Raw genomic sequence first — 501,155 nt, 5'->3', positions numbered from 1 at the left:
CATAGTAAAAATGGCCATCTTACCAAATTTACAGATTCAACGCAATCCCTATCAAAATACCTACAAAATATTTTAAAGATATTGAAAGATCAATTCTCAAATTCATATGGAGAAATAAAAAACCCAGAATATCAAAAAACAATCGTATACAATAAAAGATCCTCTGGAAGAATCTCCATACCTGATCTCAAGCTGTACTATAGAGCAACAGTAATTAAAACAGCATGGTACTGGCACAGCAATAGGCTGGTGGATCAATGGAATCGAATTGAAGACCCAGAGATGAATCCACACACATTTGCTCACTTGATTTTACAAAGAAGCTAAATCTATTCAATGGAAAAAATGATAGCATCTTCAACAAATGGTGCTGGTCTAACTGAATGTCTACATGTAGAAAAATGCAATTAGACCCTTATTTGTCACCATGCACAAAACTCAAGTCCAAGTGGATTAAAGACCTCAACTTAAAACCAGAGACATTAATTCAGTTAGAGGAAAAAGTGGGGAAGAGCCTGGGACACATAGGCACAGGAAACAACTTCCTGAACAGTACACCAACAGCCCAGGCCTTAATGTCAACAATTAATAAATGGGACCTCAAGAGGCTGAGAAGCTTCTGTATGGCAAGAGACACTGTCAGTAGAACAAAGCGACAGACTACAGACTGGGAAAAGATCTTCACCAAATCTTCATCTGACAAAGGTTAAATATCCAAAATATATAAAGAACACAAGAAATTAAACACCACAAAACCAAACAACCCAATTGCAAAATGGGGCTTGGAACTTAAAAGAGAATTCTCAACAGAGGAATATCAAATGGCCGAGAAACACTTAAAGAAATGCTCGTCCTTGTTAGTCATCAGAGAAATGCAAATCAAAACAACACTGAGATTCCATCTTATACCCATCAGAATGGCTAAGATCAAAACCTCAAATGACACCACATGTTGGCGAGGATGTGGAGAGAGAGGAACACTCCTTCATTGCTGGTGGGAATGCAAACTAGTACAACCACTTTGGAAAGCTATCTGGCACTTTCTCAGAAAACTGGCAATAGAGCTTCCTCAAGACCCAGCTATCCCACTCCATGGAATATACCCAGAAAATGCCCTACTACACAACAGGGACATATACTCAACCATGTTCATAGCTGCTTTATACATAATAGCCAGAACATGGAAACAGCCTAAGTGTCCCTCAGTAGAAGAATGGACTAAGAAACTGTGGTACACTTACACTATGGAATATGACTCAGCTATTAAAAACAAGGAATTCCCGAAATTTGTGGACAAATGGATTGATCTAGAAATTATCATAATGAGTGAGTTCACCCAGAAGCAAAGAGAGACAAATGGTATATACTCACTTATATCAAAACACTAGTCCAAGGGATACGTCCCATGAAAAACTTTACTTACCAAGAAAGTGGGTCAGAGGAGAGGACATCTTATTGAGACTTTAGGCGAGAGTAGCATGGAAGAATGGGGAAGTAGCAGGATCCTCAGGGTTCTGGAAACCTACAAGAAGAACTTTATGACAGGCAGATCTGGGTCCTGGGGTCCTCCTCAAACTAAGGCACCAGCCAAGGAGAATATAGGCAGTAAACTTCGAACCCCTACCAAGACCTAACCTACAAACAGGATATTTTCCACCAGTGAGTGGAGAGTGAGATCTGACTCTCACACGAACTCTGGTGCCCCTTTTCTGACCACGTCCCCTGATTGAATACTTCATACTGAAATAGCATCTTGAAAGATTTTCAGAGTAGATAGATATTTTAAATTTATAATCTTCAATGTCAAGAGTGCTGCTTTGCAGAGACCCATAGTAAAAAAGAGAAGCATGTTTAAGACCATTTAAGGAATTATTAAAATTCCTGTTTTATTCTCAAATAAAAATAATTTAGTCACTTTTCAATGAAACTGAGAACAGTAACTCAAACAGAATTTAAAGATCAATTCTCAACTTTATATGAAAAAATAAAAAAACCAGAATAGCTAAAACAATCCTATACAATAAAAGATCCTTGGGAGAAATGTCCATACCCGATCTTAAGCTGTACTATAGAGCAACAGTAATTAAAACAACGTGATACTGGCACAGCAATCAGCTGGTTGATCAATGGAATTGAATCGAAGACCCAGAAATGAATCCACACACATATGGTCCCTTGATTTTTGACAAAGAAGCCAAATCTATTCAGTGGAAAAACAATAGCATATTCAACAAATGGTGCTGGTCTAACTGAATGTCTACATGTAGAAAAATGTAATTGGACCCGTATTTGTCACCATGCACAAAACTCAAGTCCAAGTGGATTAAGGACCTCAATATAAAACCAGAGACACTAAATCGCTTAGAAGAAAAAGCGAGGAAGAGCTTGGAACACATTGGCACAGGAGACAACTTCCTGAACAGAACACCAACAGTCCAGGCCCTAATGTCAACAATTAATAAATGGGACCTCATGAGGCTGAGAAGCTTCTGTAAGGCAGGAGACACTGTCAACAGAACAAAGCGACAGCCTACAGACTGGGAAAAGATCTTCACCAACCCTACATCTGACAATGGTCTAATATCCAAAATATATAAAGAACTCAAGAAATTAAACACCACAAAACCAAATAACCCAATTGAGAAATGGGGCTCAGAACTAAACAGAGAATTCTCAACAGAGGAATATCCAATGGCTGAGAAACACTTAAAGAAATGCTCAAGGTCTTTAGTCATCAGAGAAATGCAAATCCAAACAACTTTGAGTTTCCATCTTACACCCATTAGAATGGCTAAGATCAAAAATTCAAGTGATACCACATGTTGGAGAGGATGTAGAGAAAGAGGAACACTCCTTCGTTGCTGGTGGGAATGTAAACTTGTACAACCACTTTGGAAATCTATCTGGCGCTTTCTCAGAAAACTGGCAATAGGGTTTCCTCAAGACCTAGCTATTCCACTCCTTGTAATATACCCAGAAAATGTTCCACCACACAACAAGGATGTATGCTCAGTCATATTCATAGTAACCTTATTCATAATAACCAGAACCTGGAAACAGCCTAAATGTCCCTCCGTTGAAGAATGGATAAAGAAACTGTGGTACATTTACACTATGGAATACTACTCAGCTATTAAAAACAAAGAAATCCCAAAATTTGTGCACAAATGGATGGGACAAGAAATGATCATAATGAGAGTTAACCAAGAAGCAGAATACTCACATGGTATATACTGACTTATAATTGGGAACTAGCCCAAAAGGCATATTCCACGAAAGTCTTCACTTACCAAAAGATTGGGATAGATGTGAGGACATCCTACTGAGACTCTAGGTAAGAGAAATATAGGAGATTGGGAAATAGAAGGACCCAGAGGGTCCTAGAAACCTATAAGAAGAACATCGGGATGGGTTGATCAGGGCCCATGGGGGTCTGCTCCAACTATTACACTAACCAAGGACAATACAAGTAGTAAACATCAAACCCCTACTCTGATCTACCCAATGGACAGGACATTCTCCACAGTTATGTGGAGAGTGGGGACTGACTCTGACATGAACTGTGGTGCTCCATATTTGACCACCTCTCCTTGGTAGGGAGGCCTGATGGCACTCAAAGAAAGAATAATCAGGCTACCAAGGTGAGACTTGATAGCCTATGACCATATGGTGGGGGAGGAAATCCCCCTCCGTCTTAGACCTAGGGGAGGGGAATAGAGTGAAAGCAGGAGGGAGGGAGGAATGGGAGGATACAAGTGATGGGATAACAATTGAGTTGTAATCTGAATAAGTTAATAAAATTAAAAATTTAAAAAGTGTATTTATAATTTCATGTGTATAGGTGTGTATGCATGTTTGCATATGTGTGGAGGACCAATATTGACACTGGGAATCTTCCTATATCATTCTCCATCTTATTCCCTGAGACAGGGTCTCACAGTTGAATGCAGAGCTCTCTAGTGGTTATCTGGCTAGCCAGCTTGCTCTGAGCACCTGTCTTCATCTTCTGAATGCTGGGAGTCAGACAGCTGCCACACCCACCCTGCACTTATGTGTATTCTGGAAATAGAAACTCTTATCCTTACACTTGCACAGTGAACACTTCAACCATTGCATCACATCTCCAGATCCTCAAACAGCAGGCTCTAAAAACCAAACATGTCTAACAAAATATGACACTTCAATGCTGAAGAATGATTATAGGAAAATAGCAAAAGTCTATGTTTTCCCAAGATTAAAACTTTATATTTCTGCAAGATCAGAAATCTTTGCATGAGCAGAATAAACATAGCAATTTATAGCATACAGTAGTTGCCAAGTCATTCATGGAGCGTTTGCTGTGTGCCATGGTGTGACAGCATGCTTGCTGTAAAAGTACATGTGTTATGTGCTCAGAACTAAGAGCTGGAATAAAATCACCTGACATAACACAGGCTGTTGCTGCAAGAAACATCTCTGGTTCATTAAGTGTTTGGTTTTGGACTAAATTTTAGTAGTTTCCTATTTGAGAACCTTGAGCTGTTGCCAAATCTTCTAGATGCCCCTTATTTTGTACATGACATTTGTATGGGGTTGTAACCCACAGCTTGAGACATTGTGTTCATCATGCAGTATGCAGACCATGCAGTTCACAGTTGGTATATAGATAAATGACTGAGTGAAAAGAATATATCTTAGGAATCGAGAAGGAAGTCCAGGAATCATATCCAATAGCTTGTCTGTTACATTCCTATTACTACAATAGGAACATTCCTAACAGGAAGAGAACATATCTGCAGATCCATGAAACCAACCAGCGGCTTGAGCTCACATCACCAATGCAACATTTTCCATACTATTATATATTCTTTACACTACTGTCACTATTTATACCATTATTATATTTTAGTAACGTTTCTCCCCAAAATATTTGCACAAGAAGCAAAAATAACAGATTCACTCAGAGTCATAGATAGTGGTGGAGGTGGAAGTCAATTTGGGTCTCCTTTGTACTGTGTTTTTACTCAAGGTAGTATGTGTGTGTGTGTGTGTGTGTGTGTGTGTGTGTGTGTGTGTGTGTGTAAAACTTCTGAATTGTATAGTTAAAGGATATGAAGTCTAGGGTATATAAACTTTCTACAATTAAAAATATATTTAAGGAGGACAAAAAGGTAACTTGCAACACATTCCCAACTAAAGCAAAATAATGTTTTAAGGAGCTTAATAGAAACTTTTGTGTTTAAAAAATGGTGAGTATCTCTGCCTATGTCCTGTTTCTAAGTATGTTTGTGTATGGAATGGTTAAACTTCATTTTCACCATGACTGGATTCAGCATCATCTTCAAGAGGAAGCCTGTCCTTAAGAGTGGGCAGCATTTCCCAGCAGTGTGCAGATATAAGGAGATCTGAAGGAAAAGGGTTTCCATTTTGCCCACTTGCTTTACCATCTTGCTGGTGAGTTGCTGCTGCTGCCATGACTGTTTTCCTCCTGCACACAGAGAAACTCAACCTCTTTAGCCTTCTAACATGGACTGAAGACCTTTGGATTGTGAAGATCTCTCCAGGCCTTCAGCACCATATTGGGACTGCTGAGGCCTCTAGCCTCATGAACTAAGCACCTATTGGGTTTTCTGTCTCTTTTATATAGGAGTTATGAGGTGTACTGTTATAAAACACTGACTAGAATTCTCTTATATAGCCATGAATGCGCCAGATGATGTGGGTTTCCCAGGAATGGAATCTGTGCAAAGCGGGCAACTGGACACCAGTATCTGGAAATTGGCTACATTCCATGCACTGAGTAAATAAATTAATATATTAAGAAAAACAGTCACATCTCTCATTATTAGAAAGACAGTTTCAGATGTTAAAAATGATAATATCAGGTGAAAGCCAGTCAGCACTGGTTTAGAATTGAAGGTACATGAGTGGATGAAGAATTTTTATCGTAGATAGAGAAAGTAATTTAAACATAGAAGTAAATGTGTGTGTTTCCTAGATCTGTGCTAGGACCAGGAGCAGTTGTACCTACAGTGCATTCAGCTCCTGATGCTGTTATCTTGGCTTCACACATTATAATAGGCCAGGGTTTCTAGAAGAAATCTTTACTCTAAGGTTGGTGTTGTGAAAGAATACAAAGAGCCAAACATCTCACTCATAACAGAAACTTAGGATATTACTAAGAAATATAGAAATTTATCTTACACAAGAACTCTACAGAAATAAGTTTAAAAGAAAGCTGTCTGAAAAAAAGAACAACTGGAGAGGTAAGATGACAATGGAATCGTTACTGATTATAACCCATTTAATAAATTCACTGATATAAATCAATGACTAAATAGATTGTGGTAGAAGAGAAAGTGCTTCTTCATGGTGGAAAGCCTTCAACTAAATGCCAAAGGAATGCTATTTCTAGAAATCACTATTTTGAAGGGGAGTGGCTCAGCCAGGAAAGTGCTTTGCTCTGAAGTGCCTGCACTTGAGTGTGATCCCATCATCCGCTCGTGAATAGCGGCATGGAAGGCAGCTATGCTCACAACACCACCAACATGTAATACTGTCAAGATTCTCTGGCAACAAGGCAGGTTAACTCCTGGCAACACCCAGCCTACCTCAAAGAAGATGATGAGCATCAAAGGACTTCCTTATGGAGATAGCTTCAATTTTGGCAAACAAGCCACTGGGCAAAATGCCCTTGTTTCTTCCACAGACAGAATTCTGCATCAAAATGGGCAAGCTTGGATGCAGGCAGAGTAGACAGCCAAACTCTGCCAAGACAGGGTAAGCAAGTCCTCAATAGCTCCCGCCTCACAAATACGTCTGTCAGATATATTGGACCAGAAGGTTGAAGATGATGCTCCAATGTATAGAGAGTTTCAGGTGACTGTTCAAGCAGCAAACTGTCTCTGTCATTTTTTTTTTTTTCGTTTTAGAAGCTGCTAACCTGCACTTCAGGTTTACCCAGGTAATTAAGTTTTATTCCTTGTCAAGTTTCTAATGAGGTTGAAAACCAGATAGCTTAGTCTTTTTAATTAAGCTTAGTTATTTAAGAGATAAGGCATCTTTAGGTCTAGATAGATGTTTTAAGTTGACAGAGATGAGATACAATAGATATTGATTTACATTCAGAATTTCATGCTCACCAAGAGAGGAAAAATGTTTTCTGCAAGGTTGCTAAGTATAACTAGCCAAAACACCATGTATGTAACATATAATTCCTTATTGTTTCATGGTTCTCCTTGCTATATGTAGTTTATTTTATTTATCTGCAGTAATATAAATGTATAATATGCCAAATAATAAATTAAATTAAAAAAGAAAACAATAGGAGTAAATCCACGGACACACACAAAGAGAATCGTGTCATGGCAGTATGCGTGTATCTCAGGGATGGCGAAGTGGAGATAGAAAGATCCATGAGACTTACTGAAAAGCCAGTCTGGTGAACTGGTCAGTCAAGAACACACTGTCTTCAAAGATGTGCATGTATTCACAGTTCATATAAAAAAGAGAAATCACTGGGTAATGACTGATTAAAAAACTAACCAAACATGAACTGCCAACATATACTAAAACTAATAGGTATAGGTAAGGTAAGCAAGAAGAAAACTACTTTTGAAGCACCAATTCACAAAGTATTTTGTTAAAAGAGAACACAAACCAGATAAACCTACTAGGATATAATCAGGTAACTAAGATTAATGTAATCATAATTAGGAAAATAGACATCATGTATAATCTGACAGAACTTACTAAGAAGAATGCAATGTATTGAGCAAAACTGTATAGCTCAGACATAATCATAAGGAAAAACCAGATGATTGCAAATTGAAGGACATGCTGAAATATTAGGTGACCTAAAGCATGCCAAAATAATGACAATTGGGGAAAAACTATGTTCAAGAGGACGCTGCCTAATTTCTGAATAAAATGTTCCAGAAAACTTAGTAGAGGAGAGGAGCATACAGTCATACAAAGAAGTAGTTGTCATAAAAACTACAGAGAATGTCAACCCCAGGGCTGAAGACAGCATCTTCAAAGGTAAAGAGTGTAAGCTACAGAGAAACTTGGGTTTGTCTGGATCCCAGAGAAATGAAAGTGCAGCAAGGGAGAAGAGCTGTAGCCACATTATGAAAGGCCATTTGCCTATTGTCTTTTTCATAGTGTTGTGACTGTAGAGTTGGTACTGGGAAAGACATTGAGTTGACATATCACCCAGAGTCTTATGAAAAGAAGATACTGAGTATCAAACACATTGAAATTTTAAGAGAAATGCTTGCATGGAAGAAAACAGGAAGGATGAAGTTGAAGCTTGGGAAAGTCATATCTTGTGTTGTAAACCTTAGTGAAACATCTGTGCAGGGAAAGGTGATTGGAAGAATCAGCAAAGCCATGTGTGCGCCCTTGACCCATATTCAACAAAGTAGTCTGGCAGCAAGAATGGGTCTGATGTAGTATTTGTACCTTCCTTGGTCATCTGGAGGGAGTAAGCTGCGGTATGCATGGTTGGTCTAAGAAGAGACATGGGCCTCCTGTGAAGCAGCATGGTTACCAACACTCCCTATGCCAGGAAAGCAGCCAAGGCAGCTCTTAAAAGCATCAAAGTGGTTTTGGATAATGAAGGTGTAGTTGGCAAAAGAGGTGAGTAAATTTCAAGGAGGAATGTGGAGAGATCTGAACTCAAGCATTTGCCACTCACCTTTAATTAGCTTTTTATTTCTAAATCAACTCTGTGAGTTACAAAGGCATTTGTCAACTGAGATGAGAAAACATTTGTCAACCTGAAGTTCATTAAAAGGTGAACATAACCCAAGAAAGCATTCAAAATTAAAGCAGATTTCTCCTGTGCTAAGTTCTTTCCTCTTGGTCTTTGGGACATAGATATTGCATTATCATCATATTTCCAAAGTTGATTGATTCATGAGGGAACATAAGTTGTTATATACTGAATAAGCAGAAGATGGTTAATAGTACAGTATACCTTTAATAAAATAGTGAAATACATTTTATTTCTACCTGGTAAGTCTATTAAGTGTCCCTCAAATGTCCCTCTGAAGAGAGAAGTTGGCAGGAAAGAACATATATATTCTCAATGTTGTAAAGTTTGGGGAAAGTCGGTATTGGCAGATCATGTTGAGTTCAGAAGACTGTAAATTCTTCATATATTTTGGATGTCTTTAGTATGTTCTTAATTATAATGATTCTACACCCTATCAGAGAAGTGAAATGGTCATGCTAGACTCATTTTTATCGGGTTTGGAGTCTTCTTCTTCTTCTTTTTTTTTTTTTTATCAAGTCTCTGTGAAGTTCTCTAAATTGCATAAGAGACAACTATAAAATTGAGTCATTGTATTTTCAATGAGTAATGCAATGAACATTGTGATATTGTAGTCACTATTAAAAATTTGATTAAAATCTAGCATTGAGGTTTTTTTTTAAATCTGTGCAGCATATTCAAGATTCCCAGTACTGCTTTTACAAAGCTTTACAATGTGCCCTTTCATCAAAGGATGATGTGCTGTTTCTAAAAGATACCACTTTAAACCACAATGGAGTAGAGCTCATTGCATAAAACAGTCAGAGATTCAAAAGATCTGGGTGCCTATCTTTTCATTCAGGACAAGAAAACTGATACAGGGGGCGGGGGATTAGGAACTGCCCCTGTAATGAACTCTGATGCCCGCGATTTGATCACTTCCCCTGGTGGAGCAGCATTGTGGGCACACAGAGGAAGGGGATGCAGGCTATCCTGATGAGACCTGAATAGGGCAGAATGGGGAGGGAGGGTGGGAATGGAAAGATAAGAGTGAGGGGATAACAATCAGGATGTCATGTGAATAAATTATAATAAATACAAAATTTAAAATAAAAACCAAAAATTGACTATAAGGGACAGCCTAGCTAAGCCATATGGTGAGGATGCACTTTAAAAATAGACATTAGATACTCCAAATGAGCTACAGTTTTGTCACTTAGTCTTTAAGATTATCTCATTAAACATAGTACAACATCTGAAGAGCATACACTTGCACAAACACACTATCAGGGGAGAGAATGCTGGGTGATTGAAATAAGTACTGGAACAAAAAGCAGGGCCAGAAACATGGCCTCCTAGGCAGTCACTCTTCTTGTATAGGCTTGAGTCTCTGATCCCCAGAACATTTGTAAAGGCCTTCTTGTAAAGCAAGTGCTGTGGGAAGCAGGGAACAGAGACAGCAGGAGTGTCAGTGCTTATGGGCCAGCCAGTGTAGGCAAAAATGGTAACTTCCAGGTTCAGTGACTGGCCCTCTCTCGAGGGAATAAAGCCTAGTGATGGAGCTGAATTGGTGCTCTTCTCTCACTTGTACATGCATGTACAGGTACACACACACTCTCGTGCACCCACGCACATACACAGAGACATACACACACACACACACACACACACACATACACACACACACACACACACACGCACTCACGCATGCACATATCACATTCACACACAGACATACTCACAACCAGGAGCATGCACACGGACACACACATATATGCATGCACACCCACATTTAAATTCCTTTCACTCTAAATACCATTCATGACTTTGCATATCCTGTGGTCATGTTCTTAGTTATGATGCTGGAATTAACCACGATGTACACCTGCCTTTTAATGTTGATCTAAAAGCCAGCTCTGGTGTGGTCATATTTAGCAATGGTCAAGGGTGTAAAATGAGCTTGTCTGATACTGAATGTGACTAAAGATGTGTTTTGTCTATCTTCTTTAAGGCATAGATATCCTTTGGCCTTTGAGAGAGTGACAGGCTGTAGTATCTTCATGGGTTGAGTTGACTGCGTTGCCCTGCAGGGCATATGGATCCCATTTTCTTCCATGTGTGTGATACATCAAAATACTATACTTCTTTTTTCTTCAAGCCAAGCTTGTATTTCTCAAATTATATATGGCATTCCTTGAGTTATTGTAGGAAAGCAGATTTTAAAATCAGTGAAAACTCGATACAGGCATATAATCACAGGTACTCAGAGGCAGAGGCAGAGGCAGAAGGATTGCTTGTTGAAGGCCTGTCTTGGCTATATAGTGAGTTTAAAGTCAGACTAATTCAGCAAGAACTCATCAGAAAAATGGAAGATAAAGTATAAAAGAGCTGGGTGTACAATTTGATGGTAGGGCTCTTGTTTAGTATATATAAGGCCCTAAGCTCAATTTCCAGTACAAAAATCAAAGCAAACATGATCATGTCTATCTAAGCTACACATACCTACAGTAATGTGTTCTTTAAGTAAAGTTAGACCAAACTGAGGTAAGACCACATAGCAGTTTTTTTTTAAGACTTGAGTGAAAAAAATGTGAAATGTCTCATTTTATATTTGTTGTATGCACTGTGTTAGCCTCTGAAACAGGGTCAGATGCCAGTTTGTGGAGAGCAGCCCTTTATCGTAGCAAAAACCTGTGTTGTTTGGGAGATTTCCATGGGACCTCCTTAGCCAACAACTCAGCTGAAGGCAACACAATCCCACCACTGGAAGCCTCTCATGGTAACAAGGGATGGCTAGTTGATACTTTACGTTCCACAGGACTAGGATATTTACCTTTGTACATTATAGGATGTTTCTACTGTACTGTTTCCATGCCATCCCCCAAGATGACACCCAGTTCCAGCCATCTTTCTCCTCACTCTCTCCCCTGACACCTGATCCCTCAACTCCCACCCCACCCACCCACAGGCCATCTGTAAAATCAATTCTATGTCAACTTCCTAGAGAGATCTATGTGTCTCCACCTAGAACCCTCCTCTTCACCTGAGCTTTCTGGGTCTATTAAATGTAGTTTGATTATCATTTACTTAAGCTAATATCCACTTATAAGTGAATATAGGCCATATTTAACTTTGTGGGTTTGGCTTACCTTATTCAGGATGATTTTTCTTCTTATTCCATCCATTTGCCTGGAGATTTCATGATTTTTGTATTAAAAGCTGTGAAATACTCCATTATGTAAATGCAATTCTTCAAGAATGAAAAACATACTCTTTTTATTCTTTTACTCTCACTACCTGGCAAACAGATACTCAAGTGTTACAGGTGAGTACAGCAATCAATTAATGTTTAGTGGTAGATTCATATACACCCCCAAATAAGAGGTAAGCTACAAACAAATACATCTTTAAAGATTAAAAGTTAAGGAAATGCTAAATATAGGGCAACACTATAAACTCTTAGATCAAGCAACCAAATTTATCATGAGAGCCTTCTGTGATGTCCACAATTGGACAGTCTGCCAAAGTAGTATTCACAAAGTTCAGCTATGATGCCCTTCCCCCAATATCTAAATGCTGTTGGACCTTCTTCAATACTGTCATTTGAGAATGAAAGAATACTCTCTAAGTTAAAGAAATACTAAGAATCAGAGATCTGGGGACCATTAGAAAATGTTAGATACTTTAAAGAAGAGAAGTCTAAACTGGCTAATATGACATGATTTCAAAGCAATTTTGAAATTTAATAGCTCTCTTCACCAGTTGATGTTCAGTCTTTGTTTCAAGGCAGATGTTGAATTTCTTCAAAGAAACAATGGTCAATTATAGAATTATATGGTTTTAATATTCACTGAAGGTTTCTTTTTTTTTAATCTTATCCCTGACACTACACTTCCTCTTCCAGTGTGTGTGTGTGTGTGTGTGTGTGTGTGTGTGTGTGTGTGTGTGTGTGTGTTAAGTAGGAAATCCATCTGGCTGGAGTTTAAACATAGTTTTGTGGTTTTGGATTTCTGTAAGCAAACATTTATTTTTACAGAGTCAGCCATAGGTTCAGTTCATTAAAAAAAAAAAAAAAAAAAAAACCAACCCCCGCCCTGAAAAATAACCCCAGGAACCACAACAAAAAAACCAAGCAGCATAAAGAATACATAAACATATAAGGAAGAGAATGTCATATTTTTTATTCTTACCAAGTAATTACTGCAGGAGTGTAGGTAGAAACATAATCATTTAAGTGCAAGTTTTGAAATACTGATAGTTTTTCTTTAAAATATATCTTATCTGCAAATAGGCATAATTTGACTTCCTCCTTACCTATTTGGATCCCCTTGATCTCCCTTTGTTGTCTTATTGCTCTGGCTAGAACTTCCAGTACTATATTGAAGAGATATGGAGAGAGTGGGCCGTCTTGCCTTGTTCCTGATTTTAGAGGAATTTCTTTGAGTATCTCACCATTTAATTTGATTTTGGCTATTGACTTGCTGTATATAGCCTTTATTATGTTGAGGTATGTGCCTTACATCCCTGATCTCTCCAAAACTTTAAACATGAATGGGTGTTGGAGTTTATCAAATGCTTTCTCTGCATCTAAGGAGATGATCATGTGCGTTTTTTTTTTTTCTTCAGTTTGTTTATATGGTAGATTACACTGATTTCCCTGTATGCCTGGAATGAAGCCTACCTGGTCATGCTGAATGATATCTTTGATGTGTTCTTGTATTCGTTTTGCAAGTATTTTATTGAGTATTTTTGCATCAATGTTCATAAGAGATATTGGTCTGAAATTCTCTTTGTTGGGTCTTCATGAGGTTTAGGTATCAATGTGACTATGGCCTCATAGAATGAATTTGGTAATGTTTCATCCATTTCTATCTTTTGGAATAGCTTGAAGACTTGAAGAGTATCGGTATTAGCTCACACTTGAAGGTCTGGTAGAATTCCACACTGAAACCATCTAGCCCTGGGCTTTTTTGGGAGGGGAGGGGGAGACTATCAATGATTGCTTCTTTTTCTATTTCTTAGCTTGTTTATCTGTTCTTCACTCAATCTTGGCAAGTAGAATTGATCAAGAAAATGATCCATTTCCCTTAGATTTTCAAATTTTGTGGCATATATGCCATTGAAGTAGGATCTTATGATTCTTTGTATTTCTTCAGTGCCTGGTGTTATGTCTTCTTTTTCATTTCTGATTTTGTTGATTTGGATACTGTCTCTCTGCCTTTTAGTTAGTTTGGCCAACGGTTTGTCTATTTTCTTGATTTTCTCAAAGGACCAGCTCTTGGTTTTGTTGATTCTTTGGACGGTTTTCTTTGTTTCTAATTTATTAATTTCAGTCCTGAGCTTGATTATTTCCAGATGTCTACTCCTCTTGGGTATTTCTGCTTCTTTTTTTCTAGGGCTTCCAGCTGTGTCATTAAGTTGCTTATGTGGGATGTTTCCAATTTATTTTTAAAGGCACTTAGTGCTATGAATTTTCCTCTTAGCACTGCTTTCAATGTATTCCATAAATTTGGGTATGTTGTTCCTTCATTTTCATTGAATTTCAGGAAGTCCTTAATTTCTTTCTTTATTTCTTCCTGGACCCAGGTGTCATTAAGCAGAGAGTTGTTTAGTTTCCATGTATATGTAGGTTTTTTGTTATTTCTGTTGTTGTTGAAGTGCAGCCTAAGGCCATGGTGATCTGATCTGATATAAGGTATTATTTCAATCCTCTGGTATCTGTTGATGCCTGCTTTGTGACCTACTATGTGATCAATTTTGGAGAAGGTTCCATGGGGTACAGAGAAGAAGGTATATTCTTTTTTGTTTGGGTGAAAGGTTCTGTAGATATCTGTTAGATCCATTTGATTCATGGCATTGGTTAAGGATGTTATTTCTTGGCAATATGGGCAGTAAACTTCAAACCCCTATCCAAATCTAGCCAATGGACAGGACATTCTTCACAGTTGAGTGGAGAGTGGGAGTTGACTTTCACACGAACTCTGGTGCCCCATATTTGACCACCTCCCCTGAATGGGGAGGCGTGGTGGCACTCAGAGGAAGGATAGAAGGCTACCAAGAAGAGACTTGATACCCTATGAAATATACAGGGGGAGGAGGTCCCCCTCATTCACAGTCATAGGGGAGGGAAGTAAGGGGAAAATGGGAGGCAGGGAGGAATGGGAGGATACAAGGGATGGGATAACAATTGAGATGTAATATAAATAAATTAATAAAATATATTTTTAAAAAAGATCATGGAAATTCTCACTTTTATGATTAGTTAGTAAAGTTAAAGAATATTTTTTACATAATTACATTCAAATGAAATAATGTTTAAAAAGCCATCCACTTATAGCTATTATTGGTCTGACTTAAAAATAATGGAAATCTAAACTGAACTAATTTTGTTTTTAAAAGAACAAGACCAACAATAAATAGGAAGTAAGAATGAATTTATTACCTCATAGAAAACAAGAATGGGCTGAAGATCAAGTTATAAGAAGAAACAGGAACAAGTGGGATCAGGTCCTCTTCTTTCTGACTTCCAACATTCTCATTGGAATTTAGTCACTCTTAACTAGTAGGGATGTTACTTGTAGACTTTTTAAGTTTTACACCTTGCAAAGATCCCATTTTCACATTAAACTCCTGTGTAAAATCAGGAAACACCTGGCTGGGCTTGTAGTTAGCAGTCAAGATTAGCCTTTGCTGCTAAACCAGGGAGGGGGTCACGCAGCAAGATGGGAGGGACAAAATGCCATGCAGAAGGATCAACTCCACGGCTGGGAAGCACGACAGCAAATTCCCTAGAAATGCTACTACTATAGAGGTAAGCAGAGAGGTGTGTTAATTTGAGTTGTGCCCAGGGTTTCAACACAGGGTGGATTCCAAAATCTGTGCTCTTTCAAGATAATAACGATGATGATTATTATAAGAATAATAAGCAGACTGTTTTTATAAGATGGATATGTTCAGCTTATAAGCATTCTTAACACATTTTTAAATAATAATAATAATAACTTCAAATCTCCACATGTAAAATTAAACACCATTAAAAACGATATCGCTCAGTATTATTAATAACAGAGGGCAAATGAAACAAGACAAAATAATTACAAAAATGAAGCATTGGGCTTTGTACTTTATAGATTGAATATAAGAATAACATTTGATCTGAGTTACATTTTATTGAAAAGAAACAGAAAACAGTTGCTGAACTTAATACTTTAAATTAAAATCTGACACTGTGTGAGTGGCCAAGAACCTGAGACCAAATAGGCGTGGGTCCTGGAGGAATACCAACCACTACTGTTCAGCTAAAGGAGCACAGCAATAAGATGACTCCTAATGACATTCTGCTGTGCTTATAGATCTCTGCCTTGCTCAGTCATCACCAGTCCTCCTATCAAACTTCTGTCAACTTCTTGTGCTGTAATATGAAGAACAGTTTATCATCATGGATTTCCTTGATGGTGTGTGAGCCAAATTCCTTGGAAGTGTCCATTGTCCTTCCACTTGTAATATCTCTCTTCTTGGATTTTAATTCTTCTAGTAGTTTCATCTGTCACTCCCTAGAACTTTGTGGTGCTTCTTGAATCTACAGATGTCCTTGCCAATTTTCAGTGATTCTATTCATGTTTGTTCCAACCATGCTTTTTTCCTATCTTTTTCTTTACTTCCTTTGAAATTTCATTCCACTTGAACTAGAATTCTGATTCTAACTCTTATGTCTCTTATACATTTCCTTTTCTTTTTGTTTTGATTACCTGGTGTTTTATTTTAGATACTGCCTTTGGAAAAGCCTCCCAGCTCACTATGTCTGATATGTTCTCAAATACACTGAGTCAACTTTGTGTACCTGAGCACAGTTCATTCCTAGTTATTTAAATTTATACTTTTTAATTTTCAGATCTCTTTATTTCCTGAAATGTATTTAGGCTATGCACTTAAACACTCCATGGGGATTTGTTATTATTCACATTCTTCTCCCTTTTATAAATTTGTATTATCCTAGAGGGGCTTACAGAGACTGAAGTACCAATCAAAGACCATACATGGACGGGACCTAGGCCCGCTACATAGGTGCAGCTGATGGGCAGCTCAGGCTTCATGTGTGTCCCCTAGAAAGGGAAACTGGTTGTGTCTCTGATGTAGACTTGGTTGCTTGGTTTTTGATCACTTTTCCCTGGCAGGACTGACTCGCCAAGCCACAATCCTGATGTGAACTGATGAGCTGGAGTATGTTGGTGAGTATATGGGGAGGCTCCCTTTCTCTGAGGAATAGGGGGAAGAAAGGGGTGTGGTGGGACTGGGAGGAGAGAAGGAAGGGGGCTACAATCTGATGTAAAGTAGATAGATGATAGATGGATGGATAGATAGATAGATAGATAGATAGATAGATAGAAACATACATAGATACATAGATACATAGATAGACAGACAGATATAAATTGTATTATCAGCCAGGCATAATGGTACATGCCTATAATCTCAGCCCTCTGGGAGACATAGGCAGTCAGATCTCTGTGAGTTTGAGGCCAGCCTGGTCTACAAAGTGAGTCCAGGATAGCCAGGGCTACACAGAGAAACCCTGTCTCAACAAAACAAAACAAAACAAAACAAAACAAAAGTATTATCTCTTCATTTGGGGAAATTTTCTAAGTAAAAACTTATACAAATTATTTTAGAAATGTGATTTTTTTTTCCCTTAAGGGGATTTAAAATACTTTTGGCAGGAACTCTTGCTAATGACTCTAGCGAACAGGTCAATTTAATTCTATTTCAAGGTCTGAAATGATATAAAATTAAGTCCAATTCCTTCAAGGTACATTTGTCCTCATGTCCATATGTGCTCCCTAAGGCTGTCCAAATTTCCCCTTAGTCTCCAAGAAGCTTTCTATAGTAATCAAAATCAGGGCTTATTGAGGCTGGCCTCTCTCTTTTTCTTGGATATTTTTCATTTAGTGTTATTTCACTCAGGTTTATAATAAGATATATTTTAAACTGAGTTTCCTGTTCTTAGTAAGCTATTTGATAGTTATTGTATTGTCATTATCAAAGATGATATCTTATTAATAAAAATTTTCTTAGGCTGGTGTAAATTTAGACTCCCATCTCTTTCATTTTTAATGAGTGCAAAACAGTGATATAATATTTGGCATATTTTATTTTATCTAGGAGATGTTTAGTTTCTCCCATTTGGTTTTGACATACGACCAGTTTAAGCTTGTTTGTATCTGAAGGGATTAGAGACTGAGGAGAGAGACAAACAAAATGGATTGAACCAAATCTTGGAAAACAGGTAAAGTGTGGAAAGAGACTCAAGGATTAGTTTTGTTCTCAAATATTGAAGTACAAAATTGGGAATGACGAGACTGATAAATGCTGAGGTGAAGGGAGCGGCAGGGTTTACAAGTATACCACTCTAATAAAACGTTGTTCTGGGTCTGTGACAGTAAAGATGGTCTGCTCACTCAAAGTCTCAATTGTCTTTCCACTATGTACCATCTGCCCCTTTGGTTTCTGACTTTCACACGATCTCTGCTGCCCCATATTTGACCATATCCCCTGGATGGGGAGACCTGGTGGCACTCAGAGGAAGAATAGCAGGCTACCAAGAAGAGACTTGATACCCTAGGAGCATATACAAGGGGAGGAAGTCCCTCTCAGTCACAGTCATAGGGGAGGGGAGTAAGGGGAAAATGGGAGGGAGGGAAGAATGGGAGGATACAAGGGATGGGATAACCATTGAGATATAATATGAATAAATCAATAAAATTAAAAAAATAAAAATATACATGTATATTATTACACATATATGCAATAAACTACCTGCAGCAAAAAGAAACATGAAGCAATCATAAATTATATAAATGTTACATTCATAATTTTTTGGCTATTTGTATTTGGAAGCCTTGAGGAAAACCTCTTTCCTATCTTGGTGCATCTAAAATTCTGAATGTAAATCTATATCTATCATATCTTGTCATTATCAACTTAGACTATCTATCTTATAATTAAGTTTAGCTGTTTATGGGGTCAGATGTTTTTACATCTGCCCCTCTGTAACACACACATTCAACTGCTCTCTTCCATCTTCTTCTGGTTATGAACTAGGTACTTCCTTGTACATGTCTTAACGTGCTCTTAGAATTGTGTCAATGCACAAAGAAACCTTGTCTCAAAACACCAATAAATAAATAATAACTCTGTATCAACATGTTTCACCATAAGACATCCATGTTTGAATATATTTTGCTTTAATCATAACCACTCCCCTAACTATCATCTCTTCTCCTAATTATTTTATTTTTACCAATTGTTTCACTGCTTTCACAGTACCTTTTTAAATTTAATTATTATAGTTTCTTAATGTGAGAAACAAGTGTCACATTGGTCTGTCGGTGACTGTGTTTTATAGCCTTGTAATAATGTTCCTTTTACTATGTCAAAATCATTTATTCTTTCTTTCTTAATAGACTACTTTGAAGCACCCTACATAGGTTTCTAACTACATATAAGGGGATAGGAGGATACTTTGTCCAACCTAAATAAATGTCAAGCAACTTCAGCAGCTGATTCTTTTCATGCCATTTTGTTTTTCATAATCAGAAATGCAGCAGCTCTTCCTTTTGAATACCTTCTCTCGGTATGACAAACACTGTAGGCTTAGGAGGAATAACATTTCCAAGTAAACTGTCTGCAACTCAGTCAATTGCTGTAAGTGACACAGGGGCTATACCTACAGCTGCCAGGATAAAACATACACATTCTCAGTCATGTTGTGCACAGACATAAGGTAGAGTTTGGTAAATCTTTGTCAGCAAAATAACAGCACCACTGAGAATTCATCGTGCATGTGGAATCATTCATTATTGTATTCTTAGTTGTGATTTCATGCATAAATATTATTCTGATTCACTCATAGTAAATTCATTCAAGGTCTAAATATCATTCTTGTTTTAAGGTAAAATAAACAAGAATTGAATAAATTAAATAGCATATCTAAATTCATATATTCAGCAATCACATGAACTTAAAATTGATGTTATGTTACCTATCATCAGTTGTCTTACGTATTTACACTGCTCCCCACATTTGTTTCAGTGACATTAGATAATACTTTTCTTTAGGAGAGTGAGGGGGCTCATGTTGATAGTTTAGTAATATAAGCCCTCATCTAGTAAAGTGGGTGAGGATTAATTGGAAATATAAGATAGGGATCAAGGAGCACAATTCCTCAAAGATCAAAAACATCTCATGGCCTTGTTTGATATCAGCTTTGTATATAATCATTTGTATAATCAGACACATAACAGGGAAACTGTTAATGTTGGGTGATCTCTTCAGAAGATAAGGCAACATACTGCATTAGAGGATACAATATTTCCAAAGGGACAATCTCCTACTTTAAACATCAAAGCATTACATTTGTGTTTTTATATTTTGCCTAATAATTCAATTCTGATTCTGAGAAGAGACCAAAATATTTGTGAAAAACTTTGTGATAGGAATTATAAACTATGTCCATGGTTATCCTGCATAAATTATTTTACTAAGTCTTTAATTTTTAAAATTTATAGTAATGAAACTTTAAAAATAAATTATATTTACATATTCTCTTAGAAATCTGTCAGATTACCTTATGTTACTAAACATTAGCTGAAATTAGCATCTATCCCCAGATAAAATTGGACAAAAATATTTTGGTTTTACAGCCTCTTGGGATATTTGTGGACTTTTGCAAACAACTCTCCGTTTGATATTAAACACATGACATTGTATATCTAAGAAAATATTCATTTTTATATGCAAAGTTAATTTTAAATTGGCATAACATATTTATGTGATAATGGAAGCAATAGAGCAAGTTTTTAATTTTCCCCCAAATGGTCAGTGAATGAGAAGTAAGTGTGTGTGTGTGTGTGTGTGTGTGTGTGTGTGTGTGTGTGTGTGTGTATTTAATCACCATGTTCTATTAAGAATCCTCTCATAATTTTCAGGAGAGAAATTTGGAAGTATTCTTGAAAATGTGTAGTATAGATTCATAACTTCTGTGTATTATTTCAAAATAGTGATAAGGTTTTCTATAAACCTTTGGAAATATGGAATATTCTGCAGAGACTAAAGTGTTTTTCAAACACATGCAGTATTTCAAGGGATTTTAACAGACACATTAATTACAAAAATTAAATAGGCATACTGTATTCTCTTATAACCTACTGGCTATATCAAATACTACAACACAAGTATAATATATAGGTATACATTAAATTAAACACAAATTATGTAAAAATGCTATATAAAACACAAAATATAAGCTTGTAAACCTTTGTAGGTTCAAAGAGAATGAAATGAATAATTTATAAAAATATGAACAAAATAGATATCCATAAAAAGTTGTGCAGTGATTAACTATCCTTATGTAAGTCATAAACTAAAAACTTTCATTTTCACTTGCCAAATTGAAGCTATGCTCAACAAATCTGAGAAAATAGTCACTAAAGAGATTCAGAAATGTTTTATTGGCAAAGCCTGCAGGTACATTGTAAAGATTAGTTTTTATTTTTGTGTAAGTACCTCCCACTGACTGTGCCACTGGGTTTCCTAGCTTCAGTTTTCTGTGTATTGTCTTAATTTCCCAAAACCACGCTCTAGATCTACAGTTTTAAAATACATTCATGTATTTTATTATGAACACCGCAACAAAGCCTAGTAATAGAATATCACACACACACACACACACACACACACACACACACACACACACACACCAATTTTAAAAGTAAATGTGTTTATTTAAGGATATTTCTCCTGCATATTACTTAATATACTTTTCTGCTTCCTCTTAGAGTGTTACTTTCCCATAGTAGTTGTATGAATGTATCAGCAACCGAGTGGGTTTGAAATGAGATGTTCTACAAATTTACCCATTGGGCCTGAGCTGCACAATTCTGCATTTTGTTGTTGTGGTGGTCTCCTTATGTTGCAAGAAGTTTCCTTGCTAAAGGGTGAAAACTACACTCATCTGTAGTCATATGGATACATGCTTAGACTGTAGCTAGGGATTTAGCTGGCTTAGTAAGGTAGTGGTTTTAAGCATTTAGGGGTAAGGTTAACTCTTGTGTCTATTTACTAGGATAGTGGCAGGTTCTTTCCTAGAGCCTATGGCCTAAGCAGCCATGGGTTGCTGGGCCAATTCACAGTAGTAGGCATGGGTTCTATCTTGTGGAGTAGGTCTTAAGTCTAATCAGAAAGTGGTTGGTTACTCCCAGAGCCTTTATACTATTATTGCACCAGAGAGCATATATTATCAGGCCAGTCGTTATCATAGCTTATACAGTTCATAGCTGCAAAATACTGTTGATCAGTTTTCTTCACCAGGAGCCCACTAGGCACTAAGGATGAAGCTTCTATGCCAATACCAACTTGATTTCTTTGTGTCCTTTGACTTAGGTATGTGGTGTCTTCAGCAATAGGATCTCAACATGAAGTTCTAGACGTTAACCAGTAGCAATAGCAATAGCCTGGATTGTTGAGGAGCAATGGGACTCCCACTGACCAGCAACTCAATGGGACACACTGAGCCTTTTATCTGATAGCCTATGGTGTCAGGGATGTATTACATCCAATACCACACAGGGCAACACTATTTAAATTCATGTATGTGCATATTTTGGGAAGATTTTACACTCATAATAGGAAGCTTCTACAGGAGTAGGTTTCCATGTCTTTTTCAAAGGCTTGTGGTATATGTTATGGTTCCCTATAGGCCCTCTTCGACTCCGCTCTCATAACTCCCGCTAAGTCCTTCCTGCTCCGTTGCTCACCTTCCTTCTTCTATACCATGGTCTAACCCTCTTCCTTGGCTAAGGTTAAGTGTAGTATCTGCTCTTACCAGGTTATCTTTAGTTTGTTCTACAAATTTCATATTGATCTCCATAGTGAGTAGACTAATTCACACTCTCATTAGGAATGTATATGGGTTTCCTTTTATTTGCATCCTTGCCAAAATTTGTTGTTTTCTTAATGACTGCTTTTCTGAATGGGTAAGAAAGACTATCCATGCAGTTTCATTTTTTATTTCCTTATTGATTAATACTCTAGCCATTTATATGTAATTGGGCATTTGTGCTTCATCTTTTAAGAACTGTCTCTTCATTAATCACATCCACAGCATTTTTTCATTGATTTTAATTTCATTGAATCTAATTGTCAGTTCTTGGCATCATTCCTTGAACTAGTGGGGTACAATGGCAGCAACTGTGACTCTAGTACCAGAAGGTGGAGATAGACAAAACCCTGCAGCTAACTGGCAATTCAATGTAACTGGCCAGTGAGCTTCATGTTAATTTAGAGACCTTATCTCAAATAAATAAGGTGAAGAATGACTGAGGAAGACACCTGCCATTGACCTCTGACCTACACATAGACACAAGTGTATGAGCACCTGCACACGTCTGTTTACATACAAACACATGAACAGATAGATAAAATATAGCACATATAAACAGCAGGATATATTCAGTCATAAATAATATTAAGATTACTTTATTCTTGATTCTTTATCTTCAATAAAATGAACCTGGCTATCATTATGTCAAGCAAAAAAAAAAAAAGATTCAGAAGGAAAAATATTGCACGTTTCTTTCTCCATTTGAGAAACTTTCATGTGTGTATATACTTATAAATATATACATGAACATTATATGTAATACACAAGTAGGAAGAGGGCTAAGAGAGGTGAGAGAGAGATCTAGAGGGTAACAGACACCTGTGACATGAAGCAGAATAAGAGGCTATTTTGGGGAGGGAGAGACAAATAAGGGGGGAAGGAATTAGGGAAGGGAGAATAAGAGCAGTAGGTTGATAAGAACTAACACAATGCTTTATCTTTATGGACGTGCCATGAAACTTACCAATTTGACTATATTTAAAATTTAAATAAACAAAACCACAAGATGCAAACAAGAAATTATATTGTTTACTAAAGGTATTGTACATTAGTGCAGTAGATACAATTGACAGAACATAGAAGTTCTGTACCTCAAATTTTCTATGAGGGCTGTTAGGACAATTCCACATGCTTACTTTGAAATACATGAAACATGGATCATACCAAAAAATTCCTTTAAAGCAATGAGCTATGATTTCCCTAGTGAAAATCATCAGTAAGGCCTATTTTAAAGAATGCTGGAAAATTACAATTTATAAAAAGCTTACATTTGAAAAGGTTATGGTAGGAAAAATTATAAATTGTTCCATGATCATCATGAATTATCTGAGCCATAGGATATCCACTGCAAATGTGAATATCTTAATTTGAAATTTAGGGAATACAAATATGGTCATCATTCTCTTGGACAGTTTGAGCTTACAATTAAGATTAACATAATGTTATAGTTTTTCCATTTCCTCATCAAAGAAGAGATTTCATTTTATAATTCAAATAAAATGCATAGATCAATGCATAATTTTCACTTTTGACACTCCTTGCTCCCTGGGTGTAAGGTTTTTTTTAATGTCATCTTAAAACTTCCTACATTTTCTTCAGAGGAAAAAAGCCAAATATCATTAATTTCCAGACTTTCCCATACTTTACATTGCATTAAACTATTCAGAAACATGGTTTTAAGTTAGAAAAAAAATTAAAATATTGAGGGAAAACGTGAGGATCAAATAATAAGATCCTCATAACTTGATAGCTGCTCTGAGCTTGGCTGAGCGCCCTCTGGGGTTATCTTGGACATCCCGATCTCCAGGAGTAAGTACCTTCCTGTGTATCAGTTCCCACATCAGAGGAGCTTTTTCAGAGCTTCTCCCCTCAACCTCATGATCTGAATCTTGCTGAGACATTTGCTTCACCTTCTGCCTAATGCTTAGGTTAAATCTTTCTGTCATGCTTATCCCAAGCAAAAATCGTTTGACAATGCGATCTTCTAAAGAATGGAAGGATAGGGCAACAAGGCGACCACCAGTTTTCAGAAATTTTTGTGCTGTCTTCAGTCCGATATAGAGTTCATTGAGTTCATCGTTCACAAATATGCGAAGGGCTTGGAAAGTCTTGGTAGCAATGTGGGTGGATCTTTGTAGCAAGTCTTTTCTTGCATAGATGGCTGAAGGAGGAAAGGCACCTAAAGATGTTTTGGAAGAATAAGGAAAGAAGACAGGTAACATTAACATTTGCTATGTAAAAATTCCTGGGTGTGCAGCATATATGCATACTTAAGGAACTAAATTTTCTGGGAAATTGTGACATTTCATTCATACGTACTTCCCTCTTATTTTAAATTTTCTTCATTGCTTAAAACCAAATGTCATAACTGTTTTATAACTTAACAACAGTAGTAATCAAAGACAGAGAGAAACAGAAGGAGTAGACAAAATTTTGAATATGTTAATATATATTTCACAACTATACAGGCGGTAAACCTTAAACCCCTACCCAGATCTAGCCAATGGACAGAACACTCTCCACAGTAGAGTGGAGAGTGGGATATTACTTTCTCTCATACTCTGGTGCCTCACCTTTGACCATGTCCCCTGGAGGGGGAGGCCTGGTGGCACTCAGAGGAAGGACAGCAGGTTACCAAGAAGAGACTTGATACCCTATGAGCATATACAGGGGGAGGTAATCCCCCTCAGGAACAGTCATAGGGGAGGGGAATAAGGGGAAAATGGGAGGGAGGGAGGGAAGAATGGGAGGATACAAGGGATAAAATAACCATTGAGATGTAACAAGAATAAATTAATAAAGGAGAAAAAAAGTAAAAAAAAACATTAATTTATAGTAATTAGATATATAAAATGGTTCAAATAAAATATAGAAAACCACATATAGGTGCATCATGTCTGGACTATTACAAGCTAAAGACAGCTAAAGAATAATAAAAGCAACAGAGAAAATAACAGATACTCAGCGCATTAGTGCAGAGAATAAGAGACTGAGGAGTGCTCAGCTCTAAATTGGACATATATATCATGCTCCTTTTCCTCAAAGCAAATATTTTCCTGGATGAGAGGACAAAAAGTTATGAAGAGCCAGTGGTGGTGGTGGATGACTTCAAAGAAACTGTTTTCCCAACACAGTAGGGCAGTTATGTCTATGAACTCACGTGACTGTGACAGCATGCTTAAGACCCGTGTAAGCTCAAGATAAGAAAAATCCCCACACAAAGGAGGTGAGCATCAAGTCCCACCCCTTGCAAAGGAGCTATTGGCATGTAATAGCTGTTGGGAGAGTGAGCTTTAGTTTTCTATAATGACATGATCCCTAGTACAGCCCAGGGCAGGACCTGCTCCCAAGACTCTTCATGCAATAGGAATTAGGTTTTTTTTGTTTTGTTTTGTTTTGTTTTTGTTTTTGTTTTTTTTTTTTTTGAGCAAAAGAGAAGAATTCTCAGTGTCTTATAGAAGAGAATGGAAAGTAACTGTCCCCTTGTCCATTACCACCTGTGGCAGTTGGGAGCTGGACCTGGGATCAAGGCAGCAGGAAAGCTGGCTCTGTACCTAACCTGTACCTAACCTAGAACCAGTGGTGGGAACTGCTAGAAGCTGGCACTGAAGAAGGCTGGGTGCAAGAGAGATAGCCTTGCTACTTGTCTGTCCTGAAGTAGCATGAATGTGGAGGTGATGCTCTCCATCCTTTACCTGTTGCCACCTGCAGTAGTCTTGAGAGCTGGCCCCTGCACCTCTTCTGTGCAGCACAGTGGAGCTAGCACTGGTAGCAGAGACACCAGTAAGACAGCCCCAGAAGAGAGAGGGAGGGAGGGAGGGAGGGAGGAAGAGAGAGAGAGAGAGAGAGAGAGAGAGAGAGAGAGAGAGAGAGAGAGAGAGACAGAGACAGAGACAGAGAGAGAGAGAGACAGAGACAAAGACAGAGACAGAGGGGGGCATGAGTGCAGGAGAGGTGGCCCTGCCCCTCACTAGCTGCAGCACTTTGGTGAGCTAGTGGTGCAGTCCTGGGGAGAACTCACCCTTGTGGTTTGGGTGCAGGAGAGCTGGCAGGCTGATCAACTCAGCTACCACACAAGCCCAGATCCAGTGCTTTGGGTAGGCTCACCCCAAAATCTGACTCATCTATGAACATCTGGAGAATGTGACCACACAGATCCTAGAGATCCAAGGCTACAGGATCTCCATGACACACAAAAACAAAAGGATAGCAAAGAGAAGTCCTGGTGAGGATTCATTATTGATGGTATAGCAGAAGCCAGAGATCTTAAACCAGACCAATGATTTATTGCAATGAATATTTACAAGTAAAGATGTGTGGAAAACAGGGTATGCTGTGGTCTACACTATAACACACTACAACTTTCACAAAGAGATATCTTGTATATGTATTTTTTTTTTTTAATTAGGGGAGGTGCATGATGTGAAACTCACAAAGAATCAATAACATGTAAAAAAAACACACAAAAAAATGGGAAGTAAGAGAATGTGGTCATGAAATTTTCAAAACATGAAAATGTTGCTTAAAATACACAAAAAATTAATGATAAATGGAAAAGAGTGATGAGTTGGGAGTCTATAAAAATTAAAAACCTTGGTCTGTAAAGATGACTCAGAAGTTCAGAGCACTGACTGCTCTTCCAGAGATTCTGAGTTCAGTTCCCAGCAGCCACATTGTGGCTCACTACTATCTATAATGTGACCTGATGCCCTCTTCTGGCCCGCAGGTATACATGCAGACGGAGCATTGTATAAACAATAATAAATAAATAATCTTAAAAAAAAAACCCAAAAACCTTTGGTACAGAAACTCCACAGAAAGGAGTCTAGTGAGACTTGAAACTACAACACACACAAGAAGCCAACTGCAGATTGACAGAGATACTATCTTCATAATAGTCTCTGTAACAGTCTACAAGCACATAAAATCAACCTTGCTCCATAAAGCTCAAAGAATAGGATGAACAAAAATGCTGAATTTTACATAGCTTACACTGTTTCAGAAATTTCAATGAACTCATACAAGAACTTTACCTTTAGGAGCAGGTTATTAGTGAATATTCCAGAGAAACTACATATCCATTCTGTTTCTTATGAATGAGTATCAAAGAGGATGACTAGAATCCTGGTATTTAATATATTTAATATGCTTCTTGCAAAAAAGTAAATCATGTAGGGATAAGAATGCTTAGCTCATATTTCATGATGTTTTACACAGTATGGGTACAGCCAGTACTGTATATTAATTTTCTCTGTGAACTGCATCATAGGAGAGAGAAACAATATACACCAGAACAAAGAACCTGAGTATCTAGATAAACAATCATTGTGATAAGCTCACTCTGTCCCCAGCTAAATATATACACTAGGAAAGGTCAGACTCTGGAAATGTATCCTCCAATTTAATATGTCTCCCAGAAACAAGATGTCACTCTCAAAACAGAAAAGCTAGGACAGCTTTGCTCAGTCTGCTAACTGATTCCTCACGTTTTTAAGAAAAATAGTTTGGATCACTAAGAGCTATGAACTGGAGAATTCTAAGGATCTAAACAAAATTCAGTGAGTCAGTATCTGAGGCTTGCATTTGGAGGAAGCTTGAATAAGACAGGATTCCTAGCTGCTTTAGACATTATATTATCTAACACTAATGTTCAAAAGAGAAATGTCATGGAAAATACATTTTAAAACACATTTTCATATATAATAACAAGCAAGCATTCAGATGATTTTTAATGATTTATATGTTTTCTTATCACTATATTTAAAAATCTGCACAGATTAAAAATATGGTTATACATGGTAATAACTCAACTTGATATTTTATAACAGAGTTATCATTTCTAAAATACTCATTTCTGGATATAGTTTTACACATAGTACTGAATGATCAACAAAAAGCTTAGTGTTAACTAATTTCACAAAAAAAGAGAAAAACCAGAGAGAAAAATCTGTTTTTAGGCTACTGTCAATAAATGTTTTTGAAAATAATAAAAGAATGATTTATAACAAAATATTAAGAATAACTAAGTGGTGTTTGGAGTAATCATAGAAAGTCTAATATAAACAACTGTATTGGTTTACAAAGTATGGAAGATATTTCTATTTCCCAAATAAATGGCACTTTCTTATGTCCTTGGAATAGACAGAGTTTATAATTCTGACAGTCAGCTTGCTATGAGGATCTTGACCAATTCTTTTAATCTGAAGAAATCTATTTTTATTTCCAAAGTAGTAACACAAGGTAAAACTATGTAAATGCATCACCATATATCTGTATTCACACTAGATATAGCTACACTGCATGGAAACCTGTAGAGGAAAGATCAACACCCTCCTAATCATATGAGCTTTTCATCAATAAGGTCCAATTTGTTCTTGACAAGGCCAGGTAGTCACAGAAAATGAACACAAAATCAATTATCTTTAGGTCTTAATAACAAGTTATTATTAATTCATTAAGTTTTCATTCTAGAGCTTTGGGACTATTTGTGGACATCTGATGTGGACTACACTCAGTGGATTTCCTAGAGAGGAATTTTAGATGTGGTCCAGTTTCTTTCCTCTCTTCTATTTAGAGAAAAAGAGGCAGTGGGCTCTGTGAAGCACTTTGGTTTTGCTCAGAGTGTCTGTCATACATTGTCCTCTATTTTTGGATAATTTCCAAAGCTTCTTTTCATTAGTGTCTGTGCTTTGATTTTGTAGCTTATAGGAGGGAAGAAAGGAAGATAATTCGGATTGTATAAACAAAATTAAAAGAGAATAAAAGGGGTGGGTGGGTAGATGGCTAAGTCAATGAATTGCCTGCTTTTCAAGCATAAGACTTGAGTTCAGATACCCAATGTCCAGTAAAAGCCTGATACAGTGATGCCTTTCTGTTGCCCCAGTAATTTGGGGCTAGAGACAGTTGGATGCCAGGGGTTCAGTGGCCAGTTGGCTTAGCCAAATTGATGTGCTTCAGGTTCACTGAGAGACACCATCTCAAAAAGCACAAAAAACAACTGAGGAAGAGACCTAACATAGATCTCTAGATTCTACATATAAGCATTTGCGCACACACACACACACACACACACACACACACACACACACACACACACACACACACACACACACACCAAAAGGAAAAGAAAAAGCCCCATCATACATGACATGAAGGATTAATCAAGGCAAAAATCAAGGCTTTTTTTTTTTAAATTATTAAGCTGAGACACAAGTAATTATGCTGTCATTGTGAAAAATTTCAAGTGGGTTTCCTGTTGCAGTCTTTGGTCAAAAGGCTAGGACAGAGTTCTCATAAGTATCAAAGATTAGGTAGAAATACCTACTTACAAGTCACTAAGCAAACGAGATTCAAAACCACACCAGATTTAGTGCCTTCTCAGAACTAGGCTCTGGATTAGGCGATAAGGAGCTCAGTTTTGCAACCCTTCACCTCTTCCTAACTTCCCAGGGGCTTTTTTTTTTTTTATTTTTTAAATCAGAAATAGAATTTGTCTGTCTACTTTTCCATTTCCTGAGTTTAATCACAGAGTCTAGTATACCTAATTCATTCAATTATGGAGTAGAGTAGCTAAGACAGAAAATATGGTCTCAATCACAGTTTGGGTGATTTGGTTTTATAAAGGGAGAAAAGTCTCTTCTTTTGGGTTTTAAGTTCCATTAACAGACTTGGATGACACAGGACAATGCATATTACTTCTATGTAGGAAAAGCGTCCTTCCTCCAGGAAGAGTTCATTACAGCAAACTCTTCACAACCATCCCCGTATTTACACAACTCATCCCTTTGTCTCTGATGATCTCGATAATAGCTGTTTGCTGTTTGTTCCTACCCTTTGAGTACCAGACCGGTACGCCCTCTGGCCCTGAGATGGAAGGGAGTAGGAAGAACCGGGTGTACAGCTTTTAGAACATTTCCGGTGAGCACAGTCCTGAGTCCTGCGAGCAGTGGCGCCCTGCCAACTACTAGGCCCCTTCTCCTAAGGAAGACCTGAGAGCACTTTGTTACAGAGTTCTGCCTTTAAGTCCACAGGCTTCTTGAGAGGTCTGTCAGGAGGTGGCAGTTTGTGGATGTCATTGGTACCTTTTGGGGCACAGCACTCCCCTCCTTTTGTGTGCCTCCGATCATACTGTCGCCAGGAGCCACGGCCAGGTCGTGGAGGATCTAGTATGGATTTCTTCTGGGTTGTACCCAGCCTCTGTTGATATGGGCCACCTCTGGAGTCTTCTCAAACACATACTGGGTAGCACTGGGCAGAGGAATTGGCAGAGTTGATGGGGCAGCTGGGGAAGCAGATTGTTCTGCAGAAAGGGCAGTAGGTGCTTGGTGTCATCACCAGAGGCTGGGTGAACCCCAGAAATCCATGCTGTAGCCTCTACGGTCTGGTCGTGGCTCCTGCAACAGTACGATGGGAGGCGCCCAAAAGGAGGGGACACATCTACAACAGACTCAGGTTCAAGAGCAGCAAAAGGCTGCTGAAGGCTAATGAAGTACCAGTTCCGTTCAGCCTCAAAGTCCAGGATGCTACCCTTCTCCTGCTGCCTCTGACACGGCAGCTTGAGCTTTTCCTGTTGACACAAGCTCACTGCACTGGGTTGGTGCAGGTCCATGGGTTGCTGGGGTTCAGGGGCTACTTTCAGTGAGGCAATATCATATACAAGGGGCTCCCTGCACACAGGACACTGCACACCGCCTGCCTTCTGTTTGGTGACACCATGCTGTCGCTCCTGTTCCTGTCCTTGTGTCTTCAGCTCTTGTTTTATGTGTTGGATGCACCCAGCCAGGCAGTGGCAGTGGAATTAGCGGTACCAGGGTGTTTTGGTGCAGGCCTCCTTTTCCTGGAAACCATGGAGGCAAACGACACACTGGCCATGGCGCACATTGTTGTCTGTGAGAATTTCCTTCTCTTTCTCAATGGCCACACGGCCCAGCACCTGTGACATCTTGTGGATTTGCTCGTCTGAAAGTCCTCGGGGGTAGTGGATGGAGATCTGTGGCATTTCGTGTGGATACTGTACTGGGACCTGAAGTACCAAAGTGAAGCAGACGAACTGCGAATCCTGGACCTCTGCGGGGGCAGGGTGCAGAGTGATAAAGATCTCCCACGGTGAACAGCTGCCATTTCCTTTCATCACCGGTAGTTTGTCCAGAGAGATAGACTCTAATACTTCAAGTTCAGAGGGAATGACCCAAGCTATGTGCTCAGGCCACTTATTTGTGGAAGCCTGAGTTTATACTGTCTACCAGCAGTCCTCTTCCACAGAAGCTGTCGACGCAGATGCAGCCATGTCTTCCAAGCCTGCAATTCTTAACTTTTGGACGAAGCCATTACCTGTAGTACTTCTGACAAATATGGAGACAGTTAGTAAGCAGGCAGTGATACAGCCACCTCAAAAGGCCCCGATGTCCATGGGAAAACAGGCAACACCAAAGCCAACGAGGAAGCATGTTATCCATCTGAAATGTGTCACCGGCAGCCAGCAGGATTCAGGTCCCCTAAGCCATGCGTACAGCCTCTGCACATGTATGAGCACTTTCTTGCGTGTGCTACGTAGACTTATAAAGGGAATTCTCCAATCCTGCCACTCCCACATGTGTGCACCTTCTGCGCGTATGCGAGGCTGACTTATAAAGGGAGTTCTTCCCATTCCCGGCCCCTTCTTCCCTCATGTGTCCCCAGGTCCCCAGAGACTGTCTCTGTATCCCTCCCCTCTAATACACCTCTCACGTGGATCTGCCACATGGCGTGATTTCTATTTCTAGCCCTGCCGCATACATTCTAATAGCGATAGCTGGCTCTAAACTAGACCTCCCAAATCAGCTTCAGGGGCTCATTATCTAGATGCCAGTACTTTAAAAGAGCTTTTTACATTTCTTTTAGGTCAAGGAAAAAAACCATTTTTTAACTTAAGTTTTTCATACAATATATTTTTATCATGCGTTTCCTCTACCCCCAACTACTCCCAGATCCTCTCCAATTCTCTACCCACCCAACTTCATGGTTTTTGTCCGCTCCCTACCCTCTCAAATCTATCTAAACAAAAATTTATTTAAAAAATGAAAATAAAAACAAACAGAACAACAATTGCTGGAGCAAAACAAAATTAAAGGTCCACAAAAGACATGGATTTCATCTTATGGTTTGTCAACTACTCATGAGCATGGGCCCTGCACTGGAGTGTGCTTGACCTGGCCATTGACACTCCATTAGAGGAAACCAGTTTTCTCTTTGCCACTGGGTAAAAATTGCAAACATCTTGTTGTGGACTCCACGTGCACTTCTCCCTCTCAGTGCTGGGCCCCACATGGCTTGAACCTGTGTCAACCCGTGTGTGCTGCCACAGAGCCTGTGAGTGCATACAAAATTTTTGGCATGCAGCCAAGTATTTACTCAATAGATGTATATTGACTAAAGAAAGTACATAATTAATATGAAAAAAGGATGAATGAATGAATGAAATTCCAGGACTATTATAGTGCAAAAATATTTTCTTTATATAATTCAGGGAATTATAAAGAGCATGGCTTTCATATGAATGAGTGACTAAATGAAAAGCAAAACATTTTTAGCTACAGAAAATATGACAAATATAAAAAAACAAAATCAGGATAGAAGTCCAGACCACTGTGTCAAATGTTATTGTGGCACTAAATTATGAGGCTAATGGGGCAACTGAGCCCTCAAATTTGCTAGCAATTTCATTGTCTCAGCACACATGATTGCATGGATTTAATTATATCGGATAATGACTGGGCTTGTCCTTAATTTCTCAAGCATTTGCACATCTAATGGAGCACCTGCAGATAATTTTCACTTCAGGAAATGCAAACTTGCATACCCATACTATAGCATACATTGTCAACATGTAAGTTGAACATAGGGTTTACCTATTCCTTTTGTAAAATAAAAATAATACACGAAAAATCATTAATATTTTAAACAACTTAAATTGCTAAACATAACCATTGTTTAAAAGAAAATTCAAAAACTAAAGGAAATGCTGTTGTACATGAAGTAAATTGATAATCTATTACTTTAAGAATTCTTCCCAAAGAGTCAAAGAAAAAACATGCTTCCTGTGTCTTGTGACATATATATTCATACCTATATGAACTTATGCAGATACACACACACACACACACACACACACACACACACACACACACAGAGAGAATTATCTGCAAAATAGACTGTCATATACTTTGCTTACTTACCATACTCTGGAAGAAAACCTGAGCTGACAGAAGCTTTATAATTAATTATGTTCTCTCACTTATCAAGTATTTATATTGATAAGCACACACTAGTTAGCTGAGAATTCAATTGTAAATAAGATGCAGATGCATTTCCACAAGTGAAGTTCATGTCGCCACCATAACAGGGTGAAATTTCCTATTTTGTTATCATAAAAGGTCTGTGACAAACATGTAAACTGCACAGTTTAGGTTTGTATACAGGCACAAAGGCTCTACAAAGAATAATGTTAGTGAGAATCTGAGCAAAGTATTTAGCGCTGTATGAGAACCTTGTAAGCCCATCGAATTGCAATTGTTTAGGTCAAAGGGTATTTATGCCCATTTAAATTTGGATCAATACGTCTAAATTTACCCTCTAAGTAGATAGCACCAATTTACTTCCATCAATAGCATATTATAGAGTCAATTTCCCCACATCCTTGCCAGTACAAGGAATGATCACTCTTCAGCACTGACTAGTCTAATAGTAGGGAAATGATAGTGTTCTGTTGTTTTAATTTGCATTCTTTGGCAATTAGTAGGTTTGGGCATCTTTTCAAATCTAATAGCCATTTGATTCCGGCTGTAAATTGCTTGAATAAATCTTATGTTCATGTTCTTAATGTGATATTGCTTTTTTCTTTATTGATTTGGAAGGCTTATTTATATTATAACAATATTAACCCTTGGTCTCGCATATATAAATTATTTTTTTCAGATTATGACCGCAAGTTTATAGATTTTTCTGCTGTACAGAAATTATGTATTTTATGGTATGAGAACTGAATCCCCAAGTCAGAAAAAAAATTCTATGTGTGGCGAATTGTGTGTATGCAGCCATGAGTGCCTGGACATGCACATGACAAGGCCAAAGGAAGACACGGATGTCTTCCTCATTTTTATGATTTGTTTTGTTTTGTTTGTTTTGTTTTGTTTGCGACAGGGTTTCTCTGTAGCCTTGGCTGTCCTAAACTGGGTTTGTAGACAAGGCTGTCCTTGAACTCACAAAGCTCTGCCTGACTCTGCCTCCCAGAGTACTGGGATTACATGCCTGCATCACCGCGCCCAGGTGGATGTCTTCCCTTTTAAACTCTGTTCCTTACGTGCTTCAAGACAATGTCTCAGAAACCGAAGCCCACTTTGGGGCCAGGCTGGCTGCCAGAGAATGTCCGTGTTCCGCCTGTCTCCACAGTACTGGAGACGTTAGGCAGGCCGGGCTTTTCAAGTGGCTGTGGGAGTTCCGCTTCAGATTCTCATGCTTTCACGGCAAGCACTCTCATCTCCTCAGGAGCCCCCCACCACTTATTTATCAATTAATTTAGGCTATGTCACAATGAGGAAAGCTTACTTCTCTCCAACATTATCGGCTTTATTTTTTGTTATATTTTTGGTTGTGTTTATATGCCTAAGTATTTGATTCACATGAATTGAAAAATAACCATTTTGAGTGGGACCCCTGGGCCCAAATCTGCCTATCATAATGTTCTACTTGTAGGTTTCTAGGACCCTCCAGATCCTTCAACTTTGCTGTTCTCTCATGCTTCTCTCATCTAGAGTCCCAATAGGATGTCCTCCCCTCTGTCCCAGTTTCCTGGAAAGTGAAAGCTTTCATGGGACATGCCCCTTGGGCTAGTATGCAGATATAAGTGAGTATATACCATTTGAGTCTTTCTGCTTCTGGGTTAACTCACTCATTATGATCATTTCTAGCTCAATCCATTTATCCACAAATTTCTGGAATGCCTTGTTTTTAATGGCTGAGTAGTATTCCATAGTGTATATGTACCACAGTTTCTTTATCCATTCTTCTACTGAGAGATACTTAGGCCATTTCCATGTTCTGGCTATTATGAATAAGGCTGCTATGAACATGGCTGAGCAAATTTTCTTGTTGTGTGCTGGAGAATCTTCTGGGTATATTCCAAGGAGTGGAATAGCTGGGTCTTGAAGAAGCCCTATTCCCATTTTTCTGAGATAGCACCAGATAGATTTCCAAAGTGGCTGTACTAGTTTGCATTCCCACCAGCAATGAAAGACCATGTCCCCTGGAGGGGGAGATCTGGTGGCACTCAGAGGAAGGATAGCAAGTTACCAAGAAGAGACTTGATACCCTATGAACATATACAGGGGGAGGAAATCCCCCTCAGGAACAGTCTTGCAGAGGGGAATATGCGGAGGGGAGGGAAGAATGGGAGGATACAAGGGATGGGATAACCACTGTAACAAGAATAAGTTAATAAAAAATTAAAAAAATAACCAATTATTATACTATGAGTATTACCACACATTTTCTGCATTGGTTTACAACACCATTCTGACAATATACCACATTTTAAGATACAAATAAAAGTGCACCAACATTCTCAATTGGATTTTGTTAGTATATTTCTCTATTTTATTCTACCAATAGAAGACCGTTTTAATTACTGATCATTGTTTCCTGATGATAGGTTTTGTCATTTGGGGTGGTCCATAATTATCCTTCGTTTTAAAGTTGTGTTGGGCATTTTTCTTGCATTTATCATTCCAAATTAAGTAAATAATTAATGAAGCATATACAAAAGTGTTAGCATAATTTGAACTGCAGTGGATGTCTAGGGAAATTTGAATCATGATTAATATTATCACAATATTAAACTATCAATCTAAAGGATAAGTATTTCTGTTAATATTTTACATGTTGTCAGTAAAATTTAATAGCTGTCATCATGTAAGTCATGGTCAAGCACATGTAAATAAATTATTTACACAAATACATATTAATCTTCTCTAAGGAAAAGCATAGGAATGGCCATACTTATTTTAAGACAGCACTGGGCAGGAGAAGCACTGCTGAACCCTAGAAAAGCCTTTTTTCTTATGACAGTGGGTGTGAGGTAGCATACTTAGCTTCTGAATTTCTCTTCCAGTTTTAAGATGCCATATTTAAAACACTGAAAGGTGGGGTTATGGTGAAGACAAAATATTAAAAGCACTCAGTGAATAAAAGTATTCAGTGTACCTTTAGCCAAAAAATCCAAACCAAGAACAACAACAACAAAAAAGACAAAATTCTCCTTGGACACCACTCCCACATTTACTTTTTTTCTGTTCTAAGTTGTAAAACAGAGTGGGCAGGGAAGAGGTACATTAAACACTAAGGATTTGCTAAGCATTTACTCTGGACTAATAGGAGAGTAGGTCAGAATCCAACAGAAAGTATAAAATGTTTCTGATGTACAAAATAATGGTACACCCCCAAATTTACCAAGTAGGGCTTACATATTAAAAGTATAAGGACTTAGAATTGTTATTTGACATTTGATGTTGACTATTTAATAACTGATGCTATGAATAAGCACCTGAGCTTCATTAACATAAACCATCTAGATCATGTTTGAACCATCTGGCCAAGAGATTATTTTCCATAATTAAACTTCTTGATTTCTCGTGCAATAGAAATTATACAACTTATCTTCTGTCATTTTAAGAGTACAATATTTTGTTTTGTTTTTTATTATAGATTTTTTTCTGTTTCCTTTTTTGTTGATATAGGTTTCATTGGATATCTTTCTACACATGTGTCTTTTTTTTCCTTAAGCATAGCTCCACAACAACATATATTGAGAGTTATTTTAATCCACTCCTTTATTTTCAGTCTTACTCTGCTGGTCCATGTCTTTAGTCTTCCGATTAGCTTAAATGAACCTAACGTTACTTCCTGGTAGGAAATCTCTAGAGTAAAACAATTATAGTTCAGAATGTCACAAGAAGTGTTCTGTAAAAACCCAACAAATGCATATGTGTAACAATAAGCCAGTCATTCATTTAGCCAATATTTAGAACCTTGATGGGCTAAACACTAAGATGAAAACACTTGAAAGTATGTCATCATTGATCTCACGAAATTCAAACCCTTTAATAAGAATGACAAACAGATGTTATGGTGACGGCTATCAAAGACACGGTACACAGAAACATAGAAGCAAAGAGAGAAAGAAGACACTTAACCGTCTACATTTTCTAACCTGATATTTCCAGGAAACTGGTCTAGTGAAACAAAAAACCCTAAAATCCTGACCAAACAACAGAACCTTTCTGTCAAGCAAGTATAGAAAACGCAGCATGCTGTGTTCCCTCCATTCAAAGCCACGTTGTCCACGGTAAAGTCTTAAATATAACTAAAGATTTTCAGTCAGTGTTTCTCAAGTTTTTGTGTGGTTATGTGTGTGGTCTACATATGTGTTTACACTTATGTGAAAGCCTCTTTGTGTGTGTGTGTGTGTGTGTGTGTGTGTGTGTGTGTGTGTGTATGTGTGTGTGCGTGCGCGCGTGCGCGCGCGCACATGTACGTGAATGTGCATGTACTATGTGGAGAAGCTGGAATTAAGTATCTTCCTCAATGGATTTCCACATTATAAATTAAGGCAGGGTCTCGTGCTGAACATGAAGCTTACCAATTTAGACTAGCCCAGTAAGCCATCTTGGCGCAGAGTATCGGTCTCTTCCTCCAGTCAGCACACACCTGGCTCTTTGTGGATGCTGGGGATCCAAACTCTAGTCCTTGCTTTGCATGGCAAGCTCTGAGCTATCTCTCGAGCTAGTTTTAATTTCAACAACCAATTACTCAATATAATTTATTTTACAGGTAACACACTTAGGGGAATGCTGAAAACAGACTTTCTCTTAATCATGTTTATGTACTTTAATTATGTCAATAAATCCTTATCCAAATTATGAGAGGTAGAAAGCAAAGATCCTTATATGCAGTTCAAGCTAAAAAACAAAACAAAACAAAAAGACCAAAGGGTCAAAGGTTGCCTCCAAAATTTTCAGGCATTGTATGTGGATGAAATGCAGAACCTTTAAACACCAGGAATCTGTCTTTTGGGTAATACATATTGTATATAATTGCTCTAGAAGAAAATTAAGACTTCTGAGCTGTTTATTGGACATTTACTAAGGGATATTTACATCAGTGCTATTTGTTGCTGTTGTTAACGTATTCCTATCTGTTTGCATATAATTCTGTGTCCTTAGGATGATCTTGGGCTTAAATGTGCTCAGGATAGGGCAGAATTTTAAGACTGTATTTCCAGCAAGCCTCTTTATCTCTTTTTTCCTGATTAGGAGGAAAGGAAGTTAAACTGATAGCAACAGGTTCAAAGTGGTCTACATGGGCTCTGATTCCATATCAGGTGTTTTATGTAACAATCTTCATTTTCTGGGAGAAAACAAGCATAGAATCTTTACTCTAACCCTGAATACCTTGTTACTGAGAGATGTCTTAATGGACTCCAAACCTCTTTGCATCAAGTTGCAAGAGTCTGGCTTTCTCTCTGCATGTCCCTGGGGTAAATGTGCATTGTGAGCCTTAAAGACTGTGCATCTGGTGAAAGCAGTAACCACCCTGGTCTCACAACCTGGGAATGGAAATGAATATCTTTGGCTTTTGTCCTCCTCATTCTATTGAAAATAACCTATTGTTCTCTCAGGTTATTAGACTGCACATTTGTCTCCCCTTGTCATCTGCTTTCTTGATACTGGGAAGTGTATAAAAGCAACAGTTGTGACTGGAGCCCTTATCTAGGCTTTTGGGTAGGTGCAGATTACATGGATTTGATTAAGAGTCAAGATGTACCAAATTTACCTGTTAGGAAGAATGAACTCTACAGTTGTATTTATACTTTTAAAAGATTTGCTAAATATGCTCCAGCTAAGCAAACGTAGGGAGAATTAAGCTGAGATACAAAGTGAATAAAGAGTTTTCTGGCAAAAATCTTGAGTAATTAAGCCCAGCTCCTTTTATTTTCTTTAAAGCTACTTTGGAAATCTTGACAGAGAAAGTAAAATATTTTTCAAACGTTTGTTGCTGCACATTTATGATAAACACATGATTGTAACAGTGAGAGCATGGCATGTCTGGCTGTCTTTTCCAGCCTCTGCACACCCTTTCCTTCGCCTACGATACCTTTTCTTTCTTCTTACTAGTTACCATCTACTTTACCTTTAACACTCACCAAGATGTTCTATTTTTTTCAACACACATTTCAACTTAGTCCTCTGCACTACATGTTGCAGCTCACACAAGGTTGTAAAACACCCAGGAACTAATTCTTATTTCCTAATCCCTAGTATAGAGAGAGATTGGAAGTGTCCGGCAACAGAGAGGAAAACCCATCTGAGTCAGAGACAGTGATGTACAGGAAGTGGTACTTTGAATGTAACTTCTGCAACTCATCTCTTTCTAAGGTTGTTCATGTGTCCAGGATTGTGTGGAAATAGTCCCTTGTCTTCATCACATTCTCAGATGGTCCCAGAACCCCAAATAAGGTGAATTTCCTGTGAAAGCAAACTCTTAGAGCAACTTTTAGTTCCTAATTTACCACTTTCAATTATGCCATCCAAAAAGGCATCAGCATTTCCTTACTACTTAATACCACCACTGCGTGGATTGCAAATTTCCTTCATACGTCCCCAAAGAAGCTGGAAACTGTTAGTGAACTGTCAATTTTCTTCTGACTCACAAAGTATTCTACATTAAAGGAAAAATTGTACTTAGTAACAATTGTCTATATTGCATATAATAATGGGACTCAATCTGTTTTATTTCAGTAGTAAAAAGTGTCATCTTCTCACTTGATAAATCATTTCAAGTCCTACAAAGAAATTAATATTTTTAGTTTTAGAACACACTAGTACTATTTACACTTTTTAAAATTTAATTCATTTACATCCTGAACCGTATTGAGAGTTTTAAGCTCGTGGATGAAATTAGCAACGTGCTAAGGCTGTCAACACGATGCATTGCAATCCTCCCGAGTCGTAGGGTTTAAAAATTAATTGAGCTCTTGCACCTGTTTGCCGGCATTCATCTGTTGAGTTTCCATCACATTTAATAAGTCTCTGTGACGCAACTCGTGTCCTTTCGCCTGGGATCCTTTAATACAGTGTTCAATTTTCACCAGTCTGAAATTCAAGTAATATTACAAATTTCAAACTGTTAATTAAAATCTGTGAAACAGAATGACTCTGGGTAAAATTGGCTTTACTCAGTAAGGTTCTTTTTAAAACTTCTTCAAAGTCTCCTCTGATCTCCAACTCCTACGGGGTTAATTCTGATGACAACATGATCTCACTATGGGCACCTGAGGTTCGCAAATGGGAACAGTACACAGGTTGTGGGCTGTTGTAAGGATCCAAGAGCTTATTTATAAAAACTATTTTAGATAGTTCTCAGTATTTGTTCAATAAGCATTAGTATGACCTATCACTATTATTACCATCATTTAATTAGTGCTTGGTCTGGGTCAGCTGGTTTTGGAGCATCCCTCCTTCCTACTTAGTCCTATTGACTAAGACTAGCTAAAGGTTAATGTATGCATGTATATGTCTGTGTCAGTGTACGCCATGTGTGCAGGTGCGTACAGAGGCCAGAAGAGTGTGTTGGATCATTAGGAGCTGCAGTTACAGGCAATCGTTAGCCACCCGACATGGGTGCTGGGAGCTGAACTAGGTCCTCAGCAAGAGCAGCAAGAATTCTTAACCACTGAGCTAAATTTTCTGTTTTCTTTTTTGTTTAAATTTTTAAAATTTGTTCATGTTACATCCTGATTGTAGTCCCCTCCCTCATCACCTCTTGATACCACCTTCCCTTCCCTCTCTAGTCCTCATACAGGAGAGGACTCCTCCCCTGACATCTTGCCTTAGCCTATCAAGTCTCATCTGTACTACCTGCATCCTCTTCCTCTGTGGGCTGGCAAGGCCACCTCAACCAGGAGGAAGTGATCAATGTGAGGAGGCCAGAGTTCATGCCAGAAGTAGTCCCTACTCCCCATATTGTGGAATCCACAACGAAACTGTGTTGCCTATCTACTGCATCTGAGCAGAGGGTCTAGGTCCACATCATACATGGTCCTTGGTTGGCACATCAGTCTCTGTATGGTAGTGTGGTTATCTTGCATTATGTGGCTAATATATATATATATATATATATATATATATATATATGTGGCTAATATATATATGTGTGTGTGTGTGTGTGTGTGTGTGTGTGTGTGTGTGTGTGTGTGTGTATGCCATGTCTTTCTGGGTCTGTGCTACTCACTCAGGATGGTCTTTTCTAGTTCCATCCATTTGTCTGCCAATTTCAAGATGTCTTTGTTTTTAAAAGTTGAGTAGTAGATCAGTATTGCATTGTGTTAATGTACACAGTTTATACACTTTCAGTTGAGGGACATCTGGGTTGTTTCCAGATTCTGGCTATTGTGAATAAAGCTGCCATGAACACAGTTGTGCAAATGCCCTTGTTGTATGGTGGAGCATCTTTTGGGTACATGCCCAGGAGTGGTATGGCTGGTTCTTGAGGTAAAATTATTCCAAATTTTCTGAGAAAGCACCAGATTGATTTCCAAAGATTTTTTAGGTTTTCTTTTTAACTATCTTGGCCCAAATTTCATTTCCTACTAAGCTGGACTTCTTGGATAAGTTTACTTATGAAATGCTATTTGGTAATTCAGTTTCAAAAACAATACAACAGTAAGAAATATGCTATGCAATAGTGTAAAGTCTACAAATTTCAAATCACAAAATAACAATGTGTAACACAGGTCTGAGCAACAGCCATTACAACAAAGTTTGTTTGTGGGTTTGCCCATACTACTTTTTAATCTACATGATAATTAAACAACCTAATACTTTATTTACATGGCCAGTGTTATTATAAAGTACACTTACTTTTGAAAAGACAGAGAAAGCACAGAATATAGTGATGAAAAACTACTTTGACTAACTGCTTTAGGACAAAAATTATGTTTGTACTAACGTTTGATGGCAACAATTATTTCTTGATTAATGTTTTATTTATTTCTGGGAAATCTCCCTTTGCCTTAAAACACTGCTAATAATGGTGGTTTAAAAATAAATAAGGGAATAATCCATTAATGTAAATCATTTTAACTTTGAAGTTCAATCTAATAAGCACTGTATTACTAGAGTAACTTTTGTTGCTAATCAAAGTATCAATTGACATTTTAGCAGGAAATTTAATTCTGTAGAAAAATATGCTGTACATGTCTGAATGCAAGAAAAGATGATTATTTTTCCTTTTCCTAAAAGTCATGCCATCCCTGTGGGAAGAAAGGTTGAAATGAAGTGATCAGCCTATCACAGATCATATTGCTTGGCAAAGCACAGGTTAGCAGAAGGCCACAGAGGAGTTCTGTGAGGTACTTTAGTTTGCTCTCTGACTTACCCTGGACTGGAGAGAAAAGGAGCACAAGTGTTTAAGTGCACTTAGACCTTAAATCTCACAGAAGATACTCTTAGACACCATCTCATTGGCTGGGTATAGAAATTGTTTTCATCTTCAAAAATAGGTAAAGTGGATCGGAGATTAATCATTCAAGTTCACAGAGCAAACACAGGCAAGCAATAGATTTAAGGGTTTGTGTGTGAGTGTGTGTCTGTGTGTGTGTATAAATGTCTGATGTGTACACATGAATACATGTCTGTATGAAATGTGTGTGTGTGTGTGTGTGTGTGTGTGTGTGTGTGTGTGTGTGTGTGTGTGCATATTTGTGTAAGTCTGTATGAATGTGTACAGAGGCTGAAGATCATCCTCCAGTGTTGTTATTCAGGTGTCATCCACCTAGCTTATTGTTTTGTTTTGTTTTTTATTTTGTCTGGTTAATTTTGTTTCATTTTCTTTTTTGATTTTGGTTTTAAAATGTTTGGAAACAAGAGCTCTCATTATCCTGCAGCTCACCAACTAGGCTAGACTGACCTATCAGAGAATCAACAAAGTGTCTGCTTCCCTCTGTAATTACAGCACAGGATTTATAATTTCATGCCACCATCTTGGCTTTTTTTTCTTTTCTTTTTCTTTTTTAAACATGGGATCCAACTCATGTCCTCCGACTTGTGTGGCACTATGTTCAGAGTGAGCTGTCTCGACAGCCTGGTCAAGGAGGGTTTTACTCATGCATTCTGTACTCCCACATTCCTTCAAGCTTTCTGGTCTCTTTGATGTTCTCCTAAAAACTAATTCCCAGCTAACACCTAGACATTTATAATTTCCCCCTGAATTTGCATTATACTTGGGCTATAAATGTACACATCATTTCATCGATTTATTTGTCCAACATGCATACATTAAACCCTGGCTTAGCATCTAGTTTATGAGTCAGAATAAGGTTACATAAAATTCTAGTCAGGAAATAAGCATATACATTTAATCAACATGAATCACAAATACAAACGAAACTTCACTTGAATTCATTTTTTTTCTATTCAAATAGCATCATGAGTCACCTACCAACTTCTGAGTATAGATGGATCAACTGTCTAACTTGTGGATGCAAAGTTTTCTAAGTATGTTTTGAATATGGCATAATCTCTAAGACTACAAATGGATATTATATTGGTTTAAACAAAATATAATTAAACTAAGTATATCTACTTAGCAAAAATAATGTCAACTACATGATAGCTGTTACTCACTTCTATTTCAAAATAAGAAAGATGAGATCCAGAATTCTTTATGTAGGAAGCAAGCTGCAGGACTAAGTCTTGAACTAAGTATTTTCTTTCACAAGATCAGTGTTTAATTTGGGATCACCTGCTGTGGCCCAAGAGGAAAAAGGGTACTAGAATCTGGACAAGCTCCAGAAGAAAATGGGAATAGCCAGCCTCTTTAAAATACTTGTACTTAAAATTTTCAAATAGATGCAGATCTAGAATTTAGGTGTTTTTTCAAGACTAAGTAAAATTACATATATTCTGAAAAATTAGATATAGCCCCTTCTTTCCAATCAAAGGTGTTTTCCCATCAAGAGTGTGCTTATATATATATATTATTTGTCATTTTAATGATTCTTTAATGAATAAAATGTTTTCTCTGAAAATTATTTTTCTTTAGTATGTAATTGAAAAATAAGATAGAAATATAAGTATTTTAATCCTAAAAATGAGATAATCAAAACATCAAGAAACAGTGCTTTTTTTTTTTTTTTTTTAAAGCTTGGCAGCATATAGTGTTTCCATGTTGTTAGAGCATTTACATTCTTAGGACCTACAAAACTAGGAAATTATTTTTATTATTTCATGTTATTTTAGGTTGAGATCTCCTGATTTAATGTTAATTTCATGCATTATCATTGTAGGCTGCTATCTCATTTGGTTCAAACACTATGATATGACAATACTGTTGTTTTATGGTACTTACAGGTTCTAGCATCATGTTCAATATGCGATATACATATTATGTAAAAGTTTTCTATATAGCCACATTTTAAGGTATTAAAAAGAAAAAAGTTAATTTTAAAACTATATGTAACACAGATGCCATTAAGTATTGCCATTTCAACATATAATTAAGATAAAACTATTTTATATTTAAACAGCATTATAATGTGGCATGTTTTATATTTATGGCACTTATTTTATACTTTTTTTCTTTTAGAAATTAAAATATAATTATATCACTGCTTCCTTACCCTTCCTTCTCAAGCCCTTCCCTTTTACCATCTCTTCTCCTCTTAAATCCATGGCCTCTTTTTCTGTAATTGTTATTACATGTGTATATGTGTGCACACGCACGCATATATGAGTACATTCATGTTTTGAAGTACACACATATCAAGAACCCTGACTTAAGTTAGTAACTATTGACAACTGTCATTGAGCAAACGTAGCAGATAATTTTTAAAAAACAACAATAAACAGATGCATAGATTCTCTGCCATGAACTTTTCTTCATGCAGTACTACAAAGGCACATGGGCAAACACCTCAGCCATTTCAAGTACATCCAGTAAGATGAACCAGACTTGGAGGAAATGGACATGAGAGAAGCAGCAGGGAGGCTACAGTTCTGGGTACAAGTATCTGACTTTTAGTAAATGATTTATAGTCATTTTTAATTCTTAAACTTTATGACTTTACTTCTTCATTTACCTTCATATTAGAATAAAAGTTGTGCTTAAAATGTGAATTGTCTTATAAGTGATTTTGGGAAAATATTGTAATACTGTATAAAATCATAAGTATGTTAAATATATTAACCAGAAGCCTTTTGATTTCTTGTAATCCGAATTATAAATTCTTGACTTTAATTCTGGTCATAGCTGAGTCTTTTTCAGGAAGATAGTTCTTATCTTTTTATCTTCAAGTGCTTTTTCTCTATTGTACTCCAAACATTTTAAAGCCTTGAGTTTTACATTATGGCCTTTGATCTTTTTGAATTCAATTTTAAGCAAGGTAAGAGGTGGGTCTGGTCTCATTCTCCTATATATCATTTTCATGGCACTATTTTTGGAAGAGGCTATCTCTTCTATAAAGAGATTTCTATATCTGGCATAAATTAGTTGGGCCATAGGTACTGTGTATATTCCTGAATATTCTATCTTATTCCATTGATTTTCATGTCCATTTTATTATTATTACCATGCTATTCATACTAGTATGGTTCTATAGTATAATTTGAAATTAGATATTATGATAACTTTAGCATTATACTTTTTGTCCAGGATTGCTTTGGTTATTTGGGATATTTTATATTCTATGTGAATGTTAAGTTTGTTCAAGTTTAGTGAAAAATGTCACTGGAAGTTTGGCTGGTATTGAATTGAATTTGTTGATCACTTTAATATGGCTGTTCCTGAGAGCACATGAAAACACATCTACTCATCTGTATTAGGATAACAATGAAAGACTAAATAAACAACTCTATCCAACTGTGGCTTGATAAAATGAGATTATTCAAGTTACAGGAATACTCAAAGGCAGCAACAGCAGCATCATAAAACATACTCTAGCACTGGTGACAATTCATGACAACTGCAAACCTGTAGCTATCTAGCTACTGGTAGGAAGCTCCATGCGGTTTGTTTTGTTCAATAGTTGGTCCCTGCTTTTATAACTTGAAAGAAGGCCCTGGGACTTTTATAACTCCTTGATTTTTCCAAGCCTCATAACTTTCCTATGTTTCCTGAATCCTGTGAGTTTTGAAGCACCCAAGTTATGACTTTCTAGCCTTCTTCTAGGAGTGAATTTTTCAACTCATAAGAAATAGCAACATAATATGATTTAAGAAAAATAGTGATTTTCAGAATATTAGTTTTGCCAGCCTATGAATGTGAGATCCCCAAGTTCCAGGTAAGGGGCCATTCTTCAGGTGTTGGCCACTTGTTGTGTTTTAAAGAATAATTTATTTATTTGTTTATCTATCTGTCTGTCTGTCTATCTATCTATCTATCCATCCATCCATCCATCCATCCATCTATCCATCCATCTATCTATCTATCTATCCATCCATCCATCTATCCATCCATCCATCCATCCATCCATCCATCCATCTATCCATCCATCCATCCATCTATCCATCTATCTATCCATCCGTCTATCTATCTATCTATCTATCTATCTATCTATCTATCTATCTATCTATCTATCTCTTTGAGACTCTATGAGTCTGTGCCTACCATGTGGAGGCTGAGAACTAAACCTGGGTCTTCTGCAAGAATAGTAAGTACCCTCAACTCATTAAGGGAGCTATCTTTGCAGCCCCTGACCTCTCATGTCAGAAAAGGTCTGAATCCTGCCTAGTGGCTAGGCTGGCTAACCAGGGCTCCACGTGACTCCAATTTCCCAGTGCTGGGATAACACACACATGCTAATATGTTCACCATTTTAGGTGAGTTCTGGGATCAAACATGTCCTAATGCTGTATAGCAAGCACTTTACCAGATAATCTATCTCTCCAAGCCTATTTTATTTCATTTTTGCAGTTATTGTCACTGTGTGGTTTTTTTTTTTCATTTCCTTCTCAGGTGATTTATTATTAGTATATAGGGAAGCTTTTGAATTATATGTTGATGTTATATAATGTTACATTGTTAATCAGTTCAAAGAGTTCTTTGGTAGAATCTTCAAGGATTTTATATATAGGTGCATGTCGTCTTTAAGAAGAACCATTTACTTCTTTCTCTATTTATACAGCTTTAATTTCTTTCTTTTGCATTATTACTCTAGTTAAGATTTCAAAGACAACATTGAATGAGTAGAAAGAGAAGACACCCTGTCTTTTTCCTCATCAGTGAAAATATGTGCAGCTTTTCTCCACTGAGTAGAATGGTGGCCATAGATCTGGCATATGCACTCTCATGTTGAGAAATATTTTATTATTATTTTCCCCAGGGCATTTATTAATAGGGGGTGCTAGTTTTCACCAAAGGCCTTTTCTGTATCTATTGATTTGTGCTTGTTGAGCAATCTTTGCATCCCTGAAATAAAGCCATTTTGTCACAGTAAGAATTGACTTTCTGAAAAAGACTCAGCTATGCTCAGAAATAATGTCAAGAATTAATAAATTAGATTACATGAAATTAAAAGGTTTCTGCACAGCCACAGAAATAATCTTGTGAAGAAGAAACAGTCTCCTCTGTATATCTTTTCTTTCATAATCAATATTTCATCATTTTATGAAATATTTCATTCAGTTATCTAATGACACTAGTAAATGCTATGAACCCAGAGCTCTTCTGATTGAAGGACGGTGGCTTGTCAAGACTGCAAAGAAGAATGTGCTGTTGAATTTGGTTTGCAAGTTCTTCATTGGAAACCTAGTCACCTACCCAGGATGGGTGAAGTCCAGGATATGAGAACCTCCGACCACCACTTTACGAAATCAGCAGAATCCCCAACCACATTGGTAACATTTGTCTTCATCCCCACAGAAAAGCGTTGTCCTCACTCTTCATCATGGAAAAATCTTTTTGCAACAGGCAAAGACCATTATAGAAAACCACAACTAATCAAAAAATAGAGTTTCGGAGCCCAGGACTAATGGATACATCTCCAGTACAACACCTACATTTAAAGCTCAGAGATCACTGTCAAAGAGGGAGCTGAGAGATTTTAAGAGCCAGAGAAAAAGTGTTTTTGCTGTGAGATTGTGTCTCCCAGTAGTAACAGAAGCTACAGCCATAGAGTATAGTCTCATCAACATGACTGTCTAAAGATATTCTGAACAAAGACAACAAAATACAAAATGTACATGTTAATGTGGAGGGAGAAAGGCCAGAAAGCTGGAACCACATACAAAATATGACAGGCAACTCAGGAATGATAGGTGTGGGAAAAATAGTCTTCCTGAGGGAAGAGCACACCAATTGTATATGCAATACTAAATCACCATCCCTGAAAACATACATGCAAATAACACTGTACATATTGAGTAAGTTTCAGTTATGTATTTGGAAATACATATATGCCTGTAACAACAAATAATTTAAAAATAGGCCATGAGTTTGAAAGAGATCAAAAGGAATATAAAAAGGAGGGATTGGAGGAAGAGAATTACATAATTATATTACAATCTCAATAAATAAAACAAATAAAAAATTAAAATGAAAAACATAGCATCCATGACCACCAGGGAGAATGTCTTATAATCATCATGATCATCTTGTCCTTCACTTCCTCCTCCTCCTCCTCCTCCTTCCTCTTGTTCTTCTTCCTCCTCCTTTTCCACCACTACTTCTTGTTGTTGTTCTCCTCCTCCTCCTCCTTTTTCCTCAACCAGCTTTGATATCTGGGTAATGTTGGTTTCATAAGATGAGCTCTGTGTCATTTCTTCACTTTCCATTTTATGGAGAGTTTGGGGGGAGAGTTGGTTAATTCTACCAATGTTTCATAGAATTCAGGAGAGAATGCACATGGGCACGAGCTGTTTTAGTTAGAACACTCAAATATTATCACTTGCTATGGATCTATTAAGCTTTCTAGTCTATCTGTTCAATTGTGGTAAATCATAGTTTTCTGAAATTTTCAGAAATATCATGTCTTTCTCTATTTCAAAATTTCATATTGTCACCAATAAAGTTATATTTATATTGAGTGATACTGAAGACATAAAGACAGACTTAGAAAATACAATGGTTTAATGCCACTTAAATTGTTTTTCTTGCCCATATGTGAACATTCTCACTTTTCCTTCATTGTTGATATAGCGCTAATGCATTTTTAACGTCATAGCACTCTGGTTCCTGTTCGCAACTTTTCTGTCTAATAGAAGGCTGGTGTTCTCAGATTAAAATGCAAAAACAAAACAGCTAAGTCAATTTCTTAAAGGTATAGCTCCAATCATGTCGAATCCATGGCCTCTCACATTTTAATTAATATTAACCCTTAATTAGGCTGAAGTCTTGAGCAAACTACTGCTCCTCTTTAGAGTTGTTTTCAAAAGTTCCTAGATAAAGATTTGTAACAGAACAACCTCCAGGGTGCTCGTTGGCTGCAAGCCCTCCTATCCGTACCAGACAAAACTGTGTTTTCTTATGAATTAATAATGTGACTTTTCACAGAAAACGGCATACCATGCTACTTAAAGACAGCAAGGACAAGTAGAGTTGCTGGTGAGTAAAGAATGAGAAGGACAAAGTGTGTAAAGAGAAGGTCAATTACTGTATGTTTATAAAATCCACATGATTTCTGCTCCAATTTCAATAAAAAGATATTAAGTTGAAAGGACCTGAAAAATGCAGCTTAAAAAATTAATGACTTAGTCAATGTATTATACTTTATTATGTGAAATAGAATGCAATATTATTTAATTATATTTAATTATGCCATAAAACAATTGTTACAAGAAAGCTTAATGATTTAAGTGAATTTATAATTAAGTTTTATTTCTTAAACTTCATGTAGTATTATGGTAACCTTAGCCAGTATGGGGTGCTTTCAAAATGCTTCACAAATATGGCTTTTATTTATTTATTGCTTCTATAATTTAATAAAAAAACAATGAAAATAATCAATATATTTTTGGTCTATAAAAATGATATAGTGTTTATGTTGGTCCAACAAGATGAATAATTTACCACTGTAATTCTGTTAAATAACTGCAGGAGTTGCATTTTTACTTTGAGAAACTTTCTTCAAAACATAGCTGTGAAACAGCTTTGGCTTCAAATGGAAAGAGTGCAATAAAGTGCCTCCTAGCTAGAATCCAGTTCAAGAGGTTTGTGGTGGTGAACAGTGGAAAAGATGAAATGTTTCAATAAGTCCCTTAGGCTGACTTGGTTAGCATCCACAAAGCAGAGCAACCTATACATCACATAGCCTTTGTTAGCTGATTGTCTAGAAGAGATGTATGACTCACTGAGCTTTAGTTTAGCAGCTGGCAATGCAATTCGCCTTTTGCCGGAAATATTAAAATGTAGAAATATGAAACTATGAGAGGTAATGTCAAATGTCACACCGGATGCTTATCAACCATTGTGATGAACTGAGGCATCTTACATCCTCCCATTCCATGTTTTACCTTGGTCAGCACACATAATAAGTTGTTATGCATAATATTTCTATTATATTAGTCAGCCACCTATGGTAAATAATTTTTAAAAATTGTGTGGTATTAGCGTTGTTGGAGCGAGAAAGCTTGAAAAACAAAGAAACAGAGAAACAAAGGAAAAAAAAACATAAGAAAGCCAACATTTGAGAAGGATATCGAAGGACTCTGTTCTGAATGATTTGACATATAAATGAATACTTCTGGGAGCCAGGCAGGGAAGAACACACATACACGTGCCTGCGTGCACGTATGCACACACACACACATGATATATATGTAACATGTACTAATTTAATATTTTACTCTTAGACATTAAAGAGGATTAATGAGGGTACCTGCAACAATGCTGGCAAGCTGCTGCGTTCTAGAGATAGGATATATGCTGCGCGCCTGAATGATTGCAGAAGCAATTTTCCTGGCATGCTTCTCCTCTCCATATGCTCTTAGGATGGAAGCAAGTGCGTGTTGATCTAAGGCATTCACAACATCAGCGGCAGTGGGCATGTCAGGGTACCTGTGCATAAGAAGAGCCAATTAATTTATGGACACTGTTCTGATTGACAGAAATCAGGCATTCATAACACATTGCCTAGATGAAACTCTAAAACAGACTGAAATATCACACACATGAAAGACAGTTTCCACTGTGTTCATTATAGCCAGAGGAACTGGAATATGTGCTGAAGTCAGGGTAATGGGAAGTTAAAGATACCTTGCTATCCTTTAACTTTCATTCATAGAAAAGTTAATATTGATCCTGTAGGTTTACCTTAAGATAAAACAATAAAAAATGTTCAACAGAGTTAACTTGCTCAAAATTTGAGTTACTCATTACATTACTATTGTTTTCTTCTGTAGAATGGGCAATATAATGCTGACAGGTGGCAGCTGACCAGGACTAACTGCAGGGGAGGAAATTAATCTATGTCTGCAAAGAACCTATGAGTGAGACCAAAACCATCTAACTTCGAAAGTCTACACAAGAATATCCTGGGCAGTTTCCCCCAACAATAACTAAAAAGACCTAGTATTAACCATTCATGTTTTGGATATTTGATATTAGCTCAGTCACCAATGGCAAAGGTCATTATGGATTAAATGATCAAAATAAAGAATATTGATTGAATAAGCCTACTTATTACTTTCAATTGGGGGACAAAAAGAAAGACCAAGTTCTGACCACATGGACTAAATTTACTAGCAGAAAATGGCATTTATTGTCAGATCGTTCTAGTTTATTTTCATTTAGAGAAGTGGGTCAAAGCATTATAATTGATGAGCTAGCCATGACTCCAGTTATTAGGAACATCTGCTAGTAGTACACCTACTACTCCCACATAAATATATTGGATTATTAGTTTCATACTGTGAGTAGTTATGAGTTCCAAAGATACGAGAGCAGTAAGACCTAAGGTTTAAGCCAGAGTGAGGTTGGAAAAACATCAAAAACTTTCTTTGAAAATTATTACCTTGTTAACATGCTTCTACATTCAGGAGAAATTTCTTTTGTCCTTAGTGTGTGTCTGTTTGTCTTTGAAAGCCCACCTCCCCATGTTTGTTTTAGGGAGTAGGAAAAAAATCCTATTCTATATATGATGATGTTCCTTTTCTTTTAGCTTGTTTTATTTATTTCTGTATATTTTAAAAGGAAGTAGAATTATACCACCCCACTTTTCCTCCCTCCACCCTCTCCCATTCTCTTTAAGTGACATCCTCTTTTTCTCTTGACATTCCGGCACCAATGACTGTCTTAATAGGTAGCCCTAACTTTCATCTCAGTGGGTTGCCTTTTTGGCTTACAAATTAAAGACCCTTTCTTTAAGGGCTCATTGATCTTTATAAGACTTGTAGCCTTGTTATATTAGAAAAGGTCGTAAATGTATTAGACTCTCAATTTTAACTTCGGAAATGAATATAACAATACTTATCTCCATTAGAATGGAGAGAAGGCCCACATAAAATAGTAAATATAGACAATATAATGACTGGGCAAGAGATGTTCTTGTCTTTTGGACCCTACTCATTCATGTATTTTCCAGTCGTCATTTTGATTAGAAAAGACAAAATCCCTGCAAGATCTTACCCACCTATGAATTCAGTTGCCCAAACCACTGACTGTTGGGATAATCCTTGTGAATCATGGCAATTTAGATTCTTAGCTCTATTAAGACAATTCTAAGGTAGTATGAAAGGATTTACTTTTTCATGATAACTTCCTACTTTTAAATAAGAAAATTAAAATAGCAATTTGATCAAGTGGCATTCAATGGACACCAGGTATAATTTTATTTTACTTTCACATTAATACAACATAGTTGTGTGTAAGTTTCCATAATGATAGAAGACAAAAAGAATAACACTCTAGCAGGCCAGAAATCTTCTTTGGACTGGTATTGATATGATGAAGAAGAAGAACTTCTCCTCTAAGAGAGCACCAAATTTCCCCGTCAGTCCAAAGATTTCACTGACTTACTGTGACTAATCTCACAAGATAAAGTCTTAACTTGGGTGCCAATTATTGTCTCCCAACAAAGACTGTATCTGTTAAAAGAATTAGCCTCTCAAATCCTTAAGGCTTGGAATTTCCCTCTGCTACATAAGAAGCTAATATAATCTATTATATTATAGAAGTGGTTATTGAAATTGGGGTCAGCATAAAATTAAGACTTCAGTGTTAAATGTCTCTTGTTTGTATCTTTATCACAGGGATATATCACTCTCTAGGGGCTGACAGACCACATGTATGATATTTGTGTGTGTGTGTGTGTGTATGTGTGTGTGTGCATATAGATATGTATTTTTTGCCATGACCTACTTTTTTATTTGTATTTGCATTATATATCTTTGTATGCCTGAGTTTCATTTTCCTACATATTCAAGTGAATCTATTTCCCGATTCTGAATACCTCATACAGGTTATAGTCCATATTCTCTCTCTCCCCCCCCTCTCTCATACATACATACACACACACACACACACACACACACACACACACACACACACACACACACTCAAACATAAGCTATTGACTTAAAGTTTTTTAAACTTTTTATCATTATTGTAATTTATTTACATTATATCCTGATTGTAATACCCTCACTCTTACCTTCCTGTTCGCACCCTCCCTCTCTCTTCTGCCCTATTCCCCTCCCCTAGACCTCTGACAGGTGGGGTCCTCCTCCCCCACCATCTGACCACAGCCTATCAGCTCTCATCTGGATAGCCTGCATCCCCTTCCTCTGTGTTCCCACAGGGCCTCTCCCATAAGGGGCAGTGATCAAATCATGGGCAACAGAGTTCTTGTCAGAGGCAGTCCCCTGCTCAGCCCCCTCCCCATGTGGAAATGAAGTGTTCATTGGCTACACCTGAACAGGGGGTCTAGGTTCTTTGCTTGCAATGTTCTTGGTTGGCGCCTCAGTTTGCGCAGCCCCCACCCCTCATGTCCAGATTCACCAGACTTTATAGTCTCTTTGTCAAGAACACATTTATTTTGAAGTTCTGGAGGAGAAATTTAAAAATGGAGATTTACAAATTAAAATTGCTGAAGAAGCTTTTAGATTAAGAGTAGGGCAATTTACTACTCTACTATTAATTTGAAGCTTTGTTCAGTGTATTACAGAAAACATCTCCCATAGCAAGACACAGGAAGTATATAAATTTATTCAACATTTTATTTCTATAAAACTACCTTAGTCTCTAAAGTTGAGAATATCTGATCTTCACAACTAGTCACTGGTTATTAAAAATTTATTATTTTATTTCATGATGATATTCTTTATTCTATAAATGCCAATAATACAAATAGAAGGAGACATGGAACTCAGAAATGATGAGATTCTAATAGATGCCACAATGCCAGTTAACCAGTCAAATCATCTAACAAGGGAGGAGGCTACATATGATAAGTGTTTACTTCAGACTATCTGTTGCATGACACATGTGTACAGTAAAAGCAAGGGTAAGCTTCTGGCTTGGTACCACTGTTAGGTCCAGAAGAAAGTACAAATTTAAGCTTTTTAAATTAATGTAGAAAAAAAGAAATTTTCCTATTTTCTCCTACTGTGTAGCACAATGCCATTAACTGGATTGTATGTCTATTGGAATTAAATAATGGCAAATAATCATTAATATTTCTATGGTGATGAAGAAAGAAGTGTCACTGGTGACATCTCTATATACAGATATATGGATATGTAATGATGTATGGTGTGGTATCATACATTAGAGATCTTTTGGAGAAGGTTCAAATAGCATGACTGTTGAAGGGACAGGATATAAATGTAATTGATGATCACTGAGATTCTACCAGACACTTTTTTGCAGCATTATAAAATAGTATCAATTAAATATAGATCCTTTTCTCACAGAGACATGGCTGGGATGCACAAAAATGAAGATGTTGTTTCAGTTTCTATTTTTTTCCACATCACTACTGAAAAGCTATGTTGTTATCAGTGGAAAAAAATGACCTAAAAGTTGATTCCCCTATTCTGACTACCTTCTCACTATTTTCTGAAGACAGTAAATATTTTCCTTTTAGAATTCCAAAGCTAAAGAAATACTGAAGTCTATAATGTGTACCAAACATAGATAATTTTCTATGTATGGACAGTGCTGAATGTGGGAGTGTGCTGGGAATTTTTCAGTCTTCAAGGAAATTAAATTCAGAATGTTTTTAAGAAATTGATTTTCTTGTGGTAAGAAGAAATGCTTTTTTCAATACTCACCTGTCTCCATCCATCCTCATGTCCAAGGGGCCATCCTTCCGAAGGGAGAAACCTCGCTCAGGGGCATCAAGTTGCATGGAGGAACACCCAAGATCCAAAAGAATTCCATCGATAGTCCCTGGCTGCACTCCAGCTTTCATTAGCAAAGCCTCTGCCTGGCTGAATGGGCCCAACATAGCCTGGATCTGTTTCCTGTGAGCAAATCAGAGAGATGGAGATATTCTGTTGTATTAGTCTTTCTTCAAGTCTCTGCCCAGTGGAAGGATGAGCACATCCTATCCCTGAATGCTTTACTCCCCCAAAAAAATATACCGTCAAGTACTTGCTCAGTGTTAAACTTCTGAGAATGTATGTATCTACCAACCAGAAGTATTCCTTTGTTAGACTAAGTTTTTCATTCTTTTTTCTAAAGATTCCTTAAATATATGAATATAAAAAGTAGAACATGATATTTTTGAAAAGAATTACTTAATGCCCAAGGCATTTCATATACAGGAGGGATAAAAACAAAAATAATATAAATAAAATATGCCTTCATATCATGAATGTTGCTTAGTTATATAAAAAGAAAAAAATCCAGTTATATGTACAACAATGAAGATAGAACTGGAGATTATTATGCTATGTGAATTAAAAATGCACAGGAAGACAAGTTCTATATAACCCACTCATATATGGAATATTAATACACTAATCTCAAAGGTATCTGGTGAGGAAAGAGTGGGGGAAAAATAAGATGAAAAGGTTGATCAATGGACAGTAAACTATGGTTAAAGATGAGGAAATCAAGTTTATTCCTTCTCAAGTCTCTGATGGAGTTGAAGACAATGAAGCTTAGTTGTTTAGGGGTTCAGATGTTTTTGGGCCTAGACATGTTTTAAGTTGATAATGACAAGATGTGATGGAGATCGATTTATTTTCAGAATTTAGACGTACCAAGATAGGAAAGATATTTTCTTCAAGCCTGTCAAATATGAATAGTCAAAACACTAAGAATGCAATATTGATATAATTCCTGATTGTGCCATAGTTCTTCTTGCTATAGGTAGTCTATTGTATATATGTGTAATAACATAAATGTATATATAAGGAATAAAATGTTTAATGAATAAATTTTTTTTTAAATGATAAGAATTTGCAATGTGCTATTGTACTCCAATTTAAACATTGCAGAGTGCATGCTTGTATTCCATACTACCACATTTACATGTGAAGTTTTTATGTATCTGTTAAAAATAAATACAATTAAATGAAAAGAACTAAGAGAAAAAGACAAGGCCAATATGTTCCTCCATTTAGTTTACCACTATACACATTTTTCCCGTAGTGAGGGTAAAAGTTGAGCACAAAAATAAAGACAAGACTAAACGACTCCTGAAGAAGTACTGTTTTAACTTGTAGCAAAAAATTCAAACTGTGCAAGAAGCTTTCAGAATCAACAGGCAGGAAGACGTCTCAATCACTATTTTGTTATTCCAAGTCTCTCTCCTAGACACAGTGAGCTGCTGCCCTTAGGTTTCTTCAGAGGCCTTAAGGAAAACTAAAATTCAGTTTGGAAGGAAAATGAGTAAAGAGAAATAGGGCAACACCCTGAAGCTTTCATTTTCCTTGCTGAATGTGAATGGAATAGGCTTGTATTTTAGCAACATTAGGCAATTCATATCTAGGACTTTACTTATGTCTTATGCCATTTAAGGAGAAACTTGCAGATATTGGTAGTTTTTCCTCAAATTCCAAATGAAAGAGTAATTTTTTAATTACATGCCAAATATTTACAGAATTTTTGTTGTTGCCAGTGATTATGCTATTTGTAGGATATAGCAAGGGGACAGTAAGTCATGTTTCTTGAGTTAACAGCCGAAAGGAAGAGATATAATTTACAGAGCAATTTGGCTGGAGCTGATGATAGATAAAAAAATGTCCTCCCCACTTTTGGAAAGTATGAATGCTAACAAAATAGCATTGGAAAACCAAAAACAATAAAATTTCAGGACTGAAAGACATTTAGCTAGTTATTTTTGTCAATAACTGATATTTGAATTTTCCCTACTCCAATATCATGAATGGAAGCTGAGAAAAGGGTGAAAGTCCTGTTTCAATCACCTCCAGATCCCACCTTAGACTACAGAAGTAGCCAAAAACCCTATACTCACCACTGAGTATGGATGAGACTGAAAAGAGTTGATAGTCACTGATATTCACAGCTTTGTTGACAAGGAAACAAAGCATCATGCTAGAGCACACAGGAGTTCACTTGGGAGCCAAGTTTGGATGGATGTGGGAAGAAGACCATAGCTTGTCAAAAGATGCCTCCTTGTTGCTACAGAAGGTTGAGATTGGCTTGTAGGAAAAACTGCACATAGTCACATGGAACTGAACCTGCTCATCACAGAGAAGCAGAAATAGAGCTTGAGAGATCCCTTTGCAAAAAAAGGATGTTCAGCCAGTGAATCTTACTTGCAAGAACACAGTAGTGAGGGAAATTTGTGGCTAGGACATTTAAGGATACAAGTGTTTTACATATACTAAAATAACCATCATGTATTTGTATATAAGAACTAATCTAGATATATCCACAAACGTAATTATTTAAAATCCTTAGTCCTTTGTTTCTCTGGAGAATCCTGATGCTATATATCTCAACTACTATTCAATGCTTAATATAACTGCAGAATAAAATTATGCCTATTATCTACTTAACACCATGTGAGCAAACTCGTTTTATAGTATTTTACACCAGATGTCAAACTCTCCATTCCAATAGGACCTCAAAAGTTCAGCTACAGACTTATAAAAACTACCATGTATTTGATGATTTATGTCATTGGCTATTAAAACAGAAAATAGTTTAGCTATTGCTATAAAACTACTTTCAACGAGTGGGTTTTAAGTAAAAAGCATTAACTTTAAGAACGGAAGTGTGCCTCATTCAATCAACTACAAGGCCTTAAAAAGCGAAAAATCCTGTTTCCCAGAGGATGTAGGAATTCTGCCTCAAGGCTCTAACATTATTTCCTACCCCAGCCTTCCTAGCCTACTGCCATAGGAATTTCTCACAAGACAGACCTCATAGTTCCTTGAGGTAAACCCCCCTCCCCATTTCTCCATCTCCTCCCCACCCCCTTTCTTTGTCCTCTCTACCCTCTTCTCTACCCCCCACAGGGAGGGGAGGAGAGGGGGAGGAAGAAAGAGAGCCAGAGAGAGAGACTGCACTATATTCTGTGTGGGACTGGAGAAATGGCTCAGAGTCCAGCAGCACTTGTTCTTGCATAGAATGCAAGTTTGGCTTCCAGTACCTACATAGCAGCTCACAATTGTGTGGATGAAGCTGCTGTCAATAAAGAGATGTTTGGCCAATCGGCTTTGCAGAAGGACAGGCAGTGGAAGGCTGGGACTTCCTGGTAGGGAGAAAGGACCTCTGGGAAAGGAAGGGAGAAATGCCTTTTAGGCCTTAAGAGGCAAGGGATGTAGACTTGTTCATGAAGACGTGTCCTGGGTACTGGGAGGGTGCCTGGCGTGGTGTAAGGCCAGGTGTATGGGTTAACTTGGGTGAGACAGTTTAGTCTGTCCAGCTAAGGCCTCGGTTTTGAAAACTTAAAAGTCTTGTTGTCTTCATTTTTATGCTTTAAAGGCCTACCTGGGGCCTAAGTTTTTTCTTGAATAGGAGATACAGATACATCTACAACCATCTGTTGTACCAAGCCTGGGTGTTCTGATACACTCTTCTGGCCTTTGTGGGTACGTACTCTCATGTACACACTCCACAATACATACTCCCACCCAGACACACAATCATAACTAAAATTTATTACTAAAAATAAAAGATCAACAATTTAGGTTTCTTACATGAATTTCTATATACTGTAAGACCTGGAGGCTAGGTCCTAATTCCCACTTAGATCCTACTTCCCAGAGCCCAACAGACACGAGAGTCCAGTCCGATACAAATAGCAGAGGATGGTTTATTGATCCATCGCCATGGGGTCTACCAAGCTCTATTGAGCTGGAGAACCCCAAATAAGCAAAGCTTGGGTCTTTTATACTCTCACAGAAGCAGAATTGGTGGTTAAGCAGAGTTTTTGGACCATGATTGGTTCTTAAGAATGCCTTTTAAAATGATTGGTTACTAGTTATTTCATCCCTGAGGGCGCAAGAGCTCAGCTCAGGACATCATGGGGTGTCAGGTGTTTGGGACAGGCATGAGGGTGTGGTTTTTCTTGGAAAGTATAGAACAACACCGAGGCCATCTTGGAAGATACCGAGTGGCCAGGGTTGAAAAACAACTTTTCTATTTTTTCATTACTAAACCAAACATACATTTTTTAACATAACTTATCATATATATATAAACATGTGTGTATGTGTGTGTGTGTGTGTGTTTGTGTGTGTGTATGAATACCTACTACTAGTTCTACTAGTTCTTTCAGAGGAAAAGGTTCTATTTTTTCATATATACATACATACAAAATAACAACAATACAAAAATTACAAGCAGATCCAATTGAGCCAAATACATATAAAACAGTGATCTCTGTAGGATGAAGGTAGAGTACGTGGCAGCAGAAAGCTTTCATAGGAATTTAGTGAAGCTCTATGAAAGGTGTATTTGTATGTATGAACAAACACATATACAAATATCATCGCAACTACTGTGTCAGTTGTACATCTCAAGTATTCATTTTTCCTGCCTCGGTGGTAGGATGACAGACACGGATCTAGCCATGGGATTTAACTGGCCCTCACTAATAAAGAGATAACTTGAAATCCCAAAAGTGTTTTCACCATTTCTTTATCCATTCTTCTACTGAGGGACACTTGGGCTGTTTCCATGTTCTGGCTATTACGAATAAGGCTGCTATGAAAATGATTGAGCAAAGGTTCTTGTTGGGTGCTGGAGCATCTTCTGGGTATATTCCAAGGAGTAGAATAGCTGGGTCTTGAGGAAGCCCTATTCCCAGTTTTCTGAGATAGCACCAGATAGATTTCCAAAGTGGCTGTACTAGTTTGCATTCCCACCAGCAATGAAGGAGTGTTCCATTTGGACTCTAGATGAGAGAAGCATGGGAGAATAGCAAAGTAGAAGGATCCAGAATGTCCTAGAAACCTACAAGAAGAACATTATGATAAGCAGATTTAGGCCTAGGGGTCCTGCTCAAACTATGACACCAGCCAAGGACAATACAGGCCATAAACTTCAAACCCCTACCCAGGTCTAGCCAATGGACAGGACATTCTCCACCGTTGAGTAGAGAGTGGGGTATGACTTTCACACAAACTCTGCTGCCTCATATTTGACCATGTCCCCTGGAGGGGGAGACCTGGTGGCACTCAGAGGAAGGATAGCAGGCTACCAAGAAGAGACTTGATACCCTATGAACATATAAAGGGGGAGGAAGTCCCCCTCAGTCACAGTCATAGGGGAGGGGAGTAAGGGGAAAATGGTAGGAAAGGAAGAATGGGAGGATACAAGGGATGGGATAACCATTGAGATGTAACAAGAATAAATTAATAAAAAAAAGTGTCATTAGAATTTAATGGAAAAAAAAGTTTTCACGCTTCCATATTTCAGAATAATCCACAAGCAAAACAAATCATGGAAGGAAACTAGAAATGACTTAAACTGAGAATGGATAATATAGACCAGTGAAAAGGTAACACATTGAGACTTAGGCTAGGTATGCTTCTAATGCTGTGCTCAGGGCAACCTCCGTACATGTGCACACATTTAAAAAAGTGTAATAATAAATTGTAGATTTAAGTGTCATAAATTAACACAACAGCATGTACAAATCCAAAAGAGTAAAATAAAAGAAGCAGAAATTAAAAATGAAAAAATATATTTTATACAATGAGTTAAAGTAAGGTTTTTGTTTGTTTGCTTTTTCTAGACAGGGTTTCTCTATGTAGCCGTGGCTGTCCTCAACTCACTTTATAGACCAGGCTGGCCCTAAACTCATAGAGATCCTCCTGCCTCTAAAATAAGTTCACTGAAAGGACTAAGAAAATTGACTAACAATCTAAAAGAATGTTTACCAATATGAGGGACAAAGAGGAAAGTAATTACTTCAGACCCTATAAGACATCACGTATATCACAAGAGGGAATATTTCACACTGTTATGCTAGAAAATTAAGAGCTTTAGATAAAATAAAATTTTCTCAAGAAACGATAACTTATTAAAACTAGCATAAAATGTACAATATAGTTATAAAAATCCCTTAAAATTTAATCTGTAATTATAGACTCCCACAGAGAAAAAGACATGCACAGGTGGCTCCACCATGTAGTCTTCCAAATATTTAAATATTTAGCTATTTAAGTAACTCCAATATTATATAAACAAAACACTGATATTATAATACAATCTTCCAGAAAAGAAAAAGAGACAGCTTTTAACTCTGATCACAAGGCAAGCATACTGGATGTGGTGGGAGAATGTGGAATAGGAGGATCAACGTATCGATTTAGGGACTCAGGGGACAAATAAATCTTGTTAGGAAAGGAAAGTAAATACATAGTTAAAATGGATGGGGTTGTGGAACAGGAGGATCAAGTGGGGATGGGGCGGAAAGGGAGGGATGAGTAAGAGAATATAGGAAAGATATATAATTAAAGGCCACTTGGAGAATACTATGGAAACCTAATATGTAGAAGATTCCTGAAATATATACATAATTGAAGGCAATCTAAATAAAATTGCCAAATATTGGGTGGGAACAGAGTCCCTACTTTCCATCTTTTGTCATAAAACCAAGCTGCCAGTAATGGGATTTGGTTACACCTAATTAAGTTGTTGGACAGAGGGGTTCCAAGGGAATCCTCCAACAACACAGGCTATTGTCAAGACTATAGGGTGCTCTCCACAAAATGATGGCAAGGACAAACTCCTGACGATACCACCTGCACAACTCTCTGAACATGAAAAGTCGAGCTGGTGCTTACATAAAGCCTTTACACCTACATGCTAGCATCTTTGCTACGGAAAGTGCTCTGTACTCTATCAAAGGAAAAACCAACTCAGCCACAAATGCTTTGGTCTACAATGGTATCTATCTGCATGATATGCTAGGTATCTATCTGCATGATATGCTAGGTCAATGGTACAAAGCAAAAACAAAGCAATATCTGATTTGATTGAAGGCCCACTCCACTAGATGAAACCCATACTCAACACTGCTTGTGTGACAAATATGCCAAGGGACATGGGATAAACGCAAATATTACCATTCTACTAGAAGAATGTAGCAATAAATGACTCCTAATGACATTGTGTTATACTCATAGATCAGTGCCTTGTTCACCAGAGAAGCCAAAGCCAGACATTATGCAGAGTGAGAGACCTTGAGACATTCTCCATCACATCTCTCACTTCAAGGATTAGATAACCCCGCAGACGAGGTAGAAAGAGTATAGGAGCCAGAGGAATGGAGGACACCAAGAAAACAAGGGCTTCTAAGTCAACATGACCAACATACATATGAACACACAGAGACTGAGGAGCATGCACAGATCCTGCACAGGTTTGCACCAGGTCCTTTGTACATAAATGACGGCTTGCAGTTTAGTGGGGGTTGTTTGGAATTTCAGATATAGGGAACCAGTGGGTCTCTGCTCTCCCCCCCCCCCCCCCGTAGGGCTCTTTTCTTTCTGTTTGTTTTGTCCAAGTCTGGTGTGTTAGTTTTTATTTTATTATCTCTTAAAAGCCAGTTCATTTTCTAGTTAGAGAAAGGGAATAGATCCAGATGAAACAGGAGATGGGACATGGAGGGTGCTTTATGCATGCATGTATTATATACACATGTGTGCCAGGTGAACATGGAGGCCACAGGAGGAAACTGTAGTGGTATATAGCTGTGAGCCTCTATGTGGGTGTTTCCTCAGGAAGAACTGTTACTTTTCTTAACTGCTAAGCCATATCTCCCACCCTAAATATCAGATTCTAAAATAAATATGAAACAAAGGCACAGCCTTCTTTAATGTGTAGCCCTTAACATGGCCTTACAAATACAAGTTCATTTACTTAAAAATATTGTTCTGTAGAGTTTCTTTTTTTTCTTTATTAATTTATTCTTGTTACATCTCAATGGTTATCCCATCCCTTGTATCCTCTCATTCTTCCCTCCTTCCTCTTTTTCCCTTATTCCCCTCACCTATGACTATTCCTGAGGGGGATTTCCTCCCCCTGTTTATGCTCATAGGGTATCAAGTCTCTTCTTGGTAACCTGCTGTCCTTCCTCTGAGTGCCACCAGGTCTCCCCCTCCAGGGGACATGGTCAAAGGTGAGGCACTAGAGTATGTGAAAAAGTAATATCCCACTCTCCACTATACTGTGGAGAATGTTCTGTCCATTGGCTAGATCTGGGTAGGGGTTTAAAGTTTACCGCCTGTATTGTCCTTGGCTGGTGCCTTAGTTTGAGTGGGACCCCTGTGCCCAAATCTGCCTATCATAATGTTCTATTTGTAGGTTTCTAGGACATTCTGGATCCTTCTACTTTGTCATTCTCCCATGCTTCTCTCATCTAGAGTCCCAATAGAATGTCCTCCCTTCTGTCTCAGTTTCCTGATAAGTAAAGGCTTTCGTGGGACATGCCCCTTGGGCTAATATGCAGATATAAGTGAGTATATACCCTTTGAGTCTTTCTGCTTCTGGGTTAACTCACTCATTATGATCATTTCTAGCTCAATCCATTTATCCACAAATTTCGGGAATTCCTCGTTTTTAATAGCTGTAGTATTCCATAGTCAACCATGTTCATAGCAGCCTTATTCATAATAGCCAGAACATAGAAACAGCCTAAGTGTCCATCAGTAGAAGAATGGATAAAGAAACTGTGGTACATATACACTCTGTAGAGTTTCTTACAATGTACTTTGATCACATTCACTTCCAACCATTTTCTAACTCACTCTTTTTTTCCTCTACCAACACAATACTGTGTCCTTTTCTTTAAAAATTTCAGTACCAATTATTAGGACCTAAATTAGAAAATCAGCAAGCAAGAAAAGACATTTTCTTTCAAATAACTATGTTCTCCCTTGGTTTCCTTGATATTTTACTATACTCTTAATAAGACCCTTAACGAACTTTTTATGATTCTGGTACTTTCTTCATCCTGATATCTCCATTACACCTTCAATAGCTTCATGCAATGGCTTCATAATGTCTTTCTCAAGAGAATCTGACTCTGTCATACATCAGCTGGGTTAAACAAATTTCTAGAACATTCCGGTCAAGCCTTTATGACTACACAATTTTTATATTTTGCACACCTAAAAACCAAACACACACCATGATGTTGACAAGTTCTGATACCCATTCAGTATGTAGTCTTTCTCCCTTCTGTCTCAGCTGTCATGATTTTTGTATACTTTGGCTGAGGAACCTGGGGGGATATGCCATAGGTGTCAGTTTTAGAGGAGAGAACATGTCAAAAAATATGTTCTCTTTTGGCTTTTTCCTTTCATATCAGTTTCCATTTATACACGTTGGAACTTTCAATAAGCCTTGCCCTTACAGTACCTTTACAATATATTATCTTACTGAACAACCTGAGGTTTCTCTTTAATGATGCTAAAATCTTTACCATTACAGGTGCTTTGTGTGTACCCATTGTATCTGCAAATTTCAATTTCCTCACAGTTCATTCCTCATCAAACTTTTCATGTTTTTTATTACTGATTTTATTGTCTATCTGACTAATTTCATCAAACAGTAACCACACCTTAGCCTGGATATCTTACCATCTTGTAATTTCCTTCAGCAAACAACTTAGTCCATTACTTTTGAAATCTGCTCCATTCAATGTTTTTGCATGAGGGGAGAAGACAACTAAGAGTGCTGTCTTCATGTGAGACAAAGCAGCCTCTAACATAATTCCTGAAACTGATCTTACTTTCTGAATTCGTAAGCACACAGCCATCCGTGTTGGCCATTCAGGCAGAATTGTGATTTTCAGTCCTCCCACCAGCGTAACTCCTTAAGACATGTTTATAGAACTTGGAGGTATATTCTAAGCCAAAGCTCTAACTTTTCCCATATTCCTCCCATAAAGCATTTCTAAAGGGCAACAGATGATTGGTCAGTTTTATCTCAGTGATGGCTTTGCCTTCTGTGTGAGTTTTTTGTTGTTGTTGTTGTTTGTTTTTTACTTTAGTCTTCTAATTACTGTAAGAAGATACCCTAACAAAAGCAACTTAAAGAATTAATCTTTGTGGACAGTTTGTGAGTGTAGTCTATAATTTTGGCATGACAGCACAAAGAATGCTAGGTGTGGGGGCCTGAGCAAAGGCAGCTGGCCACATTCTATATATAGTCAAGAAGCCGATAGACATGCATGCTGGTGTTCTTTGGTTTTCCCTGCACTCAGTCCCTATTTTGATTCAGTCTATAGGATGGTGCCCTACACACTCAGAGTGGGTCTTCCCTCCCTGGTTAATTTTCTATGGAAAATTCCTCACAGATACACCTAATGCTGTGTCTCCTCAGTGGCTCTCATTCTAGTCAGGTCACATGAAGGTGAACTATCAAAGGGCTGTTCCACTCCAATGATTGGTCATAATTTATCTTAACATATCTGTGGATTATGACATAGTAAATAGGACCTTAAGGGACACACACACACACACACACACACACACACACACACACACACACGTATATTGGGTTTTAAACAAAACATATCTTATATGTGTAGATGTGCACATTCATGTTACATGTACTGGTGCATATAGATGTACACATTTATGTGCACATGAGTTCTAGGACTGAACTCTGATCCAAACACCTTACTGACTGTTGTTGTAAGACAATACCATATGGAAGATAAATGAGAGTTGATTTTGGCTACTGTTCGGGTTATCTAGATATCCACAATTGAAGAAAGGCCAGTGCTAAATCATCAGGAAGCTGAGAGATCCCATTTCAACTGAACATGAGTATCAGATAGAGGAGCTGGAAGTGGGCAAGTCATCAACTCTCTAAGCCTGCATCCAGTAAAAAACTGCCCCCATCTAGGATCTGTGACCTAAGATTTTTATAACCTATCTAAGCCTGTCTATCAGGAGAGGACTATGTGTTCAAAAACATGACCCTATGGGGACATTCTCACTCAAACAGCTATAGATGGCCTTTAAAAATAGCAGTTAATTAAAGAAAAAACCACATATATTTAGACATTAAATGTTTAAGTAGGAAAGAAAGACTTACAATGGAAGTCTAACTTTCAAATGCAAAGATCACTGAAGAGCTCAAAACACATGGCATCTGGAATTTGGATTTTAACATCAATATGCATATCTTTATTCTATTTTGTGTCTACCTTCTTTCTTATAAAAAACATTTAACTTCTGTCCAGGCATGAGGCACATGCCTGTACCCCAGCACTAAGAGATGTGAGGTAGGAAAGAAGATTGCCATGTACTCAAGATGAGCATAAGCTATGAAGTGAGTCTCAGTGCAGGCTAGCCTACAATTTAAGACTGAAAAATTGTCTCTCCTCCCTCTCCCTAGCCCCCCTCAGGTATGCAAGTGCTCTTGCTCTAGCTCACTCTTTCTTTCTCAACAAAAATACCAAGTGATTATTTGCTAGCAAGCTAGATGTTCCAAAAAAGAGATATGATGTTTTCCCTGAAGTTCTGACTACTAGAGCAATGCTGCTCAAAACTACTGGTAGCAGCACAGCCATGCATCCAGAGAAGAAAACAAAGGCGTACAAATCATATCTTGTGTTGGTGGTTCTCATTAGCTCTGAAACTAAGTGTGGGTACTGAACAATACATAAGAAAATTATCACAGCTACTTAATGGCTTTGATCTAATAAAATGAGAATGCAGATCTTCTGACCTCATGAATAAAGTTTCTTAAAATCTAAAATAGGCAATATGAGTTCTACTAGAATTTTGCTTCTTTATTTTTAAAGTTCAGTGGGAGTAAGACGAATTCATTCCTCTGAAAATGCAAATTAAATTATCTAGATGTATTTCAGAAGAAAATTTGTTTTAGACACACTATTTTCCAGTGACATCTCTAGGAAAGAGGTTCCTGTAAATCATATTTGCTGAATTTTAGTTTCATGGCTATTGTGCATCTTTCCCTGTTTTACCAATATGTAAGCAGATGTGAAAATCAATAATCTATCAAAACAATTATAAATTTATATAAGAATTATATTATTATGCAAAGGAAGGTACCAGTTATTAGGTTGCCTGAAGTGCAATGAAAAGGTGGTCCTCAGAATGTGACATTTTGGTGGTAGTGGTTGGAGCATTCACTTCTATTGATCATTATTATACCAGCCTATAAGCCGGTTGTTATTACAAATATTGATGGTGTGTGTGTGTGTGTGTGTGTGTGTGTGTGTGTGTGTGTGTGTGTGTGTATAGGCCTCCATAGGCTCATCGGTTTGAACACTTAGTCTTTAATTGATGGAACTGTTTAGGAAGGATTAAGAAATGAGGACTTGGTTGGGAGGTGTATTGATGGGGTGGGCTTTGAGGTTTCCAATGTCTTGGATTAGTCCTATGTCTCTCTCTGCTTCAAATTTTTAGCTAAGTGTGAACTCTTGGCTATTCCTGCTGCCATAGCTATGCCTTTGCTCCATCACCATGGACTCTAACCCCCTGAAATTCTAAACCCAAATGAAACACTTTCTTCTATAAGTTGCCTTGATAATTTTATCACAGCAATAAAGAAGTGACCAAGAAAAGAAGTTAAATGGAATAATGAATTTTACTTTTTTTTTATTATAAAAAGACTACCAAGTATCAATAAAGCATATAAATTCTCTACTGCTCATGAAGTGACATGTGATATATTAAATTAATCATTCTAGATTTATACAAACAGCCCAGTGACTAGCTGTATAAATTTCTTTTAATTCAAGTTCTATATCATATTTCAAACACCTCTGCTGAGAAAACTGAAAATATAAAAAAAAAATGCATTACTGGGTTTGGCAGTGTATAACTACAACTCCTTTAGTCAAAGGAGAAGGATGACAAATTTAAGGTCAAAATGAGCTATAAGTCCACAATTCAAAAAAACAAAATTAAGCTGTGTGTAATAGCACATGCTTTTAATCACAGTTCTTGGGAGGCAGATCTCTTTGAGTTTGAGACCAGTCTCATCTACATAGCTAGTTGGAGGACAGCCAGAGCTACACAGTGAGACATTGTCTCACTGTCCCACCTCCAAAAGCAAAACTAAAAATAAAACATGACATTTGTCTTCACAGTCTGGGTTACCTCACTCAAAATGATTATTTCCAGCTCCATCCATTTACCTGAAATTTTCATAATTCCTTTTCTTAACTGCTGAATAATTTTCCATTGTGTAAATGTACCTCATTTTTGTTATTTATCAATTGCCCGACTTTATGCTTTTTCCAGCTCACCACTGTAAACAGCTCATCAATTGAATTAGATGACTGGGTCTCTCTACAGTAGGATATAGAGTCCTTTGGATATTGTTCATGAGTAGTATAGGTGGCTCATTTATGGATATTATCTATGAATCTTAAATTATATGCATTTTATTTAGTGTACATACAGGGGACAGGAAGTTACTAAAGGGTCTTTCAAGAGAGGGCATATAAAACATACTGGTGTAAAGGGTTAAAAGGGAACAATGGAACAGAAAGGGTTAAATTGGGGTATGAGTGGAAGGCAGGATAGAGGAGGAAATATGGGGAGTGAACAATACACTAAAGGCTATTTGAAAAAGTCATAAAAATCACTACTGTAAAAGCTTACACAGATACACTCCCTATACACACACACACACACACACACACACACACACACACACACACACACACATACAGAGAGTTAAAATTGAAATTGCAGGGCAATAATACCCCTACTAGAAATAAGGAACTACCTAATCAATAGCCCAACCCCTCAAATGAGTTACTTGTTTTAGATTCATTGGCTAACGAAGTCCCATAGACTCTTGATATTATAGGCTATTGCTAATGCTACCCCCGAACTTATCTCCATTAGATCACTTTCCCAGTGCTGGAAGGTGGTGTGCATAGTACCCAAGAAGAAAATTAATGATCAGTTGCATCCAACTGTGTATCCTGCACGTTACAGTCATGACTCACCTGGCAAGAGAGGTCCATTGGTACAATAGTGACAAAAATGTTATGAAAATAACCAATTACTTTCTGATTGTGTTTGTTTTTTCCATAAGATGAACAAGCCTACCTGGCACCATTACTAGGCTAATAATCTATGACCAAACAGGTCTTAGGCTATAAGTGAAAACCTATAAGTATTTTGCAAAATAAACGCAGTATTAAACGGATTCTTAATAAGTTATTGTTGTACCCACAGATGAAAGCATCTCTCCACCTTTATCAGAGAAGTTTCAACTGTTAGTAGATGGTGATTAACACAGAGTCCCTTCACACAACTAGCCAAGGGACAAACAATAAGAGACTGGAGAATACTCAAGCCTAAATGAAACATTTGCCTTGCACTCACTCCGCCCCATGCATCCAAGCTTGGGGATCCATGTAGAAGAGAAAATTGGAAAATGTATAGGATCCAGGTAGCAGATGGCTATAAGGAAACTGTAGGGCAGAGTTAAGTTGCCCACCCTTCAGTGGAAAGTCATACAGCCAAGATAATTTGGGCAGCACAAATTGGTCTTGATGGGAGGAAATAATCAAGTCTGGTAAATGGAGATGGTAGGGTGGATCTGGGAAAAGTTGAGGAGAGTGAATATGATTAAAACACATTGCATGAAATTTTTAAAGAACTAATAAAAAGTAAAAGAAAGAAAGAAAAAGGAAGACACAAGAAGCCTAATATTTTTTTTTATCAAAGATCACAGTCATTTTCAGGAAATACGATCCCAAGTATAGATGTATTACAGTTAAAAAAAAAAAGACCCAACTATCTATACCTGTAGATTTATTTTTTCATACTTTATGCTTCTGTATCTATATAAATAGTTTTCAGATACTTAGTAAAATCAGTAAATCAGCTACAGACCTTCTGAATACGTCTGTGTTATATCTCAAGTAATGCTAGATAATAAGATAACAAGGTAAGATATACTGCCCATTCTTGAAAAGTTCACAGTCTGCAACACTCACACAAGTTTACAATTCACAAATGTTTTAAATGTGCTAACCACATTTTCATTTCCATCACAACATTATATAAACATATACATTTTATAAAAATTTAGGATTATATAAACAATATATACTCATATTACAATTATAGCAACTTGAACTAAAAAAACAAAATACTTTCTTATTTATGTTTGAAGTAGATCAATAAGTGTGCAATAAAAAAATTGATAAGAAGTAAATAAGATACTGCTCAAGGCCACACAAGTAGTAGCAGTGAGACTAATACTTAAGCTCAGGTAAAATTAATTGAGTAATACACATTAACTACATACACTGTTTATGGAAGGGAGATCAGCATGAAAGGAAGAACAAGTCTATTCCATATGCTAGTACTAGCATCTCTGTGTGGAGGAGAGAGCAACAGTGCATTACAGAGCTCTAGCATCTGTGTTGTTCACTGGACGGTTAGGTCACTTGCAGGGATTATGGTACTGAAATCATCTCTTGACTATAAGCCTTATTGTGTGTTGAAGAGCAGGAGTTATTCAAGATGGCAAGATTGCTCAGTGGGCAAAGCCCTTGCCACTAAGCCTAAAACCTGAACTTGATCCTGGGTATCACATGGTAGATGGAGAGAAATGGCACTACACACACTGTGACACTTATTATCACATAAAAATAAAAATGTAATAAAGAGTAGAAATAATCCAAATATTTATCTTTAATTTAATTTACTAGCTTAGTGTCATAATGGCTTTAATAACATCTCTAAAGAGATCACATATGCAACATTTAAAGGAAATATAACAAAATCTGAAATTTGAATTGTAAACTTGAAATGAACCATTCAAAATTTCCTGTCATTTATTTCTATAAACTGGTGATTTCTGTCACACTTAAATGAATTTGACAAAAATACTTATAAAATGGAATTTCAAGGATCTAAGATCTCTAAGGTAGGTGTCACAACATCTTGAAATTCTATGGAATGTTGGGCAAATTATTTCTGTGTGTGAGACAATAATTTCTGCATGTGAGACTATAAAATAACAAGAATGGACTGGACAAATACCTAAAATCTTAATGGTTCTCTCAACAGGAGTTAAATCGTGCCTGGCACAATAAGCCTAGCCAACTCCCTAGGGAGTTAGGTCATGGGTCTCAGAAGAGAACCTACAATGGCCACTTTACTAGACCAATGTCAATACTTACCACATTCTAAAATCTATCTTTGCACCCATAGGGAAGTATAGCTCTCACCCCTCATCAAAGGAACTTCTATCAACAGCAAATGGAAACTAGCACAGAAAACCACAATTGTTCATGCAGAGATCAGTGGATCATGGGGGCTCTAACTCCCAAAGGAGGCTGAAACTGGAAGATCACAAATTGAGGCCAAGTTGGCCTAATAGTGAAGTCCAGGTCAGGCTGTACTACAAGTCAGAGCTTGTCTCACAAACAGGAAGAAAATGTAATGTTTTAAAATTCCTGATGTCCCAGTAGAAAATGAAAGAAGTAATCCGATCTCCTTACATACAATCTTTTATTTAGGTGATGCCATGAAGTTATCTTACAACTAAGATTGGCAAAGACTATCACACAGGATTTTAAGAGCAAGTTACCAATTTACTTAGGTGATGCCATGAAGTTATCTTACACTTAAGATTGGTAGACTATCACATAGGATTTTAAGAGCAAGCTACCCATTTACTTGATGAAAGGCTAAAATATTTTCTTCTACTTAAATCCAAATGGTGATCCCATCAGATCTAATTTTAAATGCTCTGGCATGGATCACTGGGTAAGCTGGCCCTGGGTCAGCTAGGCCATCAAGGGACCTAATCTCCATGCACAGACAAATTATGCTTATCTCTATACTTAAGCAGAGCCAAAGGTGTATAGACGGAGCTACAAAGGAGGCAAACCTGTCTGCAACTGGCTTTATTTTATGTGAAGTAATATTATAGACTTATAAAGAATCTATTCTTTATGGTAAAAATATTATAAGGGGCACTTTAAAATTAATAGTAGCAGCATTAACATTAACCAGCATTGCAACATTCTTCTGCTAATCAGCATCTATATTAAAAAATAATATCTAATAATATTATCACTCAAATATCTTTTATAAAATAGTAATCAGGCATGAAATAATAAAATAAAATATAATACATATCCATTAAGAAAGAAGTTTTCAATATGTATAATTTCAATATATATATACATATACTGAAGAATGTTATACATATGCATATATAAAAATATAATTGTATTTGTATATGTAAGTTCCTAGTTCTAAGAAGGAGAAAAACTGAATTGGTCAAAAATCAGTCATAAAATTTTAACCATGCTTCTGCAAAAAACAGCAGTGCCAAAGAGTAATGCATTGCTAATGGTCTCCAGTAGAATAAATAGCTCCTCTGACGTCAAAACTTTGTTACACTCCAATAACTGGCTCACTTGAAGTTCCAGTACAGCAAGTTACATGTCAGTTTTAAATAAAGTTATAAAAATAGAAAGGCTGGTGAACCATATTGTCACTATGCAACCTGATACAATAAGATTTATGTCCAATAAAACATCAACAAAGGTGATAGGATATACCAAAATAGTATCTTGTGGTTCAAGATGTCCAGATTCTCAAATTTCAAATAATAAAATGCTATATTTTATTGCATCTTTTTCTGAAGTGAAATGCAATGCTGATATTGTCTTGATAGAAATATTCACATATTCCAAAGATGGAGCAGTTTTTACCTTGCTAGATACCCCTTGATAGGTGTAAAAATATTCTAATTTTATATGAAGTAATAAACATTGAAATGTCTAAAGAATTCAAAAGATAGGTTATTATACTTGTTAGGATGGCAGTTGTTTTGCAAATCACTATTGCTTAAATACATATAGAAATTTATAATTAAAATAGCAATTGTGCTTAGAACTAGACTTGAAACCATTAGTTGAAAACCCTTTAAAGATCTGTTCCAATCACAAACTGAAACTCATATTAAAAAGATCAGGATATATAATTTGTTTTATGATAAAGGGATACTGTGAGATCTTTTAAGAATTCAGCCACCTACTAACTAAACAATAAACAATCAAGACAGTAATCTCTCCATTCTAGCTCATGATGTGAACTGGACAGAATAAATACCCATATAGGAGAGAGGAGAAAAATTTAAAAATTCCTAGCAATAATCCTTATTTGAATAATGTCAAAAGATAATGAAGTCATTGATAAAAGACTGTCTACATAAGAAAATAAATCAGTGTATTACTTAATTACGATTTCCACACACATTTCTATAGAAAATATTTTATTCCTCTGTGTGTGTGTGTGTGCGCGCGCGGGCGTGCGCATGCATGAGTGTGTTAAGCATGAGATATCACATAAATCCAAGCATACATAGGCACTACTCTATTCCTTAGTGATGTCTCACTCACATTTCAAGGAGGGTAAGGGCATGAGTTTCACTGTATAGACATTATATTGTTAACTCTCTAGAAGCAAGTTCTGCCTTGTTAGATCATTTGAATGACTCTGAGATCTTCAGTGAACTATAAGAGATTCAAGTGAAATGAAACATAACTATTAAGTCTCCAAGACAGTGCTCATTGCATACAGCCCACCACATGCCTTGCAAGACTACTAAGAGTCATCAGGAAATAAATATGATTGCCATTGTGGAGTTGGATTGCTAATAGGGATGAAGATAAGAATGTATTATAAATTAGTAAAATATATAGTTCAATGAATGAGAGAAATAACATTAGAAATGCAAAGTAATATGATAGAGTAGGCTAAGATCAAAATTATCATTTTAAATGGGTGAAGGATAGGCAGGAAGATAAATTGAGAATGTGGTGGTTAAATAGAGATTTTGAGAAGGTGCTGGATATGACGGCTCTTGCCCATAGTCTTGACTCTGAGAGAAAGCTTCCTCTAGCCAAGGAGTTTTAGCATCATAGCAAGACTCCATAAAAAGGTGAGGAAAGAATATTCCAGACAGAAAAAACATTTAATGCACAGCCTTAATTTAGAGGTATGCACAGCAATGCATGTTTTATTTTATGTAGCTGAGCTTTTGTTAACTTTTAAAATTAGCACGCATACTAGGTTTCATTTTCGCACATGCACGCACATGTGTCATTGTACTTTATCACTATTCCTTCCTGTTCACCTGTGGCCCTCCATATTCCTCCCCGTCCTTGTTGCTCCCTTTTCTTTCTCTTATCTTTCTCTTAGCTTTACTATCATATGTGTCTAATTATTCTTACTTCCCTCTTCTGCATCCCTTTAGGTCTGATCCTCTCATCTCATAGTACCCTTTGTTCTTTCATGTCAGGATAACAAGGAATCCAAAACCACAGTAAAGTGATCAAGGGGAAGAGAAGAATGAAGAAGCTGGCCATGGTAGGGCCTTGGGAGCCATGTGAAACATTTCATTTCTATAAGAGAATAACCATTACAGTTCTGGGCAAGCAAGTGGAATCATCTACCATCGCCTGTCCTGTTCAGAATGCATTAGGAGACAGGAAAACTAGGAATAGCATCCTCTAGAACAATGGCAGCTGCTCAACGAAGATGGATTAGAAGCTACTACTCTCTGACACAGTGAATAAAAAGAATCAGGACAACCAGGCATACACAATTCCAAATACACCAAGATTGGATGAGTTTCAGCTGTGATAAAGATGATGACAGGACAGCTGCAAAATGGCAGCAGAACAAAAGGCTATGCACAGTGAAAAGGACTGGATACCAAACAACCAGCTGCAGCTATCTGTATGAGGAGGAAGGACAGAAGGCTTTTCAAAATCCCAGCATCCCTGAGGAAAAAACAAGTAGCCCTGCCCCCAAGCCTAGCCCATAATTTTCTCAGGTGTTAGATGGAGTTGAAGACTCTGGTAAAAACAGCATTGGAGTCTAGGGAGCGCTGTGACCTGGTGTTGGAGAGAAGGCCTAATGTAGGCGACTAAGTCACTGTAGACACCATGTGAGGCACTTGTGTAGAGGAGGTGACCTAGAAACTGGATACTAAGTTCAGGAAGCAGCAGGAGCAAAGTCATACTCAGTAGCCTGCCCCTTGTGGCCTGAAGCAGACCTCACCACCCAAGAACACTGGCTGGTAATCATAGCCACAGACCTGCGGTCAGAGGGTGGTTGGACCTGCAGTCACTAATCTGTCATGTAGTTCATTTCTAGTGGCATTAACTCTGAAACAAGGTTACAGCAAGCTCTTCACTCTCACAGCATATGCTGCTGAGCAACACATGAAAGCATGGGGAGTGGAACTCCACCACAGACTTCAGGGCTCTGACTGCTGACAAACTTTGTCTTGAACATGAACCTCTCCAGAGGATACAGAATAGGTGATCCTAAGCATGGCAGGCTCTGTATGGCTAAAAGGCTCTACAGATAGATGTAGCCAGCAAAGGCACCTAATATGCCAAAAATGTTCCACCATTTGCTATTGTGACACTGTGTTGCCATCTGTGACATTCACACTGCCAAACAGCACAATCCAGAGACCAAACAACCAACAAAAAAGACAACTACAAAAGCAAAACCTAAACTTAGCACTTTTGGCACAACTGCCATTCCTTTGCAACCTGCAATGTGGAGGAGAGCTCTCTAAGAAGGGGAAAAAAGCTCTGTATTTCACAACCTGTGTGGTCAAGCTAGGGCTGATCAATACCTGTGATGTTCAAATTGTGTGCTTTACCTGGACAATAGTAGAGCATTTCCTCATGGCACTAAGATAGCCAAAAGGACAAGGCTATATAATCAACTGAAAGCCAAAGTTGGCAATGTGTAAGCTTCATCCATGTGGTACTGAGTTTGAAGACACAGAAGATGAAAGACTGAAAGAAGACAAATTGAAGCCTGGCACTGGGCATCTGGGATGAAATTACTGCAGAGGCCAAGAACTGCCAATGGTGAAGGTGAAGGTGAAGGTGAAGGTTCAGTTGTAATAGGGACCCTAATATATTAGAGATGCCAAGATCATAAGGCATCTGTTAAGGACTTGTAGTAAAGATATGGAGTGCAGCTGCCCTAAGTCTAAGCATAAAGCTGTATGCTCGCTGGAAGGCATAACTAGATATCATGTTTAACAAGCATAGTTTTATACAATAAAATATTATTTTAGTTTCCTTATCTTTTAGCATTACAAAATCATTATTGACTTTTTATCATAAAATGAAATCTTTCTAAATATGTCCAAGAAGTATCTTTAAAAAATGTTCAAAGCTTAGTAGTTAATGAGATGCAATAAAACCACTTTGAGATTTTACCCTACCCTAATAAAAATTATTAAGATTAACTGACAACAAATGATGGTGAAGATGTAGGTAAATGGAACGCTCATTCACTGTTGGTGGGATTGCAAACTGGTGCAGCAATTATGGAAATCAGTGTGGAGAATCCTCAAATAGCTGAAGACAAATTACTACTACCAAGAATAATACCACTCGTTGGTATACACCCCAAGGATTCAATATCCTACTCCAGAGATACTTGGTTCTCTATGTTCACTACTCTAGTCACAATAGATAGGATATGGAAGCAACCTAGATGTCCATCAGTGGTGAATGGATAATGAAAATGAGTTCTAAATACACAATGGAATTTTACTCAGATGAAATCTACATGTAAATGGATACAACTGGAAAATATTATATGGAGTAACTCAACTCAAGTTACAGAAAGTCCAACACACATTTTCTCTTATATGTAAATCCTATAGCCAAATTTTTAGGTCTGAGTGTATAATTCTGAGTAATGATAAAAGTCAAAAAGGTAGGAAGGAACTATTGAGGATGGGGTGAAAAGGCATTCTAGGAAGGAGGATACTACTACTATGAATGGAAAAGGATAGAAACTGGGGGAAGTTACCTAAGGGGAATATGGGTAATACACAAGGAAAGGAAAGTGAGTGGGACACATGATTCAAAAGATGTTTGGAAAAGCCAAAGAGACCATTATTTATAAGCTTTCTTTAAATATACATATTCCACACAAACATACACAAACACACACATTACACACTGGAGGGCGTGAGAGGGGAAGAAAGAGTTCATACTCAATTTTCCCACACTAGAGAGATAATGCACACTCAAGAGCCATGGGTTAAAAAAAAAAATCCCAGGCAAGGAGATACCTACTATTGAGTTGATAGTTGGGTAGGAGAGGGTTCCAAGATACTCACCCAACATATAACTATTGACATTGTTCTTGGTTGCCTTCCAGAATATCTAGGTAGACGCCTATTAAGAAACACAATCCAGATGTGAGGACATCATACTGAGACTCTAGCTAAGAGATATAAAGGAGACGGGGAAATAGAAGGACACAGAGGGTCCTAGAAACCTACAAGAAGAACATCATGATGGGTGAACTGGGGCCCAGAGACTTCTGCTCAAACTATTGTACTAACCAAGGATAATACAATAGTAAATATCGAACCCATACTCTGATCTACCCAATGGACAGGACATGTGGAGAGTGGGTACTGACTTTGACATGAGCTCTGGTGCTCCATATCTGATCACCTCTCCTTGGTGGGGAGGCATGGTGGCACTCAAAGAAAGCCTGCTTAGGCTACCAAGATGAGACTTGATAGCCTATGACCATATAGTGGGGGAGGAGGTCCCCCTCGGTCATAGACCTAGGGGAAGGGAATAGGGTGAAAGTGGGAGGAAGGGAGGAATGGGAGGATACAAATGATGGGATAACAATTTAGTTGTAATCTGAATAAATTAATAACATTTTAAAAATGAAAAAAGAAAAAAAGAAATAAACTTTCAGCACTTCTACCAAAAAAATAAATAAGTAAATAAACACAATCCATGCTTCAGCTAATAGACTTGAACAAATCAAAGCAGTACTGACCTGGTAACATCCTTATAAGGACAAGCTCTCAAAGCATCAGATGATGTTATACAAGAAGCTGGAAAAATTATCAATATCCCTACCCAGATATGAAGCCAGAGAGCTAGAACAATGACAAGCGACCTGTCTGTGGGACTCTGCTAGATAAGGTTGAAGTCTGACATCTCTGGAAAGCCATTTTTGTGTCCTGTCCATAATGTCGGGCTCCCTTTGCTCAGCAGAGTCCTCACTCCATCTGATCTGGTAACCTCAGATCTTGTAAGGAGTGTCAATAACCCTTAAGGATGATTACAGGCCTGACCCTTTCCTGGTAAGGAACTTGTTCAGCAAGCACAGGGAATTTCTGGAAGTACCTCCACCCTAGGCTGAGGATATCCAAGCTTCCAGAAAATGCCTTTCATAGGACCTAGACGTTATCCCCTCACCCATAGGATAATTAAGTACTGTTTTCTCTTTCTAATGATAGAACCCCATGTTACTACATGTAAATGATGCATATAAATGAAGTCCTATACCCCTGTATGTAGATTAAGTGTCCTAGAACCCTTAGCCTTAGCTAATCAGACATATTCACTCACAAAACCCTCCCCACTGCACAAGGTTAGAAATAAAGGCTGATGGAGTGCTTGCTAGCTCTACTTGAATGCCATTCCTCCACCATGACTGTCTGAGACTCCATCTATCCTGGGGGTTGGTGTCAGAATCATGGAATCCCATAGTCAGAGAGCAACTGCAGAACTGCCTTTGCAACTGCTTGAGCCTGCTCCATTGCCACCACTAGCTTGGTGCTGACCACTGAAGCACCTCCAGACTGGTTCTCACTGGACCTGCCTGCCCGAGGGTTTCAGACATCTGCCTCCTCTGCTGTGCCTAGCATATCAGCTCAAACACGGAGCTGTAACACTTTTGGTATTATCATGGGCTTATGGACATCCTGAGTCTCCAATTCTGTCTGAGACCTGCAGGCTCATTCTAAAAGAGCTAAACTCTTAACACTCTGTGGAAAACTTATTTTCCACCTCCCCTGGAGAGACCAGGAATCTGGCCTAGTGCCAAGCCTCAGGCCTCACCCTAAGCACTCTAAGCTGCCCCTGTATAAGAAACAGGACCTTGAGACCTTGGATCTCAAGGTCTGTCTGTTCTTTTAGGGAAGCAAACAGTGCTTGAACCAATGGGCTGGACATAGGACCCAGGCCATAGCCTACCAGAAGCTGACAGACACCTGTCAACGGTGGAATGATGGCACTTATATCTTAGGAGGAACCAACAGGAAAAACTGGACTCAATGCCTACTCACTTAGAGGGAACTAATGAATCCATGCCGTGGGATAGTCTAGAACCTACAAGAAGAACCCACTGATGCCTTATTACTATGTAATATAGTTTCCTACTGCCTTCTGAATATAAAATTTATACCCTTAGGTAAATGCAGTTTTCACATCTCAAAAAAGCTCTGGTCACAACAGATGGAAAAAAGTAGAAAGTCAAAATTGGTGAAAATTCAAAGAGTAAGTGACTGTGGGTTGTTTTGCCCTGAAGAGAACATGTATAATACAAGCCCTACACCTAAAAGTTGGTGAAAACCATGAAGGAGAGGGTAGAAATGTTTGAAGAGCCGGAAAACTGGAATGACAGCTGGATGGTAATTTCTTCTGGACAGGAAAGGGAGGTTGTTTCCATGAACTCGCAATAATATGGCTGTCGGCACAAGACCTGAAAAGACAGCACAAGGAAACATGCCAATATAGATGAAGGAACATTTCCCAAGGCCTCATTACTAGATGAAGAACCATAGTCAGTCAAAGACTGTTGAAGGGAGAACAGGCTTTTGCTTGGTTTCCTTTGTTCTGATTTTCAGGAATGAGACTTCATTCTGAGTGGACATCACTAAGCACATTCGAGTAAAACCAACACTTATATTTAATATAACATATATATACAATGATTAAAATAGAAGACATTATGATTTCAAAGAGGAATGGTTAAGGAGGCACAGGAGTTGGAGGGGAAGGATAGAATAGAAGTGATGTAAATTTAATGTACTCTTGTATAAAATCCTCGAATAAAATATTTTATGATTTTATATTTTATTTTTATTGTTACAAACTTTGTTACATATATTTTCTTCAATGTATTACATCTTGATTGTTTCTGTATTGTTCTTTTATTTCTTTTATACAACCACCTTTCTTCTTTGTCTCTATTCTAAAACTATTCCTTAATTTCATTTATCAGTTTTACTTCTACTTTAAGTAATGTTTAGCTTTGAAAATTACTAGACATTGTAACAAATATTTATTTAATTTTTTATGCATGTGACTATTTTTGCTTACATAAATGACTGTGCACCACCCATGTATCTTGAGCACAGAGACTCCACAAGAAGGAATTGTATCCTCTGTAACTGAATTTAGTGACTTTTGTGAGCTGCCAGAGATGTCATGTGGATGTTGGGAATTCAAGCCAGGATCCTCTAGAAAGGCATCCAGTGTTCTTAACCTCTGAGCCACTTCTCCAGACCCCTGAAGATTTTGTTTTATTTTTACATATTCTCTTTTATGGTCATTGCAAGTAGAATAATAGTCTTTGTACAATTATAAATACATATCAGTATTTAATTTCACTTTATACATGTTCACTTTATACTGCATTCTCACCCCAATTTGACATTAAGAAAACAAGGAATATTAGTGAAAGTCAGGATGTAAACAAAAAGGAAGCCTGTAAATACTGTTGATACTGTAAACTAGTTGGTAAAACAGCCAGAACAAATATATGTACGGATCAAATATCAAATAAACAAAACCAACAAAACACAAACAAACAAGAACAAAAACAAATAATAACATTCTATATGACCCAACTACACTACTCCTTAGGAATTTACCTAGAAGACTTTATGTCATGACACCACAGAGACACTTTTATTCTCTTGTGTGGCACTCCTCTTTTGGAGATTGGAACCAACCTCTAATAACCACAGACAGAAAACTGGTAACAGACCATAGCACAGATACCCACCAAAGTCTAAAATGGTGAACCAATTTGTTCTATTAGGGTTACTTATAGTAATGTAGGTGAGGGGATATTTACATGAACAGAAACTCAAAGACAGCTGCATCACCAAAGCCCAAGGCAGCATGGATGACCTCTCATCATGGCTGGAAACCTGGAGCTCACTGTACAGTCTGCAGGCAGCTCAGTGGCTTGGAGGGTATTCTTTTCTGGTCGCTCAGTTGGTCTGAACCTATTCTATGCAGCTTGGTCTCAGTCTGTTTCATCTAGGAAGTTTAGGGGGCTCTGTTCCTTTCAAGCTTTTTGGTTTGTCAGTGCTTTTCACAGGTTCTCTGTGGGCTCTGTTTCTTCCAGGCTGCTCGTTCTGAAAGCGACTCGCATCAGTCTTTATGCTCATTTACCCTTGGGAAGGAAAATCTAGTCAGTCTGGTAAGTTTGGTAAGCTCCTGGTCAATCAGAGCTATTCTGAGTTGTTTCCTTTTCGCCGTAATGATCTTTCCTGCAGAATGGAGAATTTCCACCTCAAGGAAAGTATCAAACAATGCATACCAGTGTGGACTGTAATATTCACAAAAGTAGTTATGAAACAAATTTAGGTGTATAAACATGTGGTAGAAAAAACTACAGGCAAACAATGGCTGCTGAGGGAGAGGGATTCAGTTTTCTCCAAGACTCTGATAGGTTATCTGATTTCAAGTGGTCATCTCTAAATATTTGCATATCTGAAGTCCCTTAAATGGACTCAGTGGTGCATGCATGTGTGTGCGTATGTGTGTTTGAAACAACAGCTAAAGAAGAAGTCAAGAATTTGGATGTATGGGAGGAGTTGAAAGGGTAAGAGAAGTAGTGGAAAATATGTAAATACAGTATTTATGTATGATTTTTCAAAAACATTTAAAATTTTTAAATCTTTAAAAATACATGTATGATAGCACATGCCTTTAATCCTAGCACCCAGGAAGCAGAGGCAGATGGATCTCTGTGAGTTCAAGGCTAGTCTAGTTTACATATTGAGTTCCAGGACAGCTAGGGTTATGTAGAGAAACCTTATCTCAAAAAAGAAAAGAAAAGAAAAAAATCACAAAGAAAAAAAATCATACATGTCAAAAGACATAATAATTTACAAATAATTCTGGATAGAAAAATGAAAGAGAAATTATATTATATAAAAATTGTAGAATTTTATTTATTCAGCCACAAAGAACAAAGCTATGTCATCTACAGAGAAATGGAAATAACTGGACTTAATTGTAACAAACAAATTTAGTTAGTATTAAACAAAGATAATGTTTTCTCTCATAAGTGGCTCCTAGATTTTATGTAAATATATAAAATTAAAATAATGTGTGTGCATTTGACAAGAAATTAGAAGGGAAGCTGTCAAAGCAGCAAGAGACTAACAAGTACAATATATACTAGTGTAAAAATGTTGACAGGTAAAGTGGCATCATGCACAATGATTACATACATTACTCTTTAAAAGCTCCCTTGATACTCTATGAGCATGTACAGGGGGAGGAGGTCCCCCTCAGTCACAGTCATAGGGGAGGGGAGAAAGGGGAAAATGGAAGGGAGGGAGGAATGGGAGGATAGAAGGTATGGGATAACAATTGAGATAAATTAATAAAATATATTTTTTAAAAAGCTCCTTTGTAAAAAAGTATACAGAAGAGGATAAATGGATTACAGTGTGACTAAAAAAAATAGTAAAAGTGGTTGTTTCAGCTGTAATATGCAGAAATTGCCTTTACCTAAAATAGTAAATGTTTGATCCCAAATGAAAAGAAGGAACCGTACAGGGAAGAATAGTGTAAGAAACAATAGCAAGACACAGTACTCGATATGGAACAGAAATCCAATAAGTCCTCAAAACAGACTGAATTCTACACCTGGGACATTGTAAGAAACTTCAAGAATGATGAAGTTGAGTAGATGAAACAAGCTCACAAAAGCAGACCACAATTAGGAGAGTTCTGAAGTAAAACAAAGCTGGCAATACTGGGCACCTCTCTAAGCTGCTGGCAGTGAGGAATATATGAAGCTGGATTGTGGAGTACTCAGAAAGTAAGCAGAGAAGGAGGGACTGTTTTTGACAGAACAAGGAGGTGTCTGTTAGTGAGAGAGGAAAGAAAAGGTGATTTTATTAGTGAGATAAGAAGGAAAGGATGATTTGCTGAGGAATAAGCATCTTTTTGTTTGGAACATATTAAATAGCAATTTTTAAGCAGCTAATTAAATGAAATTTGATCTGAGCTGGAGAAAAGGTTAGCGCTGAGTATATAAATTCTGGAGTGACCAATAATGCAATAGCCTCAAAAGCCAATGTATCAAAATTTTAAAAAGAAAATCCAGAAGAAAAAGGCCAAGGGCAAAGGCTAGAGACACATCACAATCAGTAGTGCATTAAAGGAAACTGGAGAGCATCCTTAATGAGGAGGCAATGACTCTGAGGTCAAAGCCTAGAGAACACATGCATGGGCAGAGGTGGTGGGGCATGGCATGAGGGACACAGACACAGACACACAGACACACACATATCCACACACAGAGACACACACACAGACACACACATCATACACACATAAATACATATACACACATACACACACACACACACACACACACACACACACACACACACATACACACACAATGTAGATGGCAGTCTTCTTTCTTTTCAGGTGCTATGGCAAGTTACCCTGACTTAAAGAAGTACAGGTTTATTTTACCTTACAATTCAAGGTACAGTCCATCATGGTGGAGATTAAAACAACTGGTCACATCATAACCACTATAAAAACCAAAACAAAACAACCAAACAACAACAACAACAACAACAACAACAAAGCAAGAACAGTGAATTCATGCTATTATTCAGTTGCCTTTCTCCACTTACACAGTCCAGGATCTTGGACAGGAATGGTGCACTCACAGTGGGCAGATCTTCCTACTTCAGTTAATGCAATCAATTCTATACATGGAAATTTCAGACACCTATAGTAAAGACTGATTTATATTAGAAAATTTATGTTTTTGCCAAAAGTATAACTGATGTGTAACTATTTTTGTATGTACACTTCTTGGTTATCTATATTTTGTCTTTTGGGAGGAGTTAAATGCATGCAATGAGCAACCTTTGGAAATCAGTGGACAATCTGCTGGTGGAGGCTCTCTCCTATCATCACAAGGGTCTGGGGGATAGAACTAAAGTCATCAGGCTTGGTGGCAACAGCCCTTACCTGTTAAGTCTTCTCACCATCCTATACATTTGTTTGTTTATTTTTTAATAAAGAAGTTTGTAATTTGAAGTTAGTTAAGATACTTCATTATATAACATATTATACATATTCCATAAATTTTATAAGTATATGTTATTACTTATAACATGTACTGATGAAAGGAATATTTATAATGAGTGAAACAAAATTTTACTCAAAACAGGGATTTTTCTCATTCAGAAATAGGAGCCTGGTCCCCAAAGGGACAACTCTTGTCAGTTTTGGGAAGAGTGTGATACAAGAGAGAAAAGCAATTGTCCCCAAGAATAACATAAATATGTAGTTCTGACAAGCAAATAGGAGGCTGAACAATAACAGACCCTCACAGAATAAGTTATATATGATGAGATGATGAAGAAAAGATGAAATAAAAATACAAGTCTGATGGTATTGATTCAAGCATCATTCATTTCCCAAAATATCAACAGAAATCCCTAAAATTCTTTCCTTTGACCTCCAACTTCAGATAATACAAGTGGGTTAGGAAGGTGAAAGCTGAAACTGACAAGGTGGCTGACCTGATGATTTTATTAGCAACACAGAGATAATGTTTAGAATGCTACTGACAAGTCAAAGGTTAATGATAACAAGTAAGAAGATGCTTTGGCAGCTGAAAAACAACTGAAGATGAATTTTGGAGATGTAAAATCACTAAGAGAAGGTTGGTTTGGTCTTTCAATCAATAATCTTGCTAATTTCATTATGAATACAATCTAGAAAGTTATGAAATTAGGTTAGTCTGCCCCAGCTTTTCAAAAAAAAAGAATTGCATAAAACAACTAACCCAAGAGATATAACAAAAACACATCACTTCCAAAATGCCTCATTAGAGCAGTAATATATTAGTAAACAGCACACAACACAATTATCTGGGAACTTATGCAAGAAACATGATGTACATAATGACAAGCACTGCTGACTTAATGGCTTAAGGATGTCACATCATCACTAGTAAAGACACCTGAAACACCTCCAGTACACAAGCAACAGGAAAATGACTGGATTGAAGGAGCATGAGCTTTTTTAAAATTATGTTTCTTTTTAACATATACATTTATATTATTACACATGAATAAAATAAAGTAGATACAACAGGAGAAAATCAGGAGTTATATAAATGTTACATTCATAGTGATTTGGCTATTTGTAATTGTCAAACTTGAAGAAAGTATCTTTCCTATCTTGTTGGGTCTAAATTTCTGAATGAAAATCAGTATCTATCATATCTCATCTCTATTAACTTAAAACATCTATTTTAATCTTAAAAACATCTTAACCCCTAAACAACTAAGCTTAATTGTAAGACAAAACTATCTGGTATTCAACACCATCATAGGCTTGAGAAGGAATAAAACTTAAATACCTGAGTAAACCGGAAGTACAGGTTAGCAGCTTCCAAAATGAAAAAGTGACTGAGACAGTTTACTGCCTGAACAGTCACCCAAAACTCTCTATAACGTTGGGGCATCATCTACAGTCTTCTAGGCCATTATCTATGACAGATATATTTGCAAGGCAGGAACTATTGAGGACTTGCTTATCCTGTCTTGGCAGAGTTAGGCCATCGACTCTGCCTGCATCTAAGTTTGCTCATTTTTCGTCAGAATTCTGTCTGTGGCAGAAAGGAAGACATTTTGCCCAATGGCTGGTTTGACATATTTGAGGCCAACTCCATAATCAGGTTCTTTGATGTTGACCATCTTCTTTGAGGAAGGCTGGGTGTTGCCAGGAGTTAACTTGTCTTGTCAAAGAATCTTCAGAATAACAAAAACATCTTTAAATGCCATATTCTGTAGAAAAACTTACCCTAAGTTTTGTTATAAAGTAAGTTATAGAGTAAGAAAAATCCCAAATAGATGAATTTTACTAATAAAGACTGAGGAGCCAGATGCTAGAAAGCACCCAGCTGACCTTCCTACTCAGCTCATGTCCCAAAGGAAAAAAGCCAAAAACTCTGAGCAATAAGTTTGCCAGCTCAGCTGCCAGCCCAAAAGGAAAAAGCCAAAAGCTCAAAGCCAATAAGCTCCTTCTTCACACTGTCTTAAATACTCTTAACTCAAAGTCCTTCCTTTCTACTTAGTCCTTGTCAACTGCTTTCTTGCTCTCTCTTCACCTAGGGTTAACTTTATTAAATCCTGTTTACAGAAAGCTCTTGGATTAAGTGTGTGTGGTACGGCTAAACTACACCATAATCACCTGTTTACAATAAACAGAAAGTTCTTGGATTAAAGGTGTGTTTTAGGACTGAACCACATCAAACAAAGATTTTTAGTTCTCAAGTTCAGTGTTCACAATAAGATAAAATACCCTACAATATCTAAGAAATTATATATTTACATGTTATTATACTGGGTATGGTAACCACCTAAGTACCTAAAGGTGTAAGGAAGAACTAGAAATAATAATCCTCATTATTTAATGTATAGTTTTTTGAATATGTAGCATGTATAAAGCTTTGGCTCAACATTTTATAAACTAAATTTCAGGAAATGCTTATGAAAATAGTTTCACCTTATTTTCAAACACCCTGCAGGGTGGTCAGTCTAATTCTATATTTTATGGTTAGTTATAGGCTATTCTATATCTTCTCATTGATCCAGTCAAATGGTAAGCAATGTAAGACTTCCATTAAAGAACAGTTCTACTGCTCCTCATAGGTGACCTCAAAAAAAATGGTATAGTCCCTAGAACACAACTGCAGAGTTTCTGCAACAAAACAGAGAGGAGTGCATGGAAAGGCCTGCATAGAAGGGATTGTCAAACCAATATGTGTTGAAGATTGCTTGACAGAGTCTGGCCTGCTTTTATTTTGTATGAAATGAAAGAGATGATTTACATGAAATTGGTACTAAATGCTTCAATAATAAACTGGGAAAAATAAAAATACCAAATATGTAAGTGTACTGTGACATTTACTGAACTAAATTACAAAATAACATTACATAGTAATTTTCATTATGTGGAGTATAAAAGCAAGACTTTTTCTTTTGCTATACATTCTCAAGAGGCCAAAATAAAAAGCAACCCCATCAAAAAAGAGAGGAAAACAAAGACCCAATGCAGTTCTGAAAAGTGGTTTAAACTGCTGGCAAATATTAAACTTCCCAAACTAAGGCTATGGGATCACTGTGGAAGAGAGGGAAAAGATTGTAAAAGCTCTAAATCAGGAATCAAAAATATCAAACTATTTTCAAGTACCTTACATACTTAGCCAGAACAAAATATATAGGATATATATGAATAGAAAAATATAGACAATATAACACAGTATAGTTTATAATAATTGACATCGAAAAGGAACTCTAGGCATAGAAATAAGCTATAAATGATGGACTTTAGATGGACATAAAAGAATGAAGAGAAACATTTAAAAAATAGCCAGGGACTCACAGAATACAAAGGCAACAGAAGTCACTGGCACAGTTACACTATAATAACATATATACCAGGAACCAGAAGAAATACTACTTTAATTAAGTTATGGAGGCTATTTAAAAGTCACACTTCTAAGGATGATAATTTAATTTTTGAGATGAATAATACATGATGAGATCCCTTAAGATTAGACAATATAGGAGAAAAAAGTAGTGAACCAGATACCAGAAAAGAAAACATCTAAAATGGACTATCAACACAGAGAGATCTTAAAGAGACACTGGTGAGTGAAAAGACAATGTGAAGGCACCAAATACATGAATCAAACATCTAACAGAAATAGGACACAGATGTGAATGATAACTGAAGCCTATGAACTTCATAGATATTAGCACAGGAGATAGAAAGAAAACCCTACCAAGGCTTATCATAATGACCTTAAATAAACAGTACCATAACAAAATCTTAAAATGCATTATATATCTTATAACAAACATAAATATAATGAAATGTTTCTTGCCAGAAGTAATATAATCTTCAAGATAGTTGGAAAAACATGTTGGAACAATGGAACAGGAAACAAAACAACAACAACAACAAACCTGTCAACCCAGGATTCTACGCTCGGTGAGAGCACCTTTCAGAACATCTCACAAATAAAGTCACTGTATAATATGCAAAGACTGAAAGATCTTTTTCACCAAATGAACCGAAAAGGAGAAAAGATGAAAGGAAGTGTGTCAGCGAAAAGAAACATAATATCAGATGCAAATCATCATGTCTACAAAGGATAAACTTTATATTGTACAGCAACTTTAGCCTATGCTAATTGTGTAGGCAAATATGGAAAACATTTATCTTATTAACAAAGCTGACTGAAGCTGGGCATAGCAATGTATACTCAAAACCTAAGCATTTAGAGGACTTTGCCCAGATTAAAAATAGAAAATTAAAAAAAAAATCAGTTTAAGAATTAGTGGAACAAAGCCAATTTCTTGACAGAACAAGAACAAAAACAAGGTCTAGTCAGACTAATCAAATAAAGACAAAAAATATACATCAGTAAAATCTAGACTGAGAGGTGGCCCCCCCACAAGTTCATAACACATGGAGAGACAGGGCGGGTAAAGTAAAGTGACTGCCACACAGGTATGGAGACTAGGTTTAGACCCCAAGCATCCTTGTAATAACTGTACATGTCATTATGTCTGACAGCCTAGCACCAGGAAGGCAGAAACAGAATGATGTCTAGAATCCCTTGGTCAGCAAGGTTAGCCAAATCCACAAGCTCCGGGTTAAATGAGAAATTCTATTTGACATCATTGAGGTAGATAGTGACAGAGGAAGACAGATAACAGCCATGCCGATCTCCAGCTTCCACACTCCACATTAACATGTACTCACACACTTAGGTTACATCAAATAGTCAGGATGAGCCTTCAAAGGTGGGTCCGTAATGTAACTCTTAATTTGAATTAAGCTTTTATACTAACTTCTTAGGCACCCGAATGCTGCTAGTACTTGCAAAATTGGGGGAAAAGAAAAAAATGGTTTCTTCTCAAATAATGTCCCAAATATAGATTAAAAATATAGATTATGTCCATGAAGGGTGTGTGCGCGCGTGTGTGAGTGTGTCATATATATGCCTGGTGCCGTCAGAGGTCAGTTAAGGACATTTGGAAGTCATTTAACTAGAGTTAGGGATAGTTGTGAACCACTTAGTGTGTGCTGAGAAGCAAATTTGGGTCATCTGCAGAGCAATTATTCTTAACTGCCAAACTTCTCTCAAGTCACCTAAATAATGTAATTTTATTAAATAGTAGCACATAATAAAGTTGGGTATAAACACAAAAAGAACTTAAGTGACAGAAATATAGGCAAACAACATATCTGATTTTTAGATACTTTTCTACTTTGATGATTTTAACTGCAGTAAATGTCTCTTTGTTTTTAAGAGAAATTTTCCAAGCAAACAAAACAAAACAAAACACCAACCCATGGAACTAATTGTCATCATCTGAAACCTCTGCAGACACCTAGGTACTCTGCATCTACGTTTAAATATAAGGAGAAAGCAGTGTAATAGTGTAATTGTGTATATTAAGGACACTATAGTGTCAATTGAGTCACAAAGTTTAACTAGTGCAATTATCTATAAAAAATGGCACATTAATCAATAATCAGAAAGATAATATGAAAATTATTAAAGTGATAAGATGTCTGAAAAAGAGTAGAAGAACTGAGGTAGTGCAGCCAAGCGAGTCTTGCAAAGGTTGGGCTAGATCTGCGGGATAACGTATGTGGCATCTTAGCACCTTCTGCCCAGGAGAGGCCTACAATCTCTTGAAGATGCAAAGCTGAATGCTTTGAGAAGAGTACAGAGAGGATCAGTTCTAAGGTCTTTCTTCCTAATTCCTCAAAATGCTAATATGTGTGCTGTCATTAAATAAACCAACTGGGCTTGGTGGTACATGCCTTTAATCCCAGCACTCAGAAGGCAGAGGCAAGAAGATCACTGTGAGTTTCAGGTCAGCCTGGTCTACAAAGAAAGTCCAGGACAGACAGTGCTGTTACACAGAGAAACCCTGTCTTGATAAGCCAAAAAAAATTTTTAAATTAAAAATGCTAATATTTCTGTTATTATTTAAAATCAAAGTAGATGCTCTAATCTATATAATGAAGAACTGGAGCTTTGTAAGTTTAAGCAAAAGGAAGTCACTGATAAATGCTAAAGCTAGTGGATAAGCTAACTTAGAATAAAAGGTTAAAGCTTAATAGACAAGCTAACTTGGAAAAAGCAAACTACCACATTGAGCAGTAGTCTGTTTTTTAAGACAGGACTTACTTCACACTATAGGCTGGCACTATCTAGATTAGAATTAAAGTGTGCTACTTGAAACCTATTTCTTTTGTTTGTTTGTTTTTGTTTTTGTTTTGTTTTGAGACAGGGTTTCTCTGTGTAACCTTGGCTGTCTTAGACTCACTTTGTAGACCAGGCTGGCCTTGAACTCACAGCGACCCACCTGGCTCTGCCTCCTGAGTGCTGGGATTAAAGGCGTGCGCCACCACACCCGGCTTGAAACTTATTTCTTGACTCATTCTTTCTATGATTTTTTTTTTTTTGCACAGAGTATTAAGGGTATTTTAGTTTAATTCAAGAAACAAAATTTGGACATAGATAACAGTGGCAAATATCAATTTTGTTTTTAAAGAGCTCATTCCCCACAGGAGAGATGGTACCAAGTATGAGAAGAAATCAATTAACTTAAAAATAGTAAGAAAAGCAGCAACAACAACAAAAACCCTGAATATTTACAACAAGTGACAAATGAGGATATGCTAAAAACATGCAGCCATACACATAGCTCTGGTATCAATTGCCAAGCCTGACTGTCTCACATGTCCAGCGGGGAGTACGGTATCGAAACACACTTCTACTGACACTATTTTCGTGTCTCCTCTATTTCTAGTTTTCCTGCTTCTGCCTTTGGCCTCATGAGACTATTCTTTACATAGAAGCCAGAGTAATACTTTAAAATAAGTCACAAGATGTCACAGATTCCTGGGCTTTGCAATAACTTCCCATTTCACTTAGAATGTAAGCCAAAAATTCAGTTTAAGTGCCATACCTTCAGCCTGTCCTGGTTTTGCCCTGCTGGGATGCCATCGTTTTCAGATTGATTGTAGCCAATCCCTTCCCTTTCCTAAATGTTTGCTAAAACATTTTGATTTTACAGACTTTAAGAAAAAAATTTTAATTTACATAATTTCTCTCTTCCCTTTATTCCCATCACAATCTGCCATATACACCTGCTTGTTCTCTTTCAAATTAATGGCATAGTTTTTCATTAATTGGGGTGTGTGTGTGTGTGTGTGTGTGTGTGTGTGTGTGTGTGTGTGTAATCTAACATGTTAAATTTATATATTGTTACTTATATGTGTTACTTGTATATATATTTTGAGGGCTGAGCATTTTCTGAGACTACTAACCTACTGAAAACTGTACCTAGCTTTGTCGCCATGTTCCCAAGACATATTACCAGTGCCTATGGGCTTTGGTTGTTTCCCACACTTTCTCAAGTTCTGTGAGTACAAATCAGTTAGAAGTCACTTTCATAGGGTAGAAACAGGGCACTTTTCCTTTTACCACTAATTATTGAAAGATTATGAATCCTGGTACATGGAAAAGACATTAAAAATTGCATGTTTATAACTGAAAATAAATCATTTCCCTAGAATAAAATAATATTTAACAAGTATTTCCTGGGTATATAATCTATGATAATATAAGTACCTGACAAGCAAATGTTTCACTGGGCAGCGGTGACACACCCATTTAATCCACGAATTTGGGAGGCAGAGGCAGGCAAATCTCTGAGTTCCAGGTCAGCCTTGGCTACAGCGTGAGTTCCAGGACAGCCAGGGCTATACTGAGAAACCTTGTCTGGAAAAAAGTAAATGTTTAATTTCCCACAACTTAAGCTTTTCTTCTTTGCTTCTTTTGACTTTGGAACACAGGCTGCTTTGAAGGGTTCTGCTTTCCCTAATATTTCACACAAGTTTGTTTATGTCTATATGTCTCTAACTTAAGGCTCCCTTGTTTTCCTTTCCTCGATCTGCCCAGTTTCTTCAGATCATTATTAGTTAAGTAACGTTTGAATAAACTTAGACATGATAGAACATACATCAATGTGTAGACTGATTTCTGTTTCAGGAAGTAGAAAAGCAGGGCCAAAGAGGAGCATGGGATAAAAATAAAGATAAACCAGGAGTTACTGACTAAGGTGGGAACAGCTGAGCTCATGAACATAAGCTTGAGATTTCATTGGGGATCAAGGGCTGGGTCTTTGGTCTGCTGGGCAAAACCACTACCATTCAGCCTCATTCTCTAGCCGACAATTTAAAGTTTTAATTCCATCACAGAAAAAAAGGCTTGATGTATAAGTATGAAATTTTGTGTTCTTACATTAAGCTGGGAAGGGAATATAAATTCTACAACCATACAGTCAGTATGATGATCCAATGAAATGGTGAAACTTTGATAAACATTTGATATATTATTTTTTTAGCCATTGCTTTACAGTCTACTTCATATAAAAGAAATCTATCCTACGATTCTTATCTATTCATATATGTACAAAGAATAAAATTAACTAAATGCAAATGTCAACTTTTTTACCCTTAAATATTTCTGGACAATATGTAGCTCAACACAGAGTCTGAGTCTTAGTCAGACTATAGCAACTAAACATAAGTAAAAAACAAAAGAATACAGAGAGAAATCCATTACTGGCAGCCTTGGGGTTGAAGACAAGAACCATCAGTGTTTAGAGAGATTTTAACACTGAGGACTGGAAAGGGTTACTGACGGAAAGAGATCTGTAGAATGAGCCCAAAATAATAAATAATATAGGAAGAGAAAAAAAAAAACAATAAGGACTCTGGGACTTCAGGAGAAAAGAAAGACAACAAATACAGATATAAAGGAACGAGGACATGGTCCACTATGTCACAAGGCACTCAAGCTTTATGTTAGGCAAAGGAAAGGAATGGTCCATAGGTCTGACATCACCACAATAATTGAGCAGATGTTAGATTTTGATATGATGTGTTGATATGGTTTATTTAGAAATAAAGATTAATTTTGGTTACATGTAGATAAACTTTTGAAATTTCAAGTCAGGATAGCACTTATTCTATTTTTCCCCAATGATGTGGATATGCTACATTAATAAGAGAAAAGAAATAGGTCAAGCCCTGTTAGGTACTCAGAGTGTGGGTGGAAATCCTTTGCCAAGCTTTCTGGGGGGTGCCTCTAACATGGGAATTGCTGTTGCATTTGCAGGAGAAAAAGAGAAAATTCTCTCAGTAGCAATCTCTCTTACAAATAAGCCCTTTCACACCCACTAAAAACAAGGCTAGAAAGCTTCCTGAACTACAGATATTAACCAATATCATTGCAAATGTTTAGTGCAGAGAATCCAATGCTGAGCTTACCCATTGGAACAATATAATCATGTGAATATAATTGTTAAAATTATAATGTTACAAGATATTAGCTGTGTTAATATGAAATGTGCTTTGAGATTTACTTTATGAATCCTGTCATATTTAATTACTAAATGATAAGGTATCATATAATATTGGTTTTCTTTCATTTCAAATAAATGATTAATTTTATCTATAGGAATCTGAAATTCTAATTTTTAATGTTTTTAATTCTGTAAAATATAATAGATTAACATAAAATGTCTTAATAATATGACCTAAATACCTTCTATAATGAACATACATACATACATACATACATACATACATACATACAGTTATAGATGAAAGTTTCCATTAAAAGAAGTCAAGTCAAAACAGCACTGATAACCAGTTTCTCTGAAGTACTCATGGTGGTAAGGATCAGAGTTCTGGACCTGTGAAAGGCAAGCTATCCACAAAAAAATGTTACTCATATTTCTAAATAAGTATTTAATGAGCAATTGTGTCTGATGTCAGCTCCTTGATCTTTATAGAATCTATACCTATTTAAAATATTAAGAAGAGTTTGAATGTTGAGGAGAGCTCCATTTCCTTTGTAAGTGAAAAATGAGGTAAACTTAGAACATATCATTCTTGTAGAAATTAGAGGCCAAAAATAGAAATTATCATTGAGTTTTTCCATCTGGCTAGACACACATTTGATAATAAGCAAGAGTCTACTATACGCCATGAACTGTACAAAGTTTTGAGGTTAGAAATCATCCAAGACATAGTCATACATTAAAGATCATATCATATGAAATTAAACAAACAGAATAATGTAAGATCTTAAATACATGTTACATATCTTGTGATACATAATAGTGGAGAGATATTTAAATCCAACAGACTTTATGAATGATTCTACAGAAGGCATGACAATTGTTTTTGAGATGGATAGAGTAAGTAGACTTCGCTGACTGGACGGAATGTAGAGTTATGATACAATGGTACCAAGCAATGTAAAAGCAGCTGACTGTAGTATAAGAGCAATGATGGGATTGCGATGCATTCAGAGAATCCCTGGAGAAAAGGCAGGCCAGATTCAGTAGCCTCTCATAATAAGTGGAACCACTCCATTTTAGCACTGATAATTTCACCATACCATGAAAAACTATTAACATTTTACAATGGATAAAATGTGTTGTATAGACTATTTCAACATTATCTTAATACATTCAGAGACAATTTTAATTGATCAATGGTATCTTGTTATTGAATATTTTACTTACTAGAACAATGAAATGTTCACAATACATTTCAATATAATGGCTCATTTTCATAAATATTTGTTCCAATGATACTGGTACTTCCTTACAGTGTTCAGCCAACTCTACAATATTATTCATCACATTTCGTTAACAACTAAGACTTCTTGGCCCTAAACCTTGTTAGCCTCTTGTAAACACTTGTTTAATATATGTGTTTCCAGATGGGATAAGGAGGGATTATGTTGATCATTTTATCTATATAAAATCCCCAAAGATGTTTAATATGTGCTCCAATATACAGTTGGTTGAACTGATTTAAATAAGTAATGGGGAAAATGAGAGTACACATTTTAAACATAATTTAAATTTGGCTTTAGAATATACTTGGGATTTCCCACCATGAAGATTTACACTCCCAGCCTCCCTTACTCATCTATTATATAATGAGCTATCCTTGTATTATGAAGATCTGATTTGGGCTTATGAATATTACCCAGGCCAAGCTGATAACCTTGTACACAGCAGACAGTAAAATGGACATTGAATCATAAGTTAAACATACATTGTGCTCTCTCAGGGGGGAGGGATAAGCTACAATACTAAACTAGATAATGTTATTCAGCAGCTGTTTCAGTTTTACTTTAAATATCAGGCAAAAATGGGAGTAGAAAGAACAGGAGGATTACACATGTAATTAGAGCACACTCATTTTAATTTAATTAGCCTATGATGTTAGAAAAATATAACTATTGTTTTCAATCTTTTAATAGCCTAGAAGTGAAAACATAACGAGTTCTACTAAAATTTTCTCATGTGTAATAAAATATGCCTCTAAATATGTACTGTTTACCCAAGATAAAATGAAGTCTTTCTAGGTATAGCTAGTGTTATAACAAGCAAGCTGCTGCTATTCTAATCTTCTACCATATGGGTATGTTCAAATGACGTAGGCAATGAAAATGGATTATCTCAATTTGGTGAGGAGGTAATTCATTTTCGCATAGTTATCATAATATAAATACAATTTGCAATTCAAATATGCATGTTAAATTCCATGAGTCAGTTTTCTAAACCTTTAAGCCAAATATTCTGTGAATAAATCTATAACACTAATTGGAAGCCAGTGTAGAAGTATTAAAATATAGGTCTGCAATGATATTTGCATATTAGAAAATAAAAACCATAATTTATTTGCAATAAGCAAAGCATGCCTGCCTGTATTAGTAATGAGATAAATAATCATCAGTATAATGTGTATATAATAAATATGAGTAAAGAATTAGCCTTCCAGAAATTTTAGGCTTCAGAACCAAAGGCTAAAAGCAAACCCAGAAGACCTTAAAGTTTCTTCAATGAGGAGAATATATATTCCAGAGAGTCAAAAGGACGTGCATAATGAATAAAAGAGTCAAAGAACAAAAGACTCATGGGAAATTAATTTTGTCTATTTTTTGCTTTGAAAAACTTTTAAAACTACTTTTAAGCTAGCATTAAAATAACAGGGTTTTTGGGGGAGTAACATTTTCTTGCATAACATGTTCTTTTGCCAATTCTCATACTAATCCATGTCCCGGATGCCGTCCTTCTGCCCCATCCACACAGTTCCCCTTCTGCATTATCCACAGGAAATAATTTCATAATATATGAGCTGTTCATGGAACAAGGTAAGAATAATGGGAAAAAACAATGATAAAAAACTGTCCAGAAATAGAGAAACATACTCCTCAATTTAAGATGGAAGCACAAAGGGCTCTGGTAACCAAGTCAACCTTACGAAGAAAGAGAATTGCAGAAGGCCTCACAAATACCTCATCTCAAATTATACTACAGAGTCAGGGTAATAAAAACAGTAAAGTATAGCCACAAACCAGGTACATACTCCAGTGGCATAAAACAAAATCCGGCATCTTATGCTCACATAAGCCCTCAGAAACATAGGCAGAGTGAGAAGGGAAGGTGAGGTGTGGTAGGAGTAAGAGCAAGGTACACTGCGCCAGGTCATGGTGCTGCCTTACTGTTCAAAGGCAGATCTAAGAAATGATCCTCTCAAGTCCTCCTGGGTGAGTTAATGAGACTTTGTCAGGGGTTCCTCACTTATCGGAATGTGAGGGATTATTTTTAGGAGAATGGGTGATTTCAAACCCCCCAAATTCTCAACCCTGAATAGATGACAACTGTTCAGAGCTTCATAAATGGAGCCCTGCTCTTGAGCTACACTTCTCCATCTCATTTCCTATAGCAGCTCCCAAGACAACATGTAGCAGGCTGAATTACTGTGTAGTTGAAGGGAAGGAGCAGAAGTAGCAAGTGGCTGTAATCTCAGGTACAGTCTTGCACAGGTCTAAGAGGGACTGACAACAGACTATCTTGTGGGGGCTCGTGTGAGTAATAACAACTGCTCTGGTTCAAGATAGTAAAAGCCACATTATATCCACAGTATACATGTAAATACTAATACTATAGTGAAACCTATTATTTGATCTGTTTATCGAAGAATTAAATTTTAGAAGTAAGTCAGAGAGGAGAAAAATAATAACACTTAGAAGAGGCATACTTGAAACTGAAAGTTTCTCTGAGGCTGTTTAGAGTGCTCTAAGAAGATGCTTCAGACTTGAACAAGCTACGACCACAAACACATGATACAGTTAGGGAGGTTAGAAAGAGCAAGCTGAAGTTATCACCAATCTAGTTACTTGTAAGGACATGTTCTCTGGCCCAAAGGGAGCTTCTTTACTGTGTCATACACAGTATTAGGAGCAAAGATGAAGGCTGTAGCCTTAAATAATATGGAGAGGTACTTTTCTTTAATTTTATAAGGCACTAATCCCATTCAAGGGTCTCTGCTTCCATGCCTTAATCACGTCAAAATGACACCCTACCCGAGGCCAGAGACATGATGTGAAGGTTAATAGCACTGTTTGCAATTCCAGAAGAGCTGAGTTTAAGTCCAACACCCAACATGGTGCCTAACAAACATTTGTAATTCCAGTTTTAGGGGATTCAACACCCTCTCTGACCTTCTAAGGTATCAGGAACACAGACACTGCACAAACATACCCACAAAACATTCACAAACTTAAAAAGATCCTCTTAAAATTAAGAGAGGGATGCCGGGCGTGGTGGCGCACGCCTTTAATCCCAGCACTTGGGAGGCAGAGGCAGGCGGATCGCTGTGAGTTCGAGGCCAGCCTGGTCTACAAAGTGAGTCCAGGACAGCAAGGCTACACAGAGAGACTCTGTCTCGAAAAACCAAAACAAACAAACAAACAAAAAAAAAATTAAGAGAGGGATAAATATTTAACAACAAAAGAAAGATGAAGAACTAAATTAAGGAGGAAAGAAGTGAAGCCATGGCAATTAAATTTGTAATCCCCCAAACTCAGAAAGACATCAGGCGGGAGCACCGTGTGAGTAGAGGTCTTCACTGAGGACCACGGCTGTAGAAAAAGCAGTCTAAATTTACTCTGTCTTCTGATTTCCTGATAATATCTTACCACAAAAGTGAAAGAAAGAAAGCTCTTCATATGAATACAAGGACTTGTTACCACTGTAAAGAAAGATAAAAAGGAAGATACAAAGACAAATAGAAACTACTTAGCACACCTTAGAGAAACTCAAGATGACAGTCAACTCAGAAAGCTGGAAATTGCACTTCATTTTATATATGTAGGTTATGGAAAATTCCTGGACACTATTAAAATTGGATATGAGGAGCAAAAATACGTATTTCCTGTGTCACATACAATAAGTATTCTCAGTATAGTGAAGCCATTAGAATCTACTTCCTCTGAAATCTCACCCCACCCCAAATCATGAGTCCTTCCCCCATAGTAGCTATCTTCACATTCTACCTTATTTCAAAATAAAGGAAACAAAACAGAACAGGTTAAGAGATGGCAGTCTACATTTTCCACAGCTGTGTGGAGAGGGAGGACTGACTCTGACATGAACTGTGGTGCCTCCCCTTGGTGGAGAGGCCTGGTGACACTCAGAAGAAGGGTAAGCAGGCTGCCAGGATAAGACCTGATAGGCTGTGATCATATGGTGGGGGAGGAGATCTCCTTCTGTCACAGACCTAGGGGATGCAAATAGGGTGAAAGGGGGGTGGGGGGAAACGGGAAGATACAAGTAAGGGGTTAACATTTGAGATCTTATCTGAATAAATTACTTAAAAAAAACAAAGAAACAACAACAAAAAAGAGAGACAGCAGTCTTCAAATTCTCTAGGCAGACTGGCCTTTTCCACAGGAAAGGATCTTAGCACATGTATTTCCATAATACCATCAGTGTCTGTTTTGTTTATACCTTAATAAGACTTGCTGTGATGAGCATGGCTTTTCTAATCCTTGAGCTAGTTTCTGAGGAGATGAACATGTGTTAGGTATAGCTTCTGCTTTTGGTTAACAGGAATACACAATGTGTCCACTTTCCTGTATTAGATTACTGCCTTTACATTCTTTCTGCGTTCATCCTCCTGAAGGAAGGGGTTTGATAGATATATCCCATTTATAACTGAGTTCTATATTTTATCACTTTGCATTGTTCAGTTCTCGGTCTTTATGTTACCTCCTGCCTAGTAAAGAAGAAGCTTCTCTAATGTAGGTTGAGTTTCACACTCATCTAGAAGTATAGACGTATGTCATTATGAGTCATTTTATTGCTATATTTTTGTTTCTTTGTTTTAGCATAATAATACTAGTAGCTTTGCCCCTGGGTCCATGACTTTCTGAGGCTCAAGTTCTTGGCCACCTTAACTCTGTCAGGCATGGGTTCTATCTCATGGAGCGGTCATTAAGTGCAATTTTTTAAAAAATGGTGAGACACTGCTACTATAGCATTTGTGCCACTATTGCACCAGTATATTTTGCAGGCAGGTTGCTGTAGTGTCCCGGATTTGTAGCTGAGGAATACTGATGATTACCTTTTTCCTCTGGTAGCTTTCACAGTAACTTCTTTATCCGTGAAGGTTATCCAGTAGGGGTAAAGCTTCTAGGTAGGCACCCGCTTACTATCGCTGTGTTTGGTGATATAAGTAGTTATTGCTAGCAACAGGGCTTTATCATCATGTTGTAGAAAGCAACCAATAGCCTTGGCAATATGCTGCCATGTTTGGGGCTCCATGGGGCCACTTTGGGCAAAATGTAATCCATTCCTGGCATTCAGTGTTTTACTTGGTGGTACAAGATGTCCAGGTGAGGAATACATGCCATTGTGGTGACTCGATTTAGATTCCTTTCTTATATGCATCGTTTTTAGGAAGCTTCTACAACACTAGGTCTCCATGCAGTTTTTCAAATGGCCCTTAGTGTTTTTCAGCTGTCCCTCCCTATAGTCCCTCGCTTACCCTTTTCTCCTATTCTTCTTCCCATTTAATCCTCCTATGCCAGTCTCCTCTATTCTAGTTTCTGATGCCACCCTATCATGACTGAAAGATGCCAAAGTCAGGAGTCAGAATGATTCTATACTCTTGTAACAAAAGAAACTAATATAATACCTGCCAGTTAAAAAAACTAAGAGAAAGTCAGACCCCACTCTCCCTCAACTGTGGAGAATGTCCTGTCCATTGGGTAGATCTGGGTAGGGGTTTGAAGTTTACTGCACATATTGTCCTTGGCTGGTGCCATAGTTTGTACAGGACCCCTGGGCCCAGATCCTCCCGTGATAATGATCTTCTTGTAGGTTTCTAGGACCCTCTGGATCCTTCTATTTTGCTAGTCTCCCATGCTTCTCTCACCTAGAGTCCCAATAGGATGTCCTCCCCTGTCCCACTTCCCTTGTAAGTGAAGACTTTCATGGGACATGCCCCTTGGGCTAGTGTCCAGATATAAGTGAGTATATACCATTTGACTCTTTCTGCTTCTGGGTTAACTCACTCATTCTTATCATTTCTAGTTCAGTCCATTTGTCCACAAATTTCACTTGTTGGATTCACTTTTTGGAAGTTTGGGTGTAGGTTTGGTGATGTAAAGGTCTAAGAGACTTTAAGGTTTACAAATCTAATAGGAGGTCCCTCAACTGCTGGGGCTCAGCTCTCATATGATACTTCTTTGTGGGACCTTGAGGGGAAAGGCTGGACCCATCTCTCTATGATTGAATAAATATGGAGGGAATAACTGGAACCAAAAAGATCTAACATTTAAGTAGAATACTGCTACGAAAAGACCCTGCACAAAGCTTAACCATCTATATCTAGAATTGATGGGGAAGTTGCCAGACAGTTGTTTGTGAATTCATACACTCTTTTGTATTAAAAAGCATGTCAGAGGGTCATGACTCTTTCATATTTTTGACCACATCCTCCAGAAGGGGAGGCCTGGTGGCACTCAGAGGAAGGACAGCAGGTTACCAAGAAGAGACTTGATACCCTATGAGCATATACAGGGGGAGGTAATCCCCCTCAGGAACAGTCATAGGGGAGGGGAATAAGGGGAAAGTGGGAGGGAAGGAAGAATGGGAGGATACAAGGGATGGGATTACCATTGAGATGTAACAAGAATAAAGTAATAAATAAAAAAATTAAATACTAGGAGAGTCATGTCTAGAAAACTACTTAGTGTATCTTTTTAATAAGTCATAAAATTATTTTCTTGGGTCTTAATTCTATTTTATAAAATCAAATAGGATAGAAATATCAAATATTGCAAGAAATTAAATCATGGTTATGTCTAATTAAACAATTTTCTTAAAACCACTGAATATTTGGCCACATTCTATGTATTTGTTCAAAATGTTTTTATATATATTTTTAACCTATTTTTTCCACACAATGCATTTTGGTCAGGCTTACTTTTCTTCATTTCCTCTCAGAACCTCTCTGCCTTCTTCCCTTCGAAAGATATGAAGTGATATCTTTGAATGACAGATGATACTTTATTACCTTTTCATGTATTTTTTATAACACAAAGGTGGCTAAAAAGGAATGTTGTAAATATTACATTTCCCTATGGGATATCATCTTGCATGACGTGTGTGTGTGTGTGTGTGTGTGTGTGTGTGTGTGTGTGTGTGTAAAACCACTGAACTCTAGTTTAAAAATCGCAAGGCTTGATGAACATGCTTATTTCATAAGCATGCACTAATTTTCTAGAAATTTCTCCAAGTTCTGAGAGCTATAAAGAAACTAACACATGTATCTTATGTATCACTGAGTTTACAGTGCAATGCTAAATAGGAATCAGATAATTTCATAAATATTTAATTATGGCTGTGATCATAATTAATCAGTCCAGGTAATATGTTATCAGTATTATTCTAGTCTAAAACATCTGTTATGATTCCCAGAGGAGATGAACTCCAGCCATGACCAGATGAGTGTTATCTTGGTAAAGGAAGTAAGAATATTAGAACAGAAGAGAATGATTCTAAGTAGTGGGAACAGAACATTCAATGATCCCTAGTAATGACGTTAAAAGGAACTATATAAAACAAGTTATAATTCAACAGTGGAATCAGCATAAGTTTTATTTCCCTCTTCATTTCTGTATTTTCTGAACTTAGTATATGGAACACATATTGTTCCTCAAGACATTACAAAAATTCTATATGTTTTAAAATTGCCTTCAACATCCATCTTCCAGTAAGCTAAGACTAAACTACATGAGTGCCCTGCTGCTCCAATTTAAATGTGTTTTCTCAGCTTAGTCTTCAGAGGCAGTGTGGAAAGGTCTAGCGTTCAAACAGCAGGTAATCTAACATGTCATCTTATCTGAAAGAGCTAAAATTGGTTAACAGACAACTCACCATTCACATGAATTGTTTAGTTTTCAGAAAAATGTTGGTTTCTAACATAGGTTTGACAGGATAAAGAATGAGAAAATTTGAGAGGTGAAAAGTGTTTTAAAATAAGAGCAACATAAATATATAAAGTGAAGTAATTATAATTATATTCTGAAAAGATGTTTGTGTTAAAATGACAACTTATTCTGTTGTATGATTTAACGCAAACTGTGATTGCTTGTTTCAAGATAATGGCATTAATTTAAAAAATGTCCAGACACCAGTAATCCCAGAAATGATTTCCATTCAAATTTGCATAGCCACTTCTTTATAGGCAGAAAAGTTTATTTTATAGAATACAATTCCTAAATTGTGACTTATTGGCTTGTTACTGAAATTAGGCAAATTTATCATAGATAAATTATCTAGGTGGTCCATTCAGTGTTCATTTAGAAATTTTATTAGCATTTTTTCATACATTTTTCTCTCTGTTAGAAATCACTTTTTAAAGTAGTATAAAAATAAAGGTCCATTTCATTCCTGTTTATTAATAATGTGCTACTTTCTCAATGAGTATAAGTATTTTTATCTTCCATTAAATTACATTATTTAGTAAAATTTGTTTCCAGATTCTCCACTACACCACTTAGACTATTCTCGTGATGTGTCAGAATGATTTCATTGCACTCATTTTACAATGCTACCTGATATCTGGCCATACAAGTTTCTTTTGTTTTTTATTTTAAAATATGTCCTCTTTATGTATTATAAGTTAAATAACACATCATTGAAATAAAAGACAAATATCAGTTAATATTAAATTAACTGATGCTTTTTGGAAGCGGATTACATTAATAAATATATTTCAGAAAATAAATTTTATTATGTATTTGTATGAGTGAATACACATGTGACTGAAGTTGTCAGCAAATACAGAAGACACTGAATCCTATGGAGCTTTTTGACCAGCCTTACATTGGTGTTCAGAACTGAAAATGGGTCCACTGCAAGAATACTACATACTTTTGCCTGCTGAGCCATCTCTCTAGCCCTTCTTTGAGGATTTTAACTATCGGTCAAATAACTATAACAAAAAATTAATGAATATTTTTTCAAGTATTGATTTTTTATTATCCTCAATTAGTCTTTCTCTATTTGAAGACAGACTTTTTAATTAAATATTTTTACATATCCATATATATTATTACACATATATACAATAAACTACCTAATGCAAGAAGAACCTTGAAACAATCAAGAATTATGTAAATGTTACTCTCATAGATAGTGTTTTGGCTATTTGTATTTGGCAGCCTTGAATGAATGAATTTTTTTAAGTTTCTTATTTACTTTTATCAGACCTTTTGGAAATTATAAATATAAAAGTTAAATCCATGTATATCATTTTAAGTAATACCTTTACAGAAAATAATGGCCAATTGTCCATAGTATAAATAAGATTTTATATATAGATTGTTGCCTTGGGCCAGCAAGAAGTATCAGTGGGTAAAAAGGCTTAGTATCAAAGCACAGAAAATGAGCTTGATCCTATATTCTCACATTGTAGAGAGAACTGACTCCCACAAGCAGTCCTCTGACCTCTACATGTGCCCTGTTGTACACACATGCATATACACACAATAAACAAATAAATAAATATAAACGATAATTATTCCCTTACATCTTTTTGTTTAACTTGAACATTTTTTCAAACCTAACTGAATAATATTTCTTTTAAATATTCAGATGTCTAACACTAATAGTTTCTACATCTAAGTATTAAGCTTGATAAAATAAAATCTACTTAAAATAGATATAACCATTGAGATGTAACAAGAATAAATTAATAATAAAAAATTTAAAAATAAAAAAACAAAGCTGCTATGAACATAAAAAAATAGATATATCTATGTTAAATTGCAGAAACATAGAATGGTTCACGTGGTTGAAACGTAATCTCATATTATTTTTAGAAGGAAAGGGAAAATGAGATCAATGTGGTGCACTTTCAGAGGAATGTACATTGCTGAGATTTTCACTGAAAGAATGAATCTCCCTCTTTAGGTCTGCAAAGCCTGTGAGCTGAAGCAATAGAAAACACTAGGCCTCTGAATAAGGCATGTCTTTAGTCTTAGACTCTGGATAAACTTTCCCAGGCCCACACTGTGCTGCTTTGCCAAAGACAGCATTTCACTGTTAGATAGCTGCAACTAATAATGAGTTCACATACTGTAAAAGTCCAGTTCATTTTCCTGGTTCTGGGGGCTGAACATGAGAGAATAAAAATCCCCATTCCTGAAAATCATCCTTAAACTTTAAAACAGTCACTTTAGCTCCATGAAACTTTCTCTTCTAAAATATTCTTATACATACCATACTATGCAGATTTTAGTTTGTGAGTCACATTTTTCTTTAAAGGATGATTGTTCATTAAGCCATGTATGTGCCATGGTATATATGGGGAAATTAAAGATCAATAGACAACTTGTAGAAATTGGTTCTGCCCTTCCATTATGTGGGGACTGAAATGGAAGGGCAGGCTTGGAGGTATGCACACTTATCTGCTGAGCCATCTCTGTGATCCTATTTATTTATCTATTTAAAGGTGGTAGAGTGAGAGCCTACTAGTGCTAGCAAAAGGATAAGTTACTATGTATGTGAATTATAGAAAAGAATCCAGGAAAAAGCAGGTGCATTACTGTGACACAGACATATAAATTCTGAAAAATCTCACATACTTTTTTCTGATAAGCTTATAGAAAGTAACTACTACATTTTGGCATTGCATTGTGCTGTGTACTATTGAGAAGACAGCTTGATATCTTGCCCAGGAGGCCTTGAGTCGTGGTCTCAAAACTGAGATCAACTTGCTGTAGCTTGGTGAACAGTACACAGTAAACATAATTAAATACAGCTAAAACAAGTGATTTCCTGACAATATGTTAATTGTCAAAATGTTTTTTATGGAAAATTTCTGTGTGTCTTTAACCTTGTATGTTGGAGTCATTTTTTTAAATTTTATTTCCACAGATTTAGAAAGGATACATACATTAATGCCATTACTTTTTGTGGCACTGAAAATATTGTTGACATTAATCCTTTCTTTGCAGAGGTGGGTGTGACAATATAGCCAGTAAGATGAAAATAGTGCAACATTCAAGATAAAGCCAATTCCAGGGAGACAAACCAAACTTGGTAAAACTCAGCACCAAAATTAAATAGAGTATTACTTACGGATACTCTTCTGAAAGCTGCTCAGCTATAGCATAGGCCGTTGGGTCTCGGTCTAAGGCATAGACAGTAATATCTGGCTCCATTTGCAGAATGGCTTTTGTGTGTCCTCCTGAACCAAATGTCATATCTAGAAAAACCTTACCAACATAGAAAAAGAAATTGCTCTTTAGCATGAAAATAACATTGTTTTCAACTACTTTAATTTGCATAAACAGACAATTTTAGAGATAGGAGCAAACATAAAAATAGTATTGCTTGCCACAAATTCATTGCACGCCATGCCCTGAATTGAGACTGGGATTTATTTTGAGTATAAGTGTTAAAAAATGCAAAACTCCAAACAAACCTGATTGGAATATCAGCAAAATAATCAATTGCACATACAGGAAAACCAAGACACATTAACATTTCACTATGAGGTAGAACTGGTCATACAGCTATGATGTGAGCTTAGGTGCCTCATAGCTAGCTGAAAGCTGGCAACGTTTCTAATAACTTCTCATCATTGGAGATGGCTTAAAATTAGTACAGCTCACTTCATACTTATTTCATGAAACACTTTCAATGAAATCTAGAGATAATCATGAAGTTGGAAATGAGAAGGGATACTCCTAAAAACAGTCACACAACAAAAATATAATATGAAAACTGAATAACTAACAAATACAAGACAAAAAACACAAAAGGATTTTTATATCTACAACATGAGACAAATTCTAAGCTTATTATTAAACTTGGTACATATGTTTGGTAAAAGCACCAAATTAACACAATTCAAGTGCCTTTAAATTTCCCCAGTGCTTAAAAGCAAGAAGGATAAAAGATATAAGAGAAGCATTATATATTGTGAGCAGGTTATATTTATGCATGTAAGTGTGTATGCAACCACTATTAATGAAAAAGGCAGCGGTGGACTTGAGAGCAAGGAGAGGTATATGGGAGGAGTTGGAGGGAGGAAAGAGAAAGAGGGAACAATTCAATTACATTATAATCTAAAAACATAAAGAAACAATTTTTAAAACGGCATTCAGTATTGTCTTCTGTAATAATATCATTTCTTGTCCAAACCATGACTCTTTAGAGACTGAAAGATTTGCCAATGATAATTTTGCCAGGATACTAAGATATATGTAGATGCAGAACTTTAAATACATAGATCATTCGAGATAGACAATGTAGGAATTAGATCTCAATCTTCTTGGTTATTTTATTTGGCCACATTAAAAACAGAATTTATACAATTACAATTGAGCAAGAAACTTGACCTGGAGCATCAGAAACATGTGCACAAATTAGATGGCTAAGGCAGATTTGGAAGTAAGGGCAGTCTCTGAGAGCTCTCATAAAGTCATGCTTTTAGTTTAATGAGATTTTTCAATAAGGTCCCTGATAGTATAAAACAAAGACAATAGTAATACTGGATACAATGAAAAATAGCCTAAGATTATCAACCAGACTTAAAACATATTTAAGTACATATGTTCAAAGTTTTATGTACCAACTTTACAAGAAAGGAAATCCATAAAATGGATTAAAGTATGTCTGTTCCTTAAACATGGTCTGGAGGAAGGACTACTTTATATGAAAGAAGTTTTCTTAATAAAGTAGAAAGAAGATGGCCATAAAACAGAAAGAGATGTAATCATGATAAAAATGTACAAACTTGTTAACATGTTTTCACTTATGCATTTTTATGTGATAAGTATATCATCTTTGTTTCTGTATGCATATCTGTGCATGTGCATGTATGTGTGTGGGTGGGTACATGTGTGTGTGTATGCGTGTGCGCGCGTGCACGTGTGTGTGTGTGTGTGTGTGTGTGTGTGTGTGTGTGTGTGTTTGTGTTTGTGTGTGTAGGTAGGTAGGTACATGTGCCTAATTTTAAGTGAGTACTGGGGCTTTAAACTTAGATTTTCATACACAGCTTTTTCCCCAGGATCAGCAGAAAAAAAATTCAGAACTTACTTAACCTTATGCTATCAGCATCAGAACATAATCATGGCTATATATTTTCTACTACTTTAAACAGTAATTTTACATTTTAAAAAATAAATGTTTAGTGGGGCTAGAGAGATGGCTCAGTGGTCAAGAGCACTAGTTGTTCTTCAATTTGAAGCAGGCTCTGTTCCCAGTACCCACATGGCAGCTCACAACCATCTGTAACTCCAGTTCTAGAGAATCCAAAAAATTTTCTTAGGCCTCTGCAGGTACCAGGCATGCACACAGTGAACAGATATATACACAAGCGAAACACAGAGATGTTAAATACAAAGAAATATTTTTAAGAAGAAACATAAACGCAAATCTAATGATCAAATGACTTCCCAGTGTATGCCTTCGTGCAAATTTGTGACTACACAAACATCTTCTGTTTTAACGCCAGAGAGTTCAGCATAATTTAAACAAAGAACTTTTACCAGGCAAAGCTCATCTGGTATAGACATCAACTAATGCCAGAACATTAGATTTAAATAAACAATTTCCATATGATTAACTTTTCCCACATCAAATAAGTTTCAATCGGTTTCTGAAAAGTCTCTGGTTTTCAAAATATTCTGGAATATGTGCAGTGATGATTATAATTTACATGATTATTTTTAACATATCATGATTATTCTCTTAAAGATGGACTATCTATCAAGAAACTTTCTGCATGAGGAGAGAAATCATTTATTACCAGGCAAATGTAATATAGCAAGCAAAAAGGGGAAATAAATGGGATTTGTGAAACCAGAAGTGAATACTACCACATGTTCTGGGTTAACAGATAACCTGATGAATCACTTTTGATTTCTAAAATTATAATATGCATTACAATTTTCCCATTCCTCTAGATAATTAATATATTAGGTCACAGTTTTCATCTTACAAGTTGATAATAAGTTAAGTAATGGATGTACTTTTTTCCCTTAGAAATTCACAAAACAGATCAACATGAGTGTTTTAAATGATCCTTTTCATAAGCCTCTTCTATAAATATGTCACAAATGTAATCTCATGATCCTAGCTCATCTTACTTGCTATAAATTACTTACTTAAAAAAATCAACCTTACTATTGACAGCGAATTTGTTCTAGGTAATTTATTTATTAACTGCATAGCAATAACAATATTGTTTTAGTTCTGTGAGCTTCGGGAATGTCTCCTAAGAATAAATGGATGTGATTTTACAGCTTACCAAATGTGTGAGAATTTTCCTACCTGCTCTAGTGAAGACTCAGGGAACAGAACAGACAAGTGGAAATACTCAGCTTTTTAAAAGGAAAAGCATGTAAGATGCAGCAGCTTAAGATGATATCAGCAACTGACAGGAGACAACTCCAGCTTACCAGCTGGAGTCTTCAGAGTATTCTTCCTTTTTCTTTTTCTTTCTTTCTTTCTTTTTTTTTTTTTTTTTTGCGTGTGTGTGTTTTGTTTTGTTTTGTTTTGAGACAGGGTCTCTCTGTGTAGCCTTGGCTGTTCTGGAGTTGCTTTGTAGACAAAGCTGGCCTTGAACTCACAATGATATGCCTGCCTCTGCCTTCCAAGTGATGGGATTAAAGGTGTGTACCACCACGCCCAGCCCTCAGTGTTCTTTCTAAAAAAAATAAAAGGAAGGGAATCATAGAGGAAGAGTGCAAATAAACACCTAAATAGTGTAATGTGTATCATGACTGACATGGAAATGCTAAACAAGAAAATTCAACCAACTGTGGATCAGCCATCCTCACAGGGATTGATTGGATTCTAGAAAAATGTCTTTAATCCATGTTTTCTCTGTCTCTTCTGTCACTTCCTGTCTCTCAGTTGTTACCTTTGCTTTCTCCTTCACTCCATTGCACTCTTTGGTCCAGAATGAGTTCTAAAATGTGCCTATGTATCTCCTGCAATCTTCCTTCTATTCTTATGGAGATACTTTTAGGATATATGTTCATTATGAGTTGTTGTTTGGGTTTTTTTTTTTTTTGGCATAGGGAATATAATTTTATATTTCCTATCTTTTGGAGACCACCAAAAACATCTTAGTGCAAAGCACAGCATCTTTTAATAAAAATAAAAAATTTTTATTTTAATACAAATAAAAGATGCTGGTTAAACAGGAGGAAATGTGTATAAGAAAAGATACTTCTCTGCAATTAGAGAAAAACGGTGGGTAGGTCATGACTTGATAAGTGTAAAATGTGAACACTTTGCTGGATGATGGAATGGAAGGATGAACCCTCAGTAATGGATTCCCAGTATTTCTTGTCCCTCATGGCACAACAGAGAATGACTTTGGTTTTTGGTGGGTATGTATAGACAGAAAAAAAATGCATAAAGTGAGAAATGGCATTCAGGCATCTGTGCACTGCAGGATGAGGGGGTTTGTAAGACACTGTTTTCTCAGAATAAAACTAAAATGGTTCAAAGAAGAAAACACTATTTTCAACTTAATGTGGTGGCATTAGTGTAGAGCAATGGGACACTAATTCATGTTTGTTGATATGATGTAAACAAAAGAGCCATGGATCCCCTGGTCACCAAACAGATGTAGGCCATACTGATCTGTAGAGAAATTTAATTCAGCAACATGACTACTCTGATCACATCCAAAGACATTCTAGGTCTACGTGATCTCCTGGATGCAAACACCCTTAGTACATACCTTAATCCCAAAAAATGAAGGTAAAGTTAGTTTGTAGAAGGAAGGACTGCTGTTTGTTTGAAAGTGGTGTCTACTTGAGAGACAGAGAAGGATTTGACAGAATAGAATATGCCCAACTCTCACAAGAGCAAATGTCTCCATCACACTCAAACACAACTACTATGCAACCATTTCATTTTGTACATATTCCATGGATAAAACAAATGTTCTTTACATGTTACCTGGAATAAATATTACTTGCTCTATGTCACAGACGCTGATGAAGACAAACTTACTGAAGCGTTATAGTTTTAAGATTGATTTTTGAAATTAGAAAATAGTAACAAAAATTAAACTGAAGCATGTAAAACCAAAACACCATGGGTGGATAAAGCTAGCAATCATACATAATTTTAACTCAATTCCATACTTATACAAACTTTTGTCTCTGACGATACTTTAGCCCTATATTTGCCTGCATGCCTCTCATGTTTGGAAGATTCTAAGACTAGGGTAATTCTCCTCACTGAAGACGAAAAGTGATAGAGATCAGTGTATCTGGAATCATCCACAGAGACTCAGAAATTGATAATTTAATTTCTTTTCAATATAGCAGCTCATATTATTAAAAAATTTCACATTAGAACACCAGTGCTAAAATTGGGTATGAAGAAATTTTTAGCCATGAACAGCATGAGGGCAGATCTCCCAGTTACATTTTCCTAATGTTGATTAGTCATTTCCAATCTGTGCAAGATTTTTAATAGTAAGTTACCATCTGAATGTGGAAACAATATGGCCTGGCTTCACTTTAAGATTTCTTTCTAAGATATTTTTTCTTCTGGCAATTTTTAATTTTGATTTTTTCATGACAAAAAAGTGCTTTAAAAATATTTACAGTTAAATTTCACCTGTCAACAATAAATTTCAAGGATCCAAGATGGCAGAGCTCACCTTGTTTGACCAGCAAGACAGCAGTGACTGACAATAACCTAAGGACTGAACTGACAACTACAAAACACCAATGCTGTTGTACCTCCGGTGAGAGAGGTTAAACTGTGCAGAGCATAAATGGGTCTGGCCTCAGGCCACCGGGATAATCTGCAGAAAGCTTCCCAGTCCCTGCAAGGACCATGCGCAGAGCAGGAGCTCCAGAGTCGGGCCTCGGCTCACCCGGCAGAGCACAGTTTCTGGCCTCGAGGGCCAGGAGAGAGCTATAGACTGATGGAACTCCAGTGTCTGCGGCTGCTGGACCACAGAAGACCCCACAGCCTAGAAAATAAGTGGCGATCTAAGGCTGCCAGGCCAAATGACAGAAAGTTCCCCTGTCCCTTCAGATGCCCCCGTGCCAGGGTTTGGCCACAGATCACATGACAGCAGCACACTCTCTGATCCCCCGGGGGACAGAGAGAACTACTGGCTCATAAAGCACTAGGGACACACATTGCCTTCTGACACCTCGAGGAAGCAGGCCCACTGGAGCAACTTTCTGCTCCTCAGCTCACCCGGTTCACAGTCAGGGAGCCAACAGAGACAGTGATATCACCAGAGGTACCTGGGCTCCCCAGGTCATAAACAGGGAGCCACCAGAGACAGGGAGCTCAGCAGAAGTGAGTAGGGTGCAGAATCTAAGCCCCAATATCTATCTACCACCAAACTCTCTGAATATCAGAGACGACCAAACCAGGTAACACCAGAGACAACACAGTGGGAAGAGGTCAGGGTAACAACAAAAGCAACAACTCCAAGGACCACTTGATAACACCAGAGATCAGCAGTTCCACCACCACAAAAAGCCCTGAAGATGCTATCACATCTGATGCACAAGAGATAGATTTCAAATCTGAGGTTTGAAAATGATAGAGCTCTTAAAGGGGAAAAATAAATCCCTCAAACTAGAACAAAAATACACAAAGAAAAATATGAAAAAATTCAACAAATAACTTAAAACATAAGTGAAAGACAGGAAACTACAATCAAACAGGAATGGGAATGAATAAAAGGATTTAAGACCTAAAACCAGAGACAGATGGAATATATAAGGCACAATCTGAGACAACCCTGGAAATGGAAAAACTAGGAAGAGGACAAGATATACAGACACAAGCATCATCAACAAAATTCAAGAGAATGAAGAGAGAATCTCAGAAGATATGACTGAAGAAACCAATACAATACTCAAAGGAAAAGTTAAATATAAAAAGGTCCTGATTCAGAACATCCAAGAAATATGGGATACTATGAAAAGGCCAAACATAAGAATAATAGGAATAAGAGAAAAAGAGGACTCACAGCTCCAAGACTCAGAAAATACTTTAAACAAAATCATAGAAGAAAACTTCCTCAACTTAAAGAAAGAAATGCCCACAAATATACAAGAAGCCTACAGAACTCCAAATAGATTGGACAAGAAAAGAAAATCCTCCTGCCATATAATAATCAAAACACTAAACATACAGAACAAAGGAAGACTGTTAAAAGCAGCAAGAGAAAAAGGCCAAGTCACATACAAAGGCAAAAGTATCAGAATCACATCAAACTTCTCAACAGAGACAAAGAAGGCAAGAAAAGCCTGGGCAGATGTTATGCAGACATTAAGAGACCACAGATGCCAACCCAGACTAGTATCTTTCAGCACTTTCAATCACCATAGAGGGAGAAAAAAAGATATTCCATGACAAAACCAACTTTAAACAATGTGCAACCACAAATCCAACTCTACAGAAGATACTAGAAGGAAAACTCCAACCCAAGGAGGCTAACTTTACCCAGGAAAACAAAGGAAATGAATAACCCCCCATCCACAAAACCAAAAGAAAGACAACATACACACACACTCTACCACCACCAACATCAAAAAGCAGGAACCAATAACCACTGGTCATTAATATCTGTGAACATCAATGGCCTCAAATCTCCAATAAAGAGACAGAGAATGGATGTGAAAGCAGGACACATCATTGTGCTAAAAACAAAAAACATACCTCAGCAATAAAGATAGATATTGCCTTGGACACAAGAAGTAAGCTGATAAAACAGACTTTCCACCAAAACCAATCAAAAGCGATGGGGAAAGACACATCATACTCATCAAAAGAAAAATATACCAAGAGGTTCTCAATTTTGAATATCTATGTCCCAAATACAGGAGCACTCAATTTGTAAAAGAAACATTACTAAAACTTAAATAACACATCCAAAACCACACAATAATAAGCGGAGACTTCAACATCACACTCTCCCCAATAGACAGATCACCAAGACAGAAACTAAATAGGGAGAAAAATGAAATTAATAGATGCCATGAATAGAATGCACCTAACTGATATCTATAGAACATTTCACCCACACACAAAAGAATACACTTTCTTCTCAACACTGCATGGAACCTTCTCAAAAATTGACCATATACTGGGTCAGAAAGAGAACCTCAAGAGACAGAAAAAGGTCAGAATAAACCCTTGCATCTTATCAGCCCACTATGGATTAAAACTGGAACTCAAAAACAACAGAAACAACAGAAAGCCTACAAATTCATGGAAACTGAACAACTCCCTACATAATGAACTTTGGGTAAGGGATGAAATAAAAAAGGAAATTAAAAACATCCTAGAAGTCAATAATAATGACGGTACAACATATTCAAACTTATGGGACACAACGAAAGCTGTGCTAAGATGAAAGTTGATAGCACTAAATGCCTTTATAAAGATATTGGAGAAATCCCATACTAGCAACTTAACAGCAAACATGCAAGCTCTAGAACAAAAAGAAACAGACACATCAAAGAGGAGTGATGGCTGGAAATCATCAAACTCAGGGCTAACCAAAGAATGCATGAAACCATGAGCTGGTTCTTTGAGAAGCCACACCCTTATCAATAGCCAAAAATACTATAATAATATAAAGCATGTTGGTGTAACTCAAACCAAGCAAGTGAAATGCTTATATGAAAAAAAACCTTCAAATCTCTAAAACAAATTGAAGATATCAGAAGATGGAAAGATCTCCCATGCCCATGGATCAGGAGGATCAACATATTAAAAATGGTCATCTTACCAAAAGCAATCTACAGATTCAATGCAATTCCCATTAAAATTCCTAAACAGTTGTTTACCAGCCTTGAAAAATCAACTCTCACTTCATATGGAAAAAGAAAAACTCCAGAATAGCTAAAACAATTCTGTACAAAAAAAGATCTTCTGGAGGAATCTCTATCCCGGATCTCAAGCTGTACTATAAAGTATGGTACTGGTATAGAAATAAGGTAGTTGATCAGTGGAACTGAATCAAAGACCCAGAAATAAATGCACACACCTATGGACACTTGATTTTTGACAAAGAAGCCAATCCATACAATGGAAAAAAGAAAGCATCCTCAACAAATGGTGGTGGTCTAACTAGATGTAAACATGTAGAAAAATGCAAGTAGATCCCTTTTTATCACCCTGCACAAAACTAAAGTTCAAGTGGATTAAAGGCCTCAAGATAAAACCAGACACACTAAATCTGTTAGAAGAAAAAATGGAGAAGAGTCTTGAACTCATTGGCACCAGAGTTGAACAGAACACCAACTTCAACAACTAATAAATGGAACCTCATGAAAATGAAAGGCTTCTGTAAGGCAAAGGTCACTGTAAACAGAACAAAATGGCAGCCTACAGACTGGGAAAAGATGTTCACCAACCCTATATCTGACAAAGGCCTAATATGAAAAATATATGAAGAACTAAAGAAGACCTTCAGGTCTGGCAGATCTGGATGCAGGGGAGTCTGCTCAAACTACTGTAACAACCAAGACAATGCATGCAGTAAACCTAGAACCCTTATTCAGGTCTTGCCAATGGACAGCACATTCTCCACAGCTGTGTGGAGAGCAGGGACTGAATCTGACATGAATTCTGGTGCCCACTATGTGACCACTTCCCCTTGGTGGAGAGGCTAGTGGCACTCAGAGGAAAGGTAAGCAGGCTACCAGGATGAGACCTGATAGACTGTGACCATCTGGCAAGTCAGGAGGTCCCCTTCTGTCACAGACCTAGGGGGAAGGGAATAAGGTGAAAGAGGGAGGAGGGATGGGACCATACAAGTGAGGGGATAACAATTGAAATGTAATATGAATAAATTATTTACATAAAAATAAAGAACACCTAGAAAAAAACAAAAAAGAAATTGAACATCACCAAACAAAATAACCAAATTAAAAAAACAGGGTACAGAGCTAAATAGAGAATTCTCAGCAGAGAAATATTGAACAGATGAGAAACACTTAAAGAAATGCTCAACATCTCTAGTCATCAGGGGAATGCATTCATTCATAATCTGTATATACATTGATTATTCCGTATTGAGAAGGCCATAGGAGACAATACAAATATTGTATATGGGCTCTCTAGTTTAACTGATGTGGGGGCTTGAGCATTGTAAGTAACTGTATGTAAGTATATAAGTAATTGTATATAAATAATTGTAACATCAATGAAAATGAAATCTACACTATAAGAAGGAAGAAAAGAGTAACAGGAGAAATGAACAATCTTCTGGTACTTTCCAGAAGTTTTTCTATTTATTGTAACTTATTCCTTTCTTTAGTCCATATGTTAGTTACTACTGTAAACCAGAGAACTTAGGGGAAAATGTTGAGATGGTATCAAGTCAATTTATGTCATTGCTGAAAGGCAGAGGCAAAGAATTTATATCATTTTAGATAAAAATGAATCTATTTGAACATTATTCTTTTCAGTGATAGTGGGAAAGGAACACATGGCCATGTGCATGTTAGACAAGTACCAAGGAATTTTAGAAGTGTAAGCCCTTCCCAAATAATTCTTAAGAGCCAATACCATTAAATGGATAGCAGGATTTAACACATAGTGGTTAAGGGGCTTCTTTAAAAAGAGTACCCAGGTAGCATGCAAGAACAGGCTGAAGTAAGGAAAGTTAGTAACAAGAATATAACAGCTACATTCACTCAATGATTATTTTGCCTAAAGAACAACCTGAAACATTTCATCTTTATTATTTATTTCTTGATAAGTAAATAAAATCTTACATGCAAACAAGACAGCTGGGATATCTTAACAATGCTTTACAGAGGATAAAAAATAAATTAAGAAAGGGTTAATTAAATCAAGCTGTCTAATCACAATGAACGTCAGGTACATACTGCAAAAACAGTTTGTTTCCAGAACCTATATCATGATTTACTTTTCTTTTATATCAATAGAATAGATTAGGAAAAGTTTGAGAAATAAAAACATGTCATAAAGTATGGCATTTAGGTACAGAAGTGTCATAGAAACCACCTATTACACAATGAGATGTTCAACACTACTGCACATTACAGAACACTGTCTCGAGTTAAAGTATGATTGTTTTCTGTTTTGAATTGACCATAGCTCTCATTACTCAAAAATGCCCCTCACAAGACTGGACGATCCAACATTTCCTCCTGGAGAGAACTCATCAGACAGAAGAGGTGCAGCAACAACAGGCTCTGTACTTTAAAAATTCATGTAATCTTTAGAACTCCTAAAAATTCTCATCTCACAAAAATATATAACAAGGACACTTCAGAAAATACAAGTTGGTGGCACAATTAGGACAGAGTCAGAAATAAGATAAACATTTCTTGTGTGTGGGAGGGGAAAGTGTGTGTGTGTGTGTGTGTGTGTGTGTGTGTGTGTGTTGTGTGTGTGTGTGTTGTGTGTGTGTGCTCAGCAGTGCATGTAGGTGTGTAGGGCACAGGTCAACTTTGGGTGTTTTCCTATACCAATCCTGCCTCTGTTCTTGAGACAAAGTCTCTAACTGGCCTGGAACTTACTGTTTTGGCTAGAATGACTAGGTGGCCATCCCCTGGAATATATCCTTCTCTAACCTAATTACTGGAGATACAGAAAGGTTGCACCATGCCAGGCTTTTACGTACTTGGTATGGAATTTGTACTGAAGCTTTTGTACTTGGGCAACAAGGACTTCACCCGTTGAGACATCTCTGCAGCTCAGAGAAGTGTTTCTCCTCTCTTCGTTCTATATAGCCCTAATACCTTGAGCTAAGCATGATGACATGAATCTGTAAACTCAGTACACAGTTCTTGGGAAGTTGATAGAGAATATCTTCAGTTCTAGACCTATCTAGGAAGTGCTATATAACAAAACCATGACTCAACTTTACAAATAAAAATGGTAGTGGAATACCATTTTTGATACCAGAAGAGAAAATGGAAAGTATGAGAAGATTGAGGTAGCTACTTTAAAAAAAAAAAAAAAAAGGTATCACAAGAATTTCACTGTGGATTATGGTCATTTGGTTCTCCATCTGGGCACCCCCACAGGCATCGTATCTGGTGTTGGCTGGGGCTCTTATTGCTGGAAGGATACTGCCAATGAAACAGCTACTCTGATGTCCTTTGTAAAACATTCAGCCAGGTAGATATGAAGGGTCTGGTGTAATAACAGCTGATTACACAGTTACACTTTGATATGGCAAACAAAACATATGTCAATCTAGATTTAAGAAGGTTTTGTTCCTCTCCAGGACTCTGATGCATGGTACAGTCAGATGTATACTTACTTTTTACCTTATCAAACAGGACTTACATTTATCATGATGTCTAGGAATTTTCCATCATTAACATTGCCTCTTAATGTCTCCCTGTTCGTTGTAATAGATGAGACCTTATGGTAAACCTCTGAACTTAAGTTTTGCAATGAAAAGCTACGCAAAAGCTGGGCGTGGTGGTGCACCCCTTTAATCCCAGCACTCGGGAGGCAGAGGCAGGCGGATTGCTGTGAGTTCGAGGCCAGCCTGGTCTACAAAGTGAGTCCAGAACAGTCAAGGCTACACAGAGAAACCCTGTCTCGAAAAGCCAAAAAAAAAAAAAAAAAAAAAAAAAAAAAAAAAAAAAAAAAAAAGAAAAGAAAAGAAAACAAAAGAAAAGAAAACAAAAGCTACGCAAACTCCCAACCCAAACCAATAGCTTTCACATGGTACATACCTTACAGTGGGATAATGGTAGCAAAGACATAATCAATCTTGCTGATGCACATGACAAAACTTGGTAAGAGTTCTTTGGATTTTTTTTTTTTTTGCCTGTTCTTTTCCTATAATAAAGATAAACCTGTCCTGGCTGTTTTCATAACTACACTCTTGGAATCATATTAATACCACCAGTCTCAGTTTTATATGTTACAGATGCTACCTCATGAGCCATGGCTGTATGCTGTCATTAAATGGCTGTCATATGTTCTTCTGAATCTTTGCCACTGGTTAAGTTTTAAGCTGGCCTCTTAATCAACCATCCTCTTAGGCAGTCTGCTGAGCCAACCTACAAGTTCCATTTGTCAATTCAAAGGAGTTTGCGCAGTCTATGCCCCAGAGCCCTAAGAGCTCTTAGCTATGCCCCCGAGAGAGGGAGAGACTTTGAGTTAAACAGATTCCTAAAAGATTCCCAGATAAGAATGCATGCAGATAGATAATAAAGAAGGAAGTTTCAGCTTCTCCCCTACCCTACAAACCCTGCAGCGAAGATCTGAAAGGCTTTTGCTCCAGCCAATAAGTCCCCCCCTTACTGGAGGATCAATCCATGTTTTCCTCAAAGTTCTGGACTGAATCAGCCTCCCTGGCTTTTGACAAACTGACCAGCCCTAAATTAGAGTTGTTCAAATACCCTTAAACTCTCCAGTCCTTGAGGAGCAACTGGATTAGGCCAACTGAGTACCCTCTCTATTTACAGAATCTCCCTCCCTGCCCCCTCCCCTTACCTTTCATGTTTATTCTTTAACTTTAGTGAAAGCCCTTTTCCACTTAGTTGACTTTGTGTGTGTGTGTGTGTGTGTGTGTAAAACATTATACAAAAGGAATTTTGCTGTGTAAGTCTGATCATTTTGTGTTATAAACTTGAAGCAGTGAAATGAAGGCACTTCTGGGGGAAGGTTTGGAAAAAATACTAAAAAAATAAAATCTACTGTTATAATTCTTCAGTCTTCAGTAATGCATATATTAGCAAAGAAGTGTGACTTCCAACAGTGCTTTTAAAAAAATCAAGTTCTAATCATATATTTAAAACTCTTCCTAATAAAAGAAGCTCAATGCATGTGAAAATGCTAAGTTAATCTGATTGCATATACACACTATGAAGCAGCCTAGGGAATACCTGGAGTCACCCTGGAGGTGACTCAGCACACACAATATAAGGGAGACTGTTAGATGGATGTGGTGACAAATGAGATTTCTGACAAGGTTATTTGAACATTCTAATAAAAATAATGTGTATGGCTAGTTCCAGGCCTACTGCCCATGATGCTCAGCCACCTTTGCTTGATGAGTTATTTTTTCTCTTCCTCCCCCTTCCCCTGGTCCTACTTACAAACCCCTTTTGTTATGGGCCCACTTGGCCAGGTAAGGTACTTCTTTCCTTTCGCATTCCCCTCTACCACTACCCACATCCCACAGAACAAAATGGTGCCATTTTGTTCTAATTAAGGAATCAATTAGTCTGAAAAAGTATCACAATACTAAACATATATGCATCAAACTGTGGTGCACCCATTATGAGATAGAGATAACATACCAAAGGAATTAAAGACAGATTAAGTAACAAAATCTCAATAATAGTAAGAGATTTCAATAGCCAAATATCTCCAGTAGATAGGTCAATTTGGTCAAAAATAAAAGAGAAACCTCAAAAATTAAGTGACACCTTCCATTAAATGGACTAGCATATATTTACAGAATATGCCACTGAAATGCCAAAATATATACAATATACTCAGTAGCACATGGGAGCATCTCCAAAATAGACAACATGCTGTACACAACTCAAATCTTAACAATACAAAAAACTAAAGTAATCCCATCTATACTATTTGACCCATCATACAATGAAACTGAAAATCAGCAACAAACAAAAGAGTTTGGGAAAAATGTAACGTCGTGGAGATTAAAGAGCTCCTCACTGAACAATGAGTGGATCAAAGACACAATTAAGAAAGAAATAAAAATTTCAAACTGTAAAAAAATGAATAAAAAAAAAAAAACCTCTGGAACATACTGAGCATAGTTCAAGAGGAAATTTATAACACTAAGTGACAATTTTAAAAGCTTAGAAATAATACATATAAATGACTTAATAATACAGCTTAAGAATTTGGATGTGTTAGAAAATGGGAAGTGGGAGGGAGGAAGTGTGCAGTGATATATTTAGTATATATTGTACATATGTATAAAAATTCCCAAGAATAAAACAATCTAAAAAGATATAAAATTTTAAAAGCATGTGTGTATATCTACATATATGTATGCACACGTATAAGCAATTACTAAAGATTATCACTGACTTCACTCAAGCTTTGACTGTGTTTTCTGACAAGGAGATAGATCTTATGCTAATAAATTTGTGGCCACCAAGTTAAATTAGAACATACCTATTTGTGAACATTACGGGTCAATCTTACAGGTAGGGTACATTTTCAACATTTTTCCTACCAAGTCCCTTGACTCATTACGGTCTTTTGATGCTCCCTGTAGTATTGTCTGCTAAGCACTTACTTTGCTTTATTTGTAAGTATTACACAGGCTTATATAAAAGAAGAAAATCCCTCAAAAGAACATAAAAGTTACATCACAAACAAAAAAAAAATCAATGCATTTTATAACTTTACCCTTTTTCCATTTTATCAGGAGAGCTGGTGTTAGAATGATGACCCACACTGCACAACTTCCCAAACACTTCATCTGGTACCTTCAACTGCATCTATTTACACATGAAACATTTCTTTCCTGTAACAAACTGTATATTCTGTCAACTTTACAAATATGTTCTTTAATTACGTTTTAATAAATGTTAAACAATTCATTCTTCATTCTGTTTCTACTCTTCTCTTTAACCTTGTATTTCAATTCCATTCCTTTAACCTTGTATGAAGAACAGGAGGGTTAACGAAAATTGCTAAAAATACTATGGTGTGGATAATCACAGTAAGCTTCCTTCATACAGGTCAGCAGCCAGAAAATGAAAATATCATCCTGTCAGGATCTTGTGTGTGTGTGTGTGTGTGTGTGTGTGAGAGAGAGAGAGAGAGAGAGAGAGAGAGAGAGAGAGAGAGAGAGAGAGAGAGAGAGAGGTGTATGTCTGTGTGCTCAGTGTGCCAGTGTGGAGGCTAGAGTACAACTTTATGTGTTATGTCTCTCATTTGCCTGGGCCCTCACCAATGAGGCTAGGATGGTTGGTTAGGGAGACAAATGTAAACCTTTTTTCTCCATGGTCCTAGTGCTAGTATTACAAGTGCACACAACCATGCCTAGGTTTACAGAGGTTATAGGGAAATCAAACCTAAGATCCCAGGATTATTAGACAAGTGTTTTACTGACTACCCACCCTGTTATTGATGTTTTTCTTTCTTTTCTTTTTTTTATTTATAAGAAAAAATAGTTTTACCTGAATCATCAAGAAATTTATATCACATAAAATTCGATAAACATATAAAAATACAAAGCAAGTTAGACAGGTATTTTGTTTAAAAATAATTAAGCATGCAAACTCATAGTAATCTAAAATTTACATAATACTGATCTCCTCACTCACTCTCTTAACCAACTATGCTTTGTAATAGATGATCTTGGAACAAGTGATTTTAGTGATGGTTTTCTAATATTAAATTCTTGGTTTATGCATTGTTTTTTTATTGTGAAACTAGGCTGGCCTCCAACTTGGGACGAGTGTCTTGGATTTCTTCATAACTATGTGCCTTTATGATGACAACACAATTCACTATGATCACCTTGGGTCTTCTAGTTTAATGAGTTTTCTGTCAAAATATTATTTTAACAAAGCATAAAATACCCTTGTAAGGTATCTAGTGATCGGTTATAAGAAGTGAAGTTTACTGCTCTGGCAAGCTAATCACCACAGGGAAGCTTGCCCTTCTAACTGTTTACCAGTTGTTGTTTTTATAATAATTTATTCAGATTACATCCTGATGTTACCCCCTCACTTTTATCTTTCTGTTCCTGCCTCCCTTCCTCTTTCATTCTATTCCCCTCCCCTAGGTCTGTGACAGAAGGGGACCTGCTCCTCCACCATATGATTGCAGCCTATCAGGTCTCATCCAGATAACCTGCTTTCCCTTCCTCTGCATGCCACCAGGCCTCCCCACCAAAGGAAAGTGGTCAAATAGAGGCACTAGAGTTCATGTCAGAGTCAGTCTCCACTCTCCACACAACTGTGGAGAACGTACTGTCCCTTGGCTAGATCTGAATAGGGGTCTAGGTTTTCTGCATGTGTTCTCCTTGATTGGTACAGCAGTGTGTGCAGGCCCTGCTGGGCCCAGAGCTGCCAGCCTTGATGGTTCTTTACATTTCAAATGGATCTCTAATATAGCTGGGTCTTAAACTCTGTCATTTACTCTCACTTGTTCCATAGCTAATTTAGGCTGATAAATTTAACCTTGGTTTGCTTGTACTTGTCACATAAGAACTCAAGGAATTAATATATGTATTTAATTCATAAAACTGTATAAAATTTCAATTAAAGTTTTTGGAAAATCCTTTAGAGGTACTTTGTAGCATCTTTCATCAAAAACAATATTTGACATTCATTTAGATATACTCCTATATATATCTATTATGCTATTCTGTAGGCTTTGTTTCTTTTGGAAATAAAAAACGATGGTGCACAGGAGAGAATACCATTAAATTAAACAGAAAAAATCATTTTCTAGTTTAAGTTATCAGTGGCTTTGCAACAATTTTATTTGTCCCAAATTTCCAAATCAGATGTTAAGAAAGAAATGAAACTTAGAATTATGAACCAACACTAAATTATTTAACACTTCCTTTAGGCTTCTGAGGAATATAAAAACAACAATGTATTATTGGTAGAGTGATTCAGTTTACAATATTATGTGTTTTCTGTTTTATTATGAGCTCTGGTAGTTTCTTTGAAATAAATCAATAATAAAATAAGCTATATACCTACATTATACATTGAACATACTGTAGTAAATTTTATATCACAAATATCACAGTAAAAATTAGCTAAGATAAATGATTTGATAAGAAAAATGTATACATTTTTATACTACCATTTCAACGAATGAGCAGTTTCTCTTATGATATAAACATTGTTCCACATAAAATATATTAATGCTGAAATTTTAAGTATTAAAAAGAGAAATAGAAGCTGTCCTGTGGCATACACCTGTAATCCCAGCACTTAGGAGATAGAGGCAGGTGGATCATTGTGAGTTCAAAGCCAGCCTGGTTTACAAAGCGAGTTTAGGACAGCCAAGGCTACACAGAGAAAACCTGTCTTGAAAAACAAAACAAAACAAAACAAAACAAAAACAAAAAAACAAAAAAGAGAAAAGAAAATTAAAGAAAACAAAAGTAAAAGAAGAGGCATCCATTACTATATTACCTACACTGAGCTTCAGGAAATTATCATTTTGACAACACTAAAATGAAAATCTACAAAGCACAGTGGTTACAGAGGTGGTAGGACTCTGGAACTAAGTGGCTGACCAGAACTTAGGACAAAAGCTCACATACTATTCAGTTCCTTCGGTGAAATTATCAAATCATTATTTTATGTTAAAAACACAACCCAGAAGGTGAACACTGGGCAGCGCAGAGATGGCTCAGTGGGTAAAGAGCTTGCTGTCCAAGCATGAGGATCTGAGTTGGGGTTCCAAGCACCCACAGCAAAGCTGAATGCAGCCCTGTACCCTAGTAACCCCGGCACTGTTGTAAGAGAGAAAGATCCTGGGGGCTCACTGGCCAGCTGGGATAGCTGAAAAGATCCAGTGAAAAGATTCAGTTAGATAATCTGCCTCAGAAAAAATCAACAAAGAAAGACACTGCCAACATCAGCTAACATATGTGTGGGCATCGGCAAATGAACCCACACTTCATACATACACCACACACAAATTATAAAGAACGTGAGTCTTTTTTATTGTGGGAACTAAATGCACAGTGCTGTACACATGAAGTACACACTTATGATGTCTGTACCCTCAGCTATAGAACAATTTCTTAAACATTTGCTAAATAGAACTACAGCATTAACTCGTAATAAGAACAGAATTCCAGTAAAGGAATTACATCTAGGATGACATAATTCCACACTAAGTAGGTCCCAATACATCAGAGTTACTCAATAACTTTCCTTAATCTGGGTGTGGTGGCCTTTAATTCTAGCACTCGAAGACAGAGGAGGGCGGATCACTGTGAGTTGAAGGCCAGCCTGGTCCCGGACAGCCAAGGCTACACAGAGAAGCCCTGTCTCAAAACAAAACAAAACAAAAACCAACCAAAACAACAAAAAAACTTTACTTGCTAAAAATGACAATGAACATGTGAATTTTTTAAAGAGTTTGTCAGAGACCACTAAATATCCTTCTAGGGGTTGAAAGTGATACCCATTTGTAGAACTTACCTGTTACAGGCAAGGTCGTGGGTTTTAATGTACAACAAAAGAAAACATACACTCAGAGACAGATGTAAAGTAGTTCACTTAGCATGTCCGGAACCAAATTCTGGTGGTAAGAACAGTCACATATGATGTATATGATCTATCTCTGCTGTCTCCACATTTAAAGAGGTAAGTGGACAACACTGTGTTAATCTCATTTTCCTTACATTTTTAAGTGTCACCAAAACTCAATTTAAGTAAAGGCCATGGCTAAAATCTTAATCTTTGCATAATAAGGCAAGGTTGGGTGAAAACTATAAGAATAAAAAGCTAGTGGTGAAAAGTAGCCAAGTGGGCCCATTTTAATGGTGCATGCCTTAACTCTAGCACTTTGGAGGCAAAGGCAGGCAAACCTCTAGAATGCAAACTCAAAAATATATATATATATATATAAAAAAGAAAGAAAGATTGAAATGAAGAAAGGAGAAAAGAAAAATAACCAAGGGAACCATGCATGTGCATTTAAGTCACATATACTCAAATAGTGTAGCATTAACATTAATATTATTTTCTAACATTAAAAAAATTATATGTCCATGTTTCCATAGTTCTCCAGAGCATCAGCTAGTTTCTGCTCCTTCCCATGCCAAAGATAGTCCATCTCATCTGTGATCACTCTGTGCCTCTGGGCAAACAGTGATCTGTCTCAAGCTGTATGATGCTAGATACTCTGGGATTTCATAGGACCACTCTAACAGCTGTCCACTCCTTCAAGATCACACATCCCTGTTCTCAAAAGTAGGTGCTTACATACACAGGCCTCCTAACTAGATGCCTAGCTTCCCAAGACCTCCCTGCTCCAAATGGCTGGCCAATCAGAGCTTACTCAAGATACAACAACAAGGTTTGAAAAGCTTCACAAGAAGGCAACAGAGGAAAGGACCAACAAAGGGTGTGCCTACTCCTAGACAGTATCTGTTCACAGGCAGTGACCAACTCTTATTGGATTAGGTAAGCTGTAGCCTGTGGGAAGGACTGTAAGCTTTGTCACAGGTGAAAGCTGTCTTGGCGGGCTTTGTCCTTGGACACACCACAGATACTCTCTGAGATTAACCTTGAGATAGACTGGGTGGAGCCATCCTGGGCCTGGAATTCAGGAAGTGGCCCTGGGGACTCCACCTGGACTATTGTTTTTCTTCTAATCAGCCCTCAATGGGAGAAGGAGACCACCCTTCTGAGACAGGCAGGCAGAGAGGACAGAGGAACAGCAGGTTCAGACCGGGATTGAGCGCAAGTGGATCAGAAAAAGGATCAGTGAACAGGCCGGACCAGCGTGCAGACCAGAGACACCTAGGGACTCGTCCCATGGAACGGATACCAGAAGGTTCACTCTTTTTTCCCTTTGACCTTTTTCCCCCCTTGTGTAAGCTAGTTGGGTTGTATAATAAAGTTTAATTGTTAAGAAACAGAGCCAACAGTAGCCCTCAATAATAGTTCCAAAAAAGAAAATAATGTTTCAACCCGCTTACAACTTAGTTGTTTCCATAACCATTACCTGTCTACACTGAAAAAAAAAGGGGGGGGGTAACAGAAAAAAGACAGACAGCTATAGCTAATGAACTACCCTACAAGCTCCAGTCCAGTCATGAAAATAAAAGTAACATTTAAAGAAATGAACACAGCATGTGATGGCACAAAAACACTAATCCTATAGAAATGAGGCCCAGTAAGAATGGCCTTGAGGATCTCTCAGACAACGAATTCAAAAGAATGATACTATGCAATTTGAGGAAATTGTCGTACTCATTCGTACTCAAGGAAGTTTCTCTTTGCAACAGAGACTATAACAGAAAACTAAACCCAATCAAAATGCAGAATTATGGGGCCCAATTCCAAGTGCTATGCCGAAAACAACTCCTGTACCTAAGGCTCAGAAAAGCAGTCAGAAAGATTGTAGAAAACAAAGGAACAAGGAGTTTGCTGTGAGGTTGTGTCTCTTAGAAGTATCAGAGAACAGCAGGCTACCAGGAAGAGACTTGATACCCTACAAGCACATACAGGGGGAGGAGGCCCCCTCAGTCCAATCATGGGGAGGGGAGTAGGGGGAAAGTGGGAGGGAGGGAGGAATGGGAGGATACTAGGGATGGGATAACAATTGAGATGTAATATGAATAAAATAATAAAATATAAAAAAAGAAGTATCAGAGAAAACACCATACATTCTCACCAACATGGACGCCTGGACATGAGCTGAACAATGACAATGCCGACAGACACGGCTCGAGGAAAGCTCATGGGCCCTCAATCCTCCATAAAGAAACACAGGCAACTAAAGAGCATTGAGAATAGGTTCTACCCAAGGACAACAAAACACAAAGCACACCAGTTGGTTAACTAAAAACAAGCAGTCAGACCTGAAAACACACATCCAAGTAACATTAAGTTGCATTAATGCATTTACGAATATAAATACACACACACACACACACACACACACACACGCACGCACACACTCACACACAGAGAGTGAGGGGTAGAGAAAGAGAGAGAGATCTTTTCTTTTTTCTCCTTATATTCCTCTCTCACTCTCTCAGTGTGCCTGTTTTTCTCTTTCCCCAAATGTGAAATATTTAAAATAAGGAAATAAAAATACCAATATAAAGATAAAATAAAGAATGTATACCTTAGTATAAAAACCAATGCAGAACTATATCTTCAAACAAATTAAAAGAAGGTTATGGTTCATGAGAGTTTGTCAAACACTAATAGAGAAAATATACAAAGGTTTATACATACTGTTTTATTTTGGGTAAATTATTTGCAATGGATATAATTTGAAAGTATTCATGTAGATAATATTAAAATTTTGCCCAAAATGATAAAAAAAATTAACTCCTGAATTTTTAGATGAGCATAAAATAATTTAGATTGATGATTAAAATGTTCACCTCACCTATAGTCAGGGAATGCAAATTAAAATGGAAATAAGGTATTCTTGAACAAAAGTATTATATTATCCTTGTAGGGAAAGGGCACATGTAATACTTCTGATGGGATGTTAAACTACAATATTTCTCCCAAAAGGTAATTCAGAATGTGGTTTTAAGTAATCAATCACAATGAATTAATTACATGATTTAATAATTTTCATAGCGACTTTGTAAACAGCCTCGTAAATTAGAAATAAAGTAAAGTTAAAATAAATTTAAATTACTTATACAATTCTTGTGTATTCGTATAGGTGATCATAGTGAGGTGAACATACTGTGTTTATACATACTTACTAATATGAAAAGTATTAACAATAAATTACCACTATGGAATTCTGGCCTAAGAAGAGTGAATGCATTTATGTTTATGGTTAGACATAATGGCCTAGTCCTAAACAATTAACCATACTACAAGTAAAGGTTAGTCTTTAATAAAATGTTTGGAGATGCAAATGGAAACAGAACCAAATTAGGGAGTCACTAGTCAAATTACTTTCTTCTGTATGGAAATGTAAGTAACTTGAATTACACTTGCCTTCCCTTCCTGAGTTTGAAAGTACTTAAGAATGTGCTGATTAATCTTGACTGTCAACTTGATGGGATTTAGAATCACTATGGAAACCTCTGGGTATACCAGTAAGGCATCATCTAGAGCAGGTGAACTGAAGTGGAAATTGTCAGGCTCAGTGAGGGTAGCACCACAAACTGAGCGGGGTCCTAAGCTGAATAAGAAGGAGAAATCAAGCCGAGCAGAGGAATTCATCATTTTCTACTTCTTCACTATGAATGCAATGCTAGCAGCTCCCTCAAGCTCTTGCTGCCATGTTTCCCCACCATGATGGACTGCACCTTCAACATGTGAGGGGAACAAACCCTGCAAACCTTAAGTTGCTTCTTGTTAGGTATTTTGTCACATAAATGAGAAATGTAACTAAAACAGAATCAAACATAATATTTTGGGCATTGCATTCTTGAACTGGACGAGATGGCATCAGTAAAGTGGATGCTGAGCAATGGCAATGGCCTCAGTTTGGATCCCAGCACTCACGTAAGTCAGTCAGGCGTGGAGGCACCTGCAAACCTCCAGCAGGTCTGGAGGGATGCAGGCCTATTGCCAGGCCACTCTGGCCATCAGTCTAGGCAGTAAGAGACCCTGTTGTAAGAGGGAGAGTGGTAAGTGAGAACGGTGATGGGCTCCAGTCTCCAAATGCACAGACATACATACATACAAGCACACCCAACAGTCAGAATCCTCACTTGTATTTATATTTCTTTTACTGTCCTCACTGTGCTTGCCGTACACTGATAAAAAGGTTATTCGCCTTCTCATGATTTGAAAAGGAAACTCACTGTCCCCCAGGCTGCCTTCCAACTCAAGACCCACCTGCCCTGCTTCCCCTGTAGCTGGAATAACAGGCATGCGGCACTGTTCTGGGCTCCATTGTTGAGAACTTATAACCTTTCTTGTTCTTTCTAAAGATTTAAAAGGAAGCTAAAAAATCCAAATTCCAAGAGCCTTCGTCACTTTTAACCACACTAGATGAAGAAATCATTGGGAAAATTAAAAAACTAAGGGAAAATTTTTGTTTTAAAAAAATCACTTTTAGCAATCACCTTTTCATACTTAATACATACAACTCAAGTGTTGGGCCCACACTGCCTTATTTCATGTTAAATATAGCTTTTTACACACATAGACATTTTGCTTGGCATCTTAACACACGCTAAAACACTTGTCTCAAATGAAACATCTGCTTCGCCAGCAAATGTTTCCAATTTGAAGACATTTGTTTCATTTGTATTTCAAGTAGACCACTCTTTTTTTCCCCTAGGCCAAGCACTTGAAAAACACACCTACTAAACCTCAATAGAGAGCTCCATTAACTGGCAGAAAGTAGAATTGGGTAATATTTTTTTCTTTAAAATAAAATAAAATTAATTATTTAAATATAAGACTTACTTAAAATATTTTAAGATTATGTAATTTCTGACATTATCAATGTGTTATCATTTCTTAGAAGACTTATCAAATATAATTCACAAATGAGTACTGAGTGTGTAGCTGATTGCACAGCATTGTATAGTATGTGCATCTAAATAAATGACCAGGTGAATAAGTAAACAGAAGTCGAAATTAAGTACAAGTGAAATTTAAATCTTACTGATACATAATATTCTTCCTAAGCCATATAGGCATTAACTATTACATTTATGAAAGAAAGGTCAGAAATTTCCCTCTCTCAGCAGTCATTTGGCTATACTTCTTTTCCTAGGGCTGAGACCCCATGATATTTCCCATAGCTTGTGAATTGGTGTAGGCATTATTCAGGTCTTGCTTAGGCACTAATTTTATTGAGGTACCATGGCTATTTCTGGAAAGCACAGTCTCATAGCACGTTTCCTGATCCTCTGGTTCTTAATTTTTTGCACCTCCTATTCCCTGATGTCCCTGAGCCATGAGTGCAGGCTGTTATACTGTAGATTATCCACCAGATGTGGTTTTCTACTCCATTTGCTGTAAAATAAAGCTTCTTTGGTTAGGGATGAGGATCACACTTATCTATGAGTATAAGGACAAATACATAGAATGCAGTTAGGAATTATGGTATTTTGATGAAGTGATGGTAATCATTTCTGCTCTAAGACCCATGGTCGCACTAGCTCCAGATAGTTGGCTAAATCTGTAGTACCAAGCAATGAGTTTCCTTGTGTTGAGTGTGCCTTAAGTCCAATTAGATAGCCACTGGCTACCACTAATAGATGAGTGCCACTATTGCACCTTTAGAGATATCTTTCTATGCAAGGCATTACTGCGGTTCAAAGCTATCATATCTACGTGGCACTTCTCTTCATGTGATTGCATCTTACACTGGACAGCTTAGACAGAACTGTCTGATACAATTAAAGCTAGACCTCAGAGCAAAGGCTTTTGGGTCAGATCCAGCTTGAATCTTTTTAGTCCTGTGTTTAGGTGTCCTATCTCTGAGAAATACTTTTAATTACTTAAATCTTTCCTTCAAAACTGATATTGTTTAATTGATCAATCAGTAATATATTTATTTATATAGTACAATGCCATGTTGGTGATGGTCAATTGAACAGCATGCAAAAGTCCATTGAGTAAATCCCAGATCCAAAAGTTAAACATACAAGCAACACTAAACAGACCCAGGAAACCCAGGAATATCAATTTGTGTGTGTGTGTATGTGTATGAGAGAGAGAGACAGAGAGACAGAGAGAAAGAGAGAGACAGAGAGAGAGAGAGAGAGAGAGAGAGAGAGAGAGAGAGAGAGAGAGAGAATAAAAACTTAAAAAGTAAAGTGTACTCATTTGAGAGGAAAGGGAAAAAGCAAGGGATTGGAAGGAGAGGAGAGAAGGGAGAAACATAAAATTATATATTTATTAAAACATGGAAATAAAAATTTAAAATAGTTTTTGAAACTTAAAAATTTTAGAAAATAAAAAGAGCACACTGAAATACTATGAAATAACATTTGAAGTGAGATTTATATTTGGCTAAATTTGAATGTCAGTTGACCCACTATACAAATGCCTCAATCAACATATTCCACGGTACCAGCCACGGACCATAGTGCACCGGTTCTGTGTAACCACTGGGAGCAACAGTTCAGTGTTTCTTCTTTATGATCTCCAGAGAAACAATCAGAACATTCTGACAACGCTTCCTCCTCATAAGGAATTATACACAGGTATGACCTTTGAAAATATATGTTTCAGTTTTAAAATAACAAAGCATAATAATGAATATGTATGATAAAACAGCAGATATTTAGTAATAAATCCATTGATATTCATGTTTCAGAATCCACATAGGTAAGATTTTGTTTTGTTTTGTTTTGTTTTGTTTTGTTTTGTTGTTCGAGACAGGGTTTCTCTGTGTAGCCTTGACTATCCTATCCTAAACTCACTTTGTAGACCAGGCTGACCTTGAACTCACAGCGATATGCCTGCCTCTGCGCTCAAGTGCTGGGATTAAAGGTATGTGCCAACACCACCTGGTTTAGGTGAGATATTTGAAGCTGACATTCTCTTATGAATTATAACCTCTAAGTTCATATTTAATTTTTCTTCAATTTAGCCCTATTGTTTTTAAAGCAAAAAATGTTGGCTTAGTTGTTTGAAAATGAACAAAAAGAATTCTCCTGAGGAAAAATTATAATTTACAAATTGTGTCAACTTTATAATTCTTCTTCTTTTTTTTTTTTTTTTTTTTTTTTAGACAAGGTTTCTCTGTGTAGCCTTGGCTGTCCTGGACTTGCTTTGTAGACCAGGTTGGCCTCGAATTCACAGCAATCTGCCTGCCTCTGCCTCCCAAGTGCTGGGATTAAAGGTGTGCACCACCACGCCCAGCTTATAATTCTTAATGAAAGAATGGATATGGCCTTAGTTGTAGTAGATTTGCAAACTGAGGTTTCTACTTGCATAAACAAAGGCAAGCCTTGCAGATAACAGGGGAAGCAGACAGCAATAAAGTAGTAACAATGATGAAAGCGGCTCACCAAGGCTGACTTAAAATAAGAATGTTGCCAAGGAAAAGCCACTTAGGACAATTGATTCTAGGGAAATTTATGGGGAAAATCATTTGACAATTTTTAAAGGCATAGAAACATATTTAATTGTGTATGTTCTTTCCACTCATTAAGTTCTATAAGAAACTGTGTCCTATATTAAAAAGGTCTGTAAAAAGTTGGTAACGCAGGGTTACAGAATGTGGAGAGCCTCGGGAAACAGAACTGTTGGAACAGATTTTCAATGACAGTGAAGCCATGCTGCTGTGCATAGACGTTCTAGAGACAGGTGCAGAAAGATGGGCACATGGGAAAGCAGCCATGAAGCCTGACAGCATTTGGGGAATAAAATAACAATATTTGGAATTTATACCATGCTTTTTTTTTTTAGTTTGAGCATTTAGCACACATCAACTATTAATCATCAAACACCCACATGAATATTTCTTTCCTCATTATCACACTCAAAAATGATGAGTCGCTGTTTCTTTGACTACATAATACAAACCATGTCTTTTTTTTTCATTTTCACACTAAACTTTTCTGCAATTTTTATCTTTTCATCTAAAACTAATTAAATCATTGCTTTGGTGTTTAGAACTCTACTGTTCTCAACAAATTCAAAGTTAGAATTCTTATTTCTGAGATTTACTTCAAGAATGACATCAAAATTCATTAAAAGAATGGGTAGTCCACATTTGCCAGGTACTCAAAATTTTACAGTAAATTATACTTTAAGATATTAATACAGAATATGGGAGATTTCTATAGCCCCAACGGCCAATAATGACTGACTGTTTCACAGTGACTCCCTTATCAGCAAACCCAGTGGCTTCCTCTATGGTAATATAAAAACCGCAATAGGAGCTACCACAGCACACTGAACCTGGGCGTTCTCAATGCTGAACTCTAACACCATCTCCTACAAACAGACCTTTTTCCCTTCCTACTGCTACCTCAAAAACACAAGAGCTTAGCAATGCTTTATGAGCTATGGAAAACTCATGTGTTAGTTATTTATAATAAGGAGATGATGGCAATACTACTACTGATTGTATAGGCATTTTAAAAAGAAATATGTACAAAAATATCCACAATTCCTTAGTTATCTGTAGTTCTTTATATAGCACTGAGGTTATATAAAAACATACATACAAAAACATTTGAGCTGAGCAGGTTGTACTTATGTATTTAGGAATATATATGTATATACATAAATACATGTAACAAGTTTAAAAGAGGCCATGAATTTGAAAGAGAGCAAAGAGGTGTGTATGATATTCTCCACTGTTATGTGGAGAGCGGGTACTGACTGACATGAACTCTAGTGTCCCATATTTGACCACCTCCCCTTGGTGGGGAGGCCTGGTGGCACTCAAAGAAAGAATAAGCAGGCTACCAAGATGAGACTTGATAGCCTATTACCATATAGTGGGGGAGGAGGTCCCCTGTGGTCATAGACCTAGGGGAGGGGAATAGAGTGAAAGTGGGAGGGAGGATACAAGTGATGGAATAACAATTGAGTTGTGATCTGAATAAATTAATAAAATTAAAATTAAAAAAAGGATCGATTTCCATCTTAAAAAAAAAAAAGAAAGAAAGATTAGAAGGAAACTGGGAAAGGGGAAATGATATAATTATGAACTAAAAAACAAAAAGGGAATAATTAGAATATACATGAGAGTTAGATGCACACACTGTCTATAAAATATAACGCACAACAATGGGGGCTAGTGCTGTTGCTGAGGCCTGCTTCTGCCTCACTGTTAGCCAAGTCATTTACAGAATTCTCTAGCTGCTTAAACAGATTCTACTTTCTCCATGTCCTCAATGTTCTATCCTATTAAGCACTGTCGCAAACCCTAATTCTCATTTAGACCACCTGCTGAATATGCCCATTCCAGGGCCTTGGCGGTGCCACGCCAAGACTCTCTCAAGCTCTCTCTTGCTCCACATTCTTCCTTTCAAAAATAGTAAATGATATTGTCTGTTCTATTAGCATACCATCCTATGTCAAACTAGTTAATTGCCATCTGTCTAAAATCAGATATTTTATATACTTTTTCATCTATCATTCGTTTGCTCATTTTTACCTTTCTGTGGCTAAAGTGATTTTTCTTTTACTTACTTGTGACTGGTTATTACTTTATTATAACAGTTTGAATTCTAGTTCTGATTCTCTATGAAATCATTTGTTATTCTCTTAATTAGTAACTTGCTAAGGTTTAAGCATAAGGAAATATACCTGTGACATGTACCTGTTCCATGGAACTTGTAGCCCAGTGATAGCCTATTGTATTAATACAATGCATCTTGTTACCTGTACCAATGTCTTTTTTTCACGTGTGTGTGTGTGTGTGTGTGTGTGTGTGTGTGTGTGTATGTATGTATGTATTTTTTTCTTGTGGTTTTAGCATTTTTGCAGAACTGATGAAAAAAACATCACAAAATCAATTTTAAATTACTTTGTCACTCCAGAAAAGAAAACCTGCAATTTATAGCTTTTGTCCTCCAGCTTTCCACTAGGCCTCATGCCTAGGTAACCAACAATCTACTTTTCATCCCTTTATAGTTTGCATGCTCTGAATACTTCATATAAAGAGAAGTATATATGGTCTTAGGTGACTGGCTTCTTCCACTTAATACATGACAGGATTCATCTGTACTAAAATATGTACCCATCCTGTGCTGCTTGTGGCCTAGTAATAGTCTACTGTTTTATTCTACTGTATCTTCTTTATCCATTTATCAGTTGATGAACACAGGATTTTATACCTTTTGATTATTAAGATTAATGTTCCTATAATCATTAATATGCTGTGCTTTGTCTGTTACTATATCTTCTTTCTTCTGGCTATTCCTGGGAGTACAATTGCTGCCTAGTGTGATAGAAGACACCATGTTAACATGGTCTTTTACAAAGTAGCCACATCATGTACATCCTCAGTAGTATGGTAAAGAGGCTGCTATTTCTCATTAAAAACAGTACAACCCTAGTAGTGTGAATAGGAACTACTATTGAGGTTTTAGCGTTTATCTGTGTAGTGGATTGCATATTTTATGTGCTACTACATGAATATAAACTCTTTAATCAAGGCAGCTTAGTTGGAATAAAGGTAGAATTTCCATAGTGGGTTTTTCTGAATTTCACAAAATGTTCGGATTAATAATAGAAACCATAATACTTGAATGTTAGAAGACACATAAATCAAGTTCTTCATTCACATTATGTTTCATTCTTCCAAAGGAGGCTGTCAGCTTTTATCAAAATAGAAAATGACTAGTGAGTAAACTAGTGAAATAAAACTGGCCATATTCTTATTGTAGAAAAAAGCATTTTCCAGAATCATAATTAATGAAAAAAAATGATATAACAAAGAGAAACACCTCAAGAAAAAAAAGGAAGGACTTTTCAAATAGCTCCAATATTCTCCACATTTGCTCCAAGCAAAAAACACTTCTACATTACTTGATGACCTGGCTGTGCTTGTTGGCTTCTTACTTAACAAGATGTAAGGCTGCTTCTATTGCAGCACCGTGTGTTGACAGCTAAGATATGCTGACAGAACAAGAGGCTGAAGACATAGAGACTAGTGGTTTATAGAACTTAAACATTTTCCTATACTTATAAACCATTATGTTAGAAATGAGATAATTAAATATAAACTCAGACACACACACACACACACACACACACATGAAAGTGGAAAGACATACCAAAATGCCCATGCAACTAATTGCATTAAGAGAAAGGAGATGTAAAGGAGATACAGAAGAGGTAAGATATTCAATAATCAAAAGATGCCAAAAGGGTTTTGACTCAAGTTCAAACGCAATGAGCAAACTACACAATATAATATTTAGAGCTATAAATTTGGATGTGATTCAGGATTAAATGCTTATTTTAAATATCAACTCTAAATAGCTGCCATAAAACAAACAATCCATTTCTATGAAAACCTTTCCTCTACAAAGAGCCTATCTTTGTAGATGAAATCTTCTCCTGTTACCTATATTTTGATCACTGTCTTCCACCTAAACAAAGGGAAATTCCTTCTTTTATTCCAACTGAAGTCAGAAACTTCAAGTGGGAAAATTTCCCTGCCAGTGGTTTACAAAGGCTGATTGTCATTGTAAGGAACATAGTGTGGGAGGAGTCCAGAACACACTAAAGCAGTGCTCTCAACTTAAGGGTACAACCCCTTCGGGGGTTAAAGGACTCTCTCCTTTATTAGATCCCCTGTATATTGGATATTTACATTATGATTCATAACACTGGCAAAGTAAAAATTATATACTAGGGATAAAATGATTGTATAGTTGGGGGTCAACGCAACATGAGGTTGCAGCATCAGGAAGGTTGAGACCTATTGCACTAAAGGGTCAGATTTATTGTCACCACCAGATAACCTTGGAAAAGTAAAGACCTATAGGAAAAGAAAACTAAAGTCCCAACTCAAACACAAATATCTGATTGTTTTCAACATTCCAGGCCTAAGGGGTAGGACTTCCAAATTATCAAGAACTAGCAGTGACAGGACTATATCTCCATTTCACAGAATTAAATGACACAATATTAGAGACATCTGACTACCTTTTACCTGCTCTGGAAAAGCATACATGAAGGAGAAAGAATTTTCATTTTTAAAAAGCTTCCCACCTTTTCCAACATAACACTCTTACCATATTCCTTTTTATTTTTTTCTGCCTCCCTCCGCTATAGTAATTAAACATAATAAATAGCCTTAGTTATGTTTACTAAGTAATTACTAAGTAATAGTGAGTTGTTAGTATGAAGATATCAAGCCAATCCCCTTTTTCTCCTGATAGCTTCAACACAAACCTGTTTCTAGAGTGTAAACAGGCAGCAAGAGGAAAGAGAAGACAGAGAAACAAGAGTACAACAGAGACCAGGCCAAAGAAAAGTCAGTACTATGACATCACAGAAAGTATCTTTAAAATAGTCTTAGCATTGTTCTGGCAATAAAGCAGGAAGATGCTGGGAAAGACTCTTAAGTGACGAGGCAGGAAGGACTGATCAAATCTTGTAAGTCCAATCTGGCCAGGACTCAATGACTGTCTGCCTGAGAAATTTAACCTGCATGAGACTGGGTTTCCACTCTGAGTATTGTATGAAAGTAAGGAGACTACATTGGCCTTGGTAAGTCCAGGGTAAAAGTTAACAAATACTACTCAATTTCTTTTTCAGAATGCCTTCTTCGTTTGCCTTGATGAAGCAACAAATGTTCTGTAATTGTAAAGGAACTAAGATGTGTCTTATCTCAGTTTTCTCCACTGACTGAATTTAAAAAATGTCAATGTATTTAAATGCTCTCTACTAAGTGTTTTGTTACACTGAATTCCCATATAGATTCTTTTATAGAAAAAAAAACAATTGCTCCATTGGAAGCAGATAAATCCAACATAGACATTAACCAATTCAGTTTAGGAAATCCATTAAAACAGAGCACAGAGCTAACACCAATGCTCCCATTTGTGTTCTCCATAAGCCAACGTGGGAATCACACTGGCAAATATTTCTTTGGCATATTTCAAGATGGTAATTCAGAGAACTGCAGTCATCTGCAAACACAGGCTTAACATTCAAAGACTACCTTTCACTAGAAGAAAAGAATGTGGATCTACTCTAGTGCACAGCTCAGGCTATTGTGCCTGACATCAGCTGTCCTGATTAAGAAAGATCCTTTCACAAAGGGAAGAGATTATGGATATGACAAGCAAAGACACTCACAAGTATCTGTTACACAGAAGAGCTCATCCTCACAAGCAGCCATCTCTCTCAGTTTGCACATTCTCCCCATAACGTTCCAGAGCCTGCTACCACCTCCTGTAGCACAGAAGCCCAGCCTCTGTCCTTCTGTTTAGTTCTAAGATTAAACTATCTTGCTTGCCTGTTTCAGTCCCGTACTGCAAGCATATAGCTTCTATACTTATAATAAGTTATAACAAAAAGCATATTAAGTTTGTTTTTCTTTACCAGTCAATTGTGAGTTTATATTATAGACTCAGTCATTAAACTTATAGAAGCATCCCTAGTCTATCCTTGATAAATTTTGTATTTTATAGTCAAAAGCAATATATAATTATCTAATATAAATATATCATTCTATTTATAAAGCAATTGTGTCTTCAAAGAGATAGTTTGTAAAATCAAAGTGTGGACCAGAGTCCTAGTTTCTTATCTTTCAGTTTAGATGCTCTAAATTACAGAATGGCCACGCTGGGGTGTATACGATAACATATCTAAGTGGTCTAGACTGCTGCATATTTGGTGTTTCAACACTCATTATTTACTACCCACACAGAAAACGACACACACACACACACACACACACACACACCAGATTCTAGTATTTCTGGCATCTTATTGTCATCTCAGTGCATGATACTATTTGTTAAATACATTACAATGTCAAATTAACTCAACTGAAAATATTTTCCCACAAAATGCTATAGCTAAAATAGTCAGAAAAGACACTGAATTCTAGTATTATTGATGCTGGTAATAAAGTACTAAGCTACTTGAAATTTTCAATTTTAGGTTTAACTTAAAGCTAATTATTCATTTTCTCAAATGCTATCTTAGTCTAATAGTGCTAGTCTAACAGTCAAAGTACTACACAATCTGGTACCAATTTCACTTCTAATCACATTTTCTATAAATTTTGATTCAGTGTAATATATTTTAAATCCCCATTATGTGACATGAATGTAAGTAATTATGAGATAACATACTTTCCTAAGATGATTGTATCCTTAAAAATCCTTAATTTCCATGAGGGCTACCTATACAGTAGGAACAAAAACAAACTCAAAAAGGCGTGGACTGGACTGACCACTATCAGCATAAACCACAGATACAAGCACCACACACACAAGAAATAAAGAAATTGGGAAAACATACAATGAAATTAGTATTTCTACAATCTTTGTGATATAATAAAGACAATTAAGTCTTATAGTAACAAAAAAATAACACAACTAAAAGAGGATACTTTAACTTAGGTATAAACAGCCAAAAACTTAAGAAGGTTTCTTTGTGTGGGAAAAAATAAAAACTAGTAAAAATAGGGCTCAAGAAGCAAGATGTTAGGGACTGGATACATGATGTATTTGTTAAGGGTATTGGCAGCTCTTGAGGATGCAGGCTTGGTTCCCAGCATCCACACATCAGCTCATAAGCATCTATAACTCTAGTTCTAGGAAATCCAATGCCCTCTACAGGTACCAAGCATCGTGCACACACATACATGCAGGCAAAACACTGAAACATACAAAAAATCATTTAAAATATTTAAAAGCAGCATTACAAAAATGAAAAAAAAAAAGCAACTGGGTAGCCATCATTGATTATTACAAGACAGAATAAACAATCCTGATAAAACATACAACTGACAATAGAGCCTAAATTTCCATGAGAGGGCAAAATAAAGATGGCAGACACAGAAAGAAAGGACAATGTTAGGCTGACATTTCTGTACACTGTGAGAAGCGTGTGATGGGTGTTAACTCTGTACCACCAAATAGCTGAGTGCTGTCTAGACTCTGGGTTTGTTATTCAAATTGCTCAACACCTACATCATATTTTGTAAACATACATTTCTCTCACCTTCTGAATGGTTTAATAGAGCTAAACAACCAGTACCAGAGGCAGAAGAAGATAAGCAGGACTTCTGGCAGAGATAAGAAATCTGATCTAGCCAATGGACAGGACACTACCCAGATCTAGCCAATGGACAGGACATTCCCCACAGTTGAGTGGAGAGTGGGATATGACTTTCTCACATACTCTGGTGCCTCACCTTTGACCATGTTCCCTGGAGGGGGAGACCTGGTGGCACTCAGAGGAAGGACAGCAGGTTACCAAGAAGAGACTTGATACCCTATGAGCATATAAAGGGGGAGGAAGTCCCCCTCAGTCACAGTCATAGGGGAGGGGAGTAAGGGGAAAATGGTAGGGAAGGAAGAATGGGAGGATACAAGGGATGGGATAACCATTGAGATGTAACAAGAATAAATTAATACAAAAAAAAAAAGAAAATCTGGGAAGGAACCTGAGGCAGAAGGAGTTGCCACCCAGACTCAAAGGAAAGAACAGGTGCAGTGACAAAGATACTCAGAGGTAACATGACAGAATATAGATTACTATAAATGGGCTGATTTAAGTTATAAGAGCTAGTTTGGAACATGCCTAAGCTAAGGCCGAGCTTTCATATTAATAAAAACTCCATGTCATTATTTGGGAGCTGGTGGTCCAAAGTAAGTTCCTTTATAATTGGTGCCCAAACCTATTGGCCAGAGTCTAAAAAAGCAGAAAATGGTAGTTCCTTCTTTCTTTCCTGATTATTCAAGATGAAAATCATACTTTTGTAAGGTGTCCGCATAAAATATAGAAATAAGATTCCCTTAGTCTACTAATTTTTAAATGTCACAATATGCCAGAAATTAATTGTTTTCCCCTTGCAATTCTGACCTTATACACAAAATTGTCAAATTGTTCAATATCATAAGACAGAAGAATACAGACAGAGAAACAGAGACTAAGATTCCAGAGACCCAGTGTATTAGATAAGTTAGGGTTCCTATTGCAGTGATAAAACACCATGACCAAAATCAACCTGGGAAAGAAATAATTCATTTCACCTATTCTTCCATATCACAGTTCATCATCAAAGGCTATTCAAAGGGTCAGGAATCTGGAGAAAGACGTTTATGCAAAGTCCATAAAAAAAGAGCTGCTTGCTGATTTGTTCTTCATGGCTACTCAGTTGACTTTCTTACAGTACCCAAGACCACCAGCTCAGAGGTGGTACCACCCACAATGAAATGGGCCCTCCTACATGAATCACTAATATTAAAATAGTATGTCCTACAAGCCTGCCTTATAGACCAGTCTTATAGAGGCGTTTTTTCAATTGAAGTTCCCTCCTTTCAGATGACTCCAGCTTGTGTCAAGGCTTCATAAAACTAGACAGCATACCTTTTTAAATAACTATATACCAAGATATAATAGAAGAAATTAAAGATAAGTAATACAGAATATAGTTAAGACTAAGCTATAACTTAAAAAATATTATGAAGACATAGTAGGGGGGAAAAAGGTTGTAAAGGAAAATGTGTTCCAGTATTAATTTTAAATGCCATGAAGAAAAGATACTGGCTACAAATTAATTTGTGATATGTCACCAATTGTGAAATATATCTCAGTTTCAATTGAATAGTTCAAAAATACTAGGGAATGAATAAAAGATAGCTGAAAGAAAGCAGGGTGGCACATTAACCCTCCCATACAGGACGTAGAGGCAGCAGTAGTAAGGGGCAAAGGTCCCCCTAGACAATCAGGAGCTACATAGAGTCCATTCTGGAGAGAGGCAGGGGAAGGGAGGGGAGAGAGAGAGACAGGGTGAGCATAAGGCTCGGTGGTAAAATACCATTTCTAAGGCCTTTGGACCTTTCATCTCCAACATAAAAGAAAGAGTTGGGGGTGGGAAATTGAGAGGGAGAAGGGAGGAGAGAGAATTGATCTTAGTATATAGTTTTGCTAGAACAAATGCTCTTCTAAAACATTTCTCAGAAAAATGCCAGATTGGCTTGAACCACATGCTAAATGCTATCGTATATCTCAACAGGTACAACTGAGGATGTTAAGTTTATCAACTTGGTAGGAGTCAAGTACTGCATTTTATATTGGCACATAATTTCCATCCCTGGAAGATAACAGGAAGAACTATAGAAACAAAGTATAAAGTACCTGAAAACTCCTGGCAACTTATTTGTGAGTTTTCTTCTCTTTGTTCACATTTTCCTCACTTTTTCACTCTAGTATTTTATCATCTTGCCAGAAGATACTTGCCCCTTCAGCCAAAATATCTTCCTGTTGTTGCTAATCAATCCCTTTGCAAAATCTTGTATGTAAATAAAATACCTTCCTTCAAACAAATACAAGCCCAATGAAGAAACACTCTTCCAAATACATGTCATTTTTAATGACTTTATTAAATCAAATTACTGCAATGTAAAGGAATCAGTAATCCATTTAATTTTCTTATTAAATAAAATCCACAGTGATAGTTGGAGAGTGGGCTCTTCTGAGACAAATCAATACACTATTATTGCAGGAACTGGTTTCTGTGGAGCATAAAAGACTTCTCTTACAGACTGATAAATTAACAAGATAAAAATAAAATGAATTGTGTTGAGTATTTTTAAGGGAAAAAAGGTACCAAAAAATTAAATGCAAACAGCACAGGTTTTATAAAGGGCACTGAAGAAAGCAACATGGTAAGTATAGGTCTATTCAACACATTTTTTAAAATTCATGAAGCAAAACAAAACACTAAATTTGAAAGAACAATTAAGCAAGTTGCCAAAAGACAAAATACTTTGGTGGGATGTCAATCAGTAGCACTGAGCTGACAACTGTGCCTTAATTAATTTTGAAAGTGTTTCCAATTAGTTAGTATAGAGCACTAGAGGCTTCATGCTGCCTATGACTCAGTGCACTGACTCATCCACCGAAACTTTTCCTACACAAGAAATATCCAAGCACCCGCCAGGACGCAAGATCAAAAGGAAAGAGGGTTCACCAGCCTTCTTAGTTAAAGCCCTGTGATAAATTTAGATGGCCAGGAGGATATGAGACAACCTTCCAGAAACTTTCATCAGTCAGAAATAGCTCGAGAACTTTGATTTGTTAACAAAACAATAAATCCATTGCTTAGAAGTAAGTTTTGCAAATATATCTATAAAACTACATTTAAAGTTACATAGAGGTAATAAATAACACAACTATTAAAGCTTACCTAGTCATCATACTAAAATAGTATAAAATACATAGCTCCCTAAAATAGCAGTGGAAACAAAATTTAAACATGAGCAAAATCCTAAAACTATCAACTAATAATTTTCATGTATTGATTTCATATTTAGTTTGTTCTTAGTACAATTCAAGATAACTATGCTAGAATTAGCCCACATCTTTTAAATTGTTCTTTAAAGGAAATTCTATTTTTAAAAATGCCAACCAATAATTTAAAGTTATTTTCTTGTTTTTAACTCAAAGATTTAGTTGGTTTGTTGGTCGGTTTTATTTTGCTTTGATAGTCCCATACATAAGTACCATAGTTACATAATTTCTATCCCTCCCTTTTCACTCTCCAAGACGTCCTACTTCCTCCCACGGTCATTACCTCTTCTTTCTTGTTATATCCTTGTTTGTGTACACACGTGTGTGTGTGTGTGTGTGTGTGTGTGTGTGTGTGTGTTTCCTGTTCAGTCCATTTGGTTTTGCCCTTATGTGAAGGTGTGTAGGGCCGACTACTAAAGATTAGATAATCTATCAGGGAGTAGGAGAAGACTGATCCAAGGTAAAAGTGCCATTATTACACCCTTGGAGATATCAAGAGACACTGGTAATTGTGTTGCCTAGGCTTAACAGCTGCGGATATTGTTGATTGCTTCTCTCCTGTGACATCTTCAATAGCACTATTCAATACTATGAGAGCCATTCTTCAGGGAGAAGCCTTCTAAGTCAATTACAGTTGAATTCCTCCAAGTCTTATGTCAAAAGTATGTAGAATCTTCAGCAATAGGGTCTTACCTTCAAGTTCTGGAAGGTTAAAAAAAAAAAAGGCAATGGAAATAGTTTATATTATATGGGGAATCACTTAGAATCCTTTGACCAACAATTCAAGGAGCGGTTTCTCATTCTGGCAGTAAATTGTTTTGCTTTTGTTTTTAAAACAGTCTATAGCTCTTGTAGGGAGAATTATCATCCCATGTGTTGTAACTTTATTCAAGCTTTTTATGTTTGTGTGTCTGTGTGTGCATACACACACACTTACACACATATACATTATATATTTTTAATCAAACATAAAATATTGTGTCCCTATGACATTTCAAACATCCTTAGTGTCATTTATTCCTCTTCCTCCCTTTTTCTTTCTGTTAGCCTCTCTCCCTGCTTCTTAGTTGAACCCTCCCCCATTTCCTCCTTTAAAACAATACTTGCTTGTCCCATCAAATGTGATTTCACCTAATTCACTTTACAAAAGCACAAAGATATATAACAAAAAATTTTTGAGGTTTTTAAATACTTTGGAGTGGAAAGATTGGTTAGACACAACATGGTAAAAAAAAAAAAAAGAATAAGAGTTCATTTCCTAAAAGGAACACAAAAAGGATCCTCTTTTCAGAAAATGCAGTGTGTTGAGGAAGCCACAGACAGTCTTAACATATTGGAGAATATAGACGATCCACTGAGAGACATAGCTAACACTAAATCTAAAATAATGTAAGTTTTTATGTCCTGAGATTATTTTTCAGAACTTGACTTTATAAAAAGATAAACATTCTCTTTAACAACACTTGCTTGCATGTATGTCTAATATTCTTGATAATAAAGCAATAATACCACAATAATAGTCTTAGTCCTATGGCAATCATAGAATTATAAATTATTTTTGGGAGTAGTGCCAAGGGTTGATAAGTGCTTATAAATTGACACGGAGAAGATTATTTCTTGATATGAATTAGCCTTTTATCCTCTGAGGTTCTAATGTTAAAAGGGATATATAGGCCACTCTATCATTCTGGAAACTGCTACATTATTTGGCAGCATTATCTTTAAAGCATATCATTGATAATTTTTCAAAGTAAAATAAGGATACCTCAATACAAGGTTCAAAAGCACAAAACTCCCTTAGCATTGATAGTAAAAGATGTCTAAGACTAGGTAAGAAAACATTATTAACTTTATAATTCATATGATTTTTGGACATAGAGATCTGTTCTGAAAAATGAAATAATTTTCAAGTATAATTTAAAACAAAGTAAAAGGGCAAAGAAATGAGAATGGTAAAAAGAGATGGCAATAAAGCCAGGCAATATTTAAAAAGTATATCAAAATCAGTGGTATGACTAATCAATGGCATGATTATTACTCAAAGCATATGACAGGAAATGGTTATTCCCTTTAATAAAAGCAGTAAACAAAATAGTGAGTTCAAAAGTTACATTAGTTTTAAAGGCCCTCAGTAAGAGCTATAGAGTAACAATGAACCATGGTTCGGTAAAAAAAAAAAAAAATTAGGAATATCACCCTGATACAGTACAAGAACTGTGAAGTCCTTCATACATTTTTTTATCTGCCCCCCCCATGTTTTTTATGGATATTAAGTGACAGTTCAAAGTCATAACTTCAGAGAAGGATCTGGAGTTTAGAGATTTTATGGTACTTGCTAATGAGCATGTCTATATATTTTGACAATAAGCTAAGCAAGACATGTTGGTATATACAAATGCAACCTAATGAGCCTAATGAGAATACCTGTCTGGGTTAATTAAAAAATATTTACTGAGTCCCATTACTTAAACGATAACCTAGTACTTACTGGAGACACACTGTTTAGCTTGTTTCCCAGGCTTCTAGAGGTTGGAGCACATTAGGGACCTCATTCAATTAAATTATCACAGCAGTAGAAAAGAAGATAATAACATATCAGATCCCGATACAGATGCACCTAACTTGGAACAAAAATGTCAGTAAAGACTTTGCAAAGAGACCTGCTGTGGACCAACATAGAAGTCAGTCCAAAAGGTCTAGTCAAAGTCAACAGACTTTAATATCTCAAGCAGGCTTACCCTCCTTACCCCACTCAGTAATGATCAGGGCATGATTTTTATTGGTTAAATGAGAAGGAAAATTTAAACTCAGTTACATGACAAAAATATTGCTGTACGCTGTGGGCAATGTTCTCTGACCTTCCTGTCCTAAGTCATCAGAACTACAAGGATTTAGGCTCCTCATTTCCCCTATCCTCCACTGCAAGGAAAGCCCAATGTCAAAGCAGGCACAGCTGTGCTGATGAAAATAATACACAATAATGAATAAAAGGAGAATAATTAGATGTGAGCAGGAGCAACATCTCTATGAATTTTCTAGATAAATAATGAAAGAAATCAGAAACTTTAAGTAATACCCCCAGTTGAGGATGGCAATCCCTATGACATATTTTTAAAATTATCACCATTGAATGTTTTATTTGTTAGGAGTTAGAATCTATAATTAAACTCCGTATGCATTATCATTATAATAAGTCTCTCAGTTTACAAATTTGAGAAGATGAGCACTGAGTCAAAAAAACGCAGCCTCTCCTCAGCATAACGACCCTTATGAATAAATATTAATGCAGAGCTTCAAGCTCAAACAAATCTAATTAGATTGCTACATACAGCAGTAAAGAGACAGAATGTAAGTTCATTTATCTATTTACTTATTTTCACTTATTTGTGTGTGTGTGTCTTAAAATGCATGATGAACTGTGACATGTGCCACTGTACATGTATGGAGGACAGAGACAACTATGTGGAGCAGTTTCATTTCCTTCACCTATACATGGGCCTTGGGAATTGTGCACAGGGCACTGGGCTTTTACAGCGAGTGTTGATGAACACTGTCCCATGGTCTTAGCACAATATACAAGCTTTTACGCTCTGATGGAAGTTTTCAGGATCCTGTTAAGAACAACCAAATTCTGGCTATTATGAATAAGGCTGCTATGAACATGGTTGAGCAAATTTTCTTGCTGTGTGCTGGAGCATCTTCTGGGTATATTCCAAGGAGTGGAATAGCTGGGTCTTGAGGAAGCCCTATGCCCATTTTTCTGAGATAGCACCAGATAGATTTCCAAAGTGGTTGTACTAGTTTGCATTCCCACCAGCAATGCCTAAGTGTCCCTCAATAGAAGAATGGATAAAGAAACTGTGGTACATATACACTATGGAATACTATTCAGCTATTAAAAACAAGGAATTCCCAAAATTTGTGGATAAATGGATTGAGCTAGAAAAGATCATAATGAGTGAGTTAACCCAGAAGCAGAAAGACTCAAATGGTATATACTCACTTATATCTGCATATTAGCACAAGGGGCATGTCCCACGAAAGCCTTCACTTACCAGGAAACTAAGACAGAGGAGAGGACATTCTAGTGGGACTCTAGATGAGAGAATCATGGGAAAAAGGCAAAGTAGAAGGATCCAGAGGGTCCTAGAAGCCTACAAGGAGAACATTATGATAGGCAGATTTGGGCACAGGGGTCCCGCTCAAACTAAGGCACCAGCCAAGGACAATACAGGCAGTAAACCTTAAACCCCTACCCAGATCTAGCCAATGGACAGAACACTCTCCACAGTAAAGTGGAGAGTGGGATATTACTTTCTCACATACTCTGGTGCCTCACCTTTGACCATGTCCCCTGGAGGGGGAGACCTGGTGGCACTCAGAGGAAGGACAGCAGGTTACCAAGAAGAGACTTGATACCCTATGAACATATAGAGGGGGAGGTAATCCCCCTCAGGAACAGTCATAGGGGAGGGGAGGGGAATAAGGGGAAAATGGGAGGGAGGGAAGAATGGGAGGATACAAGGGATGGGATAACCATTGAGATGTAACAAGAATAAATTAATAAAGGAGGAAAAAAAAAAAAGAACAACCAAATTATGTGCTAGACATGAAGAAGATGCTGGAACGGTCTATAAGCAGCCATTCACCAAAGTGAATCATAAAGTCACTGGAAAACTCCTTTCACCACGGGTAAATATAAACTCAAGAGTAACTTATGAAAATCTCACACGATAAGCTCCCACAAGATGAATTTACAGGCAGCTGAAAGAGTAGAGATGCAGCTCCATGGGAAAAACCTTCCATCACCATGCATAAGAATTAGGTTTGAACCTTAGTACAGCAGTGCAAAAAAGCATAAAAATTAATTAACTGACATGATTATATCAATTAATAAAATTGGTATAACTGATTAATTTTTAAGAATATGATAAATGAAATTGATACATTCTACTTATTTAACACAGGCTAATGTTCTAATGTTAAAGAACAAGAATAAATTGGATTTTGTGAAATATATAATTTTTCTCACATAATAATACACACTTTAATATTGAAGAAAAGTAACTTAATAAAGACGTATCACCCATGCATATGATTGTGATATAATTACACAGAATTATTCAAGCGAGTTATGTGACCAGTATTACAGTGTTCTATTTAAAGACTATATCTTTTGCTATGACCTTTACAGAATATAAAAGAGGTTTCATTTTAACAACTCTGGCTTCTCTACCAGGAGATCCAAGAAGCATAACAATGCTTTTCACAGTGACTTCCATGGCAGAGCTATTTCTTCTAGGAAAGAGACTGAAACAGAATATATTTCACAGAGCCTGCAAACTTCAGGTACTACTAATATTTATTATAGATTTTATTGTACAAATGAAGCTAAAAAATGAGATCTTGTTTAAATCTGTGTATAAACGATCAATTATTTTATCGTTCTTTGACTCCACATTATAAAAACCACCTAATTCAAATAAAGCACAATTTAAACCTAATTTAAACTTAGCCTCATTAGACTATGTTTATAGCATTTACCTTTTCAAAGTGACACTTACGATTGATTAAGTTCACATGAAGTAAACTACTACCAATGAGAAAATTCTTTCAGAACAACAGAAAAAAAATATGTTTAAATCAGCCAAAGATGATTCTATTAAAAGACTGTTTAAGTCTGGAGCTGTGGGATAACTCAGCAGCTAAATCCCTTATGGCTGAAGTGGAGTGACCTCCCTGAAATCTATGAAAAGGTGAAAAGAGAGAAGCAACCGATTCCACACAGTTGTTCTCCAACCTCCCATATACATACCTTGGCATATGAGTGCAAGTGTGTGCACATACAGGTTTAATAAAATTTTAATTTTTAAAAAAAAATTATCATATTTTTAAAAATGGAATGATCATCTTAACTGACCACATTGGGATCAGTGTACTTGACTTTACTCATAAACATACATAAAAATGTAATGATTACATTTTATGCAACAGACTTATTTATAGCAAGAAAAATTAGAGAAATAAGCATTCACATGGGAAATGGTAGCTTTTGTGCTTGCATTTACATGAAGGATAAATGCCTGGAAGTATAGACAGAAAAGGCAAGCTAATTAGTGAAAAAAACTTATTGTGAAATTATACTGTTTACCAAATCTAATTAAGCATTCTCAATTAAGCCACTAATTTTTTAACCATATGAAGGAAATCAGATGACTTGAAGAAGAGTATCTTAGCACAAGAGGCAATGTAGACAAGTCACTGAGAGGGGAAGAAATTCTTACTACCTTGTACCACACTCATTTTATGTAACTGTAGACTCCTTTATATTCAGGAATCATCTTTGAAATATGATTGCCATATGATTCTCAGGCTCACATTCCTATCACACTAGTCACTGTAAAACACAACCCTTCTCCATAGGTCTCACTCACACAGTGTTCTGTGCCTTCCTTCATCCAATTTAGGAAAGCTCAATGGGGCATTCCAAAAATGTGTTCGGGTTGTGTGTAAGAAAGAACTGAGGATGCCACTGGGACTTAACAAATGAGATAAAAGAATACTAAATACCCTGGATAGCACAAATGCTTAGCCACAAGATAAATGGCCTAAATTCTGTATGAGTTGTTGTGTCTACTTATGAAGGAACAGAGGGAGCAGTTAATGTCTGAAGTAAAACAGCATTATTCATAGCATGAGATGTATTGAATTGACCTTTAATAATAGTATATATTTGTGGGGTATAGTGTTATACTAGATACATGAACCTTACAAAGCAGTTAATTACTGTGCATATCAGGCAAATTTCTATCAAGATTGCCTCCCCAATTCAAAACTTCAAGTCACGAGCAGATGAAATGGCTCAGCTGGTAATGGCACATTCTGCCAAGATCATCCACCTGGTGACTGAGTTTGATCCAGAAAACATGATGGAAAGAAAGAGCCAACTGCTGCTATATAAGTGACATATAAAAATGGATATTTAACCATGTAATTCCTTACTTTAGAACTCTTTAAGGATTCCTCATGGCTGCCAAGGAAAGGGCAAAAACAAAAAAAAAAAGCAACAGCCAAAAATAATAAATAAAAATTTAACACCCACCCTCATGAATGTTGAGGTGATTTGCCACATATTAATCTGAAAGATGATGACTTAAGTAACAAAGTGAGTCAGCTATTCCTGAGCTCTCACTAATTGTAAGGCAAGGAAAGGTGCACACATACATTCATCCACACATGCCTCTTTCAGTTAAATTAAATAAAAGATAATGGTGATTACTGATAACCAAAATACTTGATAGGAGTCCATTTTAGGCCGACTCCTGACAACACACTTAAGTCTATAAAACTTCCATATAGAAGAGTAACAAGTCACCTCAAGAAAATCAAATGTATTCAGTCAAAAGTCTTGTAAGAATAGCATTCTACATGCACAAACTTGATAATAAAAGGAGAGTTTAAAACAGTGGGTATCAACCTTCCTAATTCTGAATCCCCTTCAGTGAAATTACTTATGTTGTGATAAACTCCAACCATACAATTATTTTGTTGCTACTTCATAACTAATTTTGCTACTGTTATGAACTCTAAGGTTAATGTTTTTGGATATAGTGGGGGTTGTGAGCCTCAGGTTGAGAACCACTGGTTTAAAGGAATTAGTTACAAAGATGTGGAAAGATTAGACAAAAAAGGAGATAGTACAGACTCTCTGGAGGTCTGTTAGGAAAAAACACTGAAATCTCAAAGTCCCTAAACCTAAAGAAGCGATTACCAGAATCTAGACAAGGATAGTTATGCATATGAAGAAGGGCTTTCCTACAGAGGTATAGAGGAATTTTAGCCCAGCAACATGTCTGCTCTGTCAAGGGATTCTGTCCAAAGACCTTCTAGGTCTATGTGGTCTGCTGGGCTGCAGACACACCCTGGATTACGGTATGATGTGGCTGGAACATAGGCATGCCCTTAGTACACACCTTTAATCCAATCTATGAAGGTAAGCTTAGGTTGCAGAAAGAAGCAGCAATGTTTGAAACTGACATCTAATTCAAGGACAGACAAAGTGACAAATCAGAGAAAGATGTGACAGAATGAGTCAGTGATAGGATATGCCCAACTTTCATGAGAACAGGACAGGAAAGAGGGGCTACTTAAGAGCAATGCAAAAAGAGAGGGGGAGTTTTTACAGAGAGTTTTTTACTGTAACAGAGACAGGTTGCAGAGACAGCAAACTAGACACAGGTGAAGACAGAATGAGCCAGAGAGAATGAGAAGGAGACAGAATATTTAAATATTGCCAGAATGAGTTTGAGGCCAGGAAGAGCAATTCAGTCAGAAGCCAAGAGAAGCCAGCCAGCTTGGAGAGGAGTTTAGGCTAGAACAGCTGAGCTGAACAAGCCAGTGAGAGTTTAAAAAGAGCTAGAAAGGCTAGAGCATGGCTCTCATCGCGTCACTTCATCTGAGAAAATAAAAACAGCGTTAACACAGAGGTCCATAGAGGCTTCAGGAGAGAGTTGCCAATTCAAAGTCACACAAGGAAGGCACCCTAGACTCAGTACTACTACTTCACTCCATAAGCAGCATATCTTCTGCTGCTGTTGCCCAATAGCCTTACTGACTCAGAAGCCAAAGTCGGCTTCCCAAGACACACACAGGTGCACACAGGAAAGTAGGAAATGTGTTGGGAAAAATATTCAGACAATTTATAAAATCAACTTGTAAACAATACAAATAATCCATTGTTATTCTAAAGACCTTGAAGGAGAATATGGTTGGAGGTTTTCATTTCCCATATTAAGAACTGAAGGGTACACAAGTAAAGTGTCATTTTCAAGGTTATATCAATAACAGCAGTATAGTAAGAAGAACACAGATAAAGACCAACTCAGGTGACCATATCCATTATACTCCATGCCTCTTCATAAAATTCACATTAGTAAAATACCTAAACCTGGGGCCCAGCCAACAGAACCAACAGAGGTGAGCTGCGCACTCTCTGAATCCCATTGCCTGCCATCTGAAAGAGGCCTGTGGGCGGCCCCAGAAACATATAGTATAGAGACCTCACTTCTTATTCTATACCTGTCTGATCCACCTGAGGCACATCCATCAGAACAGAGGCCTGGAGAACCACAAGAACATTCAGGTCCACCTGAGTCACAGCTACCAGTGCTGTGGAAGAGCCCACAGCAATGGGCTCTTCTGTGAAATCCATTGTCAGGCAAAATGCTCTGCGGCACTCACTGAGGAGTCCTGCATCAGGAACATTTGGGCAACACCAAGGAAAGTCAGAAGGATAAAGGCCACGAATCAAGGACCTTTCATGAACTGGACCTAGGCCCCCTATGAAGATGTAGCTAATGGTCAGCACAGGCTTCACATGGGCCCTCTAGTCAGGGATTAGAGGCTCTCTCTGATACAGACTCTCTTGCCAGCTTCTCAATTACTTCTCTCTGATGGAGTAGCCTTACCAGGCCACAGGGGAAGAGCACATGCTCAGCCCTGATATGAACTGATAAGCTAGGGTGGATGGGAAGAGGAGCCCCCTTTTCTGAGGCATGGGGGAAGCGGGGAAGGTGAGAGGGTAGAACTGGTTGGTGAAGAGAGAGGGTCTAGGACCAAAATATAAAGTAAATTAAGTAATTAACACAATTAAAAAGAAGGAGGACAGTATAGCTCTACCATAGCCCAGCTATCCTTCTAAGCAAGGCCTGGATATCTCAACACAGCTAAAGCACAAGAAGATGACATTAAACCCAACCTTATAAAGATTATAGTGACTTTTAAAGAGGAAATGAATAGATACCTTAAATAAATACAGGAAAATACAACCAAACAGGTAGCAACCTGTAAAGAGGGAATGAGTAAATCCCTTAAAGGTATATAAAAAACATAATTGAACAGGTAAAGGAAATGAATAAAACTGTTTAAGACCTGAAAGTGTAAGGAGAATCATTAAAGAAAACATAAACTAAATCCTGGAGATGGAAAACCTAGGGGACAGACAGGAATAACAGACACAAGCATTATCAACAGAATTCAACAGATGGAAAAGAGAATCTCAGGTGTAGAACATAAAATAGAAGAAATCAATACAAGAGTCAAAAAATGTTAAAATTTTTTTTAAAAATCTGACACAAAACATCCAGGGAATCTAGAATACTATGAAAAGACTTAAGCTAAGAATAATAGAAAAAGAAGAAGGTGAAGAGTCTCAGCTCCAAGGAGCAGAACATATTTTCAACAAAATGACAAAAGACTATTTCCCCAACCTTACGGAGATGCCTATAAACATACACAAGGCCTACAGAACTCCAAAGAACTCCAGACCAGAAAAGAAAATATTCCTGCAACATAATAATCAAAACACTAAATTCACAGAAAAAAGAAGGGATATTAAAAGTTGCAAAGGGAAAGGGACAAATATCTTTAAAAGGCAGACCTATCAGAATTACACCTGACTTCTTAACAGAGACTCTAAAACCTAGAAAGGCCTGGAAAGATGTTTTACAGCCTTTGAGAGACCACAGATACCAACCTAGACTACAATACCCAGCAAAACTCTCAATCACCATAGATAAAGAAAAAAAGATATTCCAAGATAAAACCAAATTTAAACAATATCTCAGCAAACCAAGCCCTATGGAAAATACTAGAAGGAAACTCCAACCCAAGGAGGTTTACTACACCCAAGAAAATGAAGAAAATAAATAACACTGCACCAGCAAAAATAAAAACAAGTAAGTACACACAAACACAAACAGGACCAACATCAAAATAACAGGAATTAACAATCACTGGTCATTATTATCTCTCAACATCAATGGACACAATTCCCCCAATAAAAAGACACAGGCTAACAGAATGGGTATGAAAACAAAATCCATCATTCTGTTGCATACAAGAAACACACCAGAGCAACAAATTGCCTCAAATTAAGGGGCCAGAAAAAGGGTTTCCAAGCAAACAAAGCCAAGAAACAACCTGTAGTAGCCATTCTGATATAGAAAGAAATAGACTTTTAGCCAAAATTAATCAAAAGAGATGGGAAAGGACATTTCATATTCATCAAAAGAAACATCCACCAAGATGATCTCTAAATTCTGAACAACATCTACACTCTAAATGCAAGAGCAACCACTTTCATATAAGAAAGATTACCAAATATTAAATCACACATAAAAACCCAAACGTTAATAGTAGAAGATTCAACATTCTTCTCTCACCAGACAGATCACCAAAATAGAAACTAAACAGAGAAATAATGAAACTAACCAATGTTATGAATCAAATGGAACTAACAGATACCTACAGAATATTGCATCCAAACACAAAAGAATGTATCTTCTTCTCAGCACCTCATGAAACCTTCTCCAAAACTGTTCATATAGGTGGTCACAAAGCAATCCTTAAAAGATACAAGAAAAATAGAAATAATATATTATATATTATCAGACCACCAAGGATTAAAGCTGGACTTCAACAACAAGAGAAAGCCTAAAAACTCATGGAAACTGAACAACTCTATACCCATTGACCACTGGATTAGGGAGTAAAGAAAGAAAGATATTAAAGACTTCCCAAACTATCACTATTTGCAGATTATATCAGTGCCCCTAAAAATTCAACTGAGGAGCTTCTGTGGCTGATAAACACCTTCAGCAAAGAGGATGGATACAAAGCCAACTCAAAAAGATCTGTAGCTCTGCTCTATTCAAATGACAGGCAGGCTGAGGAAGAAATTAGGGAAAATACACCCTTCACAATAGCCACAAATTATAAAAAGTATCTTGGTGTAACTGTAACTAAACAAGTGAAAGACATATAAAATAAACTTCAAGTCTCTAAAGAAAGAAATAGAAGAAGATATCAGAAGATGGAAAGTGGCCCCATGTTTCTGGATTGGAAGAATCATCATACTAAAAATGTCCATCCTACGAAAGGCAATTTATACATTCAATGCAATTCCCATCGAAATTCCAAGACAGTTCGTTACAGACCTTGAAAGATCAATTCTCACCTTCATATGGAAAAACAAAACACTCAGAATAGCTAAAACAATCCTATATAATAAAAGATCTTCTAGAGGAATCTCCATTCCGGATATCAAGCGACACTAATTAAAACAGCATGGTACTGGCATATCAATAGGCTGGTTGATCAACAGAATCTAATCAACGACCCAGAAATAAGTTGACACATCTGTGGGCATTTGATTTTTGATAAAGAAGCCAAATCTATACAATGGAAAAAAGATAGCATCTTCAACAAATGGTACTGGTCTAACTTGATGGCTACATGTAGAAAAATGCAAATAGACCCACATTTATCACAATGCACAAAACTAAAGTCCAAATTGATTAAAGACCTCAACTTAAAACCAGACACCCTAAATCTGTTAAAAGAAAAAGTAGGGAAGGGCCTTTAACTCATTGGCACAGGAGACAATATCCTGAACAGAACACCAATAGCACAGGCTCTAAGATTAACAATTAATAAATGGGAGCTCATGAAACTGAAAAGCTTCTGTAAGGCAATGGAAACAGTCAACAGAATAAAACAACATCCTACAGATGGGAAAAGATCTTCTCCCACCCTACATTTGACAAAGGACTAATATCCAAAATATATAAATAACTCAAGAAATGAAACACCACCAAGAGAAATATTCCAATTTTAAAAATGGGGTACAGAGCTAAACAGAGAACAGAGGAATATTGAATAGCTGAGAAACAAAGAAATTCTCAACATCTTTAGTCATCAGGGAAATGCAAATCAAAACAGCTCTGAGATTCTATCTTACACTTATTCGAATGGCTAAGATCTAAGATTCAAGAGACAACACATGTGGGCAACGATGTGGAGAAAGGGGAACACTCCTCTATTGCTGGTGGGAATGCAAAGTTGTACAACCACTTTGGAAATCTTGTGCTATCTCAGGAAATTGGAAATAATTCTACCTCAAGACCCAGTCATACCACTCATGAGCATATATCCTAAAGAGGGTCCATCATACAAAAAGGACATTTGCTCAACTATGTTCATAGCAGCCTTGTTTATAATAGCCAGAATCTGGAAACAACCTAGATGCCCCTCCACTGAAGAATAGATAAAGAAACTATGGTTCATTTACACAATGGAGTATTATTCAGCTGTCAAAACCAAAGAAATCTTGAAACCTGCAGGCAAATGGATGGAACTAGAGACAATCATGCTGAGTGAGGTAACTGAGACCCAGAAGACACACATGGCATATTCTCACTCATAAACAGATGTTAGCCACTTAATTCAGGTTAACAACATTACAATACAGAGACTGATGTGCCAACCAAGGTGCATGTATAATGTGGACTTAGACCTTCTGCTCAGATGTAGTAGACAGGCAGCACAGTGTCCTTGTGGCTCCCACAATATGTGGAGTAGGGACTACTTCTGACATGGAGCCAGGCTTCCTAATGTTGTTCACTTCCCCTCTAGGAGGGTGGTCTTGCCAGGCCACAGAGGAGAGGTTAGAAGTAGTGCAGAGGACACTGGATAGGCTGAGGTCAGATGTCAGGAGAGGAGGGCTCCCCTTTCTACAGACCAGGAGAGGGAGGGAAAGGGGATGAGGGAGGGGATAGTGATGAGGGGGCTGCTATCAGGATGCAAAGAATTCAAACTGCAGAACAAGCAGGTAACTTATGTTGCTAATCCCACTACATGGGAACAGCTCTGAGACTGGCTGCAATACGAATGTCTATGCATAGGCAAGGCCTCATGTTGGCTGCAGGTTCCCTGTGACTTACTAGTCAAGGCCATTCTTAGTATGGCATGAAGGAAGATTTGCAAATGTCTTACTTCTGCTCGTACAATGAGCAGAGATCCAACCTTAATTGTTCTGTGCACCCCGCACAGCTTATACAATTGTAATGTTAGAACTGTATAATGCTTGTGAGAAATTATGTTTTCAGAACAAAATAACTGGACACTGATGCTGTATCAGAACTGAGAGGATTCATTCCTCTCAGCATGCTGGACACTGACATGCTGCATCCTCTACGTATGGGGACCAGGCACTTCAGTTGCTGTTACCCATCAGAACAGGACAGCATTGTAGAAAGCTTCTGATCCCAATTGGTCCAGATTGTCCCACATAGGACTCCTATTAAGACCGGAATTTCTCAACATTTAGAAACTGGACCACAAATACTACCACCGGTTTGCTTAACCATTTTTCCCAATTTGGAGACGAGGAGCTTCAAAGGTATTATTCACCCTAAATCAGCCAAAAGAAACCTTAAGAGAATGATGTCCCATTTCCTGTAAGGGGTTTTGGGTAGGTTTCTGTTTGCTCTCTTGGTATATAGATGCTTATTTTCATGAATTGGTTATAAGTTATAACTGATCTTATACAGAGAGAAAACATGGTTGGATTCAAGGACGTTTCTCTTTTCCTTTATCTTTCTTTAGTAGGTAAGGAGATAGGAGCTGAAAAGAAAGAAAGGGGATATAGAAATATAATGGGAAGATAGAACAAAAGGTAGATAATTGAATCTACTCAATTCAAGGCCTTAATTGTTACTCACAAATAATGTTATTTTTAATTCATTGGTACAGAATTTTGTATATTGATGCAAAATAAGTTTAATTCTGATACATTGGTATAGAATTCAAATCTAAGATTATTCTTCACATACATTATATATATAGGTATATGTATATATATAGGTATATATGTGTATATATGTATATGTATATAGAGGTATATATGTATATGTTATATATGTATATGTATATATATTTCTATTCTAATATGAGGTATTATACCCATCCAATTCAATTATGATACAAAGTTTACTTCCAATACCTTGAAAGTGGTGCTGCAGCCTATTTAGAATAATTAAGTAATACAAGCTAATTGCTAGTTGAACAAATCATGGTCATGTCAAACAATAGTCTAATTTTATCACAAGAATATATATCCTATGTCTAACAGATAGATATGATTCTATAGATATATAAGTTAAAATAGTTAAATAAGGTCTTCAAAAGGCTCAGAGACCTACAGAATATGGCATTTAACGATGTTTTTATTATTCTAAAGAGTCTGTGACAACAAGATAAGTTAACACCTGGCAACACCAAGCCTACCTCAAAGAAGAAGATGAGCATCAAAAAACTTCTTTATGGAGATGGCTTCAAATGCGGCAAACCAGCCACTGGGAAAATTGTCCTCATTTCTGCCACAGACAGAATTCTGCCTAGAAATGGGCAAGCTTAGATGCAGAGAGAGTCTACTGCCAAACTCTGCCAAGACAGGGTAAGAAAGTCCTCAATAGTTCCTGCCTCACAAATATGTTGGTCAGATATATTGGGCCAGAATGCTGAAAATGATGATGCTCCAACATTATAGAGAGTGTTGGGTGACTAACTGTTCAGGCAGTAAACTGTCTCAGTCATTTTTTCATTTTGAAAACTGCTAACTTGCACTTCCAGTTCACTCAGGTATTTAAGTTTTATTCCTTCTCAAGTCTCTGACAGGGTTGAAGACCAGATAGTTTACTCTTACAATTAAGCTTAGTTGGTTAGGGTTTAAGATGTTTTTAGATCTAGATAGATATTTTAAGTTAATAGAGATGAGATATGATAGATATTGATTTTCATTCAGAAGTTTAGACCCAACATGATAGGAAAGATGTTTACTTCAAGTTTGCCAAACACAAATAGCGAAATCACTCTGAATGTAACATTTATAAAATTCCTGATTGTCTCATGATTCTTCCTGCTGTATGTAGTTTATTTTATTCATGTGCAATAACATAAATGTATATGTTTTAAAAGAAACATAATAAAAAGAAACATAAAAAAGACTTCCTAGAACTTAATGAAAAGGAAGGCACGACATACCTAATCTTATGGGACCCAATAAAAAACAGTGCTACGAGGAAAGTTCATAACACTAAGTGCCTATTAAACAGACCAGAGAGATCCCATACTGGTAATTTAAAAAGCACACCTGAAATCTCTAAAGAAAAAAGAAGTGAACACATGCAAGAGGAGTAGATCACAGGACATAATCAAACACAGGACTAAAATCAATAAATTAGAAATGAAGAAATCAGTACAAAGAATCAAAAAAAACCAAGAGCTGATTCTTTGAGAAAATCAACAAGGTAGACGAACTCTTAGCCAAACTCACCAAAAGGCAGTGAGACAATACCCAAATTAACAAAATCAGAAACGAAAAGGGAGAAATAACAACAGAAATTGAGGAGACTCAAAGAATCATTAGGTACTCCTCAAAAACCTGTACTCCACAAAATTGGATAATCTAAATAAAATGGACACATTTCTAAATAGATATCACTTACCAACATTAAATCAAGATCAGGTAAATAATCTAAACATATTTATAATCTCAAAGGAAATAGAAGCAGACATTAAAAGTCTCCCAAGCAAAAACAACTAAAAGCCCAAGGCCAGATGGTTTCAGCTCAGAATTCTACCATACTTTCAAAGAACTAAAACTAATTATTTTTAGTCCTCAAATTATTCCACAAAATAGAAACAGAGGGAATATTGGCTAACTCATTCTGTGAGGCTACAGTCACCGTGATACCTAAGCCACATAAAGATCCAACAAAGAAAGAAAAATTCAGACCAATTTACCTTATTAATACTTATACAAAAAATACCACAATAAAATATTCCTAAACCGAATTGAAGAACACATCATAAACATGCTCCACCATGATTAAGTAGGCTGCATCTGAGGGATGCAGGGATGATTCGACATACAAAAATTTGTCAATGTAATATACCAAACAAATGAAGCAAAATAAAGAAAAAACACATGATCATGACATTAAATGCTTTTTTTAAAAAAGCCCTAAGGGGGGGGGGGGGAACCAGCACCACTTCATTCTAAAAGTCTTGGAGAGATTAGACATACAAGGTGCGTTCCTAAACACAATAAAGGCAATACACAGCAATCCAATAGATAAACATCAAAATAATGGGGAGAAACTTAAAGCAATTCCACTGAAATCATTCACTATCTCCAATCTATTCAATATAATACCTAAAGTTCTAGCTAGAGCAATAATACAACTAAAGGAGACCAAGGGGATACAAATAGTAAAGGAAAAAGTCACTCCTACAGCTGAGGAACACCTTCAGCAAAGTGCTGGATACAAAATTAACTCAAAAAATCGGAAGCCTTCTTGTATACAAACAATAGACTGAGCAAGAAATTAGGGAAACAACACCCTTTACAACAGCCACAAATAATATAAAATATCTTGATGTAACTCTAACCAAGCAAGTGAGAGACCTGTAAGACAAGAAAATCAAGTCTTAGAAGAACTAAAATGAAGAAGATATCAGAAGAGGGGAAGAAGTTCCATGCTCATGAATGGGTAGGATTAACAGTAAAAATGGCCATCTTACCAAAAGCAATTTACAGATTCAACGGAATTCCTATCAAAATGCCAACATAATGCTTTAGAGACATTGAAAGAACAATTCTCAACTTCATGTGGGAAAACAAAAAACCCAACTAAAACAATTTTCTAAGATAAAAGAACTTCTGGAGGTATCACTATCCCTGCCGGATTTCATGCTGTGCTACAGACAATAGTAATAAAAAGCTTCATGGTGTAGGCATAAAATCCAGCACATTGATCAATGTAATTGAATACAAGACCCAGAAATAAACTCACACACCTATGGTCATCTGATTTTTGACAAGGAAAGCAAACCCATACAAGGGAAAAAAGACAACATCTTCAACAAATGGTGCTAGTCAACTGGATGTCTGCATATAGAAGAATGCAAACAGATGCATATTTACCACCCTGAACAAAACTCAAGTCCCAAGGGATCAAAGACTTCAACATAAAACTGAAAACACTAGATCTAATAGAAGAAAAAGTGGGGGAAAGCCTTGAACTCATTGGTATTGAAGATAACTTTCTGAACAGAACGCCAACAGCTCAGGCACTAAGATCAACAACTAATAAATGGGTGGTTTGATGTTCCTCTACCTTCACTAAGAGTCTTGTCTATTTAGAGGGTGTCCTCTTCAGTCTCCATAGCCTCTGCTGCTGGAGTCTCAGGTAGAGTCACCCTCATATCCTCCCAGAAGCCTATCCTGATTTGGGTCTCCAACTTGTCACAGACGCCCCTGCCAACAGTTTCTCTTTCTCTGCAGGCCCTCTGACCTCCTGCCTAGGCTCTACCCAGGTTGGATCCCCACCCTCATTTCTCTCTGTACTCCCTCTCCTACCTTGTCTCTCTTCAACCACTACCTCTGTCTATTAAGTTTCCCATTCTGAGTGAGATTTAGGCAACCCCCCTTGGGTCGTCCTACTATATTCTTTGTGTCTGTGCATTGTACTATGTTTATCCTCTAGTATATGGCTAAAATCCGCTTATAAGTGAGGATATACCAAGTGTGTCTTTTTGGGTATTGGTTACCTAACTCAGGATGATCTTTTCTAGTTCCAGCCATTTGCCTTCAAATTTCATGATTTCCTTGTTTTCAATGGTTGAGTAGTATTCCATTATGTAAATGTGCGACCATTTCTTTATCCATTCTTCAAAAACCTTAAGCTAAAATTTACTCTGTCTGTAAAACATGCAGGGAAAAAAGATAGAGCAGAGATTGAAGGAATGTTCAACAAATGCCTGGTCCAACCCAAGACACAACCCATGGAAGACATCCAACCTCTGACACTATTAATGACAGTCTGATATTCCTACAGACAAGAGCCTGTCAGAGTTGTCCTCTGAAATGCTCCACCCAGCAGCACCTCAAAATAGATGCTGAGACTCACAGCCAAACATTGCGAAAAGCATAGGAAGTCTTGTGGAAAAGTAATCCGAAGAAGAAAAGGACATGAAAGTGACAGGAGCTCTACAAGACCAACAGAGCCAACTAACCAGGGAGCAGTAGGGCCTCCAGAGACTGAAGCACCAACCAAAGACCACGCATGGACTGAACCTAGGCTCCCTACACAGCTGTAGCTGATAGGCAGCTCAGATTTCATGTTGATCCTCTAGTAAGGGCACAGGAGGCTGTCTTTGATATGGACTCAGTTGCCTGCTTTTTGATCACTTCCTTGTGGTAAGACCGCCTTGACAGGCCCCAGGGAAAGAGGGCATGCTCACTCCTGATGAAAGATGATGTGGGGTAGGCATGTAGGGGAGAGGCTGCCTTTTCTGAGAAATAGGGAAGGAGGGAGGAGGACAAGGAAGGGAGGATGGGGAGGAGGGGGGGGGGCTAGGACAGGGATGTAAAGTAAATAAATAATTTAATAAGTGGAACCTCATGAAACTGAAAAGCTTCCACAAAGGACACTAACAATAGGACAGCCTACAGAACAGAAAAGATCTTTACCAATTGTACATCTGACATAGGGCTAATGTCCATAATACATAAATAACTCAAGAAAATAGACACCAACTAATCAAATAACCATATTAAACAATGGGGTATAGGAGAATTTCTAATGAATGAGAGTACTCAAAAAAATGTACAACATCCTTAGTCATCAGGGAAATGCAAATCAAAACAACTCTGAGATTCCATCTTTTACCTGTCAGGACTACTAAGATCAAAAACTCAAGTGACAGCACATGCAGGTGAGGATACAGAGCAAGGGGAACACTCCTCCATTGCTGGTCGGAGTGCAAACTTTTACAACCACTTTGGAAATCAGCTGGAGGTTTCTCAGAAAATTGGGAATAGTTCTACCTCATAGACTCAGCTATACCACTCCTGGGCATACACCCAAAAGGTGCTTCAACTTACCACAAGGACACTTGCTTAACTGTGTTCATAGCAGCTTTATTTGTAACTGGAAATAACCTAGATATCTCTCAACTGAAGAAACGGTTTTATATGTACACAATGGAATACTACTCAGGTTCTAAAAACAAAGAAATCATGCAATTTATAGGCAAACGGATGGAACTAGAAAAGATCATCCTGAGTGAAGTAATCTAGACCCAGAAAGACACACATGATATGTACTCACTTATAAGTGGACATTAGCCCTAAAGTACAGGATAACTATGCTACAATCCACAGACCCAAAGAAACCAAGGAAGACCCAAGTGCTGATGCTAATTCTCACACAGAACTGAAAATAAAATAGGCATCTGAAGTAAATGGTTGTAAAAGTAACTTTTATTTTCCTTATTCAGTTGTTTTCTGGGAGGGCTACTATCTCCTTCTGTTAACCTAGCCTTAGTCCTGGAAACTTCTAGCGTCCAGAAAATCTAACCTAGGCCTAGAATGTTTTCAGCCTCTGAGACTTACTGCTTTTTTTTTTTTTTTTTTTTTGAGACAGGGTTTCTCTGTGTAGCCTTGGCTATTCCTGGACTCACTTTGTAGGCCAGGCTGGCCTCGAACTCACAGCGATCCACCTGCCTCTGCCTCCCAAGTGCTGGGATTACAGGCATGTGCCACCACGCCCGGCGAGACTTATTGCTTAATGAGCTCACCCTTACTTGTTCTTTCTGAGCTCTGGGCTGGCTGGTTCAACTTAGCTGTTCTGGCTCAAACTCTTCTCCCATATGACTTATTTAATCTGGTTTCTCTCTTGGCCTGGAATTGCTCTGATTCACCTCAAACTCACTTCTCATTTTCTGGTTCATCGTTCCATCTTCACTTGAGTTCGTTCTCTCTCTCTCTCATCTCTCTCTCTCTCTCTCTCTCTCTCTCTCTCTCTCTCTCTCTCTCTCTCTCTCTCTCTCTCTCTCTCTCTCCATCCTATCTCTCTGTAACTGTCCTGGTAAAACTGCCTCCTCTCTCTGTAAAACTGCCTCTTAATTAGCTTCCTTTCCTCTCTCCTCCTCTGAAAGTTGGGCGTATCTGATTCTATTCTGTCAAATCTTCTCTGATTCATCACCTTTTCTGCCACTCAAATAGACATTACTTTCAAACATAGATGTTCCTTCTACAACATAGGAGAGTTCTGTGGAAGAATGGGAAGAAGGATAGAGGGAGCCAGAAGGTTCGAGGACACCACAAGAAGACCTACAGAGTAATCTAACCTGAGACCACAGGGGCGTGCATAGAATGAACCACCCAAGCAAAGAGCATGGGCTGGACCTAGACCACCAACACATATATAGCAGACGTGCACCTTGGTCATCATGTGGGTCCCCTAATAGGAGCAGGAGCTGTCTCTGACTCTGTGGCCTGCCTTTGGATCCTTTCCCCCTAGATGGGCTACCTTGTCAGTCCCCAATGAAAGAAGATACTCTTACTCCTATTGTGACTTGAAGTGCCAGTGTGGGTGGATACCCCTTGGCGCCCTTCCTTTCTTGGATAAAAAGGACAGGAGGGAATATGGGGAGGGGCATCAGGGAAGGAGTAGGAGGAGAGGAGGAAAGGGGTATGAATCAGGCTGTAAAGGTATTAGATTATTATATAAGTAGAAAACATAAAAAATGAAATACCTAAGTCCTCAAAATAATTAGTGATTCATAAGTATCAGCTTCAAATATTATGTTTTCTGATGCTCCTAATTTGACATAATTGTCATCTCTAATTTACATAATATACCTTTCATAATACTTACTTTTTAAATTAGCATTATTAGTATAGTAAACTACATAACCATTGACTATGATGCTGAGTCTTAAGAGTCAACTTGAAATAATCTAGAATCACTTGATGTCATACTTTCCTTTTCTGTTCCTATAATAAGCACCATGATCAAAAGCAACTCGGTGGGCATGGGGGCTAAAGTACTTCATCTTGCATTTTAAGGGAAAGCCATGGCAGGAACAGATGCAGAAACCATGGAGGAACATTGCTGCTTGCCTTCTTATACATCGCAGAACCACCTTACCAGGGAAGGCTCTGCGAACAACAGGCCTTGACCAATCAGCAGTGAGCTGGGCACTCCCACATCAATCACTAATCAAGAAAATACCATCTCATGGAGTGGGCCTTCTATCAAATCAGATGTTGGATGGTTACTACCACAAACTTTGTGGCACAATGTACTAGCATATCTTGCACACAGAACACCAGTGTAGACTGAAGAGTTTATGGGTGGATTGGTGTTTATGTTTCCCTGTTGGATGTGTGCAGGCTACCTTGCTATACCAAAGATGCTAGAACATATAGGTAAAGGCTCTGTGTAGGCACCAAAATGACTTCTCCATCTTCAATGAATTGTGAATGTGCTTTCTTCAGCGAAGGGGCCCTGTTGTCAGTTTGTGGAGAAAAATTGGGGTAATAATCTGAGTTGATTGTCTACTGCTTTTTGTAGGGCTGGATTTGTAGATAGATATTGTGTCAGAGTCATAAGGACAAGTCGTAGAGACTTTGCTTGACAAAGTTCCAGAAACCTCAGACTGTCCAGGATGATCCAGACATCCAGAAGAACTGTTAAAGCTTTGCTTGGCAAAGTTCAAAGATCATCACTGCTCTTAAATATTATAAATGGTCCAGGTATAATTTTGCCTAAAAACTACCTTGAAATCAACTATTTATCCTAAACCTTTCTTTCTTTCTTTATTGCTCAGCCCTAATGAACTTCCTACTGGAAAACTTTTTCCCACAGAGAATGTTGAAAGATAGCATCTGGCCAAAGGCTTGAGACAATGATAGTCTTTGCTCTGACTGTGAGCACCCAAGCAGAAACTGCTTGAAAGAAAGTTAGGACCATGACATAACAATTCTGGCTATATACTGTTAGGTGGAGAAAAGTTTTAGAATCTGCTTTGAGAGCAATAGAAGGTGGGCTTGGAATGTTATGCTTTACAAATATTTTATAATAGAGGACCCCCTTGGCAGTTAGCTTAAGCTTGTATAGCACACCTGTTGATTTGGGAGTGGGACTAAGTGAAGTTTGGTTTTTTTTTTCCTTCCATTTTTTAGAGAACATTTTTCTCAAGCTATGTTGCTATGACAATCGTGTGAACACAATGTCTTTAGGCCAGGAAGATTTATGATTAAACATTTCAAAGTATTGTTTAAGATATAATAATCAGGTCATAGTGACCACTGCTCGGAAACGAATTGTTTTCTGGTTTTCTGTTTGTTTTGTTTTTTGTGTGTGTGTGTGTATGCTTTATTATAGGTTATACAGAACTGTTTATATTTCTTTGTTAGACTATTCTCTTGCTTTGTTAATTTTTTAAAAGCTCAGTTGATTGTAAAAGATGAGAAAAAGCATGATGTAATCAGTAATGAAAAAAACCTGCACTTCACTTCAAATACTCAGGTTGGACCAAGGCATGAGAGAGAGCAATGGTGAGAGCATGAGAAAGAAATGGAAATTTTCCTTGGCTAAAAGACCTGGATCTCACATTTCTTTCTTCCTCTGTCCCTCAATCTCTCCTCAACAATTAGTTCTAGATAGTCATTCACCAATGGTTGGTTTTCCTTAGCCAGCTGTTCACCACCTGCTCAATTCTCCCTACCATGGACCAACCAAGATTTTTCTCTTCTCTCTTCTACACTGGTTCCCAGAGCTGGTCTGTAGGAATACTGCTTAAATTTAGTTTTACCATGTCATGTCTTACTTTTAAACCTATTGTGACTGAAAGTTCTGCTAGGGATAGTAGTCTGGGCTGGCATCTGTGGTCTCTCTTAATCTATAGGAAAATCTATTCAGGTTCTTCTGAATTTTAGATTTTTCATAGACCTATCTTTATATGTTAGTTGGTCTTTTACCCTTGCATCTTTTAATATTCTTTATTTGTACTGTACATTTGGTTTTGGGGTCTTTAAGTGCCAAGGAGACTTTCTTTTCTGGACTCATCTAATTAGTGTTCTGTATGCTTCATGTATATTTATATGCATCTCTTTCTTTAAGTTGGGGAAATTTTCAACTATGAATTTGTTTAAAATATATTCTGGTCCTTGGAACCTGGACTCTTCACCTTCCTTTATTTCTGCTATCTTTAGGTTATGTCTTTTCATAGTATCCCAGATTTTCAGGATGTTTCATGCCAGGGATTTTTTAAATTTAATATTTTCTCTTCTAGTGTATCAATTTCTTCTGTCATATCTTCTACATCTGAGAGTCTCTCTTCCATATCTGGAACTCTATTGGTATTGCTTATATCTGTTGTTCCTGTTCTCTTCCCTAGGCTTTTCATCTCCAGCATTCCTCCAGTTTGGGTTTTCTTCATTGATTCTCTTTCTGCGTTCAGGTCTTGAGTTGCTTTACTCCTTACTTTCCTCTGGGTTCTCTGGGTTTTTTTGTTTGTTTGTTTGTTTGTTTTGTTTGTTTGGGATGTGTGTGTGTGTGTGTGTGTGTGTGTGTGTGTGTGTGTGTGTGTGTGTGTTTTCATATATTTCTTTAAGGACCTCTATCACATTCATAAAGGCTATTTTAAAGTATTTTTAATTTGGGAGGCATGGTGTTTCCAGACAGGGTTTCTCTATGTAACAGCTCTGGCTGTCCTGGAACTCAATTTGTAGAGCCAGTTGGCCTTAAACGCACAGAAAACCAACTGTCTCTGCCTCCAGAGTAGTGGAAATAAGGTTGCGCACCAGCACACCCAGCTAAGGTATTTTTCATATGCTCCAGCTATGTTGCAATAGTCAGGGTTACTGAGCTTTAGTGCAGTTGTCCTAGTTGCTATTGTGTTTTTAGGATAGCATCTAAACATCTGGGTTTTAGAAGACTGTAATTCTAGGTACAGATATCTAGTCTTGTCTTTGGTAAATGGTGTTTTTTGTTTTTTGTTTTCCTCTCTGGTTCTTGGGAGACTGTTGTGATTGTGGCTTGGTAGATAATTCTTCTGGGATTCTAATAGGCTTTAGCATTGGATGTTCAGGTAAAATGTGTTTCTAGGTATTGGAAGCAGGGACTTACAGATGGGGAAGAGATAGGCTAAGAATGAGAAGGCTATGGCAGGACCCCGCAAGGGAAGAAAGCAGTATATTCCACAAAGATATGCTTAGTTCCTTGGGAGTGAGGTCAGAGGGTGAGGAAAGGCTGCAGCAGATGGTCTGTTACAGAGCTGGGGGCCGGACTGGAGGATTAGACTTGGAAGAACAGAGGGAGAGTGAAGATCTGCAGGTAGCATACTTGCTTTGCTGGCCAGAGTATCCTGCTGGTTCTTAGAGAATGGATGTTGGAGTTGGGGGCTGAGATAAATCAATGAATGGAGTGAAGACAGTTTAGAGATGATGATCTACTTGGTCCACTGGAGAAGTGGGTAGAGGGTGGAGAAGAGAGGTTACCACAGTTGGTCTGCTACAGAGCTGGAGACAAGACTGGAAGACTGGTTTTAGAGGAGCTGAGGGAGAGGGGAAGATATGCATGCAGTAAGCCAACCTACGCCCCTGGCCAAAATGAAGATCATCGTGACAATGTTAAATTCAGGTGGGAAGACCCACCCATTGTAGGTGGCATCATTCCATATGGAGATACTGGACGCCATGAGAAAGTTGTGAACTAAGTGCTACCATGGATGAGTTCATTAGTTTCTGTGGACAGAAAGTAACTAACTCCTTCATGTTCCTACCTCCTTCATTGCCCTGTGTTGATAGGCTATAATCTGGAATTTTGAACAAAATACACCTTTTCTCCACTGTGTTGCTTTTTTCGGGGTAATTACCATAGCACTGGGGAAAGAAACGAAGACATGGGTCATTCTTACCTACTGAATTGTAAGCCCAGAAGAAATGTAATGCATCTCACATACTATCTAAATTATGGTTTTCAAAATGGCATATACATAGTTTATATATGTATAGATATATATACATATATATAATGTATATTTTAGACTAGGTCTAGGACTCACTGTTCTACCCAGGTTGGTGTCAAATTCCTGTCTTCAAGCAAGATTCCATCTCAAGCCTATTGAGTACTATCTGACATGCTTTTGGGGTTTTGTTTTTTGTTTTGTTTGTTTGTTTATTTATTTATTTACTTATTTATTCACTTTATATCCTGGTCATAGCCATGTTTTTGTTTTGAGGTGGTTTGTTTGATATTTGTTTGTCTGTTTTCAAGACAGGGTTTCTCTGTGAAGCCTTGACTGTCCTAGACTCACTTTGTAGACCAGGTTGGCCTCTAATTCACAGCAATTCACATTCCTCTGACTCCCTGAATACTGGAATTAAAGGCATGCACCATCATGACCCTCTGACATGCTTTTTAATACAAAAGAGTGTATGAATTCACAAACAACTGTCTGGCAACTTCCCCATCAATTCTAGATATAGATGGTTAAGCTTTGTGCAGGGTCTTTTCGTAGCAGTATTCTACTTAAATGTTAGATCTTTTTGGTTCCAGTTATTCCCTCCATATTTATTCAATCATAGAGAGATGGGTCCAGCCTTTCCCCTCAAGGTCCCACAAAGAAGTATCATATGAGAGCTGAGCCCCAGCAGTTGAGGGACCTCCTATTAGATTTGTAAACCTTAAAGTCTCTTAGACCTTTACATCACCAAACCTACACCCAAACTTCCAAAAAGTGAATCCAACAAGTGAAATTTGTGGACAAATGGATTGAACTAGAAATGATAATAATGAGTGAGTTAACCCAGAAGCAGAAAGAGTCAAATGGTATATACTCACTTATATCTGGACACTAGCCCAAGGGGCATGTCCCATGAAAGTCTTCACTTACCAGGAAAGTGGGACAGAGGGGAGGAAATACTATTGGGAATTTAAGTGAGAGAAGCATGGGAGAATGGGGAAATATAAGGATCCAGAGGGTCCTAAAAACCTACAAGAAGAAAATTATGAAGGGCAGATCTGGGCCAAAATGACCCTGCTCAAACTATGGCACTAGCCAAGGACAATACATGCAGTAAACTTCCAACCCCTACCCAGATCTAGCCAATGGACAGTACATTCTCCACAGTTGAGTGGAGAGTGGTGACTGACTATCACATGAACTCTGGTGCCCCATATTTGACCATGTCTCCTGGATGGGGAGGCCTGGTGGCACTCAGAGGAAGGATAGCAGGCTACCAAGAAGAGACCTGATACCCTATGAGCATATACAGGGGGAGGAGGTCCCCCTCAGTCACAATCATAGGGGAGGGGAGTAGGGGGAAAATGGGAGGGAGGGAGGAATGGGAGGATACAAGGAATGGGGTAACAATTGAGATGTAATATGAATAAATTAATTAAATACTTTTTTAAATATATAAAAAGGAGTAACACACATTCATCTATAGAGAAAATGAGTTAATTATATTTCTACTTGATATATTTTTAATCTAAACTTTGCAATATCATTAATACATGAATATAAAATCAAGGTTTTATGCCTGGATTAAGATTGTAACATAAGAAAAAGCTCCCAATAGCTTTCACTGGAAGCTTTCATTCAAGGAGATCCTCCCTTCTTCCCTATTAGGTATGACATATAATTCACCTAGTTGTTAAGAAAAAAATGTAATTAGGAAACCCCATTTATAACTCAGGTGAGTCTTCCTAGTCACTTAATTCAGATAAGCCCACGAAAGGTCAGAAAAGATGATGAGCTAACAAGATGAACATCAGCCCAAAGCAATGAAGGGGGAAAGTCCATAAAAAGAAGTACACCAAAATTCAAATAACGGACCAGAAATGAGAAGCTTTCTGTGTAAGAAGGTGGTAGACTGAGGTCTCTGAGAAATTTCAGTAGTATGTGTTTATGTAAATAAACCTTTCAGCTTTAGTAGTAATAATGGTAATAAATTAGATGGACCTAGTGATACTCAATGTACATAAAATAATAGCAAGGTAAAACTTTTTTCAAATAAATTAAGATCACTTTACCGACTTAGCTTAAACCATAAAGATATGGTTTAAGATAAAACAGAAAATATTAGAGCAGAAAGCAGTTATTTTGGAGTTTGGGATGAAATGTTAACAGCAGCAAGAAAAAGGTTTACCATAAAAATTACAGAACACTCTAATTAGTAAGGACATTACCTGAAGTATTCACAAGTCCATAGTGACACATAGCAAGCATATTAGCATGGTTCTCTTTCTTTTCTCATAAAGCCACTAATGCTATCATTGATTCCATCTCATTCCAATTACCTTCAGAAGCACAAACTCCAAATACTATGAACATCTGACTTGGGGGATTCAGTGTTCAATACCTCAACTCCCCCCCTTTGAATTCCAACTTATGCCTTTAAGTAAAAGTTCCTCAGAAGAAGCTTTAATTTTAGCAAAGCTACTACTAAGTGATGTTACTAAACTAAAAATATAAAATATTTCTTATAGTTACTAACTTCTGTAAATTTCCAGTCTACATTTAAGTTATAAATTCCCTAGGAAGTATGCCATGGATCTGAATAAATTGGTAAGCATTTGCCTAGCTTGCATGAGGCCCTAGGGCAATCACCAGAAGGACATAAACCTGGCATAATAGCACACACCGGTGGTTCCAGTACTTTAGAAGTGAAGGTAAGAAGATCAGAAAGTCAAAGTTATCTTAGCTACACAATAAGTTCATGAACATACAACACTCGAGCTAAGTCGGTAAATCAGTAGATACATAGTATGTATGTAGGTAGGTAGGTAGATAGATAGATAGATTAGAGAGTGTAGATTCCCAGCAAAGTTGATTCATTTTCACTCATAAAAGTAGTCAAATATATTGTTTAACTTATTTACTTTGGTGCTTTGATATAAACTTCAGACCTTATAAAAACTAAGTATGTGTTCTACCAGTTGTTCAGTAAGATTCTATTCTATCATTGATCAAATGGAATAAATTTAAAAAAAAACAACTCACACTTCTCTCCTAAAAAATAAATGTTGGTTTCATATGAATAATTCAAAATATGAAAACATTAATGATATTTATTTAAAGGGTGGAATAGAAGACCAGGACTATGATAGATAGGCACAAGAAAAATAAGAGAAAAGAGGGTAACAGAAGTTCATGAAGTCGCTTTCTCCTCTAAGAACTAATAACACTGTAAGCCATCCTTTTAGAGGGTCCTGGCCATGCCACTCTTCTTATCTTCATTTCTCAATCCGTTACAGTACTATTTATTAGTTCTTATATAACTTTCTTTGAGCTGTTTCTTATCCGAATCTGTCATTACAAATAAAAAGTTTCCTTATGAGAGATCAATCTAGAGTGAAACCCTAAAAAGTCCCATGAGCTGACCACTGAAGCAGGCCTAGAATTGTATGGAAGGGCTGTTGAAACAGGAAGAGCACAATGTGCTTCAAACAACTGCACAGCCCTCTTCTCACCAGTTCACAAGGCTGCTACGATCTTCACGAGAATATAGTAGATCAAATTGCCTTAAGTGGTTAAGGAATATCACACAGGCCCCGAAGAGTCTATAGGCTGACCTTAGAATTTAAGGAATAATAGTCATAGCTGGAAACAACAGTACACCATGCAGTCACATCAAACAGAAGTACTGAAATTCAACTGATACCATTTACTACTACACAGTTCCAGAACAGAAGCACAGGAGGTGGTTTATCTACTTTCTAAAATTCATATTCATTTTTACAAAATAGATCTGCAAGTGGTGCTAATGAAAAGTACAAACAATGATATATAAATGTGCTTTTCAATAGCATCATCGTATATGACACTATACTATTATTAATAATAGTCTTCACAGAATATCTTGACCTTGAATAAAATGTATTCCATCTTTATGAATATGTTCAATATCCACACTTTAGATTGTGGATAAAAATGTAGGATTTTTTCTGGAAATTTAATAATAGATATATAAAATATAAAAAGCACACAGCAAACAATCAGTACACAGATAAAAATAAATGGTTAAATTAGCATAAGGTACAATGACTTTTCAAATATGGGAGACTAAGGCAAACAAACAATTTTATGAATGAGAAATAAATTATGTAGCTACAAAATGTATGTAAATACATTCTGAAACAACATTCAGCAAGCAAAACAAAATCTATGAATGCATGGCATTTGCTTCACCAAAAGGAGAAAGTCACTAGCACTCAATCACAAAACAGAAAGAAAGAAAAGTAAAGAAAAAGAAAAAGAATAAGAGGGTCCAGGGAACAAGATGAGTTATTGTAAGGCTCTGCAACTTTTTTCATTAGAAAATAGCATTTTAAGCATACTACTTAAAGACCAGTAGTGTTGTTGTTGTTGTTTTATGAGAAGGCAGCAAAAGAAAGTAAAATGTTATGAAAACTCAAAAGGTCAAGGTACATTTCCTACCACTCTTCACAAAAACAATATGGAACTCAGAAGAATGGTGAGGAGAGGACCAATAGACCTAACCTCGCGCAGGAGCTATGATTAGACTATTGATCAGCATCTAGTGCTGACCTACATAAGACAGTAACCAGTCCCCAGGATGACTCACATGAATGTCTATGAACAGAACAACCTCACTCATTTCTTTCTTCTTTTCTATGGGCTTCCCATATAAAATGGACTTCGATTTTCTTAGGAAATCTCTACTGAAACAGAATGGTCCTTAATTAAAATTCAGTGCATATATATTGTTTTTAAATAGAAGGAGGTCACATTTCTCACTATCTTTTGTTCTGTTTGGACCAGTGATTGTGAAATCCTTTTTTATTTTTTAGAGCAATTTTGTATTCATAGCAAAATTAGGAGGAAAGGACACATTCTCTGTTCCCATAATATATAGCTACCCCTAATAGTAGCCACACAGATTATTAATTCCATTAATTTCATTACAAATGATGAACTTATATTGACACATCTTACCACACAAAAAACCACTTTACATTAGAAATACCTAATATTTTCTAATTAGTTCCTATATGGACTGTTCCCTAAAACATGCAAGACACACTTAAAATGCAGCAAGGGAACAGCTGAAGACCTCCGCGTACATCTCTTTAAATAAAACATAGGCAACAAATAAATAAACCTGTGAACAGATGTTCCTACGCCCTACGTCATCAGGTAAAAGCAGAATGAAACTGGGGGAAGGATTGTAAGCTTTGTCCCAGGTGAAAGCAATCTTGGCGGGCTTTGCCCCTTGGAAACATCATGGATACACTTGATAGATTGGATGGAGGCATCTTGGGTCTGAAATTCAGGAAGCGGACAAAGGGAAGCAGGCCAGGCTATTGTGTTTCTAATCAAACATCGATGGGGGAAGGGATCCTCACCCAGACTGGCCATTGCAAGCCTGAGAGAGCCTGAGAGAGACATAGGCTGAGGAGAGAGAAGCCTACAGTTTTTGAAGCAGGATCCAGTGCATTTGGGGAGACCAGTTTACAGGCCAGACTAGCATGCAGGCCAGAGACACCTGGGATCCATCCCGTGGATCAGATATTGGAAGGTTTATTCTTGTTTCCCTTTAATCCTTTTCCCCCTCTTGTATAGGACAGTTGGGTTGTATAATAAAGGCTAATTTTTAAGAAACAGAGCCAACATGAAACTGTACAGAAGCATTTGAAGTGCTAACTGCTGACAGGATACAGAATATCAGGAACTCCAATGCTTTGGAAATGCACAGAGATAGTCATAGTGGAAGGGAATGGAACTGTTTCTTATGAACCCAAGTGTATTTTTGCTATACAATTCAGTGGTCACTTTTACTGGTATTTTCCCCAAAGAATAAAAACAAGGCCAGATAGAAATCTGTACAATGATGTTATACAGAATTGCCAGAATTGTAAAGAACAAAGATATCCATCAATAAGACATGGAGTACACTGTGCTAACTGTAGACAGTGGGGGACATGGAGACTGAGGAAGCTACCTTCTAGCCAGGCAGGACCTATTGTGAAGGGAGGGGAACATCAATCCACCTACAAAACCTTCAACCCAAAATTTACCCTGCCAGCAAGATCTGCAGAGACAAAGATGTGTAGACACTGAGGGGATGACTAATCAATATATAGCTCCAATCTGAGACCCACCCCACGAAAGACAACTAATTCCTGTCACCATTAAGGATGCTCTACTATGTTTACAGCATAATTGTCCTCTGAGATGACAGCACCTGCCCCCTAACAGCTGACCAAATCAGATGATAAGACTGACAGCCACTCATTAGGCAGAGCTCAAGGAATCCTGTGGAAGAACAAGAGGGAAGGATAAAAGGACCCAGAAAGGGCAAAAACACCATAAAAAGACAACAGAGTCAACTAACATGGGCCCATGGGGGCTTACAGAGATGGAAACACTAACCAAAGAGCTTGCATGGACTGCACCTAGGCCTCCTCCACATATGTAACCAATGGACTAGCAGCTAGACCTTGATGTGGGTCCCCTAGTAAGCTGAGCTGGTGCTGTCTATGACATGAACTCTGTTGCCTGCTTTCAAGCACTTCCTCCTAATTTGGCTGCCTTGCCTGGCCTCAGTAGATGAGAATGAGCTTAGTCCTGATGAGACTTGATGTGCTGGGGTTGAGGGGGGCTGCCCTTTTCTGAGAACAAGAGGAGAGGGGGAAGAGAATGGGAGGGAGGGACTAGGAGGAGAGGAGGGAGAGTGCTACAATCAAAATATAAAGTGAATATATAAACTAAAAATAAATTTAAAAGTACCCTCAAACTGAATGTTCCTCCCTTCTACTTCCTATGTGTCGCTCTATCTGTCCTCCTGACTTCCTCTTGTTCTCTGTTTTTGTATCCTATGTTAACTCCCTGTCAACAGGCTGGTTGCTCCACCTCTTGATCTATAGTTGATAATCCTATTCAAGCAGAAAGCTCTTGGATTAGAGGTAAGTGCTATGACTGAGTCACACTACAACTACAAATAGGTTTTTCCAGTAAACAACACAATCACAGAGTTCACATTGTGATCAAATATCCTGCAACATTTATCACATCTCAATAAAGCATCCCTGAAAATGCTGTTAATATACCAAGTAACAGGTAACAAAGTATGTATGTGTATATATATACCCTTAGAAACACTCATAATGATAACATAAAAACCACAAAAGTAAAATTAATGAAAAAATTCATTTTACTTGTATATTCAAAAATGATGAAAAAGCAACTATCTATTTCCAGAAACTACAAAACAACATGGAGAGAACAGTGTTTATTACAAAAGGATAATTTGTCTTTGAAGTGTTCTGTTTAACCATGTCACTATCCTCAAGTCTGGCCGACCATTGCTAACTATACTATAGGGCAGGCTCATGACTTTGTGTCTGCTGAGGACTTGTAGGTACAACACAGCTACACTACTAGAGAGTTGTATCTACTGTCCAAGATGAACACTGTTTTGAAGCCCTTTTATTTTTTTTCTAAATCTTTTTCTTTTTAATTTTATTTTATTAATTTATTCATATTACATCTCAATGGTTATCCCATCCCTTGTATCCTCCCATTCCCCCTCCCTCCCATTTTCCCCTTACTCCCCTCCCCTATGACTGTGACTGAGGGGGATTTCCTCCCCCTGTATATGCTCATAGGGTATCAAGTCTCTTCTTGGTAGCCTGCTGTCCTTCCTCTGAGTGCCACCAGGTCTCCCCATTCAGGGGACGTGGTCAAATATAAGGCACCAGAGTACGTGTGAAAGTCATATCCCACTCTCCACTCAACTGTGGAGAATGTCCTGTCCATTGGCTAGATCTGGGTAGGGGTTTGAAGTTTTATGGCCTGTATTGTCCTTGGCTGATGCCATAGTTTAAGCAGGACCCCTGGGCCCAAATCTGCCTATCATAATGTTTGAAACCCTTTTATAATGTAGTATCAGAAGGAAAGGAGTTCTTCTTAAATTTATTGAACAAACAAAGAAAATATTGTGGAACATAAAACCCAATGATAGCATTGTCCTTGGATCCTAATGTGTAAACAAGAAAGCCAATTAAGTTAAATCAACATCACAAATTTCATTACAACTATACTCAAACATTTATTGCTCTCCTACCATATAAGTCAAGCACTCTATAGGCACTGGGAATACAAAGAAATAGAAAACATCATTCTTGATTTGAATGAGCTTTTAATATTATGGCAATCTATAAATATTATATAATGTAAACCACTTCTTCACTTTGAAATAGACAAAGTTCTAAGAAGAGGCTAATGCCTACAGGCTTAGGAGGATTTGTCAGAAGATTACAATGCCAGCCTAAGCTACAGTTAGAGGCCAGCCTGGGCTACATACAGCAATACCAGATTTTTTAAAAAGGAAGGAAGGGAAGATAATGACTAGCTTTTCCAACACACTTGAAAAAGGTTAAACTAACAAACCCATATTTTGAAACATTATCAAGATATTCCCCAAAGGATGCAGGGAAAAAGAAGTGGAAGTTCAAACTGAGAACACACCCCTGTGCTGAATGACTGGATGACAGTGGATATAAAACTAAAGACAGACAGACAGACAAACGCACCCACCATGACGCCAGGCAGTCAATTTGAAATGGGGAACAGGAACAGCATAAATATCTGCAAACTCAAAACTCAGAGTTGTTCTTAGAAAGTCACAGCCAACTCCTATTGCTAGAGCCAGAAGTTAAACATCTACCTGCACAGCATTAGAAACCTCACACTTGGAAAACAATTCAGTACAAAGGACACTTAATGTGCTACATGATATTTTTAGACAAAAACATTCTTCATGGTAGAATGCCATAAGAAAGAAAATGCCCCCAGAGGACCTGCACCTACTTTTAAAGAAATAAAACCACTACCTCTTGATAATTTGTTCTACCTGAAATCTTAGCTTTCTAACAAAACTGGAAGTGCAGTCCTGGGCCAGCTTGCACTACTGGCCTTGTCTTCCAAGAACTAAGAATTTGAAGAACACAGCGTTGAACAAAACAAGCTCCAGCTTGCTGTCATAGCCTTCAGCAACTGAAGAAGGAAAACAATCTATCATTTTTCTCTTTATTGTCCATTTAAAATGGAAGATTTTTTGAAATAAAAGATTGCTACTAATCTTAAATATACTACAAGAAGAGGAATACAATTTCAGGAAAGAATAATGGTCCTTGGTTCATGTGAATGGGAGAGTGGCTACCTGACAGAGAAAATGATGTCTAGTGTTCAGTCCTGTCCACGGTCTTGCATGTGTGAGCTCATGTACATATCAATGAAATGAAAAAGTACCAAAGTCAGCACCATTAACTTTAGCAAATCCAGTCATTATAAAAATTACGATTAAAGTTTAACATATTAAAATTGCAAAAATATTTACCATTGAACCTTGCGTTCTTTTTAATTTTTTTATTTTTAATTTGGTCATTTTACAACCTGATCATAGCCCCCTCCCTTGTCGCTTCCCTGTCCCACCCTTTCTCCCACATACCCTCTCCCTCCCTCCCCTAGTTCTCAGAAAGGGGAGCTTTCCTCTTCTAACATCTGACCTCAGCCTATCAAGTCCCATCTGGACTGCCTGTATCCTCTGCCTTTGAGGCCTGGCAAGGATGCCCTGCCAGGAAGATGTGATCAATATGGGGGGGCCAGAGTCCACGTCAGAAGTAATCCCTACTCCCCATATTATGGGGCCCACAAGGAGACTTGCTGCAAAAGGACAAATGGAAAAGAATCTTGCATTCTTAATGGGCTACCACAACCTATTCTTGTCACTTCAGGTGGCCTTGTTGTGTTTCCTCCCCTGATTTCCCCTGGTTATTTGACCAGACAAACATGACACACAAAAGCTGAAATTCTATAAAAGCCAGACAAGCTACCTTAGCATGAAAGGTTATTGTTCTTCTTACTGCCTCACATTTGTTCCCGGCATTGACTTTATCCATCCACATAAACATCAGTTGTGAAAGCATTACGTAGCAATCCTTGGACTCAGCACAGGATATGTGACAGCAACCAAGACACACTTGTCCAAGACTCCACAGAGCTCACTGTGCCAGGAAAGTGCTATGGTTTAGACATGAAGCATCTCCCAGTAAGCTCAATGTTTAAGGCTTCATCCCAGGCTGATGAAGCTACTAAGAAGGAACTAGACTATGGAGAGGCTCACTCTGTTTATTACATTGGTCTACTGATCATTGCATAGCTTAACAGCCTATTAGGAAATGAAACATGCATTTGAAAAATCTATCTTCTCAGCACCCTGACCATTTCCCTTGTAACTTATCACTCTGACCGAAGCCGCAAGTGTCAATCCAAACTAACACTACTAATGCACAGGCTTATAACTCCCTAATAGCCTCTAGATTCCTATGATCTCATAAGGTAGGGAAGATAATAGTAATTCCACATTTTGAATAATGAAAATAATTCAATGTAGTCTACAATAGTACATTTCTGAAACAAGAAAAATATATTCTTATAAAAAGCAGTGGGGAGAGTGCCTACCTAGAAAGTACCACACCCTGAGATTTACACCCAGAGTCCAATAAATGAATATTTAAAACAGACAAGAGTAAACATGAAAGAAAATTGTGAGTCATTTAGCTTTTCTGAACCACCTAAGCCATGAAAGACAAGGAGTTCTTTTCCTTAAAATTCAAACTCTTAAATATATTCATTGTATTTGCAAAGCTAGCTACAATTCTGAGCAAATTTTTTAAATCAGTAGCTTCTTTAGGTCAGTTGCTTTTAAACATTAAATAAAAGGATGTAAGTGTAACATTCCCCTAGACTTCATTTAGAACTAGGTGATTTTTTAATAAGTTCTTGTATGATCAAAAGTTTCATCTCTAAATTCACCATTGAAGAGAATGTAGAAAATAATAATTAAGTGGGTGCAAGGTATAAGTGAATGCATGACTCACAGTTTGCAAAGTAAAATGGTTTGGGGAAAAGGCACAGGAAGGAGAGGAGCAAATAATGGATTCGGGATGAAATGAAGACCTTTCCTGTCCAAATCCTGCCACCAGTTCTTTATTACTTGAGGATTAAGGGAACAGTGAATAAGCTGCCTGCAGACAGCTGAAAGGTAAAAATAACATTATCTCTATATATGCCTAACTTGAAAATTTTCAGAAATAACATTCATAAAATTAAACTTTCTATTAAAAGTTCCTGGAATATCAAACAAATCAGAACAATGGAAATGTCAAAATTACCAGGATTACATATTTCCCAAGAACCTGAACAGAACGAAACAACAGTGTTGGGTCAAGTTGTAGAATCACCTACATTTGTTCCACTTGGCTTCAGAAAAAGAAAATACAGTACAGATTTAATAGGGGAGTCAGTAGGGTTTCTTTTTCTACTCTGTGGGTAAGTACAAAATAAATGTTAGGTACTCCCAGGAGAGTTCAGCAAATTGACAAAATGTACTTTCATTGTTAAGGTACAGAAATCATTAGAAGCCACTCACATACAGTCCCCACCTTGAACTTTCCCCTTGTAAATATGTGTGCATAACACAAAATGTGTATTTCAATATACCATAAGTATATTTAAAATCACTTCCCACTGCTTTGGCTAAGATGATGCATAAATTGTACTTTAGCATGGGTTTTGTTATCTTTCCATTATCCATCTCTACATGAAATGAACAAAATTTCATTTGATGAAGTTTTATTCAACAGAAGGTTCCCCCTTTTTTGAATATATTTAAATCTACATTTACATATATTTAGAGTTCTTACTATATGACAGCATTCACCTAAAGGCTTTACACACATAAACCTATTTGAAAAGACCAGATAAATCCTATTAATAACCTATGATGAGGCAAGAAATATTTTTATGATGAAAGAAATATATACTCGCTCTCACATATATACTCGCTCTCACAGGTAAATGAACAACATCTAATCAATCTAGTTTACTTGATCCAACTCAAACAAAATCTGTAGGAAAAAACTAGTACAAGAATTCCGGGTGCTTGTTCATGTATTGCCCAAGCCAGGTGTAATTCCAGAATCCTTGCTCTTAGCATTAATCAACATGTCTCCCATATACCAGAAGAAGCAATGTGTGATTTTTTCCTTTTATTATTATGGTTATTATTGTCCTGGCCTCAAACTCATAGAGATTCACCTGGCTCTCTCTCCCAAGTCCTGAAATGAATGGATTAAGCCACCCCCCCCCAGACATAAGAATGACTTTTAAAGTGAAAGAACCAACTTATAATATACAAACATATTATATTGTGTGATATAATATATAATATGTCATTTCTGAAGTCAATACATAAAAAATATTATCAGTACTATAAGCTGGTATTTGAAGAAATTTTAGAATGAAAGCTTTTTGTCTATATTGAAAGTAAAAAATTATCAAAGGTTATATTTTTTCTTTTTGAATATTATATTGTCTAACATTTGTGTAATCTCCTTATAACTTTAAAGTATTTTGTATAAAATTTTATTTGATCTTGCCAATGAAATTTTTAGTAAGATAGGGATGATAATTAATTTCATATATCAATATAATCAAATCAAAGTCTCCAAAATGTGATCAAATATTAGTCTAGAACTTTCTATGAGGTGATTTTAGAAAAATAGTAATATTTAAATTGGCAGGCTCTAAGCAAAGCAAATAAGTTCCAAAATATGAGAGAAAAAAGTTAATAAAACAAAAAGTAATCTCCACTAAATTAAGAATTGGTACAGTTCTTTGGTACTCAAGCAGTACTTCCCTGTCTATAGCCTATCTGACACCCTTATGGATAAAGGATTCTGTAATTGTCATATGCCAATTCTTTAATATCTCTGTCTCTCCTCCACCTTCCTTCCTCCCTCCTTGTCTTCCTCTGCCATTCACACTGTCCCTCTCTCTCCTACCCTTACTCCCCTACACTATATGCATATGCATTCACAAAGACATACACACACACACACAAACACACACACACACACACACATCAGTCTTCCTGTATCTACCATTTCACTTTCCATAATTTCAGTCACACAAAAAGTTTTTCCAGATGTCAATGATTCATAAGTTTTAAACTGCCCAGCCACTAAGTAGAACGAGGAACCTTTATGCCAGCCTACTCTTCGCTTCCCACCTAAGACATGAATTATCTTTCTGTACAGTGCATCCACAGTAATATGTGCTACCTATTGTCAGTTGTTTTTCAGGTGCCTTCATTATCTGTGCTGCAGATTAAGAAACATCTGATGGCCTGTAAATGCAAGAATTGTGATACTGGCAATTCAGACTTACCAAAGGGAAGTAAGAGAATTAAGCAAAAGAAGTGAAAAAAAAATCATGACTTAATAAGGAAAAAACTTGATTGCTGACGTTGCTAAAGTCTATAATAAGAATACTAAGTATAAACACTACATATATAGTATATATTCACGCTATCCAGGTTTACAAGCATTCTGAGTCTTGAAATGCATTCATTGAAAAAAAATGGACTACAAAGAGAGAGAGAGAGAGAGAGAGAGAGAGAGAAAGAAAGAAAGAAAGAAAGAATGCACTAGGCTCTGATTTATTTTCCAAGGGTTCATATATTGGGAGCTTGTTCTCTGTTGTAGTAATATATAGTAATTGTAGGTAGGAGGGTTAGGGTCATTAGGGGACTGCTCTCAGAAGGAAATGATGTACTTCTTACATGAATTGCTATCCATGAATAAGACTAACCTCTCCTGGTGGTCTAGCTTCTGACTTCACCATCCAGTCTCTCTTTCTCCTACATGTGATTTCCACGATGCTATGCATCACCATGTGATACAGACAAGGAAGTCCGTACTATACTAACTGCCAATGTAACTGAATGTTCAGCCTCCAATACTTAGCTACACAAATCTCTTTACTTTAGAAATTCCAACTGTGATTTGGTAGAACTAATCAAATCAGGTAAATAATTTCTCAGATACTAAGCTGTCAACCATGAGAGCATTCTATCTATGAGTAGACACATAAGAAGATTGAAATCATATGGTCAAGTAAAACCGGAGCACAAATGTTTATAAAACTCCTATCCATGATAAAAGCAAAATAGTTGATAACATAAATGGATCCAAAGACAAATCACTAAACAAAACACAGTATACCCATACCATGAACAATTCTGTATTAAAAAAAAAGAAAAAGGTAGGGCTGTGGTCATATCTTGGTGAAAGAACATTACCTAATGTGTTCAACACTCTGCCTTGGTGCTTATAGCCACATGCATACATAAATAAATGCATACATATAAAAATAAAGAAGCACCTGCTACAACTTGGGTATATCTTTAAAACACATTAAGAATGTAAACACAAAACACACTTTAGGTAAATCCAAAATGATATAACATAGCTTAGTAGTTTTCAAGGTCTAGAAAAAAGTAAACAATAGTCTGATTGCCAGTGGACATGAGGCTTATCCATGTCCTAAAAAGTTCCTAAGGTAAACAATAATTGTGACCGCATAACCACATCAATACACTAAAGAACATTCAACTGTATACCTTTAAAAGGTGAATTTTATCATAGACACAGCACTGTAATTCAATAAATACTTAAAACAATTTTTAAAAAGTCAACTCACCTGCCCTTTTTGTGGTGTCAAACAATGAACAACTTCATTCACCATTACTGGGATGTGCAATTCAGCCATGGCTTCAGAATCTTTGTCTTCTGGTCTCTGTACCTTCTGGGTGCCACACAGAGCTTTCTCCTCCAAAGCTTCGTATTCCGTATATGCTGTTGGTGTAGTGTGCATTGTTTGGGGACAGACACCCAAATGAAATGCACCAAACTCCACAAAGTATGAAAACAGTCCTTTATGCATTTTACAAAAATATGGATATCGAAGCATTCTGTAGGTCAAGAAAGCCACAATAGAAGGTTAAAATATGATGACTTTTGGTTTCTAATTCTTTTAAAGATACAATGCTTTGGAGAAAGCAAATTCACATGAAATGTTTACTACATAAAGAAAAAATGTAATCCACATCATCATCTAAGCAAGTGAAGTTGAATTCTGGGACTTAATGCCAGAAAGTGGCACTTTCTAGATAAGCAAAAAAACTAAGTGACCACACAAACATAGTTAAATGTAATTTCTCAGTGGACATAGCAACGACAGCTACAATTCCAGAACTCTGGAAACTAGGGCTGGAAGAATGTCCGAGGAGGCTGACCTGAACTAGAAAAGTTAATTAACTAAGTAATTAAATAAATACAACTTACTGGTGGCTTTATAAAACCATCAATTTTCAATTATAACTCATTTTCTGTAATATATTTTTAATTTAGTTAGTTCTAAAGAGTAGAAACTTTAAAATATGTATTTAAAAAGTAAACTTGGTCTATTGCCATTGTCCCCAGGGCTCACCCAATCTTCTCTAAAGGTAAGCTAAACCACCAAAAGAAAGTTAAGCATTTATCTTTATGTTTGGATCATCCTTAATTTCATGTTGTTTTATGTCTTGCCCTCACAGTGCTAAATTAATATATTCACCTTAGCTTTGAGAAGATTGACTATGGAAAAGAGAAAACATGGGGACCAGACAAGAAAATACGATCACTTTGTGAAAACCTTACAGATTTCCAAAATAGTCTCTGACAAGACTGCCTCTGCACAGCCTGGATCGCTGAAGTACACACCAAATTAAACTACAACTTAGCAAACACTGGGCGTGTGCTGGTACTCATTCCCTGCCCCGACCCAGTCCTGAAGATCAAACCCAGCTTACTGGTACCACACAACCAATCAAACACTAAAATACATTTTCATCCCTCATTTAATTGAGACAAGTTCTAGTATAGAACCCAGGATAATCTCAAATTTCCTATTTGCTTTAACCTCCCAAACAATATTTCAATTAAAGCCACATGCGATAACACCTTGCTATACTTGGGTATTTCATAGCTACCATTTTGGCTTTGTTTGTCTGGTGTGTGTGTGTGGTGTTCGCACGAGGGTACAAACATGCATGCATATGCAATGTGTAGTGCATGAGTGTGTGACTATATGTGTGTCTGTCTGTCTGTGTTTCTATGTGTGTGTAAGACTGTGTATTTGTGAGTGGGGGAGGGGGGATTGTTTGCTGGTTGGTGTTAGACATTGAACCCTGGGCCCATGTACACTAAGTTCACTCTCAACCTCTAAAGTACAACCCAGATCCTCATTTTTTGAATGTATGCCCCCTGTGCCCTAAACCCAAGCACAAGTAATACAGCCTTTGAATTTCTCAACTTCTCTAATTTTCTTCTCCGATTTGAAATTATTCTAAATGCAGAGGGGGAAAGGGATATTTACATAAGCATATTAACACAAGAGTTTTTAAAAATATTTGTTTTTATCCCAATTAGCTTCAAACAATGTCTACAATACTTCCATAGTAAATACCCAGTTGGCAGTACTCTTCCTTCTCATGGATTGAGTTACTTAAGAATAAGTCCAATGATTCAATCCACAAACTCAAACAACACTAAGTGTTTAACAAGTGTTTCAGTGGAGGGGAGAGAGAGAACACACAGATGAATGAAGACATTTCAGACTTCACAAAATAAAGGTTTTTATCAACCCAGTCTAACTATCCCCACTAAACCCAAGTTTTCAAAGCGCTTGAAGAAACAAATCCCATATAAATGTCTACCTTTACTTTTGCAATAGAAAGTCAAGTTAGTTATATGTATTGACTAAAACAGAATAGAATACAAATATATGTAAATATGTTATACAGACAACATGAAGATGTTACCTTCAGGATAATACATCCAATTTGCTTTAGAAATAATCTGCTATATTATGTAACAACGAGAAATAGTGACAATGAAAATATGATGCTGTCAAAGGAACTAGAAATAAAACTCTAAAGGGAATTTATAGATCTTAAGCATCAACCAATTAAACAGATTGGAAATTATTCTTGAAATTCTTCAAATAACTTACAAAAATCAAGCAGAACTACCCTTTACTTTTTGTTATCTAAATTTTTTCAAAATAATAGCTAATTTTTATAGAGCTCTAAGTGCCAACAATTCTAAGCAAAATTCTTCCTACATCCTTAGATCTTTATCATAATTCTTAGAGTTAAATGTAATTATACCTATAGTATACACTGAAGAAACTAAATAGCTCCCACATAGCCAGAGCCACAACTGTAACTATAATTCAAGAGACATATCATTAGAGCTGGCAATCTTCATAATCAGTGTTATAAACATAACCCAACTGAAATATTTAATGTAACCATACACTTTAATGGTACACTACATTGATTATATATATATACATATATACATATATATATAGTATCTCATGAATTATACTATTAATGGAAACAACCTCGCATACTCTCTCTTTGCTCTGCTTAGAAGCAACAGTGTTGTGAGATCTCCAATAAAAGGCACACAACGCACCAGGCAAAAGAATGGCACCAGTGCCTAAACTCTATGTCCAGACAATTTTAATGGCTTATGAACATATGAACACAAGTATATATGAATGCAGGTACCCATAGAGGCCAGAGGCACTGTCTCCCCCAGAGCTGGAGTTATAAGCAGTGGTGACTAAAACGACGTGGGCGCTGAGAACTGAACTCAGGTCCTCAACAGTACACATATTTAACCACTGAGCTATGTCCTCAGCCCCAGGTTCCTTCGCTTTCTTTCTTTCTTTCTTTCTTTCTTTCTTTCTTTCTTTCTTTTTTTAAAGCATTGCTGCCAATAAAAACCTCAAAACAATGTGGATGTAAAGCTAATAAAAATGGACACAAAATTGTTTGCACCCAGCGTTTTAGTCTTTATTGTCCTCGAATTTTATGCGTTCGTTTAACTATGTTCAAGGTAAATCATAATCTTTTTAAAATTATGATCTAACTAAGCTTGTAACCCAGGCAAGCATGGAGGAGTTACAAATAAATTGTTATTTGTAGTCCTTAGATTATTTGTAGTCTCGCTTTTCTGGGATAGTGTCCTAAAAATTCCTGAGTGCAAAGTGTAAAGGGAATTTCTCCTACCAAAGAAACCAAATCTCTCTGGTATCCTGTAAGATTGTCTAATTTACTACTGCAAGCCAGTAAACCTGGACTCTAAAGCACATTGCGCCTCGTTAAAAGTAAGTCATTTAACTTTTCTACCTGGGCAAAGTTCCCTTAAACCGTGGAGACCACAAAATTAGCAAGGAATACAGACTGAGTACAAACTATAAAGAGTACTTCCTTGCGGCTGCTAACTGCTACTAGGTTTAGTTTGCCTTGAGAGGAAAGGTTACAAATGTAATTTTAAGGCTAGAAAGGCGACACAGGGGCTGGAGGGAAGGCAGAAAAGCTTGGAAGCAGGAGGAATGCACACTGTAGGCAAAAGATCCCAGCCCTTCCTGGGCAATCTTCAAAGGGAAGATTGGGAACGTAGGAGATCTTCAAAGTTATGCTGACAAGGACACCCGAGGGAGCTGGGGGAGGGGCTTGTGTTCTCGGCTAGAGAGAGAATCCACAGCCTACAACCCTTACACCAAAAGAGCAAGGTCTCTAACTACGAACTAGGAACTTGCCACTTCTCCTCACCTTGGGCAAAAAGAGTCCTCAGTCAGCTTCTAAGTTAGGCCAGCGGCGAAGGTAAAACGCAAGAAAACGTGAATTTGCATATACCTAGGTCCGGGGTGGGGAAACTTGTAAGAACGGACAGATGGGACTGACGGGGCCCTTGTCCGTCGGAACAACTGAGGAGTGTCCGCCTTTTGTTCCGCTGCTCCCAGTACCTGGTGTGAAAGGGTATTGAGGTCAAAAGGTTCCAAAAGAACTTCCTGGGAAAATAAGGTTAATTGTTTTGGTGCCCGACACAAGTTTACATGTAACTTTTAATTTTCTTTTCTGTCAACTATAAAAATGCATACATTTTGTAATGGCTCCATACATTGTCCACTTTCTAACCAAAAGTGAAATTTTCAACTTCCTTAGCCCTGTACTTTTGGGAAATTTTGGTTCTTTCCTCTTCTCTTTCATTTTGATAAGAAGCATGAGGTTCTCTTGTCCTGCTGTAACTGCTGTCAAACTCCTGAGCTGCCACTGCACAGCAATGGTATTGATTATATTGTCAAAACATCTCCGTTTTAATCAAATGCATGATTCCTCGAGATTATGGATCTTAGCCAGGCGTGGTTGCACACGCCTTTAATCCCAGCACTCTGGAGGCAGAGGTGGGTGGATCTCTGTGAGTTCAAGGCCAGCCTGGTCTATGAAGCAACCAGGGCTGTTTTACAGAGAAATCCTGTCAGGAAAAAAAAAAGAAAAAGAAAAAGAAAACAAACAAACAAACAAACAAAAAGAATATGGGTCTCATAATTGGAACACTATGATAAAGCAAGTGCAATGCAGAACTGAAATTAAGTGGATATTATTTGGATTGGATTGAGTGAGCAGTAGTAAACCTATACAGTGTGGATGTCAAAAGAAAAGAAAAAGATTAAATTTACTTGTCTGCTTATTCATTCACCAATGTAATTTTTCAAGATGGCAAGATAAACATATCTTCAAACTAGACTAAAATATTTTTTAGTCACTTGCTATAGAAAATACTTTTAAAAAACAAATGGCAGAATTTTGGTTTGTTTTAAAAGATGAATACTTGCAAATGTAGGTTTTCCTAACACTTCAATTTTTTTCAGAATAAAATAAAAACAATATGCTTATATCTTATAGTCTGTTTTGAGAATAAAGTGAGGTAATGTGTAAGGATTAATAATATGCCTGAGACACCTCACTATATAGTGAGGGAATATTAAAACCCAGTACCACACAAATGATGATGTCATTAACTGGTACATATAATACAAGCAGAAATAAATAACCATTTTATTGATGCATTATTCAGGGCTCATAAAAATTTATAGAGCATGCATGAGATATAATTTGCAATGCTGCTGATTCTTTTTTTCAATAGATATAGGGATTGTCTGTAATCTTTGGGTTTTCAGCACAAAATTCCACTAACAATCCTCTGCACTGCTGGGTGTGGTGATCCACCCCTTTATTCCCCAAACTCTGCAGGCAGATATCGGCAGACAGGGGGATCTCAGCGAGTTCCGTGGCAGTCATGTCTACATAGCAAGCTCCAGGGCAGCCTAGGCTACCAAGCAAGACCCTGTCTAGATAGACGATATATAGGTAGGTAGGTAGGTGATAGATTGATAATGTTCTGCACTGTAACATCCTATTTTTACAGTGATATTCAATCAACAGGAATATAAACTCCACGAAGGGAGAGATGTTGTCATTGCATACTAATATGCTCCTAAAGTCTCCAAGTAATAATTGCATTCTAGTCATATAAACAATAAAAATGAAATTCAGATCATAATACTAAATTTTTCCAAAGGGCCTGAAAATGTCAACACACTGATAGAAGGCTTGCCTAACAAACAATACAAATATTGCCAAATTGAAACATAAGTTATCTTAGTAAATATACTTCCCAAGTTTCCATGCATTTTTCTTTCTAAATTATGCACTCAGAAATAATACAATTCAGAACTAAAATCACCTGATCCAATAATGGCCTAGGCCATTATCGTTAAGTGACTTTATTTTGTAATGTTACAACTTGGATCACGTTAAATGCCGTCAAATACCAAATATTTTCAATCACCAATAACTGAAGCAGGCCAGGAAGGCCTAACCACAAAAAAGACTTGGGCCTGGATCTGGAAGACTGGGATTTCCAATTAATTCAGGTGAAGGCTCCATACCTTTCCTAGGATGAGATCTAATTCCTTGGCCTGATTAATGAGAAAGGGAAAAGAACAAAGTAACCCCAGCTTTTTAACACGCCCACAGACTCCGCCTTTTCCCCCTATGAGAAACACACCACACAAGGCCCCCTAAGGCCCCAAGGCAAGGGTGTGCAGCCGCACTAAAGATCCCGGGGGCTGCTTCCCACCTGCACCTTTGCCCTAGCTCCGCCCACCTCCGCCAGCGCTCCCGGAAACAACCGCGCGCGTTGCCACGGCGACGCCGAGAAAAGCAGCTTTTCCCTCCGGCTCGTGAGGCCCGGCCTCTGGCGCCAAACTGAGAGACGCCGGGGGAAAACGGACGACGTGATGACGTCATCAGAACGGCAGCCAATGAAATGGAGAGCTGAGGAAACTGGCTTGGGTTTGAATTTGTGGCTGTGCTTGAAGCGCCTGGAAGCCGTTTCTGCCAAGTTGTCGCTGTCACTACTTCTAGGTGAGTGGAGTGGACGCCGTGTCCGCGGCGTGCGGGTTAATTCTCGGGTCACCAGAGTGGAGGATCTGGCGTCTGTGCTCAGGTCCACGGACAAAGTAGCTTTCGGCGGGAGGTGCGGGACGAGGGTCCCGTTGGTACTGCGGCTGGTAGGACTGTCTGCCTTAGTATGCCAGACAGACCCCCGCCAGCCGCTCCCAGCACTGAGGTCCCGGGGTTCGCCTCAGCGCCCCGGCAGAAGGCGGGCCCCTTTAAAGGGTAGCTGGCCCTTTCCCGAGACTTGGACTGAGGACTCTCACAGTCCAGCCTCTAGGAGTGTGAGGTTCCTTCCGGATTCCATTTTCGGAGTATCCTGCTTGGGATGCACACGTGAGTGTGCGACTTCTGGGCTTTACTGTCAAGCGAGGAGCTTTTGTGCAGAGAGGTTCTCTGGTCAGTTTAGAGTCCGGTTGTAGCATCGGGCAAGACCAGCCCTGACTGCCCACTTGTATTGGTGAAGATCACAAAGAAAACTTAAGTGCCTGAAAGCCAGAAGTAGCTCCACAGTCTGCTGTCTCTGCTACCCTTTCTTTTAGGAGCTCATTGGCCTTGCCCTTACAAAGAAGCCAAAGCTGGCTGTTGCTCATTATAATATGAAAGGGGATGATTAATTGGACTAGAACTAAATTTGTTGGTGATGTCATTCCACCATGCTCAGTTCCCACCGTGGGTTTTGGAAGGTTTTCTAGAACTTTGCTGTTAATACAAAATCCACAGAGGCGATAAATAGTGCTTGCTATTAAATTCAGTGTCTTATAAGAAACATTTTAGTAAGTTATTGCCTTGAGAGGTATTCTCTAATTGAATCAGTACTAACACATATGCAAGATGTTTCGTTTTAAAGAGCATCTTGTCCCGTTATAGTTATACCTCACATCAATAAAGACACAATAAGATGACTATGTTAATGCTATGAGAGGCAACAGAAAGAAAGACAGACAGAAAATTAGCACACTATCAGTGCGGATCTTCCGTCCAGTGCTACTTGTCATTCTCTCCTGGTGTTTGAAACTTGGTCAGTGGGGTGGCTCTGACACCAAAGTTAACCCAGATAGAAACTGCAACTGAAAATCCTGCTCCCTGTTCTAAACTTGGATTGGAATTTTCTACTTGAGTTTGAAATAATTCCTAGCTATGTCATTATGCGTCAGTGTCTCTGAAAGCAGTCTTTTCTGTTTCTTCGTCATGAAATTTGGGGTTGTACCTGGCTGCATTTTCTGCGTCGCTATTAATAACATGTGGAAACAGTGCTAAGTTCCTATGTCTGTAAACCAGCCTTCCATGGTTTCTCTGAGGGTTGGATGACATGAATACGAAATGTTTGCCATAGTTCCTGGCAGAGAGTAACTCATAATCACCACTATTGTAGATGGCTCCATATGGATACTAGAAAAACATCAAAAAACTAAGTTATGTTTCATCCTTTACTCTTGCCTTAGTGAACAAAATTTTCCTGCTTAGTGCTGAGTTTCCAGGAAAATGCACAGAAGAGTAAAACAGTGTTTACTACTTGATGAGGAGTGGGGAAATAGGTAGATACCAATCCAATCGTACAAACTGAATTACAGTTCACAGGATGGGGAGTGCATGCTGAGAGACTATCAATTTATTGCTGAAGTCATTACATATTATATGTATAATAACAGTATGTCTTGAATGCATATAATTCTTAATGCCAGCTAAGTATCTTTAAATTTTTTAAGCAAATATATAATTTTCATTTTTATAAGGAAACATTTTAGGGACTATACATGAGTAAATTACCATTTGGGTTCTTTGTTTTATATATATATATATATTTTAATTATATTGTTAATTATATATTTGAGAACTGTAGCAGTATAAAATAACAATCCCATTTGCTATCATTTCTGCATTTCCCACCCCTCTGGACTCTCTTAATGTATAAAATAATCATACCATTTAGAGCAGGAAAGACTCTTAAATACCATCTACTTTAATCCTGAGTTCAAATATCACCAGCTATAGACCTCCATTGTCCTCATCTATACCCACTCTGGGATGGATCAGTATTCTATGGTGCTCTATAGGCTTATTTTATTCTCACCAAAGAAATCTTAGCCATTGGCTCTTATGATTCTACTTCAACAACATCAGAGCATTGTCCGAAAAGAATTTGCAAATCATCATCTTATTCCGCAGATAACAATAACTGTTTCATATTAGACATAGTCTCTGCACTTGACACAGAATCAACTAAGTATGCATCTCCTAGTTACCCATGTTATAAAAGAACATACTTTTTTAATATAGGAATGTTATCATTAATTTCTGAGGATGTCAGTATACTTGAAATATTTTTTTACCTTTTTTAAAAATTAATTTATTCAGATTATAACTCAATTGTTTTCCCATCACTTGTATCCTCCCATTCCTCCCTCCTTCCTGCTTTCACCCTACACCCCTCCCCTATGACTGTGACTGAGGGGAGCTCCTCCCCCACTATATGGTCATAGGCTATCATGTCTCATCTTGGTAGCCTGTTTATTCTTTCTCTGATTGCCACCAAGCCTTCCCACCAAGGGGAAGTGGTCAAATATGGGTCACCAGAGTTCATGTCAGAGTCAGTCCCCACTGGCCACACAACTGTGGAGAATGTCCTGTCCATTGGCTAGATCTGAGTAGGAGTTCAATGTTTACTGCTTGTACTATCCTTGGTTGGTGCAGTTGTTTGAGCAAACCTCTCTGAGCCCAGATCCACCCTTCACGATGTTCTTCTTATAGGTTTCTAGGACCCTCTGGAGCCTTCTATTTCCCCATTCTCCTACATTTCTCTCACCTAGAATCCGAATAGGATGTCCTCACATCTATCCCAATCTCCTGATAAGTGAAGACTTCCATGGGACATGCCTTTTGGACTAGTGAGTATATACCATGTGAGTCTTTCTGCTCTGGGTTAACTCACTTAGTATGATAATTTCTAGTTCCATACATCTGTCTACAAATTTGCTTGCAAATTTCAAGATTTCCTTATTTTTAATAGCTGAGTAGTATTCCATAGTGTAAATGTACCACAGTTTCTTTATACATTCTTCAACTGAAGGACATTTAGATTGTTTTCAGGTTCTGGCTATTATAAATAAAGCTGCTGTGAACATACTTGAGCACATGTCCTTTTTGTGTGGGGGAATATCTTCTGGGTATATTTCAAGAAGTGGAATAGCTGGGTCTTGGGGAAGCCCTATTTCCAGTTTTCTGAGAAAGGGCCAGATTGATTTCCAAAGTGGTTGTACAAGTTTGCATTCCTACCAGCAATGAAGGAGTATTCCTCTTTCTCCACATCCTTGCCAACATGTGGTATCACTTGAATTTTTGATCTTAGCCATTCTGATGGGTGTAAGATAGAATCTCAGAGTTGTTTTGATTTTCATTTCTCTGATGACTAAAGATGTTGAGCATTTCTTTAAGTGTTTCTCAGCCATTTGATTATTCCTCTGTTGAGAATTTTCTGTTTAGTTCTGAGCCCCATTTCTTAACTGGGTTATTTGGTTTGGTGGTGTTTAATTTCTTGAGTTCTTTATATTTTGGATATTAGAGCTTTGTCAGATGTAGGGTAGGTGAAGATCTTTTCCTAGTAATATGTTTTACCTTTAAGGAATATATTTCTGGGACCAGTGACATAGTCCAGTGGCTAAAGGTACATTCTTGGAACCCATGTGATAGAGAGAGAATTGACTCTTACAAGTTGTCCACAGACCTCCACATGCATGATGTTATACATGTGCCCACAGACACATAAAACACACAGAGAAAATAAGTAAAATGTAATACATTTACCTGTGTGATACACACGTTTCTGGACTCTGGAGTTATTTTGAAAAAGCCTGTGAAGTTTTGAGCAAAAACATGTTAAATGTATTTCTCATTGAGTAGGTATCTCAGTGTTAGACACTGGTCTCTGATACCTGCATTTAATCTGTCCTCCCTCACCCTCCTCAGAAGCTGTAACTACAAATGTGTCACAATGCTGGTCTTTACATTTGATTATTCTATTGGCTCTATGAATTCTTTTAAGAAAATCGGACTGTTAGTGGGCTTCTTTGGGAGAGCACAAGTCTTAGATTCAGTCACTAGCATGGAGGGAAGACCATTTGATTCACTTGTTTTCACTAACTAGGAAAATGCATGATTCTTTAAAAATATGATTAATCTTTCATTGTTTGAAATGAAAACTAGGTGCAGGTGAGACTAAGCTTTCAAAATCTTTAATGAGGGCCACAGGAGTTTGTAGCTAATTGGAAATTTTTGTAGGTATTTTTAAAAAACGTGTTATTCAAGTATCATTTCTGGAAGAAATTTTGACAGTCTCTAAAAAGAGTTTATGAAGTACACTGTCAAATGTAACTTGGTGTTGCAACCCTTTAAAGATTTTAAGAAAGATTGATCCTATTTCCTATTCCTCTCTGTTCTCTAGCTGGAGCACAAGAAAGCAAGGATTCCCTTGAGCGTTCTTTAGGCTCTAAAGATAAAATTACATCCAGGCATTTGAAACTAAACAGTTATAAAGGAAATAAATGATTTAATTAAATTGACCATGCCAAAAACTAGCCTTGCAGCTCCATTCGCCTCCACTTTGCACAAGCTTACTACTCTCACAGACTTTTAGATTTGCCTCTTAAAATATATAGACATGGGCCAGCAAGGTGGCTCAGCATTTAATGGCACTTGTTGCCAAGCCTGATGACTTTAATTTGAGCCTCATAATCTATATGAAAGGAGGGTGAAGCCTGCAATTTGTCCTTAGTGTCTTTAGTAGCCTGGAGCTTTGTGTAGGCCTGCTGGGCTTTCTCGTATTCGTTGTCATCTTGTTCAGCTGATTTTTAGGTAGTCCTCTTGGTGAGGCTTTGCAGTTGGAATTTCCCTTATTCCTAGGAGACACATTCTCTCTTTCTTTGGCCCTCGTGATTTTTCCACCACCTCTTCCTCAGTATTTGTAGATGTGGCCACTGGGACTACCTCCATAACTCTACTTTCTGATTAGTTGTACCATTTTGTAATGGTCTTCACCTATAGCAAAGAGATAACTGGTGAAGACTACCCTTGACTGTGGGTATAAGACAATGATAATGTAGTTAGGGATTGGGCTGCTTTAGTAAAGTGAGTGAAGTTCACCTCTAAAATCTGTGACTTCACCAGCCCTGGGTAGCTGGTTGGTTTTGAGTACCAGGCATGATTTCCCTCTTGTTGACTGGAATATTTCATAGTATGTTATCTGCACATATTCCAGGGCCTTCTAGTCATACATTTTAGTCAGAGTGTATGCCTCAGTTATTTAATCCCAATATTCAAAACTATTCACTTCATTCTAGCTCATACACCAGTACCACCCTAGTATTTTTCTTAGCCATAATTTTTTGTATGAAAATAGATCTGAAAATCTCTACATTGGTAGCTTTTCACTTTCAGTCTATGCTCAACTGGTGGAACTTCTTGGTTGTTGTTGTTGTTGTTGACTAGTAAATAATACTGAAATATATTTGTGGAATACAGTATATTTGGCATTATCCATTGTTGACTAAGCCAATTCATCTAAGACATAGATCCATATCTTGACATTTATTCCTTTGTGATGAGAATATTGAGAACTCTTCTCAGCATAGACTCTGGTAAAGACTTAGTTCAGTGGTCTTTCTTTAACCGTTTTTCAGTAGTACACGCTGTTCCTGTAACATGAGTGTCCTTAGCAAGGACAGAGCAGGCATTGGCCTGACATGGCACCAGAAACAAGCCTTGAGTGCACAGGTGCCACACAAACCCAGTTTCATGCAGGTATACTCCAGTGTTACTAAAGGTATGCTAACTGAAGAAAGAGAGAGCAAGGACAGGACCTCTCAACCGCAGCTTACAGACAGGAGCCTCAGTGATGCAGATGTGGCACACACTAAGTAGCTCACCTCAAGATCTCTTTAGGGATATTTCCTTTGTCTTGGTTTTTTGTTTGTTTGGCTTGGGTTGGGCTTTTTTGTTTTTTTTTTGGGTTTTTTTTGTTTTTTTTTGTTTTTGCTTGCTTGCTTGCTTTCTCCCCTCCAAACGGGTCTCTGCAGCCCTAGTTGACTGGAACTCACTTTTTGCAACAGACTGGCCTCAAACTCACCAAGATGTGCCTGCCTCTGCTTCCCATATTCTGGGATTAAAGGTGCACTATATGCCAAACCTTTTCTTCATGCTGGAACCCAAAGTAGCCTGGAACTCAGGGCTATCCTTCCTATTCCGCTTTCTTAGTGCTGGAATTAAGCCAGAGAATCAAGGGTTTTTCTGTGATATTGTGTCTCCAAATAATGGCAGCTACCACTGTAGTGTCTCAGATCATGGCTGCCTAAACATGAACTGAACAGTGACACAATAGACATGCTAATGTGGGCAGGGGAAAGACCTTAGGACCTCAACCGGGCAATTAAGGAATGCTACAAGCAGGAAAAACAGTTCCTACTTAAATGTTGGGGCAGCGGGGTGTAAAAGTGTGTGTGCACATGGATTTTGCAGAAGTGGAAGTGTCATGACTTAAGGATTTTCAATTGTTTCATGGGTAGTTGAACTTTTCCAGCTGTTGGTCTTTGTCAGTTTCTTTTTGTTCCTGTGCACAATTCATGCATTTACTGGTGTTCTTTAAATTTGCATGTCATTAAGAAATCAGAGACTAGGACCTCTGAATAAATAAGTAGTGTATACTGTTTGCTCTTCAGATGTGTACTAGCTAGTCACTGCAGCCTTCAAAACTAACCCAGTATATCTCTGAGATACAGGTAGAGAGCAGCCCAGGTGCATCACTTTCTAATGCCAAGACACCTTCACACAAGATCACTGTTACTTAAAGGAGTTTCCAAGCTAAAGCTCCCATTATTACCCTGGTACAATTCAGAAAGATCCTTTCTTGCCCATTTCCATGATCCAACCTGAAAACTGCTAGAGCCGTTGTGAAAATCAAATCATAATCAGCTGTAGTATCTGAGTTTAAGCTTAAGCCCAAGAGTTTGATGGATATTTCAGGAAATTCTTGCAATGTTACAATGTACTTTTGTTACAAGTGTGCCATTTTGTAGGGGTGTTAAGGTTATGGGACAGCATGTATATACATTTCTCCTGATAATACATTTTCCAGGTAAATGGAACATAAAAAGATATCTTTTAAATGATTACTACATGCCAGTTTTAAGTAAAACTAATAGTGGCTTTTTCCTTTTTAATTTCAGAGAAATACCCAGGTATTCATATAAGCAGGGATCAAGATAACTAACCATGTCTGGCTCTGAAGACTTATGTCACCACATGAAAGTAGTAGTCCGTGTGCGTCCTGAGAACACAAAAGAAAAGGCAGATGCCTTCCATAAAGTGGTTCATGTTGTGGATAAACATATACTTGTTTTTGATCCAAAACAAGAAGAAGTCAGTTTTTTTCACAGACCAAAAACTACAAATTTTGATATTACTAAAAGACAAAATAAAGATCTTAAGTTTGTATTTGATGCTGTTTTTGATGAAACATCAACTCAAATGGAAGTTTTTGAACACACAACCAAGCCAATTCTTCATAGTTTTCTGAATGGATACAATTGCACAGGTAATTGTTTCAGTTTGAAATCTAATTTTTTTTTTTAATCTGGCTTCAGTTTTACTTTTGGAAAGTTGTATACTTTGCTCATTTCATAAACACAATCAAGTTTAAGGTATATGAATTCCAGTAATTTTGAAACTTCGGTAGATTGAAGTGTAGGCCTTCTCTGAAACACAGTCATCAGGTATGGCTTCTCTTATGAAACTTCCTCTTCCTGGGGCATGGCTACTGCCTCTGTAAACACGTTTCAGTTTTATTAAACCATATACGTCTTATAATTGATGGCCAGTTTCCCACAGTTTGTACTCACAAGTTTGTTCACTTTGTATGGTTCTCCTCCTCCCTGGGAAGCTGAGGGCCACCAGTCCACCTGAGGCAGAAGGAGACTGAACACTCTGGGAGCCACTTCAGGAGCTAGTTCAACTTTAATCACGGAGAACAAAGCCTGTATAGCCCTTGGGGAGTGGGTGGGGGCTTCCAGGATAGGCATTCATAATTGGTTGAGATCAAACACTTTAAGGATGCTTGTTTTACATTTGGCAGCATGCTCAGGAATACTGTACCTAATTATCCTATAGGTGCAGGGAGAGGAAAGCTAGCAGAGAACTAGGTCAAGGGCCATATAACAAATGTGGCTAGGAGCATCTATGTCTAAAGACACCCTCCAGATGGAGTCAGACAGGGAAGAGGGAGTCCAGCACCTAACAACAAACTCAGAGTGGCTGTCCAAACCTAGATGACTGCAACCTCAAACAGCAAATTCTTCCAACAACTATTGACCTCTCAAACAGCCTGCAATTTCTGAACACTTGCCTTAGTATAAAAATGTTAGAGCTGCACGAAGCCTGAGAATTGTGTGCAGTTTTAGCACATCTTCAGCCCAAGAAGCATTATTTATGTCTTGGAGAGAAGCTTTAGTTTGTCTTTCAGAAAAGGCCAGTTAATACACTGGTTATAGTAATAGCATACTAGTATCTCATTTTTGTAACTCAGTTTTTATGGCATTTTCTACCACACATTCCAAACTAAGTTGGCTCACTGAGACTATCTTACTCAGTTTTGTCACAGAAAATTGACCCTCTTGAATCTTAATCAGAAACAAAATGGTGTTTGTTGGTCTGAACTGCCGATTCTTATTTGTATCCAGATGTTCTTTTCCTTCATAAAACGTCCTGTTGTCCAAAGATTGTTTTTTCCTCCCTTTGGCTTAAAAAGTTTAAAAAGGATATCTGTTGCTATTGTTTCTTCGTTTTCTCTCCAGCTTAGCTATCTTAACACTTCTTTTATAAGCTAAAGCAAATTATCAGCTAATTAATTCCAAAAACTATTTTAACAGTTATTAATATATGAGACTCTGATGACTGAATATGATATTGAGTGTTTGTATTTATAACTAGATTTCTTCATTTGAAGAAATGTATGACTTCTGTATAGTATGGGATAGACTTGTGGAAATGAGAAATGTGCCAGAAATAGCATTTAAAGAATAATTGTATAAGTTACTTTTGTGGAATTCATTCAGCTCAACAACTATATTCCTGTTTTCCTTCATGTTATTTGCTAAAACACAGGATACACTGGCTTGGTGGAGGCAGTATGGTCATACTGTGATGGAGGGTGAGAATGGAGATCGTATTCTGCTGGTAAATAAGGGAGTAGATGTTTCTGCCTGTGATTATATAGGAGGCACAAAATAACATTGAGCTAAATAGGAACAGGGGATAGTTATTGGACTTAAACTTATTTGCTGTTCAGGACATCTGGTTAGCACTAGCCACTAGAGTAGACTTGGTGATACTGTGGTATGACAGTGAGCATTGACCTCAACCCTTTTATTAAACACTCAGTACTTGCATATGGTGCCACTGGAGCTGGGAAGACTCACACAATGCTGGGATCAGCTGCTGAACCCGGGGTAATGTACCTAACAATGTTAGACCTTTTCAAATCCATGGATGAGATTAAAGAAGAGAAAGAGTGCAGTACTGCAGTTTCTTATCTGGAGGTAAGTTGACACTATCCTTCACATTAATCACTGAGAAAATTCATGACAAAGGTCCATTCAAATTACAGTAATCCTATTGTGAGTGCTTTCAATCATTTAATCTCCTTATCATATTTTTATTTTTCTTACTCTTATTTTAATCTAATATCAAATTATAAAGACATTGCAAAAATGGTATATAGAAAGAACTTTTAGATAGCCTTCACTGAGGTGCCCTATATATTAACATTTTTTATTTCCTGTTCTCTCTCTCTCTCTCTCTCTCTCTCTCTCTCTCTCTCTCTCTCTCTGTGTGTGTGTGTGTGTGTGTGTGTGTGTGTGTGTTCTGTACACATTTATTCTTCGAGACTGTTTAAGGTATAAATTTGTTGAACCAGGAAATGTTTTAAATGATCACTTAATGTTTTATCAAAATCGAGAAATTAACAGTGATCATCACTGTCTAATCTGTGAGCTGTAGTGCAGTTTTGCTAAATATATTATTATGTGAAAATATTCCAGATCATGAATTACATTCACTTGCATGCTCTTGGTCATCTTTAATGAGCAGTTTCTGTGGTTTGTGTGTGTGTGTTCTAAAATACAAAGGGTATTTTTAATACCCTTGGTTTGTTTTGTTTGTTTGTTTGTTTGTTTTTTGTTTCTTTTTCTCTATTAGACTTGGTTTAAGTCATGGAAGACACCACAGAAGTACTATTGAATACTTACTACTTCATATCAATTCACTTAGGTAATTGGTTGGTCCTATTACTGGCAATGTTTACTTTTATAAATTTCATTATGCTGGAATTTGCAGGGTTTGCTGATGATTCACATTTGAGTAAATTATAGATGATAGCACTTTTTAGACACCAAAATTTCTTTTTATGTTTATTCCTTAGTATTTATTGTAAGGAAAGCTTTTTCCCTTTGTTACACTAGCATAGACTTGTTGGTTATTTAATAATCAATAGATTATAGGTAGTTTCTGTAATTTGTGTGATTGGAACATTTTTGGTTTTGTTTTTAATTACTCTGTGTGTGTGTGTGTGTGTGTGTGTGTGTGTGTGTGTGTGTGTGTAAGTGTTGGCATGGAAGTAGAAGTCTGAAGACATCTTAGGACTTGGTTCTATCTTAACACCCTGTTAAAGCGGCATCTCTTACTTCCTCCATACACCAGGCTCTCTGGCTTTCAGGCTTCGGGGCCTGCCTCCATTATACAGGAATGCCAATGCATCTGGTGCTGATTATTATTATTATTATTATTATTATTATTATTATTATTATTATTAGATTTTCAAACAATATACTTTATATTTCATATCCCACAACTCCTCTCAGATCCTCTCTTATCCCTACCTACCCAACTTTATGTTCTGTCCTTCTTTAAAAACAGAAAAAGCCACTAAAAACACAGACTACAAATTACTCCTCAGCATAGACTTGCTCTAAAGTGTAGTTAATATATACAGTTGTCACCCAGTTTACGGAAACTGTCCCTTTCCCAGCAGCTGTCACTTGTGGGTAGCTTAGTATATGTAGGTGGGTCTTTGTGCTGCATCCTCTGTTAAATGCTGAGATGTGATCTGCCTTGAGCTGTACAGGCCTGTGAAGACTGTCACAGGTCTCTCTGAATTGATACCTACATCTGTCCTGTTATATCTACAAAATATGGTATCCTTAAAATTGTCCTCCACCTCTGGCTCTTAAAGTCATTTCACATCCTCTTCCCTGAACCTCGAGGAGAAGGGCAAGATCCAACTCGGGTCACCAAGTCTCATCGGTTTATACTTTGACCCGTCTGAAATGCTTCCTGGGACATCTAGGCTTGCCCTGAACTCATGGTCCTCCTGCCTCAGCCTCTTATATGTTGAGATTTTAGAAATATGGCAGCACACTCACATTTGTCATCACTTTTTGTATGTTCAAATTATTAAGATCTGGTCTGCCGAAATTCCTTTGTGCTGCCTCTTGTAGACAACATGAGATAGCCAAGCTTCAGTCCTTAATCTGCTGTTCATTTTGTAATCATGGACAAATCACTCAGCTCCTAGTCCCTCCGCAGTTCAGATGAGAGGGACTATTCCTCTTGTGTGATAGATTGAAATCGAAGGATTGCTGACATACACTCACCTGTTTCTTACAAGTTTTGTTTAACATTTGGTCTCTAAAATTGTGTATTTTGCAGATGTAAGAAATCTAGCTTATCTTTATTTTTTCAGAGTTATCAAACCACGAATTAGTGGGTGAGAGTATAATTACTCCAACTTTAATTTTCAGTTGTAAACCAATGTAATCAAAATCTGTGTTGAGGCTGTAAACCCTCAGTCAACAATTTGTATGTGAGATAATCGGTTATTCTAACAGCACCGTTAATATGCTTTTTAATTAAAGGTGTATAATGAACAGATTCGTGACCTCTTGACAAATTCAGGTCCACTTGCTGTCCGGGAAGACTCCCAAAGAGGAGTGGTTGTTCAGGGACTCACCTTATACCAGGTATGCTTATAAGTGTCTTTTCTTTCTGTTGGAGCAGAAAATCTGCAGTTTCCAATTCACCAGCCATTAGTTTGAATCCACTGTGTTTGAAAAAGAAACAAACTAGTGAAATGTAAGACTAAAGTAAATTACAAGGGCTCTGAAGCCTGAGTGACCCAGGATCACAAAGATGCTAGCAGATGAGTTCAGACTGAGGACAGCCTCATCCTTCTGCCTCTCACTGAATGGTCCTGATACATCTTATGAAACAGTTGAGGGGTAGTTATCCCCTTAAAAATCTGAAAGTTTTTATTCTGTTAAATACATTTAAATATTTCTCTCAGAGACTAGATTTTTACCTATTACTCCTTATATAGCCCCAAGTTCTAGGCAAATGATACATAGTCAATATTTAATAGGAATAAATTCATAGAAAACATTTTCTTTTACCTTTAAAGCTATCGTTTGTTGAGTAAGCTTACTGATGCTCTGGGATTTACCTCAGTAGTTGAGCATTTTGCTCACAGTGGTCAGGTTTGGGTTTGATTTCCTTGGCACTTAAATAAGTAAAAGTTAGTTGAAATTTTTAAAGATGGATTACAAAATATTTCTTCTCTATTTAAACTCCTAGCCTAAATCCTCAGAGGAAATACTACAGCTACTAGACAACGGAAACAAAAACAGGACACAGCATCCCACTGACATGAATGCTGCATCTTCTCGTTCTCATGCTGTTTTCCAGGTAAAAGGTCTTTAGGCTATTACTCAAGTTAGCTTTTAAAATAAAACTAATCTCATGAATAATTTTCAGATTTGGTGACAAATCCTCATCTATAGATATCTCTGTTCCTCAGCCCTCCTGTTGCTTTGCAACAGTGTTGGATGTTTTGCTTTGTTTTAAGATACAGTTTCATTAAGTTGAACAGATTGGCTTTGAAGTCATTAAGTAGCAATGGTCAGTCCTGGCTGTTGTTCCTTTTACCGGAGCCTCCTGAGAAGCTGGGATTGCAGCCCTATGGCATCTTGCCTATTAAAGCCAAGGTTACTAGCATGCAGAGGATATGCCATATAGTACTAAGATGCTGCCCAACCCACGTTGCTCTTGAAAGTGCTGCAGTATAGAGAATATTTAGAATTAAGGTGAGGTATATCACATGCGTGGGGTTTCACTTTTGCAACTTGCAGAATTTCTTGAACATAGGAAATATATTAAATAGAGGGTGGTAAAGTAGAAATGGAAGCTACTGACCGTGTGGTCAACCGCATTCCTTAAGAATGATAGCTCACTGACACAGTACTGTACTGAGGAAACTATCCACAAAGATCCAAAGCACAGGTACTAGAATTTCTTATTGTTTGTAGTTTCTGCTTTTACTTATATCCAAATGGTTATTTATATAGAGGTTTATTTTAGATTATGGTATGTGAAATTTATTTATTTTTCAACTTTAAAGAAATGTTCCATATGTCTGTTTGTCATATGTATGTGTGTAGGCATAGGTGTGCCATGGCAAAGGACTTTAGGGAATCGATATTCTCCTTCCACCACAGTTGGGTCTGGGAACTCTAACACAGTCATCAGGCTTTTTAGCAAGCTCTTTGACTACCTCACTAGCCTGTGAAATTCATCTTATCAAAAAGCAATTGTTACAGTCGAAAGCATTTGAATCTAAGGTAGTTAAACCTTTCAGACAGTGTCTATTCACTAGTTTCATTGATCTTTTCTCTTCTACTGACATTTTCTTTATCAGTGGTCTTCAGAGAAATGTTTAGGACAATGAGATTTCTCTAGAATCTAGATCTTGCCTTATGTTTTCATTCTCTCTTCCACCTATCTTGTTTCAGTTAAAGTCTACAAAGCAACGTAAAATGGTTAAATAAGGGGCTAGGGAGGTAGCCCCTAATAAAATCCTAATTTCAATCTCAAGTACCAGTTACACTGGGCATAGTGGCTCAAGCCTATAATTCTGGTGCTCCAGAGGTAGAGAGGTTATAAAGTTCAAGGTCATCTTTGACTAATAAGCTCATAGCCACATGAACCCCTGTCTCAAAAAAAAATTTTAAAAATAAATTGAGTACATCATACCGTCCTGGGCAGCTAAAATACTTGAAACGATCAAATTATTAATGAGCAGTTTATTTTCACACATAGGCCAGGAAGATTCAGTGTGGTGTCAGCTGGCATTATTGATTTGGGACCTTTATTGAGACAGCACATCACTGAAGGGGGTGTTACTTACCTTATAACCCGGATGGGAAAATAAATAGGAATAGAGAAGAGCTATTTCCTTGAAGGAAATACCACCTATGACTCAAAGACCTCCCACTTGTTTCCCTCTTTGCTTTTTGTGGATTATATGATATAACAAAGTCTTGGCATACCATACCCAAGTTGTTCTCAAACTCCTGGACTTAAGTGATCCGTCACCCATAGCCAAACACACACACACACACACACACACACACACACACACACACACACACACTTCCTGACAAGTAGCTTGTACTATATATAGACCTTTGGGGTTTTATCTAGTAGCACCAAGACACCATTGGAGACAAGACAATTAACACATGGGCTTTTGAGATAGCCTTTAATATCAAAACTCGTATATATAAGTCCTCATTTTCATATTTTTTTTAACTTTATTCTAGTACTGATGATAAATATCACGCAGATAATAGGTTATTGTGTTCTGTTCCCTTTTGAAAAAGAGAATAACTTTGTCCTCCTATATGTGCATTTTTGGAAATAAAACATTTCCTTTAATTTTATTAAAATGTACACTCCTTTTCCCCTGTTCTGTATTTTAAGATCTACTTGAGACAACAAGACAAAACAGCAAGCATCAATCAAAATGTCCGTATAGCCAAAATGTCACTCATTGACCTTGCAGGATCCGAGCGGGCCAGTATTTCTGGTACTAAGGGAACACGATTTGTAGAAGGCACAAATATTAATAAGTCCCTTTTAGCTCTTGGCAATGTCATCAATGCCTTAGCAGATACAAAGGTAGGTACTCTATGTTTACTTCCTAAATATTTTGAGAAATATTTTCTGGAATGTGTTGCAGATAGAGTTTACAGACATAAGTGATCCTGAACTACCAAATAGTGCTGCCTGAGTGTTATGTTTGCTGTTGCTTGAGAGGCTATTTTTATATGTATGTGTATTTGCGTTTTTGTGATACATGAGATTAAACCCATTATTTCACATGGGCTAGAAAAGTACTCTACCCCTGGTTTTTTGAGACAGGATCTCAGTGAGTTGATTAGGCTGGTCTTGGTCTTTCTAGCTGCTTGTCTCCTGCTCCTAAAGCTATAGTTACAGGCTTGTTCCACCAGGCTCAGCATGGTAGCTTTTATCAGGCATCCAGCTTTAAACTTGATTGTAAGTAGCTATTCAATGATCACTAGACTATACAGCAAGAACAATATTTGAATTGACATGAAGACATTAAAAAAACATCCTTTAAGAGCCAGTCTGTCTAGGTAGTTTTTATTATATACTGTAAAATTTAAGTAATACGAAAGAGTTAAGAAAAGAAAAAGAGGCTTAAGATCTAAAGTGTAATTATATAATAGAATGTTTACTAATGCCTTGAGGCATTTAAAACTATTTTCCATGCAGAATATACCAGAAGTACTTAGTAGTATATAGTGTATTTGATAGTATGTTAAATTGTTTTTAAAGTGTGATAATTGAAGCTAAAGCAGCCTTAAAAGCTTTAGGAAAATTACTGTTAAGTTGTTGAAGGTGTTATTTTTATTTAAAATAATATATTTTTAAATTATTAGGAAGGTTTTGTTAAGAGGGCAAGTTACTGAAATTACATGACCATTGAAAAATCAACATGTGTAGCTAGGTGTGATGGCGCACGTCTTTAATCCCAGCACTTAGGGAGGCAGGTGAATCTCTGAGAGTTTGAGGCCAGCCTGGTCTACAAAAGAGAGTCCAGAACAGCCAAGGCTACACAGAGAAACCCTGTCTCAGGAGGAAAAGAAAAAAGGAAGAGAAAAAACGTGTTTTACATTCGGAGTTGAAAACTCAAACATTTGCACATAATATACTGCAAATTTGTAACATCACTTGGGCTTTTGGGGTTTGGGTGATTTTTGGTTGTTTGTTTGGTGTGGTTTGTGTTTTGTTTTGATTTGTTTTGGAAACATGATCTTGCTTTGCTATCCAAGCTACCTACAAAGAAACCGGAATTACAGCCATTTGATGCCACACCCTCTTTGTTGCTTCATCTATTCAAATACATTAAAATGTTACCTACAACTAAAACACCAATCTTGATAGTGTTTTGTTGAAAAACTTGTACTTAGATATATCAATTGTAAAATTATTTACTTCTTTGTGTGGACTTGTACATGCATGTTGAGGTTAGAGGATAATTTTCGGGAGTGAGTTCTCCCTTCTGCCATGTGGCTTCTAGGGAGTGCACTGAAGGGTTGGGGAGTTGTTGCTGAACTCTCACGTCAGCTATACGTAGAACTTTCACATATGCATTGAGGAATCAAGATTAATTTGCATCATGTCAAATACCAGTTATATCGCTGGGCATTGCTTACATTCTTCTAGTGAACTAACACTTTTTATTTATAGATGGAAAATGGAATAAGTATTCTTGTTCTGTTCTTTCAGAGACGGACTCAGCATATTCCTTACAGGAATAGTAAGCTTACTCGCTTGTTGAAGGATTCTCTTGGAGGAAACTGTCAGACTATAATGATAGCTGCAGTTAGTCCTTCCTCTTTATTCTACGATGACACTTACAACACTCTTAAGTATGCTAATCGTGCAAAAGACATCAAATCTTCTGTAAGTGCATTTACTTTGACTTTGATGTGAGAATATTGGGGATATGTTATTTTCATACCTCTAATTAAAGCCTTCTCTACGGTCATGTTTCGGTTAAGGAATTTGGCAGTTGAGGTTAAAAGTGTCCTGTGTTGTTACTGAAGTTTAACATAGCCACATATTTTGCATCCCAATCACTTATGCAATGGATATTGTTATCCATAAAGTGCTAGAGTACTTTAGTGCTTTTTTCTTTCCTTCACATCATGGCATGTGGTATTTGGATAAAACTATGGAATTAATAAGCCAATGATTTAATGTATTTTAATTTATTTTTTATTTAATATAATAAATATTTATAGGTAATAGTGTAATTTATCTAAGCACCAACTAATAATACCTACCTCAATTTATAACATTATTTACATGAATTGTATAACATTTTCACAAGATATTTTCATATGCATAATATTGTGTTAAGTCAAGGAGTATACAATAATGACTGGCTGGGGAAATTTTTTTTGCCAAATTTTTGGCACACTTTAAAAACAATACATGTGAAAACATATCCATTTTAAAATTGTATAGCCTCAGGTTAGAAGGGACCTCAGTTAAGCTGATGTGATGTTTCCTTACCCTCCCTTTCCCCCTTTAAGAGTCTGATGATGAGCTATGTGTTATTCTGTGAGAAATGTCCATATACTATTTATATGAAAGGTCAACTACATGAGTATACTAAGATTTTTCACACATTTTTCATGTCCTTACTCCAACCCTTAGTGGAAGTTTCTACTTTGATTTTTATGTTACATTTTACAACTGTATGGACCAAACCTTGAAAAATCATAAGTACTTAATTATAACTAACTTAAATAATTTATGTCCAGGGTATTAAAAACTAACTTTATGTTTAATTTTCTCCCGACTAGTCTGTAAATGCCAATAGCTCATATTATTGTAGATAATATATAAAACAATAAGAAACTAATATGAAATATATTCTTAACATACTCTCTTGTCCCAGATTTTAAATATGGTCATAGTTAATCATGATGCTCACACAGCTATTCTTGTCAAAAAGCTAAAATTGGTGGAACGAGATTAGTTGATATGTAATGGCACTTTGTGCTGTATTTAATTGTGTGGTTGTAATCATAATTTCTATTTCACAGCAGTTGAAGAGCAATGTTCTGAATCTCAACAGTCACATATCTCAATATGTAAAGATCTGTAACGTGCAGAAAGCAGAGGTAGGTCTATTGTTTTCAGTAATAACGTAATTTATACACAGTTCTTCACCTAAGGGATGTTTTATTCCTTATTGTCCGAAAGTTTAATATATTTTCTATTATAATGGAAGCCTTGTTTATTTTTTATCTTTTGTGATGGCCATATAAGATGGAGACAAGTAATATAATTTGTATTTTAATTAGTGTTTTCTGTGCTAGATTTTAATGTTGAAAGAAAAACTAAAAGCTTATGAAGAACAGAAAGCCTTGAGTGACAAAAATGACTGTGAAAAATTAGAACATTCAAACATTCGCGACAAAGAAATTGAAAGGTAAAACTTTTAAATTCATATCTGAGAAATGTATAGTTGTAAAATGTAGCCTTATATTTTATTAATCACAATTGTTTATTATGTATCATGTATTTCTACATACACACACTCAATTGAATTCAGATTCAATTGTTTGTTCTTTGTATTTGACACTCTGGAAGTCAACTCCTTTGATTTTACAGATAGGAAAACCTTAAGAAAAAGCTAGTTACATCATCTGTGAAGTTAGTTTATATTGAATTGTGCTTTTTTCACCATTTGTACCTGAATAGTATTATAAAAATCTGTTTTTAATGATTCTATGTGGAACTACTAAACCACTTAATAATTTTATTACCTGAGGGAGCACCAAGTGATGGAAAAAGATAGAATAATATTTCATGTTCAAGTTGACCCACTATCTTATACCCCTTAAGATTTGTATTGCTGTGTTCTCTCTATGGGTCAACTTGTAAACTTGTCATTACTGAGAGAAAAGTCCTTTTCAATATTATGTATTGACTGCTGTCATTTTGTTTTTCTCCCTAAACTGTATCCATATCTTTGTAGGTTTTGTTTAGTTTTAAAAGGTTAGTTTTACCTGCATACTACAAAATCTTTTTGCGTAGAGTTAAAAGAGATATTTTTGTATAACTACAGTATATAAATAAGAACTCTCAAATTTAAATTTCATAAATAATTTATTCAGATTACATCCTACTTGTTATCACCTCATTTGTACTTCCCGTTTCCCACCCCCTCCCTTTTTCACGATATTCCCCTCCCCTAGGTTAGGCCTGTGACAGAAGGAGACCTCCGGGCCACAATATGATCATAGCCTGTCAGGTCTCATCCAGATAGCCTGTTTCTCCTTCCTCTGAGTGCCACCAGACCTCCCCACCAAGGGGAAGTGGTCAAATACAGGGCACCAGAGTTCATATCAGAGTCAGTCCCTGCTGTCCATACAACTGTGGAAAATGTGCTGTCCATTTCTTGATATGAGTAGGGTTTTTAGGTTTACTGTATGTATTGTCTTTGGTTAGTACAGCACTTTCTGCAGACCCCCTGGGTCCAGATCCACCATCCTTGATGGTCTTCTTGTGGGGTCCCTGGACACTCTGAGTCCTCCTATTTCCCCATTCTCCCATATTTTTTCTCACCTAGAACCCCAATATCAAGTCCCATCATCTGTCCCAATTCCCCACTGAGTGAAGACTCTCAGAGGACATCTATGTTGGGCTAGTGTCCAATTATAAGTGAGTCTATGCCATGTGTGTCTTTCTGAGTCTGGGTTACCTCACTCAGGATGATCATTTCTAGTTCCATCTACTTGCCTGCAAATTTCAAGATTTCCTTGGTTTTTTTGTTTTTTTGTTTGTTTGTTTGTTTGTTTATTTTTTAATTTTTTTATTAATTCATTCATTTTACATCTCAATAGTTGTTCCATGCCTTGTATCCTCCCATTCCTCCCTCCCTCCCATTTTCCCCTTACTCCCTTTCCCTATGACTGTGACTGAGGGGGACTTCCTCTCCCTGTATACGCTCATAGGGTATCAAGTCTCTTCTTGGTAGCCTGCTATCCTTCCTCTGAGTGCCACCAGGTCTCTCCCTCCAGGGGACATGGTCAAATATGAGGCACCAGGGTTTGTGTGAAAGTCAGTCCCCACTCTCTGCTCAACTGTGGAGAATGTCCTGACCATTGCCTAGATCTGGGTCGGGGATCGATGTTTACTGCACGTATATTCCTTGGCTGGTGTCATAGTTTAAGCAGAGCCACCCTTCATAATGTTCTTCTTGTAGGTTTCTAGGACCCTCTGGATCATTCTATTTCCCCATTCTCCCATGCTTCTCTCACCTAAAGTCCTTGTTTTTAATAGCTGAGTAGTATTCCGTAGTGTAAATGTACCACAGTTTCTTTATCCATTCTTAGACTGAGGGGCATCTTGGTTGTTTCCAGGTTCTGGCTATTACGAATAAGGCTACTATGAACATAGTTGAGCATATGTCCTTGTTGTGTGCTGGAGCATCTTCTGGGTATATTCCAAGGAGTGGAATAACTGGGTCTTGAGGTAGCCCTATTCTCAGTTTTCTGGAAAAGCACCAGATTGATTTGCAAATTAGATGTAAAAGTTTGCACTCCCACCTGCAATGGAGGAGTATTCCCTTTTCTCCACATCCTCACCAGCATGTGCTGTCACTTGAGTTTTTTATCTTAGCAATTCTGATGGATATAAGATGGAATCTCATAGTTGTTTTGATTTGCACTTCTCTGATGACTAAGCTTGTTGAGCATTTAAGTGTTTCTCAGCCATTCATTATTCCTCTGTTGAGAATTCTGTTTACCTCTGAACCCCATTTCTTAATTGGGTTATTTGGTTTGAGGGTATTTCATTTCTTGAGTTCTATATATATTTTGAATATTAGCCCTTTGTCAGATGTAGGGTTGGTGAAGATCTTTTCCCTATCTGTAGGCTGTGGCTTTGTTCTCTTAACAGTGTCTCCTGCCTTACAGAAGCTTCTCATCCTCATGAGGTCTCATTTATTAATTGTTGACCTTAAGGCCTGGGCTGTTGCTGTTCTGTATAGGAAGTTGTCTCCTATGCCAGTGAGTTCCAGGCTCTTCCCCACTCTTACTTCTAACTGATTTAGTGTCTCTGGTTTTATTTTGAAGTCTTTAAACCACTTGTGCATGGTGATAAATATGGATCTACTTGCATTTTTTAAAATATAGACATCCAGCTATACCAGCACCGTTTATTGGAAATGCTACCCATTTTCCATTGAATAGATTTGACTTCTTTTTAAAAAATCAGATGTCCATAGGTGTGGGGGTTTATTTCAGGGTCTCTGATTCAATTACATTGATCAACCTGTGTGTTTTCATGCCGATACCATGAAGATTTTATTATTCTTGCTCTATAGTACAATTTGAAATCAGAGATAGTGATAACAACAGAAATTCTCTTATTGTACAGAATTGTTTTAGCTGTCTTGGGTTTTGTATTTTTCCATATGAAGTTGACAGTTACTCTTTCAAGATCTAAAGAGAATGGTGTGGGAATTGCATTGCATCTGTAGATTGCTTTTGGTAAGATGGCCATTTTTACTATGTTAATCCACATGATCTACAAGCATGGGACATCTTTCCATCTTCTGGTATCTTGTTCAATTTCTTTTTTCAAAGACTTGAAGTTCTTGTTATACAGGTCTTTGATGTGCTTGGTTAGAGTTACACCAAGATAATTTGTATTGTTTGTGGCTGGTGTGAAGGGTGTGAAGGGTGTTGTTTCCCTATTTTCATTCTCAGCCAGTTTGTTGCTAATGTACAGGAGGGATAGTAATTTTTTTTCTAATTTTATTTAGTTAGTTAATTTTGTAGCTAGCCACTTTGCTGAAGGTGTTTATCACATGTAGAAGTCCTATGGTAGATCTACCGTATCATCTATGAGTAGGGAATCTTTGATGTCTTTCTAACTTATATCCCATTGATCTCCTTTAGTTGTCTTATTCCTCTAGCTAGAACTTTAAGTACTATGTTGAATAGACACAGAAAATGGGCAGCTTTGTCTTCTTTCTGATTTTAGTAGAATTACTTTAAATTTCTCTCCATTTAATTTGCTGTATATTGCCTTTATTGTGTTTAGGGCCTTGTATCCCTGATCAGTCCCAACTTTTAACATGAAGGGGCATTCAATTTTGTCAAAGGCTTTTTCAGCATCTAATGGTTTTTTTCTTTCAGATTTTCTCTTTCAGTTTCAGTTGGACTACAGTGATGGATTTTCATATGTTTAACCATCCCTGCATGTCTGGGCTAAAGCCTACTTGATCATGGTACATGATGTATCCAAATCTATCTTTGATTTGATTTGCAAGTATTTTATTGAGTATTTCTGCTTCAGTGTACATACAGGAAAATGGTCTGAAATTCTTTTTTTTTGTTGAATATATGTGTGGTTTAGGTATAAGAATGGCTATGGCCTCGTGAAATAAACCTGGCAATATTCCATCTTTTCCAATTTGTGGAATAATTTGAGGAGTATTGATATTAGCTCTACGTTGAAACTCTGGCAGAATTCTATACTAAAATCATCTGGCTCTGGGCTGCTGTTGTTGTTGTTGTTGTTGTTGTTGTTGTTGTTGTTGTTGTTAGGAAATTTTTAATGAGTGCTTCGACTCCCCTATAAATTATTGGTTTATTTAAATTGTTTATCTGATCTTTCTTTAACTTGGGTTTCATCTATCAAGAAAATCATCCATTTCATTTAGATTATCCACTTTTGTGGAGTACAGAGTTTTGAAATAAGACCTAATGATTCTTTTGATTTCCTCAGTGTCTGTTAGGTCCCCCTTTAAATTTTTAATTTTGTTAATTCAGATATAACCCCCCCCCCAAATCTCTCTCCTCTCTCCTCTCTCACTGCCTTTTAGTTAGTTCGGCTAAAGATTTGTCTATCTTGTTGATTTTTCTAAAGAAAAGGACCAGCTCTTGATTTTGTTACTTTTGTTTGTTTGTTGGCTTTTTTTTATTAATTTATTCTTGTTACATCTCAATGGTTATCCCATCCCTTGTATCCTCCCATTCTTCCCTCCCTCCCATTTTCCCCTTATTCCCCTCCCCTATGACTGTGCCTGAGGGGGATTTCCTCCCCCTGTATATGCTCATAGGGTATCAAGTCTCTTCTTGGTAACCTGCTTGTTTGTTGGCTTTTTTGGTTGTTTTGTTTTATTGGGTTTTTTTGTTTGGTTTTTGTTCTGAGACAGTGTTTCTCTGTGTAATCTCTGTTGTCCTGGACTCGCCCTATAGACCAGGCTGGCCTCAGACTCACTGAGATCTACCTCCCTTTGCCGTAAATTATGAAGGCACTTAGTGTTATGTCCCTTTTCTCTTCACACTGTTTTCCCTGTGTCACATAATATTGTGTATGTTGTGCCTTCATTTTCATTGACTTCTAGAAAGTCTTTTTGTTTTGCTTTGTTTGTTTGTTTGTTTGTTTGTTTGTTATTTCTTCCATGACCCAGTGGTCATTGATTAGAGCATTGTTCAGTTTCCATGAGTTTGTAGGCTGTTGTTGTTCCTGATGTTGTTGTTGAAATCCAGCTTTAATCCATGGTGCTCTGATAAGATGCAAGGGATATCTGTTGAAGCTTGTTTTGTGACCAACTATATGGTCACTTTTGGAGAGGTTTCCACAAGGTGCTGAGAAGAAGGTATATCTTTTTGTGTCTGGTGACATGCTCTGTATATATCTATATAATTCCTAATGTCTGTTAGTTTCATTATTTCTCTGTTTAGTATCTGTCTTGATGACCTGTTTGCTGGTAAGATTAGAGTGTTGAAGTCTACTACAATTAATGTGTATCGTTTTAAGTGAGATTTAAGCTTTAGTAAGAAAAATGGTAATATTTCTTTCACCATTGTGGATACCCTTCCATTTGCAATATAGATGTTCATAATTGAAACATCATATTGGTTGATTTTTTTTCCTTTGATGAGTATGAAATGTCCTTCCCTGTCTATTTTGATTAATTTTAGTTGAAGCTCTACTTTATTACATATGAGAATAGCTACCCCAGCTTCCTTCTGGGGTCTGATTGCTTAGAAAACCCTATTCCAGCCCTTTACTCTGAGATAATGTCTGTCTTTGTTGCGGAGGTGTGTTTCTTGTATGTAGCAGGATGATGGATCCTGTTTTCATGTCCATATGTTGGCCTGTATCTCTTGGGTGGGGGAGGTGGTCAAGACGGGGTTTCTCTGGGTGGCCTTGGCTGTACTGGACCTACTTTGTAGACCAGGCTGGCCTCAAACTAACAGAGATCCTCCTGCCTCTGCCTCCCTCATGCTGGGATTACAGGTGTGCTCCACTGTGCACAATGGCCTGTATCTTTTTATTGGGTCATTGATGTTTAGAGATATTAATAACCAAAAATTGTTAATTCCTATTATTTTGATGTTTGTGGTGGTAGAGTGGGAGGATGCTGAGGGGGGTAGCGGGCTGTACTTTTCTTCTTTTGGTTTTCTGATGTGCAAATTTTTTATATCCTCTATTTCCTTGGTGTGGTTAGCCTCCTTATGTTGGAGTTTTCCTTATAACATCTTCTGTTGGGCTGGATTTGTGGTTAAATATTGTTAAATATGGTTTTGTCATGAAATATCTTGTTTTCTTCATCTAAGGTGATTGAAAGTTTTGCTGGGTATAGTAGTCTGGTCTGACGTATATGGTCTCGTAGGGTCTATAAGACATCTGCACAGGCCCTTTTAGAATCTTGTAAAGTTGGGTGATAGGTCTGCCTTCATATGCTACGTGGCCTTTTCCCCTTACAGCTTTTAATATTCTTTTTTTGCTTTGTAGATTTAGTGTTTTGGTTATTATGTAGCAGGAAGATTTTCTTTTCTGGTCCAATCTATTTTGTATGCTTATAGGCATATCTTTCTTTAGGTGGGGAAATTTTTTTAATATACAGTCTTCTATTACTAGTATTCTTAGGTTTGGTCTTTTCATAGTTTCCCAGATTTCTTGGATGTTTTGTGTAAAAAACTTTTTCAATTTATCATTCTTTCACTGATGTATGGATTTTTTTTTCAGTCATATCTTCTGAGATTCTCTCTCCCATTTCCTGTATTCTGTTGGTGATATTTGTCCCAATACTTCCTGTTCTCTTCCCTAAATTTTCCATCTCTCGGATTACCTAAGTTTGTAGGTTTTGCTTTTGTTTGTTTGTTTGTTTTTGTTTTTCTATTTCCATTTTTAGGTCTTAAGCCATTTTATTCGTTTCCTTTAACTATTTAATTGTACTTTCCTGTATTTCTTTAAGTGGTCTAGTGGTCTATTCATTTCTTCTTTAAAGGCCCCTATCATCGTTATAAGATTGGACTTGAGGTCATTTTCTTGTGCTTCAGTTGTGTGAGCATATCCAGGCCTTGTTGTCGTAGGAGAGCTGGGTTCTGGTGGTGCCCATTGCCCTGGCTCTTGTTGATTATGGTTTTTTGTTTGTTTGCCACAAATCCATTGTGTTTATTTAAATTGAAGTTAAACATGAGATGGTGTGAACATTTCTTCCTTCTCCCCTTTTTAAAAAATAATTTAATTAATTTATTCAGATCACAACTCAATTGTTATTCCATCACTTATATCCTCTCTCGTTCCTCCCTCCCTCCCACTTTCACTGTATTCCCTTCTCCAAGGTCTATGACTGAGGGAGGCCTCCTCCCCCACTATATGGTCATAGGCTATCAAGTCTTATCTTGGTAGTCTGCCTATTCTTTCTCTGAGTGCCACCTTGTCTCCTCATCAAGGGGAAGTGGTCAAATATGAGGCACCAGAATTCATGTCCGAGTTAGTACCCATTCTCCACACAAATGGATGGAACGAGAAATGATCATACTGAGTGAGTTAACCAAGAAGCAGAAAGATTCATATGGCATATACTCACTTATAATTGGACACTAGTCCAAAAGACATGTCCCATGGAAGTCTTCACTTAGCAGAAGATTGGGATAGATGTGAGGACATCCTATTGGGACTCTAGGTGAGAGAAATGTAGGAGAATGGGGAAATAGAAGGCTCCAGAGGGTCCTAGAAACCTACAAGAAGACCATCGTGACAGGTGGATCTGGGTCCAGGGGGGTTTGCTTAAACAATGACACCAACCAAGGACAATATAACCAGTAAACATAGAACCACTACTCAGATCTAGCCAACGGACAGGACATTCTCCACAGTTGATTGTGTTCGTAAACTGGCATTGGGCCATCTAGTTGGCCCTGGTGCAGGCTGCCCACCTGGATGTTCCTGGGGAAGGCAGGCAGATCTGTGGCCTGGATGAAGGAGCTTAGGAGACAGAGGGCAGCTCTCTGGTGCTGTCTGGCCCCAGAGGGATCTGGCAGACAGGGAATTGAGGGGGAGGTTGAGGTCTACCCTGTAGACCTGGAGCTGGCAGGTCTCCTTGGAAAGACAGACAGAACAGTGGCCCAAAAGATGGAAATCAGAGGACAGAGTACAGCTCACTGATGGTGGCTGTGCCCCAAGGTACCAGGGTTTTGTTGTTTTCAGACATTGCATAGAACCATGGTAGTGATTACTTTCTTTATAAACACTAAACACCAAATAAAATACTCAGGCCACAAAATTACAAATTTGGCAATATTGAACTTAACCCTGCATTAAGAAGTTACAAAAACTAAGATGTTATCTTGGGTTATAACCTAAGGATAACTTATCAGTTCATTTACTGGCACTAGCACTGGAGTAATACAGTACAGTGAGATCACAGTGTCTGCATGTACTTCCTATGAAATATTCATCAGCCTAACAAAACTGCACTAAGTCAATGTATTGTGGTTTATAGTTATTCCCAGGAGAGTTTCATTAAGAACTAGTGACGTAAATTGGCAGTACCTTTACCACAGATCCATACCAATATATTCCAAAGTCTGCCCAAGGAACATTTATTTTTAAATGTATAGACTTGATTTTATTTTAAAGGCCTTGTAGTTAATTTTCTTAAATATTTTTGCCTGTGTGAGATTGTTTATAAAACTAAAATATTGTGTGATCACTGTTGTTTGTCCTAGGGGTGGAGGTATGCTTTTCCTCAAAATATTTCATAAGATTTAATCAGTTTTGAATTGTTGGATCCTTGGGCTCTAATAATCTCCTCAAATTTGATTCTTTAATTTGCTCTTTGGAGAAGGAAATCACAGCCATTTTTTTAGGTTTGCCACATTGTTAACTTGGATGTTTTGGGTCCTGCCTGTGTTAGTTGACTCTGCCAAACTGTAGGGGGTACCTAACCTTATGTTGTATTTTCACTATAATAATCTTTGAGGCTAAAACTGGTTCTCTCATTTTCCCTAGGGGGGCATGGAGATACCATATGATAATGCTTTCTTTTGCGTTTTCTTCACAGTAAGCCAACACCAGACAGCAGATCATGCTCCCATGATGATAGGGCTGAGAGAATTTTCATAGTAGAGATCCAGATTACAATCCTCTTCATTTTTGCTAAGCAGTCAGACTGAATATGATAAAACACAGCATATTACTAACAGCAGAGGCCTTGTGACACCTAAATATTTAAGTAACATGATTTTCTTTGTAGCAGGAAAAAACCTAAAGTAGTAGAAATAATGTTGATATTTCCTCTAAACATTTTTGTGGCAGGAGAAAGTTGTTCTTACCTATTTACTGTTTATCATTCAGTATGGTCTGACTGATGCATGTTGTCTAAGTAAGCTATGTATTATACAAATTTAATGAAATGTAATGGTGTGTTTTATTTTTGGTAGATTTCAAGAAATTCTGAACTCCTTGTTCCAGAATCGAGAAGGAATCAGGCAAGAATATCTGAAGTTAGAAATGTTACTTAAAGAAAATGAGCTAAAGTCATTCTATCACCAGCAGTGCCACAAACAGATAGAGATGATGTGTTCTGAAGACAAAGTAGAAAAGGTACTTAACTAATGTTTGCCTAAACTACAGAGAATATGGAAATATATACTTCTAGAAGTTTCATGAGCACCATTTTTTAACCATTCTCTGAAACTTGGAAATACCGTGAGAACCATAGGAAACTTTATAAAGCAAACATTGTCCCTCTTTTGAGGGCCCTTGAGTTCTTGGGCACAGAAGAATCAGCCTGCACAGATGCAGGCAAGACTTTTCAACTTAGAACAGGAGGGGAGTTTTGTTTTGTTTTGTTTTTATTCAGAAACAGTATTTTATTTCTGATCTTGCTAGGCCTGACTGCATGATCTTAATTAAGATCGAACCAACTTTCAGTGTTTTGTGCTTTTAAGTACAATGGTGCATTAATTTCTCCTCTCCAACTACATAGACTGCTTTTACTGCCCTACCTTTGATTTAAACCACTAACAACACAGTAGTTTAGAACCAAGAGCCTTCAAATACAACTAGAAAGTTCAAAGATTTATACCCTTCGTGCTATGGGAGATAGAGATATGCCAGGGGGAAAGGGCAATGGGTAGTAAGAAAAATGCTCTCGTTTGAAGATTCATTAAAATGTACATTTCAAAATGGTTATGGTCTGAGCTTTAACAACCTGTATTTTTTACATAGAAAATACCTAAGTTTTTTAAGGAATAAAATGACATCGAGCCAGTGCTACCTCTGGAAAACCTGGCAAAAGCAATGCAAAACTATCCTGAGAAATACACCTTCAACTCTATCCCCTGGTTCACTACCCATCCAAAACTATAAAATGTTCCCCATGGATAAGAGTCAGCAACCTTAGCATATAAGACAAAAACCTCAAGACGTTAGACACTAAAGCAATCTAGTGGAAACTGTAAAAGTGGTTAGTCATGAAAGAGGAACGGAAGATAAAAGAATCAAACAGAAAGACTTCCTCAGTGTGAAGAAACAAATGAACTTTTCAGAAATTAAAGGATTTATACACTGGATTTAAAAAAAAAAACCAAAACACATTCTTATACTGTACCAGACAATAGTTAGACAGCTTAAATGTATTAACTCACTGAAATGTCAAAAAACTCCATGAGGTGTTGTTCAATGCTCTCCCTTCTAATCAAGGCCACAGGTAAATGATTTTGTCAAAAGTAATGCAAAAGCAAATGTAGCTGAGCTACGATGTAAACTCTAGTAGGCTAATGCTAGAACTTGTGCCTTTAGCTCTGCTTCTTCCCCTCACCCCTGCCAGTTAGATACTATAAAAGTCAGTCTAGGACCCCAGTTCATTAATTGATGGCTTCATATTTATTCATATTCCTCAGTTAAACCTATCTGAAAACATTCTTAGAACTTTGCCAAATGCTTTTATTTGGGTTAGTGATTCTCAATTTGTGGGTCATGAACCCTTCAGAAGTCAAATGACCCTTTCACAGGGGTCATAGAACAGATACCCTGCGTATCAGATATTCACATTACAATTCACCACAGCAGCAAAGTCAATTATAAAGCAACAGTGTAAATAATGTTATGGTTGGAAGTCACCACTACATGAATTGTATTAAGGATCACAGCATTAAGAAAGTTGAAAGCCACTGTCTTAGGTACTTTGGAATCCTGTCAAATTGACAAGATTTCATGCCATATTAGTGGGGATTTTGTTTGTTTGTTGCACAAAGCAGTATTGACACTTAAAATTTTAGAATCATATTTTCTATCTCAAGACCTGTTTTATTCTAAACATTTTCTTTATTAATTGTATAAAGTTCTTTCAAACCTCAATGGGAACCGGTGCACTATATGTCAGAACTTACTATACATATTTAAGAATATGTTAATAAACACCCTTTTTTGGTAGAACAGGGCTTCAATGTGGGTAGATCAATGGAAAGTGTCCACAATGCCAATCATAATAGAGAAAATATTTGATAGACATTAGAAGTGCAAATTGTCCTTTTTGAGTTTTCAGCTGGGGGCTTTCTGGTGTTATGTTGTCTTTACAGCTGTAGATCACTTCCTGTTCACATATCTGCAGTCAAGATAACATTTGTAAATATTACAACAAAGTAAATGTAATTTGGCCACTACCTTCAAGCAGGTATAACCCCTTTTTCTTCATTTTTCCAGATAAAGTGACTGAAGACCTATTGAGATTGACTTGCCTACTAAGTTTTCACACTTTCCAAATAGCAGAAGAAAGTCAAAATGTCCCAACTCCCACTTCCTACTATAGCACTCTCTAACCTTCATGTTCAGGAATCTTTTCTACCATTAAAACTTAGCCTAGGACAAGACCTATAGAGACTCTTGTCTACAAGGATTGTATTAGAAATTACTGGTATGATTTACCAAAATACTTATTGTCTTATAATTGTAGGTTTATGGAGATGACTAATTATTTTCTAAAACAGAAAAAAAGCTTCTGAGAAAAGCAGCATTGATTTACATTCTTCCGAGCCTGCACCTGGCCGCATGATAACTGTATTGTCTTACCTGCTTCTGTCATAGTCTGTGGTGACTTTATACCTCTGTTAGCTCCTGGAAAACTCATATCCTAATGTTTAATTAGAAATTAAGAAGGCTAGCTGGAGAGCTGGCTCCGTCTTTGAGAGCACTTGTTGCTCTTGCAGAGGACCTACCACCATGTAGTGGCTCACAACCATCTGTAACTCGGTTCTTGGTTATGTCATGGTTTTTCTGCCCTCCATCAGAATCAGGAATATATATGATGTACATTCTCACATCAGAGCACAATGTTCATATGTTAAAATAAATCATTTTAATATTTCACACAGACTTAAAAGGCTGGTGAACTCTAGTGTTATAAAAATTATTTTTACCCACTGACTTCCCTGGAAGGACTCTATTCAGCTTCCACCAGAGTTAGACCTTTGCAGTGCAGTATCTGTTGTGTTAGCTAGCTTTTTGTAATCTGTCCTTTTTCCTCTTTTGGGAGAACATGGGCATTTTGTTTATTTAAGCAGCGGTTTTGTTTTGCTAAGATCTTTCTTGCAATGAGGAAAAAAAATTGGTTTAGGGTACAATTAGAGAAATGACAATAAAGAGATAAGAACCTTGATGAAAATGACACTGCTTAATGAACCACACTCTCAGGTCATTAACTCTAGCCTCTTGTGTGTCAGCTTTTCCTTGGCCATCTTATTTTCCTGAAGAGGAGTTAAGTGAAATGTACTGGCATCTAGACTCTGACTCTGCCTTAATGGCAACCACATTTGTATGACACTAAATACTCACAAGCTAATATCCTCCACCTAAATGAAGATGCTCATATTTGCTTATGTTATGAGCCTGAAAATATTAATAATGAATAAGTTTAGAATCACCAAAAATAATAATATATTACCTAAAAGGGACAGTCTTTGACCAAGAACACACAGATCTGTTCTTTATTTGTTGGTCCCTATGCTCTATTTGTTCTAATCTCTGAGGACTGACTAGTTCAGGTACACCCATCGTATGTTGCCTAGAGAGACCAAGCTGTTCTGACCCGTAGTTCCGTGTTGGCAGGCACAACCTTTGGAGTTAAAAACTATCAGAAGACCAAATCTGACCAAAGATGTTTTATGAATATGTAGAATGCCAAATATTCACTGTGTACAATATGGTACTCAGCTTGACCATATGTGAAGTTAGGTACTGGTAAATGCTCTTGATACTTTTTCTCTGTGGTTTAGAACAGACAATTTAGAATGGCAGAACTCTTGTTCTTCAGATTAGAGAAAAGACAAGGCCAGAGTGTGCATGACTTTTTATTCTGAGTAAGGAAATCATGGAATTTATCTAACCTTCTATGAACTTTACAAATGTAGTGTACAAAAAAGAAGTTATACTCTTCCGTTTAACCACTGCATTTCTTAAAGCTGTAAACACTCAAGATGTAATTTTATAAAATGACTCACAACCTATTTCCTGTCTTGTTATGATACTTTAGTGATGAAATAGCAAGTGTAGCTTAACATAATGTACTAGACCATGTATGGAAGAACATGTATGACTTTTTGAGTGTTGTACATGTGAAATATGAAAATTAGGTATACTATTAAATACATTGTTGTGTTTTCAGGCCACTTGCAAGCGAGATCACAGACTTGAAAAGTTGAAAACTGTTCACTGTGTCCTGGAGAAAAAGAAGGAAGAGATGATGAAACAATTTGAGGAAAATACTAATTGGCTTCATCGAGTGGAAAGTGAAATGGGACTCTTAGGTCAAAATGGTGATATTCCAGAGGTACAAATATGTTTATATGTTCAGATTTAGTTTGTAAAAGCTTAGATCCTTAAATTTCTTATTTTTCTTGTGAAAATATTTTTCATATGACAACTGTTGCCGTCTTTCTAAAATTTAATTAGTTCACTTTACTAATTTTAACAAGTATATCTTAAACTTACTAATTACCTAATTGGTTTGTGGTTTCCGCTTTCAGAAGGGTCAACTTATCTTTAAATGCTTTTTAAGTAACTTTCTTTATGAAGTAGCTCTTACCTTAGAATTAAGTAATTATGTTTCAGACTAGTTCCTGTTTCATCATCTAAGCCTTTTAAAGTTTTTCCACTCATAACTTATTTTTCCCTGAGTAATGATTTTGTGACCCTGAGTCTATTAAGTATATAATAGATTTACAGATCAAGCGTTTATTCATTACAAATAATGAAGGGATTAATTTTAAAAATAGTTTGAGGAATGTTTACCATTTATTTATAAAGACAAAACAAATTTGAATACTAATGAAATGAATGGTGACTTTTCAAAATTCATCCTTTTTTTTTTTTAAGTGGCCTGGAATACCAAGAATGTTTACTTTGTATAATGCATAGTACAAAATGGCAGAGGTTTACTTAGACCCATTTTGGAAATGATATGAAAATCTTTCATGATCACAAGCAAGCCAAAACTCATTTAACGATGTTTTATGAAACTCAAGTCAACATCTCAAACAGCAATTTGTAAAATCAAAGAAAACAGTTTCAGTCCAAAGATACATGAATTTGATATTTGGATGCTGAGGAGTGACAGTAAAAAAATCTTTTTATTTCCCTCTGTAAGCCATTGTGTTTCTATAGAATAATCTTTGTATGTAGAGTAAAAATACTACAGTTCTTAGGGTGCAGTATTCTTGAGTGATAACCAGGGTGTTTCAGGCAGTTTTCCTTTGTGTTACCCAGTGCACAGTGTTGTATATTCAGGACCACTTTTACAGTGAAGCCCTGTGATTCATTGTGAGGGTAAATAGCCAGAAATATATCTTCCTCCTATTTGCACATTTGATGTTGAATTACTGTGTAATTGTTGTGTGTTCAAAATGTTTTACTGTAGCTAGATTATTCACAATACCCATATTCAGTTTCATGGCCCAATGTGGGAGTACACCAACCAGTTAAGAGTCTAGGAAGTGTATAGTTTATATTTTAAACTTCATACATTTATTTAAAAATTAGCTAAAGTATTTGTGGTTTTAGCATGGTATTACTTAACATTTTCCAACTTTATGGGGTTTATTGAGTTAATATCATTTGAGCTACTGTCAGTGAATTTGAAGTTTTTAATATGGTCACATACAGTATTTCAAAACTATAATTTTTGTTTGTTGAGAGAAGTTCTCTGTGTAGCCTTGATTGGCTTGGAACCTAGTATGAAGACCATGCCAGAATCAGACTTCCATTTTCCTTTGTCTTTCAAGGCTCTGCCTAGCCTAAAATACTTCCAGAAATATTTTTGTACACCCTGCTATAAGCCTATACTTTTAGTCTTTTATATATTTTATTATAAATAACACAAGAAAGACAACAGTTCCAAGTTCTACCACCTAACCCCTATTCTCAGCCTATTTTCTTGAGATGTTTTCACAGCTGAAATAATTATCTAGTCATAAGCACTTATTTTTTGTATAAACAAAATGTAACCTAACTTCACAGAGAGACTTACCCAAAGTCCTACAACTCTTGACAAAGACTACTTCTTTATGACTTTGAAATGAATGGTGTTTTTGCTATACCCTCCTTCATTATCTACTTTTTATCAAGTCTCTGTTCAGCAGTACCACGATCCTAATTCAGGCTACCATCTCTCATTATCATACTCTAAGACTTGGCCTTTGATTTTCTCCACAACAACTACACTAAAAATTTGAGAGCTAACATGACAGTATCACTCTCTAATGTCCTGTCCCTACTGTAAACTCTATCATGGCTTACCAAACCTAGCACAATCTGGGACTTGACGTTTCTAAAGCTGGCTATTACCTCCCATTGTACTCTGTACTTCAGTTGTTATTAGCTGACTTGCACTAATTATAATAGGCTGTGGTCTTCTCATGAGATCTGTTCATTGTAAACACACTAGAAATGCAGTGTTGATTTTCCAGAGGCCATCTACCCAAGATCTGATTGATTGGGTATGAGGCATGGTTCTAGAGGATAAAAGATAAGGAAAACCTGGGTTTTATTATGCTTTTTTGTTGTTGTTGTTTGTTGTTTTATTAGGAAAATAGATGGAGTTGTTTAGAAAAGATGCTTACACACTTTATTAGATGTTCTAACTGAAAAATTATAAGGAGATGGTGTTAGATGAATCAGTTCAGCTTTTATACTTTAGTCAAGTAAACTGATCTCCATGTATTTGGCTTGAGCTGACATTTGTTTCCAGACTGAGCATATCCCTAAAAAATCAAATGACTCATAGGTCAATCCTCTAGACATATCCTGGTTCCATAAAAAGTGTTTTTATCCAAAATATATGATAGATTTCTTGAAGTATAAAGGTGAATTATGTAAATGACTTGTGCTGGCTAGTTTTATGTCAGCTTGACACAAACTGAAGTCATTTTTAAAGAAGAAACATCAATTGAGAAATTACCCACACCAGATTGGCCTGTGGGCAAGCCTGCGGTACAGTTGTCCTGAATCTCAAAGTAGCATTTCTTTGTCAAAGTCCCTGTTGCTGGTATAGAAAGTATTTTATATTTAACAAACCTAGCAAAGAGCCTACATTCTCCTCTTCCTTTGGCCTTGAACATAACAAATTGATAAGTATAAAATACCAAATAAAATAAAATAAAATAAAACAAAACCCAAAAAACAAATCTGTACCTTAGAGAATCTGTGTTCAACTGTGCAGTCGAAAGGAGTATGAACAAATCAAAATGGAATATCACATTTATTCCTAAGAGAAAATTCCAGGCATAGCTCTCCTGTTTATTAGATTGTTAGCTTTCTAATCTGAATGGCCCCAGAAATTCATTTTTTCATTACACAAAGATGTTAAAACTGCTGCTGTATTTGTATATCACTGTAGCCACTAAGCTGATTTTTTTTTATTTAAGACATGAGTTTTAGGAACAAGTAAATTATAGGTGGTAGAAAGGTGAAGTTTGCTACAAGAATATAAGGGGAGGGGAGTTAATGCTTGCAACTCCAAACACTGGCCTGTGTGCAGAACTAACCTGATCATAGTCCATCACTGGGTGAGCCTTACCTGCTAATAAGTAAATAAATAGCATTGTTATTAGTCAGTGCTAAGGCATTGTTATTTGTCGGTACTATGGCAGTGTTTGAACATAGGGTTTGTCCATCTTTAAATGTAGTGCTCAAGGAATGCTTCTCTTGGTAGTAGCATTTAAACAAAAATTTCTTTTATTACTCTATGAAAATATTGTAAAAGAATTGATCATCAGAGAAGCTCTCATACTATACCTTTTTCTGGATGCCTACATTCACTTTCTGAACAGATCTGCCAGATCTCTTACTGTCTAAATTTCTCCAATATACACAAACATAGACACAGTGCTCTTAGTACCCACATGAAATAACTACATGTATGTTAAAATTAGTATAATTCTTTTAAAAATCTAAAATACATTTGCATTATTGTTTTTAGGAACTCAATAAAGATCTTCATTGTCACCATTTACACCTCCTGAACAAAGACCTGAAAACACAAATTGGATACATGACGACTCTAGCTTGTCTCCAAGAGCAGCAGAACAGGCAAACGGAAGCGTAAGTGCATGGTTTTAGACAGGCTACCAACATTAACGCTGCAGACCTAAAGCATCTAGAGAACAGAAGTCTTACCCAGGAAATTGAATTTAACAGATAAGGGATTCGTTAATTTTGAATTTTTTGCCAGCATCAAAAAACATGCAGGAAAAAAACATTGAGAGAGGGTGAGGGATGTGGTTCTTTCTTAGTAATTACGTTTATACTACTTTATAGTTTGTCAATGAATTTTCCTTTTTAGTTATTAGTAAATATATATATATATATATATATATATATATATATATATATATATATATATATATATACTTTTTTTTTTTTTAAGAGGAGTGAGTGGGCCTTCTTGACCTTATGCCTCTGCACTCGTCCCAGTCTTCATGGAGTTCTAGGCCTCATACCCAGCGCTACAACCCAGTCTTATGCTCCTCACCTGCACCATCTCAACTTCCAAGCTTGGTCTAGGAGACATGTCCTGTGTGCCAGCCCATCCCCCTATGTTCACATGAAACATGCAACCGACAGAAAAATCCACATGCTCAGGTTTCATTGCTATTACTACCTTATAATGAGCATCAAGTGCATCAATTATTTTATAATTCTTTTTGTTAATTAAACAATTTCTTGACAAGTTCATACACGTACATAATACATCTGAGCACTCCCACCTTCTCCCATCTCCATGCTGCCTACACCCTTCCTCCCTGTAAGTCATCTTTTCTCCTCTTTGTAGGATGTTTTCATTATTTTTTCTTTCTTTCACTTGGTTTGGGGGTGTTTTTTGTTTGTAGTTTGGGTTGATTTGGTTTGGTTTGGTGACACAGTAAGTTTAACCAGACCCATCTGTGTCATCTATGTTAAGGTTATTTTTATAAAACTATTTGTTTCTCAGTTTCTCTCTTAATCCAGCTATCACACAAATAACTGAGACTCTGTTGTATTATTTAAACAAGCTTCACAGCATAAGAAATAAGTAGTTGTTACCTCATTCTTAACCCTCTAAGGTAATTTGGCTTCCTCCCAGCTAACATCCTAGAGATACTTAGGCTTTGTGGCTTCTCCTGTCTAGCTCTCCCTCATGATATCTCCTGGACCTCTCCCATAGCTGAATTCCCTACTTCCTCTTGTAACTCCTCCTCCCCTAACTGGCAGGAAGTCCAGCCCTATTCTCTCCCCTGTGCAGCAATTGGCCATAAGCTGCTTTATTGCCATACAATTGGGCAGCAGTGTTTACACAACATTGAGACAGGAGATTCTCAGAACAAGGATTGCAACCAGATATGGGACCAGATTAGAAATCAGCATTCTAATTACACAAAACCTTATGCCTACAGATCTATCCATTGAAGTCTCCTGGGCTCAGCAGTGGATACACAACTGAAGACAATAGTTCCCTTGTCCCCAACTTCTATCAATCACCAGTACTTCAGCTGTTACTAGTAGGGCACCTTCAGTTCCTCTCTCTCCCTCAGCTAATTACTGACAGAGCCAGTCTTGGGTGGGCCCAATGTTGGTAACAGCAGTTGTTGTAAGTTCACGGTTGCAGTGATTGTATTGAGTTGAGAGGATAGCATTCGCAGCACTTCACCCTCCCTTCTAACTCTACGATACATCCTGACTCTTCCTTCCTCACATTCCTCGAGCTTTAGAAGGGGTGTTATAAATACTTTATATAGGGCTGAACCCTCAACCTTCACTTTTTCTCAGAATTTTTGGCAGCTATGAATCTCCAAATTCATCACTATTCACTGCAGAGACTTCTCTGGCTAAGTTTAATAGTTTCAACCTATGGTTGTAAGTATAGAAGCTTATTAGGAAGTGATATGCAATCAGTTTAGCCCCACAACATTAAATTTCCCACTTAGTGTATGAATTCTGTTCCAAGGAGTGTGCTTCAGATCTAGTCAGTTGGTTACCTACTTTTGTAAAGGTATGGGTACATCTTGCCAAGAGAACTGGGGCGGGGGGGGGAAGGGGATTGCTTTGTTTTGTGGGCTTATGGGCTTCACAGCTGGGTACAACTACTGTCAGCTTTTCACCCCCTGCAGCCTTAATAGCATCCTCCAAAATTTACACTACACTAAATTAGGAAGAATTCTAGGAAAAAATGGAGGTATTTCTAGATTTATATGAGCTACCAAATATAAACAAAAGTGAAATAAATAATTTAAACAGTGAACCAGCAAAAAAAAAAAAAAAATCTCTCACAAAGTCCCAGGACCAGTTAGACTTACTGCAGAATTGTATCAGACCTTCAAAGAACAAACACCAATACAATGCATATTGCTCTATAAAACAGAAAGGAAAGGAAAGCTTCCAAACTCATGAAGCTAGTGCTACTACCCTGATTGCAAAATAATTGAAGAACACATACACACATTACAAACAGTTCTTTTGCTGAGCACAGATGCAAAAATTCTGGATGTAATACTGGCACACTGAATTTAAAATCACATTAGAAGGATCACTCATGATCAAGTTAGCTTCAGAGAGTTGGGGGTTCTGCATATTTAAATCAGTAAATATAATGCATCACAAAATAGAAGTCACATGATCGTCTCCATAGACACAGAGAAGGCCTTTGATGGAATCCCTACATCCCTTCATGGCATAAGTCATGGAGAGACTAAAGGTGAACAGAGAATACCTTGGCATAATAAAGGGTATATCATGCTAAATGAAGAAAAATGCAAAGCATTCTCTCTAAAATCAGAGAGATAAGGCAAGGGTGCCTTTCTTTCCACTTTTGCTAACTATAGTGCTGAGCTAGGGCATTAAAACAGAAGAAAGAACAGGATGAAAATAATGATGTAAACACCCAGCCTACCTCAAAGAGGATGGGAAGTATCAAAGAACCTCCTGATGGAGATGGCTTCAGATGTGGCAAACCAGCCACTGGACAAAATGTCCTCATTTCAACCACAGACAGAATTCTACCTAAAAAAGGGCAAGCTTGGATGCAGCACAGTTGACGGCCAAACTCTGCCGAGACAGGGTAAGCAAGTCCTCAATAGTTCCTGCCTGTCTGTCAGATGCATAGGTTGAGAAAGCTGAAGACAATGCTTCAAAGCTATAGAGAGTTTTGGGTGACTATTGAGGTAGCAAACTGTCTCTGTCATCTACTCATGGAAAGCTACTAACCTGCACCCCTGTATACTCAGGTCATCAAGTTTACTCCTTCTCAAGACTGATGGGGTTGAAGACCAGATAGTTTAGCTTTACAGTGAAGCTTAGTTGTTTAGAGATTAAGATGTTTTTAAGTCTAGACAGATGTTTTAAGTTGATAATGATGAGATGTGATGGAGATTGATTTACATCCAGAATTTTAGATACACTAAGATAGGAAAGATGTTTTCTTCAAGGCTGTCAAATACAAATAGCCAAAACACTAATGTAACATTTATATAATTCCTGATTGTGTGTCATGGTTCTTCTTGCTGTAGGTAGTTTATTATATATATGTATAATAATATAAATGTATATGTAAAAAATATTTAATTTAAAAAAAAAGAAAATAGTGATATAATTCTATAATTAAAAGAGTCTAATTACTTCACCAAAAGCCCTTAATTACTGTGAAACACTTTTCAAATAGTGAGATAGAAAAACCAACCCAAAATACAGTAGCCTTCTTATAAGTCCAGTGACAGATGTACTGAACAAGAAATCATGATCCAAATCAGTCTCCTTCACTATAACCTTGAATGAATGAATGAATGAATGAATGAATGAATGAATGCATGCATGCTAGGAGTAAGCCTAGCCAAGAAAGTGAAAGACCTGTACAGTGAAAATTTTAAAACACTGAAGAAATACATTGAGGAAGACACTAGAAAAATAAAAAGATTTCCCTTTTTTCTGGATTGGGAGATTCAGTCTTGTGAAAATGACTTTCCATTCTAATGAAAATACCAAGGCCATTCTTTACGGAATTACAAGTGTTTTCTCTTCTCCCCTCCCTCCCCTCTTTCTTTTTCTTTTTCTTTGTTTCTTTCTGTTTTTCTTTCTTTCACAGAGTTTCTCTGCATAGTCCAGGCTGGCCTGGAATTCACTCTGTAGTCCAGGCTGGCCTGAAGTTCATAGAGGTGCACCTGCCTCTGCCTCCAGAGGACTGGCATTAGAGGTGTGCGCCACCACTGCCCAACATGTTTCCTCTTCCTGTGTGTAGTGTTCTTATATTCACTGTACTGCTCACTAATAGCAATTTTGTTCTCAAATTTTTTAAGTGTCTGATTTTCTTTAAAAGTGTGGCTTAATCTTGTCATTTTTTTACAAATCAATTAACAGCTTGTTAGGTAGGCATTGTTTGAGGTTCTATAAAATGAAGGATTCAAGTCTCTACAAGGCTGCCATTCAGAAAGTCTATTTGGTTTCCGCAGGTATTCTCAAATTACTAATAATTACTTTTCTATGCTTTTGGTTTAAGTAAGCTATTTTTAAGATGAACAGAATAATTTTTGTATAAATGGTCATTGCTCTTACCCCTGCGCTCACTGTGGATCTGTAGCTACAGCTAACAACCAAATCACGTGCAGGAGCCTAGGCTTCCAGTGCCACTGTAGTTTATCTGGCCATGCTGTGCTTATCATCTCAGACACATAGATTGATGGGCCTTAAGTAAGCTACTGCCCTAATGATGAGACAAAATGAGTTCTGACTAATTTCAAGAATTGGCAAGTCAAACCTACCTAACAAGCTGTAAATTGATTTATAAAAGATGACAAGAGTGATTAAGCCACACTTGTTAAGAATATCACACACACTTAAATAAAATTGAGAACAAAAATCTTATTAGTGAATTAGTGAGCAGTACAAAGAATATAAGAACACCAAAAAGAAAAAAAAAATGTGGCATTGTAGAAACTGAGTAAGTTTTTACTCAGTCTTCAATTCTGCTTATTTTCACAATGTATCCTTCTAGAAACCATGTAACCGTGCTATGCCTTAGATTTCTCATTCATAAAAATTGATTATTATACAAATAAAACATGGCACCTGAGTTCTTAAAACTATTCCCAGATTTAATGATTCAGCAATGTTTATGAGATTGATGTAGTTGTACTCAAAGCTGTGAGTTAGTTTAGCAAAGCTATACAAAATACAATCAGCAAATGGGAAGGTGTGTAGGATAGTCTGAAGGAGAGTGAACGAATATGAGTTCAGTCTTACTTGCCAAACATGGTGACTCTTGCCTTTAACTCTGGGACGGCAGTGGCAGGAGGATGGCTGTTAATTTGAGGCCCTCCTGGTCTGCGTGGCAGTAATGAGAATCTAGCTTTAGAAGTCTAGCAGTGTGAATGGGATATGCTTAATTTCAGCAAAACATTTTGGCAACATGTGTGATGTATCACTTTGAAAACTCAGTACTGTCAGTGCCCCCCGGGTTTTATTGGGGTTATCTCCTACACAATTCTGTCTGACAGATAAATCTTCAGACTTCCCAAAGAAAAGTAAGCAGTCTAGATAATGTCTGTTACTTAAATACAAACTAACACTTGTCATTTCCAATCTGGAAATTATGGGAATACGCCTAACATCAAAAACAAAACCCATGGCACTTTCAGACTTAGTAATCTTACTACCCAGAACAGTACAGATGCCACAAGTACAGAGATGTATAAGTACATGCTGCTGTACAGGTCCGTCCTCTTCAGTCCCTTTCCAACACTCATTGTTAAAAAATGTTCATTTCATATCTTTGTCTGTGTAGTTACTACACGATATGGTGTATTCCGTTACAGAAATGTCCACAAGTTTGATGTTGATGCAGCTGTTGTTACATGGCCTGTGAGGAAGCTGTGAGGTGACTCATGATCAAAAAGGTGGCAAAGAGATACTGATGGCTTGTAAAATGACAATGACTATATATACTTGCATATATCTCCAGGGCCACATAAAAACTGCTGGAACTACCTATAGATCCTGCTTTTCCCAATTCCCATGCAAGACTCTTTACTCTCAATACTGTATATATTAAGTATATGTTGAAATGTTTAGGTAAAGTTAATTTTTTTTCACAAAGCAACTTTGAATTATGAAAATACTTTTAATATTGATTATTTCCATTGGTATTAAGGGAGAGAGTAAACAGAAATAGTCTTATGGAAGGACTATTTGGTTGGCCTCACAGACTGGGTGCAGGCTTGGCAAGAGAATTTGGAAAAAAAAATCATAGGAAATCATTTTAATGATAATGTAATACTTTGCCTATTGTACAAAAGAACTATTCTAGTATGTTTAAAACAGTGTTCCTCTCACCTTTCTTGTCATTTTCTGTTTGCAGAGTATTAAATGCTTTAATTCCAGCCCTAAAAAAACAGTATTGGAGGCTGAAAGAAACTGGCCTGTCAAACGCTGCTTTTGATTCTGACTTCAAAGATATTGAACATTTGGTAGAAAGGAAAAAGGTGGTGGCTTGGGCTGACCAAGCTACCGAACATTCAAGCCAAAATGATCTCCCAGGGATTTCTCTTCTTATGACTTTCCCACCGCTTGCACCAATTCAGTCTATTCCTTGTTGTAAGTACAGCTTTTTATTTTATTCAGTAAATGGTAGCATTACTTTTAATACTATTTATATTCTAATCTACAGATAGTTGATTTCTTCTTAATAGATTTGGTCATTTGATGACCAATCACAAAGAAACTAACTTATAAGTAATTTTAATTAACAAGCATCTCCCAGGACCTACCAGCATGTATAATTTGATGTTTTGAATAACTTGAAATTTCATTTATTTCCCATTCTTACTTAAATTTTAATTTCAATTAAAAAGTGAAGTTTATCATAAATAATATTGCATTCTATACCATTTAATAACCTAACCTTAAGATCAGCTAGCACATTGGAATTCAGTAATTTTTCTTTTGACATTTGCTATAATTTTTCTACAAATTGAAATATTTTCATTACAAAGCTAACTTATTATCTTGGTTTAAAATGACAGTTTTTGGTAATATGGAATAACAAGCAGAATGCCCTGTCTTTGACATGGCTGATGTTACCAATTTTATCATTTTTATGTTCCCTCTCTAACTTGCACATTCTGTCTTCCCTTTAAGTCTCTGTGTTTTTTTACATTGATATATTTTATTGGTTAAGACTAGATTTTATTAGATTTCCCATGAATGTTAGAACATTTTGGTCTGAATTTTTCTCAGTTACTTAGTTTACTGTAAACATTTTAAGTTTACCTAATCTGGAATTTCCCTCATTTAAAAGTGTGAGAGGCTCCATACTAAATCTATGGTGATTTTTTAGTCAGTGTTCCACTGAATAGTGATCAGAGATCATGCCTGTGTATGATATTCAGAATTTGCACTGCTGTGATCAGATACCTGCGAAAGAATCTATTTTGGTCAAAAATTTTGCCAAAGATTCAGTCCACGGTCACATGGGCAGATCATACTGTTAGCAGGATCACATAGTGGAGAAGTTGGCAGACAGAGATCAGAGGTATGGGGAGGATGGAGCCCAGGTATTACCTTGGAACCATGCTTCTCCCTCTTATAATGATGACCCACCTCCTAAAGTTTTCAGAACTTCCCAAAACAGTCCCTGCATCTAGGTTAACACATGAGCCTGTGTGAGACACTTCTATTCACAGCATGGCCGTATGTATTTGCATTTGTGGATTACTAGAAACATGTTTTGCTAGATAAGAAAACAAAAATGGTGGTTGTTGTGGTGATGATTGTTTTTTCTCAGTTTAAGTACTTTGTTGAAATTTTGGCTCTAAAGTAAGTTTCTGGTGTAGATACCTAAAATCTCAGATGCCTCAAAACTGAAACTGAGAGCCAATGTGACAATCAAATGTTTTGAATTTTGGATCATTTTTTATCTTCAAGGTAGATATGTCTGTAAAAATATTCCAAAATTTAAAAAAATAATAATAATATCTGAGCAATTGTGACCTCTCATGCTTAGGAGCATACATGTTTAAAGTAAACCAAAAAGGTGGCACATTCCTTTAGAATTTGTTCCTATCGGTATTGTTAGTAGCATTAATCCATCATCTGTTACATATCTTTGTTTATTTGGGTTAGTGGGGGCGGAGTTCTCATTATTTGGGTTTTCAGGGATTTTTTTTTTTTTAAGACAGTCTTAACTATGTAATTCAGCCTTTCCTGGAACTTGAAGTCTAGGCTGGCCTCAAACTAGATATCCTCATGCATCTGTATGCTGATGCTTTATCAGTACTTTAATTGTAGTGGACTTTTACATGAATGTAGTCCAATATGGAGAGTTGTCTAGTGACTTGTCAATGCAAAGCTTGTTATCACCCCTCACTCAGTATTCCCAGTGTTGCTGAGCTGAGTCAACCTCCTCACGCAATGCTGTTATGCTCTTCTTGGTTGTCAACTTGATAATACCTTGAAAGAGGGGCCTGCTACTGAGAAATGGCCTCTCATATTGGACTGCATTGCTTGCTAATTGACAGAAGAGTGCCTAGCCCACTGTAGGTTGTATAAGGAATCTAGCTGAATAGCAGTAGAAGGCAAGGCAGCATCCTTGCATGAGCTGTGCTTCAGTTTCTGCCCCTAGGTTCCTGCCTTGAGTTCCTGTCTTGGCTTTGATAGATGAGAGACTATAAACTATAGTAAAGTAAGCCCTTTTCTCTCTGAGTAGTTTTGGTCAATGTTTATAACAAGAGCAGAACCCAGACTCAACAACCAGCAAACAACCTTAAAGAAAAATTAGCTGTAATTTTAGAAATTATCATCCCCATCCTCCAGCTTCCCTTTACCAATGGCTCTCAACAGTTGTGTTAATAATTCAGCTCCTTCAAACTGATATTTTTGCTTTGTACAGCTTTTTTGTTGCCTTCAGAAGAAAGACTTGTCTGGATTAGTTTCATCTATTTTACTAGCAAAAATTCTCTACTTTTTTTTTTCAACTTTAAAATGTTTACATGCATTATATTGATCATATTCTTTCCCCACCTCCAACATCTGTCAGATCCTGTCCTCCTCATTACCCACACAACTCCAAGTTCTTTCTTTCTGAATGTACTCAGTCCTGCCTGACCTCAGGAGCTAAGCAGGGCCAGGTCTGGGTGGTGTTTGGGTAGGAGCTCCCTACATTTTTAAACTAAGGTGACAGGAGGTAAGGTGCATTATTTTAAAATCTCTCTCCATTTCATCCTCTTCTCTCCTTCCTTATTTTCTTTTAATGAAGCATTCTTATCATTAGAACTTACCTAAGTAAGATATCAGGAAAGCAACACTTAAAATATTTTTCATCTCTTGCACTTGATTCTTTCCTTATAATGAATTGTGGATGTTTGGAAGAAGTGTGGTTTTAGCACCAAGACTGAGAACCACCAACCACCTTCTGTTAAATGGTTATTATTTTGTGTTTTACAATCCATATCTCAGATGTAATGTACTTGTACAGACTATTTGTCAGCAATAAAATAGAACATTTATTTGGCTATTCCTTTTCATGATGTTTAAAAAGAAAGACTAATATTGTATTTTACAAACATGTATTATCTGTTAGAAATATATCAGGGTAGGTGTTCTTACCCTGGTTTGTTATTTTTAGTAGTTTGTTCAACTGTTTTCATAGATTAATTGATTGCATGTTTTCTAATTTCATGAGATGTGCTATATCCATTATGTACAGTCAAAGGATGAAAGGAAAGATGCCTAAGTCTACTTAAATTCTCGCTGTTCTTGATCTTAGATGTAGTGAGTTATGTTAATGGGGAGGAACTAATAGTACAGTCTATGTCTTGTATAAAGTCATGAACTATATCAACTGGTTTTGTTGTTAAGTTTAAAAATATTGAATACTATTAAGCTTGACTGTTTTCAACTTGCTTAAGAACCATTAAATCAGTGACAGTATTTTTATTTAAAACATGTGTATACCATGGTTTCAGAAATTGATGAGACTGGCCATAATAAATTTAATTTGTACTCTGCTATTGAGCATTTAAAACAATGTATTGAAATAATATTTTAAAAAGCATGTATTTTTTATTTATCCTGCTTATGTCTAAATAAGAAAAGCAGAGTCTTATCTGCTTTCTTCTGCCTCAGCTTCTCCACTGAGAGATGTTTACATTTCCCTGTCAAAGAAGTAACTTGTTAAGGTACTTTAATAAAGTTGAAAGTCAGTCAAGAGCCATTTTCATACAGGCTTAATCAGCCCCATATGCCTCTTTTTAGCCCAGGGTATCACTATGTAACCTAGCTAGCCTGGAACGTGCTATGTAGACTAAGCTCCTTAAACTCACAGAGATCTAACTGGCTCTAGATCCCCTTTGCAGGTGCTAGGATTTAACATGTGCAGCACCACTCCCAGCAATACTACCTTTTTAAATCTGAAGTTCTGTTTTATTTTTATCTTTAATTGCTTGTTGTCTTTTTTTTTCTTGTCACTCTGCCTATTAAATCACATTAATACAATTTTCTATGAATTGCCTACTAATCGTTTCAGTATTTTTCTTGTACAGTTGCCTTTTGCAAAATATTGTTTGTTTACAGGCATCTAAGTATGAGAATATTCATTCATTCATTCATCCTATAACACTGAGTTACTAAATGTAAAGTACTTAGGAAATATGCATATACATAGGAATATGCACACAGGCACATGACATCAATTAAGAGACATGGAGGACATGAATTCAAGAGAGAACAGGGGCAGCAGATGGGAGGGAAGGAAAGGGGAAAATGTAATTGTCTGAAAAATAAAAAGAGGTACATTACAGTGCAAACAAGCTACTAGCTAGTTGGACTGACTCTCTAATAAAGAAGAAAACATGGGTCAGTTAAACAGAGGTTAGGAGTAGATTGTAGCTAATATGCTATTTTTACAAGCATAGTAAGGGTGGTTCTCACTGATAAACTTGAAGGATCTTTCAGATATAGCCAGAGTATCTACACTGGTTTTCAAATAGGGGGAGTAAGCCATGCTCAATCATAACATGGGAATTTGACTAACGTGTTCCAACAATGATATGCAACTAGTAACAAAGGAAAATATATAAAATCACATATAAATTAGAGCTAAAGAGAAAGCAGATGGGATTATTATTGGGAAGTATTCTTTTATTTTGTATTACATGGGATGTTGAGTGCTATCTGAGCATAGTCCTGAGCTTGGCTATGTATTAAAAGTGGACAATGCTGAGACTATATTATGGTAAGGAAAGGTTGTAGCATTAGAAGACTATTAAAGTAGCGAGTAAAGATGGAGTTGCCTCAGACAAGAAGTAGAGTTACTGGGAGGAATACAGTGACTCATAAGATTTTTGAGCTTGATGTCTGAAAGAGTAGGTTCATGTTAAAAGAGTTTGAGAAAATTATCAATGTCAAGGTAGTTTATAGGTAGGAATTTAGTTAGAGGCTTGTTGCATTTGCTTTATGGTGCATGCAAAGTGGAGATATCATTGTGGGCAGTTCAGGTTTGCTGCATGCATTGTCTTTGGTTGGTGCAGTAGTTTGACCAGACCTCCCCTGGGTCCAGATCCGCCAGCCTTGATGGTCTTCTTGTAGGTTTCTAGGACCCTCTGGATTCTTCTATTTCCCCCATTCTCCCATATCTCTCACCTGCAGACCCAATAGGAAGTCCTAGCATCTATCCCAATCTCTTGCTAAGTGAAACTTTCAGGGGTCATCCCTGTTGGCCTAGTGTCCAATTATAAGTGAGTATATACCATGTGTATCTTTCTGCATCTGGATTAACTCACTCAGGATGATCATTTCTAGTTCCATCCATTCACCTGCAAATTTCAAGATTTCTTTTTTTTTTGGTTTTTTTTTTTTTAACTTTACATCACATTTTCTTTATATACTTTTTTGAAATTTTTATTATGTTTCTTTTTTAACATATACATTTATATTATTAAACATGGGTAAAATAAACTACATACAGCAGGGAGAACCACAACACAATCAGGAATTATGTAAATGTTACATTCATAGTGATTTGGGCATTGGTATTTGGCAAACTTGAAGTAAACATCTTTCCTGTCTTGTTGGGTCTATGTAGGAGAGATAAACAAGTTTTACAAGTTTTTGTGTTTTTATATATATATGCCCAAAACAATAGGGGGGAGAGAGGGAAGAGGAGAGAGAGGAGAAGACTTGGGATTGTTTTGGCTGTTCATCAACAAGAGAGAACTGCTCCAGGGAAGGCTTCAAGGCTTTGGGCTCTGGATGAGGCTCTGGGCCTCAGCTGCTGTTCCAGGTTCCAGCAGCAACCTTGGTTGAATTACAGGTTTGCTGAGGTCCTGCTGTCTATGCCAGGAGAATCGTTCCTCAGAACTGATAACCTTAAGGTTTCATTATTGTATTCTTTAATCTCCTTTTCTTATTGTTTGGGTTAGTCGGGGTATAAATGAGGTATGCTCTGTTAGTAAGTTTATAATAAAATATAGTTGTTTAAAAAATTGAGCCTACAGGTCTAAATTTCTGAATGGAGATTAATATTTATCATATTTCATCTCTATTAACTTAAAACATCTATCTTGATCTAAAAACATCTTAACCCCTAACCTTCTAAGCTTAATTGAAAGAGTAAACTATCTGGTCTTCAAACCCATCAGAGACTTGAGAAGGGATAAAACTTAAATACTTGAGTGAACCTGGAATCCAGGTTAGCAGCTTCCAAAATGAAAAGAAAAAAAAAAAAAGATGACGGAGACAGTTTACTGCCTGAACAGTCACTCAGTACTCTCAACAACATTGGAGTATCATCTTCAGCCTTCTGGGCCAATATATCTGACAGACATATTTGTGAGGAAGGAACTATTGAGGACTTGCTTATCCTCTCTTAGCAGTGTTTGGCCGTCGACTCTGCCTGCATCTAAACTTACCCATTTTTAGGCATAAGTCTGTCTGTGGCAGAAACAATGACATTTTGCCCATTGGCTGGTTTGCCACATTTGAAGCCAACTCCATAAGGTGGTTCTTTGAGGCAGGCTGGGTGTTGCCAGGAATTAACTAGTCTTGTTGTCAAAGAATCTTTAGAATAATAAAAACATCTTTAAATACCATATTTTGTAGGTCTCTGAGGTTTTTGAAGACCTTATGTAACTATTTTACCTCATTTATCTATAGAATCTTATCTATTAGACCTAGAGTATATATTCTTGTGATAAAATTAGACTAGTTTTTTGACATGAGCATGATTTATATCAACATACAAAATTCAATACCATTGAATTTTAAAAAATAACCTTATTTGTGAGTAGCAATTAGGACCTTGAGGTGAGGAGTAGATTCAATAATCTACCTTTTGTTCTATCCTCCCTCTATATTTTCTATATCCCCCTCTCCTTCTTTTCAGCGCCTATCTCCTTACATTCAAAAGAAAGATAAAGGAAAAGAGACACGACCCTGAGTCAAACCTACTTTCCTCTCTGTAAAAAAATCAATAATACTTAGAACCAACTCCCAATGGAAATAAGCATCTGTAGACCATGAGAATAAACAGAAACCTACCCAAACCCTCTTAGAGGAAATGGGATGACGTTCTCTCAAGGATTCTTCAGGCTGATTTAGGGAGAGTAATTCCTTTGAAGCCCCCCTGCCCCACAAAAAAATTGGGGGAAATGCTTAAGGAAGCCAGGGATAGCATTTGTGGTCCATTTTTCAAAAGTTGTGAAATTCTAGGCTTAATAGGAGTCCTGTGTGGGGCAGTCTGGACTGCTGGACCAATTGGGATCAGAAACTTTCTACAATGCAGTCCTGCAAGCTGTCGTGTTCTGATGGGTAGCAGCAGCTGAGGTGCTGGGACTGGAACATGGAGGGTGCAGGATGTCAGCATCCAGCTTGCTGAGAGGAATGAATCCTGGCAGGTCTGATCCAGTGTCCAGCTCTTTTGTTCTAAAACCAAATTTCTCACAAGCGTTATACAGGTCTAACATTGTGATGGTATGAGGTGTGCAGGATGTACAGAGCAATTAAGGCAGGTTCTCTGCTCATTGTATGAGCAGAGATTTCCTTGTTTTTAATAGCTGAGTACTATTCCGTAGTGTAAATGTACCACAGTTTCTTTATGCAATCGACTGAGGGACATCTAGGTTGTTTCCAGATTCTGCCAATGGACAGCGCATTCTTCACAGTTGTATGGAGAGCAGAGACTGACTCTGACATGAACTCTGGTGCCCCCTATTTGACCACTTCCCCTTGATGGGGAGGCCTGGTGGCAATCAGAGGAAAGGGAAGCAGGCTACCAGGATGATACCTGATAGGCTGTGATCATATGGTGGGGGAGGAGTTCTCCTGTCACAGGCCTAAGGGACAGGAATAGGGTGAAAGAGGGAGGGAGCGGGTAACAGGAAGATACAAATGAGGGGATAACAATTGAAATGTAATCTGAATAAATTATTTAAATAAAAATAATTTAAAAATCTAAAGTTCAGGAGAGGGGTCATATGATGAACTATAGCTTGATGATTGATAACATTTACATAATATTTAAAGCTGTGGGAGTCAATGAGAAAGCGATGGTGTATTAGCTCTTTCCTTCATTTTATTATCCCTTACCCTTAACTGTGTTTGAGATTTTGGGTATTAAAATTTTACTTCAACTTTTCTTGATACATTTTGAATCATTTCCCATCCATATATTTATATTTTTTCTTTTTTATCCTCTCCTACTTTATTTTAATAGAATCTAACACATGAGAAGCTAGTAGCTCCTGTGTGGGTTTGGGCCGTACCTCTGTCTTGCATTAGGTAGTACGCACATGAGATTCTTTTTGTGACATTTCTACTCTTAAGAGCTGGTAGCTGACGCCTACCCAGATCTCACCAATGGACAGGACATTCTCCTCAGTTGAGTGGAGAGTGGTGTCTGACTGACACAAACTCGGGTGCCCCATATTTGACCACGGCCCCTGGATGGGGAGGCCTGGTGGCACTCAGAGGAAGGATAGCAGGCTACCAAGAAGAGACTTGATACCCTATGAGCATATACAGGGGGAGGAGGTCCCCCTCAGTCACAGTCATAGGGGAGGGGAATAAGAGGAAAATGGGAGGGAGGGAGGAATGAGAGGATACAAGGGATGGGATAACAATTGAGATGTAATATGAATAAATTAATAAAATTTTAAAAATTGCAAAAAAAAGAGCTGGTAGCTGTTTTTCTATGTTTTAATTTTGTTTTTATCTATAGTAATGATGGTTCCTCTTCATTATTCTTTGTTTTCAAATGGTTTTTGTTGTTACATCTAGGAACTGAAAGTGAGAATAATTCTTTCTATGTTCCTTAAAATTGATCAGTTATAGCTGGGTACATGCCTTTCATCCCAGCACTTGGGAGGAAGAAAAAAATGATGAATTGTATCTTTGTTCTTTTTTACTATAAGATTTTCTCTGGTTTGTCCATATTCTATCCTCAGGAGCTTGAGCATTTTCTTCATATTTCTCCCATACATTTGTTATTAAAATACCCTTAGTGTTGTTGGATTGCTTGTCTGTTCTTTGAGAGTGTCTTGCTGACTATGTAGCTTTGGCTGACCTTATATTCAGATGTCCACCTGCCTCTTCCTCCTGAGTGCAGGGATTTAGGATATAGACTACAACCATGCATGGCTAGCCTTAGGTGTTTCATGTTTTTATTATACAATCTATTCTTAAACTTTGTTCTGTATTAATAAACATTACTTCTTATTCAGGAAAAATTAATTTCATTTAAATGTTAGTATATTGCCAATATCAGAACTTTAAACTTTAGGGATAGATATTTACGTGACTCTAAATCTTGATGTCTAGATATCTATAGAGGAAAATGTACACCTATGTTAGCTCTGAAAAACAGAAGGCTTATTAACAGAGTATGAGGGTACTGATGGGCACAGTTTATTTATGAAACCGATAAAATTTTGACATTAAATGAAAAGTCAAAACATCCTCATTACCCATCAGGATACTCACAGTTGATAATATTTGTGGTTTTGTTTTGTTTTGTTTTTCAATATTTAACTCACAGCCTTGAGCATGCTAGGCAATTATTCTATCACTAACATACCTCCACAACCCCCCATGTTTGCTTGCTTGCTTCTCTTGGGGAGTACTTATTATAGCTTTATTGCTGGGAGTTTTTAAAGAGAGTTTCTTAGTAAGTTGCCCAAGCTTCCTTTGAACTCACAGTGTAGCCCAAGCAAGCTTTCAGATTTCAAGTCTGTTCTCTCCACTGTATCTGGGCACATTATCTTTTAAATTGTTACATTTATTCACCTGTATGATATGCATCCATGAATTCTATGAGTCACAGATCTGTTAAAAAAGAAGCCAGATTTATAATTAATACAGTAATATTATCAATCATTCTTGCCAAAAGTGCTTATGGATATGCATGTATTAATCCTTAATCACTCTAGAACTTTGCCATCTAATGTTTTATTTTGCTTTGTTTCCCAGAATACCTCTTCCTGTATGCATTAGCAGAGGTGCTAGCAAAGGAAGAATCCTTGCCATCATTTTGTACCAAATCTCAATTAGATCTAATCCCATTCATCAAAGTCTCCCTGTCACATGCGCCCTGCTTTGCAGCCTATGACTCATGTTTGCTAACTATTGCATTCTGCCTTTATACTAATGTACAGACCTATAATAAATCTCTTAGCATTTGCAACCATAAGCCTATGATAAATTAGTTCCTCTGGGTAAAATTCAGAACATGTGATTCGCACATCAAAAGATGACCCCAAAAGACCTGCCCAATTTTAAGAGAAAAATTTTAAGTTTATTAGTGACAAATGATCTTGTCTCTTTATTTAAAGGAACCACCTGTGAAATAAATTTATTGCACCTTTGCATAAGAAACCATATGGATTGTCGGTTAGTATCTGTGTCTTAAGGATTTATTTAAGACAGAGAAAGAGAAAAGAATGCCATTTTATTTCTTAATTCATTTTGTAGAGCATTCAGAGAAAGTTTGATACAAGAAATGAGTAGTTGTGGTGACATAAATTGGCTCCCTTGTTTCTTGTCTCTTCTGCAAGTCTAACCTGCATCCACCACCTAACTCTTATCCATTAAGTGTGGAGGGGTTTAGGGAACCTTCAGAGGCTCTCCAGACCACTGCCAAGCCACAGGCAGTGTCCTACCAATCTTCCCTTCTGCATTTCCAAGGGATTTTTTTTTTTTTGGTATGTTTTTTCTTCAATGCCAGATGCTGCTTCCTGTTTCTCCATCCTGATCTACTGAGTCTTTCCCTGCACTAAAAGTCTAGTGCAAACTGTACTCTGTATGAACTCCCCCTTTCCTAAAGTGTCAGTGTTAGTAAAGCTATGGCTTGCCTTCTCTGTCTCCAGAAAACTGTAAGAGTAGGAAGCTGATTTCAGGGTTTGGGAGGTTTTTTGTTTTTTTTCTTTCTCACCGTATTAAGCTTTGGGTCTTTCTTTCTTTCCAATGAATACCTTAATTTGTCTAACTGGAACCAGAAGTTATGTTTCATGAACTTGTAATGCTGTTTTGTTTAATCGCCTACTGGACTTCTTCTCTGAGCAAGTTTCTTCCAACAAAAGTAACGTATATGATCGAGTAAATCTAAGTGGTCTCTAGCTTGTTTCCCATTGAACCACATGAATTTAAGTCACTTATTTTGCGGTGTTAAGATCCCTGTGCATGCAAATAATCACTCTGATGCTGAGCTACGCCTCCACCACTAACTCCCTCCTTACTGCCATGTGTTAGTTATCTAATAACAGACTGAAGAACACTAGGTTTGTTTTTACTCTATTGTTCTTGTAAGTAAAACTCTTCTTAATCTCTGTATATGTGTTTTACAAGTTGTCTAATTATCTCCTTAGGCTGCATCCCTAAAAGTAAAATAGCTACATCAGGTAGTATTATCTTTTTAAAGCACTTGATAGTCATCAATTATTCTCAAATTTAATGAAATTATACAGTGTACCATCCTAAATGAATAAGTGATAATGAAATTCATTATGTGCTCTTTTGTTTAATGTAATTAGTTCTGAATTGATTACCTAATTATTTGCTTTACCTAATTTTGTTACGTTTATTATACCTACATTATTTCTTCATATTCCTTTTAAAACAAATCCAAGAAGTTTTAAAAAGGTGGTGAATACCCAGTAAATATTCAAACTACTTTTTCAAGATTTTAATTTTAATTTTAATTTTAATTATGCCTATTTGTGCATGTCCCTATGTGGATTTGTGCCAGAAGAGAATAGCTCGAGTCACAGGGTCATAGGTGGTATGAGCACCTGAAGTGGATGCTGGAACCTGAACTTGGTTCCTCTGAATGAAAAGCTGTATTGTATAATACTAAGCAAATACACAGATGTTAGGTACTTATGCTTATGGAACATTATAGAATCCATTAGTTGTGAAAATATGTATTGCTTTTTAGTTCTTTAAATATTTCATACAATGTGTTTTTATCATATCCATGCCCCCTCTACCAACCTTTCCAGATCCACTCCAACCCTACACACCCAAGTTTTTTTTGTTTTTTTATTAATTTATTCGTATCACATCTCTATTGTTAGCCCTTCCCCTGTTTCCTCCCATTCTTCCCTCCCTCCCACTTCCCCCCTTCTCTCCTCCCCTATGTCTGTGATTGAGGGATATATTCTCTTAGGATATCGAGTCTCTTCTTGGTAACTTGCTACTCCTCCTCTGAGTGCCATCAGGCCTCCCCATCCAGGGGACGTGATCAGAAAAGGGGCACCAGAGTTCGTGTGAGAGTCAGATCTCACTCTCCACTCAACAGTGGATTTGAGTCCTGTTTAAGACCAGTTTTTGCTGCCAATGTGATCTTCAATGTGCAGTCTTACTGGAGTGTGATCAACTTAAAAAGGAGCTACATTCTTTTTTTAATTTTTTAATGTATTTTATTAATTTATTCATATTACATCTCAATTGTTATCCTACCCCTTGTATCCTCCCATTCCTCCCTCCCTCCCATTTTCCCCTTAGTCCCCTCCCCTATGACTGTGACTGAGGGGACCTCCTCCCCCTGTATATGCTCATAGGGTATCAAGTCTCTTCGTGGTAGCCTGCTGAAGGAGCTACATTCTTAGAAAAGAGAGCTGTTTCTCACTTTCCCAGCAGCTAGCAGTTGCCAATAATAGTTATAAAGCTAAGGGTGGGATTATGTGCCCAATTCCCCTTCCATGCTGGGAGTTGGTTTGGCTTGTACTTGCACAGTTTGTTGTGTGTGCTGTCACAACTGCTGTTAGTTCATATGTACAGTTTACTCTGCCATGTCTAAGAGACAATATTTCCTTGTAGTTACCCATAGCTTCAGGCTCTTACACTGTTCCCACCACCTCTTTTACAATGATCCCTGATCCTTGGGAAAAGGGGCTATACGTTATATATTCCCTCTTAGGACTGAGCCACCTTTTATTTTTTGCTTCTTGGCAAATTGTAGGTCCTTGTGTTAGTTTAGTCATCATCTATAAATAAGGGTGAGAAATGTGTTGATCTTTGGTATAACAATGCCATTAAGAATTGGTTTATATATGGAGCACCAGAGTTCATGTTAAAGTCAGTCCCCGCTCTCCACATAACTGTGCAGAATGTCCTGTCCATTGGGTAGATCAGAGTGAGAGTTCAATATTTACTATTCTGTTGTCCTTGGTTAGTGCAATAGTTTGAGCAGACTCCCCTGGGCCCTGATCTACCCATCATGATGTTCTTGTAGGTTTCTATCCTTCTATTTCCCCATCTATATTTCTCTTACCTAGAGTCTCAGTAGGATGTCCTCACATCCATCCCAGTCTCCTGGTAAGTGAAGACTTTTGTGGGACGTGCCTTTTGAGCTAGTACCCAATTATAAGTGAGTACATACCATGTGAGTCTGGTGGCACTCAAAGAAAGAATAAACAGGCTACCAAGATGAGACTTGAGAGCCTATGACCATATAGTCGGGGAGGAGGTCCCCCTTGGTCATAGACCTATGGGAGGGGAATAGGGTGAAAGCGGGAGGGAGGGAGGGAGAGAGGGAAGGGAGAATACAAGGGATGGGATAACAAGTTAGTTGTAATCTGAATAAATTAATAAAATTAAATTTAAAAAAAAAGAATTGGCTTAATACTATGTCCTTTCAGCAGAAAAACAGTACTAGACTCCGGCCTATGGCCTTGCTCTGTCTGGTCATAGGTTCTTGGACACTAATGGTTCCAGGTATGGGTTTCATCTCATAGACTGGGCCTTAAATCCCATCAGATAGTAGTTGTTGCTTCCTCACATGATGTCAGTGCCACTATCGGACCAGTGGACATGTCTTGCCAGGCCAGTTGTTTTTGTAGCTCACAGGATTCACAGCTGGGTTATTATTGATGATTGCTTTTCTTCTCAGTAGCATTCATAGTACTCTTTAACACTATGTACACTAGTCAGTAAGCGTGAAGTTTTCAGGTCAATAACAGACTGATTTTGCCATATTCTTTCACTTGAGTATGTTCATAAAATAAAACCACATCCTTGAACCAAAATAACAAATCAAAAATCATTTGATAATGCAGATAGTGAACAAAAAGATCCCACATGAAGAATCTCAGGGTCTGACTTTTCTATACAGACTTTAATTCTCCTGTTTCATTTGTGCCCTCTATGTGCAAACATAACTTTATGCTTCTAGTTACTTAGGCTTAAAAGATCAGATTTCTTCATAGTTGTCTTCTCCCTCCTTTACCTCAGCTATCACTCCTATGGGGTTTTGTACTTTCACTCTCGCTCTCGCTCTTCCCCCTGCCCACCTGTGTTTGTGTGTGTGTGTGTGTGTGTGTGTGTGTGTGTGTGTGTGTGTGTGTGTGTGTTAGAGTTTGTCACATGTATTACATAAGGCAGTCATTCTTCTACCAGTAGCATGATATATTGACACATTGTGCCTGCTGTATTTCCTTTTACTCTGCTTTTTTGAGACTCTTTCTTTTCTATTTGTGGACTTTTGTTTGGGCTTTGATTTTTATTTGGTAACCTTTTGCTTTGTTGTGTTAAAATTGAGATCATGATGTTTATAAAAATCTATATAACACTTCATTTAACAGATATTTCCTGTATAACAACTCCATAAAAGACAGTTTTATGTAACAGTGAAATTGTGAATGTTCTGTGTTTTACTTGGCTCTTCTCTAATTGGTTTAATCCTACCACTGTAGGAGAGATCCGACATGTGTAATATTGAAGAACATAGCTTCCGGATTATCTGTTATTCCTTTATATTTTGCTCTTAGATGAGAAAAGGTTATTATAAGTGTGCACTTACTAATGAAATCTGAGCAAAGAAGTGCATTCCTGTAATCTCAGCTACTCACAGCCTTTAACAAGAGGATCATTTGAATTTTAATTCACCACGATCTTGGACAACGTAGTGATACCCAACCCTACCTCCCAAACAGGATTTTATAAGATATTTGAGTGGAGACTGGTAGTTGAGAGCCATCCTGGAATCAGTCCCCACTGATACTAAGAGATGACTTACTCCTTGCCTGAACTACTTACCTTTGGTCCCTCTGATGGAAAACCAACCATCATTCATGCTTTTCAATATGTTATGGATATATTTTATGTCACTTGCATCTAATTTGATTCTAACATGCTTTCCATAATTCTCCGTCACTGCTGTGACTACCCTATCCACGTTCTCATCATTTCCCACATGAGCTGTGGAGGAAGGCTTGTACTGATTTCCTAGTGTCATCTCTTGCCCATTCATTGTTTCTTTGCTTACAGAGTCTTGCTGTATAGCTCAGACTGGCATTCAATTCTCAAATTCCCTCCTTCCTTAGCACCCTGAGTGCTAGGATTATAGGCATGTACAACATGAGGCTTTTTATGGAGACATTATGAAAGAATATAATGTTTCCCTTTCCTCTTTATCATATCTATAGTCTAAGTTTCAGAATTATGGAACCTTGATAGATAGCATTATCTCCACTTGGTAGATAACACTTTCTCAAGCTGATATAGATATGCCTGCCCTGAGACAGCTTTTCTGGAAATTTACTGTATACCCCTTTCTTGTAATGGAAAAGTACAGCAAATCCTTCTTATCAACACATGCCTAGCATATTCAGTGGATCTTAAGAGTCTACAGGCTCTATAATAACCTTAACCTTGCATTTTTCATTTGTTGTACCTTCCTAAAGTATCAAGTTAGCTAAAGAATAATCATTATGTATTCTAGAAAGCTTATTCAAAGTGAAATGTTTTATCTTAGGTGTTTTAAGTTTTCATTAAGTGGGTCTTAACCTTATGTATAGTTACAGTGGGTTGAATGTCCAATTTATGTGGAATTGTTTAACTATTGTTTTTGCTTTCACTGTCTTCTAAAAGAACATTTCTTATGAACTAGTCAACCTGGGTGGTCTTAAATTCACCCTCTACCCTCTCATTTACCTCAATTAAATAAAATTCAAAACAGAGGGAAAGCTCTGTATTTCCTGCATGTTGTGTACCCATGGTATATCTTCCAAGCCAAGCACAACAGTCAGTATATAATCAGTGTTTACTACAGCTCCATTTCTCTCCTCCAACTTAACCTTTCAGAATTGAGAATTATGACATTATCATTTCTTTCTCTAACCAGTTATTGTTCTGGTCATATAAAACTTAATGTTGCATCTAGCTTAAATTATCCCAGAAAACAGGTGTCTTTTTTTTTTTAAGTGTCTTAGAGAAGATTCTCATTTTCATATGCTACTTGCTGTAGAAAAAAAAAACAGTATTCCATTATGGTCCAGGACATACTTCAGAGATTATTCCTATTAGATATATAGAAGGAAAGTGGTGACTTTGGCTATCTTCATTCCTTGAGATTTTATGTACCATTTTGGTAAATTTTGTGTGTTACTATACTTGCATGGCAAATAATACATTCATGTCCATCTTTCAACAACAATACATATAGTTTATGATCAATCTTGATAAACTTTATATCCATCATTTAAAAGACATTATTTGAAATATATTAATTTAGAGACAACTATGAATTGATTATTAATAGAGTATTGGTAAGTAAACTACCACTTTGTTAAAGCTGTAATTCTTTAACTTAAAGCAATTTTTCATTCCCAAAGTATTTCATTGAACTCCAAATGTTCCTATCAGCTAATCCTGGAAAATCCCTTTTCTTTTTTTTTTTTTTTTAATTTAAATAATTTATTCAGATTACATCTCACTTGTTTCCTCCCATTCTCCCTCCCTTGCTCTGTCACCATATTCCCCTCCCCTAATCTGTGACAGAAGGAGACCTCCTCCCCCACCATATGATCACAGCCTATCAGGTCTCATCCTGGCAGCCTGCTTACCCTTCCTCTGAGTGCCACTGGGCCTCCCCACAAAGGGGAAGAGATCAAATAGGGGGCGGCACCAGAGTTCATGTCAGAGTCAGTCCCTGCTCTCCACACAACTGTGGAGATTGTGCTGTCCATTGGCTAGATCTGGATAGGGTTCAAGGTTTACTGCATGCATTGTCCTTGGTTGGTGCAGTAGTTTGAGCAGACCCCCAGGGGTCCAGATCCACCAGCCTTGATGTTCTTCTAGGTTTCTAGGACCCTCTGGATCCTTCTATTTCCCCATTCTCCCATACCTCTCTCACCTGAAGTCCCAATAGGAAGTCCCAGCATCTGTCCCAGTCTCCTACTAAGTGAAGACTTTCACGGGACATCGCTGTTGGGCTAGTGTCCAATTATAAGTGTGTATATACTATGTGTATCTTTCTCGGTCTGGGTTAACTCACTCAGGATGTATTATCTCAGTTTTTCAACAAAGTATTAATGTGCACACTACTTACAGTGAGTTGCCCAAGGTCACTCACCGGGTCTTTGGTAAAACCAGAAATAGAATTCAAGTCTCCTGACTCCCAACTCAGTCCTCTATCCTCAATATAGTTTTCTGTCTTCTTTACCTCTGTGTCTCTCATGGGAAAAGAAGTTAATCTTCTAGCTATTATTAGCCACCAAATTGGTGGTAGCAGCACAGTGGAGAAAAGTGACTGTCTTTACACTGCGGCATTAGTATAAAAATATCTGGTAATGGAAAATTTGACAAATGTCATGTTAAAGGGAGTGGAAAATTATTTTAAGATCTAGATCTCATTTGTCTAGTTCTCAGAAAAGTCAAATTCCTTAGTAGAATGAAGATCATTTTTTTCTTCCTGTTTTTAAACTGTATTTCCTAGAGGGTAATTGTCAACTATCATTATAAGAATAATGCGTGTACTACTGCTAATTGCCATACATGTACTTTTAACTTAGCAGGAGTTCTCAGTAGCCTTATTGACACACATAGGGGCTATTATCAGTATTTAAATAGTATTAACTAATAAAGCAAATATAACATCAATTAGGAGCTTTTCTTCCTTTATTTTAAAACTGCATAGAAATAACACATAATTTTTTTCTGTGAACAGTATACCCTAAGTTAATATATTTCATGCCAGGTTTCTTGAAGTTCATCACAGTCAAGCAGGCAGAATACCAAATGTAAGATTAGCGTTCACAAATTATATTGTTATAAATTCTGTCGTTATTTTGGATATTAATATAAGATATTTGAGAAACATACTTAAATGTGTTTCTTAATTTTGGATCAAGCATCAAAAATTGCTTTAGTGTGTTTTTTTTAAAGATTCCTAAAATCCCTTAATTAAAAGGACTGTACGGTCACAGTTGTTTTAATTGTATGTACTTTTAAAACATAGAATTCATTCATGGAGATGTTGACAAATACAAAGGGAAATGGAGTTTTCTCGGTTACTGCCGCTGAGTTCTATAGAGCTGATGTTGACAGTAGGATAAGTATTCGTATCTGTTCCTTCAAATAGTAAATGCTTGTTCTTAACCCCAGGACAAACATGAATGCCAGAAATGGCTTGGGGATTGATAGGAATGGTTGGACATTTGATCTTATGATTCCTCAGTATCCATTGATATTAATAATTTATGCTCTATACAACAAATTTACTGTTAAAACTGTTAGTAATGAACCGTTTGCATTCCTTTCCTACTTAGTTATTCTCTGTGAGATTTCTAGCAAAGTACTAATATGCTCCTAGGGATTTTATCTTCTTACCTATTGAGCTTTTTGGAGTAACTATTGAGGCAACATTATTGGACTTCTCAATTTTATAATTTTATTGCACAGGCACATCCTCGAGTGAACCTAACTTGCTTAAAATTACTCCACATAAAAGAACCAGAAGAAAATTAATTCCTTGTTCCTTGAAAGTAAAACATACTCAGAAGTCTGTACTGTCTGAAGGTGTACAGCTCAATGATTCTTTCAGCAAAGAACTTCAGCCTATTGTTTATACCCCAGAGGACTACAGAAGACCTCTTCAAGACCTGTCTCCAGCCTTAACACGACCTTTGCCACATACTGCAAATGTAACCAATGATAATTCCATGAAAGCACTATTTAAAGTAGAATCTCCTCTCAGCAGTACAACAGAGTGTAAACAGGATTTGGACTCTACATTTATTCTGTGTGATGACACCAGGAAGTTGAAGAGTAAATTACCTGAACAAGAATCACTACCAAGCAGCAAAAGCAGTTTAAACAGGTACAAAAACAGAATACTTTACAATTCTTTCCCCCGCCCAAAGGCTTTCAAACTGTTAGCTTTCTCTTCTTTGTTTATATTGGACAGATCAAGTGTCCTCTCTTTGGTATATAAGTTGCTTGTTTACTGCATATTAGTTAAGTATGGGTACACTTACCATTTTTTAAAATAATAAATTTTATATTCTAAGTCATTTGACCTTCCCTAAGCGAGAAGAGACCTTAAGATGAATTTCATTTGTTCTATATATTCTGATGCTATGAAGCCTAAGCCATCACTGAATGACTACTTTGCTTACTGATCGATACCTCATTTGAATAATACCTAAAATTCAGCATAATTCAACATCAAATGATTGTCATTTAAGGAAGCATTCAACTACATCATAACATCTGATCTAAATATGGGAAGAAAAATACCTCTACATTTCTTTGCTATGAGGAATGTCTTGACAACATCTTTAACTGGTGTTTTTAAAAGAGAAAAAGATAACTGAGGGAAATTTTATTATATGGAGGTATATCCATAAATATATTAATACCAATGGTTTCCTGATTATAAAAATATAAATCATTTTTTCCTTAGTATAAGTCAGATGTGCTCTCTTTAATTCTTCATTCTTAATATGCAGGCTTGAGTCTTCTTCATTTTCAACTATGGATTCTAGGACTGTATCAACAAGTCTGCCATCCTATATGGCAATGACCACTGCTGCAAAGAGGAAGTGGAAATTAATAAGGTACGACTAGCCAATACTGTTCCAGTTTGTATATAAGATTATCTTTATATTTACATTTTCCATGACATTTTATTGTTGTTAGACTCTCAATTCTTATTTAATCATCTATCTCCACTAAGTGCTAAGGGAATCCCAAGAATTCCACTTAAGTTTACATAAAGTATCCCATTTTAAGATTAGTTAAAATAAGTTGAAAAGTCTTCTAGCTTCCAAACTGTCACTTAGTTCTTACTTTTATTTTGGTGACAATTACTTGGTTATTTGTCTTGAATTTCTTTGTCCCTAGAGTTCAATTGTTTTAATGAATTTTGATACATACCCAATGTAATGAAGTAAAGAATCTACTTTCTCTAACCATGAGATTGTAACTCATATCAGGCTAAGCCACTAAGCAAGAACCATTACAATTGTTGCCGAATTACAGCCACTAAATAAAATACAACTAACAGCTTATTGAAGGCACTGGCAAGTAACTGTGGTAGCCAGGACTTGAGAACATAACATCCAAGATAGTGGCATGCTACGGGAAGCCTACTTTAATTTGCCACACCTCCTTTCTTTATTTTAGACTTGCCAGTTCATGGCATAAGGTTAGAGGCCAAACAAAAGACAATTACTTAAGTGATTGCCAGTTCTCACTGAACAACCCAAGTTGTTCTTTAAGGCTTGCCATCTTCTAAGTTCTGTTAAGAATCAAACTCAAAGTAGCTGCTAAAACACCACTGGGTTAAACAGAGTTTGACATTCTAGGATACAAAGGATTAAGGTTCAAAGATATGGAAGAAGGAGACCTTCTAAAAGCCCCTGCATTGTATTTGAAATCTTGGGGGTGCTCTGCCTTAGGAGTAGGACAAATTAGAAATAAGCCAGTTCTTAAAAGCCTCCAGCAGATCTTACACCAACTCAGTCTTTGCTTAAATTCAGATAAACTATCCCATATTCTTATAAACTGAACTTAAAATTAAATTCTTAATTTTAACAATTTTAATTAAACATAAACTTACAATTCTAAACTAAATCTTAAAATTTCTAGAGTATGCTTTTGGGACGTATGCAAATATTCATAGATAATATTAATCCAAAGTTATGGAATGTCAAGATATACAGCCAAATAGTTTAAAGAAAGTAAACCAATCAGAGTAACAGTGATCCATTGATGACATAGTTAAGGATTAGCAAATATGACCTTTTGATTATAACCATGATGAATTTCAGCAGAATAGTTAAAATAGATTAACAAAAGAACTGTATTCCATTAAAATTAATCAAATAACTATCCTAGAACCAGAAAGATAGATTTTACTGACAATTGAAACCCAGTCAACTAAGTTACTGGATTAGTGACAACAACAGAGAGTGGTGGTGAACTGGAGGCTGATGCATAGAAACATGCCTAAGGAAGGAAAGCAAGAACAGAGAGAAAACAAAAATGTCAAGGACACCTATAGAACCCTAACATTTTCTGGTAATGTGTATTTTCAGTCTCCAAAAGAAGAGAAAGAATAGGGAAAATTGGTATTTGATAAGATAGCAGCTAATGGTTTTCTAACTGACAACGGCCGTTAAGTCACCAATTTGAAAAACTGCAGCAAATCATAAATGACATTAATACAAGAATAGCCTAAGTTGTATATCATAGGAACACTCACAAACCATGCTAGCTAAATATGAAATGGTCTCACTTTTTCTACCCCTTTTTCTTTCTAATAGTATATAGTGAAAAGTATGATAGCTAAAGTTAACTTGTATGAATTTCTTATTTTCTTCCATGGTCTTGTTGCATTTGGACTACAGGATATAAATTTACAAATAGCATAGTTACTCACACTTCATAAAGTGTTTTCTCATAAGTGAACTTAGTATATTTTCATGCCCTTCCAAAACCAAGCAAATTAGAAGCATATAGATGACTTGATTTTTGTTTCTATGTTTGTTTGTTTGTTTGTTTTTTGCTTTCCTTACTGACTGTCTTTGGCGCTTGGGGCATCTCTACATCTCACGACAGCCATTCCTTTATCCAGTGTATCCACACTGTATGTGCTGCCTATTGCGAGCTACTTACTGGCCAAGTTTAGAAGACCACCTGTCCCGGAGTACGCAGAGCTTGGTATTCAGATAACACTTTACATAATTTTCCATGTACAAAGACAACTCATGCTGACAGTTAAATTTTCCAAACAGAAATCAGAAGCTGCTTCCTTTGGGCATAAAGTAGAAGTTTATCAAGGTACATATTTAGGGAAAAACAAAGCATATTTTAGGCTTAATTCCATCCCTGATTTCAGGACCCCACTCAGTGGCAGTCTTGGAATAGTATTCTGTGGGCCTATATGGACGGCTGTACTTTGCTCAAGTGTCAGTCTAAACCGTAGGCAGTTGACTCACGTTGTTCATTTGCATTTCACCCACTTCAGCACTACTTTATATTGTCTCAGTTTTGTCATTCTTCCACTAATTAATGTTAAATTTTCTGGATCTTTATATGCTCCCATGTTTTTATTAAAATTCTTCAAGTGTTTATACTATCAGTGTTCCTAAAATATAAACATAGTTATTATTAAACACATGTTTTCTCAGAAATGTCTGGTTAGGTAAATTGTGTATTTGTGGGTTTACATATGTTAAGGGCTAGTACCAATACTGTGAAATAATATTAAAGAATATAAGATGGAAAGTAACTTGACTATTCACAGACTATTAGTTACTACTCTGCTACATTCCCTCGGGTATCAATAATTAGATCCTGCCATTAACTAAGGTTAAAAAGATTAATGATGGATGAGTGAGTAATTGCTTTTTTAAATCTCCCTTTCCCCCAATTAAAGATAGAAGAGCTTGAAAGTGACCAACTCTGGTACTTCCCACTTAACAGATTTCATGAACATATTTAGGATATGTATATTCTAATTCAGTTTTTAAATTTTAAAACATCTCATGTGTACTTTATCTACAATTTTTCCTTCTAAAAAAAGAAAAAGAAAATTAGAGCCTAAAAGCCCTAGATCCAAAATTTACCAAACTAAGTATTTTTAATGCCTCCAATTACTTATGCAGGATATCACAATTATTATTTTTGTATTTAATTTATTTTATCATTATAATACATAGTACACAAGTTAAAGATATTTTTGAATGCCTTAACTAAAAGGAAAACTTTTTCCCACAAGCTCTACATCAAATGCTTCATTAAAATCCAACGAAAATCATGGATGTGCCAAACGAATTCGGAAAGATAATTCAAGAGATAAGCTCTTGCAACAAAACAGACCGACAGTAGGTATGTCTGAGCTCCTAATCTGTCATTTAATTACATATTTATCTGTCATAGTACCTTGGTTTTGTGTCTTCATAAATATTTCCCTTCATATTTGGTGGTAAATGGGTGTGATATTTCTAGATCATAGAAAAGCAAACTTTAGATACATTGTGACGCACGTATCCAAGAGTGCACAAATACTAAATAAAACAGAGCCAGAAGTCACAACCAGATTTCCAACTTGTTACTCTGCATACCCTTTTTGTTGTATAGACTGCTTATAGTGCAGATAACTAATAAATGAAATGGATGTTAAATGTATATAGTAAATCAATTATATATGATACATGTGTGCATATTTAATTTTTTTGTTTTTGCTTTTGACAAAGGGTCTTAGTATGTGGTACAAACTAGTTTTGAGCTCCTGCCTCTGCTGCCCAATATAAGATTACAGGCCTGTGCCACCATACTTAGCTCATCAATTATGCTTTATAAATAAACTCTACCCACTTGACATGTTTCTCTTAGCCCTTTTGGTTTTGAAGTTTGGCCTCTGAATCATTTATGTAATTATGATACAATCTCTGCCTTGTTCCTAGCTATAATCATATTGTGACTCCCACTGATGAGTTGAAAAAATATTAGTGAAGGATCAGACATACCCTCAGTTCCATGTGGAGTGACATGAGCTCATGGTAGCCAAAGGCCTTATGTTTGACTATGAGTGTATTGTATCGTCCAGTTCCAGACCACAAGGCCTGGCCAGGCCTGTCTCTGACACCGTAATCCTTATGCCTCCCTCCAGAAAGACTAATTTACTAAACATTCATCTTGTGCTGGGTCTTAGAATTCATATGCAAATTAATAAGACTTGTTTCTTCTCTGGAAGAACCTATACCACTTGGAATTTAAAGGACTCTTATTAGATAACATATATGCTTTTGAATAACATGAAGGAGTTTTCCTCTCACATTGCTAATTACTATGATAATAAATGATGCTTGTTTATTCTTTCAAAGGATATGTTTATTAAACAGGTTTTAAAATCAGACAGTACATTAGAAATATAATTAATTGGTAAAGATAAGGTATCAACTTTAATAGAAGATAAATATTTCATATAAAATGGAATATCACTACGGGGGAGTAAATATGTGACTTTATAGTTGTAGTAGTGTTCATTTTCTAAACTTGGGTGCCACTGTATTTGGTGCATAGATGTTTAGAATTGCAATACCCTCTTGGTGTACTTTTTCTTTCATGTATGTATGTATGTATTTCTTTCATGTGTGTATTGGCATTCCATATCTCTTCTGATCAGTTTTAATTTTGAGTCTATTTTATACATTTAACATTTTGATTATTATGTGTCATGAGGAAATTTTTTTTTTCTGGTCCTATCTATTTGGTAGTGTGAACGCTTCTTGAACCTTTTTAGGCATCTCCATTAAAATGAGGACATTTTCTAATTTTTAAAATATATATGTACTTTTTTTCTGTGCCTTTGTTTGGTCTGAGATTCTTCTTTTCTGTCCCTATTACTTATAGTTTGTTTTTTGGGTTTTTTGTTTGTTTGGTTTTGGTTTGTTTGTTTGGTTTTGGTGTTTGGTTTTGGAGCGGGGGTTGTGGTATCCCCATTTCCTGTGTGTTTTGTGCTTGGATTATTTTAGACTTAACATTTTCTTTGACTGAGCTAGCCATTTCTTCTACCTTGCTTCAAGACCTGAAATTCTTTCTTTAGTGTTTTGTAATCTGTTGATGAATCTTCTCTCTGAAACTTTTGTTTGACCTCCCGAGTTTAAGTTTTTCATTTTCAGTTTTATTTCAGTTTGGATTTTCTTTAGTAATTCTATTTCTTTCATGTCTTCGACTATTTTTGTTGTTGTTATTTCATTCAATCTTTGTGCTTTCACAGTCTTCATTAAGAAATTTGTTCATATCCTCTCTATTAGCCTTGCTTTTTTATTTTTTAAGTCTTTGTACTGTGTTTTGCTAAGTTGTGTTTCTCGGGTTTATTGCCATAGGATTACTGGACTGGAGAAAGCGTATTCTTAGCTATTCATGGTGGTGATTTTGATCAAGGATCTAGGCACCTGAAGTTATGATGTTTGAGGTGTTTCCTTGTGTAGCTATCTGGTCTTTATGTTCTGTTCTTTGGTTGATGTTCACCATCCTGGATCATATGAAAGTGTGGTGGCTCTGGGGATGCTAGAGAGTAAATACATCTGCATCCCAACTCAGTGTGGCCACTGGGAGTCCCTTGTAGGTGGTGTTTCTGTTCAAAGGTTCAGAGGCTAACACAAAGGAATGAAGGTGGATTAGAAGGAAAGGCCAAGTGGTACAGAGGGGAAAGGCACCAAGCAGTGGAGACTTCAGGGAATCTGTTGTATTTTAAATTGTGTTAATTAACCATGAGTTCCAAGAGTAAACTCTTGTCAATAATTGTTATAGGTTGAATAAACAATGAGTTTTGAATGATAGTTTCTTTATATTTATTCATCTTTATTTCTTCTCTAGGCTATAAAAGAAACAGCAACAAAGGAAATTCAAACGTGCTTAGAAAATTTAGAAGAAACACTTCAAAAGAATATGTACAATAAGAACTGTCAATGTCCTTTGCCTGGTATTTGTCCCTTCAGAAATGTGTTTCAAGTCTGTGAAAGAAGGCCATCTAAAACTGTTCACTCAAATATTTTCAGCAAGCAAAATGAAACTTCTTTTCTATTTAGAATAAATATAAAATTACAACAGGTTATGTTTCCCATTTCTCCATTATTTGTTACTCTTGAAAAAAAATCTCTCAGTCAACATGATGTCAGTTTAATTTTATTTTACCACAACTTGATTAAGACATTGTAGAAAAATAGCGAATTATTATATTGCCCTTATTATTTTCAAAAATACAGAGACTTTAGACGTCATAAAATTAGGGCCAAGATGTATTTGATCTTCTGTTGTGTGTCAATATGTTGTTTTATTCATATATGTGATTTTAGTTTCTAAAACTTTGGTGTAAAAATGTAGATATATGTGGCCATAACATTGAAAATGTTGCTTAAATACCTGCCTTAAATAAAATAATAATATTTTATTACTTGGGCATATTAAAGTGTTTGATTTGTCGGTTTTATTGCAACCCCTTATATATTCTAAATGTTATTTTATATGAGCATGAATTATATAAATTTGTTTTTTATATCAAAACAAGATAATATGTACCCAGACCAAATCTGCAAACAATCCATAGGTTCCTTAATAAAGAGGAAAAATGAGAAAACATTTAATCATTCCTGTTACTATACAGATTACACAGAGCTACAACCTAATTACCTAGCCTTGTTAACTTGTCTGGTTTGCCCTAGTCTTATGGTCAAAAGTACAAATTTTTACCTAATACACTTTTCAGTTTGTGCCTCCAAGGAATCTTCACACCAGACCAAACAACCATACAATGTATGAGACTTCTTGGGACCATAAGATAGCTCAGTGCATAGGAGCTCTAGGTAAACTAAGCTGATCCCTACAGCCCAGATAGTAGAAGAGAACCAACAGCAACTTGTCATCCATTTGCCACTTGGACATCACAGCATGCATACATCCACATAAACAAAACAGTGTAAGTCACTCTGCGCGCCTGGTGTCCACCTCATGCCATAAGCTATGGGATTTTCTTTCTTTCTTTCTTTCTTTCTTTCTTTAAATTATTTAATTTTTTTGGTTTTTCGAGATAGGGTTTCTGTGTGTAGTCTTGGCTGTACTGGACTCACTTTGAAGACCAAGCTGGCCTCCAACTCAGCGATCCACCTGCCTCTGCCTCCCAAGTGCTGGGATGAAAGACGTGATGCCATCAAACCTGGCTGGGATTCTCTTACATGTGCAATTTTTATCAGAGACTTTCTCTTGGAAAAATTGATTTAGCAACAAAACCATGCTAACGAGGAAATAATGAATGTGAGAATATAAAGCTGTTTTGATACGTGAATAAATAAAAAATGTTTGCATAGAAACTAGAGTAAGAATGCGGTCAATTAAATGAGTCATTATTCAGCCATTTTAAATGAATTATGTAAAACAGACCAATAAAATATACATTTAAAATCCATACATATATACATACATGCACAGAGAGAAGAGCTTAGCGAATCTTCACAAGTGAATATACTTATGAAGTAAAATTCCTTCCTCCTTATCTGCCTGTATTCCCAGATGTTACTATTATTAATAATTCAGTTACTCACCAAATCACTTATTCTTTTATGTGTTAGATTTTTGTTGCTCTGGCAAAAGCAACTTGAAAAGGTTCCATTTGACTTACATATTTTCTTTATATTTGAATAGTTTCTTTTGTTAAATATTTTTTTTATTTTTTTACATATATATATATTATTACACAATAAACTACAGCAAGAAGAACCATGAAATAATCAGGAATTATATAAAAGTTACATTCCTTAAGCAAGCTTCAAGAAAAGACTTGATAGCCTATGATTATATAGTGGAGGAGGAGGTCCCCCTAGGTCATAGACCTAGGGGAGGGGAATAGGGTAAAAGCGGGAGGGAGGGAGGAATTGGAGGATACAAGTGATGGGATAACAATTGAGTTGTAATCTGAATAAATTAATAGAATTAAAATTTAAAAATAAAATAAATGTCACATTCTTAGTATCTTGACTATTTGTATTTGGCAGCATTGAAGAAAACATCATTCCTATCTTGGTGAGTCTAAAATTCTAAGTATAAATCACTGTCATATCTTGTCATTACCAACTTAAAACATCTATCTAGACCTAAAAACATCTTAACCTATAAACAGCTGAGCTTAATTGTAAAATTAAATTATCCGTTCTTCAATCCCATCAGAAACTTGAGAAGGAATAAAATTGATTACCTGAGTATACAGGAAGTGCAGGTTAACAGCTTCCCAAATGAGAAGATGACAGAGACAGTTTGCTACCTGAGCAGTCACCCAAAACTATAATGCTGGTGCATCATCTTCAGCCTTCTGGCCCAATGACAAACATATTTGTTAGGCAAGAACTGTTGAGGATTTGTTTACTCTGTCTTGGCGTCCACGCTTGTCCTTTTTAAGGCAGAATTCTGTCTGTGGTAGAAACTAGAATATTTTGCCCTCATTGTCACTCACAAGGTTATTTTTTATTTACTGGTATAGAATTTTGTATATAGATGCAATATAAGTTTAATTTTAAATACAGTGGTATAGAATTCAAATTTAAGATTATATATATGCTGATATATATATGTGTATATATATATATATATATATATATATATATATGCTGTATTGTACTCAGATAGTTCAATTATAATACAAGGCTTACTTCCAATACTTTGAAAGTACTATTACAGGCTGTTTAAGATAAACAAGTTATACAAATTAATTGTTAGTTGATCAAATCATGGTCATATCAATCACTAGTCTATTTTTATCACAAGAATATACATCTTAGGTGCAATAGATAGATATGATTCTATAGAAAAGGTCTTCAAAAACCTCAGAGACATACAGAATATGGCATCTAAAAATGTTTTATTTTAATTATTTTAAAGATTCATTAACAATGGCACAGGCTAACTCCTGGCAACACCCAGCCTACCTCAAAGAGGATGATGCGCATCATGGAGATGGCTTCCAATGTGACTTACGCATTTTAAAAGAGTACCATCCATTATGACCAGAAAAACATGGCGGGAATATGAGACAGCTGCTCATACTGCATCTGCTGGTGCCTTTTTGTTGCTTTTTTTGTTCTTCAATTTGTGACCTAACCACTCAGTTTCAGAGTTGGTCTTCCTTGCGTACTGAAACTTCTAAAAATGCCCTCATAAACATACCTTAAGGTGTTTTCTTGGTGAATCTAAACCTAGTCAAGTTGATAATGAAGATTCACTAACCCTTAAGATTTATACTCTTGTGTATGTATGCACGGATTCTATTTAATTGTATCATACTTCGTAATTTTTTTCAATTTCCTTTTTTCACACTTAAATTCACTCCAATTGTAGAGTCCAATCATTTTCTTTTCCTGTCCTTTATTTAACCTCATTTCAGCATCAGCTAATTTGACTAGAAATGTCAAATTATGCCCTCATTTATTTATCTATCTTTTTTTTTTTTTTTTTTTTTTTTTTTTTTTGAGACAGGGTTTCTCTGTGTAACAGTCATGTCTGTTTTGGTACTCCCTTTGTAGACCAAGCTAACCTTGAACTCAGAGAGATCCATATGCCTCAGCCTCCTGGGTGCTGCTTTAAAGGCATTAGGCATGCACCACCACCACCACCAAGCTAAATATGGCTGTTTTTAACACATGCATTTCCAAGCACTAAAGGACTTAATAATATCCTTGAAAATACACTTTGAATAATAATGTTCTAGATTAGTATGCTATTGACCGCTTTACTGACTCCAATGCCACTATCATCACTTGCTGGCAGCCATGGTCAATCTCAATGTGTTCTCTAACATGGCAGCCAATTGCATCTCCTTTGACAGTTGCGAAGACAGAAAATAAATAAATAAATAAATAAATAAATAAATAAATAAATATTCATGCTTTGGGATTGCAGGGGAATGGTCTGGAGAGAAAGGTCCCTTCATTCACAGAATTATTCCAGGACTCATGTGCCCGGTTGGTGACTTAACACACCACAATGACACTGGTGGCAAGTACATCTATGGGGAGAAATTTGAGAATAGGAATTACATCCTGAGCATACAACTTGCCAGTGGCAAATGACAGCCAAACAAGTACTTTTTGGTTTTTCCTCTATGTTACTGTGTCTGGGTGGCAAAGGTTTTGGGGAAATTAAAGATGTGAGTATTGTGGATGCCACAGTGCATTTTGAGTTCACAAACCAGGAAGGGGATAGCAATTACCAATAGTGGACACCTCTGATATTCTTTTGACTTGCTTGCATATTACTCAACAGGCCATTCCTTCTGTAGCTCAGAAGACTGCCCTACCCTCTCTGGGCACAATACCTGTTCATGTCTACTTTCACAAATGTTCCATAGCTTTACCCAGTCCCCTCCAAGTCTAGACAATTGGAGAGTTAAGTTTGATTATAAATAAAACTAGGTAAAAAAAAAAAAGTAAAATCAATAATTTTAGAAAGCATAGTTATGACTGGAGATTTTATTTAAAAAAAAAAATTTCACTCTTTTGCTTAACAAATTGAAATACTATCACATTTAATATTACTAAGACCTTCGTAAAACAGGTTTTTAAGATAACATTTTAAGATTATGCTTTCTTTTTAAAATTGGCTAAAGAGCATGTTTTTATGTGCCTGGGAGTTATATGGCAAAAGACAGAATGGTGTCATAGTCTCCTGCGTTGGCAACACTGCAAGTTATATTTGTAAGCAGTTCTGGAAGCTCAGAAGTCCAGAATCAAGCTGCTGGCATCCATCGAGGGTCTTGAGTCATCACAGATTAACTTTTCAAAGTTTAGGTTGAGTACTAAATTCATCCTTCATAGGACTTTAAAAGGTAGCGGTTGCCAGGCAGACTATCCTGTGGCATTTTAACCGCCACTGAACCCGTACAAACAACAAGGTGATACCCACAGTGATACAGTTACACCTAGTATGTCAAGAAAAGAGCTATTAAAACTTAGTCCTGAGGTATTGCTGTTAAATACATAGCAATGTATGTGTATGAAAAGGTGGGGTCACTTGATGTAAAGGTCAGAGCCAAACTTCGGGTGTTGGACCTCCCATGCACCCTACCTGAGAAATTGTCTCTTGTTTGCTACTATATATTATCAGGCTAGCTGGCCTGCAAAGTTTCTTAATTCTCCTTTCCCTGGCCCTCCTGCTGTAGGAGTGCTGGGATTGCACGTGCCTTCTATGGCATTTGACTTTAGTCCTCACAATTGCATGGCAAGCACTCTACCCAATGAACAATCTTCCAAGCCCCCCAAAATCAAATTTTAGACATGTCTACACCTTAAAACAGATGGAAGGTATAAGATGTTTGTTACATAAACTAGTGGCATAAATGGAAAACAATTCTTATAAACTTTGAAAAAATTCCTGGCCTTACCTTGGGAGGAGGTATAGTTTACAAGGTTAAGACATGCTCGCACTTCGTAGACCAGATTAGCCCCATACTTGCAGTGTTCCTGAGTGCTGGCAGTGCAGGAATGTGCCCTACAAGGCACTTTTCAAATACAAAATGGAATCCCTCCCTAATTCTATTGCCCTTGACACATACCATTTACCAGTCTCCTTCAAATGACTAGTTCACATATCCTGGTTTTTAAGAAGTCATTAATCTCCATTCTTCCCAATAGCAATTCTGCTTTTTATTATTTTTTTATTTTTACATATACATTTATATTATTACAGATATATACAATAAAATACATATAGCAAGAAGAACCATGACACAATCAGGAATTATATAAATGTTACATTTTTCGTGTTTTGGCTACTTGTATTTGACAGCCTTGATGAAAACATCTTTCCTATCTTGGTGAGTCTAAAATTCTGAACGTAAATCAATCTCCATTGCATCTTGTCATTATCCACTTAAAACATCTATCTAGACCTAAAAACATCTTAACCCCTAAACAACTCAGCTTCATCGTAAAACTAAACTACCCAGTCAGTCTTCAACCCCATCAGAGACTTGGGGAGGAATAAAGTTGATTACCTGAGTATAGCGGGAGTGCAGGTCAGTAGCTTTCCAACCAATAACAATTCTTAATACTGACCCTTCATTCCCATCCCCTCACAGTGTACACTTTGTATAGTGGTAAGGGGCAGAGTGGGCTGGAAATCAACCCGATGGGCTTGGGCCTGCCAGCTCGCTCTCTCTACAGCAACACCCACTTCTCCACCTCCAGTGCTGCCTTCAATTCCTCTATTCCCAGTGTACTCCTCCTCTGAATTCCTGTCATATTAAAAGCATTAACCTCAAACTAAAGCTGAAAGATCACACACTGCCTTTTACTCTACCTTCTATCTGGGCTTTCTGCTGCTGCTGTACACTCCAATTCTAATTCAATTTGGGGACAGATTAATGTTTTGAGTCCAGTTGTATCTGTACCTACTAGTGGAAAAGATTCTTGTTAATTCAAGGGCCTCTCTCGCAAACAGTGACCACTTTGCTGTCTGATTCTAAAGAGCATTACCAGAAGTGACTTTCACTTAAACTTTTCCAGGTCCCTTATGGAAAAGATTTAACTTTTAATTTTTCTTTCTTTTTTAATGGGGTTTTGGAACAGTATGATATACTGTATTACCAGGTTGTGCTCCCAAGACTTATACTGTTTTCTTGAGTTTCCAAATTTCATCACTCCCCCCCGACACACACAAAAGACTCAAAAATGTTACTCAGTTTTATATAGCTGCCTCCTGAATACCTAGCCTTAAACTTCAGTATCTGCCCACTTGTGCTTACTCCCCTTCATTGGGACTGATTAGTGCTGCCATTTTTTCTATATTTACACTACCAAACATTTTACATTAATTACTCTTGTCGCCTTACAAAATTCCCAAGTTTTCCCTCATCTACTTTCTATAATATTCCAGGAACAAAAACAAAAATAAAAAATTACAAAGCCAGGGATAAATATCAAGCTTGCCTTTATGTGATCTTACCTAGTACACAAACTCCAAGCCCACAACAAGACAGACAGTATTAAAAAACAAACAAACAAACAAACAACCGAACAAACAACCACTGTGTGTGCATGGAGGGAAAAGCGAGAACATCCATTAATAATCACAGGAGCATAGATCTATGTATCTTGGCCATCCTTCACATAGACTTTTCCAAATTCATTTTTTTTAATTCTCATCTAATACATCTGCCAAAGATGACTGGCTGTGCTTTGATAAAGCCACCCAGAGACTTCTCCACTGCATATAAATCATTCAAGCAATAGGATATTTCTCTACTCTTGAAGAAATGTACTATTTCTATTTTACTTCCAGGCAAGATTGAAATACAAGTCTTGACAAAAGAAAATCTGAATTAAACAAACCCTGTACAGGTAAAGTTTATTATTTCTTTTTATTCAACATTGTTTTAAAATCCTGTAACGGTGACTTTTTTTTTTTACCCCCTAGAAGGTAGCATCTACGCTTGATTTGGCAGGAGGTTCTGGTATAATGAGCTTTTAGATTACTTTATTAGCCATGACTCCCTAGGTCAACTGATCCCTCCTCCCAAACAAAGAAATCATGTCTAACAATGTATAATATTAAGTTTTTCACAATGGGTAAGTTTATCTTTTTACCCACTATTGGAAGTTAATTTGTAACTAAGAGAGCTGGGAAGTGATGGCTGTCAGGGTTAGTTGGAACACATTTCAAAATTCCCCATATGTCAGTAGTTCAGCGTCATTGCTCAGAGACCCAGGATGATACAGTTGATTGCATAGGAATGACATTTCCAGGTGAAATCCATTATGAAAGTAAACTAATTCCCAGCCATGACCTTATGGACCACGAGATAGTCCCTCAGCGACCACAAGCCTGCTGTAAATGGAAGATGAATGCAGTCATTCATTTGGCATGTGCCAGATAGAAACATTTTCCAGTTTCCCCCTTACTCAATTCATGTTCATTTTTAAATGCACACCCAAAGGACTTGATATTTAATTCTTTTATAAACTGTAAACACTTCACACTGTGGTATTTGGATATCTTACAGACTTTGTCTGTAAACAGAAGTTGCTTCGAGGCATATTCCAGATAGTCTCTGGTATAAAACTTTAAAAGCTTAACAGGTTCTCCAAATGAATGCCAATACTTTTCACCATTTGAATACAAAAGGCACACTTAGTGCAATGAGAGTTACAGATGTTTGCGTTTTAGTGACTGTAATCACAGCTATCTGCAGAATATGTTTTCATGATAAATCCTGAATTGTAGGCAGTACCTTGAAAGATATATTCCTAAAACTCCTATTAAAATAGAAATTAAATATCTTTGCATCCTATTATATTACTGAATTCCAGACGGAATGCAACATTAGGTTGCATAACAGCATGACTAAGCAATGTGAGTGGCTTGGGTTTAGAACAATGTTAAGTTAGGAGTGTCGTCATAAAGAAAACGGCTTGCATTGGGGGAGGAAGGGGACCTTCTCTTGAATAATCAATTTTCCAGAGTGTTATATTGCCAAAGCTAGTTGTAGCATTAGTTACCGATCTGCAGCAAAACAACCCTTTTGTATTGAAACACAGACTTTATGGAAGAGTCAATTGGCCTATTCTATTAGTGCTGTGTTCATAACTAGTTAATAATATCAAAGTAAATTAAATCATTGACATAAACATAAAACTGGGACTTTAAATGGCAACAAGAGTTGAGTAGGGAAATTTCATTATAAATATTTATCAAGGGTCAGGCAGATGGTTCAGTGAGTTAAAAAAAAAAACAACACTTGATTCCAGGCCCAATGACTTCAGTTTAATCTCTGGGATCTACATGGAGGAAGGAAATAATTGACTCTAAGAAGTTGTTCTCTGACCTCTGCAAATGTTCCATAGCATACAAGTGTGCACATATGTGCACACACACTAACTACATGTATGTCTGTGTATATATTATACATATATATATAACAGACTTTGAAAAATAAATTTTGTATTAGTTATAAATTTAACTCATGTGCACAGAGTTGTAAATAGCACTGTGTTATTTTATTAACAGAAATCAGAGCCAATAGCACAATCACTTTATCTTTCAGTAAATGTTAGACAAGTCACACAAACTTAAAACTGAGAAGACAACAGTATTTTCATATGTTGTTACATTTTACTTGTGCAATGTGCATGCCAATGAGCCTGGAAGCTTTGTGAAACCCAAGTTCACAATGCTGCTCATTCTTGGAGCCTAGAATACCTGGTCCACTTGAATACTAGTGTTCAAGCAGCCCAGTGGGAGACCCTGATAGAATTCATGTTCACATTCCACAAAGTGTGTCAGATTATAGCAGAAAACAATTCAAACATTGTACAAGTAACTTTTGTTTTGTTTTAACTAACAAGAAAAATGTGACTGGTTCCTTACAATTATCTTTTCAAACTGTGTTCTGACTCCTCCAGAATGGCCTGGGTCACATGTTCTCCCTCTCAGGTATCCAGTGACTTATGAAACTTGAGAGGTGCATGCCATTTCCCCTCTGTGTGGGCAGAAAGATGTGTGGCTATGCCATTCTTGGAAAAGCTCTGATTTTAGCACTAAATATCAGATTGGTTTTTATCTAAAAGGTTTTTTTAAATCACATCTTAACATAGAGGACTTTCCTATAACGTTTTAGATGAACATAATCATCTAAAGCTGTAACTGTAAATACTTATAGGGAATTTTTAGCAAGCAGTGAAGAATGTCCTGATTTGTCTGAATTAAAATTTGCCTAGCAGATCTACTCAACACCTTTGTTAGTCCTCTGTGAGTATACTCTGACACCATGTTCAGAAGTATGTGTGCTGTTACAGAGTGCATCTTGCTCAGACCTTATAGTCAACAAGTTTCTCTCATTTTGTGAGTGGTTATCTGCCTGAAGTAATAGGGCTTCCCCACCCCCTATGAATAACTGTCTGATATAATTAGATTTAAGGACTTGGAATGCTCTGGGAACTTGAATTTGAGGGTTAATATTTTTAAATAAGTACTGTTTTATTTTAAGCCTGACCCTATTAAAAAAAAAAAAACTCCCTCATTTCCTTCTCTTGAGGAAACTGTTTCTCTCTAAAGTCTGTGTCTTAATGACCCCTTGATACTTCATTTCAACACAAAGCAGTGTAAGTTTCCCCCATGTAAACTGATCCTCCAGGATCTGGACACCAACTGTACATCTGTCCCAGAATCCAATTATGACAATTAAACACCTAGAAATAATGCAGACTCCACTGGTGAACTGTTCGGTCTACAGGCCAGCACCTTGCTTCAAGCACCAATGACATCTATATGTCTTTCCAGCTGGGTTAGGGTTCCCATAAACCCCCTTCTCTTATTTAATCGTTTGCTGTCATTATTTGTGTCTCCCCATTTGTTATGAAAGCCAATCAGAAAGCACACAGAGGCAAGGAATAAAGTTGCCAGGATCGTTGAGCAGGTTCTACTTCCCAGCTCCTCCATGTGACCAGCAACCTGGAAGCTCTCCAAATCCTATTCCTTTGAACTTTTATGGAAGTTTCTCTTTATGTAGGAATGATTGATTGAATCATTGGTCACTGAGGATAAAGTCATCCTGGAGGCCCTCAAGCCACTTTTCTAGCCATGTGATTGGTTCCCTTGGCAACCAGACCCCATCTTGTGGTTATGGGGACTTTCCAACATTCTCTCATTAAAATAAACTAATGTGCAATGGAAAGAAACCAGTTACAAACAACAAAAGATATTTCATTCATCTTTGCTGCTCTTAGCACTTAGGAAATTCAAAGATGTTAAAGAGCTCTGGGCCAGAAACATAGATAAACATCAAACGTATGTATTTCTCATTACTATACGCTACAATTCACTTACGGCAGTTGTTGAAGATTGACCTTGGAACATCAGAGCACATCATTCAGAGTTTCTCTTCATCTCTTCTCACTTCCTGTGCAGTCCCAGGTTTCCTTCTATAACACACCTACCTCTTCATGACATTTTGAATGAATAAGAACTCTCTGAGAGTGTGCACATGTCACTAGTGGGTTGCTACAATCTTTAGAAACTCCTTCCTTATGTTGAGTCCAAATTGGCTCTATGGAAAATCCATCCCACTCCTTCGACTTCTATTCTTGAAAGCAATGAACTTGTATATCTTGTTGTCAAGTTGCCACTTGGACTTAAAATCTGCCCTGCAGGATCATTAACCTTTATTACAAGGACTTGATAATGTCACTGGGCAATAGGCAGTTCCTGATTGTTTTCATATGCTATATTAGTCAGGAATGTCTACAGCTGGGAAGAAAAGCATACCTGACCAAATAGCTAAAGGAGTGAGTTCCCTCATAACTAAGAACCGAGAAAGCTAGTTGCTGGCATTTGCTCTCAGTTCAGTGATAATCACAAATGTTTTTTTCTGTAATCCTCTGATCTTTCTTTCTTGTCATTTCCTATGTTAAAGGCAAGAAGAAAAGGAAGGTTCAATATTTTTACCAGCTCTATCTCTTTTTCTCAAGAAAGTAAATACTTCTCAGAATTACTCTAAGCAGACTCCGTGGACAGTGTACCTGCTTATTCTAGGGCCTTAATGGAATTTGATTTAGTAAGTGATCATTAATTACTAAGTCACTGGATATAGTCACATCAACACTGCCATGTGAAGAGAAGTCTGCCTTTTAGAGGAATTTAAGTTCTCATGAAATTAATGAAAAACAGTTTTAAAAAACCCCAGCATTCTTTTTTGAAAAAGAGAGAGCTATATTCATAAGAAACAAAGTGAATCACATTTCAGGACACTTTCTTGCTTGTTAGTAGTTGAAAATTCAAGTGCTTTCAATGTAATGTAGCTGAGTTCTTCTTCAATAACAAACATTAAATGTGTGGTCACCAACATTATAGAGAGTGTTGGGTGACTGTTCAGGCAGTAAACCGTCTAAGTCAATTTGTACGTTTTGGAAGCTGCTAACCCCCACTGCTGGTTCACTCAGGAATTTAAGTTTTATTCCTTCTCAAGTCTCTGAGGGGCGCAGTGAAGGCCAGATAGTATAGTCTTGCAAGCAAGTTTAGTTGGTTAGAGGATAAGATCATTTTAGATCAAGATAAAGAAGTTATTAGAGTTGAGAGAGGATCGATATTGAATTTCATTCAGAAATTTAGACCCAACTAGACAGGAAAGATGTTTATTTCAAGCTGGACACATGCAAGCAGCCAAACCACAATGAATGTAACATGTATAGAACTCATGATTCTCATGACTGTCACATGGTTCTCCCTGCTGTGTGTAGTTTGTTGTATACATGTGTGATAAAATAACTGTATTTTTAAAAGGTTTTTGTTGATGTTTTCCTAATGCCATCTCAAAATACAATAGGTAAATGAAAATATTTAAAAGGTTCAGAGAGAAACAAAAAACCTAAGAGATAGTTAGAAATACAAATCCCAGGTTTCTCACCAGCCTCCTCATAGAAAACTCCAATATTAAAAAAAAAAGTTGTGGGATGTGTGTGTGTGTGTGTGTGTGTGTGTGTGTGTGTGTGTGTGCACGTGCATGTTTGTTAGTCACATATAAACTGTTTACTAGTCTATACGTAGGTATCTACAGAAGTGGAGTCCCTCAGAAATAGTTACAAGTGGTTGTGAGCCTTCCAGTGTGAGTACCAGGAAGTAAACCCAAGTCCTCTGGAGGACAAGACCAGAAAGTATTCTTAACCACTAAACTATCAATCCTATCCTTGGAAAATCCCTATTTTAGTGCGATCGCTACGCTGTCTGAAATATGAGCTTCCTTCCTTTCTTCGCCGTCAGGTTTTCTTAATTCTATGCTTATTCCGCTAGTCATCTTCATGTTGCTGGTTTTGCATACTTCTTCTGAGAACTTTTAGTGTTACAATGATGGAGATGCCATTTATGTGGACCTAGAGAATACAATGTGATTGAGGTGCAATAAATGTATACACCACCTCACAGTTTCCCAAGCTCGACTGAATTGACATCTTGGATCCTTTGTTCTTTGTTATGTGGAACTGTCCTGAGCAATGCGGGCTGCTCAGTAGCATTCCTAGCCTCAATGACCTAAATGCCAGGAGCAATCCCCACTCCTGCTGTGAAAACCAAAGGTGTTTCCAGAACCTGCCAAATTTCTTCAGGGGAGAAAAACAAAAAACCCGCACCAAAACATCCACATTCGACAAAGCAGAGGTTCCTAATTTCTCTCTACTCTTAACTTGTCATTCAGATGCCAGGATTCATTTAATTTCAGGCCATTCTATATGCCTGGATTTGGTTTTAATCTTGCTAAGAATTTCTTTTTAAGTCAATTTTAAAAATAGAGTGTGGGCTGAGGAGATGACTCAGTGTATGACAGCACTTTCTGCAAGATTATGTGGATCTGAGTTCAAATCCCCAACACCCACATGAAACTCAGGCATGGTCTTGTGTACCTGTAACCCCAGTGTCACAGGGAATGGAGACAGGGGGCTTTCTGTGGCTTGCTAGCTGCAAGCCTAACTCCATATTCAGTGAAAGGCCTTGTATGGAGGGATTAAGATGGTGAGTGATAGAGCAGGACACCTGACATTCTTCTCTAGCCTTCCTACAAACATGGGCACACACACCCCTCACAGGACTATGCATACATACGATGCACTCACAGGTACCACACACATATACCACACTCTTAAAAAATGAAAAAATAAAATAAAATGAAATAAAATAGAAAGTATGTGGACAGTAAACTCCTGCTTATGTTTGAGTCCACAAAACAAACAAAACAAAACAGAAAGCTGATTTGGTCCTTGCTACCTTAGCTGGACATAGAAATCTCTAGTTGGTGTCCCCTCACCCAGTACTTTATAAAAAGTGTTGTTTATATGAAGTCTAACACAAGTGTTATTCTCTACATATTTTATTATAAAAAAAATACATCAGACCTCATATTACTATTATAGTAGAGCATCAATACTTGACCATGATTTTTACTAACAATTTCATATGGTCTAACAATACAAAATGCAAAGCTGTAAACAAAATAAACCACCTACTTCGGTGTTTTTTTTTAAATTTGTTCACTTTACATCCTAATTATAGCTCCCTCCCTCATTGCCTCTGGATCCTACCCTCCCTATCTCATACTCTTTCCTTCCCTCCTGAGACCTCAGAAAGGGAAGCCCTCCTCCCCTTACGTCTGACCTCAGCCTATCAGGTTTCATCTAGACTACCTGTATCCTCTTCCTCTGTGGCCTGGCAAGGCTGCCCCACCATGGGGGAAGTAATCAACATCTGGGCACTGGAGTCCATGTCAGAAGTAGTCCCTGTTCCCCACATTATGAGACCCACAAGGAGACTGTGCTGCCTATCTACTACATCTGAGCAGAGGATCTAGGTCCATACCATGCACAGCCCTTGATTGGTGCACCAGTCTCTGCAGCATCCCCCTTCTCCGCCCAGAATTGTTGGGTTCATTTGTCTCCTTCCCTGAGCTCCCTGAGATTCCCTGAGCTCCACCCTGGAGTTTGGCTGTGTGCCTCAGTATCTGCTTGAATCTCTTGCTGGGTGGAATCTTTCAGGGGACGTCTATGGTAGACTCCCTTCCTGTTCCTTTCTTCAACTGCTTCCGATGTCTATTCTGTTTGTTCTTCTGAATGAGAATTAAACATTCTCCCTAAGGTCTTCCTTGGTATTTAGTTTCTTTAGGTCTGTGTATTGTGGTATGGTTATCCTGTATTATCTGGCTAATATCTGCTTATAAGTGTGTATATACCATATGTGTCTTTCTGTGTCTGGGTTACCTCACTCACTCTAGTTCCGTCCATTTGCTTGCAAATTTAACAGATTTTCTTGTTTTTAATAGCTGGCTAGTCTTCCATTGTGTAAATGTAGCACAGTTTCTTTATCCACTCATCAGTTGAGGGATCTCTAGGTTGTTTCCAGATTCTGGCTATTATGAATAAAGCTGTTATGAACATAGTTGAGCAAATGTGCTGGTTGTATGGCGGAGCTTTTTCAGGTATATGCCCAGGAGTGGTACGGCTAGGTTGTGAGGTAGAACTACTTCCAATTTTCTGAGTAAATGCCAGATTGATGCAAAAATACTCAATAAAACATTTGGAAACTGCATCCAAGAACACATCAAAAATATCATTCACTGTGACCAAGTAGGCTTCATCCCAGGCATGCAAAGGTGGTTCAATCATTGATGGAAATCCATCAATCGAATTCATCCTATAAACAAACTGAAAGAAGAAAAAAACATGGTCCTCTCCTTAGATTCTGAGAAGCATTTGACGAAATCGAACACTCCCATTCATGTTAAAAATATTGGAGAGATCGAGGGATACAAGACACATACCTTAACATAGTAAAGGCAATATACAGAACACCTCTAGCCAACAGCAAATTAAATGGAGAGAGACTTAGGTATCCTTAAAATCCTTCCCATATAGATCTATCTGTTGGTGCTGTGGCTAGTGAATGACTGACTAATGACTCTGGAAGGAGGAGAATTAGCTTCTTCTAGGGAGGAGGCCCTTATTTATTATCCAATTCGGAGGAATCAGCCTTAAAACCATACTTTTCGTGTATATGCATATATATGGAATAAATATAATCAAAGATAAAAAGAATATGAGCTTGAGGAAGATGGAATGGGATTTAAGGAAGTTAACTGGGAGGGCTGGAGGGACAGTGAGGGATGGTGTAATTCTGTTTCACTTAAAAATTTTTTTCAAATTTTTAATTAAAAATCCTTCTTATAAGGAATTTAATCATCAGCAGCATCATTGGGCCATTATCTATGTACAGTCTTTCCTAAAGAATTCCATAAAGGAATTAAAAGCTCTAAAAGATAGATTCTACATCTGGATCTGAAATCACTAGAGATAGCTTACTTCTTAGAAAAATGCTAAGTATATTTGTTTGGTCAACTTCACTAACTCTCAATGGCTTTTCATTTCCTACTTGATGAAGATAACGTGCTGCTATTGTCGTTGGTTTTTTTCCTCTGAACAATTGGCCCTTTCGGAAGATGTTTTCTTGGCTATAAGCATATGGTATAGTAATTGATATTGCTCAGCTTAACATTGTACCATCAATTGTAAGGCTCATCTTAATTTCAGGAAATATAAACTAGTAAAAATAAATATACATCCCAGTAAGAAACTACTTTATAAGCTCTGCCATTTATCTTTTCTTCTGAGGCTACGGTTGAATGTGCACTAACCATTGTACATACTTTTTTATTTTTCATTATTTTTTATTTGTTTTTCTGTTGGAAATAAATTCTTTAGGTCTTTACTTTTCATTAGATGCGTTTTCAGCATTTGAATATGTAATTGCTTCTTTATAAAATAATAATTGGTCAATATTTTTACTTAATGAATTTTTACATTTGTATTTTATCTTCAGGATTAATGTGTATATTATTTATACTTTACATTGTGATATATTTTATGAAAGAACAAAATGAATGGATGGATGGATGGATGGATGGATTTGATGGAATAAAAACCACATTGCCTCACACACAGCCTAAAGGTGCATACACACAGATCATAAAATATCCTAAAATATCCATGATGGTTGAGGTGGTTATCAATTTCTCCTACTTTCTTGTTAAGGAAGTAAAATCAAGCAAGCAGAGGGGCGTTCTGGCCATGTCATCTCTGTTATTTACTTTCCCTCTCTCAGTCTCAGTATATTTATCCATACAATTAAGATAACTGTAGGTACCTCAAGAAGCTGTCTCAGAACAAGTTAGATGGACATGGAAGTGAGAATTTCATTATTTGGGGAAGCTTATTCAGTGATGTACAACTGAGAAGATCTTTTTTTACAAGTCTATCCCACAATTCTTCTTCTTCTTCTTCTTCTTCTTCTTCTTCTTCTTCTTCTTCTTCTTCTTCTTCTTCTTCTTCTTCTTCTTCTTTTCTCCCTGCCCCCCCTCTCTCCAGGAGCCTTGGCAAATGAGGAGAAATAAATGGAGTGGTTGTGGGAGGAGGTGAAAAAATTATCTAAATTCCCTCTAGCACTGCAAGCCACTTCCTGCATGGGGTCCAAATTGGAAGCAGATATTTCTGCGTACAGAAATAGAGGTGCTGAGAGACCTCCTGGGCCCATCACACACCTGCTCTCCTTGGGTTTGCTCAGGGAAGTTGAGTGGTGCTCCTATTGTGCTTTAGATTTATATACACATTGCAGATATCCATAATGGAGAACATACTCCCACTAATGAAGCAGATGGGGACTTACATGGAAGTACTGGACCATCACATCACAGACATGGAATATATTCATGTGCTGTGTGGAAGATAGGGCTCAATATAGACTAGCTCCAGGAGAGCCACCACTACTATAAATGTTTCAGAACCTTCACAATGACCTCGCCTTTTCTTATTTCCATCTTTCACTTAAATTTGATTGTAGACTGGCTTCAATTAGTAATGTGAAATAATAAAGAAAATATCATTTCTATGATGGTTGTATTTATGTCTCATTTATCTGTGTCCTCAGGGCTATCCATGTGCCTAGAGCATTACTGCTCCTGCTGAATCATAAATAATGTGCGATTGCCAAATCTCTATGTGACGTAACTCATGACTAACTCATGCTCAAAAAGAAGCACTGATACTTGCTTTATTCTCTCAACACAACTTTGGGTGGAAAATAATAAAATTTTTCTGAAACTCCTGTTTCAGAACTTTTAGATCCTGTCAGGATATTTATTACACTTTTTACTTGTTTAACTTGGGGTTTTAAGCAACTCATTTCTCTTCTCTGTTGGAGCTGTTCCATTTTCACAGGATACAGTTAGAGCTATATTGTACGGTGAAGAGTAACATTTGGTAAAACAATTCCACTTAATGCTTACTTATTCAGCCTATAGTGTAGCATAAACATAAGGGTCCTGGCCCCAGCCCTCTTGAGTAAAGTTCACTGTGAGGTATAGGCACACATACATATATGTTACAAATGTTTTTCCCAGACCTTGTCATTGTTATAATCAGTGCGAAAATATAGTGCTTGACTGCATAAAAGAAATGCCATAGCCATCACTGTAAACAAAAGTTGGATTTCTATTATTCTTTAACTTGTTCCTTTTTGAGCATGATCTATCCAGCCGAGTTCCTACCCTGCCCCCCACCCCCACCCCCCTGCTACCTACCTCTTGAAACCTAGCCCATGGGTTCTGTCTTTTTTCCAACTTGCCGCTGTCTCTCCTCTTCAATAAGTGCCTTTCTCACAATTTAGTCCTTCTATTCTACTAGATTCAATAAAATACTTGTCATACACCCCACACGGCATTGGGCATTACTAAGTCACTGCCTCCTTTGCACCACTCTAAATGCTCACAGTATAATGAAAGTGGTTTACATGAACATATGTATCTATGGAATAAAAGAATCTAAACATAGTCACAGAGAGAAATAAACGAAGTATTTCACACTTGGGCTGCAATAGTCACAGCTCTCCATTGTGTCCTTTACTGCAATACTTCATGGATAATGTCAGATCAGGCACAGACTTCTCACTACGTTCAGGGCACTGTGCATGGTGTGCATACGTACATTATCTCTTGATCCCCACCACAGATCCAGAGCTCCTGTCTGGTGTTCTCACTTAATGGAATAGAAGCAAAGGGATTCAACAGCCTGTAGTTACCAAATAGTACCTACCTGGGTTCAATAAGATACTCTCACTTCAAAGCAACCTATTCTTCAAACTCAATCAAGCAACTGAGGGAATTTATTAGCTAAATTTATATATATATAAAGAGCTTCAGGCTAGGTTTTCTCTACAGGTGCTATGATATGCGGTCTCAGTTTCTTTTTTCCTTTGCTTTTTGCCTCGAGGGCTCAACCCAAGGCAGGGTCTGCTGAGGATAGTATCGTGAATGATCCTTTTCCTAGTTTTTATTCAAAACAAAGTTTCTCTTTTGCCTTCAGATGAAAAGGGGCTTCCATTTTATGCTGTGACTTCTAACCTTGAGCTGAATACTCTTCCTAGAAAAAAATACAACACTGGCGGGTAACCCTAGTGGCTTCCTATGTAGCACAAAATGCTATGTGTCAATCTTGAGCACAGTGCTAGCCTGTGGGACTTCTCATGGAGGTTTTCTATTATTTTTATGATGATGATGGTGACTATTGTAATTATTGACTATTTTGTTATATACTCATGCATTTAGCATTTATTAACAAGCAAACAAAATAATCTGAGCACTGTTCTAGGTGCCAAAGAGAGTGATTTCTACTCTCATCAAGTTGATATCTTTGTTTGCTTGGTTTGGTTTGTTTGTTTGTTGTTGTTCAGTTGGTTGAGTTCCCCCACCCCCAAAGGCCCCAGGATGGTTTCTCTCTGAAGCCTTGGATGTCCTGGACTTACTTTGTAGACCAGGCTGGCCTCGAACTCACAGCGATCTGCCTACCTCTGTCTCCCAAGTCCTGAGATCACAGGTGTGTGACACCACACCTGGCTAAGTTGATGTCTTAATAACTGTAAATGATTTTATTCTCTCAGATGAAGGTATGAGGCAAGAGCTGTGCCTAAGCTTTACAAATACATGGCTTGGGCTCAGCACAAAGTATTTCTATCTAAATATCCCTAGACCTAGGCCTGGAAGCTTCTAACCTCCGTACAATTTAATATTCTGCAAGCCCGGACCTTGAAGGCTTCAGCTTCCAGCCTCTGTCTGCTAGCCTAGGTCTAGAATGTTTCAGCCTCTGAGACTTACTGCTGAAAAACATTACCCTTTCCACTTCTTTCTGAACTCTAGCTGCCTGGTTCAATTCAGCTGTCTGGCACAAAACTCCTCTCCAAGCTGACTGATTAAAACTGGCTTCCCCCTGCTTCTCACTGAATTTCTCTGCTTGGAAAAACTGCCTCTGAACTCCACGAACTGACCTGAAGGAACTCAATTGCACTCAGCTGAACTGTACTGCACTCCTGAACTCTACTTAAGGTCTCCACAAACTCTATTGTGTTCCTGTGCAGCACTCTCCTCCACTCTGTACTGCTCTTAAGTAGCTTCTCTTTCCTGTTTGTTCCCTTTCCTCTCTCCTGTTCTGAGAGTTGGGGTATCCTATCTCTGACTCATTATGTCAAGTCTTTCTCAGATTCATCACTTTGTCTGTTCCTCAATTACATTGTTTGGAATCTGGGATTAAAGGTGTGTGCTAATTACAGCCAGAGGGATTAAAGGTGTGTATTCCAGCCAAAAAGATTAAAGATGTATATTAATAATGTGTCTATATTCCAGCCTGACCACACAGAACTAGGTCTTTGGATGTGATCCCTTTCCAGAGTAGCCATGTTGCTGGACTAACATTCCCCTACAAATACCTGTTTTAAAAAAGAACGTACACAGAAAAAAAGATAAGGAAAAGTGGAAATAAAAGTGACATGGTTCATATATTTGGGTGTGAAATAAATTGTAGTCATTTTAAGTGTTAATAACTGACATTTGTCTGAGACGTGTAATTTAGGTGACTGTTGTGAAGGCTTATCCATTTTCAATTCTATTTGTGAGAATTATAAAACCAAAGACCAATTAAATGCATAGCCAGTGATTTCAGTTACAGGGCCACTCCAGTATCCTATTATTGTGCCATAGAATTGGAAGAACACTGATTCTTGGAGAGAAGTGGAAAATAGTTAAGACAGTCTTCCATGACCATGTGTGTCTGCAACTAGGTGATGTGATTTCTCTTTTGCTACAAGCAAGGCCTTGGGGATGAGCCTGAAGGGGGTGACAGCAAACAGATTAGGGTTTAGAAGTGCTCCTGACTTGACTTACATCACATACAGGCACCTCTCAGATTACCCTGAGGTTACATCTCAAAAGCTCATCATAAATTGAAAATACACTAAGTTAGCTATTCATTTAATATATAACTGTCATGCTTTAACTTTCTGAAATGTGATCAGACCATTTACCTTAGTCTAGATGGGAAAGTTATCTTAACATAGGCTTATTTTGTGAAAAATGTGGAGTTCATCATCTAACTCATTGAACAGTGCCGGAAAAGTTGTTGGGGGTAACAGAATGGTTGCATTGGCCTGCTTGGGTACCATCATAAAGTCAAGAGTCTTGTGTCAAACTACTGTAAGTGGAGTCCCATCTATTTTGAGAATACAGTGGGACCTTATGAAGGTGTCCCCATCTAAATTCACTTTGCTTGTTTCACCTGATTACAACTTTGCTGTTCACTGCGTTAAATAATCTGATTCTTTATTTAACATCATTAAGTAAGACTGCCTGTTCTTAAAGAGGATTGATTTTTCTGCACTAGACATCTCAGTACCTTTATTCCGTCCTCCCATGGAAACAAAGGGTTTGGACAATACAATGTGTGTAGTATTTCTCATTTCATTCTGTAAGTCTTACAATGCTAAGTGGGAATTCTACTTCAAGTATTTTAGTATTTTCTTTTGTATATAATACCCACTGCTTCTAAAACCAGAAGGACAAGTCTTTATTCACTAACTATATAAACAAACACTGGGGGTGGGGGGACCAAGAAAGGAGAGTCATACCACATGCTGAATACTGCTTAACAAACACGAAAACTTTTTTGATGAATAAATATTCTTTCCCTGCTTAGCCCCGGCAGTGACTTCTTCCTCATGAATCTGATCATGTTGATGATCACAATGATAGGAATAGTTGACCTACCTTTAAGATGCAGACCTGTGGTATATAGGCCACCATACATGTGATTGCTTTTGTTACTGAAATGAATTTCTGTAAAAACAAGTCCAATGCATATTCAACGTGAAATGCCTTGCATATAAACAATTCCTAAGACAAAATAAATACTCAGTAGTAATGAAATCATGACAAAGGAATGAATGGTAATTTTAATTCGATGGCTAAAGTTTTCCGTTGGACTGTAGCAGGAAAGATTTTAACCTAACTGGTTGAATGATATCTGCTGATCTCTCCTCAGTGACCCAGATGTGGCCTTTGGACTGCTCATAAATCTTGTTGTCACTTGATATCCTTTAGCAATGGGGCTTGAGCATGGGAGTGGGGCAAAACGTCTGGGGCAAGCAAGAAAAAAAGTGGAAAAGAAATAATTGTGTGATACTGAATCCTTGAGAGTTAATCAGTATCAGTTGTTTGAGAAGAGAAGAAAAACCTTCCAGTTTGCAGATTTTCATAACAACAATAAAAATCTAGTAATATTTGGGATTCTCGTCTCTGGACTCAAGGCTTCTGCCTACCTACTTTCTTATTTGTATCAAGACACTAATGAGCTGCACTGGGAAGAGAGAAGAGGCTAGTACAGCAACACAGGCCACTTACTGTCCTTGTGGATCCTTTCTTTTCTAGATGGAGGTCCCAGATAATGGACAGAAGTTCATAATACTCAGTTTCTCACTTTCTGATATAAAACTGGATTCCTAATCTCTCAAACTCTCATGAGAACTAAGTGAGATAGTAAATATAGAGACATGGGAGGGTGCGGTCTCCATATTCAGCTTTGGCTGGCTTGAACTCAAGACTCCCTTGTTCAAATGCTGGGAGTGCAAATGTGGACAAATTTGAGGGTTACTTTTTTTTTTCAGAAAAATGTATGATAAAAAGAAGGGAAATATTCTTTTTTTAAATACAGTTTATTAATTTATTCATATTACATCTCAATTGTTATCCCATCCCTTGTATCCTCCCATTCCTCCCTCCCTCCCATTTTCCCCTTACTCCCTTCCCCTATGACTGTGACTGAGGGGCACCAAGGGAAACATTCTTATCCTTTAAAAACTGGAGGAAAAGGATATATACCTGTCTCACTGTATGGGCATAAACAGAACAAACCCTTTACTCACAGTGTTTTTTCACAGCAATAGTAACCCTAACACACACACACACACACACACACACACACACACACACACACACACACACACACCGATTTTTGTAAGTAGATTTTTTATTCTTCCACTTTGCTGAAAGTATTGTAGCCGTCTTCTTGTCGTGGTGGGAGGGTCCCTCATGTGTAATCATAATTGGCAAATACAGGTAATTTGATTTCTTCTTTTCCTATTTCTATCCTTCTAATTTCCTTTATATCTGGGTAGGTCAAATAATTGTTTCTTTCACCTGGCACCTTCAGATACTAAGAGAGCTAGTCCTTAGTAGCTTCCAAACTAGATCAACTCTATTTTTCCAAGCTTTGTTAGAATTGCATGATGTCTTCAGAAATAGGCTCTAACTTTCAAGTTCTGGGCAACAGCCAAGAACAATAGCAATAGCCTTATTTTGGGGGGGAGTCTCTTAGACTTCCCTGATCAAAAATGTGAAAGGAAATGTCCCATGCCTGGCACAGGGCTTTTTGTTAGATAGTCTATGGCCTCTTGGTGAGGTGGTGTTATCAGCCTAGGCTTAACTTCATTTCAATCATTTATATATGTCTATACACACACATGTATGTATTATAAACTACATAATAAATACATAATAATATTATAAATACATAAATACATATTATAAACACATAATAATGCTTCCCTATGGCTTTTTCAATCATCTTGCTATTCTTTATTCCTCCTCCTTCCTTCTCTCTCTGTTTCCTTCCCTTCTCCATTCAAAGATAAAGTATTTTTTGAAGTTTTCTCTTTCATGACACTTGTGTCCACTACTCCCCTCTCTACAGCAACTGCATCTTCATTTCGAAGGTACCAGCATGTTTCTCACTGAATTCCACCCAAAAGAGATCAAAGCAAATCGTCTATTTAAAGAAACTCAATATATTGTTTTGTTGCATCCCAAGGCAAGATGTTTCTAGTACGGTTCATTTCTTTTGAAGCTAGAATAGGGAATTGAAGTTGGTCAACATATTTTTGTTTTTATATAGCATTTAGACTGGGAATTTTGTATTTTCATGCCAAATCAATTAAGAACACATTTATTACTTTATATTGTTTGAACTAACTTCTACAGTGTGCAAAGTTTCAATTAAAAGCATCAAGTTCTTTAAAGCTTAAAAATGAAAACAAAATACACACAGCCTTTCATGTTCTGCTAATATTTAGCTATATGGCCATCAATACTTCTTTCTTTCTGAGGCTTTGTTTTCTCATTTGGAAAATGAAGGAGTGAATGTCTACTGTGTCTAAGTCCCTTTGTGTGTCTTACAATAACCATGTCATGCTTTCTAATAGGATATGGTGATGGGCATTCTGCTTTCCTAGCTTTTATGCTGCCTTGATCACTAGTAGGGTTAATAAACATTCTTTTTTCAGCAGTCACTCGGATTGGAACACGTATAGAGATACAGTAGGAGTCTGTTAGCAACACCATTCGGAACTCAACGTATAGAGGTGTGTCCTGGCAAAAGTGAGGACATGGACCTTCTTGATGTTGAAACAAGTGGCTCTGAATAGCTCGAGCTGTCTTTATAAGATCACAAGCCTGCGCTCCTGAGCCGTGACATTATTGGTTATTTTATGTAAAGAAATCATAACGTCAGCATTACATAAGTCCTGTCAATAGTTTCCCTTTCTCTTTTCCCCACTCCTACTGTGTCAATCACCTCCCCCCAACCTTATTTTGCACTACAAAGCATAATTTAAGCCCAAAATAAATGTCTAGCCAGGCATGTCCTATGGCCATGAGCATATAGTCAGCTGGCAGCAAATGCAGTTACACAGTTATCCAAGGTGAGAGGCAGATTAACCATTGTGGATGTAAGTCCATTCATCAAATAGCCCCTTTTGTCATCATGCTTTTTTTTTTTATTGCAAAGACACGCTCATTGTACCAAGCAATTATTCCTGATCTGTGCCAATCAATTTCTGATACCATTTTCCAAGAACCATTTTTAAGTCTGTATTGATCAGACACAGATTCTCCATTTTTAAAGTCTCTGCTGATCAGATACAGCTTCCTCAGAACTGTTCTGAAAGCAGGACCCATTGCTCTCCACAATTGCCACAGGCTTACTCAGTGTGACTGTAGCTGGTTCTCTAGGCACATGGTTATGTGTCTCAAAACATCCAGAATTAATAGTCGCATCTAGAGGATCAATAGAGGTAGAGGGAGGAGAGGAATATTTTTTACCCCTCGAAAGAATTTTGAGAAGAACAGAATCATCTACAGGGCTTTCAGCCTGTGTGACGCCAGCCTTGCCCATGACCTACAAAGTGAAACTAACTATTGCTATGAGTATAAACAGCATAGTGAAAGCAAGAAGAGCTTGTAGCACAAGTAATCTAGGTAATAAACATAGAAGCCACCAAAATTCACCATAGGTCCTTGCCGCAGTGAGTGACTCCCATCAGGGAAACACTTATGCATCATTCCCTGTAGATACTGCATGGCCACTGCCAGGAGTCCTTCCTTGGTGAGTACCAATTTGCATCCAAAACCAGATTCTAAAAGTAATGAGCTGTCTTGATAATAGACATGCTAGACACTGCACAAACAACATCATATAATCATTATTAAATGCTTCTGAAAAAAGCTAGCTGAAAAAGGAAAACAAATGTCTAACGGATTGTCCAAGGTAATGTACCTAGCAATTCATAGAAAGCCACACTAGCTACTTACTCATATAAGGAATTGATTAGCAGAGAGAGGCTGAGCTGCTGTAACTAATTCTAAAGTCCTTTTAAGAGTCAGGGATTATAAATATCTTCACCTGTGTTAGTTAGGGTTTCATTGATGCGAAGAGACACCATGACCATGGCAGCTCTTTATAAAGGAAAACATCTACTTGGGGCTGGCTTACAGCTTCACTCATTCAGTCCATTATTATCATGGTGGGAAGCATAGCAGTATGCAGACAGATGTAGTGCTGGAGGAGCAGAGAGTATACATCTTGACCTTTAGGCAGCAGAAGGATACTGTGTGTCACAATGGGTGTGGCTTGAGGATAGGATACCTCAAGGCCCACTTCCATAGTGACATGCTTCCTCCAACAAGGCCACACGTACTCCAATAAGGCTACACCTAACAGTGTCATTCCTTGTGGCCAAGCATTCAAATATTTAAGTCTATGGGGGCCACACCTACTAAAAGTTTCCAAAAGAGTTATTTAAAAAGGGAAGACAAATGTCTAAAAAAAAAAAAAAAGAAAAGAAAAGAAAAAAGAAACTCACAGATGCCACACTAGCCACTTCCTCTTATATGGTATTGAGTAGCAGAGAGAAACTGAACTGTTGTAACTAATTCTGAAGTTCTTTAAGAGTCAGGGATTATCAATATCTTCACCTGAGACCCTTCAAAAGCTTGCATACTGGTACTATGCTACATCCATAGGAGCTTCACACATTGGGAGCACCAGAGCCCAGGGACATGGATTCCTTGGCCCACTGCAAGGAGTTTTAATACTAAAATTAAATGAATCAAATATAAAATTCATATTTCCAATTTCTCTTGAAAAAAATTAGAAACAGTCGCCTTATATTCCTGCCTAGGAAGAATGGAGTGGAGTCTGAAAGCTTATTATCTCAATTGTACCTTTGCATAAATTATAAAAGTCACTGCCATGAGAAAACACTGTCATCAGAGCAAAGCAACAGCCTGCAGATTGGGAAAAGATCAGTAACCCTACATCCCACAAAAGTCTAATATCCAAAATACATAAAAAACTCAAGAAATTAAATACCACCAAACCAAATAACCCAATTAAGAAATGAGGCTCAGAACTAAACAGACGATTCTCAACAGAGGAATATCAAATGGCTGAGAAACACTTAAAGAAATGCTTAACATCCTTAGTTATCAAAGAAATGCATATCAAACAACTCTGAGAATCCATCTTACACCCATCAGAATGGCTAAGATCAAAAATTCAAGCGACACCACTTGCTGGTGATGATGTGGGGAGAGAGGGTGGTGGGAATGCAAACTAGTACAGCCACTTTGGAAATCTATCTGGTGCTATCTCGGAAAACTGGGAATAGGGTTACCTCAAGACCCAGCTATCTCACTCCTTGGAATATATCCAAAAGATGTTCTACCACCCAACAAGGACATATGCTCAACCATGTTCATAGCAGCCTTATTCATAATAGCCAGAACCTGGAAACAACCTAAATGTCCCTCAGTCAAAGAATGGATAAAGAAACTGTGGTACATTTACACTATGGAATACTACTCAGCTATTAAAAGCAAGGAAATCTTGAAATTCACAAGCAAATGGATGGAACTAGAAATGATCATCCTCAGTGAGTTAACCCAGATCCAGAAAGACTCACATGGTATATACTCACTTATAATTGGACACTAGCCCAAAAAGGCATGTCCCATGAAAGTCTTCACTTACCAGGAGATTGTGACAGATGCAGAGACTTCCCATTGGGACTCTAGGTGATAGAACTATGGGAGAATGGGGAAATAGAAGGATCCAGAGCATCCTAGAAATGTGCAAGAAGAACATCATGACGGGCACATCTGGACCCAGGGGGCCCTGCTCAAACTACTGCACCAACCAAGGACAATACATGCAGTAAGCATTGAACCCCTACTCAGATCTAGTTAACAGATAGGACATTCTCCACAGTTGTGTGGAGAGCAGGGACTGACACTGACAGGAACTCTGGTGCCCTATATTTGACCACTTCCCCTTGGTGGGGAGGCCTGGTGGCACTCAGAGAAAGGATAAGCAGGATACCAAGATGAGACGTAACTTGATAGGCTGTGACCATATGGTAGAGGAGGAGGTTCCCTTTCTGTCACAGACCTAGGGGAGGGGAATAGGGTGAAAGAGAGAAGGAGGAAGGAATGGGAAGATACAAGTGAGGGGATAACAATTTAGATGTAATCTGAACAAATCAATTAAATTAAAAAAGCCACTGCCATGGGATGAAGGAGGCTGGTAGTCTCAAAAGTTGGTGACAGGAGGCCAAACTTGCTGGAAAGGAAACATACATGTCTCCTCAGCCATTGTCCTTGTACAGAGCTGTCCACGACTGTCTTAGCCAAGCAACTCTTCTGTAAGTGGTGTGCAGATTTTCTGGTTGAATTAAAGCCTTAAAAACTCCTCAATTCTTCCTAATACTGAGGTCCAATGGTAATTAATTTACTAAAAAATCCATGAATTCTGTAGAATAACTAACTGTTGTTCTTCCAAAAAGAGAAGTGATATAAGGAAGACAGTAAGAAATGACACTAGCAGAGACTTTGGCAAAATGTGACAAAGATGTCATAGCAGCCTGAAGCTAGGGGAAACATGGAAATAGTCTTTCTTGGTTCCTCTTTGAGGAAGAAACTCCCTAAAGGCTTGATTTAGGCATCTCAGCTATTACAAATATGAGCTAATATATTTCTGCTCTTCTAGCTCACTCAGCTTGTAATATTTGTTTCAGCAGCTACAGGCAACAAATATCCTTCACTCAATCAAAATGACTGCATGCCTAGCACCTCATCCCTGGACTGTTAAACATCTATCTGATGTTGGCTTCCAGAGGACAAGACCTAGTGCTGATGTCTTGGTGTTGACCTTGGTCTTCACAGGCTAGATGAAGTGAGTAAGTAGAGAATGTCACTTTTTTTTTCTATGTCTTAAATATAGAGATGCCTTTTCTCTCCCAGCTTGCTGCCTGCCAATTGGCTCACTGTGCCTACTCTATGCCCTGGTAACATGTTGAGAGCAACTGTTTCAAGCACTGGATACTTTCCGCTTTCCCCTCTTTAGTAACACCCTCTCCTTTGATCAGTCAGTATCCTGACCAGACTAATGGAAAACTTATGTATTTCACATATAGACATGGATTTCATGCCCCAAGGAATCTCACTATGAATATGCAAATACTTCGCTATCCAAAATAAAAATAAAAATAAAATCATAAAATCTGAACCCTTTCTAGTCTTCAGCATCTTGGGAATGGACACATAACTTGTCCAGCAACAGCCTCAGGATTTAGATTTGTTACTTGTCAGAGGCTTGCTTAGAAAGTATGTGACTGCCTTTGGGTGATGGCTCTTGTAAGCTGGACACATGCTGGTGACATTGATATACCATGCCCTCTACCATAGATATAGTGGAAATAAAGCTACAGAGAGGCTTCAAGGATGAGTGGTGTCAGATATGGATGGGTCAAGAAGACATAAACAAGTACAACACAGGTAAACATGCTAACATGGGAGAGGGATCTTTGTGGTGCCCTACTCATAAAAAAGAACTAAGTCAACTGAAGAATGCTGAGAGGAGGTGAAATAACCTTCCACAGGGATGAGGCCACTAACTGGTTATCCAATACCTACTGGTCAGTCATGAAATCATGTACATACAAATACACTAAGTGCACTAGCCATGCATTTTTAGAAGGAGCAAGATGAGTGAGGACATGGAGGAGTTAGAGATAGGAAGGAAAGAGGGGGAAATGATGCAATTATATTTTAATTAAAATAAAACATACATTTCTTTTTAAAGTGACCATTCCTGGACCATTCTGTAGGCTGAGGCAGTTGAATCTCTTTCTGTTCTCTCTTCTTTCTTTCCTTATTTTTTTTCTCTTTTCCTCAACCTCTTTTTTTCTGTTCTGTCAGTTTTGCTCTGTCTCTTACTTCTTTCTTATATACTTTCTCAGTATCATATGTTTTATGGACAAATTCAATGATTCAGAGCACAGAAAGTAAATGATAAAAAAAAAACTATACATAATTCTACCACTGAAAAATAAACACTATTAACATTAATATTTAGGATGTTGAATGTTTCTCAATACACTTGTTTTAGTGAGGCTTTGTGTGTCTCCAAATAATCAACTTTGTAGACAATATAAAAACTTTCAAAAGATTTACTTTAACTATGTGTGTATGTCTGTGTGGGACTATGTCGCATGAGTGTAATTGCGTGAAGAGGCCAGAGCAAGGCATCAAATCTCTTAGAGCTGAAGTTGCAGGCAATTTTAAGCCACCTCAAATGGGTTCTAGATACAGAACATGAGTCTTCAGCAATAGCAGTATGTATTCTTAACCATGGAGTCACATCTCCTGCCCCCAAATCTAGGAACTTCTAAATTATGTTTTCTTTAATTGGTATATTGGCAGCTGGTACATGATCAAGTCAGGGCTGTGTACACAGGTCAGAGAACAGTGTGTGGGAGTTGTACTCTCCTTACAATGCAGTTCCCAGCAGACCAAGTTCAGGTGGTCAGGCTTAGCATCAAGCACTTTCACCTGCTGAATTATCTTGCCAGAACCACATACAAGAATTTTATAAGCTTTTATAAACTCTCAATAATATCTCAGAAGGACAACTCCGTTTCATTAGAATATATTCATAAAGTTAACAATTTAATCTATGCCCATCTCATATGTACAAAGTCTTTGAGAAATTGTTGCTTAAAGATTTGCAGGGGTCCTCCTTGTTATTTATTTTCTTTAGGTCTGTGTATTGTAGTGTGGTTGTCCTGTATTATTTGGCTAATATCTGCTTAGGAAGAATGCTTAATTCGCATTCAGAAGGCAAATAGAGCAGACACTGGAAGCAGCTCAGCTGTCACACATTAACATGTAAAAGAAACAGGTAGAATAAATTTTGAAGTATATTTTATTCTATTCAGTGTGTTTAAACACAAATTGCATCACTAACTTCATTATTTCAGAAAGCACGCAATATAAAATTATTAAGGAAATAATATTGAGATATTTCCCTTAGTACAAAGGCCTCAGGATTTGACATTTAGCTCTTATAGACACAGCAACTTACTCTTAACCCTTTTCACAGATCAGCAGTCCCATATAGCTAGAGGCTTTTCATCTGGGCAGCTTGACTCCACAGATACAGAGTCCAGCATGCCTTGTGCTCTAGGTTGACCACCATTGGGCATAACTGTTTTGTGCAATGATTAATTTAGTGACACACAAGCCTTTGTGAAATTATTGTTGATAGTACTTAATAAAAAGAAAGACAGAGATACCTCTATCATATCCTACCCTGACCTCCAATTTACTTGCTAGTCTTTTTTCTGAGAACATTTGTAAGTGGAAAAGGATTTTATCAACAGAGAATTGTTTTTCCTCAAGATTTTTAGTATTATTTCAGCCTGCTTGTCTTTGGCGTATACTACACTATCTCAGCCAGCATGTACTTGAAAAATAAAAACGTACTTGAAAAGCAGAAAGCTTTTGATAATCATAACCCCTTCCAGGGGTTTTTAGCCCCAGGCACACAGGAGACCTCTAAATAGGGAAACAGATCTTTATGGGATCCTGGCTTGCTCTAGTGGCTACTGCCAGAGTAATTTATGGCTAAGATTTGGTGAGTTTCTAACTAAGGTAATTCATTCCCAGAACCTGTCAAGGATGTCTACATTGCCTGTCAGTGATTATTGGTCCTGGCTCGGGGAAGCCTCTCCAACAAATCCAGCTAACAGGGTGATGACCTGGGCTTCAGCAGATATTTTGCAATTGGCAAGTAGCTGCTGTGTGGTGGAAAAACTCAGAAAAGAGGTTTTTCTGTATGGCTTACAGTGTTTTCTTTTCTTTTATTATGTTTTACTTTCCTCTAAAGTAAAATACAACCTGGAATAAGTGGCTAGAATTGCCATGTAAACCAAATCAATAACCAGGTCTTTAAGGGTACTCAAGGAAAGAATTAGGAAAACTAAAAGGCAGGCTTTTTCCAAACTATGAGCATCTGGAGAATTGCATCTGTTTGATCTACCCTCCTTTGTAGTGTGAATGAATTATATATTTCATTACTCTTTAACCAAAATATTCTTTGTCATTCACAAAGTCCAGGTATAGGTTATCTAGTTCAATTTTACATTATTAAAAGGCTTTATGAGACTCTATGGATGCTATCATTCAAGTGGATGTATGTTGATGAGTGTCAAAGGCTATTAGGCCTGAAAAATGCACACTTTCAAAACTTAAGGTAGCTACAAGGAAGAATACTGATCACTGTTTTTCTAGTCAACTTTAGCCCAAGAAATGAGCCCAAAGTAGTATGAAAATAACTCTACTGAGAAAGAAGGGTTTCCTATTATTTGGATTGCTAGATAAAGCCAGCCAATGAAACTCTGGATCAGAATCTCTGTGCCCTGGGCAACCCCTTTCGTAGTCTGTGAACCCTGATATGTGTAGTTGGAATAAATGGTGTGACAATATTGCAGCACTGACTTTTTGTAAGAGCTGATATGGAGAAGCTGCCCAGGGCCATATTTTTGCCCCCAGAGCTATGATAAATACCTTTACATCCTATAATTCTCCAGGCATTATTGGGGTTACTTTTTCTTTCTTCTAGGCTCAACGCAAATTTGCAGAACGATAGTATTTCCACTGAAGGTCATCGTGTGTATAGGACATTCTGGGAAGATTAGAAGGGGAAACATTAGTTTGAAAAGTGAGACATTGACAAACTCATGGTCAGATATTCCCAAAGGTAGGAAGAGGATTTTATCTAAGTGGGCTTTCTCATCCCTGTTCATTGCACTGCCAGGGTGACTTCCACAAGTCAGATTCAATCGTGTCTATTTCATAAACCTTCAAACAGCTCTTCCGTCCTGCAGCATGATGTATAAACACCGTTGCTGGGGATTTAAGGCTGTCACCATCTGACCTCAACCCATCAGTCCATCCTCATATCATGTTACAACTTTCCGTGTGTACCCCTAGGATGTTTTAACCCGCTACACATCTCATCAGTCTTTGAATTTGGCATGCACTCCCTATTCTTCCCCAACACTACATCTGTGATTTGGACTTCAATTGCCCTTCCTGGCCTTTGTTGTTCTATTGAAATCTTACTTATATAATACACTGCTTAGTTATTATCTCCTTAATTCCCTTTTTTAAATTTAATTTCATTACGTAAATACCCGATTCCTCCTTCTCTTCTGTAGCTTCATTTTATACATTCTTTAATGATGAGGACTACATCTTACTAATTTTGGCTTCTCTTTTGCCTTCTGTTATTATCTTAATCATTGTATGTATTCAGCTTAATGCTTCTTGGTTAAAGAAATGGGTGCTAATTTAAGTCATGTACCTTAGCGGTGACTCCACCTGGCCAATTGGGATAGAATTCATAAGTGACCCACAGCTTAAGCACTAGGAGATTATTTAGAAGAAGTTCTTTGTGGGAGGAAGAGCACTGAAGCCAGCCAGAGTCATATGTGTGTTTTGGGTGTTGGCTGGGAAGGCAATGAAGCTAGTGGCTGGAACAATTACATATAGTCCCTCAATTCTCTCTCCTTTTTGGTAATAAACACTCAAGTTTCAGATGAGCCCATGACAATCCAGCTGAAGAATACACTGTTTTGTCATTCTAGAGACTAAATAACAAAGCTTGGGCCTCTTCCCCTCCCTCCTCTCCTCTGCCTTCTTGTCCTCCCCTTCCCTCATTCCTCTTTCTCCTGTTTCTCCCCCTCCTCTTAATAAAGAAGCTAAAGTGATTCTGTTTAAGCTTCAAATCACATCAATGCACCCCCACGGTTAATCAAACTCTCCAAAAGAATCTTATCTAACACAGTCCTAGCAACTGGCTGTGATGTCGCGTGAGCTGGTGACCCCATTATCTGTGACTTCTTTTATTATGCTCTAGATACCTACCTCTTATCATTTCCTGCTGTCCATCACACGCCTGACACGTTGATCTACAGCCTGCTCTGTTGCTCGTTCCTTCAACAACAATGATCTTCTTCAAGATAGCCATTATTAACCATCACACTCTGACACTAAGTTGAATGTTCACATATTTGCTCAAACGTTTTTACTTGAGAAACTCTGGGAATGCCATTTAAAGTTGCAACCTCAGCTTACCGCTATCTTCCAACTCACTTGCTTCCTTGCTTTTAATAACAGCATTTCTGACATATTCCTCCATTGTTTTGTTTATGAGTACGACCCCTTGTTAGAATGCAGACAGGCTTTTCTGGTAACATATATGGTTTTCACATTACTGTATCTCCTATATTGATTATTTAATATACAAGTTGAATAAATAGTTTCTTCAATTTCTAATTATATGTATCTCTGTGTCTTGCATGCACATATATGTGAGAATGCCGGTGGAGGTCAGAAGAAGGCATTGGACTCTCAGAGCTGGAGTTACAGGAGATGGTGAGCTACCCAGTGTGGATGCTGGGAACTGAGCTCCAGTCCTCTGAAAGAGCAACCAGCACTCTTAACCACTGAGACATTTCTCCAAGCTCTGCATTTATAGTTTAAAAATAAATGAAAGACAAAAGAGCCCCAGAGTCCTAGCATCATGAAGCTGCTACATCAGGCTTTGGATGAGTCTATGACATGGAAGTAAATTAGGTTTTGTAAAGTGAGATCTTGGTGATAGCATAGAGTCTAACATGGGCTCTAGAAGATAACAAGTCACTCTCATTACTTTTTGATGGGGGTCTTCCAATCACTGTTTACCACAGTGGAAACAACTTCCAGTTCCCTCCTTAAACCAAGAAAAATAGATTTGCCTGGGTACCTGACTTCCTCTTCCCTCTTCTCAATTGTTTGCTATATTTATTTTCCAACCAGAGCTTTTGTCCCTTCTGACTTTGTTCCAGAAATGTTTCCTTCCAGCCATGGTTCCAAATCTTCACAGGATTGTTTCCTTGTCATCTGACTCAAATACACAATCCACGACCTCAGTGAGGTCATCTCTGGACACCTAAACTGCATGTCCTAGGATGACGTGGTCCCAGGTCCTAGGACCAACATGCCTTCATCTCACCTTGTGTTCTTAATGACACTGAACATCACTATGTGTTGTGCTTCCTTTGCCTCACAGTGCAGCTTATGCCAGTTGGGAAGTCAAGTTTTAGATTGAGATCATTATTTTGTTGTTTTTTCATTCCTTGATTACCTCTGAGCTGTGTCTGAGCCAACATTGTTGAGGACACCACCCACCCCCCCAAATGAGAGGCTCCTTTGAGGTCACTATCAGTCCTAAGTCATGGGAACCCTGAGGTTCAAACTGTATTTTGTTAATGGAGTAAATAGTTTGAGGTTCTCTAGAAAGGCCTGGGTCTCCCTGATAGACACAAGATACACGCTCTTACAAACTGTGTGTCCGCTTGTAAAGCAGCAAGTGTAAGTCACTGATTAGTTGTGAAATATATATAGCAAAGTGTTTTTGAAAACATCTATTGCTGGACTAAGCATATAGTGCATTTTATATAAATACCTTCCTCCCATTTTTTTCCTCCTATATCCAAGGTATACTATCAAGGGAAGAACACCTCATCAATTTTCAATGATGGTGCCTACATTATATTTCTTTTTAAAGTTAATTTTTTTTACATTGGACTGAATTTCCCCTCCCTCCTCTCATCCCAGTTTCACTTCCCCTATATCCATGTCTCCTCCATTTCACTTCACAAAAGGGCCAGCATCCTGTGGAATTCAACTAGCCATGCATACTAAATTTTAGTAAGATTGGGCACCTCCTCTTCTATTATGGCTAGCTGAGGCAACCCAGTAGGAGGAAAGGGCCTCAGGGACATGCAGGAGAGTCAGAGACACCATCTGCTCCCACTGTTAGGAGTCCCACAAGAAGACCAAGCTACCTAACTATAACATATGTGTGGAGGACCTAGATCAGTGCCAGGCATGGCCTCTAGTTGGTGCTTCCGTCTCTGTGAGAGCCTATGGGCCCAAATTAGTTGATTCTGTGGGTTTCCTTGTGGTGCTTTTTGGCCCTTCTAGCCCCTACAATCCTGCCCCCCGGCCACCTCTTTTGCAGAATTTCCCAAGCTCCATCTAATATTTGCGTCTCTGCATCTGTTTCCAGCACTTGCAAGATGAAGCTTCTCTGATGACAACTCGGCTAGGTGTCAGTCTACAGCAGGACTGGTGGAGCATTGGACCATACATTATATTTCTTTGTAATTGTCTTCTTGAAGACAATTTTGACAATCAATAAAATTGCTTTGAAATTAGTATTTCTTCCATGACACTAAAACCATATTTGGAAAATTTTCCCAGATAAACCCTTTCCTCTTGAAACCCCCCGTTCTCTCTTTCACCATAGGCAAATGCTGTTTACCCCAGGCCCCAACACTTTTGTTTTTATTGTCAATAATAATAAATGGTTTGTTCATTTCCTGTTTTCCTTTACTCACCAATCTTCTATCAGTAGTCAAAAGCCAGTCTTAAAATAATTGGAATAGTAAACAACTGATTGGAATTAGTAGGCTATCTGTAATTGTGTTTCAACCAGGTTGAAAGGGGGCTGATGAGACCTTTGGTCTCCCTTTGGTGAAACCCATGAAGAAAAGGAGTAGGAGAAGAGGAAGTTTCCACGAAGCCTTAAAAGATGCACTCAAGGTGAGAACAAAAGGTTCTGTCTTGCATTCTTCTGTTCCCTACTGTGCCCGGCACACCCAGGAACACAATATACATGAATGAGTATGTCAAGATCAAGTGGGTGCCAACAGAGGAGCAAATGTTTTCCCTCAGATTCTTTTCTCAAAAACGTTTCATATTTTGAGTATTCCTCATTATCTGTCCTTCCACTGTCAAGACTTTCTTTGTCTTCTCACCTTACTTCATGGAGAGGCCAGTCCTGGAGGATATCTAGCAAATATTGAATGAATAGAAGGTATAAAATCTCCACAGAAGAGATGAGGCTAAACTTTAATGTTTTGATAGGGGGGAAAAAGAGCCAGAGTTTGATGTTGAAGCTTCAATAAAACTCCAAGAAGGACTCAACTCTGGCTTCTTCACGGTGATTTTGATAATTTAGTTTGCGTATTTTTCATCCCTTTTACTTTCAGATATACATAAATCTTGTCCCCCTCCCTATCCCAGTCCCACGTGTGGGAAATGTAATACTTTTCAGTATTCTTATTTTTTTCTGGAATCTAATCTTTTAATTTCTTCCATATCTGCTATGAAACAAAAGATTGATTGATGTGACTTGTAAACCAAACCATTTAAGTAGAGTCCATGAACAAATCCAAGCCATGAACATTTTAGAAGGTTTTGTGTGTGTGTGTGTGTGTGTGTGTGTGTGTGTGTGTGTGTTTCTGTGTCTGTGTGTGTGTGTGATTTTCCCAATCTCTCTCTTCAATGTGATTTTTTTTGTCTTATGAAAAGATTAAAGGAAAATTACATCAGCAATAACATTCTCAACCACATCTGAAGCTTGCATTCCGAGACCTTTGACTAAAGTCAACCCAGACTCACTTCAAGATAAAAATGTTTTTAACTTCGTTATTTTTGTCACATAAAAATTATGGTGTAATATAAAAATGTACAAACCCAAACCATGTCCAAAGGGGAGTTCCCAGTTATATAGACACATGACTACAACAAAGAATAGCTAGCAATAAATCATGGGTAATACTTGATGGTTCCACAGGAAGAAAAGATGCTTTAAAATAAGTAATCTTCAAGGGCCTGATAGTTTTCCTTAGTGTGATATAAATGCCTTTCATAAAGACTAGGAAGATAACTCTGAAGGGATAATCTGACATTTCCTCAAACAGAGTACTGCATGTGCAGAGTTCCAGCATTACAAAATTCTAAGCAATGCTATTTGCACAGACGAAAATAAGATGGAAAGCTTCTTTGTAGCTGCACTGCGCTGACCTGAACACACACGCAGACATGGGCAGACTCTTGTTCAAAGCATGCACCTCTACAGATGACACACTTAATCCAAAAATATCACCATGTTCAAAACTATGGACCTGCCTTCAAAGTCTACATTCTATGCTTTGGAATGCCCTGAATATCGGCAAATAATCTTTTGGTGGTGAATTTGACATTTATAAATATTAAAAATCTTTAAGTATTGAATCTCATATGAAAAGTACAACTTACGGAAATGTCATTTTGTTGGCCTAAAAAGAAATAAATAGGAGGTATTTTGAATTAATTTTTCAGAGTAAAGCTAGTGGCTGTGAAAATTTTTCCTTAGCTGATGTTGGAAGTTTAGGGGCTGAAGAAAAAAAAATATATCCCCAAGTAACATATTTTTGAGGGGAACAAAATTAGCTTAGACATTTTCTGTATTCTTCTAATTTATCATTATTTTATAAAAATCTAGTTTGATTGCTTGTAGTGGTGGCCTTGTCTCCCCACAGATAAAATAAGAAAACTATCTCTGAAGGAGTTTATTTCTGTTTTCATAATTTTTTTTTGAATTTGTTCACTAAGATTTTCACACATGCACAAAGTATATTCGGATCACTATCCTATTCTATCTCTCTAATATCTGCCCCTTATCACTTATGTTCCTTCCTGTAATGTCCTCTCCTGAGTCCAGCTCTTTTTGTTTGATTTTTATGACCCACCTGGTTGAGTTTTAACCAGGGCTGTTTGTGTGACCCTGAGTATGGGAATGTCCATTGGAGCTTGATGGACTCACCAAGAGATAAACAGTGGCAGACAATGATTTCCCCAGAATCCTTTGTGGCCAATTATTTACCAGGAAGGGGTGTGGCCTTGTGAAGCCCTCTCTGATCTATGAATGATCCTAGTATGTGCCCATTGCATGCAACAACAGGGCCTGTGAAATTATGATTGCATTGTCTGTACCAGGCTCAGAGGACAGAATTTCATAGCCTTTCTTGATAGATACTTACATTCTATCTGCCTTCTCTCTCACAGTAATCCCTGGGTTGTATAAATGTCTTCTTTAGAGCTGAACACTCAGCAGTCATTTATTCTTAGCATCTAGAGCAGCCATGCATCTGTGCATTCAGTGCTATTTTTTTTTTCAAATAGAACCTTCTCTGATTAAGGCTTGGAGGATCAATTGTTTATGGACATAAACACAAAAAATAAGGCAGATTGGCACCCTGTCAATTTTACTAAACAACAGTACTAAGTTAATATGAAGACCTCCTCAGCCATCTGGTTTTGCCTAGGTTTTCAGTACTAGGCATAAATTCCCTCTTATGGAACAGACCTTAAGTCCAGAGAGAAAATGGTTGGTTACTTATGTAACAGTTTTGCCAGTATTGTGACAGTGTGTACATTGTGCCTTCTAAATTGATATTGTAGTTCATAGGGTTCATAGCTGTGTTAGACTGTTGATCTCTTTAGATTTCATAAGGAGTTTATCTCTAATAATCTAGAAATTAAATGATTGGTGTATTGCTATAAAGGTTTCTGGTTATAATCCAGACAGAAAATTCTTTCCGAAAATCCTTTGTCTTATGGGAAAATACCCAATCACTTCAACATCAATGTGATTTTATTAACACTAGATGCTCTGCATTTAATATCACCAATTTTCAGAAGAGAGAAATACACAATTGTATTTTCACACCTTACTATTAATCATAAGTAACAATTATATGTACTATTTAAACTTATTAGTAGAATAACCAATCAATAACCAAAATCATCCTCTTGATCCTTTGTGCTTCATAAAGAACCCATTGCCACATGATAAGAATATCAAACCTCAGTGATAAGCAGGAAAATGCCTTGCTTTTCAAAGTAAAAGTCAAAACCACCAAGTACACCGAGTCTTCGCAAAAAAAAAAAAAAAAAAACACACTACTGTTTCCACTGAGTATCCTTCCGTTTTCTGGTTTGATTATTTTAAAAATAGAATCAGTAAGGGTCGGTGACATAAATGATCCGTGCATTGGTCTGTCTTGTGTTGGTCTGTTACTATGACACAAGATCATAGGAGGCAATGTTGAGTGACCCTTTTTATGTCTAGACAGATCTTCAAAATGAAATAGATGCCCTGCTCTTGAAGCTTACTTCTTAGTTTGGTGGTATTTTAATTCACAAAGGACCAAATAGGAATGGACGATGTCTTGGGTGAAGCCATGGAAATTAAGACGGAAGATGAACAGGATACAGAAAGTGGGGAAAGAGACCTGCTGAAAACAAAGCACTGTCATCTGGGGAGGAATATGGGCTATAATAAGATCATATGTGTTAAACCTAACAAACCTATAAAGTATTCTTTGAATCTTACTTTCCCAGACATTCAAATAATTCATCCTGAACTTTTTAATATCATAAGGTCTCAAGACCCTCAGTTTTTGTAGAATCTAGAGCAAGCTTCTGGGGGTTAAGTTTATATAATGCCCATGACCATTTTTATGAATTTCTTTATAATTAAAGCCAGTTTGACAAACAATGGGTATTGGGTGGCTTTTTTTTTTTTTTGGTCCCCATTTTGTCCCTTCCCAGTTTTCCATACTGTGGAATGACACTTGAAAGGCATTTCCCGTGACCGATTCACATCTGTATATGAATGAAAATACATCATCCAGTGCTTGGCTCAATTTAATGAGTCTGCTTTACCTGAAATTGAGGATGCCGTAGACTAGAACAATTTAAACGGGAAAGAGCAATAATGGAAGGGCTTTGAAAAAAAACTCTTGCTTTTCAAAAATGTCTTGTCTTTATTAAATTATTTTCTTTAAAGCTGTACAGTCATCTGTCTCCCAGGTGGAACTTATTTGGGTAATACAGCACAGGTGTACCTTCTTGTACTCAACAGATGAATTCCTGAAAAGCTGCCTTTGATAGAATTTTTTATAAATTGAATCACATTTTCCTGTAGACTTGTATTATGGTAACAGAAGCCATTATCCACATTTGACTGGTTTTCAATTGGCAGAGCCCTCTAACACTTGAGCTTCAAGTTTCCCAGCTAAATCTCTATGTCAAATAGTTAATGATCTGGAAATAATAAGCACTTATGTGAGCTAGGGGAGCACTATACTTAAGGGGAATTTGATTGTACTCCTCTGGAAGTAAAGAATCTTTATTGTATTGTGTAGATTTTCACTCCTGGAATCCTCGACTGTCAGAAGCATTTGGGAGGATGTGGTTCAAACTTCTTTTTCCTACAGATGGAGAACAGGCCTTGAGCATTTATTCATGTAACAACAGAATATCAAGAAAGGATATCCATTCTGAGGCTGACAAGCTTGAATCCAGATGTCCTTTTCCTATGTACTGTTTGGCTTTGGGCACGCTATCAAAACTTTCTGAGCCCAGATTCCTCATTTTTAAGAAAGGGGCAAGATGCCCTGCCTCACAGTGATGTTAGAATAAGTAGGTAAAGTAGGTAGAAAAATAATGGAATGCCTGGAATATAATAAGAATTAAATTAATATCTCCTCAATTTCCCCTTAAATATATTGTTTGAAACATGCATCAAAACATATGTTTTCTTTGATTACTTCTTTTTAAAATGCTTTATATTCATATAAGTTTTTTTTTTTAAAAAAGATTGTTTGCATTTTTGGAGACAGGGCTTCACTATGTAGCCCTAGCTAGCCTGGAACTCACTCACAGAGATTTGCTGGCCTCGCCTCTGAGCATCAGGATTAAATGTGTGTGTCACCACTCTTGGCCCAATTATTAGAATATTTTTCCATTTTAACCCTTTATTGAAAATAGCTTCTTTTCTCATACACTAAATCCTAACTATAACTTCCCTTCCTCTTTTCCTCCCATATCTTCCCCACCTCTCCTCTCCTCTCCTCTGGATCCACTCCCTTTTTTTGTTTTTCATAAGAAAAAAAATAGGCATCTACTAGATTATAATCAAATATGACAAAGTAAAATATAATAAATTGAAGCAAAAACTATTATATCAAAGTTGGACATGGCAACTCATCAGGAGGAAAGGCGTTCCAAAAGCAGGCCCAAGAATCAGAGAACCACTCACTCTCACGGTCAGAAGTCCCCTAAAAATACTGAGCTAGTAGCTATAATGCATACAAAGAGGGCCAGGTACAGACCCAGGTAGGCGCTGTGCTTGACGCCTCTGTCTCTGTGAGCTCATACGCACCTGGCTCACTTGATTCAGAGAGCTTTGTTCTCCTGGTGTCCTCTATCCCCTCTGACTCTTACAATCACCACAGGATTCTATGAGCTTTGAGGGGAAGGAATAAAGATGTGTGCAACCATACCTGGCCTATTTTTTTTTAATTTTTTTTTGATCATTTGAGATTTTTAAACATAGGCACTATACTTATATTCTTTCTATATCTCCTTCTCACGTCGTCTCTTCCCATGCCCCCTACTCCCTCTCAAATTCATGACAATCATTATTGTTATATAGAGAGTATATATAGCCTGCTGAGTCAATGTAATGTGGCTGGTGTGTGTTTAGGGTTGACCCCTTGAGAGTCTTGAGATTGGATAACTATGAAGCCTGAGGGATTGTTCTAGGAGAGTACTGGTTCTCCTTCTCTCAGCAGTTATTAATGGCTTATAGCTATTCATCTAGTGATGGGATGTTGTGAGATTTTTTCCCCTATCCATGTTGGCATAACAACTACTGTCCATGTATTAATCCCATGTAGGTAATCATATTGTTGAAATTTCCTGAATGCGGCTTGATGTAACGTATAGAGCTTACCATCTTTTTAGGTGGAACACATTGTGTTTTAATATGAAAATTCAAATACTCTTTTGCATCAATTCACTATCACTATTTTTAAAAATGTCCTGTAACTGAATGAGCACAAAGTCCCACTGGTTTATTCATTACCATCTATTTCTCATTCATACATCTGAGGGTCAACTGGTGACTCTGCTGATGCCAACTGGACTTGGCTCTAGAAGAGTTCTGTTCTGGTCTTTTCTATAGGCCAGGCTTGATTCCTGGTTCAACTCAGGTCTATTGCACATGCTTCTCATTCTTGTAGGGCAGGCAGGGCATCTGGGACATATTTATACCTATTCAGGTGTTAAGAGAGTCACTGGTAGATCAGAATAAAAAGTTGGGGTACGTGGAGGATAAAGTTAAATACTATTCTCCAAAGTGGCAAGTGTCCAACTCTACCACGAGTGGAGTGCAGAAGTAATTCCTGTATAGGAGAAGATGTGCTAATGATGTGGACTGAAGTGTGACTTTCACTAGGGGTGGCAACCATCCACAGCCATGGCAAAGGCATAGCTACTTCAAAGCAGAACACGTTCCTCTCTTTCATACCAGCTGATGACAAAAATAACCATTGTTTTGTTCAAACTGTATTTTTAGCTCCTGATTTGGCAGTTGGCAGACAAAAAGATCGATATTCTGTAACTGTTTGGTTAATATTTAGAAGATTAATTATATTAATATTTCTGGATCAGAGGAGTCCAGAAAACAGACACTAAAAATACTAACTCAAACTGCTGTGTGTGCGCATGCCTGTGTCTTTGAAGTTGCTGCACTCTTCCCGAACTTAACATGCATTCACCCAAATGTGAAGCTGACTGTCAATCTTCTGAACAGGCCAGAGGTTATGCAGTTGGCCCCCACCAGTCAGCTGTAACTTTTATTCCAGTGTAAACCTTTGCTTAATTGGACTGGCCTGAACAGCACAGAGTGGAGAGCCCATCACTAACAGTGAAATATGGAGTGCACCAGCTTGTAAATGTCAGCAGTGGGATGCTGAGTTGGGTTGAAATTTAGATATGGTTTCCAATCCAATTGCCCTTTCTTATTTGTTGTGTTAACAAACAGAGATGGTAAGGAGAATATTTAGGGGTCATCTGAAGAGAAAGCAGCCCCTCAGGCTGTGAGAATTGACTGAGCAGTGCAGAGAAGGGCAGGAAGCCAAGAGGCCAGTGTCTCCTCTCCTATACCTGGCCCAGCGATCACCAAAACCGCCAGATCACCACTCAGGTTTACCTCAGGGCCAGCCCATCTCCTTTGTGTGCTACTTAACATTATCTTTCAGATAATCATAGTGTATTTATGTAATTAAACTAATTGTGGGTAATTGTGTGTTGGTACTATGTAATTATGAAACCTAGCCTCCAACACTGTGGCACAATATGTAGGCAAGAGACACTGTGGGTGCAAAACAGCCACTTGATCCTTCTTCCCATTCAGAGATTTTTCTCCTTTCAAGGTGCCAGAACAGAAGAAAAGGCCTTTTTGAAAATGCATTTTCTGTAGAACAAGGTCCCTGACAAACACATTTGCAGAAAAACAAGGGCTTTGTAAAGTCTTGTGTTTTGGCACCGGAAGTCAAAACCATGTGTAAGGGGAATGCAGCATTGTCTCTGGAATTGACAAGGGATGTTTTTTTTCTACACTCAGCAAAGAAGGGGGCTGAATTACAGCCTGGCAGCCCATTCTGTCACCATGAGCTACTTCACAGAGGAGACTCTACAGAGCCCTTGACTAAGCTGTCATTAACACAAGCTAATTAGCATCACTTTAGTGCACATTGAGACTCTTTCTTTACAGAGCTTGTCTGGTATTGGCCTGACCACTACTGCCATTTCCTTAGGTTCATTCTCCTATTGTTGACTGTTTAAGTTTGCCAGGCCAAGCTCTGACTTGACCACTGACCCTACTGAACCCTTTATTTTATACCGCCATCCTTGTGGGGTGGGCACTGTCAATATTCCCATTGTACAGACAATGGGCCTTTTGGCTAATAGAACTTGTGTTTCTGTTTTGTTTGTTTGATTGTGGTTTTTTGTTTTGTTTGTTTGTTTGTTTAATTCCTGGGCTTGCTTCACTGACTGATTTTTACAGTGGGACAGGAATCAGATAAGGTTAGTGTAATTGATGCAGGGTGCAGGGCCAAGAGATACTGGAGGCCTCATGGTGAAGGTTAAGTTGAAGACAGTGTTGGAGAGAAAGGTAAAAAGTAATAAGGATAATCTATTGTGTAAGAACCCAGTCATGGTGTCTGCAGTATGTGGTACATAGAATCACAGTCTTTGTCAGGCAGTCAAAGCTGTGGGTGCAGCACTGCTTACTGCCTATACCACTCTTGGTAATGTTCTAGCACCATAAGACAGGTAAGTAGGTATTAGCCAAATACAGATAGGTCTGTAGGTGAGCGCTGGATAATACCTTACCTGTATTACAGAGACCAAAGGCTATGAAAATGAGTGATGCTAGACATATTAAAAACAGATGCACAAACATAGCACAGAAGTGACATATGGTAGTGATACAAGGACATAAAGATTGTCCATGTGACTCTCCTAGTAATAAAGCTAGTAACAAACAGAACTCTTAAAACTACCCCAGTCTGGTTTTTCTTTACCACAGTTACTTACAATCTTCAAATGTGTATTTTTGCATCTTTGATCACAGGTATATCAACTCTAGTACACTGCTTTAAACACACACACACACACACACACACACACACACACACACACACACACACACACACAAAATCCAAGGTCTAGAGAAGAAAAGAGAAATGCCATAGTCAGGTCTTCAAGCTATCAGCCTCAGACTCTTTCAACTTACTCAAGTTCATATATAGCTAGGAAGTACACTTGATTTGCATAAGTTATGCATTGCATGAATTGTGAATTCAGAAGTAAAACACTATTATGCCAAAATAACTCATGTATATTGTAGGTAGTCCCCTCATTGCATTAGGACATAGGTGATTTGGGATGTCCTACAGAAAGCACAGAAACTAGCACCTTCAATACTAAAGATAAATGGTTAGAATTAGATGGAACTTACTGAAGCAACATTAGTAGGAAACATTCTTTTTTTTCTCATTGATTTATATATTTATTAACTTTACACCTTGGTAACAGGCCCCTACCTCAACTCCTCCTGGTTCCACCCTTCCACCCTCTTCCCCCTTTCCTCACTCCCTTTCTCTTCAGAAAAAAATGAGTCCCCACCTCCAACACCCACGAATAAACTTCTCTGGCATATCAAGTCTCATTAGAATTAAGCACGTCCTCTTCCGCTGAGGCCAGACAAGGCAGCCCAGCTAGAAGAAAGTGATCCAAAAGCAGGCAACAGAGTCTATGTCAGAGACAGGCCCAATGCCAATTGCTAGGGCACTCACATGAAGACCAAGTTCCCTATCAGCTGCATGAGTGTAGGGGGCCTAGGTCCAGTCCATTGTTGCTCTCTTGTTGCTGGTTCAGTCTCTGTGAACCCTAATGAGCTTAGTTAGTTGACTCTGTTGGTCTTCCTGTGGAGTTCTTGTCACCTCTGGGCCCGTCTAATCCTTTCCCCAGCTCTTCCTCAAGACTCCCTGAGCTTTGCCTAATGTTTGGCTGTTGGCCTCAATGTCCGTTTTGATCCTCTGCTGGGTGGAGCCTTTCACATGACAGCCATGTTAGGCTCCTGTCTGCAAGCATAGCAGAGTATCATTAGTAGAGTCAGGGGCTGGCTCTCTTCTATGGCATGGGTCTCAAGTTAGGTCAGTCATTATTTGGCCATTCCCTCCATCTCTGAGCCATCTTTATCTCAGCACACCTTGTAGGCAGGGTAAATTTTGGGTCGAAGGTTTTGTGTGTGTAAGGGGTTAGGTGTCCCCCTCCCTTCACTGGCAATAGGAGGTGGCCACTTCAGTTTCCATATCCCTTGCTGCTAGGAGTCTCAGCTAGAGTCACCCTTATATCCCCCCAGTAACCTACCAGGCACAGGCCTCCAGCTTGTCCCTGAGATGTCCCTTGCCATCGGTTTCTCTTCTCTTTCCGAGCCCTCTTACTTCCCGTCTCAGCTCTCACCGTTCTTGATCCCCATCCTCGTTCCCCTTCCCACCCAGTTCTCTCTTTTCATTAGCTTCCGGTGTCTGTTTTATTTCCCCTCCTGAGTGAGATTCAAGCATCCCCTGTTGGGCCCTCCTTGTCACTTAGCTTCTCTGGGTCTGCGGATTGTGGTATGGTTATCCTGTACTATATGGCTATTATCTACTTATAAGTGAATACATCCCACGTGTGTCTTTCTGGGTCTGGGTTACCTCACACTGGGTGATATTTTCTAGTTCCATCCATTTGGCTGCAAATTTCATGATTTCCCTGTTTTTGAAGACAGATTCCTCTTGTTGCAGCTGTCTTTTCAGTATCACTCAGAAAGCTGGGCAGATAACACAGAGGTCAGAGGTCTAACTGGTAAAAGTGTCTCAGTCACTGGAATGGGAAATCTTTCCCACTCACAAAATAGCCTTCTTCCCAGAGCACTTGCAGTGCAGATGGAGCGAGAACCATAAAGGAACAGCAGCAGGAGTAGTTGATGCCAACGACATTGTAAAGGATGTTCCCCTGTGCTTGAGAGAAGTGACAAGTTTGTGGACAGGGCTTCTGCAAGCTCTCTCCTGTGATATCATTGGTATCTCTCTGTCAGTGGTACATCTTCAATGGTAACCATCAGATTAGGAACTCAGAAGGTGACAAAATAAGTGGGAGTGGTATCTTCAGATCCAGTGATGAAGTTATGATACCTTCGCCCCTTTAAATAGTACTTAGGTATCCTATTTTTTTAAAAAATTAGAAATGAATTATGCCTTTCCAAAATCCAGTGAAAACAACAAGTCAGGATAGGATAAGTGTTCGCTTGTGCCTTACAACCACGGCTTATCACATAGCTGTTCTAATAGGGCCGATAAGATCCTTAATGCCTAAGACAGGAGCAAAGAGCAAGATACGTGGCCAGCTATAGCGAGCCTCTTTAAAAAGACAAGTTGTTTTGAAGACGCAACATTTTATCCAGGCCAGGAAGGAAATGCAGTGTTAGTATTTGAGACAGGAGGGCGTGAAAAGAGGTCTGGCTTTCAGGAGAGGAATTTCCATCTTGGTGATACCAGTTTTTGTTTTAGTGACCTAAAGTCTCATTCTTCTTTCTAAGCCTTCACCTCAAAAAGTGAGGAGTCTCCCTCTCCTTCCTTGGCCACTTTATTGGTGATCTATAAGAGGGTGCTAAGTTAGGAAAGCACTTTGTCATCTGTAACACGATCTATAAGTAAAGGGGAATGTTGAAAGTCTGATAAAGCAGCTGTGATAATAGTGAACAATGCAGTAAAATCACAACATAGGTTTTTAGATTTCACACTATTAGTTGTAATAATTTAACATTTCTTTGCATTAGGCCCAGTTACCTCATCAACAAATGGGATAATAGTCTTTCTTTGTGTTGTGAGAATGAATTAATTTGTAACTAAGTCGCTGAGTGTTATAGTAGCTCTTCAACAAATATCATTTCCTTTCTAAATACACAGCTTAACCCACAGATTTAGAAGATGACATGATAAAAATAATTAGCATTATTTCTTATTTCTGGAAGGATGAGATGTTAAACAAAGGAAAATAATAGATTTAGTAGGTTAAAAAATAGTAAAACAGATAAACTTCAGGAATGCTGTTGTGGGAATAAAGTTGGGACAAAGTTTTAGTCAACTGTGACTTAACTTGGTCCCTTATTCCTAAAAAAGTGCTAAAAAAAAAATGTGGATGCTGGAAATGACTATTGCAAGCAGGACAGTAGGAACAAAACCCCAGAAAAAAAAAAGGAAGACTAGTTGCATCCAGAGATGCCCAGGAAAGGGCAGAGCACCCAGGGTGTGCAAAATATAAGTCTGTGGTGGTGAAATGATCTAAAGTTTCCTACACGCTCAGGAAAGCCTTGTTTCTATCTCTCAGTGGTTTGCTCTATTCTATAGATTGTGAGCACTGTCCAAAAATTGGACAACGAAGAAACATGATCAGACTAGAAAGTGGAGGATGGATAGATGAGGACCCGAGACATCCTCAGGAGGCTGTTGAACTGGGACAGTGGCAGTGAGGCAAGGTGTAGCCGAGGAGGTAGGTGCTCAAGCCACTTAAGGAGCCAGTCCAGTGTTAGGCTTGGATTACGCATCTGTAATAAAGAGAAATCCTGCTGTAATATTTCTGAAGGAAACATATCCTTTTTTCATCTGAATTGCCTCTTTAAAATGAATTATTCTGGCCAATGAAAGGAAGTGGTAGGAAGCTTTAATTGGCTTTCTAAGCAGACCAATTTTTAAAATGGTTGAGTAGGGAGACTAGTGATTACAGATCCCATCTTATGAACTTCTGTCTGAGTCTCTTTCTGGTGGCCTCCTTTGAGATAATAGAATGTGACTTCAATACGTTCCATCGTCCTAAAATAAAGCCAACATTCTTCTATTTTACTCTAAACCTTACAGCAATCAGGCCTCATTAGTGTTGCCAAAAGGGATTATATTAAAGCTTAATACTAAAATGCTAACATCTGTTCTGAACTTGGGTTTTGTTGAAAATTTTAAACTTTTAGATTAAGAAATAGCAGACTCAAATCAGAAGCACCCAGGATGGTTAGAGCAACTCTGTCCTTCTGACAAGGCTGGAGGAGAATGGGAGATAAATTACATCTTTAGGGAAAGATAGGAAAAGAATTGCTTAGCCTTTTCTGCACTGAGCATATACAGTAGTCTCTTTTTAGGGTTGGTGTATGTCACATAAGTTAATTTTGCTTTAGAGGAAATAATTTTGCCCATCTAGTTCTTTAGTTCCATTTCTTAAGCTATAGTAATCAGGGTCCCAATACTAAACAGATGGCCCCTCTGATGGGGTTACTGCAGGAAGACGTGATGAAGAGATTATTATGAATATGGGGACAAGATGAAACAGTGAAACACCTTGTTTCTATTAAGAGCCTTGCCCTGCAGCCATTATCAACCAAAGGTCTGAAGAAGAATGATTAGCCTGATTACTTGGACTTAGGGCTATAAAACCAGGAGGGGCCCATCTGTGACTGCTTCACTGTCATCCCAAGGACCTGTACAACACCCTAGGAGGCTGAGGCACACCTTTGGGTGTATCTGTAAGGATCTAAGAGAGAAGATTAACTGAGGGGAAACACCTGCTCTGAATGTGGGTAGCACCATTCCATGGCCTGGGGGCCACACAGATAGAGTGAATGAGGGAGGGTAAAGCCAGAAAATGAATTGTCATCAGCATTCCCCTTGTCTCTGCTTTCTTACCTGCTATGACATGAACTGTTCTGCTCTGCCATGAGCTCTCTACTGTGATGGACTGAACCAATGATAAGCCAAAATATATTCTTCATCCCTTTTTATCATTGTCAGGATTTTTATCCTAACAACTAAAGAGGTGGACAATCCACTATCATGGCTTTGTAGAAAAAGCTGATCCTGGCTAGCCCATGATGTGACAGAATGGTAACTGGCAAACTGATGGACCGTACTTTTTGCTCCCCACTACAACCAGTTCTCATTGTTTCTTGTGGGTATTGCCAATGGCCACACTCAGCTGAAATCCAAGGTACACAGGGACACGGCAAGCGTTTTCTGCAGACCAAATTCTTTGAGCACGAAGCAAAATGGAAAAGAAAGATGGCTTCCTGTGTCAATACTGTTGTAGAGTATCTCATATTTAGGAGTCATGAGTGGCTGATACCAGCCATGCCAAGGGAATGGTTAAAGGTCTGGTTTTAGAGTTAGTAAGTCTTTAATTTCTCAGCTCAACATTTATTAACATTGGGAAGTTATCTGTGAAGCTTTCTTTTTACTTTTTTTTAAAATTAGAGGCAAGGTCTTGTATAGCCCAAGCTAACTTGAACTTCCTGTACAATGGAGAATGAACTGGTGAGCTCTTGTTACCTTCTTACCTCCACTTCCAGTTTGCTATGATTATAAGCATGCGACACCATGTCCTGTTTTATGGTGTACTGGGACTTCATGTATGCTAGCCAAGGCCTCTACCAGCTGAGCTATGTACCTAGCCTCAAAAAGGCTTTTAAGTAGACCCCTTCTCTTAGTGTAGGAACTTTTAATTTGCCCAATTTTATTTCCCCATATAGAAGGAATCATTGCCCCTGCCGCTTGTTTTCAGTAGAGTGAGAAAAACATCTACCCAACAGGATTATTGTAGGGAATGAACCAAAATGGCTGTGCAAATGTTACACAGGAAAATATTACAGACAAAACTTCTTTAGTCCAAAGATCAGATCTTCTGAAGGATCCTGCCATTTGAGTCTAAGTGGCTCCTCCCATAGAAGAGTAGGATCCTATGTTGCCTCAATTAAATGCTTATAAGAAGCAACAGGGAAGGGAGGCTTTGTTTTAGTTTACAGTTTCATGACAGAGTACAGTAACTATAACTCCCACCTTGGTACAGCAGCAGACTGCAGGTCATAATATCTGGTGTGGTAGATGAAAAGCAAAGAGAGGAAGGAAACAAGATGGGGTAAAGTCTCAAGAACTAGGCATCAACATTCTACTTCCTCCAGCAAGGGTGTATATCATAAAGGTTCCATTACCTTCTCTCACAGCACAATCAGCCTTGGATTAAGTACTCAGACACATGAGCATGTGGTGCAGGGAACAGTTTCCATTTCAATTGTAACAAGGACGACTCAAGGAAGGATGCTTAAACCTCACTCAGAAGTGGAAACAGATAGACAGTGGAAGTGGTTAAAGAGAGGGAACAGGATTTGACATGAACTCTGGAGTCCCCAATTTGATCATTTTCCTTTGGCGTGGAGGCCCAGGGAGCATACAGAGAAGAGGAAAAGACTATCTGAATGAGACCTGATAGGCTATGATGATATGGTGGGGGAGGATGTCCCCTTCTGTCAGATGTCTAGGGGGAGGGGACTAGGGCAGAAGAGGGAGGAAGAGTGAGAACATGAAGATACAAGCCAAGGGAGGGGATAATATTCTGGATGTAATCTGAATAAATTATAATAAATTAAACATTTTTTTTTTAAAGAGAGGAAACAGGGTAAGAGAGGGAGCATAGAGAGAAATAAGGATTGATATCAGACCTGGGGAGAGAGGGAGGACAGAAAGCTTGCACAGAGAAGAGAAACCCTGGGAGGGGCTTCTCTGTGACAAGCTGTAGATCTAAGACATGGTAGGCTCCTGAGAAGATACTCCAGGAGAGATTAAGGAAATGTCCAAGCAACGCCTGGCCCAACCTGAGACCCACCCGATGGGAAACAGCCAAGCCCTGACATTATTAACAATACGCTGCTATGCTTGCAGATGGGAGCCTAGCATGGGTGTCCTCTGAGTGGCTCCACCCAGCAGCTGATGGGAACAGATGCAAAGACCCGCAACCAAACACTGAGTGAAGTGCAGGGAAGAGTGTGGAAGAGTAGGGGGAAGGAGAGAAACACTCAGAGGGGACAGGAGCTCCACAAGAAGAACAACTGAGACATCTAACCAGGGACCAGGGGTCTGTGGAGACTGATGCTCCAACCAAGGACCACATTTGGGCTGGACCTAAGCCTTCTACAGTGATATAACCAATGAGCAACTTGGTCCTCATATGGGTCCCCTACTAAGAGTAGTGGGAGCTGACTCCAACATGGATTCTATTGCCTCCTTTTTGATCACTTTTCCTTGGTGGGGCTATCTGACCAGGCCACAGTGGAAGAGGATGGGCTTGGTCCTGATGCAACTTGACATGCTGGGTTGGAGGTGGAGGCTCCCTTCCCCTGCAGAGTAGGGGAGGAGAGATAGGGGAAACAGGGAAAAAGGGTGAGACCAGGAGGAGAGGAGGGACGGGGCTACCACCGGGATGTAGATTAATAAAAAATTACAACAGTTGGTATAATTGATTGATACTGTGACAGTATTTGAGACTATGAAATAAAAGTCTTAGTTTTTGAATCTGAAAATTAATTTAGGTCAACTATATATTGCTTCATTAAATTCTTTACAGCCAATAGAGTCACTGCTTTTAATTCTTTTCAGACAAGATCTGAAGAATGAATTGATCTGTATTTTCCCCATTGGAATGTAAACTTCATAAGGACAGTGACTTTTTTTAAACCATATTTCTGGTTTCTAGGCACTTGATATGGATTTGTTTACACTGAGTGAATATAAAGTATCTATTTTGAGAAAGTAAAAACTTTCTTAGCACACAGCAATGTCTTTCCAAATGGAAGTTAATTTAAAAATTGTCTTGGGGGAGAAAGTTTAAAAGGTTAGAGGATATTACTGAAATGCTATAGTTGTATACAGAATGTTGACACATGTCAAAGATCTACTGTTAGATGCGCCATCTGGGAGGCAGAGGCCTGGGCTTCGGTTCTAGAAGCTTTGAATCCCCAGGGGAGGTGAACTGAGCATTGCTCAATGTGTGAGAATGCCATTGTCCTTATTGGCTCCAGGCCTGGTTAGGAATCGGCCACCTTCCGTCTGAAACTTTCTTTTTTTTTCTTTTTTTCTTTTTCTTTTTCTTTTCTTTTCTTTTTTTTTTTTTTTTTTTTGCTATATTTTAAGATATATCAAAAATCAATTTCTCTGCTTCACCAGAATTAGGACATTTAAAACTTACTTTCATTTTTTGATTTAATCTATGATGGCGAAAAGAGGGAACGGGGAAAGGACTCAGGTGGATGGATTAAATTACCTCTTCATCAAATTACAGGTATTGATTGCAAGTTACTACACCTTAGCATCTGATACCTTTAAGATGTCTAAATGGCCACTATCCCATTTCTCCTAAGGCTTAGCATTCCATAGCAAATGTATTTTCTAACTAGTTTCTCCCAGACAAGCAGCATTTGAAGCATTTTGAATTAAGGTCTATGAGACCCTACAATTTCCTTATAATCTGTTTCTCTTCTATAAACTTTTTACAGTGGAGGGAGTCATTATAACCACCTATGTAGGAAGCTTGTTCACACGTAGTTAGATGATTCTCCTTATCTACAGCTGAGCTTATACTCCGTTTTCTTCTTAAACTTATATCCACATGCTCAACTGTCTAATATTTTGACAAATAGTGCACCAGGAGTTTAAACTTACTATATAAAAACCTAGCTCTTATGCTGGGAATATAGCTGAATGGCAGAGTGCTTGCTGAACACACATGAGGCTCTTGGTTCAGTTCCCAGTACTATTAAAAATAAGTAAGTTAGGAAGTATCAATCAATCATTCAATCAATCAATCTAGAGCTTGACTTTCCCAATTCAGTAAAACATAATTCCTTTCCTCCAGTTGTTCGAAAAATAATCGTTGGAGCCGTTTTTACTCTATTATTTCCTTTTACCCCATCTATCTAAAATTCAATAACAAATCTCAATTCATCTTTCAAAATATAACGAGAGTTGGCAATTCAGCGCTGCAGGCACTGCTGGACTGAGCATCACTGTTTTTTACCCAAAGAGCCACAGGAAAAGTTTCTGCATTCACCCGTATGTGTGCTCTATTCTTTTTTTAAAAAAAATATTTTATTAATTTATTCATATTACATCTCAATTGTTATCCCATCCCTTGTATCCTCCCATTCCTCTCTCCCTCCCACTTTCCCCCTACTCCCCTCCCCTATGTCTGTGACTGAGGGGGAACTCTTCCCCCTGTATATGCTCATAGGGTATCAAGTCTCTTCTTGGTAGCCTGCTATCCTTCCTCTGAGTGCAACCAGGCCTCCCCATCCAGGGGAAGTGGTCAAATATTCTTAACACAACTTCCAGCTTGCCCTCCAGATATTTCAGTCAGGATCATACCACCACAGGCTCAAAGTCTTTCATCAGTACCCCATTTTCTTTATATTAAGGAAAATCCTCACAATATAGGTGGGCGTTTCTCTCCATTCTTATCTCTCAGATATTTCTTCTTTCTTTCTTCTCTTGCCACATCTCTCTTTATCCCACTGTCCTGCGGCTCTAGAAACATTCCTAGAATAATTCCAAGTCAAACCTTTTTTGTTCTTGCTGAATGTCTTCCTATTTCTATTAAATGCCATTATCTTGACATACTTCCCTCAATCACCCTTAGAATTCCTGTATCATTTATTCTATGCAAATGGTGTTAAGCACCATTTGATGAGTGTGGTATTTACTTGTTCTTTTTCATGGGACGGTCAGCTCCTTTAGGGCAGGTACTTGGTTTTGTTCACCACTTTATCTATAGTTCTCTTCTGTACACTCTCTGCCCAGCAAATATTTGATTTAAAAAATAAGAATTTTTTTTTCCAGTGAAAGAACACTTTCTGAAACTTTGAGTTTGTCTGCCACAGTTTATTAGGACTGTCTGATTTGTCCAATACATACACAATCAGATCATCTTGGCTTCATTAAGAAATTCAGAAGATGAACTCCACATCCAAATAGGTACTGAAGGTGTCTATACACTCAGAATTTAGGTCTCTTCTAATCTGCATTTTTGCTCTTAAAGAGTTTCTTTGTGGCTAATGAGGATTAAAATATTTTCCCTCAAATTCTATATTGAGTAAATGATCTTCATAAAACCACAGACAGACAGATAGACACACAAATATATATATATATATATAAACCCATATATAAAAAAAACTCTAACCCTAACCCTAACCCTAACCCTAACCCAACCCTAACCCTAACCTTAACCTTTATGGATTTTTCTTATCAAAGAACTTTTCAGACGTAACTGTGTTGCTAGGCGACCCTTTAATTGAAACTGCAGCCAAGGGTCATTCAGTCAAGTTTACCACTAAGTTCTGTTCCACTTGTTAATGAAAACATGGCTAAGAATTAGTCACCAATGAATAATTCATATTATGACTTGCAAATAAAAATTTGAATAAAACTCCAGATAGATTCTTGAAGCCATGATGGAAGGACTTTGATCAAAACATCCTGGTTAGGACCGACTGCTTCATAATATCTCATTCTGTGTACATTGTCCAATGGTTGGGTCTCTGTGTTAGTTCCCATCTACCACAAGAAGATTCTCTGATAAAGGCTGATCAAGACACTGATCCATGGGTATAGCAGCATATTTTATTATTTCTGCATAAGGAAGCTGAAATTAGCCATAACTACTGTGGTTAATAATTGCAAAGTCTTACTGTAAACAGTATGAGGCCTAATTTAAGTGCTTCTAATTCATTCAATAATTATTATCCTCTAAAATAAGCCACTACCATGCATACCTGCATTGTACAGGTGAGCTTGCAAAGGCATGAAGCAATCAATTGAATTGCCCACAATTAAGTGCTGAGTAATGGAATCCAGATTTGAAACCTGTGCTTACCCCTAGGATTGTGGCTCCTTTTCTTTTCCTGCTTCAGGGTTTTCAGGCCGTACGAATACTATCACAGAGATTGGTATCAACCAGGTTTCTAAGATCTGGTAACTGTTCTAGCTTCACCTGAAGAGAGAAGCTGTGTCTTCATTGCATAGCTTTGTATGGCCTGAGGAAAGCAGTCTGCTTAATAAGCCTTGGTGACCACCGATGAAGTAATATATAGTGGTTCCTGCATTATTCTTGGTTTGTTTTTTTCTCACTGTCAGGAGTAGAATTTTGTATAGAGAAATGGAGAGCTAAGTTTCCCATGGAGTATGAGATTGAACTATAGATAAACTAAATTTTTATAAGAAAATATCGCTGAATACTCCCTGTCCATTTTCTTCTCATGAAATATTTGGAAGTATATTGTTCGGGCAATAGATTTTTCTACTTCCAAATTTTTTTTGAGACTGAAGGCTGATTATAATACAAGCTTTAGCTGCCATTCATGAAATAGCTTGTATCTCTGTGGTTCTCAGCAGAGGTGGGTCTGTCCAATCGGAAGGGGCATTTTGAAAATTGGAGGGCATGTTTTACTTGTCACATTACATAGAACGGCAGGGTGCCAAGGCCTGGGATTCCTAGTGTCCTGCAATATGTAGGTTGCTCCATGTACATAGGACCGACCACCTCTTGTCTGTGTAATTTTTAAATGTACCATTAAGTTGCCATGTAGGTCTCTCAAACAACCTATTTGGAGTTATTTAAGCTTAAAACTGATTTGGATTTTACATCTAAATACAAACTATTTACTAAAATTTTCAGCAAGGTGATGGCCACATACATAAAGAAAGCAATCTATTATCCTGCAGTGAACTTTACCAAGGGAGATGATCATTTGAGGAAAAAAACACATGGATATTTAAATTATTAGTACAAAACCGTTCTTTTGTTTTTGTTTCTATCATGGTTCTAGACATTCAGTGTTAAGTACAATTGTCTGTTGGTCTTAGTAGCTGCCCCACTGTGGCTACAGCTAAGCATTTATATATTAAGATAAGATCAGGTTTGGATCCTTGTCTCCTGGACACACTCCATTTCCAAGGCCACATCTCCATCTGCAGTCCCAGAGGCTGGCAGTCATTAGGGAACAACAGGTGAGAGCCCTCCCCCAACCCCTGGCTTACTAGAGCATGGTTGCAGAGGCACAGTCTGCTCCAGGGCCTTGTGCCTTCCAAGCTCCATCTCAGTATGGAGCTCTGCACTCCAGTTCCCGGGTGTGTTCTATCTCTGGGGACCTCACCTTCACCTACAATCCCCTAAGACCAGAAGCCACCAGGGTACAACAAAGCCTGTCATCAGAGGCTCAGTCTGCCCTGGGCCATTTGCACCAGATCCGTGCTACACCCTCCTTCCCCCGACACACCCAGTATGTTCTGCTCCCTTTCTTCTGGGAATGCTATATTTCTGAGGCTATATTACCAACTGCAGTCCCAGAGACAGGCAACCATCAGGGAGCAACGGTCCTGGACATCATTAGACCAGAAGCCATTAGGGAATAGCACCAACCAGCAGAGAGCAGCAGAGACAGACACTAATCAGGGGCCAATAGCTCCCCCCATTTCTTTGACCCGCCCCCCATCTCCATGTGCAATCCCAGAAACCAGGAGCCCTCAGAGTCTACCAGTTCTCCCTGTATCTCCAGAGGCCTACTACCTGGGGATTGTCAGCCCTACCTACAATTCTAGAGGTCTACCACCGTCACGCACCAAGAGATTTGTGAATACGAGGGTAAATCGGATGGCTCAAGGTCTGCATAAGAACACAAGCAACAAAACAGCGGGTCATACAGTACCTTCAGAAGCCATCCATCCTACTTTAGTAAACCCTAGATACCCTAACAAACCTGAAGCAAAAGAAAATGATCCTAAACCGAATGTTATAAAATGATCGAGTTAATAAAAGAGGAAAATTAATCCCTCAAAGAAATATAGGAAAATACATTAAAACTGATGAAGGAATTTCATACATTCCTTAAAGAAATATAGGAAAATACAATCAAATGGGAGGAGGAAATGAATAAAACTATTCAAGTTCTAAAAATGGAAATAGAAACACAAAAGAACATACCTTCATCTCAGCACCTCATAGAACCTTCTTCAAAATTGGCCATATACTTTGTCTCAAAGTAAATCTCAAAAGATACAAGAAAACTGAAATAACCCTTTGCATCTTACCAGACCACTATGGATTAAAGCTGGTCGATCTCCGTGAGTTCGAGGCCTCCTGGTCTACAAAGAGAATTTCAAGACAACCAGGGCTATTTCACAGAGAAACCTAAAATGTCTGCAAACTCATGGAAACTGAACAACTCCCTACTCAATGACCACTGGGCCAGGAGCAAAATAAAGAAAGAATTTAAAGACTTTCTAGAACTCAATGAAAATGAAGGCACAGTATATCCCAAATCACAGGAAATAATGAAAGCAGTGCTAAGAGAAAAGCTTATAGCACAACTTGCTTCCATAAAGAAGTTGGATAGATCCCCTACTAGCAACTTAATAGCACACCTGAAAGCTCTAGAACAAAAAGAAGCAAACATACCAAAAAGTAGTAGACAACAAAAAAGCATCAAAGTCAGGACTGAAATTAATAAATTATCAACAAAGGGAACGATAAAAAGAATTAATGAAACCAAGAGTTGGTTCTTTGAGAAAATCAACAAGATAGACAAATCCTTAGGCAAACTAACTAAAAGTTAGAGGGAGAATATTCAAATTAGCAAAATCAGAAATGAAAATGGGGATATAACAACAGATGCTGAGGAAAAAAAAACCATTAGGTCTTACTTCAAAAGTCTGTATTCCACAAATTTGGAAAATCTAGATGAAATGGATGATTTTTCTGATAGATTTTACTTACTAAATTTAAATCAAGATCAGGTAAATGGTTTAAACACTCCTATAACCCATTAAAAAAAAAAAGAAACAGTCATCAAAAGTCTCACAACAATAACAACAAAAACAAAAAACAAAGACCCAGGGCCAGATGGCTTTAGTGCAGAATTCTACCAGGCATTCAAAGATGAGTTACCAAAACTCCTCAAACTCTCCCATAAAAGTACACAGAGAAGGAACATTGCCAAATTCATTCTATTAATCCACAGAATTTCAGACCAACTTTACTTACCAACATTGACAGAAAAATACTCAATAAAATACTTGCAAACTGAATCCAAGAACTCATCAACTACATCATCTATTATGATCAAGCAGGCATCATCCCAGGGATACAGGAATGGTTCAACATACGAAAATCCATTGATTTAATCCACCATATAAACAAGCTGAAAGAAAAAACCCACATGATCATCCCATTAGATTCAGAAAAAACATTTGACAAAATACAACATCTCTTCATGATAAAAGTCTTGGAGAGATCAAGGATCTAAGGCTCATACCAAAACATAATAAAAGCTATATATAGCAAGCTGATAGCCAACATCAAATTAAAAGGAATCTCAGAGAAATTCCACTAAAATCAGGAACAAGATAAGGCTGCCTATTCTCTCCATATCTCTTCAATATACTTACTACTTGACGTTCTAGCCATAGCAATAAGACAACTTAAGAAGATCAAGGGGATACAAATCAGAAAACAAGAAGTCAAAGTATAGGTATTCACAGATGATATGATAGTGTACATAAGTGACCCCCAAAATTCCACCAGAGAAATCCTACACCCAATAAACATCTTCAGCAAAATTTCTCGATACAAGATTAATGAAAAAAATCAGTAGTCCTTCTGTATACAAATGACAAATGGGCTGAAAAATAAATTAAGGAAACTACACCTTTCACAATAGCCACAAATAATATAAAGTATATTAGTGTAACTCTAATCAAGCAAGTCAAAGACCCGTATGACAAGAACTTCAAGTCTCTGAAGAAAGAAATGAAAAAAGATATCAGAAGGTGGAAAAATGTCCCATGCTCATGGATCAGTAGGATTAACATACTAAAAATGGCCATCTTACCAAAAGCAATCTAAAGTCAATGCAATCCTCATCAAAATACCAACACAATTCTTTTTTTCTTTTTTTTTTTTATTAATTTATTCTTGTTACATCTCAATGGTTATCCCATTCCTTGTATCCTCCCATTCTTCCCTTCTTCCCATTTTCCCCCTATTCCCCTCACCTATGACTGTGCCTGAGGGGGACTTCCTCTCCCTTCATATGCTCATAGGGTATCAAGTCTCTTCTTGGTAGCCTGATATCCTTCCTCTGAGTGCCACCATGACTCCCTCTCCAGGGGACCAACACAATTCTTTACAGACCTTGAAAGAACAATTCTAAAACAAAACACAAAATAGCTAAAACAATATTATATAATAAAAGAACTCTGGAGGTATCTTCGTCCCTGACTTCAAGTTATACTACAGGGCAATCGTAATAAGAAAACAGCATGGTACTGGCATAGACATAGACTGGTTGATCAATGGAGTCAAATACAAAGATCTAGAAATAAACTCACACACCTATGGACAAAGGAGCTAAAAGGATTTTTGACAAAGGAGCTAAAACCCATACATTGGAAAACAGACAGCATCTTCAACAAATGATGCTGATCTAACTGGATGTCTACATGTAGAAAATGCAAATAGATCCATATATATCACCCTGTACAAAAACTAAAGTCCAAGTGGATCAAAGACCTTAACATAATTAAATCTATTACAACATAAAGTAAGGGAAAGCCTTAAACTCATTGGCACAAAACACAACTTTTTATTAATAAATGGGACTTATTGAAACTGAAAAGCTTCTGTGAGGCCAATGACACTGTCAATAGAATGAAACGACGGCCTACAGACTGGGAAAAGAGGTTCATCAACCCTACATCTGACAAAGGGCTAATATCCAAAATATATAAAGAACTTAAAACACTAAACACCAAAAAAACCCAAACAAAACAAAACAAAACAAAACAACCCAATTAAAAAATGAAGCACAGATTCAGAGAATTCTCAAAAGAGGAATCTCTTATGGCTGAGTTACACTTAAAAAAATGCTCGATGTCCTTAATCATTAGGGAAATGCAAATCAAAATTACTCTGAGAGTGCTTCTTAGACTTGTCAGAATGCCTAAGATCAAATACTCAAGTGACAGCAAATGCTGGTGAGGATATGGAGAAATGGGAACACTCTTCCATTGATGGTAGGAGTACAAATTTGTACAACCACTTTGGAAATAAATCTGGCACTTTCCCAGAAAATTGGGAGTAGTACTACCTCAAAACCCAGATGTATTACTCTTGGGTAGATATTCAAAAGATGTTCCACCATACAACAAGGGCATTTGCTCAACTATGTTCATAGCAGCCTTATTTGTAATAGCCAGAATCTGGAAACAACCTAGCTGTCCCTCAACTGATGAACGGATAAAGAAACTGTGGTATATTTACACAATGGAATACTACTCAGCTATTAAAAACAAGGAAATCTTGAAATCGCCTGAGTTTTTTTTCATACTTTGTCTGTTTGCTTTGTTTTATTCTTTTTTTTTTCCTCTTGTTTCTTTTCTAAAGAGAGAGGATGGTGGGGAGGATATGGGAGGAGACAGGGGAGTTAAAATTGTAATCAGAGTATACTGTAAGAAAAATTTATTTTCAATTAAAAAAAGAGAAATGATTTCATACAGACCTGCCTTGGTGAGCCAATCAGTTTACTGAGGTTATGTGTATGTGCATGAACCCATGTATTGGGATGACTTATAAAGTCATAAGTGACCAAAGGAATCTACATCATCATAGAGCCTACCCCAGCAAGGGTGATTGCTTGGTGATGAATCATGAAAGTCCTGGTACTCCCTGCATGGCTCACAGGCAGTTCCATGGAGCATGCCTTCTCATCCCACAAACTGTTTGCACACCACTGGGAATGGGACTCTGGCTTTCATAACTTTCAGAGCTCCTTGACTTTGTAAGCTGCAGGAACTTCTCGTGTGAATATTTAACAGAGGCAATAACCACGTAACACTTGCATACCATCTTGTGTGTATGAAAAAAAAAATCTAATTCCCCAGCCCGCCCCCCGCAAAAAACCACTTCTGAATAAAAATCTCTAGTCTTTGAGTCTAAAATAGATATTCTAACATATTCAAATGATTCTAATGATTTTTGAGTTTTCAAACATACCACACACATGTGAAGAGCAGCAACTCCAAATTGAGAAACATGACATCCATGTACAAAGAAATAGCAACTTTTGTGTGGACTGCTTTTTGCCAAGTTAAATGTAAAATGTTTTGTGACACATTGGTAAGAAAGCATATTTCAGAACAATGTGTATAATATACTTCTATTTTTAACATTTCCTGTTGGTACCAGGCATGGTAGCACATGCCTTTAATCTTAGCACTCAGGAGGAAGAGCCAGGTGGATCTCTGTGAGTTCAAGGCTATCCTGGTCTAAAATGAGTTCAGGACAGTTATGGCTACATGGAGAAAACCTTGTCTTGAAAAAAATCAAAAGGAAATAAAAAACTCAATTCAGTTGGAATAATATATGCCAAGAAAAGTAATATGTGTAGCATAAATACAGAAAAAAAGATGAAGATATGCATACCTAACAGTGACCATTAACCCAACTTAACTATTCTAGAGAGCTTATAAGACACTCACTTTATATACACCGTAGTGCATGAGCATTCACAGCAAGTTTCTGTATATATACCTATCTATTGACACATCTATTCATCAACCTCCATGAAATTTTGTGTCTTAAGTGAGATGCTACAGGAGAGCTATATGGTGGCTAAGAATGTAAACTCTGGAATCAGAAAAGACCTGGCTTTCAAATCTGACCCTATCACTTATTGGTGACATGGCTTAAGATAATTGCCCTGATTTGATAATTGCCCTTTTCTCATTTTCATATGAGGATAAAAAATATTTATCTTTGCATTTTAATAGAGACCCCTTAAAGAATACCTTGCCAGAATTCATGAAAGCTATTAAGATCACTACAAAGAAGGACAATCTGAGAGACCATTACAGCCTTGAGATGTTTAAAGAGGCGCATCAACTGAAGACAGCAAGGGGTTCAAGCTCAGATCGTCAATGGAGAAGGACATCAGGTCAAAGCAAAGGGAATCTGAATAATGTGTGGAGTTGAGTAGTAACAACATGCAAGGCTGGTTCATTTACTATAACCCATGCACCACAGTGATATAAAATGTTAATAACAGGGCAGACTGTGGATGAAGTACATACGAATGCTCTACATGGTGTTCTAAATTGTCTGTAAACTTAAACCTATTATGAAATTAATAAAAAAAAACAGAAATGCTGTCTCATAGGTTTTCCATCAAGATGCAAGTTCTGCGATTCAGTATCTTGTAGACAGAGTAGGGTCCAATCAATAGTAGGAATTCCTATTGTGCTGCTGCATCTTTGCTTTTCTCCCTCACTGTCTCTTGGGGTCTTAGGACTGTACACAACAGTCTGTAAGGCCCCATCCAGCTAAGAGATTCTGGGCCTCTCTCAATGAAATGCCTTGGACACGATTTGCTGTGTGTGACTCACGCTCACCATCCTTTCCATCTCCTTGGACACAGTAGCATAACTTGATATTTACTCTCTTCATTGTCCAGCTGTGTGCTGCACTTAGACTCATCCGGTGGTGTCTTTTATAAAAAGACTAGGGATGAGAAAGGCTAGCCACACATATCCTCCCAATACCTTCAGGGGATTTACTATTAGATTCTAATGTCAGCAAAGCCACTAGTCCTGTGCATCTGGGGTTGTAATAAGAAAGCCACAATGTAGTTTTTGTATTCGTGTGAAATAATATAAATATATAGGCCAGTAAAATAAAATAAGATATTTAGGAAAAGAAGCCACAAACAGAAGAAGAATGCTGGAAAGTCTTCCAGGAAAAAAAAAACCCTCAAAGTTCCCTGTCTAAACCTAAGATCTCCAGGCCAGCTACCTCTTAGATTGTCTAGGGCTGTCTCAGTCTCCACTGGCTCTCTAGGAACCTGTTTGCAGAGTCTCATCAAAGCTCTTTCAAGCAGAGAAATTAACTAAGTGCAACTTGAAATGTGTGTGCTCTTCTGTGTGGCCCCGGAATGACTTGAGTCTCCTGAATGGAATTTCATACATGTGTTGAGTGAGATGATTTATTATGGGAGGTAATGGAAATTAATTTCACGTTGAACCCTGGGGCACCAGAAAATGCCTAAGTGCTGAGCCATTTTCTGTAAGTAGGCTATAAAGCTGCTGCTTGCTTATAACTGGGTGGTGAGGTGGCAATGACCACTTGTAAAACAATGAGATGGAATAGGAAGTTAATGGGCCCTGGCCATCAGGCAGCCTCCAGTGCACGTCCTACTAGGCCCTGCTGTCGGGGCATTCTTAGGCTTCTTGGCGCCATGGATAATGGATAGTACAGCGGCCACTGCACGCTAACGGCGAGCCAAAGAGAAGAGGGCAACATTCTTTGAAGGGCAGTGACCGAGCATGACCATGAGCACTTGGCTCAGGGGGCAACCCCAACTCTGGGACTTCCCTTAGTAGGAAGCAAACTGGTTCAGAGCTATAAATAAGCGGAGAAGATCCTGTTTTTAAGGATGACCTCAGCTAAAACGCTCAGTGCTGAATTTGCCAATGAAAGTGTTTTCCTAGACAATCCATGGAATCTGAGGTCTCCCATCACTCTCCACTGATTCAAAACTTCAAAACTCCCCAGTTTGTAAACAAAATAGTCAAAACAATTGAAGAAAAACAGCCTTTTAAACTACTGGTACTGAGGAAACTGTTTCATCACACAGAAAAATGAAATTAGAAAGATCATCTTTCATATTGTATATTCAAAATATATAATGCCTAAAACTTAGAAACTACCCAAGGAAAGCAGAGAAAACATATCAAGATATAAAAAAGACAAGGGCTTTTCCAGAAGAACTCCAATAGCATGAGAAACAATCCGAGAGACTGAATAGGGGGATTCCATGACAGGAAAAAGTCTTCATAACAAAGGAAACAATTACCAGAGGGAAGCGACAGTTACCAAAGGGGAAATTATCATCGCCAACTCCATGTTAACTGGCGGATTAATATTTGGATATACAAAGCACTTCAAAAATTAAGCAGTTAAACTCCAAATTCACTCTAAAAATGAGCCAATCATCTAAAAAGGTTGTTATCATGAGAAAAAGTAAAAAAGACCAATAAATAAATACAAAGAATGCTTAACATTCCTAGCCAACAGGGGATTGGAAATTTGAACTGTTTTGCAATAACATCTCTCTTACTCTAGCCAGAAGAAATCAGATGGCAACAAATTCTTATGAGGACATCAGGAAAGATGGCTCATTATACACTGCTGGCGGGAGTGTGCACTGGTCCATTCACAATGGAAACCAGTATTGAAGTGCCTCAAAAGCTACTATATGATCCATATATAATGCTGCTTATATATAATACAGCTTTGGGGTATATACCCAAGGACTTTCAGTTAGCATACTACAGAGATACTTTCACATCTATTTTCATTGCTACATTATTTTCATAACCAGGTAATGGAACCACCTTAGATGTACATTAACAACTGAATGAGTGAAGAAAATGTGCTCCACATACACAATGGAATTCTATGCAAATATATAAACAATGTAATCAATACATTTTCAGCAAAGTGGGTGCAACTGGAAATTTTTATATTAGCTGGAAGAAGCTATATTTAGAAAAAAACTATGTGTTTTAGCTCATATAAGAAATCTAAATAAAAATCATATGTAGGTATATGTGTGATTTTAGATCATCAAGGAAGAAAATGGATTGTGAGATGGGAAGAAAAGATCATAAAGGAAGTGATAAATAGAGAGGGCAATGATGGGATGTAATAGGAAGGCTGATGGCAGACTAGTTGGATGCAAGGGATCCAGCTAGAGGTGGGGAGAGGAAATGGGAGAGAACAGAGGAGGAAGGGAACACACACAAACTGTAATGACATGTAAATATGAATATATATGTATATATACAGATGAAGCTCCCATGATATTCATTACTTTATTAATCCAGAAGATAATTTGTTTTTTTATGTACCGTGGACCAATATTTAAATTCAAAAGATCATTCTAAGAAGTTCAGTCAAGATTCACAGATCCTATACCTTGGTTTTGTAAGCCTTGGAATTTCTTTGGAATCCTATGGAGTTCAGCACATTCTCACTATTTGTAAGGAACTCGCACTATCAAGCATACTGCATAAAATAAACATACTCCATATGTGCATATGTATCTTTAAAAATATTTGTTTTGTTTTACTATTTTTAATTATGTGTAGCGTGAGTGCATGTGGCTATATTCACATGACTGCAGGCATCAGATCTTTTGGAGTTGAAGTTATACATGGTTGTGAGCCATTTGACACAGGTGCTGGGATCCAAACTCTGGTCCTCTGGAAGTGTAGCAAGCACTCTTGATGACTGATCCATCTCTTCTGCTCCCACGTATATAGTGTGTCTATCATATTTTCCATCTTCTTGGAAACCTTAGAATGCTCTGTTTACTGTGGTATTCCAAGAGCTCAAATCATTGCCTACACATAACAGGCCTTTAAGAAATGTTATTGAAAGAATGAATGAATTGTAGTATTTTAGGGACTATAAAGATAAGTAAGGCACAGAACCTATGTTTCAATATATATGTGATTTTTTTCACTTATTAGAGAAAGCAATCACTCATTCCATTCTTTTTCCAACAATATTTAGCCTCTTATAAAAAGTACCAGGTGACACTCTGGTGTTTTAAAGAGCAAATGAGATAGGCTTTGGGCTCTACATCATGACTGAAGAATCGGTTTATCCAGTGACAAGTCCTAGAGATGGGAGTTTTACAAACATTCTTCAAAGGGTTGTGTAGAAAAGGTGGCTGGAGGCCTCATAACCAAAACCACACAGGGCCAATTGGATTCCTCCAAGAAAAAAAACTTTCTTTCATATCTTGGAGACTGGGAAGGCAGCAGTGCTGAGAAACAGCTCTGGTTTGAATTTCTAAACAATATAGTGTGTGTTGTAACAAGTCAGGTTTGCCATTTTACTTTATTCACAAAGCAATTCAGAAATGATTTACTCGTACAACACAGTCCAATCTCTACTTTGTTTCTCAATGTTCCTCCCATCCTCTCATCTCATATCAACTACCAACGTTCTCTGAATGATGCTTTCCATCTTTTGTTTGACTGTTTATTAGAAAAAGAAATATCATAAACAAAATACATAGAGTTACAAATGCTCTCACATTCCGTATAAAGTGCCTTAGTTAGTATTTCTACTGCTGTGATGAAACACCATGACCAAAAGCAACTTGGGGAGGAAAGAATTTATTTGGCTTACATATCCTGAATTACAGTCCACTGAAAGAAGCCGAGAAACTCAAACTAGGTCAGAACAAGGAGTCAGGAGCTAATAGAGAGTCAATGGATGAATACCTCTTATTGGTTTGCTCTTCATAGCTTACTCAGACTATTTTCTTATATCATCTTGGGCCACCAGCCCAGGAGTTGCACCACCCACAAGGGACTGGGTGATCCCCCATTAATGACTAATTAAGAAAATGCCCTATAGTTTGGCCTACAATCTAATCTTACAGAGGCAATTTCTCAACTGAGGTTCTCTGCCCTCAGATGACTCTGGGTCAAAGTTTACAAAAAACTAGCCCACATGGGGAGTAACATGGAGCATGAAGCCAAACAGCCAGAGTGTGATGGTCCATTTGAAATTATATCTTGTGAAAGTCATTACTCAAATTTGTCCAAACAAATTAAGGATTTTGTTTGGGATCACTGGACCTAAAACACAGATTTGGATATAACCTTCAATTTTATATCAGAGAGTTATAAGGGGTACTACAGAGCAGCAAAGTGAGGCTTATGAAAAAACTGACCCACCAGAAGATAAATATCATAAAAATGAAAATGCCATGGGTAGAGGTTTAAAAAACCCTTTGTTTCATAGTTAAGATCCAAATTGGAAGACACAAACCCAAGGGGATTCTTCCACAGACAATAATATATACTAGGAAGGTTGGCGGCAAGGTTTAATTATGAAAACAAAAAATGAAATCATTGCTGATTTTCACCAACAACCATGGAATATGTTTAGATATACTGTGAATACTGAAAAAATAATGACCACAAAGTGTAATATGTTCATATATAAGGTGGAAATTGATGAAGATAAAGAAGCTTAAGTTTTGGGCTCATTTGCGTTGACCGCTTCCAAGTCTCAGGGATGTGCGCCTTTACAATATTCCAATTTTTTTTTGTATTTATCATTTCAGGGGTTTAAACTGAACTGCATTCAGTTAAGACCACACTCCTGACTCCCAGCTCCAGAATCCTGGTTCTGCCATCTCTCTACCGGAGTAGTACTGAGGCCACTGCAGGCAAAAACATTGAACTTTAGTTCAACTTCCAGAAAGCAGTTGAACTAGAGACACAGTTTACTCAACATCATTGCTATACATGCTTGTGGTTTGAGGTCACTTCCTTATACAGTTATGACTGACCCTTGTGGTACAGTGATGGCTTCCAGGAAGCCATCCTTTTGTCTTCTCTGCTAATTGACTAACCTGGTACAGAGATGTCAAAGCACAGGCCACAGGATATATCATCTGATAATTTCTGTGTATGAGGCATCCACAATACATGAGTAATAGAGAAGAAACTATGTTTGAAATAAGTGGAGATGAAACTTATCTAGTAAAAATTCTTTCAAATTATATGACTTGTTAAAAATGTACGTGTTGTTATCTAAAATGAGGTAGGGTATCAAAGGAACTTACATAAGTTATCAAAAATTTAAATTATTTCTATTAACTCTGCCCCCACAGAAACCACATCTGACCTTAACAATAGAGTTAGGCCAGGGGTGGAAATATGGAATGCCCCTTACTCTGCCTAGTGGAAGAACTCTGGAGGAGTGTTGACTTGGGGGAACCAGGCTCCAGAGTGTCTCACAGGATGTCCAGGGACTGTATCTTGAGACTAGGCTTTCTAAAATTTGGAGCCTTTAATTCTTGCGATAGATGTTTTGACTCTAATTCACCAAGCATGCATTTGGGGGTAATGAGCCTAGTGTGTAGCTTTTTAGTGGAAAAGAACAATCTGAACTTTTGGGTAGAAAGGGACAGGGTGGGGGTGGGACAATGTGCTTTCTCTCTAGCATCTATTATCTTCTGGGAGAGAGATTCTCCCAGCAGTAATATATGGACATGTCTACAACTTTAGCAGAAAATGACGTTAGCTGAGGATGGGGAAGTCTATTTCCCAGGCATATTTGGGTCTATTATTATTTGAGGTCATGAACCCACTTGTGAAAATAAATGACCATGGGTCTTCTTGAGCATAGTTGGGATAAGGAAAGAAATTTGTTTCGGATAGAAACTCTCTCAAGGCTTTGAGTTGTAGCAAAAGTTGTCAGGATGCTGAGAACCAGCTCCTTCCAGATATGTATATATATATGTGTACATAGATGTACATATAATTACAAGTACACATGGAGACTTGGTGTATGTTATTGGTTTGTTTGACTGTAGAGACTAAGAAGATCCACAACGTACTGTCCATAATCTGAAGACACAGGAAAGCTTACAGTACAGTCTGAAGGCCTAAGTGCTATAGTGTCAATAATGGAAATTCCAATTGGAGTCTGAAGGCCTGAGAACCAGAGTGTACAAAGCACAAGACTGATGTCTCTGTTCCAGCAGCCAGGCGGAGTTAAATAAGCTTTCCTTCACATTTTTGTTCTGTTCAGAACCTCAATAGACTGAATGATTGCTCTCCATCTCTCTTGGGAAAGGCTACCTACTTTATTTAGCCCATTCCTCTGAATATTCATCACTTTCAGAAATGCCATCATGGACATGCCCAAGAATAATGTGTAATTATCTATAGATATTAGAAATTCTATAGCCTTGTCAAGTTGACATGTCTGCCATATTGATAATCCAATCCTCTTGCCAACTGGTTCCTCCTGCTCTTTGGAATCTGGTGAATGCTGTTGCTGTCTGGTTCTTCTAACAAAGCTCACATTCTGGAATTGTTGGAATGGAGTTGTGACCATGGGTCTTCTTCTCAGAGCTCATCATTGCCTTTCAGAAGCTAAACTATGGTGGAAATGATCATTTCTGTAGCTAGAGCACTATTATGGGGAGGCCTGTTCCTGCTATTTGCTAGCTCTCTGACTTTAGATGAGTTGTTAATTTTCCTGAACCCCATTTCTCTCACCTAGTAAGTGAGTAATCTGCACACTCATAACAGAATTGCCATGACGGTGGTGCCTGGCATTGAAGGCACTCAAAATTTGTTATTTCTGAATAGCTTTCTCCATATCTTCATCCTTATTGTCATCCATCAAAGAGACATTAGAACTCTTGTAATTCCACACTTTGGCCCTTAAGTGTGGTGACTGAGCCTCCCTCACTCAGAAGCTTCAAAATAGTGAGTTGTCTCCATCATGGTTGTCTTTTGACAGATGTCACTTGTCTTAAGTATCTGAAGACAGCCACAAAACAGAATGTTTTGTTAGAGAGAGACCAGCCTCACTGTACCGTCTATCTTAACTTTGAGTAAATAAAGTAGGAAATTATCTTAGACTCCCAGTATTCAGAAATTACTTTGATTAGCACTCTATTTACATATGCATAACGTGAAAGAAAACATGAACTCTATATGGTCCTAGTTCCGATGATGTTGCGTTGAAATCCAACTTTGAATATAAACAAACTATAAATGTAAAATTTAATAAACAGAACACATATGACAGTTGATAGTACTTTGTTGAATTAAAGTGGCCATGTCTATGTTGTGGGTTCATATAATTAACTAATTTAACTCAATAGCCATTTCTTTTATCAATTAAATATTCATATAATATGTTATTCTGGTGTTTAACTATTCTAGTTAATAGATAGTCAGTAAAGCACATCATATTTAGTTTGCATGTCTAATTAAAAACTGAAAATAAGTTAGTAATACTTAATAACATTGAAGTTTATACATGATAATTAACTTAAAATTATGCTATGAATGAAATACTTCAGTTTTTCTCATTTTATACACAAGGAAAGGGAAGCACAGAAAGATAAAAGCATTTTTCCCAAAGTCACACATACAAATTGGTTGCTGACTTGGAATTCTAGCCCAAGTACCCTGAATCTTTGTCACTAACCCCTCAAACAAGCAAATAGAAACAGAAAGTAAACATGAACATTGACAATATGTTAGATTTTGTCTGAAGCCCTCTGTGGTCATGGTAACAAAGCAGAATGTGCTTATATATTTTATTGTTATAAAAATAAAAAGTTTCCTGTCTAACACATGAAGAACTCAAGAAATCCTGAGAATACATGGGTGTTTATAGAAACTACTATAAAAACCCTATAAAAAAAAAAACCTCATTCAACAGAAGGTGTAAGGCATTAAGAGAACTGAAGAGTTGGTTGTAACAGCAGAGTCTCCTAATATGCTCCATTCCCTGACTTAGTGGGACCCAGGAAGCCAGGATGTTATTATGGGTCTCCTCTCCCAAGCTATTTCAAGCCAACGATGAGTAACTGTTGAACAGAGATATTGTTGCAAGGATGGGGCTGGATGATTCCTAAATGATGCCTAAGGCATGTCCAACTTTGAGAAGCCTTCACTGTATAAAAGAACCATGAGCCCAGGACCTGGGAGGAGAAAATTAGAGACTAACAGAAACAAGTTGCTGTGAAAATTGACTTCAGTAGTTGAACCTCAGGCTCTCTGGGCATTTGCATAATAGGAGTTCAAAAGAAATCCTCCTTTCCCACATGAAGATCATGCTTACATTATTTTTTTAATTTTTAAATTTATTTTTCTTTTTTATTTAAATAATTAATTCAGATTACACCTTGATTGTTTTTTTTTTAAATACTTTTATTTTATTACACATGTATAAAACTTCTGATCCAATTTGGACCACCATTTCAATCTCCTACTAAGCCTGGAATCTCTCAACATTTAGAAACTGAACCAGAAATGCAATCACTAGATTTGTTTAACCATTCTCTCCAATTTTGGGGGGGCCCACTCCAAAGTATTACATCCTGAATGTTATCCTCTCACTTGTATCTTCCTGTTACCCCCTCCCTCTCTCTGTTCCACCCTATTCCTCTCCCCTAGGTCTGTGACAGAAGGAGATCTCCTCCCCCACCATATGATCACAGCCTATCAGGTCTCATCCAGATAGCCTGCTTCCCTTTCCTCTGAGTGCCACCAGGCCTCCCCACCAAGGGGAAGTAGTCAAATAGGAGGCACCAGTGTTCATGTCAGAGGCAGTGCCCACTCTCCACACGACCATGGAGAATGAGCTGTCTATTGGCTGGATCTGAATAGCGGGTCTAGGTTTACTGCGTGCATTGTCTTTGGTTGGGCGGTCATTTGTGCAGCCCCTCCTCCCAGGTCCAGATCACCGAGCTTTGACGGTCTTCTTGTAGGGTTCCAGGATCCTCTGGATCCTTCTATCTCCCCATTCTCTCATACAACTGGAGTCACAATAGCAAGTCCCAGCATCTTTCCCAGTCCCCACACTGAGTAAAGACTCTCAGAGGACATCCATGTTGGAATAGTATACAATTTTAAGTGAGTATATACCATGTGTATCTTTCTGGGTCTCAGTTACCTCACTCAGGATGATCATTTCTAGTTCTGTCCATTTGCCTAAAAATTTCAAGATTTCCTTGTTTTTAATAGCTGAGTAGTATTCCATAGTGTAAATGTACCACAGTTTCTTTATCCATTCTTCAACTGAGGGACATCTAGGTTGTTTCCAGATTCTGGATATTATGAGTAAGGCTGCTATGAACATAGCTGAGCAAATGTCCTTGTTGTGTTGCACAGGAGACAACTTCCTGAACAGAACACCAACAACTCAGCATCTAAGGCCAACAATTAATAAATGAGACCTTATGAGGCTGAGAAGCTTCTGTCTGATTGACAGCCGGACAAAGTCACAGTCTACAGACAGAGAAAAGATCTTCACCAACCTTATATCTGACAGAGGGCTAATATCCAAAATATATAAAGAACTTAAGGAATTAAACACCACCAAACCAAATAATACAATTAAGAAAGGGGGTACTGAACTAAACAGATAATTCTCAACAAAGGAATATCGAATGGCTGAGAAACACTTAAAGAAATGCTCAATGTCCTTAGCCATCAGAGAAATGCAAATCAAAATTACTCTGAGATTCCATCTTACACCCATCAGAATGGCTAAAATCAAAAATTCAGGTGACAGCACATGCTGGCGGGGATGTGGAAAAGGGGAACACTCCCTCATTGCTGGTGGGAGTGTAAACTTGTACAACCACTTTGGAAATCAATCTAGTGCTTTCTCAGGAAATTGGGAATAACTCTACCTCTGGAACCAGCCATACCACTCTTGGGAATATACCCAAAAGATGCTCCACCATACAGGAAGGACATTTGCTCAACTTCATTCATAGAAGCTTTATTCATAATAGCCAGAATCTGGAAACAACTTAGATGTCCCTCAGCTGAAGAATGGATAAAGAAACTGTGGTACATTTACACAATGGAATACCATTCAGCTATTAAAAACAAGGAAATCTTGAAATTTGCAGGCAAATGAACGGAACTAGAAAAGATCATACTGAGTGAGGTAACCCACACCCAGAAAGACACACATGATATATTCTCACTCCTGAGTGGATTATTAGCCACATAATACAGGATAACTAAACTACAACACAGAGACTGAAACATCAACCAAGGACCATGTATGATGTGGACCTAGACCCTCTGCTTAGATGTAGCAGCACAGTCTTCTTGTGAATCCCAAAATGTAGAGAGCAGAGACTACTTTGGACATGCACTCTGGCCACCGAACTTTGATCATTTCCCCCTGGCAGGATGGCCTTGACAGGCTACAGAGGAAGAGGTTACAGGTAGTACAGATGAGACTTGATCGGCTGAGGTCAGATGTTAAAGGAAGAGGGCTCCCCTTTCTGAGGACTAAGGGAGGAAGGGCAAGGGATGAGGGAGGGGGATACAATTGGGATGTGAAGAATTTAAACTGCAGAACAAGCATGTAACTTATATTACTCATCCCACTATATGAGAAGAGCTCTGAGACTGGCTGAGACATAAATGCCTAGGCATAGATAGTGCTTCTTGTTGGCTCCAGAACCCCTATGAATTACTATTAGATGCCATTCTTCATATGGCATGAATGAAAATTTATACGTCTTTTTTTTTCTGCTCATACAAAGAGCAGAAAACCAGCCTTAATTGTTCTGTACATCACACACACCTTATACAGTTGTAATTTTAAGACTGTATAATGCTTGTGAGAAACAAAAGAGCCAGACACTGACATGGGATCAGACCTGACAGGATGCATTCTTCTCAGCATGCTGGACACTGATGTCCTGTATCCTTCATGTTCCAGCACCAAGTGCTTCAACTGTTGTTCCTTTTCAGAACAAGACAGCTCTCAGGGCACTTTCAAAGAAAGCTTCCAATCCCAGTTGGTGCAAACTGTACCACACAGGACTCTAATTAAGCCTGGAGTTTCTCAACATTTAGAAACTGGACCACAAATTTTGTACTACCATTTCACCAATTTTATTTGGGCCCTTACAAAGGTACTATTCATCCCAAACCAGCCGGAAGAAACCTTAAGAAAATGATTCTCCTCAAACTAATGCTTCAATTGTCACTCACACAATTATTTTTAATTCACTTGTATGGAATTTTGTATGTAGATGCAAAATAAGTTTAATTCTAGATACAGTGGTATAGAACTCAAATGTATGATTATTCCTGGCAACACCCAGCCTAACTCAGTGAGGATGATAAACATCAAAGCAACTCCTTATGGAGCTAGCTTCAAATGTAAACAAGCCACTGGGGAAAATGTCCTTGTTTCTACCACAGACAGAATTCTGCCCAAAAAAGGGCAAGCTTGGAAGCAGTCAGAGTCAATGGCCAAATTCTGCCAAGACAGGGTAAGCAAGTCCTCAGTAGTTCCTGCCTCACAAATATGTCTGTCAGATATATTGGGCTAGAAGGTTGAAGAAGATGCTGCAACATAATAGAGAGTTTTGGGTGACTATTCAGGTAGCAAACTGTCTCTGTCATCTTCTCATTTGGAAAGCCACTAACCTGCACTCCCAGCATCCTCAAGTAATCAAGTTTGATCCTTCTTAAGTCTCTGATGGAGTTGAAGACCAGGTAGCTAAGTTTTATGATGAAGCTTAGTTGTTTAGGAGTTAAGGTGTTTTTTAGATCTCAACAGATGTTCTAAGTTGATAATGACAATATGGAGATTGAAACAAGGCAAGAAGAAAAAAATAAAGAACATATAGATTGTACAAGAAATATTAAAATTCTTATTAAAAGTGTAACAGGGCTACTAAGAGTAAGAGCTTTAACAAGACTTTAGGAAACAATGTCAATATGTTAAACTCAGCAGTAACTCTAAGCTCTAGAAGCAAGCAAGTGAAAAATTGTTTGGGAGTGGGAATGCATGTTTTTAATACTGGCACTTAGGAGAAAAGGCAAAGGCAGGCAGATCTGGGTTTGACACCAGCCTGGTCTACATAGTGAGTTCCAGTCCAGCCAAGAATACATAATGAGACCTTGTCAAAAAGTAAATAAATAAAGAAAAAAGGAAATTTCAAAATAACATGTATAATAGCATAAATGTATATTAAATACATAGGGGTAAACCTAGCCAAACCTTTATAAGACCTGTACTCTAAAGTCTAACACACATTATCAAGAAATTTAAGAACTTTAGTAACTGGAGAGAAAGCACATGTATGTATACTCAAACACTCAAACATTACTATTAAAATGTCCATCTGGGGGCTGGAGAGGTGACTCTGTGACTAAGGACACTGGCTGCTTTTCCAGAGGATCAGAGTTTGGTTCCCAGAACCCATATTGGATGGCTTGCAATTACCTGTAACTCCAGCCCCATGGGATCCAACACTCTATTCTTTCCTATGTGAGCATGCTCATGCACAGATGCACACATATTATATACAAATAATACAAACATTAATTTAAAAATGTAAAATATCAATTTCACCCAAATGTTCTTATAGATTTAACATAATTTTAATCAAAGTCTCAGGATGGCTTGGGGAAATTAATAAGCTCATTCTAAAATGTACATGGAAATGCACAGGCAGCTAAGATAGCTAAAACAATTTCAAAGAGGAAAAAAATTAAACATCAAGCTTTATAATAGAGGTACAGGGAGCAAGACAATGTATATGTTGGCATGCCAGTAAAGCAATGGAACAATTGAGTTCAGAAATATACCTCATTAAGACAGCTAATAAATTAGTGATGATATCACCCAGTTAATTTATTGGTTACAATCTTTACAACAATTAGGGATTAAATAACCACATGGCTTTGTGTAAGAAACACCAACAAAACTCCAACCTAATCTTTACCTCTACCACAAAGAAAAGTAAACTCAAATCAATTAAAATTTTTATTTACCACAAATAGCACATGGCAAATTTTATCCTACTATATATATGACTTTAATATCACCAACATTAAGACAACAAAAGCTTTAGAAGAAAACAGAGGAAGAAACATTTGCAACTTCAGAACTTGGGAGGTAAGTAATTATTAAAAGGAGAAACGATAAACCTTGTCATAATTAAAATGAAAACCTCTGTTTATGGAAGATGAAGTTAAGGAAACAGAAAAGGTAAGCAAGGCATGGATACAATTTAAAAAATGCATCTCATGTATATATCAGACAAGACATTTAAATCCTAAATGTAAAAATAATATTTAATCTCAATGATAAATAGCAATATAAAGATGGACAAAAGATTTAGCCTGACATTTCCCCAACCTCTATATGCAGCCTTTTAGTGAAATGACATGAAAAGATGCTCAACATCATTAGTCATCAGGAAAACTTGAAATTAAAACCACACCAAGAGAATCTTACATTACATACCCATAAGGATAGCAAATGTATAAAACAACCAGAACTGACATTCATTGTTAGTAGAAAATGAAAATGAAAACTAACTTCAGAAAATAAAATTAATGACAAAGTAAAACCTTAATTTTTTCTTTTTCCTTAGAAAAAGAATCACACAGCACATTTACCCAAAAGCAATAACAAATAGTCAAATGTGCAATGACTTTTATATAAATATTCACAGTACCTTTATTAAAAACACAAAACTGAAAATAAAATATCCACCATCAAGTGAATAAATGAACAATTGTGATGCTATACAGCAATAAAATTGAGTGATAAAAAGAAACAAATCACTAACATATGCATAATGTGTATGAATACCAAAAATGTTGGAAAGCAGTGTTTCTCAACCTTGCCAAAGATGTGAGTTTTTAATACAGTTCCTCATGTTGTGGTGACGCCCCCCCCCAACCTTAAATTCATTTCATTGCTACTTCATAACTGCAATTCTGTTACTGCTATAAATTGCAGTGTAAATATCTGACATGCAACCCCAAAGGGGTCGTGACCCCCCAGGTTAAGAACTGCTGCTCTAAAGAAACAAGACATAAAGAAATATATAATATGTGATTCTACTTACGTGTAATTCTAGAAGAGGCAATTGTTACCCATTGAAAGAGGAAGAATAGTTCTGTTCATTAATGGGGAATAAAGACTGACTGCAAAGGGGAATGAAATAAGTTTTGTGTTGCAAAAGTGTGTACCCAGAAGGAATAGGATGGAGCGTACCATAAAAGTCCTCAGAAAGACTCCACCCAGCAGGGGATCATAGCTGATGCTAAGACTCACAGCCAAACTTCAGCTGGAGCGCAAAGAGTCTTATGGAAGAGCTGGGGGATAGAAGGACCTGGAGGGGACATGAGCTCCACAAGGAGAGCGGTGGAGCCAACAAATCTGGGTGGGTGGTGGGGATGGAGGTTCAGCGACGGATGCACCATGAATGGTGAGGACCTAGACCCTCGGCTCAGATGGAGTAGACAGGCAGCACAGTTTCCTTGTGAGTCCCATCATATGAGGAGTAGGGGCTACTTCTGACATGGACTCTGATGTCCACTCATTAATCACCTCCCGGTGGGGCAGCCTTGACAAGCTACAGAGGCCGAGGATACAGGCAGCCCAGATGAGACTTGATAGGCTGAGGTCAGATGATAGGGGAGAAGGACTTCCCCTTTCTGAGGGGTGGGGGAGAAGGGTGTGATGGAGAGAGGGTGGGACCGGAAGATGATGAGGGAGGGGGCTATAATCAGGATGTAAAGTAAGTAAATTTAAAAAAATTGTCTTCCTATTTTGGCTGTCATTTGTTCACATTGATAAAAGCAGCTATCATGTAGAATGTATCCACCAACACAAATGAAATACCTGTGTTTCATTAAATGAAGGCATTCCTCAATAAACCTGATTTTTTTTTTTAAAAAAAAGCACAAGGTCTGGAAGAATAGTTTTTACTCAGGAAGTTATTGTCTGACAGACATGAAGACACAAGTTTAATCCCTAGAACACACACAAAAAAAGAAAAAGAAAGAGCCAGGTGTCTTGGTGCCTTGTAATCGCAGTGCTAAGTAAGGGGATACAAGCAGATCCCTGGAGTTGACTGGCCAGCCACATCCCAGCTGAATTTCTAAACCATAGGCCAGTGAGGGACCCTGTCTCTAAAAACAAGGTAGACGCTCCTTAGGAAAGACATTAAGCTTGCCCTTTGGACTCCACATGCCCATATGTTCACCTGTATATGTATATGTGCACCTGAACAATATACACATTAAAAATGTAAAATGAAATTTAAAAGTTTAGTAATTTTGGAATGAATACAAGATCATAGTGGCATTGGTTTCTAGGGCTGAGCAATGAAGTACACAAACCAGGGAGCTTAAACACAGAAATTTATTTTCTCACAGTCCAGGGCCTGAATGTTGGAAATCAAAATGTTAAACGGTTTGGTCTCCTCTGAAGCCTCTCTCTTTAGCTCACAGATGGCTGCTTTCTCCTCTGTGTTTCTGCTTCTCCCTGTCTCTCTCTGTCTTTGCCTCTCTGCCTCTTTATCTCTTTCTTTCCTTCTGTCTCTGCCCCCACCCCGGGGTGTGTGTGTGTGTGTGTGTGTGTGTGTGTGTGTGTGTGTGTGTTCATTTTTTCTTCTGCAGACACCAGTCTTCCTGGGTTAAGACCCTTCTCCATTACCTAATTTGACCCTAATTACCCTTTTCAAGATTTTTTCTCCATCTATAGTCACATTCAGAGGCCATGGGGTTAGAGTTCAGCATACCAATATTGAGGTAACATAGTTCATGATACTTGTGTTACTAAGACATAGTTATTTAATACATATGTGGTGATTATAGTACTGGTGAGACTAGTCTGGGATGCTACAGAATTCTTAAAGAATTGTTGCTCGGAAACCCTTGTCTTTATTCTGTGTCATAGCTGAAACAGAAGAGGGAAGAAAAGAGAGATAATCCAAAGAGGCTGAGGATGAGGGAGGCATGAACAGTAAGAACGTCATTGTTAGAATGATAAGCTTTTAGCCTTAAAATTACAAAATGATGAAAATCGTTTTTACTTATTTGTGTTAAGAATTACTTTGTAATGTAGGTCCTGAAAGTTTAAGAGTAGATTTTTCTGCTATCACTCTATTGAAAGATAGCACTGGGAACCCCACCCCTTTTCTGAATCATAGATGTCCCAGGTTCTTAAGGCTTGAAGTTATAACTCCTTGAAGTATTTCTTTTTTACCCCCAAAAGGAACTGAAAACGTTACACTTTCACTTCATGGCATAAATAGAACTCTTCAAAAAGGTGTTTCTTGTTCAACAGAAATAATACAAAGACAAAAGTCATCTCAGATGTCAAGCAGAAGAGCCATTGAGTTGACTTCCTGTGACAACATTCCTATGGAGGAAAGAGGGACAGTGTCTGAGGGAAAGATTTGGGACACAGCAATAAAAAGGGACTTTATCTTCTATTGATAGTCTCTTCAGAAGAGGCTCATGTGATTTTACCCTCTCAGAAGAGCAATTTTGGCTGAGCAATTTCCTTTATAATAAAGGTTAAGAACATTGAATCTTACCTTCAGATTGAAATCATTAACAAAGTATTTTTTTGAACTCCGAAATATTTTATTTAAGGCCAATTAAGACTTCCTAGCTGGTGACATCAGTCTCCTGGCACCGTAGAAATAGCTTCCACAAATACAGTATACATGCAAGGTATCCATGCTTCTCCATAGCTGTGTGGGAAGTAGAGAGAAGTCACTCCATTTTCAGGCATGGCAAGAACATGGCGGCATCCGGGGGAGGTATGAACACCTGTCTATTCAACTGTTACAGGGCATAGAAGACACACAGTCAAAACTATCCCATCAAGACTAGTTCAGCAACACAGCGGTTTTACTGGGCCTATTTACAGGAGCCAGAGTGACTCAGAAGTAGCTGCCTCCCTGAAAGACCCATCTTAGTATGGCTGATGACACACAAAAACTGTATGCTTAGAGTTCCCTGGCCAATTTGCAGGCAGCTTCACTGAACAGTCTCCTCCTCAGCAAATGCTACTGCTTATACAACCTTGGGGAAGGGCATTGTGAATACTTTTAGCATCCCAAGCCTTGGAAGTTTTGCTATCTTCAGAGGCTTAACTATAAAAAAGTGAGACATATCTGTACCTCAGCTCAAAGGGCAAAGCCTGGAGTCTCAAGAGACATCACTGGGAATGTGAAGAATGGCTTGCTAGGCTTCGTGACAGAGAAAGAGTGTAGAGCACACAGACACTGACGATAGCAATCCTATCAGAGACAAGGAGCAGGAAAAGACTAACCCTTCTCTTGGGAAGCCATTTCGAATTGGAAGAAAAATTAAACACCTGAGTTTCACGTATAAAAGCTGGTGAGAGGCAGCATCACTGGAAATCTTGACTGTGTGTTACCGTTTAATACCAATGAAACATTCCATCCAGAGGGTATGATCATATATCCTGGAGTTCCTGAGCCTGTCACATTTAACACTGTTATCCTATTGTCATCTTTAGTTAACCTTCTTTCATGTCAAACATAAAAGATGTGTTGATTATATATAGTCCTTTCAGCTCTAGTAGACTTTTGCCATATTATTTAATATGTGATATAAAAAATAGAAAGAGTAGGCTCTGTATTTATCTTTTTTTCTTCCTCATGATGTGTGTGTTGTGTACATATGTATACACATTTATGGATGTACGTATGTCCACGTATGCATATGCAGAGGCCAGAAAATCAACGTGAGATGCTTCTATCACTCTCCACCTTGTATTTGATACAGTGTCCCTCTGGGATCCATCTGTGTCCCCCTTCCCACTATGGAGGTTACAGATGTGAATCATTGCATCTGGCTTTTACATGGGTGCTGGAAACCCAACCTCAGGCCCTCATGCTTGTATAGCCATCTTCCAAGGCTCCCGTGCCTCACTTTCTAGCACTTACTAAGTGACATACAAACATTGGTAGAGAGGGAGCCTTCACCTGTTTTGATGAAGAAGCAGAGACATTCTCAGTGACAGCATTAAAGGTTGCAGCACACAGGGCCAGGGGACAGCCATGACTTCGGGCAACATCTCAGAAACAGGCAGTGGGGAGCTGGGTGGCCTCAGAGCCTCAGTCCATTTTCAGTTTCTGCATGACACGTATAGCTAATAACTTCTGCAGTTGCAGCTTGTGTAGTCCCACAAGCAGACATCAGTTTCACAAATGTATAGACAAGGTCCTTCCCCCAGAGAGCCCCTGTGATAGGCCTCTTAGGACCTGAGGCCATCATCTTAAAAGTCTTAATAGCATTTATATTTGATTTTGCATTTTCTAAAGACTGACAGAATGATAAAGCATGATCCAGATAGTGGAAGTCTTAGGTTATATTCCCCCACTTCATTGTCTTCTTCTTTACTTCTGCACAAGTAAACTGTTAGTGGTCCACTCCACTGTCTTCAAGGACTAGAGCCTGTATAGCTTCCCTTCGCCACCCTGCCCAATAATGATGACTGTTGCCTCCGATAGGAGTCTAGGTGTGGATGTGTTGGAATCCAAGCTATAGTGGGGTAACAGCAGCCACCATCTCTGCTTGGACCAGGCTGGCCTACGATGTCCTTGTGCTGGATTTGCAGGCCCTTGAGTGTATGCTGTGCGCTGTGATCTGGCTTTGGTCTTGTGGGAAGGCAAAATGACTTCTTTGCTTTCTTTCTGCTCAGAGGACTACACTGGGGGCAGAAAGGGGGCACTTTTCAATTTGAGTTTCTCAAAACCCTAACAAGGTTCACAGCCTTGGAAGCCATTGTGCACCTGCACCTCACTAGTAAGAATCCCTATGCTTAGGATAGCACATTAAATAGCAATTTTAAACTACCAGGACAGATTTGAGAGGGAAAGTGAAAAACAGACAAATGTGTTGTATTTGAGTACTATGTATTTTTCTCCTGCCCCTTCAACAGGGAGCCCATGTGTTTTGTTTGCCCTGGAACTCTTATATAGCTGCCCTTGTGTGTTGACATTATGAGCCCTTTCTGAGACCCCAACCTATAATAAAACTTTGCCTGGTAGGCAAATGTTTGACCATCTCAGTTGCCCTGTGATGCTTTTTTAGAACTCTGTCTTTAATGCTGCCCTGGCTTCAGCACATTTCCAGCTTCTGGGACCTGATGTCAGAATGAACTCTGTCATTAGCTGCCTCTAATTTTTAATTGGGGAGTCAAGACTTCGCATTCCACTTTAGCTACTTGTAAAACATCGGATGTAACGGGGAAAGGTATGATGTTGAAAGTGACATGCTCTGTATTTCCTCCTGGCTGATATTCACCAGAGATGTGAATTTCAGTAATTCGTTTTTCTCCCCTGGGCCCAGTTTCTTAATCTCTAAAATTGATTTTCAATTCTGTGATTACCCAGAAAGGCAAGGGAAGTCTCACTGTCTGTGTGAGTAAGAGCCACACTTAAGCAGCCGCCTCGCCAGGCACGTTCAAAGCCCTTGCCACCATGCTCTTTAGGTCAGAGAGGCTTTCCTGGGTTTCTTGTTTCAGCTTTCAAACTCACTTGCTTGGAACCAGCCTTTCACTGTCCCTCCTAGTGATGTCTGTATGTAGCATCTCCACCTCTGCCTATGCCTTTCTCAATAACTCGTCTGAGTGATCTGGAAGTGGACATTCACGGGGGCTTGTCCCCACAATATTTCGCTTAGTCTCTCTGTCTGAAAAAGGGAAGTAGTGAACATGATACTTAACTCCAGAAGCAGTGCCTTCCACCCTACACTGCATGCCTAGGACGGATTACCCTGCTGAGACCCAGACCCTGGCCTCTTCTTCTCACACAAAGATAGTCAGCAACCCTGCTGGGGGGTCCCCCTTGTCACTTATTATGTAACCCCAATTTTACCTTTGGCTGGTATGAACTAAAGGCACAATGCTCAGTTATACTGTTGTTCTAATTAAAAAAAAAAAAAAAAAGTTAAAAAGAATATGTCTCGAAATGCTGTATTTCCAAGACGGTGTGCTCTCCTAATGAACTCAGAACATCTCTTTGTGCATTTCCCTCCTCTGCTAGGATAAGGCAACAGCAGCCATTAGGCTGTGTGATTGGGGTGGTCCTTGGGAATCACAGGCATTAAAATGCTATCTGAAGTTCCTGGAACCATGTTGTGACTGAGGCACTCAAAGATGGCTGGCTCACTCCCCACCTGGCTTTACAATGAAGAGGGTTTACATCTCAGCTCTTCCTGTTAAAGGCCCAGTCATAGTATGGTGATGTATTTAATCTCCCGGGATTTGGGTGTGAAGAGAGGCTCCCCTCATGTTCCCTACCCGACTCCATGTCTCTGCATCACAGTAAAGCCAGTGCCACAGGTCAGGCTGAATTCAGAAATCTGGGATACAAAACTAGCCTAGAAGAAATCTGCCAGAAATGGCCTTCCTACAGCTCTGGTTATCAACTGAAAAAATCCATTATTAAATTAGTGAGTAAAAATTGCTTGTGGTCTTTTCATATTGTACAATAAAATAATCTTAGGTGAGAACTAGTGTAATCATTATTTTTATTGCCTACAACTGAGCCTGCTTCATTGTGGGTACTTATTGGAGAAATGTAAGTTCAAAGAGTGATTAAGAACAGTGTAGTCAGAGAGACAGAGAAGAGAAATACATACTATGAGGAGTCCTGCAATGGGCTCACGAATCTAGGCGTGTTCAGCTATTTGAAATCTTTTAAAAATACATTTTAATTAGCATATAAAAATGTCAGGTTTCATTATAGCACCTTTCACACACAATTCTTTCATTCTCCTACCCTATCCCACTTTCTGCCTTGTTCCCTGCTACCCCGGTAGCCACATGTGTTCTGTTTCCCTCCCCTCCACCTCAGTATCTCCATCACCTTCTCACAGTCCATTAGTTCATTTTATGATACCCGTCTAGTCTGACGTGAAGATGCTACCAGTTCTTCTCATCTGCAAGCATCATTTCCTTTTTTTTTTTTACTTTATTAATTTATTCTTGTTACATCTCAATGGTTATCCCATCCCTTGTATCCTCCCATTCTTCCCTCCCTCCCATTTCCCCCTTATTCCCCTCCCCTATGACTGTTCCTGAGGGGGATTACCTCCCCCTGTAAATGTTCATAGGGTATCAAGTCTCTTCTTGGTAACCTGCTGTCCTTCCTCTGAGTGCCACCAGGTCTCCCCGTCCAGGGGACATGGTCAAAGTTGCGGCACCAGAGTATGTGAGAAAGTAATATCCCACTCTCCACTCTACTGTGGAGAGTGTTCTGTCCATTGTTTCCTTAAGGCAGGCTTTAAGAATCTCTCACCTGGACCATTATAATATTTTCCTATGCATTTGTTTTCTTCCAGCATTGGCTGGCCTCTTCCACCATCCCAGTGTTTCCTTCCAGTTGTTGCCATGGTAATGTTTCTGAAATGCAAGCTAATACTCCCTAGTCGCTTCCAACAGCAGTCCTTCAGAGGTTTCCACTTCCCACTTAATACTTAGGTGTTCATAGTCTCAATTTTAGCATTTAACATTTCCCCCAAAATACTGGGTTATATTCCCTTTAAGGAGTCTTCTGTCTTTTTTTTCTTTGAAGTAGCAATCACAAGACTGCAGGCAGAGGACCTACCTGGCTCATGAAGAAAAAATTTGCCTTTCTGTATGTTTGATTGTATGTGAGGCAAACACTAGGGTTTACATTATCAGGATTGCTGCTAAGACAGTGATTCTATTATTCCCTCCTAAGAACATACTACACTGAGACACAACTGCCCTAGACTATAAAGCCCATTGCTTGCTTTTCAAGACCAGATCCCTGCTGACTCCTCCAGCTTCATCTCCTACTTGATTACTAATGTATCCATCCCTTGTGCTCTATCAATTCTTCATGCCAATCACGGTGAACTAGATCACCCTTTATCTTACCATGCTGTTTCTTGCCTCCCTTCTGAGCATATGCTCTTTTTTCTGTTGGAGCCAACACCGACTGGCTCCTTATGCTACACTAGAAATCTCTTTAAGTGCTTTACATGTTTTAGCTCTTAGCTTACAGATACTCTTATGAGGTACCAAATGGTTAGTTTTGTTATGAAAATAAAACATAGCTTCAAAAAACATTAGGTAGTTTGTTTAAATCTAGGCATTGCATGGGGCCAGAGCCTGGCATACATGTGTGCACCTTACTTTCACATTGCCTATATTTACCACTATATTGTGTCTTCCTGGTGAACATCTGTTTGTTCTTCAATACTGCATTCAAGCACCATAAAGTTTCCCCTCAACCCTTCAAATAGCACTGAGTATATCTTTTCTTGGACCCCATATGCCACAATATGCAGTTCCCTCTCTATTCTGAGGATCAAATCTATGACGTACATATGCTAGGCAAGTGCTCTATCACTAAATTACTCCCCACAACCTTAACCTTTGCATGCTGATACAGAATGATTGGTCCTACATCCTCATCCCCATGTCCATAAGGATCTCACCTATACATCTCTAGTATCTTGACTGGTGTATCATAGATGCTCAATAAAGTCTTGTTGAGTGGAATCACATCCTTACATGAATCATTTCCTCTTTTGGCTTTGGCTTTGTGAATCAGCTCTGACTCCCCGTTATCCTCAGAATCCCCTTTCCAGAATATATTTTTATTGTAGGAAACACCAGAACAATCTTTACAACAAGGGAACGAACACTGCTTCAATGCAAGTTACTTCAGCGATGTACAGGTGAAGGAACACCTGAGCCTCTGAGGTCAGCTTCTTTCAGCTTCACAGATACACAGATCCGTCATAAAAATCTATGCCATGTTTTACACACAGCTCTACACTTTCAAAGAACTTGCTCTGGACTGAGTTTAAAATTCTTCTTCTAATTGTCTATTGCTAGAAAAATAAACTGTAATAAACAGTGTTAAACTTGATTCATTTCTTTTGTTCTGAATGAGCCACAGGCCAGGCTTGGTAAGGATGATTCCTTGTGATTTATCATGCATGGGGTATCAGCTAAGAGAAGGGCCAAGGGTTGGCATGTGCTGGAACTCACTAGCAGTTTCTCTGCTGGTACACTCTCTGAACTTTGCTGTGGAGTCTTTTATGGGCTCTCTCTGGTGTTGTGGCCTCAGGGGTCAAGCTTCTGACAAGGGCATTGGCTTCCTCTGTGTGACCACTGCATAATAATAATTTTAAAAAAGATAGCAGTTTCATATCACCTGCTTAAAATTTTGGAACACTATTTCTGCTGCATTCCATTGATCAAGTAAGAACTAACTTTGGCTCAGATTCAGAGGAACAGGAGTTAAGGCCTACCCCTTAACAGGAAAAGTAACAGTAATGGGAAGCTTCCACTCAATACTTCAAATAAGTAAAGCATTAATGAAAGGAGACATTATACATAGTGTGGCCTTCATAAGCCCTGATCAACAGGAGACCCAAACAGTGTAATACCTAAACCAAAAAAGGGGAAAAGCAAAGGCCAAGGGAAGGAACAACACAAGCACTACTTACCTCCTGAGATTGGCTCATAAGAAAAACATTTATTTAATATGTATCATTTTTCTTTCAAAAGGTTTACATCTCCTAACCGGTTTAATCTGCAAATTAAAATAGAACTGGAGACTTTGCTGTGGAGATGGTAAAGTGCCACTGTTGAGAGAGAGAAACCTGAGTTAGGCCCCCGGAATCTAGATGTGGCAGCACATGTCTGCAATCCCAGCATGCCTCTAGTGAGATGAAGGTGGAGACAGGAGCATCCCTAGGAGCTCACTATACTGATGTTCACATCAGGAAATAACAAGAGACCCTGTCCCAAACAAAGTAGAAGGTGAAGACCTACACCCAACCCTGTCCTCTGACCTTCACATATGTACAGAAGTACTTACAGGCATGAACATACACACACACACACATACACACACACACACACACACACACACACACCACGCACGCATGCACGCACGCATGCACGCACATGCACGCACATACAACACATCATATATATGCACATAACACATCATACATACATAAATACATACAGACACATACACACAGAACTTTTAAAAATTGGACACTAAGTGTAAGTAACATCAGCAAGGCCACATAGCTAGCTAGCAAGTAGTGGAGACCTAGGCTAAACTATGCTATTGGAGACTCCACACTCTGAAAAAATAACCTTGTCCTACCCTACACTTCACCCTCAGTGGTAGGGATAAGTCCAGAGTCTCATGCACTGCAGGAAAGTCTCTACCCCTGAGCTCCATCCTCAGCATCACTGGTTTTTATCTGATTTGACTGCAGCTTCCAGGGTCCTATGTAGGATCCTGGCTTCCTGAGTGGGTTTAGGGATGATAAAAGTACCATGTGAGTGTTCAAGTCTTGTTTTTCACCCTCTCATTTTCCACTCAGCATCTTACTCAGCCTCTGGATGACCCATGAATGCAGGGAGTAGGCCTGGTTTTTACTTCATTTAATCTCCAGCATGTGCCAACAGTCTTGGCATGTTGCAGACACCTTGTAAGAGGTGACGAACTAACAGGTGGATGAATCACAAGCACTCCTCCACAAGGGTCTATGTAGTAGAAAAAGCAAGGTCACCAGAGACAGGAGGATCCAGGACACCATCTCATCCTGTACTTCACAAGTTTCAGCTTCCGTGGTAGGGACAGTCTAATGTGAACTGAACAAAAATAGCACATACACAGGATTACCTTAAAAATCCTTATAGGATGCTTCTACAACACGAATACAGCCAGTATATGTCCTCTACCCAGACCTCTGTTCCTCAAAGTGAGCACCATGCCATTCTGGCTGGCATGGAGAAACCATGTGACAAAGATAGTACCTACCTTTCCACTTAGTCATTGTCTTTAGTTTGATAAGTTCCTGTCCTTCTCAGCAGCATACAGAAGTGGCAACCATTGGACTAACAACAGAGTCATATTCCTATGGCAGATTTCCTTAGTGTCATTGTGGGCACATTCATGAATCACATCACTTACATTTTATATGTCTGTTATGCTAGTATATTCCTATTGAATACTTAATAACGTAAATATAGGTGTTTACTATTTACTCTGTTTGCATTCCATTGAACTAAGAACTTAAAGAAAACCTCAGTTTGTCATTCAAGTGACATGACTGCCATGTTCTCTTAATAAAACAAGGTAGTCTGCCTTGGGTAGTCAAAGGCAGGCATATCTCTGTGAGTTTGAGGCCAGCCTGGTCTACAAAGCAAGTCCAGGATAGCCAATGCTACACAGAGAAGGCCTGTGTCAAAAAAACAACAACAACAAAAATAAAATAAGACAAGTAGTGGAAGAAGGGAGAAGAAAGTTAAAAGAAATTAACATGGAACAAGAGAGCAGAGACACATAGTGTCCAAGAACACAATCCTTCCTAACTTGCTCAGAAAGTTAGCAAGACCCGAAGAAATTTGTACTGTCCTCTATACTTAATTTAAAAATGTTTTTCAATGCTAATATGTTCCAGCACTGTTTGAAATGCTTTATAAATCTGGTATCATCTAATACTCACAATATCCCCTATAAACACATTCTTATTCTCAGTTTACAGTTGGAGAGATAGGCGGGAGGCAGGAGGATGGAAAGTCATTTGCTTAAGGTCATTCGATAAGAAGAGGAAAGGCTCTGTGACAGGTAGTTTGGCTGAAGAATCCATGCCTCCCATGGTTACAAATGCCTACCTCAGACCCTCCAGGTCCATTATATACACCACTGTGATGTGTCCTGTGTGGGTACTCACCTCCGGTATGTTGACCCACATGCCGGTTAACAAACCTCTATTGTCCATATTTAATGACTCCATTTTGATCTGGATCTGAATACTCAACGTCACACCCATGCAACACTGGCTGAATAGTGTTTCTCACAACTCAAAACAGGGAGACAGGACAAACGTTCTCAGGAAATGCCATGCTCTTCTGCTTCTTTCGCAGAGAGACCCCTTAGTGTATTTTAAATGCTGGGAAAGTTTGAAATAAAAGATTCGCCTTCATTTAACCACTTGCTCCCAAAAGTTGCTGAAGGGCAGACCCCACTCATGCAGCCTTTGCCAAGAACTTCTGAGCTGAGTGTTTCAGATTTTGAGAAATATCAGTCCAGAGTACAAAGTACAAAGTACAAATGCTACATTCTGCCAAGAAAGGCTCCTTTGCAGCCCAGCCTAAGGAGTCCTTTTGTATCAACTCGAAAACTAGTTTTCTGCCCTAGCCTCACAGAGTATCCCTTCTCTGAATCTGTACCCCATGCTTTGATTCTCTGAAGTTGTTTCTGCCACTTCCTATATCTACATAGTTCCTTTATCTTTTGGTAAACTTCTAGGCATTGTAAAAGCCAGTTCCAATGACTCTCTTCTCCGTGGCTTCCCCTACCGTCAACGAGAGGCACAGCACCTACCCTTGTTCCCTAACTCCTTTTGCTTTATATTTGTGCCACTGCTGTGTTAAATGTACCATGTTTATTATCCTTCCCATTTATTATATCAGTTTTATTCTAGATCTCTAACCATTGCCTGTGCATAATTTATCAAGATCTGTTAGGTATCATAAGTGTGTGTTTTCACTTATGTTCATGAAGATTTAAAATAAACAGATGTTGTTACTTAGATTATTTATGTATTAGGAAAAGTATTCCAAGGTTCGGGTCACTCAGCTAATTATTGGATGGAGCCAAGATTTGAACCCAGATCTTGAGAACGCATCTTCCCTGCAGTATGATGATTCCAAATGTACAAACTCCTCTCACTATTTCTCTAGCCTTACCTCCTAGCACAGGGCTTGCTAAGAACAAAATAACTATCCGTGCTGCATAACGAGTGGAACTGATCTAAAGGATAACTCTCCAGTACCTTTCCCTTGACTTCTGCCTTAATCTTCTCTCTGTCTTATAACCTCTGACAGTAAGGAGAACTAACCACAGCTTCTGTAAATGGATTGTGACTGTCTCCCCGAAACCCTGTTTTAAAAACCTGTTCTTTTATGGGTAACTGTTACTTAGAATCTTTGAGGGGTGGAACTTTATGGTATAGTTGTATGTCTTTGGGGCCACACCATCAACAAAAATTATAGGACTCATCTACTTATTTGCTCCCCCACTTCTATTTTTGGTTTTGCTTCTTATCCATGAGATAACAGCATGTTATTCCATGTTCTATCACAAGATGCTGTGTTTCTTCATGGTCCAAAACAATAAACCCAGACAGTTGGCAATCTATGAGACAAAATAACCCTTTGCTCCCCATTTTAATTTCTCAATGCAAAAGCTGACAATGCTTTTATCACTGACAAGGTGAGCTCTAGGCTTTATGTATTTCTTTTTTTTTTAACTTCTTAAATTTTACTATTTATCTAGGTCTCTCTATGTATTAGGTATTGCTCTAAGTTCTGTTCATGACAATCTCCCTCAAGTAGATGTTGGGATTACCACCACCTTTTCGATGAGAAAACTGAGATACATACACATTAAGGAGTCTTCTACAAGCTCTCACAGCAGTGGGAGTCCAAGTAGACTTCTAGATAGATCTGGACCCAGAACTTATACATTTACTCACCACTCATACTGTAATAGTGCATCTCAAATGGACCATGTGAATAGAAAGTAACACTGCTTCTGAAAGTCTAAGACCTGAGTTTTCTATGTTGCTTTAGAATATTGATCAGTTGTCTGATTCCCTCAGTGAATCACTCACTGAACTGACCAAATTTCTCACAAAGCCCACCAAGATGCTGCCAATCCCAGCATGTCTTTTCATCTTGCACACCCATTGTTCTGCCAAGCAACTTATGAATGTAGTGTAGGCAGAAGAGGTCCTGGTTTGCTCAGAAAAACCCTGGATTAATCCTGTAATGTCAATGCAATATCGTAAGCACCACCTTTCACTTTCAGAAGGGTAATGGCTTGGGTAATAAATTATATGGTGATTATAACAATCAGACTCTCGTTGTTTTTTGCGTTGCACAATGGACTTTTACTATTTGGGAGTTCCTTTAGGCCTGAATGATGATTCCCATTCTAACTATCTCTAAGTTCAAATAGTGGAATTCAGTTTAGACTAGCATAAGTCAAAAGGTACTGTAAAAAATCTAAGTATCTTACTGAAGCAATCTAGAACAAAGAGCAGTAATATTGTTAAATGCCCAAGAAATATTCTCTTTAGGTCTTCAAGGTTTAAATGTTCAATATCTTTATACATCAGATAAATACAACCTAAAACCATTTTGAGATTTCATTCAAAACAACAAATGCTAGCATAGACATAGAGAAAGAGGAACAATTATTTACCAGTGGTGGTAATGCATACTGGTACTTCCACTAAAGAAGTGAATGTGGAGGTTCCTAAAACAACGAGAACTAGATTTAGCGTATGATCCAACTATACCACTTTTGGGAAATACCCAAAAGATTCAATGTTCTATTATAGAGATACTTGCTCAACCATGGTCATTGGTGCTCTATTCACAATAGCCAGAAAAGTGAAATATCCTAGATGTCTACTCAATAATGAATTGGAAATGAAAATGTATTAGATTTACACAACAGAGTATTATTCAGCTGTTAAGAAAAATGGAATTGTGAAAGTCATAGGTAAATCAATAGAGCTAGAAATGATTGTTCTGCATGAGGTAACCCAGACCCAAAAAGGCAAACTCTGGAGGATGTTAGCTTGAATCTTAGAATATAGATCAGGAAATTAGTAAAGAACCCTAAGGCAGAGGGGGCCTTGGAAATGACTTCAGTGGAGGCAAGATATATGGCAGTAGATTCAGTGCTTAAAGATAGAGAAACAGGAAGGGTTAAATAGCAGTTGGGGAGTACAAGGGCTGAATAGAGAAGAAGAGATAACACCAAAGATGGTTCTAAAAAGCCATATGGAAAACTGCCTCTGTAGAAAATAACACACACACACACACACACACACACACACACACACACACACACACTCATAAAGAGGCAACAATCTCTCTTCTAGACACCAGAGGCGCTAACTAATGAAGACCCCAGCACCAAAAATGGGTTACTTCTTTTAGAGTTGTTGGCCAGTAAGATCTCATAGTTGCTGTCATTGCTATTGGTTACCTTTTAGCACATGATGGGAACAAATGACGAAGACACCACATTTATTTCAGTTAAGAGTCAAAGTATGTGGAAAAGTCAACCTGGTACTGACCTGGAAACTCACCCCTACTGGCTATCTTTCATAGTGCTGGAAAGTGCTATGTACGCTACTAGAGGAGAAAAGTAGTCATCAGTCTAACCCAGTTGTGAACCCTACAAAGCACAATGGTGACTTTCCAGATTGACTTTATGTGTATCTTTGAATATATCATGGTCAGAAGATTGCCCATGACTATCATTTCTTTCTTTCAGTTACAGCCACACCCAAGGACTAGCTTACTATACATGGCTCCCAATTTCAAAATCGTTGGAAAGAAAATGTGATTAATATACTTCTAATCTAAATTGTTAGTAGTGAAGTAAAGGATAGGCAATGTACCCACTCCATGGGTGTAGAAGATCTTCTTAGAGAAGCTGGCTATGCTTGTCTGCATCCTCTTAAAAAGCAAATGCCAAGACAAGATTAAACTAGACATGAGTGTTTTAGAGAAAAATGCCTATGAGGTAGAAGGGTAAAGGAACCTAAGGAGGAACACCACCAACATATGAGCCTAACTCCAAGCAAAATAGATAGGAAAGGATGGGAAAATGAAGGAAGGGAGAAGAGAGAGGCTGGTTCTAAATCTGATGTTTATTCTAAATCCAAATTCTAAGAGAAACTCAGAAGGCCATTGGGGAAAAATGGTCAAGCTAAAGTTTCTCATCAAAGCATATATTTATCTATTGGGCCCATGGCTGTCTTAGAATTCCTGCTGGACTCATTCATCAACTAGAAAGAGCCCTTGGTTGATGTGGACAGAATTAACCTGGCAAAGAATTTTAGGTCATTGTCAGTCAGTACTCTATTGATTGAACTCTCAGAGTTGGACATTTAAGAGGGTCATCCCTAGGACCACAAGGATGGCTATTTAGAGTAAAGACTGGGAAATCTATGTAGCTAGTGGTCTTCCCAAAATGGCTCACTGATTACCCAAAGCCTGGACAGAAATTAATACTCCAGATTCAGTGAGAAAGCAAGAGAAAGCAGAGAATTAAATAAAGAATGAGATTGAAAGCTGAATCTAGAAAAAACTGAGGTAAATGACTGATAAATTAGGAATCTGCTATTCATAATGGTCCAGGTTTTAGGAAGATGGTGGTGCATGAGCCAGAGGTTTTGACTATAAAGAAGAGTTATAGCCCAGAAAGTAAATGGCAATATTCTGTGACAATGGATAAACACAATACCAATTCAGAGAATGAATACTTAACCTTGGTTGAATATTGAACCATCAAGGAATGATAGTGGGGACCTCATCACTGTCTAAGGGTAACTCTACCCTCCTTTTACATGAAAAGGAAATGAAAGTCGGGGTTGCTAAAATGTCTCATTCAAAGTCAAGTCACTATGCTGATGATTGCGGGAGGAGTTTTAGAAGCGACAGCCTTTGAATTCCGCCCTATGTCTGTCTTTGGGACCTGACACTAAGCATCAGTTCTACTGGACAGAGCCAGGATGGTTATTTGCTTTGAACCTATGAACAACCCTACCACAGATCTGGATGATTAAAAAAACCAAGCTGACGATACTGCCTTTTAGAACACTTTGAGGGTTTCAGAACAATCAGGAAACTTTAGCCTGTGTTTTCAGAATCTGCTGTCAGGGAAGGTCATCTGAATCATATCCATCAAATGTTGGGGATGACTCACTGTCAAACAAATCTCTTTTTAAAAACTTGTCTTTATAAATACACAAGAAGAAATCACTTCTGTTGTTTTTGAGAGGTTTCTTCATTTCCTCTGCCTTCTCTCCTGGCCCCCATGCTGAGCCCACCAAACAAAAGGTGCCACAGAAGAGGGTACAAGCAACTTCTGCCCACTGATTAAAATGTCTTCAGGGATCTAGCATCCCAAAGAGCAGCTTCCCTCCCCCGACTCTGTTCTTCTCCGGCCCTGTCAGGGCTGACTCACTGAAGCCTGAAGGCTTTGCCTCTTAGGGGTTATGGCCTGTGGGGAAGTGGAAGAGTTGCTTGCTGGAGCCAGTTGGTAATTAAAGATATGCATACAGTCCAATGAATGGCCATTGCTCAGAAGAGGGTCCCAGCTAACTCAGGCCAAAGAGGTAATGTTCCTAAAGAGAAGCTTGATCCTGCTTTCCCATTCACTGGGCCATCAGAAGCAGGTGGGGAGTAGCTAAGAGCAGGATTGTCTTCCACACCACTATTCCAAGTGCAGCAGATTGAATCCAAGGACTTCTGTGTGCTGGGCCATCACTCTATCACTGACTTACAATCCCAGTCTTAGGAAGACCCTTGTGAACTACAGGTGTAATTCCCTATTTGGACAAAGGGAATTCAGTTTAGACAAGAGAAAAGTGTTGGCTACTTCATTTTGAATTGGCGTTCTCAACGAAGATGATTCTCTATCCAGAAGACATATGGAAAAGTCTAGAGAAAAATTCAAGTCTTACAGTTGGGGGTCTGCTATCATTGTCTATGGGATAGGGGCCAGAGAGGGCACTAAAAACCTAATAGACATAGGCAACCTTCCCTGACTAAGAACTGTCCAGGATAAATTGTCACTTGTGCTAAGGTCGAGTGGCTCTGCTCTAAATATTGATCTAATTATTGTTACAGATTGAAGTGAGCTGTGCCTCAATGGACGCACAGTCCTCCTTCCTCTAGCTCCTCACTTCCAGTTTTTCAGTAGTCCATGAAGTAGTACACAAAGCCCCTTCTGGACAGAGACGTGAGGCAGACACAGCTGTCCTGTGCTGAATCACACCTTGTGTTGTGAAAGCTCTTCTATAGAAAAGTGGAAAGCGTGCTTTTTCTTATCCATGTTGCTCTTAGCAACCAAGCTCTCAGTCTTTATTCAATTACGCAGTCTACAGTCATGTGCTTTCAAGCTACATGTTCCTTCTTAAGCACACTGTTCTCCTTTCTGACCTCACAAAATTTTCCACACTCCTGTTTTTACTTATAACAGTCCTCAGCTCAGCTTCATCACCCCTTTCCCCCCTCTGCAGGAAAGCCCCTCTAATCTTCACACTCCTGTCCTCCAATGAATTTGTCAGTGCTCATGTGCACCCTTTCCAGCTTCCACTCCTCTACAGACCCAGGGTTCGCTGTCATGTCATAAACGAGTCCTTCCATACACGTCTGTCCACATATCATCAGCGCCTCTTTTGAGTCCTTTTATAATACCATGTCATTGCCCTCTGTTGAATTCTCAAGGGTCCTTTGTTAGAGCAAAGCTTTTCCTCTTGTTTTTTTTTCTGACTCTATAATAAACTGTTGTTTTTGCTGCCTTTGGTAAGGCTGTGAGCTATTCTTCCCTGTGAAGGAACTGACATGGGGTTTGAAGGACAGAAGCCAAGTAGAAAGCCTTACTCTAAGTAGGCCACCACAGTTTGATATGGTGATAAGGGGACAGGCCAAAAAATAATCAGTGGACCACTCTTGTCCTTACTTGCCTATGCTTTGTGTCTAGATCAGTTTCATGACTGCTGTCCCTGCTGAACAAAAAGTGTCGCAGGACCACCAGCAAAACTATGGAGATGGCAGCTATGTGGAGAAAACAGCCATCCAAGGGACAGTAGGAGTTTCCAATGAAATCCCTGTGAGCTACCCCTTTGGGCCCTGCAGAAGAGATTATACCTACTTAAGGTATAGTCCTTAAGGTTCCAACTTATTAAACTGCAGCCTTTTGCTGATCTATTCAGTGGCTATTTCTCTGGCTCTCCAAATTCTCATTAGACTCACATTCTAGCTCCCTACACATTTGTATAGAGATTAATTTTCCAATGAATCCCTAATTTCTATATTAATTATAGTATTGTGTTTTTCTGACCTTCAAAAAATAGTCTGGGAGCAGTCAAGCAGGAACTGACCTGGCTGCTTCCCCTTCTAGGACTGGCTCTCATATCAGAGGGTGTTATGCAAGCTGCCAAGAGAAGAAGAGCCACCAGCACTCCTACTCGACCAGAAGACCTATGAGCCACAAAAATGGCTAGGCTGGCAAGATATCCACAGCAGTGCAACAGTGGCATTGTTATCTTAGGGATAGCCAACAATTGTCTAGTTGGATTTAAGGTCCACTAAACAGGAAAGGAATTTATGCCAAGTGCTGTAAGTCTAGGAAGGTACCGATGGCTGGAGAGGTCATTAGACCCTAGAGGAGAAACTTTGAGTACAATGTTCCTACACCTATGTAATTCCTAACTATATTGTAAAGGTATCTGTATGCCACAGGTAAGTTTAGCTCTGGCCCCTACCAAGTAAGCCTCATTTTGCAGCAGATGGAAACTAGTGCAGAAATCCATAACTGATGAAAATGCAGGGAAAGAACGACTGTGGCACGATTAATCCTAACTGATTCATCCACTCCTGTACCTGAGAGTCAGAGAAAATGGAAAAAACAAAACAAAACAAAACAAAAAAACAGGGGACAGAAAGAGTGTAAAAGCTAGAATACCAAGACATCTGCTGTGAGATAATGTCTGTTATATATGACAGAGAAGTTGCAGTCATGAACTCACAACAATAGGTTGCTTGAACAAGGCCAGCATAATGACAACACAGGTGACATGACAATGTAGGCAGGGGAAATTGCACAGGGTTTGACCTCAGCATGAAAAACTACAGGTTGCCAATGCTTGCTAAGAAGGGGAAAACTTATATCCTCCAGGTATGAGTTCTCTCGTATGTGGTCAGTCTTGTACACATGTACATATGAACAATGTTAAATGGACCTGGAAAGTTATATATACATGTATGCATATGGTTATATATGCATATATATGTATATACATGTTACAGTAATAATTAAAGACATCATGAATTTTGGAGGGGAAGATATGGGAGAAGTTGGATGGAGGAAAGGCCAGGAGAAAAGGAGAGCCTGAGCTCACCTATGGTGTTCTCAAAAAGCTTATTTTGAAAAAGTAATCTGATTTCGATGTCTTGATGACTTTGCTTTCAGATCACTCTAACCAATGGAAACTCTTGATCGTACTTGCAAAGTGCCCTTTCCAAGGTCACCGTCAGATTTCTACTTGTTAAAATTTGTGGATCCTACAAGTTTTATTTTTACTGAGTATTTTCTGGTATATTGTGGGCCTGATGCTTTCTTCTCTATCCTTTTAAAAAATCTAAAATTATGTTCTATTTTGATGTTTTTATTCTTTGACACTTTCATACATGTTTATAAGGGCTCTTAGTCATTTTTTTACTCCATATCCCGGAGAAATGCATCTTTCAAAGAAGCCCTCTTAGTTTTAAGCCTTTTTAATGCTTTTATATTTTAAATAAACATAGAACATATTATATAACATTATGATGTATTCAAACAAAGTGTGTGTTTGTGGTTCCCCCTTCCCTGATAGTTCTGTTTTTCCGCTATAATAACCTCCACTCACCCAGACTTGTCATCCTTCATGTCCCATGTGACCCTTTGCTCACTCCCTAGCTAATATATTCCTTGTGAGCTAATAACATTTTCTCCTGGTCATTTTTCTTCATGGCTGGGGTTTATCCCTACTTATACCTTTTTACCTTTATTCATATACACATTAAAGGGTAGAATCTGCATATGGGGGAGAATATGCAGGTTTTATCTTTCTGGGAGTACTCCTCTTCTTCTTAAAAATACATTTTTTTCAGCTTTTTTTTCCTTCCTGAGACAGGCTATGTTGCTCTGCCTGTTCTGGAATTTACTCCGTAGACCAAGCTGGCCTCAAACACAGAGATCTGCCTAGCTTTGCCTCCCAAGTGCTGGGATAAAAGCACCGCAACTGCATGACAATATTGATTTTTTTTTTTTTACTCCCATGAATTCTGTTTTCAAAAACAACCTCTTGACGTCCTTCTCCATCTCTCGTATGGACACTTCTTTCTCCACTGGATCTTTAAATGTTAACTTCCACACGGTCCATAAACTCCTTCCAGCTTGCTCTCATAGCATCTTTCTCTCTCTCGATTTTTCCTTTTTTTATTAAATATTTTTTATTTGTTACATATACAATCATATTATTACACACATATACAATACATATCATCTCTTTCACATTCCTTTTCCTTAGATGTCCTCTTTAACTGACCAGAATTCAGTTGCTATCTGTTTCCAGGTAACGATTAAACCTGTCTGTTTAATTCAGACTGCTTTCCTGGGTCTTAGTCTCCAAATCCTGATTGGCTATTTCTACCGGAATAATTTTGGAAGGAGCCCAGTTTTCTGAGCTCTGTTGGGGAAGTGAGCTAATTTTAAGCCCCAATTGGGCTTTAATTCATACCAAGATAATGAAGTGTTCACTTCAGGTACAATCATATCCCCCTCCCAGGAAGATCTGTCTTGATGGATTTCAGCAAATTTCTCTGCCCCATTGGTTTTAGTCTCACGATGTAGGAAATGAGAATAATCACGGCTACTTACCAGGTAGGTGTTTTGTGAACGTTAGAACAGTGCCTCACTTACAAGAAGTGCTGTAAGATCATTTGCTATCGTGATTATGGATGCTGTTACATAGCCTCAAATGATACCACTCTTCATAGTCACTGTCACTGCTTTACGATTGCTTTCCTTTAAGCCATCGATGATTTTTAAATGTTCCAAGAGCCTCCTTGCTGACCTTAATTCCAGTTATGTCCTGTAAAACTCAACATTGACAATATTTCAGAGTCAAGTTTTCAAGATGAATCTTTCTAGACAAAACACTTTAAATTTCGGTGATATAAAGAATAAACTATACAGTCCTCTACTTGTTTGCTATGATGATCCTGCTGGTTGTATCCCATTTTCTCTACTCTTATCTTCCGTTTCCATATTTACATCTTAAGCACAATCAGTGGACATTCCATGTTCTGGATCTTATTAAAATGCTTTCTATAGCATCATTCCTATTCTCTCTGTCCTCTCTCTCTCTCTCTCTCTCTCTCTCTCTCTCTCTCTCTCTCTCTCTCTCTCTGTGTGTGTGTGTGTGTGTGTCTATGTCTGTGTTGAATTTATTCCCATGTCTTGAGGTTTTGTTTTATTTCTTCATCTTTTCCTGGGATTTTTTTTTCTGTGAAGACTCCTAGTTTTGAAACAATTTGTTTCTTTTTGGTGAAGATCATCTCAATGTGGCAGGGACAGGGGCTCATATATGGGTTAATCTGGCTATTCTGTAAATTTGATAGTACACTGTAGGTACTTTGTTCACTGGCTCTGTTCAATGACTAAAGAATCTACATCTAAACCCTTAAGCATCACTCTCTGCATTTTCAAGCATGTGCAGCAAAAATTCAGCACTCCTTTTGAGCCACTGACCCTGTGTCAAGCCCCGCTGTTCGGCCTGGACATGCATGCACTCCACCATTGTGCTACCAGAACAGCACACATTGCTCCTTTAAAGTAACATCTTTCAGACACTTGATGGGTTTTCATACCCTTGATGGCCTCAAAGTTTCATGGGTGTTCTTAAAGTGAACATGAAGATTTGATTCTCTTGATTTATATCATTTTGTAAGGTTTTCTGGGACAAAAGGGCAGTGAACCATTTTCACAGGTCATCTGAGGCCACTTATAGAGCATTTCCTCTGGTCTTAACTGACAGGCTACTATTTGAAGTTTGGCTCGATGCCAACCATCCTATAACTTTCTTTAAAAACCTCAATTTCAACCTGGCTTGGTGGTTGATGCCTGTAACCCTACTGCTTCAGAGACTGGAGCAGGTGCTTTGCTGGGAATGTGAGACCAGTCTGGGCTACATAGTGAGTCCCTGGCCATCCTGAGCTGCAGAGTAAGACTCTGTCTCAGAGGCACAAAATGAAAAACCAATCAACTCCCTTTAGACTCATCACACCTTTAGTGTACATTTTGGTCTTACTAATCTGTTCTTTTCATTAAAGTGTGAGATCCTACAAGAAAAGGGCAGTGCATTGTTGATTCCCAGATCTCCAGTGCCAACCTAAGCCCTCAATAAATATTTGATGAATGAATGAATGAAAAGGCCTTTGGAAATTTATAATTTACTGTCACAGTGAAGACCGAGACTTGGCAGGGAAAGGCTCTTTCATAATAGTGCTCTGTGGAATTTATTTCAACACCACGTAAGGCCAGGGAGATTTCATCCTGTTTTCTACTTGCGTTTACCACCTTTAACATTTCCCTATTGTCAGGGTTTGTCTGACTAATGTTCACAGGAATCATCTGGGAATTCTCCCATGTGGTCCTGAAGGCAAATCATCTTATACAATAGAGTCCACAGGCTATTTAATTTTTCCTTGTTTTCCACTGGTAATAGCACTGACAACAGAGGTCAGGGTACTTCTAAAAATTAACAACCAGCTAGGAGATGAGGTTTTTATAGGTTGAGCCACCTTTACCTTCTATTCCAATACATTACATTTGTGATTATTGCTGTTTGATTTGAGGTTAGTAATGTGTGTCATCATGACATCTTTCTTCGTGTATTCATATTCTATTTCCATTTGCTTCCATTCCTCACTTCTTTTCTTCATAGCTCAACACTCAACTTCCAGCTGTTTCCTTTCTTCCCCAAGTAACTCCCAACATTGTCTTTCTTGTTCGATGTATTCCATTACATTCTGTATTTCTCCTTGCTAAAGATCTCTTCCTCCCATCTCGTGATCCCCTCACTAGTTTTATGACCTAGACACAAAGAGATATAAACATGCATGCACACACACACACACACACACACACACACACACACACACAGAGAGAGAGAGAGAGAGAGAGAGAGAGAGAGAGAGACAGAGACAGAGACAGAGACAGAGACAGAGACAGAGACAGAGACAGAGACAGAGACAGAGACAGAGACAGAGACAGAGATAGATGATTACATAATTTCAAATCTAGGTTCTAGCCATAGAGAAAACACATTGTATTTTGAGTCTGGCTTATTTCATGTAATATAATGATTTCCAGTTGCATACATTTTTCTGCCAATACCATCATTTCAATTTTCTTTACAGCTGTATGAAATTCCACAATATATATGAACCACATTTTTTCTTTAAAAATTATTAGTTTTTAAATCAAAATACAATTATATCATTTCCGTTTCCTTCTTCCAGACCCTCCCATGCCCTCCTCTCCCTCCTCCTCTTTTTCTTCAATTGTTATTGTTACATGTACATGCATAGATTTATAATAACAATTTGTTTGGTCCATTAAGTCTAATAGAAGTAATTACAGGGCTGATCACTTTGTACTGAATAACCGGTTAGGAGGCTTATCCCTGCAGAAGACAATCAATATCTCCTGCCCTAAGAAATTCTTAATTGCCCATAGTTCCTTGTTTGGGAGTGTGACCCCCGTCAGATTTCATTCATCCATGTGAGCAAGCCTGTTGGTATTGTCATTGTTCAGGTCTTGTTTAGGGAGCCTTATTGTTGAGGTAACATTGGTGAAACGTCCCTGTCATTTTTTTTAGGAAACATAATCTCATAGTAGAATATTTTTGGCCCTCTGCTTCTTTCCTCCACAATATTCCCTGAGTTATGTTGTAGATATATCAGCTGGGCTAGGTACCTTACAATCAGTGTTCCCTGCATTTTGACATGTTGGACAACATTTTCTTTTTTATTTATTTCTCTATTTATTCACTCTACATACCAATCGCAACCTCTTTCCTCCTCTTCCCTTAGTCCCGTTCTCCCACCCTCTTCCCTCATTTCCGCCTCCCTTTCTTCTCAGAAAGATGACCCCCTGACACTACGCGTCCTCCCACCCCGCCACTTCATGTCATACCAGGACTAAGCACATCCTCTTCCACTGAGGCCAGACATGGCTGCCCAGCCAGGAGAAAGTGATCCAGTATCAGACAACTGTGTCCATGTCAGTGACAGCCTTAGCTGCAGTTGCTAAAGGGCTCACATGAAGACTGAGCTGTCCATCAGCTCCATAAGTGTAGGGGGCCTAGGTCTAGTCCACACATTCATTTAGGTTGGTGGCTCAGACTCTGTGAGGCCCCATGGGCCTAGGTTAGTTAACTCTGCCATCTTCTTATAGAGCTCTTCTTCCTTCCCAGTCCCTCTATCCTTCCTCCAACTCTTCCACAAAATACCCAGATCTCCATCTAAGGTTTGGCTGTGGGTCTCAGCATCTGTTTCAATCTGCTCCTTTGTGGAGCTTCTCAGAGGACAGTTAGCTTGGCTCATATCTGCAAGCATAGCAGAGTATCATTAATAATGACAGGGGTTGGCTCTCTCCCAAGTCGGGCCAGTCATTGGTTGGGTATCTCCTCAAACTCTGCTACTTTATCCCTGCCCTTCTTGTAGTCAGGGAAAATATTGGTTCAAAAGCTTTGTAAGTGGGTTGCTGTCCTCCTGCTCCATTGGAAGTCCTGCCTGGCTATAGGGAGTGACCACTCCAGTCTCCATATCCCGCACTGCTAGAAGTCTCAGCTAGAGTCACCCCAATATCATCCCAGGACCCTATCCTAAAGCAGACATCAGAAGTAGATGAAGAGTGGGAAATGCATGAGAGAGGGGTGGGGAGGGGAGTGAGGGTGGGGACCAGGTGCTGGAAAGTGGGGATGGGAGGCAATAGAGCTGGAAGAGAGATGGGAAGCAGATGGGTAGGGATATCTGGGTCAAGCTGGACCACATTTTGTTTGTTCATCTACCCATTATCAGACATCTAGAATGGATCCAACTATGGTAAACATCATAGCTATAAACTTGAATGTGCTAGTGTCTCTCTGTGGTGTATTGACTTAGAGTCCAGGTGTATACCCAACAGTAGTATAGTTGAGCCACATGGAGGTATATGTTCAGCTTTCTGAGGAACCTCTATACTTACTTTCATAGTGGATGAGTGCACAAGTTTATATTCTCCTCAAAATGAGTGATAGTTCCTCTTCCCCATAACTTCTCCATAACTAATTGTCTTTTTTTTTTAATGATAGCCATTCAGTCTAAGGAAAGACGAAATCTTAAAGTAGTTTTAATTTTTGTTAAATTCATTGAACATTTTTGCAAGTACTTCTTGAAACTTGTATGTCTTATTTCGAGAACTGTATATCCAGTCCATTATACATTTATTATATTAATTAGATAATGGGTTGATATTTTATTTGTGCAGTTCTTCATATATATCCTAGATAGTAATCCCTTGATTTATGTGTGTTTGCAGTGATTTCCTCTATTTTGTGGGCTGCCTTTTCATTTTGTTTATTGTTTTCCTTACAATGCAAAAGCTTTTTAATATCATACAATCTCACTTACAAACTCTTGGATTACTTTGCACAATTTCCCTCTTCCTGTAGGATGAGCTTTTTCTTCTATTCTTGCTTATCATGTTTTCTTATTGGGTCCATGGAGTCACCTTTAATGTGCCACATTCTATCACACTGGTATTTGAATTGCTTAACATGTGTCAAGCATTTAGGTACCACTGCTGTGCCATTATTGCATGATACAGAGGATAGAGTACTATCTTCAGGGGAAGTTCCAAGCAAAATGCCAGTTTGCCTCTTGCTAACACTGTCCATTTTCTCATGAGTAAAAGTGGATAATCATATTATCCCTGCTGAACTCAATAGGCTGATACATGCCTCAAATGGAATCTGAATATGAGAGCTTTGAGTTAATTTTAGGTCATCATAAGTATTATCATAACAAAGGCTATTGTAAAAACAGGAAAAATATACAACAATCTCATCACTGAAAAGAAATGTATTCCTTAATACCACGCTGTGATTCCTTCCATTGTTTTTTTAGGCTATAGAAGTATGAATTAATTAAATAAAAGCTCAATTTATATTCTTTTATATCTTGTTATTGTTTAAACTTCTGTAACTATCTTTCCATCTGCAATTAGTAAGAACTCTTGCATTTTAATCAATAGGCTTCTATGTTATGAAAATAACAAAACAATACTGTAAGGGCAGTCAAGTTTTAAAATATTTTCATGAAAGGATGAATGCTCTCAAGTATTTAGTTCCCCCTTATATATTCCCAGAAGAAGATGTTGAGTCAAAATATTTAAGTCACAGCTTAGTTATATGTTGCAAGATATTCTTCTAAAAAATGTAGCCACAGTGCACTCATACCACAGGGTCTGATGGAGCACATTTCTCCTATCTTAGGCGAAGCTACGCCTTCTATTGTTTTATGATATATCTAAATTATCTAGGTAGGACAAAAGTAACATTTTAACGAACAGTATGTTATTGTTGATTCCATATTACTGTTCTTTTCATTGAGACAAACTCTGTCCCTCTTCTTGTTTTGAGTTGCCAACAGGGAGATCTACAGTACCAAATCTTATAAAAGTCCCTCTGCCTGTTTCATTTTATTCTATTCCTTGAAAGATGCTCATCTTAATTCTCTTTGAGTATGGTCAATCTGAAAATTTCACCACATCCTTTCAAATATATTTGTTTAACACGCAGAGTTAAAAAGTACCTGCCTGCCTCTGACAAGCCGAGAATATTACTTTTTTTTTTTTTTTTAAACATCCTACTGATTTCCCCACATCAGACCAGCTGATGGTCTGTCTGGACATAGTTCATTAGACCAAATCTAACTTTCCCAGTCAAGGATGGGAGCTGAGCTAAAGAGTGGACAGGGGAGAGCATTTCTCTATCTTAAGCATTTTAAGCAAGAAAAGAAGACTTTATTATCTCCTCATCTCATCTACCCAAAGATAACAAGGATGTTGGTTGCCCATAGGGGATGGAACCAAGAAAAACAGCCAAGAGCTCGGCTTGCACTCACCACCCATCTCTTCCTTTCAGTGCATCAATGTCATTCTGAAAGTGTTCTGGTTCACATGAGAACACTGAAAAAAACATTGTGCTGAGCTTCATGAAGCAGCTCAATTGATACTGGAATCTTTTTCTCTACTCAGCTTTGAAGTGGCATAAGAAAACCAAATTAAACCATTTTATGGTAGGTGTCAACTTCTAATCAAATTGAGTGCAGCTGAGGGTGCTATGATAGGAAAGAAATTCAACTTTCCATCTCTTTGGAGTAGGATATTTGCTATAGAAATCCCCCCAACTCAATGGGCATCATTTACATAATAAACTATCCAGAAACAAAAGCATTAAAACCTTAGTGTAAACAGTGGAGATACAATGGAAAAGTCAACAGTAAGATGATGCCTATTGAGTAGCTCTTTTTAAATACAGCTGCTAGACTCTAACCTTACCTACTAAACCAGTCTCTGGGGCAAAGAGGATGATGGGTAATCCCAGGTGGATACCTTGAGGCCCAAAGAAAGGAAATAATTTGTCTTGATATAATTGTCTATAATTGTCAGCAATTATAGATGCAATCAGGATTAAAACTTATTCAGGAGTGGCCTGTCTGTTTTAACTATGCCAAACATATGCATGCCAGAACTGGGACCAAAACGGGTAGAGGCTTGGGAAATTTCTTGTTTTGTTTGTTTTTGTTTAATGGTGCAGAGAATGGAAGCAGGGCCTTGCTCAGGTGGAAGGCATGTACTCACTCACTGAGCTACTACCCAGCCCTGGAAATGAATTTGGAAAAACACAACTGTTCCTAGCATGCAAAACAAACCGAGGAAGGAGATGATTTCCCTACATTTTACTATCAAAAATGAGCTTTAGTTGCTTTCCTGGATCTGTACAGTCTACTGGTCCATACGGTCCAGGGAGCAGAACTGGGAGCTGTGACATCCTTACCAGGTATGAGATTGAGCTGGGGATGTGGTACTGGAGTGATTTCAGAAGTGCTTACTTTCTGCTTCCCACTATCCATCTACTTTTCATGGTTTAAGTTTTTAAAATGTGGATCTTAGGCATGTAGAGTTGGATTGATCATAATCTATAGCTCTTCATTTACTCTCCTCATTGATCTAATTGTGGTCTTCTTTTTCTTTTTCTTTCCTTCTTTTTTTTTTTTTTTTTTTTTAGAGTACAACATGTGCTTTTTTGCTTGATTTTTTTCATTTAAATTTTATTTATTTTTAAATAGTTTATTCAGATTACATTCTAATTGTTATCCCCTTGCTTGTATCTTCCCATTCCCCTCTCCCTTCCTCTTTCAGCCTATTCCCTTCTCCTAGACATGTGACAGAAGTGGACTTCCTCTCCCACCATACGATCACAGCCAATCAGGTCATCCGGAAAGCCTGCTTCCCCTTCCTCTTAGTGCCACCAGGCCTTGCCATCAAGAGGAAGTGGTAAAATAGGGGGCGCCAGAGTTCATATCAGAGGCAGTCCCTGCTCTCCCCACAACCATGGAGAATGAGCTGTCTATTGGTTAGATCTGAATAGGGGGTCTAGGCTTACTGCATGAATTGTCCTTCGTTGGTACAGTTTGTTTTTAAAGCAGTATTACCTTAAACTTACCTACCAACACAAATACCAGGCATTGTGGAAAGCCTTATTATGCCCAAGCATCTTTCTCAAATCCCTTACTGATGCTGGTCATCCTCGTTCATTCTTAAGTGCTTCTGTATTTATTTGTAATTAGCACTCCTTAAATTTAGTTGTGTTTCATGTCACGAATGATATCATACTGTTTATAATATCCAAATATGTTATTTTTATTTAAAATTATATTGTCAAAGGGAAATGGGGTAACTTCACAAAGAAAAAGGCTGGCACACACTACTTTAATAAAGAGCTCAAAGTAAACTTCATCATCTCTGAAGCAAATCCTGTGTTGATATGGTGCAAACAAAACAAAAAACCATAACCCTTGTTCTGGAAGATTCTTGCTAAAGATAAATAATCGGAATCTCAATATAATAAGGCATCTGACAAACTCATATTGGTCAATATTCTGTGAAATATTCTATTGTAACCTTCAAAAGTCTAAAAATCACACAACGTCAAATAAATATCGAGTATTCTAAAAGAAGGATATTAATGAGACATGACAAGTAAGTGCCATTCTTAAATATATCTTTTAGAGTACAACATGTGCTTTTTTATTTGATTTTTTTCATTTAAATTTTTTAAATTTTTAAATAGTTTATTCAGATTACATCCCAGTTGTATTTTGAATAAAAAGGTATTTTGAAAGCATTGACAAAACTTCAACAAGATTTGTGCATTTTGTGGTAATTATATATTACTGTCATTTTATGATTTTAATCATATACATATATATGATCAAATATATGTGTATGTATATATCAGACAATGCCTTTGTTTGTAGAAAATATACCCTAAAGTGCCCATTGTATGTGGAACAACAGATTGGCAAATTATTTTCAAATGAAAATTTAAAAATATTCAAGTTATATTTTTAGTTTTTTATACATCTGTGAAATAGAAAAGCATAGTGTCAAGTTTCATCCAGATTTTCTTAGATCACCATCATTCATATGTTTTTGACCACTAAATAACATTTCATTAAGGTTCTTCGACTAACTGTCATCAAGGGATTGTCGATATTTTTCCAGTTTTTCTATTGTGGCCAGTGTTATTATGAGGAGTATATTGCATGCTTATTGGTAAGCATCTCTTAGTCATTTACTTAGTAAAATCTTCTGGTCACAGGCCAACTTGGTTTGCTCTCTGCTGTAGCAAGCTACCACACACATGGAAAATTAACAGAACACATAGTTATTCTTATAATTATGGAGTTCTAAAATAAGATGTAAGGGGCTGACATCAGTGTGCATCAGGGATTCCTTCTCGAGGTTCTAGAAGAAAAAATCGAGTTCTTTGATAGGTACAGTTTTCAAAGATACTTTTATTACCTGGCCTGTGATCCTCTTCTTGGTCATTTCTTGGTCTTGCCTCATCAGTCTTGTCACCATCTTCTCTGTTTCAATCCTCTTGTGCATCCCAATTATTGCCTAACTATGCGGAAAAATTCCTTAGTGGACAGATCCCCTTTGCCCAATAAGTAACCTTCACACATCCTGTAGACTAAGACTGGGCATAGTTAGGAGCCCCTCTTCAGCCTGCTGTGCAAGTTGTGCAAAACTTTTAATCCCTTTGAAACACTACTGTCACACTTCCTTTTCTTTGAACTCTTAAGATCCTCGTTTCATATGAGACAAATACTCTGAAGAGAGATACAATCATTTCCTGTGTTTAATGGAATATTTGGAGCATCTTAAAGCACTCTCATGTCTACTTTTTACTCTTTACAATCCCACAAGTACCACTAGACTTAATCATAAGAAATTTTTGGTGGTAGATTGTAATTGAACTACAATGACAATATTACCATTTTTTAAAAAACAAGTTGTTATATAACCCATGGAGGTCTCAAATTTGCTGTTGCCAAGCAAACATGACCTATGTGACCTTGAATTCCTGACCTTCCTCTCTCCATCTCTCAAATGCTGTGACTATGAGTGCTCATCAAGATTCCTGGCCAACTTTTTTTTTGTTTGTTTGTTTTGTTTTGTTTTTTGAGACACGATTTCTCTGTGTAACCTTGACTGTCCTGGACTCACTTTGTAGACCAGGCTGGCCTCAAACTCAGAGTGATCTGCCTGCCTCTGCCTCCTGAGTGCTGGGATTAAAGGCATGTGCCACCACCGCCCGGCTAACATTTTTATATTTTCTAAATTAATATCCCATCTCTGTTGTATATAGGAAGAAACAGTTTGGAGGTATGGTAACCATTAGCTCATGCAATTCGTAACCATCAGAGCTAAATTTAAAGCTAGGCCTTTGAGTCCCTGGGATAGTGCTTCTTCTTTCTACAAGATTATAGGGGAAAGCTGTGGGTGTGGCAGTCATCACTAAGTGATCTGCAATCACATCCTGGTTAACCAAGGTATGGGAACCACATCTAGACAGTCAAGCATGGACTGCAGGGGCAATGACAAATGGAATTAACATAATTTGTGGGTCTGAAAAAGAAATGTTTCCTGCTGGGGATGGAAGGCAGATTAGCAGACGTCTCAGATCACATGGGGCTGTATAGTCTCAAAAAGACAGTGCATATGTAGGCAGCATCACAGCAACCATAACAAGAAAAAGGACCACTTACCCCAGCCCTCAAAAATGTATGAATAAATTCAGACCAGAAGAGAAGTGTAATGACTAACACTGGTGGCAAGAAAACCCAGCTACATCAAGCCTTGGACGTATCCCAGAATGAACCAGAGCGCAGACTCTGCCCAACCTCTGCAGGTCAATTTTTTTCCTTTCTTATGATCTGCTTTCTCATCTTCCACATCAAAGGATTTAATCACTTGACTCACCAGAAGTCATCCTGTTCTGATATTCTATGAGTGCTTCTACAAAACAGAGAATAGAACTAAAACTCACCCCCCCCCCTTTTAAAGGCAAAGGGGTTGTCTTCCTCCTACTCTCCCTCACATTTTCAGGAGGTCTGGTGCAAATGCTATTTACTTTTCTGCGACACATAATCTTTAGAATAAAGGGGATGTTCAAAGTTGAATAGAATTTCCCACAGACCACAAGTTACATGAAATTCCAAGTGCGGCATTAAAATATACCATTTATAATAGTAACAAGAAAGAAGATGTCTAGAGATAAATTCAAAAAGATACATGCTACTTGTATGATGAAAGTTTAAAGGCTTTTTGAGCAATTCAAAAAGGTTTGAACAAATGAAAAGGAAAAGCAAGAAAAACAAAGCCTCAAAAAGACATCACTTCACAGTAGGTGAAGGTTAAAAAAAAATCTCATAAATATATCAATTAGATCTTTTAAATATTTTGATTTAGGGATATATGTGCTAGTACTAAAGTTTTCTTGGAAAATAAGATATATATGCATCCATACAAATTCCTTGACAAAGGGACAAGAACTGCCACATGTAAAACTGCTAGTTGCTTGTCTTGCTGTTGGGGGGGGGGAAAACCTTACCAAAGTATCTTAAGGAAATAAGGGTTCATGTTAGTTCAGAGTACCAGGGCACAGTTCATCATGGTGGGAATCATGGCAGCAGGAGGTGAAATGGCTGATCCCATTTTACCCTCAATCAGGAAGAAAGAATGACAAATGCCCCACCCAGCATCTTCTCTTTTATAGTCTGCAAGACCACTGCCCCTGGGATGGTATCACCCACATAGAGTGCCTCTTCTCACTTTTATCAACCCAATCTAGAAATCACTCGGATATTCCTGAGGTTTACTTCCATGCTGCTTCTAAGTACTGTCAAGTTGACAACTAGGATGAACCATCACAAAAGTCTTATAATTAAAATCATGTGCATGCAAAAAGTAAAGGTTTATAAGTAAGCCTAAGAAAGGAATGTTAGTAAGAAACCAAAGTGGTGGTAGATCAACTCATAGACTCATAGGGGTATTCAATTATTTTTTAAATAAATTTATTAATAATCTGAGGGAAATAAATTACACTATCCTTTACCACAAAAAAATCTGTCTAAATATAAAAATGAAAATACAGGTATTGAAAAGAATGATAGGGTACTTCTATAATTTCACAGCAGAGAAAGATGTCTAACTATAATTATAAAAATCCAGAAATCTGAATAGTAAAAATTTTCATCAGTTAAAACTATTCAAGATAGTAGGGATACCACAATGAAAACAAAGAAAAGCCTAAATATGTGCATTTTGGTGAGAAACTTTTTATAGAGTGTGCAAAGATCTGTGTTTGATCTTAGAACCACAAACATAAATAAACAAACAAATAAAACAAAGCAAAGAATAAGCGAGGAAATATTTTTCAGGTCATAAGACAAAGGGCTAATTTTTCTATCACATAAATAAGTCTTACAAACTTTTTTTTAACATAACAGTCAACAACCTAACAGGAAATGCATGAAGTTCATAAAGAGGTCACAGGAAACACTACACAAATGTCTCAGATGTGAGAGGGTATTTATCTTCATTCATTCATAGCAAGAAAATGCAAATTACAGCTACAATGGAAAAGAATATTTATAATCTGTCACTTTGGCATGGCTCCAAATGCACACAGCACTGTCACACACTCTGTATGGAGGCACACACAGATGTGTTTCACTACTTGGGGTTTGTCCTATACATATGAAAGTGCATGTGCATGAAAAGGCTGCAGACACAGCACCAGAAAACGGACATGAGAGTCTGAAACAGAGGGATTCTCAAGGCTCTGGCCTCCCGCCCTCCTGCCCTCCCGTCCTCCCGCCCTCTCCCCAACAGTTACCTGGAAGAGCCTGGGAGCCAGAGCCTAGAAACTGCTTGTTGAATTTGGTTCAACATCCTGATGGGAGCAACAGGCTCCAAGGAGCACAGATGGTGGGGACAGCCATAGAAATGTGGCCAGGGAGTCTGAAGCTGAAGGATTCTCGTGGGCCCCTCCCCACACCCGTGTCATTGTCGGGACAGGGAGTTTTGGCTGACTTGCTGCAATATCCTAAGGGACCTAAAAAGGTAAACACAGGTGAGCAGGCCCTGCACAATTCCCTCAGTCACTGAAAGTCTTGACTAGAACAACTGGCTCCCAAAGCACCAGATGCAGGGTTGTAATTTGCAACCTGGGGTATCAGCTGGGATAATTCTGGAACAAAGTAGGTTTCAGTCTAAAAAATCTTCTGTCTGGAAGGAAATACTGACTTAATTTGTTTGAATTACTGAGACTAGCAACACCTCCAAAAGCCTTTGGAGAGTGATTTTACACACACACACACACACACACACACACACACACACACACACACACACACACGCATGCGGGTACACATGTGGAAATGAGGATTCATAAGAATCCTGGGACCAGACTCTGAATGCCGGGCTTGGTATCAAGTGCATTCGTCCATGGAGCCGTATCACTGGCTCTGGAGGCTGATTTTAAAAGGCAAGCCAAGGAAAGGAAGAAACACTGACGACATGGTACCTTCTCCTTTACATTACTACTAACTTTCGTTTCCAACTTTCTGCTGGATTTTATTATTTATATTTCTGTTCTTTAATTGTTCATTTAATTGTGCTATAACTTGTATTTCCCTAGAAATGTTTTTAAGTTTTTCCTTTTCCTTCTTTCAATCAAATATACAACATTACAGCTTCCCTACATACTTTTCTTCTCATGTTTGATTTAATAATCTTTCCCCTTTTCCTATTCCCGTCTCACTTCACTACTTAAGTGTTGATACACTTAGCTCTAAAGTAATTGCAAACTTATTTCCCTCCAACTAGTGCCCTAGTGTTGCTCTCCCTTGACATGATCACTGTACAAGTGTCTTTTCACTGGAGCTGCTGTAAAACTGTTATATCTGGTACTGCATTTAAGCTACTTTAAAGCATCGATTCAAATGAACATAATTCACTAAAAGTATGCATGTAAAATAAAACAAAGATACAGTGGAATGTGGGGTAAAACTAGAGGACACATATATCTCAGTAGATGTGCAAGGTGTAACAAAGAAACATAAAACATGTTAGAGAGAAATCCTCTCTGACACCTACTCAAGCTTCCAATATCTAGGTACTAGAGGAGGGGGGGAAAACACTGAGATAGCTGAGTTGCTACAAAAAGGATTTATTTCAGAGTTCTATTTCTGGAAGGGATGAATGACTCTACAGAGAAGTTTAAAAATATGGTGGGAAAATTGAGCAGAAATGAAAGATCAGTCAGACACATCAAATAAATAACTCAAGGGAAAACATCACCAACAGGCAAGAGCAAGTAGAAGAACAGACCTCAGAAATGGAAGAGAAGTCTGATACATAATACATAAAGACATATATAAGCAAAAAATTAACAAGCACGGCCAAAGCTTCCAAAAATACAGTCAAGAGACCAAACCTTAGAAAATTTGGCCAATGAAATTGTAGCCAAAATTTTCTAAAATCTTGAGGACAAAAACGGACATTGAAACTCAGGGTATTTAGCACTCCAGATAGACACGAGGACAGAATTTCTTTGTGATCTTCCAGGCAGGGTAGCAGCTAGTGGTTGCCTCTGTGGTAGCTGGTGAAGCACAGAGTTAGGACAAAGCAAACAAGAGCTCTCATCTCGAGAAGGATAGAAAAGTTTCAGGATTCTTTCTTTCTTTTTCTTTCATCCATTCTTCCTTTCTTCCTTCCTTTCTTCCTTCCTCCTTTCTTTCTTTGACATAATTCTGCCCCATCACTTTCTTGCACATGTATGTTCATGTTGGAATACTTGTATAGGTGCATGTACAGGTAGATGTGCACACGTGTGTGATGCATGTAGAGACCAGAGATTGATATTGTGCAGAGTTCTCAACTGCTTTCAACCTTATTTTGGAGACAGGGTCTCTCACTGAAACTGGAGTTCATCAGTCTAGCCAGATAATTGGTCCTCAAGCCTTGGAGATCCTTCTGTTTTCCCCTCATCATCACTGGGTTACATCTATCAGCTGCCACTTGAAGCCCTTTTACTAGAGCTCTGAGAATTAAACTCAGTTCCATGTGTTTACAGACCAGGCACTGGGTCATCTGCCTAGCCATGTTTTATGTTTCTTATAGTTTAGCAGATTTATATTCTAGTTCCCATTTTTAAATTTTATTATTCTCCTTCATACCTGCATCCAATTGTGTTCATAAATTATTTTCCATTTAGAGACAACGTATTTTTCATTTTTTTTCATTTTTGCACATGGTCCTCCCCCGACCCCCATACATTTAGAAATGTTTTGACTTTATATCTTTAGATTAAAAATGCCCTTCTGGTTTTAGTGTCATTTAAGCATTTTCACTATCGGGAAATATGTTCAGTGTTCAGGTTTTACCAGTTGTGTTTCTAACTGCTTGATGTTATCTCTTTCCCTCCACAATGTTACTTTGTACTCTTCCGTCTATTTAATACTGCTCGACTTTAACTCCTTTTCTCGTCTTCTTCCTTTATTCCATTCATCTACTATTTCCACACTTACTCTAAATAATTTTAAACTTCATGGGACATTTTAAAATACTTTTCTCACTTTCAGTACTACTCTCTAAAAATATATCTGTGGGATATAATTGACTTCAAATGTATTTCTCTATCTTCTTTGGCTTGTAGTTACTGCTATAGAATGTTGTTTCTTCTTTTCTTAGTGCTACTGGTGATTGAGCATTCAAGAGTATGCTGTGTGATAGGAAGATCCCACCCTCCACATCCACACACACTCACACATACACATACTCTCTCACACACACAGACAGACACTAATAATTCCTTACCAACATATAATCCACCCTTCATACAAATGTTCACACTCATGCATACACACACACTCATGTACATATCCATATAAGCACACACAGATACACATGCTAACTCACACAGACAGATGTGTACACAAACTCATAGACACACACTAATATACATACACACATATAAACACACGTACAAACATACATAATATACACTCAAACATTTGTATACTCACACACATACAGACACATAGGCACACACACAGACACACATGCAATACACTCATATACACACGTTAACATACATATACATATGCATACATATAAACACACATATACAAATAAACATGCATACTCACAAACACATATGCATACTCTCACATACACAAACACAAATGCACATACGCATATAGACATACACTCATGCATACATATAAACAAACATACATACACACATATAAACACACAATATAAACATACACACATATACACACACTCATACAAATGTACACACATGAAGAAATATCCAAACCAACAAATATGCAAATAGTGAAACAGAAACACAAAGCCAACATGATTCCTCCAAATGATTATAACTCCTGAACCCAAAGATACTGAAACAGATGAAATGCCAAATGAAAACAGCAAACACCTTCTGGTAAAAACAGTGAATGACCTGGAAGGTAGTAGTAAAAGCTAGTAGGTGGATTTAACCCAGGCCTTAGGCAAAATAACAATGTAGAGGGGAAAGTAGCAAAAGGCATGAGAAAATCAACAATGTAAGTAAAAAATCAGAATCACAAAATAAAAATCAAATAAGGCTGTTTGTTTATATTACAAAAATAAATAAAAATGGTATCAACAAAAATGCAATGAATCCAAATAAAATAATCCAGTGAAAAATGCTGCCCATGGACTAAACAAGCAAAAGAAAGGGAGCCAGGTGGAGGGCAAAGAGGTACAAATGCTGCTTTTATGTTCTTCAGGACGTGAGCGCTATGACCACAAGTCTTCCAAACCTTTAAAAAAAAGAAAACACCAATGTTCTTCAAACTCTCCCATAAAGGAAAAAGGAAAGAAGTGCTTCAGAACTCATTTATTGTATCAGCATTGACTAGCTAGAGGAACAACAAAGAATGAAAAACATATGCCTTCCCTGATGAACCTGACACAAAAATTCTCAATAAAAGGCTTGCTTGTTGCATCCAAGAACAAATTAAGGAGGCCTTACACAGGCATCACTTCATTTGATTTTACAGATTCAGGGTTGGATCTACATATGCACGTAAATACACTTAAGGATGTAAATCATGCCATTATCTCGGTTGATTTTTTTTTCAAGACAAGGTTTCTCTGTGTAACCTTGGCTGTCCTGGACTCACTTAGTAGACCAGGCTGGCCTCGAACTCAGAGATCCACTTGCCTCTGCCTCCCTGAGTGCTGGGATTAAAGGGGTGCACCACCACACCTGATCTAGCTTGATTTTTTTTAAAAAAGGGCCTTGAACAAGTTCAACATCCCTTGATGATTAAGCCCCGCTAAAGAAACATGAACAGAAGGAGCATACATTAATATAATAAAGGCTATATACAAAATGAGGATAAATTGAGATCAGTTTCTTCCAAATCTAAAATGAGAATGAGACAAGGTGCCTAGTCTCCCCACTCTTACCCAATGTAGGTCATTTTATTTACAGAAATAAGAAAAAATATAAAAGGATACAGATGGTAAAGGAGGGAGTCAAACAATCCCATTTGTAGGTGAAGTCGGTCTATAGTTTTGTTGCTCTTATTGTACCTTTGTCTAGTTTGGGTATTAGTGCAGGTTTGGTAATATTTCTTGCCTTTATAACTTAGGGAAAAGTTTGATGAGAAGGAAAAGCAGGTAAACAGAATAAGAAGGGAGAAAGTTAAAAAACAACAATAACAACAACAGAGAATGAGAGAGGAATCTGTCACATTTCTGTGCTGTTCGAGCAAATACTTCAATTATTTGTGAAAAACTAGTGCTAGGAAATCCTAGCCCATAGAAAATGTAGAGAGGCAAAGAAGACACTTTTTGGCTGAGGTCAAGTCATTTTCCACAGACTCTGGGACTATCTTCATCTGGGCTTTCTGGCTGAGAAACTTGACTTTTATAGATTGAAAAGTGTAACAAGCAAACAGCTACACTAACATCAACATTTCAGAGTAACTATAAAGTGGGTCTAAGCAAATCTTCTGTCGTAGTATCTACCAGTGATAATCTGATTGGAAGTTGTAGAGAAGCATTCCTAGTTACCAGGCTTCGAGCTCACGTGGCCATGGTTGCCTATGGAGGGACTTTTTGAGAAAAAAAAATGCATATGGTGATGAGTGGGCCTTCAGAGCTACACTTTCCCGAGGGAGGGGCTTAATCATCTCAGGAGAGCTGTGATGCTGAATCCTCTGGGACACTGGTATTTACATTCATTTTCCCTTGCTCCCTACCTGTGTTAGCACCCCTTGTGGAGAGGAAGAGACTAAGTGTGGCACTGCAGAGCTGCGTCTTTAGTCTCTGAGACCTAACAAATTATTCAGCTGGGATGTTATGCTCTTGGATATTTTTTCCAATAAATTTCCACACTACCCTCAACCTTCAATAAAGATTAACAATGGTAATGAGTGTGGTAGAAAGCAATGGAAGCAAGCCATTGTATTAGATATTTGTCTTGTTCCTGAGACACAGTACCCGACAAAAACAACTTGGAGAAGACAGAGTTCTATTTGGCTCTTTGTTTGTGGGAAGAACCCTCTGTTATGGAGAAGTCATGGCAGCAGGAGTTTAGACAGCTGGAAACATTGCATCCTCAGTCAGGAAGCAAATTGCACACATACACACTCTCTTACCTCCTCTTCTTATTCAGCCCAAGCCCCCTGCCCATGAAATGCTTCCACCCACGACTATGTGACTCTTCCCAGCCTCATTAACCTAATTAGAAATCACCTTACAGACATGCTCAGAGACTTGTCAACTTGTCTTGTCAAGCTGACAGTCAGTATTAGCCATCGCAGACATTCAGAGTAGCAGAATTCAGAGGCAAGAGCAAAGCAGAGATGCAGAAAGAAGGTGGAGAGAGAGGGAGGGAGAGAGAGAGAGAGAGAGAGAGAGAGAGAGAGAGAGAGAGAGAGAGAGAGAGAGAGAGAGATGACAGATGAGAGAGAGAGACAGAGACAGAGAGCAAGAGAGAGAGGTGGGGGACAATGGAGGAAGAGAGGAGGAGAGGGAGAAGGAGAGGGAGGGAAAGGTGGAGGAAAAAGAAGAAAGAGGAGGTTAGAGGTGATGATGCCATTTTGTACCATTACATTTTGTAAGCAGAAGTAAGCATGCCCCTTCCCAACACTTTTATTTCACCACAAAATGCTGTACTCACCTTGCCTTAAGGAAATCCATGTTACACCACTCTTCTTCAAAACATCAAGTGAAAGGCATGAATTTCAGAGTCAAACAAAAATGAGCTTCTTTTCTGTTGTGTTCTTATCGATCCTGAAGATTGAGCCCAAGGTCTCACACATGTTCAGCTTGATCTCTACCACTGAACTAATTCCCCAGCCTCAAACATGGGCTTCAGTTATGACTCTGCCACTTACCAACTTACGACTGTGTATAAACTGAATGTTTCTGTAAGCTTTGGATTTCTCATCTGTAGACCGCAGAAGCCAACTCTGGGCCCATTGTAAGTAGCATATGTACTGAGGAAACAATTGTTGAGAACCTGCCAAGTGTTCCACATACATGATTATCTCAATCCATCTTTAAAACCATGTTGAGATAACTATCTCCCCCCCTTTTATTTATGGATTAAGAAACACTTCCAGATGGCCTAAGAAATTAGCCCAAGGTAGTGGCAGAAACAGGATCTTCAAAGTCAGGTTGAATCAGGTCCCAACATGGATGTTGTTTCCACTACACAGCGTTGTCTTTCACAATGTCTGGTAGAATATCTGAGAGGTGGTGTCTGTGATGTTCAAACTATTTTTTCTCCCTCTTTCCCGAAACTTCCTTTCTTCTACTCTTAAGATCCCCACCTCCTTCCTGGTCTAGCCTCTTTTCCTTCCTTTATTCTTCCAATAATGGTGATTTACTACACAGAGTCTGCTTTTGATTCCCAGCCTGTTCACCGGGGTCATGTGAATCTATTTGAAGCTGCTAGCCATGATCTCTCTGGTTCTCTGGTGCATGCTGTTTTCTCAGCCAGTACCTTACATTCCTGTGTCTATATTTTCTACCTTAGAGGCTTCCCTGGTGGTTTGTGCCCCTGGTTAAAGAGAATTTGTTCAGTTCCCTCTTATCTTGTGTATTGAAAGCTGTAGGTGAGAGAATCTGGACCATGTCCAGCTGCCTTATTTGAGGAGAATGGCCCCTAGTGATCCCCCACGTCCTCTGTGTTTTCTGCCTGGAGGTCTGCAGTGACGGGTCCCCTCACTTGTTCTCTGTCTTACAGGATTCATTTCTCAGACATTCCCAGTAATAAATAACAAGGTAAATGATTGTGTCTGGTAGCTAATTGACTATAACATAGGCTACCAGCCTCTGGGGCAGCACAGCATGTTGCTTGTAATTAATCACCCTCATCCCAGCCTGACTACCCAGCTATGTCAAATCGCACAGCAATTAGGTACATTCTGAGTAGCTTTTCCTACCAGAGTTGGGAGAGTGGAAAATATAATATTAATGTCACTTTCTGTATGTTCTCAAAACCATATTGATAGTATGTGCTAGGCACTGTGGTAAATGCTGTAGGAGTTTGCAAAATGATACTAAAACAGACTCTACCATCTGAGTATACATTGCTAAATCGTGGCTATGGCAAAATTAAAGTATAATTTGAAAAATGTTGTATGAAGGATACACATGCATTCCTATGAGACAATAGATACATTTATCAGAGAAATGGGGATGTTAACCACAGACTGTAGTAAGGTGGCATAGGTAAAAATCACTCTGAGAGAAAGTCAAAGGTATAGACTTCCCAAGAGTACACAAAACTTACTAACTCAAGAAAAGAGGCCCAAATGTGTGTCTCTGAGGACTTTTGATGTCAGATATGTTCTAAGCAGTCTCCAAGACTCATTCTGCCCTGTGAAAGCCTTGACCTGTTCTTGTTTTAATAAGAATATTGTTAAATTTTTGAGAATTCCACATTATATACTTTGATCGTAATCACCCCTAATTCCTCCTCTTAACACCTCTCGGATTTACTCCCCGATTTCCCCACACACTTATAACGCCATGCTCTCTTTTTAAAGATTATTTTAACAAGCCACCAACTCCAGTCACTGGTGTCCATACACTACTGGGTGTATAGTGATCACCAGGGCAGATTTGACCCAGCAGGATCCACATAGAAGCCATCAACTGTATAGAGCTCATCAGCTGGGAGTGAGGGCTCATGAACTACTTACCGTTGACTGACTAGTTCTGATGTAGAACTTGTGAAAATATCTTCAGCTTCTCATGAGTTCATGGGTGTACTGGTCGGTTCATGTCTACAATATACTGTTTTGATCTCTGATCCTCCCGAACCTCTAGCTCTTACCGACTTTCTACCATTTCTTTGACAAATGTCCCTGACCTCTGGGATTCGAGTGTATGCTGGTTATTTTTTGTTTTGTTTTATTTTATTTTATTTATTTTGCCTACTTAAGATAACTAGAATCATCCTGGACCAGGGAATTTAAACTGAGAAAATGACTATCAGATTGATAGTATGCAAGTCTATAGAGCATTGTCTTTATTAATTATTGATGTAGTAAGGTCCAGCTGACTAGAGGTAGTGCTACCCTGGATAAGTGGTCTTAGAGAGTATAAGAATGTAGTCTAAGCAAGCTATGGTGAGCAAGCCAGTAGGCAGCATTCCTTGACCTTTGTTCAGTTTGTGCCTCTATGTTCCGTTCCTGCCTTCAGTTTTTAACTCCCTGTTATGGACTGTAATCAGGAAGTGTCATTCAAATAAGCTCTTCCTTCCCACCCTAAGTTTCTTTTGGTCATGGTATTTTATCACAGCAATAAAAATCAAGCTAGCAGCAAGTGTGATAGAGATATCCTTTTTTTGTAGTTGAGCACTCCACAATTCATACTCTATACATTGGCCAGTTCGTGAATTTCTGCATTAACCACCATCCACTGAACAAAGACACCTTTCTGATGAGGCTTGAGAACTGGCTGCAGCAGGCACCAAGCATGCATGTCATGCAAAACCATGCAAAACACTCACCTACCTATGTCCAGGAATCGTTTGCTATGTTGATTTTGGGGGTTGGTATTGTTAATTTTCCTGGATTGGTTTTTGAGAAAAAAACATGTGAAGTTTAATGGGTAAGGTAGGTGATGAGGATCTGTGAAGAGTTGGAGAAGGGGAAAGAGTATAATCATAATATAGTCTATGAAAAAATTAATAAAAATGGAAAAATACATACACACATAAAATGAATAATTTTTTAATGGACAGGGATTCCAAAGAATTTCATCTTCCCTTTTACTTAAGGAAACAAAAGAATTTGTAGGTCCAAATGTGTTACAGCACTTTTAACTCTCCTTTGTCTTTGATGATAATACTTCTTTTATTCTTTGATATTCTTTGTTGACTTTATTTATTTATACTGTTCCTTTCACAGAGGAAGGGCCTCAGGAGAAACATCCCTGCTGCTACCTTGATCCTGGTTGCTTTTGCACCAGAACAATGAGGAAAAAATCAATTTCTGTTGTTTAAATTATCCGGTACTTTGTTTGGCAGCCTGAACAAACTGTCAAAAAGGTCTTATGCATTCTCCTCATATGTGAATTTCCATGTCTTCTACATGGATCGTTTCAAGATGATATTTTTCTCAGAGATTGATGAAGGCATCTAAAATGCCCAGCTGGAAGCTATGCTAGCCTGGTCTCTCACTATATTTTCAGAAATGAAACAGATTCAGAGGGTTGAAATATCTCATTGATTCCAGGACACGCGTGGGACACATAGTAGAGGTGTCAGTAATTTGAAGGATAAGCCAGATCTGAGTCCTGAGGTCCATTCTGAATCTCCCATGATGGAATATCTTCAAGCGAAGATGCAAAACCAAGGACGATACTTTGTCAAAAAATATCTGAGATTGGAGATAGACTTACATTTATGCTATATAAATGCAGTTTAGTGATGTGGTCTGCAGTCAACTTTGGAGTTGGGTTCTTTGCTTTTGACTCTCGGCCTTGTGAGATCTTGACCCTAGAATGTCCTAACTATTATACTATGCAACTCTCATTAACTTGTTCTTATTGTTATTAAAGATATGAGCCTGAGGGCTGGAGAGATGGCTCAGAGGTTAAGAGCACCGACTGCTCTTTCAAAAGTCCTAAGTTCAACTCCCAGCAACCACATGGTGGCTCACAACTATCTATAATATGATCTGATGCCCTCTTATAGCCTGCAGGTGTGCATGCAGGCAGAGCATTGTATATATAATAATAAACAAACAAATAAATTTCAAAATGGTATGAGTTTGAGACAGGCGTGTGTGTGTTTCTGAGTCTGTAAACTGGAGAGTGCATAAGTAAGTATGAGATGATGCATGCAAACAATTTATGTTGTATATAAAACATGCCCTATACTCAATAAGGAGTGCTGTCCCACCTTCCATCCTCACTTCCTCATCCCCCTTTATCTCTCCTCCTCCAAAATGAACAGATCAAAGTATGCAACCCTTGCTGACCTAGAACTTACTATGCAGATTAGTCTAGGTTTAAATTGGATAAATCTGCTTTTGCTTCTGAATCCTGAGATTTCAGGTATGTGCCAACAGACACAGCTTCCTTTCAGATAATTTTCCATTTATTTCTGTGGCTGTAAGAAACTTTGTATTCTGAGATGGCCAACAATAATCTAGTAACAAACTTGAGTCAGTTTCAGTTTTTCATGTATTAATATCTCAGTGTCTTAGTTTTAGTAACACAGTAATGTCTGTCTTTTAATCCCATAGATACCTTGATTCATTTCATAGAGTGTTTAGTATTATTCCTACTTTCTTCGAAACTTCAATGCCACTCAGGCATATTTTAGTGAAATTACCACTTGATTTTCGACAAAGAAGCCAAATCCATTTGATGGAAAAGGGATAGCATCTTCAACAAATGGTGCTGGTCTAACTGGATATCTATGTGTAAAAAAATGCAACTGGACCCATATTTGTCACCTTGTACAAAACTCAAATCCAAGTGGATTAAAGACCTCAACATAAAACCAGAGACACTAAGTCACTTAGAAGAAAAAGTGGGGAAGAGCCTGGAACATATTGGCAGAGGAGACAACTTCCTGAACAGAACACCAACAGCCCAGGCATTAATGTCAACAATTAATAAATGGGACCTCATGAGGCTGAGAAGCTTCTGTAAGGCAGGAGACACTGTCAACAGAACAAAGCGACAGCCTACAAACCAGGAAAAGATCTTCACCAACCCTACATCTGACAAAGGTCTAATATCCAAAATATATAAAGAACTCAAGAAATTAAACACCACCAAACCAAATAACCCAATTGAGAAATGGGGCTTGGAACTAAGCAAAGAATTCTCAACAGAGGAATATCAAATGGCTGAGGAACACTTAAAGAAATGCTCAACCTCCTTAATCATCAGGGAAATGCAAATCAAAACAACTCTGAGATTCCATCTTACACCCATCAGAGTGGCTAAGATCAAAAATTCAAGCGACACCACATGCTGGCGAGGATGTGGGGAGAGAGGAACACTCCTTCATTGCTGGTGGGAATGCAAACTAGTACAACCACTTTGGAAATCTATCTGGTGCTATCTCAGAAAAATGGGAATAGGGCTTCCTCAAGACCCAGCTATTCCACTCCTTGGAATATACCCACAAGATGCTCCAGCACACAACAAGAAAATTTGCTCAACCATGTTCATAGCAGCCTTATTCATAATCGCCAGAACATGGAAACAGCCTAAGTGTCCCTCAATAGAAGAATGGATAAAGAAACTGTGGTACATATACACTATGGAATACTATTCAGCTATTAAAAACAAGGAATTCCCAAAATTTGTGGATAAATGGATTGAGCTAGAAATGATCATAATGAGTGAGTTAACCCAGAAGCAGAAAGACTCAAATGGTATATACTCACTTATATCTGTATATTAGCCCAAGGGGCATGTCCCACGAAAGCCTTCACTTACTAGGAAACTGAAACAGAGGGGAGGACATTCTAGTGGGACTCTAGATGAGAGAAGCATGGGAGAATGACAAAGTAGAAGGATCCAGAGGGTCCTAGAAGCCTACAAGTAGAACATTATGATAGGCAGATCTGGGCTTAGGGGTCCCGCTCAAACTAAGGCACCAGCCAAGGACAATACAGGCGTTAAACCTTAAACCCCTACCCAGATCTAGCCAATGGACAGAACACTCTCCACAGTAGAGTGGAGAGTGGGATATTACTTTCTCACATACTCTGGTGCCTCACCTTTGACCATGTCCCCTGGAGGGGGAGACCTGGTGGCACTCAGAGGAAGGACCTCAGGTTTCCAAGAAGAGACTTGATACCCTATGAACATATACAGGGGGAGGTAATCCTCCTCAGGAACAGTCATAAGGGAGGGGAATAAGGGGAAAATGGGAGGGAGGGAAGAATGGGAGGATACAAGGGATGGGATAACCATTGAGATGTAACAAGAATAAATTAATAAAGGAGAAAAGAAAAAAAGAAATTACCTTACTAATTAAAGAGAGTGTGTCTGCTGATCTAGCCAATGGACAGGACATTCTCCACAGTTATGTGGAGAGCGGGGACTGACTCTGACATGAAATCTCATGCCTCTTATTTGACCACTTCCCTTTGGTGGGGAGGCCTGGTGGCACTCAAAGAAAGGATAAGCAGGCTACCAAGATGAGACTTGATAGCCTATGACCATATAGTGGGGCAGCAGATCCCCCTTGGTCATAGACCTAGGGGAAAGGAATAGGGTAAAAGCGGGGAGAGGAAGGAACGGGTGGATACAAGTGATGGGATAACAATTGATATATAATCTGAATAAATTAAGAAAAAAAGAAAAAATAGAGTGTGTCTGTCTATTTGCTGTATTTTTTTAATGGAAAACTTCTGAAATGGTTAGAATATTCTCTACAAATTTATCTGCTCAACTGTTCCCTTGTGGCCATACTCACCATGATGCTCTGATGCCTCTCTTATAGCTAATAATAATAAAGTGTTTACTTGATGCAATGGGCTAAATGCTCATGTCATCCATTCCCCCACTCCCAGCCCCACCAAACGCATGTTAAAATCATAACTATTAATGTGATATTAAGAGAAAGGCCTTTGGAAAGAATTGGGTCCTGAAGATAAAGCCCTGATGATAGAATTAATGGCTGCTACCTCTTGGGTTGAACATGGTCCTGGTCCCGAAGGTAGAGATAGTAGGATATTTCTTTGGAAACTTTGTAGTCAGTCTTGAGTCAACTATAACATGCCTGGAAAAAGAATTGTAAGATTCTCTCTCTCCCTCTCCCTCTCCCCCTTGGCCCTCCTCCTCTTCCTCCCCCTGCTTCCAAGTTGAATGTGTGATGGTTTGCTCTGACAGGTGCTGTGACATACCATGTACAGTCTGCCATAGCATTCCTAGGAAACAGAGTAGTCTTTCATCTTGACCTGGAGAGGTGGCTCAGCAGCTAAGAACATTTTCTCTTCTTCTATACAATAATAGTTCAGATCCCAGTACCCCTACCAAGGAACCTGTAACTGGCTCTAGCTCCAGATCCAGAGGACCTGACAGCCCCATCTGGCCTCCATAAGCTTGTGTATGCATGGGTGCACATAAACTCTTGCAAGCACATACACATTTAAGTCAATAAATCTTTCTTAAAAACTATCTTATTTGCTCAAATATAGGCTATAGGATGACTATTCCATAATTACCTAGATCTTTGTTGTACTGTTAGATATGTTGATAATTAACAGTTATTATGAATATTATTTACATGACTTTGTGCACACAGCTTTTCACATGTTTTTAGATTCTTTCCAGATGATAATTCATCATGAGTGGAATTAGATGGTTGAAGAGTATACATATTTTCAAGTTGTTGTCTTGTGTACTTAACTGACTTTTCAACACCGAAGTACCTGTTTACAGCTCTATGATAGACAGCACATTACCAGTCAAGTAAGGCGACTGAAACTTGCTTAGTCTAGTTGGTAGTTATGGTGAGAATCAAAAAGCATCCAGACATGCTTTGAAACCTGTATGAGCTATATATTCATGGTCATTTCTCTTTAGTGGCGGCTTCTGACTTGGTTAAATGGCATTAGAGGCAAGGAAAGTATTCTATACATGACAATCCTCCGCACAGTTGAGTCTGCCTTGGTATAAATGATCGAAAAATGCAATAGGGTTAATATTGTAGGTGCAGTATAGTCCTCACCTGCCTTTCAGACACACCACAGTGAGCAGCCTTTGTATTGATGGCTACTGTTCCACTCTCATGGTGTAGAGCCTTTTCCTACTGAGAAATAAATAAACACAGTAACCTAGAAATAAGCACTTCCTCTACTTTCATGTATCATGGTCCTGAAATTTGAATACTTTATGTGCCATGTGCTGATACCCAAATTCACATCAATTCAGCTCAGGTATCATAAAACAAACAACAAACTGGCTGAGAGACAATGAGTAAGTCTCTAGACACCAATATCTTAAGTACCTCAATTTTCTTCTCCGAGTTCCATTTCAATGACATTTAACAGGATTCTGATAACCTAATTAAGCTTTTGGAATTCACAGGGGCTTGAATAAACTCATTTATGCCAAAACAAAAACTAAATATCTAGCAAACCTGTGTGTAGTAGGTGTTCAACAATGGAAAATAAAATACAAGACCGACAGATCAAAATAATACTTTTCATTGCATGTTTTCTGGTAGTTACTCAACATGATTTATCAGCTTGGTTTCTGCATAATTGTTTCTTTGTTGACCTGACACTGGTTATTTCTTAACTTTCTCTAGGAGAATTTCTGGAGACTTTCTACCAATTGAGCTGAATAGTAACTTTACTACTTCTTAAAAAATTTAGGTTGCACCCAAATATAGATGATTATTGCTTTTGTAACAAATAATGTTATGGTGAAATTTGTTTTGAGCAATCTTCCATATTCAGAGAGAGAGATTTATTTTCTTCACACCATTTAGGATAATTACCCAGAACCATTGGATTGTTGGATTGTTGGGTGAATTTATTCATTAAAAATTTTTTTAATTGTTGTACATTTTCTACTGAGTTTCCAGAAAGTTTCCGCTAACATAATAATGTGCCATGAATTTTGCATGACCTTAATATGTATTATCTCTTACATACATCACCTACCATCCTTCTCTGGACATATTTTCACTCATGCTACCAAATTTATTGTCATTCACTGAGGCATGGATGAATGAATTAGAGTGTAGAATGAAAAGAAAAAAAAGGGTACAGAAGGGAAAGAAAGATGAAGGAAGGGAGGAAGGAAAGAAGAAAGAGAGGAAAACAGGAAAGAAAAAAAAACAGGAGAAGGAAAGACAGACATGGAAGACTGTGCAGAATGAGGACACTAAGTACGGAACAGATATGGTTTGGCATTAGCTGTCAGCCCCTATTAAAACATACTAGCAGTACTTTTCCTTGAAGAGAGGAAGAACAACATGTCACATACCATACGGTGCATATACATGAGTAAATAAATTGCCAACCAATACATTTTTAAAGGGAGCCCATTATGTTTATTTATTGAAGCTTTCAAGTGTTACCTCGGATCCTGCAATGAAGTAAATTATTCAGTACCTCTGTATCTACTTTTAAAAACATGGAGTCTCTTTTGAACCTTGACTCTGTTTCTTCTCTATGTTCTCCCTTATGGGAGACATGCAGAATAATTTGTCATATTTGTTACCAGAGCTAATCTCAAGAAAATGCCAGAGGCTAGCTTAGTAGTTGCAAATGTTCTCCTCACAACAGTTCCCCCACAACAGGACTAGGGAGACAAAGGAATATCCCTGTTTTCAAGTTGCTATGTTTATATGTGTTCAAATGTGTTCAAATTTCTCCAGGATTTTATAGGAGTTATAGGAACTTTGAATTCCTTTGTGTTTGCTTGTTTCTTAGTTCCTAGGTGAGATCTTACTGTGTAGCCCAAGCTGACCTCAAACTTAAGGTCCTATTTCAGCTGGAAGAGTGCTGGGGTTACAGACAACTGCCACTAGGCCTGGTTTACAGGGAGCTCTTCATCACATTGACTAGATTACTAAAAGTTAAAGCAATGCTTCTCATAGACTTGGAGGAGAGGGCTACTATTTTCTTCCTGCACAATTGTGTTTCTACTGTTTCTCTCGTAATTTCTCTTAAGAGAAGCTCTTTTATATTTCAGAAGACAGAAACTGTAAATAGCTGACCTGCAGTTTGAATATAACTGAAGGCGTCAGGCACATGACTTCTTCTTCACTCTGCAGAGGTTTCACTTTGAAAAATAACTGCAGAATTCAGCCAAATGAAAGCAAATGCAACAGCTAGTATTAAAAAATATTTTCAATCCCATCTTGATACATGCCCTACCTCATTGATATTAGGCAGTCAAGCTCATGCTCTGGCTCTATGACCTGTGCTCCCTCTCTGTGTGGAGCGGGGTGAAGAAGGAATGAGCTTGGCTTGACTACTTTGGAACAGAGTATTTGTGAGCAAATGAATCAACTTCTCTGAACCTCAGTTTTCTCTATGCAAAAGGACTAATCTCCTTAGGTTGTGATGTTGATCTAAGGCAGGTTTGTGCAACCCTACCATAGCCCTTCACTTTCCCTAGCTCTGCATAAAATTCTATCCACCCATCAAGACATTCTTTAAGTCTTTCCCTTCAAATGATATCATTCCTTGACCCACCTTCCAACATCGTACAGTGTCAGACCACCCACATCTCATGTAGCCTGTTGCCCATGCTGCCTTGAGGTTCTTTAAAACGGTCTTGGGCCATGGTGTTTTTGGCTATTATCCAGAGTGTTAGGAAGGTAGATACATCCAGTAAATCTGTTTTGAGTCTAGCCAACTCTTTTAGTACAGCAGTAGTACACAAGGATGGGATGTGACATGAGAGCGGTGGATCACTATGTTGTCAATCATGAGAGCTAGCATTTTCTTTTGATATGTACGAGAGTTGTTTCCATTGGTCTAGCCTTTCTTCCCACAATTAAAATAAAACTTTTGAGGATAGAGATAAGGTTACATGTTACCTTGCTTATTTGTGTAGTGCCTGGTACAGGGTCTACAGTAGATTTATCAAAAGCATTCCACAGGAATATTTAGACGTGTCTGTGATGTCAGAGAAAAAGCACTGGTCAAGTGAAGAGATAAATGTGGATATAGATACCACAACCATATATATGTAGATGCCAGGATGATATAACATGAAAACAACATTAGACAAGTCTTCCATTTCAAGAACATTCCACGGCCCTATCCTTCACATCTTCATCCTGCAAAAGCAAACTGATAAGCTACTATTTTATAGGCCTCTGTCCTCAGGAAGTTGACACCCAGGTTGGGGAGAGAAAGTCTCTAGACCCACAAAAATGATTCCGACAGCAGTACCTACATTAATGAAAATGAGATGCCAGCTCTCATGCTTGATAAATGGTATGACTCATCTCAGAGCAGGTTTGGTTCTCATTAACTGGTCCAAAATCTATGTCCCTCATTTATCTCAAAGCTATTCAAGGGCAAGAACCATACATTAATCATCTTTCTATTCCAGAATGTACAACAGTGCTCACCATTCATTCATTCAGGAAGTCAGACATTCATTTGCTGGAGACATTTTAGAGAGCATTTACTATGTGGCAGGCATAGTAGGTGCCCATCTTCTCTGAATGCCAACAAGGTCCTCCTAACTTGAATCAAGATCTAGCTTAGAGAAACGTCACATTTTAAAGCCTGTTATCTGCTGGGCATTGAGCACACAGCAAGTCAGATGGAAGCACTTATCTTCCAAAGGCTGTCTAGCAAGAATGACAGACAACACTGAGCGCAGAGCTTTCCTGAAGTGTGACTGCATTTACACATTCAAATGGCACTGCTCCCCTTCTCCCAATTACATATTCTGTTCTTATACCTTTCTCTGCTCTCTGACTCACTGGGGTTATGCCCTTGTTATTCCCTACAGCCTGACCCACCTTCTGGCCATGACCCAACTTCATGTGTAGGTTACCAATGGGCTCCCTCCTGATTTGGTAAGCCATGAATAAGTAGTCTTTTCAGTAATATAGGTCAGTTCACCTTGATTTCAGAGCCCTCCTCTTAACTCACTGACCTCCAGAGTACAGTCCCTTGAGCTGCCTCTAAAATTGTGTATAGTAGTAGACACTCCGTGTTTGCCAAATGAGAAAATGAATGAAGAGACAGCGTAGCTTTTCTTTCAGGGAGCTTTGCCAGGGGTCAACCTGCACGTTATGGTAAGTCTAAGTGCTGCAATTGTCTTCCTGGAAATAGAGCCTTCCTAGTACTCATGGATAAGGGGGAGGAGTGGTTTAAAAACCATTCTTAATTAGGCAATTATGACAATTAAATATTTGAGACTCAGAGTTCCCAATCTTTATTTGATTTCTACTTTAATTTCCTAATAATGCATGTCTCTGATCTCATTGTAATCGCTCTCTTTGATTCTGTGCAAGATTCGTTTGCTTAGAATAATGGCTTTTCTACAGGGCTCTCTCTTGTCATGCTCACGGTAGTTTAACCTGCTTTGGGGAGGAAACATTTACTGTCATGAGGAACATTTTTTTTTAAGAAGAGTGAATACTAGATTTCTCATTATGCTCCTCTAGAGACAATGAGATAAAGAGGTGACAAGGAGAAAGCACAGCTCTGACAGTTCTGATCAGAAATTACGTCATTGTGCTTCCTCTTTGTCAGGATTCCTGAACTCAAGAGAGAACCAGAAGAGGAGAGACTGCAATATGCAAGTCCTGCCGGAGACTGGAACACTGTCGGGGGTCATCATAAGTCAGGGGGGCAGATATTGCTTTCCTTATTGTTACGTGAGTGAGCCAACCCTGATCAAGGTTTCTCAGGCCACTGTCTTGAGTTTCTCCCAACCCCACTGTGCTGCTTCCTGACTTGAAAAGTCTTGTGACCTTAAGTAACTTATTTAACTCATCTCAGCCTCAGTTTACAAGGGAGAGTCTTCAACACTTGGCTCCTGCTTCATAGTAACTTTATAATGCCATTGTGGATAGCTATTGCTCTTATCACTGATTAGGACAAGAGCTGGCTGTTCCACCCTGATAGAACCAGCAGGAAGAATCAGAGCAGAGAGGCAGTGGCTTCACAAGAGGCAGAAGGTGGAGTGCTCCATGCACAGGCCTATGTAGACCTTCACTTGGGTTTGTCTTTGCATTTGAGCACAGGCTAGAAGTCAGGGGCCAGGAGGTCTGCCACTTCTGGAACTGGTAATACGAAAGGGGGATACTTTCTGGTTAAATGGCAGGATTTGCAATAATTTCCTGAGCAAGGACTTTAGAAGGAAATTGGGGTGAAGGCAAAATGTGAATGCTTTAGCATTCAAGAACATGTTTAGCCACAAGAGTGAGTTCATAATCTCTTCCTAATAAAGCATGTCCCTGTTCTTATTGTAATCACTCCCTTTAAATCTGTGTGGGATTTGTTTGCTTAGAGTAATGGCTTCTCTACAGGGCTCTCTCTTGCCATGCTCACCATGACCTGACGTGGTGGGTGGAAAACATTTACTGTCATGAGAAAAACTACTCACATCATCACATACATTCCAGCTACAGGACCAGGGGATGAGGTTATCACAGCAAAGAAGGCAGAGTGGCTGTCACAATGAGCTGAGGACAAGGAGGCAGAGGAACCAGGCACATTAACAAATTTCTGTAATACAACATGATAAATGGCTATCCTAGACACACATATATCAGAAACTTCAGGAAGCAGGAGAGAGGGTCAGTCACTGGCGTCCCCAGCAATTAGTTGCTAGAACTAGGGCATTAAAGCCAGAGACTGATGAGTAGCCAAGTTGCCAACACTACACAGATCTCCTTTAAACAGCCCATCCCCACACCAGCTGGAAAGTAGCCCACATGGAGAGCAGCCAGAATCCAAAGTTAGAGAGCTGAGAGCAATGGGAAGGCAGCTCGTCCTGGCAGGTGATCATCTCCAGCATTGTCAGGGCACCTATTTGGCTGCATGCTTTCTTCTCCCAAATACCATGGCATGGGGAGGCCTTTGATCTGTGTAGAGCTCTCAGCGCTCATTGTGACTAGAATACTGAAAATATTTACCAAGTCACCAGATTGATGGCTCCATGTCAGGCCTAATTCAGATCAAATATGGGACATCATCTTTGTAAGTCACCATGCGTAGCCCCAAGAATGGATAGAAAACATGCATAACATCAAAGATCCTTCCTGTGTCTACAAACCATGTAGGCTTTCTGCAGTACAGGATATAATACTAGCAAGGAACACACAAACAGATGTGTGTGTGTGTTCATATATTTCATAAGCATGTGACCATGTATTTTTTTTATCCTCCTGTTATAGCCTTACTGTCACATTCATTTCTCCTCTCTCTGTCTCTGTCTCTCTGTCTCTCTCTGTCTCTCTGTCTCTGTCTCTGTCTCTCTCTCTCTCATACACACACACACACACACACACACACACACACACACACATGAGTACCACAACCCTAGTTGCTACTGTACTATGGAGTTTGGCTGAGACAATAAGATGGAAGTTCATCCTAAACCAAACAGCCATCTTCTTCCATTGCAACCTTAAAAGCACAGCAGGCTCATTACAATGCTATTATGTGCATTTGTGCAGAGATGGTGTGGTTAGTCCAGCCACAGAGACAGTGGAGCCTGCCTGCCTGTCTGCTTCTGCCCACCCAATGCATCCTCAGAGGAAACAGGCTGTGCTCTGTCTCCACACCTGAAATAAATTGCCCCCTAGTTGCCCTCCTGTGTTCATATCTCAATTCTTCTGTAAGCCCGCAACTGTGGGACAAGCGTCACAAACTCAATGCTGGGACCTTTGAGATTTGCTCTTTCCTCTGCCCAGGCTTTGCCTTCCTGCTTTAATAGATCACTTCCCATCTCAGCCCAGATATGGATAATAAGGATGCTATTTGAGATTCTAAATTGTCGATTCATCAAAAGATACTAAGGACTTTTAAAGATGTATATTCATTGGGTTCAGGCTTCATGAATCAAAATTTTCTTGGGCAGGACCCAGGAATATATATTTTCAAAAGTTGTCTCAAGAGATTCCAATATTTGTGAGCCAGGGTTTGGCAACACATGGGCTCTCTAAATGTAGCTTCAATTTCCTCCCACCTACATAGAGGCCTATGCCGAGTTTTCTAGATACCGTCTATATTAGTTATATGTGATAATCAATCCTCCCAAAGCTTAGTAGTTTTAGGAGTATAGCACATGCTTATCCTCTCCCATAGTTTCTATGGTTTAGAAATTGAGATGTTGAATGACTAGGTGGGGCTCATGAGCCATTCATTGTGCAGCATCAATCAAGATGTACACTGTAGTCATCTGCATGCCTGACTGGTGTGAGAGGCTTCATATCCAAGATGGCCTACTCACAGCTGTTGTCCTACTTCCTCTGCACAGGCCTCTCCACGGGGGTTCTTGAGTGCCCTTCAGTATTGCGGCACTTCCTGAGAACAAATGATTCAAGCAACCCAGGGGGAAGCCAGGATGCTTTGTATTACGAAGCCTTGAAAGTCACACCCTCTAACCCAGATCATGTCTGGTTCGGTGTGGAAAGAGTTTTATAGGCTGTGACTGTCAGCAGGTGACGATTTTTGGGAAGCATCATAGACAATGTTGATGAAGGACAGGCCAGAGATGAGAAACAGGACTTTCTCAGTGCACAGGTGGCCACAAAGGATAAGGCTAGAGAAACCTATCCAGGCTTCTCTCTGAGCTCTGAACATCTCCACACCTTTCACATGTCTATTCATCCTTCAAAGATCGCACCCAAGCCCCTAACCTGTATCAGCCTTCTAACTTTAGTTATATTTCCTAGTGGGAAGGACCTTACATCTGCAAGCACAGCCCTTGTTAGGGTGAACAAGGCAGGAGCTTGATGCATGCTTTTCTACAGCCACAGGCATCCTGAGATACTATCGCACTCCCGTTAACAGAGAAGAGCCTCATACCACCTCCCTTACTATTCTAATAGATTTTTCAAATCTGCCCTGATTTTTCAAAGTATTTTTTTCTCTTTCTTTACTGATCTTATCTACAAACTTTACCCAAGGCCGTTATAGGCAATATTTATTTAAACTTCCTATAACCTTGACAGCTTGATTTATTTATCATTACTTACATACAAAGAAACTGACTCAGAGAGAGTAATTTGACTTTGCACAAAGTCTTAGAATCTCATAGAGATGCTATTCTAGGCAGCTGGATGTGAAGCCCGAGCAGAGAAGACTAAGAAAGAAGCTTTCTGTTGCTTTGACATCAACAGCCCTCACCACCTAGCATGTGACAGGAGCACTGAAGTTTATTCATCATGGAGGTAGGTCCCCTGAAGTATCCCCAGGGTCATAGGTCATGGCTAAGTAAAGGTTTAAAGTTTCTCTAGAGCAATGGGGCCTATACACAAAGGGTGGCCCCAGATCTGCTGCTGAGGGTCATTGTTGACCAGCTTTGAGGCACAAGGGCAGAGGTCAAGCTCTCTTGTAACCAGAGAAACCTCCGCTGCTAAGGCCACGCGTGTCAATGTGCTAATGTTTCATGGTTGCGACCCAGTCTCTCACTTCCACCCAACCTCCCAGGGCACTCACTGCAAAGCGATACCTGCCTGCTGCTCTCTGATTATTTTACATCCCGCGCTGCTTCCAGCTGTACCAGCCTTGCCTCTCTGGTTTCCTTCTTCCTCCCTGATCCAGGCAGGTAGGATAAAGGTTGGGGGATGGACAGAGAGTTAGGCAAAAGAGAAGGAATTACCTTCTCTCCTCTACGACGTCTGACCTCTCTAACTCAGGCTGTTTCTAGGAGGGGGGTCTGGAATGCAGCAGCATTGTCAGGGAGAGACAGTCCGTATTTACTCAGCAGTTGTACTGTGCTGTAATGGGCCAGGCACTAAGATGAATGCCTTGAATACAAGACATACCACATCCTCAGGCCAGATCTGGAAAACAGAGGGGATGCTTAGAGCCACCTGGCTGCAGACATGTGGCAACAGAACTAACTAATACTCTCTACTAGTCCTTCAGGAGTGCCCTATTGTCTTGGCTCCCAAAGTCAGGTGGCTTTGTAGCTAGATAGCTATAGCAAAGCAAAGGATCCATCTTTCCCTCCCTTTGACCCTTGTCTTTCTAGTTCCCAGGCTGGGCCGTCATCATCCCTGCCACTCATATCACATCTGGAGAATGGTAAGGAAACAGGAGGGCAACAGTGGGACCTACACAAGTGTATGAACTATTCATTTGATCATGTTATGAAATCAATCTATATAGCAAATCATTAAAAAAAAAAAAAAAGGTTGGTTGCATGTCTCATAGCATATTCTAGCCTGCCTATGTTGAGTGGAAGTTTGGTTCAGGTTTCCCCGTTGCCTGAACTTGTTTTATTTCAAGACAGATAGAAGACATGAACAAGTCAATCCTTCAGATACGCAGTGTTGATTATTGACTGGAGAAACTGATATGACTCCCGGTCACTGCTAACCAGTAGGATGCACATGTCTTGAGGGTCATGAGATTGAGTAAGTGCATGAAAATCCAGTGCTGAGGTTCCAAAGCTAGGTCCCGGCATAGAAAATCATAGTGTGGTCAGGGACCATGTTGGCTCTGAAAACTCACATGAAACTAGCTCCCGGTGGGGCCTAGGCCTGGAGTGCGGATCTCCGTCAGACTTAGAAAGGAAAGATGCTCATGGGCATGCCTGCAACAAGGGTGCTCACAGACATAGCTCCTACCTGAGGTTAGAGGGACACTGGCAGGGGCTGGGGGGCTGCGCAGGTGCAGCATCAGGTAAGGATCAGACTTAGGAGAGCATGTGTAATTGGGAAATGAGGGCGAGAAGGAAACAAGCTGGACTCTCAGAGAGAGAGAGAGAGAGAGAGATTGAACCTGTTGGCTCCTGCTGGACCTTGAGGTGGTGGGTCATAAGAAAGTGGGGGTCCTGGGTCAGTATGGGCAATTGTGTGAGCAGATAGAACTCCCTGCTGGGCCTGGTTAGGGGTTCAGAACTGACTGAACCAAAAAGACCAAGGATGCCGCTCCTACCGGGGTCTGGCTTAAAGCTTATGAGTAGAGCAACAGCAGCAACAGCAGCAGCAGCAGCATAGGAAGATGGTTCTAGGATAAACTAAACAAGAAGGTGTTCAAAGGCGGCTCCTGGCTGCACCCAGGCCTAAAGAAGGACACAATGGGGACAGAGAACACTCAAACCATTACTTTACATGTTTTTTTTTGTTTTACAAATTATATGCAAGTTAGAAAAGTTTGTAAGTTGAAAGAAAAAATTCATTAGGCCTATGTCTAAGAATATGGCCTCCCAAATCATGGAAACTCGAAAGAAATAACTGAAACTAAGGAACAGATCATTGAAATTAAGGAAACGTCCATGCATTGAGTCTGGTGGGGGGGGGGGAGGTGTCATGCCACCAATGAAGGGCCTGACACCTGAGGCCTGAGCTTTGCCGTGTTACGAAGTCAGATGACTATGCTACCCAGTCTCAAAACAGCAAAAACTGAAACAAAACAAACCTCTAAGCTAAACAAAAGTGAACAAAGACAGAAAGAAAAAAAAAATGCCCACAACAGGCAGGAAATTTGAGCCATGCAACTGTTCAAACTCTAACTGGACCTGTTGCTTGATGTTGGCCTGACTTCTCTTTCCGCTTCTATAAAATGTGAACAACAGCCAGATTACTGTGAACAAAGACTGCATGAAGCATGTCAAGCCCCATAGTCTCTTTTCTTTCTAGGTTTGTGCTCCAAGGTGAGTGTCACATCAATGTGGGTACTCAGAGTCCTGGGTGTGGTGGGTCTGGAATGTAAGTTTGCACTTTAATGTAACAGGAACTTTAGAAGCAGTGGCGGGGGGGGGGGTGCTGGTCCCCTGCTTGACTGACCTGCTGGAAAAGAAGGAGACAACTCATTCTTTCTGGATAAAGCAGAGAAGGTCCCGGAATGCTGAGCAGTGAGTTTCCATAGAAAAGAAGTAAGCATCTTGAATGTAATCTAGGAGAGGGCTAAGAAAGGACTCAGCCAAATCCCAGAGCAAAAGAAGCAGAGGTTAGATCTCAAAGTACATGGCTCAGTGAGGCAAGGACACCAGGGGTCTAACTATGCTTGGGAAGAGAAGGAAGGACCTGCTCACAGTCTATACCTTGGAAAAAGCAGGAGAGGGACAGCTCTGGGAAAGTCACCCAGATTCAAATCTAACCCACCTCCTCTGGTTGCTAAGTCCTTTGTTTATAATATGCTGATAATAGCTGGATGTGGTGGTGCACACTTGTAATCGCAGCACTCTGGGAGGCAGAGGCAGGCAGATCTCCATGAGTTCAAGGCTAGCCTTATCTACAAAGCAAGTCCAGGACAGCCAAGGCTACAGAGAAACCCTGTCTCGAAACTACTCCCCCCATAACTGTAATAATTACTCACTATCTACTTTAGGAACTTGTTATAGTGTTTAAAGGGACACTAGACATATGACAAAGCCAACAAGAGTGTACTCTGCTGTATCACAGGTATCTAGCACTGTTCCTAGCAAATAGGAAACGTTGCATGAACGTTTGCAACAGGTTTGCAAGTAAACTCTACAGCCAACCACCTCAACCCTGTTTAAGTAAAAGTGAACTATTCTTCAGTGTGATGCTGGAGAAGGAAAGGAAACTGGTTAGGATGACCCAGAGTCTGAAATGAGACACACCTCACTTTTTCTCCCATAGGATGCTTCCTAGACCGTCTAATTGGCAACATTTCTGGGGTCTTTGGCTCTTGGCTGGGGAGTTTAATCACTGGCCACGCAAAAGGAGATAGAGTTTAGAGAAGGCAGTGACCCCTGAGTAGTCAGTGACATAAAAGCGCTAGGAGCTGGGTCACTCATTGCTCTCTGAGGTGCTTCCTGCAAATGCCAGACGACCTTGCCACCAGGTGTCCTTTGCTCTCAAGCTGAATCCCAGACCTATGCCTCTCCCTTCACTAGAATTATCTGGAGTCCCACCCTTCCTGGATCCCGCCTGCAGGAACTGTTGTTTCTGATTTTGAATAGACTGGCTGCCCTATTCACACACTTTAGAGAGTTTAAGGAGAGATTTTATTATTTTTTTAAAACTGTTTTGCAAGTGGAAAATACCAACTGGACCCAACAGGAAACAAGCGCATGCTTCTAGTCCTTCTTCTATGAGGAAGGGGAGGAGACCAAAAAAGGCCTGTGGTTGTTAGAAGCTGCTAGAAGCTTGGCGGGTTCTAATGGAAACCTGGCTGGGGAGGGTAGATGCGGGAAAGGAAAGTTGCAGCCGCATAGTAAACATATAGTAAAAGGGGGAGACGTCATGATGTGTTGAGGAATGTATAGTGTGGTCCTCACACACAGTTCTCACAACCCTGTAACACCTTTGGTTTGGAGATGGGATTTTTGACCTTTACTTATTCCTAACACCAAGTTTTAAGGTCTTAGAAATTTCTCAAGAACATAGCACTGCATAATCTCTTTACAGTAGAGTATTTCCAGACCCTTCTCTGGGAAAGGACTGTCTGAGCATCAAGAGCAGTTTTAGAGGAAACTGGGAGAGTGGAAAATAGTTCCAGGGTTTCAAGGTATGAATATATTAGAGATGAGAGACAAAAAGAATTTTGTTTAAATAAAAGATCTGTGTGATTTATAAAGTGAATTTCATTGAATATTTCTTTGAAATAAACAAGTAAGAAATCAAAGTTCACTAATAATTTCTTCTGGATTCAGGCTGGTTTTCTTTGTAAGAGTCTAAGTACAACCAAGGCCATATGGACCTCTGGTTGCAGTCTTGTTCCTTGAGGCATTTGCTATGTAGCCTTCACATGAATCAGCATTGATGTTTCTTACACAAAATAGTTTCTGAAAATGTACCCATGAGCTCCACAAGAATCTCGGCCAAGATGACTTTGGCTTAGCCCTATTACCTTCTTCATATATGCATGTGGAGGGCTTTTTATAAACTATCTCCTGTGTAAGTGTTTTGCCAATTCCTGGACCAATTTAAGGATAACTACTACAGGTTTAACTGATAGTGGGAAACTAAGCCAAGAGAAAATTCTGTATTAAGTGTGTCAGGTTTCTAGCATCTGTCACTAGGTTATGACCTTGAGAAAATGTCTTCATTTCTGTATACCTCTGCTGCCTCATTAGGAATAATCTCGGTGCCCATCTTAGAGTGTTGCTGCCATAATTAAATGAGTAAATACCTTTATGGTACCTACAATGATACCTGAAACATGGTGCATGCTAAGTTATTGATTGCCAAAGTGAAGAAACTGAAACAGGCTGCCAGTGAAGGTCACACTTTATGAATCTTCTGCCCATCTCTGAGAAATAAAAGGAGTGGTTTTGGCAAGCCATTGTGCGTATGCCCAAGTATTCGATTAATGCATTATTGGTCCATAATGGCCAGAGCTGTAAAGAGGGACCTACTTAAAACCACAGCCTTCTGTGCACAGTTTAGCTGAGTTAATGGCAAAAAGAGGAAGTAAGACACTTGCAATCTGTGCCCAAGACTATGTTCACCCCTCAGTTAGCCCCTCAAACAAGCTAATAGAAACCATGCCCTAATCAGCTGGAAGCCAGTGAAAAACAGAAACCAGCATGCGGGTGTGCATGTGTGTGGATGGTGTATGTGGTGTGTGTGCTCATGTGTGAGAGGAGGTATGTGTGTCCCTGTGTGGTTCAGAAGGCCACACTCTGGAGCTGATCTCTACCTCTCACTTGCTAGCGGCTACATATGCTAGCTCGGGTGCTTCTCTGGGTTCTTCTATCTCTGCCTCCCATCTCACTATAGGAGCACAGACATGTGCTACCAATCCCAGCTTTGGGAAATCAGACTCAGATCTCCATGTTTGTTTGGCAAGTACTTTACCCACTGAGCCACCTCTCTGGCTTCTCTGTTCCTACTTCTGGTCTCCATGTTCTTGTCTGATTCAACTCAATATATATATACATTTAACTGACTCTGTATTCTGTTTCTCATCATGCCCTTTTCTATTATAATTCTGCTTCTGGCTTGCCTCCTTAGCACAGTGGGCAGCACTTCAGTCTAATAATTCTGCTTCTGTCATTCAGACAGACATACTCAAAGGAGTCAAATTCTACTCATCGAACATGTGCTCCTATTCCTGGCTTCCTTAGCTCAAACACCTCCCAGTCCATGGGCATCAACATTCCCCTAACCCTAACCCATCCCCTCTGGGAAGAAGTCTAATGTTCATGACCATCCTCTCAATGAAGGAAATTGAGAACTGCTTAGAAATTTGTCTTCTCCTAGACTGGATCACCTGCCTCCTGTAATATCCTACGGGGGGACAGATGTGCTCTGGTGGGCAACGGAAAGAGTAGAGTCCACTCCTGGACACCATTGCCATTACCCAGGACTCTCAGGCTTTCCTCTATATCTCCCCTCTAAAAAGGCCGACAGACCCCACATTAAGGCACTCCACCAACTGGGGCACCTGCCCTTGCCTTCTGGAAGCTCGTGTGTCAAAGATACTGTGATCCTAGTCGTCTGCAGGCCAAGTGATCTTAGGCAACTCACAGAAGCTCTTGGCACCTACCATTCCCCCCCAGGTGGTCACTTCCCATGGATCATTTGCTGTTGCCAAAAGGAATTGCCAAAACTGGTGTCTCTCATAAATGCCTCTTTGAGGCGAACACCTGGCGTTACGGGACCATGAAGGGCATCTCAGTTCATTCCAGGCTTGGGCGGAATCCAAGTCCTCATTAGCTTTTTGGGGTGGGTTTAGAGATGCTGGAAATGTGCTCTAATTTAATTAGGACCAACATCTAACCACAGTCACTTCGCACAAAACTTCCTCTTCTCCAGCGCTGGCTTTGAAAACTTCACTGCCTAAGAGCAGCAGTGGTGTAGGAGCAGGGAGACGGTAAAGAATTTGCTAACAAACAGCCCATCTGGCCCCATTCCAAATCCCTGAGCCCCAACAGTAACACTGAAATGGCCCAGTTGTTTCTCTCTATTACAGAAAGCAAATGCTGTAGTTAGCCTGTTATCCGTGGCAGTTACAACTTGTTTGACATTTGAGTTAGTGGTGCTGAAGAGAGGAAAATGTACCCTCCAGGAAGGAATGCTGCTTCCGTGGCTAATTGACTAAATGACACTTGCCTGCCTTATTCTCTCCCTCCTGGGCCTGCAAGGCAGCCTAGCTAGGTTATTTGCCACGGATGATGGCCTCAGTAATTTATTACACCAGGCCAGAGAAATGCCATGCTGCCAATTCAGCAATGTGTTCACTGTGGTTTACAGGAGCCGTTCTCCAGCTCACAGTAAACACACATTTATTCTCCAGCAAACAACTGTCCTGTCACAGAACTAGAGTCACAGGACGTAGAAAGCTTTTTAATTTCCAGCTTGAAAATAGGCATTGTTCACTTACGGGAGAAAGGCACACAAACCAGCTGTGGAGGTTGTCGCTTCTTCTTTCCAAGAGACATGGAGTCCCAGGACTTGTTGGCCACGACAGGCTACCATGAAAACCCGTCTTTTCCCCGTGGAGGTATCAGCCATTGCCTTCTCTTCTGGTCAGACCTATTCAGTGTATCATTTTCCTCACCGATTTGTAGATCCAGCAGCAATTCCAGTAAAAAGGCAAATTATTCAGTGTTTCAAATTTTGCCTGCATTCAAAATACATGGAAAGATTTTATTAAGATGTAGATTCTCATCAAGAGGCTGTGTGTGGGGCCTGAGAGCCAGCATTTCGGACGCTGCTCAGCTGGTGCTGAATCTGCTCCTTAGGCTACAGGGTAAGCAGCAGGATCCCAGGGCTGCTTCTCAAATCTCCCCTATCCTCGCAGACATCTGGGAGGCCTCATACTCCAATCTAATTTAATTAATCTGGAGTTGAGCCAGGGAAAGTTTTTTTTTTTGTCATAAATCTCTTCAGTATATACAATACAAGGGAGAGATACACTATTGGCTTGAATATTCACAAATTACCCCAAACAGAATGATAAGAAGAACTGATAGTAGTTGTTTATGAGACAAAAGACCAGAAGAATACATCCATTCTGAATCACGTGATCTCCGGAAAGTGTATATATTACTATTTCAAAAGTATTAAAGCAGTTTAAGAAGCAGAGAGCTCTCTGGGTGGTCTCTATGACTACCAGGTGTTATGAGCTAAATTGCGGCATTCCTCTTGCAAATTCAGAACCTCAAAATATGTCTGTATTGGAAATGCTGTCCTTAAAGAGATTGGGAAGGTTGTATGAGGTCATAGGGCCTTCTTAACCTTTATATGTGACTTTATGTGAAGAAGAAATTACAACAGAGACTACACAGCACTCATCAGGGAAGAACACGTGGCAACCAAAATGGGGCAGAGAGGAGTGTATTTGATGACCAAAAGGAGACTTCAAAGTTAAACCAATTTTGTTGCCATTTTCCTCTTGAACTTCTAGCCTCTAGTACCACGTGGATAAAGCTCTCTGGTGTTTAAACTACTCAGTCTGTGATGTCATTCTCATTAGTCTTAGCATTTAATATCCTGGATTTCATCACCATTGATTCAATAATCAGAATGCAATCTGTTCAGTCACTGATGACAAGTCAAGAAAAGAAGTTTCCGGGGGTGGGGTGGGGGTCACAATTCCCTCACATTTGGAAGTGGGCTTTCTGTATGCAACAGTAACTGCTAAGAGGAAATGTGTTAAATATTAGGTGTTATTTATTATAATCCAGTGAGGTGAATTTGTGGAAGCATAAACTCAGTTTTAAATATAATTTATTATACAAAGGCCCAAACTGTACGTAAGATGATTGAACTGAAACTGGTTTGATTAAGAGTGGGTATTCACATTTGCCTTCACTCTCCCTGGGCACTTGCTTCACTTTTCCATGAGCCACCGGGACCTGTGGGTTATGGTTTGAGAATCATCCGTCAGGTTTCATAATTCTGGGTACGGAGATCGAAGCCTGAGAGTGTTGAGACCTCACCTGAGAGTCATCCAATGAGTCAGTATGAAAACTGGCCTCTGCTTCTGACCCTGTGGCTTGTTAATCTTTTTATCCTGCATTTTGTGAGGCATCAAAAATGATTCAGTGTCACTGATATAGTGTGATGATACCTCATATTTTCCCACTACAAAAATGTGCTCATTCTTACTTGCAAGAAATGCACCATTCAACAAGTCGTCCACTTATACTCACTGTTCATCCCACGTAGGGAAAGAGACGAGGTTGTGGCCACGGAGAAAAGTAAACGCTGCCCATCCTGACACTCCTTGTTCTCTTCTCAAACTCATCAGACTTCCTAACTTCCAAGACTGACTTTTGTCAGTGTCACATGACTATCCTGAAGAAGACAAACTTTGGAGAAAAGAGGTGGGGGCCTAGATCTGGAAGAAAAGGAAACCACCAAAATATACGGAATAAAGAAGCCCAGAGGGAATAAGACAGCACATAGTGTGCTCCCTGCTACTTCAGCTTCCATTTTCTTACTTTGTTTCCTTTCAGAAAACCCAATTTCCCCCAAGCTGTCTCCTGATTGACTTTCATGCGATAGGGTTACTGGATAGCACCGATCAGTTAGTCCCTCCATATGGTTAAAATTAATCCACCAATCTGTGCTCATTTCCCCTTTTACGCTTGCTAATTTCTTGTGAAGATTATCCTTCTAGCTGAATTAGCCTCACTTCATTACCATTGTATCCATATTTCCCCAGAAACTAAAAGGAGCTTGGGGAACGAACGGGAAGCTTGTTAGTGTGTTTTTTGATGGCTTGTACACGTTCATGTTTGTTCCAAAGCTTAAGGACCACATGGCAGAGACAGGGGCTTTATTCAGTGTCCTCTTAAAGTTCCCATAATGTGGGTGACTGGTGATATGACACTTGCTGTGATGGGGCTTCTGTCTTTCAGAATCCTTCACTTCCCTAGTCACCTCCAAGGGTTAAAACAAGACAAGCAGCCATCTGTTTCAACGTAACTCTTCAGCGCCAAAGTAATTCATGGATTTTGATTCTTAATACTTCACCACAGTAGCCACCAAAGAATATGATCTGGTCTTTCAGCTCCAGTTTTCAATCTAGAATAAGAAAAATAAAAGGTATTATTTGGATCTTGGTGTGAGAGTAAGTTAACCAGGCATTTTTGACATCTAACCTCAAGGCTATTTTGTTGGCTAACCTCATGGGTTTTCTGATGGAAAATACAATTTATGAGACTTCATGCTTTGCTGGAGCCCCCTATGGTTGGTAGGCCATTGACCCCTGAACAGTTGAGGTAGACTTAAATGTTCTACATCCTCAGTTGTCCTAAGTTTTGAGCTCTGTCAAGTTCAGGTCTTGTGCTTTGGTTTCGCCTCTGCCCTCTTGGCTCTGTCTCATTCAGACAGACAACCATTGGCAGCAGCAGCAGGAACAAGCACATTGTTCTTGCCCCTTTCAGGGCTCTTCTTTCATTCTGTCCAAGCGCCTGCACACAAGCCTCATAGTACACAGTGCAAACAAAGATAGGATTCCTGCCCCAAGGGTTCAGCAATCTCATATTTTCCTCACTGCTGCCTCTATTTTTGTTCCAGTGTACCATAAGTTCTGAAGCCTTGGCGGTCCTGAAACACTTTACTGTACTTTGTTTTGTAGGAAAGACTTGAGTTTTATGGCTGTGGGTTATAAAAGGCTTTTTCCCTCCTCCTTTGCTTCTCCCGGGGAAATTTGATGGGTGTGACTGTTACCAATGAGCCCTGCTGGGAAAGTCTAGGTCACGGTCAGCTTTCAGCCTAATCCATGAGTCTCTCCTTTTTGGCCATGGCCTGGTCCTAATTTTGTCCCCCTTCTGGCTGGTTTTGTTTATTGGCATTAATGTTTCATATTAAAATTTAATATTTAACTTTTGCTTTCAATATTTAATGTTCTGCATCTTACATTTGGATGTCTCCCTTCTGGGAGTGGTCAGCTATACTGCATGATGCAAGTGCTAATCCTTTTGACTTCCAGTAAAATGAGCTCCCCCCCCCCTTTCTTTCCTTGTTCACTCTGCATCCAATCCATCAAGGTAACTACCTAAACATTGCTATCTTGTGCCTATGCATTCCTTCAGCATACATGCATTGGGTACCAACTGAGATATTATAAAGGGTGCGTCTAGAGATACCCCAAAAGGAATGGCACGTCTTACTTGAAGGTAGACAGAGAAGCAGAATCATAGCGTTAAAGTAAGAAGAATTAAAAGGGAAAATGATGGAGAAAGCACTGGGTGCTGGTAAGGCAGACACACTCAGCAGGCAGTGTAGCGAGGGTGTTCTATACACGACAGGCAATGGCATCCATGAAGAAAAACACAATGAAAGTGGCGATTAACAATGATTCTAAGGCTACATTCGTGTAGCAGTGAAGAGATTACTTATTACTGGAAACTGGGCTAAGGAGAGGTGAGCAAAATGCAAGCTTAGCTGAGTGACACAGTTTGCTATTCCATTATGAAAGGTTTCGTGAGAATAAATAGCTTGACTGTAGTCACTAATCAAAAGCAAAAAAAAAAAATCATTCTGTGATAGCCTTTATCAGCAAGAAATTCCTAGGCGATCTCTTCTGTAAAATATTGCCAGAGAATACCCCTTACATAAAGGAGGAAGCTAAATCCAGGGCACAGACAACATATTTAACTTCTTCTAAGTAAGATCAAGAAGCCATTATTTGAGACACTTACCTCATGATACAGAAAACCCAGTATTTCATTTCAGGGTAAAAGAGAAACCGTGGTGTTGTAGACGTGCCCTTTATATTACCACCATCTTATCTTTGCAGCCCAAATTCCTGCTTCATCCTCCCCTGACAAATCTGAACTTCATTTTTTCACATTACTTACTGAGCAGCCAGGGCCTCGTGGAGGAATGTGCAAGCAGTAGACAGCAGACGCAAGAAAGACAGGAGAGCAGAGCTTGGTGACGAGAAAGGGCCACTGAGGGAGCGAAGCTACCAGGAATGGACTGAAGACACCGAAGGTACCACCTTGAGGGGATAATTCAGAGACAATGCCGCCTGGCATTCTGCGTGGCCTACTGAAGTGTGTTCTGGGTGTCTCACTGAGCTGATAAAACCAATTGTTTTTTTTTTTATTTCAATTCAAAATATTTTTGCTGAATATAAAAATAATTTTTGCTGAATATAAAAATAAAAAGACAGGCTTGGTTTTTTTTTTCAATGCACAATTTGAAGAGCAGAATGTAAAATTCTCTTTCAACTTTTGATAACCACCAACCATAAGACATATGCCTTTAACATATTTGTGAATATACATTGTCCAATAGGCCAGATACAGTGTGCCTTATAGAGAACTGGCACTGAAACACTGGACCTGTGGTTGTTAAGAGAGTTGGTAATCCCAGCAGAGCCAGGCATTGGTAGGGGAATATTCCAGAAACAGAGCATGAGCAAATGTCTATGTGGGAAAACTAAAGGCCAAGTCACTTTCTGAAGCCAAAGTGGCCTGGAACCAAAAACAAAGCAAGATGCTCAAGTATAGAGCCCACATAAGAAACATGACAGAGAGAAGTGAGAAGTATTTACATCCACTGGAGTGGGGAGTCTCAGTGAGACTGCTCACAAACTTGAAACACAGTTGGGGAAATAACGCTCATGGTTAAGGCGGGTTATTTGGAAGGAGGATGGACTTAAAAGCTAAAGGCTATTTTCTTAGCTCTACTACTGAACCTTCTTCCGCGTTGTTAGAGATGTGGAAGGTAAGGATCACAACCACCCTTCTCATGTCACTGAGCTGCAGTGACAATCACAGCACTTTCACATACCAAGTATGCCAGGCTTTCTCCTAGGAGCCTGGGGGGTAGGGGCGGGGGAGGGGGAGCAGGAATAAACAGAACACACTGATCTCTTCTCCTGAGAACACATATTCTAGGGGGCTCAGAGTGCATGAAAGTGTTTCACATATTGTGACAGGCTCACTTCACCTGAGCTGCTGCAGTTAGCATAGGAAGGCTGCCATGTTTTACTGAGTTACATGGTGCATATGAGCTGCAACAACATCATGACATGGGAGCTAGAGAGAGACCTCACAAATGGGCCTGGAATTCCTGTAACATCTGGCACAGTGAGATGGTCAAATGGTCTGCAGAGTAGATTACAGCAGGAAGGAAGAGTGTGAATCCAGAAGAGGGTCTCCTGGCACCAAGGCCATATGCCACTACCAAGCACCCACATTGCAGATCTACCGGACTAACGGACATTATGTTGACTTCCCAGTAATAGCCAGCTGGAAAAACAAACTATGTGAGGGGCTTGGACACTAAAAACAGAGCAAGCAACAACTAATAGATTGTTAGTTCCCATGTTTTTCCATTTACTCACTATTGTTAGCTGATAATCACGGCTAATATTTTTGAATGATTTTCTGTGCCAAACACTAAGTGTAGCTTTATATTTATATTATCATATGACATCCTCTCAACACTCACTCATATTCATGAGGCCTTTCTTATTTAAATCTACTAGCTCCCCTTGACATATGAATGAATAAGAAAACAGAAAAGTTGGTTTTGCCATGTTTGCATAAGTAGCTAGTCGCTGTCAATAGAATCTATAGGTGTAGTTTGTATACATTGTGCTATATAATTATAATCCCAGCATGTCTTATCACTAAAAACCACTCATTGCCAACTCTATTTGACAGGTAATACACCTTGAAGCCCATCTAAGTGATATAAACGGTTCAAAGACACACAATCAGAAAGGGATTTTGCTAGATCTGAACTCAGCTCTCTGTGTCTGCTCCTTTTGCTGCACTGTTGCTTTCTTTAGTCTTAGACATATCCACTGATTCTACTGAGTCAGGACCCATTTCTAGTCTGTCTGTAAGTATATCTACACATGTAGACATATATTTGTGGGTACAACTGCCAAAAACCAACAAAAAGGGAGTAAGTCCTGTGGTCTATGCCATTCTTATCTTAACATATCCCAGTTTTTAAAACAAGCACCATTTTTTTCACTTGATGATTTCCAATGATTCTTATTAGTGGAAATATAAGGTATGCATTGAGACCATACTGTTTGGCTCTTTCCAGTAACTGGGTCTGACGCATTTGCCCACTACCATGTGATTTGTCGTCAGACCAAAAAAGATCCTGTGTCCCAAAGGTCTTATCTGAATTCTTCTTGACTATTTCTCCTTCTCCCTCTCCCCTTTTCTACCATGCTCCCAGAATCTCCCAAGTTTCTGTTTATATAGAGTAAAGACACTGCAGAACAGGAGTAGGGACATTTGTGTTGGGCTGAGCTGACCCCATAGGTCACTCCCACCAGCCTCCAGCCTGACTGCTTCATTAACCAAGCCAGCGGACTTCAGAGCTGCAGACACTCTGGGGTTCTGAATTCCCTCTGGATTATTCATGAATACACACCATCCCTTGGGACAGTCGCAGGCAAATGCCAGATCAAATTTTTCTCTTCCCCTGCAAAGGACCCTATCAATATCCCTGAGGTCAGGCAGATGTACCATCTAGCCTTTCCTACCTGGGCCGAGGGTGCTTGGAGGCCACTTGGAGTTTACCAGCCTGGATTAGATTTCCTCCCACTCATTGTGTCCTGGTGAGTGAGATCAAGGGTTGTGGTAATTATCTAATGGTTTTGGGTAACTTTCAGGTAGTTTCAGTACTGTTCCAACCTATCCTAATATGGGACATCCCTCCAATCTTTTATGTACAACACTTATGCCATATTCATCTTACTTAAACTCGTTTAATGCATTATTCGAGGCCTAGCACCTTCAGTGTTCTGCATGGTGCACAGTTTATTCTAGCACACTGATGTATCCCAACCAGGTATCAAGTATGTCTCCCGTAATGTACACCTTAGAATGGTAAGAGTAGCCACATTGGGAAATTTAATGATTATTACCATTATTAAAATTAATTAGCACAGATTTAGAACCTTCTTTATTGTCTCAGGTTTAACTACTTCATCTTTTCAACAAAATCAACCATAGTTTATTTTAATATACATTATGGTTTATGTAAAAGTGAAATAAATCATGCTTAAAAGCTACAAAGATGTTTGTTGTTAATAAAGGGAATAAAGTATTTCAAGTACTCTTACCTTTTTGAGACAGGTCTGTCTAGGGTTGCCTTGAACTTTTGAGCTCTAGCCTTGGCTTCTTGAATAGCTGAATATTAGTTAAAGTGCATATAATGGAGGGGGTAAGACTTTGTCTTGCTATGTAGTCCAGGATAACCTTGAAATGACTGTGTGGTCCAGACTGATGTCAAGCTCATGATAATACTCCCATCTCACCTTTGCAAGTGCTAAGATTACAGGAATAAGCTATCATGCCTGGCTTTTGTGATGCCTTATTAGATTTTCTTACTCTTATTTTTAAAAAGATGAATATATGCATTTTCAGGAGCTTTGGCTTTACACAGTGAAACTATCAGCACCAAGGTAATGAGCATGTTTATCCTACATTTTAATATGCCACCAAATTACATGTCTGAGTCATGAGCTCTGAGAACAAAGGCAAGTGCTGAGCTTCTCAGTCTGAAGAATGAGGACAATATAGGCACACGGCTCAAGGAGTTGACTCATTAAATAAATATTTATTGAGATTCTAGAATATTCCAGACACCATTGCTTTATCCTTGGCATAACTGTGCCAACGGCAGTGAATAAAATAAGCATCTCAGAGCCATTGTTGATGTATTTCAGTAAAGGTAAAAATGAAGTGAGAATATCCTCACTCAGGACTCATAATGGAGCTTGGGAAGCAACATAACACTAAAAGCCTAATCCTTAAAAATAATATTGTTTTTTCTTAAAGGGTGTCACAGTATTCTCTGTTTCATGGAGAAGCTCAATGCACAATAATCCCAAGTTTGACACACAGCTGGCACAGAGACCAGCAACCACAACACATGGCTGCATCTGAGTTATAGCCTAAAACTTAACACACAGTTCCCTGAAACACTAAAAATATGTAAATGGGCTCAACCAGAGCTATCCACTGCTATTATGTTGTCTCAAATGCAAAGAAACACTTATAACTCAGTCTGTTGCTTATACTCTTTTGCATATTTGTGCCATTTACAAATTCTGGTAATGCAATTAACCCTATGATAATATTCACTTATTTGTGTGCAAATTCTTATTTGATTTTTATCAAATTTGAATATGCCATTTGTGGTGCTTAATCTTGTCAACTTGATGGTATTTAGAATCACCATGGGAGACAAATATCTGATCTTCTAGATTAGGTTAATTGAAATAGGACTATTTACCCAAAATGTGCTAGACGTGGGTCTGGACTGAATTAAAAGGAGAAAGTGAACCAATTGTGCACCAGCATTCCTGCACCTGCTTGACTGAGCATGCAGTGCAACCAGCTGATGGATGCTGCAGGCCCAAGACTTTCGCACCGTGATTTTCTTATACCCTAAACTGTGATTCAAAACTTTTCCTTATTGGATTATTTTTGTTGGGTTTTTGAACACAGGAATGAGATAAGTAACTAATATACCATGAGGATATGTTATACATTTAGGTTTCTTCTACCACATGTGTTATGAGGGAAAAGAAGACTCTAAATAAAAACTGAAACAGGAACCTGTTCCTCAGGCTCACGGTGAGGAACAGCTATAAAATGGACAGTGTACTGGCTTTGGAACTAAGAAACTGCTGGTCATATTTTCAACCCACTCAGTGGTTGGCTGGGTGTGTTTGGTATGTGATTTACCTTTTCTGAGTCTTCCTTCTGTTCTGCAAAACGAGAGAGTTGTCTCAGGTCATCACTCTTGTCCTTTCAGTGCCCACTTGACTATTTTGTGGTATGAGGACAGTCTTGTGAATCTTTATCAGAACCCAATTTTCTTGTGACAGCTGCTAAAGAAATACTATTGAGCTGGAGGCAAAGAACATTGGTGACAACAGCCCCACACCCCACCCCTACTATAAAAACAATAATGTGCCTCAAACTCCATTTTGCGGGAAATAACTAGCCATGGAATTTCTGGCAAAATGCAAGGCCTTTTCTCCACACTGCTCCCTATTTGAAGTTATTTACAGGCATAATGAATGTGTTGTGGGGTCTCTGATCTCCATAGACTTTACCTGAAATTTGGTACACTAGATGAGCATTACAGAATTCCAAGATGTAGAAGAGAGTTTACCTAACAGTCAGATGACATATGCATTGGCGAACAAGCTCTGAGACTCTCCTGCCTTCCTTGGAGTCATGGTGAGTAAGTAAATGGATCTGTACTAACAGAAACACGTAGTTATCTTGGAATTTTAGAGGGAGAAAGAAACCTTGGGGGGTTCTTCATCTCCGGTTTATTCATTTTACATATGATGAAATTCAGCCTTCTTCAACCTAACCCCCCAAAAGAAACGAGTAAGAATACCCACGGTGGGCATAACTAGTATAATTGAAAACATGAAATTGACACAAATTAGCACTTAGTCAGTGATAGTGCCCATCAGTTATAACTTTTTGCCTAGTGTTTTGCATTTGCTTAGAGCCACAGAGATAGTCTTGACATGGTCAAAATAGAAGCCAGGACTCCTCAATATCAATATTCTTTCCTAAGTACTATTTAATTCTAATATTTACTGAGTGTCCACTAAAGCCCATATATTTGTATAAGTAGCAGTCATACAGCTGTGAGTCAAACAGACCATTATCAACAAAACCATTGACCTTATAAAGTATAAACCCTAATTAAGAATAAAAGATAGTAATGTAAGTAAGAAATATATTTCACTTGTAACATGGGAAAAGTAAATTAGAGTTGCTTAAGGGTCTGGGGGTTCAGTGTTAAATAATATGGTAAAGAACAGCTGGAATTGAAGAAGCAAACTGTTCGGATGTTGAGGGGAATGCCTTATACACAATGGGAACTCCAAGACCAAATATCTTGATAAACAGGCACTGGTTGAGCATATGAGACCTATCAGGGAGACAGCAAAGTAACCTCTGCCTTTCTTTCTTCCTTTTTCTTTCTTTCTTTCTTTCTTGGAGATAGTCTTAAGTAATCAAGGCAGACTTCAGCAAACTCTACGTAGCTGAAGATGACCTTGAACTTCTGACCCTCCTCCCTCCACTTTCCAAGTACCACAATTATATCTTGTACCATCTTGCCCCAGCTCCTTGTGGACCGCTTTCTATGCTCTTTCATTTACATATAAGCTACATGCCCAACAAGTACTTGTTGAGTTCTTGCTGCATGATAAGCACTATTCTTGCTTTTAGAGATGTAGCCTAAATCTTTGCTTTCACGGAATTTACATATAAATAATGCACAACAGATGGAAAAAATTCTGCCATGGGAAATGGGTTATAGCAAAGAATGTCTTGTTAATTATATTTGCCATGTCCATTCTGTGTGTCAATGGAAATATATGGGTACCTGCGCTTGAAGCGTAGATGTCCCTGAGATGCATTTTAAGCACCAATTTGTAGTGGATATGAAAGGCTTGCTATGAAAAACAGAGTGTTAAACACCTTACTAATTTTTTTCCACATTGATCACATGCTGCTTTACATTGCATGTTGATAATATTACAAAAACATAAAGCATTATATAAATATATTATTCAAGTTACTTTTACATTTTTCTTTTGTTTTTTATTAACAGGGCTACTAGCATATTAAGTTCATGCATGTAGATCACACTGGGGTTCTTTTTGCATTGCTGTGGTGTATGTTTTGAAACAAATGTGTGTGCTAGCTGCTGGTAGGTCAGCTGAAAGAATCAAGAGATCTGAAAGAACATTTGCTGGTGAGCTCTTGCACGTGTCTATCCAACGTATGGTAAGATACAAGGCTGGAGAAAGCTTTTAAAAAGTCCATTCTAGGGGGCTGGAGAGATGGCTCAGTGGTTAAGAGCACCACCTGCTCTTCCAAAGGTCCTCAGTTCAATTCCCAGCAACCACATCTTGGTTCACAACCATCTGTAATGTGATATGATTCCCTCTTCTGGCCTGTGGGTGTGCATGCAAGCAGAACACTGTATACATAATAATACATAAATCTTTTTTAAAAACCAATAAAATAAAATAAAAAGTCCATTCTATAAACCTTGTTTTCCAATTCTTGTTGGAGACAGTGGAGAAACACAAGCACAAAAATATAAGTAACTATAAATCAAGCACAACTGATTGTTTTGTACTGAGTATTAAAAATACATAAAACACAATAGACTCTAAAGTTTCTTCTCTCCCCTGACTTTATCAAGGAGTCAGTGGAATAGTAAGAAGAAAGAGTTTGGTGACCTTACCACAGCTTACTTACAACATCAGGCAAGTGGGTACCATTTTTTAAATGAAATTAATTTGTCTCATCCAGGGTAAATTCTTTAGCAGAACTGAGTACTACATCAGATTTAGCCTCCTCTATGCCTTCTGAAAGAGTTCCAGTGGGTATGACCCCAATCCACCAATACTACAGAATACTCAGAGCAATAGGACCTCAGACAACCTCTTTCCAAACCCTGAAAGCTTCAGGCTTTCAGAAGCTATAGACAAAGTCTACGTCCACAACTCTTCATATTCCAATTTGATGACTCATGAAACTGTTCCTGTTTCTTAAAATAACACAAATTTATCATATTGGAGGCTCAGTAGTACTATGTTTGCACAAGGTCCTATATTCCAGGCCTTGATGGGAAGATATATTATATATTATATATAACTATATGTTTGTATATTATATTTTGCATATAATATTATGTATAAGTCTTTGAAATACTACATATTATACTTTGAAATTCACAGAGAAAATTTATAAACATAAACTTTTGTAATAACTTTGTGAATGAAGAACTGAAGAAAACACAGGCCTCAGCGTAGCGTAAGAAAGACAACTATATGAGGAATGTTGTTGGACCACAAATATTCAGCCTTCCACTAACTGCACTGCCCTCAGCCTTGATAGAGTATGGCTTTTGATTCTGCTGTTCAGGTGGGCCTGATAACCCTACATCCTTTTCAGACTTTTCTAAGACTTCTGGGCTTATTGGCTGAGTAAAAGAAATCGTCCAATGCAGGGCCGCAGATCCAGGGCAATGGATGTTTTTGTGGTACACTGGAGAAATGAACTGACTCCCTTTCTCTAGAGGAAAAACACTTGATGTTTTCCAACTGGCAAGCAGTGGAAGAATACTGTTGTGGAAACAAGAGCCTATTCACTGGACCCATTGTGGCACAGTCCTGCCGCTGGGAGTGGTGAGTTTACATCACTCCACCCACTTACAAAAACTCAAATGCAAAGTTCTGTTTACTGGCAGAAATGTTTTCAAACTTCCCCCTCCTTGCCCCCCCAAGAATTTTTCTCTAATAAACAACTAAATGTCATTATGTTTTCTCAAAGGTGAAAGGGCAGTCCAAGGCCCTTAGCCTCAGGGCCATGCAGCCTTTGAAGAATTAACGAGCCATTGAGTTTTGGTTGAAATGCTACATAACACACTATGTCTTGCCTTAGACCTAAATCTTAGGGGAAATTACCTCCTACTGCCAGGATCTGGAAGGAGAAACAAGTTTCAGTGGGTACAGACTATGCCCAAACCAAAGCAGTGACTATTAGACATAGAATAATAGTAATTAGGTGGTACCTCTGTAGGGGCATCTCTTTCTAAGTCTACCTCCACTTTATGTCACAGAACATCTGCACAGGTGCATGCTCCAGCCAAGGTGTGGACAGAGGAAGGACGGCTTATTCTTGTGATCATTCTTATAAGAGCAAACATTCCCCAGCTCCATTCAACCTTCATGCAAGCTCCCTTCTATTCACTGACAAGAAGTAAGCTTTATGCCCAGCGCCGAGTCAATTACCGCAAAATAGAGTGGATTTTCCATGACTATTCAATTAATCTGAATCTTACTGAGCTGGGAACGCGGTCTGCCATTAGTTAGACGGAGATGAGAATGAGTCCTTCGTGGTGGGACGGGATGGAAGCATGTTATCAGTCAGAGGAAGAGAGGAAATGGGTTATGCAACAACACTGTCCTCTGTACTCATGAATTTCTATAGTATAATTCTGGAAAAGGCAAGTTTATAAGATTACTGTCACAGTCAATAAGTAACTATGTAGCTTTGTGTAGAAATGATAAAGACCCTTTATTTGACTTTTCTCAAGTTTGAACACTCTTACACGTCAAGTCAGAAGCCCCTAGTTGATATGACTATCATCTAAAACCACGGAGCACTTAATATCTCCCACGTGGTGTAAACTGTTCCCCCAGAGAGTCTCCCCTTTAAAGTTTCCCAGCAGCTTCCTGATACCCTCTTTTTATAATTAGGTAAACTGAGGAAAAGGTTGAGTAACTTGCCCAGTTTTTCACAGTTACTGAAGTACAGGAGCCAGGACTCAACTTGGGTTACTAAAATTCCAAACAAATAAACATTAATTAAATAGATGTACCTCATCAACAGATGTCAGTTCATGTAGGTGGTGCTAAAGAGGGCACAGTCCTCACATTTGTGGAGCTTGCTGACAAGTGGAAAAGTAGAAAACAAATCCAATTTTGCAGTTATTGTAAAGGAAAGGAAAGGAAGATAGAGGGAGAGAGACCTTTGTTTATAGTGCAGGGATTAGAAAAAGCCTTCATGGAGGGTTAATTGCAGCTGAATTCTACGTGAGTCAAGGTCATAAGCAGCATCTACTACTGTATCAACAACAAACTGAGACATGATTCTACCAAAGTTCACTCTGGGGAACCAATGAATTTATTGGGGTTCCAGTGAGGAGTTACTTACTCCTCAGAGGAGGTGTAGGCCCTCCTCTCCCAATAGGCAGCACCCAGAAAGCTTTCACTTAGCAGGGAGGAGGGCTTTCCTGTAGTACCATATGCTCAGCCAGCTCACGCCACTCCAACAGCAGTCTCCTGCAGCATATAAACTTTAGCCACTTTGAGAGGACATGTGCAATCCAGGCAGAGTAGCCTATAACATGCAGTGATGAGAGGCTGGAAACTTAAGTGAGAGTCTCATGATGCCTTCAGTCCTCTCTGAGTTCATGTAAATAGTTCAAAGGCCCAGATGAGAGCATTCTTTTGCAAGGGGACACAGCTGAACTCCCTAAGATGGCAGTTGCTTAACTCTAAGGACAGCCACTCACAGCAGTCACGTGAAAGAAATAGGAGCACTCCTGAGGTAGAATTTTGATGCAGCCCCAGAATTAGTACGGCTATAGCAAACAAAAGACAAGGGAGAGCAGTGTTGCTGGTTCTGGAGAAGTTGGCAGGGACCACAACACCAGGCTTATGGGGCCCTCAGAGACACTAAATTTTACTCTGCATGCATTCTGAAGCTATCAGGAGGCTATACAAGAAAATAAACACTTTCAGTGTAAATGTCTGTGCATCTGTGTGTAGGTGCTTATGTGTACATATGTAGTTGGAGGCCAGAAGACAATGGCAGATGTCACGTGTTCTGCCCTGGGTCCCATCTGACTATTTCCACATCGGAAATTTTTAATTTAATTTGTAATTAGTGGTGTGTGTGTGTGTGTGTGTGTGTGTGTGTGTGTGCGCACGCACATGTGCATATGGATGTGCACACGTACATTTGTGAAGTGTGCCACAGTGGTGTGTGTTTTGAGATTAGAAGACAACACTCAAGAACTGGCTCTCTCTTTTCACCATGGGATGTGGGATAAAGCTCAGGTTGTCAGGTTTTCCTGGTTAGCACTTCTACATTCTGAGCCATCTCGCTGGCCCGGCATTCTTTTTTAAAGACAGGCTCTCTCATTGGCCTAGACCCAGCATTCTTTTTTAAAGACAGGCTCTCTCATTGGCCTAGGACATCTCAAGTTGGATAGATTGGCTGGTCAGTGAGTTTCAGGGATCTGTTTGCTCACCCACTCCCCAGCACTAGGATTGTAAACATGTGCCATCATGCTCAGAATTTTATATAAGTTCTCAGTTTTATGTGTTTTCAAGGCAAGCCCTTTATCAACTGAGTTATCTTCTTAATGCTCGTTCTTTCTTTTCTTTCTTTCTTTCTTTTTTTTTTTTTTTTTTTGGGGTCATTCTTTGTTTTCCTTTCCTTTTCCTTTTGTTTGCAGATGGGGTCACTGTGGCCAAGGCTGACCTCACGCTCACTTTGTAGCCTAGAATGACCTAGGATTTTTTGTTCCTCTTGCCTTCACTTCCCGAGTGCTGAAATTACAGGTGCCTGCCACCACATCCAATTTTCACCTTAAGACTTTATTTCTCAAATACTCCTCTTTATAAAATGGACAAGTTGAGAAAGAGCATATGTGAAAATATTAATTGAGAGGACATTGAATAAATCTGGAGGAAAATATGGAAACCGAGAAGAAACAGATGGATTCAAAAGACACCCTATGGCAATGGGTGGGAAAAGTTGGGTGGCATCGTATGCAACGATGAAGATACGAGATGACTTAACTTGATTCCCAGTGTCAGCAACTTAGAGGGTGTCCAATTCCACCTGTAAAATTGTTCCATAGAAATAACTGGAGAATGAAGACAGGTGTAAAAAAGATAGGTGGTACTCCTCAGCCCCAACTCCTAACAGAGAAAAAGGAATTGTCCATAGTTCAATATGAAAACAGAGGCCTTAATGATATTTAGTATAGAAAACTATGGTAGTTAAACAATAATTCCATCAGAATTTCTTGAATTGGCAAAGACTTTTAAGCAGCAAATGAAAAAGCCTCCCACAGCCTAGACGATGAGGCTATGTGATATGAGGGGTCAGCCTGAGTGCTGTGGAAGCCGAGAAATGAAATAATATTACTACTTCTCTTTCACTGATATAAATGAGGCAATGTGAAGGCTATCAGTATCTGATAGAATGAGCAGTTAGGGTTTCTTGATTGTCACCACAAAGGGGCCCAGAAATATCAGGGTCTAGAATACAATGGAGGAAAAGCAACCATTATTGAACAGTAAAGAGGGTATAGATGATGCCAAGTTAACTGGGCCAGCTAGTACTATGTTTACAGAAGAGTTTAAAAGGAAAAGAAGTTAATTCAGCAGAGATCCTGACAATAGTATAGAGGTTTGGTGGTTTTGTTGAGCCTCGTTTTGGGACATGAGCCATGTCATCTGTCAGAAAAGGCTCTGAGAAACTTAAGTGATGAAGACTTACAGGGAAATCATGTCCATAAAAAGATAAAATCAATGAAAATAAAACAAAACAGACACAGGGCTCTGTCCAGGTCACTTGAACGCAAAGTTGAAAAACTGATAAGCTTGAGTACCTAGAAACATCTTTTATTTGAAAAGAAAAAACTATTGTACAAAATGAATTCAGTATGATTTTTGTAAACTTTGTATCTCATATTACTGTGTTTGGGCATTTTTATTTTGGTCCTACTGGTCTTCTTCATGTACATTGTGTTTTCCAATTGTGTGTTTTTATAGGTTGTGTGTGTTTATGTGTTTTTCTCTTTGTTATTTTTTAAATTCTGGTTTGTTTTCTTTTTGTATCTGCCTGTTTTCTAAAGAAAGAGAAAGAAGGCACGGAATTGGATGGATGGAAATATGGGGAGGATCTGGGACAAGCTGGGGGAGGGGAACTGTGATCAGAATATATTTCATGAAAGTAATTTATTTTCAGTAAAATAATACAATAAAAACCCAGTTTTGCTCTCCTCCCCTTCCAGGTTCTATTCAGCAACTAGGTATAGCGGATGGAAAAATAAATGCCACAGTCCTGACTCATAATAAGCATTTGTTATATATGTTAAGATGTATTATCATAACAGACCACATTTGCTTAATATTTAAGTAACCATTGAGTATTTGTATAACTTAAATGTGTGGTGTGGCTACATGTGAAGAATTAAAGGATGAGAGATAGTATGTGCCAGGGGGTGAGGGTGGGGAAAAGTCACAATCTTCACATTTCATGTCAGCAAGTAATGCCTAAACAAGACAAAGGGAATTTGAAATAAAACCACTAACATACTATTAAGAAATTTGGTTAGCCAGTTGTGTTGGCCCACACTTTTAATCTGAGCATTCAGGGAGGCAAAGGCAAGCAGATCGCTGTGAGTTCGAAGCCAGCTTGATCTACAAAGCGAGTCTAGGACAGCCAAGGCTACACAGAGAAACTCTGTCTCAAAAAAAAAAAAAAGCAAAAAATGACAAAGAAGAAGAAGAAGGTAGAGGAGGAGGAGAAGGAAGAGAAGGAGGAGGAGGAGGAATGGGAGAAAGGAAGAAAGGTATAAATTAAAAAAAGAAACATTTTCCTCATTCCTTGAATATTTACCCATTTTTCCAAGTAATAACATCATTATTTCTAACCAGAGAAATAGTGTTCTTCCAGTAGAAGGGGAGAGGTGCCATAGACCACACAATCAAATGTTGTATCAGGGATTGATACAGGGCTGAGCAAATCAGACAAGCCATGCCCACAGAGCAGACTTTATTAGAAATCTTGAGCACAAGAGACGTTTCTGCTAGTCTCTATTAGATAGTAAGATGTGACTCACAACAGATTTGGGTGAGTTGGACCAAAATCAGAAGAAAAATGCTTGAGAATATAAAACTATATAGGGAAAAGAATAGGCTAGAGGGAAGACACCATGCTTTAAGATCTCAGAGTAACTAACAGGAAACAGCTTTATATCCCCCCACCCCAATAAAACTTGTTCTATCATTGGGGGCCTCAGGGACTCTGCAGCAATAACCTGGGAAGCTCCTTGAGCAAAGACCCCCTGGGTTATACTTTATCTGTCTTTCAAAAGTAAACTAAGTGGACACTTGGTTTTTTCTTTTAGATCCTTTGGAGAAGGAAATGCTAGACTATGCCTCCTGCATTGTCTGGTTCCTGTTGCTTTCCAACAGTCCCTTCTGAGGGGCCAAAAACCATCACCTGAAAAACTGAAATTCCTTCAGACTTTTCCCTCTCCATGGCTTGACACGGTTTTGCTGCACAACTTCTAGCCGCGATTTGCTTTCACAGTGTCCACTGAATTCATGCTAGCAATGTGTTTTTAAAACACCTTTTAAGTGTTAAAAAGTCTTCACACCCATTAGGCACCCTTTGTTGTGAGCTGAGCAGATAATGGATGATGTGCCGAGTTGTTGTCTACATCTTCTTTAGAAAAACCTGAACGACAATAGCTCAGAATACAAGGGGAACGAGAGTAGACAGACAACGAAAACACTCAGTTCCAAAGAGTTGGCAAGAGGGTAAAAACCCAGAGGGTAAAACCTCTGAACAGTTTCCTGGGAGGAAGGGTAAACATCATACAGTAGGCGGCTTTGCACCACGTCCTCCAGGGCAGTCTCTGAACTGACTTAAAAGCATGGTACATCCACGTTGGTTGCCCATCACCTTCTTTCACTGCCTCTAATCTCATACAGATGTGGCAAGATTATCAAGGACCATGTTTGACACACTTGTACCTTTCTTAAGAACAAAGCACAATTTAAATTTTTTTTTGAATTTCTGCCACCTACTGGCAACTTGAAATGGTAGAATTGAGCACAGGGTACTCACGCTTCCTGTTGGAGACTAGAATTGTCTTCCTCTGAAACTTCAACTGACCTTCAGTACATGGAGCTAACTGAGAGAAAATGCAGTGAACACTGAATATTTTTGGAGGCTTCTTTCCAGGCCCTAAAGCAACCCATAATCATCCTGCCTGGTAGACATTTTTTTTTTTAATTCCCTCCTCTTGTGGTGTGAATCACGTGGCTTTCACATTGCAGAGCTGGCCTCAGATCATTCCAGCATTTGGACTTGTGGCACAGAGCTTCAGTGACAAATGTAGTATAATTCAAGGTGTAATTCTAGAAGGCAGGGTATTGTATGTTTGTAGACTGTGCAAAGTGAATCTGGATATTGATTTATGTGGCATCTGGATTCCATTCTGGAAAGTTCTTAGGGGCAGAATGTGTAATGGTTTGGAGCTGCCACACTCTTACACACAGGCAGGATAGAAAGGATATCTTTCAGCTTGAATTATCATCTGGTTCCTAATGCTAATTTTAGCAGCCTGAGCCTAGTCCTCCCTTCACAAAATAACCAAGATACAGCACCATCTTCGTCTTAACCTAGCAACATTCCTGGTCCTGTTTTGTCCCTTCTGTGCATTCTGATCTTTACTTCAAAGACTTCATTTTATTCTAAGGGGCAACCGGAAAGGGATCAAAGACTTACTTCATTTTTGCAAAAACACCTGCACTAGTGACTTTATTATGTTGGTCAATCTCTCTTTGAAGACTTCTATCTGTGGGTGTGAAACCTGAGTCCCAAGAAAGGCAGACAAGAAAAGCTTTGGGGTAGCCACCAGACAGGAAGGTGTCATTTATGTCAGGATGAGAAAGCTCCACCAGGGATGCAGGAGAAGATCAAAACCCTGAAGGTGGACTGGACATGTGGCAGAGAGTAGTGACCATCTGGAAAAGTGGATCCTGGATCCCCTTATAGTTCTCTATTTACTTTTTATAGATATAGAGGTAATTGCAATGAGATTATTTTGTTTTCTAATATGTGATGCATTTAAACCATATTCACCTCTATCTATTCTTTTCCTCTCCTGTTCTTTTTCTTCTCTCACTCAATCTCCCTTCTGCTTTCCTGTCATATGTGTATGTGTCTCTGTGTGTGCATTCTTGAGTATTTACAACAAGTCTAGGATGATAGTGGTATCTAGGAGGGATTCATGAGGCTTTTTTTTTTCCCTCTTTGAGCACCTGTAGACATCTGATGGTTGCTGTAGGAGAGAGCTCTTTTCTCCAGTGGTATAGCAACTGGCTATGTTCCTGTATGTAACTCGCTGCCCATGACACTGCAAAAACATTAAAAAAACATAATAAAAATTATTGAGTAAATAAATAAATACACAAAAGTACAAGAGAGACTAAGTGAGAAGAGAAAGAAGATAGCAGAAGTGGGAGGGAAGAGGATAGGGTAAGAGGGGTGAATGAAGCCAAATGCATGATAGGCACACATGGAAAGTCATAAAGAAGATAGCTGTTATTATATACAATAAATATGTACTAATAAAATAAAATTTTAAATTAAAAATCTAGCATAAGAAGATATATTACAATGAAGGGAGAAACAACCAAAGGAGGAAGGAAGGGAGGGAGGGAATAATTGAATTAATTAGCCATTTCTGGGTCAGCTTTCTACTGTACAAGTGGAAAAGGGCTGATCCTGTCTTTGTAGCACACATTTTGCAATTGTAGTTGAATACTAGGAGAAAAGTACTACATTTCCACAAACCAAAAATGTTCTTTCTTCAAGTAGAACACTTGTATTTTTTCTAACAAGGTGATTTTTTTTCTTCTTTGCAAATGTGTGAACACATATAAAATTATTCTCCAGAAGAGGCACTGTTTTCAGTTTAAGTCCCCCCACAAACCACAACATAATGAACAGATAATGGTTTTGTTATTGTTGCTTCACGTTAAATTTTCAGATCAGATCACTTTCTGAATCTAAAGTTAATACAAGGCACATACCTAAACATAATAAAGGCTATATACAGCAAGCCAATAGCCAACATCAAATCAAATGGAGAGATACTCAAGGAAATTCCTCTAAAATTGAGGACCAGACAAGGCTGCCCACTTTCTCCATGTCTCTTCAATATAGTTCTTGAAGTTCTAGCCAAAGCAATAAGATATCAAAAGGAGATCAAGGGGATCCAAATGGGAAAGGAGGAAGTCAAATTATCTCTATTTGCAGATGATATGATAGTGTAGATAAGTGACCTCCAAAATTCCACCAAAGAACTCCTACCGCTGATAAACACCTTCAGCAAATTGACTGGATATAAAACTAACTCTAAAACGTCAGTAGCCTTCCTATATACAAATGACAAACATGCAGAGGAAGAAATTAGGAAAACTACACCCTTCACGATAGCCACAAGCAATATAAAATATCTAGGAGTAACTCTAACCAAGCAAGTAAAGGTCTTGTTTGAAAAAAAAACTTTAAATCTCTGAAGAAAGAGATTGAACATGACATCAGAAGGTGGAGGGATCTCCCTTGTTTGTGGATTGGGAGAATTAACATAGTAAAAATGGCCATCTTACCAAAAGCAATTTACAGATTCAATGCAATCCCTATCAAAATACCTACCAAAATATTTTAAAGACATTGGAAGATCAATTCTCAACATCATATGGAAAAACTAAAGTTAGTTTGGAGAAGGTAAACTGGAACATTGTGTTTTATTGTATGCCACTGTAATTATGGGTTTCCTTGTATGTGCTTTGGAAAATTACAATTTTAAAAATAATTTAAAATATATTTTGATTAAACACACAACACAGTTTGAAAAACATCTTTGCTCCAGGAAAATTCTAAATGATTTGCCTGTATCCACTCATCTGGTCTCCCTCAGGCGCAGACAATAGTGGCTGACTCTATAGTTAAGCTAGAGTCACAGAGACTAAGTCACTTACTAACTTAGGCTTGGTGGTGACATGAGCAGGGCTCTAACGCAATCATTCCGTGCAATCACTCTTTTACCTAACATCTATTGAATGTTGACTATATGCCAGGTCCTGTAGAAGGCTGTGAACACGCAGCAATGAAGAATAAAATGCACAAAATTAACACACAGAATACCCTGTTCTGATACAACTCCAATTCTAGTAGCATCCTATCTCCCACACTGTGCTCTACTACTACTCCCCATCTGTAAGTGGTCACCTGGGCTCTGTAGGCAGAGGCAAGACCATAGGAAAGCCGGAGTCAAGAAGACATATTTAAATAAGATGAGAAAAAATGTCCAGACACTGGCAAAGAGAACAGAAAATGGAAGGAAAATGTAAACAGAGGAACGGAGAGAATGTCACAGAGTTGAATGATGCCCAGGCACCATCTTAGATGAAGCAAAGGATGAAGGCAATGGCTGTAGTGGATGGCTGGGAACTGTGCCTTTGCAGAGGTTAGTCCTATGCTAGTCCTCACTTTCTTCTTTTTTAGCATTTTTGCCCAGCAGTTGCCTTGAGATTCCCCCCTCCCCACCCCATGAACTGTCCATACAAGTAGGTGTTCCCCTCTACCCACTCACTCTTCTGTTCCCAGGTTAGTTTCAGCTTTATAAATTCAAGTAACATCTGTTGAGTGTATACAATGAACCAGGTGCTGGCTCAAGTGCTGGGTTCTGCCAGATATATCTACGTCCAAAACACTGGCGTCTATAAGTAGTATTTTAAACTGTTAAAAAAAAAAAAAAAAGACTGCAAGTTGTGATAAGTCTTCTGTGATGAGGAGACTCTCTTCGGATAGCTAGAGGAGCGTGGAATGCAGTCATGTGTGTCATTACAGTGTGAGAAGGAAAGAATGTGCCAAGCAGGAGAAGGGAGTTGGAAGACGGAACAGAGAAAGGATTGAAGATCTGTGGTTTAGGATGAGCGAGAGATGAGGCCACACACCAAGAAATGCTGGCAGCCACAAGAAACTGAACGAGGCAATAGCTGATTCTCCTTGGAGCCTCTAAGACAAGTGTGGCCTTGGCTGACACTTTGAATTTAAGTCCAGATAAGATTTTGCATTTTCAGCCTCCATAACAGCAAGAAAATTAATTTCCCGAGTTTCAAGCTACCAGTTTTTGGTGATTATCAGAAAATACTATAACACTCTTTTTCTTGACACTTCCTAGACTTTCTGAAACTTTCCTACATTTTTGTAAAATGTCTTACCTCTTTGTAGATCATTGTATCATATGTATCTGTATATATCCATGTCCTCTATTACATAAGAAATGTCTTCAAGAGTACATCATATATGTATATATTCATGAAGACAAAAACTACAATACTATCTATAGCTATATATATATGTATGTATATATATATATATATATACATATATATATATATATATATATATATATATATCACTATATGTGTATGTGTTTGTACCATAGTTCCTGGTATAAAATGGATGCTTAATAAATTTTTTAAATGAATTAATAAATTGTGGTGGCAAATCATCAGAAGTTAAACTGATAATTTACACATGTATAAAAGAATTTTCTTTCCAACTGCAAGAAACCATGGCATCATCTATGGTGCAACGCACAATGTGGTGCACTGCTCCTAGCTAGCTTGATAGCTCACACCTCTCACTGGTGATGCCTTCCTGGATACTCAACGGAATCGTATGTGCTGAGCAATTAATGAAGTCTGTCATGGGTATGGTAAATAGGAAGAGTGATGCATGCACATATATTTTTTCCATCTCTAACACAAGTCTTGTTGGCGGACAAAATGTCTTCTATCTAATCATGAAACGTGTCATGTATCTGCCTGTAAAAATCTTAAAACTGAAATTTGATGGGTAGAACTTACCTGGTAACATCATCTTCTCAAAGCCTCCTCTCCTGCTGAAAACACTGACCAGTGTGTCTCCTTTAACCCAACATTTTCATCATCAAACCCTGTTCTAGGTACTGGAGTTATGCAGCCCCTGCTCTTAGAGCATTTAAGTACCAGCAAGAAAGGTAAACTTGTTTTAGGCTAATCCAAGTTAGCAGTGAGAGGGACTTTTGTGCCTACATAAGGATGGGCACTGGGGCTGTGATGAACTGAGTATCTCACCAGAGGGAGGGAGGTGGAAACATTATTCAGAGAACATAGATTAAATTTGGAAACTGGCTTTGAAACCCTGTACAAAGGGGAGGGAGAGCATTTGCCCACTGTGCATCAGGAGGAAGTGTGTGACTCAGTGGCTCTCCGCCTTCAGCTCTGGGTCCCAAAGGAGGCTTAGACTGTCTGGCTGATTTTCCAGTGAGCCTGGTAAAAAATTTAGCATTTTGGTCACTCCCTGTCCCCTGAGCAGAACTCCGGAAGCAGGATCAATAGGGAAACATCGTCAGCGGCTGAAGGATGCTATAAATCTTAGCCCTGAACATGGACTCATTTGGAAAGGGACTGGCTGAGGCTTCTGGGAGGAGCCAAGGTAAAGTTTGGGGTTTCATTCTAATGAGCCCTTTTCTGTTACTGAAGGCAGTGCTGTTGGGGGGGAGGGAGTATGGTAGTCTTTTTTTTTTTTCTCCCATAAACCAATGCCATCAGTTTTTAAGTGTCTTGGTCTTCAACAGGTATTGGTCAAGAAGGTAATGGGCATACGTAAAGTGCTGAAGAGTTCCATCGAGGTAAATGTAAAGTGGATAGGATATGAGCCTTGGGGCGAACATTATTTAGACTGCCTAGAATGCACTTCTGCAGCTCTGAGATCTGAGGCCAGCCCTACCACAGCTCTGAGATTAGTTTCCCCCGTATGTAAATAAGCATAATAATGCTGTAGTGCTCACATCACAGAATGAGGATTAGAGGATAAAGGAAGTTTGCCAAGTGCTTGGAAGATAATAAATGTTAATTACAAATAACTTTTCCAGACAGTTAAGACTTGCCTTGGAGACCATGAACATGCTGGGGTACATAAAAGCAAAACAAAACAAAACAAAAACAAAAACACACCAAAAATCTTTACTTGGGGAGCCCCTTAAGGGATAAGAATTGTCTCTATTATGCCAAGATTGAAAAGCAGTGCGGTCACTGCTGTCCACTGCTCCTCCCTTATTTGTTCAACCAACTGAAATCCTAGAGAGAAGCAGGAGCTCTTCTAGGTCCTGGGGGTACAGAGATGAGGCAGCATTTCCATGTGTCTTATTCTGTAAGGGCAGAGACCACGTCAGAGTTCTCACTAATGCTCTAGCAGCTAGCAGAGCTGATCAGAGGGGGTAGGTACGGGGTATTAACTCATTTCTTAGTGAAGGAACTAGGAATCAAGGAGTGAAAGTAACTTTATCGTGTGCACCTGAGATCTGCTGATAATAAAAAACAGTGGTTAACAATTGTAATGATATCATATACTGCTCTGTATTTCTAGTCTTTGAATCTTTCAAATCCTTTCTCAGCTCTTTGGCGCCAATCAGAAATGGTTATATAGGAAGACACATATTGTTTTCCCATCTTCTGTACGGAGGAAACTCTAGACTTGTGAGAACTATAGAGAAGGCTCTAGGACCCAGAAACCTCCATTCTGAACTTGCCCTCTTTTTCACTACAGTGGACTGGTCAGACATTGTCACTAAGATCCCTGAAGGCTGATGAAATGTGAATAAAACTCATTTATCTTTCTTCAAGTCACTTCCTTCTGGGTAAAAAAAACACTCATGCGCTTTAGTGGGCTTCGCATTTTCTACTACAGCTCAGCTATTAAAGTTCTTCACACATAGGGCTCCCATTGACCCTGCCTCTCTCCCTAATTGAACCCAAGAACTAAAACATCCTTTACAATAAACACTTCTTTGTAATAGATAGATTTCCTGGACCCATAAAACAGCTTTTAGAAAGGGTGAGCTGTATTTAAGGAAGACATTAATATAGTGCCACAAAATGAGGTTTGCTGACATATGACTCTTTGAATAATTTACTCTAAATAAATTAACACTAGAATTTACATTTACCTTTGAAAGTCCAATTTACTGGAGACTCTGAACATGTATCCCCTTGAGAAATGGGAAAAACAAAAACATCAGCCTTTCTTGGACTGATTTGCTACAAACTGTAAAAAAAAAAAAATCACTTTTTTTTCTGGATAAACCTTCCTCTTGCCCACAGTTCCTCAGCCCCCCAAACTAATGAAGTGCCTCTTTTCCCAGGAGTATTTTGTTGGCCAACAGTATGAGTTCAGGACCCAGAAAGGACAAGAGAGAATGGGAGTGGCCTCATTCAAATCTCTATCACCTCTATCCTCACAACATAGTCAGGAGTTACTACTAAGTTCTCTTCATATATTGTTTCTCTTTAACCCAATGAGCTATCTATGACGGGAATGCACACAGTGACCCCTTCCACAGATTGTGACTCTGACTGAAACAGGTACCATGCTCAAGACCACACAGAGAGAACGTGGTAGAGCCAGAGTTTATACCTGGAGAGTTTTATTTCAGAGGTCTCAATCCAACTTTTCTTTCAAGTAATTGACATATCAGCAGTATTTTAGATAATTACAAAATGCATATACTCATTATAAAATAGAATAGAAATGACATAAAATAACTTAGCAAGCAGAAAAGAATGTACTTTTTTAGCACTCAGCATCAGTTATTTCCAGAGTGCTCAGGGCTAGTTACTTTGGGGTATCCCCTTATTTATTGTAAGAAAAGTATTTTTCAGAAGCTGAAGATATTTCTCTATGATTGGGGAACAAAAGTATACGATAGATGCCTTTAATAGAGTAGAAAGATAAAAACAGGGACCTTTTGGCCCATTAAAATGAGTGCATGATTTTTCTTTCCTCTCCAGCTGGCTGCTGACCAGAGAGGCTGATGGGCATAGCAGGATTTCTGGGCACATGTGGTTCTAGCATATGGAGCTAGGTTGCTGCCCTGAGCCTGGTAATAGCATCCCCTCCTTGTCATTCAGGGCCGTGGAACAGCCTTAGCCATTCAAACACGGAATGAGAACACTAATCAAGTCCCTGGTCTACAGCGGCATCATGTTGCATGAATTTACTCCTAAGTAGTGTTTCACCAACAGCCCCTGGCTTCATGCAGGCTGTGCCAGGGGCGCACCTAACACCTTCCATTCTAATATTCCTGTGCCAACAGCAGAGCAGAGGGGTGAAGAGCTTGGACTTAGGAATCAGAGCTGGCACCAAGACCTGGCTTTGCCACATTGGAACAGTGTGAGTCATGGCAGATTATCCAGCCTCCTAAATGTCGATTTCCTCAACTGTAAAATTAGGCAACAGAAGTGCACCAGTTAACTATGTGGCCCCCAGAGTCAGGCTCTATACTTCTATGTAAAAATCTATTACTCAATAGCTGGCAACAAGCTGCTTAGCCTCCGTCTCCATTTCTGATCTGTCAAATAGGTATAACAGGAACACCTACCAAACAGGCAGAGAGCATATGGGATGGTACACATTGAGGGCCCAGCACAAATACTTGGACAATATTACTGCTGCTGCTAAAGCTAAAACAGGCACCATTATAGAACCCAGAGTGCTAGAAATAATGAGTGCCGAGTGCTTTACAAACGCATTCTGTCAAATGTGTAGTTGCTTGGATCAGACGCATTGAAAAGTCATCCTTAACCTTATTTTTCATCCCCAAATTATTCAGCTAGCAAATATTAATAGCTCTATTGTCAAAACTTTCCAGAATCCAACCACTCCTCACCTCATTCCATCTCCACTCTCTGCGGGCTCTTCTCTTTGATAGTCCCCTAACTGCTCGCCTGATTTCCATCTTTCCACATATGGTCTATTCATCAATACAGGGAAATGTTTGTCTTGGAGTTTTTCTGTCCTTTAATGTTTTAACTTTTTACTTTATGATAACGACTTTTAGAAAAGTTCCACAGATAGTGCAGTAAGTTCCTATACGCTCTTTACTTAGAGATATCATAACTGTGTTTTGATCTATAATGACAAGAGCCATATGCCACGCGTACAGGTGGCATATCACTGGCCACAGCTCCTGCATGGTGTCTGTCACATCCCTAATGCATTGTGTATGTGTGGCTTTGCTCTTGGATAAAGTTTTGGATCTTGCACTGTACCAAACTGTTGCTTCTCATATCTCCTCCAGTTTGTCATAGATTTTTGTTGTTGCTTTTTGTGTTGTTTTGGTTTTGTTGTTTGCTTTTTAATCTTGATAATTTTTGAAGAGTATTTGTTAATTGTGTTATAAATTTCTAACAGCATGGTGTGATTTTTTTTCCATGATTGGGGTTATGTAGGTTTTTTGATGGTATGCATGTAGCACATTTATGTACATTTTTACATGTATGATTGTATCTGTGTGCATGTACATGTGTGTACATATATGTGGAAGCCCAAGGTCAACATTAGGTATCTTCCTTGGTCAATTTTGGTTTTGAGACAGTCTCTACCTGGACCTGAACTTCACCAATTCAGCTGGACTAGCTGATAATAAGCTTTAGGGAACCACTGTCTTTGACCCCCAGCACTAAGATTGTGTACACATGTCACCCCATGCCCTGGCTTTGTGTGTGTTCTGGAGATCTATGCTTTGTGGCAAGGACTTTATCAAATAAGCTACCTTCTCAGTTACAGATGAGCTTGTTTTAGTAAGTATGATGCAGAAGAAAGTGATGCAGTTTGTGTTCTCAAGATGACACATGCAGGGTACTTAATGTTGACATGTGTTATTGTTATTGTTGACCTTGATTAATCAACAGTGGCACATCCTGTGCTTCTATCAGTTTGTCACTGAAACTGGCCAGTAATGGGGAGGATACACTTTGAAGCTGCAGCAATGTACTTTCCTGTTTATTTTCCAGTGGTGACTTTATATTTCATTCTGCATTCATTGTTTCAGTTTAGTTGGTGTGTGTGAATATTCCTCTCTCTCTCTCTCTCTCTCTCTCTCTCTCTCTCTGTGTGTGTGTGTGTGTGTGTGTGTGTGTGTGTTGAACAGAGGACAAAGTCAGGTATCCTTTTTATTTTTTGAGACAGGTTCTGTCACTAAATGTGGAGCTTGCCATTTTGGGTACACTGATTGGCCAGTACCCCCAGGGATCCTGCCTCTCTCTGGTCTTCAGTGCTAGGGGTGCAGCTGCATGTCACTCCACCTAGTTCTTACAAGAGTGGTGAGGATCTAAACTTGGGTCCTCACTCTCAGACAGAAAACCCTTTATCCAATGAGTCCCTTATTCTTTCCCGCCTCCTCCACCCCCCGCAGCTCCTTATTTTATATGAATTGGAGTTCTTCTGTAATGAAGGGTAGCTCATGCTACCCCATAGATTTATTCAGTTATATAATTATGTCTATATATTATATCTTGTGGATTTCACTTAATTCCATCATATTTATATTGCTCTTTAGATTGTATTAGATATGAACTTTATGCTGACCTCTCTCCCTTTTTCCAAGTCTTACCCTATTTTGATATATTTCCTCATAAAGTGTTTCATGCTAATCTTGATTTTTCCTTCCTTGACCCTAATAACTTCTTTCAAAAACCCATTTTCTTTCATAGAAAAATGGTCCCCAAATCCAACCTATCCAAGCCTCGATCTGGATGTTCGATGAGCGTGTGAATGTAGGGTATATTGGTTCTGGGCCCATGTCACTAACCCAAGTTATTCCTTTGACACAGCCTTCCCTGGACCTCTCTCCTCACTCACTGCACTGCATGGTTTACCCTGCTAGTGATCTTTTGGCCCTCCTTTACTCTGTGATCTCCCTGAAGAAGCTTGCCTTGTTTGTCTTCTCTTCCTCCAGCATCAAACACCTATTGATATGTCTTTGCTTTTATTCTCCTAACTGGAACACTTCTCATTAAGATTCCCTTGAGTCTCTGTTTAGAAATCTCCTTATAAGGGAGTGACATACTTACCAACCACTATAAAATGAGCCATTTCTCCCCTCACCTCTAGCATTCCCTATTTTCTTTTTTCTTGTCCTTTAGGCAAAATCCCAAGAACATTCTCTGTACTTGTCTTTATTTTTTTAATATAATTTATTAATTTATTCATATTACATCTAAATTGTTAGCCCATCCCTTGTATCCTCCCATTCCTCCCTCCCTCCCATTTCCCCCTTACTTTCCTCCCCTATGTCTGTGACTGAGGGGGACCTCCTCCCCTGTATATGCTCATAGGGTATCGAGTCTCTTCTTAGTAGCCTGCTATCCTTCCTCTGAGTGCCACCAGGCCTCCCAATCCAGGGGACATGATCAAATATGAGGCACCAGAGTTCATGTGAAAGTCATACCCCACTCTCCACTCAACTGTGGAGAATGTCCAACCTGGAGAGGTAGTGACGAAAACTAACAATACAGGACTCTTTCAAGGCCCTGTATTCATCTTTAAAAGAATGTTTTTAATTTATTCTTTGAGACTTCCATACAGTTGATTTTGATCACATTCATTCTCTTCCCCCACCCTCTCCCAGATTCTCCCCACCTTCCTACCTCTCCAACGTCCCCAACATCCTTACTCCACAACTTCATATTTTATCTGTTTGGCCATCCACTCATCTGTCTTTCTGTCTGTATACCTCTTAAGAAACAAAAAAAACCATCAGACCAAAAGGAAAGGGCCATAGTTCCTATCCATGTAAACATGACCCAACTCCTTCATTGCCCTCCAAGCCATCTTCCCTCCATCCACACTCCAGAAGGCACAGGACTCGAGGCCCCTGCTGCCTTTCCAACTTCGTAAGGATGTGTGTCTGATAATGAGGGAGGACAGCGCTCAGGGCTATGACAGTGTGGGCCTCATGCAGCAGCAGAGGAGTTTCAGATGAGCCCTACGGTGGCAGCACACAGAAACAAACACATTCACCCCTTCCCTAAAAATGTCAAGAATAGAAAGAAAGTTTCCAAGACCCACATGTTTAGAAGTTTGCTGGGGTGGACTGCCTTTTGAGAAGCGGAGTTTGAAACCATTTGAAGAGCACGTGTGTGATCAGCACCTTCTTTCCTCAGCTAAGGAGAAAATGTTCTACGTTGTCGACAGTAATATTTTCATAGAATTGGTTTTGAGTTGTGGAAGCAGCTAAGTTGTGGTCTGTATTTTAGACATTATGGGACTCAAATTCTAAAAAAAAAAAATTAATTAATTAAAAAATAAAAGCAACAAAAACCATCAAGTCTGGTCTGTGTTGAACAACTATTTAGGCACATAGTGCCTACCCTGGAGTGTAGTACCACGTGTCACTCCATTGAATAAAACTGACTTTCCTCTCCCAGCAGCAATCAAATGCCAATATCTCTTCTGCTAGAGGATGGGACTCCATGCTCACCTCCTCTCTTCATGCTGGAATTTTGTCTGGCCCTACCTTGTGCAGGTTTTGTATATGCTGTACAATCTCTGTGAGTTCATATGTGCATCTATCCTACTGCCCTGGGAAAACAGTTTCCCTAAAATCATCCACCACCTCCGGCTCTTAACAATCTGCTTTCTCTTCCTCATCAATCCCTGAGCCTTGAGGGAAGGAATGTGACAGCAGACATCCTCTTTTTATGAATGAGCATTCCAAACTCCCTTATTTTCTGCATTTTGACCACTTCTGGGTTTCTGTGTTGGTGCATCTTTTGTAAGAAGAAATTTCTCTGAGAGTTGACCAATGTATTGATCTATTGGTATACCAAATCATTAGGAGTCATGTTACTATTATATCCATTTAGCAGAATAAAAGTAATATGTTTTCCCTGAAGGCGCACAAACTATCTGAACACAGGTCCTTGGCTTCATTGACAGTGTCAGTGATGGGCTCATGGAGCAGCCCTTAAACCTAATTAAAAGGTGATTGGTTAGTTCCACTATTTCTTTAGTGGGATATATTGCCAGGCAGGTCATTAGTGTGGTTCACATGGATTTGGTTGGGAATTTTGTTAGGCCTTCAGAGAAGATTTAACAACAGTAGTCTTTTAGTTATTCCACAAAATAGAAACTGAGGAATGTTCCTAAATTCTGTTTATGAACTCAATTTAACCATGATACCAAAACCAGACAAATACCCATCCCTAAAAGGAAAAGTAATGCCCAATATCTCTTATGAACATAGATTCAAAAACTTAATTAGACTCTTGGAAACTAAATTCAAGAACACATGAAAAAGATTATACACAATGATCAAGTTAGCTTCATGCCAGAGCCACAGAAATGATTCGATATATATGTCAATAATTGTCATCTGCCACATATATAAACTACAGGGCAGAAGCCACATGATCATCTCATTAGATGCAGGAACTACCTTTGACAAAATCCAACATTTCATTTTGATGAAAGTTTTGGAAAGACTAGGAATATGACAGATGTATCTCCACATAATAAAAGAAATTCACAACAAGCTGACAGAAAGCATTCTAAACAATGGGAAATTCAAAGCTGTATCTACCACTAAAGTCAGAAATAAGACAAAGATATCTACTCTCTCTATCCCTGTTCAGCAGAGTGCTTGAATTTGTATTTACATCAATAAGTGAGGTGATCAAGGGAATACAAATAAGAAGTCAAAATATCCTTATGTTTAGATAATATAATTTTACAGATGAAAGATCCTAAAAATTCCACCAGGCAACAGCCAATAAATACAGTCAGCACAGTGGTAGCGTACAAAATTAACACACAAAAATCACTAGTTTTCCCATATACAAATGGCAGACTTATTGTGGTGGCTATTTTTGAAGATAGACAGGGGAAACAACTGCATTAACTATAGCCTTAAAAATAATTAAGAAAGGTATCTTAGAATAAATCAAGGGACGTGAAATACTTGTATAATAAAAACATTACAACACTGAAGAAAGAAACTGGAGAAAATAACAGCAGATGGGAAGACCTTCCCTGCTCATGGATTGATTAGGGATTAACAGTGTGAAAATGGCCATCCTACCAAAATCAATCTATAGATTTGTCACTATTTACATCAAAATTCCAAAGAAATTCAAAGAATAATTTTAAAGTTCATATGGAAACACACACACACACACTGACACACACACATACAAAGATAGCTAAAAATAATCTTAAAAAATAAAGGAATTGGTAAAGGTATTATCAGTTCTGATTTTAAACTGTACAGCAGATCTCTAGTTTTAAAAACAACAACATAGTATTAGCATAAAACATACATTTTGATCAATAGAATAGAATTAAAAATTTGTATGTAACAACATGTTTTTACAAACACCTGTTTTTTTGACAAAGAGGCCAAAAATACATACTAAAGAAGTCATAGCACCAACCAAAGATGGTGCAGGTCAAATTGAATAGTTCCATGTAAAACAGTGAAACTATATCCATATCTCTCACCCTTGACTAAATTCAATTCCAAATGGATCAAGGACTTCAACCTTGATAAGACCTGATACCTTGAATCTGACAGGAGGAATATACTGGAAATCACTGGCTCAGGGAAGGACTTTATGAACAGGACCCTTGTGCTTACTAAATGTATGGCAAGTTGATACGACCTAGGTTCATTTGGGAGGAGGGAATATTGATTGAGAAAATACCCTCATGTGATTGGCCTGTGGGCAAGCCTGGAGGGTATTTTCTTGATTGATGATTTATATTAAATGGCCCAGCTCACGGTGAGTGGTGCTATACCTGGGTGCTATTAGAAAATGGACTAAGACAGCCACAGAGAGCAGCACGTTAAGCAGCTCTCCTCCATGAAGACTGCTTCAGTTCCTGCCTTTAGGCTCCTGTCTGCAGTTCCTTCCCTGAGTTCCCTGGATGATGGTACACAAGCTGTAAGATGAAATAAACCCTTTCTACTCCAAGTTGCATTGGATAATAATGTTTTATCACCTTTGAAACCCTAAAACTACTCCAATAGTTCAGGCTTTATTTCATACATACACGTTTTATCTTGCTTAAATTTGCATTCTGCACTTGTCAACATCTAAAATATGATAATTTTGTAAGTTCATGATTTCTGTCTGTATCTTTTAGGATGCACATCCTGTATGGTCACTTATATTACCTGCACCTGTTTGAGTGCCCAGCACATAGCAGATACTCAATAAATGTTGCTTGAACGCATGAGTGAATGAATGAATGAATGAATAAATGAATGAATGTATGAAGAGTCAAGAGGAAGAATTTTGGAATCTGAAAATAAAACAATGTATATCAATGTAGCAAATTTTACTTGCAATACAGACACCAACTGAGGAAAACTTTGGAAGTAATCTCTTACTTTTCTCATCAGCAGAAAATATTTATCTTATTAAAAAGTTATTATGAGAATAAAATAACAATGATATTTGGGTATGTGGCTCAGTGAGCAAGCACTTATTCACCATATGTGAGGCTTTATGTTCAGTCTTCAGCACCACTCATGCACACCTGAACACACACGCACACACATGCACACACATTTATGCACACACATGCAAGTACACATGTGCACACAGAGGCAGAGGGAGAGAGATATGGAGGTGGGACAACCAGGAAATTTGAAGGAATCTTTATTGAATTAATGGCATAATGGGCGTAGTAATTGTTTGGCATAAATCATTCAATAAATGTTAGCTAATATCATTATCATCATGTTTCAATGAAGGAATCAATTTTGGTTATAGAATTAGGTTCACAATGCTTTATTTTTCCCCTCATTTCTTTTTGGGGGTCCTTTTGGCAAGTTTCTTCTTTAAGCTGTGAGATGTCAAAGGAGAGCCCTTGGTCCAACCTCATGCGGTTGTCCAAAAGAAGGTTTTTACCCAGGGTCTGGGCCATTTGGACATTCTCTAGAACTCCTAGGTAAGTTCAGATGTTTGTCTTGTGTGACAAAATCCAAAAAGCATAACTAATTTGTACAGCTGGTTGTGTGTATTAAGAAGAAGCAAAGAAGAAAATAAAATATGGTCTACAATTTGCAAGAGTGACATTCAGGTCCTCTCAAAACAAAAAACAAAAAACACTTTATCTCTGTGCTGCCCTAGCAAAATGGATTTTCTACATAGGTGCTCAGCTATCCCCTTAAGGTCTTCTACTGCTACCTGGATGAGACTCTTCAGGTACCATCCTGATGGATTTTAACCAGGCTCCCTGTTGCCATGGTTTACTTCCTTTACTTACATTGACTCAGGAGGAGCCTTTCTGTCTTCCAACCCTTGCTTGTGTGGTTTCCCAGTCAAAGGCTGAAACACTTACCCAGCCTCTAGCACAGCAGCTGTGTGCTGGGAAACGGGCCGAGACACCCGGAGGAGACCTCCCAGCCGTCCAACCTCAGGAAATAAGAGTGCTGGCTTCTCGCCACACAACACTGGTCAGTCTCACTGGGGCCGTAGAAATGTGTGGAGTGCAGCCTGGGTGGTGTCTGGACTTAGAACTTGCAGAATGTATCATAGGTTATAAAAGAGGAACATGGAACACAAGCTTGTAAATTATGTCTAAGTTGGGGCTGTTAGTTCAGTGTTAGAGTACTTGTCTCAAATGTACAATGTCCTGAGTTTGATACCACAAGAAGAAGAAGAAAAAAATTGTGTCTAGAACAGTTAAGACAAAGGGAGGAGACTGGAAGAGACATGGGGCTATTCTGGAAGCAATAGTTAAGTGATAGAAGGGGTTAAAAATTGACCACTTGACCACCATTATCAATATCAGTACTTAACTCAAATAAACTGTTATGACCATAGACTGAAATGGTGTGTATGAAAGGAATAACTTGCTGAGGCTGAAATGACAAAAGAAAGGGAAAATCAGAGTAGATAATTTTACCTTAAAAATATCTACATTTGGGTCAGTGGGCCAGAGTGCTTGCTGTGGAAATGTGAGGTCCTGAGTTCAAATGTCCAACACCCAAATACAAAGCAACCCTTTCAATGAATTACTACCTCTCTCCTCATCACTAACATATCTTAATCTGTACTCTGTCTCTCACATTTTTTCCTTTGTCCCTCCACACATACATAAACCAACTTTCCTACCCCACTTGTCCAACTGGGCTCTAATAAAGGGGACTGCTTTCGAAGATTTGTCCAGTCAAGATCAAGTGGTGCCAGGAAGCTCAGTGGTGACTTGAAAGATAGCTGATCTCTAGCTGAGTAAATTCTGGTATGTTACTTTACCTCTCTGTCATCCCACTTCCTCATCTTAAAATATTGATGGTGATGTGATAACTCCTGCCTATTGGTGAGCTGTGAAGTTCCTTTAGCCGCATATAGGACTTAATATGTTTAAGTGTTAATTTTCTTGTATGCAACCCAGAAATCCTCAAGCATGAAAATATGACCACGTTTCCCTTAGGCTAAACAACACCAGGTGTGATCTTCTGCTTTGGTTCAGAAATTGTTCTAAACTCTTAAAGGGGCTTAGCTAACACTATGAACATAGGTCACCACTGAGCGAAGCATGGACAGCTGTTGTTATCATGACCCTTGTGTGTCATTCGGCATGCATGAGATGAGCCTTACAGATCACTCTCTCTGATTTCAATCTGACACTACAGAGGCCAAGTGGGAACAATACTATTGCTAGACTGGATCCATCAGACAACGCCTCCTTTGAATGTCTGAGCCTGACATTCAAAAATCCTGTCCTTATTTGTGAAATGCCTTCTTTTGCTGCTTGGAGACTTGGGTTACAAAGCAGAATCCCACTGGCACTGTGCATCTCACTGTCAGATACAGGAAACACTGGTTCTTTAGAACTTAATAACTATTCCAGGGACAAACAGGCGCACTCTACGTGTTTAACTGCAGAATTCCTTAGAGACTTTAACGTGCTAATTTATGTAGCAAATCTCCAGAATTGCACAACACACTTGTCCAATGTCTTTGACCCTAAGACTTTCTATTGTGGAGTATATGGATCTCTCCCCCGCCAAAAAAATAAATAAATATTTTTATGGATTATTTGGAAATTTTGTATAATGCACCCCAATTATATTCTCTTCCCAACCTTTCCAAGTCCCCCTCCCACCCTTGTGATACCACTACCACCACACAAGAAAAGAGAAGAAGAAAATACCAAGTCCCATGTGTTTTGCTGCAGTGTACAGATCTTAGGGAATGCTGGTTGGTGGGAAGTATGGGGTCTTCAAACAAAGCTGAAAGAGTAAAATCTCAACTCTGAGACTTGTCATGGTCATTTGGAATGCAAATGACTTCACTTCGCTGACCTTCACTTCTTTCGTGCACAAAATGGAACAAAATGCACCGCTCCTAATCTATTATATGGTTAAACTGTACTTTGCACAAATTGTGCATGTATGTGTAGGATAAAAGGGAAAAACTAAATGCTATTTCCTGCCAGTAGGCTCTTGTGGTGACTAGGATTTCCTAACTGTTCAAATCTGTGTGCACTACATGGTAACTACACTTGAAATGTAGCTAACTATCAACATAAAAACACATACTAAAATTGAAGACCTGGTTGTTAGATTTTCTGTTACTCTAAAAAGTACCTGAGAAAACCACCTAAAGAAAACAAGGCACATTTTAGTCCATGTAGGTTGGTTCCAGGGTTTTGGACCTGTAGGGAGGCAAAGCATCATGCTGGAAAGAATATAGTGGTGCAAAGGTCATCACATGGAGGCATGGGGGCCAAGAATCACAGGAAGACAGCCAGAAGATCCTTCACATGCTGATCTGCAAGAGCCTAATTCCTCCAACCTCCTACTAAATTTCCACCACTCCCAATGATAGCATCAGATTATGAATCCATCAGTGAAGTCATCTACTAATGAAGCCAGCGTCCCCTTGACCCAGTCACTGTCAAACACCCACATGTGTGTGTAAATTATTTTTACTTGGATCATGTTAAAATGATATTTGTTACAGCAAATTTAATAAAATATGCCATTAAAATTACTGACGTGTGTTCTGTTTTACTCGCTAAAATGTGTTCACTAACTAGGAAATCTTAGATTACATACTGGGAATACATACATTTGTGGTTCACATGTTTTTATATTAGAGATCATGGACCAATAGTTGAATGAGACATAGAGCTATTCCATTTTCAAGGCTTTTTAAAAATTGATAAATTTAGTGTCCAACAGCTGCAGAAAGCCACTGACAATTCTACACGATGCCCAGTTACTATTTTGAGGGGTTAGTTACTTGACTATATTTCCAGACCATGGTAGCATAACCTTTCTTTCTACTTGGATACTCAGTTGGGCTTTTGCCAAAGATGGAGGAATAAAAGAAACAGATTCCAAAGCTAAGTTCAGAGAGAGAGAGCATTACTTGAAATTAACCATTTTGGTTTGCACTTTGGTGTCATAACATCTATTCTCACACTCTGTCCACATCTCCCAGGCACACCAGGAGTGCCAATTTAATGTCTGAATGTCTTCTGAACCAACTGGATAGACCCAAGAAGTGAGCTAAACAGATTACTGGCCTCAGGAGCTTCAAGTAGGTATTTGCCTTGAAACAGAGAGTTTCTAGGTTCACAAATGCCGTACAAGAAGGAGAGCATATTGAATAATAATGTATTGAATATCAAAATAGTGGCACTAGGCATTGAACATAATAGATGTTATGTAAACAGCCAAGACAATGGAAGAGAGTTAAATAACAAATTTCATAGGGCTTTGACTACATCAAGTCTCACACACACACACACACACACACACACACACACACACACATTTATGATGGTCAGATGGTCATGTGTGAATGTATATGATCTCTAAGAATTAGCTAAGAAGTTTCTAATAAAGATCTATATGTAATTAATTGTAGTATTATCATTAATAGAACCCTAAACTTGAATGTACCATAAATATATAAGGAAGCAAGAGAAAGTCGTGCATGCAGGTAAACAAGAGGAAAATTAAAATATGGAAAGAAGGAGAAAAGAGTGAATGAAAGAAGCAAGAAAGGAAGGATTGAGAAACACATTTGTTAAGAATTCTTAGTTTGAGAATCATCTACCCAGCTACTTCAAACTCCTTGACCACCTCAGTTAGAATTAACCATTAATTTCTGGGATTCATTTTTATGTCAAGTAATTTCCTCAGTAACTGCTCAAACACCATACGAGTTGAATGCAAAGGCTTAAACCAACCTCCTTAAAGGTTATAGATGACACAGATCCACAAACACAAACACATGTGCACACATGTACACATACATAAACACAAACACCACACACAGGTGTGTTCAACCACACATGTGTGCACGCATGCATGTGCATGCATACACACAGCCACTTACTAATATATCACTCATGTTTTTGTTTTCCTTTCCACAAATGTAATTTTAATTTTCCTTTTAATATTCACACCTGATCTCATCTCACAAAGCCCCTCATATAAGATACTAGGATTAAAATCAGCACTTATCCAGTAAGAACAAGGAAACTAGAAAAAAATAAAGAGGCCAGATAAAGATAAATGAAAGTGCTGGGCTATATGTCAGTCTTGCTGCTGGAGGGTGGCCTCAAATTTAGGTGTGAGGTTAACCAGACAATGTTCTGACTTCTGAACTATTTCTGCAAGACTCTTCTAGGTACTAAGGCTTTTCTGCCTTCTTGAATCGCTTCCTTTTCCCTCACAGGCCATTCTCAAAGGACAGACTGGTCCCCTGGTACTACGCTGCAGTGGACAGAGACAGGAGGAGGGGCAGGAGATGGAACAGGAGCAGCAATTAAGAAATACCGATTGCTGCCTTAATTGAGCTGAGGGGAAGCGTGGAACAGCCAGCAGTGTGGTTTGAGCCAACATCCTTCCAATAAGCAGTGTCTGTGTGGGGAGGAAGTCTGGGCCTTCCTCTCATCCATTCTCAGCATTCCCATCAGAAATCCCTGAAGCACAAGCCAGGAGCTATTGGCAAAGCCAGGCCTGTGTGGGTGAGATGCTGTTCTCTACTCTTACTTCCAGCCAGAGTTGCCTTGCCCGAACCCAAGGCCAAGCCTAATAATGTCTCGTCTTTCTGGAAGGCTGGTGGGGGCAGTAGTTGGCAATGTTTCCCAAGGAATCCATTGTAGTACTACACGGGATGTCTAATTAGCCCTTCAAGCACTGTGCCCTAGGAGGTGGGAGACGGGTATGACCAGAATTATAGCTGGTGGCAGCTGGCTACAGCTGTCTTCCCGTGCCCTTCAGTCCCTGCCCAGCCTTCCCCTCGCAGCCTGCATTCCTATTGAGAGGGTCTGAGCGCTAGCCCACTGCCTGATTAAAGAAGATGGTACTATTTTTAAAACCATTCGTCCCTAATGAGCTTCTACTGTTTCCAGTCAAAGCCCACACGAGGTAGGAGCTGGCCAGGGCCTGTGTCCTTAGCAGCTGACTCGGCCCAGAGGCCCTTAGCAGCCTCATTATCACAATTCCCAGAACCCAGGCCGCCCTTTGTCTATGAGCTTGTTACTTGTTAGTGGCTTTAGGCTGAATCATATCTCCCCTGTCTATGGGGAGAATGGCAAAATCTCCCCCAAAGCAGCCCATCTAAGTCAGAAACTAAGCATGTATTATGTAGCTATTTCCTTAGAATTGAAGCATTCCAGAGCTAGGGAGGTAGCTCAGTTGATAAAGATGCTTTCCATACAAGCATGAGGGCATGAGTTCAAACACTAGTGTCCAGATAAAGAAAAGTTAAGCCTGCTGGTGTCTACTTATAAACCCAGAACTGGGGAAGTGGAAACGGGTACATTTCTGGGGCTCACTGACCATCCAGCTTTATCTGTTTGCTTATCTCAGGCTAATGAGATACCACGTTACAATCAATCAACCAGTAGACAAACAAACAAATAGTCATTGTCTCCTGAGCAAGGACACCTGAGATTGGTCTGTAGCCTCTGCGTACAAACTGCTCTCTCTCTCTCTCTCTCTCTCTCTCTCTCTCTCTCCTGGAAGGAGAAGGGGGATCACAAAACTCAGGAAACTAATAAAATTTACAAGACACTCAGAAGTTTATCAGGCTCAGATGCTAAGATGGGCATTTTAGTCATTTACCTGCCTTTGAATTGACCATGGGTCCTATAAATAACCCAAACAAACTCATTGATTCACCAACTAGACTTGAATGGAATGGTTTCTTGGTTCTCTTCCTGGAACTGACCTGAGATGAGCAAATGGTAATTTATATTTTCCTGGGAAAAGTCAGACAACGGTACTGCAGACACTGAGGGCACTCATTCAATGGCATTACTCTTGGAGTAGACATAGTGGACTTCCTCTGGGTGGACACCCCCAATTGCGCTATGATGTAACCCATGCTCTGAGGGCAGCTAGTGCTCACAGCCTAACTGGTTGTTCCCCATTTCTAGTCTCGGCTTCATTTTCTTCCTAGTGATTTTTCACAATTTCTGATTGTGTGAACATCAGTTGGAACAGAAAATTGAACAAACTTAAAGCTAAGCAATCCTCCCAACCAAAAGGAATTTTCAGATCCATCTGTTCCCTTGCCATTTGCACGGGCTCTTTTTTTCTTCCTCTCCTAATTTCTAAATTTCATCTTATTCTGTGTTGCCATCTTTTATTTTCAAAAAGATATTTGACCAGCCTCCCTGCCCTGCCCTACAGGATAAGAAAGGGGCTCACCATTATTTCCAATATTAAATTCTTGACAAACCATCATCTCAGAGAGGCAGAGGACAGTTGTCTCTGCTAACAGCTTCTGTAAATTCTAAAACATGATCTAGCCTTGGATCACATGGCATTTTCAAATTAATCTCTAATGCCACCGGGCACTGATGAGCCACATTCATGATTCTAGGTTCAGTGGATTTATAGGAAAACTAGTAAGTCCATGTTTAAGGAGGCCTATACACTCCATAAAACAAGTAATAAACCATTTCTCATAGAAATAAATTACTGGGAAAGTTAAAAAGTTATTGTTTAATATATGCACTTTTCACCAAAATTATACATGCTAAATTAACAAAAAACGACTTTATCATTAGTCATTACCACATAGAAACCATTAAAATTTTGAATTAATAAATACCTGTCACAAACTGAAAGAATGAGTATTTACTTTTCAAGGTAGAGACCATCTCCATGACTTCCTTCATAGCATATTTACCTTATTGTCAGGAATTAGATCAAATTCTGGATCAACCTTCATTACAGATGGGCTTTGTGAATCTGGGCAAGCCACCCAGAGCAGTAATTTCTTCATCTATCAAGTGCAGAAGAAAGGCTAGTTGTAACATCAGCTTTGGAGATTAAACAACAACAACAAAAAAAAACTAAAAGTACTGTGTGGATTCCATCCTCCTATAAGATTCAAAGCAAATATAGTAACAACTACCAGAAGGTCTTTCCATGGGGGTATTTTCATGGTTGGTTCTCTGATGATGGAACCAATCTGTGAACTCAAATACAGCACCTCTTGGAAGCTCTCTAATCTTTACCTCTTGCTAACATGGTATTTTCAAAGATCACAGATCTCAGTGTCCATTTAGGATTCTTTTGTTTTGTTTTGTTTTGGTTTGGTTTGTTTGTTTGTTTGTGTTTCAAGACAGGGTTTCTCTTTCTAGTCTTGGCTGTCCTGGACTCACTTTGTAAACCAGGCTAGCCTTGAATTTACAGCAATTCACCTGCCTCTGCCTCCTGAGTGCTGAGATTAAAGGTGTACACCACCACTGAGGATTCCTAACACTGACTTGAAGATTTGGAAAAATGTGCTTACCTTTGTAAAGCCAACCACGATGATCAAACGGGGAAACCATAGGAAAGATGGGCAAAAATATCAATAGACCTCTACAGCTCACACTCCAGTCTTTCCTTAGACATCTTTCTCCTATTAATGACACCTAGTCTGGGAAATGAATGAACCCCATAAATCCTGAATTCCCTTCTGATGTGAACACGTTAATGTAAAAAGGTACCTTTCTATTCAAATGTTGGTTACCCTCAAGGTAAATATCCACATTTGTAACCAGATCACAAGGTCTTTCTAAACTTGACCCAGATGTCTTTTATCAACTCCTTACTCTTCTCAGCTTTAGTCTGACTCTCATGAAATGCTAGTAGGCCCTCCGACTTGCATCTCTGGGTGTGGGCTCCTTTGTGCTTCAGTGTTCTCCCTGTAAACTCTTTTCCTTCATTATCTTTTCTATGTCTTCTACCTCATTTCTTTGAGGAAGTCTTCCTTGGCCACTACATCAAAGGATGAGCTGTATGTTCTCCAAAATGCTGCCAGAAAGTTCTATGCTTGCTGTCCTGTCAGTAGGAAAAGGGACCCTGGAGTTTGTTTTTATTACTTTGCTTTAATATAAAATCGCAATGATATATAGTAGATAATCAGGGCTTTAAATTTTTGGGGTTTTTTTTTCAGCTAAAATTTTAATTAAAATATAATTTTGTAACTTCAATTTTCCCTTTTCTTCCTCCAAATTCATTAATGTCCCCTCCCGCAAGCCTCTCTCATGCCCCCTACGCACTCTCTCCCTCTCAAATTGATGACTTCTTTTCTTTTAATTCTTACTGTCATTATATATAAACTCTTGAGTACGTAAATACAACAAAACCTTTAGTGTTGCTTGTATGTGTATGAATTCAGAGCTCAAAGTGATCAGGTACTTTTGTTTTCCCCTAGAAAGTATGGTTTGAACTGTAGATCACAAGAAGACATGCCTTCCATTCATAAACTTTAGAGTATAACCAGTTGCCTCCTGTCATTCTGGGTATTTTCAGTGTGGTGGTCGAAAGCCATAATCTTCAACCCACATACAAGCAGTAGTTGATTGCATTTGCAAGGGATTTAGAATTCTTGACTATTTACATGAACGCGGTCTCCCCAGCGTTGTAAGACTTTAATTGATATGGAGAATGGATACAGGCCAACAAACAGTGACAGAATTCTGGAGTCAGCATCTTTTTTTTAAGACAAAGACACTTGTGGCCCTCTGTGCTGCATTGATCACAATCCTGGGCATTTACTTTATCTATAATCAAAGTCAGCACTTTTTCAGGAATGTTAACAAAGACAAATTCACTAGCAGAAAATCCCTATGCTATATGGGTCTTTCTGGCCACTATTGGGCCATTACTAAAGCAAGGAGGGGGCTCTGTTCTCACTGGGTCCAGGCCTTCTCCTAAAAGGACAGAAAATATTAACAATAACAATAACAGCAGTAACAATGTGTCTTAATGATTTGAGGGGACCTCCAAAACTCATCTTTGCTAAGGATCCGAAGACTGATAGTTTTAGAATCATTGTTGGGTTACAAAATCATTCTTCACAAAGACTTGTACAACTGCAAGCAGAATTTTTAACTTCATTAAGGTACCTTGAGACCAAAATTTAAAAGGAAATATAAAATATGTTGGTTCATGTTCCTGAAAAATTCAGGGCAAGTGATAGTTTTAGAAGAAACTTGATTCAAGAGCCTTAACAACGTGGTAGAGACTAGTTTTCTATTGCACATTTTCCCCTTGGGCTCCTCTTTGTTGCTTCAGAGCCTCTAGGGTCAGAAGTTGGGGTGGGAGTGTGAAAGACTCTGGAGCAACAATGAGCTTCTACTTCTCCCATTTCCACACACAACAAAGATGATAAACCTGCAGCTGTGCTCACAAAGTGCCTTTCTTGGCTCTTATTGGATAGAAATGTCCCATCCTTGTTCATGGGCTCATTCTTAAAAGGACTGTGATTATAAAAATGAGACACCCTGTTGGGCATGTCTGAGATCATAAGCCATAGTGCAGAGTTATTCTCACAAAAGGACATTGACTGGGAACATGGTCCTGATTGGTCCATGAGAGACATTCAGAGTGTTACTATAAAAAAAATAGTTAAAAAATCAAAATTCATAACACAAGGTCCACCAATGTAGCCAAATAGAGAGATTATGTTTATTCTCTCCATCCCTAGCCTTTGCTCTTAAAGGTAATATTATATCTGTGTGAATAAATACATCTAATTGTAAATGTATGTGTTTTAAAGAAATAAGATTTATGCTCAAAGATACAGAGATGGTCAATGTAAACTGTGAATTTATTTTTGAAATAAGAGATAATGAGCTATGTAAAGAAAAAGTCAAATAAAGAATTATTATGCCTACACTAAAATGGTATTTTGAGGAACACTAAAATAAGAAAATGCTCAAAATATAAAATGAAAATTGACAGAACTAAATGAATATATATTTATTATATACATGTTATATTTACTTTTATATATGTGAAATTTCAAACTGTTAGCTTTGGTCTTCTTTATGATTTGGAGAATCATAAAGAATCTTTGAAGTATTTTATTAGTTGGTCATATAATGAGGGAAAAAAGTAAGTTATTTTTTTAACAACAACCAACCAACCCATGTTAGCTGAAATTATTTAGTCACAGTGCTCAGACCACCAATCCAAAGCAAGGTCTGAAAGTCAGGTAGATTTTAACTAAGTAAAATCACAAGAAATGTTTGATACATGGAGACATGCCTTGGCAGAGTATCCAGCAACCCAGTCAGAGGTGCTGCTTAAAGATCAAAGAAATTGGTGTCTGGGTCAAGAAGCACTAAAGAGGGGAAGAACTTTCTGCTACATAGGCTCAATTCAGTTCTGGAGGGATTATCCTTGCTGGGCTGCTGCTGAGTCTACAGGCTTGCACTGTGGCAGACATCACTCTCAGAGGCTGTTTCATGATCCAGAGCTTGTAAGAGCAGCACTGTTGTCTCATGATCTTGCTTTGAAGGTATGTGAGAGACATCACATAACTTACCCTTAATAATTAGAGTAATTGGATTAGTCATGAATCTTTTACTGGGCAATTTATAATTTCTAAAACATTCCCAGGCAACCCTGTTATTTGATCATAATGCTTCCTGTGAAGAGCATGAATGTGTCCATTTATCAGCTAGAGAAAGTGAGACCTTGGAAGAAAAGGAAGTTTGACTGGAAACAACTATACTGAAACGTCAGATTTAGGCTCATGCTAATTTCATGGTATATTATGAGAAGAGAGCTGTGAGTTCCATGAACCCTACAAAAACAGGAGCTAAAGTATGGCTGTGGCCCATGGAGACTACAAAGAATCTAGTATTAAAGCTCTGGATTGGCATAATATAAATTCTCTCCTCTTCTTCTCTTCGCTGGTTGGGCTCACTCTCTAGCTTTTCTAGGTAGGTCTTCTTACACCTACTCATTTTGCATTTGGGTCAGGACCATCTATGTACACAAAGTCAAAAGATCTTACAATTTCAGAGACTACCACTATCCAGTCTTGTTGGGTATTTAAAAGTTTAAATTTTCAATGAAGGAAGCCATATTGTGCCAATGTTGCCTTTGAATAAAATCAAAATTAAAACAAGACATTTGAGACTCGAGATATTAAAATGGTCAGATTATTTGCACTATTTAATTAAATTACATTTTAACCACTTGATCATGTCTTTACACACACACACACACACACACACACACACACACACACACACAAAGTTAGAGTAGTTCTGGGGATAAAGGACATGCTTAACATGTACACAGGTCTTGGTTCAACACCCAGTACCATCAAAAAGCAAAACAAAACACACAAACACGTTAGAATAGAGAGATTTCCCTATGTATTTAAAGTCTTCCATAAGTTTAAGAACATTCTCTCAAATTGTTCATTCTAAGAGGGAAAAGTGCATTACAGGGAGAGCTACATGAATCTTGAACCACATTAATTATTGCTAATATAGGATAGTTATAGAACTTATGAGACAAATTGATTTAAAACAGACAATGAAATTTAACAGCAATCAACTAATTCTGTGGTTATGAAAACCTGAATTTTGTTAGTGTAAGGCCGTAATTTCACATTGTAGATACTGTAAACAAGAATTTTTTTTCTTGAGAAAAGGCTATTCTATATAGCTCAAGTTGACCTTGGTCTTAACAACCTTCTCTTTTTGAAGTCACAAATTGGTACTGGGATTACAAGTATGTGTTACAATACTTAGACATGTAAACAAGATTTTAAAGCCCATTTTCATGTGTAAAACAGTAAATATTGACACTGGGGAAACTGTGTGCATGTGGTGTGTGTGTGTGTGTGTGTGTGTGTGTGTGTGTGTGTGTGTGTTTATGAAAACTCAACGTGGGTGTGGTAAGGTGTACCTACAATCCCAGTAGTTGATAAGATCCTGTTTTAAAATGACACAAAACCGAGCAAATGATGAAAAACTCAAGTTCCTAGATATTATGGGAATGGCTCTTTGGATGCTCAGAAAGTTTCTAGTTAGATGACCCAGTGTTGGATATAGATTCAACAATTACTATCTTCTGAACAACTCACTTAGAAACAATAGTAATGCTTCCTAGAAATGAACTTCTTGAGTCTTAAAACCTCAAAAACTAACTTGCTTGACTCAACAATGTCTTAATGATAATAAAGATAATGTCAAAAAAGTTTGTGGTGAGTTTAAACAGAGGTTTATGGCATATAAGAATAGGTGTAATTTTAAGTGGGTATATTTTATATAATTACAATGTATAACTAAGAAGTTGGGTAGGAATGCATGCATTTGATTATTTCATTTACTTATGTAGAATTTTATGTATTTATGCTGGCCACTTTTGCATTGATCATTGGGAAAGTAGGGAAAAACTTCAACTTAGAGCATTCATGAATATATAATACATAAGAGTAATTCAAGAAACGTGTGATTTTGTCGTGATGATTAGTTTAATTTTTTTGGAATACCAAATAACCTAATGTTTCTAACAGCTTATTTGGATGTGTTATCTCTTAATTTGTCAATATCTGTGCTTGGCCTACTTTTTGGTATATCTAAAAGACAGGATCCTTGGGTCTGAGGTCCAAACCTTGTCCAAGAGCTATGACTGAGGCGAGAAATACACCCATCTAGACTTGCCTATTTTAGATTGCATGGCTGAGAAATAAAATGCCATCTTTTGACTATCTGTAACTGCTAGGACCCTTTCATCCCAGTTCCTTATTTCTGCTTAGACTGTGAATGGGACAGGACCAAACTTACAATTACCCTCTACTTAGTGTCCTAGTCTAAATAAATTGTGGCTTAAGACAGTAGGACTGATTCTTTCTCAATCCTAGAATCCCAAGGTCTGAAATCAAGGTACCACCATCATGGTTTCCTCCTGAATGTTCTGAGAGAGCACTGTTCCCTGCCCATCTCCTAGCTATAGTCATCTCCGGCATGCAGGTGTGTCCACGTGCTACCCAAAGGGAACTTTCCCTTCTCATATAAGGACACCAGTTATTGTATTTAAAGGTCATTGTAAATCTTATCTCAAAATCCTTAATATTATCAACAAAAAGAAAAAACTGTTTCCCAAATAAGGTCAGGGTTTGGCCCTGTCATTCTGGTGTGGGTCACGTCACAACACACCTGTATACACCGCTATGGTCCTTGCTTTTTAAACAGCAAGTATGCTGATTAATTTAGGTCAACTTGACACAAGCTGAGTAATCTGGGAAGTGCGAGAGTCAGTTAAGGAATTGCCTTCATCAGGTTGGCCTGTAGGCTCATCTGTGGGTCATTTTCTTGATTAATGACTGAAGTGGGAGGGTCCAGCTCCCTGTAGGTGGTGCTACCTCTGGGCAGGGCGACCTGGGTTGTATAAGAAAGCAGGTCAAGTAAGCTCTGGAGAGCATTCCAGAAAGCAGTGTTCCCCCATGGCTTCTCCCTCAGTCCTTGCCTCTAGGTCCTTGCCCTGACTTCCCTTCAGGAGAGACAGTAAGCTATGAGATGAAAGACAACTTTTTCTCAAGTTACTTTTGGTCACGGTCTTCATCACAACAGTAGAAAGCAAACTAAGATAGCAAGTACCTATGAGGTCATCAAAGCTTAAAAAATACCAGAGACCAGAGTTTCTGCACTGCTTGAAGGTTGGGGCAGGCACTGTCTTGATTCATTGCCAATATCTGGACAGAACCCCAATAAGACAGCAAACAGCTACCTTGGGAGGCTGCTTAGGCTTTTTTATATTATTACTAGTCTTCACCAATGGGGCATGGAAGTAAGCAGTTGAAAGGTGAAGTTAACTTAAAAATGAAATCACAACGTAGATTAGAGGTCCTTGTCCCATATTTTCCTAGAATTATCTCTCTTTATGCCTCGCAGACTAAGGTCTGCAAGGGCAAATACTGTCTTGTTCACTATTATATTACTAACCCGAGATGTGTTATAAAGAAGAGTCTCTGTAAATATTTGCTAAATAAAAGGCACATCTTCAGTCCATTAGGCCATGTGTCCGAGACTTGCCTATCATCTGGAGTCTCATCTACTGGGTTCATTCCCTTCCTCATTTTGAGATATGGAGCTCTTTTATAAGAGGCTCTGTAAAGGAAAGAATTGGATGCCCGTGAAAATTAAACTGTCTCAAGAGAAGACAGTTGCCTGTCAACAAACTTCTGCATTGTCTAAAATAGATATGAAAGCCAAACATAAAATGCCTTTGCAAAACTTCCAACAGAAACAAATGTACTTCATGAAGGAAGCTCTGTGAGTGTGTGTGTGTGTGTGTGTGAGAGAGAGAGAGAGAGAGAGAGAGAGAGAGAGAGAGAGAGAGAGAGAGAGAGAGAGAGAGAGAGAGAGACAGAGAGAAGGGGGATGAGGACTTCATTCTGTTAAAACCGACAGGCAAAAAAGCATTTCCTAAAATATAAAAGATTAGAACACCATAGATGAAGGTTCTAATAATAGAGCTCATGGTGTCTCACAAACTATACTCTGAGATTCGTAAAGGAAATATTACCCTCCCATCTCCTATCAGTAACCCTAATGTGAATCATTTCTTCTGTTGTGACCTATTCCATCACAATTTTAAATGGAGTTCACTAATTAACAATTAACAGGATAGACTTCTCTTGTAGTTAGACCGAAAATGGCTCCTAAAGACTTGTATATTTGAATACATGATCCTCAGTGAAACTGTTGGGGAAGGATTAGAACACATGGCCCTGTTGGAGGAGGTATGCCACCAGGGACTTTGAGGTTTCAAAACCCCTGCCATTCCCAGTTAGTTTTCTCTGCTCCCTACTTGCAAATAAAGATGTGATATCTCAGCTACTCCTCCAGCACCAGGCCTGCTGCCTGCTGCCATAATCGCTGCCATGATGCCCATAGGCTTTAGCTCTCTGGAACTATAAGCCATAACATCTTTCTCTTGCAAGTTGCCTTTGGCCATATTTTCCCTTCCCAGCAATAGAAAGGTAACTAAGATGATTTTCTATAAGGACCCCAAATTTGATGACCCTGCTACCTTCCAATGGCAGTGGCATGAGTATTGATTACAAGGATTATTTGCTTTGCATCTGGGCAGACATGGACTCTGTCTATTTATAGGGTCATCCCTGGGCAGCAATCCTCCCTTTGTCTCTACCTTTCTGTCTCTTTCTCCTTGACTTTCATTCTCTCTCAGTCTTCTATGTCTAATCCAATACTCTGTCGGTACTGCTAAGCCTTGTTCACACATTACATTCTATTATTACTTCCTCATTAATCTGTGATTAGCAAATCAAACAATGCTTATTTTGGCCTTTATTTCATTTGGGCATATTCTAGACTGTAACAGTTAAAAACTGACACCAAGATTTTATCTGTTATTTTTCCTTAGCCCCCAGGATAGTGCTGGCCATAGATGAAGGTTATCAATCAAATATGTAAGAAACTAGTGTTTGGGGCTGGAGAGATGGCTCAGTGGTTAAGAGCACTGACTACTCTTCCAGAGGTCATGAGTTCAATTCCCAGCAACCACATGGTGGCTCATAACTACCTCTAATGTGATCTGATACCCTCTTTAGGCCTGCAGGTGTACATGCAAGCAGAACTCTGTATACATAATAATAAATAAATAAATCTTAAAAAAAAAAAAAAGAAACTAGTGTTTGTGTCCTTACAATAGAATGAGTTTAATTTTAGTGAATTGCAACCAAGGCTGAGAAAAAGAGAGCCTAATTCTATGTTTCATAAACAATCATAAAATAATACGACTTTGAAACAGATTATATAGGGTGAGTGTCTCAGGTTTTCAGTTCTGTAAATGGAGCTGTTAATATGCAACTCACAGAGACATGGCTAGACCTTAGTGGAAGCTCATTATGTGCAAGCTCTCTTCCCACCCAAACTCTAAAAATGTTCTGATATTGATTAAGAGAGGAATTTTCCTATTACAAATATTATATCTAGACACATTTGTTCCAAATTTCAATATAATTATGTCCAGACTCAAACACATTTAAGTTATTGTGGCAGAGTATATATGACTCTGAGTATGGGCTTGTATATACACATACCATTTGGGCATTTGATTGTATGTAAATTATACTATTTTAAAAAGTCTATTCTTTTCCCTCCCCAAAAGCATGGAATCGTGTCTCTATTGGAAAGGCCTCCTTCTTCCTGCTTTGATTCCAGCTATAGATGTGCTCAGCTGGCAAAGGCAAAGACAAGATGCTTAAGTGTTTATGTGCTGTATTACCCAATTATGAATCCACATTTTCTCATTTAAATATTTCCAGGAAAGCCATACACACAAAATTTACATTTGGTGCAACATTTCTTCTCTTATTACCTTCTCAAACCACACATCTTTTGCCCTCTGGAAAACTACTCCTAAGTCGACAATGTGCCTCTTCTTTTAGAAATACATCTTGGAAATACTCTCACCCTCAAAATGCAATAAAAGAATTGTTTGCTAACTGAATGCAGATAAACTCATAATACTACTGTTTAGAACACTTCTGACATAAAGGTGTGTGTGTGTGTGTGTGTGTGTGTGTGTGTGTGTGTGTGCGTGTGTGTACTTAACGTAATTATTATCACCATGAGAAAGTCTCCTTTTTTCATTTTTTTATTAATTTATTCATATTACATCTCAACTGTTAGCCCTTCCCTTGTATCCTCCTATTCCTCCCTCCTTCCCACTTGCCCCCTTCTCCCCGCCCCTATGTCTGTGATTAAGGGAGACCTCCTCCCCCTATATATGCTCTTAGGATATCGAGTCTCTTCTTGGTAACTTGCTATCCTTCCTCTGAGTGCCGCCAGGCCTCCCCATCCAGGGGACATGGTCAGAAAAGGGGCACCAGAGTTCGTGTGAGAATCAGATCTCACTCTCCACTTAACAGTGGAGGATATCCTGTTCATCGGTAGTCTGGGTAGGGGTTCGAAGTTTACTGCCTATTTCTCCTTGGCTGGTGCCATAGTTTGCGAAGGACCCCAGGACCCAGATCCACCTGTCATAAAGTTCTTCTTGTAGGTTTCCAGGACCCTGTGGATCCTCCTATTTCCCCATTCTTCCATGCTACTCTCACCTAAAGTCTCAATAGGATGTCCTCTCCTCTGACCCACTTTCCTGGTAAGTAAAGTTTTTCATGGGATGTATCCCTTGGACTAGTGGAGAAAGTTTCTTAACATAAAAATCTTCCATTAGACATTTAATTCCTTGAAAGCAGGGATTTCACTCACCTATGTGTCTTCATTCTAATGTTGATCAAATTCTCAATAACGTTAAGCTTCCGACATTCTTGTTCCTACATTCTTTCCGCCACTAAGCGTCTTGAACAGCTCAGAAGGACTTCAGTTTTCACTTATCAAGTGTTTAAAAACAATACTTAGCATGTAGTAGGGACCCAACTAATATTTTGGATTGATAAAAATCAATTGAAGGAATTTACACAATGCTTACACATTGCTGAAAGAACAAATAAAATACAAAACTTTAAGACAGTAGTATTCACAGCCTAGTGGTTTGGGGGATGAAATGTAGGACCACTTTAATATTGCGAAAGTGTTAGTGTATGACACATGCCTTCCAAGGTGAGGTAAAACACAAACAAGTCCACACAGGTGCTTCTTTTTTTTTTTTTTTGGACTTCTTCATTGCTCCTTTTAGAAGAAGACATCCTCTATACCATAAGAATACACAACTGAAGAGCTACATGAAGGGAAAGTGAACCCTCCAACCAACACCACATACAAATTTAGCAGCCCTGTGAGCAGGCCACTTCACTGTAGTTTCCACCATGCCTTCAGGTGACTGCAACACCAGATGACATCATCTCATTGCTACTTGAAGTCATTGGGTCTTGGGTCAGTTTGTAGTTCAGTAGAAGATTTTATAAAAGTAAAGCCCACCAATGTAAACATAGCTACTGAAACACACAGAGACCTTAGTACCTGGTAAACTATGTCATCCATCATAATGGAAAATCTTCACAACAAAAACTTGCCACATCCAGAAGATGGGTGCAAATCTCCTATGCAGTCTCATGGTTCAGGTATAATGTGATGCTAGCTGGCCAACAGAATATGCTTTGAGCATGCATTTCCTGCTTCTATTGTTTCTGCTGGACCTTTCTGTTACTCCCACAGCCCCCAGTAGGGAATGGCGATCTCACAAAGGAACAGGAGAAAAAAAAGGATGCTGTGTCAGCCACTGGGAAAACTAGATCAACATTCCTGCACTGGTTACAAATGGAGGAAAGTCTGGAGATTGACTGCATTCAAATTGAAGAGAAGCATCCCGTCTTCTGCAGCCTCCTCGTGGACAACTTAACCAAGAACAAAACAAGCGGGGACTTTACTCCCTCTCTTTGGTCAGCATTTTTCTATATCGTCCAGCCTGCTCCTAGAAGAGTTACATGGATTGCTAGATATCTGAATACTCACTCTGTATCCTCAGACTCCACTCTGCTCTGCCATTTCCTTTGGAGCTGGTGTGATTCATAGACCCAGACCCCCACATCAGAACTTGGAAGAAGGTGGAGGCATGCCACTCCTACAGGACCCACAGGGCAGCTAAGCCAGCACAGAACTTCTCTCTGCCTGGGACAGAGCCAGATTTGTGAGCCTGGCTCAGAGGCCCTGCCTTTATTTTTAGCAGGTAATCAGCCCTCATTTTGTTGTTCTCAGAAAAGCCCCACCCTTGTCTAAATGGCTCATGTAATTAGCACCTCTCCAGCTCTAATTCCCTCCCTAACTGCCTATAATTATTATCTGCTGACCTTTGTTCCCTTAATTGCTGTTTGACTCCTGATCCCCTTGTACTGCTCTGCCTTCTCCTTCCCCCTCCCTTCTGACTCAAGGACCTATTGTACACAGTACAGTATTTGTTTTTGTAATCCCAGGGAGTCTTTGGAATCCCCACTTCTCTGCTATTTGAGACACCTCCAATTTTCACTTGAAGAGAAGCTGTTTTGCATACACAGCTTTCTCCAGCTCACTGTGGCTGCTGTCTTAGACATAACATCCAGGTCTGGTAAGATCCCTCAGCAGATCAAGGTGCTTGCTGTCAAGCCTGACTTCCTGACTTAAGAACCCCAATATTCACAAGTTGTCCTCTGACCTCTACATTCCCCCAATGGCTCTTGAAACCGTATGTGCACATGTATGCTCTCATCCACACATATAATTGTGTGATTGGTTAATTAATCAAAAATTTTTAAAGTAATTCACTTCCAAATCAAAATAATGAGACATATCTTTGTGGGAGAGAAGATGGAGACATGGAATAATTTAGGGTTTTGCTTCTTGTGATGAGGCTTCCATGAGGAGAGACCACACTGCTCCCACATGGCTGTTTGCATTTGACCCTGGAAGTTCCTAAGATCTCAGTTTCTAGCCTGACCATGTCACTATAGTCATGACTACTTACACGGATTGTAATCTGAATCTCGATTTTTCTGAATTTGACAGGTGCTTTTACCCTCTTCTCTGTCACAAGATGCTGTATCATAAGACTCCAATACAATTTTCTGACATGTTATCATTTATCAAGTATGATTTTGAGGTCTTAAAGGAGGAATCTCAGATGATGCCCTTAACCAAATGTGACATTACTATCCCATTGGTATCCTAACATGTCACGTGTTCTCTTCCTTCTCTGAATATCTCACTTTTCTTATTTTTAGTGGGTCATGGTCATCAGCATACAAACATGAGTCCCCCCATCTGTGCATATTCCTGCATATGCTCACATGGGAGTGGATGCAGATGGAGGCTAGAGGTTAATGCAGCACACATCTTCCCCTGTCACTCCCCACTTTATATTTTGAGATGAGGTCTCTTATTAAACCTGGAGCTCACTGATTGGCTAGACTGCCCAGTGAGCCTCTAGGATGCTTCTGACTTTACCTTCCCAGCACTGGGATTGCAGGGTGCTGCCATCATGCCAGGTTTTTATATGGGTACTGGAGATCTGAACTCGGGTCCTCACCCTTGCAAAGTGTGCACTTTACCAGCCCCAGGACCTTATGGCATAAGCATATCCAGTCATCATCTATTCTTCCTTCCTGTGTACAGGATAATATCTCCAAATAGTTGCATTATTTTCTGTTCCACCTTCTCTCCCCCATTTTCCACCAGACCTATACCATCAACTTTTGTGTTGACCATAACTCTTGTCAAAGTCATGTGACTAAAACCAATAATCAACTTTGCTTCCTTGTCTTTCTTATTAAAACTGTAAATTTGTCTCTATCCTTCGTTCCTAAAATTCATAGGATCTCTGTGATCCTTAAGCTTCCAGACTTCTGGAAAAACACTTTTTTAGCTTCTCCTCCCTATGCCACACAGACAGGCCATTCCTTTCCTGTATCTCTTTAGGGGAGTTAGGGGAGTCTTCTTCTTTCTGGTTGGAGACTGAGCTCTTAGATGTCTTCATCAGGTCTCTGATCACATCTCATGGTTTTATGTCATCACTGTGTTGATGACTGCTGAGTTCTGTTGTTCACCCTGACCTCACCCATGAATCTCTGATTCATACACTCAATGTTTTATTTATCATTTGCCTGATGCCTAAGCAAACCAAAATAATGTGTCCAAAACCAAACTCTGTCCTTCCTTGTACAATGAATGTCTCCTTAACACCATCCCTGTCACCATCATCCTGGTTCTCAGCGACACTGACTTCATTGCCTGACTTGATTCAGCCAAAGACTGAAGTCATCTTTGGCTGTGCTCTTTTTCTTTGCCACATATCTAAGCATCCTGTAAATCTCATTAGTGTTCCCTTCTGATTATAACTACCATCTGAATATTTGAAGTGGTATGTTTTCTATTCTGGTCTAAGGAGCCAGGGTGTGTGCGTATGTGTCTATTACTGAGTCCTAATTTCTGTCTTTCTTTAATAACAGGGGCACATAGACTTTTCAGATCATGTTAGCCCTTAGGTCGGAACCTGTCAATGATCCCATTTCACTCAGTAAAAGCTGACATCCTCAGACAAATCTTTAAAGTCCTAAATAGTCTGGCACCCCAGTATCAGTCTGAGATCATTTCCTGTAATTCTCCCCTTTGTCCAAGCTATCCTTGACCCAAGGAATCACCAATCAAGTTTGACCTCCAGGATTTTAAATTTACACTGTCCAACATTCTATCAGCTATCTTCCTAGCTTTCTGTTTCTTCTTTCAGGTCATTGCTTAGATACTACAACATTTGTAGCTTCTTTGACCACTATGATGGTTACCTCCAATGTGGCTCTCATGATACCCACCTTCTATTCTTCCTTTTGTATACTCCTTACCATAGAGTATGGGCAGGACAAAGTCTAGGAGAGATAATAGGAGGTCACCCCCTGACTGTGTTAAATTTATGACTCTTGGTATCAAAGTCATTTTAAAGATATTCTCCCTTGCTGACTTTGAAGGAATACATTTTCATGGTAGAACACCTACTGACTTGTAGCCAGGAGTGCCTTTGGCCAACAAGAAACTAGATGTCCGTGTTCTACAAAACAACTACAATGAGCTTATATGTGGGTTACCCCATGCCAGGCATAGTCATTCATGCATGTAATTCTAGACTTTGGAGGGTGAAAGCGGGAAAAATTTGAATTTAAGAGAAGCTTGGTCTATATAGTAAGTTCAAAGCTAGTATGAAATTCTGTCTCAAAAAAAGTGAAGGCTATAAAACATTAGCATGTGCAAAGCTCTGGATTCAATTTTATGTACCACAGAAGAAAAACAGACTGTCCTACATCTGAGCCGTAATCTGGGAGCACAATGCATCCGACACTCTGACTAACTATAAGATCTGAAGCCATGGGCCAGACAAGCTGAGCCTGTTTCTTTACTTACTACAGAATCAGGGAGCTAATTTGGTAAGCAATTAAGTTTGTGTTAATAGATAATAAATAAAATCATCCTAAAAATCATCCTTCCCTGTCATCTAGTTTCATCTCACTTTTTTTTTCTATAATATCTGCTTGTCCCATCTGATATGGATATTTGTGATCTTGATGTAAAATCAAACAAATTATCATAGCAGAGTTGTAATTTGATTCCTAAGAGAAACTAAGTAGATATTTTTTAAATAGTTCATTAGTCCATTTTCCATTACTATAATGAAATACTAGAGGCAAGTTACATTGTAAAGAAACAATACCTATTTTGGTTCACAGTTCTGGAGGCACAAGGCATAAGGGATTCTTTGGGAATGATTTTTCTTACTGGCAAAGTTCAAAGCCACAGAATCCAATGGCAAAAAAAGCAGAAGAGATAGAATCTACACTTGTATCTCTTTTGATATTTCTCTTCTTGAAAAGCCATCAGTATTCATTCAGGCTCCACCCTGACAATCTTCTGTAATCAACATCACCTCCTAAAATTATGTACTTCTAAAACACCATACTCACGTTAACTTTGTAGTTTGTCCTACCACACCATGTGGGTTAAATTTCAGCCAGAGCTATGGAATTGGTTAAAAAAAAAAAATTAAAAATTAAAAAATAAATAAATAAAAATAAAAAATAAAAAAATAAAAAATCTCTGTTTTAACAATAGCAGCACTTTTGTGTATTTTGTGACCAATTAAGAAAGCTATTAGAGCTAGGCATGCTGGCGCACGCCTTTAATCCCAACACTCTGGAGGCAGATGCAGGCAGATCGATGTGAGTTCGAGGTCAGCCTGGTCTACAAAACAAGTGTAGGCTACACAGAGAAACGCTGGCCTGAAAAACAAAATAAATAAATAAATAAATATAAATAAAGCAAGCCAGTTTGTATTATTAACATTAGATTCAGAGACATTAAATTACTGCCAATTGCTGTGAATCTTTCTAAGTGTATACTTCTAATTCTGTGATTACTGATTGAAGACAAGCCCTTAGGCAAATCAGTACCAGGAAAATCTGAACCTTCCACTCAGGCAAACAGCTACCTTTCTAACAGCCTCAGAGTCTTTCTCTCATGTCTTTGTGCTCTTCCTCCAAACTTGGGTGTGTTCTTCCAGTGTCTGACGAACTGGACTCCCTCAAGTTCCAAGAGGCCAACTCGGCCTCAGACTACAGAGAGGCACAGTGTGGAGTGTAGAGCGTCCCTACACCAGTCACACTAAAGCGGCCCGCTTTGGAGCTCCTCCCACGGTTACGCCCTTGTTTAGCTACTTCCTCTTCTATGTCCGGTTTCTCCCCCTTCCTCAGTGCTTTTCCCTCGGGAGCACTTCATTAATAAACCACTTACAAATTCTTGTCTCTGTTTTTTTGCCAGACCCATGTCGGGCACTGCTCTACTGCCAATGACTATAATGAAGCAGGCACCTCATTGATCAGTTATGGATGGGAAAATTCAAGTACCAGAGTTGTGGGAAATCCAAAATTAGTATTCTAAGCATAGTTCATGTTGAAATACATGACCATAAGCATAATAGCACATACTGGGTAATTAATCAAGTAGGTAAAACAAACGAAGGTCTCTAAAAAGAATCTGTATCCTAGAATTGGCCAATTAGCATCTGAAAGAGCCCAATCGATACTACCTACTTGAAAGGTAACAGCAGGGAAAGCATTAGAAATTATTTGTCCCTGGTAAAATAAGGTTTAGGCTTTGAATTAAGCCAAGAGGACTGCAGGCAGCTCTTTGTGAAAATGAATGTAATATGAAACTTGGTCGGTCCCCCAAGATAATACCCTGGAGCAGAGTCACAGATCTGAAGCTCTTCACGCTCTTAGGCAGATATCCCAGAACTTTGATTACATCCTTGAGTGTACTGGATCTGTTTATTACTGATCTTGTAGATATGACAAAACACGTGACAAAGGCAATTTAAGAAAAGAAGGGTTTACTTTGTTTCAGAGTTCCAGGACACAGTAGCCCATCACGGCACAGGACCATGCAGGGACGGGGCACACTTCATCCAGAGTCAGGGAGGAAAGGGCGGTGCATGCTTATGCTTGTCTGGCTTCCTCCCTTGTTTGCAGTCTGGGACCCAACCTGAGGAACCTCATACCTGCTTCTACGATAACCTCTCCCATCTTAATTCATCTAACCTAGATAATCCCTCAGGGATGTGTCCAGCAGCCTAGACAATACCTTACAGGCATGCATCCTAAGTGCATCCTAGTGCAGTGATTCTCACCCGGCCTGATGCTGCAACCCTTTAATACAGTTTCTAATGTTGTGGTGACCTCAATCATAAGATTACTTTCATTGCTGCATCATAACTGTAATTTTCTACTGCTGTAAGTCATGACATAAATACTGTATATTTCAACCTTGGGAAGAACTTGTTCAACCTCCAAAAGGGTCTCAGCCATCAGGTTGAAAACTACTGTTCTAGATCCCTTCAAGTTGACATTAACCACCACACTGGAAGACCCTGTTATTCAACTATCTTGGTACCTCCTCAAGGTGACATTTTCACAGGATATGTATATTGGCCTCAGATAAGGACATTACATCTCACAGCTAAGTACTTTTGTCAGCTTGTGTCCTGCCTATAGAAAATGGACCACATGACTGAACTTTTTTACTCCTGGACGTGTGCCCAAGAAACTGTATACTCAACCATAGAGATATTAGCTCCTCATTTTTATTGCTGCTTTACTCACTATAGCAAGGAAATGGAACCAACTTAGTTTTCCATAAATGATGAATGGATAACAAAAATTTGGGGTATGTGTGTGTATGTGTGTGTGTATTTGAATACTATTGAACTCTAAAGAAAACTGAAATCACAAAATCTGCAGGAAAATGAAAAAATAGAATATATAATATTACAAGAATTCACAAAACCTCAGAAAGAAAAGAAATGCATGTTCTCCAGCATATGCAAATCCTAACCTGTAATATATACATACATGTGTAAGCAAATATACTTGTAGGTACTGTACAAATATAAAAGATAACAAGAAAGGGTAAATACTAGATGAATAATGGACACTAGACTCATGAAAGACACTGAAAACACAACCATTCTTCTAGTTTCAACTCTGTTGTGGATGTCTCATTTTCTAGTGGTGGATCAGCACATATGAACAGTGAAAGTGTAAACTATAAAGTGAACCTCCACAGTTTCAGAATGGCCATTCTAACTGCAGAGAAGTTCTTCGAGAAGTATAGGCTTTGGGTCTAGATTTTCTGTGTTTTTAAAGTCTTAATTTAAAAAGAAAACCTGGAAGTCAAATAGCCTTCTCTCATATCATCCTGTCTGTCTGTCTGAATTGATAGCATTTTTTTTTTTTGGTGTAGCCATGTCATTATCAAAAGCCCCTTGTGTCTCCAGTGTAAGTCGCACAAACTCATATTATTAAGAAGTAAGCTACAGAATTCTTTCATTATCATCTCCAAGGTGCTCGCTTCAGTATTAGCAAACAATTATATAGCCACACTCTTAGAATTTTCTCCAGAGCACCCTTTCCTAACAATGAATCTCCTGACTTTAACACATTTTATAATCTAGAGTAGACTAAATTTTCTAAAGATTCCAGCCTTGCTTCTTTTTTATTTATTTGTTTATTTATTTATTTCGGGTTGGGTTTTTTTTTTCTTCTTTTTTGGTTTTTCAAGACAGGATTTCTCTGTGTAGCCTTGGTTGTCCTGCACTAGGTTTGTAGACCAGGCTGGACTCGAACTCACACAGATCCGCCTGCCTCTGCCTCCCTGACTGCTAGGGTTACAGGCGTGCACCACCATGCCTGGTTCCTTGCTTCATTTTTGCTTAGCAACTTTCTGTCAACTTTTCCCTTTCTTCTCAGAACATCATAGCACAAGCACCCAAAAGAAATTATGTTACAAATTCAAATCTGCCTTGGAAATCTCTTCAAGCAAATATCCAAGTTCATCTCATACACTGCCAATTTTCCATGTATCTATAGGACACAGTTCAGACATTTGTCTGCCACTGTACAACAAGGCTGCTTTTCCATTCTTTTCCAATAATCCATTCTTTGTTTTCATCCAGTACCACACAAAAAAGAACCATAGACTAAATGTTTCTATTAATATTCTTTTGTGATGATATATAAACTCTCTGAAATGAGTGCATATATGGTAGCCTTTCTCTTCCATATTCTTTTTTCTCACCCCTTACCATAAATGCTATTGATTTCCTCATTTTTCACAGTAGAAATGTTTCAGAAAACCTAGTTGTATGCTCTGAGGAAGAATCAGCTCCTTACCTTTTCCAGTGGGGATGCAGGTGGGTGATAAGATTCCTTGGCTTGATCCAATTTCTGTCACCAGTTTCACAGAGCCTCTTCCTGCATGTGGCTTTCTCCTGAAAGGACATTTTTGCCTACAGATTTTCAAGGGTTTCTGTTGTTCAACAGCATAATCTCCTCATCTGACTTTTGTCTACTAAGTCCGTTCATTCCATTAGGAAGCATTTACACCTTGTTCTGGAATATCTAATTAGGAAATGATGCCTTTGGAGAGTTGTTATCCAGTCTACTACTCTCAGTGAGTAAGTGAATGTGTGTGTGTACGTGCTTGTGTAAGCACACACGTGTGCACACACTCGCGCGCGCGCACACACACACACACACACACACACACACACACGCATGTGCATCAGGTAGATGGAGTTATGTACATGTCATGCCACAAGATGCGTGTGGAGGGCTGAGGACGATTTTCCCTGTCAGTCCTCCCCTGCTGTCTTATTTGAAGAAGGCTCTTTGTTGTTTGCCCACTGCATACTGCAGGCTAGAGTCTCCTGTCTGACCATCAGAGCACAGGGACAGCAGTTGCTTGTGCTATCTAAGGCCAGCTTTCACAAGGATTCCAGAGGTTCTAACATAGGTCCTCATACTTGTGTGTCAAGTACTTTATTCACTCAGTCACCTCCAAGGTTCCAAATTCTGCCTAGACCTTTGCAATAGCTTCATCTTAATCTATAGACATCAGCAGCATCCCTTCAAAAACCCCCCAGCAGTCTACAGGTTAAAACACAAAGCCTCTGCAGTGTCCTGCTGATTTCCCTGACTCCAAATTTATGCTCTTTTATAGGAAATTTACCTTTTAGTGGATTGTGGGCTGTCTCTGTTTGCTATTACTAACTAGATACTAAAGCCCATCCCCACACAAGCTTGTCCCATTTCCCCGTGTCTTTTTTTTTTTTATTAATTTGTTCTTGTTACATCTCAATGGTTATCCCATCCCTTGTATCCTCCCATTCTTCCCTCCCTCCCATTTTCCCCTTACTCCCCTCCCCTATGACTGTTCCTGCATTTCCCCATGTCTTTTTTTTCCTTTTTTAAATTAATTTATTCATATTACATCTCAATGGTTATCCCCTCCCTCGTATCCTCCCATTCCTCCCTCCCTCCCACTTTCCCCTCCCTCCCTCCCCTATGACTGTTCCTGCATTTCCCCATGTCTTACTGAAGGTACTTCTGGAGCCACTCCCACATTGTGAGGGAAAAGGGGAAGCGAAGGATTGCAGAAGATAATTCTAAGCTACAAATTGATAATATCTTTCTCCTGTTATGTGTGGGACATTCGTTTTCCTCTCTTTGTTTTTCTGTAACTTCTAAATGTTCTGTGGGAAGAATTGTAAGCTTGGTCACAGGTGAAAGCAGTCTTGGTGGGGTTTGCCCTTGGACACACCATGGATACTCCCTGAGATTAACCTTGAGATAGACTGGGTGGAGCCATCCTGGACCTGGAATTCAGGAAGTGGACCTGGGGACTCCACCTGGACTATTGTGTTTCTAATCAACCCTCAATGGGAGAGGGAGACCGCCCCTTGCACGTGACAGACAGACAAGCAGAGGGGACAGAGAGAGGAGCAGCAGGGTCAGACCGGACTTGAATGCACGTGGACTGGGAAGAGGATCAGTGAACAGGCAGGCAGATCAACGCGCAGGCCAGAGACACCTAGGGACCTGTCCTGTGGGATAGTCACTGGAAGGTTCACTCTTTTTTTCCTTTAACCTTTTTTCCCTTTTGTGTAAGCTAGTTGGGTTGTATAATAAAGTTCAATTGTTAAGAAACAGAGCCAACAATGATCTCTTATGAATACGCACTCTATCTGAAATGGAAAAAAATTGGGAAAAAGTTAGTGGCCATATTAATTCTATTAATAATATAGCTTTAATTGATAAATTAATAATTATATTTTATTTATTTTTATGTAGTTTATATTACTAATTAATAATTAGTACAGGAGGGTACTAATTAATAAATTAGTAAATAGCATGTAAGGCTGTGAGACTGAGTTTGTTTTTTCCATTTTGTACATTTCTTTTTGTTTTTATTTTTAATTCTGAGTATGCATGTATATTTGTGAGTGAGTTTATGCACATAGGTACAGTTGCTCAAGGAGACCAGAGGCAGAGCCCTTGCTACTGGAGCTGCTAGCCGTTGTTAGCAACCCCATATGGGTGTTGGGAACAGAACTCAGAGCCTTTGACATAACAATGCGCACTCTTAACTACTGAACCATCTCCCCACTCTCCTTTTTATATTTTTTTGCCAAATTCCACTTCCATTTTAACCTTTCTTATAATATTTGCTTCCCTTTAGGGATGTTTTTAGCATTTTGAGTATCTTATACACAGTAGTCGTTTAATAATCGCCATTGGAAGAATGAATGGATGTGCTAATTAATGAGGGAACTGTATTTCAAGCAGTGGCCATGTTAATAAGCCTGCTAGGAATGGGCTCAACTCTGAAGCTCCTACACTTTTTCACTCTCATGGTTTAGTCTATTCACAGGAGCTTAGAGGAAGAATTTTCATAGAAATATGTCTTTCTGAAATCCTAACTGTGGTTCCACCAAAGTGACTTCCGGCTAGTGGCTGATGTGGCCTTTGGCAATGGTACCACATCTTCTGTGAAAAAGAAACAGATGATTAGGAAGTGGAAGTATACTGCATAGGTCTGCCTTTCAGCTCTCTCTCTCTCTCTCCTCTGCAGAATCCAGGAGAGCCTTACCTGGATATTAGTGAGAGACAGAACGTTGTTCCCATGGAAGGAACCCAACATTGGCTTGGCCCTTGGCTACAGCTCTCCACTGTTTTAACAGCTTAGCTTTACCAACCTAGGATGAAGAGCTGCTCATTGTTGAAGGAGTCCCCACTCATCTTTACTCCACCTCATCCCTCACGGATAAAGCTACTTAGAAAGTGGCTACAAAATAGAGTTCATTGAAAGGTAATTTATTAAGGAGTTGTTTCTTTCATGTTCTCTTTGCCATCATAGCTATAGACATAAATCATGGAGAGGAGACGGTAACAATAGCAGAGGCTACATTTACCAGCGTGGCACTGATTGGCCTTGGTCATCTAACACACATAAAAATCAGAAAAACTAAGTGAGAGAGAACTGATGCTGATGCCTACCATGTGAGATTTCACATTCATGGTTATACTTACTCCTGTCCCTTGGCTGTGTGTAATATGCTGGGTATATTAATGTGAATATGTCCAAAAAAAAAGCCTAATAAAGCAGTTAACATTTTTAAATGGAGGGAGTACATTTTTTTTTCTTGTCCAGCCTTCCTTTCCATTTTAGATTTTACTTGTGATGACTGCAGCTGGGAAAGTCAACTTGAATCATAAGGCAGAAGTTTCATGTCAGAGAGGGTAGAACAACAAGATAGGTGGTATCCATGTCCCCAGTATCTGTGAATGGGCTGCCAACAGCCATTGTCAATGGCCTATTTTGAGGAAATGCAGTTTTGGTAATGACATTTTGACTTTGTTTAGGTTGCAGTTATTTGGGAGGTCCTTCATCACAGGGACTCAGATCTCATAGTTAAGAAGTGAGAGAATACATATCTCCCCGAGGTGTGGTTGCAGATCTTCAGATTTCTCTAGTTGATTGTGCAACATCCCGGAACCTCTGGGAGTTTGACAGTAATGGTTGGAAAACATGGCCGGGCACCAGAATCACTTCTACTCCTCAAGGTTAAGCACTGCAGAGACACCCTTCATGCTGCCTCGAGGCAGAGGCAAACAACCAGCCAGTCAATAATATCACAGAATCCGTATCTCCGAATCTGACACCCTTCTCACACCATTTGTCCAGTGTAAATTTTTCGGTCAGTCCTGTGGCCTCACAGATAAAGGATCTGCCCCAGAGGCTTAGTCTCCTAACTTCTGGCCTCATGTGCTTTACATCATCCCAGGCTGTGCCCTTGGCACTTAGGCCAAATCTGATGAACAATGTCCCTCTAATTTTTTTGTTTCAAAGAAAAATATAGAGAGATATGAAACATGTTGGGAGAAAGCAAGAAAACAAACATGACCACCTGATTCCCCAAGGACAAAGATTGTATTTTATTCATTTTGCCATCCCCAAGGCCTCTTATAGGATGCATCATATCCCAGGCATTTATTGTAAGATTCATGGTAGAAAATAAAAGGGGGAGAGAGCTGAAATCAATGACCCAAACTGACTTGAGTCTATTGTCAGCCACAGAATGTGGGTGGCAGCAATAGCTCTGATTAGACTCTAAGCAAAACACTATTAGGCCAGAAACCAAGGCTAAGATTCTAATAAAACATTCACATTGACATATTGATCTCTCCCAACCAGGCCCCCTGCTTCCTGGCTCTTCTCCCCAGAAAAACAATCCACAGTCCACACCACTCACTTCTGTCTCCTTAGGTATACTTAATATGTTACCCACTCATCTGTACACATGCGCATACATATGTATATGCACACACATGCACATTCACACCAAGGCTGATGCAAAGACATGCACGCAAAGAACTTCAAAGGCTTATGTGTTTGTGTGTGTGTGAGTGCCTTCTTGTATGTGTTCATACCATATGAGTAGCTAGTGTCCATGAAAGCCAGAAGTAGATGTCAGATCTCATGGCCCCAGAGTTTCAGGAAGTTGTGAGCCTCTGTGAGGATGCTGGGGAATCAAATCTTGGTCCTATGCAACAACATCAGCTGATTTTAATAGCACCTTTCTTCAGCACCTCAGAGAGGTTTAACAGTAGCATGCATTGCAGCCTTCAGACTGAGGCAGGCCCCACTGAGTATGGTCATGGTACTCTGCCCCATCTCTGACTAGGTTTGTTCCATATGCCAAAGAGAAAGTAGTATTTGCTTCTTAGGGCATTTGAAAGAGTTAATGATTTGCTGTCTATAAACTTCATAGATTCTGTCTTTTGTATAAAGACTCAGTGAATATTATCTTCATTGCTATCAGCACTATCACTGCTGTTGTTGTCAAGCATCCTGTAGGATCTTGGTTTTCAAAGACAGAAATATCAATATTATTAAAGGGATTTATGTCATGAACTCACTCTTGGGATATCATATATGAACTTCCACATAGCTGATATTAGGCATGGTTGCACACATTTCAAAATCTTACATATCTTACTGGCATATCAAGAATTATAGCATTTCTTTTCAAAATGCCATGTACAACCCTTTATCATTAATTAAACATTATTTCTTCCTCTCCTCTTTCATCAGACAGAATTTTTTTTTGCAGCTATGCTCTCACAATGTTCTTCCTTTGTTCCCTATGGTCTCCATCTTCTAGTTCCTCCCTCCACTTTCCTGGAGTTAACCAATCCTGCAGGACTCAGATCAAACTGTTATTTTCCTAGGAAAACTTCACACTTTCTAAATCTGAGTTAGGATGGGGACCCTGTAAATTGCCCAACCAAGAAACATTTCCAAACTTCCCTTAGCCCACAGCACTCCTCTGAAGACTACAGGGGCCATATCTTGCTTATCTGGATTAGCTTTCACAGTAATCTTGTGAACTAACTCTGACTCATAAGGCACGTATGTTGTATAACGTTTCTTGTGGAAATCTGAACAAGTGCCTGTTGACTCCAGGTAGAATACTGATGACAAGCCGACAAAAATAAAAACAAATAAACAAAACTGTCCCAACCTTGTCTAATTTTTTTGAATCGATGCGTTAATTAGGATTACTTGTAGGATCATGGTGACTCAAAGGCAGCTGCATCACTAAAAGACTTGCCCTAGTATGAGTGTTGACTCATGACAGCTATATCCCTCATGATCTGTGCTCAACTTAGAGTCTAATTTATGGTTATTCTTCATGGAAAACTTCATGAGATTCAGAATCACAAAACAAACAAACCAACCTCTGGACATGTGAAGGAATATAGATTATGTTAATTAGATAGGAAACATCACTATAAATATAGGCAGCATCATTAGATGGGGTGGTAGGGTCCCAGACAACATAAAAAGGAGACAGCTAGCTGAACAGGAGCATCTATCACTCCCTGTTTCCTGTCTATAAGTGCAGCCACTTTGTTACCACCTGCTTTTAGCTCCTGCCACAACACATTTTCTACCATGATGCATTATATCCCTTGAAAACCAAAATAAACTTTTCCTTTGTTAAGTTTTTAAAATGTGTTTTGCTGCAGCAATGAAACAAGTAACTAATACAACCAACAACTATTTACTGCTTATATAACCTTTATCAGGGGCACAGTTAATCTTCTGACTTTCAGAATCCTTGGGCCTTGTAAATTTCATGAACTTCCTGCCTCTTATGTGCATCCCTCCTCTCTCCTAGAGGGAATGTTCCAAGTCAAAGGAAATGACTATACAACACTTCACCCTTTCCTCTGGCTTAGTTTTTTTTTTTCACTCCCTCTTCTACAATGTGTTTTGAGTCTTGGAGGAGTTGTTATAGAAATCCAATATTTACCCTATTACCTTACTGCCCTTGAAAGTAGGCCCTTTTCTACTTACATAGGATACCTTCATTTGAACTCTCTACCTGGTTTTAAGTTCCCTTTCAGATGCCTTTCCAAATATGTAAGGCACTCATGAGTTGGCGTTATATAATGAAAGTCTTTATGGAAGATGAAGAGGTTCTCTGAAGGCCCACCACTGCCAATTCTAAGTAAATGCCAGTTGGTCTCAGTATTCCATGGTTAGGACCATAATAAGCAACACATTAGTAAGATCCAATAAAGCATAAAGAGGTTTAATCATGACTGGAGATAGATAGGAAATGCTATTTTATTTAACTTTTTTTAGTCTACAGCTCTTCTCCAGGGGGTATTCTGACTCCTAATACTGGGGCAATGTCATGGTTCTGCCACTCCTTTTTCCACTCCTTCAAGGCTTGACGGGACATTTTGTACCACTCTACCCATCTCAGAAATTGAGGCAGAACAAACGTATGATCTTCTAGTCTTGCCCACTGTAATAGCAGGCTATCTGGTTTTGACCATATGTGAAATACTACAGCCCATCTACATGTGAAAGGGATCTGGGATATTTCCGCCCCCAGTAGACTTTCTTAGAGTGGAAAAATGTACACAGAATACTCTGGGGAGGGGATGATTGCCTATTCCTTGGACAAATGAACTTTTTCATCCATAGTGCTCTGCCATTCATTCCTTCTTTCACCCTTTCACAGACATTGCTGGGATTTGAAAGCCCTTTATACCTCTGTATCATCGTATCTGGCTTTCTGTTAATTGTTTTCCCTAGAACTGTGACTCTACACAAATCTATCTTGTCACATTTGCTTTTGAGGGATTTGGAAATACCCCATCATCCTCTTTCCCTTTTGTTCATCACCGCCTGAATGTTTGCATACTTTATAAATCCAGTTGACATACTGCTCTAAATCATTCCAGTCTGCTTGAGCCTCTTTTACCTCATAAAGACCACATCCTTCTATACCACACACCCTGAACAGCACAGGGACCATGTGGAACAGAGGGCTGAAAGACTGTACAGAATGGGGAGGACTACAGAGATATTGAAACAGCTATGGTTGCCTTCAGAAGACCAAGTCAGTCAATATTTTAGTATTGAGTGTTTTCTGGATGGATGGGTTTGGGGGAGTGGTATTTGTTTGTTTTTCAATCTTGCAGGGGGGTCTTTTTTTTTAATTGTGGGTTTTTAAAAATTTATTTATTCATTTTTCATCTTGATTGCAGCTACCCCTCCTCTCCTCATACCCCCTCTCTACATGACTCTACTCCCATTCTTTCTTCTCCTTCTCAGAGGAGGAGGAGATTCCCTATGGGTACCAATGTGCCCTGACACATTAAGTAGCTGTGGGACTAAGTACACCCTCTCCTACTGAGGCCTGACAAGTAAGCCTAGTTAGGAGAATGGGACCCAAAGTGGGCATCAGAGTCAGAGAGGGCCTCCTGCTTCACTTGTTAGGAGATCCACATGAAGACCAAACTGTGTATCTGCTACATAGGTGAAAGGGACCTAGGTACAGACCACACATGTTCTTTGGTTGGGGGTTCAGTCTATGTGAGGCCCATGGGCCCAGGTTAGTTGACTTTGTAAGTATTCTTGTAGAGTACTTGACCAATCTGGCTCCCTCAATCATTTGGGGGGTGGCGTCTTTCTGGGGTTTTGTCACAAGCTTGACACAAGCTGGAGTAATCTGGGAAGCAGCATGCCAATGGAAAGAATGACTCCATCATAGTACTTATAGGCAAGTCTTGATGAATGTTTCTTGATTAATGATTGATGGGAGAGGAACCAGACATCTAATGAGATGATCACATGTTTTATTTTTCCTTCAGTTTGTTTATAGAGTGAATTACACTAATGGATTTTCACTATAGAACAAAAAGATGCAAACACATCCAAGAGGAGTAGATGGAAGGAAATAATCCAACTCAGGGCAGAAAACAATAAATTAGAAGCAAAGAGAACAATACAAGCAATCAACAAAACCAAAAGCTTGTTCTTTGATAAAATTAGTAAGAGAGGCAAGCCTCTGGGAGAGGAATAGTATCCAAGTTAACAAAATCAGAAATAAAATGGGGAGCATAACAGCAGACACTAAGGAAATCCAAATAATCGTTAGATCTTACTTCAAAAGCTCTACAAAATTTGGAAATCTAAATTAAATGGGAAATTTTCTTGATAGATACAACTTTCCAAAGTTGAATCAAGATAAGATTGACAGTTTAAATAGTCCTATAACCCCAAAGGAAATAGAAGCAGTCATTAAATATCTCACAACAACAACAACAACAACAACAAAAGCCCACAGCTGATGGTTGCAGTGTAGAATTTACCAGACTTTCAAAGAAAAGATAATAACAATACTCCTCAAATTATTCCACAAAATAGAAATAGATGGAACTTTGCTAAAACTTATTCTATGAGGCTACAGTAGTCACCCTGGTACCTAAACCACATAAAAGACTTGACAAAGAAAGAGAATTTCAGGGCAATTTCTCTTATCAACATTGATGCAAAAATACTGAATAAAATAAAAAACCAAATCCAAGAACACATCAAAAACATCATCTACCATGATCAAGTAGACTTCATCTCAAGGATTCAATGATGGTTCAATATGTGGAAAAAAGTAGAGTTTTTAATAAAATCATAACATTATATAAAACTTATTCTAGGAGAAATTCATTTTTAATAAGTTCTGATGAGTGCCAGGCTGCTGAATACAACCCATTTCGTTTCCAGCACCATTTCACTTCCTGGTCTAACTGCCTCATGCATTTCTTGTTGGGTAGCCTTAGTGTAGTCCTAGCAGCTTAATGATGCTAAATTCAAGTTTGAGGAATAAGAGAAAATAAATGTGTATATTTATTTTATACCTGTAAAAGTTGGTAGCCACCCATATTTGCTGCCCTTGGCTTCAAATCAGACTTTGCAGACACTATTTTTGTATGGGAGTCATGGAAGCAAGTCTGATGTCAAATTCCCTTTGTTATATCCAACATAAAATGTTTCCTAAAGATCCTTGCTGTATGCAAAGTGAATATCTAAATCTTTGGGTGATAGAAAATTATGCTTAATAGCAATACTTTTTAGAAGTCCACCTCTTGGAGAAATACTTCAGAAAACAGTGTGGATGTTTTGGGTTGTCACAATGATAAGTGCAGGCAATGGCAGCATTTGATAAACAAGAGGCAGCGATGCTACATGCCTTCAAATGTAGGGCGATCTTCTCTAGGGAGAAACTGTCCATGTTCCACAAGACTTTTAAGCACCCTGCCCATTATTCATCTGTGTGAAAAAGAAACCTACTTATATCTTATCTATGACTAGTGACTAGCATCCAGTTCATTCATATATATATATATATATATATATATATATATATATATATATATATATGCAACTTCATTTTATTTGCAACGTTTTATTATACAATGGATTTCCAGAAATTCAACTACTACATAAATCACAAACATTTGTAACTTGTAAAAATAACTCTACTGAAAGTTGTTTGCCATTGAAAGAATTTACATGAGGAAAGGTGACATTTGAGATTGACACTTAGATCAGTTTACATATGTCAGATGCAGTATGTAAGGAGGTTCTTTGTCCACGTGTGTATGTTAGTGTCAGTCTGCTACACAATGTCCCCCATTGTGTGTGCTTGTGTTCAAACACTCACATGCTGAAGTATGCCTAATTTTATTATAATTTGCTTTCCTTTTAAGCAAAGCAGTCTTTTACTTCACACTTACAGCATTCTAAATGGTTATTTGAAAGTATGGGCTTATGCAGATTCTATAATCTGTGAATTTCATTTCAGGAAGGAAAAGATATGTTGGGAAATAAAGAAGATTTGAAAGGGTTTTTTTGTTTGTTTGTTTTAATCCATATAACATTTGTAGTAAAATATTTCCTCTTTTCCAGGTGATTTGGAATATAGGTACCAAAGATATGTCTATAAATGACCAGGCCGCACCCTAAATAACAAATGTCTGAGACTAGTGAGAACTTATTCCTATGGTATCTCTGAAAGATGGAACACAGCTGGCTGGCTTGACTATGGAAGTAGTCAAGAGGCTGGCTCAATGGGTAGTAAGGAAGGTGAGCGAGCTGTTAGTAGAGGTAAGACAGGCAACATGGATGGTGAGTTCATGTAGGGACAAGGAACATCACTAGGAAGAAGTGGTTTAAAGAATAATGGAGTCAAAAAATAAAATAATTCATATTACATCTCATTTGCTATCAATAAAAAATGTGTAGAAAAAAATTTTAAAAAGCAAAAGTATGACTTTCAAATTATCATTTATATTAGCAACACAGTGAAGTGCTTACAGATAAATAAAATAAAACCTTTCAGATACGATTTAAAAAAAAAACAAAATTAGACATACTACTTGAATTTTAGCTTATTGTAAAAAGAAATTTTATGTATAACCAAAAGTCAAATTTCCATGTTATGAATATGCTTATACACCGTTTTCTAAAATAGCTTACAAAAGTTATTTATAATAACTTAGGTAATCTTGTTAAATAGAGAACCACTCTGTAAGTTAAAAAAAAAAAAATAATGGAGTCCATAAACCTGGTAGGTATTCAATGATTGCCAAACAGATTTTGAATTCAGAGTCCTTTGCAACAAGTTACAAGCACCTTTAAAAATGAACATTAGCCTCTTGGAAACACTTTAACATAACACTGTCAAGAAGCAAATATTTCCTAAATCCCTTGTTTTGGTCCCCTCCTCTCCTTTTTATGTGTCCTTAGTCATGGCATCACTACTTACACCCTCCCTGAGCCCTCTGTTTCTCCAGCCACCTGCTTCCAATTGGATCATCATTCTTCCGGTGGGTGATTGCTAAAGAAGCCCAGCTCCATTTCACAGTTCAAATAGTTGCTTTAGCTTCTGCTTTACAATCCTAGGTAACTGTTCTCCACCGTTCATGCTCTCAATGACCCATTAAAGTTTTGCCTAAGTGGATGAATGAACATTGATGCTTCTGAGAAAGTGTTGTTGAGTGGTGAGTACATTTGCACATTAGAGATTTTCTGTGTCTATAGACCCATCTTTTTCTAAATCTTGTGGCAATAACAATTAAAGCTGCCCCCTTTTAAAAGATCTACACAAAATTTTATTTCTATGATTTTGTCCATAGGAGGAGAAAATACTACCTTAAAGGATGAGGGGAAAATTGATATTGCAGTTATCATAGGGAAAATTCCAAACATATTTTTATTCTTTGAAGAAGTACATAGAAACCTTTTTAAAATTTTGTGTTTTTGTTTTCTACCTTAAGGATTACAAACAAGACTAGAAATATTGCTTAGTTTGTTAAGGGGTAGCTATATAAACATGAAGGTATGAGATTTGTGTATAACATCTCTAACTGCATTGGGCAGTGGGGGAAGTGGAGACAGGTGGAAAGCCTGCCTAGCCAATTGGCAAGCTCCAAGTTCAGTGTGAAGCTCTGTCTCAAAAAATAAGGTAGACAGACACTGAGAAAAGTACTTGGAATTGATTTACGGCACACGGGGGGGGGGGGGGGGAGAGAGAGGGGAAAAGGGAGAGGGACAGACAGAGACAGAGACAGAGACAGAGACAGAGACAGAGACAGAGACAGAGAGACAGAGACAAAGAATGCAGTTTCCCTCACTGAATTCTAGAGCAAAGGCAATTGAGCATTTCTTTCTTAGACTCCATAGTTATCATATTGAGTCTCAATGCCACTTGACCAAGTATACAGCAATTTATGGGATAAATAAGTATGTATGCCCACACAACTTTGTTTAGAAATATCTTTCATTGTGAGCCATATTTCTCATTAAACAATGATGTCTACCTAATGTTTCTCCACCTGTTGAAAGAAATAGGAAAAGACTTCCAAAAATTTGAAATTTCTAGAATGCCTTGTTTATTTTTTGTTAACACTGCAGAAGGCTGAATTATTTGGAAAGAGGAACCACAATAAAAAAAAAATACTCCCCCAAGACTGCCTCTAGGCAAGTCCATGGAGGCATTGTCTCAGTTCACTATTGATGTAGGAGGGCCCAGCCACTGTGGGTGGTATCATCCCTGAGTCCTGGGTGCTATAAGAAAGTAGGCTGAGCGAGCCATGAGGAGCAGACCCGTCTTCCAATATGGCCTCAGCTTGAGGTCCTATCTCCATATTTTTACCATGGGTTCCTGCCTTGACTTCCCTCAGGGAAAGAATGTCATTTGAGAGTTGTTATAAACAGCCCCCCCCAAGTTGCTTTTCGTGATAAGTTTTATCACAGCAAAAAAAACCTTAATTAACTCATTGAGTCCTCATTTAGTTCTGTATTTACTACTGCATTCTTGTTTTTAAGGATAGTCTTACTGCCATCATTAAACATCAGCCAACAGACTCGCCTTTTCTTATCCTGGACCACAGGGCATCCACCAGTCCAGATTGGCACCTGTTGTCTTTGTTACCAAAGACACATTGTGTTCGTTTGCTGCCTGCACTGCTCTCTTCCTATTAAGATAGAAATAGAAATTATGGAGAGAACAGAGACTGCAGTAATGGAAATATTGCTGACTTCCAAAGATAGACAGACACTGACATAGAGATAGAGAGGGGCAGAGACCACAACCGGCATCATTTATAGGGACAGTGGTGATTTCATTACAGATGGTTACAAAAGCAATAAAATTACTACCATTCTTCAGTTAAAAGTATGGACATGTAGTCAAATCCGAGATCTATCATGGTTTTGTGTATGACACTGGATATAAGTCACTTCTGTCATCTATAAAATGAGAAAGTTGGATTCGATGACTTTCAAAGCCCTTTCTTGGTAGTAGAGTTCTAAATCCAAATGGCTTTTTCCCTAATTTAGGGAATGAGTTCTTACTGCCTCTTTCATTCCAGCACCACCTTGCAAGGCACCTATATAAAGACTGATAGTATTTTGCAGTTATTTTTTTCCCCTGATTTAGTGCTGTTAAGTGGAGTGACTCACAGGGCTAAGTTCCAGCTGGGGGCTAAGAAGATATTCACTTGTAAGGGGGGGAGCTATGATGCTGAGAGGAAACAAAGCAAAGAACATTAGCTTGCCAGTCCCAAATGGCTGCGCTGCACCTGGTTCCAATAGAACACACAACCGGGAAAAACTAGAGATGCCCTCTGAGTGAAAAGGGCCCCTCTCCTGGCCATTGGGTTCATCCTGATACATAAGGACGTTGCCATCTGGGAGCTATGCGGCATGTGAAAGGGAGATCTTTGGAGCAATATCTAAATAGTATTTTCATGTTGGGTGTGTTGTGACTCCTCTTTCTTGTTCTGCACTAATGAATCTGGGCTATTTTTACCCGGGAGAAGTTAATTTGCAACAACTGCCTCCTAATAGTTATTTATAAGAGCTTATTTCTGTGATAGTAATAACACATATTTAATACAGAAAACAGAGAAAGCATTAGAACAAAATGTTAACAGTTACCTGCTGTGTCATTACCAAACGTTTTGATGCATTTTTTTTTCATTGTGTATAAGTGTAAGTTATATGATTGCGGTCCTTATTCCTTACTTTGGGCTTTTGATACCGGCAAACATCTTTGTATTTATGAGACCCTTTCAAGTGACAGAGCACTCAGAAAAAAATGAATTAGGCGAAAGATTAACTTATTAGACCACCAAAAATTTCAGTGTAACAATTTGAGTAGCTATGCACAAGAGATGGGATAATAAACAGTGATGGGGGAGCACAATGAAATGTTATACAGCCAAGAAAAGTGACTGACCAAAACTGCACACTGAAAGAAAAATAATTTTCACAACTCTAACTCTGAAAGGAAGCCATAAAATAATGCACATACTAATTCTATTTTAGTCATAATTTTATGTTCATGCATGTTTTGCTTGCCTGTACATGTGCATGCCTGATGCCCATGGAGGCTAGTAGTGGGTATCAGTCCCTCTGGGACTGGAGTTACAGATGGTTGTGAGCCATGACTTGAGTACTGGGAGTTGAAAACAGGTCCTCTAGAAGAGCAGCCAGTGCTATTAAGTGCTAAACCATCTCTCCAGTGCCTGGAATGTGTAATTTGAAAGGACAGATCTGAGCAAAGCTCATGAATTCATGACTAACTTTTTTCGATTTTTGTTGTTGTTGTTGTTGTTGTTAGTATACGTGCACATGTGTGGAGGTCAGAGGAAATTCTGTAGAGTTGGTTGTCTCCTTTCAGTTGTACGTGGCTGGAGGCAAGTCCCTTTGCCCTTTGAGCCATCTCATTGGCCATATACACATACATCTTATAAGAGGAAATAGAGGGTTAGAAACAAAACAACTGAAGCTGAGGAAGGCAGGACAGGCTGCGAAGAAGGAAAGCCAGTATCAGCCTTAGGGATGTGTTCTTTCTCAGTTAGGATGAGGAGTGTCCAAGCTTACAGTGCGTTAGCTTTCTACATGCCAGTAAATCTGAGTGATTTCACAATATATATTTTTTGTGCATTCCTCTCATCATGACCACCCTCCTCACACATACACATTTTACTACAGTAAATATCCAGGGATACTCTATCCCCCTTATGATGAGCTGCAGTATCAGTGTGTGTGTCAGCTCTGTCTTTTAGTGGGCTCCATTGATAGGCAAGCTCTCCACTTATAGTGTGGAAGGCAGTCCAAAAAACTTTAAGTGGATATTTCCCCCCTACAAATCCAGGGAGGGCAAGAATTCGTCTTTCACCAGTCTTGAAGAGAACACACCATTGTGCTTTTACAAGTGTCAGAATGCCTGACAGTTCATCATAGTGGAATAAAGGTGGACTTTGTTTCACAATTTTAGAAGATTTCAGGCCATCATGGGAGAAGAGACTGCGTGGTTCAGAGCAGTAGGAGCAAACAAGGCTAAGGCTCCTTAAATAACCAGAAACATATATCTGCCAGGAGCCAGAGCCTAAGGAATGGCCTTCAAAGACCTGATTTTATTGACCTTAGCTGTCATCCAGCTCCACCTTCTAAAAGGTCCTTATTCCCCCAAACATCACTGCAAACTGGGAACAAGCACTCAAAGTATGAGTGTGCAGAAGAAGTGTGGACCAAAACTTCCATATTTTCAGTTTATTCTGAGGGCTTACAGGCCCATCTGTGGTCCTACTGCTTTGGAAAGGGGGATGCTCTCACTAGTCTGGGCTGAGTTGTGCATTCATTCCTGGGTTTGAGGCATTGGCAGGTGGGTCAAGAACACCAGACCACGGGAACTTAAAAAGAGGAATGGGGTGGTTCCCCCAGAAGAAAACCAAAATGTTATTGGCAAAATCAGCTAAGATTAAGCAGCGGCTGGCATTTGTCTGGTTTTGTTTTATTTGAGACAGAGTCTCAGGTAGTCCAGGCTAGCCTCACTGTGTCACAAACAATAACCGTAAACTCCTGAAATTTCTGCCTCTAGTACCAGCATTCACTACACCTGCCTGTATAGGTGCCAACTCTTATTAGTAAAGGACCAATAATGCACCAGAGAAATATCCAGGGGCATGGAAGAAAGAGCCTACATTTTAAAAAACAAAAACAAACAAACAAAAAACACAAACCCTGGTAGCTGCCCACCTGACATCACCACTTAGTATCTCACCTTCTCCTTGTGGTGATGCTGACTGTTGTCCCACATCCCAATGTTCTTTTTCCCTTTTCTCACCCATCCCATCCACCCAGGAAACAGGAAGGGTTAATGATTGTTTATCATTCGAATCTTCATGTGCGGGACTTACACTCATTCGAGCAACTTATCAGGCCACAGATCTACAGTGTGTGTGGTACTTACACCCAGAAGCAATGGTCATGCATTTCCTTTATGCTGTCCTTAAAAGCTGTTTACAGAGCTGAGATGATGTGTTTTATGCTTTTGTGCTGTGCTTTTGCAGTTTTATCAAGTTGTTAATTATCCCACTAAAGCCCTATTTCTGTAATGGTTGTCTGATGTGACATGACTGTATCACAGTTTTAAGTAATTGTCTATTGTCAGACATTTAGGATGGTCCCATTTGTTATCATATCATAAGCAATGCTGACATTAACATATGTTCACAACCATTACGCTTCTTTCTGAGCATCGCCTTAGGATCTGTTCCTAGAATTGGAATTTCTCAGTCAATAGGGTGTGAACATGTTTATGGCTCTTGATACAGTTTGCCAAATGGCTCTTTGGAAATACTATAACGGTGCTCCCTCTCTCCATAGTGTAGAAGAATGGGGTCTTTATGAGTACTGTTTTCTTTCTTTCTTTCTTTTTTTTTTTTTTTTTTTTTGTGAACTTCACTACACTGCACGGTTTCTCAGACAAACCGTGATGAGTCCACAGATGGTGGGTTGTGCTCTTCCTAATGTAATTAGTGTCATAGAGGTAGTGTTGCTCTTTCTGCCCAGTTTTTTGACACCCATTTTCTTTCAACCCTCAAGCTTAAAGATCACTCTTACTTCTTTACAATCCAAAATTCAATTTGAATCAACTTTACTCATGTCAGCTTCCAACACGTACACTGAATCTGTGTGTCTCTCACTGCCTTCTTGGCCACCGGATAAGTTCTAAGCCACCACCAGCTTTAGCATGGAGTATTAAGATAGCTTCCTAAGTAATTTCGATGGAGTCTCCACACAACTGTCAAAGACGTGTTCCTTCTCTGGCATTTCTCACATCCCTTCCTGCCACACAGCTGTTCCTCCACTGGGCCCTTGGTTCCTGGATCTTCGCCTGGCTGGCCCTTCAGTCATTCAGACTTCAGCCTGTTCTCTCCCTCCCTTCCACCCCTTCATTCTTCTCCCATTTCTTCCTTCCTCCTTCCCTCCATGTACTCCATTTGTACTGTGCTGGGTGTTCTTACTTCTCTCGCTTTTCTGTTTTGAAGACTCCTACTGCTCATGACTCCACCTCCTCTGGCTTTCTTATATGCACTTCTCCATGTTTCCAGAGCCCTTATTTCTAAACATGTATGAGTGTGACTTAAGAACAAAAAGCAGTACAGTTTTAACAAGACCACACACACGCACACATGCACACATACACACCACACACACACATACACACCACACCCCCCACACACACATACAACACACACACACACACACACCACACACCACACACACACATACACACCACACACACACACACACACACACACACACACACACAATATGTTTTTAAAACAAAGTAGGACATTTTAAGAATAAATTTCTGGCATGCTATGAAGGAGACACTGGAAATAAAAACATAATGAATAGCCATGGGTAATCTACTGAAGAGAAGTCTATGCTCTGACTGAACTTGAAAGTATGATTTTTCTAGAAAGAGCAAAGACTTAGGAATTAGGTGTACTGCAGTCCAAACACCAGGCTTGCCACACCCCAGTAGCCTAAACCTTGATAAACTTCTTAACTTCTCTGAATCTTTCTTAACTCACATGAGGACCAAGACACCTGTCCCATAGGATGTATAGGGATTAAGGAGAGGATGTAAGTTCACATGGGTTTATGGTGTGACTATTCACTCATGATAGATTTTGAGTCCATCCCCTTTTCACTGACCAGATGAGCATCTGATAGCAATTTTTACCTACTGTAGAAATGCCCACAATTCATCCAACAACAAAGAAAGACAACAAGCTGACTAGATCCTCTAACAGGAACGATGTCTGATATAAACACAAGGGACAGCTCGGAGCCGGAATTCTCATTCAGGATTCAGCAGGCAGGATCACATTTCCCATGCAACCAGGCCTACTTCGTCTTGGCTCCTGCTTACTTCACTGTTTCAGTGAAGTAAAGCGGCTACCGTACTACATATACTATACTACATCAGCATATTGAAGAAATTCCTACCTACGCATGAGCAAGGGTCAGTTGAGACTCTGGACTGAGGGGTGGGGGGAGGGGGAAGGAGCACATGTCCTGAAACCTCACCTCCGGAGTTTACATTATACCAGCAAATTGGTCAATACTCTATCACATTTAACTTTCTGGTCATATGAATAAAGCATTTTCGTTTTTTAACCTTTCTGTTGGATTTCTAAGCAACACACACACACACACACACACACACACACACACACACACACACACACACACACACCCCTAAAATTGTATCTGTTCATGAGATGAATGCCCTTGTGTCTTTCAAGGTCTGTGTCTCAAGCACAGACCCTCCCTAGTCCTCATTGCTAAGTTTGCATCTGAACTGTGTCCAAAAAGCCTTGTGCTAAAGGCTTGGTTGCCAGCCTCTGGCACTACTAGGAGATAAGGGAACCATTCATTAGGAAGTCCAGCCTAGTAAGAGAAGTCTAAAACTTGGGGTAGCTGTACCTGGAAGGAGAATAAGGGAATCTAGACTTCTTCCAGATGATTCCCAGCCATCATGAGAGGAACAGCATTTCTGCTCCCCTCCATCTCTTCTGCTCCATCACATGTGGCCTCAGTACAGGACTCAGTGAGCCAGACTTGCACGGACTGAAACCTCCAAAAGGATGACTTTGTCACAGCAACAGAAAGCTGACTAACCTCACATTGCTTTATTAAAAGAGAGATAAGGAAACCATTTAAGAAGCTTTTATTACTGGCAGCTTGTATAACTAGCATTAATTATCAAATATCACTCCTATTGGATGACAGTGTTGATGAAAATTGGGGGCATAAAGTATGCTACAGAAGGATCTTGGTTCTGCAGATAATACTGAGTGAAAGGAACATCAGGGTAGCCTTAAGTCCTATAACTTTTATGTGCAAATGTGTATCATGTAGGCTTTAAATATAGCTACCATTTTCATATTATACTACATGGAGAGGCATGTGGTTTATTAATTACACATTAACACTGACTGTACATGCTCTATTTTATTTGACCATCACCAGAACCCCACATGGCATTGGTAATTATCACCATTTTAATAAATGAGAAAGTGAGAAATTAGGAAGAGTAGCTTACTTGCCAAAGGTAGATAATGCTACAGCTACAGGGGGTGGAGTGGATTTGAAACCAGCAAGTTCAATATGAGAACTTGAGGCTAAACCAAGACTTGATCCCATTTCTTCACTAGGAGTCCTTTCCCAGAGGTTCGCCCTTTAGAACTCTCTGACAATCAGCAGGGAACACATAGGTATAGTGAAAATATAGAAGGCCCAAGGTCAAGGCCAATCACCAAGGCAACCCAGTACAGCTGGTGCACTGCCAAGGGATACAGGAAGTGAGGGGACTCAGTGCTAGATTTTCTGCTGCAAGCAATAAGTGGTGAGAAGGGCAGGCCTAGAATGTTGCCCTGTACACATTCTACTGTCTAACCTACAAGAACAGTTATCAACAAACATCAAGGTTGATTCAGTTCCAGGGTTTTCTTGGCTGTTAGGAGGAGCTTCTGTTGCTGTGCCCATGGCTATAAAAACAGCATTACCCAAGATACCAACACATCTGTCTTTGTGTCTATGCATTCTCTATAGGGGCAGAAAACATGTCTATATAACTTTCTCCACATCATGCAAATGGACTTGATACTTATTTCAAACTGCTTTCTCTGGATAAATGCAGGGAAATCAAGTATTACTTTGACCTCAGTGTTACAGACAGTTGTAGTTTGCCCGGTTTAGCTGCTGATCAGGCAACCTGTGTTCTCTTCCTGCTTTCTCTAGCTCATCTTTTTTGCCTGCCATTACTTATTTATTTATGCCGAGGTACCATGACCTGCATTCCTCTAGCTCTGCCTTTGATGACAGGGTGGGAGCAGTGATCACAGAATGCTGGTGGGGGACTCGGAACTGTGCTGACAGTGAGGGAAGGACGAGGAAATGAGAAAGCAGAACAGCAGGGAACAGCCTTGGGACAGGCTCTGAAGAAGAGAAGGTTCACAGTGGGCCAAGAACACCAGGCTGACTTTCAGGGATAAAGTTTCTCTCTTTGCTTCTTCAGAGAAAATACAGACAGGACTCTATGGGCTAGATTTCCAGCCCCTCCCATCCCCTGGCATTCTCTACGCTCTCTAGTCTCAAATCTTCCAAGACCACATGTGCACTGTTTGCACTGAGAAGGATGACAAGTGCATTTTAATGACGTTTAGCTAGAGAACGGTATCTTGAATTTCTACAGATACACACACACACACACACACAAACACATACACACACACACACCCCATATACCATACCACACCACAAATAAACACATATACACACCACAACACACCACACAAACTACATACACATATACACACCACAACACACAAACCATATACACATATATACACACACCATACCACACACAACACCATACGCACACATACCACACCACACCACACCACATGCACACCAAACCACACCACATACACATACTGCATACAACACACACACACACACACACACACACACACACACACACACACACAAAGATGACTTCTAGGAAACTTGCTGTAATTTGTGCGCATCATAAGAGGATGGAACTAGCTTTGCCTGCCAAATTCACATCTGAAACTCTGCACACTGCCATTAAAGGACAGCAAGGAGGGAGGGAGTTTAGCTTCAGGGTTCAAACACTGATTTTTTTTCTCACAGCACAGAGTCCTTTACCAGGTCCTGGAAGATACTTCGAGGCTGGAAAATTGCTAGTCATGCCACACATGAACTTGGTCTGAGCTAACAGAAACTGTTTGCATTCGTGAGTGAAGCTGGCTCAGAGAGGTTCAGAAACGGAATCCTCTGCTCTGCAGAAGATTGACATTGGATTCTCAGATGTACACTCACTCACATCATCTCAGATGGTAGGCCAGAATTCACTGGGAAGCATCTGGGCGGGCGGGTTTGCTTTAACTTATTCTTTGAGAATTTGGGCAAGTTGTTTCTGAGCCTATTTTTTTGAACTGTGCCAAAATACGCTTTCCTTGCCTGGATGTTGTAAGTTGCAGAGATAATGTATGGCTGCACTTTTCGGATTAGGCTGGCAAATTCCTAGGAGTATTTGGCAGTATGCTTGAGAGTATGGGAGGCCATGGCATAAACACAGGGCATGTTCCCAGTGTTTCTGTTTTACTCAATGGCAAATCATTTGCAACCTATTTTTACATGAAGCCAAACAGAGAGCTTTACTGAGTAAAAAGAAAAATCTACTGCCATGTTTAAAGCTTGGAATGGTAAAGAACTTCCAAGATAGCAGACAGCTACTGCGTGGCCTATACCTCTCATTCCTTAAAAATACACGGTAACTTTCTGTCTCCAGGTACTTCTGAAGAAGACATGAGAACTTTGGTGTACATGAAAAACCTAGCATGGGCACCAGACCTGAAATGGGTTTAGTGCAGCTCTCATACTTTATCAGAGAAATGTATTTGTGCAGATGGTGGTGGAGTATTCAGTCACAAAAGGAGGCATCTACATCTCACATCCTCCCCATGGCTCAGGAATTATCACAGAAGAGGTAGCAGAAAGATTTCAAAGAGCCAGAGATTTGGGAGGGCCAGAGCAAAACAGTGTCTTCTGGCCATGACAGGAACACCGTACTTCTCAACTCCCGGCAGCTGTGGTTGTCTGCACAAGACCTGTACAAGAGCACGTCAGCCAGCGTTCCAGTGTGGAGGACTTCCTGAGGAACTGTGGACAGCTCTGGCTTGTGAGGAGGTCAGTTTTCTTTAAGCATATGGCTTCTGGTAGGTCAAATACAATCCAGTGGTGGTCCCATGCCCAGAAATATATGAACATAAGAAACTGGAGCTAGTGGACTATTAACTTTAATAAGGAGATGACATGAATGTGTGGAATGTAGGGAGTTGAGAGTGGATCTGGGATGAGCTAAGGAAAGGAGTTAAGGATGAATGTATCAAAACGCATTGTATGAAATCCTCAAAAATTAACTAAAAATTATTTTTAAAACAGAAACAAACACTTTTAAAAGACATGGCACGGAGCTTGGCATGGTAAGTAACCAATAATTGGCAAATACTATTGGTTAGTATTTCTGGAACATGATTGTGTCTTTTGCTCCTGGTCAGATCACACACATGGATAGCATTAGGTCCCACAAATAGTGTCCCTGACTAAGAAGGATAAAAATCCAACTACAGTGTGTCTTACCTGAAGGGAGATGGTTAGGTTAGTGAGAGGTTTGAGGACCCCATTATGAGGCTGCTGTAGTTATTCTTTCTAAAGGTTCTTCAGCCTAAGGAGACAAAAACATGTTAGAGTTCTCTGTCATGGAGAGAAGATGACACCAGGCAAGGTGGAGAATGCAACCAGCAGATGAAGCTTCTATAAAAAGAATCAATTTGTGGCATTTGCACTCTGACAGTGGGAAATGGGATTAGTTCAACTTTCAGCTTCAGCCTGTAATAGCTTTGTGAAGTTTGGGCATGTTCCCATGTTGTAGTTTAGTTTCTTCACCTGTAAAATGGTACATTCTATATACAAGCTGTGACTCAGAGCTGAAGATTTGGTAGCATAGGCTGCTGACTATTGCCACATTTGGACGACAACAACATGCAGTTAGGAAAAGAGGAAAACACAAAACTTACAACATAGAGAAAAGGAGTGTCATAAAAAGCAGAGAAAACTAAGAGAAGTTTCAAGGACCAGCCAAGTCGGGTTGGGAGAAAGCTTCAAGGAGGAGAGGAGAGTCCTCAGAAACAAGTGATGAAGTCTTCAGGTCAGTGATGACTGACAGGATCCATTGATTGGTGAGGTCCAGGCTGAGGAGGAGATGCTTCAGTGAGAAGTGGTAGAAGCTGGCGTCAGATGTAAACACTATGAGATGAACTAAGCAAAGGGGTTGACATAATTTTTTTAGCTGCTTGACTATAGAAGACAGGAAAATGGTATCTTAAGAGGAACACATAGTTTTAAGTAATTATTTTTTAAAAAGAGAAATGTATAGTTTGCTGACAGCTTGTAGATACAGAGTCAAAAATAAGTGGAGATATTGAAGAATTGGGAAATGGAGAAAGAAAGAGGGACAAAGATAGAATACATTGGAAAGATGGGTCCAGACCTCTCTCTGGAGGTCAACCCTAGAGAGAATGACATCTTTTCTTCTGAGATGTCATGCAGGGAATCAGGAGAAGGGAGTAAAAACAGGTATAGATACAGATAAAAATGTATTTTAGGCTCACAGAATGTACTCGGGGTGGGAGTGGGGGGCTGCAGCATGAATTAAATGGAAAAAAAATCCATAGGAAGAAAGAGCAAGAAGAAGTGAGGTGTAAACAAGACCCTCAGCAGATCGAATTGTTCCCTGCTCTGGCCGAAGAGCAGAAGAGGAAAAGCCGCATCTTCCTTGGAGAGTTTAGCATGAGTCCTTTGGACTCCAAATGAAAACGGCCACCATTGCATCAGCGTGGCAGAATCATTTCCAAGGAAAAGGCTTCTGTGCCTCAGAGAGTGCTTCTTCCCGGCTAGCATCAAGGGGAGAAGTCAAACTTCTCTGCCTCTTAGTCCTTGGCGTTTCACCCAGGGTGGTGGCTGGAGCTGGCATGGCGGGCAGACGGATGTTCTGAGCGAGCGGTGGCTTTGTTTTGTGGAAGGTCAGGTCTCAGGAGGTTCCGATTAAGAGACATAATTTTTCTTCCCATTCTCAGACGTGTTTTAGGGGAAGTGCCCAACCCATCTGAGTCAATATTGACTTGTCTTTCTCAGAAGAGATGCCTTCAGCCCGCTGATCCTACCAAGCAGCCATAACTCAGCCGAAATACTCCATCAGGGACAAGAAAATGAGTGCTTGACAGAACTGGTATCAAAATGCAGTTGAAAACCGATTCGGTTGAAAATTATCCAGTGTTTTTACACATTGGCTCAGATACCCCTTAGTATGCTGGGCTGTCGTTTGGGTTATATATTTTACTCCTTTTTGTTCTTTCGAAATACAATAAATGAATTTAAAGTCAATTAAAACATGCGGGATTTTCTGGGGGCTAAAGTTACAAAAATGATAATGATTTCTATTTAAGGTATGTTTTATAATATCAGGATTTTTTTTTTAGCATGCATCTCCTTTTCTCAACAATCCTGGTGGATATGTTTCTTCTTCAAAGCCAGCTAAATGAAAAATAGATGTTAGTAAAGTTCACCCAAAGTCACACAACTCAGTATCAAAGTGTGGGCCTGGACTCAACATGTTCGTCCCGTGTGGTCCCCTTTCTCCATGTCTGAAAAGCTAGAGACTTAGTTGCAACTGCCTCACAAATGAAAGCCAAATTGTAAGACACGTTTGAAAGTGCCCTCTCACCAGGAAAAGAAGCTGCAACAGGACAAACAATGCTGCGGGGCCATTATAACATGGAAGTAGTTGGCTTTGGTGATGGAAGGCACGTGGGTCAAAGTTCTTGGGTGTACAAACTATAAACTGGTTTAGGATAAATGAAGCAGCAAAGAAAAAAATCTGAGCAGGAACTTAACAGGTGAACTTACTGAACCTTGTGAAGACTCATTGGGAAAGGTAGAAAAACTTGTTTAGACAAGGCGACAGCCTGGAAACCTGCATGAACATGCCCACAACGTAAAACAAACAAGTGAATAAATGGCGAGCCAGAAACAGGCTGGTCAGACATCAAGCCCCAATCACCTCAGGCAGCCCTGCACTGCTGAGCCTTACATGGCCTCCCTTCTCACCATTGTGAATTCTACCAGTCAGATGATGAGATGTACCACCTTGGAGGGAGCATCTCAGCACACACCCTGTCTAGGCACCAGCTTCCAGAGACCAGACACCAACTATCTAACCAAGCTCCTTCATTTCTACGGATGTGAAAAGGAACGTCGCACTCTGGACACCGTGGAAAATGGCCACTGCTCACTTCAGGGAGTCTGGTTAAGTGCTGTGTTAATCTGAGTCATCTTCCCTTTGGAGCGCATCTAGCACTTGCTCATCTTTTGGGTAGTGGACTTCTTCCCACTGGATTATTTTCGTGTCCTGACACAGCAGTCTCATTCTCGTGTATACTTTTAGCACTTCTCTCACTTTCCGAAAATACCCTGGATTTGATTCGTGATTCCCCAACTGTTCAAATCCTTGCTGAGAACTGAGTCTGGCATGCTGGGTGACTACTGCTGAACGCAATCCTACCACCTCCTAAGAAACTTCCCTGATGTGTCTGGCCCTCGCTGCCGCCCCAGATTCATTGCCCTCAACCCATAAACCACAGCTTATTGCCTCTTTTACTGTTATAATTACATGGTTCATTAATCAGCTAATCGGCATGAGGATAAGAAGAGTAGGAGGGCCGGAATCAGCTCTGGCGTGCCAGCAACGCCACAGTCTAAGCGGCTGCTTTTGAATATGTAGAATAAGTGACGTCCAATCTGGAGTGAGGAGGAGGCGTCTCAGTGGATTTAAATTTCCAAAGTCCAGCTTGATCTTTCCAAAATGGGAGTATATACAAGTAGTTTGTTTGTTTGTTTCTTTTATTCATTCTGTTGCAGTGGTTTGTTTTTTAAGTTCAGCAAGTTATTGTGAATAATAAGGTGAGGTCTGGGTATCTATAAACTAGAAGATACCCTGTCCTATATATATATATAACAGTAGTGCATATCAGTTAATGGTTCAATTTCTGGGATCAGAAAAATGTGTGATTCATTACCTGTACCTTGGAAACAATCCAGCACCAATAAGCATCAGTTTCCTCCTTTCAAAAATGGAAATGATGAATGTACTCAGCTCATGGGGTCTTTGCCGGGAATGATAGGGCGTGTGATACCCTGATCCCAGAGCCTGGTTCTTTGAACGACATTCAGTCAGTTATTATGAGGACAAAGTAAGAAGAGCTAAGGCATCCAGCTAGTGAGCCTTCGTTGGGGGGATGCGCAAGAAAAACTGGTGGTAACATGACTTTCTTTCTTTTCTTTTTTTTTTTTTTTCTGTTTTGTACTTGATTTAACTGTATAAAAATATAACTGATGAACTTAAAATGTTCAGGATGTTGGCATTTTTCCCCTAGTTTTTTTGGCTGCAATTTCTTGTGTTCCCAATGAGGAGCACCTCCACAGCCCTAACCGATAACCGACTTGCTGCTGCATCTTGGCTCAGGTCTGAATGTGGTCGGTCGTAAGCTGCTTTACCCGAGTGACTCAGCATAGTAGGCCCTTTTATATTTCTCTCTCATTCCCCAGCCAAAAATCTCTCCCACCTCTCTCTGCCTTCTGCTACTGAGATTGCATTTTGTATCATCTACTGGGAGATAACACAGTTAAATTGCTGCTGGGAACCTTATAAGGGTATAAACACTTTGCAGAATGGACGTCATAATAGCGAATCAAGGGCTAGTGCCAATAATAGATTTTCTTGGGTTTCTTTTTTTTTCTTTCTTTCTTTCTTGCACATTCTGCAGAGCTCTTTGAGTGGGGCTGAAATGACATGGTAGCCCCAAAATAGTCCAGGGAGTCAGACTGAAGAAGGAGTCTCAAGCAGGCAGGCAAACCAAATACAGCCCACACCTTCTCAGCCCAAATTTATCTCTTGGGCCTTTCGGTGGCCTTGGTTTGAAGTAACAGAAAAGATGGCTGTGGTGTTGGCCGGCTGGGGTTCTTGTTCCCTACTTCATATAATATACATGAATTTGAGCCTCCTGTTCCTTTTCTGAGCAATGAACAAGCACATATAGGTAAGGGCCAGGAAAATGGTAAAGTGCTTGCTATGTAAGCACTAGGATCTAGGTTCAAATTCCCAGCACTGTCCAAAAAGAAAAAAACAAAAACAAACAAAAAAATCAAATAAAACAGGCCTGGTTGGTTATGTCTATAACCCTAGCACTGGTGATGCAGGGGCAAGCCGAATCCAGGACCGACTAGCCACAAACTGTAGCTAAACAGAGAGTTCTAGGTTCTATGAGAGAAACTGCCCCAAGAAAGAAAAAAAAGGGTTATAAAGAAATATATCCAAATCAACCTCCTGCCTCCACATGCACACACACACACACACACACACACACACACACACACACACACAAGTACATCTTCACAAACGTGTGCACACACATGAATTCAGAAAACGCATATATACACATATGCACATGCAATTGTTTTAAGGGGCATAAGAAGATTGTGACATTGTGAGGTACCTGACAGCCAGGAGGTGCTCAGAACTTATCAGCTTCTTTAAGATTCCTTCTTTCCTCCAGTAGCTAGATGGGCGGCTTCCAGTGAGTCTGAATTCTTCCAGTTGAAAGCAAATTCTCTTACTTAAGACAAGCATGAGGCATGCTGTGTGTCATGATTGGAAAGAAGAGAAAAAGAAAGGCTACTCTCCTCAGAGTTTCAAACCATAGTTCTATTTTGTAAATTATTGGCTTTGAGCACTTGTACATTTATGCAATTTCCACATTTACCAAGGCTTCTTTGCCACCAACCATTTACTCTCTGCTTATTATATCTTGTTTCACTCAATTCCACAGTAGCTCCTATATTGTAAAAACGACCACCTTCACTTTAAAGCGAAAGGAACTAAAGGGCAGACGAATTCTATACCATACCCGTAATCTCAAGGATGTAAGGGTGAGCCTTGGATTTGAACCTAGTTCTGCCTGACCCCAGAGTCTACTTACTAACTTTCAGGGTATCTGCCTTATTATTGCTGAAACCATTTATACCTAGGCAGCAGAACTCGTGCCTAAATCCCAGGTGGTTCTAAAGAGGAGCACATGAAACCAAGAAATGAAGGAGCTTTGTACATTAAACAGCAATTTACCTTGAGAAGCTACTGATGGTTTCTGGAGGCTAGGAAGACATGTTTTTTTCAGCGACATAGACACTAGTGCATTCCAGCAAATAACCTCCTACCATGTTCATGAAAGTCAACCTAACTAAACTCAGTAGGCCTCGCCCCCGCCCTACCCCCCCCTCACACACATACACACACACACACACACAGACACACACACACACACACACAGAAAATACTTGTAATGAAGGAGTGCAGTAGGAAATAAGGTAAGAGATGGCATGTATAAAATTGTCAAAGAATAAAAACAAAATTTAAAACGATAATTTAGTGTAAGCAATTGGACTTATTATTTCAAAGGGCATAATGACCTCTTTGGTCACTATAAAACCATCTCTGTCCCTAACAGAAGTCAAAGCTGTAAGGCGCATAGCTCTTTCTACACTGAGCACTCTGCGACAGAGAGCAAGGTGGCTTTTGCAGATCCACATCTGTGTCTCGAGTAGGGTAGAGTACACACTAAATCTGTATTGATACTCAGGAAACCACGCTGTGCTTAAATTAGCACTCAGAGAATAAAAGCTTCTTCAAGACAGGGTGCCCTTCGAAACATCATTTCTCTCGCTGCAGACCACAGAGTTTGAAAGCTGTAACAAGAAGTCTGGAATTCGTCTCAGACTCTTATCCACCCCACACTAGTTGTACCTCCCTACCCCACAGTCCCTGGCAACCTACATTCACATTAAATAAAAGCTCTTTTTCACTATCTGTAGCTTAAATATATAAGATCTATCAGAGATTTTTCCCCCAAGATGTTCTGACATATTTGAAGGCTTTTTATGTAGAAGTCATAATGTCTGTCACGGGAGCTCCAGAAACAATTAATTCATCAGTGAGGACCAAGGCATCATCACACTGATAATGGAATAAATTTGCCAGAATCCTGGAAGCCACAGAAATAGCATCCAAACTTTATCTTGTGTTTTATCTTAATTCATTAGGGTCACTTCTCCAAATGACTGGTGAAACTAAATTTCTATCTGACCTCCATGGACTTTGCATGGATAGGCATTTGCTCTTAAGAGTTCATGCTTGCCTTGCCCCCTTTTTTTTCCCTCAAGCACACAGTCATATCTCTCTCTCTCTCTCTCTCTCTCTCTCTCTCTCTCTCTCTCTCTCACACACACACACACACACACACACACACACACACACACACACACACACAATTCCCATGGAAACCAAACAAGGCCAAAAAAAAAAAAAAAAGTAAAAGGCAGTACAGAAATTACAGAAGAGCTCCCAGTCCTGCTTTCTGATTCTCTCCAAAGCCGCACAGCACCGAGACCCTTCTCAGGTCACTAGAAGTCTGTGGGAAGTCTGTACTATTTACCCTTAGAAGGTGAGTTCTTTAAGTTGAGACCAAATAATCATGCAAGGGACCATTACAGAAAATACCTGAGACAGTCTAATTTTAAAACAACCGAACGGCTACTGGAGAGAAACCACTTCTGACCTTTAATCTGAGAATCGCCTTTGCTCAATAAAACCAGAGGTGTGGGAGGTGTGGGATGCAGTAAGCGCAGGGTTTGGGCATAAATATGATGATTAAGGCCTTTCAAAGCTTTCTGAATTTATATCCTAAAGTGTACCCACACAATAGAAAACTGAAATCTTAAAGAGTAGAAGTTGTAGATGTTGACTGGGGAAATGTCAAGGGGACATGGTTGCAGGGGGACAAAACTCCAAGGGCTTCACTTTTGCATTAGTCTACTTAAGTAAAAATAATTATTTGTAGAAAAAAAAACGTGCTTACATCTATATTTACATACAGGTAGAGAAAAAAGTTGCCAGAATATGAACCAAATGTCTTCCTCTGGTTATTCGGCAGAATCAGATTAGAAAGGACACTTATTTCTAAAAAAAAGTTTCTTTTTTCTTTCAGAAAAAAAAATCTACTATATTTATGGTCACAAAAAATGATAAAGTTAGGCAAAAAGATATTCTTCTGCTCTCTAGGGACTGGTAGCCTTGAGATTTGGGGGACCCCTGTAGTGGCATTTACAATGGCATGCCCTGGAGCTTTTATCTTCTGGTATAAATAGATGTATCTGCAAACCCAGACAGGCCACATTCTAGCCACATTTCTTTTTCTTCTATTTCTGAAAAAACAAAAAACAAAAAACAAAACAAAACAAAAATCCAAAAACAAAAACAAAAACCCGCAATGACTTATGTTCAGCATTTCTGGTCCAATGGTGAACAGGGGAGATGGAAGAGTTCCATAACAACGATGGATAACAAAACTTCAGTGGCAAAAATGTTAAGGAACCTATCTCCTTTACCTCCTTTTGTGGATTTTCTTCTTCTTTTGCTTTGGCAGAGTCCCTCTCCTGACTTCTCATGGGCCATCTGTCATCAGTCAGCCATGCTGCTAAAGGCCACTCCTCCTGCCCACAGCAGACACCGTGCCCTCTTCACAAAGGGATAACGCCTGAGATGTAGGGAGTAGCTCCTCCTGGGAGGAACATGGAGGAGACAGTTTCTCTGAGAATTCCCCACCCATATTTCTTGGCAGGATTTCTGACTGTCAAATAGGAGCTCACAATGTTAGATGACCAAAAAAAAAAAAAAATCATGGGATTAAAAAGAACCCTAAGTGCTGATATATTGTTAACAGATACACAGAAAACACATTAATCCCTTTCAAGCAGGGCTGCGATATTGTTTCCTGGATCCCAGACCTGTTGCACAGAACTTGGCAAAGCCGCTCTGTCCCTTTTGCCTATGGGAAGAACTCATGATTTCCCTGAGAACTTATACTTAGAACTCATATTTAGTAATTCAAATATTTGAGGGCAGAGATGAAAAGCACACACCCCTGCAGTTCTGAACACACTGTGTATACCATCTAGCAAGAGGCTAGTCTTCAAAAGATGGGGAGAGAAACAGCAGGGAGCCATGACAGGCCACCACACACAATAGACACATGCTGCCTGGCGCTATCTTTGCTCTGGAGTTCTGTATGGTCCTCCTGTATCTCTAAAATAAAATACGCAATTTTCTTACCGTAGGGTGGGTTCCCCGCCTCCTGCCCCCCGCCCCCTGCCCCCGCCCCCGCCCCCTGCCCCCCGCCCCCTGCCCCCGCCCCTGCCCCCGCCCCCGAGTAGAAAAATTTAAAGCTTTAGTTACAGCAACCTGTATAGTAGCCAAACTCTGCATCAGGTAGAACATTTTTAGTGGCTAGCCCTTTGATTCAATAATATTGTGTCAAGCCAGTTTGAAGATAGTTTTCAAAATAAGGACTCATGCAGAAGTCATTCTTTATCATCTAATGTAATCACTGCATTGCGCAAATGTTAATACAACCGGGTCCCACAGAGAGAGGTTTATTTGTACTATTGTATTAATTACCTCAACTAAAAGAGAGGAGAGATCCGTAATATCCATCTTAAGACGACCACTAAGTAGTGGTGACAGCCTTCAGAAATTGGGCCTGTGTTACTTATAACGTGACCTCTGAATCAAAATTTGGACATAACTTAGTTGTTTTAAATGTACCTCCCCTTCGTACATTCAACTAACTATGGCAGCCAAGGACTATCATCCCGACGTCTGGCAATGTTACAAAAATCACATGCATCCCCTAATGTGTGCAAAGTTCTCCTACTCTTGCAAGCAAAAAGGTGTGACAATGGTGTAGCAACTTTTGAAAAAAAAATCAAAGATATTGATAGTAATTATACTCCAGTTGGTATAGGTTGTTCATATTATAGGCAAAACGATATTTAATGAAAAAAATCTAAGGCCTCGTTTTTCTGATTTTCTCATTTTTCCATTCAAAAACAAACAAAGATTAAGGAGATGGCTTGACTGCTACACACAGACACACACACACACACACAAGAGACAGAGAGAGAGAGAGGGGGGGGGAGAAAAACACATTGTGTACATCTATTAAAGAGTGTAGAACCTGGGACTAAAGCAGCTTGTTAAGAATATAACCATATAGGGATAAAGATTAGCCCTCTAAAGAAAACAAGAGAGAAAGATGGGGCAGGTTCTGCTGTTGTGAATGAAGGCTCTGAGTTAACTCATTCCCCTTATCTCTTTTTATTTAAGATATTAAATAAAATGAATTATCAAGATAATTTTATGATATATTTTCTCTGAGTTGTAGGTGAAATTTCACATAAGAGTTAGAAAGGTGGCCTAAAAGTTAAGGATTGACTGTATGTATGATTCCTGGCTGGGGAAAAAAAAAAAAAAAACAGTAATCAGGAGCCCTGAGCATGAAAATGAAGGGGGTGTGGGGTAAATGGCCAGCAAGGGGCTGTCCTCCTGCAGTAGTGTATGCAGCTCAGGAGTCCAGAGCATCAGTCCTGTTGTTTTAAAATTCCACTTCTATTGTCTGCATGCTGGGGGAGGGAAAGTGATGGCGTTTCCACGGTGACTCAGCCCTTCCCCTTGAAAACTCAAGGAACCCTCAAGTGTGTCCTTGCAGGCGACCTTCCCTCTGTCAGGGTTGTGTTTATACAGGGCTGTGCTTGGAAACGCTCATCCTTCTTTTACGCTTGACTTGTCCCAGTGTCTCCCACCTCCTCAACTCTCACCATGAGGAGGCCAAATGTTATTCCAAGCTTCTCCCTCCGCCTCCCACATGCTTCCAGGCCTTGGAAGCAGACACTAAGGTGGAGTGACCTCCCTAACTAGTATTTTTACCACCCATTGATTGGTGACTAAAATGGTCTTATGTAAAAATACAAATCTCCATGCTAGGAAAGGTTAAACAGAAGATTGAACACCAGGCACCCAAGACAGGCAAATAAACCTGGATTAGAATGCCAGCTCAGACTCTGGAAGTTGGATAACCTTGGACAAGTCACATCTTTTCTCTAAAACACAAGAAGTTTGTTTTAGTTTTATACTTTGCCTGGAGAATAAAAACACTGTCCCTTGCCCCTTGCCCTACTTAATTCATGGGACACAGATTGAAATTTTAAAACAATTATACCTGAACAAAGGCATCGTGGTAACCACAGGACTGGATGAAGGTGTGAGAGCCGGCTCACAGATAGAAGTTTTCACTTTGACCAGAGAAGGAAAGCTAGGAACAATGTTACTTTAAGAAACCCTATGTACCTGAGCAAATTACTGAAGGGCCTTTGGGAAAACAGAGGGGAACAGAAAAAAAACCAGTAGACTAAATTTCTCCTTCTATGAGGCCTGTCTATAAGCCTGGGCTTTGACTCCCTTGCCTCATGGGACATTCCTATCAGCCTTGTGGGATGGAAATTTTCACTTGTCTTCTCTAAGGAAGAAAAAAGTCAAGAAAAAAGAAGAGGAAGAGAAGAGCACATCAAGAAATGAAATTTACCAAATGCAGATGATTGAGCCTCACAACTCACAGGATAGGTGTTTTGGTTAGTCAAGTAGTTGAGGATGTATGGGTTCCTAAGTCATTTTTAGTTCCAATGTGCATGAGAATTCCTTTGCAGGGGCTTCCACAGAGGATCTGTGTGTTAGCCCATCCACTGGAAGGTTTTGTGACTTCTCGTGACCTTAAGGAGTGGATATGTCAGAAGCCTGCATTGGACACTTGTCTTAATGTGTGAGTTTAGGCAAATGAGTGCCTGTGTGCCGCTGAGAAGAGGTAAAAAAAGAAATAGCACGTTATAAACAGTCCTGTTGATGTTGCAGAAAACACAGACCTGCTCCAAGGGAAACAAGCCTAGCAGATAGACCGTTTGTTGGAAGGATCCCCACATTGTTCCACTAACCTTTGTAGATGCTAATTGTGTAAATAAAAATTTGTGATTTTTGTCTGTTCTTGCCTTCTCTCAAAACCCTAATATGTGCCGTTCATCAATGTGAACCTCCATGGACACTTACAGAACCTCTTGTTAGCACTTTCTCAATCAAGAAACACTCATATGGCAACAGATCCAGTGAGGGCTGTTTCCTTTCTTCTTTATTTTTCTTTGCATGTGTGTGTGCATGCGTGCATGTGTGAGTGTGTGTGGGGTGTATGTGCGCGCGCGCGTGCGTGTGTGTGTGTGTGTGTGTGTGTGTGTGTGTGTGTGTGTGTGTGTGTGTGTGTACAGGTCTCATGTAGCTAAAGCTGACATAAAACTCACTGGAGTCAAGGCTAACCTTTAACTCCTGATCTTCCTGCCTTAACCTCCCCAGTGCAGGGGTTGCAGACATGCATACCACATCCATCCTTTCTTACTTCTTTCACTTACTAAAAAAAATTGTTGGATTTCAATTATGAATGCTTCCTCTAAACATTCATTTCATATAAATGTATCATATGCCTACTGTGTGCTAGTTGTTAAATTTGGACTAGAAACACACAACTCACACATTGTCCTTTCTCTCAGGTAACCCAGAGCAGATTGACTTTGCTTTCCACAATCTGCTTAGCCTGTGACATTTAACTTTAGAGTCTCAGCCAAATGCCTTCATAAAGCAAAACCTCAACGGCAATGCTTTGGGTATCTGGAAAACACTGAGCATAAGTGAACATCTGTGAACATATCTGCTTTGAGTGGAAACTAATTCAAGAAGGGTTTTGTCTACAATAGAACTTGAAAGCATATGTATTGCATGAACACTTGCCTCTATATTATATATATATATATATATATATATATATATATGTACTATGTATGTACATATATATGTGTGTGAATAGCTAAAAAGTAGGGAGTGGGTTGATGTTATAAACTGCAAAGTAGAAATAAGAATAAGAACCATAAGGCCAGATGAAGCACTTTTCCATCAAGAATTATGCTTAAACTGAGAAAAATGCTATAACATAACTTTGGAGTTTGATGTGTGAGGTTTTCCCTGTATGCATTCAGAGTGTGCAGTTGCAAAAACAACTGTGACTCCACTTCAGAAGCATATATATTTATACTTTTCCCATCAGCATCTTCTCCATAACCAAAAATATATCAGTTCCCTTCCACATAAGGCCTATAAGGCCCATGTGATCTGTAGAGCTCACAATTAATCATACATCCTAGTGTACAAGCCAGGATTTTCCTGGTACATGGCTTAAGTTCTAATAGCCTTGGTTTCCCGGGTAGAAGAAAATGGGACTCATCACCATCAGTTTGGATCACTGTCTCTAGACAGAAGCCACTAAGCTGAAAAAAGCATCTACTTCCCCTTTTAAGGGTTCCCTGGATGTCAGGACCCACAATTCATCATTGCCAAATGTGGAAACTTGGCATTTGTTTTAGAAAATGCCAAATGTGTTTTCCTTACACATCTGCTGCCACATCAGTGATCTGCCCTTAGTTAGATCTCCTTGGGAAAAAAAAAAAAAGGAAGAAACAAGAAAGCAAGCAAATGTCTCTGTCTTGCTTCCTGCATGATCCTAGGTGGATTACTCACCCCCTGAACCTAAAGGAGATGACATAAGCACTATAAGCATGAATGCCCACTGATAATAAATATTGTAAAGATTAAGTGTAGTGCCTAGTAAGGAACAGGTAACAATTCACCAGTAACTATCAGTGTTAATTTCATTGACTGAGTTCTTACAAGGTGGCAATAAGTAGTGAATTTTAGATCTGCCTAAGTTTGCATAATTACATTACCTTTCAAATGCATAACTTTATGGTTGGGGATATAGTTCAGTTGATAAAGTGTTTACTGTGCCCAAGGTCCTGGGTTTTATCCTTAGCACTGCATACACTAGTCATGGTGGCACAACCCCTGCTCTGAGAAGGTGGAAGCAAGTGGATCAGGAGTTCAAGGCCATCTTTGACTACATAGCAAGTTCAAGGCCTAACTGAGACACCTGTCTTACTTCCGTAAGCACATATACTTTACATGTTGGATGGCACACATGAGTGTGTCTCAGAATCACAGGAGAACATTCTAAAACACTAAATGCTGTGACCCATTTCCATTGTAGATCCAAGACAGAAACTGAAACTTCATATTTCTAACAATTTTCTAGTCAAATTGGGGAAACACATTGAGAGTGCTTCCGGTTCTATTTATTGAGCATTTATTTAACAGACATTTATTGAGTGCTTACTGTGTACCAAGAGGGAAGGAAAATAGTAAATAAGAGAGTGCCCCCAGGCTTAATAAAATGTGCACTATCATGGTGAAGGAAAGAATAAGTAAACCATGAATAAAACAAATTTGAGATTACCTCATGTAACTGAACATGTTAAAGGGGTGAGTTTCATTGAGAAAGACATTCCAAATGTGCCAGGGAGGAAAAGCATCATTTATTTAAAAAAAAAATGATGAGAGGGAGTAGAGTATTTGCTCCAGGGGAGGAGCATTTCAGTACGGGAGAACAAGGAAAGATGTCCAAAAGGGAAACAAATCTGAAGATTTCCAGGCCCAGCCAAATGGCCAGTGTGGCTGACTGTTAAGTGGGAGGAACTGGCATGAGACAGACAGACCATGCAGCGGCCCCCAAACAAGGCTGCATCTTATTTGAAGTAATGAAAAGCTCCTGCAGGATCCTCAGTAAGCAAGTGGTATAATTTGACTTTCATTTTCCAGCAGCCCTCTGGCAAGGGAGTAGAAACAGGTGGTAGCGCTGAGCCCCTCCAGGTATGAGATGACGAAATTTGGGCCTAAGGCAGAAGCAAAGCAGGAGCTAAGCAATGATCACCTCACTTGATACAGGCTGAGAATCCCTTATGTTTAATGTTTAAAACCAGAAGTGCTTAAGATTTACATTCTTAAAAGATTTTTTGAAAATGTACATATATATGATCTTGGGGATGGTACCTAACTCTGAACACAAAATGCATTTATGTTTAGTATGTACCTTCTATGCAGATCCTAAAGTAATTAATTGTATGCAATAATTTCACCATGTGTTTTGAAAGCATCTTATCTGAAGTGAGGTCAGATGCAGATTTTTCCACTTTATTTACCGTGTCAGTTGGCCAAAAACCTTTTGGATTTTTGGACCCATCAGGATTTCTGCATTAGGCATATTCACCTTATACTTGGAAAATTCAAGCTGACAGGCCTTGCTACTGAGTTGAAGGTAAGATGAGGAAAATAAGAAGGCAAAAAACAAGTCTGGGGGCAGGGTCTAGTAAACTAATATCACCTCTAGTGAATTATTTACCACATAATAAAGGTTCAATTACTCATCTGTGTATTTTGGAATTAAGGATTATTTTTCAGTTTATAACTCTAATGATGCCCAAAATGATCAGTTAGCCCATGCTCCCCACAACTCCAGGGGACACTGTCATGTTAAGAGTGATAAGAATAGTTACATAGAGAGATTTCTTTGAGAATGTTGGAGCTTTCAAGACTCATTACTTTCTGTGAATATCTACCTTCATATTTTTCCTACCAACCAAATATAACTCCAGTTAGCTGAACTGAGTGTCTAGGGTGAAAAAATCTCTAGGGTAGGGACTGATATGTGTCATCCATTTGAGTCTATTCAATAACTCAGGGGCTTAGTTTCTAATATGATCGTATACCAAGAGAGAAAGTCATCACGTTGTCAGTGATCAATAGTGTTGCTAAAGCCTTCTTGCTTGGCATTTGGCTGATTTCTTGTTCAAAGATTTCAGGCCAGTTGCAAGGCTTTGTTATGGGGGTGGCAGTAGAGGGCTTGTGATTTATAAACTAGTCAAGGGCAAGCAGCCTGGATACCCACCCCCTCTTTGAGTGGGGCTGGCAAGCTTGCTGCTACACCAGCAGAGATAGAGACACAGCATTCTGTGGGAGCAGTCACGTCTGGACCCCAGATCTCTCCAAATATCATCAAGAGAAAAATATGACTCACTGAAAGTCAGTTGTATTTTTCAGAAGTTTTCTTTCATTGTTTATAGCTTAGGTTATTCATTTTGTGTTGTTCACGCACCAAAATGGGGAAGAAGGCAACGTCTGTCACCATCAACCTGCTCGGCCCACTTTGCTTCCTTCTTATGAGTGCCGTCAGTGTCTACTCTCAGCTGCCTCAGATCTTCATGGAAATCTGCACCAGCTCTCTCCTCTTCTCATCCCTGAGTTTTCCCAGCTGTCCATGCTCGAAACCTGAATTTTCCCACCTCTTCTAGAAGACTTCCTGACATACAATATGAACAGGCCATGCTATACATGTTTCACAAAACACCGTTCTAGGCACTGCTCTAGTATTTACTAGGTGTGCATTGTCAGGCATATTACTTTTCAATGCAAGGGGGAGCTGATATTTACATAGATTCTCTCATACATAACGTCCTTACAAACGCCACCTCCTTTGATTATCATAGCAGCTCTTGGGGGTAGATACCATTATCACCTGTAAAGAAACAACGGTCTTAGAGATATTAGACTTTGTGTATGATATCAAGAGTAAAGTGATGTATGGGTGAGGTACTTAACCAGACTTTCAGGATTTTAGAATTGATCGGAATTTTACAAAAGAGCTTATGGCAGGTGAGGGGTTTTCTACAGTTCAGGTTGAATTTAATTGGTGGAGGTGGAAGAACTGTCAATGAGGAGACATACACAGAATAAGCTAGTTTCGAAGCCACAAGTGGTGTGGTTTCTCTAGAGTGCTAAGTCAAGGCAATAACATTCTTATTTTCTCCCTGTATCTCCCATCTTCTCTCTCTCTCTCTCTCTCTCTCTCTCTCTCTCTCTCTCTCTCTCTCGTTACAGTTTTCTAAAATATTCTAGTGACTAGAGAATAACTTACTGTAGTGGCTGGTTGTGTGTCACCTTGACCTGTGCAAGCATCACTAGAGAGGAAGAAGCCTCAGTTGAGAAATGTTTCCACGAGACCCAGCTATAAAGCATTTTCTTAGTTAGTGGTCAGTGGGGGAGATGGGGGAGGCCCCAGCCAATGGTGAATGGTGCTATCCCTGTGCTGGTAGTCTGGGCTTCTATAGGAAAGACGGCTGAGCAAGAATTGGGAAACAAACAGTAAGCAGCACCCTTCTATGACTTCTGCATCATCTCCTGCTTCCAAGTTCCTGTCCTATTTGAGTTTCTCTTCTGACTTCCTTCAATAATAAATATGGAAGTGTAAGCCAAATTCCTTTTCTCCTCAACTTGCTTTTGGATATGGTGTTTCATCACAGCAATAGAAACCCTAATTAAGACCCTTACTGATTTGTGTGCTGCCTGCTTCTTTACCTTTATGCTTAGCCCTTTGCCCCACCCTTCCCCAATTTCCATATCTATCAACTCTTTGGCACTTTACAACCTCTTACTTTTGCTCTTTGTTCGGCCCATGAATTTATTTGCTTCATTTTTCCCATGACAGAGCTCAGCTCAAAATGTCACCTCATCAGAGTGACTCTTCTACCTGCCACAGTGACATGTCATTATGACATTCTGCTAAAATGTTTCTGGAACAAACACATCCATGCATCCTTACCTTTGTTTGTAATTTAAGAAAAGAAAAGATCTGTTTTTATTTTTTAAAAGTACTTTCTTCAAATTGGCTGACATAGAGATAGATTAGTGCTGCCCAAATATGAAGATTAATTTTTTGTTTGTTTGTTGGTTTTTCAAGGCAGGGTTTCTTTATGCTATCTTGGCTGTCCTAGACTTGCTTTGTAGACCAGGCTGGCCTAGAACTCACAGCAATCCACCTGCCTCTGCTTCCCAAGTGCTGGGATTTAAGGCATGTGCCACCACACCTGGATCAAGATTAATATTTTTAAGATTAAT

General features: G+C 38.4%; 3 protein-coding genes and 1 long non-coding RNA gene across 8 annotated transcripts; 2 read left to right on the top strand and 2 right to left on the bottom strand.

Moving 5' to 3' along the window:
* Window positions 1–23,585: 23,585 nt before the first annotated feature.
* METTL15 (methyltransferase 15, mitochondrial 12S rRNA N4-cytidine) lies at window positions 23,586–191,617 on the bottom strand (the record flags this gene model as incomplete). Its single annotated transcript, XM_084775190.1, has 8 exons — window positions 23,586–24,849; window positions 51,571–51,749; window positions 55,964–56,155; window positions 106,803–106,939; window positions 184,538–184,808; window positions 188,589–188,698; window positions 190,903–191,322; window positions 191,459–191,617. The coding sequence occupies 8 exons, from the start codon at window positions 191,615–191,617 to the stop codon at window positions 24,407–24,409; spliced, it is 1,911 nt and encodes a 636-aa protein (XP_084631316.1). The 3' UTR covers window positions 23,586–24,406.
* On the bottom strand, window positions 29,926–32,411 carry LOC311593126 (E3 ubiquitin-protein ligase RNF25-like; the record flags this gene model as incomplete). The annotated part of the gene is given in 3 exon segments (XM_084774208.1): window positions 29,926–31,467; window positions 31,471–31,893; window positions 32,397–32,411. Coding segments are annotated over 3 exon segments (1,113 nt in total). The 3' UTR covers window positions 29,926–30,792.
* Window positions 137,862–160,424, top strand: LOC311594919. Its single transcript, XR_014778248.1, has 3 exons — window positions 137,862–138,499; window positions 149,505–149,614; window positions 159,345–160,424. It is a non-coding gene; the product is annotated as an uncharacterized lncRNA (long non-coding RNA).
* KIF18A (kinesin family member 18A) lies at window positions 191,026–259,270 on the top strand. 5 transcript variants are annotated; one of them, XM_084777132.1, is made up of 18 exons: window positions 191,054–191,162; window positions 193,944–194,080; window positions 198,410–198,777; window positions 200,619–200,776; window positions 203,150–203,254; window positions 203,865–203,975; window positions 206,049–206,246; window positions 207,882–208,058; window positions 209,210–209,287; window positions 209,486–209,598; window positions 218,864–219,026; window positions 223,087–223,251; window positions 226,897–227,018; window positions 233,299–233,534; window positions 252,108–252,525; window positions 253,157–253,264; window positions 256,432–256,541; window positions 259,038–259,270. In XM_084777132.1, the coding sequence occupies exons 3-18, from the start codon at window positions 198,456–198,458 to the stop codon at window positions 259,118–259,120; spliced, it is 2,667 nt and encodes an 888-aa protein (XP_084633258.1). In that variant the 5' UTR covers window positions 191,054–191,162; window positions 193,944–194,080; window positions 198,410–198,455; the 3' UTR covers window positions 259,121–259,270. The 5 variants fall into 5 exon arrangements, with proteins under 5 accessions (XP_084633261.1, XP_084633257.1, XP_084633258.1 ...); XM_084777133.1 differs by having other exon boundaries at window positions 193,944–194,095; XM_084777134.1 differs by having other exon boundaries at window positions 191,067–191,162; window positions 194,003–194,080.
* Window positions 259,271–501,155: the final 241,885 nt, after the last annotated feature.

Source organism: Acomys minous, assembly GCF_964271855.1.
Source record: "Acomys minous genome assembly, chromosome: 3".
In the NCBI taxonomy this organism is placed as follows: Eukaryota; Metazoa; Chordata; class Mammalia; order Rodentia; family Muridae; genus Acomys; species Acomys minous.
Note: the sequence above shows the minus strand (reverse complement) of the source record. Positions and strands in the feature narration are given on the sequence as shown.

Bases quoted from the DNA above. Each gene is read 5' to 3' on its own strand.
- KIF18A (XM_084777131.1), top strand. From the start codon at position 198,456: ATGTCTGGCTCTGAAGACTTATGTCACCACATGAAAGTAGTAGTCCGT. The intron at 209,288-209,485 runs GTAGGTCTATTG...TTTCTGTGCTAG, and splicing joins GTAACGTGCAGAAAGCAGAG to ATTTTAATGTTGAAAGAAAA. The intron at 209,599-218,863 runs GTAAAACTTTTA...TATTTTTGGTAG, and splicing joins CGCGACAAAGAAATTGAAAG to ATTTCAAGAAATTCTGAACT.